The 531,401-nt window shown below is 43.2% G+C and overlaps 2 protein-coding genes across 4 annotated transcripts in view; both read left to right on the top strand.

Moving 5' to 3' along the window:
• Window positions 1–17,585, top strand: part of MAPKAP1 (MAPK associated protein 1) — a 245,109-nt gene extending 227,524 nt beyond the window's left edge. The window contains exons 10-11 of the mRNA XM_068247952.1: window positions 8,226–8,323; window positions 16,931–17,585. Coding sequence (XP_068104053.1) covers window positions 8,226–8,323; window positions 16,931–17,050 — 218 coding nt within the window. The 3' untranslated portion in view covers window positions 17,051–17,585. The remainder of the gene's footprint in view (window positions 1–8,225; window positions 8,324–16,930) is intronic.
• Window positions 17,586–152,193: 134,608 nt separating this feature from the next.
• Window positions 152,194–492,982, top strand: PBX3 (PBX homeobox 3). Of its 3 annotated transcripts, XM_068248179.1 has the most exons (9): window positions 152,194–154,025; window positions 155,518–155,591; window positions 438,490–438,731; window positions 450,550–450,740; window positions 456,322–456,457; window positions 471,032–471,197; window positions 473,399–473,511; window positions 475,873–475,962; window positions 492,339–492,982. In XM_068248179.1, the coding sequence occupies exons 1-9, from the start codon at window positions 153,829–153,831 to the stop codon at window positions 492,429–492,431; spliced, it is 1,302 nt and encodes a 433-aa protein (XP_068104280.1). In that variant the 5' UTR covers window positions 152,194–153,828; the 3' UTR covers window positions 492,432–492,982. The 3 variants fall into 3 exon arrangements, with proteins under 3 accessions (XP_068104280.1, XP_068104282.1, XP_068104281.1); XM_068248181.1 differs by lacking the exon at window positions 473,399–473,511 and having other exon boundaries at window positions 152,199–154,025; window positions 492,339–492,429; XM_068248180.1 differs by lacking the exons at window positions 152,194–154,025; window positions 155,518–155,591 and adding an exon at window positions 332,163–332,303.
• The last annotated feature ends 38,419 nt before the right edge of the window (window positions 492,983–531,401 follow it).

Raw genomic sequence — 531,401 nt, 5'->3', positions numbered from 1 at the left:
GCTCGTTCCCGCTCGTGTCTCCGGGAGCTTATGGCACAGACGCAGTATGAGGTTTTCTCTTACTGCACCTGCGCAGTAAGCTCCCAGAGACGCGAGCGGCAGCGAGCAGTATTCATCTAGTTAAATCAATAATTAAACCGGCGGCAGGGAACGGAAGATCGGAGGAGGACGGCGTGGGACATGACAGCTGCAGGGGGCCAATAGAAGCCCCAGGTAAGTGTCAGTTTTTTGTTTTTATAACCCTCCACAGAACCCCTTTAACTGTAAAGGGGAGCTAATGCATGGGAGAAACATATAAGGAGAGATAATTCATGAGATAATCAGATAATGGCGCTGATTCACAAAGCTTTTATTTTGAATTATCTCACCTTACTTATTAACCTCACAATTTATCTTTCCTTAAATGACTAAGCTCATGATCTCTCTTTCTTTATTTAACTTAACTCATAATTTATCTCTGCTTAATTGACCTAACTCATGGTTTATCTCTCCTTATTTGACTTATCTCATGATATATCTATCCTTGGCCCATATACAATTAACTTTTTCTCCAGAGTTTTCTTCTAGGAGGTAATTTTTCATCTTCTATTTAAAATAACTTTCCAGCACTTTTCAACTGTAAAAGTAGGTGAAAAAGTACTATTAAAATTATTTTTAGTATTTTCCTGCTTTCTAGTGGCTTAAACGCATTTTATCGACATGTTTAAAAATATCACCTAGGAGAAAACTCAGGAGATAAAGGTTAATTGTATATGGGCCCTTATCTGTTTATCTCATGAATTATCTCTCCTGATTCGTTTATCTCATGCATTTGCTCTACTTATGCTGGGCATACACGGATGCAATTATGCGCCGGATCGAGCCGCTGGCTCGATACCGGCGCATCCCCGCTCGTCCGCGCGTGCGTGCGGATTGATTCCCGCTCGTCCCCGCCAGGGCTCCTTATCAGCCACTCGATTCCCCACTATAGTCCGTCGGCGGGGAATCTATCCGGCAGGTCATCGGACCTGTCGGATATTATCCATCGAGCCATCAGCGGCTCGATTGATAAGGAAAAGAAACTCTGTGTATGCCCAGCAGTACAGTGAAATTGAAAAATAAGTAAGCTCTGTGAATCAACCCCAAGGAGAAATAAAGCATGAGTTTAGTCAAATAAGGAGAGCTAAACCATGAGTTATGTCAGTTAAGATGGTAGATAAAAGAGATTGCAGTCATATCGCCGTGCACGGCAATATTACCCTTCCTTCCACCAGCAGAACCACAAGTTGCACTATTAGCTTGACCCGCAGGACCTGAGTAGCGTGAACGTTGCTATGATGGCGGTCATTCGAAATGTTTTACAGCAGTGACCGTCCCACTTCTTGACTACCGTGGGTTGCACTAATACTGTAAATTGCAGGACTGCTGGCAGAAGTAAGGGTAATATTGCCATGGGCTGTCTGTGCATGGCAATATTACTGCAATTTCATACATCATACAAGGAAAGATAAATCATGAGTTAAGTCAGTTAAAGAGAGATAAGTTGAGTTAAGTTAGATAAGGAAAGATAAATCATGAGTTAAGTCAGTTAAAGAGGGATAAGTTGTGAGTGAAGTTAGATAAGGAGAGATACATCATGAGTTAAAGGGGAACTGAAGAGAGAGGTATATGGAGGCTGTCATGTTTATTTCTTTTTAATCAATACCATTTGCCTGGCAGCCCTGCTGGTCTATTTCTCCGCAGTAGTATCTGATGAAAACCAGAAACAAGCATGCAGCTAGTCTTGTCAGATCAGACTTATAAGTCTGAACCACTGAAACACCTGATCTGCTGCATGCTTGTTCAGGGGCTATGGCTAATAGTATTAGAGGCAGAGGATCAGCAGGGCTGCCAGGCAACTGGTGTTGTCTAAAAGGAAATAAACATGACAGCCTCCATATACCTCTCTCTTCAGTTCCCCTTTAAGTCAGTTACAGAGAAATACATTAGGGTAGATTCATCAAGCTGCGCAGCTTAAAGCCAATGGGTACCGTTTAAAAAAAGATAAAGTCAGATACTCACCTAAGGAGAGGGAAGGCTCGGTCCTAATGAGCCTTCCCTCTCCTCTCCCGGTGCTCTTGGTGCTGCGCTGGCTCCCCCTTTCGCGTCCGCCGCCGCAGGGACTTCGGAGGTCTTCGGGAGCACTCGGGCTTTCGAAGACGGGCCGCTCCATACTACGTACGCGCGAGCGTGTCATAGAGGGCGCTCGCGCATGCGTAGTATGGAGCAGCCGCGTCATCGGGAGCCCGAGAGCTCCCGAAGGCTTCCGAAAGCTCCCTTCGGCATGCGGAAGTGGCAGTATTTGACCGAACTGGTCGAATACTGCCACGGGGGATCCTGCGCGGGACTGGGCACCGGGAGAGGAGAGGGAAGGCTCATTAGGACCGAGCCTTCTCTCTCCTTAGTTGAGTATCTGACTTTTTCTTTTTTTTAACGGTAAACATTCACTTTAACTACTTTCCGACCGATCCATGCCAATTGCTGTGAACGCGGCAGCAGCCACAGGACCACTCAACACCATTTGACGTGAAGTCCTGGGGGCGGAGATTGCAGGGGATTGTGCGCCCCGCTCCGTCATCAGCCTCCCAGCGCAATTGCTGCTAGGAGACTATTAGACGGCGAAACCGCCATCTATTTACATGGTAGCGCTGTACTGGGGACAGCCGTGTGACACGGCATAGGCTGAAGCCTATGACAGCCAATCGCTGTTGTTGGCTGGCGGGGAGAGGGTGGGTGGAAAAATAAATAAATAAAACACTGCACCAGCGAATACAGCCCAGCAACAGAATGCTCTGTTGGTGGGCAGAAAAGGAGGTGGGGGGGGGGGATCACTTGTGTGCTGAGTTGTACAGCTCTGCAGCGAGCCCTTCAAGCTGCAGTGGCCTAATTAGTAAAAAAAAATAGCCTGGTCACAAGGGGGAGTAAGCCTACGGTCCTTATGTGGTTGATGACAGGAACGTGAACTCAGCGCACGCTATGCTGTGGTAGTTCAGCTAGCATGCGCTGGTAAGTTACACTCGCTCCTTCTACCTATCGGTCACTCCACTAAACCCGCCCTAAGCCCCGGCAGGTCCAGTGGTTTTAATGGATTTAAAGCCATTGGACACGCTGGGGCTCAGGGCGGGTTCAGTAGAGCGGTCGTTAGGTAGAAGGAGCAAGCGTAACTTACCAGCGCACGGTAGCTGCACTACCATAGTATAGCATGCGCTGAGTTTGCACTCCTGTCATTAAGTTGCGCTGCTTTGGCAGCACAGCTTAATAAATCAACCCCATTGTGAGTTAAGAAGTAGGGTGAGATATCTCAGAGCAAAAGCTTTGTGAATCAACCCTATGATCTCTTTTATATACAGAAGTCAGTCTCTAGATACAATCAGGTATATACCTCCCACACTGCAATTATTAGACAATATGTTATATAGTCCATCAGTATGATCCTGTATATAGCCACCTGTGCACTCCACATGGTAAGCCTGAAGTCTAGCAGGTGAATAATATTTTCATCTCTTGCAGTATATGGCGATTGCAGACTAGTGTTATTCCTCTGCTGTAAACCCTTCTATCCTCCTGATTATAGAAACAAATTATCCTGCTGGAGGCATCTACTAATATATGTACCAAACAAGTTTAATTTGCTGAATGATTTAAGGAAGTTATATGTTTGTTCCCCTCTTTAAATCATTAGGCATGCTAGCAGGGGAAGATTAATGCTTTGTAATTATATTTAATTATACACTTCCAAGATAAAATGTATCATGTTCAGAGATTGCTTAATGCAATAAAATGACCCTTTGTAAGACTGTACTTTGTATATATTTACCAAAGCGAGGGTACACATTTAATATTAAAACAAACATGAAACTCTAACATGCGTGGGTTGCCAGAACGTCCTAAATTTAATGCGTCAGATACAAGCTGATATTGAACCACCATAAATGGAAGTGTTATCTGCAGAGAATGAAATGGTAAACACGCTCTGTACAGTAGCATCCATATAACATGTGACTTCTTGACAACGCCAGCGTGAGATAGGCTCCTCCTACTCAGGCCTGTGACGCATAGGGCAATATCAGCAGCTACACAGCCACTAGCAAGGAATGTACATGAAAGGGAATGACAGAACTGTGTGTAACATCAGTGACCGAGCAAAATTGCCTCCATCGAAACAAGACTATTTATGTTAAAGTAAACTTGAAGTGAGAGGAAACTGGAAGGTACCATTGGCCTTACAGATAGGCTACTTTTCGCTTTTACCCACGTGCCCCCCCCCCCCCCCCCCCAGCAAAGTTGCAGTGGCGGCAATCTGGAGGGCCTGTATATCCTTGCTCTAAAGGGAGGAGATGGCCTGGCGGAGGTGGCAGATAGAGGGTGGGGCTGGCACCAGCTCACATGCTGTAGCTCCACCCTACTTGCAACTGCGGCAGCATAATCTTGGTATTACGCAGTGCTGCGTGGTGCTGGAGGGGATCAAAGTGTTGTGATTTGACTGATACTTCGATCCACATAGGGGGACACTGTGATAGACCATATCTGGCAGCGCCCCTCTACAGCAAGCCCAAATGTTGCCCACACAATATTTATATTATGTGGCACAGCGGTGCAGGATGAAGCTGATAGCGATCAGAGTGTTGGTCATAGTCTGACACTTTGATCTGGACAGGATGACCGTGCCATCTAGTGGCAGCAAGTTTTACTATATCGGACTATATCTGACATTGGACCTATGGAGGAAAAGGCCGATGTCAGACATAGTCCAATATAGGATTGGCGAGGGTTAACCCATACTAAAAATTCAGATTAGGCGTTCTGACTCTGGTTGCATGCTTGTTGCATGTACGTCAAGCAACTTAGACTGTTGAAGCCAAAGATAATGATGACCACAAGAGAATTGGCATGAAAAAAAGAATACAGATGGCAGCCTCTATCCATATTGGTCTCTTCAGGTTTTCATCATTTTAAATGTGAATGGGCCTTGCTGCTAATGGGTCAGAAAAAAATGAGACATACTAAAAATGTTTCCCTATCTCACTTTTTGTCACTTAAAATTTAAATTGAAGTGACTTTAAAAAGTAATAATATGAAGATAGCAACTGTACTAACATTCTGTGTTATCCTGATACATCTCCTTGAGAGTATAGTGCTGCAATCTCATTTGGCAAACTCTGGGCAAAAATGTCTCTATAGTCACCAAGTAGTGAGGGGAAGCTCACCTTTCCCTCACTGTGTGAGGATACAGACTAGTGAGATGAAGGTGGACAAATACTTATTTCCGCTTCACAGATGCCCACACAGATGAGATTACAGCACTGTGTACTGCAAACTGGGACCATCCAATGCACTTGTGATCCAACACATTCCTGATTATTTGAAATATAAGTGTTATCCAGAAAGTAACAGTCATTTACTTGTATCTGCCATGCAATGTATTCTTTCTGTGTACTTTCACTTACATCTGTCAGGTTAATCTTTTCTCCCCTGCACTGCTTATCGAATGACTGCAGAACGCCAGTAACTGTTTGTTCAGCAGCATTAACAAGAAGTCACCCACAAATCCTCCAACTCATATGTGACCAGTGTGAAATTTCTACAACAAAGAGATTGAAAACCTTGTAAAAAGATATAGTTTATACCTTATCAATAAAAAGCCCCTTAACCACTTAAAGAGACTCTGAAGCGAGAATAAATCTCGCTTCAGAGCTCATAAATAGCAGGGGCACGTGTGCCCCTGCTAAACCGCCGCTATAGCGCGGCTTAACGGGGGTCCCTTCACCCCCAAAACGACCACTGCGACACTTGGTCGCAGATTTGGTCGTGATTTATTGCTTCCTGGAGGCAGGGCTAACTGCTGCAGCCCTGCCTCCAGTCGCGTCTGTCAGCAGCGCATCGCCGCCTCTCCCCCGCCCCTCTCAGTGAAGGAAGACTGAGAGGGGCGGGGGAGAGGCGGAGATACGCGCTGACAGACGCGCGTGGGGCAGGGCTGCAGCGGCTAGCCCTGCCCCAACCAGGAAGCGCTCCCCGGGTGTATCGAGGGGGATTTGGGGGTGAAGGGACCCCCGTTAAGCCGCGCTATAGCGGCGTTTTAGCAGGGGCACACGTGCCCCTGCTATTTATGAGGTCTGAAGCGAGATTTATTCTCGCTTCAGACTCTCTTTAAGGACCAGGCTCTTTTTGGCTGATCTGTGTTGCGTGGGCTCTTCAGCCCACAGCACAGATCAGATAACAGGCAGGGCGATCAGACTCCCCCCCCCCCCCCCCCTTTTTTTTTCACCACTAGGGGGATGTCCTCCTGGGGGGGTCTGATCGCCGCCGCTCTGTGTGGCCGAGCGGGGCTCCTCAAAGCCCCCCTCCGCAGCGATTTTCAGCCTCCCTCTCTTTCCCTCCTTCCTATGGGCGGTACAGGACAGCGATCCGTCCTGCACCGCCTCTGATAGGCTTCAGCCTATCAGATGCCGGCGATCCCCGGCCAATCAGAGGCCGGGGATCGCCGATCTCCTTTACGGCGCTGCTAAGCAGCAGCGCCGTGCGACGTAAACACCGTGGATTTCTTCCCTACGTGTTTACATTTATCGATCGGAGGCTCGCAGGCTGTTCACGAAGACACCCTCCGTGAACTGACATGGAAAGGCCGCTCGAAAGAGCGGCCGTTTCCATGGAAACACCACTGCAACCTGCCAACGCCTGTCGGCGTTAGGCAATCGGTAAGTGGTTAAAGAGGAACATTGAACTTCATCCTAATCAGTAGCCGATACCCCCTTTCCCATGAGAAATCTTTTTTCTTGAATAGATCATCTGGGGGGTCTTTATGGCTGATACTGAGGTGAAACCCCTCCCACCGTGTGATGTCAGGTCCTCACAGTTTCCTTTCTGTGAACCTTGTTGCATTGTGGGAACTGCCAAGCAACCAGTATGTCCCTCTGTGCATATGTATATCTATAAATAAAAAAAAACTTTAAGCCTATTGCATTGGTAGGGGGTGTGGTTATAGACAATAGCAGTTGGTGCTCTCTGTTTTTTGTAATGTCTGCCAGTAGTAAAGATGATGACATGCAGGCTGATTGTAGATCAAAGATGAACAAATTGCACAGCGCATATTAATCATTTCTTGATCTCTCTTCTATGTTTTAACTTCTCACTTTGCAATGTATTGATTTATTTTCCCCGTTCACTAAAGTTCCTCTTTAAACCACCAGCAAGCAAGAAAACACTCAAAAGAATTTTGAGATCTTCTCCTTTTACTTTTTTGGTAAATTTCAATTTCAAATTATCTCTTAGGAGAAAACTGCAGAGAAAAAGTTAGTTGAACAAGGACCCGTGTGTCTAAAATAAATTGAATAATATGTTTTCTTAATTGATTGACTGAAAACGCCTGTTACTCTATGGATGACGCATGTAGATGTGCTCAAACATCCCTAAAAAAAGAACTAAAGAGATTCAAAATGATGTATATGTATTGCAAAGTGGGGCTGCCGTGCCTCAATTGTAATTAAAAGACTATACCAATGAGGCAGAGGACAAGGATAACACAGAATGTGGGCACAGGGACCCCTGTACATGGGGTCATCTTAACCTCCTTAGTGGTAATCCAGAGTCAGGCTCGGGACAGAAATCGGTAATCCCGTGCCTGAGTGAGTCATATGCAGGAGCTACTGCAGATCTCTCTGTGTCATGTTTTTTTTCTTGTTTTTCTTGTTTTTGGGGTCTAAAAGCTTGTAAAAAAATTGCACGGCTTTTAGACCCTAAGTCTGGAAATAATCATCCCAGGGAGGTTTTAAGTTTACTACTTCCCTTCAGATTACATGAACTCCTACTGGGCATTTTATGTTTTGTCTTGGAAGGATCGAAACAAATTTTTTTCATTGTGTAGGTGACTTTAAATGAAACTATAGCTGAGCAACTATGAACGTTTTATACATACCTGGGGCTTCCTCCAGGCCCATGCGCACAGATCGCACCCACGCCGCCGTCCTCAGTCTTCTCTCTCTTCGGTACCGGGTCCCTTAACTTCAGTCAGTCGTGGCCAGTCTGTGCAAAAGAAGCCAGGGCAGAGGATCACTGAGCAGGAAAGGAATTATAAGAATTTCACCCCCCAGAAGTCGCATATTTAAGAAAACAAGTCAGTAGAGGCAACTTGCTTTCCATCCTTACAGGTTCCTTTTGATCTAAGCTTTGAAAAAGTATGTTTCTAATGAAGTTATTTTCCTCTCTTACAGGCCATGCAATGTTCAAGCTGACCTACCTCAATAACCATGATTACAAGCACTTGTACTTCGAATCCGATGCAGCTACTGTTAATGAGATTGTCCTAAAGGTTAGTCTGATGTTACTCCACATTTACAGTCTAAGGCTGAAGTCTGATTGGGTATGTTCAGTGCTGAAAATTGGATGGAGCGTATCAACCAACACTACACTGTTAACCAGATGAGGTAACATAAAAATATAATGTTTAAATATGGCTCAGAGTGTTCTGGCTACTAAACAGTATTGTGTAAGGAAAAAGCAGAACCCAGCTGCAAGCCAAAGCACTCAATGAGTCATATGATAGAAAAAATACAAAATATTTATTTATACAAACACTCTAAATACATCATAAAAACCAGATAATCGATACAAGAAATAGGCATGATGGTAAAAAGTAAACGGTCTGCGAGCCTGCTCAGCATGTAGCTAATATCAGCCTGTATAGTGCACTGTTCCTTCAACAAATATGTAGATAATCCCAAATCCTGGATTCAAAGTATACTGTGAAGAAAACTTTGCTTCATGTGACAAACAGATCCAGGCAAACAGGAATACATGTATGGGTTCCAGGAATATGCTCAAACAGCTTCCATCTATTGACATGCAACAACGTTAACTCTGGTGCAGACCAGATACTATCCGCTGCCAATAGTAACCAGAGATTGATATGAGGGACTACAAATGTCCAATCGCAACATCCAGGTCCCAGTATGGAAAAATACTAAGATGGAAAGCCATTGTAAACATGAAGCAGCACAATCCAAGAAGGCGGATAAACCAGCAGTATAGCTACCAATCCTGTAGTGATGTGGATCTCCGTTTGTCCGTATGTCCACAGAAAGGGACCGTAGTGTGTAAAGAGGGATAAAGTAGATCCAGATATAGGCTGTGAAGGAGCTAGGCTGTATAGCAACGGCTGTAACAGGCTTAAGTCAACCGGTTTCGCCGGGAATCCGGCTCTTCAGGACTCCAGGCCGCATAGATAATGCCATGTGTAGCCGCAGATGTGCCCCACGCCATAAATGGCTGTATTCCCGGAAGTGCGTCGGCCGCGCGTCATGGGAGGCGCGGCTTTTGCGTTCCAGGCAGCCCTGGCTGGTCAGAAATTCCCCGGAGCGCGCATGCCCAATGCACGCATCTGGGTATTCAACCAAGCGTGCGCAGACAGCAATGTATAGGCAAACCGCCGGGTGAGCACTTCGCCACCCGGCGGCGCCTAACTGTCTGCGCGCAGGTGTAGATGTCAGTCAGACCAGTCTTGTATGGCCCCTCCAAAGTGGGCCTCCTCCCTTCGTTTGTGTATTTTTTCTATCATATGACTCATTGAGTGCTTTGGCTTGCAGCTGGGTTCTGCTATGTTCAGTGCTGTCTGTCTGTTGCAGTGTGATTGTGTTGTAAGTATGAGCTCTACTGTTCTTTCACACAGCGAAATGTTTCTACCTTTTGAGACAACATCTCAGAGCTTGCTGTTTACACTTATACTTATTACCTATGAATTTTGTCTTACTACGGCTGTAGAGCAGTGATTGCAAACATGAATAGTATACCCAGTAGCAGAGGCGTATTTAGAGGGGTGCAGGCATGGCTTGTGCCATAGGCACCAAAGCACCATGGGCGCCATGGCTGCCTCCTCCTCCCTCGTGCTTCACCTTCATACTCTTATACTGCAGGACATCTCTCACTACTTCTACTTGGGGGGAGGGGGGGGGGTAATTATACTAGGGGGACAACTATCACCACCTATACTGAGGGAATCTTTGGGGGGTACTTATACTAGGGGAACCCTCTCACCTGTGGTGCATATGCTGGGGGTCAACTCTCAGCACTTATGCTAAAGAAGGCTACTTATACTGGGGAGACACCTCTAACTACATATACTGGTAGGGAAACCTAAACTGGGGGCTACCTTTACTGGGTGAACTACCTCTGGCTACCTATATTAGGCTGCTACCTCTGGTTACTTTTACTTGGGGGGCTAGCTCTAGCAAGCTATACTTGGGGGGGGGGGCTACTTATACAGGGAGGGGGTAAACTTGCCTAATTACCTTTGCTGAGAGGGCAGCCTAAACTGGTTGACTACCTATACTGAGAAGGCTACTTCAGGCTATCTATACTAGGGGGCAACCTCTGGCCATCTGGCTGCTTATACTGGGTGGCTACCTTAGGGGTGCAATTTCAGTGTTTGCCATAGGCGCTATATTACCCAGATATGCCCCTGCCCAGTAGGTAACCAGATGACCCCCTAACACCCCCTGTACCCTTAGTATAGATAGCCCGATGACATCCTACAGTATAGATGTTCCCCCTCCAGTATAGGTAACCAGAGAACTGTCCCGCTCCAGTATAGGCAGCCAGATGATTTCCCCATTACAGACAGCCAGATGATCTCCACAGTGTAGGTAGCCAAATAAGTGTAAGTAGCTAAATACATTACAGCTGTTAAATACATACAGCTGTATTCTATTGTATTTGCCTTCATTGCAGATTTAAAGAGAGTCTGAAGCGACTTTAAAAACAGCTTTTTAGCTTATATTCTACATGGGCATGTCTGCCCCTGCTAAAACGCCGCTCTCCTGCGGCTGAACGAGGGGTCTTTACCCTCCAAATCCCCTCTGTGGTGTCCATATACAGTGCATATGGATATATACAGACTTTTACCAATACTGGCCCCACTTTACTGAACCTCAGTGAGTCAACCCCATTGTCCTATTACTCCTGTAAGCTGAAAAAACATCAGTTGGTTTTAGTGAACTCCGTCTCCCAGCTTTAGGACCAGATAAAAACCACAGCGCAAGCAGGATGTAATTTCCTTACTCTCATACCCGTGTCACATTGCCGCAATGAAATATAGAAGAAAAAACAGTTGTGCATATAATTTTGACAGAGTGAAAGCCAAGGATAATCCAGAAAGTCTGACTTGCCACTGGACTTCCTGTTAAACAGTCTGAACTATCCTCCCATGCCAACCACACCAGTAAGCCAACCCCTACTTTACATCAAGGCCTAAAACTGGGTTGGGTGAAGAGGAGAGATGGGGCTAATCTCAGTCTCAGCTAAGTTTATAACTAGATTCTCATCCAGCAGTGCGGTACTACTAGGGTTTAGGCAAGCACCATCAGGAGCTGCATAATATGAAGCCTTAGCCGCTAGTCCGGTATATTTGTCTCCATTACGGAATCTCTTTAAAAATAAAAATGTTTGGCTTTTTGTGATCCTGTTTCACTGACTTAAAGAGAACCTGTACTGAGTAAAATTATTTAAAATAAACACATGAGGTAACTTAAAATGAACATTAAATAGTTACCTTGCCATCAGTTCCTCTCAGAAGCTCACCATTTTCTTCTGACAGTGATCCCTTCCAGTTCTGACAACATTTTGTCAGAATTGAAATATATCAGTTGCTGTCAGTTATTTATCAGTTGCTGTCAGTTATAGCTGAGTGGACAACTGATATGCCCGGTAATGTCCATGTTTCCCTATGGCTCAAGTGGACGATGTTGCAGTTTAACAGTGTGCTGACCAGAAAGCGGTTATGGGGTAATAGCCAGTTTCAAAATGGAGGACGGAGAATTCCATTGATCACAATGGACATACAGGACGCAGGAGAGGAGAAAGAGATTGAGGAGTAGACTACACGGGAGGTAAGTATGACTTGTGTATGCTTATTTTGACTTTTAATTTTCAGTTCAGGTTTTCTTTAAAACAAGCTTATAGCCAGTGGAGTCAGGACACTTGAGTTGAGTTGTAATGTGTCAGTAATCCTGAAAGTATTAAATGCAGAGAGAGGAGAGAGTCACCTCGGGAAATGGTGGTGCCAATGGTTTGGGTAAAGGCACAGAGAACCCAGAAAAGCATTCTGTATCCTTTTATCTTCCTAATGAAGATACCTATGACTAACCTTCCTAATTTACACCTTCTTCACTCCCCTCTGGTCAACTTTGCTTGCTGCAATCTTCAGGTATGCATATCCAAGCAGGGAAATCAAAACAAAGCACTGTCAGTTGGAAACTGTGTGGAAGGGTGAGCTATGCACCCTAAGAAGAAAGCACAGAAACAACGGGAGCCAAATGGTGCAGTAAGTCACAAAGTATATGAAAATTAAAATTAGGCGAAATGAATACTCACAAAGGCAGGTTGCATAGGGAGCAACCAACCACTGGAAGAATGTATAGATGCACAAACCCGACTCCACTCGGGTACCCAGAGCGGGTGGTGATGGTCGCACTCTAGTAAGGTCCTAGTGTATAGCATCAGCTACATGATGACCACCATTACAAGGAGAGAAACAAGTATAAAAGGGGGTAAGAGGCACCCAGGAGTATATAAAACGGAGTCAAAAACAAAAAAAGAGAGAAAAGGGTTACCTCAATGACGACAAATTCATATATATATATATATATATATATATATATATATACAAGACAAGACAAGACAAATAACATTTATATTGCGCTTTTCTCCTTGCGGACTCAAAGCGCCAGAGCAGAGCAGCAGCCACTAGGGCGCGCTCTATTGGCAGTAGCAGTGTAAGGGAGACTTGCCAAAGGTCTCCTACTGAATTAGTGCTGGCTTACTGAACAGGCAGAGCCGAGATTCGAACCCTGGTCTCCTGTGTCAGAGGCAGAGCCCTTAACCATTACACCATCAGCCAACTGCATATATATATATATATATATATATATATATATATATATATATATATATATATATATATATATATATATATATAATTTTTAAAAGGAAAGGCAACACATTTCTTGGGTCTCTGCCCACTTCCTCAGGCCAAATAAAATGCTGAAGGGTTTCAAAAGCCACTTGCAGAGTGCCTCTCTCTTTATTTGTTTTTAACTCCTGGGTGCCTCTTATCCTCTGTGGCTGGGAGATCTTTTTAACTGACGCAAGAAGTTGTTTGCTTTGGCTACATATAAACAAAGCCCCAAGTCCAAAATATCCCCCCTGCCAATAAGAGCAGAGCTTTTGCTATGTATAGATTCAGTCAAGTGCCCAGTCCAGTAGCACTAGAACAACCTGCTTCACCAGCAGCAGCTAAACAATGGCACCCTCTATACTGCTGTCTATGTCATTTTCCATGCACTGAACCTTTAATTATTTGGTGCTTTTCTTAGTGTGGTTAGCATGTAGTGCATACTAGAGGAGAGGGCAGCAGTGATGTGTGCACAAGGCTGCAGGCTGATCAAGGTCTGGGTTACAGATACTCCCAGTGTCTTCACCTCATGTTTGGATTCCTCACAGCCTGTCAGTTTGCCGAGAGTCCGCAGCACTGTGATACGCTATGTGTCAGGGCTCTTCACTGGTAATGTGAGCCAAGCACATCATGTGTGTACACTGAGTACAAGATAATTAGCAACAGATCTAATCGAATGGTTAATTGCAGCTTTTAGATGCACTGAACAGATATTAATAGCCGGCATAAAGCAGACTTCATTATCTGCGGAGTTAAGTGCTGCCATTTCAATTTGGATATAGCGGTAATGAGCACACCTTGTTAATTTAACCACTTCCCACGTGCAACGCGTTCGCTCGGCAATATGTTTCAGTCCACTATAGACACAACAGTGTCGATTAGCGCCACTATGCCATCAATTTGTAGGCAGAAGTGTAATTAGTGTTTTGGGTGGTGTATAGATGGCACGACGAGCTTTAATACTGGAAGTCGATTTAGTTTGTTCTTCTGCTGATGTACTGAAGAGAGGACGGAAGACGCATCGCCTAGCGCTGAGAATTCATTAGCTGCTATCGCTGACACAACAGCAGCAGGTGACAGTTCTGGAAAACAATGAATATGAATAGTATCACTGACTGGGTGACAGCGAGAAACAAACTATGAGAACGTTTTATATGTGAGCAGAACAGCTACTGGTGCAGTTTGTGATGCTGTCACTGAGGGTATCGGCAGACAAGTTCCAAAACTCTCACTTCCGATGTTGCGAGTGGCTATTTTGGAGTGTAACTACAAGCAAAAGTTTTAGTATAGTTTTTGGTAATACGAAAAGGGATTAGTAGTAGTGTTGGTGTTCAGATTTGGGATGCTGCATTCAGACACCCCGAATTATGCTGAACAGCCCACTTATGCACCCAAGCTAGTGGACAGGGTCACGGGGAGGTCACTTGCCCCGTGTGTCACATGACCAAGCCAGAAGGAGGAAGCATCACATCACACGCCACATGAAGGCCGGCACCTAGTCCACTAGCTTTGGTTCTGAAATGTGGTGTTTGGCATAATTCAGGTTTTACGAATGCAGGATCGTGAAATCGAGAAACCACTAATTACAAGTGTTTAGAGGGTTACTCTGACAGGAAATGCTATAGATCTCTCCAACAGAGACAGCAGCAACAGTATAAGCCATGACTGGAGTAGTATAATGGCTTCCAGTACAATTAGTACAATAATGATATTCTGGACTTTTTTTTTGGTTAAAGATAAAGTTACATCTTTTACTTTTTTTGCTGCAGTCTTGATGATCATTATTGTCTGTTAATTAGAAAGTCTCAACACATTATGCAATGCTGTGTTAAGTCTCTTTCATGTGAACACCCAAGCAGTGCATTTAGCTCGCCCTTAGCTGCCCAATTGCCGTAAGCATCTTCCAGTTTCAAAATAAAGCAACCAAGTGGGAGATATTGTAAGCACACATGCCAGCAGTTGACACGCAGTGCGGCTACTGTCCAGTTAAAGAGTGTTGCAGGTCATATCTAGCGGGTGGCTGACGCCTGTTCAAAGGTGAGACCACTGCCAGTGTTTGATACTTACAGCCAGTTGTAAGCACCCAACAAAGAAACAAGAGTGGCTGACAAGTAGAAAATTGTAATTTCCAAAGTGAAAAATAGTCAGAGTGAATCTTGCTATGAGCTTCAATGAAGTAAAAAGATCCGGGCACCAGTAGTGTTGCAATTCCACTTGTTTATTTCATCCCCACCCGACAGAACATACAGCAGGGCTAGTCTGACAGCTGTTTCGCAAGCTCAACGCTCGCTTCCTTTTTTTTTACCAATTGCAGCAACGGGTGATTTCTGTATTAAACAGGAAAAAACATTGTAGCACCTTCAGTTTGTGCCATTTTTTTGTTCCTGTCAATGCAAATATATAGTTAGCATTACACTCTTTTCCACCCCTCCTCTCCCTTATTAACTAGTGGCACACAAGGTACCTGGGCTGAACTAACTCCTGCCTTCCTATGGCACAGTCTTAGAGTTCTTTGCAATGGCAGAAAATTGCCATGGCAGTTTTTCAGGAGGGGCGTGGCTAAACAACAAAACCTGTATTTTTGAAATAGGTCATTTAATTATGCTACTCTATTATAACTGTAATGTGCTGACCGACAGCATGGAATTTATTTTTGCACATTAGGACCTCTTTAAGGTGCAAAGAGGCACAATACTAGTTCCACATTGTATCTTTTTTTTTTTTTTTTTTTTACTAGAATAGCTTTGTAACGTTGTTTTGGTGACACCCATCAAAGTTCCCCTTTGAGTTTATTTCCTGCAGCTCAGTGTTGTGTCCCGGGGGGCCAGGAGCAAGGAGAAATTTCTACAATAAGAACTCAGGCAGTAGTAGATATCAGACTCTTCTCTGTTTTTTCTAAAGCAAGAAAGAAGTTTTGGCTGTACTGTTATCTGTACAGGTAGTCCCCGGTTAACAAACGAGATGGGGACTGTAGGTTTGTTCTTAACCTGAATCCATTCTTAAGTTGGAACACAGTGCCATCTCTGTCCCCTTTGCCTCCAGTGTCCCCTTCTGTGTCATCTCTGTCCCCCTCTGTATCTCCTTGGTCTCCCTTGTGCCTCAATTGTGCTACCTTGTACCTCCCTTGTGACTCCATTGGGCCACCTTGTTTTTCCCTTGTGTCACCTTATATCCCCTTGTGCCTCCTATGTCCAGCGGTGCCTTGTGTCACGAGGCGCTGACATGACATACTGCGCAAGCGTAGCACAGTACAGTATATGCGGGTCAGAGGGTGCCGTCCTGCTTTCCGAGATGGGGGTTTTTGCAGAGAGATGGTGGGTGTTGCCGGGACATGGGAGATGCATCTTAGCACCTCCCCGCACACGAAGCGTCTATTTGTCAATATACAGTACAGTACTTAGCAATAGCATTTCAAGTCAGCATGGCCCGGAACCCCCTGATGATGTAATTGCAACGGGGCGGAGCAATCGCAGAGACGTTCATATCAGCGGGTCTTTCGTAAGTCGGGGACCACCTGTACACACATTAGAATTTGGTCACCCAAAATGATCATTCATGATGTTTTTTAATCACAATTGACCACTGTTCCTACTAGAGCTCTGTGTCTTTCTTCCTCTCCTTTCTATATATCCTCAACTGTCACCCAAAATGGTCAGGAATGAATGTTTTGGGCAACAGGAATTTAAAGTGTGAATATAGCTTAGCTCTCCAGTATCTGGCAAATGACGAAATATCACTGTGGACTGATCCTCTCAGCTAATATGATTCTAATATATGTGTTAACACAAAGTCGGTACGGTAGTTTGCTGAAGATCAGCTGTATGTGATTGAGGTCAGTGATCAACACTGTCTTCCCTTCTCACCCTTTTGCTACACATGAGAGATTTGTATTTGCTGGTTGTTTATTCTGTGTTTTATGCAAAATTTGTATAACCAACTTGTTTTTTTTTCATTTCTCTCTCTCCTGTGAAGGTTAATTACATTCTAGAGTCACGAGCTAGTACGGCGCGGGCTGATTATTTTGCTCAAAAACAGAGAAAATTGACAAGAAGAACCAGTTTCAGCTTTCAGAAAGAGAAGAAACCTGGTTAAAGCGGTGGGGCTGCAGCATTAGGTGAACAACTAGGACCTCCAAGACCGCTGGCAAGAGCGCCTTCGGCATCCGAGTCTAGAAAGACAAAGCGCAGAGACCCGGGTGAATTGTTGCTTCGAGGATCTTACCCCAAACCAGTATCATCATTTCCATGTACAGATGATTTACGTGTGCAACAACGTTTATGATATCCTTATTATTATTTTGACTTTTTATTGAAGCCTGTTGCCATCTGGAAGCAGTGAACAGACTTTGCCCATTCCTGTGACCCTGTTAATTTTAACGCAAAGTACCACAGCGTAGTGGGCAACAGAGAGTACGCTATGTAAAGAATAAATAGTCTTATGTGTGAAGAACATCTCGTGGAAGACCCCCGGTAGAGCCATTAATGATGGTCGTAAGAAGCATGGCAGTTGTTTATATTCCTACGAGGGATAATTTGCACAACCCTTTCACCTCTCTATACAGAACGGGGTTGTGTGAATTTTGATTTTGCCTGATTGAGCTTTTTAAAATAAAGACATTAAAAACTGACTTGTGTCTGTAATTCTATGTTCATACGAGAAGTATGATGATGTGTCAGAAGCTGGGATGTTCCTTCCTGTTTGGCAGAGTGGGGGGCAGGGAGACTGTTTTTTTGGTTAGAATTCAGATCCTCTGGCTAACCTACTTTATGAATCTAGCACACGGGTTGAACTCCAGTCCTCAAGGTGTCAGATCCATGCCAGTGCTAGGGGTGGACAGAGAAATGGAGAAATGTGTTCTACTTGTCGAGCCACGCCTTTTCTGATTTAGTCTCATCAATTAATTTGAGTTGTGCCAAAAATGAGTGAGGATCTCGGCCCTTGAGGACTGGAGTTCAACATCCCTGATCTAGAGCATTTATGGAGATCACATGTTCTGACTTTCCTACTCTTCATACTTTTTTCTGGACAGGTAAAGCATACGTTCAACCTGCACATCCTTGGTTTATGTCAAAGGAAGTAAGCTGGAGTGCTCAAGTCAAATTTGTGTGGTGATCATTGACCACACCCGCTTACAGTCATTAAATAATGCAACACAGCTGGCACTTCCTCAGATTTCATAAACTTTATGCATGCAGACATCAAATGTCACAAATGTACTATCTCTACTAAAATTGGTCCTGTGGCCAGCTGTTTATATAGTGAGGCACGTGCGAATTATAAATCTTGCTACCAATGGTCAACCATCACCAGACGAGTGTCCACTTATCTATCTACCAATACCACCTGAGTAGACATGGTGACTGTTTGCCAGCAAGCATAGCTTAGTAGGGAGGAAGAGGCGAGCACAATTTTAGATGGAGGCCAAAGTCTTAACTCATAAACAGATGGACACAGGTTTATGTTAACATTGAAGAACAATATACCTCCAATACTTGAAGAATACTTTAAAAATGAATCATGATGATGCATTTCATAAAGAAAAGTACCTTCCCTGTTCTGACTCAGCAGTGATGTAGTGACAGCACCACACTGCTTAGCTGCACAAGTTTACAGGACGATGGACAAATTCAGCTGTCTCCAGGGTTACAGGAGCATAACTAACTACTGTCAGGGGCACTACTCTCTGCTGTCTATCTTAGAGGCACCATAATGGCATATAGTAAAATATAGTAAATGATTCAGTATACTCACTTTTACGTCAAAGAAAACCTGAACTGAAAATTAAAACTCAAAATAACCACACACAGGTCATACTTACCACCTGCATAGTCTGCTCATCAATCTCTCTCTCCTGTCCTGCATCCTGTTTCTCCACTGTGATCAATGGAATGCTACATCCTCCATTTTGAAAATAGCCATTACCCCATAACAGCTTTCTGGTCAGCACACTGTTAAACTGTAACATCACCCACTTGAGTCATAGGTAAACATGGACATTACCTCGCACATCAGTTGTCCTCTCAGCTATCTGACAGCAACTGATATATAACTGACAGCAATTGATATTGCAGTTCTGACAAAATGTCAGAACTGACCGGACTCTTTCACTTCCTCTCCACCCCATTTAGCCATTGCTGAATGAAGATGACAGCCCCAAACTATTGTTTTCTCTCTGCCTCCTTTTCCACGACTACAGCCATAGAGGAGTGTGGTGGCAAGTAAAGTTTAAACGACTGGCAGAAAGGAGCAGCCAATGCCTGATGGAAGAGGGAGGGGCCTGGAAGCTGCGATTGGGTGAGGCTGTTCCAGGCTTCCAATCCCAGTGGAGTATGAGTTAATCTATGTCTCGTGCGCTCACTTCGTACAATATAAACAGTTACTTCACATATATGACAAATAATGATCCCAAGTAGCATTCAATATTACAAAAAATCCTTTCTAAAGTCCAATGACTAATTTACGTGTCCATGGATCGCTGCACCAATCATCAAGCATCAGATGTGTATAGCAATGTTCCTTTAAGATGCTGCGCTCACATGTACTTGAAATCTTCTTACAGTTGTGTCACTCAAACGAAAAAAGAAATAAAACCATAGCGTAATACTGTATTATAACAGTGCCACATCCCTCACACCCAGTGCCAGGAATTGATTGTGAAATCTGCCCAAGTATCCACCAAAGTTCACCAGGTCACACAGGTCCTCACCATGTGCTGTAGCCGCCAACCACAGACAGCAAAACTAGCGCCTCCACAATTTTAGACCATGTGCGTTCCCTCAAATTTAGCACCACCACCAGCATACGTGGCCTCTCACTTTCTGCTTTGCTGTCCAGATTATAAGACAGCAACTGCACTCAAACACCCAGCGGGTCTTTCTCAGCCAGCCTCAAGTAGATAATTCCGTAGGAACAGAAGCTTCACATCAGCCTAATAACTGAAAAGCTCCACATAGTGTAAAACCATCCACTTTAATAAAATAAATAAAAGTAGTGCACTCACAAGTTTCCAATAAAATCAAGCATGTCAATATAATCCTCCACGCCAGCTCTGTCCGCCCGTAGCTCCGCCCTACGCGTTTCGTGCATGCGCACTCATCGGGGCTGATGAGTGCGCATGCATGAAACGCGTAGGGCGGAGCTACGGGCGGACAGAGCTGGCGTGGAGGATTATATTGACATGCTTGATTTTATTGGAAACTTGTGAGTGCACTACTTTTATTTATTTTATTAAAGTGGATGGTTTTACACTATGTGGAGCTTTTCAGTTATTAGGCTGATGTGAAGCTTCTGTTCCTACGGAATTATCTACTTGAGGCTGGCTGAGAAAGACCCGCTGGGTGTTTGAGTGCAGTTGCTGTCTTATAATCTGGACAGCAAAGCAGAAGGTGAGAGGCCACGTATGCTGGTGGTGGTGCTAAATTTGAGGGAACGCACATGGTCTAAAATTGTGGAGGCGCTAGTTTTGCTGTCTGTGGTTGGCGGCTACAGCACATGGTGAGGACCTGTGTGACCTGGTGAACTTTGGTGGATACTTGGGCAGATTTCACAATCAATTCCTGGCACTGGTTGTGAGGGATGTGGCACTGTTATAATACAGTATTACGCTATGGTTTTATTTCTTTTTTTCGTTTGAGTGACACAACTGTAAGAAGATTTTAAGTACATGTGAGCGCAGCATCTTAAAGGAACAATCCCAGTGGAGTGCTGACAACTCTGCATGGAGGGAGAAAAAGAAGAGAGGAAACTAAATCCGTCCTTGCATCGGCGGGCCTGGATGAAAAAGCTAGACTGGCCGTAGTTTGCCCACCACTGGTCTAGGCTGTTCAGCAATTCAGAATTCTCCCAGGGCATTCTGGATTTTGTTCCTACCGACTTCTACTGGCTTTAGAACACTGAGTATGCAAACATTCCGCAGAGCTGCATCCGACAGCAGGAAAGATGTCACCGCCTGTGTAAATTTCAGAATGTAAATGGGCACTAGGCAAACACTGACTAAATCATTTATAAAGAAACCCATATATGTAAAATCGTGTGTGTGTGTGTGTGTAACCATGTAATGTAAGGAGAAAGAGTAAAGCGGGGTGTATGCAACAATGAAGCAAGTTTAATCAATATTAATTTATAAAAGTATGAAAGTTTATTTAATTAATCCACAAATCAATATCTCTAAAAACAAGACCCCATATAGGACGGCCGTCCGCCACACTGCAACCAACTCGTGCACACAACATGCAACCTAGTACTGATCACCTAGTGTGATCCAGGGCCCTGATCTAACAGTAACCTGGTTCAATCCACAGTGGCCAAAGGGCTAAATATGCATATATGTTCCAAATGTACAGCCTCAGTGAAGCAACAGTTCATCGTTAGACAGAGGCAAAAGATGATGAGCAACACACTGGGTGGAAAGAAAACTGGATATATGCGTATGCGGAGGATAGACAAGCACAGGGCCAAAGCCAAAGCAAAGGCATGCAGGATTCATGCAGCAATCCATGCAGCAGCATACAGGATGAACTATGTTCAGGACAACAACACAGGTGTGACAGAATCCATATACTGTACCACTCCAGGTGATGATACGATTGGCCAGATGGACAGCGTGTTTGTGATCCAAGGCCTAGTGTAGATCAGGCTTCAGGCAGAGAAGTTCAGTCGTGCAAGCCAGGGGCTGGATAATGTCCATGGCCGAGTCCGAGTTGGACCTCAATACCCCCAGCGGGGTGTGCAGATGATCCGGCAGGTATGCATGCTGTCAGCCGAGCGGTATCCGTCCCTATAGCGTCAGTCTCATGGAGGAATCAGCGCTGGCCAGCGTGGGATCAAGTGCTGGTGGGGAGCTGGGCATGCCAAAGCTCCAACCAGCCCCAGTTGGACGCACCAGGTTCGGCGGAGGGAAGGGTGGCAGGCCGGTATAGGGGTCAGAAGGCAGGCTCGCCGGGATAACCCGACATGTTTCGCCGGCAACTTCCGGCTTTCTCAAGGGGGCGTGGCTGAACATCGAGCACCGACTTCCTGCTCTAAATACACGCACACCAGCCAATCACACTGGTGCCTACGTGTAACGCCGCCCTCCTCCCAAAAGGTGCGCTAATAGAGAGGTAATGCAGCGGCTGAACAGCCGCGCATAAAAAGCCTCTCAAAACAAATTTATAGAAAAATATAGAAATGCACATGTAAAAAGATGAGAAATATATGTGTGCAATGCCACCAATTGGGAGGGACGGAGCGGAACAAGAAGGCAGCATAGACAATAAATCAGGGGATACAGCGACACAGTAATGAAAAAAAAAAAAAAAAAAAAAAAAAAAAAAGGGAAACCAAAAGAATCTATATATTGAGCATCAGTAAATATTTGTAAACAACTGTGGTTTTCAGGTATCATATGAAAGAGGAAAAAATACTCATTGTAAAGAACACCCAAATGGATGTGCAATCCAAAGGCTGGGAATGGGGGTAAAAAGAGAAGGGACATTCAGGCCCAACCGATCCCCCCCAAAAAAGTGTAAACTTTTTACGTCTGTTTGTATTATTTATAGGTAGATCTAAGACCGTCATCCTGCAAGGGGCAGCCCAGGAGACCGAGCAAGGCAGGCGGAGACAAACAACTCCGCAGGCGCAAATCGCACAGGGACCAATAAAAGCACCAGAAATCAAACAAGCAGAGGAAATCATACGGGCAAAAAAGCCGCGTACCCAACCGAGTCATTCAGGCCCGGGTGGTCGGTGGCTCTCAGTTCAAAAATCCACCGTGACTCTTTTTGCAAGAGGAGGCGATCATAGTCACCTCCCCTAATCGTCAAGTGTATGCGATCTAGACCAACAAAACGGAGACCACGGGCATCCCCATTATGATAAGATCTAAAATGGCGGGCAACCGGAGTGGTGGAAGTGACACTTTTAATACTAGCAACATGCTCGCCGATCCGGTCCCTAAAGTCCCGTTTCGTTTTTCCAATATAGAAAGCGCCACAAGGGCACAACAATAGGTACACCACCAAAGGTGTACTACAATTCACATAGTGTTGCAACTTCCACCTGCATCCGTTGGGGAGCATAACCTCTTTCCCAACCTGCAGGTATTGGCAAGTGACACAACCACCACATCCGTACGTGCCCGCCACAATACAGTGAGGTCTTTTGTTGGTACTCCCGGGGAAATGACTTCTTACAAGGACGTCCCGTAAGGACGGGGCACGTCTACATGCTATCCTGGGTTCCTCAGGAACCAGGGAACAAAGTTTAGGGTCATTAGTCAGGATATACCAATGTTTTTTCAGGATACCCATGATCTCCCCATGCTGGGCCGAATAACGCACACACAGACGGACAAGACTGTCAGTTCCCCTAGGGGTCTGTCTCTTTGATAATCTATCATCTACCCTTACAGATTTGGCCCTGTTGTACGCCCTCCTCAGAAGGTGGTCTGGATAACAACGCTGTCTGAAGCGCGCACGCAAATCAATGGCCTCTCTCTCAAAAGCAGTTGAATCAGAGCAATTGCGTCTGACCCGGAGGTACTGACCCACAGGGATCCCACGTATGGTGTGCCCGGGATGGAAACTATCCGCCCTGAGTAGGGCATTAGTGGCCGTCTCCTTCCTGTAGAGAGTCGTCACCAGGCGGCCCTGTTCGCCTATGGAAATAGCAATATCCAAAAACGGAATGCTGACCGTATTAAATTGTAAAGTAAAACGTAAATTGCGATCATTGGTGTTAAGACACCCAACGAAATGCTTCAAAACGTCGGCCGTGCTGGTCCAGACGATAAAGATGTCATCTATGTACCTGTGCCACATCAATACGTGGCACAGGTACATAGAGAGTCCGTCGTCGGAAAAAATAGCCCGCTCCCACTCCCCCAGGTACAGGTTAGCGTACGACGGAGCACAGGTCGTGCCCATCGCCGCACCCTGCACCTGGATGTAGTGTACATCCTCAAACACAAAAATATTGTTGAGTAATAAAAATCTGAGCAAATCCGTCAAAAAGATGTTATGGGCCGCCTGGTGTAAATCCAACTCACCCAGGAAGGTTGCCACTGCCTGAATGCCCAAATCATGTGGGATACTAGAGTATAGGGCCTCCACGTCCAGAGCCACCAATAGAGACCCGGGGGGAACACAAACATCCTCCAGGGTTCTCAATAGGTGCATAGTGTCTTTGGTGTATGAAGGCAAAGCCTGAACATGAGGCTGTAAGTGCCTATCAATATAGACACTGACTTTTTCAGTCAGTGAACCCCTACTAGACACAATTGGGCGACCCGGGGGCGGTCTACACTTTTTATGAATCTTAGGCAGTGCATAAAATGTTGGGGTGATAGGATGCAGCACCTTCAAAAAGCGACTAACATCCTCCCCAATCACCTGTTTAGATACTGCATCATCAATAATGCAGAATAATTGTTTTTGACACCTGGTGACTCTGGACGGGGAGACCCGCACGTAGCACTCGCTATTATTCAAAATAGTCAAGCACATGTCCCTGTAAGCCAGCACCTCCATCAGGACCACGTTCCCTCCCTTGTCGGAGGGTTTAATGATCCATTTGGTCTGAGACTTCAATTCCTCCAATGCCAACAATTCAGAGTCTGTCAGATTACTTTGAGATCCCCCTCTAGTGGATAGACGGAGGATGTCTCTTTCCACAACTGTCACAAAGGTCTTTAGGCTGGGACTGACCGAAAGAGGCGGGAAGCGCTGTGACCGATTCCGTAACTCCAGAGCCCCCAGGGACGGTTGATGGTCCAGCGGGACGGCCAGAGGGAGACCAGAAAAGTTGGTCTCCCCCGGATGCCCCGACAGCTCGCCATCCTGGAGGTCACACAGGTCTGCTAGGGCCTGTCTGTCCTGGTCTGACAGTGTGAGCCACGGTACCGATCGTGTGTCTGTGCTTGAGGCGTTCTGATGAAAAAGTTGCATCAGAATCTTTCTACCAAAGATATGCAGATCAGTGATCAACTCAAATGCTTCAAAATCATATGTTGGGCAAAACCCCAATCCTTTCGCAAGTAGGGATATCATTGAAGGAGGAATCACATCATCAGTGAGATTGATCACTTGTAGAGATGTATCGCAAGCAGCAGACTCAACAGCAGCGGGCCCGCCCCCAACAATCAGTCCCGTTTGTCTAAAACCGAAGGAGATACTGAAGAGGAGCAGGATGAAGAGGCCCCCCCATCCCTTTCCCCTGAGGATTCTTGGTCCAAAGAGTTCCCACATACTCCCACGTGTTCGTCTGCTCCCTGAGGGTTCTTTTTTCCACCTCTTCCCTGTTTCTTTTTCTCTTTCTCTTTATTTATATTGGGTCGTGGTCTAATGTTGTATTTATTAGCACTTTTGGCAGAGGCAGCAGATTCGGCCGATACGGCCGAATTTGCACTCCCAACTGAAGAGTCTGATTCTTCTCTTTTGTCTGGATTAGCAGGTTCTTTGCCTGCCACCGGTCTAATCCCTTTTGGTCTAAAATATTGTGACCCCCACTTATAGGCTGTACTTGTTCTGTATGCCACACGGTCACGTAGGATCTTTTGGTCCCGTTGGACCACTAGATCCTTATTGAATTTTTTAATATGAACTTCAAGTTCCTGGTTACGTTTTTTATACAAAGAGTCCGCACTATATGTCTGGACTGAAGAAACAGTCTTTTGGATATCTGCCTCTGTGTTTGTTAAATCGATCTCATCTAATTCGTTCATAAGGGAAAGGCATACCTGTGCACATCCCTCAAAATTAGTCTCCCATCTCTTCTTAAACTCTTCTGGAATGTTTCTCCTGTGAGGGAAGACCTGAAATCTCAACCACATGGGAGCAAACTTGTCATTTAGGTAGATTTTATTATATTTAATGTTCCACCATAATCTTGATTTTTTCTCGTATAATCTTGTTAATCTACGAAATGCGCCATTGATTAACTGGTGCGAATCCCTGGCGATCTGCGTCTGCAGACAGTCCCGCTCAACCTGCGTCACCAGGCTGTCCCACTGCAGCATAACTAATACCACAGTAGGGATACCACAAAAACACTCCCTGGGAGCTAGAACTCCCTATTAACCTATCAAAAAAGGTATGTTCCCCTAGTGGGAGTGTCGTGGTAACCCCGCTCAAAACAAAATTGATTGCACCACCTCGCCAAAATTAGAAACCATGTAATGTAAGGAGAAAGAGTAAAGCGGGGTGTATGCAACAATGAAGCAAGTTTAATCAATATTAATTTATAAAAGTATGAAAGTTTATTTAATTAATCCACAAATCAATATCTCTAAAACCAAGACCCCATATAGGACGGCCGTCCGCCACACTACAACCAACTCGTGCACACAACATGCAACCTAGTACTGATCACCTAGTGTGATCCAGGGCCCTGATCTAACAGTAACCTGGTTCAATCCACAGTGGCCAAAGGGCTAAATATGCATATATGTTCCAAATGTACAGCCTCAGTGAAGCAACAGTTCATCGTTAGACAGAGGCAAAAGATGATGAGCAACACACTGGGTGGAAAGAAAACTGGATATATGCGTATGCGGAGGATAGACAAGCACAGGGCCAAAGCCAAAGCAAAGGCATGCAGGATTCATGCAGCAATCCATGCAGCAGCATACAGGATGAACTATGTTCAGGACAACAACACAGGTGTGACAGAATCCATATACTGTACCACTCCAGGTGATGATACGATTGGCCAGATGGACAGCGTGTTTGTGATCCAAGGCCTAGTGTAGATCAGGCTTCAGGCAGAGAAGTTCAGTCGTGCAAGCCAGGGGCTGGATAATGTCCATGGCCGAGTCCGAGTTGGACCTCAATACCCCCAGCGGGGTGTGCAGATGATCCGGCAGGTATGCATGCTGTCAGCCGAGCGGTATCCGTCCCTATAGCGTCAGTCTCATGGAGGAATCCGCGCTGGCCAGCGTGGGATCAAGTGCTGGTGGGGAGCTGGGCATGCCAAAGCTCCAACCAGCCCCAGTTGGACGCACCAGGTTCGGCGGAGGGAAGGGTGGCAGGCCGGTATAGGGGTCAGATGGCAGGCACGCCGGGATAACCCGACATGTTTCGCCGGCAACTTCCGGCTTTCTCAAGGGGGCGTGGCTGAACATCGAGCACCGACTTCCTGCTCTAAATACACGCACACCAGCCAATCACACTGGTGCCTGCGTGTAACGCCGCCCTCCTCCCAAAAGGTGCGCTAATAGAGAGGTAATGCAGCGGCTGAACAGCCGCGCATAAAAAGCCTCTCAAAACAAATTTATAGAAAAATATAGAAATGCACATGTAAAAAGATGAGAAATATATGTGTGCAATGCCACCAATTGGGAGGGACGGAGCGGAACAAGAAGGCAGCATAGACAATAAATCAGGGGATACAGCGACACAGTAATGAAAAAAAAAAAAAAGGGAAACCAAAAGAATCTATATATTGAGCATCAGTAAATATTTGTAAACAACTGTGGTTTTCAGGTATCATATGAAAGAGGAAAAAATACTCATTGTAAAGAACACCCAAATGGATGTGCAATCCAAAGGCTGGGAATGGGGGTAAAAAGAGAAGGGACATTCAGGCCCAACCGATCCCCCCCAAAAAAGTGTAAACTTTTTACGTCTGTTTGTATTATTTATAGGTAGATCTAAGACCGTCATCCTGCAAGGGGCAGCCCAGGAGACCGAGCAAGGCAGGCGGAGACAAACAACTCCGCAGGCGCAAATCGCACAGGGACCAATAAAAGCACCAGAAATCAAACAAGCAGAGGAAATCATACGGGCAAAAAAGCCGCGTACCCAACCGAGTCATTCAGGCCCGGGTAGTCGATGGCTCTCAGTTCAAAAATCCACCGTGACTCTTTTTGCAAGAGGAGGCGATCATAGTCACCTCCCCTAATCGTCAAGTGTATGCGATCTAGACCAACAAAACGGAGACCACGGGCATCCCCATTATGATAAGATCTAAAATGGCGGGCAACCGGAGTGGTGGAAGTGACACTTTTAATACTAGCAACATGCTCGCCGATCCGGTCCCTAAAGTCCCGTTTCGTTTTTCCAATATAGAAAGCGCCACAAGGGCGTGTGTGTGTGTGTATGTGCCGCCATCACTTGAAAACACCTTGACCGATTTCAACAAAACTTAGCATACAGATCCCTTACTACCTGGGAAGATATGTCCGGGGGTTTCATGCCCACCAGTGGCGTAGCTAAGGAGCTGTGGGCCCCGATGCAAGTTTTACAATGGGGCCCCCCAAGCACTCTATACATAGCAATTGATACGGCGCACCAAAACCTGCCAATGGCAACTACAGTGTCAGAGGAGCAAGAAGGGGATGGGGAACAGCTTGTTAATGATTACCACAATTCAAACTATCTATAGAAGTGATTATTATGAGCACAGGACCAATAGAGAGCTAATACTGTAGTTGAGGGAGGGCACTTCGGGGCCCCTCTGGCCCAAGGGCCCCGATGCGGTCGCTACCTCTGCACCCCCTATTGCTACGCCCCTGATGCCCACCCTTGCACAACTGGGTGGAACCACAGGCAGACAATCAGACTTCACTCATTCACATCAATACGATGAATATTCAGGAAAGTGGGTGGAGCCTACAACAGCTAATCAAAATTCACCTATTAATTTTTAAATGGAACATTTACATTGCTCCCATTCTTACTCTGTTAATGGCAGAGACCTCAAACCTACTACAGTCAGTCATTGGGTGACTGGGTTTCAAATTTAGAAAAGGGGCTGAACCGCAAACAGCCAATCAGATTAGTGTGCTTGATTTTGCTTGATTTCAATGGGAAAATTTAAATTACTTCCATTCTCACATTATTGATTCCAAGCTCACAAACTTGAGGCACAGGCACAGAACATTTATATTGCGCTTTTCTCCTGGCAGACTCAAAGTGCCAGAGCTGCAGCCACTAGGGCGCGCTCTATAGGCTGTAGCAGTGTAAGGCCAGAAACCCACTAGGAGCGATTTTCTGAGCGATTTGCGATTTGAAAACTCTTGCTAATGCAATGCTATGGGTGTGATCCCACTTGAGCGATTTGATTTTATAAAAATCCCCCATAGCATTGCATTAGCAAGAGCTTTTTCAAATCGCTAGCGATTAGAAATGACTCCTAGTGGGTTTCTGGCCTTAGGGAGTCTTGCCCAATGTCTCCCACTGAATAAGTGCTGGCTTACTGCACAGGAAGAGCTGCAATTCAAACCCTGGTCTCCTGTGTCAGAGACGGCTTTTACACCAGTACACTATCCAGCCACTGCTTAGTAATTGAGTGACTGTATATTAAGTAACACAGATATGATCCTATACTAAGGACTAAAAATTAACTTTTAATAATACGTATTAAAATGGACCTTGGCTGCTATAGTTACAAGACTGATACAGCGACATGAGGGGCTATATAAAGACCTGGTAAGTATGAGAAAACTATCTCAGTATTGCCCTCTCAATGTGGCTGAAAAGAAACACAATGTGGGGCTGTGGTAAAGTATATGAGGATAAACCCTCAGCAGCCTCCTAACATTGTCACTGAATAAATTAATACACAACCCCCATCAAATAACCTGACATGTTTCACTTCCTTAAGGCTTCTTGCACACCAAGACGTTGCATTAGGTGGCACGTTAAGGTCGCATAACGTGCACCTAACACAACGTATGGTGCTGCAAGAGCCGACGGTAGAGTGAGCCGCGTTAGGCGGCTCGAGTCCTATAATGTCTCCCAGAGTGGCGCTGATTGGCCAGCGGGACCACGTGATGCGGAGCGAGACACTCCGCATCACGTGGTCCCGCCGGCCAATCAGCGCCCGCCAGTGCAGTGAATATTAAGTAGCCATGTGCGCGGCTACTGTAGCTGGCTCTCCCCGCCTCCTCCGCCCCCCACTGCGCATGTGCAAACAGTCTAACGCGGCTATAGCCGCTCCAACGCCGTAGCATGCTGCACTTTGCACAGAACGTGCAGCGTTACATGTAACGCAACGTGGGCTGTGTGAACAGCCCACTTGTGTTACATTGCTGTGCGTTGGGGGAGCGTTACAGGCGCACTAACGTGCGCCTGTAACGTCTTGGTGTGTAAGCAGCCTTAGGGAAGCATTTTCAAGGGAAATATTAAAAGTGCAAAGTGCTAATCATAGTGATAAGGTGCCTAAATACTTTCAAAAACACAATAAAATCAGTGCATTGTAAAGCATTATGGCTGCCTCTATATAGCCATAATGCTATACAATGCACTGATTTTATTGTGTTTTTGAAAGTATTTATGCACCTTATCACTATGATTAGCACTTTGCACTTTTAATATTTCCCTTGAAAAATCTTCCCTTAACTACTTTACGACCGCCCCACGCCAATGGGCGTGGCCACGGCGGCAGCCAGCCCCAGGACCGCCTAACTCCAATTGGCGTCAAGTCCTGGGGCTGCAGTTTCCCAGGGACCGGCCGCGCTCATGCGCGATTGTACCCTGCCGCTTCACGAAACGGAGTTCCGTGAATAGCCTGCTAGCCGTCGATCACGGCTAGCAGGCTGCTTGTAAACGTAAGGGGAAATAAATCCCCTTTGTTTACAAGCGTACAGCGCTGCCGGAGGACGCAGCGCTGTACAGATCGGCGATCCCCGGCCTCTGAATGGCCGGGGAGTGTCATCCTCTCATAGGCTGATGCCTATGAGAGGTGGAACAGGACAGATCGCCGTCCTGTTCCAAACTTAGTGAGCGGAGGGGAGGAGGTAAGGAGAGGGAGGGGGACGATGAGACAGAGAGCCTCGCTGAGGCTGAAGGGAAAAAAAAAAGAAAGCCTGCAGCGATCAGACCCCTCCGGCGGCATGTCCCCTAAGGGACAAAAAAAGGAGTTGAGTCAGATCGCTGGGCTCCTAAGCTGGGCTGTGCAGGAGGCCCAGCAATGCAAAAATTAGCCTGGTCGTTAGGGGGGGTTACCACTGCGGTCGTCAAGTGGTTAAAGAGAACCAGAGATGAAGCACCCTCTTGTATTTTACCTTATAAATCAGTGAGAACATGACAGTAAACACCTAATCTGCTCTTTGTTTCATTGTTCTCTGTTTAATCTGACTGTTATCACCTCTGATAAGAATCCCCGACTGATGATTCAGTCTAGCTTTGCTACGGAAAGATTATAGCTGAGTCTGTCTTCTCTGGTGTCTTTTCAAGCCCAAGCCTGCCCCCTTGTGGCTCTGCTATAATGACTCAGCTATAATTATTCCCTGCAAAGCCAGACTGAATGCTCAGTCCGGGATTCTTATCACAGCTGATAACAGACACTTTTAGCAGTGAGGATGAAACAGAGAGCATGGTTAGTGTTTTCTCTAATGTTCTTACTGATATATATAGTAAAATACACAAGGGTGCTTCGTCTCTGGTTCCCTTTAAGGAAGTGAAACATGTCGGGTTATTTGGTGGGGGTTGTGTATTAATTTATTCAGTGACAATGTTAGTAGGCTGCTTAGGGTTTATCCTCATATACTTTACCACAGCCCCACATTGTTTTTCTTTTCAGCCACATTGAGAGGGCAATACTGAGATAGTTTTCTCATACTTACCAGGTCTTTATATAGCCCCTCATGTCGCTGTCTTGTAACTATAGCAGCCAAGGTCCATTCTAATATGTATTATTAAAAGTTAATTTTTAGTCCTTAGTATAGGATCATATCTGTGTTATTTATCCTAAATCAGGCTTCTGTGTTGTTTGGTTTTTTTTTTACTGTATATTCAGGTTAGAAAACGTGGCCAGACCCAACAACAAACAAATGCGTACCTGAGCAATGCTAGGTCATCAGATAATATTGTAAAAAAAAAAAAGATTTTATTCATTACGCTATTTTCAGTACAGTTCGTCTTTAACATTCATACACACACTAGTTTAATCTTTTCCGGACCGCCCGTAGTAAATCCTACGCCACACTTGTGGCTGTTTTAGCCTGATCCACTTGCCGTTCCCGCTCCCAACGCGATCGTGCCCGAGAGGGGAGATTAAGCTGTCATATGAAAACTAACATCTTCCCTCAGTGATCAGAAGCCATCGCGATTGACTCCTGCTCACGTGATCACTACGATCGCCAGTGGATCGTAGTGATCACTATAGGGAGCGCCGGCGGTAGGAGGGGAAGAAGAGGATCCACTTATCTTCCTGACATGCCCCCAACGATCGGTACTCCACTCTGGCTGGCACCCCCGCTCACTCTGCGTTAAGTGTCAGGACGTCATCAAGCCACCACCTGGAACTTAGCGGCAGTACGAGCGGGGATGCCGGCCAGAGCGGAGGGGTCCATAGCTGCTCCTCACTGGAGTCTGGGAGATAAGTAAAGGCTGCTGGCTACAAGTGGGACACCATGCCCAGCTCGCTAAACTGGGGATCTGGCTGCCTGACCCCCCAAATGTGCCTCCCCTCCCCTGCATGTAAAATAGCCTGGTCCTTAAGGGGGGTTAGGCAGCCGGTCCCCAAAGCTCTAAACTCAAAAGAGGAGGATAAGAAGTACTGCCTTTGCCAAGAATCTTACATACATCTAGCATTTGTACAACGGCCACTTAAGATCGCCTAGAAATCCAGCATGACAGATCTTTAGCAACCCAGACACCCGAGCACCCCCTGATCGCATTGTGCTCCCCATTCACTCCTCCTACATGAAGCCAATCCATCATGGGCCGTGCATCATCCCTCTGCCTCTCTCCATAGCAACAGACGCTTCAATAGCCTGCAAACTAGTGATGCTTCTGTACAGCATGAGGCCCCAAACTGTCGCCCGAGGGGTCGATCCTGATCCATACCGGGCATGAGCGAGGCTTTACTGAACTGCTGGATTTCTGTTATCTCTTTCTTCTGGCGATACAGAGGAATGCTGATTTCGCCTGGCATACAACTTTAAACACAAGCCTGCATATCTGGCCTGATAGAAACTCAGTTTACACCCTTAATGTGCTGATGCGGGAGAGGTATGCGACCTTACATCACAATCCTCCCGTAACATTTAAGTGAAAATGAAATTACTGACCTTTGGAATGCGTCTCCCCAGCATCCTTTTCCTAATTAAACAAATCGAGTTACGTTTCATCATCGTTATACAGTATGGTAAAGCGGTAATTGAATAACTGCTCTTCTATGAGCAAGTCGGATATCTGCTTTATATGTCATGTTTCTTGCTTCTGAAGCTCACATTGTAGTAAAAAGGCGATACGGTGCTGTAATGTAAGGGTTCTTGCATGTATGCCATTGCCTGGTGAACAGTTACCTAATAAGATGTGTTCACAATATGACTCATTGCAACGGATTTGCCCTAGAATGACCGTATGGTGGAGAGGTGGCCTATCTAGGTCAGGGTCTCTTATGATTTTGTACCAGGGGTGTAGAGCTCTAAATGTTTAGTTGATCACCCAGCAGCACAGAATTGTCCTGGATAAAGGCCAGCTTAGAAAGATCATGTGACGGACTATAGCTGAGTACCCACCACAAGACCAGCAGAAGATGTATTGAGGAACCTACGGTGACAGCGACCCAATGAGCGATACTTCCTTGATCCATCTTCTACCACAGGAACACACTACAGGTGCGACATGATCGCAGTACTTTTTGCGGGAGTCTACAGGGATGGGATCGATTGTCTGCAATGTGATTCTTCATAACGGTCGTGATCGCAACGCAACACGAAAAACAATTGTGTAATCGCAAAAATGTACCCACGGTTGCGGACATCCTGGCATATAATTGTGCGTTCCAGATCTAGTTAGGTCATTGTAAATTCCATTGGTCTCAAAGACGCCAGTTCACTTAATAAGCTGGATGTTGGGCTGGTTTTGCAAAAATTCCTAATGCAAAATTCTGGTGCCATTTTCTAATTTTTTGAATTCCAAAAGGAATCAGTGGAAAATGACCATCTAGGCCACTGAAACCACTAGCAAACACCAGTCAGTAAAGCCAGAGTCAAAAGCAGTAAGAACGTGCTGAAATGCCAATCAGTACCAAACAGCTCCTGTTAAAGTGCCCTTAAGATTCTTTACTTCAAAGTGTGGAAATGCCCTTTACAGCCTGAACACGCAGTACTTCCCCCAGCAACACATGCGTTAGACACAAATGCATGGCACCTGCCTTGCTCTTCATGGCAGCATTGCCCAGTTCAACTATACAGAATGGGACAGCTCTGTTTTAATTTTTAGGCTTGGCGTTTGAACCAACTACTCATAGCAGCCCGGCATCTCGTTCCAAATGCTTTTATGCAAGCACTTGTTGGCTCAGAGCTTCAAGCTGTGCAGTTTTTTTTATTCCGCGGGGGGACACGAAAGCACGATGGTAAACAATCCTGGAAGCAACCTGTAGTGTCCAGGATCGGCTAAGCGCCAGGCAGACAATGGGTACAATTGGGATCAAACCATGGCTTTCACAATGGTAAATTGGTGGTAAGTGATCATGCCAACGGCTGTCCAGTCATCTGAATGGACAGGGTTTAAACGATGAGCAGTATTGTTTAAACCCTGTCCATTCAGATGAATGGACAGCCGTTGGCAATATCACTTACCACCATTTACTGTTGCGAATGTCACGGTGCAGTCCCAATATTCACCCATTTTCACCAATCTTTAGTTAAACTGTCGGCGTGAACCTGGCCTAACTCTAAAAATGTGTGCTGCAGTGCATTGTGATGACACACTGCTGCACAACGCATCAGTGTGCCTATCAGACAGTGCTGTCTATGCACTGTCTGATGTCCCTGTGTATTTCATTCTTTTTTGCTGAAGTCCAATCAGCAATGTAGCAGTGAGCGTAGGCCCTTAGACTTCCTGTGGCCACGATTGCCTGAGAAAGCAATTTAACAGATTGTAAACTCTTGCCCAATATCTCTGATAATGTGATGCCAGCAGTGACTGTGTTATGCATATCCCATAACAGGGACAGGTGGCACAATGGCGTAGTGCATAGCACTCCTGCCTTGCACCAAAGGGGGTCCCCAGTTCAAATCTGAGCCCAGACGCTTTCTACATAGAGTTTGTATGTTCTTCCAGTGTCTGTTTCCTTTCACATCCCAAAAATATACAGATAAGTTCAAAAAAACACGCACACACACACACACACTACAACAGAAATATCAGACAGTAACTGACTATGGTAGGGATTAGATTGTGAGCTCCTCACATAGTAAAATGACTCTATATAATATGTACAAAGATATTGGCGCTATATAAATACACAATAATTACAACAAGGGTGTCTATTTGTCACTCTCAACCTTCTCCTCTCCCACCGAAGGGACAGAAAATATTACACAAAATTACACCTACTCACTAGACTTCTAGTAGTTTACATAAAACTGCAACAATTCCAGGCCCGATAGTTTTCCATTTTTAATAAGGGCAGAAAGGATCTAAGTTGGAACTGATGCCATAGTTATGCTTCATATGTCTGCATAGATTTCACACTTATCAGTCAAAACATTTAGGCCCCTTTTACACTATGTGCGGTACGTCGCATTGTGCTGCCGAAAACCTGCCGCATCCCATCGCAGAAGTAGTGATAGCCCAATGGAATTATGACACTGAACGTGGTGCAGCAGGTCCCGGCGCATTAATGCCCTGCATGCATTGCGTTACCGGACAACTTGCGCAGTAATCCCTGAAGTAAGGCTGTCAATTGAAAGTAATTTGGTCGCACCACACCAAGTGTAAAAGCAGCCTAAGATAACCTGCAAATTTTACTGTGTAAATCAATATCGCGCCTGTGGCTGAGCATGACCCCAGCAAGGGATTGGAGCAGCCCAGGGAGACGGCGAGTGAACAATCGGCCTGAAAAGGGATGGAGGAAGCCCCAGGTATGTCTAATTTTTTTTTCTTCCCACATTTCAATTTCCCTTTAGGATTTCCTTTAAAGCAGACTTGAACTCAGAATATCCTCTCTGCTCTAAAAAGATAAGCAACAGCATAATAACTTTTAAAGAAAGACATTTATTTGTTACAGCTGATGCAAATCCTGCAATAAATCTGCAGTGTGTCTACTTTCATGAAAGCAGACATATTGTTAACTTTCCTGTGTTTACAAATGAACTGCTCTGCCGAGGCAGCCAGCTGATGCAGCTGAGAGATCAAATTACAGTTGTGATTAGATGAGAGGGGGATTAGACAGGCTTAACCCTCTAAATTCATACAGGGTGCATTTCTCTATGTTCTCCTTTTTTCCTATTCACTTTAAACGAGGTAAAATGATTGGTAATGTTTTGATTATGTGCCTGAGCACAGTTACACGCTCCTGTGCAATTTTCAGCACTGAGAATCTGTAGCATTGATGTGTTGTAAAAAATGCACAGTAACGGGCAAGTGTGCTCAAGCCCTTACTGGTCATAGATCAAAGCCTAATCCCACTATACAGTGGCTTGCAAAAGTATTCGGCCCCCTTGAAGTTTTCCACATTTTGTCATATTACTGCCACAAACATGAATCCATTTTATTGGAATTCCACATGAAAGACTAATACAAAGTGGTGTACACGTGAGAAGTGGAACGAAAATCATACATGAGACTGAGACTAATTACGCACACCCCACTTTGCAGTTATTTATTTGTAAAACATGTTTGGAATCATGTATGATTTTCGATCCACTTCTCACATGTACACCACTTTGTATTGGTCTTTCACTCTGAATTCCAATAAAATTGATTCATGTTTGTGGCAGTAATGTGACAAAATGTGGAAAACTTCAAGGGGGCCGAATACTTTTGCAACCCACTGTAGTATCTGTATACACACTCTTTATAAAATGTACTCCTTTGCAGTTTTCTACAATGTTGTGCCATAGAGGCCTTTGTGGAAGTGATGGGAAACCAGATGAAAATAATCTGGAATGTGGCTGGTTGCTCTGAGCAACACCATTGTATGAATCTGCCCTATTAGGAAGCATTTCATAGTAATAGTCACATAGCTGCCCCTCTGCGGACATGTGCTCTCCGTGTATTATTTATGACAGTCCTGGTCTAGCGAGAGCCCTTAGCACCACGCCACTAATCTTAATTAGAGCACTTAAGGGCCCAGGTGTTGAACTGAAATTAGCCAGCTGTAGGGTTGCCGTTAACACGCTGTAAAGAATTAAAATGGCTCTAGATTTAACTTATCCTAAAGGACACCTGTTTGCCACATGAGCAGCGAGAACTTAAAAATGACTACTCAACCTAAAAAAGAAACTTTCTAAGAACTAAAAATAGTTTTAAGTATTTCTCGCTCCCAAATAACAGCTGAGCAGCACTCGAGGATGCTAGTTCATTTCCACATGTTTAACAAAAAAAATCCAGTAATTTAGTGCCAGAGTTAAACCCTCCAACCCACTTGTCATAAAAAATGGTAAAGGTGTAGGTGACCTTTTAGTGAGGGCTGAGGAAGTAAGGTAGGATAGGGCCCAAATGTGAAATTCATAGCATTACTTTCTAATGGAGGCATTTTATAATATGAATGAAGATCATGTTATTTATCCAACGTCCGTTTGTGAGATCTGTGAGATCCACAGGACAAAAAGTTAGATACTCAACTTGGTAGAAGGGAGCCACTGAATCCACCAGGGACTTCACACGTCCTCCATCCGACCACCAATCCAGTGCTGGGACCTTCAGAAGTTTGTGACTGCACTTTGGTACATGAATGAGCATGGCTGTACTGTGCAGGCACAGTAGCAAGGAGACACTACTCGGGCTGGGCAGAAAAAGCCGAACTTGTGCGACTCTGTGCTACTGCACACGCGCAAACCGTTTGTGTCTACGCAGTGTGGCTAAGGTTCATTCACAAGCCCTTGTCGCCGAAACCTCAGGGGAGTCCCAGCGCTAGTACTATGAGGTGGAGGGGGATGGGGGAAGTCTCTAGATTATCTTGAAGCTTTCCTCTACTTTGGTAAGCACCCGTTTGTGGCACTTTTTTCCCTTCAGGTAAACTGTATAAGGCACTTGACGTGGCATGATGAGAAAAACATGCGTTTGTTCAGATGTGCGCTTTTTCAGTCCCAATCTTACAACTAGCCTGTGCCCCCTTTTTTTCTCACTGTATGGGTTAAGAATCCAGGGCTCTATATGACATTTTTCATGCATTACAGTTCTCGCTCATAAATAAATACAAGGCATAAATCTCATGTGTGTCTGAGAAAACAACATCTAAGTGCAGGGAATGGATACAAAGTTTAAAGCAAAAATGTAAGATTAAAAAAATAAAAAGATACTTACCCAAGTAGTGGCAAGACTCTAGAGCATCCCACTACTGCTGGAAAGGATCCTCTTCCTCTTTGTGGCTGTGCTCCTGTGTCGTACATGTTCAGTACGGCTGCACTTGTACATGGAAAGGAGTGCAGCCATACAGCCAATCTCTTGCCAGATACAGGATCTTCTAAAAAAAATTAGCATATTGTGATAAAGTTCATTATTTTCTGTAATGTACTGTTAAACATTAGACTTTCATATATTTTAGATTCAAATACACACAACTGAAGTAGTTCAAGCCTTTTATTGTTCTAATATTGATGATTTTGGCATACAGCTCATGAAAACCCAAAATTCCTATCTCAAAAAATTAGCATATTTCATCCGACCAATAAAAGAAAAGTGTTTTTAAAACAAAAAAAGTCAACCTTCAAATAATTATGTTCAGTTATGCACTCAATACTTGGTTGGGAATCCTTTTGCAGAAATGGCTGCTTCAATGCGGTGTGGCATGGAGGCAATCAGCCTGTGGCACTGCTCAGGTGTTATGGAGGCCCAGGATGCTTCGATAGTGGCCTTAAGCTCATCCAGAGTGTTGGGTCTTGCGTCTCTCAACTTTCTCTTCACAATATCCCACAGATTCTCTATGGGGTTCAGGCCAGGAGAGTTGGCACGCCAATTGAGCACAGTAATACCATGGTCAGTAAACCATTTACCAGTGGTTTTGGCACTGTGAGTCGGTGCCAGGTCGTGCTGAAAGATAAAATTTTCCTCTCCATAAAGCTTTTCAGCAGATGGAAGCATGAACCCACTTTTGAACTAGAAACAGCGGCAGAAGCCCCTGACCTGAGCTACAGAGAAGCAGCACCTGACTGTTGCTCAGTGGTCCAAAGTACTTTTTTCGGATGAAAGCAACTTTTACATGTCATTCGGAAATCAAGGTGCCAGAGTCTGGAGGAAGACTGGTTAGAGGGAAATGCGAAAATGCCTGAAGTCCAGTGTCAAGTACCCACAGTCAGTGATGGTCTGGGGTGCCATGTCAGCTGCTGGTGTTGGTCCACTGTGTTTTATCAAGGGCAGGATCAATGCAGCTAGCTATCAGGAGATTTTGGAGCACTTCATGCTTCCATCTGCTGAAAAGATTTATGGAGATGAAGATTTAATTTTTCAGCACGACCTGGCACCTGCTCACAGTGCCAAAACCACTGGTAAATGGTTTACTGACCATGGTCTTACTGAGCTCAATTGGCCTGCGAACTCTCCTGACCTGAACCCCATAGAGAATTTGTGGGATATTGCGAAGAGAAAGTTGAGAGACGCAACACTCTGGATGAATTCAAGGCTGCTATCGAAGCATCCTGGGCCTCCATAACACCTGAGCAGTGCCACAGGCTGATTGCCTCCATGTCACGCCGCATTGAAGCAGTCATTTCTGCAAAAGGATTCCCGACCAAGTATTAAGTGCATAACTGAACATAATTATTTGAAGATTGACTTTTTTTTTGTTTTAAAAACACTTTTCTTTTATTGGTCGGATGAAATGTGCTAATTTTTTGAGATAGGAATTTTGGGTTTTCATGAGCTGTATGCCAAAATCATCAATATTAAAACAATAAAAGGCTTGAACTACTTCAGTTGTGTGTATTTGAATCTAAAATATTTGAAAGTCTAATGTTTATCAGTACATTACAGAAAATAATGAACTTTGTCACAATATGCTAATTTTTTGAGAAGATCCTGGTACCCTGCACATGACTGGTGGGGTTGAGGATGATCCAGGAAGCCTCTGGGTTAGCCAAAGGCTCCCCTTTAATGTGGTATTATTATTTTTTTCCCATTACATGTTCAATTTAATAATTGACTGTATGGAAGATGAATAAACATTAAAAATCTAAGTTGAATAGTATTACTGTCTTGCGCTCATGAGGGTAGTTGTTTTACTTGGAATTAAATGGAATGATTTTTGATTATAGAAGCCAAATTTAGAGGGCAAAAAATTAACTTTGGATGGGAGTTAAAATCTCTTCTAGATTTTATGTTTGCCTTTTCTCCCCTTTGGTGCGATCTTCCATCACTTGGGTAATGGGATCTCTCTATGAATGACAGACAGCAAGAAATACAACATTTCCATACAGCAGGAAATAGAGTAAAGCTAGACATACACAAACCAATTTAAAGCTAACCTGGGAGATTCTTAGTAGGAAAATGTAGATACTTCGGGAGAGGGAAGCCTTTGGATCCTCCAGAAGCTTCCCCTGTCCCTCTCTGTCCCTTTGTATGAGCCCTGGGACACCCAACATTCCAAGGATCTTGCCTACACAGTGCAGGCTCAGATGGCTCACACCTGCGCAGTTACACAGAGCTATGATTGAGCACAGAGGAAAAAGCAGAGCCCGTTCAGCTCTATTCTAGTGTGCAGGCCTGAGTTGTCTGCTGCGCCTGTGCTGTGCGGGTGAGCTCCATTGACAAAGGCTTCTTCACGGGCTCGTGGGGGTCTCAGCGATAGAACAGTGAGTAGGAGTGCTACAGGGGAAGCCTCTGCAGGATCTAGAGGCATCTCTCTCCAGAAGTAAATACTTAAAGTGAACCTCCAAACTAAAAATCTACTCGGCAGCACTGAAAAGTCTTGGTGTTTCTTTAACAGTTTCACAGCATCAGAACTTTGTTTTCCTTTCCCAAGCCTCATTTTTAGATGCACAGAAGAAAACTGCCCAGGCATGTTTTCCCCTGATGCTGTGCAAAGCATGATGGGATTTCTGATGTTGTTGTTCCTGTTCTGCTGTTTTGGTGCAAATAGTTTTTTTTTATTTTGAATTTGAGATTTGAAGCCTAGCGTGCGCAGCTGGGAGGGGTGATCAGGACACAGGACGGTTGGGACTGTGTCTCCTGCTCCCTGTCAGCTCCCTTCAACCAAAAAGATGGCTGCCTCCATGAAAAACATGACTGCCCCCATGAAATCACAAACATTTGCCTGTTCTTTTAAAATAGGATGGGTAAGAGATTATATTACCAATCTATTTTAATTAACATAATTAATGTAACTTAATGACAGTAGTTGTTAAGTTCCTTTTTAAGTTTAAACAATATTTCAGTCAACCAACTGAACTGAACCAATCAGTTCAGTCAATAAGGAATGTAACTACAAATCATGGGAGGTCCTCACCACATTCACATCCTCCATTTACCCTGTCCCCCATTTTCCATCTGCCAGAGGCCATGATTCTCCCCTCCCAGCCATAACAAATGTGGCCAGAACACTATTACTGGAAGGGCACAAACTGTAAAGGAAGGAGGACTGTCAAGTTGAGCCCCCCCATGTCCTGGGCCCTCCCGCAGTTGCAAGGGCTGCTCCCCAGTAGCTATGCCTCAGTTGTTCGATAAAAAAAACAATTGAAAATAAGGATGCATAAGAATTTAGAAATACAGTAAATGGGATAATCCTGCGGCTTTCAGGTGAGCCACCACTTCTTTTCTTTTTGAGTTCTGCTGTACACTGCAGCGTATGCTGTGGCAGTTCAGCTATGCAACAACTTTGTCAGCAGCACCTTATGTTGTTCTTTCCCAGTCATTCAGTTTCCTGTAATGGACCCCTCCTATCTGACAGCTACACCTGACCTTTTCCCTTATTGTTAAAACTTTCTTAACATCTAACCAGTGGCGTAGCTAAGGAGCTGTGGGCCCCGATGCAAGTTTTACATGGGGCCCCCCCAAGCACTCTATACATAACAATGGATACGGCGCACCAAAACCTGCCAATGGCAACCACAGTGTCTGAGGTGCAAGAAAAGGATAGGGAACAGTGTGTTATTGATTACCACTATTCAATGTATCTATAGAAATGATTATTATGAGCACAGGACCAAAAGAAAGCTAATACTGCAGTTGAGGGAGGGCCCTTCGGGGCCCCTCTGGCCCAAGGGCCCCGATGCGGTCGCTACCGCTGCAACCCCTATTGCTACGCCCCTGCATCTAACTCCAACCTCTACTACCTATGCCCTTTCACGATGGCTAACCCTAATCAATGATGCTAAACACCCCATACTTTACCTAATGCCTAACCTTCCATAACTAAACCTAACCCTAAAGGCTTGTACACACGTGCAACTATTCTGCCCAACTATCGTCCAAACTTGCTGTGTTGGACGATAGTTGGGTGTGTGTACACATGGCAAATGACTAGATGAGCAACTGATAACAGGCAGTTTACCCAATCCAACCGGCGAATCAATTCACATGACTGTTGGGCTGATATCGTGCAGTTGGCCAGGTGTGTACAAGTTGTTAGTTTGTTTTGACTGTGGCCATATCATGCAGTCCACCGTTCCACTTGCCTGCGCAGTATATAAATGAATTGGTTGTTAAATTGGTTTGGCCATTTGTAATACAGGTCGTGTCAACGGGTTGTCATGGTGTTGGTCATATTGTCATGTTGATGGTGTGCTTTGTTGGACGTGTGTACGAGCCTAATACTACTATGTTTTATTGGCTTCCCCTCCCCCCCCCCCCCCCCCCCCAAATGATGCAAGCATCGAGTACTGAATGCTTAATCTGGAGTAAAAACAGTCGACCGTCGGAACTGATATGAATCACCTGTGACCGTAATAATGCTTGTGGTGTATATATCTGGACATGGATCCATTATTACACAAAGCACCGGTCAAAAAGCTAGTATGACCTGAGAACAGTCAGCTGCGAGTTTCTGGCAGTATTAGCCAATAGCCATACTCCATTGGCATAGTGATCATCACTTGTTCTTACAGAAATCATCGGGATTGGACTATGATCAACTACTGTTAATGGAGCCAATGATAAGATTAGTCAATGCAGACCACTGCAGTGCTGATCATTACTATGGCTCTGCAGAGCTTAACGTGTCCTATAACCCCTTTTCGTAAATAAATGGGTTAATCTATGCCAGCAAGATATAAAGCCCTAGATGTGAGTTATGCAAAAAATGAATGGGATTAGGATTGATTTAGTACTTACTGCAAGCTATTGTTTTCATTACGGTAAAGGATTGCTTAGCAAACTAATGAGATTTCTGGTAGATTGGGGTCTGCTGGCTGCAAGTCCCAGCGGGTACGTGGCATCCTCCGAGGCCTGGGATGAGCAGGCGAGAGTCATTGTCACAAGGAAGGAGCATTCTTGTGTTGTGGAGTAGCTGAACTCTGGGCTGACATATTATAATGTGGATGTCATCTGTATTATAACAAGAACAATCTTATCTTTTCATGCATGTGCTTTTGTAGCACAGAGTGCAGAATGTAGTGCTGGAATTGCTTTTCGGCAGGGTTTTTGTCATCATGGAAGACTGCTGTTTCCTAAAAGCAGGGCTGGATTTAGCACTAGGCACTTTAGGCATGCGCCTAAAGAGAGGCGCCAGCATGTTGAGAGGTGGCTGCTGTCACTAGAGCATAGAGATCTGGATGGGTGAACTGGAAAGGACTGTCCATCCAGTCCACCCATCCAGCTCTCTCTATTCTGTAGATCATAGTTCCCCAACTCTGTCCTCAAGGCCCACCAACAGTACATAGTTACATAGTTATTTGGGTTAAAAAAAGACATAGGTCCATCGAGTTCAAGCAGAAAACAAAGTACAACACCAGTCTGCTCCCTCACATATCCCTGTTGATCCAGATGAAGGGAAAAACCCTTACAAGGCATGGTCCAATTAGCCCCAAAAGGGAAAAAATCCTTCCCGACTCGAGATGGCAATCAGATAAAATCAACACCACTGGGCATTACCTAGTAATTATAGCCATGGATGTCTTTGATCGCAAGGAGAGCATCTAAGCCTCCTTTAAATGCAGATATAGAATTTGCCATAACTACTTCCTGTGGCAATGAATTCCATATCTTAATCACTCTTACTGTAAAGAACCATTTCCTAAATAGCTAAAATGTTTTGCAGGAAACCACAAACATTCACAGGTGAGGTAATTAGTGTCTCAGCAGAGCTGATCAAATACTTCTGTGGATTTCCACAAAACATGCACTGTTGGTGGTCCTTGAGGACAGGGTTGGGGAACACTGCTGTAGATGGTTAAATTAGCGTGGCTGCAGTATAAAGCCAAGCAGGGGGAAGTGGTGATGGCCCGGGCACCCAGCACACTTGCTGTAATGTGTGGCAAGCATTCCCATGGGATTTGCAGGATCACAGGTTCAGCAGATGCCGAGTGTAGGGTAACAAAACTCTTTTGCCCATATGCTCCCAGGGTGTAAATCCGGCCCTGCCTCAAAGTGTTGTACACTACAATGCAAAACTGACATTTTTTGCTTTGTTTTGCTGGATCGGAAACACAAATGTCGTGACAGATCGCAATGGATACGACCTACATGATTGTTCCAAACAAGTGGATGCATTTCCCATAGAAGCCTATGGTGGAATTCATCCGCCTCCAGATTGCAAATGGACCACAATAGACCATGGCTCCGGTTGGCCATTGGAGACCAGGTTCAAGTATGAACTTACGCCAGCGCATACCACTAAGGCTGCATCTGAAATGACCACCAGCTCAGTGTGAAGCACCTAAATAGATTTTCTGCACACTTCGCATTCAATTCAGATGCTAAATCATGTAAGTTACACATTTTTTTTGCTTAGCAGCTCCCAAGGTTTTAAATTTAGGTTAGGTCACTTGTCCGGAGGTTTGCCTCACCGTGGCGAAAGTGTCTAGTATAATATACTTTGCATGCAAACCATATTGGAAGCTAAAGTTCCTCCTAGTTTAATAAATGTTAGCACTTGTCTTGGATGCAGGGCATGCATTTTTCAGTCTGGCAGAGGCGGTGTATGCCTGTGCGATTAACCATGCAATTGCAACATGTGTTTAGGGATGCGCAGCCTTTCCCCCCACCTTTCCTCAAGTATGAACTTAGCCTAAAGGTGGCCACACACTATACAATTTTTTTAAAAATATCTGTTCAAATCAAGAATAGCAATCAATTTTTCTGACTGATTGTAACAATTCAAAAATAATTGAAAGATCAGAGAAAATGTATTGGATCTGTACATCACGTAATTGACAATCCATCACACACCATACAATTCTTGATTACGTTGGTCTGAAATTTCCAACCTGTCCAATCTCCAAAAATCGAAAAAAAGAAAAAAAAAAGGAAATTTGATCAGATTTATCAATCGTAAACAAAGAAAAATTCTCGATTTTTCGGGATAACTGATCAAAATTATCGAATTGGTGAACAATTGGATTTTTTAATTGTATGGTGTGTGGCCACCTTTAGGCTTGATTCTTATAAGCATTAAAACCACCAGGACTGGGATGGAGTATCAAATTTAGAGTAACTGTAATACAGGATCCAATTTGCCTGGTATTCAGCGCTGCGTAATATGTTGGCGCTTTAGAAATACAATAAATAAATAAATAAATAGACTCATTACCCTTGGGATCAGAACTCCTCATGTGTGGATAACATCATTTAGTTTGATCTAGGAAGCCTGGAACATTGTCCATACCATCATTTAGCATTTGACATTCCTTTTGACACCCAATGTCATCAATTGTTAGTAACTTTACCATTGGTGCCCATTAACGATCCAATCTTTTTTTTTGTCCAAGCTTACCATTTCTATGTAATATAAGGGACTGCCCAAAGTATCCATTCAATATAATATTTATTTATTTTATTAATTTATTTATTTAAGTATTTATATAGCGCCAACATATTACGCAGCGCTGTACAGAGTATATTGTCTTGTCACTAAGGGCCGGTTCACACTTGCGGTTTTGCAAAAACCGCACCGGATGTCCGGACCGCACCGGAGCTGGATCGGACCTGAACCGTACGGTTCCTGTCCGGATCCGGTCCGGTTGCATACGGTTTCCGTGCGGTATGAACACGGTTGCGGTCCGGATCCGGATTCTTAAAGAGTACAACCTGTATAAAAAAAAAAATAAAAAAATTTTGGGGTCTGGGAGGTCAGCAGAAGGGGGACCTGTGGAATCAGGCCCTCTGCTGTTTAGCACTCACCTCCACCTCCGACATGCTGCCAACATCTCCGGATCCGGATCCAGCTGTGCTGCTCCACTCCAAAATGCTTGCCCATGTGTCCCCAGCCAATATCGCCGCAAAAATCCGCATAGGAAGTGGGGTAGAACATCCGGATTTTTTGCCAGTGTGTTGTGCGCTCTCCGGTTCTCATTGGTTTCCATTGGCCGGATGGTGCAGTCCGGCTCCGCCCCGGATACGGCTGCCGGAGGAGCCGGACCAAAAAATAGCGCATGTTGGAACGGACACCGGAGTCCGGATCCGGTCCGGCTCCGGTCCGGACGAAACGGACACATGTGAACCCTGGCATAGACTTAACATTGCTATGCCGTGCGTCCGTTTCGTCCGGCCAGCATGCGGTGCGGCTCCGGCACGGCTATTCCGGATAGCCACCGCTAATGTGAACCGGGCCTAACTGTCCCTCAGAGGGGCTCACAATCTAGTCCTTACCATAGTCATATGTATGTTTCATGTAGTGCATGTATGGTCTAGGGCCAATTTTTTGGGGGAAGCCAATTAACTTATCTGTATGTTTTTGGGATGTGGGAGGAAACCGGAGTGCCCGGAGGAAACCCACACAGACACAGGGAGAACATACAAACTCCTTGCAGATGTTGACCTGGCTGGGATTTGAACCAGGGACCCAGTGCTTGCAAGGCGAGAGCGCTAACCACTATGCCACCGTTCTGTAATAATAATAATAATAATAATAATAATAATATAAATCGCTCAGTTTACTCTTCTACTACATATATTTAGTAATATTAGACAAAAAAGATTAGATCATTAGTGGCCACCATTAGGAAGGTTATTTGGTGATGGACTGACTGCAGCCACCATCACCTTAGAAGCATCACTGTTGTGTGTCAGTTGGTTTGATGCTGTTTTTAGAGGTGGTATTTTATGTTATGTTCATGTTTTTGATAAAATGTAATAAATACTGATTTTTTTTTATTCTGAACTTATTTGCAACCAAGAGCTATTCCCCTATTTGTGTATTTTTTAATTATTTTTGAAATAAAAATAATGTGGTGGAGGACTGTAGAGATGTTGGATCAGTTCAGGGGGCTTCTGGTATGTGCATGAGGGGTAGGGGGGAGAGAGAGAATGGGGAGGCCAGCATGACTGGGCGAAGCAGGTAATATGGACAAAGGAGGCACCAGGGAAGTTTGGCCGATGCCTTTGGTACCCATGTTAATAGCCCTGATTAGCAGCTATAACTGGAAATTTGGCTGCCGGCTGTATAAACTGGAGCTACATTTAGTCCCTTGTTTATTAGGCGCTCACGTTTCCGGCGATTGACATGGGTGCCTATGGAGGCAGCCAAACTTCCCTGGTGGATAAAATAGCAGGCGTCGGATACAAACCGTGGCTATTTAGGGGCAAAGGCAGCTCGGCTATCGGCGGGGATTGTGAAGGTGGGGGTGATTAGGGTTAGGCATCGGTTGCAGGGAGGGTCGGTTAGGGTTAGGTACCGGTTAGCGTCAGACATCAATAGAGGGCGTGCTCAAGAGAAAATGTGGTCAGGCTCGGCAACAGTAAAAGAACATAGAGCCTAGTAGTAGAATTTCATTAATTTTACTAATATTCTACTATCAGCTATCACAGGTGCCCAAACTACCTCAGTGCCATTTTGAAATGTATGCCAATCGGAGTATCGGACCAAGAACCTGGTATTTTGAAGCTCTCCACATGCAGAGTGAGGTCACATAACCTTCCTCCCCAAAGTGCCCAAAGCTAAGGGCCTCTGTAGGCGAGTTTGGAGGGGATTTTGTAGGTGCGTGTTACTAATTTATGAAACTGGTGTAGATAAAGATTTGAATAAAAATCATTCATGTGAAATCTGCTTATATACAAGAAATAACTACAGGACACTTTGGAAATAAGGATATTGGACACTTTATTTAGCTCTACTCCTGGAGATGTAAAGCTCAATAGACTGCTATAGAGGTGATTAAACTGAAATTTTAAACAATTTCCTTATTATCGAAACTAACATTAAACTCCTTGAGCGTCAGTGAATATGGGAGCCTTTGCTTTATACACAGTATACTACGTTCTGAGGATACTCCATGCATAACCAACTGTTTGTCATTCTGACATGTTCCAGACCAGTGTATACATCATTGGATGAGGTTAAGACAAGCGTTGTCAGTTGGTACACAAACAGCATGCCGTGTTCAGAGTCTGGCTGCTGTGCCAGCAATGTCACCTGTATGCCTGGTCCTCTGCCAGATCATTCCTCGCACAGCTGGAGAAGACATGCCACTGTTTTATGTTAAGCAACTCAGTGATCTGTCTGTTAACCCTGGCATGTAAAAGCTGAAGATTAGGATCATTTGTGACTTTTTATATTTACTTGTACAAGACAGTGAGATGGAATTTCTAACCCTAAAAAAGTTCTTGCCAAGCAGGCACAATGGCTCTGTGAAGAGGATGTGATGTGCACGGGGTCCTTGTCCTCCAGCAATCCTTTAGATATGGTGTTTCTCCTTTAGTTTCATTTGTAAAAAAAAAAAACTAAAACTTATGATATAATGAATTGCATGTGTAATACAGATAATGAATAGAACATTAGTAGAAAAGAAAAGGGTCTCATATTTTTATTTTCAGTTATATAGCTTTTTTAAAAGCATTACATCATTCTGTCACAGTTGCAGTTTTAAAAGTACACTCTGTCTTTTAAGCTATAAAACAAAGCAGTAATGATGACCCTTTGAACTTTCCTGCAGTTAAACCTTATCTCAATCTGTCTCACACTGTTTCTTGGCAGTTTAAGTGGTTCAGAAAACAGGACTGTATTCAACCAGTGGGTCGAAGAGCTCAGAGAAGCTCTTTTGCATAGATGATTGAATTTTTTTTTTAACTCTCCCTGTACTGGAAAACAATATGAGACTCTTTTCTTTCACAGACAGGAAACTGTCAAGACCTAGGTCCTGACATCACACTATGCGAGGGGTTTCACTACAATATCAGCCATACAGACCCCCCCCCCCCCCTAATGATCTAATCGAGACAATGTAAAGATTTCTTATGGGAAGGGGGGTATCAGATACCTATTGGCATGGAGTTCAATCCTTGGTTACAGTTTCTCTTTAATTGTGTGCATCCAATTTTGATAGGCCAATGACTTCCATGTAGTATGAGACCCGAAACAAGTCTGGTTGAGGGGACCTCTTAGACCAACTGCCACTCTCTGCAAGTTGGTCCCAACCACTAGTTTGTAAGAAATAGAAGACCTAGCAGGAAACACTATCCATTAAATAAACGCTGCCTGTGTACTAATTTCAATAAAATATAGGGATTACATGATTTGCAAATCATCACATTCCGTTATTACGAGATTTACATTTTATACAGCCTCACAACCTTATGAAACTGGGTATGTAGATTGTTCTGACTTTCCCATGGCTCTGTCATAATGCCATGTTTTGCTTGATTAATCTTGTTTTCAAGATTAAAATTGACATGTATGCACAGTAATAAATTATTTTACTTAATAATAATAAATGATTTAACCACAACTGCCCCAGCTATATCACATTCACAGCAGCTACAACTTCATGGATACCTCAGCAATATGAATATACATCAGCTGCTTTCAAAGCAAACCTGAAGTGAAAATAAATTTAGAAGACATATAATTGTACCTGCTGAGCTAACGCTAAACACTCTCCTGGTATCCTGTATTCTTATTTTAGGTTTAAAGAGACACTGAAGCGGAAAAAAAATTATGATATTATGATTTGTATGTGTAGTACAGCTAAGAAATAAAACATTAAGATCAGATACATCAGTCTAATTGTTTCCAGTACAGGAAGAGTTAAGAAACTCCAGCTGTTATCTCTATGCAAACAAGCCATTAACTCTCCGACTAAGTCTTAAGGTAGCCATACACTGGTCGATTTGCCATCAGATTCGCCAACAGACAGATCCCTATCTGATCGAATCTGATCAGAGAGGGATCGTATGGCTACCTTTACTGCAAACAGATTGTGAACCGATTTCAGCCTGAAATCGTTCACAATCTGTGGTGGTGGTGCTGCCGCCGCTTCCCCCCCCCCCCCCCCCATCCCGCATACATTACCTGCTCCGCCGGCGCGACTCCCGGGTCTCCGCTCTTCTTCTCCGTCTCCGCTCTGGTCTGGTCTCCGGCATGCTTCCCTTCTTCCTGTCTGGGGGAAGTTTAAACAGTAGAGCGCCCTCTACTGTTTAAACTTCCTGCCGGGACAGGAAGAAGGGAAGCATGCCGGAGACCAGACCAGAGCGGAGACGGAGAAGAAGAGCGGAGACCCGGGAGTCGCGCCGGTGGAGCAGGTAATGTTTGCGGCTCTATTGCGTCGGTCGTCGGGCACTCGAACGCCGCTAGCGATGCGCTCTTTACCCGCGGGCGATCGACGGTTATTTTCCGCATGGCGCGATCGACGGGATCGGACGGAATGGATCGAAATTCGGCGTGTAGCGTGAACGATTGGCAGCAGATTCGATCCCAGTGATCAAATCTGCTGTCGAAACGGCGGCAAATCGGGCCAGTGTATGGCCAGCTTTAGTCCTGGAGAGGGCTGTTATCTGACTTTTATTATCTCAACTGTAAGTGAACTGTTTACTTTTTCTCTGCTAGAGGAGAGGTCATTACTTCACAGACTGCTCTGAAAGACTCATTTTGAATGCTGAGTGTTGTGTAATCTGCACATAATATAGAATGATGCAATGTTAGAAAAAACACTATATACCTGAAAATAAAAGTATGAGAATATTTTCTTTGCTGCTAATCTTCTAGTAATTATTCATAGTACACAACCAATTCACTATATAATATTTTTTTTTCGCTTCAGTGTCTCTTTAAGAGTCAAAAGTCTTCCTCTGAAGTCTCAGCATCACACTTACTGCTGTTACCTCAGCACCCATACAGAGAAATGGTGACTTATTGAATTTTGATGCACTATCCTCTGATGTGATAAAAAATCACACAAAAATCTTATTTTGTATTTCCAGTGGAGCTGCCGCTACAGTCCGATGGCTCTTACCAGATAAAGCCCTTGTTTGTTGACCCTTACAATAAAAAACAAAAGTCTCTAGAAAGTGAAAACAGGCAAGTTGTAGGTAGGATTGATATTCTTCTCATCTTATTATGCCACTCATCACTTCAGACACCCTTTAAAAATCAGTGGTACATGCCGATGGTTGTTTTCCTCAAGGCTCCACAAGAGGACTAATCTGGGTTGCCTTACCTGATATGTGAGTTCCTCCCTTCCCCTTCTTCTCCTGCAGAGTCTTGTAGGTGGAGTGTGCTGTGTATTATCTCCCACTTTCCGGCTGTCTCCGCCTGCGGTGCTCCTCAGTGCTCCATGTAAGCCTTCTATCACATCTCCATTTTTCTAACTGATGTGCATATGATCAGGGTCATAAGGAAACAAATATGCAGAATCTTTATAGGGCCCTCAAACGATCATACCTCCTCCCCCTTTGGTGACCTCCACAGCCAGGAAAAACATTTGCCAGGAATCATATGACAAGGGAAGCTGGGGAGAGAAGAGTACTGGGCATGGGGAACAGGAGGGACCTCAAAACTATAAGCAGCATCAGGAGACAAAGGAGGAGGTAATCTAGACCACCAAAGGCTTCATTCAGTGTTGTTTCTCCAATTCAGGGGTACTTAAACCCATTAGTAGCCACATACAGCAAACCTATATGTGCGCTGCAGGGCCGATTTCTTTTAATGCCGCTGGGAAAGTGTGTCCCAGCCTGGTAGGGTACAGGGAGCTGTCATATTTACCTGTTCCGGAGGCGTCCGGATGGCATCTCCTCTCCTCCACCTGTGGCGCTGCAATGCCAACATCCTCTTCGGAGTTCTGGTCACATGATATGACGTGATCATAACCCAGTCATTGGTACAGTGCTACCTGGTGGTGGAAGATGGGTCCATCAGCCATTTCCCACCACTGGGCGACGCTGCGACACTGACACCATCCGCTGTGTTACGATCACATGTCATGCCATGTAGATAATGCATGCAGGGATGCTAATAACTTAAAGGGGCACTATGGCGAAACATTTTAAAATATATGCAAACATAAATAAGAAGTACGTTTTTTCCAGAATAAAATGAGCCATAAATTACTTTTCTCCTATGTTGCTGTAACTTACAGTAGGTAGTAGAAATCTGACAGAAGGGACAGGTTTTGGTCTAGTCCATCTCTTCATGGGGGGATTCTCAGGGATTTATTTATTTTCAAAAGCACTTAGTGAATGGCAGTTTCTCTGTCCAACTGCCACAAAACTGTGTAGCGAGCAAGGAAGCTGGCCAACATCATTGTTAATGCTTTTTTAGGGAATATCTTTATAAAGAATAAAAGCCTTGCCGAGAATCCCCTATGAAGAGGTGGACTAGTCCAAAACCTGTCACTTCTGTCAGATTTCTACTACCTACTGTAAGTGACAGCAACATAGGAGAAAAGTAATTTATGGCTCATTTTACTCACATATTTTACAATTTTTCGCCATAGTGCCCCTTTAAAGAGACACTGAAGTCTCAAAAAAACCCCACCTTATATAACAAATGTGTTTAATATGTTTACCTTAACTAAACCGCCGCATTCCTGCCACTGTAATCTATCTAAATCCCCCCTAACTCGCCCTCCCTCTCCCCTGCAAAATCCACAACTAACTTGGTCGTGGATTTTGCTGCCCTAAGCTCTTCCGTGTGAGGCAGAGTTACGAGCTGCAGCCCTGCCTCACACGCGTCTGTCAGCGGCCCCTCTCAGTGAAGGAAGACTGAGAGGGGCGGGGGAGAGGCATCTATCCGGGCTGACAGACGCCCTGATAGCTTATAGCTCTGCCTCTCACTGAAGCGCTGCCCGGATTGCCCCCAGGCGAGTTAGGGGGGATTTAGATAGTGTATAGCGGCGGGAATCCGGCGGTTTAGTTAGGGCTAACATATTAAACATATTTGTTAAATAGCAAGATGTTTTTTTGAGACTTCAGAGTCTCTTTAAGTAATGCAGAATATGTTTAGCAGAAATTTGTAGCTGACTACAGTATACGGGTATGTAGCTTCAAGAGGAGTCTAGTGGGCTATAGTTGTTTAGCAGTTGCAGCTAGATATACTGTATATTGCAGCTGATATAGATGGCTGTCACACAAGACTGGTACTGGGCATTTGCTATGAGCAGCTGCTACACTTCTTACATCATTATGATTGGTTTGCATTATTTTGTTGTGAACATATCTCTACAGACTGCGCAGCGCTGTGTCAAATCTACTCCTAAGCATACAGAACTGCATTTATATTTATGGTCACCAGGTGGAGAGGAGAGCCTCCAAATCTAAAACTGTTTATATGCTGTACAGTATAAATAGTATTTTATGTTACAGTTCCTGCAGCCTTGTTCAATAAAGTCTGAGTAATAAAGCTGTAATTTCAAAGTGAAGCAACGTATATTAACCAATCAGAATACAGTATCAGTACAGTACAGTATTAGTGCAAAACAGATTCTAATTTATTCACTGGATACTTTATTGTTCATAAGCAAGTTTCACGAGGTGTGCCTAGGCACTGAATGCGAGTAATTTTACTTCCTGCTTTTGGCTATCATAGAACATTCAAGGAAGTAAAATGGGAAGCAAAATGTTTTCCAGTTTCTGTTTTGTTAAGGCCCCAGTATGGACATAGTTTGCTTACAGGTATTTTATAGACTATTATTTTAAATGAATTTAGAATTAAAAGTTTGTAAAGTCATTTCATTTTTTTGCAGAATAAGAAAGCACAAAACCTGTATCACCAGCACATAAATCTTCAGTAACATCCCACTGTCCCACTGCCTGCTCACTAACACATTGGGCTTGATTCACCGGCGCTAAGTGTTAGCGCCGGAGTGAAAAGCCTCTTCATGCCCCATAAGTAGCTCTACGCGCACTAACGGCCGCGCCAAGCTAATTCGCGCACAGCCCTGCTCAGTACGCGTGCTGCACGGCTGGCCGGTATTAGTGCGCGGTGCGATGAAAATGTTGCACCAGCTGCTGCTTAGCGCCGGTTAGTGAATCAAGCCCATTCAGTGTAAAGCCATGCCTCCTGATTTAAGTAATCAGGGATGTGTGGCTTCAACTGGTACAGCAATCACTCTTCCCCTTCATGCCCATGTGACTAAAAAGGGGAGTGGTTCAGGCTCAGTGTGAGCAGGTAGCTGTGAGTAGCTGAGGATATATAAACTGGTGGTACCTGCAAATATTTTTATTTTGTAAAACAATTACATTTTTTGCAAAAAATTTTATGAATAGTCAATGTTAAATAATATTCTATTATACTCATAAAATAATGTTCTATTAAACTCATGTTCCATTAAATGCATATTAAAAACTGTTCCTGAGCTCCGGCTTTAAATTTCCCATCACTATTAAAATTACACTGTCAAACTCTGAAATCTAACCTACAAAGCTCTCCCAAACTCTCCCATCTCCTCATTAGTTTCCAGATTACAACTCCAACCGCAATATCCATTTTGTACACAACCTTTTTCTGTCCTCCTCTAGAATCACATCCTCACATTCATGTATACAAGATTTCTCATGAGCCTTACCCATTCTCTAGAATCCCCTTCCAAATCTCAACTATCACTCTTCAACTGTTGAAATCTTTAAACACTCCCTCAAAACTCACTTTTTCAGACAAGCATACACTGGGCCTGATGCAATTCAATTTTCTCCTAAGTTTTCTCCTAGGGGAATTTTTACAGCAAGCAAGAAAATACCCAGAATAATTTTGTCAGTATTTCTTACCTACTTTTTGGTAATTGCTTAATTGCAAAGTTATTTAAATTGAAGATGAAAAATTATCTCCTAGGAGAAATCTTAGGAGATAAAGTGAATTGCATCAGGCCCAGTCTCACTTAAGGCCCGTTCAGATTATGTGCGTTCCTAGCCGTTTTTACAGAACGCGTACAGACAGATTTTGCGCATAGAACCGGCTACGAATGTTTTCTAATGGCCTCATTCACATATATGCGTATGAGACGCATACGTTTCTCATCCGCATGGCTGCACGCAGTTCTGTGCGTCACGCACAGAAACGGATGCAATGAAAGTCTATGGACGCGTATCAAAAACGCGTACTATTGCACTTTTAGCGTACGTTTCCCTCTGCGGTTCCCATTATTCTTTTGTTTCCCGTGTCACGTGTTTGTGCAAAACGCAATAGAAAACGCATTCGAACGCAAGAAAAATACATACAAACGCATGCGTTTTTCAACCTGCGTTTCTTTGAATTCCTATGCGTTCTGCAAACGCTGAAAGTATGAACAGGGCCTAAGCCATTCCCCTTTAACCCCTGGCCAAGTGGTGCTCCTTACTATATACAGTACAACCTGAAAACGCACTCTCTAAGTATACATATTATATATTTCCTCACCTCGTTTCCTCCTATTTTTTTAGATTGTGAGCTGAGAAGGGCAGGGCTTTCTCACCCTTTTGTGTCTTGGAATTTGCTAAACATTTTGATCATCATGTTACACTGTTGTCAGCATAATTAATATATCTGTAAATTCTGTGTTATGTACCCCATGTTTGGGGAGTATGTTGGCGCTTATCAATAATAATGACAGCTTATTTATTCTCCCCTTGCCATAAAACAAATATTGATTGGCTCAATGTCTCTGGTGTTCAGGAAGTTTGCCCGTCTTTCCATAATCAGCTGCTCGCTTTATATTTAAAGGAAAACTGAAGTGAGAGGGGTATGGAGGCAGCCATGTTTATTTCCTTTTACAATACCAGTTGCCTGACTGTCCTCCTGATCTTTCTGGTCAGTAGCGTCTGAATCACACACCTATAGCAAGCATTATTTTTAGGGTCTATAGACAAAACAAGCCACAGAACATTTATATTTGTTTTTTCTCCTGGCGGACTCATAGGCGGTAGCAGTGTTAGGGAGTCTTGCTCAAGGTCTCTTCACCGAATAGGTGAGGGCTTACTAAATAGGAAGAGCCAAGATTTCCTGTTTTCCTGCGTCAGAGGCAGAGCCCTTAACCAGTACACTATCCAGCCACTGCTACTATAGCAACAAGTCTTAGGGCTTGTTTCCACTGCACCCGCACGCGTCTGCAAGACGCGTGGCGGCACTTCCGCATCTGCGGTTACGCTGACGAATCCCATGAGCCGTGCCATGCACGGCTATGGGATTCGCACAGATTCGGATGGAAAAACAGACCGAATCGCTAGCGCAAGCGATTCAGCCGGTGGCTCCATTACTCCCTATGGCAGAGTTTCCCCACGCGATTTGCCTGCGGGGAAACTCTGCGGATTCGGCCGGTTTCCGCGCAAGTGGAAACAGGCCCTTAAAGCTTATACACACGTGCAACTATTCTGCCCAACTATCATCCAACCATGGTCTATTGGACAAGAGTTGGGTATGTGTATGCATAGCAAACAGCTAGATGAGTCAATGATAACAGATGGTTTGGCCGATCCAAACAGCAGAGCCACTCACACGACTGTTGGGACGATATTGTGCAGTTGGCCACGTGTGTACAAGTAGTTTGAATGACTTGTCTTATTTTGAATGCAGCCATATGTGCCGTCCATCGTTCTGCTTGTGTGCACAGCATGTAAGTGAGTCGGTCATTTATTTGGTTTGGCCATGTAGAAATACAGGTCGTGTCAATGGGTTGTTGTGAGGTTGGTCATGTCCTCAGGTTAGCTGTGCGCTTTGTTGAACGTGTGTATGAGTCTTTGTAGGCAGAGGATTGGCAAGGCAGCCAGGTAATGTGCATTGTTTAAAAGGAAATAAATATGGCAGCCTTCATATAGCTTTCTTTTCAGACATCCTTTAATAATTCCTATTGTGCGGCAGTATAAAGCCATTTAGGATAATGGGGACTTCAAAGTAAAACTGACCTGAAGCAAAGCTCGAAAAGACAATATACTGGTATAAGGCAGCAAATTGATCTCTTCTGAATTGGGCTGTAATACATGATTTGTTGGATTGGGCAACTATTGACTCATGTATGGATAGCTTAAAAATGGTGATCTGCACTTTGCATGCAAAATTTGATGTTAAAATGAGGACCCAGCGAACAACATGGAGGAAGAGAAAGAGTATAATTAAAGCTTTAACATTATAATTAACAGAGATGGGTGATTAAATAAACAGGATCGGAAGCCTCTCTCAATTCCTGGTTTATGCCCCATATCAGGAAGGGAAATTGCATATCTCAGTGAGGCACAGAGAAGGTGTGAACAACCCTGAGCAACATAAGCAGGCATGGAAAGAAACACAGGCTTATTTCAAAGTGTATTTTTCTTCTGAAACAATAATGTCATTTGGCAATGCTGACCTGCCCTAGTGATGTATGTGAAGTGTGGTGTCTGTTATATTTTCCTTTCAAAAGAGATCTTTACTTCATTACTTTTTTAGTTTAATGTATTTGCTGCTTCATGCAGAACTGATAGTCCTGCAGCCATTCCAGTGTGGTTGCCTACAGGGGCGTAACAATAGACCCTTGCAAGGGATGCAGCCACAGGGGTGCCCAGAAGCCACAGAGGGTCCTATGGGGAGAGGTTTTTTTCCCCCGTCCTGAGAGACTGACAACTAAGGGCATGGAGAGAAAAAAAAACTTTCTGCTCTCTGCACAATTGTTCTAATGACTGCAAATGCTCAGCCACTGATAAGGAATCATACAAAGTTTTGCAGACAAAGATTTGTAGACAGTCCCTATTCAATGTTCAGCAGGGTGTTACGCACAGCGCTGCTCTACCCCAGCCTCTCTACCCCTTCCCAAGTGCTCTGTACTGTAGTGATGCCGGAGAGAGTGAGTGTAATAAGCTGAGGCTGGGAGCACACTCCTCTATCTGTTTTCTGTATGCATTTTCTGCACACCTCGTGTGTCTTTATGTGTGAACGCATGCACGTTTTATCACAGAAGCTAATGCATTTGATAGATAAAATGCGTACAGTGCTTCACTGCTGTCAGTTTTTACCTGCATGGGGAAAACACATTCAAGTGTGCACTAGCCAGTTGGATAACATTGGTTCTCAGTTACCTGTGCAGAAAGTGAGGGGGAGAGGTCCCATCCAAAGTTTCGCAGGGGCGCCCAGTGATTTCTAGTTACGCCCTTGCTTGCTTGAACTACCAGATTGGAGATAGTGCAGCCATAATCTTGCCCACAGGGTGCCTTAGGAGAAATGTACATGTTTTTTGTTAGTTTGTTTGATTAAATGCATATTAGGTTTTTATAATCTATATAGCGCTAACATCTTCCACAGCACTTTTACAGAGTACATAGTCATGGTGGATGTGGGGACAATACTAGTTTTTGAAGTCTGTTTGAGAGTATCGATCAGAAGAGAGGAAGGAGATGGGCACATCTGCTAAAATACCCTTTATTGTGGCTGGGTTGACACAAAAAAGCTTACAGCAGTGGGGGGAAGGCCAAGTCTGACAGCTGTTTCGCAGGGACTAGCCCTGCTTCATCAGAGAAACAGCTGTCAGACTTGTCCTTACCCCCCCCCCCCCCCCCCACACTGCTGTAAGCTTTTTTGTGTCAACCCAGCCACAATTAAGGGTATTTTAGCAGCTGTGCCCATCTCCTTCCTCTCTTCTGATTGAAATTGTGGACTACCATTGGAGCACGCTGCTGGTAAGCCCAGTGTGGCAGAATCCACCCCTGCTGCATTTTGTGCAAGTGCTTTTTCCTCTTCATATTTGCATTGACTGTGTTTGAGAGTATACCTATCTATTTTCTCCCATTATAATTATGACTCTATATAGAATGTACCAAAGGTCCCATTAAAATGAACCTGAACTCTTGCACAGGACAGGATTAAAACAGAGAGAAATGAACCCTGTGTGTTTTTAAAGAGAAGGACTTGTCTAATAACCCCTCATCTTCAAGTAAACAAAAGTGTAATGTGATCTCTCAACTGTGTCAGCACAGAAATTCATTAATCCTGGCAGACTAGCATGTAAACACAGGATGTTAGCCCTTTTTCTGCTTCCGTGAAAGAAGGAAGAAGACACACTGGATATTTATTGCAGGAGTTCTGGAAGCTGCAACAAAGAAATGTTTTTCTTTCAGGCTGGGAACACATTCGGCATTGCGTGAAAGGTTGCGTTTTGCTGCATATGCCTTTGTGTTTTGCGTTTTGAATGCGTTTCGTTTCGCACATGCATTTTGCTTGTGTTTTAATGCGATGGTGTTTCGCACATATGAATTGCAAGTGCATTTTTGTGCGTTTTGTATGCATTTTTTATATGCGTTTTACTAGGAAGTCAACAGGAAGTGGAAATACATCATCAAACTTATTTTTTTTAATAAAAAACGCATTAAAAAAGAAATATAAACGCAATAAGCTCTATACCTCTGCGTCACTATTGACATACATTATGTGCATTTCACATTCATTTTTGGAAAAATATGCAGCAAGTTCTCCATTTTCCGAGAGGAAACCAGAGTGCCCGGGGGAAACCGACACAGATTTGGGAAGGGCATCCAAACCATGCAGATAGTGCCCTGGCTGGCATCCGAGAGTGCTATCCACTACGCCACCATGCCTTTTACAAGTTTATTACACGATCATTTTTACAACTGAAAAATAATACATTTCACGAAAAATAATACATTTCACGAACATATACATACTTGATGACTGAGTCATTTATTTATCTGTTTATTTATTTAATATTCATATGTGGCTTCTCCTGCTCCTTTAATTGACAAGCTATGTAAGTATAAATATGCTTCATATAAGATGGCTTCAAGGGGGCCTTTTTATGAATAGTGGCAAATTTCTTTGTCTGCCTTTTTGTTACACTGTGCAAACAGTGATCTGAGTATTTACTAAACTTAAGGTGGCCATACACTGGTCGATTTGCCATTAGATCGACCAGCTGACAGATCCCTATCTGATCGAATCTGATCAGAGAGGGATCGTATGGCTGCCTTTACTGCAAACAGATTGTGAATCGGTTTCAGCCTGAAACTGATCACAATCTGTTGAGCTGCTCCTTCTGCCTGTCTCCCCCTCCCCCCCCCCCGTATACATTACCTAAAGCTGGCTCCGGGTCCTCTTCCCTGCGCTGCACCCCGCACCGCATCCCAGCGTACACTGTGTCACTCCGTGACCAGGAATTTCAAATAGAGCGCCCTCTATTTGAACTTCCTGGTCACTGCAGTGACACAGGAAGTTAATGTACGCTGGGATGGAAGCAGGAACAGAGCCGTGCAGCGCGGAGAAGATGCCCGGGAGCCAGCGTCAGGTAATGTATACCTGATCGGATCGGCCGCCGCTAGCGACGCGCTCCCTACCCGTGGGCGATCGACGGTATTTTTCCGCACGGCACGATCGACGGACTGATCTGATTTCGGGAGGAAATCGGATCGGCGGGTGCGTTTAGCGCGAACGATTGGCAGCAGATTTGATCCCAGTGATCGAATCTGCTGTCGAAACGGCCGCAAATCGGGCCAGTGTATGGCCAGCTTTACTCTGAAGTGGCGAACTGCAGCTCTGTTCATTTGTATGTAACTTTCGATTGCATTTAGCAGATCAAAAGTGAGGATCCTTGGCTATCTGAGGCCACTGTTTTGGATGTTCTTAAGCCCCATACACACACTCAACAGCGGCCTTTTATGCAGCACAATTATCAAACAACTTTTGTTGTGAAACAAGCAACCAAAAAAAAGTTGTTTGTTATTGTTGAAATAACGGATAAGACGTCAATCCAACAGTTGGATTGACGTTTTATCAGTCGTATCAGTTGTTTGAACAATAGCAAACAACTTTTATGTTGTTGTACCAACTTGTTTCACAACAAAAGTTGTTTGATAATTGTGCTGCATAAAAGACCGCTGTTAAGCGTGTGTATGGGGCTTTAGACCTTTGTTGATAACATTGGCCTAGTTGTGGTCACAAAGCAAAGGTCTTGCATATTGTTTAGGCCTGCAAGCAAATCATCTCCTTCATAGAGTTACACATCACTTTTGGGCCTAAAACCTATGCTAGCTTTGTGACCACAAGTAGGCTGTGAGTCATGGCCCAGATCCAGGAATATCCAAAATGGTGGAGGGCATTGGGTAGCTGTGGATTTACACTTGTGATCTCTACAAATCCAAGTGTTGAAAGCTTATAAACATAATCTTACTTTAAGCTTATGAACACTATAAATAAATATGGAGAACGAAAAAATAACACTTTTTGTTATTTGCTACAAAAAATGCTATTTTTCTTGCAATATGCTGATTGCTATCTTTTTAACGGTGCATGTAGAAAGTCCACTCAATACCAAGTTCCAATAAAATCAAGGAACTGTATTAAATATTCTGAAATACAAGGCAAAGGTGCTAGCCGAGCACACTCTAAGTCAAGTTTTTGTGGTGTGAGCTGCGTTGTGACCTCAACTTGGATAAACTTTGCCAAGCAACGGCCAACTTCATCGTGCATGCTACTCGATGCCTGCCGAATGGCGCTGTACTTGGGATCATTGTCCTGTTGCAAGACTCAATTTTGGCCAAGATTTAACTATCACACAGACGGCCTCACATTAGAATCTAGGTTGCTTTGGTATGCAGGGAAGTAAATGATCTACTGATTAGCTGCAAAGTGCCCAAGATCTGTGGCTGCAAAACAAGCCCACATTATCACCCTAAACCACTTAACTCTGTCGTTGGTATGAGGCATTTGTGCTGATAAGTCCTGTTTAGCTTTCGCCAAATGTGGCACTGTGCATTATGGCCAAACATCTTTACTTTGGTCTCATTGGTCCAAGAGACATTGTTCCAGAATCTTGTGGTTTGTTCAGATGTAACTTTGTAAACCTTAGCCATGCTGCCACCTTCTATTTAGAGAGAAGTGGCTTTCTCCTGGAAACACCTCAAAGCGAGCCATACTTATTCAGTCTTTTTCTAATTGTACCTTCATGAACTTTAACATTTATCATGCTAAGTTCTGTTGAGTCTGATATTTAGCTCTTGGGCTTTTTTTTGCAATGTCTCTGAGTAATTGTAGTCTGATCTTGGTATGGATTTGATGAGACATCCATTTCTTGTAAGATCGGCAACTATCTTGAAAGAGTTATGCTTGTCAATAATCTTTCTCAGAATAGTGGTTTGGATTTCAAATTGTTTGGTGATACCTTTTAACCATTCTCAGATTTTCAGAAACAATTGCTTCTTTAAGATCATTGCCAATGTCTTTCCTCCTTGGCATTGCATTACCACACTCGTGAAGAACTTACACAGGAAAACTGCCAAAACTTCTGCTTTCACTGACGTGGTCACACCTTTTGATCACTTAATCAAAATAATTTAATAGTGGGATATGGATGTTACTTACCCTCTGAAGTAGGGTAATAATTCCTATGGAATTGATAAGGGTATGCCTTATGCTATTTTCCATCAGATCCATGGTTCGAACTAATCCTTTCCGACATGTCCGTTCTGCTCCCTCGATCGAAATCCCTACTGCACAAAATCGATAGATTTCATGTGTCCGAAATAATCGGTTCGACATGTTGATCTGACAGGAAATTGCATGTTTACCTAGCATTATGTTAACTACCGCTTCTGCATTTTGATGTAACCTTTTTGAAATAAATAATAACACAGTGTAATATTGTTCACCTGTGGCTGTATTTACTTAATTAAACACCTGTTGAGGACCAGGTGATTTTTGATGTCCTGATATGCAAAACCTTACTTCCTGTACTTCCTTTTTCTGGTGACCGTATGCTTTAGAAGTACTTATTCTTGAAGGAGCCCGTCATATATTCTACAGAATCATTAGTAAAATGAATTTTATAGTAAGACATTTCAGAAAATAAAGTTTCATAATCATTTTATAATTTAATTAAGGCTTTTAATCAATTTCTTGGGAATATCAATGCCTATTATGTAAATCAGCTCAGAATTAATGTGAAAATACGAGAGATTAAAGGAGCTTTCCCTTTCGAGTGTGGCTATGTAGTTTAGCAGTAATTATTGCGCACTGCTGTGAGGTGCACTATGTGGCTGTTATACACGGAGGAACTCTCCCCGGCATTCTCACAGTCTGTGGCGGCTGAGGCTCAGGCCTGGCGTTTCCAGTTAACGGTCTACAAATTTGAGACTGAGACATATTTCTATCGTATCCTTGAGACTCAGCTAAAATCAGAGCTCTGCATCCCATAGCCCTCATGGGGGGAGACAGGAAATTACACAGCTACCTGGTAATTAGCAAACTTAGGACTTATCTGAGCGCAACTCTTCTCTGTGCAACTAATTAAGATTTCACTTGGCAGTGATTGCTGTCACAGCAGAACTAACCCCAGTGGAAACAATGCTGGTGCCTTGAGGGTTATTATTCCCTTCACACTCTGCAAAGTTTGTGCACTGGAGCCTGGGACATGCCATGTTAACCCTTTGGCTCAGTTCTGAGAGGAGGTTTGGCAGTGACAGAGTTTCTCTCAGTCACAGATAACAGCAATGGCAGCTGGAGGGTTTGATTTGTTGGTTTATGTTGCATGTGTTGGACCTAATCTAGTGTCCAGTTGGACCAAGGGTGTGGAGCTACTTTAAAGCAGTATCGTCACCATAAAAATCAAATTTCAACAGCAACTGGTCTGAGTGTATTAAGTGATAAAGATGCTAATCCTGCAATTCTGCTGTTATGATTTGGAGTTATCACATACTTAAGGAGCACTGGCCCTTTAGTAGTCGGTGCCAAATAATTGCATGCTGGGGGTTCTTTTTATCTATAATGAATTCCTCCTCTTTCCTTTATTTCCCTGCCAGCTGCTTATCTGAAACCTAATCCCCTACTCGTGTTTACAAGCAAGGCTGAGGTGACTCAGCGATTGGAGGAGACATGAAAAAAAGTAAAGGGCAGAAATGACATCACGAGTTAGCCTTAACTGTGGGCAAAAGACATGGCCCCCTCCAGGAACAGAATTCTTGTCATTTACTACATAACGTTCACTGAAATCAAAACGTGGACAGTATAATACATGTGTTATGTAAATAGATCAAGTATTTATCTACTTATATATGTGCTTTTTTCCCCTGGCATAGTCTGGCTGATCCTACTGCTTTAAAGCAGGATTGTCACCATAAAAATAAAATTTCAACAGCAACTGAGTGTAAGTGATAAAGATGCTAATCCTGCATTCAAAACTTTCAAAACTTTTTCTGCTGTTAAGGTTTGGAGTTATCACATACCTTAGACGCACTGGCCCTTTAATTGCCATTGGCTGGCAAAACAGTTGCATGCTGGGGGGTCTTTTGATCTATAATATGTTCCTCCTCTTCCCTTTATTTCCCCCACCTTCTAATGACATAAGACAGTGCACTTCCTAGTATAGACCTCAGTGGGAGTTTCTGAAGACTCTGGAAGGAGGGCGGGTAACAAATACACAAGGGAGGAAATGATGACAGGATTAGCTTCATTCAAAGGTAACCAAGATGGAAACTGTCTAGAATAGGATTTTCTGGTTTTCCTTTATAAAATTCACAGGAATCATAACGAGGACAGTGCAATACATCTGGTATGTAAATAGAGCTAGTATTTATCTACTTATATATGTGTTTCTTATTTCTAGGTTAGCATGGGTGTCACTTGTTCTTTAAGGTTGATAAGCAATGCTCACCCATAGGTCTAAACGGTCCCTTTTTCAGAGGGACAGTCCCTCTTTGGAAACTAAATCCCACTGTAATTCTCTCTTCCTTATTTGTCCCTTTCAGGACTCAGGTACAAATCTATGTAAACATACCGTATGTATTTTTTTCTACTGAAAATGTGTTTAATAGACTCACTCTAAACATTATTTGTATAATTTAAATTGATATATTTCTTATTTTTAAATGCTAAAATGAAGGAGAACTAGTGATAATAGAGAGGACCAGTGCGATCTGAATTTTAAAACTGCATCTTTTGCTTCTGAATTCTTTCTGGTATCAGTGATTAGGGGTGTGGCAGGGGCGTGATTAGGGGTGTGGCAGGAGGGTGTCTTAACGTGTCCTTATCTTAAAAAGTTGGGAGGTATGCTCACCAGCAATACAATGGGCTTGATTCACAAAGAAGTGCAAACTGTTTAGCACGGGCGTGCTAAACAGTTAGCACGTGAAGTGGTTTTCGCGGACTTTTGCGCGCAAAGCGGACGCAAAGCGAATCGCGGCAAATTGGGCGCGCAAAGGTCCGTGATCACGCGAATCGCGGCACTTTGCGCACGCAAAAGTCAGCGAAAAGCACTTCACGTGCTAACTGTTTAGCACACCCGTGCTAAACAGTTTGCACCGCTTTGTGAATCGAGCCCAATGTATAGGATCGCTGCAGAATTGCTTTTTAGTTGCTGTACAAAGCGATTTTGCAGTTCTTTTACTACCCAAACCACTTGCTGTACCTATAAGGCCATGCACTAATGGAAATAAATTTAATATACAAATTGCTAGCACAAAATTCAAAAATGCTTCAAAATCACACAAAATCTTTCTGGAAAACACTGCAAAATTCACTACAAAAGCTCTTGATTCATGATTTCTAGTTGGCCTCTAATACTTTTAGCCAGGGCCGGTTCAAGTAACAATTGGGCCCTAGGGCAAAATTAGCTTGGGGGCCCCCCAACAGACACCCCCAGACCAAAAAGCGTCATTAGAGGCCCTTTGTTGCAGCCAAATCTCCCTCCTGGGCCCCTGAGCTGGCTGCTGACTTTCCCCCAATCACCTCCCAACTTAACAGACTCTGCAGAGTCCCTGGGGAGCAAAAGTTAAAATGGGGAGGGACACCTTGGGGGCCCCTACAGGCTCTGGGGCCCTGGGGCAATTGCCTATTTTTTCCTATGGTAGCTCCAGCCCTGCTTTTAGCCATGGACCCTAAACAAACATACAGCAGGTCAGGGGTTTCTGACATTATTGTCAGATTTGACAACATTAGGTGCATGCTTGTTTCTGGTGTGATTCACTGACTACTGCAACCAAATAGATCAGCCGAGCTGCTAGGCAACTGGTATTGTTTAAAAGAAAATAAATATGGCAGCCTCCATATTGTTCTCACTTCAGATGTCCTTTAAGGGCTAGAACAACTTAAAGAGAACCTGTACTGAGTAAAAGTATTTAAAATAAACACATGAGGTAACTTCAAATAAACATTAAATCGTTACTTTGCCATCAGTTCCTCTCAGAAGCTCACCATTTTTTTCTGACAATGATCCCTTCCAGTTCTGACAACATTTTGTCAGAACTGAAATGTATCAGTTGCTGTCAGTTATATATCAGTTGCTGTCAGTTATAGCTGAGTGGACAACTGATATGCCCGGTAATGTCCATGTTTCCCTATGGCTCAAGTGGACGATGTTACAGTTTAACAGTGTGCTGACCAGAAAGCGGTTATGGGGTAATGGCCATTTTAAAAATGGAGGACGGAGAATTCCCTTGATCACAGTGGACATACAGTATGCGGGAGAGGAGAAAGCGATTGAGGAGTAGACTACACAGGAGGCAAGTATGACTTGTGTATGCTTATTTTGACTTTTAATTTTCAGTTCAGGTTTTCTTTAAAGAGAAACTCCGACCAAAAATTGAACTTTATCCCAATCAGTAGCTGATACCCCCTTTTACATGAGAAATCTATTCCTTTTCACAAACAGACCATCAGGGGGCGCTGTATGACTGATATTATGGTGAAACCCCTCCCACAAGAAAAGTTCAAACTTTTATGGGAAATAGCTGTTTACAGCTGTTTCCAACTGCCAAAAACCATGCAGCAGCTACATCACCTGCCAACAGTAAAATGTTCACTGGAGTTCCTCTTTAATTTACTGCTGTTATGTGAAAAAAAGCTCCAGTGAGGGTAAGGTGACTGTCCACCTTTCCTCTAACTACGGTTAAACCGGTTTTTATGTAGGGTACTTGTGTTGGGTCCACACATGTTCACGTTGGCCATTTATACCTTTTCTTTCTCTAGGCCAACTATATGGTAGAGGAAGAAAGCCCTTAAAAAATAGCACCTGCATATAATGCAGCAGGGATTATGTTGGAATATTTGCTTGGTTTTTAAATGGTTTTATTCTTTATTGAATCATCAGTACTGTGATTATTAATATACCCAATGTTGAATAAAGATTTTTGTTATACTTTTTCAAATTTTGCTGTGGGAGGTGCTATTTTTTAAGGGCTTTCTTCCTCTACCATATAATTGCTCTTGTTTTGAGCCCTAGCACACACAGTTATTTGGTTGAGGTGTTGCAGACACTCCCTAGAAACTATTTCTCTAGGCCAACTGTCTAGTGCTGCCCACTCTATTACATGTGCAGCATGTCTCCTTTTGGGATGAGATGGAAGGTGGGAGGGTCAAGAAATGACCTAATCCCAGGAGTGCCAAGACATTCTTTCTTGTCCTCCATACGTTCCCATCAGATAATGTGGCCTTGCACTGATATACAGGGTGGGCCATTTACCGTATTTTTCGGACTATAAGACGCACTTTTTATCCCCTCAAAAGAGGGGGAAAATGTTGGTGCGTCTTATGGTCCAAATGTGGCTTTTTTTTTCCCCCCCTCCCTGTTTGATGGCTCATTTAGGCTCTCCCTTCTCCCTCCCTCCAAGCCTCAACGTGAAGCAGCCTGCAGGAATCACTTTCATTCACCACAGGACCTGCGGCTCTACTTTCACTGAAGGGGACGCTTGCTGCGGGGACCGGCGGTTCTCCTGTCACTGAGGGGACACATCTCTTAATGGCCAGCGTGCTGCGGGGACCGGCGGCGATGCTGTCACTGAGGCGGCGGTATTCCTAATGGCCAGCGTACTGCGGGGATGATTAAAGCCACAGCGCGGAAGTTCACCCCGGGGTATAACGAGTGGAGCTGCCGCTCCCGGGGTTGTACGAGATGAGGAACGCCGATCCTCCCTCTAGGCTGCAGCACTACAAGACACAGAACATTAGGAAAAGCACAGAGCCGCCGGTCCCGGGCGAATGGATAATCATCCCCGCAGTACGCTGGCCATTAGGAATACCGCCGCCTCAGTGACAGCATCGCCGCCGGTCCCCGCAGCACGCTGGCCATTAGGAATACCGCCGCCTCAGTGACAGCATCGCCGCCGGTCCCCGCAGCACGCTGGCCATTAGGTAAACCACCGCCTAAGTGAGAGCAAAGCCGCCGATCCCCGCAGCACGCTGGACATTAAGAGATGTGTGCCCTCAGTGACAGGAGAACCGCCGGTGAACACCGGTCCCCGCAGCAAGCGTCCCCTCATTGAAAGCAGAGCCGCTGGTCCCTGCAGCATGCTGGCCATTGAGAAAAGCACCACTGATCCTGGGGTGAGTGACACTGATTCCTGCAGGCTTGTTTACCTTATGCCTGATTAAGCATTGAAAAGGAAAAAAAATTGAGATGCACAGTCTATATTTCTTTTATCACTGTCATTGATATTTTGTAGTTGTTTACTTTTTTTTTTGCCTAATTAAGCATGTCATAGTAAAATGATTCCTGTAGGCTGCTTCATGCTGTGGTTCAGAGAGAGAAGTGGTCTTTGAGGGGTATATTGCATGAGGGGTATATTGCATGAGGGGTATATTGCATGAGGGGTATATTGCATGAGGGGTATATTGCCTGAGGGGTATATTGCCTGAGATGGGTATATTGCCTGAGAACTGCTATCCCTGCCTCACATCACTCACTTTAGTAGCTTGGAGGGAGAGGGAGAAGCTCCACAAGATGCCCCTGCACCATGGACGCACCAGGTTTAGTATATTTTTTTTCCCCTGGTTTATGCCCTATAAATTTAGGTGCGTCTTATGGTCCAGAGCGTCTTATGGTCCGAAAAATACGGTATACGGATACACCTTAATAAAATGGGAATGGTTGGTGATATTAACTTCCTGTTTGTGGCACATTAGTATATGTGAGGGGATAACTTTTCAAGATGGGTGGTGACCTTGGTGGCCATTTTAAAGTCGGCCATTTTGAATCCAACTTTTATTGTTTCAATAGGAAGAAGAGGGTCATGTGAGACATCAAACTTATTGGGAATTTCACAAGAAAAACAATGGGGTGCTTGGTTTTAACGTAACTTTATTATTTCATGAGTTATTTACAAGTTTCTCTTTGTTTACAGCCATTCACATGTCGCTGAGGATAACACTTGAGGAGCGGATAGAAATTGTGTTGATGTCTGTTAAACGCAGTAACCGGGTCATTGCAGCAGATTTCAATACAAGACACCCTATGAGGCCACCCATCTCCCATGTTACAGTTAGCAAACTGCTTGCTAAGTTTCATAAAACTGGTCCAGTGTTGGATTCGCCAAAATGTGGCCGCATGAAATCTGTCACCAATGAAGAAACATAACTGGCTGTCCTAGCTTCATTCAGCAAGAGCCCACAGCGTAGCACTCGCCGCATGTCACTGGAGAGTGGCATTAGTCGAACATCCCTTCGGCGGATATTAGCTACTCACAGATGGCACCCTTGCAAACTCCAGCTACTGCAGCATCTCAACAAGGATGACCCAGATCAGCGCACTGAATTCTCAGAATGGGCAAAGCAAAAATTGGAACAGGACCCTCAGTTTACGCAGAAGATTTTGTTCAGTGATATGGCAAACTTTTATGTGAATGGTGAAGTTAACAAACAAAACCACCGCTATTGGTCTGACACTAACCCATATTGGATAGATCCCTCCAAGACTGTTGGAACACAAAAATTGATGGTATGGTGTGGTATATGGGGTACAATGATAGTGGGGCCATTCTTCATCAATGTAAACCTCAAGGCCACTGGATATGCAAAATTGCTACATGATGATGTGTTTTCCTCTGTATGCACTGAAGCTGGCACGTTCCCTGAGTTTTTCCAGCAAGATGGTGCACCACCACATTATGGGTGTCAGGTCCGAGCATTCCTAGATGAACAGTTTCCTGGAAAGTGGATTGGTCATCGTGGGCCAGTTGAATGGCCCCCAAGGTCTCCCCATCTGACCCCCTTAGACTTTTATCTTTGGGGTCATCTGAAGGCAACTGTCTATGGTGTGAAGATACCAGATGTGCAGCACCTAAAACTACGGATACTGGAAGCCTGTTCTAGCATTTCACCTGCGGTGTTGCTATCAGTGTGTGAAGAGTGGGAGAAAAGGGTTGCATTGACAATCCAACACAATGAGCAGCACATTGAACACATTTTATAAGTGGTCAGAAACTTGTAAATAACTCATGAAAGAATAAAGTTACGTTAAAACCAAGCACACCGTTTTTCTTGTGAAATTCCCAATAAGTCTGATGTGTTACATGACCCTCTTCCTATTGAAAAAAAGAAAAGTTGGATTCAAAATGGCCAACTTCAAAATGGCCACCATGGCCACCATCTTGAAAAGTTTTCCCTCTCACATATACTAACGTGCCACAAACAGGAAGTTTATATCACCAAACAGTCCCATTTTATTAAGGTGTATCCATATAAATGGCCCACCCTGTACAATGAGGCCTCATTACCCAACGGTTAACCTTCAGCCCCGGCAGTTAAAGTGGACCCAAATTAAAAATACAAGATTTCAGAAATAAAATCTATTTTCTAAATTATAATAATAAATAGCAGCCTTTTTTTCAGCTGCATGATGACAAATATAAAATATTTTACATTTATTGGAGAAACCTCTCCCTTCTTTTCATATTGCCGGGACAGAATCCGGCAAACTGGTGGAGTAGATGGTGTCCGGCAAAGGAGGAATTGCTAATGGCTGCCCCCAGTATAACCCTAGTTATGAAAAGAGAAGGGTGAAAAGCATGCACTGAAATGCTCATAGGCTTGAAGTAGTGTTTATCTTTGTATGTGTCAGAGTGGTGGAACTAAATATTTTGAATTAAAAAAATGTTTGGTTTGGGTCCGCTTTAACCTCCAGGAAGTTGGACGTCACAATCAGGGCACCTTGGCCTGGACAGGTAAGGAAGTGTTTGTCCAGCTAATGGGGACCAATGCTATCTAATTGGGGCTGGGGGTCATTGATTATTTGGAGGTGGATGCTGCCCAATAAGTGTCAATAGCTATTTGGAGACGTTGGGTGATGCTGCTTAGTAAGAGTCATAACATTTCTGTAGTTGTTTTTGTCAAGAGGTGCCTTAAAAAAAAAAGTAAAAAATGTAACCCCTGCCTTAGGGCCCATTCACATTAAGGGCGATTAGAGGGTGATTCCCGCTAATCGCTGAAGCGCTAGAGCTTTTTAAAGTGCTAGCGCAATTGTAACTATTCAGCAGAAAAGAAAGCAGTAAGTTGGCACTACAGTGAACGTCTGAGCGTGGACGGGATATGACAGGATACACACACCTCCAGATACTCTGGCACAGCCAGCGTGCTCTGACATCAAACAATCAGTATTCTGACAAGGAAGGAAGGGAGAGGAGAGTCGGTGCTGCAAAAACGCTGTCTTTAATTCAAAGTGTAGCAAGACATTATCTAACATGTGAATATACAAAAGCAGCCTCCGTAGAAGCGCATCCCAGCGTGAAACGGCCGTAAGGCTATCTGTGCCCAGCACCCACCCTTGTTTCACCACCTCCACAGCAACAGTATGTCATTTTGTATTTTCACATGTTGGATTATGTCTTGCTACACTTTGGATTAAAGACGGCGTTTTTGCAGTGCAGACTCTCCTCTCCCTTCCTTCCTTGTCAGAATAGCAATTGTAACTATATGGCTGTTATCTCACTGCAGCAATTGCCACAGATCGCGGGTGTTTCGCAATTAGCAGCAATTGCAAAACGTGTTGCCTTTTCCTACGATTCTGGAGTGATCACTGATCGCGATCGTCGGGTATCGTAAGAGTGTACAGTGCTTTTACCGTATTAATTGTAGTAAAATCACCTGCAAATAATGATATACTAAGCGCTTCCGTTTTGCGCTTTTAAGTGAGAACGGGCCCTTAGACTATTGCCGCAACACTGGGCTTTGACTATGGTAGGGATTAGATTGTGAGCTGCTCTGACAAACAAACATTTAGATTAAATAGTTTCAGAAAATACATAGTAATATTACAGCTACAGACAGAAATTAACTGTAATCTGTTTACATTAAATATCTTCCTATGCACCTGCATTTTAGTCCTGGAGAGGCCTCTGCATGATGACAGCAGCATGGGGCATTATCATTGTTGATATGCCTAGACAAAGGCTTTAAAGCAGAGGTCCCCAAACGTTTTGGGTCAAGGGCCAGGTCAACATACTTCAAACTGCTGGGGCGGCCGCAGTATACATAAAATGATGTAGAAGTCTTTGCGGGCCAGACAGTGAAGCATACTCGCAGTGGACAGCAGTGTCACCTGATGTGGAATTTTATTGGAAACCAGGGAATCACTGCTTTCTGGCTTCCATGTGGATGGGTGGTGCCAGCACTGGTATTCCATATGTGGACCACCAATATTTAAAGAGAACCCGAGGCGGGGTTCTGACAATGCAATCCACGTACAGAGGCTGGGTCTGCCTATACTCCCCAGCCTCTGTTGCTATTTCAATCCTCCCTAAGTTCCCCCTGCGCTCTGCAATCCCCCATAAATCACAGCCGCGCTGTGCGGGCTGTTTACATCTGTACTGTCACTCTGCGTGCTCCCCCCGCCTCCTACATAGCTCCGGTCCCGCCCGCGTCCCTTCCCTCCAATCAGCGGGGAGGGAAGGGATGCTGGCGGGGACCGGAGCTGTGCAGGAGGCAGGGGGAACGGCAGACTGACAGTACAGAGGTAAACACAGCCCGCTGTGACACACTGCGTGTCGGCAGCGCGGCTGTGATTTATGGGGGATAGCAGAACGCAGGGGGAACTTAGGGGGGATCTGGATAGCAACAGAGGCCGGGCTGTATAGGCAGATCCAGCCTCTGTATGGGGATTTCATAGTCAGTACCCCACCTCGGGTTCTCTTTAAAGATGTAGCTGACCACATCTATAAGTAATACATTTTCTGTGTGTGGGGCTGGAAAAAAAGCCTCAGGGGGCCACATTCGGTCCGCGGGCCTTAGTTTGAGGACCACTGCTTTAAAGAGACTCAGAGATCAGTCAAGTGGACATTTTTTTTACTTACCCGGGGCTTCCTTCAGCCCCATAAGCATTGATGCGTCCCTCGCCGTCCTACCACAGTCCTCACGGATGCCTCTGTTCAGCCTCAACCAACCCCTGGTACGCGGCCCAGTTGGGCTCAGTCTGACTGAGTGATGTCACCCGGGGTCTTCTGTGCTTGCGCAGAAGGTCCGCGCGTCTGCAGAAGGCCCCCCGCTGACTTCAGTGAGCTGAATACCGGAGAAGATTGTGGCGTAACCGAGGCACGTGGTAGAACGGCGAGGGATGCATCCATGCTTATGGGGCTGGAGTAAAAAAAATGACCACTTGACTCATCTCTGAGTCTATTTAAAGAACAACTAAAGGTAGAATAATATGAGAAGTATATGGAGGCTGCCATATTTATTTCCTTTTAAACAACACCAGTTGCCTGGCAGGACGCTGATCTATTTGGCTGTAGTAGTGTCTTAATAACACCAGAAACAAGCATGCAGTTAATTTTAATAATGTCAGAAACATCTTATCTGCATGCTTGTTCAGGGTCTGTGGCTACAATTATTAGAGGCAGACGTTCAGCAGGACAGACAGGCAACTGACAGACACTGAAGCGAAAAAAAATATATGATATAATGAATTGGTTGTATACTACGGATAATTACTAGAACATTAGTAGCAAAGAAAATATTCTCATATTTTTATTTTCAGTTATATAGTGTTTTTTTATAACATTGCATCATTCTCTAATATTGGCAGTTTACACACTACTCAGCATTCTAAATGATTTTACAGAGCAGCCCAGTGAACGATTGAACCCTTCTCTGCAGAGGAAAAGAAAATACAGTGACTGACAGTTGAGATAATTAGCTTCAGAAGACAGAGCTCTCTTAAACTTTGAAAGCCGTGGAGCTCAATGGCTCTTTTGCATAGATAACAACTGGAGTTTCCTAACTCTTCCTGTACTGAGAACAATATTAGAATTATGTCTCTGCTCCTAATATTTTATTTCTTAGCTGTACTACACATACAAATCATTATATCATTATTTTTTTTGCGCTTCAGTGTCTCTGTAAAAGGAGATAAATCTAGCAACCTCCATATCCCTCTCACTTCAGTTGTCCTTTAATGGAACCTGTCTTGAACAGGTAGTGCAGCATCCATTATAAAGCAAGGCAGAGAGAGGCGCATACATGTTATACCACATGCCTGGGCTTTCGCAAAAAAGATACAGAGATGGCCTTCAGGGAGATGAGAATCAATCTCACACCTGCAACCATGCCATCATATGAATACATGTTGCTGAAAATGAATGAATGGGTTGGGCTCTTGTTAACCACTTAAAGGACTTACGAGGCGAAACACAGAAAAAAAGTTAATTATCTTACTGTAATAGCAGACCTCAGGGCAGACGATCTGCGGCTCCCTTGTACTTTCCAGCTGCTCTGTTCTGTAAATCCAGTTATTATTAGAGGCCCCGACCCAGCCCAAGGTCGCCTTATCTCAGGGCCATTAGAATCGCCGCCTTAAAAAATCCTCTGCCTGCGCTATTTGCATAGCCTCTACTGCGGCTGCGCAGGATTACAGCTCTTCCCATGGCACATCGCCACGCTGTATACTCTGTAAAACGTCATGTGGGCGTCACCACATGACCGCCCACATGACTGACTGCACGTCAAGCCAGCCGCGCCCCCTTAGCAGAGAATACCAGCGCTGAGTTCAGCTGAGTAGCAGTGACAGGTGGTGACAGGGGGTGACGGGGTGGTTGATAGGTGATCAGTAGGTGATTACAGAGGAGAATATATGCAACAATGCACTGGCGAGTTGATCAGAGGGGGTCTGGGGGGCTAATTGAGGGTGTGGGCGGGTGATTGGGTGCCCGCAAGGGGCAGATTAGTGTCTGATCTGATGAGTAGCAGTGACAGGTGGTGACGGGGTGATTGATGGGTGATTGATGGGTGATCAGTGGATGATTAGAGGGGAGAACAGATGTAAACAATGCACTTTCGGAGGTGATCTGAGGGTGGGTCTGCACGCAATCTGAGGGTGTGGGTGGGTGATCAGGTGCCCAAAAAAGGCAGGTTAGGGTCTGATCTGATGGGTGGCAGTGACAAGTGGTGACAGGGGGTGATTGATGGGTGATTGACAGGTGATCAGTGGGTGATTATAGGGAAGAATAGATGTATACAGTACACAGGGGGGAGGGTCTAGGGAGGATCTGAGGGTGTGGGGGGGTGTTCAGGAGCCCCCAGGGGGGCAGTTTAGGACCTAATCTAAAAAATAGCGTTGAGATAGTGACAGGGAGTGATTAATGGGTGATTAGGGGGGTGATTGGGTGCAAACAGGTGTCTGAGGGGTGGGCAGGGGGGGTCTGATGGGTGCAGTGGGCGATCAGGGGGCAGGATCAGTGTGCTTGGGTATTTACTAGGAGGGCTGCAACCTGCCCTGGTGGTCCCTCAATCACTGGGACCACCAGGGCAGGAGGCAGCCTGCATAATACGCTTTGTATACATTACAAAGCGTATTATCCGCTTTACATGCGGCAGATCGGGGGTTAACAACCCGCCGCCACTGCTAATTGGCTGGCAGGTTGACGTCACGGGTGGGCACATCCAGCGTGCTATCCCCGGCCAGCTAGTCCGCAACAAGGCGCCGCCGATCGGCGTATTGCGGTCGTTGTGGGCTCCACTTTGCTGCCGCCCCTAGGTAGGGGCGGTCGGCAAGTGGTTAAAATCACAATCCAGTAAAATATATCTATCTATCTATCTATCTATCTATCTACCTATATATATATATATATATATATATATATATATAGACATATATATATATATATATATAGATATATAGATATATCTACATATATCTATATATATCTATATCTATCTATCTATCTATCTATCTATCTATCTATCTATCTATCTATATATATATATATATATATATATATATATATATATATATATATATATATATATATGTGGTTGGGAGGGGATCAAGGGATACATGGGGGGGAGATCTGGATAAAAAAGTGTTTTTTTTTTACACTAAAATCGCACAGCCTGTCACGGCTGCAGGCTGTGCGTCTCTCTCTGACACGCAAGATCCACAGTGACAGGGAGAGGGAGGCGGAACGGCAACTATGTTGCCTTTCGGAGGGTGATCGCTGTGATTGGCTCACAGCGATCACACGGCAGGGAGGCAATCAGTGACGGCTCCTGCCGATACTCGGAAGCCTTAGCTGTCATAAGACAGCTAAGTGCAGCCGGTTCGGTGCACACGATCGCGGCGGGGAGCGGTGGCGCCGGTGATAGAGATCTACGCCCTGCCAGCCAGGAGCCCATCAAAACAGGGCGTAAATCTCTATCACCTCGGTCCGGAAATGGTTAAGTTTTCTTCTAGGTGATATTATTACGCCCAACTGATAAAATGCCTTTTAAGCCACCAGCAAGAGAGAGACAATCAATACAGAGAATAGTTTTGACAGTACTCATGTACTTTTTGAAACTTTTTCAGATGCAGAGTGCTGAAAAGTTGTTTTAAACAAAATATTAAAAATTATCTCTTAGGAGAAAAATATCGCAGGAGAACATTTTTCATTTCCTTAAAGAGAACCCGAGGTGGGTTTTAAGAATATTATCTGTATACAGAGGCTGGATCTGCCTATACAGGCCAGCCTCTGTTGCTATCCCAAACCCTCCTAAGGTCCCCCTGCACTCTGCAATCCCTCATAAATCACATCCACGCTGCTGACAAACAGCTTGTCAGAGCTGGCTGTGTTTATCTCTATAGTGTCAGTCTGCTGCTCTCCCCGCCTCCTGCAGAACTCCAGTCCCCGCCTGCATCCCTTCCCTCCCTGCTGATTGGAGGGAAGGGACGGGGGCAGGGACCGGAACTATGCAGGAGGCGGGGGAGCAGCTGAGACTGACACTACAGATGTAAACACAGCCTCACAGCATGGCTGTGATTTATGAGGGATTGCAGAGTGCAGGGGGACCTTAGTGGGGTTTGGGATAGCAACAGATGCTGGGCTGTATAGGCAGATCCAGCCTCTGTATGCAGATAACATTCTTTAAACACACCTTGGGTTCTCTTTAACTACTCTAAGACTGCTCCACGCCAACGGGCGTGGCCGCGGCGGCAGCCCCAGGACCACCTAACGCTAATTGGTGTCAGGTCCTGGAGCCGGCTACTGAAGGAGATTGCGCGCAGGGTGCGCACGGATCTCCTTCTCGGGGGCGGAGCTTCGCCCCTTCTTCAGTCTCCGAGCGGCGGAGACTGTTAGATCGCCGTCTATTTACACGGTACAGCGCTGAGATCAGCAGCAGCGCTGTACTAGGCGGCTGTCCCCCTGGGGGACAAGAGAGCGATCGGCTCTCATAGGCAGAAGCCTACGACAGCCGATCGCTAGGATTGGCTGGCTGGAGGGGAGGGAGGGGTTTGCTGAAAAAAAGAAAAAAAAAGGAAAACATTAAAGGGACTCCGAGCTCACAAAAAAAAAGAAAAGTTGTACTCACCAGGGGCTTTCTCCAGCCCAGTGCTGGTCGGGAGGTCCCACGCCGGCGTCCTGGCTCCTCTCCTTCTCCCCGCTCCGGTATAGCTGACAGGCCGCAGCCCGGGCGACACTCGGTGGAGTGTCGGGCTGCAGCTTCCGCGTACGACGCGGATTACGTCACACGCCGGCCGCCTCGCGTCATCACGGCGGCCGGCGTGAAAGTACTGCGCATGCGCGCTTTAATCGCGCATGCGCAGTACTTTCACGCCGGCCGCCGTGATGACGCGAGGCGGCCGGCGTGTGACGTAATCCGCGTCATACGCGGAAGCTGCAGCCCGACACTCCACCGAGTGTCGCCCGGGCTGCGGCCTGTCAGCTATACCGGAGCGGGGAGAAGGAGAGGAGCCAGGACGCCGGCGTGGGACCTCCCGACCAGCACTGGGCTGGAGAAAGCCCCTGGTGAGTACAACTTTTCTTTTTTTCGTGAGCTCGGAGTCATAAATATTTATTAAATAAAAAATAAACAACTGGGGGGGCCATCAGACCCCACCAACAGAGAGCTCTGTTGGTGGGGGGAAAAGGGGGGGGATTACTCCTGTGCTGTGTTGTTCGGCCCTGCAGCTTGGCCTTCAAGCTGCAGTGGACATTTTAGTAAAAATTTGCCTGGTCTTTGGGGGGGTTTACTACTGTGGTCCTCAAGTGGTTAAACAATGCACATTGCCTGGCTTTTCTAAGGATCTCCTCTGCCTCTAATACTTTTAGGCATAGAACCTGAACAAGCATGCAGATCAAAGGCTTCTGACAAAACTGACAAGATTAGCCACATGCTTGTTTCATGTGGGGGATCCACATACTACAACAACAACAAACAACATTTGTATAGCACTTTTCACCCGTTAGAGCATGGCTCAGACCAGTAATTGGTTGATTGGTAAATTGTGGTACAGAGGAAGAATTCTAAAAGTCTGCAAATGCCTTGCTAAATAGATGGCTTGTCAGCCTGAATTTGAAGAACTTCAGGGATGGGGCTGATTTTACTGGGTGTGGTAGGGAATTCCAAAGGGTAGGTGCAGCATGATAGAAAGCTCTTAATCCAAAGGTTTTGAGGTGCATTCCGGGAGTGACCAAGTTTATGGATCCTGCTGATCTGAGGTTGTGACTGAGATGTGTGGTTCAGTTTCAGCAAGTCTTTCATGTATCCAGGGCCCAAATTGTGTAGGGATTTGAATAGCCAAACAGTCCCAATCTTGAAGAGTATTCCCCATTTCACAAGTAGTCAGTGCAGTGAGCAAAGATACTGCTGAGGCCAAAGAGATCAGCAGGACAGCCAGTCAATAGAAAAAGGAAATAAATATGGCAGCCTCCATACTCTTTGCAGTTCAGATGTACTTTAGAGCAGTGAGGAGTTAACGTATTGCAGAATGGTTTTGCCTTGCTACTTTATAGAGATTGCACATCTACTCTGGGCTCTGCAGGCCATTTCCAAGCACGTTCATGTGTCTTTCATATTGTAATTGAGGACTTTGTTTAAAACTCACTCACAGTAATTTGTAATACAGGAAAACTAGCCACAGAGCGTCAGTTGCCTGGCCTGACCATATTCCACGCTGAGCTGTAAATGTCAGCATTCGCTTAAATACGGGACACTTTAAACTAAGAAAATTATAATTTTACTGTCATGTTTTTGTTATAAAACAAAACGTGTCAGAAAATAGGGGTGATGATAATGATTATTTTTATTGTTCACTGAAGATTTACAATAACGCTACACGTGGCACCCCTCCCCCTCGCCCCAATCAAACCAAATACAAATAATAAATAAAAGCCGGAAATTCTTAATATCCTATTGCTGCTAGCCATCATTTTTAAATCACACTTAGTGGATTTAATGTTGCATGCCAGTCTAGGTATATAAATGTATATTTTTGTGTATTATGTATAGCCATCTGACTTGAATGTGATATATGAACTATGGATTAATGTATTTTAGAGGTGTTCGGTGTACAGCAGCTGTTCCACATCATTACCTTGCGATTGAGCGGAGCGTACATTATACACTGCAGAATGGGCTTCATTTAACGAGCCTGTGTGTTTATAATAAACTGCGGAATGAGCTTTTATTCAACGTGTCTAGGTGGAGCTGCATGTGCCTTTGGCTTTAGTAGACAATACTTTATTTATAACAGCAGCATGCACTCTTTATTATTATTATTATTTATATAACGCCGACATCTTCCACAGCGTTGTACAGAGTATGTTGTCTTGTCACTTAACTGTCCCTCAGAGGGGCTCACAATCTAATCCCTACCATAGTCATATGTCTATGCAGTGTTTGTATTGTATTGTAGTGTAGTGTAGTGTAGTGTATGTATAGTAGTCTAGGGCCAATTTAAAGGGAAGTCAATTAACTTACCTATATGTTTTTGGGATGTGGGGGATTTATTGATATAATCCAAAATGGCGCTGGTCGCTGCAGCTGCTTCCGGGTCAGCGGGCTGGGCATGATGTCTGTGCTCTTTAGTCTGCTGCAGCGCACGAGCGGAGTCTGCTAAAGAGATGTTCGCATGGGCACACGACACCTTGAGCTCGCACAGTTCATGTTATTAGTGGCTGGTTGCATTTCCACTTCCGGGTCAGTCGGCGACGACTGCCCGAACTGACGGGATGAATAGCGGGGAACTAGAGGAAAATAGCAGAGAACAGACACAGTGGTAGGTGTCTCCTCTGCTTTTTAATGTTTTTGTAGTTCACATACGTAACCATTTAATGTAGAGAGCTGCTAAATCCTGTAAATAAACCTATTTAAGTTACTCTGTACCAAACACAACAGTGAGGGCCCTTTTACACTTAACCCCCTTGGCGGTATGATTCCTTCCGGATTTAAGAATCTAAAAGCGGTACAATTCTTTTGCATGTTTTTAGACCCTAAAACTGGGAAAAAATCATGTTGCTAGGGAGATCTGCAGCAGCTTAGTACTTGCTCACCTCCCTGGGATCCAGAACTGCAGTTTTCCCTCCGTCCTCCGGGTGGCGCTGTAACCCTATAGTAAGATTGCCGGCTGTCGTCATAACGACAGACAGCGATCTCACCAGGGGGAAGCAGAGCATCGGAGGAGAGGAAGAAGAATGGCAGCCGACATCAGGATCCCCCGGGAGGTGAGTGAAAAAGCCCGCTGCACACATTGCTCTGCATAGCGGCGGCTACCACGAGCTCAGCTCCGGGTTACCACTCCTGACATGTTTTTTCTACCCCGAGCTGGACTCGTGATTACTGCTAAGGAGGTTAATCAGTTGCTCTCATTTATAACTGAAAGAAAACTGATTTTCAAAATAATGTCCATGTTTTCCTATGGCACAGTTCCTACTATACACGTTTTTAACTGAAACCCTTTTCGCAATGCACTGCTATGGAAAAAACGCATACCAATACGTACTAACGCACACTAATGCATACCAACGCATTAAGTGTAACCCTAACCCTTCCATTTACAAAGCACTTTCTCCCTTACCCCTGCTGAGCCCAGTGGGTCCAAATTGACTATTTCTTTCTCATTTTCCATTTTTCCTATTATTATTCAGCACCAATGTCCCACCTTCATCTCTAATTTAGTCACATTATCTTACATTGCAGATTTCACGAACCAACCTTGATTAGAATAATATGAAATAATCATATTGCGCGGAAGAGAAGTGTAATTGTATCTCTTTCACAAAAGGTATTGTAGGCGGACTGCAAGGCCCTTAATAAATTATTACAACGTTAGGGATTTTAATTAAACCCACTACAGAAAGCACTTTTATTAATGATCTTAATAGATCTTTAAGTTCATAAGGCTATAAACTAGCGGATATTCTTACAGAAACTCCATTTTCTAGCACAATAGGTACAAATGCTCAGCCCTGATTAGCGCATTAAACCCCCCTCCCCCAATACTTTCAATATTTTAATTAGTTTAACTATCAAACCGTAATAAGAAGAGGAAAAGGGGGATTGTGGGGAATAGTCGTTCCTTATTGTAAAATTAACATTAACCTCACTTCTTTATGTAACTGAACTCAGCACTTGTGGGTATAGAAACAGCACATTATGCATGTGAAATACACAGCCCCCTACTAATTGCTCTAACCGCCGCTGTTGTTCACAACAGGCACTGTAATTATGCTACCCATGCAATTTTGGGCTGATCTGCAAAAACTGGGCCAAATGAAAGTGAACGTGTTGCCCACAGCTTCCGTATTATAGGCCTAATTTACTAAGATTCACTGGCTGGAGAAGGTCAGATGTTCTTCCAACCCAGGTATGGATCTCTTAAATATGGACTACCATTAAATATAGCATCAGGGCAGATTTGCTAAGGTTCTAAAACAGTGAAGAACACTGTCGATCATACGCGATCCAAGAGATTTCTGATTTTTTTTTTTAATACAAAGGCAGGTAAGAAGCGCCCAGAGGTGAATTTAGTAGGCACTGGCCAGTGCTTAATACATTCATTGTTATATTAAGTTGTCTTTATTATGGTAGGCCACCTCTACTTGTTCATTTTTATTTGTGTTTAATGTAGTTTTATTCACCTCTTACCTCCCTTTGTGCTTTTCACCCCTCCTTTTGGAGGAGCGATATTGGTCTAATGTGTCCTAGCCACACGAGGGGGTTGATTTACTATAACAAATAGCCAGAGCAGGGACAAGGTCCTCCAGCACCCAAGGCTGAGACCACAAAGCGCGCCCCTCCATCCCTGCCACCCCAGCCATCACACACTGATTGCTAAGAGCTAGACTAGAGGGCCACTAAGAGGGCCACAGGGACCACAACCTCCCCAACACCTGCTATGTATCCCCTTTTCTTATTTCTTTCTGCTTCATACACAATTAGGAATGACAGCTGAATTAATTGTGTGCCCCTTCCTACACTGTGCCCTGAGGCTGGAGCCTCTCCAGCCTTTGCCTCGGCCCGGCAAATAGCGTGCCTTATAGGAGTTAACGCACCTTATCAGAGTTGACACGTCTTATCAGAGTAGCATAGTGAGCGCTACAAATGTATGCCTGCTAATTAACAATGAGGAGAGCTCCACTCGTCCTGCCCTGAGCCCCTGTGGGTCCTTTCACTTTAACATTATCCCCACACTTTGATTGGCCCAATAATAATAATAATAATAATAATAATAATAATAATAATACCAGTATTTGTAAAGCGCCTTTCTCCTATCAGACTCAAAGCGCTTGCGAGGCAGCCACTAGAGCGCACTCAGTAGGCAGTAGCAGTGTTAAGGAGACTTGCCCAAGAAACTCCTTACTGAATAGGTGCTGGCTTACTGAACAGGTAGAGCCGAGATTTGAACCCAGGTCTCCTGTGTCAGAGGCAGAGCCCTTAACCATTACACTATCCAGCCACTGCTGGATAGTACTATACTATCCAGCCACAGCTGCCTGTCAAGTTTCCTGTCAAGTGACAGGCAGTCTATTGGGCCAATCAAAGTGTGGGGATAAAGTCCTTTAAAGTGATTGGACCCGCAGGGGCTCAGGGCAGGACAAGCTCTCGTCATTGCCAATTAGCAGGCATAAGGTCGTAGTGCTCGCTATGCTACTGTGATAAGACGTGTTAACGCTAATAAGGCATTTTAACTCTGATAAGGCATGTTAACTCTGATAAGACTTGCTATTTGTTATAGTGAATCAACCTCCTAGTGCCAGTTGTTTTTTCTCTCAAGAGTGCGACCACCTCAAGTTTACTCTTGACACCCAAGTGAAATTGGGTTTGTGTAACTCCACCTGCATCAAGTGGTTGGTTGCCACCGATGCAACCTACATTTGTACTTAATTTACTTGATCACATATTATTTCATCTTGTGACATATTTCGCTATTTGTGCTCCCGTTGTCTCTGTGCTTCCCTTTTTAAAGAGACTCTGTAACAAAATTTTCAGCCTTAGTTCTTCTATCCTATAAGTTCCTTTGCCTGTTCTAATGTGCTCTGGCTTACTGCAGCTTTTCCTAATTGCAGAGTGGCTGTGTTATCTCTGTTATATGATCTAATTTGTTTCCTTCAGTCGGCTCTGTCGGCTAAGGCTGGAATGTGCAGGGCTGCTTGTGATTGGTAGAAGCTATACACACCCCCTCCAGGCCCCCTGCAGGCTCTGTATGACTCACATACTCTGCTTATGTGAGCCTATCACAAGCTGGTTAGTTTGTTTGTAAACACTGCCTAAAACTGGCAATTACAAGCCAGGTTTGCAGCAGAGAGTGGCAGAAACAGCACAGAGGGGCCCAGGAGAACATAATGAATAGAATGGTATGCTTTTTATTGTAAGTATTTTAGAGTACAGATTCTCTTTAAGGTGTCAAGCCACCTTCTCTTTTTTTTGTTTTGTTTTTTGTTATCTTCACATGGATTATTTGAGAGGATAGCAAAAACTTATTATTATTATTATCATTGTTATTATGTAGCATAGAGATGAAAGTGCTTTACAGGGTCCATATTCACATCACTGAGTGTCCCTCAGAAGAATTCACAGTCTAATCTTTATCATAGTCATGTTATCCATATTATAATATCCTAACTGTAAAAAAAATACTGTTTTTGAAGGTGGGATCCCTAGATTGTTACATCACTATTTTGTCTACCACTCTTGAATGCTATAATGTCCCTGTGTTAAGGCACGTACGTACGCCTTACTTTTTCAAACGACAGGTCTGTCAGACCCTCCCGTGTGCGTGTGTGTGTGAGTGTGCGTGTGTGTGTGAGTGTGTGTGTGTGGGGGGGGGGGGGGGCGTGAGTACAAGCTGTCGGCTGACTGATAAGACTGTTTTTGACTGATCCGGCGAGCAGTCTTATCAGTCTGCCGACAGCTTGTACTCACGTGCAACTGTCTGCAGAATGACAGCTTATAAATCGAATCTTTTAAATCAGCCAATCAATCGATTTGCAGTCTATTTCGATCGATTTGATCTATCACCATCAGATTGATAGCCCATAGAGTTGCATTGGATCTAATGGTGCAATAATTCATTATTTAGATTGATTTTCAATAGATTTCCAATAGATTTCATTCTGAAATCTATTGGAAATCTGTTTCTAGTGTGTGGCACACATCAGAAAGATTCCTGTCAGATTTGACTTGACAGGCATCTGACAGAAATCTGTCTGATGGTCGAATTTGTTGCAAATCTATAAGTGTATTTAGTTTAGGTTAGTTTTTTTCTATTATCCTGCTAGGAGATTGCCATCTGTTTACACTGCCCATCACTGCTGTGGTACTTATCAAGATATAAATAATACGAATAGTCTTTTTGCTATTACGTGATCCACCCAGGGCTCTAAAACAGAAATATCCCATCCTCTCTCCCCTATATACAAAAAAAAAACTTTAGGTCTAGGGATCCTAACATTTTACAAAATTACCAGTCAATAAATACATGTGGATTTTATGTTACATTTTTTACAGCCACTTACTGTTCAAGGTAGTTTTGTACTGCTGGTGCCACCACTCCTGTTACCCACCTGCCTAGGCACCCCTAATTCAGGATTTCCACTTTCTGTACATTGTGTCCTACAATATGGAATAAAATGCACATGGTGCACCCACTTCTACTTCCTCTCCCGTAATTAAGGAGCTTATGTAGAGGTAGAACAAGCTGTGTAATTGAGTGTATAGAGCTAGGCAAACATTTGTGTTGTGCTCAGTGTTGGGGTTGAGATGTGTATGGTTCCTGTTAGTAATCTTTGTGGGATGCATTAAGCTGTGGCGCATGAGTTGTCTGTACACATTTAGGGGTGCATAAGTGCTGCACCTTGATTAACTAATGTCAGATTGCTTGTCCGCCACTAGAACAAGCGTACCTAACACAAAACAGCCGTTATGAACGGCTCTAAGTACACAAGTATCCCTACCCACAGCTCCCCCATATTTGCCATATACAAATACAGCTCCAGTATTGGATGAGGCCAGTAACGTCTGTTGTTACTTTGTGGATTACGATAAATTTATTTGGTTGGATGGTGCACCTGTTTTTATTTCAAACCATATATCAACAGAGCACATCAGACCTGGAGCCACAAATGTGTCATTCAGACCACTGACTGTTCACCTATAAGGAACTTGCCTGATCTTGAAGTTTCGGCCGTCACTTCCGGGTCTCGGCGCTTATTCCCCACTGACAACCTCACTGTGAGACACAAACCGTACATGCTGATAGACAGAGGACGCTTTCGCAATATGCCCTCCGCAAATGTAAACAATAGTCAGCTGACTCCAGTCAGCTGACAGCACAGTGTCAGCTGACGTTACAGCTGACACCTAGGTAGGCTGAACGCTGTGTGATTGGATGTGCAGAGTGTGGTCGGCCACTGAGTGGTTGAAACTGAAAGTTGTATTTAAACCTGCACAGTGCTCCCAGTCATCGCCCGTGATAAGCATAGCTTTAGCTAGTTGCTGGGTGCGCACTCACTTATTGGTATTACTGGATCTTGACCTTTGGCTTGTATTGACGATTCTTGTCTGCTGTGATTAACCCTTGCTTTGTTTCCTGGATAACCCTTGCCTGCTGCCTGGACCGACCTCTGCCTTGTCTCTTGGATAATCCTTGCCTGCTGCCTGGACCGACCTCTGCCTTGTTTCTTGGATAACCCTTGCCTGCTGCCTGGACTGAACTCTGCTAAGTTACTGGACACTCTAAGTAAGCCTGAACTATCCTTGCATATTGAATAACCTTGCATGTGAACCTTGCATGAATGCTCTCATTGCCTGGAGCCTTCACTGCCTTGATTAACGTTGCATGTGGACTTGCATGAAATCTGCATGGATCCCTCACTGCCTGATCCTCATCATGCCTGTCATTGCTGGTAGTCGATGCAGAGGGCCTCATCCTCCTGAATCAAGGTAATTGCCCTGTGTGATACTTATGAACTATCTGAACTGTGTTACTAGCCTTAGTGGGGGTCCTAGCAGGTTGTTTGTTCTCTCTACTTCAGTTTGTATGGCTTGCACGCTAAGACCTGGTGGTAACCGAAGTCAGGAGACACATTTAGTGTCCTGTTCAAGCGGGGACTTGTCTATAGGTGAAGACGTAAGCCGAGCTCAGAGCTGTGGCACTAGATTGGGGCATAGAGACTGATTGGGAACATAACCTGTCAGGCCTTACATCACCGGATTGGTGAGTGCCGCATTTACTTTTTCTCTTGTCAATACTAATGTTAGATTGCATTGAAACAATGCGGTTAGGACCACCTTAAAATGTGAGTTTTGATTGTAATTTAATATCCATCTGATCAATATTTTTAGTTTGTGGCAGTGGTGTGACTACAATTCATGGGGTCCCCAGCGAAACTTTGATGGGGCACCCCAATGTTCACACCGCTTCCCTTGCCTCCCCTTGGTGTCCTTCACGGCCTTGGAGACCATCTTACAAGGGTCATAACACAAGTGTGGCCATCATGATCTTCACACTCATAACAAGTGTAGCCACAAAAACACCTGATCTGAAGTGTAGTCCCCTGTGTCGAAGGAAGGGCAGGTTAGTAGTTGGTGCTCCAAAACAACTGTGGGCTCCCTATGATCGCAGTGACTGCTCCCCTCTAGTTACACCCCTAGTTTGTGGCTTGTGAGTTATCGTTGAAGGTGTCAAAGGCTCACTCATACCATAGCGGGGTGCAGGAGTCATTTCAAATCTCACCCCGGCTGGCAGAAAAGGCCAGAATGGCCCTGGCTTTTACCAGGTGCATTGATGCAATATGGGAATGGACACAGGGTTGTTAATTTAGAATAGGTCCATGTTTACTCCAAATGTATTCCTAGTATGGTCAGAGCACGCTTCATTTTTCTTCCTGCCCAGGACAGGATGAATTATTAGATTACCAATCCAGTTAGGAATTCCAAGCCTTTTAGAATAAATAATATTAGCAGGTCACGTCATCCAAATGGGACTAAAATTTACTTGAGCGGAGGGGTGGGGGATGGCGGATCTGTTGTATTATGAGTTCGAAAATTGACACTCGGGGGAGAAAACCCTTTTCCATCATGGAATTATCCAGGCCTTATTAGCGAGCTGAAAATGCCACATAATTAGAAATACACCACCAAACACCGTTATTGTCAAGAGTGTGCAATTGCATAATGAAGCAATTATTAATGAGCTACTCCAAGGTTGTCATTAATTTAAACTTTTTAAGGATCACAGAGTATGGCGAGGGAATGCTGGAGCCGAGCCGCCGCTGTTGAGATGTGGAAACAGGAGAGAGCCGTGTTTCTGCTTTATAACTAGCTGGAGGGCCTCCTGGGGATTCTCCGCGAGGCTTTTGTTTTAAGCAACTCTCTCCGACAGCGGCAAACACTTGATATGATGTGTGTAGCATCGCATCTCTGCTGTGTGAGCCTGGAAACGTCTCTGCTGCTGTCTCTACTTACAGCCCCTGTGTGCATTGCGCTGCTCTGTGTGTTCCGTGTGAACCTTAAACTATTATGCAAAAGCAACAAGGAAAAATGTTGGTTTTACTGATGCAATTTTCAATATTTTCAAGCTGGTTCTTTTTGTTTTGTTTTTAAGACTGTGCTTTAATTCCTTTCAAGTCCTTTGCATTTTCCTCTATAGTACCAATGTTGGGCATGGTCTGACTCAGGAAAGGTGGCTGCCACTAGATGGCCATGTTGACTGGCCACAAGGCCCCAGACACTTGCCTTGGTTGCCTTGCATATGATCCTGCTTTGGCCCCTGCAGATCATAGTGCCCAACACTTTGAATAACGCCGGCCCCATTCTCCGCTGCTGCGCCACTTAAAGTGGACCCAAATTAAAAATACAAGATTTCAGAAATAAAATCTATTTTCTAAATTATAATAATAAATAGGAGCCTTTTTTTCAGCTGCATGATGACAAATATAAAATAATTTACATTTATTGGAGGAACTCCTCCCTTCCTTTCACATTTCTGGGACAGAATCCAGCAAACTGGTGGAGTAGATGAAGTCCAGCAAAGGAGGAATTGCTAATGGCTGCCACCTGTATAACCCTTGTTATGAAAAGAGAAGGGTGAAAAGTATGCACTGAATTGCTCATAGGCTTGAAGGAGTGTTTATTTATCTTTGTATGTGTCAGAGTGGTGCAACAAAATATTTTGAATTAAAAAAATGTTTGGTTTGGGTCCGATTTAACATAAGTGCAGTTGCACTGTTGCCAGATCTAGTTACCCTTTGTGGACACCCTTTTCCAGCACCACTCGGCGTCGCAAGAGGCGGAGCTGCAGTGCTCGAGCTGGTGCTGGCCCACGCCACTGGTCACCTAGTGCGAACAGGTACAAACCCTCCGGATCCCCGCTTCCGCACATCGCAATCACCGATTTTCCCCCCCCAAGCACACCTGAGAAAATAAGTGCCTTGGGGCAACGTGGGTGATTAGGAAATAGGATTGGAAAGTGTTAAAAGTTATTTTATAGAGGATTTCTGTGAGTTGTCTAAGGTTATAATTACAGTTACAGACAGGTTTCACTTTCACTGCTAGCTTGACGAGATTCTTAATGGACTGTAGTGAGAAAAATATGGAGGCTGCCATTAATAATTGCATTAAAAATCAGTTTACTTAGCTCAAGGATGTCCAACTTCATTCCTTAAATGGGAGGTCATCACACATTTTTGGCACAGCTCACATTAATTGGTGGGACTGAGTCAGGAAAGGTGTGGTACATCAAGTAGAACACTGTCCATCCTACACACTGACAAGAAGATGGTCCCCGAGGACTGGAACTGGACCTGATTAACTGGTTCTCCCAAAGTCACCCTTTAGTCACAGAAATGAAACTGTTCAGCATTCTGTATGGAAAAGCCTAAATCCAATAGATTACTAATTGTTTTGCATTCACGTGGAGTAACTACCGATCACGGAGTGCCGACACACACACGCATACACTTCCCATCTGCCAAGGATCACATAATAAATCAGAACCAGAGAGCAGGTCCCTGTATTTGAAGAAGAGAGAGTGTGAAGTCTGACCACCCTCCCCGGACCAGACTCTCCCATAACTGGGGTGGGCAGGGTAGCTATGCCCACCTGCCACGCACCAAGCTGACATTCTGTTGGTTTTGTCAGGACAGTGTGGAAGTTATTTACTGAGGCACTTCCAGATGGAACGTTGCTAGAGACTAAATTTAGTAAAACCTGTTGCCTGTTATATGGCTAAGGTGTACAGTCCTTAGACCACAGTGAGGGCTACTGATTGATTTGTGAATTAGCAGCTGTGTAGTTCCATAATATTTTATTTAAAATCCAGTACAGCCTTGCAGAGGAATAGCTACTAATCATGGGACCCTGTAGCAAACCTTTGGTGGACCTCTGTCCTTCCTGGGCTTTCCCTCACCTGTGATGACCGACACATCCTGGAGCCCTGTCCACCGTGGTTCAAACAACAAGTGAAGCTACCATGACTGTCCAATAAAATCTACCCCATTGCCAGCATTAGTTCTATTACTAACAAGTGTTGGCACCCAAACCTACCTCTCTGTCACTAATTCTTATGGTGGTCAGCTTTGACTATGTGTGCTGGCGACCACACCTACCATGCTGACCACAATATAGGGCCCCTTGTACTAAAGGGCCCTACAGCAGTCCCATGGCCTGCTAGGGTTATATTTACACCCTTGAATCAGGCCAGGTTTGTAAATCATTTACCTTTTCCATTGTTCAAGTTATGTATCCAAATGGAAAGGCTAATCAGGTTGTTTGGGTGCCCATTGCAGAAGGCATCTCATAGACACCAAAGCAGATGCCAGCTAACAGGCGACAAGTTGATGATTTGGTGGCATGGTGTGCCTCACAGCAGATAGACGGACCAGCTATTCGGAGCTGATCAGCTATTAGGTTGAATAACATAGGGGATAGTTTGAGTAGCTGATTGGCTATTTGTAGTCACTATAACAAATTGGCTCTTAATAGCCTTCCATTTTCGATCATTTGGGCGCCAGGGCTTACTGAAAGGTATTAGTAAGGGAGGTTAATGTTAGACATGGGGGAGGGGGTTAATGTTAGGCATCAGGAAGGGAGGTTAGTTGAGAAGGGTGTTAGTTGAGAAAAGGGACCTAAGGGGTAAGGGTACATGCCCAGTAGGAGCATGAAGTTTTGCATGCTAATTGTCGGATGCGTACTCACTTGCGATTGTGAATTTGCATATGTATGCGTCTGCTTTTTACATGCAAATTTTTACGTTTCTATTGGGCAATCACAATTTTTTTCTCCTTTTTATGTTTCTATTGGCATAATGTGAAAATGCATGCAAATGCACAAAAAACTGAACATGAAAACAGATGCAAAAATGGCATGAGGGCATAAAGAAAATTCTGGCACTGATGTCCAGATTTGTCATGGACGCAAATTTTGCATCTAATGGAAACAGACCCATTGCAATGCATTGCTATGGGAATTTGTGTGCAGCAACTCCATAACAATAATGTAATATTACTGATATTTAATTACTGGCAACACCTGGTGCTCAAGAGAAGCAGTGGTGGTTCATTATATATGGTACTGCAGAAAGCCACAGCAGTTCACACAAAAGTGAGTCACAAACATGACAGACACTTGGGTAGAATGCAGAATAATGAATGCTGTTATAAATTATTTTCAGTCTGTAGTGGCAACAGTTACTACTACTTGTGAGCCAACAAAAAATGATATCCAACACCATGATCCGTGCCACCATGGATGAAAACCGCAGACTATTAGGTTATAGAAAAGACATCCATATTGGTAAGAAATCAAAATGACTATGCTAGCGCTTGCCAATGTAATACAATCCTTATTGAAGACCAGAAAATAAATAAAAATAATGAAAAACAAAAAAAGCTATGGGAGCCATAGAAGCATATTGGGCAAATACGTAAACCAAATAGATATACATGTAGGCAAGATCAGTAATATACACCCAATGCATATGCCATGATAAGCACTCAACAATACCCACTTGACCTGATCTATACAAAACTGACAACTGCTTGAAACCAAATAAACCTCTAGTACAAGCACAATCATTAAATTGTTGTCATAGTAAGCGAGCAAAGATGCATAAACAATAAGTGGAGTGTTACCTAAATGACAGAAGATGCCTTTCCGAAGCCCCCACGCGCTCCCTCAGACTCTCACGCATCCCGCTGCAAAACTGCACCTCCAGAGAAGATTGTAATATATTGGAAAGTGCTAGCATACTCATTTTGATTTTTTACCAATATGGATGTCTTTTCTATAATTCAGTATGTATTGGGAACCGTATCCACTCCCTGTTTACTCCAAGAGTATCAGGGTCTGGGCATTCACACTAAGCCCCGTTCTGTAAAGTGGTCTATACCATGAAGTCTCTCCCTATTTTAGAAACGTAAAAATGTACCGTATGTAAGAAGTATCATCATGAATTATCTCCATGTGTGTAATAAAAGGCGTATAGTTTATTTGTTTATGTAGCTGTGCCTGGAGACCTCCGTACATGCTTGTGCTTTGGCTCTGTATGTGTTGTACCTGTATAATAGCAGCAAGTTGTAATTGTCTAGGGTATGCAACAGCATAATGAAGCAATTATAAATGAGGAGCTGCCTGGCTGCCATTAATTTTACTTTTAACGAACATAGAGTACGGTATAGCTTAGCGCTCACACAAGAGCCAGAGAGCTAAAATTATACCTAATCAGACATGTTCACGTTTTTTTTTTCCATGCTGCTTGAATAAATTTGCATCGCATTTTTTTTTGTTTAATTTAAATGAAAAATTATGAAGGGAGCCTAATACTGCCGACTAAGCCGTATTTCATGAAGCGTAATTTTTCTCCTATTTGCCAATATTTCATGTGATCAAAAACCGCTGCGTCTTGTTTACATAACATTTCCCATAAGTGGGCATCCAAATGCTAAAACAAAACAAAAGCAATACAAAAAAAAAAGAAAAAAAAAGACGAGGATTGTCTTGCAGGAATCATTCTGATTTTGGTCATTTTTTTTGTCTTAAAATCTTAAGGATGGTGTTTCAGAAAGTCTTTTGTAGGATAAAAAAAGCAGCCTGGTCTTGACAGATACACTCTAGATGCCCTGTGGCACCGGTGCACTTGCAGATAGGGGGCACCAGATACCGGGTGACATGACAGTGCTAACTAACAACCAGTCTCTGTTAGTAACAGATGAAAGCAAGCCTGAAGTGAAAATAAACTTATAAAATTATTATTATTATTAAAATTATTGTTATTGTTATTATTATTGATTTATATAGCGCAAATGAATTGTAGGGGCTTGATTCACAAAGCCGTGCAAACTGTTTAGCACGAGTGTGCTAAACAGTTAGCACGTGAAGTGCCGTTCGCGGACATTTGCGCGCGCAAAGTGCCGCGATTCCTGAGCTTCTCTGAGCTCTTCGACCCACTGGGTTGAGTACAGTCCTGTTTTCTGAGCACTTAAACAGCCAAGAAACAGTGAGAAAAAGCTTGAGATAAGGTTTTACTGCATGAAAGTTCAAAGGGTCATTATTTCTGCTTTGCTTTATAGCTTAAAAGACAGAGTGTGGCTTAAAACTGTGACAAAATGATGCAATGTTATAAAAAAAAGGCTATATAACTGAAAATAACAATATGAGACTCTTTTCTTTGCTGTTAATGTTCTATTCATTATCCATACTACACATACAATTTATTACGGTTTTTTTTTCTGCTTGTTTTGCCAGAAACCCACTACGAGTGATTTCTAATCGCTAGTAATTTGAAAAAGCTCTTGCTAATGTAATGCTATGGGGGATTTTTATAAAATATCTTCGCTCAAGTGGGATCACACCCATAGCATTACATTAGCAAGAGTTTTCAAATCGCAAAGTGCTCAGAAAATCGCTCCTAGTGGGTTTCTGGCCTAAGGCTTTGTTCACATCTAAAATGGAAATAGCTGAGGCCAGCGATTTTCAATTTTTTTGTGCATTCCCCCCCCCCCCCCGGCAGGGGCGTAACTAGGAATCGCTGGGCCCCCCTGCAGAAATTCTGAGCAGGCCCCTCCTCCCCCCTGGGGCCCGCTCAGGACCGTTTTTGGGGGGCTGGAGGGATCGCAGCATGAGGGGAGAGCTTGGTGGCACGTCGGTGGGGAGGGGGGACGGTCCCCCCCTCCCTCACCACGGGCTCTCCCCTCTGCACTCCCCTCCAGCATTGAATAAAGTGTATGCAGGCGGCGGGCAGGGGCAAATACATACCTTCCGTGCGTTCCACGTATGTTCCTCTCTCTAGCTTCTGACGCAACTTCCTGTATAAACAGGAAGTCGCATCAGACACTAGAGGCAGAAATATCAGTGCTGGAGCGCACGTAAGGTATGTATCTGCCGCTGCCCCGCCATCTGCATACACTTTATTCAATGCTGGAGGGGAGTGCAGAGGGTAGAGCCCGAGGTGAGGGAGGGGGGGACCGTCCCCCCTCCCCACCGACCTGCCACCAAGCTCTCCCCTCATGCTGCGACCCCTCCAGCCCCCGAAAAATGGCCCTGAGCGGGAACCAGGAGCGAGAGCATGGACTGCATCCCCTATTGTTACGCCCATTCCTCCCGGCGCTCCACTGCGCGCTACGATTTTGTACAAAGCGCTTTGTAAGCCCTTTTGCAGTGCTTTTTCACTTCCCGATGTCAGTCAAGAAGTGAACTCTTTCACCTGGAAATTAATAAATAGATTGTCTTTATTCATAAAAGTGCGAATGCAATCGCCGGATGATCGCCTGGATAAAGTGATTAGTGAGCGTTTTGGGCATTTCCTATACCTTCCATTGTAGCAAAATCACCCCGAAAATGGTACATGCGGCACTTTGCTGAATGGAAAGCGGATGCAACGTGCTGATATGAACTATCCCATAAGTATTCATTGCACTAGCGATTTCAGGGCGTTTTTCAAAATCGCCAGTGCTCAAAAACAAAAACGCAAAATGCCCTAGGTGTGAACAAGCCCTAATAGCAATTTATTCCTCCTGCACATCAGTTTGCAGCCTGCTTCGATGTGAAAATAATTCTGATTTTATTTCCTTGCAACAGAATGTTATGTACTGGGGCTCAAATAATTCTCATCTTTCTGCTCATGTAATTAGCTCTGTGCTTTTCTTTACAGAAAGATTAAAAGGAAAACTATTGTGGTTCTAGTTAGAGTCCACTGACACACCTCTTAATCTAAGTAAGTCAATCTCTAGTATCTTTAGCAGGCTTCATATGGAATCCAGTGGTTGTTCAGTGATGATTTTCTTCCTACGACACGGGAGTTGCCATCTTGTGTTTTTGTTTGTCTGTTTTTGCAAGTGTCACAGAGCAGGCAGGGTGTTGAGAGAAGAAAACAATGCTCTAGGCCAGTGTTCAGCTAAATCAATCCACCAAGCTGATCGTTGTCTGAGGCATCAAGGGCTGCTGTACTCATGCTAGATTCTTGGCAGAGGTGTCCATTACTGGGCGCCTTGGCCGACTTTCATCTTGCCCCGTGTATGAGGCTTTACACTGTGCCTGATATAACTCAGTTTACACTGTAGGGAGGGGGCAGAGCAGGGAGCAGCTACTTTACCTCTCTCAGTAAGCAGACTGAAAATACAGGAAGTGAGGAGATCTCAAAAATAATACTGTCAGGATCTGTGCCTTGTTATCCTGCTGGTGGCAGCACTGGGGAACTTTGGTGTGGACTTCCGCTGTCTACCAGCAGATGGCTCTCGTCTTGCTGGGAGCTGTGCAGTTCCCCAGTTTGCCAGCAGATGGAACTGAGAGGAAATTCTGGCCAGTCACCTGATCAATGTGCTGCATACGGGTGGACTTGCTAGCAGCACATTGCTAGATCACTCTGTTTCCTTGCAGTGTTGTGACTCTGGCCAATTTCCCTGTGCTCCTTGATCTTTGTCCTGAACTCTGAACTCTCGGTATTGACCATTGCTAGTCCGACTATTCTTAGCCTGCCGTCTGTATTACCGTGTATTCTGATTGCCTGGTTTGATTACTGCCTGTCTGACTATTCTCTTGTATGCCGATTTGGTTATCCACTCCTGCATATATCGTGAGATCTGTGTTCCTGTTTGTGCCATTGTATATATTGTGTGAACTGTGTTATTGTATATTTGTTGTATATAATTGTATAATTAGATAGTTAGTTAGAGAGGTTCTGGAATTGTGATTCTTTGTTTCTTGGATTGTATGTGTATGGTGGATGTATATTTGAATTGCTGCACCTTTGTAAATAAAACACGTTTTCACCTTCAAATCCAACCTGTGCAGACCTCAGTATTTTCATATATGTGATTTCTTGCTCTTGCATTTGTCTTGATAAGAATCTGCATGTGCAGATCCTTACAAGTACATTTCAGAGACAGATTAAACTAAAGGCTCATACACACGTTAGATGGATGTCACCCCACGGGGATCATTAGCCGAGCCTTTGTGCGGCATCGCTGGGCCGAGACTGTACAGACGTGTAGTTGGCCTGCAGGCTAACAACGGGTTTTGTTGCAGTGTGGGAAGGGGGCAAACAAAGCAGCACAGACGTGACATCACCGGGCGAGCGGTGAGAACAAAGCTATGGGCCATCGCTTAGGCGAGTTGAGCGGGAGCTGCTGTCCTCATGCCAGATTAGCCTAAAGACGGTCATTATCTGCCACCTCAGCCGACTTGAATCAAGCGTATCTCTTATCAAGCCATTTGTCTCATCTAAAAGTGGTGTGGAGTAACGTTAAATGTTCAGGTAAATGTGAAAATCCACAAACCTCACATATTTAATTTGGGAATATTCAAACTGTAAAATTCATCAGAAAATGTCATGGGTGTCCCCATAATGCTTCCATAGCAGATGAACAGCATTTTTCATGTTTCGGTTTACAAATTAAATACACATTAGACAAGGGTACAATAAGGTCGGAATTACCATTGCTGGATATCAAACATCCTTACTCTAAAGTACACAGGAGCTAAGAAATGCACTTAAAGGGTTTCCTGGCTGGGAAACCGAATCTCCCAACTAGCCCTTGCTGGATAATATTGATTTGTAATTGCATGATGGTTAAAAATCTGCTGACCTGTAACATATTATCCACTTGAAATATGAACTTCACAACAAGAATAATAGTATTATGAGTGTGTTCAATGAGTGTCATAAACATTGTTTACAACCCACCCCCAAACCTCCTGTGATCGGATGGTAAAGCTGGACACCACCTTGTTTTTCTCTACATGTTATCTCATTACTAAAAGTTATGGAGAGTCACCTCTAGTAGTCAAAGACTCTGAACAATAATATCAGACCTACACATCAAGTAACCTGAATTTTAAACTGCATAAAAAAATGTTGAATTTAGAGCAAAGTGCATGGCTAAAGTATTGCTGTATCATTTGTCATTCTGTAATAGTGTGTGCAGCATTAAGTGACCTCACAAAGTTGTAAATTGAATGATTTCTGTGTCTACCAAGTTGCCCTCAAAGATGGATAAAATGCCCAGAGTAAGGACACTTGGGTGTCTGGGGCTAATGGACTATTTGGACCCCCCATAGGCGCTATTGCAAAATATCGGCTATAATATTTATCAGAACACTTATCCTTAAAACTAAAAATTTAGGTTGGACGGGCCCAGCGCCCGCTATTTATCAGCCCGTTATTTCTGCTTTGGGGGCCTGATAAATACCCGGCGCCCATCCGACTTAAATTTTCCGGTTTAAGGATTAGTGTTCTGATAAATTTTGACTTCGTTTGGAGCAATAGAATATCGTTCATTATCAATTTAAACTTTATTATATTAGAAATGTATCACTTTTTGTATTGAGTGTTTCAATAAATATCGTTTTTAAATTTGTTTTGAGAATTATAATGCAGTAAATTATCATTTGGAACTTTATTTTATTAGAAATGTATCACTTCTTGTATCAACGTAATTTGCAGCGGAGAAAGAGGGTTTTAGGGTTAGGCGTCAGGAAGGGTGGTTTTTAGCTTAAGCCACCACCCTGTCTTAGGTTTAGGCACCACCAGGGGGGGTTTAAGGTAAGGCATCACCAAGGGGGTCTAATGCTGGGAATACACAGCTTGATTCTGAGCCATTTAGATGGTTAGATAATTTCCGATATGTCCGATCTTGCGCCCGATCGTTTCCGCGCTTGGTTCTGCATGGTGGAAAATGGGAAAAGATAAGAAAAATGAATGGAAGATAAGAGACTTGCCCGCAGAATTAAGTGCCGAAAACGATCAAGCGCGGAATCGACCGGCAAAATCGACCCGTGTATTCCCAGCATTTTAGTCACCATTAGGGCGGTTTTAGGGTTAGGCACCACCAGGGGAGTCTAATGGTTGGGCACCACCACAGGAGTCTTAAGTTTAGGCACCAGTTTAGGTTTAGTTATAGTAAAATATCGGGAACATTGTAAATATTTTTTTGTTTTCATTGTTATAGATGATATTTTTCAATTTAATTACCGATATTTTAACATATTTATTATTCTATCTCAGATAAAGATGAAGAAACGTTCAAAATATTGTTATAGATAATATCTTAAAATTTCGGGTATACCCTGCACCCTTTTTAACCACTTGCCTACCGCCCACTATCTATGGGCGGCGGCAAAGTGGCATGCCCAGGACCACTCAACGCCGATGGGCATCGGGTCCTGGGACTCGTTCCGGCCGGGGACTGCACGCTGTGATGCGCGCGCATCCACCGGCAATAGGCTCCGCCAGACCGCGACGCCAACCGTAGGCCGTTCAGAAGCGCTGGCGGGTTGTTAACCCCTCGATCGCCGCGTTACAAGCATATAATACGCTTTGTAATGTACACAAAGCGTATTATACAGGCTGCCTCCTGCCCTGGTGGTCCCAGTGATCGAGGGACCACCAGGGCAGGCTGCAGCCCTCCCTGTCTGCACCCAAGCACACTGATCTGCCCCCCCTCGCCCCTGATCGCCCACAGCACCCGTCAAACCCCTCCCCCCTGCTTACCCCCCAGACCCCAGTTTGCACCCAATCACCCCCCTAATCACCCACCAATCACTCCCTGTCACTATCTGTCAATGCTATTTTTTATATAAGGTCCTAATCTGCCCCCTGGGGGCTCCTGATCACCCCCCCCCACCCCCTCAGATCCTTCCCAGCCCCCCCCCCTGTGTACTATATACATCTATTCTCCCCTGTAATCACCTGTCAATCACAAATCAATCACCCCCTGTCACTGCCACCCATCAGCTCAGACCCTAACCTGCCCCTTGTGGGCACCTGATCACCCGCCCACACCCTCAGATTGCCCGGTGGAAGCCACTCCAAGTTTCCGAACGTAACATTTTTTGGGGCCTTCTCCTTAACATGGGTCTAGTCAAAAATAATGTATTGCGGTCTTATTGGTCTACACACCCAATACATCACATGCCCATGTTCTCTGCTGCCATGTCCAGGTCACGATTTGAGAACATCCTGCGCTTCCTGCACTTCAGTGCCAATACACCTGTCATCTAAGAGGCCACCCTGCTTATGACTGGTTCCACAAAATTCAGCCCCTCATAGACCACCTGTCATCAAAATTTGCAGATGCTTATACCCCTGAACAGTCATTTTTAGGCATTTGGTTTCTAGACTACTCCTCACGGTTTTAAGCCCATAAAATGCCAGGGCCGTATAGGAACCCCACAAGTGACCCCATTTTAGAAAGAAGACTCCCCAAGGTATTCCGTTAGGTGTATGATGAGTTCATAGAAGATTTTATTTTTTTGTCAAAATTTAGCATAAATTAATTTTTTATTGTTTTTTTTTTTCACAAAGTGTCATTTTCCACTAACTTGTGACAAAAAAATTAAATCTTCTATGAACTCACCATACACCTACGGAATACCTTCAGGTGTCTTCTTTCCAAAATGGGGTCACTTGTGGGGTTCCTATACTGCCCTGGCATTTTAGGGGCCCTAAACCATGAGGAGTAGTCCAGAAACCAAATGCCTGAAAATGACCTGTGAATAGGACGTTGGGCCCCTTAGCGCACCTAGGCTGCAAAAAAAGTGTCACACATGGTATTATCGTACTCAGGAGAAGTAGTATAATATGTTTGGGGTGTATTTTTACACATACCCATGCTGGGTGGGAGAAATATCTCTGTAAATGACATTTTTTTTTTTTTACACACAGTTGTCCATTTACAGAGATATTTCTCCCACCCAGCATGGGTAGGTGTAAAAATACACCCCAGAACACATTATATTATTTCTCCTGAGTACGGCGATACCACATGTGTGACACTTTTTTGCAGCCTAGGTGCGCTAAGGGGCCCAACGTCCAATGAGTACCTTTAGGATTTCACAGGTCATTTTGAGACATTTGGTTTCAAGACTACTCCTTACGGTTTAGGGCCCCTAAAATGCCAGGGCAGTATAGGAACACCACAAATGACCCCATTAAAGAAAGAAGATACCCCAAGGTATTCTGTTAGGAGTATGGTGAGTTCATAGAACATTTTATTTTTCTGTCAGTCTATATTTCTATAAAGTCTATATGTTTATAAATATAGATAGGGATGCTCAAATTCGGATTCGGGAGATACCCGTATAGTTGCAATCCGGATATCTCCCAGTAATGCTGTGTGGGCTGGGCGGGGGGTCAAGCTTACCTCTCTGACATCTTCTTCGCTCGTCCCTCGGCGCCTCCGACGATGCGGTCCACAAGGCGGTCACGTGACTACAAACACTTCCTCCTTCTGGGTTGATGGAGGAAGTGTTTGTAGTCACGTGATGTGCGTGGACCGCATCGTGGGAGGCGCCGAGGGACGAGCGAAGAAGATGTCAGAGAGGTAAGCTTGACCCCCCCGCCCAGCCCGCACAGCATTACTGGGAGATATCCGGATTGCAACTATCCGGGTATCTCCCGAATCCGAATTTGAGCATCCCTAAATATAGATTTAGTCAAGTATATTTTCTAAGGATTGTGTATCTATAGCAGTGTTTCTGGGAAAATTGAGTTTCTCCACATCTTTGCCAGGGCCACCAGACCCTATAATCAGAAATTGATTAAGATGGAAAGGGGGCCCTAGGCAAGGGAATAGGTTTAGGGGGGGGGGGGGGCTTGTGGTCCTTTTGGTAAGCTGAAGTGAAGAGAGGTCAAAGGAGGTTGCAGGTGGGCCCCTTGAGACCCACTATGCCCCAAGCTCCTACCTAGGTTGCCTGGTGGATGATCCTGCTCTTTCTATAATAGAAGACCAGTTTGCAGTTTATATTTGCACGGCACAGTTTTTGGCCTTCGGTACAATTGATAGGCCAGCTTTTGGCGCTTGGCAGAATTTCAGCAGCAGATTAAAGGACAATTGAAGTGAGAGGGATACGGAGGCTGCCATATGTATTTCTTTTTGAGAAATACTAGTTGCCTGGCTATCCTGCTGATCCTTTTAGCCATAGACCCTGAACAAAAATAAGCAGATCAGGAGGCAAAACGATTCAAGATGCAGTGAAGTATGTGGATACAGGACCAAAGAACAAATCGTTCACCACAGGCAATTTGGGGACTTTCCCTTGTTTGAAATGCAATGCTTGTAAACATATACAAATAAGAAGTATGTTTCTTCCAGATTAAAATGAGCCATAAATTACTTTTCTCCTATGTTTCTGTCATTTACAATAGGTATTAGAAATCTGACCTCACCAACTGGTGTTGGGCTAGTCCATGTTTCCATAGGGGATTCTCAGCATGGCCTTTATTCTTTATAAAGACATTCCCTGAAAAAAGATGTATACAAAGATGCTGGTCAGCCTGGCTGAGAGATAATTTGATTATTGTGTGTGTTTACCTGTACTGTAGTGACAAATGCTCCCATGGAACACTGAGGAAGTCGTTTTACATTTAGAAAAGGGGGTACAACTGTGTGACATCATGTAAACAAAGGTACTTTGCAGTCCTAATTGGAATCCAAACTTCCAACCCTCCCCGGCTTTTTGCTACCTTTAATTCCCTACTCAACCCCACTCCTCCCCCTCCCAGCTCATCCCTTTCAGCCAATGACTTTGCCAACCAGTTCACCACTTAAATTGCAACAAATATGCAATGAAATTTCCCTCCTCCATCCCTCCCTTCCCAATGCCTCTCAGATTGTCTCCTTACCTTCCCTCCCAGCCACTCCCCTGTCTCATCCACCCCTCACCTCTTTTGCTCTTGCTACCATTGATGAAGTCAGCCTGCTGCTAGCAGCTTCCCCTCCCACCTCCTCCCCCCTCGACCCTGTACCCAAAAACACCCTTCGCCCCCACTTCCCTGACTTGGTCCCAGTCCTCACCTCCTTGTTCAACCTCTCCCTTTCTACATGCACCTTCCCCAAAGCCTTCAAACAGACCCTCAAACCCTCAAACTACCGCCCAATCTTCCTCCTTCCTTATGACTCTAAACTCCTTGAACGCCTGGTCCACCAACGCATTACCCAATACCTCAACACGACTACCCTACTTGACCCCCTACAGTCTGGATTCCAACCTACACACTCAATTGAAACAGCCCTCGCCAAGGTGGTCAACGACCTTACCCTTGCCAGGGCCAATAGCAGGTATTCCATCCTGCTCCTCCTTGACCTTTCCTCTGCATTTGATACTGTAGACCACCCCTTCTCCTCCAATCACTACAGTCCATGGGTATCCATGATCATGCCTTGGTCTGGACCTCCTCCTACCTATCCAATCGCTCCTTCACATCTTCCTTCAATGGCTCCTCCTCAACCCCTGCCCCCCTCTCAGTAGTGGTCCCCCAGGACTCTGTTCTGGGCCCCAATCTCTTCTCCATATACACTTCCTTAATTGGCAAACTTATCTCCTCCCTGTGCTTCAAATACCACCTTTATGCCGATGACACTCAGATTTACCTCCATACCCCTGATATCTCATCCACCACCATGAACAAGGTCTCCTCATGTCTCTCAACAATTTCCTCCTGGATGTCGGCTAGGTTCCTGAATCTCAACCTAGACAAAACTGAGCTCCAGATCTTTCCACCCCACACTGCTCCCCCCCTCCCAGATTTCCACCTCACAATCGACAACACAACCATTCGCCCTACCTCCCAGGCCCGCTGTCTGGGTGTCACCTTGGACTCTGACCTCTCCCTTAACCCCCACATCCAAAACGTCACCAGAGCCTGCAATTTCCACCTCCGTAATATCTCCAAGATTCGCCCCTTTTCAACCCCGGACACGACCAAGCTGCTCATCCATGCCCTCATCATCTCCCGCCTTGATTACTGTAACCCCCTCCTCTCTGGACTCTCCTCGAAACGCATTGCCCCCTTTCAATCAGTTATGAACGCGGCGGCAAGATCCATTATTCGCACCGCTCCGCATCCACAACTCCCCTCTGTAAATCCCTGCACTGGCTCACTATCCGTTTCAGGATGAATTTCAAAATCCTATGCCTGGCGTATAAATCTGTGCACAAAACCTGCCCTACCTACATCTCGGAGCTAGTTCTCTGGTACACACCAGGTCATCCCCTCCGATCCTCCAATGACCGTTGCCTCACTGCCCCACACATTTGCCACTCCCATGCGCATCTGTAGGATTTCTCAAAAGCTGCCCCCACCCTCTGGAATGCCCTTCCACCGCCCATCAGACTTGCTCCCTCCTTCAACACATTCAAGCAAGCCCTCAAAACTCACCTCTTTAAGATGGCCTACCCACCCCCTCCCACACAGTAACTCTCTGAATGTTTATTCCACAGCCCCACCTAGAGTTTCCACCCCACCCCCTTAGATTGTAAACCTCTGGCAGGGTCCTCCCTTCCCTAGTGTAGTCTACAGGATCGTGTGATTCTTTCCTGTAATAGCCTGTACTAGTATTACTGGGCCTACCTAACCAGCCCATATCGCATGATTATGTATTTTGTACTGTTTGCCTTGTATAACTTTGTTCTATGTTGTATAACCTTGTCATCCTTGTATCATTGTATGTATTTATCGTCCAGCGCTGCATAATATGTTATTATTATTATTATTATTATTTATTGTATTTATAAAGCGCCAACATATTACGCAGCGCTGCACAATAGATAAATGGGTTAACATACAGGTAGAACATACGGAAACTCACAACAAAACAAGATCATGCAAATGATTTGATAACAATACAGTGTCATAGGTCAAAATAAAGACTGTTTGAGTCTACAAGAGGGGTGGTTGTGAGTAAGATTGCATAATCAAGCTGGATACGTTAGGGAGGAGGGCCCTGCCGGAGGCTTACAATCTAAAGGGTGGGGTGGAGACAACAGGTGCGTCTTTTGAGAGGGGGTCTAACAGAACATATTATGGTGCTGGTGTAGGGGGGTATGCGAGCGTGAAGAGGTGAGTCTTGAGAGCTTGTTTGAAGGTATTAAAGGTGGGGGCGAGTCTGACGGCTGGTGGGAGCGAGTTCCAGAGAGTAGGGGCAGCCCTGGTGAAGTCCTGCAATCGTGCGTGTGACTGAGTTATGCGTGGTGCGACTAGGCGCAGGTCATTGGAGGATCGGAGGGGGCGGGCTGGTATGTGCCTGTGGAACAGACCAGAGATGTAGGTTGGGCAGGTCTTGTGCACTGATTTGTAGGCAAAGCACAGGATTTTGAAATTGATCCTAAAGCTGATGGGGAGCCAGTGTAGTGCTTTACAGAGCGGAGTTGTAGAGGCGCTGCGGTGAGAAGAATGTATCAGTCTGGCTGCCGCATTCATTACCAATTTAAGTGGGTCAGTACAGTTAGAGGGGAGGCCAGATAAAAGAGAATTGCAGTAGTCTAGGCGGGAGATGACAAGGGCGTGGATAAGTAGTTTAGTGGTGTCAGGGGATAGGTAGGAGCGGATCTTGGAGATGTTGCGGAGGTGGAAGTTGCAGGATCTGGCAATACCTTGGATGTGGGCGGTAAAGGAAAGTTCAGAGTCCAGAGTAACGGCACTTTCTAAATACAATAAATAATAATAATCATGTCAGACTAAGCCTACAGAATCATATATAAGTCTGTATGTGATTCAAAACTTATTGTACGATATTGTACTGATACAGTTCTGTATAATGCCTGAAGAAGAAACTTAACGTTTCGAAAGCTTGCAATAAACCATGTACAGTTAGTCACTAAAGGTATCACCGGAATCAACGCTTGTTGGTCTGATGTCTGCATTTCAACATAGGAGAAAAGTAATTTATGGCTCATTTTACTCTGGAAGGAATGCACATCTTACTTGTATATGTGTGCATATATTTTACATTTTAAGATTTTCACTACAGAGATCCTTTAACTGTCTCTCAGAGGGACTCACAATCTAATCCCTATCAGAGTCATATGTCATGTATCATGTAGTGTATGTATTATTATCTAGGGCTGGTTTAGGGGGAACCAATTAACTTATCTGTATGATTTTGGGAGGGAACCAGAGTTCCAGGAGGAAACCCACACAGACACGGGGAGAACATACAAACTCCTTGCAGATAGTGCCCTGGCTGTGATTCGAACCGGGGACCGAGCTCTGCAAGGTGAGAATGCTAACCACTACACCACCGTGCCCTGCATTCTTATTCAGAGTCCTTACCTGAATCCCTGCTAGCACCTTTTGAAAAAAAAGCCAATGAGGGCTATTGTTACAATTTCATTTTCAATTTTTGCTTAAAATGACTGGAGTCTAATCTTGAAAATTTGCAGTAGAAGAGAAGTGAGAGTGTTGTCTGCAGTAGCCAATCAGGTCCTGCCATCTTCCAGGTCACTCGTATTCCTGTAAGAGAAAAGAAAAAAAGCCGTAATGGATGACTAGCAGAAAAAAACCACAGTGACAAATGAGTTAATAATACCTAGCTCGTTCATTTCACAACATGGCACTTATTACAGAACAAACATCTGGTCATTTTAATAACACATCAGATGCATTTGAAAATGCTTTATAATAGATGACCATCTGCTGCATCCGATAGTTTGAGCTTCGGTTCAGCCGTGGTGAGAGCATTCTTCAAAGGAGCCAACGCAGTCTTAGGAGGGAAACGGAAGAAACTTGTGAATTTTACAGAAAAGCTGCTAAACTTTCAAATTGTAACGAGCTTCTTTCATGCTGGCTGTTAACAACCAAACATGGTGTGAATCTCCAGTCTATGGTGGCAACAGAGACAACCAACAGCCAACCTCTCCTTATTGGCACCTTATTGCTAGATATTGATTTCTCATGTAGACCCACAGGTGATAAGATATCTGCCCATTCTGACGGCTAGATATATAAGAAGAAAATCTGTCATCAGGGACACTCCAATGGACCTGCTTCAGCAGGACTGAACAGCAAGTGCTGAAACTATTCTGGTTTTATGCCGAAGCAAGAAAAATGGCGCAGGCTCCCTTTAGAAAAAAATGGTGCTGCCATAGGCGCCTATTATAAAATCCGCATTTTGGGGTAAGCAATGGAAATTTGGATGCACGCGCCGGCTGCTATCGGGTGCCTCCAGGCGCCCAAATATACCTTCTTCACCGCAAATCTTGGCTTTTATTATGGCCAAGATATGTGTCAAAGAAGGTACATTTTGGCACCCAGAGGTCCCGAGAATGCTGCTAATCAGGGGCCTCCGGGCGCCGGAATTTACCTTCTTTGCCGAATAAAGCTGTTCTGCGGCAGAGGGGGGTTATGGTTTAGGGGGTGATTTAGGGTCAGGCGCCACCGGGGGGCCAGGTAGCACCAGGCTTAGGGTTAGGCACCAGCGGGGGAGGGGGGTCTTAGGGATGTTAGGCAACACTAGGAAAGGTCTTAGGTGTCAGTAGAGGGAGAGTTCAGTGTGACAGTAGGGCTTGGTTTAGCTGTAAATATTACTGATATTTTACTAGTTGAATATCACTAATGTTAAAGATATTCTACTAGCGGCAATCCCCTTTGCCCTCCTTTCCAGGTGCCTTTTTTCATGTACGCTGCTCAGGCACCTAGGAAGATTACAGAGGGCACCATAGCTGAAACCAAAGGGATGGCTGGAGATAATGAAAGGCAATGTTTAGAGATAGGAAACCTTTAGAAGGTTAGATGTCTATTGTCAGGACTGGGAATAGGGAAGGTGGAGGTTAGCTTTATGAGCAGGGCCTGCTGTAGACTTTTTGCTGCCTGATGCAAACTTATGAGGATGCCCCACCCTTATCAATCTGGAATGATCGAACAGCACCCGACAATTTACTCTGCTTCATTAAATGTTCTCAGTCAGCAATGGAGCATATGCAACAACATGACATGACATGCTGCAGCTCAAAACAATAACACACTGGTTGGCTGCGAGTCTGTGATAAATAAACTGCTCACCCTCAGCCAGTCGGCCGTCCTCCATGGTCAGGACAGCAGTGCCACGTCTTCCGTTCTGCTGCAAATCAAATTAAACACTGCTGCTCTCCTGTCTCCTCTCTCTGTCAGACTCCTCACACAGCACAACAAGCTGCTTTTCCCCAATGATGATCTCTTCACCTTGCTCGCTCTCCTCTCGCTTCTTCTCCTACTCTGACTGCATGCTGTAAGTGTAAACACACAGTAAAAACATGCTGTCCCTGTAATCTCTGCGCCTGATGCAAGCGTTTCACCTTGCTTCATGAGAGAACCGGCAATGAACCGGCCATGTTTATAAGTAATGGAAAGGGAATTTTCATAAGGAGTGTAGGTTACGGTTAGGCATCAGGAGCAGTTTTTGAAAAATACAAATAATTTGTGGTAGAAGGGAAGGTTAACGTTAAGTGTCAGGAAGGGGTTTGTGTGTCATGGCCTCTGTGATATCGCTGTCTCTGGCAATGGTGTGAGGCTGCTCTTCGGGTGATTGGAAAATCTGCATACCCTGCAAACCTTTGGAGAAATGCATTTATTGCTAGATAATCATGCCAACTCCAGTTTATTAGTGATCTAAACCTGAACCTGTTTGACTTCCTGTGACTCATTTTCCACTATATTTGTCTATATTTCTTCCTGCTCCTTGGTTCCTCATATGGATAGCTGATCTCCTGTGCCTTAACTTTGCCATTTTTGATTCTTTTAAATACGCCTCGGTACTTTGATAGGATAGTCTGATCTCTAGTTATGGTAGCATGACTACTGACTAACCACTTCTAAAATTTCAAAAATTTTCATCAGACAGATTATATAGTCCATGCCATTCCAGAAGAATTGATGTCGAAATGCAGTTCTCAGGTTGTCTGTAGTTCTGGACCCATTTGTGGGCAGCACTTTCATAGCCAGGAGTATTCTACGAAGCAACAGAAGTACTGCGCCTGCGAAGGACGCTCCCGGCTACAAGAGAGGCAACCATGAGAGGCGCGCTGACTGGCTGATGCAGAGGCTGCTGATCTCGCCAGGTTGGTTGCTGCAACGGAGGGGACCCCGGGCCACCGACTGGGAGCAGACCTGTGGCAAGGGACACATAAGCTGCCAGGGCATGAAGGAAGGCCCAGGCTTATTTTAAACCCGATGTATCTGTTAAGCAAATGAGCATATCAAACAGCTTTCCAATTGGGCAGGAAGTACATCACGGGGTTAACCGCTTTTCACTGCACTCCTGTTGTTCACACTTGCTGCATTTCTCATTGACTTGCATTGCTGCATAATCCGTGTGATAGGCATGGATCATGTGGTAATGCCCTGCAGACTTTGCGTTGGGAATGAGGCAATTTGTATACTTCCAGCGCTCTGCGTCACACTGCCTGTGTTGTACAAGCCTGCATAGACTTGCATTGCTCTTGTAGCGGTAATATGGCTGGGAAAGCCGAGCGACACAGGGCGACGCAGTGGGCAAGTGTAAAAGAGGCCTAAAGGATACAGATGTCACTTGACCAACAAAGATTAGGATAGTTAGAGCCATGGTCTTCCCAGTAGTAACATATGACTGTGAAAGTTGGACTATAAATAAGGTAATGTGTAGAAAAATGTATGCTTTTGAACTGCTAGAAGATCTAATCAGTCAATACTTCAAGAAATAAGACCAGAGTGTTCACATGAAGGTGTGATACTATTAAAACCTCAAATACTTTGGGCACAACAACTTTGCTGGGGCCACCCAATGTTCACACCCTTTCCCTTGCCCACCCCTGGTGACTCTCACAGCCTGGGGGTCCATCTTGCAGGGGCAATAAAAACAAGTGTGGACATCGTAATCTTCACACCCATAATAAGTGAAGCCATAAAAAAATCCTAATCTGAAGGGTGGGCCCCTGTATCGGAGGCAGTGAAGTCAGTGTTGGACTGGGAGCTGGTAAAGCTGAGGAAATCCACTTGCTGGCCAAGCAGCAGTAATCATGTGTTGCTGCTTGCAGTGAAGACTTGCTACAGGTTTCTACTGGGAGTGATAACAGAGGTTTCTGCTGCTTGGACAGCAGATGGATTTTCTCAATTTTTCCACCTCTCAGTCCGACACTGAATGAAGTAGTAGTTGGGAGCCCCTGCCCAGTTCTGTGTCCCCTTGTGGTCGCAGGGACTGCTTCCCTGTAGTTAAGCCCCTACCTTATTCAGAACTGCTAGTGTAAAAAAGGACTTAGTAGATCAATCCGCCTGTGGTCACAAGTTTCATCAACATCTAGTAGATACACATAAGGTCCATACCCATGGAAAGTTTTTGTCTTTTATTTTGACAGGTGATTGTTCGTTCCACACAATATTGTATAACTGTCACGGAACAGCCGTGAGAAACGCCGGCGAATCGGGAAGATTCGCGCAGTCAATTTTCTGATCGCTTCCTGGTTAGATTTGCGTAGTCATTGAAACGATCAGAATGACATTTTTTCTTTTCCTGAAGTCTGTTTGATGACCAGCGAAGACATGTTGGTTTAAATTAAATTGATCAAAAGAAGACACAACTCTGACCAGGTAATTAACCCCATTACACTTACCTGTGAATGACAGCATACACAGGAATAGTCAGAAAAAGCCACACCAGGGGGCCTATTCAAAAACTGCAGTCCCACAGTCAGAATGGCAGCAACAAAGCAGGATATTGTCATATGGACAGCCCAAAGTGAAAATATAGCCAGTCATGTTTTGGTAAGATTGTAGCAGAATGCCACTGACTATCTCTACTAAAATAACACATTTAGGCGCAGTTGAAATTTCGCACATTTTAAGAGTTCGTGGGAGTTTGTAGCCCATCCCTAAGCAGATTTATTCATTTTGGTGCTGTATGATTCCCCGAATCCACTGTGTATTAATCTGTTATCAGCGTAAATGTGGCATTTATCGATGTTGAGTTACAGCATTTTATAAGTTTAAACCTAGATCTCTCTCCAAGGAATTGAACTGTGATTAGTTTGTCAACCAGAGGGGCGGGCTTGGTCCCACCCCAAAACTAGCTTCCATAAAATCAGGATGCATACAAGGAGGGGCAGTCCTCCCCTGTGTACCATCACCTGATCAAGCCAGCCAGAGGACCACGTGGCTGGCAGCCATTTGCCTGAACTGAAACAAAGGACATTTTCCATGTGCTCAGATTTCCCCAGAAAGGACATATTTCCACGAACTTAAGTATTTTATTCCATTTTTATTTCATACTGTGCTATTATTTGTCTCTATAATTGTTGATTTTAATGATTATCTGTATATATTAATTATTTATATTGCATTTTTAATAAACGACGCTAACGTCATTTATTTGTTCAGCTACACCTATTATTCCGCAACACAAAACTGAACCCTGGCTTCTGAAGAGTCGCTACTATTGTTGATAGCTAGATAAAATAGAGTGTGTTTAACCGTTTTCTATTTGCAGGTCTAGAGTCAGCCAGTCAGTGGGTTCCTCTGTCCCATGGTAACAGAGGTGGTGGCAGTTATACCCTAAAATAGTGTGTAATTTGTATTACCGTAACTCACAGGCTCCCTTATAGTCGGTCTGCTGCCAAAATCCAGCACACTGATTGCGACCACAGCTTGCATGGTCTGTGTGCTGAAACCGATTGGAAGGCATTGTGCGGTCTGGCCACTAGGGGCCCTGCGACAACAAACAATGGACTTTAGAGGAAAACTCGCTTCATTTTTTTTCGACGATCGGTTTTGTGTCCAGTTTTTCGCATCACACCGCTTCCAATGTTGAAAGATAGATCGCTGTAAAACAATTGTTCGTCTGTGGAGTTCCGCGGTCTATCTTTCCATGGAGTATGTAGCTATAACTGCTGTCTGTAAGCACTACCCATGTATAAGTCCACTGTTCAGACATAAGTCTCCCCCAGACTGATACCTATTCATGCTTTTTTCCTGTGCACAGATAAGGAATTGATATAAACCCATATATGAAGCATTTCATCCCTCACCTGCACATTCTTCAGGGGAATCGTTGATTTAAAAGGAGGAACCGAGGGAGAAATCAGCATTTTAAACGCTGTCCCCAGGCGGAGTGTTACTGGCAAGGGAGGGGAGAGATGCCAGTCTGCTTATATACGGCACAGCACCTCAGGATAATCTGTCAGGGCAGCCCGACACCAGGCCTGCCTTCTATCTGCAGCTTATGTCTGCGCTGTCAGCTGACACAATCCCTCTCCCTGGCACATTGCTGATTTGTGCATAACTGATGAGCCCAGTCCACCTGAGTTAGGACTTAGGAGCGCCTGATCTGGGACTGTCAAGGCCGGAGTATTTTACTGCCTCCTGCCATTAGCTGGAATTGACAGGGCTTGATATGTGGTGAATTGTACAGCGTGTGAAATTAACAGCTGGGGGACTGAAGTGCTCTGTGGCAGTCATTTAATCTGCAATTTATCAGGTTATGCTGATATCTGAACCTGCACACAGATTATGTTTAAAAAATACAGAGAACAAGCAGGCTTTTCACAGGACTGTAAATTTCAGCCGACAGATGAAAATAAGATGGACTCCTGCTATTCACACACCTGCAACCAGTGCAAAAATCTTTTTTTACTGAATAAAATATAAGATGTCATTTTAATGTGTGGAAGTATCATTTTATTATACTGTATGGTTAAAATCCGGAGTCTATAGACATGAAAACTTGGAGTAAGTGGTGATGGCAGAAAAAGGACTGCAACACTAGACTAGTTCGAAAAAAATAAAATAAAAAGTATAAATGATGTCTTACAGATTACCCAGCAAGCTCGTGGTGAGCCAGAACTCCTAGGAGTGTGTAAGGGGCTACAAAGGAACAAAAAGCACTCTTACTAAAATGTTTAGCAAAACAAAAGTTTGCATTCTTAAAACAGAAGAAATTTGCGATAATTTAGATTAGAGTGAGCATATGACGTCTCCCACAATGCAGCACTGCTGAATATGCAGATCATCATTTGTTGTCACTGTAGGCTAGCCACACCTCCAGAACCGCTGGAATGCAATGATGTGTCAGGTTGTTAATTGAACAGATTTGTAACAATTGAACAGAGCCACAATAATCCAACATGCATACAGACTGTTTCAGATTGGTTGATCCTCATCAGTGCATGGCATGGATTAATGTGGCCCTATGGGGTAGGATTTAAAGCAACCAGAGTTACAGATTACCCAGCAAGCTCAGGGTGAACCAGAACTCCTAGGAGTGAGTAAAGGGCTACAAAGGACCAAAAAGCCCTCTTACTAAAATGTAATGCAAAACAAAAGTTTGCCTTCTTAAAACAGAAGGTATTTGCAATCATTGAGATTGCTGGGACAATGATTTGCAATACACACCTTTTCAAAGCGTGCATGAAAAAAGGGAGCCATTAAAAAAGGGCCCGACTTTGGAAGGTAACAATTGCGTTAGGCAAGCAATTGTTAGCGAAAGATGGAGGGAATCCCATTTACTTATGATTTTTCAAGCGAAATATGCCTTTAATATAAAATATGAAAAACCTATACCAGGATGTATTGATTACTGTCCAAAATGTAACCTTAGACAAGCTGACATGTTCCACTGTGTGTGGACCTGTCCTGTAATACAAGAGTTCTAGGACAGAATACTAAGGTATGCAAATAGGATTGGTAGGACTACACGACCCAAAGACCCCATGATTTTGTTGTTTAATTCTATTTCGAAAGATGACAAATCGATTATCATTCCCACTCTGATTCACATTTTATTAATAGCAGCAAGAAAGGTAATATATAACAGGTGGATTTATCCCACCCCACCGTCGGTTTGGGATCTGAAAGAAGAACTGAGACATCTAATGATGCTGGAAAAATTGGAAGCCATCTTGAACAAAGAGAAAGGCACTAAGAAGTTCTTTAAAAAATGGAAGCCCTTCCTACTGGATACTTTTACCTCCACAGAACTTGGTAAGATTTTGACACCCTTTAAGTACACCAAATGGTATTTAAAAGCACATATTGCTGGCACATTGGGTCGCCTGAATTTCGGTGTATGATCATTGGATCACTACATGGGACTGAGGGCATTGAATGGTCTGAGGAGATAAGCAATTCTTACCTGGAGATAGTATGATCAGAGAGTGGATGGGGAGGGAGGGATGGGTTGGGGTGGGAGGGGTGCAGGGAATGGGCCACATTAGTTAAGCTGGTGCCTGTTTTGACCTACTTGATTATGTTCATATGTGGAAATATGTTTCGAAAATTAATAAAACATTTTGAAAAAAAAAAAAAAAGGGCCCGACTAATCGAATTTGGCGACAGGTATTAACAAAATTTGCTAACGAGAACCATCGCTGTGAAGCTTTATTAACGATAATTACTGTTGCAAAAACAAACAAGAAGTAATAACGAATAAATATTAATGTTAAATGTCGTTAAGTTTTTCGTCATATATGTACTCCAGTCAGTTTACAACTGTGATATATATATATATATATATATATATATATATATATATATATATATATATATATATATATATAGTAATTATTGTATTTCTGTGTATGATCCGGCAAGTCCACCACCCTTTGCACCTCAGTCATCTGATACCCGTTATATACCTCGGCTAGCTTGAAGACTTTGTCTCTGTCTCATCCTTGTCTGTGCCTCGTATATCTGATCATATGTGTATGACGTCTGCCTGAATATTGACCTAGCACCTGTCTCTATCCTTTGTACTGTAGTCATCTGATTACCTGTGTAACGATCTTAGCCCATTTTTGAACTAGCTCTACATTAGTCCATCTGTACTGCGCATTTCTGATTTTTCGTGTATGGCCTGAGCTTCTACCTGACTTTGATTTATTGTATTTTCTGTGTGTACGTTAGACATGGCCAGTGTGTACCTCCCAACCATCCTTATTTGCCGCCTCTGTCCCAAGTTGGGAGGTATAGTCCCCTGTCAAACCATTCCCCACCGTGTCCAACATACCTCCCAACTCTCCTGATTTGCCCGGGACTGTCCCGGCTTGGTTGAGTACAGTCCAGTGTCCCATGGTAACCCCCATTTCCTGGTGCACGCCTCCCAGCTCAGCCTGTGCAGAGAATGGGTCCAGCATTAGCAGTACTTCTCTCACCTCCTCTACTGGGCTTCAACAATGTGCATCCATCCTCTCTGCTCACCTCTCGCTCTAGTGCCCACTAGGCACTAGGGAAACTATGGGGAGGGGGTGGAAGTAGTAGACAACAGGGAGCCATATGATGGTGGAGAGTGAGAACCACTAGACACCAGAAAACTCTATAGGGGAAGTACCACCAAGGAGACACCAGGGAACTTTATAGGGACGCGCGCTGCATGTAAAATTGGGACAAGTCTTAGTGTCTCTTTTTCCGGACTCCAAAAGTTGGGAGGTCAGTGTCTGGACTCCTCACCAAGACTTTTACAAACTATTTATTTACCATCAGATAACCTATAGTTTGTAGACAGGTGAAAGTAAGCTGTACCAGACCCACAAAGAATTAGAATAACATTAGTACCTGGAATGGAGCTTTAGTTACCAGTGTCTGGTAAAAGAGACATCAATATAAAAATTGATGAGGGTTCCAACTCTTTCCCATTATACAAAAAAAAAAAAAATTGTTGCTATCTCTGTTCTATAAAAATAATAATGTGTTGCTCTCTCTCTTACTGTCAGAACAGGAAGTGGGGGAATTCTCCAAGATAAGAACACAGCTAGCAATGAAACATCCAAACAAGGTTCTAGCTAGTGTTGCACAGAATATTCTCCTTACAATCTTCACTGTATCAGAAAAAACAAAACAATATATTTAATTACAGCCACTAGTTGCTGACCAACTGGGTTATTGCTTGTTAATTAACCAGTAACTTAGTGGCTTTGATTAGGTTACTTTCTTTTCCTACCTTGATTAGTGGAAATTGTCCTCTTACCAGAATTTTCTGAATGTAAAGGTGCCCATCCTATCGATATTGTGTGCTGATCAACCATTCGTTAATTTTATCCAGTCGAATGAACATCGGTGCCCCAACAAGCATGCCTGATAGAAGATTCGACTGATTTGGGCTCAAACTGGTTGAATGTATTGATCGAGCATGCTTGAAAATCTCTGTCTGACAAGGTTGATTAGGTGCGCGGCGGTAATGACATGCCAGATTGCAAAGACCAACAATATCAGCGACCGACCCCTGCCCACTGTTCCTAAAATGTGTCCCTCGCCCTCCTCTTCACTCCTTCCCACTTGTGCAGTATAAAATTTCACCTGTCCAGCTCCCAGTCTCCTCCACTAACTCCCCCATGTGGCCCCGGCATGTGCATGTGCATGTCACATATGTGCCACATGACAAGACAAATAACATTTATATCACGCTTTTCTCCTGGCGGACTCAAAGCACCAGAGCTGCAGCCACTAGGGTGCGCTCTATAGGCAGTAGCAGTATTAGGGAGACTTGCCAAAGGTCTCCTACTGAATAGGTGCTGGCTTACTGAACAGGCAGAGCTGAGATTCGTACCTTGGTCTCCTGTGTCAGAGCCTCAGAGGCAGAGCCCTTAACCATTACACAATCCAGCCACAGTGGCGTATGGTATATGCACCACCACTGTGGTGGCTCAGTGTGATGGCAGCATTCTGGGAAGACAGCGGAGGAAAGTAGGAGTCCTGGCAGCTATACAGGTAAGATTTACAATGCATTGGCACGGGAGGGGGGAACCCACATTTACATTTAGGGGGTGGCCAGATGGGCAGAATCAACATTGTCATACTGAAATATATCTAGAATCGGTCTTCAGATCTCTCTCCAATTAAATTTGATTAGACAGAGATCTGTCTCTTGGTCGTTCGGCCATGTCAACCCGGCATGTCAAAAACTTAATATCGAGTCTTCAAAGGACCTTTGTGACCAATTTGCCCATTTCTTCACAGACAAAGTCTCCGCTATAAGGTCCGCCATCCAACGTACAGCATCTGAGCCTAATATAGTGCCGAAGACCATCAGCAGAGACAACGTAACACCTTGGTCAAACTTCAAAGAAATTGATGAAGAAGTCACATCAAGCATCCTCCTTCACCTCCGCCTAACTACCTGTGACCTGGATCCTGGCCCAACACAGTTCATGTTGAACTGCCCCGACCTGTGCGTACCGGTATTCCTCAAAATTGTTAACTGTTCCTTACAATCAGGGATATTTCCTGCTTTACTGAAGGAAGCAATCATCAGGCCTCTCCTCAAAAAACCCTCCCTGGACCCAGATGCAATGACCAGCTACAGACCTGTCTCTATCCTCCCCTTTCTGGGCAAGCTAATTGAAAAAGCTGTTTACCTCCAGCTAGAAGCCAAAATCCTACAAAACAACAGTTATGACCGATTCCAGTCTGGCTTCAGGAAACACCACAGCACTGAAACTGCCCTCATCCAAATATGCAACCACCTGCTCATGGCAAGAGACAGAGGAGAGTGCTCGATCCTCATACTGCTAGACCTTTCTGCAGCCTTTGATACAGTTGACCATGACATCTTGATAAACAGGCTACAGGAATACTGCAGCATTGATGGCATAGTTCTTCAGTGGTTTCAATCCTTCTTGGGTGACAGAACCCACAAAGCGTCTATGGGGCCCTTCCTGTCCACCCCTGTTTCACTTAAGTATGGGGTGCCCCAGGGCTCAATCCTCTCTCCCCTGCTTTTCACGATTTACATGTTATCGCTTGGAAAACGAATCCAAAAACATGGCCTGACATACCACTGCTATGTAGACGACACCCAACTATATCTTTCCTTCAAGCCTGGTGTGACAGACCCAACTCTAACTATAAACGCCTGCTTACGTGAACTACAGCAATGGATGAATGACAACTGGCTGAAACTAAATGCAGACAAAACTGAAGTCCTTCTGATTGGAGGGCAGAGCATGATAACAAAACAACTTAACTTGCAGTCTTCATCACTGGGAATAGGAGGCACGGATCTGCGCAGCTCTGATCATGTACGTAGCCTGGGAGTTCTAATTGATTGGGAATTTAAACTTCAGAACTCAAATCTCTGCTGTGGTGAAATCATCCTATTTTCACCTAAAAAACATTGCAAAAGTCAAGCACCTCATCCCTCCAGAAGATCTGCCAACCTTAGTCCATGCCTTCATCACATCCCGACTGGACTACTGTAATGCTCTCTACGCTTGCCTTCCAAAAAAGGCCTTGTACCGCCTACAGCTGATACAGAATACTGCTGCCAGACTGCTAACCAACCAACCCCGTCACTGCCACATAACGCCAGTCCTGCACTCCCTTCACTGGCTACCTATAGAATGGAGGGTCCTATTCAAGATCGGCCTACTGGATACATGAAAGATATGTTGCAGCTGCGTAGCAATCCCCGCATTCTTAGATCCACAGGTTCTAATAATCTAGTCATACCCAGAGTCCACTTGGAAACTTTTGGTCCCAGAGTCTTCTGTCATGCTGCCCCTACGTTTTGGAACTCCCTACCTCAACAGATCAGGACAGCTCCATCCCTGGCCGTGTTTAAATCCAGACTTAAAACCAACCTGTTCAGTTTGGCATTTGCAGAATTATAACTTTTGTTGTGTGAATACTTCATCCTACTACCAATTACTGAATCTGAGAGAGCCTAAGCGCTTTGAGTCCTATGGGAGAAAAGCGCTATAGAAATGTTATTGTATTGTATTGTATTGTACATTGCTAGATATAAAAAATACAGTGTTTAATACTCATTCAGAAGCATGGGAGCATGATAGAGAAACAGAGGGTTAAAAGCGTTGACGATTACTGCGCAGTTCATCAGCGATGGATGGATGTGGGGTAACATTGGCTGCTCAACAATCTTTATTCAGCGTCTCTTGGCTGGCAAGCACCACTTGTCAGTTTCAAATCCCCTGGGTGAGCCGGTCTCTGTGTGCAAAGCAAACGTGAGGCCTTCATTAGACAGATAAATAGCAGGAACTGATACAATGCATGCAGTGTTCTGGCTGCCACCACAAGGCCTCTATGATTATAAGTTACTAGCAGGCACCCAGGGATCCAGGCGCTGTCCTGGGAAATCTCTCATTCAATACGCAGCATAATAACCGTCATTTCATGAACATTTAATAACGGCATCTCATTGTTTAATAAAGGAAGCCATCATCTCACACCTTATCCATTTCGCACATCTAACGCTAAGCAGTTTCCACGTTCACATCCTTATTAATTTACTCATTTTGCAAGTTGTGAAAAAAAAAAATGACCCATACAATGAAATCCAGATGCTAAAATTCCACGTTCGCTAGGTCATAATTGAAGCTCATTGTGTCTCGTTTTTTTTCTTCCCCCCTTCCCAGAGTTTAATACATGAAGCTGGTATCAAGTTCCCATGTCCATTAAACATTCGCCATAAATACCTCTTAATCCTCCCAGTCATTGCTGTGTGGTAATAACTCAGCTATTGCTATGGTGAAGCCAAGCAGTGCACTATTGCTGCCTCTATAAATACAGCCAGGGTATAGTAAGTCATTTTAATGTATTGCACACAGCTCCCTATACAGCGACTCCTCCACCTTTTGACCCATCACTCCACTCCCAGAGAGGGAAATCCAGTTTCCTATGGCAAGAGGTCAATGTTAAGTGTAAATGTAACATATTTATTACAAAGCATTTCCTGCTATAGCTCATTTACCATAAGTACTGGTCAGCTTTGCACTAATTAGTCGGAGTTGCTGCATAGTGCTACCTGTCAGCATCCAGCAGAGAATGATGGGGCTGCAACTTCTGGGGTTAACCAAAAGTAAAACAAAAACAGAAAAAGGGAACAGTAAATAATGATTACAACAGTTTTGAGAATTATAGGAAAATAGGGCAAATAAACTGCAAAGACTGAAAATGGTCATACTTTACATGGGATATTTAGTGTTGTTGTTGCTGCTACAGAAATCTAGTCTCGTAAATTTTCAGGTTTAGCTTAAAGGTCTAGTTAACATGGATGTTAACATTACGACGTGGCATATAAAAGACCCAAAACATGTTCCTGGGTGAAATCACCACTCATGTTAGTGTAGTGTGTTTGGACAGCATGCTCTGGGATAACAGAGGTTTGGTGTGTGGCAGCAAAAGGCAGGGGGGACGTGCAGGGTGAGCGCAGTTAAAACAGTGCAGGAGATTTGGACGCAGCCAGAGCCACCATAGGCCATAATAGGAATTACAGCTATAGCAGCGCTCATTGAATGATTTAGGCGCTGTCAGAAGACAGAACCCACATTACTAAAAAAACACTGTAATTCGGCCGCCAGCAATAGCTGGAAGCCAAATTACACCTTACCCCCACTATCCATGGCAGCCTGGAGGGAGAATAGTAATTTACAGGCTTTATTTTGTGCCCAAATCTCCCGGCGGCCTATCCATATGTACTCTGTGCAGGGGGCACCAGGGAGGATAAGGGCACCTGGAATTAAGCATGTGCATATATGCAAAACAGCACCGGGAAATTTTGGTGCAGGGCAAAGCTGAAAAACAGCTCACCCTGCTCCTGCAAAAGTCCCAGGGGCGTTAATTACTACTCCCCCACCAGGCCGCCATGGACTCAGGGAAAGATGTACTGTTTTTATAGTAATTTGGGCTCCATCTTTTGATGGCACCAAAAATTTGTCTGAATTCCTCTATAGCCGTAATTCACATTTTGGCCTATGGATGAGCATGGTCTTGAAAGGCACCCTTCAGAAGATATTAGGAAACAGGCTCAAAGTGCCCGTGTGACATCATCGTGGGAAGTTACTGGGGGGTTGCTATAGCAACTTGTCTTTTCAATAGCATGTCTTTTTATTTATTTTCAGGTAGAAATCTTCCAAGAGGAAAACAAATTCTGGCCAAACACTTCAAGGCCTCTTCCAGATCAATAACTGAATTACGTGCGTGTTTAGGCAGTTCCGCATCCTGTCTGCCGCCAAAGAGCGTCATTTGGGTGCAATTAAAAAATTGCTGAATGCAGCCTTTGCAACACCATGCATGTCATTGTTTGACACGTGGTGGTGATACCTAGCAGTGAAAAAAAAAAAGGGAGATGTTGCATCTGAACATAGCTGGACTTAGATGTGACTCCATGAGGGCGCCTTATCACCGCCCATACCGAGCGCTAACAAGTGTCTGGCTGGTGCTTGGGAGCAGCTGAGAGGCAGTGAAGTCACTTCCCTCAGACTCCTGTGTGAAAGAGCAAAATCAGTTAACCCTTTGCACACTCACATGCAAATGCTTTAATGCAAATCAGTCATCCAGGAACTAACGCTATCCGTACAGCTAACTTAAAAGTTACAAAAGAATACATTCTCTTGTGTAGTCACATTAGAGGCTACAAACACTTCGTATGAGTCCTAACTCTGTCCCTATAATAATATGCATAGTGAAGAATGCAAGCATAGAGTGCCTCAAACCTATCAAAAGATTAGGAGCACATATCCTAACATCCTCTCTTGGGACAAATATCAAACTAATCCTGCAAGGGAGCTACAGAATACATCCATGTGCACCATATAGACACCAGCATGACATATGTGTATGCAGACAGTGGTCACAGGGAAAGAGGCCTAAAGCACAACTATAATGCTACTTTTACACTGACAGATTGCATTGTGTCAGGCTATGTAAAATGCATTGCAAATATACAGGGCCGGTTCTAGACATTTTTTTGTCTGAGGCAAACTTGTGAGGATGATTCCCCCCCTCCGATTTGGAATGATCGCACAGCACCCGACAATTTACTCTGCTTCCGGGGCATAGCAGTAGCCATAGCAGCCACAGCAGCTTAACTTAACTTTGATGTGTTTCTCCACCCTCTTACTTTGCTTAAATTGCCCACCTACCTCATATCCATAGGGTAGGGGCAGGCGGCATTGCTTAAAGAGAAACTCCAACCTAGAATTGAACTTTATCCCAATCAGTAGCTGATACCCCCTTTTACATGAGAAATATAATGATTTTCACAAACAGACCATCAGGGGGCGCTGTATGACTGATTTTGTGCCCAAACCTCTCCCACAAGAAGCTCTGAGTACCGCGGTACTCTGGGCAAACTGCCACAATGTAACAAGGCTCACAGACAGGAATTAGCTGTTTACAGCTGTCTCTAACAGCCAAAACAGCTAGGAGCAGCTACATAACCTGCCCACAGTAAAAATGTCACCATGTAATACATGTCAGAATGTGAATCTGGGAGAGGAAAGATTTTACAATGAGCAAACACTGACTAAATCATTTATACATAATTATGGTAAAAAATGAAGCACTTTTTTTACTACATTATTTTCACTGGAGTTCCTCTTTAAGTGTGCCTGCATATGAAGACCCCATGAAAGCTTTGCTATGGGGCCCCATAATCTCTTGCTACGCCACTGCTCTGCTTAACCAGCTGGGCGGTATGGACGAGCTCAGCTCGTCCATCACCGCCGGAGGCTGCCGCTCAGGCCCTGCTGGGCCGATTTTCTTCAAATAAAGAGCAGCACACGCAGCCGGCACTTTGCCAGTCGCGTGTGCTGCCCGATCGCCGCCGCTCTGCGGCGATCCGCCGCGAGCAGCGGCGAAAGAGGGTCCCCCCCAGCCGCCTGAGCCCAGCGTAGCCGGAACAAAAAGTTCCGGCCAGCGCTAAGGGCTGGATCGGAGGCGGCAGACGTCAGGACGTCGGCTGACGTCCATGACGTCACTCCGCTCGTCGCTATGGCGACGATGTAAGCAAAACAAGGAAGGCCGCTCATTGCGGCCTTCCTTGTTTATTCTGGGCGCCGGAGGCGATCGGAAGAACGCCTCCGGAGCGCCCTCTAGTGGGCTTTCATGCAGCCAACTTTCAGTTGGCTGCATGAAATAGTTTTTTTTTTATTTAAAAAAAAACCCTCCCGCAGCCACCCTGGCGATTTAATCAGAACGCCAGGGTGGTTAATCTAATGCACTCACATGACATGCTGCAGCTCAACACAATAGCACACTGGCTGGCTGTGAGTCTGTGACAAATAAACTGCTCACCCTCAGCTACTCCATTCCTTCTCAGTCAGGACAGCAGTGCCATCTCCTCCCTTCTGCTGTGCAAGTCAAATGAAACACTGCTGCTCTCCTGCCTTCCCTCCTTCTCACTCAGTCAGACTCCTCACACAGCACATCAAGCTGCTTTTCCCCAATGATGACCTCTTCACGTTGCTCTCCTCTCGCTTCTCTTCCTACTCTAACTGAATGCTGTTAGTGTAAATACAGTACAAACATGCTGCCCCTGTAATCTCTGCACCTGATGCAAATGTTTCACCTTGCTTCATGAAAGAACCGGCCCTGCAATTATATTTTAATGGTATGTTCACATGGGTGCCTTAGCAATGCATTGTGTGGAATAACGCACATTTACAGTTGTGGTGACTTATGTACGGTGTGTTTTATATTGTAAGCATTGCAACACTCGCGTAATGCACAAGGCCATTGCGTTGTGATCCTGTTTTAGCAGGATGTAGAACACAACTCTCTAATGTTCAAGTATCTTAAAGGTGGCCACACAAGATGCAATAAAATGATCAGATTTTTCGGCAATTTGATAAAAACGCTCAATTGTCCCGAAACATTGAAAGTTTTTTTGTTTTATTCAAGTGAGAAATCAGATCCGGATTTCCTGTCGATCGGGAGTGGTGGTTTTTTCAGATCCAACTGTCTGAAGCATTTTTTTCAGAGTTTTTAATAATGTTTTTTACATAATTGGGGAATAATTGAACGCACGTGTGCGGTATATTGATCGGATATTTTAAGTGTTACAATAAATCAGAAAAGTTCATTAGAATTCTTGAATTGAAACAAAATGTAAAAAAAAATTGCATGGTGTGTGGCCACCTTAAAGTGACACTGAAGCAAAAAAACAAAACAAAAACGTATAACTTATAATATAATGAATTATATGTGTAGTACGGATAATTAATAGAGCGTTAGCAACAAAGAAAAGAGTCTTATATTTTAATTTTCAGTTATATAGCTTTTTTTTTTTTTAAATAACATTGATCATTCTCTAACATTTGCAGCTTACATATTACACTCTGTATTTTAAATGATGAAACAGAACAGAGCTAAGGACTCTTTCAACTTCTTGGCAGTAAACAAAAAACAGTGAGAGAGGCTGAGATAAGTGCTTCAGAAAACAGCACTGTAGCTTACCCAAGTTGGGTCTGGGAGCTCAGAGAAGCTCTTTTACGTAATAACAACTGAAGTTTCTTAACTCTTCCTGTACTGGAAACAAAATGAGACTCATATCTCTGCTGCTAATGTTCTATTTCTTAGCTGTACTTCTCATACAAATCATGATATCATAAGTTTATTTTCACTTCAGATTCCCTATAACCACCTGCCGACCGCATCACGCCAATGGGCGTGGCCGCGGCGGCAGCCCCAGGACCGCCTAACGCCAATTGTCGTAAAGTCCTGGGGCCAGCTAATGCAGGAGATCGCGCGTCTCCTGCTTGGGGGGTAGAGCTCCGCCCTGCCTTCAGTCACCGTTAGACGGCGTGATCGCCGTCTATTTACATGTACTGCGCTGCGATCGGCAGTAGCGCTGTACTGGGGACAGCCGTGTCACACGTCTGTCTCCCTGGGGGACAAGAGAGCGATCGGCTCTCATAGGCAGAAGCCTATGACAGCCGATCGCCGTAATTGGCCGGCTGTGGGGAGGGAGGGAAGATATTTAAAGAAACAGTGTTTTTTAAATTAAAAAACACTAACAATAATATTTATTAAAAAAAATAAACATGGGGGGAGCGATCAGACCCCACCAACAGAGATCTCTATTGGTGGGAAGAAAAGGGGGGGGGGGGAATCACTTGTATGCTGTGTTGTGCGGCTCTGCAGCTTGGCCTTAAAGCTGCAGTGGCCTATTTTACTAAAAATGGCCTGGTCACTAGGGGGTTTAGCACTGCAGTCCTCAAGAGGTTAAGACAGACCCTCTTATGCAGTCTTGGCTGTCCCCACGTTGACATTGGCGCTACTGATTTTTATGATAAATTCCTCACAAAATATCTGACTGCTAAGCGCTCGGTACATCTCGGGAAAGCTGGGCTGTTCCTGAAAGAGTTACCAATTTTAATGACTTGGTGTATATAAAATGCAAATTGTCAACAGTGCTCCTTCTTCCCTGCCCCAGTTTGGCAGAAGGAATTCCCAGGGTGGAGAAATGAAAGGTGATTAGTTATATACAGACTGCTGAAGAAGTGTACAAGGCTGGCGGGAGTGGAAGATCTGGATGTCTCAGAGATAGAAATAAAACCAATTATTATGTCTGGAATGTCTTCAATTATATAAACTTTTTTTTAACATTTCTCTTTTTTTAAAGTTCATTATTATTATTTTTGTCTTGTTTGAACTTCACATGAACTTTGGAATAGTTTCTTTTAGAAGTACACAGGCTTACAGTTTCTGCATTTATAATATATCCTTTAAAGATACGTCAGCTCACACAGCTAAGTGCTTTTATCCGCTTTCACCCAAAACCCAACCAAAAAATTACTATTGAACTCTTTACTTGGAAGGAGCATTTCTGAATATGTCCAGTGAGACTTGCAGGCCACCACTTCCCTTATTAGGGAATCTGAAATGAAAATAAACTTAAGGGGCCCATACACTCAGCCGATTTTCTGTCCGACCGATCGATCCCGATCGATCGATCGATTGATCGTTTGCAAATCGGTTGGCCAATCGACCGATCGATGGCCGATTTCGATGGATTTCCGTCGACCAGGCAGGATGGAAAATTTAGGTCGATCTGATGAGATTGCTTATCATTTTGCATTGGCCTTAATGGAAATCTGATGGCAAAAAAATGCCATCAGATCGAATTTCAATAGATTTCAAACTGAAATCTATTGGAATTCTATCCTGGTAAAAAATGTTCTAAAAACGCATCAGATAGATCATCAGATGCATTTCTTATCTATCTGCTGCCAATCTGACGAGTGTATGGGCACCTTTAGGATATAATGAATTGTATGTGTAGTACAGCTCAGAGATAGGGCATTAGTAGCAAAGGAAAGAGTATCATATTGTTTCCAGTACTGGAAGAGTTAAGGCAGCCATACACCTAATGATTATGGGCAGATTCGACAAAGAGACAAGTTTATCAAATCTGATTAGAGATAAATTTGTCTCTTTGTTGAAGCTGCCCATATACTGCAGGCCGATTCCCGTTCGATTTCAGCATGAAGTCTTCAGGGAATTGACTGAGCCCGCCACCCGCCCGCCGCTGCCCCCCAATGTATAAATTTGCCCCCCTCAGTGTGTGCATTTATACATTGTCCTGTAGCAGCCTTTGTGCGGTGTCCGTAACCTCCGGGCGGCTCTCTGTACATGCTACTGGTGCATAGCATCTGACGTCTGACGCTATGCGCTGACGTTAGAAACTATGCGCACATGGCGTGTTTGGAGACCACCCGGAGGTTACAGACACCATGCGGAGACTGACACGAGACAGGCAATGTATAATACACACATGGGGGAGGCACATTTATACATTGTGGCGGCAGCGGCGGGCGTTTCGCCGTTTCATTGCTCATTCTGAAATCCGCCACTATACCGGCGCATCCCTGGACCAACCAACTTCGGCCCGGCATCTTACAGCTTGTGCGATTGACAATGCGACCAATTTTCATCCCAAAATTGGTCGCTTTGTCGGTCGAGCATGCACTTAGCAGCACCAATTTTCATCCAATTCGATTATAATAATAATAATAATGGTCGACTGGCCACCAAGTCGCCTGATGTATGGCCACCTTTGAGAAACTTAAGTTGTTATCTATGCAAAAGAGCTTCTCTGAGATAGTCCTGTTTTCTGAAGCACTTATACATCAAAGAAACAGTGACAAACAGCTTCAGATAAGGTTTTACTGCAGGGGGTTCAAAGGGTCATCAGCTCTGCTCTGTTTCATAGTTTAAAATGCAGTGTTGTTTGTAATTGCAAATATGACCGAATGATGCAATGTTATAAAAACTTTTTAGCTATGTAACTGAAAATAAAAATATGAGACTTTTATTTGATACTGATGTTCTATTGATTATCTGTACTACACATACAATACATTACAGGTAGTCCCTGACTTACGAACGCCCCGACTTACGAACGCTCCGCCGATATTGAAAAGCTTGGATTCTGTGTTTTCATGGCAACAAGTAAAAAAAATGTGAAATTGGACTTGTAGTTTTTGAGAAAATCAATTTTTAAAAATTCAAAGAAAAATGGCTTTTAAACTTGTATAAGCAGGCACAGGGGGCAAAGGGGACACAGAGGGGGACACTAGAGGCACAGAGGAGGTACAGGGGACAGAGATGGCACAGTGTTCCCGCTTAAGAAAAGATTCAGGTTAAGAACGAACCTACAGTCCCTATCTCGTTCAGTAACCAGGTACTACTTGTATATCATACGTTTTTTTTTATTTTCGCTTCAGTATCACTTTAACAGAGATCCTCTGATTGCTGTACGGGGGGGGGGGGGGGGGGGGGGAAGGAACCAGGTATATATATAAAACTAAGTTAAAAGCAAATGAAAATGACAAAAGGCAGGGGTGGCTTACCTTAATAACAATTTCATGTATCAATGTAATTTATTATGCATTGATAATGCGTTTCACGGGTCTACTCTAAGCCCAAGTCTTCATCAGACCAATGAAAGTGCCAGACAGCAGTAATGTATGATTCTATTTTAATGAAAAAAAATGTTTTGGGAGAACTATGTTACATTACCCTCTCTTGTACCTAGAAATAGGTTCAAGAGTTTTCCTATTTGCAGTTCCAACCCCTTTTAAAGTTTACCTGCGATATTAAATGAAAGGGTTTATACTAACCTTTCTCCAGCCCTCTGTGGTCTGTTAGCTCAGTCGCCTATATTGCGTCACTTTTAGCCCCAGTAAAATCCTCGCATGAGCCAATCGGGGGCTGGTGTGCATGAGCAGTCCCACCTGGGTACACCCCAGATCGTGCTACCACGGTCAAGAGAGTTCTGCGCATGCACAGTTAGTGAAGACTGTAACTGTGCTTGCGCTGGGGAATGCGCATGCTCAGTAGCCAGCAACCTGGCTCGTTGGCAGACTCCACTGCAGCCCAACGGAGGGGACAAGACCAACACGGCGGGAGCTAATGGACTACAGGGGGCTGGAGGAAACTTTGATTATCTCAGGTTTACTTTAAAGTAGATCCGAGATAAACTTTTATTCATTTTATAATTGTGTTCCTTTCATTTAGTTTATAGGGCATTTCTCAAGCCAAATACTTTTTTTGTTTTGAATTAATACTCTAATTCCCTATAAATTAAACAAGCCTCACCCACAGCTCCTTTTATGCCTTGGCACCATAGCAAGGGCTGATGGGAGCTCAGTCTGGGCAGGAGGAGGTTAAAGGGGAGGAGGAGAGGGGACTGAATTTACACACAGGCAAGCTGATAGCATCTCCAGCCCTCATCCTGTGACAATGTGACAAACAGAACATGGCTGCCCTCATTGTATCACAGGAATAAATAATCATAAACTTTTGAAGCTGTTTGCAGCTAGATATCCTGTGTAAACTATCTAAACTTTAGATAAGATATATAGACAAGTTACTTGTTATAGTTAGTTTTTTATCTCGGATCCGCTTGGCCCACACCTGTAAAGGTGTTTTTGCCTTCCTCTGGGACAACTGGGGTATGTGCAGGTTCAAGACAGTGATGTTTTTTATTCTCTGGTTGAACTATATGGACAGATGTCTTTTTTCAACCAAGCTATATAACAGTTTGGTAATACAATTTGTAGTGGGAGCACCTGGCGCTCAGAATGATGAGCCAAAATGATAAAATGTAGATAGTCACAATATTAGATCAGTCGAGCATCAAATGCGGGGAAGCACTGTAGGGGCGGCAACGCCTTTCTCAACCCACAGTGAATTGCCCGTCTTACACAAGTCTCGTGACAGTACCTCTAAACTGGATCAAATACCCCAACCGAAGATGGTGCCTTTTCCTCCTGTAGTGTAATCCGTTCCGGAATAAGAAGGAAAGAGAAGGATCAATAGCGCAGCTAGGCTCAAAGCTCGCGCGGAGATACTCTGTCCTTCCCTCTCCACATCCGCCGGTAGTGACGTCACCCTTTGCGTTTCACCGCTCTCCAACCAAGTGTCGGCTTACTTCCTTGGCATTTCACAACTTCAACATGGTCAACACTTTTTGGAAATTCATGTTGGCCCTTCCCCAGTACTGCTTCACGTCTCCTCTAATCTTCCTGACGTGTTCATGTAAAAGGCGCCTTGACTTTTCGAGTTGAGATGTTCAATTATTTGGGAGAAAGGAAGTCCTATGGTGGAGATTTTCTGAGGGCACGGATATTTTCTCCAGAACTTAGAGCTGCAGCTTCTGGGAGAATTGAAGACTTACACAATGGATCCTACGATGTCCATTTTACATTGTTCAGAACACTAGGCAAGACAGGTCCAGAAACAATCCAAAGGTCGTACACAGAGAATCAGAAGAGTCAGTCCAGGCAGCGATCAAGCGTAATCCCAAAATTCAGGCAAGAGTTGTAAAGGCAGATCCACTCAGAGTACAAGCACCCAGTGCTTCTCCAAGGCAGCTAACCGGTACAACAGCCTGTTGTACCGGTTAGCTGCCTTGGAGAAGCACTGGGTGCTTGTACTCTGAGTGGATCTGCCTTTACAACTCTTGCCTGAATTTTGGGATTACGCTTGATCGCTGCCTGGACTGACTCTTCTGATTCTCTGTGTACGACCTTTGGATTGTTTCTGGACCTGTCTTGCCTAGTGTTCTGAACAATGTAAAATGGACATCGTAGGATCCATTGTGTAAGTCTTCAATTCTCCCAGAAGCTGCAGCTCTAAGTTCTGGAGAAAATATCCGTGCCCTCAGAAAATCTCCACCATAGGACTTCCTTTCTCCCAAATAATTGAACATCTCAACTCGAAAAGTCAAGGCGCCTTTTACATGAACACGTCAGGAAGATTAGAGGAGACGTGAAGCAGTACTGGGGAAGGGCCAACATGAATTTCCAAAAAGTGTTGACCATGTTGAAGTTGTGAAATGCCAAGGAAGTAAGCCGACACTTGGTTGGAGAGCGGTGAAACGCAAAGGGTGACGTCACTACCGGCGGATGTGGAGAGGGAAGGACAGAGTATCTCCGCGCGAGCTTTGAGCCTAGCTGCGCTATTGATCCTTCTCTTTCCTTCTTATTCCGGAACGGATTACACTACAGGAGGAAAAGGCACCATCTTCGGTTGGGGTATTTGATCCAGTTTAGAGGTACTGTCACGAGACTTGTGTAAGACGGGCAATTCACTGTGGGTTGAGAAAGGCGTTGCCGCCCCTACAGTGCTTCCCCGCATTTGATGCTCGACTGATCTAATATTGTGACTATCTACATTTTATCATTTTGGCTCATCATTCTGAGCGCCAGGTGCTCCCACTACAAATTGTATTACTTTTCTTTAGGGGTTGAGGACTGACCCTGAGTACACCCAGGCTGCTCCATCCACTAGTGCGCGACTGTTTGCTCCTCCTTTTTACTATATAACAGTTTGGGAGTTATTTGATATTATCTGGGGGCAGCACGGTGGCATAGTGGTTAGCGCTCTCGCCTTGCAAGTGCTGAGTCCCCGGTTCGAATTCCAGCCAGGTCAACATCTGCAAGCAGTTTGTATGATTTCCCTGTGTCTGTGTGGGTTTCCTCCGTGCACTCCGGTTTCCTCCCACATCCCAAAAAACATACAGATAAGTTAATTGGCTTCCCCCCAAAAAATTGGCCCTAGACCATACATGCACAAACATAGACATATGACTATGGTAGGGACTAGATTGTGAGCCCCTCTGAGGGACAGTTAGTGACAAGACAATATACTTTGTACAGCGCTGCGTAATATGTCGGCGCTATATAAATAAATAAATAAATTATCTAACCAAGGAACTTCTGCACAGTTTAAAACAAGCTCTTACCATTGCTGCCATTGTGTGTCTACAGTCACAGAAAGGCTAGGAATACGCTTTCTAAAGCAGGGCTTTAAGATAGTTCTACTGATCACAGTTGATTGGGTTTAATATCTGCAGGACTAATCATATAATCATTTAACATGAGTGATGGCAAAGTGGGTGGGGACGTTCTAAACGAGGGGATCATCACTCACGTGTGCGCAGGGCAGCATAAAGTCTACAAGTACAGCCCCGGGAACAATAGAACAGAACATGCGGTGTGGTTACATGAATGAACAGCAGGAGTGTTTATACATAGCATTATAGTCACTCTTTCATACAGCTCCTGGGCACTGCGTTTCGCGATACAGGAAATAGAATGATGAACTTCTGACTTACAGCCACCTCTGATTTCTCACCATAAAAATCGGTATTTTCACAGCCTCGTGCCATTAATTTCTTCTTTCTTTTTTTCTCTCTTTTACAGGAGAGTCATTAAACATCAGCTGTTCCACCTTGGATTCCAGATGTTCTCCCTTCCACGTGACAAATACGGAGAGGGCACCTCGCACAGAGAGCTTGGCAGAACGATATGTTGTCTTGTAGATTATAGGCATGCAATAACGTTCGCCTATAAATTTGTCGCCAACAATAAATCTGCCTCGCAAAGAATTCTGCTCTCTGTTAAAGGTGTTTCGGGTTTGATTTCAGCTTAAACCCTTGTCTGCCAGGTTGAACTGCTCATTAAAAATATCAAAGTGGATTTGATACTGGGACAATGAAAGTGATGGCTTATTTTTACTGGAGGCACCTAAAGCTGTCTGGAAATATTTTGCTTGATCAGTCTGTGCCAATATGTCACCTCCATTGTTTACACCTATTTAAAGTGACCCTCAAGCGAAACAATGATGATATAATGAATTGTATGTGTAGCACAGATAATCAAAATAACATTACGGTAGTAGCAAAGAAAAGAGTCTCATATTTTATTTTCAGTTATGTAGCTTATTTTAAATAGAATTGCATCATTCTCTTATATATGCAGTTTATAAACTACACTCTGTATGTTAAACTATGAAACAGAGCAGAGCGAATTACCCTTTGAACTCCCCTGCAGTAAAACCTTAACTGAAGTTGTATTTTACTGTTTCTTTGATGTATAAATGCTTCAGAAAATGGCACTGTCTCCAACCCAAGTTGGGTCAGAGAGCTCAGAGAAGCTCTTTTGCATCGATAACAACTGGAGTTTCTTAACTCTTCCTGTACTGGAAACAATATGAGACTCATCTTTGCTACTAATGTTCTATTTCTTAGCTGTACTACGCATACAATTCATTATATCATAAGTTTATTTTCACATTTGATTCCCTTTAAAGAGAACCCGAAGTGGGTTTGTGAAACATATTAGGACACAGAGGCATGTTCTGTATACAATAACCTGCCTCTGTGTCCTTGCATTGTGCCTCCAGTCCCCCCCCCCCCCCCCCTCTATAGTTCCATTTCGTGTTAAGGCAACAGTGCAGAGACAGCTATCTGAATATACCCCGATCCCATAATCACCCACAAGAGATAGTCAGGGAGTAGCTGGTACGGTGGAGGGCCGGGTTCGGGGGGCAGCAGCGCCATGAATACAGGTCACCTGGCCCCTTTGATCCCCTCCCTCTTTACTCTCTTCGCATTGCCTTTATAAATGGGTTCATTAGAAAACACAGTATGAAATGGGGTTTTACTCCAGGCAAGGCATAGTGATGAGAGGTACACATGGGTGTGGAAAAGGTAAATGCTTTAGTACTGAGTAACGAGGAACTCTAGCTGCTGTGCTGGCCACCCATGTATGTCTTTCAGCACAGGGAGCAGATGGGTGGGGTCAGGTGATCAGCTCTGTGTTTGGGGAGAAACTCCCAGTCTGCCGTCAAGAAGCAGCTGTTTGAACCAACCACCAGGTACTTTCAATATATTTATGACAAAAAGTCCAGATGTACATTGCAAATAAACACTTTGTGTATTGCTGATTAACGACCATATGCTATTATTAAAAACCGTGCTTTCCATGAAGCTAGGGCCACAGCCAATGCATCCACCGGAAGCCAAAGCTGGTTGCGTCTCAACATTCTGGCATTTATGACTACTATCTCACCAAGTTTAGTTTGCAGATTCTTTCCCAGCTCTGTCACCTACTGCAGCCAGTACATTCTCAGTCACACCTCTAGATACTGGGTGTCTGTGGATTCTCTTGCCAGAGTATGCTGAGATTATACATTTCCATCCACTTCCCCTCTAATCCATACTATACGGTGGTTTGGGCCTTTTGACTCACTGGGGCTCCGTAGTCACCTTGTAGAAAGAGCTGATTGGATGCTATATAAAGGGTTGTCTCTTCTCCAATTGTAATGTCAGACTTGAAAAAGTGGGTGATGTTTCCCCGCGAAACGCGTTGTCTATGTCCTTGTATTAAATTTTATTTTTAATATACTCCCCGCGTATGTGCTTCCTGCACTATTGCACTTTTATCCTGCCGCCTGTGGAGGACCGGACGCCGCTCACCACGCTCTTCCGCGTGTGTTAGAGGTAGCGTCCAGGTCCCCATAGCAACTGCCGCTAGGTCTATTGGGAAGTAGAGTTGGGCCGCACCTCCGATTTTAGGTTCGCGAACCTGGTTCGCGAACTTCCGCGGAAGGTTCGGTTCGCGTTAAAGTTCGCGAACCGCAATAGACTTCAATGGGGATGCGAACTTTGAAAAAAAAAGTAATTATGCTGGCCACAAAAGTGATGGAAAAGATGTTTCAAGGGGTCTAACACCTGGAGGGGGGCATGGCGGAGTGGGATACATGCCAAAAGTCCCCGGGAAAAATCTGGATTTGACGCAAAGCAGCGTTTTAAGGGCAGAAATCACATTGAATGCTAAATGACAGGCCTAAAGTGCTTTCAAACATCTTGCATGTGTATACATCAATCAGGTAGTGTAATTAAGGTACTGCTTCACACTGACACACCAAACTCACCGTGTAACGCAGCGCAAACAGCTGTTTGTGTAGTGACGGCCGTGCTGGACTGGTGCGCACCATGGCGAGAGTGCAGGTTTTGGTGGCTTTACAGCCCATATGGTCGCCTGGCTGAAGTAGCTGAATGACAGAACAGTGACTGTCCACTGTTCACTAAACAGAACAGGTATACAGTGGCGGGTTCACAGAACAGGTATGCAGTGGCAGGTTCACTGAACACAACAGGTATGCAGTGGCGGGTTCACTGAACAGGTATACAGTGGCGGGTCAACTGAACAGAACAGGTATGCAGTGACGGGTTCACTAAACAGAACAGGTATACAGTGGCGGGTTCACTAAACAGAACAGGTATACAGTGGCGGGTTCACAGAACAGGTATGCAGTGGCAGGTTCACTGAACACAACAGGTATGCAGTGGCGGGTTCACTGAACAGGTATACAGTGGCGGGTCCACTGAACAGAACAGGTATGCAGTGGCGGGTTCACTGAACAGGTATACAGTGGCGGGTCCACTGAACAGAACAGGTATGCAGTGGCGGGTTCACTGAACAGGTATGCAGTGGTGGGTTCACAGAACAGGTATGCAGTGGTGGGTTCACAGCACAGGTATGCAGTGGTGGGTTCAATGAACAGGTATACAGTGGCGGGTCCACTGAACAGAACAGGTATGCAGTGGCAGGTTCACTGAACAGGTATGCAGTGGTGGGTTCACAGCACAGGTATGCAGTGGTGGGTTCACAGCACAGGTATGCAGTGGTGGGTTCACAGCACAGGTATGCAGTGGTGGGTTCACAGCACAGGTATGCAGTGGTGGGTTCACAGCACAGGTATGCAGTGGTGGGTTCACAGCACAGGTATGCAGTGGTGGGTTCACAGAACAGGTATGCAGCCAGACAGGAACAAGTTAAGCCTAACTAATCTTTCCCTGAGAGACAGTCTGCAGCAGCTCGCCCTACTCTCACTAACGCAGGCAGCACACGAGTGACCGTAATGGCCGCCGCTGCCTGCCTTATATAAGGGGGGGTGGGGCTCCAGGGGCTAGTGTAGCCTAATTGGCTACACTGAGCCTGCTGACTGTGATGTAGAGGGTCAAAGTTGACCCTCCATGTGCATTATGGGGCGAACCGAACTTCCGCAAAGGTTCGCCTGCGGGACGCGAACGCGAACCACGGAAGTTCGCATGGAACCGTTCGCAGGCGAACCGTTCGGCCCAACTCTATTGGGAAGGTGACGTCACGTCCGCCCTGCCGATACGGAGAGCCTGGTCCCCGGCTGGCTTAGAGGGACGCCTGCTTACCGCGGCTGTGTACGCTGTGCCAGCCATACTATGATTAGGTGAGACCATTCCATCTTTTGTCCGCACCTTGTTGAACTGTAATCTCAGAGCGCTCCCCTTTTTTCTTTTTTTGACTACACGTACAGTGCTTGCGGGAGCAGCCGAGTGATCTACTTGGGTGGCCAGATCGCGCCTTGAGGGGCTCACTACCCCTAACTTTCTCTACACCTCTAGATACTGATCTTACTTTACATTATGGAGAACACAACACAGTAGGCAGAGTGAAATTCCTTTGCTTGACTTCCCAATGGCTGAGGGCAGAGCCAGAGATTTTGGTTTGGGAAATGCCGTTAACGTCCCCAAGAGATATACAAAGTTCAGCCCTCTAGCATTGACCCATAGATATAATATAATTTGTGGGTGGATTAATTCTTTACATATTTGCTCAACTGTGAATCACTACAGATCAGTTGTCAGGAATTATAAAACCAGCCTGTTTATAACTATTCATTATGACAGAAGTAAGACTTGCCGCTTTTAATTATAGTCCCCAAGCCAACTCTTACCTCACCATTGACTTTGCTGTGTGTGATACAAGGTGGCTGTCTGAACAGTAATAATTCTAGTTTCTGCTGTGTTTTCTACTAATGTTGCACAGAGCAGTGCTGCTACATAGAAGAGCTGCAGAGCCGCTCTGTGTTTGGACATATAGCAATACTAGTGTCACCAAAACTCAAACCTGCTTGTCAGTTATTTATTTGGACTTCAAAGAGTTACTTACTTAATGGTTCTACTGTGTGTCAAAGGCATATTTACGTAAAAAGAACTCAAGCTGAAGCTCAGGTTCAAAAACACAAACTTCTCTAAGGATAGGGAAGCTTCTGGATCCTAATGAGGCTTCCCATGTCATCCCCTGGACCCCTGTTGCCACTCGTGGACCCTCCAGCTGATTGGGCTGCACCTCTTCTGGCTTGCTGTGCAGGTATGGCCATACTTGCGCAGGCACAGTACTGCTGCGCTCATGCTTGAAGAGGAGTGCGGCTCCGATCAGATTACCCACAATCCCTTTGGAGAGTCTGCCAGTGCCAAAGGGGGCCTGGAAGATGCTGTGGAAGGCCTCATTAGGATCCAGGGTCTTTCCACTTCTTAGGTAAGGAAGTGGATTTATACTCGAGCTTCAGTTTGGGTACACTTATGCCGGTTGCACACCTATTATTTGTGGTGCGATGCGGCGCAAGCAGAAGTCAGCCTTCATATGACCCTGCGTCATGGTGGGACAATAGGTTCATATGCATAGCACCGCTTCCCTGGCTAATGACGTACTCCCTGCTGGGCAGTAAATACGTCACTGGGACTCCCGTCTGTCTGCGCATGCATGCTGCCTCTCACCGCGCTCCTGTTGTGCACACTTACTGCGTTGCCAATTGACTTGCATTACTATATAGCCTGTAGGCATAAATCATGTGGTAATGCGCTGCAGCCTTTGCATCGGCATTGTGGTGATTTGGATACTTCCGGAGCACTGTGACACATTGCGTGAAGTGTGCATATCATTTCATGTATGGCCATGCATTCCATGTTAAGTGGCCCATCTTTTATCTGGAGCCTTCCATGTGTAACAATCATCCTTTCTCTTTCATTGGCAATATCACTTTTCCATGGAAACAGCTTCCCTTTTCCATTTCTTGTCCATACATGTGAGGCCTTTGCAGAAATCCATTCCTGATCCTTATTGCAACCAACATTACTGATGCCTACGCACCAAGAATCCATTTGCAGAAAACTGTGAGCACCACCTATACTTGTATATAAAATAATGTATGTATTATACGTATAGCTCTGTTATACCGTAGCTCTGTCCTTTTTATTTGGCAGGCTGTTTTTTTCTTGTTCTCATCCTTTGATTGTTGAATGTACAAGTCTTTCCTATGGTAAAGTATTATGGCTGGTGACACCACTATACAATATTGTTATAAGCATAAGGAGTGGTGTCATCCTTTAACATTTCTGAGTAAGTACAGTACTGTAGATTGAACATGTACACCATGTAAGGTCACATAACCAGACTGAAGGAGAATTTTACGGAAAGAAGAGATTACAGCTTTGCCAATTCAGTGATGCTGACTGTTCCAATCTTTGGATTCCCATCCTCAAGGTGATCAGAAGTCACCAGAGCAATGATATTGGCGCTGCACTTCTGTCCTGAGTTTCCTGCCTGCTGCTAATTAGCTTCAGCCTATCTAAGTTAACAGACCTCAAAACATCTGATATACTGCCTTAGTAAGATTCTCAGTTACCAGAGTCCCATAAAGGAAACATGAGGTAATAATAAACTAATAAGATAAACAATTGCATCTGTCTTCCTTCTTCGAAAAATGACTTTTTAAAAAATCCCAGTTATATTATGTTAAAATATACTCTTTTAAGTTTTACTGCTTCATTGTCTCTGCTAGATGACACATGCCAGAACTAAAATGTATAAAGTATTGACTCTTTTTTATCTCTTTGCTGCTCTCAGAAGCTATTTTTCTGCCAGGAAAGTGTGTTATGGCTGTAATTCCTAATCAGTGAGGGTTACGCTATTGTCCGACCCCACCCCAAGTGTTTAGCTGACCTTAATCATGGGGGTCGAGGGGTTGCTCATATACGTAATGCAGAGCAGAGTGTTATACAATACCTGCTTTTGGGGGGCATGACAGGTCTTCTTAAAGAGAACCTGTAGTGAGTAAAAATATTTAAAATGAACACATGAGGTAACTTCAAATGAACATTACATAGTTACCTTGCCATCAGTTCCTCTCAGATGCTCACCATTTTCTTCTGACAATAATCCCTTCCAGTTCTGACAATATTTTGTCAGATCTGAAATATATCAGTTGCTGTCAGTAAAATATCAGTTGCTGTCAGTTATAGCTGAGAGGAAAACTGATGTACCATGTAATGTCCATGTTTCCCTATGGCTCAAGTGGGCGATGTTACAGTTTAACTGTGTGCTGACCAGAAAGCTGTTATGGGTAATGGCCATTTTCAAAATGGAGGACGGAAAATTCCCTTGATCACAGTGAACAAACAGGACGTGGGACAGGAGAAAGACACTGAGGAGTAGACTACATGGAAGGTAAGTATGACTTGTGTATGCTTATTTTGACTTTTAATTCTCAGTTCAGGTTTTCTTTAAGTGTAGCTCATCACTGCACCGTGCAGCCAATCACCATGCTGCTTCCATCCCTGTCACATGACATGTAGAAACTGGAGTCGAAAGGTGAATGGCTCGAAGAGGACTTGTCACGCTGCTGGGAGCGGGTTATGTATGGCACTGTGCTGCTCTGCATTACATACATACAAGAGCAGACCACCCCCCACCAAGCCCCTGGGGCCCCCCACAACAACAGGAGTCACGAAGGCTATAGTCAGAAAAATGTTATGACCTAGTTAGAGCTCAAATCATGACTTTAGGGAAAGAAAAATGTGAGGCAAGGACCACTTTAACATTTTATTTAAAAGCTATATTAATATAATGAAACGGGAATATGTATTCAACAAGTTGTATTTCTCTTGATCCTGTCTGATGAAGAGAAAAGCAGATATGATATATTTCTTCACTACTGAGAAGAGGTAACATTTTGTCAAGCGCAGAATCTGTCATCAGCTATATCAAACATTCATTCCATCTGACAGAGAAACTGGAGATGGGAATTATTAAATTAATGTCATGCTACATGAGATTACGATAACCTGAGCATAACGTGATCAGGACAGATTCTCCTAAATGCTGCTATCTTTCCAAAAGAGCATCTTAACCAATGTCAACTACACTGTTTCCCAGCAATAATTAATTTCCCAGAACCCTCTGCTTGCCCAACAGCTCTGTGAAAAAGACCTAATAGGAAATTAGTGTCATGCCGAGTTTGATGCAGGAGAAAATTACCAGAGAAAGACAATAGTTAAAACATTGAATTGTACAATTTGTGAGGTTTGGCTTTGCATGTCAATTGTAACACAATTAACACAGAAAAGCGGCTACTGTCTAGACACGGAATATGTATCTCTTGCAGAAGTTCTACATCCCTGAGTGACTGAAGGCACAATTTTCTTGCCCTGTTCACATCACGTAAAAAGTCAGGTTCATGAGAGCTGTAGAAATATATAAAGGAAACCACTCTTCATCTTGTATGGGGGTTTCTGTCCAGATGAACACAGGGAAAGGGAAAATGACTGCTCCTGTTAATTGGGCTCTGTGTGTGAAGCTATTTCATAAAATGATAAGATGTATTGGAAGTATTTTTACATTATTACTTACCATTGAGTGGCAGGGCCAATTGGGCCCATTTCCACTAGTGCAGAAATTGGGCTGCAGAGTTTCCCCGCAGGCAAATGGCGCAGAGAAACTCTGCCATAGGGGATAATGCAGCAGCCATCCGAATCGCTTGCCATAGCGATTCGGGTGACATTGCAGCAAGTTTTGGCGCAAGTGGCAGCGAATCCCATAGCCATGCGCGGCACGGCTTCTGGGATTCGGCGGTGTACTCGCACAACAAGAAACGCCACCGCACGTCTCATAGGACGCGCAACGGCTAGTAGAAACGTAGTCTCATACTTATACAAGGTGCAGCAGGTGCCTCCTAAGAGCTTGTTCATGCCAAGTAACAGAAGTGTCAGTATATCACCTGGCAGTGCATTGCCATGCTGAGTGCTGCAGTCGCATTGACTGGAGCTGGGTGTTAAAGTACCCCTTGCTCCAGAAAAGCAGAATATTTGAAATAAGAGAACAGACTGAATACAGAGGAATCCTGATTAACGTTAGTGAAGGTGTAGTCAAAGCCCTGCACAAAAGCAAATCGCTAGTAAGGATTTACAATGACCGAATATTGACATGTTCTTGTTTGGTCAATGAGGGAACGTGTAAATCTAAGTACACACATGCAAGAATTGTTGCCCATCGGGGATGGGGCAACGATCCATCAGGCGACAATTCAGGGAGCGATGATGTACAGACACATCCATAGCCTTGAGGCTAGCGATGTGTTCTGTTGCTATGGATGGTGGGGGGGTGGGGGGGCAGAGAGAGGACGATTGGAGTGTGACGGAGCGGCTTCTAGCGGTCAGAGGATTGTGTATGTTAAAATAGCATTGTGATCAGTCGTGCTTGGTCATCAAAGGTCAATTAAATCTAGCTTTACTTACTGTGGCTTCTTCCAGCCCCTAGAAAGTCATTTGTGTCCCTGGCTGCAGCTCCGGGGTCCCGCTGGCAGCCTCTAATAATTGGTGAACCCCGATGGGTTGGCGTTTTCTGCGCATGTGGACGTGCCCATGTCATCGGGAACTGCGCCGGTGCCGTGGGTGCATTCTCATGTGGGACGGGCACATACAATACAATACAATAACATTTGTAAAGCGCTTTTCTCCCATAGGACTCAAAGCGCATAGTTGTGTCTCAGATCAATACAGGGTTACAGGCTGGGTTGTGTTACAGAGGAGAAAGTCAGATGTTCATGAATGCCAGACTAAAGAGGTAGGTTTTCAGTTTAGACTTAAATGCTTCCAGGGATGGAGCATGCCCACACATGCGCAGAAGACGCCAACCCATCACGGTTCGGCAATCCTTAGAGGCTGCAAGGCGGGCCTCAGGAAAAGACTGGCGCTGCGGTGAGGGACCCAAATGACTTGCAGGTGCTGGAAGGAGCCCCAGGTAAGTAAAAGTAGATTCAATTGATTGCCTCGGAAGTCCTTTAACGATGCTTGAGCAAAATTGCTGCCACTGTACACACATAATGATCGTCAGCTGAAGTGTTCATTATCGGCCGTTTTGGTCAACAGTTATCGCATGTGTATATGTACCTTAACCTGGGAGTAATATTGGAGCAAGAGGATGAGAATCGTGCAGTTATTTAATCAAGTGCTGTAGCATGCCACTCTTCAGTCAAGAAGGATGAAGTTTTGAAGTCACTGAAGTACCCTGAAGTTGCAGAAGCATGCAATACACACACACTCACACACCTTGCTAGCCACCATTTCACTGTACACAGATTGGACCCCTTGCTGCACACTTTTAGCCACTATGGTTAGACAAAGGAGTTGGTAGAGATTGAGAGAGGGAACACTTAATCATTCATAAACAGTTGTACAGCGTGTTCAGCACCTTGGAAAGCTCCAGCCCTGTCATAACTAAGCCAATGAACTCCTATGGTCTTATCAGATAATGAGCTGCACAGGAGTGTTACTGCATCTTGAGCCAATGACTGCCACATTCTTCACACCAATGCAGCACAACTGTACTACCATACAGTAGACCTGATTTGTTCAGTTCAGATTTCGAACTTTTAACTTAGTAGTTCACAGCTATTGCTGTTTGGGCTGTGATGATGCTGCAGTATGCAGAGATCCATGGGCTACAGCAGCTCTCTGCATGTGAGGAGCTCCACTGACAGGAATAGATTGTATCCCAGGCAAATGCATGCTTCCCTACTCCTCAACAGGCCTTATAACTTTGCCTTTGCAGTAGGTGGTTCAATTACTTATTAAAAAGAGACCTACAGTCGTCATGCAGAGGCAGATGTGTAGCAATAGGGGATGCAGAGGTTGTGATCGCACAGGGGCCACTGGACTAGAAGGGCCAACTTAGGACCCTCCTTCATCCATCCATTTAGCTTTTCGTAGGTGTTTGCTGATAATGATTACCTCTATATGGGCTCTGAATAGTGGTATCCTCTGATTACACCTGTGTTCACACCTTTGATGGATGTCGCCCATTGGGTCTGTTACCCAATTGCCTTGGGTGAAATTGCCGGGCTGGACTGCACAGACGGATGCCCGTTGTGTAGCTGATGCAAATTCTGTTGCTACGCTGAGGTGGAGGGACGACAGACTGACCCTTGCGTGACGTCATGCGGCAGGTGGGGGGGGGGGGCAGTGTGGACAATAGGATCGCTTGTCACTGGGGGTTAATAGATCCGCCGGGTGGATCGCTTGAGTGTTGTGGGTCGCAAGCCTCAGTACACAAGCTTGATTATCAGCTGACGCAGTCATTAGCTGCTGCCTCAGCCAACTTTAGTCAAGCGTGTGTACAAGGCTTTACACTGAGGTTGTCCTAGGTAGGTTTTGGGGCTCCATATCAATAAAGTTCTTCTGGACCCCATCTAAAACTCGCATTGGAGCTATTGGCTCCTTAGCTACGTCACTGTGTAGAGGGATGCCAGGGGCAGGCACAAATAGCACTGCACTTCCTTTTCTGGGGAACATGGAGATGAAGAAGAACATCCTGCTTCTTCACATTAAAACAGTGGTTACTCCCCCCCCTCACCCACAATACTCTCCTAAATGGTTTTCAATTGGTCAGGGAAGTGTGTGTGTGTGTGTTATCTTGATATACTCCTTAGTGAGGTCTGACAGATGCTACAGGCACTTAAAGGGCCCATACACTGGTTGATTTCAGCCATCGATCGATAGATTCTATAGAATCGATCGATTGATCAAAAATCGATTCTATCAAATTCCCCTTTCGATCGATGGATTTGATCTATCTGACAGGACGGAAGATCTAGGTCGATCTGCTGCTGGCAGAAGATCGATGGCCCATAGAGTTGCATTGCATCTAACGGTCCAATAAAGGTGGCCATACACTTATAGATTTGCAGCAGATTCTGCCATCAGATTTCTGTCAGATGCCTGTCAAGTCCAATCTGACAGGAATCTATCTGATGTGTGCCACACACTAGGAACAGATTTCTGAAATCTATTGGAAATCGATCTAAATGCATTATTGGACTATTAGATCCCATGCAACGCTATGGGCAATTGATCTGCTGCAGGCAGCAGATCGACGTAGATTTTCCATCCTGTCAGATAGATCAAATCGATCGAAAACGATCAAAATCGGCCACAAATCGATCGAATGGGGAATTTGGTAGTCTGGTAGAATCGATGCCTGAAATTGACCAATGTATGGGCCCCTTAATGCATTTAGATCGATTTCCAATAGATTTCATTCAGAAATCTATTGGAAATCTGTTCCTAGTGTGTGGCACACATCAGATAGATTCCTGTCAGATTGGACTTGACAGGCATCTGACAGAAATCTATCTGATGGTCGAATCTGCTGCAAATCTATAAGTGTATGGCCACCTTAAGAGAGGAACTTCAGCCTATACAAACATAGTGTCATTAAGTTACATTAGTTATGTTAATTGAAATAGATAGGTAATATAATCTCTTACCCACCCTGTTTTAAAAGAACAGGCAAATGTTTGTGATTTCATGGGGGCAGCAACCTTTTTGGTTGAAAGGAGGTGACAGGGAGCATGAGACACAGGCAGCCCTAGGTATGTATAAAAAGGTAAATATTGTTGGTGTCTGGTTTCCTTTAAATGTAGATTAACGAAGGTGTTATTTTAACTTGCGAATGAAGAATTTATTCCAATATTTTAGATGTAATTTTATCGTACTCTTAAGACTATTACTGCTTTATATTTCTCTGAAGTTTTACTGTAATCCCTACGTTGTTTGATTATCAAGAGGCTCGAAGATATCTAAACAGGAAATGTCCCTTTTTGTTTTCATGTTCACAGGTCATGCATGCCTTATTGTGAGGAGTGACAGAATCTCTGCAGAGAAAGCAACTTACACCAGCAGGGGGAGAAATCGAGTCTGGAAGAGACGGTTTGCTGGCTCTGATGTGATGAGATGTGAAACATGCTCTGTGGAAGAGTAAAGTAGGCTTCGGAAACTAAACAAAAGAGAATAAATATTGAGAGGAACTCTGCAGTAAAAAAAAAATAAAAAATCAAGTTGTACTTCTATATGTTTAGTGTGTGTAGCATTAAAGGAGCATGTTGTTGTGGTTTCCTATCGTTTGATACCCGTTTTTACTTGAAGAAGATACTGACAAACGCCAATACAGTATAGCTGCCCTTCCTGTATTAAGATGACCACAGGTGTCATTCTACTCCAGCCAACCTATGAAGTAGCATCAATAGACTGTTGTAATTGAAGGCTCCCAAAATGCCTTGCTGTAAGAAGTGTAATGCATGAGGTTAGCATAATGATAAAATCAGGATAACCATATTTTAACCTCCCTGGCAGTATGATTATTTCCAGATTTTAGGGTCTAAAGGTGGTACAATTTTTTCACATGCTTTTAGACCCTAAAACCAGGGAAAAAAGATAACACCGCGGAGAGATCTGCAGCAGCCCCTGCATAGACTTGCCTCCATAAAATCCAGCACTGCAATTCTCCCTCCATCCTCCGGGTGGTGCTGTACCCTATAGTGAGATCACCGTCTGTTGTCATGGCAACAATCGGCAATCTTACCTGTGGGATCCAGAGCCTCTGGGGGCCGGAAGAAGAATGGCTGCCGGTGTCTGGATCCCTGGGGGTTGAAACACCACCACACTCCTGCTGTCCCTATATCTCCTGGCGGCTACCCTGCGTCAGGCTCTGGATTACCGCTCCTGGCTGTTTCTTTCCACCCGGAGCCTGACTTGGGGTTACCGCCAGGACGGTCAGAGTGTCTACAAGGTGTTTGTGTGTGTTGTTGTATTTATCCTTTCATGGTAGCCATGTTAATAGCCGCAATTAGCGTCTTTAAGTGGAAATTTGCTCCCCGGAGGCTATAGATAGTGGGCGTTAAGCTCCTCATAGGTCTATTGCAATAATTCATCCTGAGAACAGTGGCGTAGCTGCAGAGCCAAGGGCCCCAAATCGTACACTGGGTCCCCATCTTTAGGTGCTAAAGGGGACCAAAAATAGTCCTCCAAGGACAAATACTTTGTAAGAGGTGGAATATAAAAGATTTGCTAATGATCAACACTATTCAAATCCCCTATATATGTGATCATTACCACTACAGTACCAATAAAGAGCTAATGCAATGACTGGAGAAGGGCCCTGGGTTAGCCTCTCAGGTCCATGGGCCCTGGTGTAGTCACAACCCCTGCATCCCTTATAGCTACGGCTCTGCTGAGGAGGTTTCTCGTTGGTCTCATTGGTCAGTTCAACAGGCCAATAGCAATGGCACATTTCTGTTTTGTTTGACCAGTTGATAGATTTGCAAAGCTCTGATTTGCTGTGATCATATCCTGCTTCTGCACATGATCATGATTAGCAAATCAAAGACTTACATATCTGTCACCTGACCAAACTGATCACATGCTTCTCCATGAGTTGTCCTAGACATGACCATCACTACTGATCAATTAGCAGCAATGATGGAAGAGTCAGATATGCTTTGCTAAGGTTTCCTGTTAGTTCAGTATACAAGAGAGATGTAGTAAGAAGGAAGCCCAGGCATAAAGCATATTTGAATAAATTTCATGTTAGCATAATAAATCAACTGTCCACTGAGGTGCGGTACCCTGCACTAATTAATGTACAGAATACTCATCCTTACTGGACTTTACTGAATCAATCCCATTGACCCATATCAGGTACTGATTAATCAGTAACGCAGCTGAAGTAAGAATATTTCCCGTTCCCCCTGATAATTAATAAAAAGTAAAGTGTTACGTTTGAGTTGTTGCATCTACATTTATAAGATCATTTCTAGCTGTATAATATATGCCTTTGCAGGATTTATTGAGCTAAGAGTATATATATGGTATTTTGAAGAAACCCGGAGAATAAAAGTGATCAAATGACAAGAAATATACAACTAGGATATTTTCTGTGAAAACTGTATTCCAGACATATGGACTGCTAAAATCTGGTAAAGAATGACAAAGCTCCAGAGTCCCTCTACTGGTCAGTGATGCCATATATCACTATTGGATCCAACAGAGGGCTTTTGGAAAGGTAATAGTGGGTTGGGGTAAGGCAGACATTAAAACTAGGCTCACATTACATTGGGGTTGTGCCATGGTTGGTCACAGAGGATCCAATGTGACTGTTCATGGTATCAGTGGCTTCACTAGTAGGGTGGGGTAGGTGCGGACCGCACGAGGTGTCACCAGGACCACGGGGTAACCTCAATCTCCAGCTAGGGAGACTGGAGTAAGGCTATGTAAATATAGACCAGTAGAATCACCTATAATGGTGATCATTAGCACTACAGTACCAATAAAGAGCTAATGCAGTAACTGGAGGAAGGCCCCATGTTGGCCTGTTAGGACCAGCATGCTATCTATGACATGTTCGTCTGCCCAGTGTCTGGAAAAGTCATGTAGGATGGTACTTTGCATTCCTTCAACATAACGGACTTGTCAGAACATATCTGAGCAGATCCTATGCTTAACATAGGATCCATCAACATGTCTTTTGGTCCAGTGTGGTCCATTGCCTGAATTGGACTGATTAGGACCCTCTTTCGTTTTCGATTGCTGTTATTTTGCCGCAATTCTCATTCAAGAGAATGAAGTGAAATGGAGACACTGTGGAAACACTGCAGAGCCACAGCTAGTAGAAAGGGGTCTTTAGTGTGGACCAAGCCTTAAAGGAATGTTGAGCGGTGCCATAAAAATAAAATCTGTACTTATCTGGGGCTTCCTCCAGCCCCCTGTAGCCCGCAAGGTCCCCTGGCATCTTCTTGGTCCTTTCCGTGGTTCCGTTCTTGGCTCCGGTAATCCGGATATAGGCTGAGGACTGCACGACATTACGCCAGTTGCCGTAAGGGTCCTGCACATGCGTGGTTCAGTCTTTATAGATATGCGAATGCCCCTTACAGCGACCAGCGTGATGATGCACAACTTCAACCGAAGCTGCCGGATTAACAAAACCGCCAGTGGGACCACGGAACGGACCAAATAAGTGCGGGGGGACCTTGCGGGCTTCATTTTTATGGCACTGCTCAGGGTACCTTTAAAATTTGAAAGTGGTATATTACATCAGCAACCAGTATCTCTGGAACTATTCGTTGCTTCCGTATTTACTGTAGGTGACTACTGGTTATATATTGCTTCATGATATAATTAGAACTATACAACATTTAGGTGCTTTTAAAAGTTTATAAAAATAAGGCAATGTTTTTCTGACATAAAAAAACGCTGTCATGAAAAGCTGTAAAACGTAACATACATTTGTACACATACATAGAGGAATTCCACTTGTCCCAGGGTAAAATGTTCTGTAGATTACCTTTTCCCATATAGTATTACAGTATCACTTCCACTAAGTAGTATTGACCAAAAATACTCACCTATAAAGATAGCACAATAATTTACAAAACATAGGGAGCCTAGGATAATCGTACAAAGTTTTTCATGTTTATTTAGACCAAAAAACAACAGCATCAAAAAACCCCAGTAAAAGCTAAATGAACATGAATAACTTTGTACAATTATCCTAGGCTCCCTAGGGGCCTGATTCACAAAGCTTTTCTGATCAATTATCTCACCTTATTTATAAACTCTCAATTTATCTCGCCTTAAATGACTTAACTCATGATTTACCTCTCCTTATCTAACTTAACTCATGGTTTAGCTCTCCTTATTTGACATAACTCATGGTTTAGCTCTCCTTATTTGACATAACTCATGGTTTAGCTCTCCTTATTTGACATAACTCATGGCTTAGCTCTCCTTACAGGCCCGTTTCTAGGGCCGTGCGGGGCGTGCCGCCGCCCGGGGCGCTGTTGGGAGGGGGGCGCTGTAATGGAGGGGGGAGCCGGAGCCGCGGGGAGGGCAGCCCGACCTCTCCCTCCCTCTCCCGGGCGCCCTCCGTGCTCCCCCCTCAGATGCATAGTCAGTGAGTGAGCAGGCAGGAAGCGCTGTTTACAACTCACCTGCCTGGCTCCAAGCGCCGCTCTCTCGCCGCCTGTCTCCTCTCTCTGCATAGATGCTGATACACACGCTTCTTCCTGTTTAGCCGGAAGCAGCGTGTGTATCAGCATGTATACAGAGAGGAAAAGACCGGCGGCAAGAGAGCAGCGCTTGGAGCCAGGCAGGTGAGTTGTAAACAGCACTTCCTGCCTGCTCACTCACTGACTATGCATCTGAGGGGGGAGCACGGAGGGCGCCCGGGAGAGGTAGAGGTCGGGCTGCCCTCCCCGCGGCTCCGGCTCCCCCCTCCATTATAGGGGACAGCTACAATTCTAAGCTATCCTGGGGGGCACCTACCTAATCTAACCTACGCTGGGGGGCACCTACCTAATCTAACCTACGCTGGGGGGCAGCTACCTAATCTAACCTACGCTGGGGGGCAGCTACCTATCTAACCTATACTGGGGGGAACCTACCTAATCTAACCTACGCTGGGGGGCAGCTACCTAATCTAACCTACGCTGGGGGGGCAGCTACCTATCTAACCTATCCTGGGGGGCACCTACCTAATCTAACCTACACTGGGGGGCAGCTACCTATCTAACCTACACTGGGGGGCAGCTACCTAATCTAACCTACGCTGGGGGGTACCTAACTATCTAACCTATACTGGGGGGCACCTACCTAATCTAACCTACACTGGGGGGCAGCTACCTAATCTAACCTACACTGGGGGGCAGCTACCTATCTAACCTACACTGGGGGGCAGCTACCTATCTAACCTACACTGGGGGGCAGCTACCTATCTAATCTATACTGGGGGGCAGCTACCTATCTAACCTACACTGGGGGGCAGCTACCTATCTAACCTATACTGGGGGGCACCTACCTAATCTAACCTACACTGGGGGCAGCTACCTATCTAACCTACACTGGGGGGCAGCTACCTATCTAACGTATACTGGGGGGCAGCTACCTAATCTAACCTACGCTGGGGGGCAGCTACCTATCTAACCTATACTGGGGGGCACCTACCTAATCTAACCTACACTGGGGGGCAGCTACCTATCTAACCTACACTGGGGGGCAGCTACCTATCTAACCTACACTGGGGGGCAGCTACCTAATCTAACCTACACTGGGGGGCAGCTACCTATCTAACCTACACTGTGGGGCAGCTACCTAATCTAACCTACACTGGGGGGCAGCTACCTAATCTGACCTACACTGGGGGGCAGCTACCTATCTAACCTACACTGGGGGGCAGCTACCTATCTAACCTACACTGGGGGGCAGCTACCTATCTAATCTATACTGGGGGGCAGCTACCTAATCTAACCTACACTGGGGGGCAGCTACCTATCTAACCTATACTGGGGGGCACCTACCTAATCTAACCTACACTGGGGGCAGATACCTATCTAACCTACACTGGGGGGCAGCTACCTATCTAACCTATACTGGGGGGCAGCTACCTATTCTAACCTACGCTGGGGGGCAGCTACCTATCTAACCTATACTGGGGGGCACCTACCTAATCTAACCTACACTGGGGGGCAGCTACCTAATCTAACCTACACTGGGGGGCAGCTACCTATCTAACCTACACTGGGGGGCAGCTACCTAATCTAACCTACACTGGAGGGCAGCTACCTATCTAACCTACACTGGGGGGCAGCTACCTATCTAACCTACACTGAGGGGCACCTACCTAATCTAACCTATACTGGGGGGCAGCTACCTATCTAACCTATACTGGGGGACACCTACCTATCTAACCTATATTGAGGGGCACCTACCTAATCTAACCTATACTGGGGGGGGGGGGGAGCAGCTACCTATCTAACCTATACTGGGGGGGGGGAGGGGCAGCTACCTATCTAACCTATACTGGGGGCTCTTATCTAACCTGTATAGGGGGCACCTAACTAGCTAGCCTATACAGGTGGCAACTATACTGGCTACCTATATTGCAGGCACCTACCTAAATAACCTATACTGGGGGCACCTACCTATCTAACCTATGCTGGGGGCAACTATTCTGGCTACCTATATTAGAGGCACCCACCTAGCTAACCTGTACTGGGGCACCTACCTATCTAACTTATACCGGGGGCACCTGCCTATCTAACCTATACTGGGGGCAACTATACTGGCTACCTATACTGGAGGCCCCTACCTGGCTAACCTATAGCAGGGGCAACTATACTGGCTCACCTATGCCTGGCTACCTATACTGGGGTACCTATTCTTGGCTACGTATACTGGGGGGACCTATACTAAGTGCAACTAGACCTGGCTAACCTATACTGCGGGCACCCATACCTTGCTCGGGGGGGGGGGGGGGGGCGCAATTTTTACACCCTCGCCCTGGGTGCATTTTAGCCTAGAAGCTGCACTGTCTCCTTATTTGACATAACTCATGACTTAGCACTCCTTATTTGACATAACTCATGGTTTAGCTCTCCTTATTTGACACAACTCATGGCTTAGCTCTCCTTATTTGACATAACTCATGGTTTAGCTCTCCTTATTTGGCATAACTCATGGTTTAGCTCTGCTTGACATAACTCATGGTTTAGCTCTCCTTATTTGACATAACTCATGGTTTAGCTCTCCTTATTTGACATAACTCATGGTTTAGCTCTCCTTATCTATGTATCTCATGAATTATCTCTCCTTATTTGTTTATCTCATGCATTAGCACTCCTTAAAGAGAATCTGTATTGTTAAAATCGCACAAAAGTAAACACACCAGTGCGTTAGGGGACATCTCCTATTACCCTCTGTCACAATTTTGCCGCTCCTCGCCGCATTAAAAGTGGTTAAAAACAGTTTTAAAAAGTTTGTTTATAAACAAACAAAATGGCCACCAAAACAGGAAGTAGATTGATGTACAGTATGTCCACACATAGAAAATACATCCATACACAAGCAGGCTGTATACAGCCTTCCTTTTGAATCTCAAGAGATCATTTGTGTGTTTCTTTCCCCCTGCAGCTATCTTCCACTGAAGTGTCAGGCTGTTTCTTCCTGCAGAGTGCAGACAGCTCTGCCTGTATGTAATTCCTCTGTATGTGAAAGCCCAGCCAGCTCAGAGGAGGATTTATCCAGCTTGTAAAAGATAAGAGAGAAGAGAGAAACTGCTCTAATCTAAATAATACACAGGCAGTGTGCAGAGAGGGGCCTGGATGGGGGAGATGCATCACAGAACCACAACACTGAAGAACTTGGCAGCCTTCCAGACACAGGCCTGACAAGTCTGACAAGAGAGAGATAAGTTGATTTATTACAGAGATGGTGATAGCAGAAAGTGCTGCAGTAAGCCAGAACAGATTAGAATAGCTTTTGGAACTTGTAGGATGATAAAAAACAGGATGCAATTTTTGTTACGGAGTCTCTTTAAAGTTAAGGTGAAAAATAAGTAACCTTTGTGAATCAACCCCAATGTTTTGTAAATTATTGTACTAAGTAGTATTATGACTGATTATTGATGTGTCCTATCACCTCGGAAGAGCAGGTGAAAAAGCTGTATGCTTATCTGTCCTCCATTGAGACGTTAAAGTAGACCTGAACTCTTGCACAGGACAGACAAACAGTAAACATAGAGAAATGCTCCCTGTATGTATTTAGAGAGTTTAGTCTTTCTAATCCCCCTCATCTGTGACTAAGCACAACTGTAATTTAATCTCTCAGCTGTGTCAGCTCAGGAATCTCCTCTGCCCTGGCAGAGCAGCAAATTTGTAAACACAGGATGTTAACAATACGTTTGCTTATAAGATAGCAAGAAGTAGACTCACTGCAAATTTATAGTAGGGTGTGTACTATCTGTAACAAATGTTTTTCTTTAAAGGTTATTATGCTGTTGCTTATCTTTTAGAACAGGGAGGAAGTTCTGAGTTCAGGTCTGCAGCTACATCTAAAAATTGCTAAATTAAGAGAAGCACAAGCTTGTGATATACTATAGGACTAGAAGTATGCAATTCTGACGTTAACCCATGGGGAGTAAACATTACACTTGCCTTCCACTGAATGCTCGTCTTTTCGCATTCCCTTTTCTTCACCCAGGATCCCTTTAATGCTGCAGACAGGTGACAGAGTGTCGTCAAACTCATTTACCCTGCAGCTTTGGGACACTGCAGTGGTACTTGGGAAGCCGCTCAGTTGGAACACAGTGGCATTCAAGTGTAAGAGGGGTCTTGCTTAATGAAGAACCGGGGTCCAGAAGGACACTCACTAGGGAGGCAGAAATAATGCTCTCTCCCCCAGAGCTTACTTTACATTCTTCAGACACAACCTACACCTTTTATTTTTGATAACACGAGGAACCAGAATGCATGCCAGGCTTTTATCACAATTTGTCTCCACACCAGATAGAACTTTGCATACTTCCTGCTGCTCACATAGTTGTTACAAAGGACAGGAAGTACAGAGAAATGTCCACAACAGTGACACACAGAGCCATAAAGAGTGTTGCATTTTGGAGTGCAAAGATGGGTTAAAACCTCAGTCAGGTCTTTAACTGTTTTCTTTTTTGAATATTGTTAAAAGAGGTTGGAAACTTTTAGTATTTTTATTGCTGTCTGTGTCCACACTGGAAAACTCTTCCCAACTTTTAGTGTATAGGACCTTTGTGGCCTTAATGTGAAAGCTGGAAGCATCAGGGACGGTAAATGAGGAACAATACAAACTAGTTTTAGGAATCTAAAGCTTTGTACACACGCTAACGACCACCTCCGCCAAGCATCTAGAATGAGTACAGCAGCCCTCCATGCCTTGGCTAGTGATCAGCCTGATGGATCAATTCGGCTGATAGCCATGTCTGTACAACGTCAGCACTGCAATGTCACGCAAGGGATTGTGTACCTATCTCCGCCAGGTGACTTTCCTCATACGTGTGTACGAAACATAACTCTTCCCCACTCAATAACACATTTTATGTCTCGCTGTCTCTGTCCCTTCTGCAGAGATTTCCTGGCTGGAGAGGAAGTAATAGGAATTCTCATAGATGGAGGTCACATAACAAGAAAAAATCAAACAACTTCTAAACCCTTGCTAGCTATTCAAAGCTACAAAAAAAAACAACAACAAAAAAAAACTTTTCTGTTCCCAAGAATAGGACATTAAGCTGCAGGGGAAAAGGTATTGTAAAAAAAAAAAAATCAAAACCCTGTATATCGTCAGAAATATGCTGTTCTCTCTGTATACGTCTCTCTATAGCTCTCTCTCTCTCCATCCATTGCTGCTCAGCTCACCACATGGCATTGCTAGCATTCTGCACGCAAGGAGCAGCCACTATGCAGTGCAGAGACAAGTTCAGACGCTGCCTGCACTCCGCACACAGCATCCCTCATCCCTCCGCTCCCGCTACCATGGCAATGCAGAGAGGACCAAGCAGCATCCCGAAACCCCGCCCAGCCCCGCTTCACATCACTGTTCGAATCAGCAAATGGAAAGTACAGAGGCGGGCGGGAAGGGGCGCGCTCTCAACCAACCCTGACCGAACCACCGGCTCTAACTCGCTAGACGGAGCGGCTGAACGCCAGCGCTTCATTGGCCGCCTTTCACCTTTCTCTTAGCGACGGCGGCGGGGACCTGTCCTAGCAACCGCATCAGCGCGCGATTCCCCTCTCCCTCCCACCAGCCAGGGGGAGGTCCCGCCTCCTCGCCCCCCCTCTCCTCCTCCTCCTCCTCCCGGGGCCCGAGACACGAGGAGGAGGAGCTTGCCTCCATTATTTATATTTTGTCTCCCTTTTTATTTCCTCCCCTCCTTCAAAGTCTGACACGTCCGCAGTGAGTGAGTGGCGTTGGCAGCCTGTCAATCCGTCACCGGGGCCGGCAGCAGCAAAGCGGGGCAGCAGCCGTAGCCATAAATCCCGCCCGGGAGCCCCGACACCGGCCCCCCATCCATCTCTGCTCATCACCCTCTCCCCTCCGCCGCCAGCCAGGAGGAAAAAACTTTTTTGATTGCTGCTCTGAGGCATCATCATCATCATCTCACAGGGCACCTTAACCATTTCTATCACCTGCCCCACTAATACTCCCCATCAATACTCTCTGGTACTCTGACCAGCACCCCACCCCTGGCCACAAGTTTCTCCCAGAGACTTCTTTTTTTATAGATCTTTCTTGTCCCCATTTTTTTAATCCCCCATTTATTTTTTTTATTGGAGGTGATCAGCGTGGAGCTCCATCACTGACTGATTTATTGAAAGGAGCCGAGGAGAAGGCTGGAGATTGGCAGCTCTCTGGAAGGAGAGAACAGGATGAAGGATTGAAGAAGTAGACTACCTGCTCTAATAGCAAAACAAGGAGAAAAATAAAGCATCAGTGACTGTGCTGGGAGAAGCCAGGAGACCACCGGATGCCGTTACTCTTCCTGATCACCGCTGTCTAATTCTGGGGGGAAAATCATTTGCCGTTCAGTCACTTTTTTCTGTCAATATTTTTTACTAAATGGATAAAATCACTCATCAGTAAACTTTAATTTTTTTTTTTTAATTTTCACTCTTCTGCTGCTTTCAGTGATCAAGATCTGCCCTAGAAGAAAGTGCTGGTTGCTCATTAACAACTTCCAGAGCCTATGTTGTATTTTTGAGACTGGAGTCAATTTGGAGTAAAGAATCGGGGGCAGTTTTAACAGTTTGCAGTCCCGAAGCACGCCGCAGCTGAGCCTGATGACATTTGACACTATGTGCAAAGCACTGCATGGCTTTTGTTGTTGCTCGTCTCCTGGTGGGAAGAATTGTCACTGGCCTTGCGTATTTGAAAACTAGATCCAGAGCTAAAAGAAGAATCACTGTTACCTTTACATGAGACCCCCAGAATCTGTTTTACCTGTGTGTGTTGGGATAACACTGATCTCCAGAAACAGTTTTGTACAGTAAGCAGCAGCAGAGCAGGGATCCCATCTTGGGTTACTTTTTTTTACTTGCGATATCCCAGCTTTTATGTTTTTGGATGGTTTGAATTGATGGAGTGACAGACTGCTATACACATTGATTGCGAGTCAGGGTAGCAGAAGGAGAATAGAAGTCTGAGGCTGGAATCTGACGCTTGACATTGTTGATGTGCGGGGCAGTGACCCCCCAGCGGTGCTGCCCCCGACTGTGAGGTCTCCTTGCAGTCTGTGTTTCGATTGATTGGGCTGCGGAGAGGAGTATGGACGATCAGACCAGGATGATGCAGACTTTGGCCGGAGTGAACATGGCTGGTCACTCAGTGCAGGGGGGGATGACTCTGCCTCCTCCCCATGGACATGATGGGACAGACGGGGACGGCAGGAAGCAGGACATCGGAGACATCCTGCATCAGATCATGACCATCACTGATCAGAGCCTGGATGAGGCACAAGCAAAGTTGGTTTCCACCGCAATAAAAAAGCACACACACACAGCATCACACTTTCCCTCCCCACACATCACAGCAGCTCATCACTCCTCTACATCCTGGAGTGAGCAACTTCTTGATGCAGGCAGTTTGTCAAATAAACCAACACATGTTTGGGTAGCAACGAGCAGAGGCTGCGATGCAGCTGGAGGCTCCTTCTGGCATGGGGATGACATGATGCGTTCACTGGCAAACAGATATAAACACAGCTCGCAGCAATAGCCCTGTGTTGATCTGTTCCCTTGGTGCCTTTAAATGCAGCTTTCAGGACCCCCTCCAGCCAACTCTTATACCGCTAGAAACTGGCCCTATATAGAAAAAGCGATAATTATAAATACATTCAGCATGGAAGGGACCATTTGCGCTCATTTATTGGTCCATATATTGTCAAAGTGATGCCTATAAATGCGGGAGCACGGATCACTCAAGTCCCCTCTTGAGACAGGGGAGACCCTTTATCTGGTGTGAGTCCCTATATAGACTATTATTTATAGGTCAGGCATTCAGGATCACTAAGCTACCCTCCAAGTAGCAATTATTTCTGATGCAAAGGAGACTTCCTACTACCTTTATAAACACAGAGTTGGCCACTAAATGTATAATTTTCTACCCAGCCATTTGTCGTTTTATGCCTGACAATGTGTATGCATGACTTGTAAATAGCAGACGTACTTTAGTGGTATTTATGAAAAGAAACCGTGAACAGATTTGGAGCTGTCTTTGTTTATGTGCTGCCTTGCCCATTTTATTATCTCAGCATTACAAAATCCATCTGCCATTCATTTTATAAACACACTTCTTAACCTCCTAAAAAACACACACACAAAACATTTTCTTTTTGTGGGTAGGAATGTGAAAAAGAGATGCTACTGCAGAGAACAGAATAAAAAAAATCAGTGGTGGGAAAATATACTGCTGTGTAAAAGTTGGCCCCTTTTAATAAATCAGTTTTGATGTGGATTGAAGCAGTTTATTGCAGACAAGTGTTGATTTATATTTGCTATAATAGCAAGCTAATCTGACATGTGCGTAAACATTACAAATTGTAAACCCCTTTATAGTGAAAGCTCAACTTCCAGCCTTCTCAGTATATTCATTTTTTTTTTTTAAAAACAGCAGTTTGGAGGTATAGTTTTAATTTTTCCAAACTGAAACAAGTTTGTGCCAATTAATTAACCTTCCATGGTCCATCTATCACATCTTTCTTTGATGGATAGCATTAGCAATCATTATATGTATTTGTAATACAGTTTTATAGTGCTGTACGGCTTCTTAATCATATAAGTGTCTGTGCCCCAGTAGCGTGTTATTGATTAGTTTAAAGCTGTGCTGTTTATTCCTTTAATCCCATGTTTTCCATTGAACGTCATAACAAACGATGTTGGACAGTTCTGTGTAGTTTACCTGCCTATTGTAAATTGCAGTAAGGTAATGGTTTTTTCTTACATTTTTTTTTTGCAGAAAACATGCACTTAACTGCCATAGGATGAAGCCAGCCCTCTTCAGTGTTCTATGCGAAATCAAAGAGAAAACAGGTAGGGGGGTCTTCACCTTTCTGTCATATAAAGTATGAACCTTGGGTTACATTACAGTCTGTGTGTCCAAGCCTAACGCAGACTTGTGTTGGAAGCTGGGCAACGCCATCTTTGTTTCCTTAGCGTCCTGTGTATACAAACCACATTGTAAAAAAAAAAATGGTATTGATAATTTGGTTACTGTCAGCTGGTATGTTGTATATACTGGGTGGTGATGGGGTCACAAATCACTATCGCAAGCACACTTCCTGCAGGCAGGTTAGAGAGACAGTGTGTATTATTGCTTAACCCATTAAACACCAGGAGTGACAGCTGTGTAGCAGCTCCACAATTTCTTTAGGTAAAGCAGGAATGCACCACTTGCTTAGCTGGCAATGTATCTTGGCACACACTCCCCCCCCCCCCCCCCCCTCGTGTGCTGTAACCCCAAATAGCCACACAGCCTCGTGTCTAGAGAGTTTGTAGGAGGCCAGCAGTGACACGTATTTCCACTGAGATGGGTAGAACATCACCAAAGCTATTCTTCTTTCTCTGAAATCCCTTCAAATCCCCCATTCCACACAATCAATACCCAGAATCTGTGCTGTTGACACCAAATCAAATCATTAATAAACTACCAAATTCACTGGTAAAGATAGCTGATTGAGTAAAGTTGTGTTATATTAGCCTGATCTCTAATTGTACAAATCATATAGATTGTACGCAGGTCTGTCATTTTTTTTTAATAACTATTATGGTTATTTATGCCAGTAAAATCATGCCTGGATATTGGCAGGAATGTGAATATGACATCAATCACAGTTAGAATAGTTTATCAGTGGGTTAGTATTTCCACTCTGATAAGCTGTGTGTTACAGTACATATGGCAAGACTCTCTCTTCATTCAAACTGGCCGCTTCACATTATATATTTGTATGCACGTTAGCTATACGGGCATAATGCACTGTCAACGTAATGTGTCCATTGCCATAGATCTTTTGCTCAGAAGTTTAGAGTGCATCCCTTCAACCGTTTAAAATACACCTGCATTATTATTATAATTTTTTTTTTGCAATCCTGTTATCAGCATTTTAAGTTACTATAAATCAGAATTATGTTTTTTTTTTATATTTGTTTAAAATGATCTAATACTAATAATCCAGGTTCCCTAAGGTTACCTAGTTTCACATTCCTTAGGACAGGATTCCATAAGTGCTTCAACTGCCTATGGAAAAGGAGGGGAAAAAAAGGTCATTGTGCATTGTAAAAATTTGCTTTGTTGGATATATTTATTTATTTTCCTAAAAAGTGATCATTAAATAATCCAGGGATTTCAAGAGGTGTCAAATCACCAGAACCTATTAAGGGTGTCAGTTTCAGTGTTGCGCTTGTCATTGATACATTGTAGCAAATCAAATGACTACAATATATATATTAATTGCTGGCACACCTAATCAATCACTCTCAATTTCTGTGTGCGGAGAGGGGTTTTGTGAAAACCCCCCAAATCTATCTCTCTAATTGCTGCTTTCTGCTGGAATAATACACTGTGACCTGATCTCGCAATCACTTCCACTGTTTACAATAAGCCACATGTCTGATTCAGGAATTGCTCACTCTGCGTTTTTATAATTAAACTATTTTTAGGTATGGAGGCAATCATTTAGATTTTTATAGCGTGCTTTTAAGGAAACCACAAAAAAATGTAAATCAGTGGAAAAGAAAAAAAAGTAAATCCACACACATTGGGGGTACGTTGAGTGGCATAGTATTTTTTTATGCTGTTACTATGCAATGGTAGCTGTTGTAAAAAAAAATCACATACACACTGGTGCATGTTTCTCTGATGTGTGTGTAATACACAGTAGTTCATATTTTAAGGAAATGACCCCCGTTTGGTGGCTGTCTTTCGGAGACTGTTGGCATTGCAATGTCCCCAGTAAGTTGTAACGCTCAAAATCGTTTTTTCAACCAGAAAGGGGTGAGATGTATGCCGTAGAACGCCACAGCATATGTGGCGCTTATGGCAGAACTGATAACAATTTAACAAAAAACATTTCCAGCTTATTCATTGTACGAAATGACCCTAATCAGCCTCCTTAGCAGTGTGAGCAAGGTATCAAACCCCAGATCTTCCTAGATCCGACAAGGTGAAACTGTCGCCATGGTTCAAAGGGCTGAAGGCTACAAATGTCCAGCCTCGTCCTAGCTTCTAAAGGTGACAGCAAAATTGACAAAAAGAGAAATGTAAATGAAGTTAGACATGCCTGCTACATTATGAATGAGCGTAAGATTGTTTAAACGGTCTTCTTAGCACACAAAGAATGCACAGACCGTGACATTAGTAAACAGGACAGGGAATTGCAATTGTTGTTTGATCCTTTTTGCATCATTTTCTTGTGCTGTGATGTAAAATCTAGTGTGACCCACTGAGCAGGAGTAAAAATAGACTACACCAGTGTCAGTTGTGCATTGCTAGCTGTCCGACTGCAGCAACTGTGCTGTAACCGTGGAAGCAGCTGGTTCTGTAGTTATAAACAATGCTGAATTTTCAAGTGTTTGTTTTTATTCTCAGTGGCGGCAATCTGTTTAATGTCACGCAGGACGGCTGGCTCGCGTGTTCGCAGTAACACAGAAACTTTACCTTATTAGCCATTGAAATTGAAAAACGCTCAGGAAATGCCTTTTGTCTCCTGCCCACATCACTGTTTCAAAGCATCCATGATATTCTATGAATCCATCAGAACCCCAGATCAGAGAGATCCCCTGCTTTATTTACTGGCTCCTCCACTTCAGGACTGGTTTATTATGTTTGTTCATTTTAATTATCACATCAGCAGGCAGGTAGTGAATAAGCAGGCAGATAACAGGTTTATTTTGGTCTGGTCGATGCATTTATCCCTTATTTATCTTTTCTTTTTTGCAGGCTTGAAAACGCAATTCTCTTTTTTTTTTTTCTTATTGCTGAGAATTGGTGTAAAATTACACAGTGGTTATCTAGCTTTATTTATGTTTCTGCCTTGCTAACAGCAACCACAAGGTAGCAGGCTTTTGCATAGTTTTCACCCTGTAATTTTTTATTTTTGCTAAAATATTGGTTTGGAGAATAACAGTGTTTTTGAAATTGCTTTTTTTTTCTTTTTTTGGAATAGGAAACGTTAACCTGCCCAGAATCCTTGCGCTGTTTATTTGTGTGTTTTGATGAATTTTACTTGAAGCTGGGAGGGGGGGGGGGGGGGGGAGAAAAAACCTGCGGAGATTAAGCCGGCTCGCAGAGTTTGTTGCATGTAGATGAGAAATGACCTGTTTTTGAATTAAATAAACAGGCTCTGGATTTTTCAGCTAGCCATAGGCATAAAAATCAATACTCGTAAACATATGATTGCGTATGGCTGTGTGTTTTTTTTTCACCCCTTTTCTTTTGTCGACAAGCCTGAGCCGTAATGTAAGTTTTTATCCCCAAGTGGGTAAACAGTGGCAAAGTCTAAGATTGCTTCATTAGTATTTTTGATCTGAGAAAATTAGAAATATTTGTTAGTTTGTCATGGAAGCTTGAGCAGCTCCATCGATCTTGGAAAACACTGGATTTTCTTGTTAAAAATTACTTTGTGACACCCATTAGCGCAATGGATTCCCAAACAGTTTGGTCCATTCAGGTAACACCTTCAGCCCATGCTGCTTTCAGGATATTTAAAGATAATGTATCAAGAAACAAGAAATCAGCTTCCTGTCTCTCTGTGCCTTTGCTCCTTAATCTGGACGACCAATAAAATCGGATGTATAATTTTTTTTTTTTTTACATTTAAAGCGGGTCTTGCCGCAGAAAAGGTGCATTGACAGCTGCCAGCCACCCATAAATACAGCCACTGTGGAGCAGAAAGCTTAAATGGCATTCATTTAGCAGTAATGTCTAATGGCATACGTGATGGTTTGCCAGATTTGTGGCCTTTTGCGAGTCTTATAAGCAGGACAGACTTGGGAAGATCATAAAATGTAATGAACTTCTCCACTGAGCGAGGTGTCCGTAGGGGAAGCTCGCAGGACCGTCTCGGGCTAGTTGAAGGATTTTTATATGCCTAAAGAGAGTCAGTAGAAACGCTCACTGAACATTTTTGACCCAGAAAACGAGACGTGAGTGGCCGGTCGGGGGACGTTAACCCTTCAGCGGCTAGACAGAACAGTGAGGCTTCGCAGCCCGATGTGAATAATAGTGTATTTCTACAGGATTAACCATTAGAAAAAAAATGTAGATGCCGTAGGAAATAAATAAATTATGTTCAGGGCTGACTCGACTGGCTCGCTCACTTGTTGATAAATAAAAAAATAGCGAGGAGGAGAAAGCCCCTTGAAATTTGTAGCGGTGACAGCCTACCTAGATGTGTTTGCGTCTCGTTATCACATTTCGATTACCCACGCAAGCAGTATGAATAGCGCAAAAAGCCTTGCGACAACTTGTGGTGCGACGGCTGCGCATTGTGTTCAAGAAGGGGCTGTCGCTACGTTTCCTCTTGCCATTCCCCGTCCGCAGGGAGAGTAAAATTATCCATAGTTAAGGAACAAGAACGAGGCGCCTTAGGTGCTTGTGGTGGAGAAAAAAAACCCTGCAATATTAATTTCCCAGCTTGACATAACCTTTAGAAAGTGCTGATTCAAAGTGATCAGACATACCTTTTTCTGGGTAAGAATGTGTACTCTCTGAATGGTGATATGCCTTCCCAGACAAAAGCCCATCTCCCCCCCTTTTGTCTTTTACTTCCACCTGCTTCTCTTACTTTCACCGCCAAGTCATCCTAAATATTTAGGCTATTGAATTATTTTACACAGTATACTTTTATATATTTGATCTTGACGCAAAGCCTGGATTTCCCTATCCATCCTTACGCAGTGCTGAATCTTTTATGTCGAGATCTTACAGAGGCAGCATTAACAGTATGCGTGTATCATTTTATTGTTGTGAGTTCCATTTCAGTGATTTTATCAGGAAATGCTCAAGGGCAATAAAAAGTTAGGTGCTATGTCATTAGGTGCTATCACTGTTTGGCTTTTCTCTTACCTTGTATAAACGTGTTGTTTTTGACGGTCCATCTCATAATCAACGTTCTATACCCACCGTTACTCTCACAGTTAATCGTAGTTTATCAGTGGTAGAGCTATAGCTCAGGCAGTGTATGGGTTAAACAACTTCAACTTGATTAGGAGGGTCTGTTTCCAGCGTGGAGACTTGCTTCTTTCTCTTTAAGGTTTAACAACATCCAGTATCAATACAAATTCAATGAATGAAGATAATCAGAACCAGTTTCAAGCATTAGCAAACCTAGTCCATGTATTTGGCATGATAACTGAGAAGTGTTTGAAATGTCTTATCCTGTTTTATTTTGGAATTCGCCACAAATGGGATAAAACAAAACAAAGGAAACACTACTGGTGCCTGGAACTTGAATTGGCGAGATGGCACACGCCAGAACACTTTTTTAATGATCTTTCTGGTACTTTTTTCGCTTGTGTGGATTTTATGTTGTCTAAATTCTTCAGAATCGCGTGTAATCATAAGTGATGCGCACGCCCGCGATCTATAAAATGCGTAATTATTGCGGTTTGGGACAGGAGAATATTACACATTTATTCCTTTCTGCACATGGAGAAACATTTTATGAGGACAGTTTGAAATGTCATATATTTTCTGATAGCCCAATAAAAGTTATCGCAGTCGAAATATGGGCGCGGGAATGTGTTGTGTGCACAGCGCAAGTCTTTAGGAATAGTGTGCTGTTTTTCAAGCTGGGGATCTGGCCATTTGGAAATGCAATATAGGAATACTTAACCCTTCTCAGTAATTGGTATAGCAGTTAGTCTTTCTGGAGGCTGTGATTGAAACTATATGAAAAATAGTTTGTGAATATACATAGTGACAAGTGGGTAACTGTAGGTCGGACGCCTAAGGGTAGTGGAATGTCAAACCCGAAACACACACAGACACACATACGCACACACACACAAATATACACATATACATACACACACACACACACATACACATACATGTACACACACATACACATACATGTACACACACACACACACACACACACACACGTACACACACACACGTACACACACATACACGTATGTACACACACACACACACGTACACACACATACACGTATGTACACACACACACACACACACATACACGTATGTACACACACACACATATACACGTACACACACACACACACTTACAGAAATCCCTCCTTCTGCTGATGTAAAGCTGTTTAGTGATTACTGATACAGGTAAGTCACCTGTGACTCAGGATATGTGATTCCTAGCAACTGCTGAGTGTAACTCACCTCCCTAGTGGACTGTAGAGTTGAACCCAGGTCAGCTCTGCTGAAACAAATCCATCCAGAACTGACTCTTTATGCGTGTGTGTGTATCTTTCTCAGTATATGCATGCCCTCATTTTTAGGCATTAGTGACGGCTTTGTTGTGGAATTCTGTGTTATATTGCTTCATTGGGCATGTGGCATGTAAGCAAGGCTTTTCTGAAATCCACTGGATCAATTCCATTGCATAGGAAGGAGGATACTTCTGTTGCCAAATTCGTGTTAACCAGTAGCTCATTTGAAATGGTCAGTCTATAGTTAATCTTCATGTGTTTATTTATTTTTTATGTTTGTACAGCACATTGTATCAGTTTATTTGTGAGGAGGTATAGAAATGTAGAAGTCATTGTTAGAATCAGGTTATGTGTAAAGGCTAAGTGCGCACTGACAGTAATTAAAACCCTGGCCAAATGACTGCAGAGCTTTCCTGGCATTTGATAAGTGGTTGGAGAGTGAGTAGTGAGTTCTTGGCTTTGGCCTAAAAGGGCAGAGGTTGGTTATAAGTGTGTAGCAGCAAACACTGAAACCCGCACTGTAGCCATACACATGCACTCAAATCATAGTCATTCCTGATTGTAGCTCACTAATATCAGCACGGAACTAAACCAATATGTGGCTTACAGAGTCAATTCTATAATCCATCCAATGCATTCTTAAATATGCTGTTTCATTGAAACTGAATTCTCATTTGCAAAAGCCATGTAACGTGTATTTAAATGTTTATTAATGCGTTTGGGTGTTTATGTGTTTTGTGTGTATACAGGCTTTGTACATATGTGTGCCTGTGTGTGTATATGTGCTTGGTGTGTGCAATATACATGCTTGGTGTGTGCAATATACATGCTTGGTGTGTGCAGTTCATGTCTGGTGTGTGCAATATACATGCTTGGTGTGTGCAGTATAAATGATTGGTGTGTACAATATACATGATTTGTGTGTGCAGTATACATGCTTGGTGTGTGCAGTATAAATGCTTGGTATGTACAATATAAATGCTTGGTGTGTGCAATTCATGCCTGGTGTGTGCAATATACATTCTTGGTGTGTGCAATATACATGCTTGGTGTGTGCAATATACATGCTTGGTGTGTGCAATATACATGCTTGGTGTGGGCAATATACATGCTTGGTGTTGGTGTATGCAATATACATGCTTGGTGTGTGCAATATACATGCTTGGTGTGTGCATTATACATGCTTGTTGTGTGCAGTATAAATGCTTGGTGTGTGCAATATTTATGCTTGGTGTGTGCAATATTCATGTTTGGTGTGTGCAATATTCATGTTTGGTGTGTACAATATACATGCTTGGTGTGTGCAATATACATGCTTGGTGTGTGCAATATTCATGCTTGGTGTGTACAATATACATGCTTGGTGTGTGCAGTATACATGCTTGGCGTGTGCAATATACATGTTTGGTGTGTGCATTATTCCTGCTTGGTGTGTACAAATACATGCTTGGTGTGTGCAGTATACATGCTTGGTGTGTGCAGTATGCATGCTTGGTGTGTGCAATATACATGTTTGGTGTGTGCAATATACATGTTTGGTGTGTGCAATATACATGCTTGGTGTGTGCAGTATACATGCTTGGTGTGTGCAATATACATGTTTGGTGTGTGCATTATTCCTGCTTGGTGTGTGCAATATACATGCGTGGTGTGTGCAGTATGCATGCTTGGTGTGTGCAATATACATGTTTGGTGTGTGCAATATACATGCTTGGTGTGTGCAATATACATGCTTGGTGTGTGCAGTATACATGCTTGGTGTGTGCAATATACATGCTTGGTGTGTGCATTATTCCTGCTTGGTGTGTCCAATATACATGCTTGGTGTGTGCAGTATACATGCTTGGTGTGTGCAATATACATGTTTGGTGTGTGCAATATACATACTTGGTGTGTGCAATATACATGTTTGGTGTGTGCATTATTCCTGCTTGGTGTGTGCAATATACATGCTTGGTGTGTGCAATATTCATGCTTGGTGTGTACAATATTCATGCGTGGTGTGTGCAATATACATAACATGCTTGGCATGTGCAATATTCATGCGTGGTGTGTGCAATATACATAACATGCTTGGCATGTGCAATATTCATGTGTGGTGTGTGCATATGTTTACACCTGCGTACAGATGTGTCTAATTCTCTGTCTGTAATGAAATACAGTAGGAAAGGAGGAACTCGGAGCACACATGTATTATTGAAATATTAATTAATCTCTATTTAGATTTTTTTAAGGACATTTATTGTTTGACAGATTAGGCAATAAAGGGATGTATTTTTGGGGAACATTGTTTTACCTGCCACAAAGAGAGAGAGATTAGAATAAACTTGCATAGCACAGAATAAGACATTCTTTGCTTAGCATAAATCTTGCTTGCCATGGTTTGAAATGTAAACCAGTGGTTTACTGGATTACCTGTGTTTACTTTATATGTTTAGCTGGGTTTGGGAACAGTCATACTGTCTGTATCTAATCTGAGTGGTGGGTTAGTCTGGAGGCTTGTCACCAGCACGGGGTAGTTTGATAATGCGTTTGTTCTGAAACAGGTTGTAGGCAGGTATAATACAGGAATCTGCTGAAGGGCTGTGTCTTGTGACTTGCCTAATTGCCAGAAAGAAAGGCATTTGTTTGCTGCGGCCTATTCTCCCTCCCATAATCTAGCCATTCACACTAAGGGAAGAATGCAGCGTTTATGTTCTGCATAGCTGTAACCTCTCGCCAAGGTGAAGAGGCAGCTGCAACAAAGCCAGCCTTTTCCATCCATGATAACCTCGTCTCATGCCTGCGTTTTTTAGGCAGTGAATTATGACAGCTGTAAATAATTCACATCATTATTTAATATCAATTATTAAAGTTTCTGTCAGGTCTCTCAGTCGCGATTCCTCTGAACCCTGAGCAATCTCCAGCGAATGCTGCTGGAAGCAGCGCTCAACTCTTGTAAAAAGCATTGCTCCGCCCTGCACCCGTCACCCCTGCCACCCTGCAATTTCAGGTGTCCAGAACTGAAAGCGGATGGAATGTGGTGCATTTCTGAAAGAAAATTCCGTGACGATGTTAGCATTTCTTAATTCTAGGCTTTTTATGTGACGAGAACATATTAAACTGCTCCAGACACGCTTGGTATGTCATGGCCTTTGGTGACAAGATTATCTGGATAAAAGTCCCTCGATTCTTCATGCTACTAATGGTTCCTTAGAGATCCTCCTGCATAAAATATTTTGTATTATTATCAACCCTTATTTGTGAAACGCTAAACTCTGCATTGTTGACTAGACTATGCATAACTGTATGAACTGCTTGGCATTTAATGAGAAAATTCCCAAATCCACTTTGACTAAAGGAATGAAGCTTGAAGTCAGCATCAGAAACCAGAGTTTACTTGTCACTTGCATCCCTGCAGTAAGCTGAAATCTGATTGGATGCCGTGCATTGCTTCACTTCCTTGTGAAGTCGGCCCATTCAGTGGATTTTTTTCAGTTACTTTAAATGAAGACAGACGTAATACCTGGGTAATGTAAAAATGTATAAGTCTTCAAAGAAAATAATATTACGTCACTCAGGGATACAACAATAAAATATGGTGGTGATTGTATACACAGGCAATAAATGTGAGGATTTAAATGGCCATATATGATCATCGTCATACAACCCTTTATTCAAACATTTTGGAAAATCCAGTAACTGACTATTCTCTTCTTTTTTTCTTTTCTTTGAAGACACGCAACTTACGTCAATTTCAAATAAGCACAGTTCCACTTAAAGTGAACCCGAAGGTGTAAAAAAAAAAAAAGTTTTATATTTATGTCAGTATGGGAAAGTGTTGGATGGCTTCCCCTTTGTCCAGAACACCTCCAATGCTGACGACGACCTTCTATTGGCTTTGTGCCCATGCTCCTCTCCGTGTATGAGCGTGGTCACACTGCTCAGGTACACGGATGGCTGCGTCTGCGCAATAGCATGGAGTTGCTCGTGCATGGAGAAAAGACCATGCACAAGTGGTTTTGTGCTACTGCGCAAGTGTGGGCTGTCTGAGCTGCTGCGCAGTGCAGCCACACTTGTAAACAAAGAGGAGCATGGTACGAGCAATATTCATTAATGCAAAAGGGGTTAAAGTATAGAGAGGCTTTGGCTCATCCACAGGCCTCCCCTACAGAGGTAAGTATCTAACTTTTTTGGTGACTTCAGGTACCCTTTAAGTCAATACCTTAACCTCATCATAGCAACAAATTCTTTGGATGCTCAGAGACATTTGGCTTTGAAACATGGTTCCTTGTTGATCTAATTATTGAACGTGAAGTTAGTTTCCCAGCAGACTAGCACTGCAAATGGACACCCTTCCTTTCAGTGTGAAAGTAGAAATAATGTATGTTTAATTTGCAATCAATGTAATAGCTGTGGTTGAAGGTGGACTTATTGCCTTGTTTATTGTCTTAGTGAGATTGCCCTGAACAGCTCTGTGGGAGGAAGCACCATGACTGCTTGGACCGCAGAGAGAATATGGAGAGGTGGGACGACAGGGTCCATTTAAAAAGGTTGGAGAATACTGGTTATCAGGAATTATCCAGCTAGATGTTTAAAGAAAACCTAAACTGAAAATTAAAAGTCAAAATAAGCATACGCAAGTCATACTTACCTTCCATGTAGTCTACTCCTCAGTGTCTTTCTTCTGTCCTGCATCCTGTTTGTTCACTGTGATCAAGGGAATTTTCCGTCCTCCATTTTGAAAATGGCCATTACCCATAACAGCTTTCTGGTCAGCACACAGTTAAACTGTAACATTGCCCACTTGAGCCATAGGGAAACATGAACATTACCTGGTACATCAGTTTTCCTCTCAGCTATAACTGACAGCAACTGATATTTTACTGACAGCAACTGATATATTTCAGATCTGACAAAATATTGTCAGAACTGGAAGGGATTATTGTCAGATGAAAATGATGAGCTTCTGAGAGGAACTGATGGCGAGGTAAGTATGCAATGTTCATTTGAAGTTACCTCATGTGTTTATTTTAAATATTTTTACTCAGTACAGGTTCTCTTTAAAGATATCTGCTGTAGGTGGGAATAGTCGGTATGCCTCATTAAAGTGACACCAGAGTGTGTTGACGGCTGCTGAGTGATAAGTTAATTGAGGTACCTGCAGACATTTGACTTTTGGCTGTGGAAAGGAATGTTTGTGATTATTTTAGCTGATATTCTAATGTCTCTACAGGTCTACCCTGTCTCCTGCACCTGATGTTATTTGTGTAACTCCTATTCAGTGAAGCTGGTGCTTTCTGGCTAACTGCTACTTCACCAGGCCGAACAGGCATGATCTGTCACTGGCTGCTGAAATATTCACAGATCGTTTTGGCCGACACACAACTGTGTGTGTTGTTTTAGGGTTTACGTATTGTAGATAAAGACATTCAACCACAGCAGCATTTTTCACTGCTCTCCAACCTCTCCACCCTATTGGCTCTTCATCTCCACATCTCCGCCTGATACCTGGAATAATTAGATGCAAGAACACTTTTGGAATGTCTTGCATGTAATTTAAACTCCTCGTTACGGAAAAACATTTATAGCTTCTAGCATTATTGTTTTTTATGACTGTAGATCACTTAGACACCCCCCCTCCCCCTCCAATACCTTAAAATATTTTTTTTTAAAGTGTTACGTTTGCATTAAAATTATCCTTACTAGGACGTTCCTAGAATCCCTTTTTCTTATTTTGGGTGTAAGGGTTAAAATCGTAGATTAGGAGCTATCTCACTGGCTATTTTTTCTGCTCTCAATGCTTATTCAGTTCCCATATAGAGTAATGAGGACTTTGAGTCCTATGGGAGAAAATCGCTATAGAAATGTTATTGTTATCATAATGTTACCTGAAGTTGTTAGGGATCTCTGGGTGTAAGGTCAGAGCAACATCTCTGTAACAAACATACTTGCTACCAGGGATGTTTATGTCACAGCCACATAAAAGTTTTATGACTTATAATTAGTTATCAGGGATAATTGAGCAGCAGTCTAATGTCACCAGTTGCAGAGAGGCCTGAATATGGCTCTTTTTTCACTTTTTCATCTTATAGGTCTTGTAGTCCTTGTGTTCTATGTTTTTCTTTTCTGTGGTAAGTGCACCACATATCCTCCTTTTAAAATAATCGTTTTATATGTTTATTATCTCTTACATGTCAGATATTTAACGTGAAAAGATTCCCACTTCCAGTCTAGACAGGAAGTGATGCACACTCTTACAAACAAGCAATAAAACACAAGATTACAATACCACATTTTGTTGGATTTGGGCATTAAAGGAATGGTTAAGTCACTCTAACAAATGCAGGTTTACTTACCTGGGACTTCAACTGGCCCCCAGCAGTCGGCCTGTGCCCGCGCTGGTACTTTAGGATGCTCCAGTCCCCCAACGCTGCTCAGTTTCGGCAGCTGAGCCTGTCGCCAGCCACTGCGCCTCATTGTTCGCGCTCCCGTCGCCGGGAGCTTCCAGTACTTGAAAAGCTCGGGAGCGCAAGCGAGGGCACACGCTGGTCGTGCAGGCGCAGTGGCCTGTTGCCACTGAAAGCTAAACTGATCTGCGGCGGGGGACCTGAGCATCCTAGAGCGCTGGCACGGGCACAGGCCGAATGCTTGGGGCCGGTAGAAGCTCCACGTAAGTAAAACTGCATTTTTTAGTCTGACTTAAGTTTCCCTTTAAGTACCAGTGCTAGTACATTGTTAGTAGGTTAGTTAGTACATAGTACAATGTTAATACATTGTAAGACAGCCAATCTTTGTGAAGTTAGTCGTAAAATAATATTTGAACTACAGATGTTGCTAAGTCGCACCATTGCTACATATGTAGTCAAAATCTAAACAGACAGTGATTCAGTTATACTTCAGTGATGATGAGAAGTAAGCATACCGCCATATCTCTTGCTGGATAGTGCTATTTAGTGAAACATTTAGCAAACCCGAGCAATGAGATGTTTGCCCTTCCTCCCTCTTTCAATATGCCAAGGGCTTCTCCAGATTTTTTTTTAAAGTCTTTGATTATGTGTTGGATATGCTTAGCTCAGTGCACAAATCTCAAAGTAATTGTTTTCTTTCATTTTTTTTTTTTTTTACCGACTGTTGAAACCAGATCTGTCCTTACATCAGCAAACGCGCATAAAAAGACAAATTAGAACGCCGGGATTTTTACACACTGTGTACGATCTCCCTGGTGTGTGTGTTCTCCTTACAGCCGCAGGGAGCTTACAGAAATTGCTAATAAATTTAGCAAAGCTACGGAGACGCTAGAGCGCAAGAATTCCCATTTTGTCGCATAAAATTGCAATACGCACGGAATTAGCTGCCAGAGGGTCATCTGTCCTATGCAAGGCTTCCCTCCTAAGGCCCACGTCACAGCTTCTGCTCCAGCTCATTGTCTGGCATTTTCTGAGACAGGGACGCGGGCCAGCAGGGCGAAGTGACAGAGCACGCTCTGATGTGCTATGGTTACAGCTGGAACGCTGGATCTCTGACACAGGGAACCACAAGCAAAGTGTTTTAGAGCTGGAGATTATAAATAATCCTGTTACACATACAGTGTTTATATCTGTGTTGTGTCTTTGGCACTCCTGAGAGTGACTTTTTTTTTTTTTTAAACCGTGAAAACAGGAGGAAATGGAACCGTTTGTAATTGTTCTCCATCTAATGAATGTTGTATTTAACACTTTGGGAGCTGGAACTGGTGAAACGCGTTAATCAGAATGTTGTATAACAGCTAGCAAAAGTTCAATTTATAGGGAATCACATTGAATGATGAACAGTGAATATCGATTGATGAGGCACCAATATTAAACTTGTAAATCATTAAAAGTTGTCAATTTGTTATTTTGAGAAATCTGCTATTTAGAAACATTGTTGAACTTGCCGTTTTTTTGTAAAAATTTTGTGCAAGAGAAAAATGTCATCAGCTATGTGTTCGTAACTGCTTAAGATTGAATTAACACTTTCTGAGGCTATTTTGTATTACCTTTTAATTATTATTTATATTTATTAATATTAAGTATTAAGACATATTACGTAGCGATGTATAGACTATATTGTCACTTAACCGACCCTCAGTGAGGCTCACCATCTAATCCCTACCACAGTCCTATGTTTATGTATGTATTGTGTAGTGTATGTCCGCTGTCATCTAGGGCCAATATTAGAGGGGAGCCAATTAACTTTTCTGTATGTTTTTGGAATTTGGGAGGAAACCGGAGTACCTGAAGGAAAACCATGCAGGCGTCTTATGGTACATTTTAATACACAAAGCATTTCAGCCCGTTAAATGAATGCGCTTAATTAATTAGGCAAGCCACTGTGTTGATGACACGTTGTTAGCCAGATCATCCAATCAGAACTCATCTTTGAGCCACAGCCAACTCTGTGAAAGGTGATTATTGACTGGTTGCTGTAGTCTACTTAGCTTTTGAGTTTGTCTAATTAAATATGCCACTAATTCATGCAGTGGGAACTGTCATGCATTGTTTTAAGATCACACCTACAAATCCAGCCAGTTAGTTATGTTCACATGATTCTGTCTGGTGGCTTTTACAGTCCCACACAAATTTGGGTTGCGTCTCTGAAAGATTTTCAAAAAGAGATGTGTTGGGCTGTTGTTCTCTTCACGCCCTTCATGAATCTGCTAGCAGAGCGAGCGAGATATACAGCTCAGTCACTAGTCCAGCCCGCCTTGCAGTATAGCACTGGCAGCAATGCACACACTCTATTATGTCAGTAATGCTTAAGTATATATAGTTGAGTCTCACAGCTAGTGAACTTTGGACCTATACAAGTCATTGTAATTTATGGATATCTGTAAGGGTTTGTTCATATAGGAGCAAATTATGTCGCTTGCGCACATTCCTGTTTTTTATAATATAGTACTAGCTTTCAGCAGATGAAAAGGACTGTGTTACTTATGCGTGTCATCAGTGTTATATTAAGTCTTGGTATGTGAAATAAAACTTATAGCTTATAGCAGCCAGTTTAGTTTGAATACTTTCCTGCTAACATAGCTTAGCAAGCTAAAGCCAGATTTTTTTCCCTTTTGTTGTGCGCTGTATCATTCCTTATATGGCGTTATTAAAATGGACATGAATTAAAAATAGGACATCATTGATTGCATATTTGTTTCACTGCTTGATTTAAAAAAAAGTGCAATAAAAAGAGAAAAAGATATATATATATATATATATATATATATATATATATATATATATGTGTGTGTGTGTGTGTGTGTGTGTGTGTAAATTCTGATCCCCCATAATAAAGTGGTAGGGTAGCTGCGCCCTTTGTCTGTGTCTGGCTGGAGTGCATGCCCAGCCAGTGGGACTGTCACGGGACTGGCAGCGCCAGGTAATATAACTGCTGCGGTGTCTACAAACCAAGACGCCAGCAAGCAACAGTAAAGCAGGGGGAGTTTACTGGGTAGTGGATGCGGCCAGGCCTCCCAGGAGGCCAGCGGCCGTCGTGATAGTGCCCATTATTCTAAACCCAAGAATGCAACTTTGCACTTATTAGCAGGAAGCAACTGTACATTTTACATCTTTTTTTAATCCAGTCATTTTCCTTAAAGTGGACCTGAACTCTTGCACAGGAGGAGGAACACAGAGAAATCCACCCTGGGTGTGTTTATAGAGAACAACCTGTTTAATTCTCCCTTCTCAGCAAGTAATGAGCTAGTGTAATTTGAGCTGTCTCCCAAATTCTGAGTTAATATGGAAACACAGGAAGCTAACCCTTTCTGTGAGTCTGCCAGTCAAAATGTGTGCTGAAAAATTTACATCATCAACTCCACCCAGTTTCTGCTCCTCTATAGCGCTGATACTGAAGAAGCTGGCTCTTTTTTATGTTATTTTTTAACATAAATTATATATCCTTATTTATTCTGCATTATAAATATGTAGTTTGGTGCAAAAAAGGGAAAAAGCATGTAAGGATAGAGCCTGGGGACACAGCTTTTTGTGCAACATGTGCTTGGTTATCATGGTCAGGAAGTATTCAGTAAATGTGTGGAATTCATTAAGGCTGCCATATTTTCACAAGAGAAAGATAATTGTGGGAAATAGATGCTGTATAGCTAGTAAAGCATGAAAGAAATAGAACTGATTTTATTGTTAATAATATAAAATGTTTCCTGACAATATGGAAAATGGTGGTTTCCGCTAATGATATATGGAAAATTAAATTCCTGGTTTAGGTCCACTTTTATTCCCACGTTCATCCACAAATCACAGCCCTCCAGTTATTGCATCGTCGTTTGATGTTGCACGTATTTCCACGTCCTTTGTATTTTTCATTCCTGACTTCAGTTGCCTAATAATATAAAGAAATTTGGCTGATAAATGTGGTTGATTCTGATTAGCCATGAAGCTTGTATTGCTTTACTTGTCAAGTAATGATAGAATCAAATTTGGTAGGCCGGGGTTTAGATGTTGCTTGTAATAGTTAGATTCAGTCATAATCAGCGATCAGTGTTGCTGATGTGGTCTGACACTTGTTTCATGAGATCCGTCTCTTATTCCCGTCTACTTGTGTAAATCCCAATTCTGTGGGGGCATCTACCACAAGAGGGGTGCAGGAGAGAATGGTGAAGCAATCCTTTGCTCTCTTCATGGAATCCCCTTATTGCATGCATTAGTACGTTTCTTCCTTCTGAGTCCTGGAATGATTATCAGAGTGAAAGGAAATGTTCAAGGTTTAATTAATAAAAGCATCCCTAGGTATAGTTACAGTTTATCAGTTACCGTACTTTTGCCACAAAATTTTAATAGCTATCATGTTTTGTTTAGAATCTACTTTAAACGATTGTTTAAAGGGAACCTTAATTAAAAGAAAAAGTTGATTTTTACGTACCTCTTCCAGCCCCCCACAGTCTATCTGGTCCATAGGCTTCCAGATTACTCACCAAAAATAGACAATATGCAGGATGAGTATAGCTACATGTTAGGATCACAATATTTATAAAGAAGCAGTTGGCTTTCTGACGGTGGTGATCATTGCTTTGTTTGCCTAATGTTTTCACTCTAGTGTGGTTATATGACAAAACTCCTCACTCCCTACTATCAAAGCCATTCTCCACTTTCAAGGTGGCAAGCTCTGTCTGATGATGTATAAACTTGCAATGACGCTTATAAATATGGCAATCGTCAATAACAATAATTATTATAAATGGCCACTTTTCTACTCAAATACTCCATCATGTTCCAGGAACCCTGCAAACTGTCTGTGCTGATTTGCGAGTTAGAACATGGGCATATTGCAACCCAAAGACTTTATTGAGGGGGTTCAGTACTTTATGGAATGTCCTGGGTATTTTTACCTACTTATTTTATACCTTCTCAAATGTTCACAAAGTCGGTAGTTATTTATGACTTCAGGAGTGATCTAAAGCTGCGTTCCTGAGATTTGCGTGTATGGCATTTTGCTGCCTGGTCACTTTGACGCATGACAGCTTACCATGCTGCCACTGAAATACCAGGTGGCGTTAATTACTGTTCCCCCTCCGAGTTGTAACAGAGGGAGAAGTAATTCGGGGTCCGGCAATGGAAGGCACCCGAATTAGGAAAGCACCCGAATTACACCGCAGTGCTCAAGTCAGGCGCAGCGCGGAGAAGATCGCACACTGAAATGACCTGCCTCGTGAGATTTTGTGAGCCATAGTAATAGTGTTTTCGAGGCTATAGGTGAGATTACTTAGAAGTGTTCATTATCTGTGAGAAGACTGAAACACAGTGGACCTGTTTAGCACCTAGTGTTCAAACTGTCATAGATGTTCCAGCCAATGACAAACTTCACCGCCAGAAACTATGACAGCTGTAAGCCTGCAGAAATATTACTGTGATGTCATTTTTCCAGGCTCCACAACCAAAGGCTGGCCAGCACTCGTATGGTCTAAAACCAGCAGTTAATTATTTTGGGCAACGTGCAGTATAATCTCCTGCGTATCATAAATTCTGTACATGCTGTTAAAGGCAGACCATAGTCTGGACAGGGTAGCAGTAGAAATTTTTTTCGGTATTGAATCAAGTGTGTGTATTTGAATACAGTAGATAGCTAGATAGATAGATAGATAGTATTACTACTGGGTCAAATGTTGCTTTGTGCATCAGTTGTAATCACAAGACCTAGCATTAAAGAGGCCCTGTAGTGACACTGCAGTAAATTATTTAGTGAATCCCACTTTCAATATAATCTCTCAGAAACACTTCCTACAGTGTTCTCCCCAGGTTCTTTTAGCCGGGTGCTCCACCCGGGTAGTTTTGGTGCGCACCCGGCTGTCATCGGCTCACCTCTTGCTATGCTATAAGCACAGTTGCTCACAGAAGCACCGGTCCTGCATTCTCTTATCTCGCCCCACCGGCTACTTTTTCATGCCACCCAGCTGGGAAAAATTTCTAGGGAGAACACTGTCCTATATCTATAAATTGCTGTATATTGAATGTAGCACTGCCCTTCCAGTGATGTTTAGACTAGGCCAGTGATGGCTAACCTTGGCACGCCAGCTGTGGTGGAACTGCAAGTCCCATGAGACATTGCAATACTCTGACAGCTCTAAGCATAACTCGGGGAGTCAGAGGCATGATGGGATTTGTAGTCTTGTCACAGCTGGAGTGCCAAGGTTAGCCATTACTGGACTAGGCTCTTTAGATTGCACAGTTCTCTCCCCCAGAGCATTCTGAGAGACCAGGTATATTTTGTACTGGCTCATTAAACATTCCGCAGAGAGTGGTCACCTGTGATACATTTCAGAATGTAAAAAATGAGGGAGAAAAAAAACATTTTACAATGGGCGAAAACTGACTAAAGAATTCACAAATAAATATTGTGAAAAAAATAAGCAATTTTATTAATTGCGTTATTTTCACTGCAGTTCCTCTTTAAAGGGAACCTTAACTGGCAGGGGGAAAAAAATCACTTACCTGGGGGCTTTCCCAAGCCTCCTGCAGCCGTCCTGTGCCCGCGCCGGTCCTTCGGTGCCCTCCGGTCTCCCTCCGCGCCGAAGGACCGGCGCGGGCACAGGACGGCTGCAGGAGGCTTGGGAAAGCCCCCAGGTAAGTGAATTTTTTTCCCCCCCGCCAGTTAAGGTTCCCTTTAAGAGGGTTCTACATGCAGACTTTAGTTTCTGTTGTAGGCGTTTTTCAGTTTTGAAATTAAGACCCCCCTCCACAATAAAAATTAAAAGGCCATACATAGTTATACATCTATAGGATTTGCAAAGAAATGTTCTGATTTCTTTGAAGTTCTTTCAAGTGTTACTTTTTCTGTATTTGAGGAAACGAAATGTCCCTAATGCCTATATATTTCAACTTATTTGAGCAAATATTCTCCAATTATTGAGCTAATTGGGACCCCTAAGGCTCTCTGAAAGATTAAACGTATTATTGAAACATTTCAGTAGGGCAAATTAATATCCATGTTTTGAGTGATTATGTCTCATCCTTATACATAGTATAATGTACTTCCTACTGTGAATTGAAAGGATATTAACAGCCGCTGAGGAGTTCTTTGTACATGTAAAAGCTCTAAGCTTTGCACAGAACTTTGAACTAGCTTCTTGTATGTTGAAATTGTGGGTAGGAGGAGCTGCAGTATGCTTTCATAATATGTGGCATGAAGACCTTAGGAACCCGCCAGCCATTAGAATCAGGGCCGTGGAGTTGGTACAAAAATCATCCAACTACGACATCTCACTTTATTAAAACCACCAACTTCCTACTCCAGGTACCCAAAATTGCTCCGACCCCTCAACTCCTACTCTACTGCCCTGATTAGAATTGCTTTCTTAGTTGGTGCATTTCTTAGTGCAGTCCTCCACGATTTCTAAAGAAGTACTACCAACAAAAATTGGCCATAAGCTACCCATTGCTTCCAAATCATAGGGGTTCCTTAGTCAAGAAAGAAAGGGATTTTAAATAATATCTCATTTAAATTGTACATAAAATGACATCTCCATAAACCGTGGTGCCAATACTGACAATCTGCAATACAAGTGAAGTATGGATCGGTGTTAGCCGAGGAGCAGAAATGTAGACATCAAACCAACAAAGGTTGATTCCGTTGATACCTTCAATGACTATCTGTACATGATTTATAATCTGCAATACCTGATTCTTCCTGAGGAGGAGAAAAACAGGAAATGTAGATTGTAAGTGCCGCCTTTCCGGTACATGGGTATATTTTCAGTTTACCGTATGTTTTGGTCTATAAGATTCACCTGATCATAAGATGCAACTAGATTTACAGGAATAAAATATTCTAAACCTGATGCATCCTCAGGGTGCAGGGGAGTCTTCTGGAGCATCTCTCTCAAACTGTCTCCCCTCTCTTACGCTAACAGTACTCCCCCGGAGGCCCCGACAGAGTAGCAGAGTGCACTTACCTATCTGACCAGTGTGCTCCTTCCTCTCTGTGTCCTTCTATCTTCATCATAACTGATGCCCCTCTCTGTGACCCAGGAGCATCTCTCCTAAACTGTGTCCCCCCCTCCTCAGCTAAGAATACTCCCCTGGGGGTCCCAACAGAGTAGCAGAGTGGACTTGCCTATCTGGCCAGTGTGCTCCTTCCTCTCTGTGTCCTTCTAACTTCATTGTCACTAACGCCCCTCTCTGTGACCCAACAGCGATGAAGATATTTGTGTGATCTCCGCTTTTGCTATAATCTTCTGGGTCTGCTGGAATCACAATTAGCCGAGGGGGAGGGACAGCTGGGGTGGAGACCTGGCACCAGCCCTACTGTGATGTATTATTTGGTCCATAAGACAAACAGACTTTCCCATCCCACGGGAGATAGGGCTGTGTCTTATGGAACAAAAATACGGTAGTATATTTTTTAAACCACTTAGGATACTCTTTAAAAGCTTTATATTAGAAATAGTTTTGGAAAAATGTCTCTGTTTTTGCTACCAAATCATTGTCTCCACCTTGGTATCCCGAAAAGGAGCTTGGGGTGGTTCAGTGAGGGGAGCTTACAAGCTTACAATACTTTCAGTTACCTCCTTTATACGGGGATGATAGATAGCCTTCCTGCTCAGACGCCTTGCCTATTTACTTTACATGTAAAAAAAAAATGCTGTGCAAACCACACAGAGATTTTAATATTTTATGCTCTTCGTAAAGGATTCCATACAACATACATTTTTTTTCTTTAGATCTTTTACATTCAATCAGTTTTTTGGTTGATTCCATTATATTAAGAAATCAAACTTAATACATCATACTAATCTATTTTTCCACCATTCACTATTCACTTAAAAAAAAAATCCAACATGGCCAGCTGGCGACAAAATTCAGAAAGTTCAATCAATCTTTCTGACCGAAAAAAAAATACATTTGATTTTTCTATACAGTTGATCTGTTAATATCAGGAAAATTGATCAATCTGGTTGAATCAGGTAAGGGCACCCTAATGTTGGAAGACTTCTTCAGGGTTCTTCTCCGGGATCCCCATCTTGATCCAATGCCTGTATGTTGCTAGAAGTCTTTATCTGTGTCACTTGAAGAATCTTGTCAGCTTGTTTGGAGCTCTGGCTACTTCGAGGTCTTGTCAGCTTTCTTGAAATCTTCTCTGTTGATTGATGAGATACTCCAACATTGTGCAGTCAAGTGGCGTAATCTTGTCAGCTAAACCTATTTCCATAGTCCGCAAATAAGTAAGGGGTCTTCTGAAACATATTTACTTGAGTGAGGGAGGATGTCCCCTTACTACGGGAATAGCTAGATAGTACCATAGTCCTTTTCTTTCTTTTACTTCAGCCAGTTTTTTGGGGGTTCTGAAGATGAGAAAGACCCGATTGCCCATTGTAAGGTACTCCCCCATTGTTAGAAGTCACGTGAGTTGTTGATACTAACCCTCACGCTGTATGCCTTCTTGGCAGCCCTGATCTTCGTAATGAAATAGGGAATTAATAAATTTGTGTGTGTGTGTGTGTGTGGGGGGGGGGGGGGGGGGTATAGTAAGTAGTAAAAATATGAACATAATATTCCTTTAAATTTCCAGGGATGCTTTATAAACATTTTTCATGACATTTTTGCTAGGAAAAAAGCTTACAAATATTGCTATGTGTGTTTACATGTTTGGAAAGCACAATTGACAGCTATTATCTTTCAATGACTGCAGCCATCACCAGACGCATAGTAATGGGCTGGGACTACAGAGCGAATTCCCAGTTTTTGCATTGTGAGTGGTTTGTGTCTTGAAGAGCAGTGGCGTAGCAATACGGGATTCAGAGGCTGTGACCACAACGGGCCCCTAGACCAAAGGGCCAATTAGGGAGGGACTCTCCTTAATCCATCCATTATTAGTTTTTCATTGGTGCTATGCTGGTAATGAACACCTCTGTATGTGCATTGAATAGTGGTAATTCTTAAAGTGAACCCGAGGTGAAAAGAAACTGATAAAATAATTATATTTATCCTCCTACTCCTAAAAATTACTTTTTTAGATATCCCATTGTTTTATTTTATATTTAAACATTTATAAAGTGGGTTGAATATCTTATTGTCTCTAATCAGTGGCAGCCTATCAAGTGTCTCAGATTTCGAAAAAGGTCAATAGTTCATGTATTTTACCTCTCCCTGCTCTCGGAAGTTGTATTCTGCCAGGAAAACGTTTATGGCTGTAACTTATCAGTGATATTTACAATATTCCTGACAAGGTACCGACAAGGCAGAAGCTGTCACTTCCATGCCTTTAAATTAACTCTTTTAGGCAGCAAAATAAAACAGGTAAAACAGCCTGGTTATTAATATATTTTGTACTGTACCTACACATCTTTATCTCATCATGTCAGATATTGCCTCGGGTACACTTTAACAAACTGTTTCCTTACTCTGATTACACCTCTCTGACACTGGCAGGTTTGGGACCGCATATCCATAGTGTGCTTGGGGCCCCATGTAAAACTTGCACTGGGCCCCCAAGCTCCTCAGCTACACCAATGTTGAAGAGGGTTCATGTGTGGCCTGACTTATTAAATTCATGATCTGGATTTTTCCTGACTGTGAATTAATGCCATGCGCTGAGTCAATAATTTGTCGAATCCTTTGTGTTGGGGCTTGGCTGAGCCCAGCAAACAGGAGGACCTATACTTATATGCCCTTGTGGTGTCTTCTCTCAGCCACTACAAGCCAGGAATAAGCACACAAAGCTCTGTGTAAATGCTTGACTTGGCTGTACCCCAATGCTGGATCTTGCTAGCTAGCATGAAGGTATGGTTTTCCGCCTGATCAATTTCCCTGAGCACTCATAAATACAGTGTAAGCTTTTCACCTGTCCCAGCCAGAAGAGGCTATATCAAGCCAATCTTATGTCATTTGTATGGACAGCCATAAAGTTGAGTTGTTCTTGTTCTGTTATATTCATCAGGCAGCACGTTTAGTCCTTATAAGGCTTATGTACACTTTTTTGTTTTAATCCTCCTTGCTTATTTAGTACAAGCTTGGAAATTGCTATGACACATCATGATATTTACTGTAAACCAAGTCCAGTTAAGTCAGTTGGCAACTATATGACCATATATCAGGATATGAGCTATAGACCCAGTAACCTCTTGACAGAGATTAAGGAGGCATTACCCTGTTATGAAGGCTTCAACTCCTTTTTTTTTTCTTTTTAGAATCCAAGGTATTTGAGATATTGATCTGAACCACTCTTCCTTATTAACTTTTAGGGGATGAGGGAGAACAGGCAGAAAATAAAAAGGAAAGACTAGAATAGGAGGATCCTCCAGAGGCTTCCCAAGTCCTCCTGCAGACCACCGCCACTCGCTGGGACCCTCTGAAATCTTGTGGCCCTGCTCCTGTATGTGCACTGCACAGGTGCAGAACGGCATGCGGTAGTGCAGTAGCTTGACAGAAAATGCCGAGTCTGATCTGCTCCGTGCTGCTATGCAGGCACAAGCAATCCGCGCCTGTACAGTGCGGCCATGCTCTGTGGACAAGTACTTGTCAACAAAGCTTGGGGGGTCCTAGCGCTGGAACGGTGAGGTAGAGGGAATGGGGGACGCCTCTGGATTAAATTGTGGCCTATTTATCAATATTATTAAACACTTAACACTGTTGCTGTAAATATGACATCACTTTGGCATTGTTGGTCATATTTCCTGCTGATTTGATTGGTTATTTCTACCTAAAGTAAGAGACAAGAGGGTGATTCCCATGTATATCAGCAAGTAAAGTAAGAGATACACGCAAAACCAAAATCTTGCTGGTATCTCTACTGAACTTGCTGATTTACATAGGGTGCACCTTCTTTTCATTCCCCCTCACCCCCCCATCCCCCCCGCCCGACGATGATGTTTTGAGACTTGAATTGTGCTCAGCCACAGATATTTCTCTACTATACAAGTAAAGTAAGAGTGCTTTATGTACCTTTGCGGATCCCCTAATCTGTTGCAGCACAAGTAAGTTTAAATAAAGCAGCTGCATACCTATGTTTAATGACTATTGATCTGGTCACATGATCTAGGTTTTCCTGTTCTTAACCTCTTGAGGACTGCTGTGTTAAACCCCCCTAAAGACCAGGCACATTTTCATCAAATTGGCCACTGCAGCTTTAAGGCCAAGCTGCAGGACCGCAAAACACAGCACACAAGTGATTCCTCCCCCCTTTTCTCCCCACCAACAGAGCTCTCTGTTGGTGGGGTCTGATCGCCCACCCCAGTGTTTGTTTGTTTATTTGTGCTTGGTTTTTATTTGTTTTTTTAAACAAAAACAGTTTTTTTTCCCCTCTCTTGTATAGCCCCCTCCCTCCCTCCCCCCGCCGGCCAATCCCTGTGATTAGCTGTCATAGGCTTCAGCCTATGACAGCCGATCACCTTCGTGGCTCAGGAGGGGACAGCCGTGTCACACGGCTGTCCCCAGTACAGCGCTGCTGCTGATCGCAGCGCTGTACGGGTAATTAGACGCGTCTAACAGTCTCCCGAGCGGCAATAGCCGCTCGGAGACTGAAGAGGGGGCGGAGCTCCGCCCTCCGAGAATGAGATGCGCGCGCAGCGTGCGCGCGATCTCATTCAAAACAGAGCCCCAGGACTTTACGACAATTGGCGTTAGGCGGTCCTGGGGCTGCCGCCGCGGCCACGCCCACCGGCGTGACGCGGTCGGCAAAAGGTTAATTCGGGTGTTGCCATCTAGGAAGAGGCGCTGTGCATGCAGCCATCAGGCAGCCCTGCATTTGTTTGAGGCTGGGTATAAGGCAGGGTTTTCAGGCAACTATATACTGTCCATCACATTTGTCTCGGATTGGAGTTGCTGGGCTCTGGCTCAAAAGGACCCATCCACTACTCTTTAAATACTTAGCTCCCATCATGCTTTGCAGTGTAACAATAGTAAATCGGACACTGCTGTAGTAAATTCAGCAGCTGTTATGGTAATTACTGGTGTCAGGAGCCTTTCACCCTCCACAAAGCCTCCAGGTTGGTCCTTAAGATGATGGGATGCTTTATTTTCCATTGAGAAAACAGTATCTCAGCTTCCTTTACTTTCAGTAGAAAATGTGGTAACTGTGGGGATACACAGTCACCTGTATGACAAGGAGAGACCAGGAGCCAAATGGTGCAGTAATGTGGGGTATTAGATGTTAGATTGTAGTAAAGGAGTATTTATACTCACAAAGGTGGGTTACAGTCCCTGCAACCACCATATATCGCCAAAAGGGAAATAACTGTCCCCACTCGGTATTCCAGGTCCTACTGTAACTGGACGGTCACACTTCTGGTTGGTCCTTCTTGGTTGTAGATAACAGCACACCCGGAAGGTGAACACCTCCAAAGGAGATGTAATGCATAGTACTGGGGGGTAGAGGCGCCAGAAGTCTGGCGTCCATGCTTGTGACCATATTTTAAAGGCACTTGTATTGACCTGCAGAAGCGGGCTGAGACCCATGAAACGCGTTGTCCTTTTAATCGTGCTGTATAAATAATTTAATCTTTTTACATTAACCCCAGTTTTGCTAAGTCTGCATCACTGGCATGACCCAACGGGCTAACTTGCAGTCTTTAGTGGTGGACAGAGTCAAAACCCCCCACATTGCTGAATGTCCATACTGTAAGTCTGTGGAACTAGGAACTGTTGAAGTCTAATGAATCGTATGTGTTTGCATGGATTCTATTGACACATATAAAGACCTCGATTTTATTTATGGAATAACTGAATGCCCAGTGACTTTTTTCCATGTTTGGGCAGTTGTGTTCCGGTTATGAATTGGATAAGTGTTCAGTGGTCTTCTTGTATCTTGAATTGAAGCAGTGTGCCTCCAGTCCACCTGGCCACGCCATGACCTACTGCAGGACTTCCTGAGCTGAACACCATATGATAATGGCCACACTATAGCTGGTCCTTATTTTGAGTGGACCACTAGGATTTCATTATCAGTTCTCCAGTGATCACCATTGACAAGTAATCTTTATCGATACAATCTGATTGCTGGCACCTGGCTGACCAGATGGAAATGACAACTGGGGCATTTGACATATGGAGTTATACACACTATGTTTTTATTGCCTACTGCCCATGGTCTTTGTTGGTACGTGGCTTTGCCTCTGATGAAGTGGCTACCGTTATAGCCACAAAACGTGCGTTAGGCCATTGATGATATTGTTACATGGCATAAGGACTGTTTTTATTACACATTGTCACATCTTTGTGTTCACAAAGTTTGTAATTAAAAGTTATGTTTTTTTTATCATGAATTACGGGCCTTAAAACCTTCATTTTATTTTTTGTTTATTAATTTGTGGCATTTTTGAGTTCACTTATCTTTTAGGTAGGAAGAGTGCCTATTTCATGAAACATTCTACATTTATCTTTAAGTAAGATAAACATTTTTAATTGCCTTAGTATATCAAGTCTGATAGGGTACAGCATGTAATGTTAGTTACACCAGCTGAAGGTACGTGTGGAGATGTCAGCATGTATTCATATCTCAGCAACCATAAATTCCTTATACATAAAGAATGCTCCCAAATTATGAGTGTTTGCCTTGTGCATAGTTACATCCACACATGCTTACTCGTGTAAAGCTTAGAACGTGAGACGCATATCATTTTTCGGATATGCAAATGTTTTTAAGCATCTGCACAGTGGAAAATGATAACATTGAAAATTCTCAACATTTATAAATTTAAAAACTTACCATTAGGGGCTATGTACACAAAACAAGAGTCACAGTTGCCCTGTAACGATCGGTGTCAGCACACAGAGAGAATCTGATTATTGGTGATCTGCAGTATCACCAAGAATACAGATATATACCTGATTATTGATGATCTGCAGAATCACTAATAATACAGATATAGTACTAACCTCTGGACACCTGTATATATCGTGAGTGTTTGGTGCAACAGTATTTACTTTGAGTAATCCACCTGATGAGCAGGTGGTCCTTGGCAGTGTGGGCAACACTGCTCTTTTGAGAAGCACGAGAACCTTCCAGCAGCCTGAGATCTTCCAAGGGGTGGAGTCTCAGGCTGAAGGTAGGAAGGACCAGTGAGTGAGGTAGGAAGTACAAACCGCCGCGCTGGACGCGGAATCAGCCGCCTGACCTAGTACACGCGGCGGCTTTTCCGCGTTCTCTCACATGCCCTAATGCAGAAAAAAAGTTTATGCTTTATTCAAAGAACTTCTAATGCAACCCAACTGCAGCTAAGATGTTGCTGAACTGCCCACATACACAAGCCCTGTTGTTAAAATCCAACTATTTGTTATACTTATATGCGACACGGAGACGTAGGAGTGATGATGCATTGTGACTCCTCCTAGTCTCACTTGTGTAGCAACAACAGTTCACTACCATGACTGTCACTACCATGTGTTAGCCGAATCGGTTACTTCGACATGCTTACAGCAGGGGTGGGGCTACAGTGAGAAGGAGCAGGGCTTAAAGAGAACCTGTACTTATGCTGCTTGTTTGCCTTTTTTTGAGTCAGCAGAATGTTTACAGGTAAAAAGCGGAAAACCTAGCAAACCTCCCCCAACCATAAAACAGCATTCTTACCTATTGGTAATTAAATCATTTATTTGCTTTGTTATAGTGTTGGTGGTATGCAAGTGACCCAAAATGCTGGCTTTGCCCCCTTTGTGCTTATAGCCTATCATCCTGTGAGCATTCTGCGTGAATTTGCATCACTGTGGCTACGCATGCTCACTTCAGGGTACATGCTGACGAGGGGCGTACAATGCATTGTTTTTTCACGTTTTTCTTTGTTTTCCACACTACAGCACCCTTCTTAATTATGTGCCACCATTGTCCCTCTTTTCTCCATAGAACAGTACTTGCTGCTTGGCTATAGCCAAACAGCATATCTGTACATCACTCCAGCCCCTAACGACTGTCACATGTCTATGAGTTAAGGCTGCTCAGATCTATTTGTCAACCTGTCTGTGTGTTTGTCTGACTGTGTGTTTGTCTTTCCACCCCTTGCAAATAATACAAAAATCTAATAGTTTTGGGACCTTGTAAATTCAAATACTTAGCAGATGCCGATAAGTTTGGCAATTATCATTTTCCTTTCTTCCTGCGTCTTGGCGAACAGTAGTAAAACAGTGTGCGGTAAAAGTGTTTAGAGAGGGAGATAAATAAGTTGAACAGTTTTGCAATGCAAAGTGGTTGGTGGTATGTGTGTATTTTTTTTTTCTCTGAGCCTTTCTTGGCTTCCTCTAAACTGCTATTGTGAGCCCCAAGCAGATTTTCCCATTGCTAATGTCCTAGAAGTATTAATTCACTTTGAAATGCTAATTAGAGGGCATTATGCAAGAAATGAGATTAAGTGGCAGCGTGAAGCCATTTGCCTGTCAGTAAATTGAGAGTTTTAGCATCAAGAAGAGCTTTGTTTTTTTTTTTTTCTTTCCTGCGCGTTTCCCCCGATTTTGCATATAAATAAAATTGATTGAAAGCACTCAAGAAGCTTCCAGAACCGAGCGGGATCTCTCCATCTTTTCCATCCCTCCTTTGTCTGGTTCTTATTTTGTTTTCTTGTTAAAGGTGCACTCCGTGGAAAGATCCTCACCCGACGAGCGGCGTGTATCTCCTACTCATAATTATGCATGTGCATATGCAAATCAGGCAACTCTTCCTACAATCGCTACATCATGGTCACGTCCTTTCAGTATTATAGGGCCACTGTGCCTTAATTACATCCTTTTCGTAAACTGACTTGCGGAAAAAGAATTTTGAAGAATTCCAGGCATAAATATGTAATAGCTCTGGATTATCAAAAATATTCAAATGAAAGCTGAACTGCGCGCGAAGCTAATCTGAGCCCAGGGAAGCCAACATGTACTTAAAGAAATAAAAGTACTTTATTTTTTCTTTAATGAGGCTCACGTTACGGGCATTTAAAAGAATTTTTAATCTTGCTCTGGAGTTGAAAACATCAAAGTTTTATTGGTGAGGCACAGCTGTTTCTTTGTTTATTTACATTTTTGCCTCTTTCAGCTTTTGGTTGCCATGGCACTTTGCACTGAATGTCGTGAGGTATCTTAATTAGCTGACCAAGCTTGTTATATTCATAAAAGATGTCACTTGTATGGGGTGCCTGTCAATTATAGGTGGTAAACAAATTAAAGTCTTTCTAAACTGACAGTTACCAACAGGGCAGGGGATTCCATTAAGTGAACACAGAGGGCCTGATTCACAAATCGGTGCTAACAGTTAGCACGCTGGTGAAAAGCCCTTTATCACGCCTAAACACAGTTTAGGCATGATAAGTTTAGGTGTGATAAGTTTAGGCGTGATAAGTTTAGGTGTGATAAGTTTAGGCGTGATAAGTTTAAGCACCAACTGGGTTAGCACCGCAGTGCACAGCTGATCAAAAGTTTTGCGCTAGCAAAGTCTGGTGCACTTCGCATAGAGTTTAATGGCGCTGCTTTGCGTGCGGGACTTTGCGCGCGATCTAAACTTATCTAAACTTATCATGCCTAAACTTATCACACCTAAACTTATCACACCTAAACTTATCACACCTAAACTGGCTTTTCACCAGCGTGGTGCAATGGTTATCTAAAGTCTCTAAATGGGTTAGCACCGCTTTGTGAATCGAGCCCAGAGAGTTAAGAGTGCAGTGGATAGCCATATTGGAGTCCTTCCATTCTGACAGGAATTTAGACCTGGAAAAACGAAATAACAAAACTCCAAAACAATAAAACTACAGGGGAAAGTTAGAAATTGACGGTTTTGCAGATATTTTTGCTGAAGAATTGCCAATAGGTTTCCATTGAAGAAAGTTTCTATTTCCCCTCTTCTTCCTGGTTCTGAAGGAAAGTCTGTTGCAGACCTATGTGATTGGCTTGTGTAGCTTCCATTAACTCTTACAAAGCTTGAGTAGAGGAAACCCTTGCTCGCTGTATTTATTACTAACATTGATAGTCAGCTACAGTGGACATGGACTTTGAAATGGTGTCTGTGGCGGTAAAGTGATCTTACCACTGACTGAAAAAACAAAGTTTAATTTAGTTCCTCCTTGCGTTAGTAAACGTCTTCCTTCTCAGGCTGAGCTCTCCGTTTGCCCTGTTTCGCCATTATTCTGCTGCTGTGCTCCATTTTCAGGCCTTGACTAACATTAGTCATGACTTTTGACCTGGAACTAATTCCTTTCACATTCACAGACCACGCTGTGCTCGTTCCCGGCAGCTCTCCTCCTCACACAGCCGACTGTTATGGTCCGGGGGCGTGGCTTCACATGCACTGCTCAGAGTGCTGTGAGCGAGCAGGAGGAGAGATGCCAGATGCGAGCACAGCGTTGTCTGTGGCTCTGAAACAATGTTACTGTGTGGGGGGCAACTAGTTTTGGATCAAAGGTCATAACTAATATTAGTCAAGGCCTGAAAACAGAGCATAGCAGCGGAATGGCGGCTGACGGGGGCAAACAGAGAGCACAGCCTGAGAAGGGAGAAGATTACTAACACAAGCAGGTAGGTACTGCATTAAACTTTGTTTATTTAGTCTCAAAAGTCATGTAAAGCATGCAGTTAGGGAGCTGGGTATATTTCCAATTGCCTCCCAAGGCCTCGTTCACATTGGAATGCAAAACGGATATTTGTTTTGTCCGTTTCTCCTTATAAATTCCAGGTTATTAATAGGATTTGTTCACATTTGTCAGTTTTTCAATGGATCCATTGGATCTGTTGTGGTTAGAGGAACACAAGTCCTGACCTACATGATTTTTCCATACAAGCAAATGTGTTTCTTCTAGAAGCCTATGGTGGAAACACATCAACCTCTAGACTCCCATTGGACCGTTGAAGTGGATGCTACACTATGGTGAATAGCTTTAAACACCACATGTAGGTTAAACCCTTTGTGTACAGTTTGCTTGAAGTAGGCGCCAAATTTACTTGGCAGTGGGTAAGTATTAATATTTGTAATCAATGGAGGTAATACGTCTTCATGAATTAGCTACATGTCTGCTGTCCATACTAATAATACCACTGTATAGATATCTTCCATTACAATCTGTCTCATTAGATAATGTTGATACACTATAATGAGAACCAACAGATTCAATAAATTGTGACTAAAACAAGTCAAGTGAAACCCATCAGATCAAGCTTAATGAATGAACTTTGCATCACTTAGAGATGCGTTTGAAATGATCTGTGTTTTAGTTTGCATCTTTTAGTTGTCTCAACTCTGCCTGAACTCTGCTAGCATGATCAGCCTCCTCATGACCCGAATAATGTGGGATTAAAGAGGTGCTAAAATATAAAGAAATCTCTTTTCTTCAATTATAATAACATTTAAATCTCTAATTCCAACACATTAACATGTGTGCCTGTTGCTAAATCACAGAGGGCTGGTGATATGTAAAGCATCAAACATCTAGAATATTTTTATTTTTCTGTGCCCATGCTTAAAAGTGAACCTGTTACTTCTTCATGCATAACTAAACCTGGATTAGTATAGCAAGAAATAATTGTTTAGCCTTGCTGCCGTTCTCGTGAAGATATTTTGTCATTGCTAAGATGAAAGCCTTTCCTAAGCAGCACTTAAAGCTGAACTGAAATAATAAAAAAAAGTGTTTCAATTACCTGTGGATTCTGCCAGCCCCTTGCAGCCTTCCTGTCCCGCGCCGGTCCTCCACGATTCTCTGTTCTCCCGCCCCCAGCTGCTTTTGGTACTATCGTACCATCGACTTACAAGTCGACGGCAGCTGCTCCTGTGCGCCCTGAGCCAAGCGTATCTGTCTAGAGTTCTGCACTATTAGCGCAGGATGCTATTGTGGAAAAAGATACGCATGGCGCAGTTGCCGAGTCTACCTAACTGAAAGCAGCTGGCGGTGGGAGAACGGAGAATTGTGGAGGAATGCCGAGAGACAGGAAGGCTGCTAGGGGCTGGTCGAAGCCCCAGGTAAGTGAAACACTTTGTTTTTTTCTTATGTGATTTCAGTTCTGCTTTGACGGGACACTTAAAGAGAACCTGTACTGAGTAAAAATATTTAAAATAAACACATGAGGTAACTTCAAATGAACATTGCATAGTTACCTTGCCATCAGTTCCTCTCAGAGGCTCACCATTTTCTTCTGATAATAATCCCTTCCAGTTCTGACAATATTTTGTCAGATCTGAAATATATCAGTTGCTGTCAATAAAATATCAGTTGCTGTCAGTTATAGCTGAGAGGAAAACTGATGTACCCGGTAATGTCTATGTTTCCCTATGGCTCAAGTGGGCGATGTTACAGTTTAACTGTGTGCTGACCAGAAAGCTGTTATGGGTAATGGCCATTTTCAAAATGGAGGATGGAAAATTCCCTTGATCACAGTGAACAAATAGGACGCGGGACAGGAGAAAGACACTGAGGAGTAGACTACATGGAAGGTAAGTATGACTTGTGTATGCTTATTTTGACTTTTAATTTTCAGTACAGGTTTTCTTTAAAGAGAATCTGTACTCTAATATTCTTACACTAAAAAGCATACCATTCTATTCCTTATTTTCTCCTGTGCCCCTCTGTGCTGTTTCTGCCACTCTCTGCTGCAATCCTGGCTTGTAATTAACAGTTTTAGGCAGTGTTTACAAACAAACTAACCAGCTTGTAATAGGATCACATATACAGAGTGTGTGAGTCATTCAGAGCCTGCAGGAGGCCTGCAGAGGGTGTGTATCGCTTCTATCCAATGACAAGCAGCCCTGCACATTCCACACATTCAAAGCCTTAGCCCGACAGACACGACAGGGGAAAGATACATTGATTTATTACAGAGACAGTGTAATTAGGAAAGGCTGCAGTAAGCCCCAGCACATTAGAACAGGCATAGGAACTTATAGGATAGAAGAACTAAGGCTGAAAAAATTGTTACAGAGTCTCTTTAAGTAAAAAGTAAAAAGGCAGTTTAACTTACCTGGGACTTCTTGCAGCTTCCTGCAGTCATCTTGTGCCTGCGCCAGTCGCCAGATACTGCGCATGTGCGGCCACTGACTCCACGCATCCTGATCATACTGTCGTTGCCTGGAGCGTTCTGCACATGCGCAGTAGCATTTTTTGCGTACTAGGCATGCACAGAACACTGCCGTGCACAGGGCGCGCTGAGGAGGTGCGTAATCCTTTCTGTTTATAAACCAATGGTTATTGTAGGATGAGGAAAAGGAGGGAGGAGCATTTGGTCAGGTGTCATAATTGTTTGCTTCTGCTGAGTCACACGGGAAGGTGTGTGGTGTATAACCAGGGCTACTCAGCTTCACCTGAACATAGGTAGGCAATAATGTTAGTTTATTTTGGCTTCTGACTCTGAACATTGGCAGTGATGTTAGACTACTATTATCCTGTGACTCTAAACATTGGCAGTGGTGTTAAACTACTATTATCCTCTGAGCCTGAATGTAAGCCAGGCTACTTTTACCATGTGACCCTGGACACAGACAGTGATGTTAGACTTCTATTGCCATGTGACCCTGAACTTTAGCCAGTGGCGTCAGTTTGCTTTTACCATATGACACATTTTAAATTTAATTTGATACAAGATTATGCAGAAAAATATTTTTTTCCATTTTACCAGATACAAGATATGCAGTGTAACATTTGATAAATGTGCATGTGACAGTTGAATGTCCATTTAAAATGGGGCAGTGGATGGTACTTTGGGAACTGTAAAGCTAAATTCTGACAAAACAAAAGAATTTAAAGTAATTTGAAACTCAGCATTTCTTCTTTATTCTAAAAGATTATTTACAGCATAAAATCTACTACCACAAAAACAATTTGTAGCAGAACAGCAATCAAACAGTTAAACACAGCACTTTGTTCTTCATTTGAAAGCTTCTGGACAGCTTCTGGCCATATTCAAAGAGGCGATAACGTTATATTTTGTTTACATTTCTTTGTTGCTACAATTAGTATTCAGCCAGCAGTGTGCTGACACTGAACTGTAGAACCAGAATGAGCTGAGAAGTGATTACTGTACACATTATACTATATAAATATAGCAGCTATGCAGTAAAATACAATGGCAGCTTTCAGAGCAGATAAACTGTACTTTGGGTACTTGTAATTTATAAACAGACAATATTACTTGTGCACAAAGGTAATATATGATAACTGTATGTGTAATAACAATTAGGAAAACACATTTTTATTGAATGTTTTGTCTGAGTTTTTTCCCAATTTAAGATTGCTTTTAACTTTTTGATAAGAAATTCTAATTTCAAACGCACAAAAGAAAACTTTGAAGCAGTTCTGTAGAACACAGCGCAGACAAGATTAAACATCAAACAAGTACCTGTAATTGCTTTCCTATGAAATGAACTCTCCAACCAGTGTAAATAAGGGGGAATAGCTGCCAGATCAGGAGAGGATAACTCTTCATTTGGGATTGAAGTGTATGTTAAACCGACCATAAATTTGCCATGTTTTACATGAAGATATATAAGGGAAGGCAGGATGTCATTTGTGTCAAGTGTCCATTACCACTTTATGTATTATGGAATTGTGTCAGCCAGACTGAGAAATGTTGTTTTCCCCTCAGCTCCTCATTTTCTATTGTGACAGCAAGTTCTTAACGCATCATATTGTGCATGGTTAAAAATATATACACATATTAGTGGGCCGAAGTCATTCGGGCATGAAGAACATCATTCTTTAAAACGTCCATTATACATCATCTTATCAACTTAGTTTGAATACACTAGTGAATCTCTATCCAAAAATATATTACCATCCATTCAAGGGCACGAAAGGAAGCAAAGCCTTAAAGTGAACCTGTATTGGATCTTTGTGAATAATATACAATCACTACTTATGGCGGTAACTAACAGGGCTGTGCTGAGCTCCATTGAATACGAAAAGGTAGAGGAAATTCTGCCATTAGATTTAATTGCTGGGAGGGGGAGCGGCTAATCCTCAATACCATGATGTCCAGCTCAACCTGGGTGGGTGGGAGGTGGAGTGGCTAATCTTCAATACCAGGATGTCCAGCTCAACCAGGGTGGGTGAATGGTTTATCCTCGATACCAGGATGTCTAGCTCAACTGGGGGACACTTTGAGGCTCAGGAGAACCGCCTCACCATCTGGTTTTCTAGCTACCATGTAGTCCATGCCATTAATTGACAATATGTTCAGATACTGCCCAGCCCAGAAATAATAACAAGACCCGTTAGAACTTGCCTGTAAATGAAAAGCTGGTGTCAACCTATGCTTGAATATACTGCTCTTTATGTACCTCAGCAAAACCGGAATCACTGTAACTTACTGCATACAAAATAATATATCTTTTCCACTAACTGTGTTGCGATTCGAAAATCAGATCCTACTCGTTTTTATGGTGTCCTTGAAATCTTTAATCGTGGAGCCCCTTTTCCACAGCAGTGACCCCGTTGGAATTTCTACCTAAGCGCAATTGCACTGCCTGCTGCAGTTTCCCTGCGATTGCGCTTAGGTAGTAGTCTATGGGAGTACATGAAAATCGCATAGCAAGCACAGTACTATATTTTCGTGCGACTTCCCTATGTGGGTTGAAACCCCATCCTTCAACTCCTGGAAATTGCAACCCGGTGGACATAACGGCAGTTGCTTAAATCATGATGCCGCGCACAGTAAAATGCATATACAAAAGGTTGCAATCGCAATGAGTCACTGGTGAACACAGGAAAATAAAGACTCACATGAGTACCCCTTGGGCCCATTCTACGAAAATGACTAAATTACTTTAACCTCCTTAGCGGTTTGCCCAACACTGTGTTGGGCATACCGCTCCGTGGCCCCAGGAGTCCCCCATAAATAAATAATTGTGCCTAATGGGTGTAAATCCTCTAGCTAGCACTAGGCTAGTTAGTAAGAGTGTCCGGCACCCCTGGATCCCCAGATCCCCCGCAATCCCCCCGTTTATACATTACCCCCCCTGATCCAGCGATCGCGCAGCCTCCTGGCACTTCTCCGGTCTCTCTATGGGGAGGATCGGGTTTGCACATGACGTCATGACGTCGGCCACGTCATGATGTCACCTGCGATCCTCCCCATAGTGAAGACGAGCTGTGCGGGGAGGCTGGATCCAGGCTGGGTAATGTATAAGCGGGGGAGCAGTGGCGATCGAGGGGTGCCAGAGACTTCTTCTAGCTAGCCTAGTGCTAGCTAGAGGATTTACAGCCATTAAGCACAATTATTTTAAAATCGGACAAAAAGTAACAAAACCTGAGCGGCTTACGCTCAGGAGGTTAATAACCGAAATTATGGCTACACAGTCTGTTTTGCAAGAAAACAAAAAGAATACCTCTTTAATAAATGAGTCATTAATGAACTATAAACCTGAACGCGCAGCTCCCCATAACATATGGCAGAATAAATCACATGTTCATGTACGTTATATTACATAGTACACAACTGGTCACGTTATTTCCTTCTGGAGATCCTATTTTTAGGTTAATGCGTACGCACGGAGTGCTGCAAAATCTCACCTGGAGGGCTGGAGATATGAAACTATTAATAGGGTTTTTATGTTTTACAGTCTAAAGAAAATCTGAAAGTTTGATATATACCGTACACAAGATGCTTAGAACAACATTATAATTATAAAGTCATCAGCTGTATACATACCTAATGTCACGTTCACAAAATAAACATTTGGATGCCTAGATCTGTTTTATCCCTAGTCTTGTTTCAAGAGCTAATAAATTAGGGATTGCAGCTGCTTCCATGCATTAGCACTACCTCTCAAATGAGCTCATTTATAAATACTGCAGCGTTGAAAAGCAACATTGTTGCCCAGAGCAACCCATCAGATTCCACATGTAATTTTTCTAGTGCCAGTCAGAAAATGAAGCTAAGCATCTGGTTGGTTGTCTAATCTCTATTTTACATCTTCATCTGGTATGTCTGTTGTGTCCCTATAAGCTGTTCTGTTTTCTGTGTTTGTGTAGAAAACAAGAGTTTAAGCCAGCTTTTCTTTGTTCCTAATTTTGTGGTTGGGGCACTTGTAAAATCTCTATGACCATAGCTACAATGGGAGCATGATTTGCAGATCTAATCTAAGGAACACTGTGGAGGGTAGTACATTTTGGTCAGTCTACAAGGTACATGGTATGGTATACATGGTCTTGCAGTTGCTCACATCTACTTCTTGTGCGCTGTTTCATGTTAGAAGAGTTGAGGTCTTACAATTGCTAACATCTACTTCCTGTGAACTATTTCCTGTTAGAATAGTTGAGGTCTTACATTTGCTAACATCTACTTATTGTGAGCTAATCCCTTTTAGAGGAGTTGAGTTCTTACTATTGCTTCTTATGTACACACATGATTTCTACTGTAATAGAGGGATTCTGTGCAATATAGTCTGCCATCCATTGTTCTTCCTGGTTTAGGTGTCACATGGTCACACCTGACTGGCCCCACCCTGCAGCTGAATACAGAGAATAGAGTAAGCAAGTTGTACCACACAGTTCCAAGTACATTTGGCACATGAATCAGACATTGTGCTCACCATGTTATGTCTGTACACTGTTATGTACTTACTTATTATACTGATAGTATTAGAATTTGTCTTGATACGATAATGATAATAAAGTCAAAATGCAGATCGCAATGTGCACTTTAAGTTTCAGGAAGTGTAGTTTCCCCTAAGTTGTTGGATAAAATCACTTTGTGGAAGTAATTATCTTCGCAGTAACAGTTGAACTCTACTATGGATGGAATTCAATGTGGTTATCCTCCGGTTTAGCTCCATGGTATATGTAAAGTAATATGGCTTTTATGAGTGCTACAAGCCAAGCATGCATCAACCAGTAAACCCATACTATTGCATTAATACATAAAATATGATGTACTTTAATTTGCTGCTTCACACGGCTAGGTCAGTTTCCCAATCTTGTGAATTCCCATCCTTCAGTTTTATCATACTCTGTCTTCGAATTTTACCCTTCTGGTCAAAAGCGGCGATGATTTCTATTTGACCTCCCAGATGTATATATGTTACCATTCCTGAGTAAATTACCCCTCTATAAAAAGTATAGCGCCAATGTGTGAGTTTTATGGCATTTTATGCTGAAGTTTTCTCAAAAATTATAGCACAATCCTGTCACTATAAAACCCGATGATAGGTAATAACAGGCAGGGGGAGGACTTCAACATTTTTTTTCCTTGTTGTTCCTGAAGAAATTGATTGTTTTGTGTGTTTTTTTCCAATTTCTAGGGAGAAGCATAAAATCTTGAGAAAATGAGAGTGTTGTATAAGACTTAGCTATGATAATATGTATCTAAATTAATGGTAAAATGGTAAAACTTTTTTTTTTACAGCTTGTTAAATCCCTCAGTACTCTATTAATGCAGTAGCCTCCTGGCAGTACAATAATATCCTCCTTTATTTAAGTGCATGATGAGATTGTATTGCCGGCAAAAAGTTGCATACTGTTGCACATTAGCAGGAGCTGTGCAGATTAATGTTATCAGCAGAAGCAAGGGACAGAGCTTCAAAGAGCAAATGTTTTTTTTTTTTTTTAAATAGAGTGTTTTGGAACAGTTTTTATTTGTGTTAGAATAATATTTATTTTGCTTTTGAATAGCGTTTGGTCATAGCTACTCACTGAATTTCAGAACGGCTGGTTCACACACAAGTGATTTTTAGCAGCCTTTCAGCGATTTGCTGATCGCCGCCGTCAGCAAAGTGCTGTATCAATGCATCACTACGGGATCATTCTCACTGCAGTGTTTGCGATTTGCATAAATGCATGTAGCGTTTCAGTCGGGATCATGATGCGATTCTTCTTGTTCTCCTGATTGTGAATCGCAAAACTGAATTGCTGAACAAACATTTTTGAAAATTTGCACCGCAAAATCGATTGCTATTGTGTTTTGTGATCCAAGTGTAAATTAGACCTAAATGCAATAGTAGTACTACAGAGGCGGCAAGAAGATTGATACAAGCTCTTCCACAGAGGCGCTTGGATTTTTACAGAGCTTGTTTCAGTTACTCCTTGATTTAGCCTGATGAAGCGGGTTATACATGCAAAACGCATCACACATTGAAGTATATAATACAGTAATTTTTTGTTGAAATCAACCAAATTCAGTTTTCTATGGGGAGTTTAGTCCACCACTACCTCCCTTTTTGAATTGCTTTTAGTGTATATTAATCTTCTTGGTGCCTCTGTTGTACTACTATTTCATAGTGTCCACCCTTGGTGGAGGGGTGTTGCCCCTTTCTTTGGATCTGCAGGGAGCACCTTCTTAAGCTGAGTGGAGTCAGGTTCATGTTCCCTACCTGCCTATACAGTGGTTTCCCGTGTGGTTACCTACCTTTGAGTATTATTTAACACAAAGAACCTATACCCACATTATTTTGACATACTACACTATTGTGGGCTCTCGATTTTTTCATTTGTCTTTCTATAAGTCCTAAATGCAGCATTCTATATCAGCCTGCATTGAGTTAACTTGCAGTGCCAAGTATCGCTTTTCAGAAGCAAGCACAAACAAGTCTAACGGTGAAAAAAAAAGTTTTAAAAGGTTGCATTGAAAATTACAATATTGCATTTAAGAACTAGTCAAGCTACTTAGAAATACAAGTCACAAGCAACATATTAGGAACTGTGTACACAGGCCATTGGTATGACTAGTTGTAGAAAGCATGTAAGAAGATGGAATCAGAATTTGGTAAGTAATCAAAATGAAATGACATTGAAGAGGTGAAAATTATACAGTGTTTATGAAAAAAAAATAACTTAACCCCCCTGGCGGTATGAAAAATTCCGCCAGGGGGCAGCGCAGCAGTTTTTTTTTTTAAATCATGTAGCGAGCCCAGGGCTCGCTACATGATAGCCACTGACGTCATTGGGAGTCCCGAACCACCCCTCGGCGCTGCCTGGCACTGATTTGCCAGGCAGCGCACAGGGTCTGGGGGGAGGGGGGGGGTGCCGCATCAGATAGCGGCGATCGGGCGGGGGCCGGCGGCGATCAGAGTGCTGGCGCAGCTAGCAAAGTGCTAGCTGCGTCCAGCAAAAAAAAAATTATGAAAATCGGCCCAGCAGGGCCTGAGCGGCACCCTCCGGCGGCTTACCCCGTGTCCAGCACGGGGTTACCGCTAAGGAGGTTAAGGCTAAGGAGGTTAAGAGGAACATAGAAGACAATGAGTAAAAAGATTTTTGTACTTTTATTTGACAATACTCAGCTATACAGTAAATCTAGCCATTGTTTGCCTGTCCATTGTATAATATTACCTCACCCTAATTTACATTCTGAAATTTATCAAAAATGTCGGCATCTTTACAGCTGACGAAGTGAGTTACTGTGCATTTTTTGTCCATTGCTAATAGTTGCATTTCAGTTTTTCTTGCTGTACTTTCTTGTACAGTTGTGCTCATAGGTTTACATACCCTGGCAGAACTGATGATTTCTTGACCATTTTTCAAGAATATGAATGATAACAGAAAAACATTTTTTCACTCATGGTAAGTGGTTGGCTGAAGCCATTTATTGTCAAACAACTTTTTAAATCATAATCGCTCTACAAACTATCCAAACGACCCTGATCAAAAGCTTACACACCTCAGTTCTTTATACCGCTTATTGCCCCCTTTAACATCAATGACAGCTGGAAGTCTTTTGTGGTAGTTGTGGATAAGGCTCTTTATCTTCTCAGACGGTAAAGCTGACAATTCTTCTTGGCAAAAAGCCTCCACAAGTGAAAGAAAGGTTTTTGTGTTATCATTCATATTCCATTAAAAATGGTTAAAGTAAACCTGAGATGGGCAAATAAAAAGATTTTATACTTACCCGGGGCTTCCTCCAGCCCCATGAGCACCGATCCATCCCTCGCCGTCCTCCCGAGATGGCTGTGTTTTCCTGGTAATCTGGCTCAGTCGTGCCAGTTGACTCTTCTGCACATGTGCGGAGGGGCCATGCATGCGCAGAAGAGCTGACTGGTGCGACTGAGCCAGATTACCAGGACCGATACCAGACGAACTGAGCACTTTGGGAGGATGGCGAGGGGCGCCTCGGTGCTCATGGGGCTGGGGGAGCCCTAGGTGACTATAACATCTTTTTATTTGCCTATCTCAGGTACACTTTAAGAAATCATAAATTCTGCCATGGTATGTACACTTATGAACACAGCGGTGTGACACTTACATTTACAGAGGTGCCCTCTAGTTAATCTTTATGATTATTTTAGTAAGCATGGGTTGGACAAAGGTGTTTCTGATGTGCAAAAATAATACAAATATATATGAAAATGGACAGTTTCAGAAAAAAACAATCAACAGAAAAAATAGTAGAAGAAAACCCTGCAGTTTGGAAACCTTCAGCCAAATTTGTGCCCTTGAATAAAATACAGTCGGACATGTACCTGTCCAATTAAAAAAATACCACCAGTCCTCCATATTTAACCTATTTAACACACCAGTGACAGTAGTTCATCTCTGTCAGGGAAGGGACTGCCAGTTTCCCAGCAGCCTACCGCTCCGAGTCTGCATTTACTTGGAAATCTGTCTTCTCCAGCTTAATGAAATCTGCTAAGATCCAAACAACCTGACTTATTTTTTGCAAATTGATTGCAGAGACCCTGCCAGCTCAGTTTTGCATGACAAAATGGTTCTTTTTTTTATTTCCCAGGCTCTCCCTGCAAATCTGGGTAGTTATTGCAGGGATGCTAGTTTTTATTTACATTTTGCCAGTTGAAATGCTGCCTTCTGACATCTCTATAATTAAGTGTATGGTCACAAAGAGTAAACAAGCTAGATGTATAAAAGTTGTTCTATCAGCATTATGTATGGATTTCCACCTCTGCAAGTAGCAAAGCGCATGACAGTGACAAGATTACCCAGTGGAAACAGGTTCCGACAGTGAATCTGTCAAGGTTTGCAGCCCTTGTAAAGTAACACTACTGCCTAAGTTCACACTACATGGCATTTGCAAAAGTCATTGTTAGGGCCAGTTTCCTTTACAAATCGCAAAATGCACAGGAAACAGTCAATTTTCCCAATGTGTTTGCTGTGCTGTTTTTGATGCATTTGGAAAGTTCTATTTAGTGGTACTGAATGGGACTGAAACATAATCACGAAAAAATGCAGCAGTGTTTTTTCAGCAGGAATTGCATTCATGGAAATAGCAACTTTGGTGTTCTGCGATTAATGGGCTCTATGGGTGCGATTAATCAGGATCCTATAGGACTTCAGGATCCTGTATCTTAGTGCAGTGCCATGCCCTCACGTATCATCTAGGACTAGTGTTCCATCACATACATGGCTTTCTCTGCCCTCCCCTTTTTGTAGGGAAAACCCTTAGTTGCTAATAATGGTGCTCTCATCTGTTTGTTGCGGGCTGGAAAAAGCTCACCAGATACACACAGTGGTTTTTTTCATTGAAGGAGTCTAAGACTTCATTATGAGAAGGTGTTGGTCTGAAAGGAAGCAGGTTGTGCAAATATTAAATGAGATGCATACCAAACGTACAATAAAAAAAATATGGACCAGAAACAGACTTCGGAGTTGTGAACCAAGCGAAGATTAGGAGCTGAGATAAGTGATCCAGGGAGAAGCAAGGCTCCTGAGAGGAGATATTATCCAGGAGAAGTACGGGATCCTGAGAGTCCTGATCAAGTGGGAGACTAGTATCTTGAGAGGCAATGGTAATGAGATGACCTATGGAATCCTGAGAGAAGTAATCCAGGTGCGGACTAGGATCCTGAGAGGAGATGTGGTCACTGGAAATTTGAAAACCTGAGAGTGACTACATTCCTGAGAAGAGTTGTTAACCAGGTGAAGTTTGATAGAAGATAGGACTTGGAAAATGGTTGGGTCTCTGAGAAGAGGTGGAACCCAAGAGAAGTATGGGAGTTCAGAATGTAAAAAAAAAAGAATCAAGCTGGAGATGACAAATAAGAAGAATATTATCAAAAGGAGTCGCACGCAAGCTTGGAAGAAGGTTGAAAATGGGAATCCTTACTAAAATCAGGATGACCAGAGGAATCCAGGCATAATAAAAAAACAAAATTCACTTACCTGGGGCTTCCTCCAGCCGTCCTGTGCCCTCTCCACAGCTCCGGTTACTCCTGGTGTCCTTGCCAGGTCGGCTTCCTGGTCGGCTTCTTGTGCGTTCCACCACACGTGGTCTGGCCAACGTCATCAGGATTGTACTGCGCAGGCGTAGAACTACTACGTCTGCGCAGTACAGACCTGATGACGTCGGTCAGACCACGTGACCCGCGCAGTGGAGTGCACAAGAAGCCAACTCCTCTACTTGTATATTAGAGTGAACACACTAAGCTATCTGAATTCATTGCTTTGCTTAAAGGGAAGGTCCAGGCAAAATATGTACTGCGCAGTACAATCCTGATGAGGTTGGCCAGACCACGTGACCCGCGCGGTGGAACGCACAAGAAGCCGACCAGGATGCCAACCTGGCAGGTCAGCTTCTGCAGCACAGGACACCAGGAGCCACCGGAGCTGCGGAAAGGGCACAGGACCGCTGACAGGTGCTGGAGGAAGCCCCAGGTAAGTGGATGTTGTTTTTTTATTTTGCCTGGACCTTCCCTTTAAGCAAAGCAAAGCAATGGATTCAGATAGCTTAGTGTGTTCACTCTAATATACAAGTACAGGAGAACTGAAAATTTTGATAGAGGATGGTAGCACATTGTTGCTACTTATCTGCTGTTCCAATCACACCAAATATGTTATCCATAGTTGTGAACCTTCAGCTGTTTGTAGTTGAAGTTTGTTTAAAGCTCCGTACAAACGCTAGACCATAGTCATCAAGAAAGAAGATTAAACAATGGTTTCCGCCAAGAATTTTTAGAAAAAAGTGTCCCAATGATGGTAAAAGACAGTGATAAACATCCGTGTTGATCGATCCATCCTGGCAATTCAGTGCAGACGATAATCAGTGTTAATTGTTCGTATTGCACGATGGCAAACGATCAATCTATTCAAAATGCTCACATGTTGAGAACCTTGCTCTTCCAGGTCCTCATTTTTTGAACTCCTGGTAAAGATCGGATCGAGAGACCATTGTTGTGCCATCGCTGAATTCAAATGTGCACCATTCATGTGCCTCTAACCGCTGGGTATCGCTCATTCTCCGAGGCCATGGTCTTGCGTGTGTACGGAGCTGAACTCCTAGCTTACTGCAGATGCAGATAATGAAAATGACTGTAGTATGAAGCACTGCAAGTACAAGGCAGATTTATTCTGAAAATGTGAAAATTAAGTGATGCAAGTTGAGGCGTATTATATTGGCTAACTGGAAAGGATAGCCGTTTTTGATCTTTCCACAAATAAAAAGCTAGCAATTACATGGAATCTCTCCTTTATAGTTTTAATAAGACTGTTTAAAAGATACCAGAATGGCCTCTTTACCCTCTGCTGCCTGGCTTACCCAGTAGTAATAATAACACAGATCACAGCGCTGCTGGTATGTCACCCCAGAGGTGGCTGCACGCTGACCTGTGAGGAATAATTGTAAGAGCACAGTGGCACTGATAGATATTATTACAGATTGCCTGTCCTGGCTGGAGCTTTGCAGCAGGAAAGCAACTTGTCTTGTTCACAAAATGCTAGTGTTTCTGCTCTTATCCGCAGCATCAATATAAGCCATTCTGTCAGCAGCCTGGCTGTGGTCAGCAGTAATGTAAATATTTGTAGGATGAGAGTGTTCTACAGGCTTCAATCTGCTGGTGTAAATCTGCTCCGTAAGTGTATGCCGGAAAACAGATTCCCATTCATCCAGGAAACAATTGTCTTTGTTATCGGCCGGGCCGTGCTGCTGCTTGCGCCGCCACCAGATTCAGGCCTGCTGCCACTGGCTTATGTCAGCCACTGCCAACACATACTTCCCATGCGTCAGTGCCAGGAAGCGGGCACAGAGCGGGGATTTATCACACCTGCTAATGGTCAGTTGTAAGGTTTGATTTGGCTGCTAAGAAGAGAAGGAGCTGCAGAGTGGAACAAACAGGAATACTTTATCTTGTGTGTCCAGCAGTAATTTGTTGGCTTTGTTGTCATTTGACTTCCAGTCCTCCTCCTTTCTTGAAAGCCCAAGGTGCAGGCACATTTTTATCTGCCTGGCAATTGCGTTTCCTAAATACATTTAAAATCATGAAACAAGAAAAGTGGTACCAATAAAGTGTAAGAAAACAGGACAAGTAACCAGTGAATGACCACAGTTTGCAGCAATACTGAGCCTGAACCAGGGAATACTGAAAAGGAGGTTATAGATAAAAGGGGAGACACCGAGAGCCCAATATAGTGCAGTATGTACTGGAATTATGGAAATGAAAGGGTAAGTATAATGTTATACTCACAAGTCTGGGTTACCATCCAGGTAACCACTGTATAGACAGGTGGGGAGTATTAGACCTTTTCCTACTCAGAATTAAGAAGTCGCTCTCTGTAGATCAGAAAAAAGGGGCCAAATCCACTCCACCAGGGGTGGACACGATAATTGTACAGAGGCACCAGAAGTGTAAAAAAAGATAAAAACTTTTTAAAAATGGGGGGTTAGTGGTGGACTTACCACCCCAAGGTAGACACAATATGCTGTTGGTTATTTTTCAACAAAAAAACAATTTATTTACATGCTCCAGATGAGTGCCACGCATTTCGCGGGCATATCCCACTTCATCAGGCTATAAAACAGGAGTATAACAACTCATGCGTCAGAGGCGCTGAGCTTCATACTAGAACGCATGAGTTGTTATACTCCTGTTTTATAGCCTGATGAAGTGGGATATGCCCGCGAAATGCGTGGCACTCATCTGGAGTATGTAAATAAATTGTTTTGTGTTGAAAAAAACCAATAGCATCTTGTGTCTACCTTGGGTAGGTAAATCCACCACTAACCCCCCATTTTTTAAAAGTTTTTATCTTTTTTTTACACTTCTGGCGCCTCTGTACAACTGTACAAGGAGGTCATAGAAGTTATAGAGGTTATAGGTTATAGAAGTCAAGGGGATAATCATCATCATTATTATATTTAAACATCATCATTATTATGAGAAAACGTGTGTGTATACCACTAAGTGTGTGTGTGTGTGTGTGTATATATACCACTAAGTGTGTGTGTGTGTGTGTGTGTGTGTGTGTGTGTATACCACTAAGTGTGTGTGTGTGTGTATACTACTAAGTGTGTGTGTATACCACTAAGTGTGTGTGCGTGTGTATACCACTAAGCGTGTGTGTGTGTGTGTGTGTGTGTGTGTATACCACTAAGTGTGTGTGTGTGTGTATACTACTAAGTGTGTGTGTATACCACTAAGTGTGTGTGCGTGTGTATACCACTAAGCGTGTGTGTGTGTGTGTGTGTGTATAGTGTGTGTGTGTGTGTGTGTGTATAGTGTGTGTGTGTGTGTGTGTATACCACTAAGCGTGCGTGTGTGTGTGTGTGTGTGTGTGTGTGTGTGTGTGTGTGTGTGTGTGTGTGTGTGTGTGAGATGTATGTATGTGTGTGTGATTCACCCATAGCTTCTGTTTGCAGAAGTGGTCCTGAGTTCGGTTACACGTTAAACTATTGTGAAGAAAGATTATAGGTGGTTACTATCTTTCTGGAAAAGTAAATAATGTTATATACAGTACTTATCCACTTCACAACTAAGGGGTTTGACCACCAGAGCAATTTTCACCTTTCAGCGCTCCTTCCATTCATTCGTCTATAACTTTATCATTACTTATCACAATGAAATGAACTATATCTTGTTTTTTTTGCCACCAATTAGGCTTTCTTTAGGTGGGACATTATGCTAAGAATTATTTTATTCTAAATGTGTTTTAATGGGAAAATAGGAAAAAAAAATTCTTTATTTTTCAGTTTTTGGCCTTTATAGTTTTTAAATAATGCATGCTACTGTAATTAAAACCCATGACATTTATTTGCCCTTTTGTCCCGGTTATAAAACTGTTTAAATTATGTCCCTATCACAATGTTTGTCGCCAATATTTTAATTGGAAATAAAGGTGCATTTTTTTCAGTTTTGCGTCCATCTCTAATTACAAGCCCATAGTTTATAAAGTAACAGTGTTATACCCTCTTGACATAAATATTTAAAAATTTCAGTCCCTAAGGTAACTATTTATGTATTTTTTTTAATTACAAAAAAATAAAAATTGGGGAGTGTGGGAGGTAAGGAGTTAATTTTTAGTGTAAAACTCATTTATTTGTATGTTAAAAATGCTTTAGGGTGTAGTTTTACTATTTGACCACAAGATGGCAACAGTAACTTTTTGTTTAATGCGACCTGCAAGCGTCCTTCCGGATGCTTGCAGGAAGTACTAGGAGGCTGGGAAAGTTTTTTTTTTTCACAGTGATTGCGCTGCTTATCGGAGAAGCAGCGGATCATTGTGGGGCTTAGATCAACGAACGGGAATGGATTTTCCCGTTCATTGATCTCCGGGCGAGTGGCCGGCGGCGTGTTTACGAGCTGGAGTGCGCGCTAGAGCGAGCGGGAGCGCGGGCAGCGGCGGGAGCGCGGAAAGTACGCATTTCTCCGTCCCTGGTGGTGAAAGGATGGAAAAAGGGACAGAGAAATGCGTACGCGTGCGGGTAAAGTGGTTAAAGAAGAACTTTAATCAAGGATTGCACTTCATCCCAATCAGTAGCTGACACTCCCCTTTCCCATGAGAAAAATGTACCTTTTCTCATATAGATAATCAGGGACATCTGTATGGCTGATATTGTGGTGAAACCCCTCCCACGGTGTGATGTCTTCACCATGGTCATGACAGTTTACTGTCTGTGAACCTTGTTGCATTGTGGGAAATAATGGCTGTTTCCAACTGCTAAACAACCAGGATCTCCCTCTGTACATACTGTATGTATATCTATAAAAAAAAACAACCTATGGCATTGTTAGTGTTTGTGGTTATAGATAATGGCAGTTGGCTCTGTCTAGTTTTTTTCTTGTCGGCCAGTAGTAAAGATGATGACATGCAGGCTGGCTCATTGTGGATCAAACAACATGATCGAATTACATGGTGAATATCTATCTTTTCTTGATCGCTCTTATATTTTTTAACGTCTCATTTGCAATGTATTTTTTTTTCACCCTCAACTACTATTTTTCTCTAAAGTTCCTCTTTAATGACTTTGGCGGTTTTATGTGCACAGACTAATCCGCCTTAACAGTCTTTTAGCTGCAGAAGCTCTCTTCTTCCATTGCTAAACAAGGAATTCTCTTCTTGAATCCAGAAGCTTTACTCTTTAAACAGAGATGGAATTATATATGGCGATAAGTGTGCAGAGAAGTAACAGCTCAAGGTTTCCAGTTTAAATCATTGGAAGCACTGCCCTTTGTTCAGACTTGAATTATAATCCTTTAACCACAAAACCGCCAGCCCTGTTAATGGAAAAAAAGCGACTGGACAGGCATCTCTAGCTTTTATCTTAATCAGAATTGAATTCTGCTATTTTTGGCTGGGATCCTTTTTATTATGGCACATATATATAGAGTCCAAATACGTATTATAACATAGTGAGTGTTGGTTCAGCGTATAATGCATCCATCAGCTAGTGTATTGTATGTTATAGTGTGTCATCTCTGCGGACTGTCCAATGAAACTTCTGTGTTCTATAAATAAGAAGTAAAAGTGAAGGCATCTCGGCTGTGCTCATCAGGGAGTTATACCAACAAAAACAGCTTCTGTGTCATTTATTTGGAGGTAAAATGATTTCCTCCTTATAAATGTATAATCCACCCTTAAAGAGGAACTGTAGTGAAAATAACATAATTAATAACATTTCCTATTGTTTACAATATTCATTTATAGATTATTTATTCAATGTTTCCCCGTTGTAAAATATTTCCTCTTCCTGATTTACACTCTGCAATGTATCATGGTGGTGACATCTTTAGTTCTGCCTGTTGGTCCGTATGGAATGTTCGCTGCTGAGAATTCTATGTACAAAGGGAGATATTGCTTGCTTGGCAGTTGGATAAAGCTGTTATTTCCCACTATGCAACAAAGTTACACAGCAAACTGTCAGGACCTAGGTCATGACATCACACTGTGGGAGGGGTTTCACCTCAATATCAGTCATTCAGCCCCCCGATGATCTATTCAAGAAAAAGTAAAGATTTCTCATGGAAAAGGGGTTATTGGCTACTGATTGGAATGAAGGTCAATCCTGGGCTAAAGTTCCTCTTTAAAGTGACCATGAAGAGACCTCAAAAATTAAATACTGAACTTACCTGGGGCTTCCTCCAGCCCCCCTTGGCCTGCAAGGTCCCTCAGTGTCCTCTGGGTCCTCTCCGTTCTCGTGCTGGCGGCTCAGTTAACTTCGTGTCCCGGCCAGGAGTCGTGCGCAACTCTGCATGCACGGCTTATCTGCACATCTGTCCTGATCATGGGCCTGTCGCCGCAAACGTTATGGGCATGTTCTCGGAAGAATGAAAAATAGTAGTAGGGGGCAAAAATAACACAATATGTTGCAATACATTTAACTGGTAAAATTGCTATGAGCTGCCTGCGCACCATACATGCGCAGAGCGTTAAGGCATCAGGCCCATGATGAGATAACCATTGGGTATGGCGTACCTCTAATACTAAGCCTACTTATAGCTTTACTGTATTGAAGCTAATGCAAAGCAATGGAAGGAAGCACCAACCAATGCTTCCTCCTGCCAGTTAGAGCACACACACACACACACACACACACACACACACACACACACACACACACACACACACACACACACACACACACACACACACACACACACACACACACACTTAAAGAGAGTGAAGCCTTTTAAAATCATCCTTTTATTAGGCATTTATCTTTAGCAATGTAAGCACTGCTAAAACGCTGCATTCCAGCGGCAGAACACTGTCATTAAACCCCCCCAAGTACTGGGGCAAAATTCCACGACTTTGAAAGTTGTGGATTGTGCTTCCCGGGGAAGCAGAGCTTAGTGTTGTAGCTCTGCCTCCATTAGCGTCAATCGCCGCTGATTTCTGCCTCTTCCCGGTCTTCTCAGTGAAAGAAGACTGAGAGGGGCGGGGAGAGGCTGTGATCAGCGGGGATTGACACTAATGGAGGCAGAGCTACAGCGCTAAGCTCTGCCTCTACAAGGAAACGCTCCCCACATTTTGCCCAGGGGATTTGGGGGGTTTAATGATACCGTTCTGCTGCTGGAATGCAGTGTTTTAGCTGTGCTGATATTGCTAAAGATAAATGTCTAATTAAAAGATGATTTTTTTTATAAGGCTTCAGACTATCTTTAATGGTACACACACAAACACACACACACTCACACACACAAACACTCTCTCACACACACACACACACACACACACACACACACACACACACACACACACACACACACACACACACACACACACACTTAGTGGTATACACACGCACACACACACTTAGGGCTTGATTCACAAAGCGGTGCTAACTGTTAGCACGCCTGTGAAAACCCCCTTAGCACGTCTAAACAAGCTTTTCGCGCATAAAACTTTACGCGCGCAAAACTTTATGCGCGTAAAACTTTACGCGCGTACTGCACAGAGCACAGGGCGCACCGCGCGAAGTGCCCATTAAAGCCTATGGGACTTAGCGCGCGTAAAACTTTGCGCGCGTAAAACTTTACGCGCGCAAAGTTAGCGCACGATCTGATTGAGAAATCCGGTGCTAATCTACTTAGCACCCTGGTTAGCGCGTCTAAAGACTTTAGACGTGCTAAGTAGGTTAGCACCGCTTTGTGAATCAAGCCCAAAGTGGTATACACACACACTTAGTAGTATACACACACACGCACACACACACTTAGTGGTATACACACACACACACTTAGTGGTATACACACGCACACACACACTTAGTGGTATACACACGCACACACACACTTAGTGGTATACACACACACTTAGTAGTATACACACACACACACACACACACACACACACACACACACACACACACACACACACACACACACACACACTTAGTGGTACACACACACACACACTTAGTAGTACACACACACACACACACACACACACACACACACACACACACACACACACACACACAGTGGTATACACACACATACTCTCACACTGGTTTTTACCATAAATGATGAGGGGAAAATATCATCTATCTGGTATAGTTACAGAACAATGTGTGTCTTTCTGCTCTGTCCTTAGAAGAGTTAATCATTTATCTACAAGTATGTATATGGCTTGGCCAGCTTTTTTTTTAATGGTAAAGTATTTCATTCCAAGGCCAGTTACATTAAAGAAAAATTGAATTGTAGGATTCCTTTGCAGAGCTACAGAGTTCACCCTTGTAATTCACTGGACTTGTATTTATACATTCTTTCACACTGAGCTGCTCATCACCCTTGTCTGTTTGGAAGGACTTGAAAGGAAAGTTTAATACACGGCCAGTTTAGATAACATATATAGCATAAATAATCATATAGAGAAATGTCTGAAAATCTTTTATTTTGAAATAAGGCCGTGTCTACCTTTTCTGCAGAAAAAAAACCTGTCAATCTGAAATACTCCTCCGGGGCTAATTCATGCTTCACATTCATTAGCGTGAATAATTAAAATAAATAAAAATATATGTAGAATTTGCAGGCCAACAAATTTAAAAATTCCTTTAATGTTATGTTTATATTATGACAAGTAAGGATCTAGTTATAGTAGTGTAATGTTGCTAGGACGATTGTAGACAGTTACAAGTGAAGTTAAAGGCGAACTTAACTGTATGCAACTTAATATTTAAAATTGCTTATATTTTACAATATTAATTTAGAAATGTAGTAATTGTTTGCCCATTGTATTCTAGACAAGGCCAGACTTATACTTTTAGCACCCCTAGGCCAACTTTCTTGTTGCTCCCCTTCCAAGAGTAGCAGCCCCTCCCCTATTCCAGGTGTGGCCCTTCTTCCATGTGTAACAGCCGATTACAGCAGCCTCTCTCTTCCATGTCCAGCTCTCTTGAGTAGCAGCATCCCTTTTCCTTATGTTACTCCCCATTTGCAGCTTTCCCTTTCAATTTCCCTCCTCTTCCATATGCAGCAACTGTTCTTCAATGTGCAGCCGCCCCTTGGGCTGTAGCTGCCCAAGGCCCGGGGCTTTGTGGCCTTATATGTAAGCATACACATGTTTTTATTTATAATGGCTCTTTTAGGCAGGGTACAAACTTGGCTGTTTTCATGTGCCTTTTCTGCACAGACACATGAATTTCAACTGAGAACTTACTGTATGTTAACCTCCTTAGCGGTAATCCCGAGTCAGGCTCGGGACAGAAATCCGCAGCTTAGAGCGGTAATCCCGTGCCTGAGTGAGTTATATGCAGGAACTGCTGCAGATCTCTCTGTGTTATGTTTTTTCCCCTGTTTTTAGAGACTGAGGCCTCATTCACATTTAAAATCTTAATCGCAAATGCAAGCATATTGCGATTTTGTGCAGCATTTGTTTCCCCCTTCCCGGCGCTCCACTGCGTGCTGTGTTTTTGGTAAAAGCGCTTTTCTAAGCGCTTTTCCAGAGCGGTTTTTAAGTTCACTCCCTGACGCAAGTCAGGAAGTGAACTCTTTCAAATGAATAAATAGTAATATATTTATTCATAAAAATGCGAACGCAATCGCAAAAAAATTGATGCTTGTGCACCCTCAATGCTTGTGAAAAAACTACATGGCTTTTAGACCATAAATATGTAAATAATCATGGGGAGGTTAATCAGTGGGATAGTTCTGACTTGAATGCGTTTTCGTGTGCAGAAAAAACTTACATCCTGCTGCATAAGGCTTGGAACCCACTAGCAGTACTTCTCTAAGCACTTGTGATTTGAAAAACTCTTGCTAATGTAAAGCTGTGGGTGTGATCCCGTTTGAGGGAAGTGATTTTTTAAGAATCACCCATTGCATTACATTAGCAAGAGCTTTTCAAATCACAAGTGCTTAAAAAAGAGGGTTCCAGGCCTAATTCTGCACATGTTTATCACTGATATTGGTTGCTATGAAAAGAAATGCAAGTTTTTCTGCATACAAATGCACATGATGTGCAGAAAACGCATGCAGAAAACTGAAAGACTAGTGTGACACCTGCCTAAGCCTTAACCCTGAAATCACTGTAAAAATAAAATAATTCATTTTTTTAAAGTCCACCTCTCTTGTGGACTAGAACAGCCTCTATTTTTACCAAAGACATTGAACTACTGTTATCAAAGACATTTGCATGATCTTGTGAGCTGCTTGTATGTCTTCCCTTGTATGTGTATCTATTGTGAAGCACTGCGAACTATGTTAGCGCTTTAAATACAATAAATAATAATAATAATTTACCCTAGGAATCACCATAAATGATGCTTAATGTCGTCATGTTAAAAAAGACAGTTCAGGAACAGCGTCTGTATTTGGCTGCACTCCAAAACAGTTACAGAGGAACATGCATACCCTCAATATATTCCTGTTGATTCCCTGTGAATTATTTTACTGCTTTCTGTGGTTTCCAGGATTATATTAAACAGTGATGTCCAACCAATTGCTCATGAGCTACATGTGGCTCTCTGTATTGTTTCACGTTGTTCACAACAGCCTCTCTTTAAGTTATCTGTTTTGTTTTTTGTTTTTTAAAACCCTCTCTTTCATTTCCTGATACACACATTGGCCTCAATTCACTAAGCTTTATCAAACACTTTACCGAATGTTTGATAATTTACCTCATGGGTAAAATCTAATTTTGAATCCACTAAGGCGTTATATATTTATCGAATGTTTTATCGAGAAAACATTCAATAAATCTGTACCACCTTAGTGAATTCAAAATCAGATTTTACCCATGAGGTAAATTATCAAACATTCGGTAAAGTGTTTGATAAAGCTTAGTGAATTGAGGTCATTGAGTACAAGTTTAGTTTTATTACAATGTAATTTAATGTTACTTCAAACGCTTTTAAGTCGTTTTGTAAAGAACCTGCAGGTTATATAGTCCCTAACTGGCATCATTCCAGGGATACACAAAATACTTCTACAGATCAGAAAATTGTAAATACATTTTTGCTGGAGTATAACTTAAAATATTGAGATTTTCACACTAGTCTGGAACTGTCTGTGTGTAAGATAGATCACTATTATACAGAAACATAGCAAGAGACTTAGGGGTGTATGCACTAAACTGCGCTAAGCAGGATAACATGCAAAACGTTTTACCGTGCTTTTCAGAAATGGACACGGCTCCCCAGTGGAAATGCAGCCATACTCGTGCAATAAGACCTTGTGCGCGTCATTCTGGTTAACGCAGTTTAGTGCATCTAGCCCTTAGTAACTTAGTAACTGTGATACATATTTTAAACTGCAAATTTAAAATCTGTGGTTTTGTTATTGTTATTATTGATTTATAAAACACCAACATATTCCGTGGCGCTGTGCATGTCTTCATATTACGTCACTGATTCTGAATTTTAGGCAGTTACTTACTCCATAGGTAGTAATATTTGACCTGACTACTAGCTATGAGCTATTACTTTGCATAAAGTTAATCTGATTCAGAAATGTGAGTATTTATTACTTGACATCTGTTTACTCTATAGGGTATTCTTATTATATAATGCACCAGTTCAGCCAGGGGAGCTAACGCTCATAGTTGAGCAAGAGGCTGCCAAGTTGGAATTAAGATAACATCTTTAGTGACTAATGTCTAGCACATGTACTTAGGTCACTGCCCATATTAGTGGGCTCATTGGCTGGCATGCACAATATTTATTTCCCTGACGCTCCTACTGAGTGTTCCTAAAAGGATATTGTTTACCCAAAACCTCTCCTGCCACTGGAAACCCAGCCTAGCTGCTTTCGTAGGAGGGGATATGTGGCTGAACCAGGAAAGTTCTTTTCAGTTTATGCTACAGTATCCCCACTATGCACTGTGAGTTTCCCCTGTTGGTTACTCAACATGGTTTTGTATTGAGTTTTCCTTACTTTCTTCTTGCCCTGAAGTTTTGGAACATACCAAATGCAATTGTGGTTTGGACCATTCGGCTTCCTTTAATGTGACAATCAATAATAAAATACTGTAAATTTTATCTCCCTGATTTACTTAACCTCTTGCCGACCGCGTCACGCCAGTAGGCGTGGCCGCGGCGGCAGCCCCAGGACCGCCTAACGCCAATTGGCGTAAAGTCCTGGGGCTCTGTTTTGCAGGAGATCGCGCGCAGGCTGCGCGCGCATCTCCTGCTTGAGGGGCGGAGCTCCGCCCCGCCTTCAGTCTCCGAGCGGCTATTGCCGCTCGGGAGACTGTTAGACGGCGTAATCGCCGTCTATTTACTCTGTGCAGCGCTGCGATCAGCAGCAGCGCTGCACTGGGGACAGCCGTGTGACACGGCTGTCCCCCTGGGGGACAAGAGAGCGATCGGCTCTCATAGGGTAAAGCCTATGAGAGCTGATCGCCATGATTGGCTGGCTGGGGGGAGGAAGCGAGGGAGGGAGGGAAGGTGTTTAAAGGAACAGCTGTTTTAAAAAAAAAAACACAAATAAAAATATTTATAAAAAAAAAAACAAACATGGGGGGAGCGATCAGACCCCACCAACAGAGAGCTCTGTTGGTGGGGAGAAAAGGGGGGGGGGATCACTCGTGTGCTATGTTGTGCGGCCCTGCAGCTTGGCCTTAAAGCTGCAGTGGCCTTTTAAACTAAAAATTGCCTGGTCACTAGGGGGGTTTAGCCCTGCAGTCCTCAAGAGGTTAATGTGTATACGGGAGAAGTGTATGGGCTATTTGCCTATAACCAAATAATGTAATTCCAATATGTCTATTAACAATTCTAGTTCCCTGTAAAGTCCCACGTGCTCTCTTTCCTGCACTTATATAGTGTTATGGGTAAGGGAACCCTTTGCCACCAAGCCTTAGGTCTTCATGTCAGGGATTCCCGAGGATGCTGGAGATATTCCTTTGAGATTGTAGTCTATATTTACATGATCACATCATTACATTTTTTTGGAGGTTTGTCAGATGCACATTCATGCCACAAATCTTCTGTTCTGCTGCCACCATCCTGGGCTGCTGACACAGGATGGATTGACACAGGTCTGCTAGCCGAAACGTTGTGTTGTTCTGTCACCATGGTATATTAAATTGCTACAATTGCACTAAATCCAGGTAGAGACCCAGCCGTTTTTTTCTATTACAGGATGGGTTGGGCCAGTGAATTGATGTTGTTGACAATACATTGTGACCCTAGCATATATATGTCTCATCAGTGATTAAGGTTATTCAGAGCAGGCTACATCTGTCCAGTTTGGTCAGCCTGTGCTCCGAGTAGTCTCATATTTCGGTTCTTGGTTTACAGAAGGCAAATACTAAAGTGTTTTGATGGCTTGTGTATTCTGAGATACTTTTCTGCTCACCACAATTGTAAAAAGTGGTTAACTGAGCTACTGCAACCTTTCTGTAGCTCAAACCAGCCTGGCCATCCTCCTCTTTTCTTATCAACTGTGTGTTTTTATCCATAAACCCACCACTCCCTGAATGTTAGTTTTTTTTTTTTACATCATTCTGAGTAAACTATAGAAGCTTTTGTGTGAGAGTCCCAGGAGATCAGCGGTTAGAGCAATAGTCAACCCTATAAAAATCCTGCCATGGTCAAAACCACTGATATCACATTTTTGTTATCATTCCCATGTTTGGTGTGAAGATTAAAGGTGTCCATACATTACTCGATTTGCGGCATCGGTATCCAGCTGATGCGTTCGTGATGATCCAATCTGGCAGAGAGCGATGCCACAAACTGGGCAACCAATTGATTGTTTCGCTCATTTTTTTATCCGGATCAATCAAAACGATCGACCTGGCATTCTGGAAAGGATCTCACTCGAAAGGATTCAGTCCGGTGTGCAGTAGTGATGACGTTCAATATTCCAAAGATTGATGGACCTCCATGTAATGTGTGTGTCTCCTCCGGGCCCATAGTGAGTGTGGAAGCAGCGCATTGTCACGCACCTCCTCTAGCATCTTCTCTCTATTGCCGCCAGGGGGCGCCTGTACCCCGTGACCCCATCTTATGTACTGAATCACATACATGAAACGGGGTCATGGGATACAGGCGCCCTGTAAATGCAGAGAAAATACTAGAGGAGCTGCGCAGCAAATAGTTGAGCTGCTTCTATACTCACCATGGGAGGACACATTACATGGGGGAGGGGCTCGGCAGCCAGAGGTGATGGCCCAGCAGGCGACTGCGGTTACGCTAGGTAGATTTCCAATACATTTCATGCTGATCACTTTGTGGGCAGGTAATAGATAGGATTTGATCAGAGAGGGATCTATCATATGGTCGATCTGAAGGCCATTGACTACTATATGGCCACCGTAACTGAAGCTTCTGATCTGTATCTCCATAATTTTATGAATTGCACTGATTAGTGGACAAATAATGTGTGAGATTGTTTGTGTATATATGTGTGTGTGTGTAAGAGAGTAATAGGTTATTATTGTGGTGGTATTAATGTGGTTGCAGTGTATGGTATCACACCGATCATCACCATTCTTGCATAGCTGCTGAAATACTTGCCGTTTTTACATATTGCCTTTTGTCTTGGCTTCTGGTGCATTAATATCAAAATATTCACATATTATAAAAAAAACTCTCCTTCTGACAAGCCAGGCTGTTCTAATATTTACATTTTGCGGTGACATGTCAACATCCCCTCTGTGCCATTCCTGATACGTTGCCATCAATAACTTTGTCAGACACAATAGAATCTTCCCATTTCAATCCACCCACCGCTATGTTTAATCATGCACATTTTTTTCTCCCATACACAAGATGTGAAATTAACCGAACAATTGGGATGAGGAATCTCCAGTTACCGCAGAGACACAAATGAAACGCGTGGAACCAGGAAGCTCTTTTTGCTGCACTTTGCATTCACTGCCGCGTTTTGTGCCTTTTAAACATGCTTAAATTTACTACAGCACAATACAACACTCAATATCTGTTCACTTACGTACACTGTAATTGAAAGTATTGTATTTTCAATAGGAGTAAAACAAGATTTCTCCATCATTAGGCCTCTTGCACACTGCAAGCAAATCAGATTCAGATTCAGATTTTTAATCTGTTTTTACATCCGATTCCGATTCAGATTTTTAATCTTAACTGCATGCTGCGTTTTTTGATCCGTTTTTCTGTTGAATGTATTCAAGGAAAATCGGAAACGGAATCGGAATCGGAATCGGAAACGGAATCGGAATCGGAAAACGGATTTGCAGTGTGCAGGGAGCCTTATACTGACTGATTAAAGGCCCCACTTTCCCATTAAGAAAGTATGCAATTTCCGAAAGTGCTTCTTTGATATTGTACGTACGTAACCCTTTATGTGCTGGGCTGACTGAACAGAAGAGATATCCTTTACCTGTAAAGTTGCAAAAAATAATCTGCTGTTCAAAGGAGCACTACCACAAATAAATGTAAAATGTAAAATATAGTTGTACACATCCTTTTAATAAATACATTTCTCCCAAATTAAAATGCACCATAGATTACTTTTGTGCTATGTTCCTGTCTCTTAAAGAGGAACTCCAGTGAACATTTTAGTGTTGGCAGGTGATGTAGCTGCTGCATTGTTTTTGGCAGTTGGAAACCGCTGTAACAGCTATTTTCCACAATGCAGCAAGCAAGGTTCACAGACAGGAAACTGCCAAAAAATGTACGTACTTTTCTTGTGGGAGGGGTTTCTTGTGGGAGGGGTTTCACCACAATATCAGTCATACAGCGCCCCCTGATGGTCTGTTTGTGAAAAGGAATAGATTTCTCATGTAAAAGGGGGTATCAGCTACTGATTGGGATAAAGTTAAATTTTTGGTCAGAGTTTCTCTTTAAAGTAAGCAGTAAAAATCTGACAGGTTTTGGACTAGTTCATCTCATCTTGGAGTTTTTTCATGGTTTTCTTTATTTGCAAAATTATTTACTGAACAGCAGTTGCTCAGTTCATCTGCCAGAATAGTGTATAACTGAGTAGGCAGGCCGGTACTTCTTTGTATAGATTCCGCAGGGAGTGCGTGTGTAAAAAAAAACCCCAAATAAGATACAGAGAATTCCCCCATGAGGAGATGGACTTGTCCAAAATCTGTCAGATATGTCAGAGTTTTACTACTTATTTGATGCGACTGCAGTATAGGGGAAAAGTAGATTGTAGTGCAATTTAAGTTTGGTAAAACTGTGCTTCTTATAAGTATGTATATGCATGTATTTTACATTTTTATATTTGTCATGAGAGTGGTCCTTAAAGGAAAAATGCACACAAGCAGGATGGGTAGTAGTTTTTTATATAGATGTGGGCTAGCATTGATGACATAGGATAGGGGAGACTTATGCTGGGAATACACGGCTCGATTCTGAGCCATTTAGATGGCTCGATAGATAATTTACGACAAGTACGATCTCCCGCCCGATTGTTTCGCCGTTCGATTCTGCATTGAGAACAATGCAAAAAGATAAGAAAAACGAGCGGAAGATAAGAAAATCACCTGCGGAATCGAGCGGGGAATCGATCGAGCGGGAGAATCGGGCGGCAAAATCGAGCCGTGTATGCCCAGCATTAGTCTGCTTCACTAGCACCTCGCAGCTTTTGGCACTAAAGCTCAAGACTGTGGCACCTGTTCTGTTTTTGGTGTGTTTTTAGCAGGATTATCTTAACATTAGGTGGCAAATTAATATGGCAACCTTAGTCTGAGACTACTAGAAAAGGCACTTGAAATGACGGGTGGGGGGAGGTGTAATGTGGGTAAAAGCAGGGGTTGCCCTAATTGCCTGTGGGCAGATTGCACCGTGGAGCTTGAGGGATAGGGATGGTTAATGAGAAGCAAGTAATTCCAAGTTAATGTTGGAATTTGCAGGAATATGCACATTATTGATTGGTTAGTTACGAAAAATGTGATCATGTGTCACGACAGCTTCCACAGAAAGTAGCAAGTACTTACAGTATTGTGACCAACCCAAGACTTAAACTTCCTGGGAGAAGAAGCTCCACTTCTTATGAAAAGCTAAGGGGTCCTGTGGAACCTGGTTCAAATTCCCAAGAAATAACGAAAATGACTGTTGTAATATGAACAATGGATATAACAATGGAGTGTTGATGGCACTTTAAAAGTATTCAAAAAGTTTTAATGTGCTAATATGTTGTTTGGGCTATCTGAATCTCTTGAGTGGCGGAATATAATTTAAAATCTTTTGGCAATGAGGGCATTTCACGTATACTGCCTTCAGCTGTGCATTTCAGTGCCGATCTGAAGTTCAACTTTAAATTAAGGTGAATTTCCAAATGAAAAAAACACGCCTGTTGGCTGATGGTGTAATGGTTAAGGGCTCTGCCTCTGACACAGGAGACCTGGGTTCGAATCTCGGCTCTGCCTGTTCAGTAAGCCAGCACTAATTCAGTAGGAGACCTTTGGCAAGTCTCCCTTACACTGCTACTGCCAATAGAGCGCGCCCTAGTGGCTGCTGCTCTGCTCTGGGGCTTTGAGTCCGCAAGGAGAAAAGCGCAATATAAATGTTATTTGTCTTGTCTTGTCTTGCCTGTAGAAATGTTAAACTCGTGTCTTTTTTAAAGTGAACCTGCAGTAAAAAAAAAGTAAGAGTTATGGATACCTGCATATTCTTTATGTCCTCAGACAGTTGGGGACTTTTTCTTGTGGTGGACCTCCCTTTGATGCTGTCACTGTAGTCCCTGTGGTTTGGTGATCACGCTCCTGAATGGCTGTGCACAGCAGCGATGGCCAATAGCATCCTGGGCATGCGTGGCTTAGAAACATTAGTAACTGCACAGGCGGCGTCATCTACACAGCCATGTGGAGCCCCTTTAAGCAGGGTCCTTACACGGAGCCGACAGAATGGGGGCTGCCGGAGCAGCATGAAGGGGAGGCTGGCTGCAAGAAAAAAGGGGCCACCAAGTTTCTGAGGCTTACTTTAAAGCACACCTTTATTATGGCCTACTTCTGATAAATTTAAAATCTACAGCATGGTATCTGGTCCAAGCAGAGGTTATGGTGTTGCTTTGTCAAGGGCTAGTGTCCTATAAAAGCCATCATTGAAGCTAAAGCTACGGCTGAATAAGGGAGAGGTCCAGGACATGGATGAAGAGGCTGCAAGAAAGAGAGATGTTTTGAATAGTTTTTTAGCTTCAGTTTAGAAGTTTGTGACGAGTGGCGGTTTGATTTGTTTGACACTTTGTGCCCGGACCCACATTTTCCAGCCTAAGATTCAGCTTTAACAAATACTGTTAAAGTGTCCACACATCAGGCTTAAAGTGACTCAGAGCTGAAATAAATAAAAAGTTTTATACATACTTGGGTCTTCCTCCAGCCCCATCCACTGGGATCGATCCCGCGCCACGGTCCTCTGCTGCCCGCAGCTTCAGGAACCGGGTCCCGTCACTTCCGTCAGTTGAAGCCAGTCTAACATAAGAGAAGTGCTCTGTTTGCGTATCTCTCCAGCAACCACTGGAGAGATACATAGAGGGCGCACTTCTGCAGCATAGACTGGCTCCGACTGACGTAAGTGACGGGATCCAGTTCCTAAAGCTGCGTGGCAGCAGAGGACGGCGGCGTGGGAGCGATCCCAGCGGATGGGGCTGGAGGAAGCCCCAGGTATGTATAAAACGTTTTATTTATTTCAGCTCTAGTACACTTTAAATAGTCTAAATTGTGACACAAAATAAAACATTTGCTGTGCAAGGAAACCTTTTTGAGAAAAAAACAGAGATTATTCTTAAGTCATTATGTCTTCTGCTCAAGTAAGTTTTATTTTGTATAAGAAAATGCTACTGAAAGTTCAGACCCCTATCTATATCAATTAGATGAACGTAGAGTGCTTCTTGAATAAAGCACAGAGCCTTTTAGTCTTTGAGGGCAATTAGGTATAGTGGATTTCTGAATGGTCCCTTCTACATTTCATTTTGGGATGGCACACCAACCGGCTTTCAATGTGGTTTTGGCTTCTTTCAGACTCATCATATTTTCCTCATCCCCTCGGTATTGATCATCCTTTGGCGAAATATTGAGACTTATTAGCTTAAAGAGGGTCAGAGGCAGAGTCGACTCCCAACACAAGTACTCTCTCCGTAATGACGCTGCTATTTATAGATCCCCCATTTCATTAGTCGCAGAGTTTCAGGGAAGAGGATTTCTCTTGGGGAATGGGATACTTGAAGTTCATTTTCTCCCTGATACACATTAAAGCCCAGGAAAGCAGGGGAGACAAGGAGAGAGAGAGAGAGAACCTGCAGTCTGCCTTCATCCTTCTGTATTTATCTAGGACACAGGCTGACATCTGGAGGAGGCTGGTATTCCTAAATATATATTTGTAGCAGAGTCTGTGGCAATCTGAGGGCAGCATGTTCTGCTCAGTGTATTAGGGATTTGACAGCATGATATCGCTTAACCCCTATGCTGCTGGAGCTTCTCCTATTCTCACATCACTGTGCATATATTAACACACTACATGTTTATTTATGCCCAAGACTTCATGCTATGTTTTGTATATGTATATATATATATATATATATATATATGTATGTGTATATATATAATTAATTGGAAAAAATGTAAAGAATATTTTCATTTTATTTTTTGTAACATCATATAATAAGCCACTTAATAAGTAATTTTTGCAAGAGCTGTAGATCATTAGAGATGAGCCCCTGGTTATTAATTAGATTCTATAGAATTTAACAGTGAAGAAATACTAGGCATACGAAAAAGGCCTAAAATTGGAAGTGGAAGATGTCATCCCAAAAACATAAGGACGAGTTAATTGGCTCCCCCCTAAATTGGTTCTAGATTGCAATAGGAATATGACTATGGTAGAAATTAGATTGTGAGCCCTTCTTAGGGACAGTTAGCGACATGACTACATACTCTGTACAGGGCTGCTGAAGATGTTGGCGCTATATCATTACTAAATAATAATGTAGTAATTAGCATCGTGCTGGAGGATGTATGTAGAGATGTATTGGTAAGGAAAATTCTTCTGACCGCACGCACTTGTAGTGAATGGGCAATTCTTGGGACCTTCATTGTTTCGGTGGACTACAGGGATTTTCATGTGCCATATATTGAAACCCTGTTCTATTATATAATAATTCTTGAGGAGTACAGTGTTCATTTTGACCACTACAGCCAATCAGATTTCAGCTATAATTTCCTAATCCACATAATGAGACCTTGGCTCTGATTGGTTGATGTTGGGAGAATAAAATGCACCAACCCCGCCCCCCCCCCAGCTTCAGTTGCGTAAACCAGTTCTATGACTTAAGCGCAAACACATTTATATCCTATGAATGTAAATCAGGAGCGCGGTTAATTTTTTTACTTGGACTACTACAGTGGAAAAGTACGAAGCAAAAAAAAAAAAAAACCACTGGTTTGTAAAATGTATTAAAATATAACATTTCCTAGTTGTTACTTAATTAGGAGTGACTACTGAATGCTTCCTTGCAAGGTATTTATAGTATTTTCCTGTCTGTATTTGCATTCCAGAAATTAAGTCCCCCATGCCAGTCCTCGACATGCCTTTCATACATTAGAATGATGAATTGAGAGCAGAAATGGGGGAAAGACTGCAATGCAATGAAAATGTAATCAGCATCTTCTGCTGCTTTAATAAGGCAAATAATTCTTATTGGTCGCTGCATTAAGATTTCTAATATTTAATTCATAACAAACCTTGCATTATTTCACAGCAGTCTCAACAGCTACACTTTGCTGCCTGCCAAAAGGCAACCATAACAGCTTAAAAGCAGATGTAAACGCCTAGTACAACTAGAGTGATTTGATCTAAGGAGGGGGAAAAAAACCCTCAGCAATGTCACTGAATGGTTTGACAAGTCCAAGCTGTTTACTGATGACCAAATCATATTAATGACGGATTAAAAGCATTTGGGCTCTGGCTATGGGTGAGAAATGGATGCTAGCAAGGTTTAGCCAAAGGTCAGTGCGGCAGTGTATGGCTATGATGAATCTGTGACACCCATTCTCCACCCCCACCAGCCCCTCCATCATTATGTTACTGAAAGGATCTCAATGTATATTTTTTAATTAAACCCTGTTGATATTGCTGAGGCTTGAAACAGACAATATTAGCGGTATCTTTCATTTTTAAGGTTATTAAGCCACCAGTACGCATTTGAGCTGTCATGTTCAAAGGAAAGAGATGTATAGAGGAGTAAAAAAAAAACAGACCAAACGGCTCATTTTTATTATTAGAATGTAAACAGTTTGTGCTTTGCTGGGGAAATGGGTCTGCGTTATTGCGCAGTGCTACTGCTCTATATGCTGCTTGTCACCCTACAGTCCATTGCACTGGATGGGGTTGGCAGAGGTGGGAATAGGTAGTCAGCTATGGCTTCCGCATCCGCTTTCTATGCTTTCATTCAAAGTAAGATTGTCATCCGCTAATACAAATGTTTCGAGAACAATTAAAGGAAGATTATGTCTGTCACACGTTTTCTAGAAATCTATTATTATTTTATTTTTACTGTTACGTTAGTTATTATTCAGAATCTGGCATACCTGTTATTAACTCCACTGTACATGTGTATGTGTATATATATATATATATATATATATATATATATATATATATATATATATATATATATATAGTTATTTATTTATGAAGCACCAACATATTCCTTGGCGCTTTACAACGTAAGAATAAACATGGGGTACATAATAATACAGACAATGGTATACGCCAATATATATACAAAATACAGAATTGGAGACAAAATACAGAATCAATACAAGATACAGAATTGGTAATGACAGTGGTAAAAAGTAACATGATGAATAAAATGTATAATGATTTCCAAGACACAAAAGGGGGAGAGATCCCTGTCCTTGTGAGCTTACAATCTAAAGGATTTACTACTTCTGCACTGTAGACGGCCAAAAAATGTGTATTTGTCTGTCACATCATTTTTCCCGTACTATATGGTGTATTTGTTTTCCAGTGTGTTATGTGGAGCATAGTACATGTCTTTGTAGCTTGTATCTAATATAATATCAGGCAATATGACCATAGTATATCCTGTTCTGTATGGTATATATGCTTTCCATTGTGTTATGTTTAGCATAGTGCATGTCTGTGTAGCATTGTCTCTAATATATTATCAGGCAATATGACCATAGTACACCCTGTACTATATGATATATACGCTTTCCATTGTGTTATGTAGAGCATAGTACATGTCTTTGTAGCATTGTTTCTGATATATGATCAGGCAATATGACCGTAGTACATCCTGTACTATATGGTATATATGCTTTCCATTGTGTTATGTTTAGCATAGTGCATGTCTTTGTAGCATTGTATCTAGTTTATTATCAGGCAATATGAACATAGTACAACTTGATGGCAACAATCACAGTCCTTGTCCTCACTGACCTCTGATGATCCTTTTGTTGAGGCTCTGCTGCTTATTGCCTTGTAACCAGATTGTCCAGGTTACAGCAGATGCTGGAAAAGTATATGTTATTCTGTAGTCAAGCCACCTGTGACCTGAGCAATAACATTATTTACCGTATATTAATACAATTCAATGTGTTGCTATGTCTTTTGTTTGTGTGCGCGTGTGTGTATATATATATATATATATATATATATATATATATATATATATATATATATACATATATATATAGTTATATTTATCAAGCACACGGTTATGATGATACACTACATTTATGGTTATTAAGATCACCGAAGCCTTGGCCTGAACAATAGCAGGCAGTGAGAGAAGGGAGGAAGAGTATTTGCCATTGAAAGAGCAAACCTTGTTCTCCAAACTCTTAATTGATGTCATTTTCCCAGAGGGAGAGAGCTCCTGTAAGCCCTGGAGCCTGCGAAGTCCACCCTCGCTGCGCCCTGACAGTCTCCGGCCCATGTTTGCCATGACAGGAATTAATACGGGAAGGCTGCAAGAAAGCAGTGATTAATGTCAGGTGGGAAAGGATGCTCGCTTGCTCTCACTCTGCTTTGATCGGGATTGAGAAGTGGGGAAGGCTCATTTCCTCCTAAGCAGAAAGCAGAGGTCGTGCGGAGTACATTAAAGTCAATTTCTCCTTATCGTCACTTTCCCGTTCATACTTTCAGCTCCTTCTATGCCTGAAATGCAGAATAATAAATGAATCGCGACAATGTAGGTCTGTTTTATTTTATCATCTGGCACAAAAGAAGAAAATAAGCATTTTATTTCTGTTTAACACGATTATATTTTACTATCAATGATTAATTGACCTACGTGATTTTATTGTGTTCAGAGAAAACATTGCTCTATTGCTCAGAATATATATATATATATATATATATATATATATATATATATATATATATATATATCTTCACTCTAGATTGTAAGCTTGAAAGGGCAGGGACCTCCTCCTAGTGTTTCTTACATTGCTGTAATTTACCATATTAGCATGTGCCAACTACACATTAACTATTTATGTATTTGTACTTGTACATGACTGTAGTGTCTTGAACTTCTCATGTATATATGTTCCCCAATATTTGTTTTGTACTATTTACAGCGCTACGGAAGATGTTGGCACTATATAAATATATATATTTATTTATACACACACACACTTACACACATACATTATGCTGCATGCCTCTGTAGGTATATGACATTCCGCAGCCCTCGGAAATGGAATACCTAGTGTATCGGCATCAATTTTTATGTTGTGATCGTAAAAAATTGTGATCATCGCACATTTTGAACTTATAAATTCAATTCAGGGCCGCTCGGTAACGCTTGCGACTCCACAGGGCTACGCTACACAGACGAAAGCCTCTTGCTACGTCGCATCTCCAGTGTATTTTGTAATGACATATAATTTAAAACACATTTTTGCAAATGTAGGACAGGAGGGAAACAGCACATGTCAACAGCCTGCAAATGCAGCTGTTAATGAATATGAAAATGCTACTATTATGTGATACGCCAGCAACTTTCTGCACATGTATGGAATATATATATCCAAGCTCACGTCACTTATATTTTTAATAAATTAATTTGCGCAGCAGAGAAAACAACTGCTGTTTCAAATGAGGCGAGCCGTATAGATATGGAGCAGTGAAGCTTTCTTCTCTAACAAGGGGACTACAAGGGACCGATGTAAAATCAACAGAGTATTACAATTTCTCTCACCATTCATCTACAGTGTATTTCTCTTCTTGCTAAGTTAAAACCTGTATCTTTTTTTTTTCTTTTTTTTTTGTAGTCAGTCTACTGAAAATAAATGATAATAAACTCATTTCTTGGTGTTTTCTGCCTTAAGACATATCCTGGGCTTTTATACCCCAGTGAAACGTGAGCGAGGAGCCTGTCAGTAGCAGTGCATGACAAAATAGATTATTAATGAAGATCTGATCTCCAGAACTCTATTAATTTATGTCTGCCTGTCGCATCTCACAGATATATCAGCCTCCTCACTCAGGGAAAAAAAATATCTGCCAACATTTCTGCTTTGTTTTAAAGTTCCTCCTAAGATAAAGGATTCGTTAGTAGGAACATGGTGTTGCCGAGCGCTTTAGCTGAAGAAAGCCTCTTTATCTCGTTCCTAGGTAGAGCCTTGGCAAGAATTACTAACTACTTAGATAGAGCTGATCTGTTAGCTCCAAAACTTATTTGACAAATTATACGTATTTCTTCTTTTGTTTTTTGTTTTTCTTCAATACATTTTTTTTAATCTAATGTTTAGCAGAGTGATTGTTTGTGGTTTTGTTTATGATGCTGTAGGTCAAATGCACAAAAACCTGTTTACAGACTGCGAGGAAAAAGAAAATGAAAGGTCATTTATTAAATAAGAGAATGAAGGGAATCTTGTTATGATTTCCTTCACTCACTGACCAACTGGGCTGGCATAAATATTGCTTCCTTGGAAACACGCCCCTTTCATGCATTTATTATCAGGGTAAGTGCTGTTCATGTTCATCTTAGATTCCTTTGCAATGAATTACTTCTTTACTAAGGAAGTGCCAAAGTGTGGTAAACCACAGTACCAATTGGGTCTTTGCTTTCGCTGGACAACAAAATCAATAAAATTGATATTATGATCTGGTGGTGGACTTGATGGTGGGCTTTCACTGCTAGGGATTAGTATTGATGTTTTACCATTATTCTGAACAATTTAAAAAAAAGTCTGAAAGAAAAAAATAGAGCCATAACGTCCCAGCTGTGTTATTAATTGACTTAATTTGATGCTTTGCACTGTTGTTGCTATAGGCCTAATCTGCCACACTGCTTCCTGGTGACGTCCGTTAGGTCACGCCCCTAAATTTAGAGCCTGGCCAATCAGCTGGTGTGACTATGGCCGTGTGGTGTTGGGACGATGTTTGCCTATCATAAATACTATGGTCTCATAGTTACTTTGTGTGAAACTGGACATCAGATCACATGAGTTAATGTCCAGATTCTGGCTGTGTCTTTTTGCATGCAGATTTTTATTTTTTTTTTAACATAGCTCACAGACAATATTTTTATTTACACACAGTTAATGTGAATGCTGTTATTTTCATTATGCCTCACATTCCCTTGCGGTTTAGCATTAAAAATATTCAATAACAGTGCACCATGATATAAACATATTTATTTTTATTTATGAGATAGAATATTTGCAACTTCCTTATTGGCACTGTTATTGATTTTTTTTATTTTTTATTGCAAAATGGTTTCTGGCTTAATGGACCTTTATATAGTACTTAACATTAGACAAAAAATAGCATGATGAGCAGATGCATAACAATTATCACTCATGCAAAACAAGTAGTTTCCCCTTTAAACTTAACACATGGTGGCACCACCTTCAGTAGCTTTACTGGCATCAAACACTGTCTATAATTAGGTATTTGTCAAATTGCCAAATGAAGAATTTCCATGAGCGTCTGATTTTAAGTCATGCTACAGAATCTCTGTGGGATTAAAGTCAGAATCTTGACCAGTACGTAGTTCCAAAGTATTTTCAGTATTTTAAAATGGACTTGATGTTCTGCTATGTATGTGTGCTCTTGGAGCATAACCCATCTTCACCTTAGAGCCAACTAACTCGTCAACCCATTTCTTGTTAGAGTGCATCATTTATAGTTCATTCAATAATTACAAGTGTTTCAGGTCCTAATTCAGCAACACATACCATCAAATTGCTAGTAGTGTGTGTTATTGTTGGTGCTGCGGAATGTTGTATTTATTTTATGCTAAATGTAAATGAATTGACCCTTTGTTGCCCAAACAGTTCTGATTTTCCTATTTCTCTAGTCTAGAACATTATTATGGTGTCTTGAACCCTGATGTTAGTTGAAACTACAAGGACTGCAGTTCTATAAAAGCTTTTCTGGGATGTTTTGTGACTGTTTGGATTGGATGTTGCTGCTTCTGGGAATTTAATTTGCCCAGCCAATCCATAGAAAATCCACCACTTTTCCAAGCTACCTCAAGTTGGGGATAAAGGCCCTTACATTGCTTCCTATCGGTCCCAGCGTTTTCGAAATATCTTTGTAGTCCTTTCTAGAGTAATGCATTTCAATAAATTTTTTGGTCATCCCTTCAAGAATTTCTTTGATTGCGAAAAAGTGTTGTGGCATGGTTGCACTGACTCATTTAACTGTTATAGTAAGGACCAGTATATAGTGAAGTTTAGTTAAACCTACTAGGGACCAGCTTCCTAACCCCCCTTAAGGACCAGGCGTCTTTGCATGGGGGGGGGTGGCGCGTTTGGGGGGTCAGGCAGCCGGATTCCCAGTGCTGCATGATGGGCATGGTGTCCCCCCTTAAGCCAGATGTCCCCCCTTTCATCAGCAGCCTTCACTCACCTTCCAGGCTCCAGCGATGAGCCGCAGTAGCCCCCTCTGCTCTGGCCGGCATCTCTGCTCCTACTGCCGCTCAGTTCCAGGTCGCAGCTTGATGACGTCGTCAAGCCGGGACCCGACGCTGACGTCATCAAGCCGGGACCCGACACTGATGACATCAAGCCGGGACCCGACGCTGACGTCAGAGGGTGCAGAGATGCCATCCAGAGGAGGGGGGGGGGCGCCGATCAGAACGGAAGGGAGGTGAGTGGATCCTCTTCTTTCCCCCCTCACCGCTGCAGCTATGTAAATGATCACTACGATCCGCCGGCGATCGTAGTGATCACGTGATCAGCAGCCATACGCGATGGCCGCTGATCACTGAGGGGAGATATCAGCTGTCATATGACAGCTTAATCTCCCCTCTCGGGTGCGTCGGGAGCAGAAACGGCGGGCAACGTAGATCCTATGCCGCATCAGGCTAGAACAGCCACAAGTGTGGCATAGGATCTACTATGTGCGGTCTCCAAAAGGTTAAATAGTGACGACTTCAGTGATCTTTCAGATGAATATAATTCTGAAGTTCATTGTAGCTGTTGGTTGAATGGATAACTAAGGTGGTGATATAGATGTCAGATAACTTTTTCCTCAAGTTCAGGAAATTAAAATATCAAAACTCCCATCAGGTTCTTAAAGGGGAACTTCAGGCTAAACAAACATACTGTCATTAAGTTACATTACTTATGTTAATCAAAATAGATAGGTAATATAATCTATTACCCACCCTATTTTAAAAGAACAGGCAAAATGTTTGTGATTTTATGGAGGCAGCCATATTTTTCATGAGGGCAGCCATCTTTTTGGTTGAAAGGAGGTGACAGGGAGCATGAGACACAGTTCCAACAGTCCTGTGTCCTGATCACCCCTCCCAGCGCGCTAGGCTTCAAATCTCAAATAAAAAAAATAAATTTGCACCAAAGCAGCAGAACGAGAACAACAACATCAGAAATCCCATCATGCTTTGCACAGCATTAGGGGAAAAATGCCCGGGCAGTATTCTTCTGTGCAGCTACAAATGAGGCTTGGGTAAGAAAAACAAAGTTCTGATGCTGTGAAACAGTTAAAGAAACACCAAGCCTTTTCAGTGCTGCTGAGTAGATTTTTAGTCTGGAGGTTCACTTTAACCAGTTTCTATCTAATATCACATAACATTTACTACATAACATATATAAAGACCAGATGAGTGATGGAGGATATATATATATATTTCAAAGACCACTGTTGTGAAAAAATGTAAAATACATAATTTATGAAAAGTTAATTTCTTTTAGAGTTAAATGCACCATGAATTACTATTATCCTATGTTGCTCCGACTTCCAGTTGGCAATAAAAATCTGACAGATCTAACAGGTTTTGGACTAGTCCATCTCCTCATGGGCGATTTTCAATTTTTTTTCTTTCATTCTTTACAAAAGCACTCTTGACCTCCTACTCACTTCCACACTATTGAACTACTGCCATTCAAGAAGTGCTTTGAAAAATAAAGAACTGAGAATCCCCCATGAGAAGTTGGACTAGTCCAAAACCTGCCAGATTTGTACTGCCTATTGTAGGTGACAATGAGATAAGAAAAAAATAATTATATTGCATTTTACTCTGGAATAAATGTACATTATATACTGTACATCTGACCGCTATAGCAAAAAATTGTCAAATTTAAAATGCATGCATATGCATTTTAAACTTGTCAATTTTTCGCTTTAGTGGTCCTTTCACAATCATGGGCATATAGGTACAATATACATCTTTTACGGTCACATTATTTACATGTTACATCAGTGTAAAGATGGGGCAACCCCTGTATGTTTGTTGTTATTTTTGTGTTTCGGCCTCCCACCCCAGACATAATTAACTGCACTTGTGCTTTGTGGCTGTAGTCTAGCACTGCTGTTAATTTTACAATAAAGGATATTTTATGTATAGCTTTAGTTTATTGCCTTAATAGATCTTCTGAATTCGCTTCCCAGCCCTCAGCCCTTGTTACAAGCTTTTTTTCCCCCCTTCCAAAATGGGAGCATACAGTCTCCTTTTCAGATGTAAGAATGAAAAATGAACGGCTGTGTGTTTAGGAAGTAGAGGCAGAGTGCTCAGTTCCTTCATATCACCTCCAATAAATGCATTGGAGCCCCCCTCCATCTGTCCCCTCCTTCCAGACACATAGACGCGTTTTCGAGGCGGACAGCTATATTTTTCAGAGCGTGTGAGAGATTTCTGCTCTCTGCCTGACACTAGACACCAAGAATATTTCCTGAAGTCGAGGGAATTTTGAAAGGATAGGGAAAAAAAATGAACATACTGTACTGCGAGATTCAGGTAGAGGAAGAAGAAATAGGATGGACCAACTGAATGATTTAACCCGTGAATAGTAAGAATTGGGGAACATGCCCTTTCTGTAATGGAATATATCCATGTTTGGAATGCCTGTATTATTATTTTTTTTTTATCAGGGAATAGTCGTTCTAGTTACAGTATCAGAAAACCAAAGTGATAAAGAGGACTGTAGAAAATATAGTAGAATGCAGTCAATTATTCAGGATGCACGATTGTACTATGTTTCTGGTTTCAGCATCAGAGACACTTTCTATAACTATATATAGCTGTATATCGGTATGAAGCCCCGCCCTCTCAGCGATGTTTAGCCTAGGCTGATTAGCTATGCAGAATTTTTCCCCCACCAGAGCATTGTGGGAAACTTATTTTTTATACTTGCATTGAAACTCTCAGTAGCCAAACATTCCTTAATCAGGATCTGTAGGCGAGGCTTCTGACCTCTCTAGCTTAGCATCATTGTGCAAAGGGGGGGGGGGGGGGGAGCAGGGTGCAGACTGAATTGTCAAATATGCCACCAGTCTAGCACTGTAGACGTCTGCTTTGCAGGAAGTGACTGGTGAAGGGCCTCTGAGCAGGTACTTGGAAAGGTACTTATTTAGCATTAGCAAATCATGGAGTGTAGAGAAAACCATGTCCTGCCTGGATAGATCTAGGAAAATGTTATTGTTGGAGGCGGTCTTTCCAACTGTTCGTTTTCATTTGGGATGTGAATATGCGGGGAAATATTTTGATTGGTGCAGTTTTATCACCAGCATACAGTATTTTGTTTGAATAGTTTTCTTTGCTGTATATCATTTCATTGTTCTTGTTTGCTGTTTATTACATGTGTGATGATCTGACATGTTAACAAGCATATCACAAAGTCTGAGGCTGAGTTATTTACAGTATTATTGTTATTATATCATTATCAGTATTGATTTATAAAGCGCCATCATTGTACATGGCACTGCACAGAGCAATAACAAACAAGGGTGCATACAAATAGACAGTGGTATATATAGAAATGGTAGACAATGTATAATGAGTTAGGGTGACAGTTGTTTGGGGATTAACAAAATGGACGACACTATTTACGGTTAACCTAAATTCTTAACTTAATGAGGCGCATGTTTATGCACCTTTAACCTCTAGGCTCTACGCGACGCCAGGACCGCCTAACGCCAATCGGCGTAAAGTCCTGGGGGCGTTTTTTTCTGAAGATCGTGCACATCTCTGCTTCGATGACGGAGCTCCGCTCCGCCATCAGTCTCCCACCGGCGATCGTGTGACACGGCTGTCCCTCTGGGAGACAATAAAGCGATCAGCCTATGACAGCGGATCACACTGATTGGCTGGCGGGGGAGGGAGAGGGGATTCAGAAAATAGTGTTATTTATTTAAAAAAAATAATAAGATAAATATTTATATAAAAAAAAAAATAAACATCCTGGCAGCGATCTTAGCCCACCAACAGAGAGCTCTGTTGGTGGGCAGAAAAGAGGGGGTCACTTGTGTGCTGACTGAGTTGTACGGCCCTGCAGCGAGGCCTTAAAGCTGCAGTGGCCTAATTAGCAAAACATTGTCTGGTCTTTAGGGGGGTTTAAGCCCAGGGTCCTAAAGTGGTTAAACTAACAGGTTTACCATAATTCTGGTACCCATCTTTTTTCACTGCAAAAACAAATCCTTGTACCAAATATCTCTCTTTTTATATAATTTTAACATTTGTACATATAGCGCTTTTCTCCTGTAAGGCTGAAAGCGCTTAAAGGGAGAGATATGGATGTTTCCTTTTAAACCATACCAGTTGCCTGGCAGCCCTGCTGGCCTATGGCTGCAGCAGTGGCTGAATCACACACCTGAAACAAGCATGCAGCTAATCCAGTCTGACTTCAGTCAGAGCACCTGATCTGCATGCTTGTTCAGGGGCTGTGGCTAAAAGTATTAGAGACACAGGATCAGCAGGAGAGTCGGGCAACTGGTATTATTTTAAAAGGAAAAATCCACATCCTTCTCAGTTTAGGTTCCCTTTAAGAGCTGCAACAACTAAGTACGTGCTCAGTGGCTCACCCTGCAATGTTGGGGAGTCTTGCCCAAGGACTCCTTACTTCTGAACAGTTAGCGGCTTACTGAATAGGAAGATCTGAGATTTAAACCCTGAACTTCAATGTCATGATGTGAACAAGAAATGTCAGTGCTGTCTAATGCTGGCCATACACTTGTAAATGAGTGATACATTAGATAAACAATCAACATGTACCCTATTCTACCACAATCTTGTTTTACTTCAATTGTGCAGACACCCTTTACACTGCTCAGTGCAGAATAAAGCTCTAGAAACCTTGATTGGGCATTACTGCTGCCTGTGCCCATCAATATAATGAACAAACACCAATCTACATGTTCTTAGTTTTAACAGATTTTGGTGATATTCAAAATTAATATTGAGCAATTTATCTAATGTATTAGAAATCTTTTCCACCGCCGCCATCCGAATATTTTAAACATTTTAGCATATTTTATCCTTTTGGCACCTCTGTACATCTACTTCTCAAAGAGGAGCTGTCAGCTCTACTATTTAAAAAAAGAACAAAAACAGATATATAAGTAGATAAATACTTGCTCTACATACAGTACATTACATATGTATTGCACTTTCCACGTTTTGATTTTTGTGAATTTAATATAGTAAATAAAGAGAAGTCTGTTTCAGGCATTTGCTATTTTAATTCCCTCTGACTGAAGCCAATACTATTGTAATTTCCTCCCTTACTTTGGGAGGAGGGTGGCCAATGCAAACACAGACAGTCTTCAGACACTCCTACCCAGCTCTGCAATAGAAAATGTATTGTCATTGTGTGACTCTGTAGCTTGAGAAGTATGAGAAATATTGGCCAATCAGAGAGGAACAGAGGTGTGGGAGGGGAAAACATGAGGGAAAGAGGCTTCAGCAAATTAGGCTGCATTTTTTAGGTCTGAGGGGATAGTAAAGAAGCAAACAACCCAGCATGCCCTGCAACTTCCTTTGTGTGGCATTGTACCAAATAAGAGCCAGGTAAACTGGGAAATGATCTTTTATCAACAACAAAAGTAAGAGTGATTTTCAACTTTTGGATTGCCTGGTTACCATATTTATTACTTGTTTACTAGATAAAAATAAAGAATTGATTTTATGCCCAACAGTTACGCTTTAATAGACACCTGCTCAAACCTCCTCAATCCATGGAGGTGTAGATACAATTACAGCTCTCCAGTTACTATCTAGTGGAGAAAACTGATAAAGTTGAAAAAAAGACAATAATATATGACTTTAATAGAGAAGTGTCACATGCGAGTTTGCAAATATACTTGATTAAATGTCGTCAGAATACAGTAGGCAAAGAAAGCTTGAACTACTGTGAAAGCGGAGGATTGCTGGCACAGCCAGGGGGACATTGGGATATATTTAGCTGTGCTACCCTTCCCTTGCCATGCATGTCCACACAGTTTGCTAAACAGCTTGGCCACGGAGCCTCTGGAAAAAGGCAGCCCCTGGCATTCAGCTGTAAGCACAATTAAGTCTCGCTTATTTGTAGGGTGCTGGACTCTCCCCCAGCACAGGAATGGGATGCCGTGCATACCGCAGGCCCAACTGGCAGCAATGGGATCATATCTTTGGTTAAAAAGAATCGGCTGGCATTTTCCAAGAATTTATTTCCCCCGCTGGTCTTGGCAGCCAGGCTTTTGCATGCGTGCATGAATATTCTGACGAGAGCGGGGACTGGAAGCATCCCATGGCTGCACAAAGACGCAAGTTTGGCCAGCTCCTTTTCTAGGAAGAAAAATTGATGGCCGTGCAAACAAATCATTTCTATTTGCCAGTGCCTTAACCATCATACACAACAACACGAGGAACAAAAGATAAAATAGCCCAATCAATCTGTTTAGCAACATATGCTTTACACAGGGATTTGGATATGAAGGTGTCGAGGTGGCAGATAAAGCTCTGTTATGTCACCGTCTAATTTTATGGCCTGCAGTATGTTACTATTATAGAAATGTGAATGGGCTATGGAGCAGGGATTGCAGCTTACCTGAATACAGCCTGTTATCAAGCAGAACCAGAGCTGCTTTATGAGGTGGCACATTCACATATAGACACATACGTGTGTTTGTTTTACATCTCTGATAATGTGTTTCATTTAACGGTTATAAAAAAAAAATACCATGGACACTTTATGGACAAGTTTTAATATTTTGTTATAACTAATAAAATACAGAGATATTAAAGTGAACCTGAACCGGTAAAATTATTTAAAATAAACACATGGTGTACCTGCAAATTAATATTACATACAGTACCTATCACATCATCAGTTCCTTTCAGAAGCTCACCATTTTCTTCTTACAACGATTCCTTCCAGTTCTGACAAGGAAGGAAAGTTAGCCTTTGAGAAGAGTGCGACCTACCGGACTACCGCACATAAGTATGGGGGTGGAAGGATAGCCCTTGGGAAGAGAGTGACCTACCCAACTATCCCGCATAAGTAGGGGGAAGGAATGATAGCCCTTGAGAAGAGAGTGACCTACCCAACTACTGCACATACTGTAAGTAGGGGGAAGGAATGATAGTCCTTGAGAAGAGCGTGACCTACCCAACTACTTCATATACTGTAAGTAGGGGGAAGGAATGATAGTCCTTGAGAAGAGCGTGACCTACCCAATTAGCCTGCATAAGTAGGGGAAGGAAAGATAGCCATTGAGAAGAGAGTGACTTACCCAACTACTGCATATAAGTAGGGGAAAGGCAAGATAGCCCTTGAGAAGTGAGTGACCTACCCAACTACTGCATATAAGTAGGGGGAAGGCAAGATAGCCCTTGAGAAGAGAGTGACCTACCCAACTGCTGCACATAAGTAGGGGGAAGGAAAGATAGCCCTTGAGAAGACAGAGAACTGCCACACAAGTAGGAGGCAATACTTACGATATTCTTCACAGTAGTTGTCTGGCAGACAACCTGGTAATGTGATATTATTCCACTTTTCAAGAAAATGTCTAAAGACAAATTGAATATATATATTGGAGAGCTACGATCTGATAGGAAAACACAGAAGGATAGGTTGGACCGCCATGCATAGGGATGACCACAAACAAGGTTTATAAATAATTATCAAATAATAGAAGACCTGTATGGGCCCTGTCCCCTTCACATTAAAAACCCCTTATTCTTGTCTCTCCTTAGAACCCCACAGTCTGAGGGCCCATCTGCTAAGGGTCATGTAATAAATGCTGCAAACATGATCTCCCCACCCTTAACAAATGTGTCTCCAATAACACACAATCTGGAGAACAGACCCCTGTATTGGAAGGAGGGTGGGTAAGTAATGGCCCCCCCCCCATGGTTTTAGGGTCTGCTATCCCTTTAATCATGCCCCTGGGTAAATACCCCTTATGGGTGTTATACAGTGGTAAATTATGTTTATCAAAGACTTCTTCCATGTTACAGTTTTTCTTACACTTAGACTGTACCCTGTGTTTGTGTGTTTTTTTATGTCATCATTTTTCCCAAGGTCCTGTGACAACTGACCCTACAATTGGAGATTTCAGTAGCTCCTCACTCCATATTTTAAAACACTATACTATTTTTTTTTTAAGTGGAAAGCTCTTTTCTTGCTTCCGACACTTGAACCTGTCTCCCTGTTGTTGCCCCTGTAAAAGAAATCTTGTGCATCAGATACAAAGTGTTTGTTCTCAAGAAAAGAGGATCCTATTGAACGTCATCTCTAAATTATCTGAGCCTTCCTAACCATATGCAGTCAAGCACAAGTATGCAGCATCCACACATACATCTTTCTGTGCTGTAGCAAAGGACATTTGTCTTTGCGAATTGTGGTGAGATTTTAAAGAGCGGATTTGACAGGAGACATTTTGCTGACATGGAATATTTTGTTCACTTCTGACTCTAGAATAAGTGCTACTTCTGTCACAGTGATTGATTTATATTTGTTTGAGGCCGCACTGCTCTGTACAGCATGCTGCCGCCGCTTCCTCTTCCCTTGGTGTTGATCACTAACACTATGTACGACAACACATTCCTACCAAGTCACACTCTGTTTCATCGGGCGAGATAAAAACTTGCTGGAAATTAAATGCAGCTAGTTTTCACATTTTAATAAACTCATTCCAATTTCTTGCACCACACAGTACAGGCAATACGTAAAATCACACAGAAAAAAAATGTAAAGAATTCAAGCGTACTAGTTCATTTGCATAAAATTATATTATTTATATTTTATTATGTTTTTTTGGATTCAGGGAAATCTGCAGTGCAGGAAATGCGGACACTGCCATCTTTAAACAATGCTATTTGATTGTCTGTTGTGTCGATCTTCAACTTCAAAGTAAACCTGAGATGGCAAAATTACAAGATTTTATACTTACCTAGGGCTCCCTCCAGCGCCATGAGCACCGATGCGTCCCTCGCCATCCTCCCGAGTGCCTCCGTTCTCCATCCACCCAGTCCTACATGTCTCTTTGCTCATGTCCCATGTTCTGGTACAGTCTCCGACATTCTCACATGAATGGAGGCAACTCACTTGGTGTAGATGATAGGAAGTGGTTGCAGGAGGGGAGGGTGTTAGGGGAGCTCAGTAAGGCGTCTTCAGTGCTGCCTTGTATTTAAATCTTTGTTTTACATTTGTTCAAACCATCATTAAGCAATTGTCTTGCAAGTCAGTAAAGTGTAAAAGAGTACATTCAGAGGCTAATAAAATCAACTCGTTAAAGTGAACATCTGTAGTAATGTTCACTTTAGAATTCGTGGAGAAGCATGTGAATTTGTTTTATCAGATGATAGATTTGCAAAGCTGTGATTTGCTGTGATAATGACCATCATTAGCAAATCAGAGACTTACAGATCTATCACCTGACCAAACTGATCATATGCTTCTCCAGGAGTTCTCCTAGAAGTGAGCATCACAAGCCCCCAGTTATGCCAAAGAAGGTCCCATAAGGGCCGATACACCGGCGTGTCAGCCAAATGCATGCTGAAAAACATTTGACATCTTACAGTGGCTTCTGTCAGTTTTCCGTCCCACAGGGGGACACAGAGACGTGGTGGTAAGTGACCCAAGAAGCAGCATGTTGCTGCCATGGAGGACTGAGATGACTGGAAAAATCGGAATAGTAATGTGGTGTTCGCACAAATGATGGTAAATATGGCAAACTTTGGCACAGGCACTTTAACGGGAAGCGTTGGTGGGAAACGACCCACAATCGCCGTGTGAACCGGCCCTAAGGTTTGGATTTCCTTTGTGTGTTTTTCTTATAATGATTTAAATAAGGCTGTGCCTGTACCACATCCACTTATATCCATGGAGAAAGTGGAAAGAAAGTTGTTGTTGAAGCGTGCCTCAGGCTAGGTGCCCTATCCAGATTTTTGCTATGGGGCCCCTATGATTCCTAGTTCTGCTTCTGGTTAGAGTAATACGCCAACACTGTAACTGTACTTATTTCTGTAAAACATTGGTTGCATTTTTCTTCTATGTCCCACTGGTTCTCAGCTCCCTGCCAGCCCAGTTTTCTACGGATCTGTGGGACTGATTCATCAAGCCCGGTGCAATGAAAACTGGAACAGAAGTGCAGCAGCTGCCCAGAGTTGCCAGTCAGGATCCTTGTTTCATTAAAACTTGATTGGTTGCTTTGAGCAGCTGCTCCAATTTTCCTTGAACTAGTCTTGATAAATCTGCCCCTCACTGTATGACTTAGCCCAAAAAACAGGAAAATGGATGTTATTGCCTTGAAACATTCTAAACATAGTAACAAACAATTGCATAAAAACCCATATAACAGCTATAATTGTCTGTTTTATAAATGTAGGGCAATGTGTGGTGTAATAATGGTCCAAGTCTGTTGCTTTGCATTGGACGTTCTTCTGATCCTGCAATGGAAATTAAAACTTTATTGATAAGACCTGCATCCTCCGTTCTAGCCCTCTTGATAGCAATATATCATAGGTACCAATGTTTCATTTGATGACTTTGGTACTCCGCATCTGAGGTTTTGCTACCTTGAAGCATCTGCTGTGTAGATACCAGCACGCCAACGTAATCCTAATTTCCATTATCTGTGACAGTGTGAGCTAAGCCAGGAAAGTCTGGCACTGATGCCTTTGCACAGAGCACACAGATTTTTTCCACCGTGCAAAGTCAAGCCAGATATTGACTAATGCTCATAAATCAAGTCTTCTGTTCTGGGGTTGTGCCTGATGAAATCTGCAGCCCAGAAAGTAGATGGCTCCTTTTCCACGACTGTTTTTTTTTTAATTCATTATTTATATTCCGTCAGGTTAGCACTGCCACTAAACTGGAGAAGGGTTTCCATCAATAAGTAGCTTATATTAGCACTGAACACATGGTAATGCAAGCAAACAGCCAGATCATTAACTTTGGATCATCACTAGGAATAAATACACTGGGAATCTTAGTTTCTGGTGATGAGGGCAAATTACTTTCAGTGAGTGAAGAGTGCTAAGTCTCACAATACACGCTTTGGAATTGTATGCTGCTGTGATGTACCTTATAATAAATATTATTACAGTATGTAGTATTTAGGGCTGATTCACATGGGCTTCAGGCAAGCTTCTCGTTCAAACACTGTTGTTGTTTTTCCCAAGAATGCCACCATTTAACAGCTAAGCTTTCAATGTCTTTTGAAGGCTTTTAATGGCTTTCAGTGCGTAGCGTTTCATAGCGTTGTGTTTTCTGGGCTTTTACAGGAAGTCAAGGGAAAGGGGATTGAATTTTATGGGCTTTTGTTGGCTTTCAGTGGCTTTTGCTGGCATTTAAACGCAATGCCAGCATCAGCAAAAGACTTCTAGAAGCTGCATATTGCTTTTGAGACAAGACGCTGGGATCTACTGACAGGCTTTTATGAAAGCCTGCAAAAGCTCATACTTTTACCTTTTGGTACTTTTTCAATTGCAGAATACACAAATTATTTTAAACAGAAGCTAAAAAATTATCTCCTAGAAGGAAAAGTTAATTGGATTAGGCCCATAGTCTTGTTGCTAACTGTCCCTCACGGGAGCTCACAATCTAGTCCCTACCACAGTCATATGTCCATTATAGTCTAGAGCCAACTTCTTTTTTTAACATTGGGGCAAATGATGAACAAAGAATCATCTGACATACATATTTCCACTGACCCAGGAGGAGAAAGAAAATGATCCAATCAAAGCTTGCAGGTGGTAAGCAATTAGCAGGTAGCTTGTCATAGCAACTTTGATTGTGTCAGTTTGATTCACTGTCTGAGCCAGTGCAAATTACCATTTTAGCCATAGCAAGTAGATATAAGAGGATTGACAGGGGTTGCTCACTTAAGTGATTAAATCTGTTCAAACTGTTAAAATCAGGAACCTACCTTCTCAGTAAGACACGATTTATTGTCTAGGTCTGTGGCAGAACAAACACCATTATGAACAAACAACATATCATGGCATCTACCTGCTTCTCCAAATAATGTCTGCAGTGGCCATTTACAAGCTTAAAGAGACTCTGTAACAAAATTTTGAGCCTTATTTCTTCTATCCTATAAGTTCCTATGTCTGTTCTAATGTGGTCTGTCTTACTGCAGCATTTTCTAGTTGCACTGTCTCTGTAATAAATCTTATCTTCTTTCCTCTGTCGGCTCTGTCGGGCTGAGGCTGGAATGTGTGGAGTGCAGCACTGCTTGTCATTGGCAGAAGCTTTACACACCCTCCAAGCTCTGCATGAGTCACACAGTAAGCTGTTCTCAGCGTATCATACTCTGGTTAGAATCATGTCATTTGTTTGTAAACACTGCCTAAAACTGTTAATTATAAGCCAGGATTGCAGCAGGGAGTGGCAGAAACAACACAGAGGGGCCCAGGAGAACATAATGAAGAGAATGGTATGCTTTTTATTGTAAGAATTTTAGAGTACAGATTCTCTTTAAAGTGTACCTGTAGTGAAAAAAGTGCACAGAATGGGTACTTTTCTAAGTAGAGGGAAGCCCAGTCCCCCTCTTCCCTGCCGTTTCAGTTCTGGCCCCGCCCAAAGCATTTATATGTAGGTGCAAATGGCTTGTGCACTAGCTTTCTCTAAGCGCGATTAGCGGCTCTTACTTCGCAGGCGTAAGCAATGTGGCCTTCTGAGGGTCCCAGTACTGGATCAGTGGTCGGGAGGAGGGCCCAGAGGAGGAGCCAGAGGATTCCCTCTATTTAGCTGAATATCTAGATTTTACACCCGTGGATCTCACTGGTTTGCTTTAAGTGCCTGTTGCGTATGTTTCTTTAATCCCACTTTTTATTTATTTATTTTTTTAAAAAAAACACAACTACAACTTGGTGTGGTTGGGTTGGCATGTAGATTCAGCATAAGGTGTTTACATACTCACAATTGCTTGGGCACGGTTTATGTCACAAGTGTTATACAGACATGAGGGTTGTCTGCAGCTGAGTGACGTGTACAGTTTCTATGGAGAAGAAAAGGAGGAGCAACAGATAAATATGCTTCTGACAGATGGAGTAAAGCAAGGAACAGTGCACACCTCATTTAAAGGTCCAGGGTGCCAGATCTTTAAAGAGCAGCTGTACACAAACTAGATTCTCAGCAAAAACAACCTCAAACGGGTAGTCCCTAGTAAACCCTGAATGATGTAATCAGCAGAACTACTCTTTTTATCGCCGATATCCAACTTTTCTAACCAGGATTTTTGATTGCTATGGAAGCAGCCAGTCACAAATCAGCGATAAAGAGAAGAGTTCTGACAGCGAGACTGTACCATTGCGATGGTTGCCAAGGGACTTGATGCTCAATTTAGCGGGAAGCTGGAGAAATATCCGACTTGAAGCCTGAATCCATTAAGCTGAGAAACATCTGATTTAAAATTTAAACACTTGTTACAACTTTACTGATTTAAAGAGAACTGAAAAATGCAAATCTGTATCCCTCTATCCATACATTTGTGTGTCAGGATCACGTGCATAAACTATATTAAGAACTGACTCCACCATCCCTAGAGAACAGATCATTTACATCTCCTTTTGACCCTTCTGTCCACTAATGGCTTAGAAAATTGCTCATTAGAGTATACGGTACCTAACAAGCTAACATCTCAACAGCTAATATCCACCTTTCACAGGGTTACTCCTTTCCCATTTTGTAACCACATCTGATTAGGGGTCATAGAAAGCCAAACTTGCATGAGAATCTGCATGTAGCACAGAAACTTTGGCAATAATGCTTTATCTTCATCCGTTCTTCAGTTTTACATTTGGATGAAATAACGATACTTGAGCGCAAACATGTTAAAGGGCTAATTTGTAGAATTCTGGTATTTCAAAAATGGTGATCTAAATTTAAAAAAAATGGAGAGCAAAAAAAAGGCAATTATGTATTTATACAGATAGTAAACTAGCAGCAGTGTATGTGTGATGATGCCCATTTGAATAATCTGCGTTTAAAGGGAACCATGCTATACTGATTTTTTTTAAAATGAAACTCCCCTTAATGGGGTGCTGCACATCTGGAACCCCTCTGCCATCTTCTCCAAGGACTTGCCGCAGCATCCACAGTTTCTAACTCCCTAGCAGTGTTGTACTTTTATGCATGGAATACATCTCCTTGCATGCATTACGGTGTGCAGAACTGTTGGAAAGTTAGAAACTGTGGTTGCTGTGGCCGGTCTGGTGTAGATGTTGCGTCCCAAATGGACAGGAGGACCAAAGTAGCGACAACTCGTCAGTAAGTAATGATGCTTCCCCAACAACCCAATCCCCCCCACGCCACACTTATTTTTTGCATGCTGCTAGGTAGCCTTTCATGTGTTCTTTCTTTCCTTTGCCTTGTGAATTGTGTGTTTGCACTGCTTATCATCATCACTAGGCAGATCTTATAAGCACTTCAGCACACTAACAGAGCTGTAATGTGTCATTTCTTTATGAAGAAAGTGGGGAAGAGGCGCTCAGTGGTAGATAAAACTGTGTTAAAAACAGCTAAAATAATAAAGAGAGAGGTGGCTTACCTAAATAACGACACAATCATACACATATGAAGTTTAATTATGCACAAGCAACGCGTTTTGTGGGTCTAACGCCAACTTTCTCAGGCCAAATACAGTTCCAGAGATGAAAGAACATTCTCAATTTCTGTATGAAAACCAGGAGGTCATTATTTGTCCATATTTTTAAAAAGAACTAATTTCAGTAATGCAAATAATGAGCGGTTTGTTGTTGTAAACAGTGTAAATAGAATGCCAGTATTGTAAAACACAGCTAAAATTAAAAACTCCTATGCTTATCACAGCCTAGTATTGAAACATTTTAATCACACTTAAGTATAAGTACACTAGCACTTACTTTTAGAGACAAGACAAATATCATTTATATCGTGCTTTTCAAAGCGCCAGAGCAGCAGCCACTAGGTCGCGCTCTATAGGCAGTAGCAGTGTTAGGGAGACTTGCCCAAGGTCTCCTACTGAATAGGTGCTGGCTTACTGAGCAGGCAGATCTGAGATTCGAACCCTGGTCTCCTGTGTCAGAGGCAGAGCCCTTAACCACTACACACCATCCAGGTACACATGTCACTGTTAAATACCTTCTGCTTGTATCAGCTGCATTGTCTGTCAAAATAGATTGTTCTTTTGGTTCTTGGAAGATCTCTAGTGGTATATGTGATAATGGTTGCATTTCTGACTTTCTCAAAAAACCGCCATGGTTTGGTGTCAGAGAACATAATAAAGCTCTGTTCTGTGACAGGTGGTTATGTTCTCTGTTACACCTTTCGTTTTTCTTTCTGCTGCTTAGAACTAACAAAGTATTTACTTGAAAAATGAACACAAGCATGCAGGTGTGCAACATAGATGAAGGCAACTCTGATCTCAGGAAGTAATTTCTTCCTCTAGTTAAACCATGTCAGGCTGCGCAGACGGCATGCCACTGTCCTTGCCTGTTCTCTTGAGATCACAGCACAATATATGTATCCTTTGCAGCCATGGAGGTCAACCACTCTAATAACAATGGAGAGATAAAGCGGCTGGACCAAAGTGGTTATATATCGTAAAAAGCATTTGGTGCCGTTTGCGCGGTGAGAGTATCCCCTTTATTGTCACAGGGCAAGTTGTTATAAATTGTTTTATGTACCAAGACAGTAATCATAGGGAAGTACACTGAAAAGAATTAACAAGATGTTTTGAAATAAGGATCAACACACCAAGAGGCTTGTTACTAGAAGGTCGATGTTGTTGTGATTTTCCGTAAATTTAAAGTCACAGGTCCAATTCTCAGGTAGGACACCGTGGGCCTGATCTAATTCACCCCTTCTCCTGAGTTTACTCCTAGAAGATCATTTTTCATCTTGTGTTTAAAATAACTTTTGTACTCTGCAATTGAAAAAGCACCAAAAAGTAGGTCAAAAAAGTACTGTCAAAATTATTCTGAGTATTTTCTTGCTTGCTGGTGGCTTAAAAGGCATTTTATTTATAATGTGAAAATATCACTTAGGAGAAAAAGTGAATAGGATCGTACACTGTTTGTCTTGTATGTTCTCCCCATGTCTGCATAGGTTTTCTGTAGACGCTCTGGTTTCCAGCCACATCCCAAAATATATACTATAGGCAATCAATGTAGGGTCCCAGTTCTGGAGCCTTTGACTGACCAAATCAAGATGTCCAAGAGACAAACACCCAAGAGAAGATTTACGTGAAATCTGCTCCACCTCTGAAGCAGGGTTAGTGCTGGAGCCAGGTGACTCAATTCCACAGATAGTTGAATTTGAAGAAGATGGTGAAGAAACTGGATAATAGGTGCCTACTTCTTCGCAATCCAGTTTCTTCACAATTGTATAACCCTCCCCAGGAGAGACGGGTTCGACGGGTTCTTGGCCCTGACCTATTTTTAGAGAGAGCAATTGTCCAAAGACAGATCTTCCTCACAACCTGAGTGCGGGATTGGTGTTCCCCAGATGCACAAAAGGTAATTTGCATTCAGCAATGCTGGTTTGTAAGTACGTCTTTTTTTCTTTGACATCCACTTGAGTGCCGAATATATTACGCTATATTGGGCTCCTGCCTTTCTTTTGTGTTTTTTCCTTTCAAAGCCTGTTGACCAATCCTCTACTTGAAGAAGATGGGTTCCGTACAGTGACAATGGTCCTTCATCATAGCTATTGTCCGAAACATGTCTGCAACTTGGTGTACTGGTTTTTACCTGAATCAATAAAGTCTTACATTTCATATCGGTCATTGTGGGGAACCCATCTACTTCAAAGACAAACACCTGGGTTCAACCAAATATTGGGATTCATTTCCCCTTCTTTATTGGTCAAATAGCATACGTAATAACAGCAGTAGACTGACACAATGTTTCAAACTCCTGCCCTTTATCAAGGGCACTTAAAGGGCAGGAGCTCAAAAAAGTCATGACAGTCTATTGCTGTTACTAGTCAAGATATTGGACCAATAAAGAAGAGGAATACATCCCATTATTTGGTTGACCTGGGTGTTTGTCTCATGGATTTAACACTGATATGGGTTTGCTAGCTTACCCTTTGACACCTGGAGGTTCCCACTGAATAAGCTTGGCTTATTCACTCAGCAAGCCTGTGGACACTGCTGTTGTTTGGACAGATCAAGATGTCACCAGACCTGCCACAGTAATGGAAGGGATGAGCATGCCCATTTTAAATTTGCTAAGTTCCAGTTGAATAGAATATTTCAGAGGTAAAGCCCTACTCAGTGGAGTGAGCACATTTTGGCACTGAAGCAATATAAGAAGGCATTTCATAGATGAGTTCCCTCTATTTATTACAACTACAAGATTTGTTGCTAAGGCAGCACCTTTTTACACGTTGAACAAAAGTCAGAGACATAAGCAATATGTAACGGGGGAGGGAGGTGAGAAATAATCTTCCAAAACATAGCGTATTATGGATATATTTGACAACATTAGCAATGTAAACTACAGATTGAGCGCATAAAAAAATAACTAGCAGGGAGAGGGTTTACAGTAGTGCCAGAGAAAGGAGCTTCTGTGATTTTCATGAGCACTCATCAGTTATGGTGTAGCAAGTTCACAAATCAGAAATGATATCTTCAGGCAGCGCTGTCAAGTACTATTCAAATAACACCAGCCTCGCGTGTGAATAACAGCAGACATTTTGAATTAATTAATCAGAAGAGATAGCACGATCCCTCTTCTCATTAGTCTGCAGGTTGGGAACAGGAGATATATGTGATGACGATGATAGTCTTGTCTTTAATGGTGATTTATGAAGATTCAGGATTGAGTGAGATTTGATGGTGGCTTGCAGGAAAAATAAACCTGTATTTTTCATTAGTAATGTCATGTAGGTTGCACAATACCCTGCATGGCTGTCTCCTTCCGTCCCCGTAAGCTCGTAATATGTTAGAGGTAATAATTGCAGTCGGAGGGGGTAGACTGAAAGAAGTAATTGTCGGAATGTTCGAGAAGGATAATTGTGATAACATTGAATCCAGGCAGAAGAAAAATAAGTGGCATTAAGATTACGGTCGACTTTCAATAACCGCGATGGTCAGGTAACGTCATACTGCTCTGCGTTTCCTCACAGTGGATGTCTACTGACTCGCACTGTCTAACACCTTGATTTCCTTTATAATATCTTATGGACTTTAGGCTTCACTAAATTATATTTTCTTCAAAGGGGTGTCTATAGGCTTAAGAGGCGGTGTGACAGTTATGGTGCCCAGCAGGGAGGAACAATTAGGAACTTTGAAAAGAATGTGTGTAATGCAGTTAATTACCACTTTTGAATAGTATATCCCTTTGTGGTAGGATTGTAAAGTGACAGTGGAGGAACAGGAGTGATCCATATAGCTTTTACTCTCTTGCCCAGAAACTTATACTTCTTATTCCAAAGACTTGTGGTTCTGAGGCAAAGAGCACTCTCAGAGCTGTAAACTTTTTTTTTATACCTTTCACTGGAGATTACTGTTACAAGTTGAACACATGACGGTATGTGCTAAGCTGTAAGGGCCGGTTTCCGCTATGCTGTCGTACATCTTGGGAGACGCATGCTAGCAATTGCACTGATGGGAGTATGCACCTGAAACCACTGACACCACTTTTAAAAACACTCTGCTAATAAAAGTATATGGAGGTGAGAACACTAGAGTGATTGTGATTTTGAAAATCACAAATGCAGGACATGCTAGGAAACGCAGCACAAAACGCTGACATAAAGCGTCAGCGATTGCGATCACTGATGAGCGATGGATTACTAACGGATGAAATCCAAATGGGTTTTATTCTGATTTCATCCTCCTAATTAGTGCACCTGAGCGGGTTGTTGGGGGGGGGTGTTAAACTTACCCAGGAGCCGTATTCTTTAATCCGTCCCACAGCACAATTCCAAGCCGTGTCACGTGACTACCACACTTCCTCCTTCAACCCGGTACACTAATTGGGAGGATGAAACCCATTCGAAATTCATCTGTTAGTAATCCGTTGCTCATCACTGATTGCGATTTCTAGTGTGCCCCTGGCCTAAGTCCTGCAGCGCTCATCATTTGCAGATCTTGTATAAGTCAAACAAAATTGATGATCTTGTTATTTCAATTTTGTGTAAATTAAACACCCATGGTAGTTCAAGCTGACATTTGAAGTGTAATGTGGTAGAAAGCAAAGGAGGAGGCACCGCTTCTTTAAAATCCCTTTATTCCGGTGGGGGAGATGGCAGGTACATGGCAGTGGGGGTATCAGATGCCTGACAGCTGTTTCGCTGGTCTAAACCAGCTTCTTCAGAGGCAGATTGTAAACAGCTGTCAGGCATCTGATACCCCCACTGCCATGTACCTGCCATCTCCCCCACCGGAATAAAGGGATTTTAAAGAAGCGGTGCCTCCTCCTTTGCTTTCTACCACATTGGATTTCAAAACTGCCTTCTGGACGTGCACGCCCTGGTTCCCTTCTCCGGTGTGTCTGCCCTGCTGCATTTGGTGCCAGGTACTGTGTTTCTATTTCTATTCCATGACATTTAAAGTGTGTAGCCATGCAGTTAGTGGTACATATAAGCTAGTACTGGGTCTTTGCATGTAATAAAAGATCTGACAGTTTACGACCAGCCTATGTTTAATTATACTCTGTCTGTCCAGACAGTAGTTTAAATGGTTTTCGGTTTGTAGGTGACAGGTAAGCTTTAAGTGTCTGTAATTCTGTTCAGTAACATGTCCCAGTCTAGTGAAACAATATTACAGTGTCATGTCCCATTCAAGTAAAGCAACATCACCGCGTGTCAGGATGATAAAATGTCCCAGGCCGTTGATATGTCTGCCTGGAGTCCCTTGGAGTAACTGCTGACAAGAGTGTGAATTAGCTTTGCTTAGTATGACTGAATGGTAAGTGAATGCTGTGCATATTGTCTTTGTACTGAGCTGAACGCATTGCAGTCTAAATGACAAAGTCTCAGGACCGCTTTATAAAACTGATCTTCTAAAAGGAGTTGCCATCCACTGTAATGTGGAATTGTACCTGTTTAGCAGACCAGGCCCTTGGCATTGGATGGCTGCTAGGGTGTGTGGGAAGAGGAGCTAGACACTGCAGTTTCAGACCTTTTTTACAAGCTTATCTTTGCAACTGTCAACTGATGCTGTAAACCTTTACTACCAGCCGTTAACTGGCTCTGCTTTAATTATAGGCAAATTCCTCATTCTGTCCTAAGAGGAAGTTCCAGCAGTTCTATATTTACAGCCCATAACAGAGTTACTAACCCGCTGATACAGATGTCAGCTTCATAAAGGAAGCCAGCTTCTGCCAGCGAGAGCTCACGGCCAGATCTGTATGTGAGCTCAGAAGGTCAGCAGAGGAAATTGCTAGAGAAAGTCAGAGCATTTCTTGGTCATATCATTCCGACGGCTTAAAAGGCCCAATCTACAATACCAATAACTGGCATTTTATGGGTATCTATCTATCTATCTATCTATCTATCTATCTATCTATCTATCTATCTATCTATCTATCTATCTAGTGTTAGGCTTTGACAAAAAGTTCAGGAGGGTTAAATATATATATCTACTGTATATTAATACATTTTTCTTGACCATTTTTAAGTCTATATTAACATTATAACATTTGAAAGCTAAACGTCCAGGAACATGGATTTATTTATTCTTTATGGAGGCAAATGTAGACAAAAGTAAGTAGCCACCAAGACAAGGATAAAACACAGCTTTTGCTTGCTCAAAAAATCTGGAGATAGAGCCTTCTGTCATGCTGCCCCTACTCTTTGGAACTCCCTGCCACACCCAGTAAAGACAGCACCATCCCTGGAGCTATTCAAATCCAGACTGAAAAGCCACCTGTTTAGCCTGGCATTTCCAGACTTATAAAATTCTTCCTCTGTACCACGATGGTCTGAGCCATGCTTATGCGCTTTGAGTCCTATGGGAGAAAAGCGCTTTACAAATGTTATTCAGAAATTTTAACAGAGGCGCCAATCAGAATAAAATATATTAAAATACCATAAAATGGGGGGTCTTGGATGATTCACCATCCCAGAAATCAGACACTAGTTTAAATATTAGTAATCATTCATAATTTATTAATTTGACTCCTACAATTTTGCAACGCGTTTCACGGGTCTGTCGCCCGCGTCCTCAGGCAGTATAAAACAGGAGCACTGGAGTGTCACTGATATGAGTATTCTGAATAATACTATATCCACCTGTTGGATGGGTGTGATTGCCTAATCCTTCTACGGAGAGCGACTTCTTAGCCTGAGAGGGGACAGGCCTAACATCCCCGCAAGTGCTTCTAGTGGTTGCCTATGCTCGGCAACCCATTTTTGTGAGTATTATTCTTTCTTCAAAATCATTATCGATTGTTTTGCAGTACGCACTATTGGGGCTCTCGATTTTTTCTTTTTCTTTTTGCTCTACAAATGTTATTTGTTGTTGTTGTTGTTGTTGTTTTGCGCTTTGTATAGCACCGGTACATTAGACAGTTCTATTATAATACACTTATAAACTAAATTTCATACTACCTACCACACTCTAGTTTTTTTCTACTTTTTTTTAACATGGTCCAATCAAATTCCATAAAGGATAATTACATAGGCATGTAAAGAACATACACACTCTGTGCTGATATTGTCCTTGGTAGCAATTGAACCCTTGACGCTAAAGATGTATACCACACACAATTACTGTCACTCAAGGGACTCAATCCCTCAGACAGCAGTTTGGAGTGCTATACAGGTGCATTGCTAGTCTACAGCCTAACAATATGTACCTCTCAGGCTGCTGTTGGGGCCTGAGTGCTGTTCAGGCTGCATACATTTGCATTGAATATTTGCATAATCTTGCATTAACTCATCTTGCGTCTCATTGGCTATCCTTAATTGCTAGTCTATAGTTTAGCGATATGCTACCATGTTGGGGGGAGGAGGGTTGATGCCACGATGTGTGATGGAGTGGCTTTGAGAACGAGGGGTAAAGAGTAGAAACCTGCACCCAATCAGATGTCTCAGCAGTTTGTTGGGGCTATCTCGGCTGAGTACCCTCTATCATGTGTAGGAGGCTTTAAAGAAGAACTTCAACCAAGGATTGAACATCATTCCAATCAGTGGCTGATCCCCCTTTCCCATGAGAAATCTTTTTTTTTTTTTAAATAGATGATCACTGGGGGCTGGATGGTTGATATTGTGGTGAAACCCCTCCCACAATGTGATATCAGGACCTAGGTCCTGACAGTTTCCTGTCTGTGATCCTCATTGTATTGTGGGAAATAACAGCTGTTTCCAACTGCCAAGCAAGCAGTATCGCCCTTTGTGCATAAGTATATCTATAAAAAAACAACCTTTTAGCATAGCACATTGTTAGGGGGTGTGGTTATAGATAATGGCAGTTGGTGCTCTGCTTTTTTCATGTCTACCAGTAGTAAAGATGATGACATGCAGGCTGATTGTGGACCAAACAATATGAACAAATAACATAGTGAATATCAATCATTTCTTTATCTCTTTTCTATTTTTTACCTTCTCACTTTGCAATGTATTGATTCATTTTTCCCCCTTTTCGCTAAAGTTCCTCTTTAAACCACTTAACGACCGCATAACGCTGATAGGCGGCGGCTGGTCGTAAGTAGATTTACATGGAAACCGGCCGTTCCATGTCAGTTCACGGAGGGTGTCCGATCGCGGCTCGCAGGCTAAATGTAAACACGCGGGGAAGAAATCCCCGGTGTGTACAGCATACGGTGCTGCTGTCGCAGCAGGGCCGTGAAGGAGATCGGCGATCCTCGGCCTCTGATTGGCTGGGGATCACCGGCATCTGATAGGCTGAAGCCTATCAGAGGTGGTACAGGACGGATCGCTGTCCTGTACCGCCTATAGTGGGAAGAAGAGGGAGGGAAGGAGAGGGAGGGGGGAATAGTGCTGCGGACTGGAGCTTTGAGGACCCCCCCCCCCCCCCTGCTACACACAGATAGCCGGCGGCGATCAGACCCCCCCCCCAGCAGGACATCCCCCTAGTGGGGAAAAAAGGGGGGAAGTCTGATCACCCTGCCTATTACACGATCTGTGCTGTGGGCTGAAGAGCCCACGCAGCACAGATCTGACAAATATCAGCCGGTCCTTATGTGGTTAAGCACCAATCTAAGTCTACTAACCATTTTGCAGCCATTTATGCTTGTCCATTAGTGGTTGGATAATAAATATGATGATGTCATTGCCGTGCGTGATGTCATATGCAGTGCACGATGATGTGAATGTCACTTTGACTCCGGGGCTAGAATGACACAAAAGCGAGTTATCATGACTCTGGGCATACTTCCCAAACCTGAGCAGAATAATGAGCAATATTTTAAGAAACCCATATATTCATCTTCCTAACATTTCGATTTATTACAATTTGGCTAACATACGCCATTCCTATTGACTCATATCTCTTTCTTATTTTCACCTTTGCTTTCATGGCTATTGGAAAATCTGCGTTACAAGCTGCGCGTCGACACCTCGCATTATAAGAGACGAAGGGCTTATCGTTTGATTTCCGCTACTGAAAATTCCTCTCCGTTCGGCGAGGGGCCTCTCCGACGCTCTATACATATTATGAGAAGGCAAATACGTTTTGGAGGGTGGAATAAATTGCCAAATCATTCAAATAGTGCAGGTTTTATGGCTATGAAAAAAACATTACAAGAATTTGAATGTGCCCATTCATTCCTAAAAAATGATTCTTAAACTGCAGGCAGAAAGGCAGAATGCACAGGTGTTACCGAGTAAGCCGTTCATTCTGACGCTCCCAACATATGCTCTGTATTATTCCCATTATTAATTGTGGTAATAACATGTAATAGTCATCCGATGAGATACAAATAGAATGCTCAGACAGCTCAGCAATTACCCAGACAGCTCGCAGTCAGAAAATCTGTTCAAATCTGAGATTATCAGAGATAGGCTGGTGACAATGGCACCTTGTCAGGTTTAAAGTATGTGTGCAATCTCCATTTTAATTGGCCTTGTTTATTAATTATTCTTATGAGGCTGTCTTCATTTTTTTTTATTGTGCTTTAATTTAACTCTGTCTTTCCAGATCCACTTGGGCATCAGCCATCAGCTCTTAATTACATGGCAAGATTACGGATGAGTTATAGTCTTTTTATTAAGAGAAATGTGTTGAGTGTGAATTGACATGTTTTGTGTCCCATATATCTTTAATGGGCAGAGGGGATAATTACTGTGCTGAGTGCAGGAAGTTAGACTTGCCTTTTTTTTTTAGCTCTGTAGTTAAGTTTCTCCTGCAGTTTCCACCCCGTCCTGCAACAGCTGCACTGCTTGCCAGGGTGTTGCCTTATTTTTCAGGTATCAGGGCAAAGTACCAGCAGCCCTGGGTACATTTCATTATTATTATAGGGTTTTAATATAGTGCTGACATTTTTCACAGCACTTTATAGCATGGCTGTAGAGTTGGTACAAAAATCATTGGTCTCCGACTCCTCAGTTTATGAAACCACCAACTCTGACCCCGACTCCTTAGTCTAATACTTACCAGGGCTGTGGAGTTGGTCCAAAAATCATCTGGTTCCTGACTCGGACTCCTCAGTTTATGAAACCACAGGCTCTGACTCCTAGGTACCCAAAATTACTCCGACTCCACAGCCCTGCTTTACAGAGTATATAGCCATCTCATTCACTGTCCCTCAGAAGATCTCATAATTTAGGGCCAGTTCACACGGAAAGAAACGTTCCTATCCAGTTGGGGCGTAAGTGGATATGTTAAACATATCGGTTTACACTTGCCAATTACAATGGAGTGGGAGCAGAACACACATTCTCAACTGGCATATGCCGCAGATACCCACAGAATCAGTGCAAGCTTATGGGAATGGACAGTGTCCTCTAGGCTGTTTTCCCCCTCCGTTCCTGCTCTACTCACCTGTCTTCTGTGTCTTCCTCCATCATTTGGGTCCACCACACGCACTGATCACTGCTGGGCTTGGAGACAAGCACCTGTTTCCCAGCAGAACCATAGTGCTATCATTGGTTTGCAAAAGATCAATGGGAATCCTCCCTGTTACTAGGTAGGATTACCCTTGGTCTAGCCAATGGTAGCTCTATGTTTGTGCTGGGGCTCCTTTTCCTTTATTTACTTTCATTGTGCAAGGCAATCTGTAATATATGGCACTATGTCTCAATGTAAACTGCATATGTGTATGAGAACTACTGGTTCCACGCTCCACTAAAATGAAATGTAATCTCCTTGCAGTCACATTGACTAAAAAAAGCTCAAAAACATATGCAAGCTAAAGATTCTATATTTTCATTTTTCTTATAGTATGTTTACTACTATCTCTATGCTAGTGGGGTACAGAGGCTGGTTGTGCACACTAACACCAGGTGTGCCTCCAAGACCCCCCTGCGCGCCGCTATACCCCCCGCAGTGCTGGCGACACGCAGCGTGTCGCCAGCACAATGTTTACCTAAGCGCTGTCTGTCAGCGCCGCTCCCCCGCCTCCTCCGTATCGGCGCTACCCGCCGTGTCCCTTCCCTCCGGCTGATTGGAGGGAAGTGACGCGGGCGGGTAGCGCCGATACGGAGGAGGCGGGGGAGCGGCGCTGACAGACAGCGCTTAGGTAAACATTGTGCTGGTGACACGGTGCGTGTACGTGGAGGCCCACCCATTATATTAAAGAAACGTAGCATTGTCCAATGGGCATTAGAAAATGCATGTCTTGTAAATGTATTAACGTTACAAGAATAATTATTTCAAACACTGTTAACATATGACAGGTCCAAATGGTCCAAATGACAGGTTCTGCCATACTTAGAATGCCCATCTGACACTACACCAAGAATGGCAGTTTGAAAGCATCACATTTTATGATTAAGATGGTAATTCTAGCACATTAAATTTACAATTGTTTAAAGAGGTTTCAACTTCAGGTTTCCTATTGTACTCCATCACAATGACACACTGCTTTCCATTCTAGTTATATTGACGTACAAGAGTGATATTATTGACGATGAAATGGTAGTTCTGATGGACACTGTAGACTTTGTTGGCTCCCTGGGAAAAGAGCAAACCGTTGCTTACTTTATTGAATGGAACAACCTCATAAATCCTTTCTCTGACCAAATCCAGCCCAGCTCACAAAACAGGGAGACATTATCGTTACCACCACTGCCATTGTAGAGGGAACTAAAATATCATTGTGGACAACATGCATCACTGTACATCTTTGAAAGAGTTGTCAATTAAGCATGACTTACCATACTCTAACTCTCTTTTTAAATCACTTGATGTTTATGAGTGGTGTATCATGTCAGCTTGTTCTAACAAAGGAGGCTACAACTGAGAGTTATGCTGGGAATACACGATGCGTTTTTGCGTTCGTTTTTGCCGTCGTTTTCGCTTTCGATCGATTCTACTCTCGATTCACTGTTCGATTCCCCTCTCGATTCCTTATCTTTTCTTATCAATTACATTCACTTGAATGAGGAGAATCGAAACGAAAGTAGAATCGAACAGATCCAACAGGTTGGAATTTATCTATCGAACCCATCTATCTAAAGTAAAAACTTAACGTGTATTCCCAGCATTAAGTGTTGTAAGATCAGGTGGCTATTTTGTGGCCCCTGATTAGTTTAGCCAGCTTTCTTCTTGATGGTGTGTCAGGTTAAAAGTTGCCAAGGTCACATGACATGGTGAGATAGACATGTGTATGTACTGTGACAAGCACACAGATAACTACAACAACAACAACAACAAATAACATTTGTAAAGCGCTTTTCTCCCGTGGGACTCAAAGCGCATAAGCATGGCTCCGACCATCGTGGTACAGGGGAAGAATTTTATAAATCTGGAAATGCCAGGCTAAACAGGTGGCTTTTCAGTCTGGATTTGAATAGCTCCAGGGATGGTGCTGTCTTTACTGGGTGTGGTAGGGAGTTCCAAAGAGTAGGGGCAGCATGACAGAAGGCTCTGTCTCCAGATTTTTTGAGGTGCACTCTGGGAGTGACCAAGTTTATAGAACTTGCTGATCTGAGGTTGTGAGAGGTGTGGTGCAGCTTCAGCAAGTCCTTCATGTATCCAGGGCCCAGATTGTGCAGGGATTTGAATGTCAGCAGTCCAATCTTGAAGAGTATTCTCCATTCTACTGGTAGCCAGTGCAGTGAGCGAAGGATCGGTGTAATGTGACAGTGGCGAGGCTGGTTTGTTAGCAATCTGGCAGCAGCATTCTGCACTAATTGCAGGCGACGCAGGTCTTTTTTGGGGAGGCCAGCATAAAGGGCATTGCAGTAGTCCAGCCGTGATGTGATGAAGGCGTGGACTAGGGTTTGAAGATCCTCTGGGGGAATCAGATGTTTAATCTTTGCAATGTTCTTCAGATGAAAGAAGGAAGATTTAACTACAGATGAAATTTGGTTTCTGAAACTCAATTCCTCATCGATTAGTACGCCAAGGCTGCGCACAAGGTTGGAGCTGTTTATGTCTGAATTCCCAATCCTGATTGGTGTTGCTTTAGGATAGAGCTGTTTTGATGGCGAGCACTGGCTTTGGACAAACAGGACCTCAGTTTTGTCAGCATTCAGTTTCAACCAGTTATCATTCATCCATGCCTGAAGCTCAGCTAAGCAGGAGTTTATTTTTGGGGTAGGGTCTGTTCCACCAGGTTTGAAGGACAGGTATAGCTGTGTGTCATCGGCGTAGCAGTGGTACGTCAGGCCATGTCGTTGGATAAGTGTACCGAGTGGCAACATGTAGATTGCAAACAGCAGAGGGGATAGGATTGATCCTTGTGGCACTCCGAATTGTAAAGGTGCAGGTTTGGACATTATAGGTCCTAGGGATACTCTCTGTGTTCTGTCAGACTAGAATGTGTTCCTTTTTTTTAACTTTCTCTGCTTCAAAGAGTTAAACATCAGATATGCAAGTGACAGTTTCTGCCCATTTCGGACTGAGTCAGACTATAGCATAACCCTTACTGATAAGTAATTACAGCCATAAAACAATTTCCTGTCAGTAAATGGCTTTTGAGAGCAGTAAAGAGATAAAAACTGACAATAATTCATAGATTTGAGCTCTGGCATACTTCACTAAAGCAGACAATGAAACAGTCAAAATTTTAAAACTAGATTTAAATATAAAGTAAAACTTTGGAATATCTAAAAAAGTAATTTTTAGGAGAATGAGGATAAATACAATAGTTTTTCTCATTACATCATTTTCACCTCGGATGTCCTTTAAGGCATTTCCTTAAAACCCTGCCATTAAATAAAGCATTAAAGGACAACTGAAGTGAGAGGAAGATTAGATTTGCTTACCTGGGGATTCTTCCAGTCCTTAGCATACTTTCAGATCCCTCGCTGAAATTCTGATGCCCTCCAGGGTGCCGCAAGGTCCCTCTGAAAGGTCCTCCACCATAGCTGTGGTCACAACTACTGAGCATGTGTGAGCCTGTCTGCGCACTCCTCTTGTGTGGCCAGGAGTGTTTTGCGCTTGTGGAGTTTACAAAGATTTCTTCCAGCCATGGACCCACAATCAAGAAAAGTGCGCGGGTGAGCCCACACATGCACAGTAACCACACCCACAGCTGTTAGGTAAGTCAATCTATCACAGATGGCAGCATATTTACTGCTGGCAAGGTACATCACTTCAGAATGTTTGTTTGTTGTGTTTCAAAGCTTGCAAAAACAAAAAACATCACCTGGTCTCCCGAGTGCAAAAGGAGAAGACGGCTGCATAACTAAATAGCCTAGACTAAATATCACTCGTAGGGCAGATTTACATACTAATATACACTAGTATTTACCTATAAGAAGTGTTGCTGATTCTGAAACCAGAATAATGAACTTACAAATGGGTATCCTCAATAATTTAGTACATTGTTCTATATGCCGTTGTGGTGCCTCTTTACTAGAATTATTCCATTATAAGTCTAACATAATAAAGACCTCCGTGAAACTCATAACATCTCTTTGATCAGAAACGCTCACAAGACTTGGAGGATGGTGTTTTATTAAAGCTGTGGTTTAGTTGGCAGCAGATAAAGCAGCATCAGTATCTTTTGGAAGTGACGGAGTTAAACTTTCACACAGCTTTATAACAACATAACCCTCTGGGTAATTGCTTTTCAGGAGGTTGAGACAGAAATACCCCACCAGTTTGTCTGCTCCCCTTCCTAATCTAACATCACCACCTCCTAACAGTGCCATTCCCCTTGATGTTACCACTGCCATATTGTGTCCACAGCATATACTTTTGCGTGGTGGACTGAATGCTTCATTTAGGAGCCATTGCCTCCCAATAGATTTTGGAACGACAGATCAGCTTGGGGGGACAGTTAATTGCAGATGGCACAGGCAGCTGCTTTAAATGAGATCCCAGTACGACTTATATTCAGTAACAGAGACCTTCTCCTATTAACTACCAACTCGAAACTCTGTTGTGTTGTACATCCGAGTCACACAAATTGCTTTGTTCCCGCATGCTGATCCTTTAGGGGTTTCTTGGAAGACACCATGTTATTGAAACTCCTAGGAAGCAAGACATACATATTCCAGCTAGAAAATGTGATTTAACCATTGGAAGGAAGAGGCAGCCTTGTGTTGCATGTTCCTTGCATGTTCTCAGACCTTCGCTTCGTTCGGGAAGTAACTGGTGTCTTTTTATTTGCGTATAGGACTGCCTTTTGCAGACACAGGTGGATATATTAGATAGCTTCCAAATAATGAACGCTTGCCGCTGGTAGAAGGAGGATGAAACCATAATAATGTTAATAAAGATTCAAGAACTGCTGGCAGCCCAGGGCACTTTCTTAGCTCCTGTATCTGTCCGATTTCCGCTGTTTCATTTGAAATCAGCAGCAGAACTAACTCTACTCATGGTCCTAGCTCGGAGGTAGCCTCTGGCAAACTGCTTTATCTCCTTGTGTTTCTATTTACTGTAGTCTAAGGGGGTCGTCATAAAAAGACCATTTCCCAGCATCTCTCCTACTGACCACTGTATGCTCTCATCTCTTGCCAAGCACTGTCTGCCAAGGATGCTATTGAAAGGCAGCAGTAGGATTTAGCTCAGAAACTGTAAATTGTGTGTGTTTTTTCCCTAGCATTGTCATTTTTGGCTCGTGTGCGGCTCTTCAATTAAAACATGGTTGTGTTATTTGATTGCAAGATGATGTAGTGATGGGAAGAAACAGGGACCTGAGCAACACTCACCTGCTTTGTAACATAGATTATTTTTCACAGGGGGCAAAAACCAAGATTATCCCATTGCCACTTACTTTGATTTTATAATCCCTTATTTTCTACACTTGTTAGAAAAAAAAACTACTGCTAGGGATTTGCTTCTTGACTCCATTTTTATTGTTGTTAGTGGACTCGCAGCTTTTTAGCTCCTTAGACCGAACCTAATGATTTTCTTCACCAAAATAAGCCTACCTGCTTGTGGTGCCTGTATTCTGAAAATTGTACTAGCTGTGCAGCACTCCTTACATTATTTTTTTCTCTATCTCTCTGTGCATTGCAGTTTGGTTTCCAAGGGTCCACTTAAAGGGAATCTGAAGAGAAAATAAAAGTATGATATAATGCATTTTGTGTGTAGTGCAGCTAAGAAATAGAGCATTTGTAGCGTAGCAGAGACACAAGTCTTATATTGTTTCCGGTACAGGAAGAGTTGAAAAACTACAGTTGTTATCTATGCTTCTCTGATCTCTTCGACCAAACTTTGGTCGGAGACAGTGCTATTTTCTGAAGCACTTATACATCAAAGAAACAGTCAAAAGAGAGATTTAGATAAGGTTTTACTGCAGGGGAGTTCAAAGTGTCATTAGCTCTGCTCTGTTTCATAGTTTAAAACGCAGAGTGTGGTTTGAAATTGCAAATATGATAGAATGATGCAATCTTATAAAAAAAAAAAGCTATATCACTGAAAATAAAAGTATGAGACTCTTTTCTTTGCTACTAATGTTCTATTAATTATCCGTACTACACATACAATTCATTATATCATAACGTTTTTTCGCTTCAGTGTCACTTAAAAATAAGCTCCACCCTTAGCTATTCTCCTGTCCAATAGGATGTCTTTGGGGCCAGCTAGATGCATTTTCTTGAACAGCAGGACACACAAGAGGGTGGGGCTAATGATAATTTTGATACAGATGGGCCCAATGTTTTGCCCATTTTTTGACCGATTTTGTACAGAGCTGATCATAAAATCAATCAAAAAATGATTGGAATTCAGATCGAACCTGTTGGAAATTATCTATTCAACAATCTATCTGATAGGAAATTGCATGGTGTATACCAGGCATTGGGCCCCATCCACACTAGAGCGTTTTGCCGGCGATTTCTGCAAAATGCTCAAGCGCCAGTGCTTTTTACAGCGCTAGTGCAATAATAACCTACGGGCCTGTTCTCACTTGGGCAATTTGCTTTAATTGCCGCCGATTAACGCAAATCGCCCTAAAAAATTTTCTATCCTGCACCATTTTCAGGTGACTTCCCGGCGATCGCGTTTAGTGCTTTTAATCATGATCGCCGGGAAATCGCCCCAAGTGTGAATGTCGTTAATCACCAAAAAATGCCGTTTTTTAAGTGTGAATGGGGCCTATGACCCATCTCCACTGGAGAACTGAATCGGAGCCAAGGGAAATGGGGCTTAAGGCTCATGAGCATAGCACTGCTCCTTCCTCTCTTAAAGGGAAGCCAAGGTGAGAATGATATAGAGACTGACATGTTTATTTCCTTTTAACTAATGCAGATTGCCTGGCTGTCCTTTTGATCCTCTGCATCTAATACTTTAAACCATAGACCCTGAACAAGCATACAGATCAGATGTCTATGGCAAATCTGACAAGATTAGCTGCATGCTTGTTTCAGGTGTGTGATTCAGACCCCACTGACCAGAAGGATCAGCAGGACTGCCAGGCAACTGGTATTGTTTAAAAGGAAATAAATATGACAGCTTCCATAGGTCTCACACCTCAGATTCTTTTTAATCCAAGGCAGATGAGGTAGATTTAGTCACTTATATTAGCTGTATATAAAAATGCATTAGGGACTTGTTCACGTCTAGGGCGTTTTTGTCTTTTTTAAGCGCCGGCGATTTGCAAAATCGCCCTAAAAGCGCTTATGCAATGATTCCCTTTCAGAGTGTTCACATCTGAGTGGTTCGATTCCGATCCGTTCACCAAAGCGCTGCTAGGTATAGGGAAATCGCAAAACGCTTGAAAAAGTGCTTTGCTTAGCGATTTCCCCAGCGCTTTTAAGAATAAATACATTGTATTTATTATTTTCCGGGTCAAAGAGTTTACTTCCTGACTTGCGTCATGCGTCAGGAAGTGACAAAACAAATCGCTCTGCAAAAGCGCTTTACAAAAAATCGTACCGTGCAGGGGGGAAAAAAACACTCACAAAATCGCAAAATGCTGGCGTAAGCGATTGCGATTTTAGATGTGCCATAGTGTATTCTGTAAATGGCTAGATAACTTGACTCACTAATGTTATGTTTGGAGTCAAGCTTCAACATTTTCTGGTCTTGTTGTCTAGGTTGGCTTGTGTTTATTATTGAAGCAGCTGTTGATTGTGCTGACAATTCATGGAGAAAAGACCAACACCGCTAACTATTATACGGTCTGGATGGATCAGTGTAATGTCTTTTGGGGTTGATTCATTTTCCACCACCTGGGAAAAAGGTTAATTTGTTATAACAATGTCAATAGTTGATATATGAAGTAACTGCATATCAATACTTTCAGAAGGGTTATGAATTTGCAGAGTAGATAAATTCTGTTACAAGAGCTCATTAAACCCACGTACACGGAGTCCAGAGCACGCATCCATTTATCAGCATTCATTTCAAAATGCTCCCAAGGTAAAAATCTTTGTCCAACTTCAAATTATCCAGGCCAAATGTACTTGAGTGCTTTACACGTTTACAGGTAAACCTTTATTGAAGATATTCATATAGATCTGGCTTTAAAGATTGTAAGGGACAGCTTGCCATTTATAACTCTGGTTTGCTACTTTCATATCTTTTAGCATGATAGCTTTTTAGCAGCTGAATTTGTATTGCGTACATTTTTGCCTTTGTGCATTTACAAGTTTGCCTCTCTAATAAGTAGATGAGGACAGTTAGGCAGGGATCAGTCTTGAGATGCCAAACACAGTCGTGGTTTTCCGTGGATGAGTTTTTGCATTTTCCACATGCATTAAGAATCACATGCAGTGTGCAAAAAAAAAAAAAAGCAACAAACCGTTCAACGCATTGATGAATCAATTCAAATGCATTGATGAATCAAGAATGATTTTTAAAATCACGGTAGGCCCATATAGATACATTATGTGTGTTTTCGTATGCAATCTCCCATTGTGGTAAAATGCATATGATTCTCCCAAGTCCAAGTATGACCTCTCCTTAAAGCAGGGATCTCAAACTCAATTTACCTGGGGGGCCGCAGGAGGCAAAGTCAGGATGAGGCTGGGCCGCATAAGGAATTTCACAAACGTGGCGCATTGCCGCCTCTGCCCGCCCCTCTCAGTCTTCCTTCACAGAGAGGGGCGGAAAGAGGCGGCGATCCGTGCAGCGATTGACGTCAGGAGGAGCAGAGCTGACGCTGAAAGCTCTGCCCCTTCCAGGAAATGCCGGCGGATTGCCCCCCAGGCTCTTTGGGGATCTGCAGCCCTCGTTTAGCGGCGGGGATGCGGCGGATTACTTGGGAGCACTGAAGCGAACTATAAGGAAGCTTTTGCCGGCGAGGGCCACAAAATATTGTATCGAGGGCCGCAAATGGCCCGCGGGCCGCGAGTTTGAGACCCCTGCCTTAAAGGATACTGCAGCCGAAAGGCTGCAGAGAGATAAATCCTGCATTGTGTAGGTAAAGAAAAGGACATACTCACCGCTCCCCTCGCTCCCTGCCGTCGGGTCCCGCTCATCAGCCACAGCTCCCGGTACTGGCCGACTCTCCTGACCCGGACATATTGCGCCGCACATGCGCAGTATGTCCTGTAATCTGCGCTTCTGGCGTCGCATCATGACGCCAGAAGTACGGACACTCCCCCGCCTCCTGTGTGTGCATCCAGCGGCTCCACTATAAAGCTACATGCTAGCTTTATGTGACATTCCTCAACTACTGCAGAACTTGTAATCTTTCCACACCAGTCCTGTGTTCTTGCCCCATCATCCCTCTCGAATGAGATTACAGGATGGCAAAACGGGATTGGCTATTTATAACAGTTGCACATAAATACATTTAGTGGCCATTAATTGTAACAACTGTATATACATATATATCTGCTTATAGGTACGCTTTGAAATACATCTGACATCTCTATGCCCTTGTTATATTTAAAGGCTGTACTTGTAATTTAACATTTCTACTTCAAAGTGCCTGGCACATCATAGAATAGGAAGAGAGCATGTCGGGCTGACAGCTTCTTCATTGAAGTCTGCAGCTCTGGAATGCCAACATGAGTTCCTACAAAAGTGGACTCACTAATAAGTATATCTTGTCAGTTTAATATACGTGTTAAAGTTTCAGGTGTACTTTAAAACCCAAACCCATCCAGCAGTTTTATATTAACTAGGGAAAGAATGGGTAAAATGTTCTTCACATCTTGTCCAAGGGCCAGGTGTTACAAGAATGGGAAGGAAAAGGTAACTCATAGGGAAGGGTTATAACCTAGGCCAAGTTTTCACTACTGCCCCACACTTCCTCTTCTGCTGGTGGCCAGGACTATCTAGCTAAAATGTGCAAAGATTACCAGACTAAGTGAAGAAGTGGCCCAGAGCAATTAATTACATGTGTTTTGACAGATACAATTTAAAGAGAAACCGTAACCAAGAATTGAACTTCATCCCAATCAGTAGCTGATACTAATTTTCCTATGAGAAATCTTTATATTTTCTTGAACAGATCATCGGGAGGTGTGTGTGTGTGGTGGTGAAACTCCTCCCACAGTGTGATGCCAGGACCTTCCTCTCTGTGAACAGTGTTGCCATTGTGGGAAATAGCAGCAGTTTCCAACTGCCAAGCAACCAGTATCTCCCTCTGGGCATACCTCTATTTTTTTTTTACTTCTTACTTAGCAATGTTTTGATTTATTTTTTTGCTCTTTTCGCTAAAGTTCTAGTGACTGGGCCTTTGTAAAGTGGAAAGAAGCATTTGATTTACAAAATCCCATACTGTATACAAGTGCTGCAGGATGCATTGTACACATTGACAGTAGCCGTGTGACACAGTGTAAACCAGGCACAGTGTAAACCAGTGTACCAGAGGTGCCAACAAGGGTAAAATACATTAACCTCCCTAGCGGTATGGACAGATATATCCATCCATAAAAACATGCTGTGAACAGTATAAATGTGCATACACATCAATTCTCTCCTGCACTGTATACTAGACCCTTGCTTGACACATTTTGGCAAGTTACAGGAAAAACAAAAAGTTTTAAAAATACATTTTATCACTTTTTGCACAGAAATCCTGGGGAAATTGAATGCTGGGGAGGTGCTGTGGTGGACTTAAACCTCCACTTGAAGATGCAAAAATGTTCAATTTCAAAAAAGGTACTGTTCCTGAACAATTCTATACTCCAAAAGTGTAACTCAGTGTGACCTGTTATAAGCCAGTGTATAGCCACTCTTAGAATGTTTACAATGCACCCTGCAGCAGCTAATTGCAGCCATAGAGTAAATAAGTCAACCGAAGGCTTCTCTTTCACCTTAAATTACCCTTTGTCAGTTTTAGTTCTATAAATCTGCTTAGGATCAGGTAAGCCACTGAGTTAACTTTTTTTGAGAATGTTGGTGTTAGGTTATGGTTAGGCATAGGAAACCAGAAGGAGATCACGGAAGTTAAACTGAAGATAGGACACGCCTGGCAAATACATTGACAAACACACAGTTGCGGTGACAAAAAAACTTTGTTTTTTTTTACCTACATATTATTTTTTTTACTACAACTGTACAGAAACTTGTTTAGTGACAATTACAGAATTCAAAGCTGTGTTTATAGTTTTTGTGCCCCCTAGGCCAACTTTCTTGTTACTCCCCTCCATTAGCTCCAGCAATCTCCATTTCACATGTATCCTCTCATTTTATGTGTCCTGTCCATGTATAGTCCCTATCTTTCATGCACAACTCCCTTGGGCAGCAGCATCAATCTTCCATGTGTTACTGCCCATTTGCAGCCTTCTTTTCCATATGCAACAACTCCTTTTCCATCTTCAGCCACCCCTAAGGCTTCTGCTGCCCAAGGCCTGGGCCTCTGTGGTCTTTCCAGCTACTTACAGTATTAAATATACCAATTAGCCCTCCAGAGCTCATATTAGAGCCTTAGCATTGTGGGGGCAGACCTGAGTGAAGCCTGAGAAAGACTCTAATTCTTATCTTTTATATATATTAAAATACAGGAAAAAAACAGATTGGACACATTGTTCACCCCTAAGAAAGATCAATGAAAAGATGATTTGCACTCTTTATGAAAAGCAAAAAAGAGACAATGGCCTGGAATCCTTAAAAAATGATTGTAACTGTGTACATTTTACTTCTTTTTGTGTCCTTTCTGAAAAAGTAATTAATGCAGGTGGTAACAATATGGTGGTGCAGAAAGAAGAGGTGACAGTAGCGCACTTATTAGCTTAGACAATAGGCACAGTAACAGGAGGAGTGGGAAATAAATGGCACGGAACTTGCGGCAAGTTAGAAAAGCCTCCTGCCAGGGGGAGAGACTTGGGAAGAGCTGGAGGAGACAAAGAAAGAAGAGAAAGTGTTGTCTTTGTTTTCGCTTCTACACATGACATGTCAGCAGCATGAAGGACACAACTTATTCTAGAGCCGCGGATTGGCACTGCTTGTCAACACTTTGTAATGATGTTAAGTCAGCAGTATGTAGAATTTGGGTTGCCACAATGTCTCGGCGTCTCCCGGGATGCATGTTTTAACTGTGCCACTTCGCCAACTCCTCACTGAATCATTAAAAAAAGAAAGTCTGTGTTTCTTCACTAAACCTGTAGCATCTGGCAGCTGAAAAAGTGCAGCAGAAACGAGCAACATGGTGCAGAGCATGGGAGAAATTTCATATTGTGACAACACATCAAAATAAATTGCTGTCAACAGACCCAAACACAGAGTGCTGTGATTTTATCTGACGTGTGAAGGGCTGAGACAGGCTGTCTTGACAAGTATTCCTGGAGCACCTGATATATACACAAGACAGTGATGTAAATCTGATTTGCCTGATATGAGTGTGCGGATATAGTTACAGCTGTAGAAAAATATTCTTCTTCCCTTATTATTTATGTACACCATGGTCCTAGGTGGGTATTGATGTTCCCTGTGAAGGTACCCATTGCCACATCCAATAAAAGTACCCATGAACAGATGGAAATGGACATGTGATGAAAGCCGTCTTGGTTCAGTGTACAGGAGAACTCCTTGAGGTCTTAAGATGTAGCTGCAGTCACAGTAATGGAACAGTGCAGCCTGTAGTGTGGCCAAACTGAGTTCCCGTGTCTTATTATTACCTATAATTAGTTTTTGGGATTGTCAAAACAATTATGTACTCAAATTCTGTTTAGTCATTTCAGGGAAATTCTCATTGGAGAAGTCAATCACATGACGAAAGTAGGAGTTTCCCAGCACAGTGTCATCATCTGACTCCACCCACCACCGCCAAAGTCAATCACATGTAGAAAGTAGGAGTTTCCCAGCACATTGTCATCACCTGAGTCCACTCAACACCCTCCAAAGTCAATCACATGTATAAAGTAGGAGTTTCCCAACACAGTGTCATCACCTTACACTGCCCACCACCTTCCTCTGCATCCTCTTTTGGGGCCCAGGACTGGGGGTAGAATCTCCTGTCTACACAAAGCAGCTAAGACGTAGACAAGAGCTAGGGCTGTTTGGTGGGCAAGGGCTATAAGTGTTATATTTCTAAGCAGCCCTGTCTACTAATTTACTTTGTAGACAGAAAATGATTTTTTTTTTAACAGCTACCAGTGTTGATTTTGAGAACACTAGGCTAAAGTTTCTTGGGTAGGTAAGTCCAGTCTAGTTTTTCGTGCATGTTCTTGTTGGTAGGTTGTAGGTCAAGGATAAAGTTATTGAGAAATTTAAAGCAGGCTTAGGCTACAAAAAGATTTCCAAAGCCTTGAACATCCCACGGAGCACTGTTCAAGCGATCATTTAGAAATGGAAGGAGTATGGCACAACTGTAAACCTACCAAGACAAGGCCGTCCACCTAAATTTACAGGCCGAACAAGGAGAGCGCTGATCAGAAATGCAGTCAAGAGGCCCATGGTGACTCTAGACGAGCTGCAGAGATCTATAGCTCAGGTGGGGGAATCTGTCCATAGGACAACTATTAGTCGTGCACTGCACAAAGAGTGGCAAGAAGAAAGCCATTGTTAACAGAAAAGCATAAGAAGTCCTGTTTGCAGTTTGCCACAAGCAATGTGGGGGACACAGCAAACATGTGGAAGAAGGTGCTCTGGTCAGATGAGACCAAAATGGTACTTTTTGGCCAAAATGCAAAACGCTATGTGTGGCGGAAAACTAACACTGCACATCACTCTGAACACACCATCCCCACTGTCAAATATGGTGGTGGCAGCATCATGCTCAAAGTGGTGCTTCTCTTCAGCAGGGACAGGGAAGCTGGTCAGAGTTGATGGGAAGATGGATGGAGCCAAATACATGGCAATCTTGGAAGAAAACCTCTTGGACTCTGCAAAAGACTCGAGACTGGGGCGGAGGTTCACCTGCCAGCAGGACAATGACCCTAAACATAAAGGGCAACAATGGAATGGTTTAGAACAAAACATATCCATGTGTTAGAATGGCCCAGTCAAAGTCTAGATCTAAATCCAATCAAGAATCTGTGGCAAGATCTGAAAACTGCTGTTCACAAAAGCTGTCCATCTAATCTGACTGAGCTGGAGCTGTTTTGCAAAGAAGAATGGGCAAGGATTTCAGTCTCTAGATGTGCAAAGCTGGTAGAGACATACCCTAAAAGACTGGCAGCTGTAATTGCAGCAAAAGGTGGTTCTACAAAGTATTGACTGAAGGGGCTGAATAATTACGCACACCCCACTTTGCAGCTAATTTAAAAAAAAAAAATGTTTGGAATCATGTATGATTTTCGTTCCACTTCTCCCGTGTACACCACTTTGTATTGGTCTGTCACGTGGAATTCCAATAAAATTGATTCATGTTTGTGGCAGTAATATGACAAAATGTGGAAATCTTCAAGGGGGCCGAATTTTTTTGCAAACCACTGTATTTGCATTAGATCAGGAGGTAAAGCACACATGAAATAAAAAATGACATCTTTGTAGATTGAGAAAACATTGATCAATGACTCCAGGAATACTGCTTTCTGAGGTCACAGTGACAGTAGGAATACCGAGAGTTGAGCCCCAGCTTACTGTTAATCAGGGAACTAACTGTGAAAATGCCTGTTAGGAGCAAGAGATTGGGCCAGGCTGGGGTTTTACAACAAACGTCTAAATTTGCATATCATTTCATCAGTCTGTATAACTAACTACTGCTGAATTCCACATGCAGATTTATTCGCAGATAACCATTAAATATGCATTCCCTCTCTACCATGCAGGTTTGTGATTGGTGTACTTTAAATGCGCTACATAGTCATTTGTTAATTCAAGCAGCTATTGGCAGCCGAAAAAGCATCCGAACATGCTGTAGTAATGTATGGTGCTTAGCACCCAGCATCTTCAAAGTGATAGGAGTTGTCTATTCATATTTACCTTTCACAGACAATCCATTTGGCGCCTACTCAGAACCATTACAGATCATTTAGGAATGCTACACAATCTCCCCCAGATTCTGACCGTCCTACAAGTATAAATACTGCATATTTCATCTTGCCTGTGGCAGCAGGGAGCTCAGAATGATGCATTGAAATTTGACTCTCGCTAGATCATCCTCTTGTATGCATATTTCGTTTCAATCATCTCAATGCAGATTGTAAATGGGGAAAGTGATTGCAAAAAAGCTATGCGTTTCGAGGGAAAAAAAAGTGTGTGTAATCTGCATGTCAGGGTATTATGCATAATTCTGATATCCTTCAAAAGCTTTATAAAACAATATTTTCCTTGTAGTCCCCGGAGGCTCTAAGTATCAACTGAGTCATTCTGGAATTTGCATGCTTTTCATCACCGCTACCAGCAGAAGAAGATAGATTTCTTATCACCGTTAGCTTTAGTGCTTTGGTTAAGGGTTTTTTTTTAATATCTATTGAATAGAACTTTTTTTTTATTTATTTATCAATAACATTATCATTATTATTTAAAAAAAAATACCTGTTGCACCAGTTTATAGATACTGTACTCGTCTCCTCCTCATAAGCTTACAGCTGCACACTCACTACAAGACAGTTTTGACACACACCCTCTTTAGTGACGTGGGCATACAGAGGAGAGAGTTATTGGTCTGTCTCTACTGACTATTAGCCTATCTTTTCTGGCAGGCTCTAGTAGAGAGGTGTGGCTTAACATTGATGGGCAGGGCAGGGGCAGGAAGTTACTTAGGAGATGAGGAACTATGAATTGTCGAGGAGCGATAAATTCCGAGACAAGTCAGACAAGTGGAGATAAACCATGAGTTAAAAGTACCCCTAAACTAAAATAAGGTACTTACCTTGGTAGTGGGAAGCGGATTCCTTCTTCTGGGCATTGGTGGACCTAATTCACACATCCCCAGTGTGGTTGTGCTCATCCATGGCCAGAAGCATGACCAAAAGACACTTTTTCGAGGGGCTCCAGTCAAATAAGTTTAGGAGTACCCTTCGCTGGAACGATGGGGTGAAAGAAGATATGGGAAGCCTCTGGACTATCCAGTGGCTTTCCACTACCATGGTTAGTACTGTATCTAATTCTTATTTTTAAAACCACTTCACAGGTGCTTTAAGTCAGAGAAGGGGAGATAAATCATTAGCGTTGCTGTGTTTTGAGTATTCAAATCCAGAACCACATTTGGAATTCTTCCGATCAGAAACTCTGTGTACATGCGCACTGCAGCAGGGATTGTTAACTCAGCCTTGTCGCTGCCTATGAGTACTACCCTCCACGTCGCGTTCCAACTCTCACATACTTCTCCCTTCACACGGAAGTATCGGAGAGCAGGAACCTGCCGTTGAGCTCAGTGGGCAGAAGCAGGGACAAGGGTGAGTTGCACATGTACAAGAATTCAGGTTCTGATCATAAGAATTCGGAATGTGGTTCCAAATTTGAGTATTCCGAACACGTCAACAATATAAATCATGAGTTAAGAAAGATAAGGAGAGATAAATCGTGAGTTAATAAACAAGGTGAATATCATTCATGAAATAAGTTTTGTGAATCGACCTCAAAGAACCTTCGGCAGAAACCACATGAATCATTCCCTGATAACAGGATTAGTTATCTTCCAGACATCGGTATCCAGCGGTTTTTGGTCAGCCTAAAGGGTGACGAAATCTAAAGTACAAGATTGAATTTTGTAAAATAAATCAGCTCCTCATATATTTTACCTAAAGATATTCCAGATAAAGCAGCTATTCTAGTGACAGGCATTCTGTTATTTATGGAATGGGCTGCCCGTAAAACCGGTTTCCTCGTTTTCCACAAGAGTTATCTAATCCCAGCTTAAACTCTGGATAATTAAAAGATACTGTTCTACTCTGTGCAGCATACAACTTACACTTCGATATCCGTACTGCTTCTGCAGTGTTAACATTCCTCCCGCACATGAGTGGGCAGCTAGCCCAAACACATCTGCATGTTTTCTTCTGTCATTCTGAGATTTTTGACACTAAACATCTCACTGATTATCATGGAATGTCTCACCTAGTAGCATAAATCAGTCTGATTATTTTTTTAAAAGATGTTTTATTGCATAAGAAGAATTCATGTTACTACATCTACAGCAGATTTTATGCTGACCATTTTGCATTGTACTGACAAGGAATCGTATGTCTTTCGGTGCCACTTTGGTCAGTCTTTTTTGGGGATGGATTTTTTCCTGTTTTAAATTTTCCTAAGTATTCAGTAATGCAGTCTGGTGCTGGAAACCAGTCCTATTCCTCACTCCGCTGGATCAGCTGCTCATCATTGCCGAGGATTTTCACCAATAGCAACCTGGATACATGTGTATTCAGTCTTAATTTTTTATTAACCGTGTCCAGACTGACATGGGTGGAATCTACTTCCTGCTGGTGGCTTTGCAGCTCTGACTGGACGTAGATTCCAACTAATCACTGCTGCGCACCCACGCTGTCCTAGCCGTCTGCGCCACTGTTCCGTCGCTGCACCTGCTCGCTCTGCTGTCATAGTGATAACAGAGCTTCTGCATCTCGGTCATTGACCACGTGATTACTGTGAGCCAATAACAGTAATCACAGGACGCAATAGGGAAAGGATGGCTCTGGTCCTTAATTTAAATATTATTTGTACTTGGTAAAGTAGTTTAATTGGTGGCTTTAAAGTGAACCTGAAGCGAAACTAAACGTATTAATTATTTGTGTTGTATGGATGAAAAATAGAACATTAGTAACATGGAAAGGAGTCTCATTTTTATTTTCAGTTTAATGGCTTAATTTTTAAGATTGCATCAGACTGCCCCAGTTTCTGTTTAGAATACAACTCTGCCTGAAAGAGAAGTAATGACCCTTTGAACGTTCCTTCACCTAAACCTCATTGGTAGTCTAATCTGAGTGTCTGTGTTTTATCCTCTATTTACTTTTCAGGAAACCAAACCGAATTTGGCATGCTGTTGAGAAGCTATTTTGCATAGATAACAACTCCTTTAAACTTTTAGCTCTGAATGTATTGGAAAACAGAAAAGGACTTTAAAGAGCTAGGGCTAGTTGTATATTTCCCCATGTGTATCTCACCATGTCACATGTCACTGAAGGTACTTTTGAAATCATTTTAAAGCGCATGGACATTGTTTTAAGTCACTGAGATTGCATTAAAATATTGCATATGACATTTACTATGTTATTTTTGTTGATTATGCTATGGGTGTAATAAAATACATTTACTCACATTTTTTATGCCTGTTCAAAATATGTGATCCCCAAACAATACAAAGACATGTGAAGCAATGAAATACTTACCATACCTTTGCATATACTCTATTGTGGTTTTGTCATCGGATTCTGAGACTTAGGAACGTATGTTGCCTGAACATCATTCAAAGATGGAGATGACAAAAAAGCTATAGCAAAATCTCCGGGTGTCACCCAACCCCAAAAGCCAAACGTTTTAAAGGAATTGAGATATTTTTCTGTTAAAATGCCAGTCGCCTTTTTCCCGTATTGTTATTTTATCCCTTAAAGGCTGCTAATGAGAAATAGAGCCTCATTATGATTTTAAGGATGAGAGAGGAATGCTTTTAATTAATGATATGTAAATGCTCTTGAATTGATTATGTTAGAATATCAAGAGAGATGGGTAGAAGCTGTGGTGTAATATATTTTAATTAAGAATTAATTAAAAATGATGGCAATTTCATAAAGCCTCGCAGAAAATAGTGGGAATTTACTTTCTGTCAGGAGTAAATTAGCTTGTGATTAAATAAAAGGGCCTTGCATTAATAGCAGAGTTATTTTTACATTGCACAATGAAAAATTGCAGCGTTTCCCCTACATATATAATCTACAGATTTACGGGTTTTGTTGTGTCGCGTGGACATTAAAAAATGAAACGAAGTTTTAGCAAACTTTTTGTTAGACCCGTCATTTTTACGCCACAATGCCAAAGAAGCATTGCTTCATGGCTCTCAGCATCCCTTAATGTCCATATGGAGTTACAGCTCTCCCAGGTGACCGCCAGCCCACTTGTTTTAATGCATCTGGCTCCTGTCCATGCTTTAATGTGGTGCCCTAGTTTATAAGGGGATTTAGAGTAACTTGTGCAAGGTGACCTGGCTTGTAAATTGGGATATGTGCGTGATATGCCATTATAAGGGCACACAAATCAGATAGAAACTAAAAATCTAGTCAGTTTAGTTTTGCAGCTGCATTTTAAAGGTAACACCGCAAAATTCTTAAAGTGAACCCAAGGTGAAAATAAACTGATGAGATAAACAATTGTATTTATCCTCCTACTCCTAAAAATTACTTTTTTTTTTTTTTCGAAATCCCATGGTTTTATTTTATATTTAAACATTTACAAAGTAGATGGACTGTTTTACTACTACTTCAGCTGGCTGGATAGTGTAATGGTTAAAGGCTCTGCCTCTGACATAGGAGACCAGGGTTCGAATCTCGGCTCTGCCTGTTCAGTAAGCCAACACCTATTCAGTAGGAGGCCTTAGGCAAGTCTCCCTAACACTGCTACTGCCTATAGAGCGTGTCCTAGTGGCTGCAGCTCTGGCGCTTTGAGTCTGCCAGGAGAAAAGCGCGATATAAGTGTTTGTCTTTGTCTTTTGCTGTCTTTAAAGGGAACCTAAACTGAGAGGTATATCTATGTTTCCTTTTTAAACAATACCAGTTGCTTGGCAGTCCTGCTGATCTCTTTGGTTGCAGTAGTGGCTGAATCACACACCTGAAACAAGCATGCAGCTCATCCGGTCTGACTTCAGTCAGAGCACCTGATGTGCATACTTGAATTATTAGAGACACAGGATTAGCAGGAGAGTCAGGCAACTGGGATTATTTTAAAAGGAAAAATCCATATCCTTCTCAGTTAAAGAGAACCCGAGGTGGCATTGTATTACGTTAGTGGGGCACAGAGGCTGGTTGGTCACACTAACACCAGCCTCTGTTGCCCCATCGTGTGTCTCAAAGACCCCCCTGCTCGCCGCTATACCCCCGCAGTGCTGGCGACACGCAGCGTGTCGCCAGCACAATGTTTACTCTAGCGCTGTCTGTCAGCGCCGCTCCGCCGCCTCCTCCGCATAGCCGCTACCCGCCCTCGCCCCTTCCCTCCCGCTGATTGGAGGGAAGGGACGAGGGCAGGTAGCGGCAATGCGGAGGAGGCGGGGGAGCGGCGCTGACAGACAGCGCTAGAGTAAACATTGTGCTGGCGACGCGCTGCGTGTCGCCAGCACTGCGGGGAGTATAGCGGCGAGCAGGGGGGTCTTTGAGACACACGATGGGGCAACAGAGGCTGGTGTTAGTGTGCCCAACCAGCCTCTGTGCCCCACTAACGTAATACAATGCCACCTCGGGTTCTCTTTAAGGTTCCCTTTAATCAGTAGCCGTCTATTAAGTGTCCCAGAGTTAAAAAATATGACCTATTGACCTTTTTCTATCTCTCCCCTGCCCTCGGAAGTTGTATTCTGCCAAGAAAACTTTTATGGCTGCAGTTTGCTTATTAGTAAGGTTTACTATATTCCCTACAAGGTTCAAGACAAAAGCTGTCACTTGCATGCCTGAAAACTAACTCAGGCAGCGAAATAAAAAAAGATTAACAGCCTGGTTATTAATATGTTTTGCACTGTACATACATCTCATCATGTCACATGTTGCCTCGGGTACACTTTAAGGACAACCTTTCGTTACAGAAATATATGAACTGTCACTGATTCCTTCTACAGATTGCTAGCTTCCTCTTTTTTGAATGCTTTGAAAGGGAACCTAAAGTGTAAAAAAATGGACAGTTGAACCTACCTGGGGCTTCTCCCAGCCACCTGAAGTGCCCCTGGTTCCTTGCTGTCATTCCACACGGCTCCATTTATCTGTTGTTCCCCTCCGAACGCTGCATGCGCGTCCATCCATGCATCTCCTCCATTGTGCTTCTGTGGCGAGGATCATTCTGCGCTTGGGCAGTAACTAAAAATTGCTACTGCGCAATGCAGAAGGCTCCCAGCTGCAGGAGCATGATCGAGTAGACATGCAGCCAGGCATGCACAGTGGCCAGCAACTTGCCGAGTCGGCCAGCTTTCGAAGGGGACAACGGTCGAATGGAGCTGTGAGGAAGAATGGAGAGAAACCAGGAGGCCTTTAGGAGGCTGGTAGATGTCCCAGGTAAGATAAGCTGCCCAGATTTTCACTTTAGGTACACTTTAAACCAATCCTATGGAAAATTTACCCGATAGTCATAGTTTCCCTACTGCTTTCCCAAGTGGGTAACTCAAGAATGATTATAGCTCGAGAGTTAGCATTACAGCTACAGGGAACTGGCATTGTTACAAGGAGGCCCTCAGTGACATGCATAGTGTATTTTTCTAAGTGACTGTAGTGGATTCATGCATATGAATCTGCTGTTACATCTTAGCTGTAGTAGACTATTGTGCAGTGTTAGCCATCAGATAAGGCAGTGAGTTTTGAATTAGGATGAAACCATTTGTTGGCTTACCTTAAAATGATTTGCTGGGCAAATGGCACATTGTGTATGGTATGTCAAAATATTTTGAAAATTGTTCAATAAAACGCTTAAAAAAATGATTCAAAGGGCAAGCTTACAGTAAAGAATGATACCTTCTTCAGACTTTAAATCCTGGACTATGGTGTGTACGCATGCACGAGTACTGTAAATACTATAGAAAAAAAAACTCTTATGTCTTGAGCTATAGAAGTAGGCGGGAGCTCTAATTATCTAAATGCATTAATCCTTAAAGTAAACCTGAACTGTTGCACATGATAGAAGGAAAACAGAGAGAAATGCACTCTGTATGTATATAGAGAGTTTAGCCTGTCTAATTCCCCCTGATTTGTGTCTAATCACAACTGTAATTTGATCTCTCAGCTGTGTCAGCTGGCTGCCTCAACAGAGCAGCTAATTAGTAAACTCAGGATGTTAACCCTATGTTTGCTTCCATGAAAACAGGAAGTTGACACACTGCAGATTTCTTGCAGGATTTGTATCAGCTGTAACAAAGAAATGTTTTTTAAAGGTTATTATGCTGTTGCTTATCTTTTAGAGCAGAAAGGAAGTTCTGAGTGCACATCAGTTTTAAACTCCTAGGAGGCTGTCCAGCCCCAATCACCCTATTAAATATGCCTCTGTATACTGGGGACAGTACCACCACTTCATAGTAGTGCCATGACTCTTATCAGCCCTATTATAAAATCCACTCCTGCCAACACAATAAAATATACCTGGATACTCAGCAATGTTAGAGAAGAAACTTTGAAACTGAATGTTGCGTAATGTAAAGAAAAATAGACATGATTTTACATCCCTTTGCAGAAAACCTCTTTCTTTTGAAATGTCTGATCTATCAATCAGTTTGATGCAAGCAATATTTTGTGTTATTGTACTGTATTATGCGAGCACTTTAGGTAGCCAGGACTGTGATTGCAGCACTGTTGTGTTCCGTTCATCTTGATGGAATGCACCAAAGGTGAGCTCCGTTTTGTACATCCTCCTGAGCTCCTCAGTAAAAGGTGACATTCAGACCTCTGTTTCAGCATCTCCTCTTGCAGTACTACTCTAGAATCCTCATTGTAGAAGGATGCTAAAAGCCCAAGCTTGTTAGAAAGAGAAATGGGGTGACAGAACGATACTTTACCTGAAATGGCTGTTTACAAAGCTAAACCTCAGCCTAACAGCTCCTATGAAAGATCAGTCAATGCAAACAGTAACTTTACAGAGTAATACGCCAGAAAATGTTTTAAGTGACAGAAGCGCTGTCCTATCAGCAGGATTTCAGTAATAAGCTCTCAGTAGGCATGTTGCCTGGTAAATTGTGTGTATAAGCTAATGTATTAGCTAAAATATCTATTTTTTCACCCACGGAATATTGGCCATGTGACTAGCTTTTCTAAATCAGTTTATATATTGATAGAAGTGTCAAGCAGGTAGCAGGACACACCCCTTCTCTCTTTTTGATTTGTGTTGTGTGGTATAATTTCCTCACTTACCTGTGGAAATGTTGTTCGGTGGTTCTTTAGAGGTAAAGATACCAACAGATTTAAAGGGCACCTGAAGTGAGAGGGATATGGAGGCTGGCAGTCTTGCTGATCTTTCTGGCATCAGTAGTGTCCCCACCACCCACCTGAAACAAGCATGTGGCTAATCTAGTCAGACTTTAGTCAGAAACATCTGACCCGCGTGCTTGTTTAGGGTCTAATGCTGGGAATACACGGCTCGATTCTGAGCCATTTAGATGGCTCGATAGATAATTTCTGACATGTCCGATCTCCCGCCCGATTGTTTAGCTGCTCGATTCCGCATTGAGGACAATGCAAAAAGATAAGAAAAAACGAGCAGAAGATAAGAGAATCGCCTGCGGAATCGAGCTGGGAATCGATCGAGTGGGAGAATCGAACGGCAAAATCGAGCCGTGTATGCTCAGCATAAGGTTACAAGTACGGTATTAGGCACAGAGGATCTGCAGGACAGCCAGGCAATACACATGTCAGCCTAGATATTCCTCACTTCAGGTGCCCTTTAACCACTTGATGACCACAGTCCTAACCCCCCCTAAAGACCAGGCCATTATTTGAAGTGCTGGGTTGTGCAGGCTTTTCAGCCTCCTGCACAGCCCAGCGTAGGAGCCCAGCGATTGGACTCACCTTCTTTTGTTGTCCCTAAGGGGACATGTCGCCGGAGGCGTCCGATCGCTGCGGCAGTTTGTTGTTTTTTTATTCTTCAGCCTCTAATGATGCTCTCTCTCCCTCCCTCCCTCCCCTTCCCTCCTCCCTTTGGTGCAGAGAATTGGAACAGGACGGCGATCCGTTCTGTTCTTCCTCTCATGGGCATCAGCCTATGAGAGGACGGCGCTCCCCGGCCAATCAGAGGCCGGGGATCGCCATCTCGTACAGCGCTGCGGCCCCCGGCAGCTCTGTACGCTTGTAAACAAAGGGGATTTCTTTCCCCTTACGTTTACAAGAGGCCTGCTAGCCGCGATCGACGGCTAGCAGGCTATTCACAGAAATCCGCTCCGTGAACGGGCAGGGAACGATCACCCATGCGCTGCTGGGAAATTGCAGCCCCAGGACTTGACGCCAATTGGCGTTAGGCGGTCCTGGGGCTGCCGCCGCGGTCATGCCCATTGGCGTGAGGCGGTCCTGAAGTAGTTAAATCCCTGTCCTTATCTTTTCCCTAATTAGGATCTAGTCACTGATGTCAACTGACAACTTTCGCTTTGAAAAAATAAAAAAATAAAAAAGAGAATAAAGTTCAGGTGTCATAATTGGAAAGCGTTTGATCTTGTACCGATGCTGTTAGATGGGTGAGCGCCGTTTCCCAGCCCCCGTGTGCGCTGCCTAGCGAGACATTTTATAACACGTTTGCCGTCTGCCTCCAGTGGCATCACGCCTCCAATTTCGGATGAAGAGTTCAGCTACAATAACGTTGCTGATCTCCATACACAACATGAGTTGAGCAGCACTTAGCCCTGGGAGGGAGGCAAAGACTATCTCTGAAATGGCTCTAAATTGACTTCACACCCATTGGAGCATCAGGGTTCATTCTCTTTAAGTATTCTCTCCCCCACCACGATGCCATCTAATTGCTTCTTGAATAATTTCAGTCTTTCTGCCTGGACAGTTGTGCCCGCCGGCCCAACCGCGTTTTCCATTCTTGGTGTGAGAAGCCTTTTTCTGCTCCTGCCTTGAATTAGCTTCTTTCTTAATCTCTTGTTCTATCTCCGCTTGTGTTCAACTAAGATCAGCTCATTTACTTGCTCGATAAAGAGTTTTAACTGGCATGCCCCACTACTATTAACTTATATTTACATAAACATAACAGCGATTTGCATTAGAATCTATTTCAGTTCATTATCCGCTTAGTGAATAATTTGTTCGCCTGTTATGTAACATTTAAAACGCGTTAGCTGCGTTTATTGCTTTTTTACATCATTAAGACTGTATCATGGGTACATTGAACAAGTGTAAGAAAAGCAGAAAAAAAAACCACAGGCGCGCACTTGCATTGCCCCAGGCTATAGCTGGGCACTCTCGATATAACCCATTGGAGTCCCACTGGCGGCCCTAAGCCATGGTAGCAAAAAATAAATAAAAGTAATAATAATTCTGTTTGAAATCATTTTTTTACTTAGATCTCTGTAAAAATGAGGATGAACTGGGAACTTCTACGAATGCTGATTCCTGTATACATAACTGTGTATTACTGCTGTGTCAATGAAGACCCCCAGTGAGGTGTCAATGTCAGCGTGACTGTGTAAAAGGGGACCTTGGAAACTTATAAAGCACTTTGCTTGCTTCTGGCTTTTGCAATGATCCATTCACACACCTAGGCTCCTGTGGATAGGGGTGTAACTGTAGGCATAGCAACCATTGTGACTGCTGTCAGGTGAGCCCAGTTGTCCCTAGCCAATGCATTGCTCATGTGTTGGGAACCCACTTCCTGCATCTGCCAAACAGCTGTTAATTGTTTATATTACACTGGAAAAATCATCAGACATCTGTGTAGCTAGATGGAATTCTTCTCCATAGGGTTCACCTCAAGGGGAAATGTTGGCACTCTGCTGTGGTTTCCAGTTAGGTTATGCCAAATGCCACCAAAAACAGAATGGGTACAACATTACTAGACTCTCAGTTTGAGAGCCTCTCTGCAACTCCCCAAAACTACGATGGATGTAGGAACCGCAATCAATGGCTTATCCCAAACAAAGGATGGGGACCTCGTTTCAGGTACTGCAGGAACTCCAGTAGTAGAAGCAATGTAGAAGTCTGCACCACCTCCAGAGGTATTTCAATGTATTGTTTTCATAAAAGAACAAACATTTAAAAGAACTGGACTGCAGCAACAGTCCACTGTTTCGGACCCTTCTTTAAGCGGCCCAGAACTGTAGAACTGCAGTACAGTTCTTTTAAATGTTTGTCCTTTTATGATAACAATAAACTGAACTTGGAGGTGGTGCAGACTTCTACATTGCTTCTACTCCCCAAAGCTACCACAGCAAAAGGAGTTTGTCCATTATAATGAGTCTGTTTCCCTAATAAAATACAAATAAAATGCTGACTAGAAATTATAGACTCTCTGCCTGCAGTCTGAATTTAAGTGAAGTAGACCCAGTGTTCCTGGCCGTTACAGACCAGCGAAAGCACGAGGCAGTAAGATCACAAGGTCTTATTGGACACTGCTTTGGATCTGGGTATGTTAAAACCAGAAGAAGTCTGCAGTTTTTGTCCATGGTGGCCATTCGGTGGTAAGCAGGATGTGATTACGCCATGTCTGCTGATTGCAGCCATACTAATCCGCCTGGTCCACTGTATCGTAGCCTAAAGCCTTGTGCATATGATACATGGTCCTCGGCCCAGGAGACCACTTGTGGCTGCCACTTCCGAGAATGTAGGGTGTGTACAGCGGCCCTGCCTTGTTGCCGAGAGATCTGGAGTGGCAGATTATCTCAGCCAAGCCTATTATTCTCCTCCTTACCCCTCCCACTTTGACACGGGCTGCGCCATCATCCTTCCACCCCCCCTCCATAGCAATAAGACTTGTAGATAGCCTCAAGGCTAGCAAATGTTCAAAGTTTTTCGATGGACTGAGTCCCAATCCCTTACTATGAGATTAGGGGAGCACAGAGATTTTGAAAGAGCAACTGTAGTTAAAGCAACACAATGAATGAAATTGCTTATTTTATTTTACAGTATTCGTTTATAAATGATTGAGTCTGTGGTTGCCCATTGTAAAATCTTTCCAATCCCTGATTTACATTGTTTAATTTATCACAGGTGGCAACATTTTTATTCCAGTCAGAAGCAGCTCTGCGGATTGCTTGTTTAGCCAGAAGCCAGAAGAAAATATACCTGGCCTCCCAGAATGCTGTGGGAGGAGAATTCCACATAGCTAAATAGCCTAGGCTAAACATCACTAGGAGGGCAGGGCTACATAGATGGTTCTCAGCCAAGGAGCCCGCTTGTGGCTGCCACTTCCGATAATGTAGGGTGTGTACAGCAATATGTAGCTATAGGAATTGTTTCTGATGCTGAAACCAGGAAAATTAAATAATTAAAAAAATAATAATTTAAAACAATTTATTAAAAATTAAATACCCTAAAAGTGGGTATCCTGAATAATTTACTTTATGTCACTACAGTGCCTCTTTAATATAAGGCCTGCATATGTAACAAGCAGCTATTCCTCTATGTACAGCACTTATATCCCTACAAACTAGACATAAACAACACAAAACTCCTGTTTAGTTGACCTCTCATGGAAGCAGACATTCTGTAGCTAATATTCTGCTTCAGAGATCCACTGCCATAGCAGGAAATATATCCTCGGCATCACTTCTCTGGAAGGATTGTGTAAATATGAAATATTTGCCAGCACTGAGCAAGCCGTAAAACGTTTCACTTCTTATTTTGTTTACAAGCACTCCAGACAAAAGCTTTTGCATGGCACGTCATTATTCCGTGTTAATGGCTGTTTTCCTCGGCCTCGAAGGGATCCTCACACTTAATTAGCCATCAAATATGCATGCAAAGGGTTAAAGCAAAGGCAAATTATCTGAGTGTACCTGCTAGGCAGCCCTTGTCACACACCCATCAGCCAGAAAACATTAAATGAGTTGGAAAACATTAGACAGATATGACAGCAGCAGCTTTTAAAGCATTTAATGCATCTGCTACCACTCAAGCCGCAATGACCTCCCAGGTCTGAGGGTCTTGCGGACCCTGCTGGGGAGGCACTAGAGCACTTGGAGAGATGAGGGGGATTTAAAGGTGATGCTTATTGTATGATTATGATGGTCTGACCGCTAATACTTATTCAGCAACACACACTGGCTGTTTTGTATTCAAATCCTGATTGTAGCATAGTTGGAACGTTTTATTATTTACTTTCTTGTTGATATTGCTGTCATATTTAAGCTGATTAGGCCATGTATACACTGCTGTGCCTGCCATGAGTTTGTTAGCGCCTTAAAGTAAGCCTGAGATAAATGTCAGAAAAGGATTTTTTACTTACCTGGGGCTTCCTCCAGCCCCCTGTAGCCTGTCAGCTCCCTAAAAGCCAGCGCTGCGTAATATGTTGGCGCTTTATAAATACAATAGATAAATAAATAATAAATAAATGTCCTTCCGGTCCACTCCGCTCTGCTGCTGTGAAGCTCGCGATCCAGCTAGATTGTGGGCTGCTACGCATGTGCTGTTCCGGGTCGCATGCCTCTTCCTTTGCGCTCCTGGGGCATTGTGCACTAGTGCAGTTAAGGTGGCCATACACTGGTCGATTTGCCATCAGATTCGACCAACAGATAGATTCCTCTCTGATCGAAACTGATCAGAGAGGGATGGTATGGCTGCCTTTACTGCAAACATTATGAATCGATTTCAGCATGAAACCGATCACAATCTGTGGTGGTGCTGCCGCTGCCTTCCCCCCTGCATACATTACCTGCTCCGGCCGGGGCGTATCCCCGCTGTCACCGCTGTCTTCTTCTCCGCTGGGTTCTGCGTTCCGGTCTGGCTGGCTTCACTTCTTTCTGTCCGGGGAAGTTTAAACAGTAGAGGGCGCTCTACTGTTTAAACTTCCTGCCGGGACAGGAAGTGAAGCCAGCCGGACCGGAACGCAGAATCCAGCGGAGAAGAAGACAGCGGGGATACGCCCCGGCCGGAGCAGGTAATGTATTGCCTCTGTATTGCGTCGGTCGTCGGGTATTCGAACGCCGCTATCGACGCACTCCCGACCCGCCGGCGATCGAGAAAAGTCTTCCGCACGGACGTCTTGACGGGAATCGATGGGAACGATTGATTTTGGACGGAAATCAATTGTTTGCTTTTGCGCAATGATTTCACAGCAGATTCGATTACAGTGATTGTAACTGCTGTATATCGGCGGGAAAATCGTTAGGTGTATGAGCCCCTTTACAGTTACTGTAGTCCTATTGAACTGTGCATGCAGTGCAGTTGGGGGGGGGGCGGGGGTGCACAGTAGTGTGTGACTGAGCCAAGTTGCCAACTACTGTCGTGGGGCTGACAGCAGCATATCGGATGGACTACAGGAGACTGGAAGCAGCCCCAGTTAACTAAAAACCCTTTTATCCTATTCATTTCAGGTACACTTTAAATGCAGCATTTTTAGTAGACCTATATCTCTCCACATTATGCTTTGATAATGAGGCTTCCCTTGCTGTTCTCTGGTCCCCAATCGCGAAGCGTGGACCCTCCAAAAATTACCAGCAAGGGCTTGTTGGTAATCTGATTGATGCTGCGCTCCTCTTAAAGAGAAACTCCGACCAAGAATTGAACTTTATCCCAATCAGTAGCTGATACCCACTTTTACATGAAAAATATAATGATTTTCACAAACAGACCATCAGGGGGCGCTGTATGACTGATTTTGTGCTGAAACCCCTCCCACAAGAGGCTCTGGTACCGTACGGTACTCTGGGCAAACTGCCACAATGTAACAATGACACACACAGGAAATGGCTGTTTATAGCTGTCTGTTAAAGCCAGAACAGCTACATAATCTGCCCACAGTAACAATGTCACCATGTAATACATGTCAGAATGTGAATCTGGGAGAGGAAAGATTTTACAATGAGCAAACTCTGACTAAATCATGTATACATAATTATTGTAAAAATTAAGCACCTTTTTATATTAAATTATTTTCACTGGAGTTCCTCTTTAAGTCACCCACATTAAGCCACAGTAGTAGCTTGTGCTACTGCACATGCACGGTCATACTCGCACGGCTGCTCTCATGCTAGAAGAGGAGTGCGGCTCATCAACTGGAGAGTCCTGGGCAGGGGGGGGGGGGGGGGGTCAGAGGACAACGAGGAAAGCCTCATTGGGATCCATAGGCTTCCTTCTTCTTAGGTGTGTGATTTTGTGCCCAAGCTTCGGCTTTAGTTCTCTTTAAGGTTTTCAATAGCGCTAGTACACTGTAAACATGGACAAGGCACGCGGAAGCAGTGTGCTGCCTGCATGACAGTCTTTACAACTCTTTATTGAGTTCTGATACCTCTTTACAATATGTTCTGTTTAACTTCTACTGCAAAACTCTTTGTTATTCAACCTTCAAATAACTTTCCAAATACAAATCAAGATATTGTTTTAAAATTATGAGCTGTTAAAATTAGTAAACCTCTCCATTGATTTTTCCTGGCTTTCCTTGGGGTAATTGGGGAGAAGATACTAGATGGTCAGCTCTCTTGATCAACTCACTAACGTAAGAAAATGGTCAAAAATCAGTTGCATTGTTGTGTTATCCTCCCGAGTCATCAGAATATCAACATACATGCTTGCACCTTCTGGATACATCTTTCTAAGCCGGATGCAGACATCTCCGGCGCTAGTTTTGTTCCTGAGGAAAAATAGCGATTAGCCTGGAATATCTATCCCAAGCCACCAATTCTTCCCCTGATGTTTCCCAATCTGATTGTTCTCAGCTAGCTCATGTAATGATCATCTTATGTTTTATGACTTGACCCTGAGTTATTTTTGTGCCTGTGCCCATCCCTGCTGATTGAGGGAGAGAAAAATGAGGGTATGTCCTATTGCATGGGGGAGAGCTTTTTCCTGGACCAGTCCTGGTCAGCTGTGGCAGACTAGGGATAAGGAGTATTCACAATGACATCTGGCATCGCTGTCTCACTTTGTTATAATTATTATGTTTACTTTAGCAAGTATGTATCTTTAAATTACTTGGTGACTGTGTTATTTGATGGGGATAGTAGGTTCTAGATTAGCTATTGGCATTTAATAATAAATCACAAAAAAGATCCCTGGCACCCTCACTGATTTGCTGACAGTAAAGGCTTGTACACACATCAGATAAAAGTCGTTTGAAACATCCAACAAACAGCAGATATCATTGTGTCGGACGACAAAGGTAGCCAAACTATGGTAAATGACAATGGCGAATGACCGATATCAATGTACTAGTTCCAGAGCATGCGTGCATATGTTATGTGAAATGTTACTTCCACCTGTGCACACAGTATTCAATTTACATAATCTTTTGAAAATATAGGCGTGTGCACGTTGTTTAAACAGCTCATGGTTTCATTTTACCCGGGAACATTGTTTGATTGATATCGCTCTTTTTTGGATGCTCTTTTGGATGCTGGAACAGAATAAAAGTAAACAGATACTCACCTATGGAGAGGGAAGGCTCTGGGTCCTATACAGCCTTCCTGCTCCTCTCTTGGTCCCCGCGGTCCATCGCTGCCACCCCCGGTAGCAGATCGGTCAAATACTGCTCTCTGCCACCGCAGGGGGCTTTGGAAGTCTTTGAGAGCCTGAGTGCTACTGAAGATAAGCAGCTCTGTACTGCACATGCGTGAGCACGCTCTCTCTTGCAAACACACATGCACAGTACAGAGCCCCTGTCTTCAGGAGCACTCAGGCTCCCGAAGACTTCCGAAGCCTACCACAGTGGCAGAAAGCATTATTTGACTGATCTTCTACCGGGGGTGACAGCGTTGGACCACAGGGACCGGGAGAGGAGTAGGAAGGCTCTATAGCAATGTTTCCCAATCCTGTCCTCAAGTACCACCAACAGTACATGTTTTGTGGAAATCCATAGAGGTAGCTAATCAGCTCTGCTGCAACACTAATTACCCCACCTGTGATTGTGTGTGGTTTCCTGCAAAACATGGACTGTTGGTGGGCCTGCCCTTGAGGACAGGGTTGGGGAACCCTGCTCTATAGGACCCAGAGCTTTCGCTCTCCATCTGTTTTTTGTTTTGTTCTTCTTTTTTTGTGTGTCTTTTACAGCTAAACATTAGCTTTAAAAACAATGGTATTATTTTCAAATACTTGTAATTTTATGTGAAGCCACTAGGGCTACAGTATTGCTTGTTAGTAACCCCTGTTCCTAACTCAAGGAATAGAATAACCTAAGAGCTAATTTCCCCAACAGTGCATCTTGTTTGAAATTCAGCTATGATTGCAAGATCATTTGTTGTCAGTCTGGTTTCTACAAACATGGGAATGTGTTGGGCCTGGAAACATCTAATAGGTATCCGTGGTCTGTTAATATCACAGCAAAAGCTGGAAGGGCTGTTCTAGAAATCTTGTTAGCCGTTGCAATGCAGAGGTGAGCCCAATGCCACTGCTCTCGAGCGAAGCAGGCTTGTTGCATATTTGATCATTTTACAAACAGGGCCCAAACTCCGGGCTAAGGCGCCAGTTCTACCTGCATTGAAAAAGCGTATATTTGACTGACGGAATCTGTGGTTTTAGAATCAGCATTTCATTTGAATATAAAATAAAATTAGGGACAGAAGGTGTTTTTGGTCCTTGCAGGTTGACGTGTGTTCAGGCTGAGGGTGACGCATGCCACATCAGTCTTGTGGAAATGATTTGTCCTCTCCTTTGTGCTACTTGACATTAAAGAACCCGCAGCAAAAGATCCAGTAACAAAAGAAACATTTCTAGCTTGGCGAGGACTGCGTTGTAATTATACAGTTCTTAAACCTTCAGACCCCCTGGCTGCTTTTCCCCCCCAGCTGTGCGCCAGTCACTTCACACCCCTGCCGACTCCCCATGCCTTCCCAGGAATCCTTCCTCACACCACCCTCTGTGTTACAATCTGCCAGCGCAGATATAATTGCCGGGTAGCTCCTCGCTCTCTCTGTCTCTCGTTCTGAGCCTGTTAAAGTTGGAGCTGACATTGCCCTATGAATCTGCTGTCAGACACAGCAGCACCTTAACTTCTTAACCCTAGATGAACAGAGGCCCTGCAGGCGTTCAGCATTGCTACAGGAGACAAGAGCAACACAACAGCAGCTAAGATATTCCGGGATGTGTTTTCTTCATGTCCGTGGAATTATTTCTGTTGCCGTCATATAAAATTCAGTAAAACATCTCTACTCCTGGTTAGTTCTTCCTTTAGAGGGAATAGCCGCCTTGGTGTAGGTCTGTGCATGTTAATCAAGGCTGTAGAGCATATAGTTAAATGACTGCATTCATTCATTGTTTTTAAGCGATAAAGCAAAAATCTTGTGCTATCTAAGTTGCTTACTTAAAGCGGAATTCTACATAAAGGGGAAAAAATTAGAGCAACCTTACCCAATTCAAAACTATGTGTTTAATAAGGGCAACTGAAGGACAACTGAAGTGAGAAGGATATGGAGGCTGCCATGTTTATTTCCTTTCAAGCAATACCAGTTGCTTGGCTATCCTGCTGATCCTTTGCCTTGAATATTTTTAGCCGTAGACCCTGAACAAACATGCACATCAAATCCCCTCACTTTAAGTGGATCCGACCGAGATAAACTTTTACTCATTGCATAATTGTGTTCCTTTCATATAGTTTATAGGGCATTCCTCAAGCCAAATACTTTTTTTGTTTTGTTTTAATACTCTAATTCCCTATAAACTAAACAAGCCTCCCCCACAGCTTTTTAGAGTGCCTTGGCACTGTAGCAAGGGCTTATGGGAGCTCAGTCTGGGCAGGAGGAGGAGGAGGTTACTAATCAGAGATTTCAGAGGCAAAGGGGAGGAGGAGAGGGGACTGAATTTGTTCCATTACACACAGGCAAGCTGATAGCATATCCAGCCCTCAGCCTGTGACAAATAGAACATGGCTGCCCTCATTGTATCACAAGAATAAATAATCATAAACTATTAAAGCTGTTTGCAGCTAGATTTGCTGTGTAAACTCTAAACTCTAGACTATCTAAACTTTAGATAAGATATATAGACAATTTACTTGTTATAGTTAGTTTTTCACCTCGAATCCGCTTTAAGTGTGACTGGATTACCCACGTGCTTATTTCAGGTGTATAATCCAGATACCATTGCAGCCAAATACATCAGCAGGGCTGCCAGGCAACTGGTATTGTTTAAAGGAAAAAAATATTTGTTCTTTAAATACATACCATAATTAACCGTTCCAAGCAGTAAGGCTCACATTCACGGTTTCAGGTGCGATTTGTGTAAAAACGCAAAGTGGGGCAGTCTACAGAGACATCAGAAGTGCTTAGACTGAACTGTCTGATGTCCCTGTCCCTGCATTGTGGTTCCTGGTGGAATCACAGCATAGTTGCAGATAAATTCCCATAAACACATTGCGATTTCCATTCATTATAATTATTATAATATAAATAAATGGAAGCTGGGATCGGGAGAAATGACTGCTAATTGGCATTATGGATTACATCAAATTCATTTTTAACATACTGATTAGGCAGGGTTTGTGTTGCCCTCATTTTATTTTCATTGCGTAAAGTTCCATTTGAAAGTGGCCTAGTAGTGGCTCTCTGCAAACATAACTGGTGGTAGGGCTGCATTCTGTGTATTCTTATCACCTCCACAGTAGGGGCTGCCGTCACTAATGGGCTAAGGAAATTGAATAAGAATTTAACTGTAGATTCAACTACCAAGCTGATTGGCCCCTGCATTGGTCACTGCTATATTTATTAATTTTAGTGCACCCTCCACTAAGGGCTGGTGCACACCGAGCGGGCTTTGATGCGTTTTTACAGCCGCTTGCTGCTGTGGATACGCTAGGGTAATGTATTTCAATGGGGTGGTTCACACCAGAGCGGGAGGTGTTTTGCTGAAACGCATACTCCCGGGCTGAGGCATTTTTTGGATTTCGGGGGCGTTTCTGCCTCCAATGTAAAGTATAGGAAAAACGCAAACCGCTCTGAAAAACGCCAGTTCAGAGAGGTTTTGCAGTCGTTTTTTGTTACAGAAGCTGTTCAGTAACAGCTTTACTGTAACAATATATGAAATCTACTACACCAAAAACGCTACCCAAAAATGCAAAACTCTAGGTAAAACACTACAAAAAAATAAGAAAAAGTGTTTTAAAAACTGCTAGCGTTTTGCGGATCTACTAGCGGTTTTTGGTGTGCACCAGGCCTCTGACAGAAACTTTCAAATAGGACAGTAGATCAAGTACATAGATGTCCAGGCCATCAAAATTTTATCTCCCTTGGGGAAACACTGAACTGAAACAACTTGTTGGCTAATCTTGTGATTGTGTCTATGCTCGGGGTGGAGGAGCAGCTAGCATTTTGTAGGTGTGGACAATCCTATCTCTTGCATTATGCTGTTGGAGAGAATGGTCACACACACAGATCCAGCATTTTTTTACATCTGTCCATGCGCACGGAGCTTAACATCAAATGAAAGCAAAATAGTGCTTCCTGCATACCGGTTTGTATAATAAGTAGACATGAGGTAGTTATCTAAGAGTAAAACATATAAAAGTATTACTTCAAATATTTTATTTAGGTAAAATGATTCAAACCTGAGTTCAGTTTTATACATATAATAGAAGTATGCTGCAATATAGCAGATGTTCAGATAAGTACTGAACACCTGCTGATATGCTGTAGGCGGCATCAAAGGTAGCTTTCATTTACATGGACTGCAGAATTCAAGCTACAGCCAGATTATGAAATACACAGCTGAAATACAGTATACAGGGAAAACTCAATCTACTGTACACCAGGGTGGCGTTCCAAGAGGTAAATCAAACTTTACAAATCATGGTGTGTACAGTAGTTGTGTACCATGCACACATTTTGACTACTTTAAAGCAAACCTGAGATGGTGGAAAAGAAAAAAAAATAGACATACCTATGGCTTCCTCCAGCCCCCTCCAGGCTGATTGCTCCCTCGCTGTCATTCTGCCTACAATTTGCCCCGGATAGTTCTCTGGTCCGGGATGTACTGCACATGCTTGGCCCGGCTGTGCGTGTACCCCCATCACATTCTGCATCTGCGCTGTACTACTGTGCAGACGCAGAGCGCTTCTGGCCACGGGAGAGTGACAGGGAATCACATGTGGCCGGACTGCGCCTGCACCGACTGGCCCCGACTGGAGGATTTTCCGGGGCGAATTGTAGAGGATCTAGGTGGTGCAGAAGGATGTTGAGGGAGCGGTGAGCATGGAGGGGGCTGGAGGAAATTCCAGGTACGGCGGATGGTTTGTAAGTCGGGCGTTCGTAAGTCGGGAACTACCTGTATTTTTTTCTTTTCCACCATCTCAGATAACCTTTTACATTGTACAAGTGTGAATGAACAAACTGACTGTTCTGCACAGCTATCAGTACAAGAAAGTCCTCTATGCAATTTTTTTCATAATTTAACTAACACATTGACACTGTAGTCTATGGATAGTTTTATAATTATGTTCCACATGTAAGTGGAACATAATTCACTCTGGCCTACCACCCCTCACAAGTGCTCTAAACCCACAGCTGAACTCTGGTCCCCTACCTTTCGTGTCCCTACCTCTCCCTCTAGATTGTAAGTCTTTGGGCAGGGTCCTCCTCCTTTTGTGTCCTACCTGATCATGCACCTCCATTACTGTGAACCCATGCTATGCATTTGAGTGAACCTAACTTGCCTAATCTCCATGCTCCCCTACAGTGACTGACTAAGCATTACCTTGTACTCATACTGTGCTGCGTGATCTGGTTTTCTTGTATTCCTGTATTGTCATATTGGTGTTTGTCACCCCTAAATATTGTCTGTAACCTAAATTAATGTCCAGCGCTGCGTAATATGTTGGCGCTTTATAAATACAATAATAATAATAATAAGTGAATGAAGATGCTAATGGTAAGTTAGCTGTATTTGTAGTGTCATGTCGCTGATGAGATTTTACTGAGAAGTCTGTTAATGTGCTGCCAGCACAGGTCTAAAACACAGGTCACATCTTAAAAAAAAGTACCGAACAGAGATGATAAATGAGATGCAAATTTTCCCAATTTTTAAAGATTAGATCAATTCTTTTCCTGCCTTCTTTGAACATTGTTAATGTTTCGAATGCAGCAATACTTTGTGAATAAGATTAGCTGTCTATTATTGTGTGGTATCTGACTTATGACTTTACTAGACAATGTACTGTGATTCGTATAACTTTTACAAATAAAGCTTTTTTTTTAAAAAAAAGAGAAAGGAAATGTGAATTCGAAGTTGTGTAATTGCAATTGCTCACCACATCCACAGCAAGATTTTCTGTGACATGTTCTCTCACTGCAGGCACTTGTATGAGGCAAGGGTCACACTTGTAGGAGCTTTGACACAATGTGAGACCACATGCGAAAACACAAGGAATGCTTTCTGGAGCAAGTCTAGTTGAGGGGACCCAGGAGGAAACCTATCCATGCAACCAACTGAATAGGGTTTAATAAAGTTGGACAGAGGGGTTAGCCAAATCAAGCACCATGGGCGACCAAATTAGCGACCTTACAGCTAGACTAGCTCCTGCTGTCCTATGATGCCGCTACGTTTTCAGAAGTCATCTGTGATTCTGTGTAGCGTTTAAAAAAAAGATGCAACAAGCGCTGCTTTTCCTTTTCTGCACAACACACACCATTCCTCATTGGGCAGCACGGTGGCGTAGTGGTTAGCACTCTCGCCTTGCAGCGCTGGTGCCCCGGATCGAATCCCAGCCAGGTCAACATCTGCAAGGAGTTTGTATGTTCTCCCTGTGGCTGTGTGGGTTTCCTCCGGGCACTCTGGTTTCCTCCCACATCCCAAAAACACACAGATAAGTTAATTGGCTTCCCCCTAAATTGGCCCTAGACTATGAAACATACGCTACATAGACTTCTGACTATGGTAGGGACTAGATTGTGAGCACCTCTGAGAGACAGTTAGTGACAAGACTATATACTCTGTACACCGATTCGTAATATGTCGGCGCTAGATAAATACTAAATAAATGAATTGCAATTCACTTTAATCTACCATAAAAAAATCACCTGCGATGAATTGCAAAGAAATGCACATAGCATGTGGAAAAACATAAGGGATGGACTGTAGTTTCTGCAGACGCAAGGGTGTTCCCTCACAAGCCTGTAGGCTTGGACGCATCTGTACAGCACAAAGGGATGAAGTTTTGATCCCTGCAGGTGACAATAATTATGTTTGTGTCCTTTACATTCGCACACTTGTGATTACTCGGGTGTTTCTCAGGTTACTGCTCAGTAATTGCTGATTCTGTTGTGAAAACTACCTTCTATGGCAGCTGTTAGTGAGATGGGAGTGATGGCTCCAGACCTCATATAGGTAGAGCAATCCTCCTCCTGGATGTATGTGATCTCTCTTCTTTGTGGAACAACTTCAATACGATTACTCCTTGCTTTGATTTGGGTATAGTTTACATCAAGCTGTATGTTATTACATGGCTTCCAGCAAGTTTCTCAGTAAGTTATAGCAGCTGTAGACTGAAGTTGAATGTTACAAAATGGCTTGTGTAGAAAAGAAATTTGAAAATAGCTTTTGTGCTAAAGTGGAGTGACCTTTTAAGGTTGGAAGCACAGAGTTGCCTCTTTGTTTCCGTCTGAGATCTGCTCCACAACAGCTTATAAATTCCCTTATTTGTAACTGCTGTTTATCAAATGGCATGTAATGCTTGTCAATGAATAAATATCTTGTTTAAATATTTTTATAGTTTGTCTACAGTTTCATTTTAAATAAAGTTTGAAGTATTCTTACCAGAACTGGTTTCTGTAGTCCTGCACATGGGCTGGATGAAGCCATTACCTGGGATGAAACCACTGAATTCCTCACATCTAGAAGAGTCCACAGAAAGCGAGATGATGTTTGTATGGACTTTATCCTATCATCAGGAGACTTACTGCTGTCAGGACTCGCAGAGTTTGCCTTGACAGCAGCAAGACTCACACTGTTCTCTTTAAAGCTAAACAGCATAGAAACATTTTATTTTAGTTTTGTATATTGTGGAAATGAGCTAGAACCTCTTTGGCAATGTTATTGCCGTCTGTGTCCTCATCAGGGAGAATGTTCCACGCTTCCTGTGCTGAGTGCAATTACAGCTGGCTACTCATTTAGCAGCTGGGAAGCATTGTGGCAGCTCTGGAATGTAACATTCTGTGGCTGGCACTGCAATACTTCTCTTTTCACCTCCCTCTCTGACATAGGCTGGCTCAGTGGCACAGGTAGTAGCAGAGTAGCCTTTAGGCCACATTAATAAGCACCTCCCACCCAAAGATGACACAATCTCTTAGCAGTCTATGCAAAGGCAGAACACTGCCAGGGCAACTTTTCAGAAAAGGGTGTGTGGCTAACCAACTAAACCTGGATTTTATAACACAAGCAATCAGTTTTTAGACATTTTTTTTCCTGTTACTCAGGTATAACTTTTACTGCCTGTACTGATAGTGTGGCCTTTATTTCTACACCGGAGGTCCCCCTTAACAGCCACACATGGCTCTTTTACAATAGTAGGAGACATGACCGATGTGCTGTAAAAGACCAATGCCATGGAAATTCGCTATTGAAATATGGCATTCTGATTTTTTTTTTGTGGGGGGGGGGGGGGGGGGGGTTCACATTAAGTACATTGTAGATTTTATGGTGTTGCCATTTCATTAATGACTACGGGGTTAGCTGGATGTTTGCTGTATATTTTCACTATAGCAGTCATTTACGTTCAACATAAGTATCTTATTAGTATGATAGCAGGTTTATTAGGGTAGATCTCCATATGAAACCCACTAGGGGACAGAGAGGGAGAGAGGCTGATCTGGGTCTCGGCATATGAGGGGCAGTGAAAGCTATATGCGTTGTTTTCTCTGAAATCGCTCTGGAGGGTGGAGGGCCACAAAATGGGAAACTTGTAGAGAAAGAAAAGAGACTTTACAACCTCATGGCTGCCTGGCGCCATTCATTAGAGTATGCTATACTAGCTATAAAACTTTACAGTTCCATCATCTAAAATGCCTGGTGAAAGATAAATGAGATGACAGAGGAAGTATGTTGATTCTAGTCACTGACAGGCCAGCTCTCCCTCTGAGGAGAGCACAGGGAGATGTCTGAAGCTTACGCTCATGCTGGAACTTTAGGTTAGAAGAGAGCATTCATGGGAGGTGTGTGCTGCTGCGCTGGAAGTTTGTATCAGCAGTTAAAGTAAAGTGTTTTCAAGTGTTTTTCAGTGTACTTATAGACTTAGTTTGTATTTTGTGTTTCCCCAAAGGCCAGATAACATTTCAAGCTATTCATTTTAAGATTCATTAACTGAGATTATTTAAAGAGACACTGAAGCGAAAAAAAATGATGATATTATGATTTGTATGTGTAGTACAGCTAAGAAAAAAAACATTAAGATCAGATACATCAGTCTAAATGTTTCCAGTACAGGAAGAGTTGAGAAACTCCAGTTGTTATCTCTATGCAAAAAAGCCATTAAGCTCTCCGACTAACTTAGTCATGGAGAGGGCTGTTATCTGACTTTTATTATCTCAACTGTAATTGAACTGTTTACTTTTCCTCTGCTAGAGGAGAGTTCATTACTTCACAGACTGCTCTGAAAGACTCATTTTAAATGCTGAGTGTTGTGTAATCTGCACATATTATAGAATAATGCAATGTTAGAAAAAACACTATATACCTGAAAATAATTTGCTGCTAATCTTCTAGTAATTATTCATAGTACACAACCAATTCATTATATCATATATTTTTTTTCGCTTCAGTGTCTCTTTAAAGTGGAGCTAAACTCAGAGTTTCCTCTCTGCTCTAAGGGACAGCATGATAACCTTTAGGGGGAAAAAAAATCTTCATTACAATTTAGGGAAATCCTAAAAAAACCCTGAAGGTTTCACTGGATTACCTGTCAGGGAGCACAGAAAGGGATAAGCCTCACTTTTTTTTCCTGTACAGGCAGAGCTGTGGAGCGCCTTTTCACAGCTACTGATAAGGCTAGTTACACTGTGATGTAGCTAAACAAACACACACAGCTCAGGGCAGTGGATTTCTATAGCATTTATATGTGGAATGAAAACTTCTCATTGTGTGCTGTGCTAGAGTTAGGGTCTGCTTTATGGACTCAAATCTAAATTTTTAAATTTGCAGACACAGATCTAAAAATATCGTCTTAAGGGACAATTGAAGTGAGAAGAATATTTACATTTTTATTTCCTTTTAAACGATACCAGTTGCCTGGCAGCCCTCTGATCTATTTGGATGCAGTAAAGTTTGAATCACATCAGAAACAAGCATGCAGCTTGTCAGATTCTGATCATGTCAGAAACATCTGATCTGCTGCATGCTTATTCAGGGTCTATGGCTAAAAGTATTAGAGGAAGAGGAATAGCAGGACAGCCAGGCAATGTGCATTGTTTAAACGGAAATAAATATGGCAGCCTCCATATCCCTCTCATTTCAGTTGTCCTTTAACAGTCAGAGTACTAAAATGGTACATTTTTGTGGGGATTGTGCAGTTGGGGGAATCGGTTTTCAGGCTGTGTGACTGCGACTTCTGCCTTGAGTGCATTCTTTCACTGCTGAAACTTCAAGGGGGCAGACACAGAAATCTCCTTGAGAGGATTGCAGCCTGTAACACAGACGGTCTGTTAGGAAGTGGTCAGTTTCTGGCCTTCTGACCAGTAACCTTAACTTATTTGACATCAGCCTATCAAGGAGATTTTATACTAACACAGACAATGGAGTGCCTAGACAGATGTAGAAAAACAATTCTGCATGTAGGATGGCCATGAAGTATGCATCTGAAATATATAGGAGTAATTAGTACGGTTGCCATGGTTATAATGACGTGCAGTATGAGCTTACTACCTGCATAGAAAGTGTTTATCTGTTTGCAAAATAAAACAGATCATTTTTAATATCAAATAATTTCTTTGAAAAAATGTTTTTGACTTGTTCCCACAGAATCAAATTCCACATTTTCGAGTCATTTTGTATTGGTAGGTCATTTGTAAGTTGGGTGTTCGTAAGTCGGGGACTACCTGTATTTGTTATTGGTTACTGACTTTAAAGTATTGGAGTCAAAGGATCAAGCAAGACATTCAGGCAATCAGCACTGTTTAAAAGGCAATACATATAGCAGCTGCCATACCCCTCCTGCTATTGCAGGACTGCCAGGGAACTGGTATTGGAAATAAATATGTCAGCCTCCATATAACTCTCACCTCGAGTTCACTTTAAAGTGGAACTGATCTCTTGCACAGGCAGAAGAAAAACACAAAGAAATGCACCCTGTATGTATTTAGAGTGTTTAGCCGGTCTAATTCCCCCTCATCTGTTACTAATCACAACTGTAAATTGATCTCTCAGCTGTGTCAGCTGGCTGCCTCGGCAGAGCAGCTAATTTGTAAACACAGGATGTTAACCCTGTGTCTGCTTCCATGAAAGCAGAAAGTAGACCCACTGCACATTTATTGCAGGATTTGTATCAGCTGTAACAAAGAGATGTTTTTCTTTAAAGGTTATCATGCTGTTGCTTATTTTTTAGAGCAGAGAGGAAGTTCTGAGTTCAGGTCCGCTTTAAGCTGAACCTGAACTCAGAAATTCTCCATAAGATTGCCATATACTTCCACAGTAATAAAGCTTTGTACTCACCGCCTGATGGCTCCCGCGACGTCCCCTTGACAACGGTCGTCAGCGACGCCTCTTCCTGTCGGCGGGTTAAAGTGCGAGGTAACGCGACGTACACAGCTGCGCGAGCGAGACTTCCACCATAGCAGTACTTTGCGTGGTGTCGTCAGGCGCCTGTACCCACCTTGAGACACCATTGGAAAATCATCGGGAAAATCGCCAGGTGGGTACGCAGTTGAACTCAGATCATTTTATTACCTTTACTTCCAAGTTCTTCTCAAATGCACTGTATAGGTGTAGTCTGTGGTAGTGGACTAGGAGCAAGGCGAAGGGAACAATAGGCAATACTATTTAATAGCTTACATAGATCAAAAGGGGGAAAGTTTAATGCAAAGATATATCATTAGGTTTTCTGAGAAAGCAGCAGTGTTCTCCGCAGTCTTTCTTGTTCAGAAGTAATAATTGCAAACAGTATGCACAAAAGCAAATGATTTGAAGGCTCTGAGTGTACTCTGCGATTAGGGAGGGGAAAAGTTACAGAAAGAATATTGTGGAAAATAAGGTGGATTCTTTGAAGTGATGCGAGTCCTTATGCTTGGGCATTTATGGGATAATTTACATTATGATTTGAATGGGTTTATAGGTCTTTGTGGTGTTCTGTGATCAAGTAAAGGGCCTTTCTATAAACTGCATCACAGTAGAAAGAATGTATTATCCATCACAGTACCAATGAGTGCTAATAGCAGCAATAATCTGCCTGGAGAATTCATTGTTCACAATAGTATATTGTGGGAGGCACTACTAGGGTCTGTTAAAGGCCAACTGTATGCAGAGTTGGGGCAGTCCTTTGCTGTCTTTTTATGTCTTTGATGCACCTTTCACACTATACAGGCTAATGCAGGTGGTGGACGGTGTAGAATGGACCAATCGATTTATGTGAGATTTGATCCCTCGGGAAACAGTTCAGGGCAGAGCTCTGTACAGATGCTTTGCTAGCCTATAGGCTAGCGACGCATTCTGTTGCTGTAAATGTGGGAGGAGGAGGAACAATGGCATGCGCATGACAGAGGGGCGGGGTGAGTAGGGGAACAATGGACTCAACCTTCATGATATGGGTCTCCGGCATTGGGATGCATTAGGATCAGCATACACATGCTAGTCTGCCAGAGACAACCCAGACCCTCTGCCTCAGCAAAGAACCATTTACTGTACAGTAGTAATCCTTTCTTTCAATTTTGCTACTTAATATAAATTTGTTGAATGCCTACACCTGCTAGCTTTGTACCAAACAGCATCATACAAAGCTACATAGTCATCAATCCTCTCACTGCTCCTCTCCTATTGTGAAAATGTATCACTTTCCCCAATTACAATTAGTCTATAAACTGTACAAAATTGGTCTAAAGTTTCTTGATCAGCTTGTGAAAAATCAATAGATCATTAGCAGATCTGATCAAAGTGATTGAAGGTGCCAAATTTCAACTAGTGAATAGCCTTTAGTAAGTCACTCCTTCAGGTCAGAACGAAAAGAAGTTGTAACAACCAAGGTCACCATGGTGTTTGTTACAATATCCATGCGTACATTCCAAAACAGCTCCCTCTATTAGAAGCCAATACGCCCCAAACAAGGCATTATTCTCTGCCACGCTCCAAGGGCCTGAAAGAATGGATTTTCACATCACACAATTTTACTCAGGAAATGTGCCAGTTACTGCCAAATAACTGCGAGATTTACACCCACAGTTACATTTTATGTGCAACAACAGGACAGAGAGTTATGCTGAAGACTGTATGGAGCCCAAGGGGTTAAAACTGTCTAGTTGGTAAGTTGAGAGAGAAACCGATAAGCGTCTGGCTGTTTTCAAATGCACTTTGGGGGGGGGGGGGGGGAATGGAACATGGAACGTAAATCTAGTTTTTTTTTATTTTTTATAAATGAACAAGGTGATAGTTAACGTAGAATATAGAGCGCTGTACATAATATGAGTGATGACACATAGCAAGCACTTTAAATAGTCTAACGTCACCTAAACTTTGTATTTTCTTTTTGGGTAGGATGGGTAAGGATCATAATTTATCATCTTGTTGGTGATATTTACCACTGCTTCCTGTTTTCTGTGACCTTGTAACAGGAAGTGAGGACATTTCAGCAAGGATGCAAATAGCAATTCAACTCTCACAGATACTGTGATCTTTTTTCCACATTATATGTAGGAGCCCTCTGTCACGAGAATATGAACGGAGGAGAGATCTCCCTAACTGGAACTCAGATAGCAATGAAGACTTTGGCAGCTTTTCTAACCCTTCCCAAATTTTTTCAAAACTAAAATATGAGTTTTGCCAGCAGTTCTACTTTAATACATTACTGTGGAAATGAAATGTTTAAAGGGACACTGTAGTGAGAGGGATGTGAAATAAAACAAGACAGTCTTAAATTAACCTGTAACTAACAAAAAAGTTATATATTTACGTCAGTAGGGGGAAGCCGCTAGATGATCCAGAGGCTTCCCCAGTCCTCGATGACCACTTCGCTGCTGGACCCTTCCTAGATTTGCAGCCGCACTCCCCTCCATGTAAGAGCACAGGGGCCAGAAGGCTTGTGCCTGTGCAGAAGTATGGAGTCACCTGTGCACAAGCTGCTCCGTGCAACTGCGCAGGGGTGGGCCATATTCTGTGCTGGTACACGGAAGGGAGTGCTCTTGCCTCAGGTATCCTTTAAAGTCCTGTACATTGCAAGATAGCACCTGGATCAGGCAGTGTACTGTGCTATCTGGAACCTTTTGTCAGTATTACATTTCTGAGCAGTTTGTGCTGTAGTAGCCATGCTAGCCTTTGCCTGCTTCCAGCACAGCTGTCAGGAACTGACTATTCCATTGATGTGCAGTATGTATGCTACACCCTGACAGGTGCCATTGTAACAAGATCATCAATGTTGTTCCCTTCACCTGTCCTTTTGTGGTTGATTAATATGCAGGCACTGCTTGGCTAAAGACTCGCACACAGGCTAGAGGGTTCTTAGCCAAAGTTGCTGGTTGGGCTGCCTCTGCTGAGAACCTAGCATGTGTATGGTGGCCGTGATACTTTGCAGCGAGAGCCAGAATCCTGAAACGTCTTAGCCGATCGCAGGCCGAGTACACGGTACTCATTACTCTTCCTGCTTAAAGCCGCACCATTGTGTGCTGCCCTGCTATCCCTCCACCCCTAGGCTAGAGATGCTTCTGTACAGAACTTGGTCTCAAACTATCGCCCAAGGGATCGAGTCCCAATCTCTGTCATAATTGTGCATTTGTACGCACCTTAAAGAGGAACTGTACTGAATATAACTTAATGAATAAAATGGCTTATTTTTTACAATATTACTATTGATTAAATGAATGTAATCAATGATTGCCCTTTTTAAAATCTTTCCTCAACCTTGTTTACATTCTTATATTTATCCGGTGGTGACATCTTTACTGCGGAATGTTTGTTTGTTGTGTGTTTCAAATTGAGTAGAAACCACACCTGGTCTCCCAGAGGGCACTGGGAGAGGAAGGCTGCATAACTAGGCTAAACATCACTGCGTGGGTGGAGTTGTATACCAATATACAGTAATATATAGGTACAGAAAGTGTTTTAGATGTTGAAGCCAGGATAATTAATATAAAATTGGGTATCCTGAAAAATGTATTACACTCTTCTATATGTCATTGTGGTGCCTTCTGATAATAGCAGTTCAGTGGGTATGGATAGTGGTTATGGTAATGGTTAAGGGCACCACCTTTGACATGGGAGACCAGGGTTTAAATCCTGGCTAGGGTCAGTACATATTCAGTAAGGAGTTCAAGGCAAGACTCTCTATAAGCAAAATCTCCTCCTTGTTGCTCAGATTAGGCTAACCTTGATTGGGTAGCAAATGCCGGTGCACTTTCTCTGCAAGTCCACCACTCCTGCCAAACGAATACTCCACCACTATAGAAAAAGGCACTCCACAGACTTCAAACTTGCGTTTGTGTTTTATTGAGCAAGACACACTACATGTTACGAGTCTCCTGACGAAGGAAGGGTCAGGAGACTCGTAACATGTAGTGTGTCTTGCTCAATAAATCACAAACGCAAGTTTGAAGCCTGTGGAGTGCCTTTTTCTATAGTGGTCAAGACTCTCTATAACACTGCAGGGTGGTAACTTGAGTACGCCCTTAGTGGCTGCAGCTCCTAAGTGCTTTGAGTCCAACAGGAGAAAAGCGCTATACAAATGTTCGGATTTGGATTATCTGGAACACTCATAGCCAGTAGATGCATATAATAAATTTAAATGCACTCTAGAATATGATTGGTATAGTGTCAATGGAAAGATTTTCTGAGACACTTTCTGTGGAATTTTGGAACTGTTTCTGTTATACGGTGCCCAATAAATGGCATTAACACCCCTTCCTTTTAATTTATTTGTTAAGTTTATAATGTGTATGAGTATTAGGTTTGTGTTTGAGTATGGTAATTATCTTTTCAAGTTTATTTTTTTCAGAATATTTTTTAAGTATCCTACCCTGTAGCATTAACCCCCGACTAACAACGATTGGCGTCGGGAGGGTGGCAGCCCCAGGACCGCGTAATTTGGCGTCAAGTCCTTGGGCGGGGTTTTGCAGGAGATTGCGCGTGCCAATGCCTGTGCATCTCTGCATCTCCGCTCCATCATCAGTATCCCCGCCGTCTATTTACATTCAGTGCTGCAATCTACTGCAGCACTGTACTGGGGACAGCCGTGTCACTCGGCTGTCCCCTGGAGAGGCTCAGAGAGTGATCGGCTCTCATAGGCTGATGTCTATGTCAGCCAATTGCTGTGATTGGCTGGCGGGGGGTCGGGGGATCGGTTATAGAAAAAAAATAAGATCATCATTTTTATTATAAAAAAAAAAAATCCACAATTAAATGAATAGAAAAAAAACACTGCGGCGATCAGAGCCCACCAACAGAGAGCTCTGTTGGTGGGCAGAAGAGGGGGGGATTCGGTTGTGTGGCTCTGCAGCTTTAACGGCTTGCTGCAGAGCCCTAATTTGTAAAAAAAATAGTCTGGTCACTAGGGGGGTAAAGCCTGTGGTCCTTAAGTGGCTAATATCCTAGGTATGCCTCCCCTCAGATACTTGTATCTTTATGTGTTCTGGCTGTGCTTTCATGAGTTTCCTATGGGGGCTTCAGATTCCTCTCACAATCCAGAACTATACAGGTAACCTGAATGGCTTCCCATCAGACTGGACCTATTCGGTGTGTCCGTGCATATGCCTGCAGCATGAACTGTACATTATAATCTCCAGAGGTTCTGTTTGACTTAAAGAGACACTGAAGCGAAAAAAAAATGATGATATTATGATTTGTATGTGTAGCACAGCTAAGAAATAAAACATTAAGATCAGATACATCAGTGTAATTGTTTCCAGTACAGAAAGAGTTGAGAAACTCCAGTTGTTATCTCTATGCAAACAAGCCATTAAGCTCTCTGACTAAGTTAGTGGTGGAGAGGGCTGTTATCTGACTTTTATTATCTCAACTGTTCCTGGACTATTTACTTTTCCTCTGCTAGAGGAGAGGTCATTTTTCACAGACTGCTCTGAAAGACTCATTTTGAATGCTGAGTGTTGTGTAATCTGCACATATTATAGAATGATGCAATGTTAGAAAAAACACTATATACCTGAAAATAAAAGTATGAGAATATTTTCTTTGCTGCTAATCTTCTAGTAATTATTCATAGTACACAACCAATTCACTATATCATATTTTTTTTTTCCGCTTCAGTGTCTCTTTAAACTGTGGGACTTTTGCACCTCCATTTTTATTCTGTGTTACCTCAGCTGTGTGTGACTTTTGCAATGCTCATTTAAGCACTGCATTCACATATCAGCTGTATGATTTTATCATCACAGTTGGGTTGCAGGTGAAGTTCTGAAGCAGGCAAAGGGTTAAGAACAGTAGTAACATGGCACAAAGCATGGCATAGCATTCTTCAGGTGCCCCTCCCTCAGGAGCCAGCTGCAATATATCACTGTCAGACCAGCGCCCTCCGCACCTCAGCATCTCCACATCAGGTGCCCGGGCGGCACTAACTGCAGCAGCTGAACAATCCTGACACACTGTCCCCTGTGGAGGACTGAGGTGAGGCACGGATGGGAGGCAGTGAGATTGGCGTCACTGTCTGCTGCCTCCTTACAAGGGGAAGCCTGATTAAAACTGAAAGGAGGAATTTATCGTTAGCTGTCGACACAAGCAAAACTAATCCTACAGTGCTGGGTGCACACAGATCCTGCACACCTAGGTCTGCTTCTTATCACTTGCCATTATGATGTAAGCCCCTTTTCCTAGTGGTGTCCATAGACATAGGATAACTGTCTGCCAGACTGGGAAACCCGAAGACCTCTGAAGGTATCTCCTGGTCAGTTCATGTGTGAGAAGAGAATTGACTTGCTGCAGATATAGTCATAGCAATTCAGTATCCCAAATAACTGCCGTCAGGTTGGAGTAAAATACTCAGTAAAATGAAAAGCTTTAGGTGTGCTGTAAACCAGCAGTTCAGGGAAGAGATGGATTAAGATGTAATGGGGCCTTAGGCAAGGTAGTAGATTTGCGTCCCCCTTGTGGTCCTTTTGGTAAGCTGAAGTGGAGAGAGGTCAGAGAAGGTGGCAGGTGGGCCCCTTCACTCCCAGTAGGTCCCAGGCACCTGCCTAGGTTGCCTAGTGGATAATCCTGCTCTGGGTCAGGGATATGTTTGACTTACAAAGACAAAACAATGATTCCCGTGTCAGTTCACTGTCTTTTATTTATTATTATTATCATGCAATATTGTCCTGCGTTCTGGACACATGGAAGCACTAACTTGCTGTTACATTTTGTGTAAAGAGGCCAGTGTTGCATTTTCTATTGATTTCAGAGGGCGACTTTTAAAATCCTTTTAGCCCTCAAAACAGATCCCTGGTGGTTCTGGTTTTCTGTAATTTAAAGCCGAATTCCATAATCATTAGTGTTGTGTGTCAAAAATGCTTCCTCTTTAGCAGACAAGTAGAGTGTGGGTGACATGATACACCAATATACCTCAAGTATTTAAAACCTTTTTTGTTATGTGATACTAACTAATATTTATGATACAGGGGGTGACAGCCCACCTAGAGTTTTGGAGTGGAACAGGAGGCAGTGGTGGTGTGAGCAGAGCAGAATAGGACAGGAAGCAGTGGTGTTCAGTGACAGCAGAGCAGAATAGGACAGGAAGCAGTGGTGTTCAGTGACAGCGGAGCAGACTAGGACTGGAGGTGATGGGGTTTAGTGACAGCAGAACAGAATAGGACAGGAAGCAGTGGTGTTCAGTGACAGCAGAGCAGACTAGGACAGGAAGCAGTGGTGTTCAGTGACAGCAGAGCAGACTAGGACAGGAAGTAGTGGTGTTCAGTGACAGCAGAACAGAATAGGACAGGATGCAGTGGTGTTCAGTGACAGCAGAGCAGACTAGGACAGCAAGCAGTGGTGTTTAGTGACAGCAGAGCAGACTAGGACTGGAGGTGATGGGGTTTAGTGACAGCAGAACAGAATAGGACAGGAAGCAGTGGTGTTCAGTGACAGCAGAGCAGACTGGGACAGGAAGCAGTGGTGTTCAGTGACAGCAGAGCAGACTGGGACAGGAAGCAGTGGTGTTCAGTGACAGCAGAGCAGACTGGGACAGGAAGCAGTGGTGTTCAGTGACAGCAGACTAGGACTGGAGGTAGTGGCAGCCATTGATGGCAAAGCAGGATGGTACAGGAGGTATTGGTAACCTGGGAGAGCAGTGTCCGGCTATGCATGATAGGATACATTCTTATCCGCAGTGCATAAATATAAATTATACAGTAATGCACAAAAGAATACTGTATATTCTTAGATAATGAGCTGAATTTGTGCAAAGTTGATTACTTAAAATAGGGTGCTGTATGATAAGTACTTGTCACATCTCATCTGTATTGTTTATATTTATGCAGAGTATTTTGTTCCCAACAACCTCTCTGTGAATCTAGCCATCCTGGACTGCGCTGTGGTGTTTATCTGCATGGGTGAACAAGGCAAGTTATGTATTGGCGATACGGCCAGGGGAACCCTTTGGTACCTCACTGGGTGGCTAAGAGTTAATTTCATATAACTATACCTTGTTTGGAACCAAAGCATCGCCATGGCGGTCATTTGCAGAAAAGCAGTGTGGAACAGTGGCCGTCACGAGGGCTAGGTGTGTGGTTTGATGTAATGTACTCAGTGACACAGGGACGGTGTATATCTCCCAGCGCAGCGCAGGGGAAATTAGATCTAGTTCGGCAGCTTGAATTCAAGGGCAGGCGAGTGCCCTGTGTGTACTATAATAAAGGCGCCTGTTCTGTGTGTAATGCTATAGGCCGCCCTCTGTGTGTCACACTGCAATATACACTCCCACTGTATGCATTTTATACTTCAAAACAAATCTGATGCACATGATATAATCATGTACGTTATTCTACAGCGGAAAGTGAAGTCATCTGTACAGTGACTGGGAAACCAGGTGCGGTATATTCAGTGTGACACTGCTTTTTGTATAATATCTGTTACTGATTGCATTTTGCAATTCAGTAAGGGAAACATGGACTCTGTACTGCACATCATTTGTCCTTTCAGTTCTTGAAGAAAAGCTAAAAACTTTCTTTGAAAAATTCTGTATATAGCATATATTAGTGCTACACAAAACACTTCGTACTTTACTGTTATTGAAAATGACCTCTACATATATAATTGCATATTACTTTGGCTCTGGTGCATTCAGTAGCATTGAAATATTTGACAGTTTGGTTGCTGTGGCTACCTTAAAGGGACACTGAGGTGAGAGTGATATGGAGGCTGCCATAGTTATTCTCTGGCTAATATGGCCAGACTTTAATCACAGCACCTGACATTCATATCCGATCTGTGTCAGTGGCTGAAAGTATTAGAGATTCAGGATCAGTAAGACAGCCTAGCGATTGGCATAGTTTAAAAAGAAATAGATATGACAGCCTTCATAGCCCTCTCACTTCAGTTCCCCTTTAAGAAAATGCAGCGTATAAACAGTTTTAAATTAACTTGTAAGGTGCTAGAATACTAATGCATCCAGACTTGAGCTGTACTTTCTGTTACGCGTCATAGAAATGGCATGGTTTACTATAGGTTAGCTACACCCCTGGTGAGGCCGTTGCCACTTGCTCCACTGTTCACTGGAATTGATTTAGACTTAGATCCATGGTTGTGCTTTAAATTGAGCGTGAAACAAAATTCGAAACAAAAATCAGATACTTGCCTAAGAGAGGGACAGCTCTGGGACCTATAGAGCCTCCCTGTTCTCCCCACGATCCCCGCGTTCCCTTGCAGGCTTCCCCTTTAGCAGTCTATTACTGATTGGTTGTAAACTGCTCTCTTCTTCTTTGGTTGGTCTTCGGAAGCACTCGGGCTCCCAAAGACAGGCTGCTCCGCATTACAAACATGCGAGCGCCCTCTCTTGTGCACTTTTGCGTGTGCAGTACAGAGCCGGTCTTCCTGAGGACTCAAATCTCCCATCGCGGGAGATTTGAACGGAGAAGGCTGCAGGGGAACGAGGGGACCGGTAGGTGAACAGGAATTCTCTATAGGACCCAGAGCCTTCCTTCTCCTTAGGTAAGTACCTGTTTTTTTGTTTTTAAAATGGCTTCAGATTTACTTTACCACACCCATTTATCCAAACACTATTTAAATGGAATTATTTTTGGTGTTATTCAACATGGCACTTCCTTCTTGCCACAAGAAATTAATCAAACATAACCTACATATACTCAAAGCCACGTTATGTCTCTTTCTGTGTTACTTTCTCTTCTCTTGGCCTTGCTATTACTTATTAATAAATGTAGGCAGAGCTCAAGAAAGAACAAGAGGAGAAAAAAACTAAAAAACAAAACAAAAGATTGTTTTTTTTAAATAGCTGGCGCTGGGTCTCCATGGTAACCTATCCCCCCATCACTACCTTCTCCCTCCCGAATAATATTACATTAGGACTCGGAGAAGTTTTAAAGTAATGGAATGCGTTAGCCACCGTGCCATCTACTAGTCATTTTGGCCACGGAGCATAGAGGTCATAAGCTGAGTTCAGTGAAGGGAGCCAGGACGCCAAATGATGCTGAGCGTGCGTCTGGGATATGAGAAGAACAGAATTACAAGAAGAGTGCAGACCTGCTGAGGCAATTACGGCTTAATGGGGTCATTTGGAAGGCAATTGCTAGGGGTTAATGTAGTATGGAGAGATGAGGTGAGATTGAAGTGAAATTTGGGGGCTGCAAATATCTTAAGATAAGAGAGATCAGAGAGCAGAGAATTTCCTTGCAGCCAGGACACAGATGAAAATATTCACAGGAACGAGCAAGGCAGTGAGGCAGAAGGAGGCGAGGGAGGGGGATTCTGGGAAGGTGGCGGTTGGAGGGAGTAGATAAGATGGGCGCATACAATGTGCGGGGAAGATATAGCAAAGCTCCAAAGAGGGCTTGAAAAATGATGACAGCAAGGTTTTAATGGAAGTAGGCGCTTTCACGTCGACTAGGTACCATTCCGCGCACAACACTAAAAAATGTAATTTTCACATCCCGTATAACTCCTGCCTGTGATCTCTCTTCCACTGTGTCACCGGCGCGGTTAAAGTTTCCCAACCAAGGCACAGCTTAGAAGAGAGCAGCGGAATTCAATCTGGAATGGCTGGTTGCTTCTTACTGTAAGATCTAATGCATGCAGTAACACTTACCTTCCCCGGTGCGGGTCCTGTAATGTAACATGGCAACCTCTCCCGGGATTACATTGTTTTCCTTCTCATCACATTGTGACCTTAGTAAAAGAAATCTGGCAAGTCTGTTTTGTGCGGAGATTTTTTACCAATTTATTAGCACTGATATTTTTCAACTGAAACATTTGTAGTGCCTTCGCTGTGCTGAAGAGTTAACTGTGCAAGCAAAGCATTTTATATTTTAAAAATAGGCAACACAGCAGCTGGAGGGCTATTGTACACAGGCGTTTGACACATCATTTTGACTTCAAATTGCCATGAGTTTCATCAACTTTACATTGTGTTTCTGATCATTTTGCCATCTATATTGTGCAGTACCTGAGACAGCAAACTGACCTCAGACTGAATGCTAACTGATGTCATGGAGCCAATTTATGCTAATCCTTAAAGGGGAAGTAAAGTGACTCAAAAAGCAGATAGTGCCATGTTTATGAACCTTACTGTCAATCTCTTTCTCCTCCTAAGTATGATGCTGTATTTGGAATGTCCCATTTTTCAGATATTCCTGCTTACTGCCTGAAGCTTTACTTTGGATCTACATACAGGAAGCAGGAATATCTTAGGAATGGGACATCACAGAGACAACGTAAAGGTATGTGTATGCTCTGTTCTGAAGCCTGCTTAGCTACTTGCCTTTTCATTGTTCTCACATCTTTCCTGTAAGCTGGCACTAATTATACAGGCAGGAAATGGAAATATCTAAGAAATGGCAAATCACTGAGAAGATGTAAATTTATGTATTTAATCATACTTTAGATATAACATACAAATAACATTTATGTAATAAAACCTGACTTGACTTGACTTGACTTGACTTGTCTCTGTAGAGCCCCATTTCTCATATAACCCTACTTCTTGCTTGTAAACTGCCAGCAATTCTACCAGTAGAAAGTGTGACTATCTAAGGAATGATTATTCACCAAGTCAGCGTAAAAGTCTGTTGCTAATCGTGATACAAGTGTTATCCTACCTAATAAAACATGCACGACCTGAGCATACATGCGCGGGCGGCTATGGCCACTTCTTTTTCTAACGCATGTTTTGGAAGCGGGTCTAATTTCCTAGTCTGTTTATAAAAGACATCTAAGGTTCAGTTAAACTTTAAACTAAAATTTAAAACGTTTATTTTTTTAAAAATACAATTTTAGCGCCTAGCAAGTCTTAAGTAGATAAGAAAATCAATATCAGACTTTTTAGACAACTTATTAGACACATTTGTTCTTGCTTGTGGCTGAAAATGTATTTTATTTTTATGGTGTGAAAATGAATTCATTCCGTTTAGTTTCAATTGCAGTTTACCAGGGTTTTGTGCTGATTGTCTGCTGCTAATATTTACGGAATATTTCAACTACAAAAGCCAAAAGGTGAACATGGCAACCAGGCAACTGATACTTTAAAGGCAATAAATATAGGTCTTCCGTACTCCTTGCGGGTCTTGTTTTGGCACCAGAAAAAAGTATTCATATAAGACTGCACAGTACATACACATGCAGTAGTTTCATTAGTGCAGCTCCAGTGCTGAAGGAAAATAGTTTTATAGCGGTAGGAGAAACTGGACAGATTTCAATGAAGCTTTTACAAACAAAGCAGTAATGAGAAACTGATCTGCTCTGATGAGGGAACCTGAAGTGAGAGGGATATTGAGGCTGCCATGTTTATTTCCTTTTAAACAATGCCAGTCACCTGGCATTCCTGCTGATCTTTCTGGCATCTGTCAAACAACTGAAACAAATATGCAGCTAATCTAGACAGACTAATCATAGCACTTGATCTGAATGCTTGTTCAGGGCCTCCATATCACTCTCACTTCAGGTTCACTTTAGAGGTTTCTGCTGACTTGCTGAGGTGACATAAAGTGCATCAGGCAACAAAATGTTGGGAATCACCCCTGTTCTGTGCATAGTGCTGACATCATTAGCATAATGGTGGTCCCCATACCTATAACAAAACAGCAGAAATCACTTGGGGAAGAAAAAAAGGACCAATAAAAACATATTGGCCCCTATTCCATTCATTTTTTCTCCTAAATTTTTTCCTAGGGGATATTTTCACACCTTATCAATCATATGCCTTTTAAAGGGGACCTAAAGTAAATAAAAAAAAGAGCCAATTTAACTTACCTGGGGCATGTACCAGCCCCCCTCAGCCACCCTGTGCCTGTACCGTCCCTGAGCGATGTTCCAGTCCTCCGCAGCACCCCTCTTTCGGCCGGGTGACTCAGCGAGTCGTTGACCACAGATCTTCCCCTACTGCACATACGCAGAATGATCCGGAGGCACGTACACTGGGGCCGCGCATCCAGAAGAAAAACGGGTGCTGCTGGTGACTGGAACATGGCTCAGTGATGGCGCGGGTACAGGACAGCTGCAGGAAGCTGGTAGAAGCCACAGGAAAGCTTCACTGACTTTTTTTTTATTCACTTTAGGTTCCCTTTAAGCAACCACCAAGCATAAAAAAATACTCAGGATATATTTTTTTCACCTACGTTTTGGTCTATTTTCAGTTGTTGAGTGCTGAAACACTGGGCCATATGCAATTCCCTTTTTCACCTGACATTTCTCCTAGGAGATATTTTCACAACTTGTCATAAAATGCCTTTTAAGTCACCAGCAAGCAAGTAAATACTTAAAATAAATTTGATAGTACTTTTTCACTAAGTGTTGGGTACTTTTTCAATTGTAAAACGTTGAACATTTTATTTACAGAGAATATGAAAATTATCTCCTAGGAGATAACAAAGGTGAAAAAATATATTGCATATGGGCCATTGTTTTAAACAGAAGATGAAAAACTATCTCCTAAGAGAAAACTTAGGAGAAAAAGTGAATTTAATACGTGCCACGGCGGTAAGCACGTGTGTTACTCCAAGATGTCACATTTACTTAAAGGGGCACTATGGCAAAAAATTGTAAAATTTTAAAGTGAATGTTTACCACTATAAAAATAAAAAAGTCAGATACTCACCTAAGGAGAGGGAAGGCTCGGTCCTAATGAGCCTTCCCTCTCCCGGTGCCCGGTCCTGCGCAGGATCCCCCATAGCAGTATTCGACCAGTTCGGTCAAATACTGCCACTTCCGCATGCCGAAGGGATGTTTCGGAAGCCTTCGGGAGCACTCGGGCTCCCGAAGACGGGCCGCTCCATACTACGCATGCGCGAGCGTCCTCTATGACGCAATCGCGAGTGCATAATATGGAGCGGCCCGTCTTCGGAAGCCCGAGTGCTCCCGAAGACCTCCGAAGTCCCTGCGGTGGCGGACACGAACGGGGGATCCAGCGCAGCACCGGGGGCACCGGGATAGGAGAGGGAAGGCTCATTAGGACCGAGCCTTCCCTCTCCTTAGGTGAGTATCTGACTTTTTTATTTTTATAGCGGTACCCATTGGCTTTAAATATCTGCAAACTTAGACAAAGTACATTTTTTCCAGAGTAAGTAGTAGTTCCTATGTTGCTGTAACTTACAGTAGGTAGTAGAAATCTGACAGAAGCAACAGGTTTTGGACTAGTCCATCTCTTCATAGGGGATTCTCAGCAAGGCTTTTATTCTTTATAAAGATATTCCCTAAAAAGGATTTAAACAATGATGCTGGCCAGCTTCCCTGCTCGCTACACAGTTTTTTTGGCAGTTGGACAGAGCAACTGCCATTCACTAAGTGCTTTTGAAAATAAATAAATCCCTGAGAATCCCCTATGAAAATGGACTAGTCCAAAACCTGTCGGTTCTGTCAAATTTCTACGACCTGCTGTAAGTGACAGCAACATAGGAGAAAAGTAATTTATGACTCATTTTACTGTGGAAAAAAATGTACTTCTTATTTGTATGTATGTTTGCACCAGCTAGTTTGCACATATTTTAAATTTTACACTTTTTCGCCATAGTGCCCCTTTAAAGTATGCTTTATGTAAAAAGATGTATTTTAATTCCATTTGTGCCTGGGATAATTCTGCTACATGGAACCTTTGCCTGCAGTGTAATCTCACTGTGGCTTCACCTGTATAAAATAAACTGAATGTGCGTTCGCTTAAAATGATTAGTCTGCGCAAGATAAATATGTTTCTTATCTCAGGAATTAAAACACATCGCTCAGACTCCAACTCGCTCTCCCCCTTTCATCAACCATCATAACTTAATTTATACTTTTGGAGGAAGGTTTTCAGGACACATAATAGGAATCTGTTGGGTTTCTTCACAAACCCGGCTTTTAGTGGAACAAAAAAACAAAAAAAATCACATTGTTTGATTATACAGTGCGAGGCTTTTCAGTACATCTCGTCTCACAGCATCAGAGAAAAGCAAAGAGAATGTCAAAATATTATAGGAATATCAGCTAGCGTTCTCTGAATGGGTATTTGGGTTGTGCAGGGAAAAATTACAGGTGTTTCAATTAAAAATGTCAAAACTCTGATGCCATAATGAAAGTCATCATTTTTTTTGTGTTAACCTACATTTTAGGCTCTCGTACAACCGAGCCTGAGCTGCAAGTTCTGGTTAAACCGTATGGAGGTTTTATTAACCATTACACACCCTATTAATGGCCAGATGATGCAGAAAATGCACAATTTCATGTTATTTCTTCTTTATCTTTCCTTTTTTTTGCTGTGGGTTATGGAACAGAGATGGGATCCATTATCTCTAGATCTGATTGTCTAGATTACCATTTCTAGGATTCCATTACGATATTTAAGGTAGCAATGTGATCAGCAAACAATTTTTGCCTACCGTGCCAGGATTTTGTGCTAAAAGGAGCAGGTAATTAAACTGCTAATGTAAATGAAGTTCCAGATCGCTCCATTTAAAAAAAAAAGTACATATGCATTTAATAGTAGTTTATTTTAAATTGATGTGCATAGAAAGTCCCAGCAGGATAGCGTACTGGTAAGGCTGCTGCCTTTGATGTAGGGTTTGAGCCTTTGACCAGGGTTCAAGCCAGCTTGTAAAACGGTAAGGAATCTTTGGGCAATGATCCTGGTTGCCTATGGAGCGTGCCCTAAGTGACTGCAACCCTGTAGTACTTTGAGTTCTGCCAGGAGAAAAGCGTAATATAAATGTTCTGTGTCTTGTCTTTGTAAAGTAAAGTTGTAGTTGTTTCAAAATAAGAAATGGAAAGTGTCGGCTTCAACAATTCATAGATCTTCATCTCTCCCTCATCTACCTATAGATGTCTGCTAACTCCATTCTTTTTAGGCCTACATGGTACGTTTTGGCTGCAACAATCAACTGCACCATGTCATGTCTGAGCCAATGTGATGGATACCTCTCCATAGCTCTCCACCGCCTGTGCCAAGCACTAGCAAGTGCCTTGGGAGCAGCTGACAGGCAGTGGATTCACTGCCTGCAGCTTGCCTTTGGCCCCTTTTCCACAAAAGACTAAACTGCTTGCTCGTCAGCCACACATGCCTCTAGGCAATAATTCCATTCAGCCGGATAGCAGCGTTTGGTAACACTACGGGTGTCATTGTTTGATAAGTTATGGTGCTACCTGGTGGCAAAAAAGCGACTTGTTGTGTCTAAGCACATCTGATGTATTTCTATAGGGCCGCCTTTTCAATGCCTGGGCCGAGTACTGGCAAGTGTCTGGCCAGTGCATGGAGGCATCTAACAGGCTTTGACTAGGCTGTATTGGCCAGAACTTCACTTTTTGAATAGCCAGTTCAGACAGGCGCCTGTGGGCAGTGTTGACCGCTGGGATCCACCACATCCGGCATTGAGATTAATGGTAGCGTTCATATCAATGCTTTTACAGTCGATTGCGCAAAAATGATTGTATTTTCGGAGAGTCTGCATGTAGCATCTAGCATTGGCTGAATTTGTGGTTCCGTGTCCCACTAAGTGCTCAAAACATGACACAATATCGGGAACGGATGCCAAACGTTTTTCAGCGAAAACGCTTTTTAGTCGCAGAAAAGCGTTTAGCATTGGCTAAACGAGCCACTGGCAGCAGTCCGTCAGCACCGGCCCTTCATCTGTTTGCCCATTTATAAAGCCATATTTGTCAATAGGCAGTGCTATTTCGGTCACTGGTGATCAGGCTGAAAACGGGGTAACATTTTTACTTTTAAAAGGTTATTTCTTGAGAAGGAAGAGTACAAATAACATATTAAACAAACGGTGAAAATAAGTAAATGAACAAATAGTTAAATTTTTAATAGATGGTCACTTTTCTAAATATGGTGATTTGATGAGTCCCTTTAATTCTGCAGAAAATAATGACACGTTTCTGGCCACATCTGACCACCACCTCTATAAACAGGTTCCTCGGCCTATTATGTGCCATTATTAGATGTCCGTATGTACGTAACCTTAGAGCGTTTCTGAAGCGGCTGAGGTGAGCTTTTTAAAATGTTACATGCAAATTCTGTCTAATGAAGAATTGAAATCGAACATAATGTGTTAACCTGTGAACCCGCAGTTCTAATGCAAAATTCCACCTGCCAGTCCAAGTAGATCTTCCCATCAGCGTGTGTAAAATGCTCTCATATGATCATATAACTGGATGTGGAAGCACTGATTGTGTTGTGAATTAGCACGCTTTGTTAGCAAAAAGCAAACCTAGGATCTTCCTCAGATGACTTTGCCTAGGCATCCTGGACTGACACAAGTGCATTGTGGGTTGATGATGTCATCTGCAACATATAAACAATGTATTCAGAGGAAGGAGACAAAGCAAACTACACAGGTCATATCACCGTGATGAGAGTGTCCCAGGAGTAAAGAAAACACAGTTGTCCCGCGAGTATGGTCTGGCCAGTAGAAGGAAGGGCTCTTGCGTGTTTTCTTTTCCTCCGTGTACAAGTACTTCCCTACTGGGCATGTGCAGACCTTACTCGGGCATGCGCAGTGCAGATGTGCTTGTTCACAGAAAGACTCCCAGCCATAGGAAGCCTATTCAACCAGCTGGGTCAAATAGGTATAGAGAGATCCATCGCTAAATAGGTGTTCTGGAAAAGGACCCAAGAAGCTTCTGGAGTGGACTATCCAGAAGCTTCCGACTTATGAAGAACTAGGGTGTGCTTCTTTTTTAACACTTAAGTGTTAGGAATCCAGAAGTCTAAATTACATTTTCTGTGCAATCTCACTGTTGCAATCTCTTACTGGCAATTAATTGAAGCTAATAAAGACCTGGTGTGGGCAACCCTTCTAAGTGCGGTTAACAGTTAAAAAAAAGTTCAGTAATTCAATATTACTCTGTGTAAGAGCTAAAAAAATACAGACTGAGGGACTCCAGGAAATTCCCATCAATTTATTTTTACTTTGCTTTAAGCTATGTACACACCTTAGGTTTTCCTCAGCTGAAGTTCTCATCATTTCATCTGGAAATCGATTGAGTACATTTTTCCTCTGTCTGATGTCGCTGACCTCCTGTCTGGTCCGATTTCTGTCTCCTGATTTTCATTGTTTGACACGTAACTTCAAAGAAAGTTCCTGCGGAGTAAAGGATTAAGGTAGAATGGGGTCCTAGGCAAGATAGCAGTTTTTCCTCACCATCTGGCTTTTTTAGTACAATTTGGTGGGGGCTATCATCCACCAGGCCCCTTCTCTCTCACTATGCCCTAGAAAACTGCCTGGGTTTGCTTTGAAGATGATCCGGCGCTGGCGCTGCTCACATGTCTCCCCTCCTCTCTCCACATAGTAGTACAGGCTGCTTGACCAGAACTAAGCAGCATGTCTGTACGACAATGATCTCTATAAACTGCTCTAAGAGACAGATTGTTGGAAGAGTGTACGTACCTTTAGTAAATGTGGCCCTGTGTGTCGCCAGTCACCTTGCAGTCTGCCATTGAGCAGCTCCCGAGCACGTCTTCAAAGCCTTCCAACAGGAATATTTGTGGCAGAGGCTTTGTTTGACACACAAAAGGTAACATTTGGGCACTCTGCTTACTCAGCTATCAAATAGCTTCCTGCAGACCATGCCTGAAGATGGTCTTTAACCCGCAATGTGTTCGAGGCATCAACAATGGACATCATCCTTATTGCCCACGTTGCACCCTAGAGAAAATCTGAAAGAGAAAAATGTTTTCATTTGATAAAACAGGCTTCCTCTTTTTTTCCCCCCACATCATACCAAAGCGAATATCAAGAAAAAGCATTAAACAAGAGAGGGAACCTAGAAATTATGACTTAAAAAGTCTGAAGGGTTGGAATTCATTGCTAGCCACGTCTGTACTGTTGTAAGGTAGAAAAATCAATGATGCAATCTTTTCCCTCTCTCCTTGTCCGAGTCCTAATTGAAATGGAAAATCAGATGAACGGCCAGCAGATAATTGTTTTATCAATACTGCCTGCCTGCCCTGGAAGGGTCAGCCTAGAATGATCGCGAGCCAGAGGTATGACGGGGACAAAATGTGAAATTGAACGGGGAGGAGGTCATAAATCAAGCGTGACAAGGAAGAGTGACCGGTGTGCCGTGCAGCTGCTGGGACAGACTTGCTCTGCTGCTTGGGATGACTTAACCCCTCGCGGGGATACAGGTGTTCATAATGATATTTCGGGCATGCTAATTACAATGGAGTGTGGCAGGCGGGCAAAATGACAAGAAGCTGGCACAAGGTGCTTCCGTGTAGTCATTTTGCATCAATGCGTGGAGATTCCTTGTGTCCCTTTAACCAGTGTTTAATTGTTAATAAATGAATCCGATGCAAATATATCGCTGACAACCATAGCGTTTTATTCTCTTTCTGCTCGGAGAGCATTTAAAAGAAAGACACCAGAAAACAGCTATTCTGCATAACATTTTAGTATTGCCCCCCCCCCCTCCCCTTAGGAATTTTTTTCACTTATATATGCCGCTGGCCTGCTACTTTAAAGTGTACCTGAGGCGATATGTGACATGATGACATAAACATGTGCCTGTACAGTGCAAAACATAATAACCAGCCTGTTTTACTTGTTTTATTTTGGTGCCTGAAAGAGTCAATTTCTAGGCATGGAAGTGACAGCTTCTGTGTTGTCGATAACTTGTCGGGAATATAGTCAACCTCACTGATAAGTAAATTACAGCCATGAACGTTTTCCTGGCAGAATACAACTTCTGAGGGCAGGGAGAGGTAAGATACATGAACTATTGACCCTTTTCTAACTCTGGGACACTTAATAGGCTGCCACTGATTAGAGACAGTAAAACATTTAACCTACTTAGTAAATCTTTAAATATAAAAGAAAACCCCTGGGATACTCAAAAAAGTACAGTCATTTTTAAGAGTAGGAGGATGAATATAATTGTTTATCTCATCAGTTTATTTTGACCTCGGGTTCACTTTAAATGTGGTCATACACAGGTCAATAAAGGGCTGATATGCCGTCAATCCATCATTCCCCAGATGATAATTGATCAGGTTATAGCAGTCGACCCACTTCATTGCGGTTAGAATCTCACAACAACCAACCTTTTTCCTGACCCTCTTAACATAATTAATTACCGCCCTGTTTCAAGACACCTGCATGTTACTGACAATGTTTACACTAACGCTACGTACACACGATGGATTGAGCGCATCCTTGGTGGTGGATAAGACTATCTGGGACAAGAATCCTGAATGAATCCAGTGAGTGTACAGTGGCCGACCATTGTCTGCTAAGCGAACAACAAGCGCATTGTTCTCCTCACTCGGCCCACCCGCAGTAAATTGCCCTGTCATGTATCACTCATTGTCCCTTCACCCCCACCAATAGCAACAGACACACCGCTAGCTTGGAGGCTAGTGACGCATCTGTACAGCTTCAGCTATGCTCTGTCATCCAAGGGATTCAGTCAGGGCCGGATTTGTACTCTTTACCACCCAAGGCCACTGTCTCCAGCCACGCCCCTTCAGTATAGCAAGATGACCCCTCCCCCCTTCCCTCCGGTATAGGTAGCCAGATGACCCCTCTCCCCCTTCCCTTTAGTATAGGTAACTGATGACCTCCCCCAGTATAGCAAGCCAGATGACCCCTCCCCCTTCCCTCCAGTGTAGGAAGCCAGATGATCCCCCCCTTTCCCTCCAGTATAGGTAGCCAGATGACCCCTCCCCCCTTTCCCTCCAGTATAGGTAGCCAGATGACTCCCTTAATCTCTCCGTTCCCACCTCCCTTCAGTATAGGTAGCCAGCTCACCTTCACACCACAGCAGCCATCAGTGTCACTCATTTCTCCACTCATCTTCAGTGCAGAAGCTTCCTCTTCCTTTCCGTCTCCAATGCTGCCCAAGTCCATAGCCGCCGGCCACAATGTAAACGTGCACAGAGAGCAAGGTGGCCGTTGCACAGGTGGCTAGCAGCAGAGTACCATGCTCAGGTGCTAGCCTGATCTCCCTGCATTGCAGCATTTATGCTGCGCCAATTTAACCTGCTGCTTTGGTGCCCTTATTACTGTGGTGCCCTAGGCCATGGCCTAGGAGGCCTTGGCCTAAATCCGGCCCTGGATTGAGTCCTGATCCCTGCCACGCAACAGCAATCCCCCAGTATGTACTATCTTATTAATGGCCTTACTCATTCAAACCATATTATTTCTAGAATCGCCACTCAGTGTTTGCTAATGTACTGAGAAGATCTCCTCTAAAAGAATATATAGGAGTGCCGAGAGGCAATTTACAAAAAACGAGAAGGGTTTAAATACTTCAGAAGCAGTGGAAATATTTCACAAGCACATTTTATGAACAGTGATCAGCACACACTGCAGTAACTTTACTATCAGTATAGGTAACTTCTTATACTGCCCATATTGCCGCTACAGTAATGTGTCCGTTTTATAAAATGGGATAACCAAGTAATGCAAGTTTATTGTATTATGGATGTGGGTCCATTTGTTCACATTAAGAAATGCCTCATTTCTAATCTGTAAAGCTGAAGTGCTGATAAAATGATATGGGTAATACAGAGGTGATTTATATCAGTGGAGAAGCATGTGATCAGTTTGGTCAGGTGATCGCCATGCAAGCGTCTGATTTGTTAGATATGATCATGTGCTAAAGCAGGATTTGATCACAGCAAATCAGAACTTTGCAAATCTATCAGCTGATCACATAAATCACATGGTTCTCCATGAGTTCTCCTAGACATGACTATCACTAATGATGAATTCAATAGCAGTGGAGACCCTTTAGAAACAGATGCTTAAATAGAAATGAGCACACATTGTAGAAGCCCAATATGGCAAATGATGAAATATGTCCTTGATTGGAAATTGATCGGGTGGTCATTGATTCCCTACCGCTTTCCGTTCTCTGTTTCAATTAAATTTTAAATCTATTCAAGAAATCTATCAAGAATTGATCAGATTGTGGCCACTTATTCCGCCTACCTCCTCAACTTCTCCCCATCTACTCAGAAGGAGATTTTCCTACTTGTACAATTATATTTCAGTTGATAAACCACCTGAAATTGGTCAGAAGTTGATTGATGGGGCATGTTAGAAGAAAAAAAAAATTAAAGTTAGATACTTACCAGTAGCATTACTACAATTCATGGGGCCCCCCCAGCAAAACTTTGAGGGGGCCCTCAATGTTCATACCCCTCCCCTTGGGGCCCATTTCACAAGTGTCATAAAACAAGTGTGGCCATCATGATTTTCACATCCATAACAAGTGTAACCCATGCCAGATATGCTTATAGAGCCCCAGCGCTGGATCAGTGGGCTCAAGGATGGTGGAGGAAGCCTCTGGACTATCCAGAGGTTTCCCTCTCGAGTAAAAGTGCGTAAACACCTCTTGATTTTATGTCGCCCATTGGGGATAGGGACCCAATCTCCTAGGGTGACATCCCTGGCCGGCCTGTACAGACGCATGTCAGCTATGCAGCCGACGATGCAGTCTGTTGTTATGACGATGGAGCGCCGCATGCATGACGTCACGTGGGGAAGCGGTGCAAACAATGCATTTGGCCATTGCGAGGGATGAGTTGATCATCCGGGCTGAAGGCTTGTGGGTCGGGGATCGGCGGCCACCATTGTTATCCGCCACTTTAGTCAGGCGTGTGTTTGCGCCTTAAGTATCTAATATTTACTTTCATTCCCGCTTCACATTCACCTTAAAGTGAAGGTCCAAGCAAAATAAAAAAATGAGTTTCACTTACCTGGGGCTTCTACCAGCCCCATGCAGCCATCCTGTGCCCTTGTAGTCACTCACTGCTGCTCCAGTCCCCCGCTGGCAGCTTGCCGACCTTGGAGGTCGGTGGGCCGCATTGCGTACATTTTTACGCATTTCCGCTAGCGCAGGAACATTTACACATACATGTACGTGTACACATTGCACTACTAACACGTAAAAATGTATGTGTTAATGTTCCTGCACCATGTACGCAATGCGGCCCGCCGACCTCCGAGGTCGGCAAGCTGCCAGCGGGAGACTGGAGCAGCAGTGAGTGACTACGAGGGCACAGGATGGCTACTTGGGGCTGGTAGAAGCCCCAGGTAAGTGAAACTCATTTTTTTATTTTGCTTGGACCTTCCCTTTAAGGGCTTGTACAGTAGATATTGGAGGTGGCATGGCAGAATTATAAAATGAGGACAAAAACAGTAATGCAAGGATATTGCATAAATAATCAAGGCCCCATTTTAAGACACTTTAAGCTTACCGTAGTATAAGAACGCTAGAATGTATTATTTACAACCAGTGAATCTACTTCCTTACATGAACAATAGAAGTTACCAGGGCTGACGAGTCGAAGTCGGATGATTTTTGAACCAAATCCATAGCCTTTGTAAAAATTTGACTAGGGAGTTGGAGTCGAGGAGTCGGTGTCGGAGCAAGTTTTGGTACCTGGAGTCGAAGTCGTGGTATCCTAAACTGAGGAGTCTGAGTCAGATGATTTTTGTACCGACACCACAGCCCAGAAAATTACTGTAAAATCCGCTGTAATATTTGAGAGAATTGTCTTTCTGGACCCCGAGGTTTTGCCAGCCCTGAACATAAACATCATAATAAAGTTTAACGTGACACATGAGACTAGGAAGAGCATAGAACATGACAGTCTAGGGGAATTATTAGGAGTGTCATTGAACGTGGAGTCAGTAGAACACATGGACCCTTCATATTTCCAGTGTTACTCGATACACTATATCTGTAAATAATAGTCAGTTCATGCTTTTCTGTGGCAGCTTATTCCCAGGGGTGTGAGGTGCAATCGTAACCTCTTGTGCCTGAGAGATCATGACAGGGAAGCACAGATAACTCATCTCATATATCTGACTCTGATGTGACTTGTTTTGAACAGAAAAATGGTGTGATGTTGATATATATCCCCTCTTGACATTATCTAACAGCTGGACCATCAAACTGAATCTGCAGTCACATGGGGATCCAGGCCTGACGCTGCTGGACCATCCTGACATTGAGTTGCAGGAAAGACAAGCAGTAGCTCCTGTGTGCTTGAAACACATGAAGATGTTTCTGCCGGTCTCCACGCCGCTAATGTCAGCCATCTCTAGCTCATCAAGCGAATTAGCACCTCAACTGCCATGCCTACTTTTTGAGAAGGTATTCTCCATGGCAGGGGATATGTGCATTTAGTAGAGTGCTGTTATATACAGGCGGTTAGCAAAGGCAGGTTCAGAGGAAAGGTGAACTTTAGTTGAAACATTTACATCGCTTATCAGTGCCACACAAGCTATTTTGTAGTTCAGGCATTTGTTTGTTTTTCTTTTAATTTATATTGTGGAGAAAGTGACTTAAAGTGTACTTTAACGTAAAAGGATTTATATTTACATGGGGCTTCCTCCAGTCCCCTGTAGTCCATCTGCTCCCTCTCCGTCCCCCAGTCCCCTCCCCTCCGCTGCGCCGATGTTAGACCTGGTATAGTCCCAGACTGCATGGTTCTGGTGATATGCACCCCCTGATTGCACTGTGGCCAGAAGCATTCTGCACAGTTTGTTAAGACTGTAACTGGGCTTGCGCAGGGCGCTCCAGGCCACAGAGTGCAATCTGAGGGTGCGCGGCCTGGACCACGTATGCGCAATGGCTTACTCGTAAACTCCACAAGGGTGCATCGAGGGGACTGGAGCAACACAGAGGGCGCTAACGGACTACATGGGGCTGGAGGGAGCCCCAGGTAAGTATAAATCCTATTACTTTAATTGTTATAGGTTTACTTTAATCTCCTATAGTTTTGAGCATAAGCTCTTTTTGCAATATTAATTTTTTTAACTTTTAACCTGGCTGACTAGGTGTATAGTGCTGACTTCCATTGTGAATGTCAGATAAAACTTTACTGATCTGAATAGCAGTCCATAAGCTGTCCAAACTCCTCCTTTATCTTATTTTACTCACAGGAGGTAGTCAAGAGGAACTGTGAGGGGCACCAGCCAGTCTTCGTCTGTGAACACAGAGCTGACAGTGCCCACCTCCTCCTTTCGCTGTGCAGCAGAGGGAGGAAGTGGGTGCGGTCAGGTGATGGCTGTCTGCAGAGAATGTGACTCCCACTTTGCTAGTAGCTAGTGCCCGTGCTCTCACCTCCTTTACACTGCACCCTGGACCTCGGTTTGGGTTTAACAGACACACCTCTAAACAGTGGATGGTTTGTACTATTTCCACTTAACCAATAAACAGTCGGCTGTGCCGACATATTTTTGTTTGTTTGCTTATTGAAGCTGAACTAGGCTATTTGACTAGCAGTTCACACCAAAAAGCGCTTTTAATTAAGATTTAGGTGTGAAAAAGCCCATAGGACTTCATTGTCCAAGCGTTTTCTAAAACACTGAAAAAGCACTGGCTATCATAAAAGCTCTTCAAAACCTCTTAGGCCTCATTCACACCTAAAACGCAAACACAAGAGTTTTGTGGTTTTGTGCGCTGTTTTTTTTCCTTCCCAGCGCTCCACTGCACTGCATTTTTGGTAAAAGCGCTTTTGTAAGCGCTTTCCGAGAGCGGTTTTATCATTCACTCCCTGATGCAAGTCAGGAAGTTAACTCTGACCCTGAAAAGAATAAATAGAAGGTATCTATTCTAAAAAAAACGTGAACGCAATCGCCACATAAAGTGGTTTTGTGAGCATTTAGCTCTCTTCCTATATCTTCCATTAGAGCAAAAACGCCCCCAAAAATGGTACAGGCAACACTTTGCGGAGCGCAAAGCGGACACAACGTGCTGATATGAACCTTCTCATAGAGATTCATTGCACAAGCGTTTTGTGGGCGATTCTGAAAGTTACCTGGAAAAAAGGGCAGAAACGCCCTTAGTGTGAACGAGCCCTGAGTGTAAAACAGCTTAAACTAAACCTGAGACGAATGGGTAAAAAGGATTTTTAATTATCTTCCTCTAGTCCCCTGTAGTCCATCTGCTCCCTCCATGTTCTTCCGGTCTCCTTTGTTGTGCCACATGCTCAGTCCTTGCCGTGTGCACCACCGAGCATGCTCCTGTTGGGAGCATTCTGCACAAACTCAATTATAGTCTTAGTGAGCTGCACATACACACAGTGCTCTCAGACACAAGAGCGCGGTCAGGTGTTGCACGTGGAAAAGACCGCACATGCACATTAGTTCTCAAGACAGCCGAGTCATGGAATTTACGGGGCTTACAGCGGCACAGAGGAGAGGACCTGGAGAACATCGAGGGAGCAGGCGGACTACATAGAACTAGAGGAAACTCGAGGTCAGTATAAATCCTGTTGTCTCATTAGTCTCAGGTACACTCTAATGTCTTGGAGTCCACATTGTTAGTTACATTTCAGGAGTGAAAGGTAATCATTAACATAGACACTGAAGAGGTGGCAGGCATTGGTGGCACTGCAATGATCGTAATATGTGGCTGGATTTAGCGGAGATGTGAGAAGACCTCTTGGAAATAGTTACTCTCCCAATATTGACACTTCTAAACAAGAACACAGTAGTTGCATCTCTATACATGTGCCCAAAGGGAAACCCAGCCTCATGTAGGATTCTTCACTTGTCTGTCTGCAGCAACCCTTTGGACCTAAAGTGCAGTGTGGAAGACCCTTCACATGCACAAGACGGATTTGCTCTTGTGGCAGCTTATAGGTTACAGATGTCCAGGAATGTCCCATGGTTTTTATTTATGCTCAGTCTGCTAGTAATAATGCAGAGCACACTGCTTTTTATGCTGTAATATATCTGTTTGTCCCTGTCACTCACATACACAGGTGCATTCCCACTATAATATCTGACATTTATGTAACCTCTCATGTGTGCTGGCTGCCATGTTAAGCAGACAAAGACACCAAATAACAGCTCATCTGGTCATTTTCTTACTGGGGGTCCCAGAGCCAGGATATTTCTTATGGTACCCTTTTGTCATTGTCACCAGGCTGTAGATACTGTCTATTGCCCCGGTTATGTGCATTGCTATAGGATCACATTTATTAGCCACGAGAATATGCTAATATAAAGTGGAATCATATAGACTATGTACTAGAATTGTGTTTATGTGCATTGCTATTTGCCTTTGTTCTTCATTAGAGGAGAACTATTGCAAAAAAAAATTGTAAAAATTCTAATACAGCAGTCACGGCTATACAGCACCAACAGAGATTGGCTGATGCTGGGTAAGTGTGCTTTTTGGTTTCTTGAGACTGAATGTCAAATTAGGCCCAATTAAAACAGTACAATACCCCACTCTATATACATACCATAAAATCTATATTAAAGAGGAACTTCAGACTAAACAAACATACTGTGATTAAGTTATATTAGTTATGTTAATTAAAATAGATAGGTAATATAATCTCTTACTCACCCTGTTTTAAAAGAACAGGTACATGTTTGAATTCATGAGGGCAGCTATCTTTTTGGTTGAAAGGAGGTGACGGAGCATGAGACACAGTTCCAACTGTCCTGTGTCTTGATCACCCCTCCCAGTTGCTAGGCAACGAGAACAACAACATAGGAAATCCCATCATGCTTTGCACAGCATCAGGGGGAAAATGCCCCGGCAGTTTTCTTTGATGGGGCGGAGCTTAGCTTCTTTGCAGCTAAAAATGAGTCTTAAGTTCTGATGCTTTTCAATGCTGCTGAGTAGATTTTTAGTCTGGAGGTTCACTTTAACCTCTGTGGCAGTATGATTATTTCCAGATTTTAGGGTCTAAAAACAGTATATTTTTTTGCATGCTTTCAGACCCCAAAAGCGCGGAATAATTACCGGTATGCTGCTAGAGAGTCTGCAGCAGCCCCTGCACTTACCTTCCTGCGATCCAGCGCTGCAGTTTTCCCTCCGTCCTCCATGTGGCTGTAATGCTATAGTGAGATCGCTGGCTGTCGTCATGACAACAGACGGCAATCTCACCAGGGGGGGTGCAGAGCCTCTGTGGACGGGAAGAAGAATGGCTGCTAGCATCTGGATCCTGGGGGAGGTGAGCTGAAATGCCTTCTTACTCTTCAGTAACAACGCGGTGGTTACCACGAGTCAGGCTCGGGGTTACCACTTTGGGCTGTGGATTTCCAACACCAAGCCTGACTCGGGGCTACCGCTAGGGAGGTTAAATGTTAAAATCCAGTAATTGAAAGTATATTAACCTTGGGAGTGCCATGGAACCCAGTCTTTAAGCACAGTAGAGCCCACAAACAGCATAAGAAGTTGGCACTCACCACTGTACTGCCCGCGAGTTGTTCTGGTTGTTTGAGATTTCTGGTTAGTTAAGTTTTGGATAACTCGGACTCTATTGTACATCTTTAGAAAATGTACATTTCTCCCATAGCAAAATGTACCATAAATTGCTCTTTTTTCCTGTGTCACTGTCACTCGCAGTAGGTACTGAAAATCTGACAAATTCTGGACTAGTCTATCATGTCATGGGGTATTCTCCTGTTTTCTTTATTTACAAAAGCACTTACTGAATGGTAGTTTCTCAGTTCAACTGAAAAAAATAGAATGCCCACAGGTAAGGAGGCCGGCCTACATCTTTGTATAGATCCTTTCAAGGGAGTGCTTTTGTAAAGAATACTGAGATTCCCCCATGAGGGGATGGACTAGTCCAAAATCTGTCAGATCTGTCAGATTTTTACTGACAACTGTAAGCGACAGTTAAATAGGAGAAAAGTAATTGATAGTGTATTTTACTTCGGGAGAATTTTACATTTTACATGTATGCATTTTCAATTTTACAATTTTTCACGATGGTCCTTTAATGGTGTGTCCAGTTAATATTGTTTGCAATTTACGCTGTATGTTTGCCTTTCTGTAAATGATCATGGAATGTTCCTCTAGGCTATTATAGATTGCATTATACAGTGTGGCTATGGTATAATATCTATATTTATGCACTATTTACACCATCTCAGCTGTTAGATGCCTTCAGTGATGGGAATGCAGGTGAGTCACAAATCCATATTGCTCTCTTTACCACCCACTATGCTTTTATTGTGTTTGTAGTAATAGCACACACTGGGTAAGCTTTAAAAACCTCAGCTCACAACCCGCAGCTAGAAACATTTGGAGAAAATCATCATTACGTTTCCACCTAAAGTCTCTTCCTATCCTGCTCCCCGCCTGGCGCAAGGAATTGACAAAAATATGAAATTGATTTGGTTGAAGAGTGTTAAAGAGCCGAGAGCCAAATGTCACAGCAATGAATGGCCACCGAGCCGGGAAAATCGATGTTGAGGTTACGGTGGGGCTGGGCACATTGCTCTGTTCCTGGAAGAAATCAGTCTGCAGCGGCCTTGGAGAGCCATCAGCCGAAGAGCCTGAGAGGTTTAATAACAGTGGGTACACATGAGCTGACAGTAGGGATGTATCCACAGCAGGCCCGAATGCACACAGCACTGCAGACTGAAATGGAGATGTTTTAGAATGGGAATGATCACTGTATTTGCAGAGTGATCCACAGATCTTTATACACATTGCAGGGGTAGATTATGTTCTATATAGGCCCCAGCTAGGCATAGCAGGATCCAAGGCAAAAAGATGGTGCAGCCACTGTAGTACAGCACAGCAACCTTGCGTTATGTACTACTCTCTTGCCTGCAATTTTTTTACGTCCTTTGTATCGTCTGGCAGATTCAGTCTTGTTTATTCAATCTGCCTAAAAACCTGTATTGACAATCAGTAATTGTCACCTGTAACAATAATTTGTGATCGATGCGATTGACAGTAAAAAGAAAAGGGGTGATGACAAGCAAGAGGTTCCTTAAGCAGCAGTGACAGTCATACTATCCCAAGAAAAGAAAAAACACATATATAAGTAGACAACTACTTGTTATACTCATACAACATTTGTATTGTACTGTCTTTTATTTCAGTGGATCTTAATATAGTAAATAAAGAGAATTCTTTTTCCTGCCATTTGCCATCTTAATTCCTTCTAACTGAAGCCAATTCTGATGTCATTTCCTTCCTTACTTTTTCTCTGCCCTTGGCCCTGAACTGCCCTCAGCCAATCAGTGAGGAGCAGGAATGTGGGAGGGGTGTTTACAAGCTACCTTCTCGTTGGCCATGGCAAAAATAGAGCCAGGCTGACTGAGATAAGATTTATCACAGTAGAAACATTTCTGATTATATTGGAGTGCTTGCAATGCAGGGCAAGGTTGCAGGCTGCATAATAAACACTGAGCAGTGGGTAAATGGACTTTTATTTTGTGTCTGACAATCCCGCTTTAAAGCCGACCTAAAGTGTAAATTCCAAAGCAGACAGGAACAAACCCTGTATTTTCTGGCACTTTCTAAACATTTATTCATGCTACTCTGTTATAACATCTACGGACTGTGCTGGCAGCATGGTTTAATGATTAAATGATTGTCTTGGGCGACAAAAAATCCAGTGTGTGATGTGCTATCTTTCCAATTCACCTCTGACTGTTTTTGTGCTGAAAATGGGATTCCTTGGATATGACATCTGGGTGGCATCGAGTATTGCATGTTTTTTTGCACTGCATCAAGGTCTACAAAACTAGCAGAAGAGAAGCTGAGCAACAGCTTTTACTGTAATATTCTGATCATCTTTCTTTGCTGTGTAGTGCAGTGATTGTCAGAGGTGCCAAGCTGTTAGACTTGGACAAGACAGATACTCCATTTATGTACCTGAGGAAGCAGTTTAAAGACGAAACGCGTTGCATGTTGAGTTTCTTTTTATGTGAGAAATAAATTATTTTTGTGATCTACCACTACCTCCCTTTTAAACTGGTTTTAGACTTTTCATCCTTGGCGCCTCTGTTAACATGGTTGTTTCCTAGTGATTCCTACTTCTTGATCATGAAGTAATCAGCCTGTGTATGGCTGCCTCTCATATTTTTTTTATTTTTAACTTCTCCTCGCCTACGCTAGCAAAACATAATTAAGTAAGAAGATCATGAATCTCATTTTAAAAGAAAATACAAATTAGGGTCATGTGACTGGCTCATTCTTTATCCCTTTTGCGTCAGGCTTTATGCGTCATGTGATAAAACAGGAAGTAAGCGCATCGAATCAGAACCTTAGGAGTCTACCACATGAACAAATCGAATCGATTGCTCCTCCATATATTTTGCTATGCACAAGCAACACTACGCTAAGCTACTAGTGTCCATTGGTTTCTTACATATACCTGTAAAGCGGAACTGAATTCACTACTTCGCTTCTGGCAGCGTCCTGCACCCACGCCATCCTGGACCGATCCTCCATTCCTCCGCCGCAGCTCACTTTTCTTCACGCAGTGGAATCCAACTTCTAAGTCGCGTCCACTGCGCCCTGGCCACGCGTATCCTCGTACACGTTCCTGTAGCCAGGAGCATTCTGCGCAGGTGCAGTACGAGAAAATCTCTACTGCGCCCAGGCAGTACGCTCCTGGCGACGGGAGTGTGAATGAGAATGCGCTCAGCCATGGTCGCGCAGGCGCAGTGCACTCCAACTGCATGAAGTGAAACTGAGCTGCAGCGGGGCAACGGAAAATCGTATGGTGACATCGTGGGCACAGGTCGGCTGCAGGGGGCTGGCAGAAGCCCCAGGTAAATGATATTTTTTAGGTGTTTTCAGTTCCGCTTTAAAATTCCAGATTCACTACGCATTTAATAATGATTCTCTGTAATTTCCCCAGTCCCCTTTATCCATCCCAGCAAATATTACCATAAAATGCAGACAGATCCAGGATCCGGTCCCTTGTGAATAAGCCCCTGTGCGTTGTTACGCTCCATCCTCCATCCATATATTTACCGCGGCTAGCCTTTGCTCCCTGATCTTTATTAATTACTTCCTCTTTTCATAGTGTGTTTATTGCCAGGCCCCTGTGTCTCTTGTCTTTATAGGCTTATCATAGCATAGCATGCCCTTCCCCCCTCTACTTCTGCCTGTTTTCTTCCTTTTCTTTTCCCGAAGAAAAATCACCTCATTAGTGTGAAATTCCCAAATGCCACATCATCTCAAACAGGGAAGATTATAACCTGAAAGGGAGAAAAGACAAATATTACAAAAAAAAGAGCCCTCGCAAACCTATGGCAAGTAGTGTGCTAGTGGACGGCATCGTAAAAATGCCCCCTACGTTGTTGGGAGTGTGTTTGGAGAGCTGCCGCCATATGTTCCTTGGGTTTTTTGCTGGGATTATGCCATCATTATTGCTGATAAAAGCTGTTTACTGCCTTGGCAGAAGATTCCTGCTCGGAGCCATTCTGGAAATTGGCATACAGTTTACAGAAAAGTTCATTTAATGCCAGATGCCACAATACAGGGCTTTTGTTTTATGCCGCGATTATTGGCTGCAGCCAAGCCTAGCCTATTATTGTTTTTCGTTTTTTATTTTTTCTTATCTATCAATGTCGAGATTATCTCTTACAGATCCATAATATCTACTTGCATCCAGTGATTAGAATGTTTGGCTTTGTGGTATTGTCCTTCATTAGTACAAACATATGAAGAATCGTCATTTAAAGAGAAGCTGTCAACTATACTATCTAAAAAAAACAACACATATATAAGTAGATAAATACTTGTTCTGCATACATAAAATATGTATTGCACTGTCCACGTTTTGATTTCAGTGAGTTTTATATAGTAAATAAAGAGAAGACTGTTTCAGGCGTTTGCCATTTTGTAATCCCTGTGTCCGAAGCCAATCCTGATGTCATTTCCTCCCTTACTCTGGGAGGAGGGCGGTCAATGCAAACACATGCAGTGTTCAGACACTCCCACCCAGCTCTGCAATAGAAAGTGCATTGTCATTGTGTGACTCTGTAGCTTCTCAGCATGAGAAATACTGGCCAATCAGAGAATAACAGAGGTGTGGGAGAGAAAACAGGAGGGAAAGAGGCTTCAGCCAATTGGGCTGCATTAGTTAGGTCTGAGGGGAAAGTAAAGAAGCAAAAATAAAAAGACAACCCAGCATGCCCTGCAACTTCCTTTGTGCGGTAATGTACCAAATAATAGCCAGGTAAACTGGGGAATGATCTTTTATCAACAACAAAAGTAAGAGTGATTTTTACCTTTTTGATTGCCTGGTTCGCATCCATATTACTTGTTTACCAGATAAAAATAAATAATTGATTTTATGCCTGACCGTTACGCTTTAAAGTCACATTTGTGCCACGTATTTCAGTGCAGCCATTTATTTATTTATTGTATTTATAAAGTGCGGACATATTACACAGCGCTGGATTTGCAGGATGAACAGTCCAGTGTTTGCTATAACAAGATCATAACACACCGACAATAACCCTTTAAACCCAGAGATGGATTACAATTAAATGGGGTCCTAGGCAAGGTAGTAGCTTTTGTCCTTTTGGTAATCCAAGATAGGAGAAGGGTCAGATAAAGAGGCAGTTGGGACCCCTGACACCCACTGAGCCCAAGGCACCTGCCTAGGTTGCCTTGTGGTGATCCTGCTCTGTTTAAAGCACCCTTGAAGTGAGAGGAATATGATTAAAATGGACTGATGTGAACGGATCCTATTGCTTTACATAGGATCCGTTTGCATCCGTTGAGAAGCGATCAGCTTCGTACCGCTAAACTAAACGTTTTTTCACACAATGTGAACTGAGACTTATGGTCGATTTCACCCCAATTTCGATTAAAACTATTGGTTGTACTGAAAAATCTTTTTTTATGATTTTTCTCATTATTTTAAGATTGGACTTGTTGGAAAATTCAGACCAACTTGACCAAGAATTGGATAGTATGTGATGGATTGTCAAATTGTATTCAACTAGAGTAACTACTTGTATATAACTATGCATTAGATATCAAATAATGGAACGATGTTGTAACTGTGTTGTACTTGGTTTATTTATGTAACAAAGCGATGTGGTGTTCAGTGGTAATTTTAATGCTAAACAGCAAATGATTATCACATGAATATTGAATAGATGTACAAAGATGGAAAATGAATGGAAGTTTAAAACATGACTTCCACCAGCAACATAATCATTAAAATGTGCAGGCATCACCTGATGTATCATAGACGTGCATTGTGTCCATTGTGTATCGACTGGGTAGAAAAATGTTCAGTGTATTTGCAATGTGCTGCGTTACAACTCAACGCAATACAGTGTAAGAGGATCCGAGAAAACCTGTAACAAAAAAACTACCCTAAGGGGTGCTCACCTGGGGAGATCCTATTGAGGCTTCCCCCGTCCTCCTGTGTCCCACGGTGGCGACGAAAATCCTCCCGGAGCGCCGGCAATGTAAATATTTACCTTTTGGCTCCAGCGCAGGCGCAGTATCCTTCCAACAGAGATAGGCGGAAATAGCTGATCTCCGTCAGGCCACTGTACTGCGCAGGTCTACTGCGCCTGCGCAGTAGAGCAGACCCGACGGAGATCGGCTATTTCCGCCTATCTCCGTCAAAAGAGCCGCAACAGCGCCCCCGCTGGAGCCTGGAAAGATAAACTGAACAGGCTGTTGGGTCTGTCGGGTCGCTGTTCGGAGGGCTGCAGCGAGACCCCCGTTGGACAGAGGAGACGGGGGAAGGCTCATTAGGATCCGGAGGCTTTCCCCTCCCAAGGTGAGTACCCCCAGGGGACGTTTTTATTGTTACAGAATCTCTTTAAAGTTAAAACTACTAAACCTAAAATGAAAACACACACATACAAATATTACATGAATTTATCATTACCTCTCCCCATTCCCAGGGGCCATCATTGTCTTTGGGCTAACACTGCATCACCATTACCTATTCCCAGCAGTCCTAGCTCTTGCAGAGTAATGCCAGGTGGCTCACATGTTCACACTGTTTTCTATGAGAGCTAGGACCTGCTGGAACTACGGTATGTAGTGGCAATGTTGGGATCCTAGTCTGAAGGCAATAATATCATCTTAGAGAGGTAAGATCCTGCTCACCACGCTATCCAATAAGTATAGCAGCAGGTAGCCATAAGCATTGCAGGGCAGAACTGAACTAGCAAGCACAATCTATTTTAAGTTGTAATGGGTTCTAACTTTGCTCCCTCCCATTAGCCTGATAAGGTTACTGCAACAGCAGGAAACATATCTGACATCACTGCAACCACCACTGCCTAAACAAGGTCATTATTAGACATGGAAAGCAGTGTGCCATGTAGATAAAGAATATATTAGCGGTATGGACGAGCTCAGCTCGTCCATTACCGCCAGAGGGTGCCGCTCAGGCCCTGCTGGGCCGATTTGGATGAAATAAAGAGCAGCACACGCAGCCGGCACTTTGCCAGCCGCGTGTGCTGCCCGATCGCCGCCGCTCTGCGGCGATCCGCCGCGAGCAGCGGCGAAAGAGGGTCCCCCCAGCCGCCTGAGCCCTGCGCAGCCGGAACAAATAGTTCCGGCCAGCGCTAAGGGCTGGATCGGAGGCGGCTGACGTCAGGACGTCGGCTGACGTCCATGACGTCACTCCGCTCGTCGCCATGGCGACAGGAGAAGCCAAACACGGAAGGCTGCTCATTGCGGCCTTCCGTGTTACTTTTGGCCGCCGGAGGCGATCAGAAGAACGCCTCCGGAGCGCCATCTAGTGGGCTTTCATGCAGCCAACTTTCAGTTGGCTGCATGAAAGATTTTTTTTTTAATTTAAAAAAAACCCTCATGCAGCCGCCCTGGCGATCTTAATAGAACGCCAGGGTGGTTAACTGTGGAACCTTGGTTTGCATTCTGGAAACATGCTTGTAATCCAAAGCACTCTTATATCAAAGCAAATTTCCCAATAAGGATTACTGGAAACTCAGATGATTCGTTCCACAGTCCAAAAACGTTTACAGAAAAATATTTAATACAATGTACTGTACTGTATAGAGTAAAAAATGTAAAACAGACTTTTACAATAACTTCCAGAATCATTGCAATCTGTTGGCTCGCCCCAACCTTTGTTTATGTGGCTTTAACAAGGAACTTATCCAATGACAGTTGCTTTTGCTTACTTTTGAGTATTACATGGAAATGTGACATTATACTGTCCCTACACTCAGATTAAGTACAATCCTGTGGCATCAAAGGGAGAAGAACCTTCGGTTCAGTTGTGATTTAGTGACGTGCTTATATATAACGTATGTGCTTTTATGTAAAGACGTTGCTTGCTCATCAAGTCATAATTTCATAAAAGTTTTTGCTTGTCTTGCAAAGTGCTCTTAACAACTTGAGGGCCGCGGTGTTAAACCCCCCTAGTGTCCAGGCTAATTTCTCCCAATTGGGCCACTGCAGCTTTAAGGCCTCGCTGCAGGGCCGTCCAACTCAGCACACAAGTGATCCCCCCCAGGGGCTTCAGCCTATCACAGCGGATCACTTTTGTGCCTCCCAGGCAGACAGCTGTGTCACATGACTGTCCCCAGTACAGCGCTGCTGTAGATCGCAGCGCTGTACACTGTTAGACGGCGGTTTCGCCGTCTAACGGTCTCCGAGCAGCGATCGACGTGGAGCTCTGTCCTCAGAGCGAGATGCGTGTGCGATCTCCTGCAATCGGCATGGAGCGGTCCTGGGGCTGCCACCGCATTCACGCCAAGTGGCGTGGAGCAGTCGGCAAGGGGTTAAACCAAGTTAAGGCGCCCATATTTTAGACGCTGTGTGGACAGATCAACCAAGAGACAGATCTCTCTCTGATCAGATCTGATCAGAGAGAGATCTGTTGGCTGCCCATACATCAGATTTCAATTCCTGATCAATTTCAATATGAAATCTCTTGTGATGCCGCATCCGCCGCCTCACTGTCCCCCCAATGCAAAATGCAGGGCTGTGGAGTCGGTTAAAAAAAAACATCCGACTCCTCAGTTTATGAAACCACCGACTCCAGGTACCCAAAATGGCTCCGACTCCTCGACTCCGACTCCTTAGTCTAATACTTACCAGGGCAGTGGGTTTTGTACAAAAATCATCCGACTCCTCGACTCTGACTCCAGTTCTGTCGGTTTCTGCTGCTGGGTCCGAGCTCTGTCCTCAGTCTACCTGATTGCCGGCATAATTTGGGTGCGTGTGTAACATCACACATGCACCTTATCGAGCATGTCGCGGTCCTACATCTTTCAGCATGTCTGATCGATACATGCAGCTAAGTTTTGCCCAAAATTGGTTGCATTGTCGATCCGTCATGCTCTTGGCAGCACTGATTTTCATCCAGTTATAATAATAGAATCGGATTGTGGATTGACGACCAAGTTGACTGATGTATGCCCGTCTTTATTCACAATCCAAGATTTTACTGTACGTATTTGACTTGAATGAGACAAGAAAACGATGCTCCTACTTTAGCTGCATGTAACAGAATTATCAACTACTGACTCATTGTCTAGTAGGCTGGCAGATGGGCGAGAAGCCGCATTGCTGAATGAATGACTATGTCACAGGGCTTATTCTGCAGAGTGCCAGCTCTGGGTGAATCACAAACCTAGCTGAACAGTGTTATAAATCTTTTGGCAGCTTTAGAATAGTCCCTGCATGTGTATTTGTGCCCTTAAACTCCCTGCTTCCCTGTAATACCTACAATAAAGTTTTTTCCTCTGCTTCCAGAATTGAAAGAGTTAGTAAATTGCCATCCTAACTCGTGACCTCAGTCGGGCAGCTAAGTGTGAAGTTTTGCTGCGTATTTTGGTTCAGCACATCCTGACCTTAGAGAAGTAAGCGATCTATAATTCTCGTCTGGGTAGAATTCAACCAGCACTCACAAAGTGTGTAAAATTTACTGCTCTGCCCGCTGTAAACTTTAATTGCTGGTGCCAAGCTCAGACTATGAAATCGGGAGCTTTTAAAAAGAAAACGGGAAGAGGCGCTCATAGAAGTTTACGTGATGCAGTGATCTTAGTTTAATAACTGTAAAAAATAAAGTTTTTATGAACCCAGCTACTTAAACATGGAACAGTGTTAGCCTTGCTCTCCCTTTGCATTTGATTGTACTGGTATTTCGGGTTACACTATGTTGTTACGCTGCCACAGATGAAAATTATTGTGACATTTATATCTGCCGCAAAAGAAGATCAGACTTGGATAGAATTTCATGTTACCATTGAGCCCACAAGTACAATGCACCCGAATTCAACTAGTGTAATTTAAAGGGTAAGTGTAGCTATGCACAAGTACAGTAAACTACAGTAAACAGTACAAATGGAAGCAAATTACAGCTGTGACCTCCCAACTATTTATGTGTAGTTTACTGATTATCACACTGGTGAGATCATCTGCAATGCAGTCACTTTTGATCATTTTAGTGCCTGGAGATATTGTTTCCCTAAATTGACCGACATCTTCAGTAGACAGAGTCCATGGTCATGTCACTAATAGGGATGGCCCAGCCTTGGAGAACTCATGGAGAAGCACATGATCCGTTTGATCAGCTGATAGATTTGTAAGGCTCTGATTTTCTGGTCATGATCATGTGTTAAACCAGGAAGTCATCACAGCAAATCAGAGGCTTACAAATCTATCAGCTGATCAAACTGATCATGTGCTTCTCCATGAGTTCTCCAAAGCTGGCCCATCTCTAACTCACAATCCACTCCCTATTATAGCTAGGCTGTATCTACTGTAGTCCAATGCCGGGGTGGGGGAGTTAAACTAATACATTGCAAAGTGAGACATTAAAAAATAATAAAAAAAGATAGGTCAAGAAATTATTGATATTCTCCATGTTATTCCTTCATGTTGTTTTATCCCCCATGAGCCTGCAGGTCATCATCTTTACTGCTAGCAGACGAGAAAAAAAACAGACAGCACTAACTTCCCTTATTTAGAACCACACTATATGTGTATATATATATACACACACGCACGCACACACACACGCGCGCGCACACACACACGCACGCGCGCGCACACACACACACACACGGAGATACTGCTTGCTTAGCAGTTGGAAACAGCCGTTATTTCCCACAATGCAATGAGGCTCACAGGCAAGAAACTGTTGTGGAACATGTGTGAATTAACTCTGCCTCACACATTTCTGAACTAAACTAGTGTTCCCAGGGATCCTTCCTGCATGGTGTCCTAGACCTAGAAGCTGTGACTTTGCTATGGCTTTGGGGACATGATGTGCCTCCTCTCATGCTTGTCCATTCTTCAAGTTATAAGTAAGTTCACAAGAAATTCCTTCAGCGCACTGCTTTCTGTCAGCAAAGAGCACCTGTTCTACCTATTCATGATTACAAATAATAGAATTTCAGAATACATGTATAGAGTTAGTGAAAGATGCTTTTGCATCCAGCAGGACTTAACGTGTCAGATATGTATTGATTGAGCTGCTAATATTTTAGTATGTTTTATTTGTTTATGAAAACTGGTAAGGGGCTGCAATTTGCAGTGAAAGGGAACCGTGCATGCGCAGAAAGTGCACAGCGATGAGCGTATGAGTGAGACGGGTGCGCGAATGGGGCGCCCATATGCAGTTGTGCACGACTCCCAGCCAAGTCGCGCGCTAACAGAGCCGCCAGCAGGAGAACGCAGGAAGCCCAGAGGACCCGAAGGACCTCTTGGACTGGAGGAAGTTCACTATGCCATTCTTTCCTTCTGCTAAGGGTCCCTTGAAGATGTAGCAATGGGTGAAAAGGATGACCATTGAACATATGCCCAGTTTGCTATGAGAGCTATAATGATATATAACCTATGTGCTCGTTGCTGCAAAAATCTATAGGACAACACTGCATTTATCAGTATTTTTCAACGCCAGTCCTCAAATGCAGACAACAGGTTTTTGCATCTTACGGAGGTCTGTCCCACCGCCAGCATTTAGGACTTGGCCTTAAACGCTCCCATTCAAGTGAATGGGAGCATTTGTACCGGGCTTTTACCAGCCTTTGCGCGAATGCGACGTTCCGATCCCAACTTTCCCAGGTGTTCAAGGTGACCCTGGACGCTACATGTAGTGTCCTGGGACAGTTAACTGCTGTGACTAATGTCCCCCTATGGGGAAGAAAAATGCCGACCGCAACTGAAAGCCACGGAAAGCCGCTGAAAGCCTGAACGTGACACCGCCACAACACCGGCGAACGCGACACTTGCGAAAGCCGGGAAGATGCCCGTGTGCACCAGCCCTAGGCCTTTCTGTGATATATGCCTTTCTTGTTGATGTGCAGATTGCAGATGTGCGAATGACAGAATTGGCTTTGGGAGGCTGTCAGACCAGCAGGCAGCATACATTTCACTAACTTGGGGGGTCTCAGATCTCTTTTGGGGGAGGCCAAGCTAGAAATAGATTATATTTTCCTCCAGGCAATAAGGGTGAGCTGACATTTATACTAGTACGCTAATCCTTCAGACTGCACTTCCAAAAGAATTTAATTGCTAGATAAATTGGATTATTGCTCGTAATTTTCGATTCTCAGCATTTTCTCCAATGTGGCGTGAATGTTCCTCTATTGTTCGCCCAATCGCTGATCCAGACTAATAAAACCAGTTTCTGTTTCCAAATAAATAATACCGAGATGTGCTTTACAAGGACTGTAGGCAATGAAAGTGACCCAAGAACAAGCAAAACTGACAGAGGGTCGTATTTAGCCTCAAATCGCGTAAGCGAGCAAATAACCTACAACTGTAGCATCTGTAGCCGGGCCTCTTCAGAGCTTGAGGGCTTAAACAGCCAGCTCCGCTGTATGCATGTGCAGATCCAGCCCAATTAATAATTTGCATAATTAACACACATATTAAATTGGGCCCGTCCTTGCGTGTGTTTGCAGTGACGGAGTAATGAAGGCACAGAGGGGCTGCTGCACATTGCCGTCAGCCAGCACACACAAGCAGTAATTTGCGCTGGGACTGACAGGCCAGTCCGGGCAAACCCTGTTTGGCAGCTTTAATCGGTGACAAACGGCTCTTAAAGCCGTAACAGTGTTTCTGTCACTTACCCGGTTTGATGTCACCGTTAGACACAATAAATCAATAGTGTCAGAATTCTGCAATGTTTACAGCTAGTGAGCTTTATTATTTCATACACTGTAGGCTGCGGACATCTGCAAATTGTCATAGACGAGGCCCCACAGTGTGGCATAAGCACAGTTTCATGGCATCGTGTACATGCGATGTCTACAATGCAGTTTCCTGGCAGTGTGTCCATGCAATGTCTATAATGCAGTTTTATGGCACCGTGTAGTTGCAATGTCTATAATGCAGTTCCATGGCACCGTATACAAGCGATGTCTATAATGCAGCTCCATGGCACCGTGTACATGCGATGTCTATAATGCAGTTCCATGGCACCGTGTACATGCGATGTCTATAATGCTGTTCCATGGCACCGTGTACATGCGATGTCTACAATGCAGTTTCCTGGCAGTGTGTCCATGCAATGTCTATAATGCAGTTTTATGGCACCGTGTAGTTGCAATGTCTATAATGCAGTTCCATGGCACCGTATACAAGCGATGTCTATAATGCAGCTCCATGGCACCGTATACAAGCGATGTCTATAATGCAGCTCCATGGCACCGTATACAAGCGATGTCTATAATGCAGCTCCATGGCACCGTATACAAGCGATGTCTATAATGCAGCTCCATGGCACCGTGTACATGCGATGTCTATAATGCAGTTCCATGGCACCGTGTACATGCGATGTCTATAATGCAGTTCCATGGCACCGTGTACATGCGATGTCTATAATGCAGTTCCATGGCACCGTGTACATGCGATGTCTATAATGCAGTTCCATGGCACCGTGTACATGCGATGTCTATAATGCAGTTCCATGGCACCGTGTAAATGCGATGTCTATAATGCTGTTCCATGGCACCGTGTACATGCGATGTCTATAATGCAGTTCCATGGCACCGTGTAAATGCGATGTCTATAATGCAGTTCCATGGCACCGTGTAAATGCGATGTCTATAATGCAGCTCCATGGCACCGTGTACATGCGATGTCTATAATGCAGTTCCATGGCACCGTGTACATGCGATGTCTATAATGCTGTTCCATGGCACCGTGTACATGCGATGTCTACAATGCAGTTTCCTGGCAGTGTGTCCATGCAATGTCTATAATGCAGTTTTATGGCACCGTGTAGTTGCAATGTCTATAATGCAGTTCCATGGCACCGTATACAAGCGATGTCTATAATGCAGCTCCATGGCACCGTATACAAGCGATGTCTATAATGCAGCTCCATGGCACCGTATACAAGCGATGTCTATAATGCAGTTCCATGGCACCGTGTACATGCGATGTCTATAATGCAGTTCCATGGCACCGTGTACATGCGATGTCTATAATGCAGTTCCATGGCACCGTGTACATGCGATGTCTATAATGCAGTTCCATGGCACCGTGTACATGCGATGTCTATAATGCAGTTCCATGGCACCGTGTAAATGCGATGTCTATAATGCTGTTCCATGGCACCGTGTACATGCATGTCTATAATGCAGTTCCATGGCACCGTGTAAATGCGATGTCTATAATGCAGTTCCATGGCACCGTGTAAATGCGATGTCTATAATGCAGTTCCATGGCACCGTGTAAATGCAATTTCTATAATACAGTTCCATGGCACTGTGTACATGCAATGGGCTTGATTCACAAAAGAGTGCTAACTGTTAGCACGGCCGTTTTCGCGCGAATTTTCGCATTGCGCGCGATCGCGAATTTTCACGCTACACGATAACGGTTTCACGCGCAAACGTGAATTTTACCGCGAAATCGATATCATTTTTGCGTGACAATTTTCGTTTGCGCGCGAAAACGTTATCGTTTAGCGCGGAAATTCGCGATCGCGCGCAATGCTAAAATTCGCGCGAAAACGGCCGTGCTAACAGTTAGCACTCTTTTGTGAATCAAGCCCAATGTCTATAATACAGTTCCATGGCACCGTGTAAATGCGATGTCTATAATGCAGTTCCATGGCACCGTATACAAGCGATGTCTATAATGCAGCTCCATGGCACCGTGTACATGCGATGTCTATAATGCAGTTCCATGGCACCGTATACAAGCGATGTCTATAATGCAGTTCCATGTCACCGTATACAAGCGATGTCTATAATGCAGCTCCATGGCACCGTGTACATGCGATGTCTATAATGCAGTTCCATGGCACCGTGTACATGCGATGTCTATAATGCAGTTCCATGGCACCGTGTACATGCGATGTCTATAATGCAGTTCCATGGCACCGTGTACATGCGATGTCTATAACGCAGTTCCATGGCACCGTGTACATGCGATGTCTATAATGCAGTTCCATGGCACCGTGTAAATGTGAGGTCTATATTGTAGTTCCATGGCACCGTGTACATGCGATGTCTATAATGCAGTTCCATGGCACCGTGTAAATGTGAGGTCTATATTGCAGTTCCATGGCACCGTGTACATGCGATGTCTATAATGCAGTTCCATGGCACCGTGTACATGCGATGTCTATAATGCAGTTCCATGGCACCGTGTAAATGCAATTTCTATAATGCAGTTCCATGGCACTGTGTACATGCAATGTCTATAATACAGTTCCATGGCACCGTGTACATGCGATGTCTATAATGCAGTTCCATGGGACCGTGTACATGCAATGTCTATAATGCAGTTCCATGGCACCGTGTACATGCGATGTCTATAATGCAGTTCCATGGCACCGTGTAAATGTGAGGTCTATATTGCAGTTCCATGGCACCGTGTAAATGCGATGTCTATAATGCAGTTCCATGGCACCGTGTACATGCGATGTCTATAATGCAATTCCATGGCACCGTGTACATGCAATGTCTATAATGCAGTTTCCTGGCACATGTTATAATTTTGATTATAGGCATTATTTTGATTGGATAGACTGGACACAGCAGAGCTATGTACACATGACACTAGGCCCTGGAGGTCATCTCAGTCGAGAATCAAAACACATCCCAAGATTGGACAGAGCTCAGCCCCAAACTGTCATCCGAGGGATCTATCTCTGTGGATGACAAAGATCTTGACACTTGGAAATGAATGAGTCATGTAGCAAATGCGTACCTGCCCAGAACTACCACATATGACTCTTAATTGAGCCCAACTCATTCAATATTGTTGATTTGAGTAAAAGTCAAAGCCAGGTTTCTTCCTTCCACAATCACCCAGCAGCCAATCACAGCACATGGTCATATTTCCATGTCCATTGCAGCCAGGATTGCCCTGTCAGCCATGTAACTGCATCTTTTTAGGATAGAAAAATCTTTTTCCCTACTTTATTTCACTGATACATTGTGCTTGTATGTAGAAGTGACTTATATCCCATGATCTTGACCATCCATTGTGCTTGTATGTGGAAGTGACCTGTATTCCATGATCATGACCATCCATAGTGCCTGTATGTAGAAGTGACCTGTATCAAAGTGACCTTTATCCTGTGATCTTGACCATCCATGGTGCTTGTATGTAGAAGTGACCTATATCCTGTGATCATGACCATCCATGGTGCTTGTATGTGGAAGTTCCCTGTATCTCATGATCTGACCATCCATTGTGCCTGTATGTAGAAGTTACCTGTACCGAGGTGATCTGTATTCCAGGATCTTGACCATCCATGGTGCTTGTAGGTAGAAGTGATCCATATCCCATGATCATGACCATCCATGGTGCTTGTATGTAGAAGTGACCTATATCCCATGATCATGACCATCCATGGTGCTTGTATGTGGAAGTTCCCTGTACATCATGATCTGACCATCCATTGTGCCTGTATGTAGAAGTTACCTGTATCAAGGTGATCTGTATTCCAGGACCATCCATGGTGCTTGTAGGTAGAAGTGATCCATATCCCATGATCATGACCATCCATGGTGCTTGTATGTAGAAGTAACCTGTATTCCACGACCATGACCCTCTAGTCAGAGACATAAAAAAGTAATATCTGATCAGACTGATCACATGCTTCCCTCAAATTAGCCCTTCAGGAAAATGTCTTGTAGGAGAAATGTCTCTAAACACAACTTGAGTTCAGTGTAGTGTTGAGACTGTTAATACCTGGAAATCACACTTGATGGATGAATAATCTGAAGCCTTCTTCACACCACTTTATATGCAACTAAGCATAATTGACAGTGTATATTCCTTTATGTAAACGTATGGCAGTTAACATCTCATCTCTATTCTCTATGTCATCACATCATCTTCCATACGTGGTGTTCCTTGCACATCATCTATTACTAAAACTTACGTGTCTAAGAACAGTATTGCTATTTCCTGCCAAAATACATTTCTTACATAGATTTCTCAGCACGTAGTATTTCACTACATCAAACACCTGTCCTCTGATAGAATCCACTGGTGTAAATTTTCACCCAGATTCCTCTCTACTACTCGGTCACTCACTAGTGTATATTCTGTAAACACCATCGATGCGCCATATTCATGGCCTGAAATGACTAGTATGTCTGTCTCTGTGCATTACTTAGCATGCTAATTCACCAAAGCGCCTGCAACAATTGTAAAATGACAGTACGGAGGTAGGAGGTGGGAATGGATTGTTGACTCCAGAAGGAAAGAGTGGGAGGGGGCTTCTCTCTAACCCACTCCTCCATTTTTTTTATTTTTTTTGATGATGATGAACAGAAAAAGGTGGCATATGAAGCTCTGAAACAAACATGTTGTGTCCACACAAGAGGTCAACATGAGTAACCTCAGATGATGAAACCCACAGTGTGTCCTCCCCCAATAACACTACACTCTCCCATCCACACTCAGAAGACAAAGAAGAAAAGCCTAGATAATTAGACCAAGCTGATCGGCAGGAGGTAGCCGGCCTCTCTCATACTGCCTCTTGTATATTCATGACCCTGGGTGATTGATGGAAGGACAGCGATTGTTGACACTGTCATTTGCAAGTGGAGAGGTAGGGACGAAAGACTGCGATGCATCTAAAAGGGGCCTTGCCGCCTTCTCATTTGAATTCTGCACCGTGTGTCACCCATTTCCAACAGGACATCTGCTAACATGGGTGAAAGTCGAGGTTAACGCTGCCACTGCCAGACAGAGCAAAAGCATAGCTAAGGACTGATTACAAATCCCTTCCTTTAATAATATATTTCATGACTACCCAGCATTGCAGTGGTTAAACATGCAGCAACTCCCCACAACCCCAAACACGAAGAGGCTGCAGAGCACAAACCAACTGGCACTGGCTGTCACCGTGAGCAACACTTTGACATGGGTTTTGTAAAAGGATCATAGATGACTCCCCTCCTCACAGTAGCTTTATAGCTTTCACTGGTGTATAGTTAGATCCTGGTTCCCTAGTCATTACTTTGTTAATAAAGATATTAGAAAGGAAAGCAAGGCATAAATGAATAAACACTGCCTTCTTTTAATTAGAATACTGTTTAGTAAATAGGTTTTTGTGATTAATTTTCCTGACTTCCAGTTCCTCAAGTCTTTAGATACGGATCTGCTGTGATCAAGCTATGTCGAAAGCAACAGTACAGGTGGAAACACCGTTTTAAAGACAAAATGTACATTTTCTGTTGTCAGCATTGTTAAAGCAATACTGACGTAAACCTGTGATAAAAAAAAGTTTGATACCTATGGAGAGGCATAGAGCCTTCCCAGTCTTCTCTCTGTGCCCTCGGTCCACCACTGTCCCCAATGTCCGCACCTGGCCACCAATGTCCGCACCTTTTGGACTTCTCGGAAGACTTCAGAAGCGCTCGCATGTCTAAGTGCTTCTGAAGACTAGCAGATCCGAACTGCACTTGTGTGAGTGCGCAGTACAGACCCCCTCGTCATTGGAAGTACTCTGGGATGCAAGTACTTCCATAGCAGTGGTCCGGGGGCATGGAGAGAGGACCGGGTATGGGATCCAGAGCATTCCCTCTTTATGGGATCCAGAGCATTCCCTCTTTATGGGAATCAGAGCCTTCACTCTCATAGGTGGGTATTTAACTTTATCTTACAGGCTCACTTTAGTATTGCTTCAAAGCCCTGGTTGAAGCTTTCAGATGGGTATCGTATGGAGCTGATCATAATTTAGCACTTATTACTGTCCATTGCACACAAATCATCTATCTGTCTGGTTGGATTTGCAAAGCTGTTTTCTTGTGCCAGTGTGAGATGCTGCTTGCTTAAGAGAACAAGTGTTCCTCCTACCATACTCCAGCAAGTCTGTGAGCGCTCCTCCCCCTATCCAGCCATCACCCTTGTGTAGGAGGAGCAGGAAGGGGGTACCCGCTAGTCTTTTCCTCTGAGAACAAAGCTAACCTGGATTCAACTGGATATAGTACCTAATGCATTTGTACAGGCAGTGGAACCAAGTAATAATAGAGACATTCAAAATACATATGTAAATTGGTCCTAAGGTATAAATATACAGGTCCATATGCAATTCACTTTTTCTCCCGAGTTTTCTCCAAGGTGATATTTTCACACCTCATCATAAAATGCCTTTAAAGTGGTTCTGTGGACTGTTTAAATAAACAAAAACCACCACTTACATGGGGCTTCTATCGGCACCCTGCAGCTGTAATGTCCCATGCCGTCCTCCTCCGATGCTTCGTTGCCTGCCGCCGGTCCTGTTGTAATATTTGTCTAACACGACGAATAATGCTTGCTCCCGTGCGCGTCACAGCCACGCAGCTACAGTCTAATCAGACAGCTGATTAGACCGGGACCGGCGGCGGGGAACGGAGGATCGGAGGAAGACGGCGCGGGACATTTTAGCTGCAGGGGGCCCATAGAAGCCCAAGGTAAGTGGCAGTTTTTGTTTATTTAAACAGTCCACAGAACTTCTTTAAACCACCAGCAAGCAAGAAAATACTCAAAATAATTTTGATAGTACTTTTTCACCAACTTTGGGTACTTTTCCAACTGTAAAATACTGAAAAATTATTTTAACGAGAAGTTGAAAATTATCTCCTAGGTGATAACTCAAGAGAAATAGTTGATTGCATATGGGCCACAGTGTCTTAGGGCCTGAGTCCACTAACGCAGTTGTGCACAGTTGTGTCTGCTTTTCAGCAACACATCAATGTTACAGATGCTGAAAAGCGGACAGAACTGCATACAACTGCGCACAACTGCGTTAGTGGGCTCAGGTCCTTAAAGGGAGCCAGATAGGATTAAAAAAAGGTTTTATACATACCTGGGGCTTCCTCCAGCCCCATACGCACGGATCACTCCCATGCCGCCGTCCTCTGCTGCCTGGATCCGGGTCCCGTCATTGCCGCGAGTCGGCCGGCGGACGCGGCCGATTCTCCGCATCACACGGAGCTCCCTCTATACAAGTACGCATGAGACTGCCTACTACGCAGCCGCATGCGTACGGGTATGGAGGGAGCCCCTGTGATGCATACAATTGTCCGCGTCCGCCGGAAGTGATGGGCCCGGTAACGGCAGTTCCAGGAAGCGGAGGATGGCGGTGTGGGAGCGATCCAGGCTTATGGGGCTGGAAGAAGCCCCAGGTATGTATAAAAGCTTTTTTCATTTTCCAGGCTCCATTCCTCTCTGGTTCCCTTTAACTAACCAATAAAGTAGTACAAAAACCCATGCACGCATGTCCAGTAAAGTAATTGCAACACATACCTACACATCCAATTAAACCCACAAGTCCAGTTAAGAAAAATAAACTCGCCTATAACCATAGCAGTATGTTATATTAAGTCAGAAACATCTAATCTGTTCAGGGTCTATGGCTAAAAGTAATAGAGGCGGAGGATCAGCAGGACTGCCAGGCAACTGATGTTGAAATATGTCAGTCTCCATATTCTTCACTTCTGTTTTTAAGATGCCCATTTCACTGCTTATCTAGAAATCCTAGGTGAAATTAAAACATTTGAAATGATGTGTCTCAGGGATAAAAAGTAAATGTGATTAATGAAAAGTTTTCCTGAAGATCCACCTCCGATTCACAAATCAAGCTAGACCTGTCTTCTCTCCCCCCCTCCCTTCCTTCTCATCAACTCAAAAATTTACGGCCATGCTCTGAAACGCACGCCCTCCACTGCCATCTTTGTATTTACACCAATTAACACATAAACTCTTAATTACCCTGATCAGGGGAGTTCCCAGTCCATAAATGGGAAGTGACACTGCAGCTGCCAGCACCAAGTCAAGGTGACAATGAATGGGGACGTATCAATTAGATGACAGTCCCTGGGAGGCGCGATTGTGCGCTGAGCGGCGGGTGCGAGGCGATGGGCCATGCTTAGCCGAAGCTGTAGGCAGTTAGAGAGTGACAACCTCACGTTCCGACAGAGATGAAATGCCGCTTCAAATTTTATGTCACTGGATATTTTTCATACATACAGATGTAATTTGTTTTATTACGGGAATCATATTTTTTACGAGAATCTATCTCTGAATCCCCTTTGAATTTTGTTTACGTGGAAAAATATAGTGTGGTTGTTTCCTTGTACTGTTTTTATATAGCATTTAACCCTCTCATGCTGGTCGAGATTTATTGCACGCATGGCTGCTTACTGCCAGCACATGTGTGCTTTCTATAGTCTGCGTTCCTCTTTGTGTCTAAAGCGGAAATATCCATTTAATTTCAGCCAAACTGTCTCCTGCCAATACGAAGAGCTTTTCTTTTGAAAAACGACTGATACATTGACAGCCGTTTTATGTAAATTACGTGAATCGTAATATTTATTGATGGAATAAAACCACTTCGTTTTCAAACTTTTCCTGTCATCCATCAGCACAGAAGAAACAGTCGACTCAGGAAGAAACTGACACTTGTCTGGTTGGAAAGCCAGTTCAAAGGTGCTTTTAGTTTTGGAGAAACTGATCATCTATAAAGCACAAAGCAACAACAGACATTAAAGGACCACTCTAGCGAAAAAAGTAAGCAGTTAAAATTTGACAGAACACACAGGTTTTGGACTAGTCCATCTCCTCATGAGGGATTCTCAGGGTTTTCTTTGTTTTCAAAAGCATTCCCTAAATGCAAGTTACTAACTGCCGAAATAGTGAGCAAGTGAGTAGGGAGGCTGGCTGGTATGTAACTGTTTTGGTAGTTAAACTGCTATTCAGGAAATGTTCCTGAAAACAAAGAAAGCCCTGAAAATCCCTAATGAGATGGGCTAGTCCAAAACTTTTTTTTGATGGAGTGGTCCTTTAAGTTTGTTTTTTCTTCAGTTTTGAAATTTAGGGTATTTTTGCCAATACGATGTTTGGCCTTACGTCAGGTAAGGTTAAAGAGAAACTCCGACCAAGAATTGAACTTTATCCCAATCAGTAGCTGATACCCCCTTTTACATGAGAAATCTATTCCTTTTCACAAACAGACCATCAGGGGTCGCTGTATGGCTGATATTGTGGTGAGACCCCTCCCACAAAGAAATTCTGAGTACGTACTCTTGGCAGTTTTCTGTCTGTGAACCTTGCTGCATTGTGGGAAATAGCTGTTTATAGCTGTTTCCAACTGCCAAAACAGCAAGCAGCAGCTACATCACTTGCCAGCAGTAAAAATGTCACCATGTGAGAAATGTCAGAATATAAATCAGGGATTTAAAAGATTTTACAATAAGCAAACACTGACTAAATCATTTATACATAACTATTGTATAAATGAAGCACTTTTTTATTACATTATTTTCACTGGAATTCCTCTTTAAGCTCCACCTACATTTAAATGGTGCTCTGAGGAGAAGAACCATGGATGAGTCTGTCACACCTAAACCCGTCGCAGGGCAATCTGCTAACCTTGTCATGGTAACAGTTAAATAAAACAAAAGACCTGAATTGTCTTTAAAAATGTAAATGAAAAGAAAACAGTAAGACTAGTACTTACAGTATAAACAGAATAACCTGTCATGTCAGGCTCTGTCTTAAAGGGAACCTAAATTGAGAGGGATGTGGATGTTTCCTTTTAAACAATACCAGTTGCCTGGCAGACCTGCTGAATTCTTTAGCTGCAGCAGTGCTGAATCTCACACCTGAAACAAGCGTGCAGCTAATACATTCTGACTTCAGTCAGAGCAGCTGATCTGCATGCTTGTTGAAGGGCTGTGGCTAAAAGTATTAGAGACACAGGATCAGCAGGAGAGTCAGGCAACTGGTATTATTTTAAAAGGAAAAATCCATATCCTTGTCAGTTTAGGTTTCCTTTAATGATGCAGGTTTTGGGAGAGGGTCTCACGGTTAGTTACTTACTTGACCGGTTGTAATAATTTACACAAGTGATGCTTCACCCCCTTGGCACTGCAGTTATGGCCATGTTTCCGCCGCATTGCCAGCTCAGCCATCGTTTACACCATGGCAACGCAGATTGGGGGCGCCAGCATTAGAGGAAATTTGAAAAAAAAAAAGCTGCCAAGGCTGCATTTCCAAAGAGGGCGGAGCGCTTGCTTGACTGAATGAATTGTGGCTAATCAGTTAAGTAATTGACCCTGAGACCTCCCTCCCCAAATCAGTAATTAAGACAGAGCCTGACATGATAGGCTCTGCCTTTTATACTGTAGGTGCTCTTTAACTAAATTACTTTCTCACCTCTCTGTGCCAGCAGCTTGCTAACATAATTCCCAACATTTTTGGGCAGCATTTTTTAAACGATTGTTGTACACATGTTAAGCGACTCCAGGCCAATCAGGAATGATTGTTTTGGCCTATGAAACTCTAAACTGGGAATATAATGCTATAGAGAGAGCTGAGACTGGACGATGACATCCAACTTACATTAAAAATGCTATAAAGGGAAACCTGCTCATCATTCTGCCAGTAGTCATGGGGATATTACTGTTATATTGTTTTAGTGCTTCAAAATAGGCCATGTCCAGTTGTAGCCCAACCATTGACCACTTCAGTGGATAAAGCAAGTATGGCCTACAGAGTTGTACAGCCCTGTCCAGTGGCATAGCTAAGGAGCTGTGGGCCCCGATGCAAGTTTTACATTGGGCCCTTCCCCCCCAACACTGTATACATAACAATTGATATAGCACATTGAAACCTGCCATGGACAACCACAGTGTTATGCTGGGTACACACGATGAGATTTCCTGCTCAATCGACTGGTCGATCGATTATTTCCGACTTGTTCGATCGGGTCTCGATCGATACAGTCGTCGATTTTCTCATGTTAAATATGCAAAATCGACGGCTGTATCGATCAAAACCCTATCAAACATATCAGAAATAATCGATCGAGTGTGTACCCAGCATTAGAAGTGCAAGAAGGATATCGGGAACAGCTTGTTAATGATCACTACTATTCAAAGCATCTATGGAAGGGATTATCTCCAGCACCGGACCAATAAAGAGCTAATACTGTGATTGAGGGCCTTGGTGCGGTCGCAACCTTTACACCCCCATTGTTTCGCCATTGGCCCTGTTGTCTTGCCATAGAGCTTCCTCAGCAAAAAAGCATAATGGTTATATCTTTATGATTTTTGTAATAATCGCCAAGAACTCCATAATCATGATTTGGCCCTAATGCTGTAATCAGGACACTCCTTTAGTGGAATGTTTAAAATGTTTTCTCCTCAGTTGCGATAAGGGGTATGGTACAGATGTCTTTTTCCCCAGCACTGGAGGGGTTAAAGGCACCCCTTCGGCCCTGCGCGGTTACCGATTGAGCCTTAATGTGAGACGGGGAGTAAATGTAAAACAGGCTGCCTGAGACCTGCCGGTTCTACCTGAGGAGCTGTCGTCTTTTGGGCGAGAATTATGGCTGTTTTCGTTAGAGCAACGACTGGAAATTAGCTCCAGTCCTCCAGCAATCCTTACTCCCGCCCGGAGCATCTCAGTATGTTTATACATGGCTTGTATGGCAGCCTTCATAAGACATTTACCCCATGATTTGCGATGAGCTTATGTGTGAATAATTAATGGCAATTAATCCTTAATTACAGTAATTAGGCAAGTCACAGGAAATTAAGCTGCAGCTGGAGAAGACCATGCCTGCATAGCGAGGGCTGAGGGGCTGTGTGAATTTGCCTTTCACTGACAAGCAATGCCAAAGATGAGGGTTTAGCGGTCCCTCCCGGCTGACTGATGAAGAAGAAAGCGTAACCTGTTTGTTGCCAGAATCAGTGGAAGGGTTAAAAAGTCCAATTCTTCCTTTATTTTGAGTGAAACCATTTCAGCGGCTTCTTCTAGGGGCCGTGCTCAGTAAAGGATGCTGTTCTACGGCACATCGAAAGTTAACTGATCTATGATTCTGTCTTAAAGGATAAGGGTAAAGTCTCTCCCTTGGAAAACCTGCAAAAATTAGCCTTGATCAGTAATGCAAATATATTGAATTATTAAAGGATAATTTCACAGAATGCCATTTGATGTCATGGTTGGAGGTATGCGGGCCTGCATATATATCACCTTGCTTCAGGCCTTTACAAGATCTGAAATTTTGAAATTCCTAGGCTTTAAAGGGATACTGTAGGGGGGTCGGGGGAAAATGAGCTGAACTTACCCGGGGCTTCTAATGGTCCCCCGCAGACATCCTATGTTGGCGCAGCCACTCCCCAATGCTCCCGCCCCGCCTACAGTTCACTTCTGGAATTTCTGACTTTAAAGTCAGAAAACCACTGTGCCTGCGTTGCCATGTCCTCGCTCCCGCTGATGTCACCAGGAGTGTACTGCGCAGACACAGACCATACTGGGCCTGCGCTGTGCGCTCTTGATGACATCAGCGGGATCGAGGACACGGCAACGCAGGCGCAGTGGTTTTCTGACTTTAAAGTCAGAAATTCCAGAAGTGAACCGGAGGCGGGGCCGGAGCATCGGTGAGCGGCTGCGCGGGCACAGGATGTCTGCGGGGGACCATTAGAAGCCCCGGGTAAGTTCAGCTCATTTTCCACGACCCCCCTACAGTATCCCTTGAAGTGTGTGTGTGTGTGTGTGTGTGTGTGTACAGCTGCTGTGCTTTGTTTTGCATGTGTGGGCCATTTACCGTAATATCCACAAAAAGTAGCTTGGCTCTGTGTGTGTGTGTATGTGTTTTTGTGTGTGTATGTGTATGTATGTTCCCCATCTCCTACAGCTGCTTTGCTCTATTTTGCATCTGTGGGCCATCTACATATGCATCTGTAATATCTGCATCAAGCAGCATGGCTGTGTGTGTGTGTGTGTGTGTGTGTGTGTGTGTGTGTGTGTGTGTGTGTGTGTGTGTGTGTGTGGTGTGTGTGTGTGGTGTGTGTGTGGTGTGTGTGTGTGTGGTGTGTGTGGTTGGTGTGTGTGTGTGTGGTGTGTGGTTGGTGTGTGTGTGTGTGTGTGTGTGTGTGTGCGTGCGTGTGTGTGTGTGTGTGTGTGTGTGTGTGTGTGTGTGTGTGGTGTGTGGTTGGTGTGTGTGTGTGTGTGTGTGTGTGTGTGTGTGTGTGTGTGGTGTGTGTGGTGTGTGTGGTGTGTGGTGTGTGTGGTTGGTGTGTGTGTGTGTGTGTGTGTGTGTGTGTGTGGTGTGTGTGGTGTGTGGTGTGTGTGGTTGGTGTGTGTGTGTGTGTGTGTGTGTGTGTGTGTGTGTGTGTGTGCGCGCACGCACAAACATATCATTATAGCATGGGGTTTTCAAGATTCAAAGGCTTACAATAGGTAGGTGACTATGCATATCCCGCACACATACCTCCATCCACCATATGGTGCTGGGTAGTGTTCTGATTTGAGGAGCTTGACTGTTCCATTGTTTGCAGTTGGCAACTGCATTGGAAAGCTGTGCCTGCAGAAGCTTATCTGCGCCCCAGGTCCCCCAAGAATGTCATGTATTTTGTTATTATTGTATTACTGACGAGCGGTAATGATGGCTGCAGAATTTTACAACCATCTCTGTGTAACATGAAACAGTGTTACTGAATGAGGAAACTGTAAAACAGACTCTGATTTTACGGCTCTTCGCTAAAATGTTTTTCTCTTGCTTAAAGTGCACCTGTAGGGAAATAGGGCCCCTAAAGGGTACTCACCTTGGCAGGGGGGAAGCCTCTGGATCCTCAGAGGCTTCCCCCATCCTCCTACACTGGGCCGTTCCAGCGATGTCCCCTCTGAAAAGCCGCTTGTCCAAAGGTTTGCGCATGCACACAAGCACATCCCCGCTGGGGCATCAGCAGGAAAAGCTGCACGTAATCAGATCGGTGCTACTGTGCATACAAGCCAACTGCTCAGTAGCACGGACCTGATCAGGATCAGCCATTACTACCAAAGCAGGTCTGTGCTACTGTGCAGACGCAGTGTGGCCACGCTTCAGGGGCCCACGCCTCAATTGCAGTCGCTCACGCTCATTTGCAGTGAGATTCTTTTTCCATAAATCCAAGATTGTGCCCCCCTCTGAGAGCCAGTTAGTGACAAGACTATACGTACTCTGTAAAGCATTGTGGAAGATGTCGGCGCTATATAAAAACTAAATAAAAGTAATACTAACATTGTGCTGTATGAAAGGACTTAGGATTTGCTAGCGTTCCTTCCCACATGCATATTCATAAGTCAGATTTGGAATTCTACATTAAAAGTTAGAGCAGAAATGTGTCCAACTCCGAAACCAGTTATTAATCCAAATAGCAGAAGCCTACCAATTTATTCAGATCTGGAAAATTGGCTTCCCTTTTTATAGCCAAGTCTGCTTCTGCGATCTATCTGCTTGATGTGGGCCGCCATCTTCAGCAGCCTGCAATTTTCTCCTCTTACAGTTATAAATGTAAAAAAATAACAGTCAGAAACTACATTGCAGAAAAGAAGTACGCCTGGATGAGTTCTACACATTGTCTTTGCGGACGGGTTAATTGCTGTGAAAACTATTAAAATAGGATTTGTGTCAAAAGCACAAAGGGTGTCAGATTCTCACTAAGCCCTTAATTATGAGTTGTCAACACTTAGCAAAACGAGCCCTTGTCCTTAATTAGCTTTGATTTAGTATATTCATTGTTAGGAAGTGTAAACAAGCGAATAATTATTTTCTTTCTTTCAAGCCAACAAAATAAGGAAATATCAGTGGTGCTGGAAACTGTTAAAAGAGCAGTCGGTGGCATTTTGAAATGAAAAAAAAAAAAAAAACACAAAAAATTATCACAGTGGGAGTTTTAACCCCTGAAATCGGCAAAAGATCAAAAGGCAAATAGAAGGATTGAAGTAAATGTCATTCTGTTCCACAGAACAGTACAATGCTAAGGAAACGTTCATTTAAAGATTTAATCTATACAAACTATGTACCTGCTTTATGCTATTAATAATCCTGTTGTTATGAGGTTATTATTATTCTTTTATTAGCTAAATGGAAGCATGTTGGATCTCCCTGGTGTCTTGGTATCTGTACTTAGCAGGCACTCGAGTGACCCAAGGAAAATATGGCAGGGAAAGGATTATATCCTAGTCACATATCTTCTCCCTTTGTTCCATTGCCATCTACAATTCTCTCCCCTAAACAGCTGAGAGAGTCTAAAGAGTACTGCCATCCAAAATCATCTCTTAAAAGCAGCTGAGAGAGTGCAGTGGAAAGTCTAGAGAGTTCTACCATCTGAGATCATCTGTTATAAGCAGCTGAGAGAATGGAGTGGGGAATCTAGAGGGTACTGCCATCCAAAATCATCTCTCATATCAAAGACCATCTCTCAAAGTGACCCTGAGATGACTAAATACAAAAGATTTATACATACCTGGGGTTTCCTCCAGCCCCCTCTGGATTGATTGCTCCCATACCGTCTTCCTCCGCCTTCCCGTTCTCCTGGTAGAAGACCCGTTAGCCTGACCAGTCGGGGCGCACTGTGCGTGCATCGCCCAGCCGCGTGGCTGGGAGCGCTCTGCGCCTGTGCTACTACGGCGCAGAACGCTCCCTGCCACGGAAGCGAGACGGGCCGTTTGCAGCCGCACTGGGCATGCGCCGACTGGCCAAACTTAAGGGGCTTCGAGCAGGAGGAAGGCGGAGTAAGACGGCGTGGGAGCGATTAGTCCGGAGGGGGCTGGAGGAAGCCCCAGGTATGTATAAATATTTTGTATATAGTCGTCTCTGGTACACTTTACTGTACTGTCCACTTTACTTTGTACCATAAAAAAGATACCAATCGAGTCACTGTGATCCCCTGGATCCCTCTTTGCCGTTTCCACCGCTACCCACAGCGATGCTGGCTTTTAATCGCCAGTTTTAGGCAGTGTTTACAAACAAAAAACATGGCCGCTAACCAGGAAGTGATGTGTGTATATATATATATATATATATATATATATATATATATATATATATATATATATATATATATATATATATATATATATATGTATATATATACATACACACATACACTAATATGTGAGTATGTATGTATGTTTGTGTGTGTATATACATATATATACCATGTTACAGTATACTACAAGTTTATATTACATAGTGAATTATCTGCACTCGAGTCTGGGATTAATCACAGTTTCCAAACTGTGCGATTCCACGGTAGCAGTGCCAGGTACTATGTATCCTGTAGTTTGCCGGTGCCGAGCCTCGACCGGATTGCTCACACGGTCTCCTAGTGACACCCAAAATAAATCATGAGGCGGCACACCACTGGCTGCAAATATGCTTGTATTAAGAAACAGAAGCACTACATGTTACGGAAAATCCTTCATCAGGTGCATAACAATGTCTCACACCACCAACAAACAAATAAAGACTGGGGTAAGCGCACCACACCCGAGTCCATCTCGTGGCTCCGCCCAGCTGATTGACTCACAGTGTTAACCCTATAAATACCATATACAAACACAATATATAAATACATACAAAAATGTGCAAAAATGTGCGGCTTATGCAAATAGTCCAATGTTCAATTGAAAGGCACTCCTTCGGGCTACCCATAATATAATAATCACTGACCGAGATTCTGGGCACTCCCATTACTGTCTGCCCTCTCGCAAGAACAACCTATAAAAATAAAAAATGCATAATAATACAAATGTGCATTAAAATCAAGTTTCACACTATTGCACCACCCATCAAGATTAACACATTACACATTATTGCACCAAGGCTAATAATCCCCATAGTTATAAATTGCATGTGGGCTGAATACTTGAAGCTATCTCGTTTCACACTACTGCACTGCTGCATTTAGACTAACTTTCATAAGAAGCATTTCAACGGCAGCCTCTCGTTCATGCCTCTTGGATGAACTACATCTAGGTCATGAATCCATTTGGATTCTTTCCTTTTTAATTTCTTCTCCCAATCACCTCCATCATCTGACCTTTGCATAGCCTCCAACACACACCATTTTAATTGCGCTGCATTGTGGCCTTTTTCTTTGAAGTGTCTTGACACTGATGTTTCATAATCACTTTCCCCTTTGGAAAACCTAGTTATATCTCTTTTATGTTCTTGTATACGCTTTTTTACCATTCTGGTCGTTTCTCCTACATACATAAGGCCGCAAGGACATTTGAGGCCGTATATCACCCACGCAGTTGTGCAGTAATATCTGCCCTTAATTTTAACTTTCTGGCCAGTGTGTGGATGACAAATAGCATCTCCTTTGATGATGGCATTACACACATTGCAATTTAAACACGGATGGGTACCCATTCTACCGGTGGTCACTTGTTTCACCACAGGTGCTGTGTCCACTTTTCTCACATAATCTTGGATGGTTTTTCCCCGTCTTAAGGAGAACACAGGCTCATTCTGAAAACAAGTTCTAATCTCCTTGTCCGTGCTTAATACTGGCCAGAATTTGCGCACAGCGTTTTTTATCCTTGCGGTATTTTTTCCTAAACCCATCACGAAAGGAACCCCTTTGCGTTCAGTGGGTCTACTGTTCCTCTCTAACAATGTAGCTCTATCAATAGCACCAACCTGTTGCCTCACTTCCTCAATTTTTTGTCGTTTATAGCCTTTCTGTTCAAATTTGTTCATGAGTTCCAGGCTGGTTTTGACGTAATCCGCTTTTTTCGTGCAGATTCGTCTGGCTCTGAGGAACTGACCCCTGGGAATGGCTTTAACTACATGGCCATGATGGTAGCTGTCAAAACGTAACAGATTGTTCCGGTCCGTGGGCTTCCGGAACAATCTAGTGACGAGGCGTCCCTCAACTCGTTTAATAGTCACGTCGAGAAAATTAACCTCCTCTCTGGAAGTCTCCAGGGAGAACTTGATGGTAGGATGTACATTGTTCGCCGCCTCTACCATTTCCATGAGCAATTCCTCAGAGCCATTCCACAACACCAATATGTCATCGACAAAACGGTAATAGCCGAACACATTGGGCTTATATTTGGGATTGTTTAAGAACGCTGTTCTCTCTAGGGATTCTACAAAAATGTTAGCTATGGAGGGGGCTGCTGGAGAACCCATACTCGCTCCTTGTCGCTGGAAGTAAATGTCAGTGTGAAACCTAAAATAATTCGATTTTAGTATTAATTCCAGACTATCCAGTAAAAAGTACACTAAACCGTTTGGCAGGTTCGTCTCCAGTAGCCTATCCTCAATGATAGTAATAGCCTCATCTTGGGGTATGGAAGTAAACAGACTCTGTATGTCTAGACTACAAAATATAAGATCTTCTGGTAGTTCAGTTATTGATTCCAATCTGTTCAGGAGGTCTGTGGTGTCCCTTAAACAATGTTGAAATGTTGACACAATGTCCTGTAAATGCACATCTAAAAAGCCAGCCAGGGGATACAGTACTGACCCCCTACTGGCGACAATGGGACGTCCTGGTGGATTGTGTAGCTGTTTATTGACTCGGATGAATATCAGGAAACCATGGAAGAGATTGAGGCTGACATCGCCGAGGAGAAAAAAGTGATTACAGCCAGGAAACAGCAGAAAATAAAAAGAGATCTTGAGGATTATACCTATGACCGCGTTTACACTTGGAAAGATGAACGCCGCAAGCAGAGGAATCAAACACCGATGCAGCCTGTTGAACATAAGCCTGGAGGAGAGGGGAACTACTACGAAGGTTCCCGCCCGCCACAGTACCCGCACGGACGAGGATCTGGTGCACGAGGAGGCGGAGTTCCGCCCAGAAGGCAATACACGAGACGGAGAGGAGGAGGATACAGAGGGAGACCACACAGGGGGAGAGGAGGTGCACCCGGAGATTACAGAGAGTCGGACAACTCAGACTCCATGACGGATGACTCAGATTATTCAACCCCGCAGGATTTTCAAGAGGCCCGCGCTCCCATTTGCAGAGGGGGCGCGTCAGGAGAGGCAGGTCAGCGAAGGGGCATAAAAGGATTCCGCAAACCCGGGCAATACCACCAGAGGAGGGAATACAATCTGAGGAAGAGACACCAGTAAAGGTGAGCAATGTGATTAATATCTCACAATATGTGCCAGACCAGATTGAGCTCTCTGTACTGGAGAAGGGGTTGGGGTTTGTGCCCACACACAGCGACTCTGTCTTTGATTGGGAGATTGACTTTTTTAAGTTTATCCGGAGACTTAAGTTAAAAGCATACTTTAGGGACCATGCACATGATGTGGGGGACAATAGAGTGCAAAGATATCTGCAAAGATCCGATTGGATTCCAGATGAAAGGTTTAAAGCTATTGAAACTTTTGAGAAGGCAGTGAGATCTGAGGTATTGAGAGAGTGGGATAACAGCAGGCACTCACATCGCAATATCTCGTCTGCCGAGCAACAAGCGCTCATTCGTTTGAGTAAGAACCCCCATATAATCATCACCAAGGCAGACAAGGGGGGGGCTACTGTCATTCAGAACATCACTAGTTACTTGGAGGAAGGACATAAACATGTCCAGAACAGCGACCATTACATCAAATGTGACAATGACCCCACTACATCTATTAAAGAGAAAGTGGACAGGTTACTCAGTTCTGCCATTGAAGATGAAGTCCTGGACTCTAAGACAGCCAAGGGACTGATGATAAATCACCCCAAAGTCCCCCTCATGTACCTCCTCCCGAAGATACACAAACAGCTACACAATCCACCAGGACGTCCCATTGTCGCCAGTAGGGGGTCAGTACTGTATCCCCTGGCTGGCTTTTTAGATGTGCATTTACAGGACATTGTGTCAACATTTCAACATTGTTTAAGGGACACCACAGACCTCCTGAACAGATTGGAATCAATAACTGAACTACCAGAAGATCTTATATTTTGTAGTCTAGACATACAGAGTCTGTTTACTTCCATACCCCAAGATGAGGCTATTACTATCATGGAGGATAGGCTACTGGAGACGAACCTGCCAAACGGTTTAGTGTACTTTTTACTGGATAGTCTGGAATTAATACTAAAATCGAATTATTTTAGGTTTCACACTGACATTTACTTCCAGCGACAAGGAGCGAGTATGGGTTCTCCAGCAGCCCCCTCCATAGCTAACATTTTTGTAGAATCCCTAGAGAGAACAGCGTTCTTAAACAATCCCAAATATAAGCCCAATGTGTTCGGCTATTACCGTTTTGTCGATGACATATTGGTGTTGTGGAATGGCTCTGAGGAATTGCTCATGGAAATGGTAGAGGCGGCGAACAATGTACATCCTACCATCAAGTTCTCCCTGGAGACTTCCAGAGAGGAGGTTAATTTTCTCGACGTGACTATTAAACGAGTTGAGGGACGCCTCGTCACTAGATTGTTCCGGAAGCCCACGGACCGGAACAATCTGTTACGTTTTGACAGCTACCATCATGGCCATGTAGTTAAAGCCATTCCCAGGGGTCAGTTCCTCAGAGCCAGACGAATCTGCACGAAAAAAGCGGATTACGTCAAAACCAGCCTGGAACTCATGAACAAATTTGAACAGAAAGGCTATAAACGACAAAAAATTGAGGAAGTGAGGCAACAGGTTGGTGCTATTGATAGAGCTACATTGTTAGAGAGGAACAGTAGACCCACTGAACGCAAAGGGGTTCCTTTCGTGATGGGTTTAGGAAAAAATACCGCAAGGATAAAAAACGCTGTGCGCAAATTCTGGCCAGTATTAAGCACGGACAAGGAGATTGGAACTTGTTTTCAGAATGAGCCTGTGTTCTCCTTAAGACGGGGAAAAACCATCCAAGATTATGTGAGAAAAGTGGACACAGCACCTGTGGTGAAACAAGTGACCACCGGTAGAATGGGTACCCATCCGTGTTTAAATTGCAATGTGTGTAATGCCATCATCAAAGGAGATGCTATTTGTCATCCACACACTGGCCAGAAAGTTAAAATTAAGGGCAGATATTACTGCACAACTGCGTGGGTGATATACGGCCTCAAATGTCCTTGCGGCCTTATGTATGTAGGAGAAACGACCAGAATGGTAAAAAAGCGTATACAAGAACATAAAAGAGATATAACTAGGTTTTCCAAAGGGGAAAGTGATTATGAAACATCAGTGTCAAGACACTTCAAAGAAAAAGGCCACAATGCAGCGCAATTAAAATGGTGTGTGTTGGAGGCTATGCAAAGGTCAGATGATGGAGGTGATTGGGAGAAGAAATTAAAAAGGAAAGAATCCAAATGGATTCATGACCTAGATGTAGTTCATCCAAGAGGCATGAACGAGAGGCTGCCGTTGAAATGCTTCTTATGAAAGTTAGTCTAAATGCAGCAGTGCAGTAGTGTGAAACGAGATAGCTTCAAGTATTCAGCCCACATGCAATTTATAACTATGGGGATTATTAGCCTTGGTGCAATAATGTGTAATGTGTTAATCTTGATGGGTGGTGCAATAGTGTGAAACTTGATTTTAATGCACATTTGTATTATTATGCATTTTTTATTTTTATAGGTTGTTCTTGCGAGAGGGCAGACAGTAATGGGAGTGCCCAGAATCTCGGTCAGTGATTATTATATTATGGGTAGCCCGAAGGAGTGCCTTTCAATTGAACATTGGACTATTTGCATAAGCCGCACATTTTTGCACATTTTTGTATGTATTTATATATTGTGTTTGTATATGGTATTTATAGGGTTAACACTGTGAGTCAATCAGCTGGGCGGAGCCACGAGATGGACTCGGGTGTGGTGCGCTTACCCCAGTCTTTATTTGTTTGTTGGTGGTGTGAGACATTGTTATGCACCTGATGAAGGATTTTCCGTAACATGTAGTGCTTCTGTTTCTTAATCACAGTTTCTCAGCATGTGACAGGCAGCAGCTCCCTCCTCCCTCAGCCTCACAAACTATCACAGACAAGCTGAAACTGAGAGCAGAGACGCTGTCTGTGACTAATAAACAAAGCACACTCACAGAACCTGCAGGGGGCGTGCATAACTTCTCCCTATTGCAGCAGAGGCAGTGCATTCCTCTCTGGGTCGACAAAGCTTGACAAAGAAATGAAGATTAGAAATATTATAGAGACGGTGCAACTAGAAAAGGCTGTAGTAATTCAGACCACATTAGAACAGGTATAGGAACTTATAGGATAGAAGAAATACATTTTGTTACAATCTCTTTAAAGAGGAACTCCAGTGAAAATAATGTAATAAGAAAAAGTGTTTCCTTTTTACAATAATTATGTATAAATGATTTAGTCAGTGTTTGCCCATTGTAAAATCTTTCCTCTCCCTGATTTACATTCTGACATTTATCACAAGGCGACATCTTTACTGCTTTCAGGTGATGTCACTGGAAGGACCTGCTGCTTGCTTTTTTGGAGTTGGAAACAGCTGTACACAGTAAAACAGCTGTTATTTCCCACAATGCAACGATGTTCACAGACAGGAAATAGTTTCCTGTGGGAGGGGTTTCACCGCAATATCAGCCATACAGAGCCCCCTGATGATCCGTTTGTGAAAATGAGTAGATTTCTCATGTAAAAGGGGGTATCAGCTACTGATTGGGATGAATCTCAATTCTTGGTCACGGTTTTTCTTTAAGAAGCTGAGAGAGTGGAGTGGACAGACTAGAGGTTACTGCTATCCAATCTCATATCCAACATCATCTCTTGTAAGCAGCTGAGAGAGTGGAGTGGACAGTCTATTGAGTACTGCCACCCAAGACTCATACGAAGTTGAGAGAGTGGAGTGGACAGACTAGAGGGAACTGCCATCCAAGCTAGTCTCTCATATCCAAGATCGTCTCTTTTAAGCAGCTGAGAGAGTGGAGTGGGCAGTCTAGAGGGTACTGGCATCCAGCTACATCTCTTATAAACAGCTGAGAGAGTGGTGTGAAGGGGGTCAGAAGGAGGATGCACAGTGCATGGTGTATTACCGGAAGGATACAAGGTATATCAGTGCGCTCAGGGATCAGTCAGGCGTGGGTGTTGCTAAAGATCTGGCATGCCGTATCTTTAGGTGACCTTGTGTGGCACCTGTACACATGATGGATTTCAGCCCGCGGGGATTTTTCACCTTATGCAGCAGAGCAATTTTCACCTCCCATTCATTCGCTAATAACTTTATCACTACTTATCACAATTTATTGATCTATATCTTGTTGTTTCCGCCACTAATTAGGCTTTCTTTGGGTGGTACATTTTGCTAAGAATTATTTTTTATAAATACATTTTAACAGGATTAATAAGAAAAAAATTGAAAAAATGCATTATTTCTTAGTTTTCGGCCATTATAGCATTAAAATAATCCAAGCTACCATAATTAAAACCTATGTATTTTATTTGCCCGTTTGTCTCGGTTATGACACTATTTAAATTTTGTCCCTATCACATTGTATGGCGCCAATATTTTATTTCGAAATAAAGGTGGATTTTTTCTGTTTTGCGTCCATCACTATTTACAAGCCTATAATTTAAAAATTGTTTGTAGTATACCCCCTTCAAATGCATATTTAAAAAGTTCAGACCCTTAGGTAACTGTTTATGTTTTTTTTTTTTTTTTTTAAATTGTCATTTTTTTTTCCATTAAAAATTTTATTTGGGTAATATTTTGGTGTGGGAAATAAACAGTTAATTTTTTATGTTATTATATGTGTAAATTGTAATGTAAAAAATATGTAGATGTAGTTTTACTATTTGGCCACAAGATGGCCACCTTCAGTTTTTTTTCCCTCCTTGTGCTTCTCGCTAACTGGAAGCACAAGGGGGATGCGGAAAATTTTACATGCAGAAAGACTGAAGCGTCTTGAAAGAGCGCTTCGGTTTTTCTGCTGGGGACAAGGATCGGTGATCAGGAACCATGTTCCCGTTCACCGATCCCAGGGCTACCGGGGGACACCACGGTGGCGCCCGCCGTAGCGCGGCACCGCAGCAGAGCAGCCGCTTGGACGTGAGCTTCACGTCCGGGCGGCAGAAATGGTTAAGCCAAAATGGTCCTTAACAGTCCCCATGGCAGAATTCACTCCAGCATGAGGAACTAGTTTTAGAGAATACAGTACTGCAATTTAGGATCATCTTTCCCAAGGAGCTGAGAGATGAAAAGTAGACAGTATAGAGATTACTTCAGTCTAGCATTTTCAGCACCTGAGTTAACAGTTTAGAGAGCGCTGACTTTCCAAACATAACCCCTCGCTACCACAGAGTCAAGACAAAGGCATTGCTCTCACTATCCACATTGCAATGCATATTTCAGCAACACGTATAGTGTGTTATAGACATGGACATCAGAGAGTGCATAAACTGCACTGTGCGATGTTCCCAAAAATACATTGCGCTGTAGAGTGTTTTTGGAATGCACTACTACTTGCATTTTTACTCAATGCAAAAATGTCCAAAGTGCAGCTCCTTCAGCATTAAAACTGAAAAGTGTTCTTAGTAGTAACATAACCTGCCACAGAAGACTAAAAAGATATCCAGTTGATGCTACCATCTATCTTTCAATGTTTATACCATAACCTGGAAAAATGAGAACCCGCACAGTTGTAAAGATCTTGTATTCCAGGCATCATGATCACCCAAAAGCATACTTGTAGGTTAATTGATGGTGTATATGAATGCGGTTGTTGCATTGCATTGGATTGTGAGGTCCTATGGAAAGTCAGATGTGAGTTGTTCTGCGTACGCTATGAAACTGTGCAAAAGGAGTCAGTGCTATGTGAATGAAGGACTTGGAGAAGGATGGACCTAGACAATCCAAGGATACAGGAGCCAATAGTGCAATGCCACAATATTGAGATATTGAGAGTTAGAGTGATGATTACTCATGCTTTCCTGGTTGCAAAGAAATGCAACCACCAATAAGGCATGCAAAGGAATTCCCAACACTACTCTGGTTTGTGATAATCCTCACCACTCGTGCCCCTGCTTATCAGAAAGGCCCCTTAAGGGGGCTAGACTAAAAAAACAACCTCCCAACAGAGGTGTGGACAGTGATACTGAGGGTGGAGGCATCCAGAAGTATATAAAACAATTACAATCTGTTTAAGAAGGAGAGGCAGTGGTTGGGTTATCTCTCTTGAAGAATAGTAACCTATACAACGTTAAAGCAATTTTATTGCACAGAGTTAGAGTACAGCAACACGTTTCATGGGCTCTAACTGCTTCCTCAGGTCAATAACACCCACAAGAAATGTGCCGTGCGGATTCTAGTGGATCAATATGAGCGCCTTCAATTTTAGACTTGCTTTAAATCCATACTGGCTACAATTCTTTAGTAGAAGTAAGCCAACCACTGCCTCTTCTTCTTAAAATGATTTTAATTGTTTAATGTACTTTTGGAGTGCCTCCACCCTCAGTATCATGTGAATAAAGGAAATAACCAATGTTTCATTGTATTATAAATGCTTTCTTTCCACGTCCTCAGCACCACGCAAGAATGGTGATTGTCCCATCCCTCCCCCCACCCTAAAACAAAATCTCAGGAAGTTGACAGCTGGTTTAATTATAATAAAAAAGACATTGGAAAAGAAATACATACGTTTCTTGCCGACAGTGTTTTCTGAACATTTTCCTCTCTGTTACTGCAGCACAGAATCTACCAGATGTTGTCAATATTCATCCAGAGAGTTTGTTCCATGACTTCAAGGTAATGGGGATATGGATATATCTTAATGTCCGGCGAACTTGCTCTGGAAAGAGTGCAGTTCGATCAGAACAAAATGATTCTTCTTTCAGCTATAGATTGGAGCTCTGATAAATAGCCCAAGCAGAGCGAGGATGTGACTTACAGCCAACTGGAGTCTTTCAGAGCCTGCTGCTGTTAAAGTGACAGTCTAGTGGAACAATGCTTATTTTTAAAGAATCAGTGAATAGTTTTTTTAAAAACAATCAGAAATGTATTTTTTGTACTAGATATGAACAGTTGCACCTATAGGCAAACATACGGAGATGCTGGGTATGTTGTATCTAACATACATACATAGAGTTTGGTAGCATTTGAACAGGATCCTTTGTGTGCAGAAACACCAAATAACCTTTCTATGGGAATTTCACCGGGCCCAACCTGCCTAAAGGCCAATTTACACTAGTCCCGACCAGCACAATTTTTCGGACACCGCAGATGCTGTGGATGCCAAAAAAATCAGTAAAACCCTATAGTGGAAATGTAAAAACCTAGAGTAAAAATCTAGAGTGGACATCTGTAACATACAAGCTATGTATGTAAAGTTAGAGAGCACATAGGCATATACGTGGTGTGCATCACCAGGCAGAAGTCGAGGCAGAAGACATTGACCCAACCTTGGGAAACAAAGAAAACCAACATGGCTGCTCCCATTGTAGAGATGTTACTAAAGGATGTAGACAGTTTGTATTGGTGTTTAATGCTGGGAATACACGGTTAGTTTCTGCCGTGCGTTTCTGCTCTCGATCGTTTTTGCCACTCGATTCTGCAGTCGATTCTCTTATCTTCCGCTCGTTTTTCTTATCTTTTATCCATTCACTTCTATCAGAAATCGAGCAGCAAAAGAATCGAAAGGGAGATCGGACATGTCGGAAATTATCTATCGAACCATCTATTCACCTAAAAAACGAACCGCTTATTCCCAGCATAAAGGTTATTTTATGGACTATTTGTTTTCCTCTAGCCTGGCCTTTTGACCAAATGAGATTTTTAAGTTCGTCTTTTACAGTTCAGCCCCACTATAAATGGAACTATATGCTGAAGACACCAATAGCCACATAGTTCAACTTACGGTATTTTCTTCGTAGTGTGACTAATTTGAACAATTACTAATCAGGGGCTAAACCAAACTGACCTTCTAGCGCTGTTATGATTCAGCAGAGGCTAAATTAGATTGCAAGCTCAGAGGCTAGAAAAAACAACTGTATACAGCCCAGTTAGGAAAAGAAAATGTTATTAAAATGAAATACAAGGGAAATTCAGTAGGGACAAGCCGGCTGTGACATCTGGGGCTGAATGTAGATGGAAAACATTTCAGACCCTGCCTGCCAGATTGAAGGGCACAGATCAATTTTTAATTTACTTGTACGTACAGATGACTCATTTGAACGAGAGAGATGGCAGAAAAAGTGAGCACTGAACACGGAGCGTTAGCTGGTGCGCGTAAGAGTGAGAAACGGCCAGAGAGAGAGAGGTGGGTTTGGGCGGGCATGAGCGAGACGCTAATAGAGGAATGCGGGAATTAGAGAGCGCGGGCGACATACGAAAAAGGAGGGGTGACTGCTCCATGCTGATTAAAGCCTCAGAATTCTCTTAGCAGTGTTTGATTTTATAAATGATTTTGTCGAGCTCCCCCCCCCAGCTCCCCTATTCCTCCTTCCTCTTAGCCGCCATCTCCCCAACCTAGCAAATAAGCCAGCACATTCATTTTAATATGTAGAATTGGTTTGCTAACAGGGTGACAATTTCAGCCGGGCACCCCACTGTGTCACAAACACAGCAAAGATTGTTGCCCATTTACCCCTCCAAGGCAGTTGTTTAGAAGCGAGAGGCTTGTCCCTGGGAATGCTTTAAAGTGCTGTAATTTTATTTAGGATAATGAGGATTTATAACCGTTTACCATACAGGAACCTGCCTTTAAATGGACGTCCAAATAAGCTGTTTAGCTTTGCTGAACCGAGCGCGGGATTAGATGAGCACTAAGGCGAGGCAGAGTTAATAACTGCACACTCTGCACATTATCTAAAGACAAATCGTTCACCTTAACATTTTACCCTTTTCCTTCCGAGGCAGAGGGGCTGAAGAAAGCTTCCTGCCACACTATGCCTTGTGGAGTTAAATGGTTAGTTCTGGGGTTGTAAAAATCCATCGTGTGGAGAGATGTATAAATAGGCAGACACTTTGGAAATGTTTGGACGTTCCCAAGATGCAGGTGTAGTAATCACTGTGTTACAGCCAAGAAAGGGCAGATTACTGCTAATTCTTATAGGGTTGTGGTAATATACACTTTAGAACCCAGTAAGAATGTGATGATATGTGCAACGAACAGACACAACGTTAAAGCAGAACCACAATCAACATTTCCCCTCTGCTGCAATAGATTTGCCACACCATTACAACATCTAGGAATAAACGCCTATTAAAATAATAAGTGCTTAAAAGGGTTAATAGACTTACTTTCTTTTTCCACTAGAGTCTCATTAGTCAATGCTCCAATGCTGCAGTGTGAGCTATCCAATTTCTGAGATTGTTCCTAAAGGCCCATACACACGTCGGATTTCCGCGAATGATGGGACATTTGAACGTCCCGTCGTTCGCCCGCTAAATTGGGCGTGTGTACAGACTGTCGTTCGCTTGATAAGAGTGAGTTTGAGCGATCCGCCGGGCGGATCGCTCAAACTCACTCTTATCAAGCGAACGACAGTCTGTACACACTCCCGATTTAGCGGGCGAACGACAGGACGTTCAAACGTCCCGTCGTTCGCGGAAATCTGGCGTGTGTATGGGCCTTTAATCCCTAATTGAAGGCAGTAAGGCTAAAGCAAACACAGCAGAGTTGTTGTGTGTACAAGTTTCACGGATTGTAAGCAGAGGTGCTAATTTTCATCACTGAACAGGTTTTTGAATAAGCTGAATACAGCATACCCATGCACTAGCAGCTGCTAGCACTGGGACTGTTGGGGAAGGGGGGGGGGGGGGGGGGCTTGTGGTATTTACACCAACTACATAATTTTGGTAGAAAGGTAAGAAAAGTATATAAGTACTGTAAGAACTGGAGGCGCCCTTTTCTAATGTTGTTAAGTGTACAGAGATCTCCAAAAGGCAGTATCCAACAATAGCTTATGTGGTGTCCTACCTTTCAGGGTTCCTGTTTTAGATATATAAATTAGGATTCGGATAAAAAGTTCAAAAATATTTCATTGTGCACTCGACAACGCGTTTCATGGTTAAAACCGCTTCCTCGCTTCCTCAGGTCAGTAACGTGCCTAACACCAAGGTGGTCCTGTTTCCGGAGCCCTGAAAGGTAGGACACCACATAAGCTATTGTTGGATACTGCCTTTTGGAATTCTCTGTACACTTAACGACATTAGAAACGGGTGCCTCCAGTTCTTACAGTACTTAGCGTTTACCCATTAGTTTTAGGGGGGGATTGGTTTAAAAGGGTTTTCCCATGAATCACAGAATCCTTTTTTTGGAGCATCATACCATACAAGGCAGAGTGGGGACGGTACTTCCCCACAAGCGCTGACGAGTGCTCACCCAGCAACGCTTGTTTGTGAGTATACTTCTTGCCTTTTATATATTGTCTTGGTGACCTAACGATATTACGCTAGATCGGGCTCCCGGCTCTCCCTCTGCTTTTTTCTCCACAATTTAACAGGAAAACTATATAGACAATAAATATTAAGGAGACAGGTAAAGAGAATAACATTGGCTTGCTTACACAGTAGCGGGTGAAGTATGTTAGGCCATATAAGTGGACAGTCAGTTCTTGAAGATGACATGCTGGAGGCAAGAAAAATGGGAAAGCTTAAGGATCTCTGTGACATTGACAAGGGCCAGATTATTTTGGCTAGATTACTTGTTCAGAACATCTCCAAAATGGCAGATCTTCTGGGCTGTTCCTAGTATGCAGGTACCTCCCAAGTGTCCTGAGGAAGGACAACCAGTGATTCAGCAGTAAGGTCATGGACAGCCAAGCTTATATGATGCACATGGGGAGCAAAGGCCTCAAGAGGAGCAACAACACTGAAGGACACGTGAGAGACTTGTGATGTGGGGCCAAGGTTGACCAAGAATCAGATCCTGTCTATGATTTCAGAAGGGTACATCTGTGGAATTATAGAGCATTTTTTACAATAGTAGTTTCTGAATGTTGGATACTGACATAATATTGACGCTTATACACCCTGTGCACTTTTCACTGAAAGCAACCTCTAGTTATATATTTTTCACAGCACACTCTGTTTCTGTTGTTCCTTGCCTTATGACAGGTTTACCTTAAGGCTGCTTGCACACCAAGACGTTACAGGCGCACGTTAGTGCGCCTGTAACGCTCCCCCAACGCACAGCAATGTAACACAAGTGGGCTGTTCACACAGCCCACGTTGCGTTACATGTAACGCTGCACGTTCTGTGCAAAGTGCAGCATGCTACGGCGTTGGAGCGGCTATAGCCGCGTTAGACTGTTTGCACATGCGCAGTGGGGGGCGGAGGAGGCGGGGAGAGCCAGCTACAGTAGCCGCGCACATGGCTACTTAATATTCACTGCACTGGCGGGCGCTGATTGGCCGGCGGGACCACGTGATGCGGAGTGTCTCGCTCCGCATCACGTGGTCCCGCTGGCCAATCAGCGCCACTCTGGGAGATATTATGGGCATCGAGCAGCCTAACGCGGCTCACTCTACCGTCGGCTTTTGCAGCACCATACGTTGTGTTAGGTGCACGTTATGCGACCTTAACGTGCCACCTAACACAACGTCTTGGTGTGCAAGAAGCCTAAAGGCAAAAGCAATCATTCTTCCTTAATCCTTTGTCTATGGGTGTAAATCATGTCTCAGCCTTTCACTAACTCTCGTGCTTGTATTCGTGGCTCTTTATATCTCTTTGAAGTATGTGTGCAGTACATATATACCTTATTGTGAATTTTACAGTCTCTCCATAGTTATTTCTGTAGGTGTTCATAGACCTAGGTGGACGGCTACACATGCAGGCACAGTCTTCAGACTGCACCATAAACACTGCTTCTACATTGAAGACAAAAGCCAAAAAGGCTAGCAACACATGTGTTGTTAAAGAAATACTATCGATGTATGCATTTATTTTTAAATGCTGTATGTTGTAGCACACATTAGGGCAAGTACTAGAAGCAATTTGATTCCTCACACAGCTGTTTCTCTCAGCTGTAAAATCCTCCGTCAGTTTTGGCGTCAGTGTTGGATACAAAATGTATCTAATACTGAGCTCCCAGAGGGCTAGACCATGTCTGCACAGGGGAGTTGCTATCAACTCCTCAGTTTATAGTTTAATTATCACCTTGCTGAAAGACTCTTGTTGATATGGTGGTAAGGGGTTAAAGATTCTAGCAATGTGTGTTTATTATCTTTGCTTCTCTTTACTGATAAAGATACTAATAATGCTAATTGTAGACAGTGGTCTGCCCCTCTCAGCAGCTTGTAAAGTGGATGCAGCCTGGAGTGAATCACCTCAAGCAGGCAGCCAGTCTGAGTGTAAACACAGACTATTGTTATAGCTAGTTATATTCCAGCAATATTCCAGCTCATTTAGTTACCTGTTACCACCTCAGATCAGCCCCTCATGTCTGCTGCATGCTGTGAGTGACACAGTGAAATATATTTGTGAGCTGTGTGACAGAGTAACCAAGCAGCTCAGGGTGACCCAAACTACTATGAGCTGTGTGAGAAATGAATTTTTAAGCAGGGATAGAGAGAGAGAGACCTGGGTGAATAAATAAAGTGCCCCTAGCACTAGTGGTAATGTGTACACTAATATAGAGTATTAAAAAAAAAAGTCGTTTCAATCGATAGTACTCCTTTAAGGAGTGGGTTGGAGGGACGAGGCACTGGGCATAAAAGAGCACCCACTGGTGGACAGGGAGACTAAGACAACAATGGTTTTGAGGTAAATTATATATGATCAGCGCAGAGTCCAAAAACAAAAGACGAGTCTTCAACAAAGAATAAGAGCAGGTAAATCTCCACCACAATAAGTATGCGGGTCACGGCACAGCTCTGCAATCATGGACACCCAAAAAAAGGAAATAGGCTTACCAGCTGGTGACAACCCACATTATAAGGTTGTATCAAGGCTTTGGTAGGACATCAGGAAGCAACAGTCTGTCCAGGATCCACCAATTCAGCAATGATTCATCTCACGAATGGATATCAGTAAACATCATAAAAAACAAACAAACGGCAACTCTAAGTGTAAACCGTTTAATATAGAGTTTTCATAGTAAAAACAGCTTAAAAATAGCATAAAAACTAAATTTACATACGGGGCCCATGCAATGGGAACCCCGAGAAAGTTGCACGCGTGTATGGGTCAGCAGTAAAGGACAGTATAAAGGTGCCGCATGTCTATTAAGGCGGCACCTTTATACTGTCCTTTACTGCTGACCCATACACGCGTGCAACTTTCTCGGAGTTCCCATTTCATGGATCCCGTATGTAAGTTTTGTTTTATGCTATTTTTGGTGGATCCTGGACAGACTGTTGCTTCCTGATGTCCTACCAAATCCTTGATACAACCTTATAATGTGGGTTATCACCAACTGGTAAGCCTCTTTCCTTTTTTTGGGTATCCATGATTGCAGAGCTGTGCCGGAAAACCAATATTTATTGTGGTGGAGATTTACCTGCTCTTATTCTTTGTTGAAGACTCGTCATTTGTTTTTGGACTCTGCGCTGATCATATATAATTTACCTGTTTGTGAACTCTGGACATTGTTCTTCTCTCAGCAGCGGCCACTTTGTTTCCTTGGCGCTGATACACATATGCAAAACTGTTCTTGAGGTTTGGTTGAACTTTCCTAATGATCTGGGTTTTTATATAACATCGGAATACTCCTGTACACATGGCAGATTCTCAGCCAAAGCATTCCTAAATGGTTGCTTTGCCCGAGTTTAGTCCAGTATGTCTAATTAGCTTAAGCCTTTGTAGATTGTAGGGATTCAGGCATTTCTGGTGCTTATTTGCAGTGGAAGGACTAAGTAGCATAGTCATGACATAGACATCTAGTCATCTGATATCTTCATTTGGACAACTACTATGCAAATTAGAACATTTAAAACACAAGCATTTAAGATGTACCTTTTTTTCCAGAGTAAAATGCACTACAAATTACCCTTTTCCTGTGTTGCTGTCCCTTGCTGTAGCAAGTAGCACAAATCTGACAGATATGAAAGGTTTTGTACTATTCCATGTACTCATGGGCAATTCTCAGTTCCTTTATTCTTTACAAAAGCTTTTCGTATAAAAGATCTATACAAAGATACCAGCCTCATTGCTGGCATAGCATTTTGGCAGCTGGACTGAAGAACTGCCATTCACTAAGTGCTTTTTTAAATAAAAAAAACCCTGAGAATCGCCCATGAGGAGATGGACTAGTCCAAAACCTGTCGGATATGTAAGATTTTAACTACCCACTGTAAGTGACAACAACATAGGAAAATACATTTATGGTGCTTTTTATTCTGGAACAAATATACATTCTATTTGTATGCATATACATGAATTTTACAGTTTTACAATATTTCGCGGTAGTGGTCCTTTAAGAGGCAAGGGCAGCTCATGTAGCAAGCAGAGAAATTAGAGCAACCCAAAAACACAGATAAGAGTGTGAATATTTTCATTGTTGTTTCAGATGTTCATTTTTTTTAAGTAATCATGTTTCTATGGAGACCCAATTTTATGCAACCACAAAGAATACGTATTGATCCATTTACACCTGTGTGAGGATTTCTACAGCCCTTGGTTTATATATTAGCAAGTAGGAAAAGAGGCAAGAATAACAGAAAGAGGAGCAGAGGAGGATAATCAGATATATTCATTAGCGCATTGCTCAGCATACTTACAGGAGGATATACTGTATGAACCCCATGGCTGTCTGCTTCACATAGATCTCTACATGTTTAGGGTCCTCCTACTCTATGCTACTGAGTGCTGATATTAAAAGTTTATGTGGCTCTTGCAGCCTCCTGCCTCTACTCACAAGGTCAGTGTGTTTGCTGGTTTAATAGCTCCCCATCAAGAATAAAATCAATGAGCTGCCTCACGTAGCATCTCCAGGGATTCTCACCTACTCTACCAGCAGGACGTCAGGCTCGCTTCTGTTAGGGGCCTAATTATTTATTTTTTTAACATGTATAATTTATATACAACCGAGTGGACAGTAGAGGCAGGCTCTAGAAAGGTAGCCCACTTTTTGGAATTAAAGGTCTAGTCCTAAAATGAAACTCCAGGTTTTTTTCTTTTCTTGAAAAGGGTTTACCATGTGAATATCACAGGGATTTTAGCCAACTTCCTTTTAATTTGCATTTGCTTCCGTTTTAGAGATACACAATATTACTATTTGTTGACATTTATTTTTGGATTGCAATCAGTTCACTTCCACAAGCAGCATGTAAAGGTACATACACATGTCGGATTTTCGCAAACGACCCGTCGTTTGAATGATCGCTTGAACAGTGCTCCGTGGAATGTTAAAGGCTTTGGAAATCTTTTTGTAGCCCATGCCTGCTTTAAATTTCTCATTAACTTGATCCCTGACCTGTCTGTTGTGTTCTTTGGACTTCATGGTGTTGTTGCTCCCAATATTCTCTTAGACAACCTCTGAGGTCGTCATAGAGCAGCTGTATTTGTACTGACATTAGATTACACACAGGTGCACTCTATTTAGTCATTAGCACTCATTAGGCCATGTCTATGGGCAACTGACTGCACTCAGACCAAAGGGGGCTGAATAATTACGCATACCCCACTTTGCAGTTATTGATTTGTAAAACATGTTTGGAATCATGTATGATTTTGTTCCACTTCTCACATGTACACGACTTTGTGTTGGTCTTTCACGTGGAATTCCAATAAAATTGATTCATGTTTGTGGCAGTAATGTGACAAAATATGGAAAATTTCAAGGGGGCCGAATACTTTTGCAAGCCACTGTAGGTACCCACTGAATACAGCAAAATCAGCAAAGCACTACAAACTCTAGGTAATAGGACATGCTATGTTTAGATAAATGGAATTCAAATAAAAGACTACCACATCCAACTTGAATACAGTATTATCGTACTGCGTAACATCCCATTCAAAATTCAAATGCTGGTTTTAAAGGACATCCGAGGTGAGGAGATAAACAATTATATCTATCCCCCTTCTCCTAAAAATAACTATTTTTAAGCTATCCCACAGTTTTATTTTATATTTAAATCTCATTTTTAAGTTTTTACTGTTTCATGGCATCTTTGCACATTCATTGAAGTATGCCAGAGCTAAAATCTATGAACTATTGCCCCTTTTAATCTCTTTTTGCTCTCAAAAGCCATTTTCTGCCTGGAAAGTGTTTTATACCTGTATTTCCTTTTCCGTGAGGGTTACACTATAGTCCGACCCGGTCCCGACCCGGACAGAAAAAAACAGATTTTTTTTTTTACTTCAGGCAGAGAAAGTAAAAAAAGGAACATAGCCTAGTTATTTGTGTGATTGGCACTGTACATACACATGTCTATCTCATCATGTCACATGTCACCTCAGGTGTCCTTTAAGATCAGCTTCAAAAATGCTTTTAAGATTCTAAATACAAATGCATTTAAATATACAACCTAAAACTGCTCTTTCACTAGAATACTATTTTACTTGAACACAAAAAAAAAAAAAAAACACAGAAAATGTGGTTTAGTCATAAGATCATTATTAGACTTTGTATTTTGCCCTACAAGATATTTATTATCTGTGACTCATCCACTGCTCATGATAAACTACAAAGCTTTATGCGTGTTTATTGAAAAACATCCTGCATCTTTCCAGCCTAATGTGATTATTTCTATGGTCATTATTATAAGCGTATGGAGACTCATAAGCTCTACACATAGCCCCACATGACTTGATTACTGAATATGATCATAGAGGGGATTACATGCCACGGTTGTAGAACACTCGACTTTGCCAGTGGGATCGCCACTGGACATGACTTTGCTTTTCTGTAATGCATCATATGCAAAGTCATACCTGAACAATATGACCCCTCCTCAGGGTGAGAACATAGTACTGTCACACTGTGCACACGTGTGGAGAGAGCAACATTTCTGCCAGGCCTAACCAATACATTTTTTACACTAAATATGATTCCATAATTATCTTTATGCTTATTACAGAATGGCCAAGAAACAGATAAAAAACGTAAAACCACAATGAAATGGAGTAGAGCTGAATAGCCATAATACTATTACGCTTAGCTAACACCCCCCCCCCCCCCCCCCCCCCAAAAAAAAGTTAATGTTATTATTAATTTATATAGTGCCCGCTTCTTCTATGGTGCTAAACAACAGTGTACAGGGTATAACAATACCACATAAACAATACAAAAGTTAACAATACAAGACAATGGTGGATTACCCATGATGCAGTGCGCAAATGAACTACATGCTTTTACACAGGGGTGGGAGGTATACACACACATTACAAAGCATTGTGAGACAAAAGGGGAAGAGAGCCCTGGCCAATTGGCATTACAGTATAAAGGTTTAAGGGATAGGCAAAGGGAATGGTAGAAATGGTGGTCAGTGGCTGAAGTGTCCTAGGTAGGCGAGTATGCTTGCCTGAAGAGGTGAGTTTTTAGATTATGCATAAAAAGGGTAAGTGTGGGTGAGTGACGGAAGTGTGTTGAGGGAGGGTGTTCCAAAGGACTGGAGAGGATCGGGAGAAGTCTTTCGAGCGGGAGTGAGAAGAGGTGACTAGAGAGGAAGACAGGAATATATTCTTAGCAGAGTGGAGATTGCGTTAAGGATAGTATCTAGAAATGTTTAAAGTTTATTTAGTAAAGGAGCTAGGTTGTAGAGAGATTTGTAGGTGAGCGTAAGGATTTTAAATTGTATCCTTTGTGTAACTGTTAGCCAGTGAGATTTGTGTTTCTGTAGCTAAAGGCGCGTACACACGCTGTATTGTTACAAACGATGGGTCCGTCAGACCCTCACGCGGGGCGGTCGTTCTGCCGACAGTAGGACGTGAGTACCGGCTGTAGGCAGATCAGTCAAAAACAGTCTTATCAGTCTGCTGACAGCCTGTACTCACGTCCTACTGTCGGGAGAACGACCGCTTCACGAGTGGACCTGACGGATTCGTCGTTTGTAACAATATGGCTTCTGTACGAGCCTTAATGGAAATAGTTCACCACAGAAATGGAGCTTGGACCATGCCACTGCTTCAAGGGGTTTCTCATTTTTCAGAATATCATTGCTGGTAAGGCTGCATAGGGTGCTAAAACAGTTTCAGTTTCAAGTTTGACACAGATTCACTTTAATGTGGTGTGAGAGATAAGCTTTTAATTCTTAGGTGATGGTACCCCAAAACAGTACTGATTCAGAGGTTCAAAGAGGCGAGAAATGTGCCCAGAGCAACAGGTTTCAAGAGGGGAATATCCCATCCAGATGAGAAGACAACAAAGGGGATCTTAAAGGACAACTGAAGTATGGGGTACAAAGTAGTAAGGAAGGTCCGCAACGATGTCTCTTTCCAATGCTCAATCTTTATTCAGGACATGTCCTCATGACAGTAAAAAGCACAGCTGACATGTTTCGGGCCAAACATGCCCTTAATCATAGCTAAAAAACACAGCTGATTTCCTTTGCTTTAATCGGTAGTGACAGACCAGGGCGGAGCACAGACCACTCCTCAAAGGGAGGGGTCAAAGACAAATGTCATGCTAGCATGTCAGCTGTGCTTTTTACTGTCATGAGGACATGTCCTGAATAAAGATTGAGCATTGGAAAGAGACATCGTTGCGGACCTTCCTTACTACTTTGTACTTTGACTGGATTAAGCAGCTAAGGATCCAGCACTGTCTCTGGTGGCTCACAGTGCAGCGGTGAATTTTCCTCTTATCCTGAAGTATGAGGTATATGGAGGCTGCCATATGGAGGCTGGCAGCCCTGCCGGTTTATTTGGCTGCAGTAGTGTCTGAATAACTCCATAAACAAGCATGCAGCTAATCTTGTCAGATCTGACAATCATGTTAGAAACGCCTGATCTGCTGCATGACTGTTTAGGGTTTATGGCTAAAAGCATTAGAGGCAGAGGATCAGCGGAGTAGCCAGGCTACTGCTATTCTTTAAAAGGAAATAAATATGGCAGCCTCTCTATCCCTCTCGCTTCAGTTTTCCTTTAAAGACTACCTTACAGTCATGCACTCATATTAAACTTTTGATTAGCGAACTTTTAGGAACAAATGCTGTACATACACACTGCTTGTCAAGCAGCCTGCTCTGTTGTATGAAGAGGGCAGGATATGCAAATGGAACTCTATTGCAGGAGCAAAACATATTAGAACAGAGAGATCCACCCAGGTGGGCTGCAGAAGAGGTTGTTGGGTGCACACACTTCTGATTTCCACCCAAAATAATCATGAGTGATTGTTTCAACTGATCAAATGAAAAGTGTGTATGTAGTTTTAGTTCTGCCTCCATCTCTGAGACTAGTGCTGTGTCCCTGCCACCCCCTCAGCTAGACAAAGACCAACCCGGCACTTCGTTCTGTGGGGTCTTCTCAATGAAGCGTTGTTCCAAAGATGGCAGAGGAAGATCGATACTAATTGTGTATTAGTGAAACAACGTACCAGCTCCCAGTGCATCCACAGCATGGTGGAGCATATATCTGTATCTGTCAGCAGCTGGTCAACTGTGGATCATTATCCGGTAGCGGGATCACACTGATGATAGGGGGGAAGGACAAACAGTAGCAGCTGGACATCACAGCTCCAGCTACTGACCCCAGCCTACACAGTGTGCTCTCTCACCTTCTCAGGACTAGTGCTTAGATGACCCAGCTAAGTGTCGCTCTGGACAGGTAATAGTTCTCTAAAATGACCGTATTTAGCAATCTAAAATAGTGCAATGCTCTGACTTAAAATTCCATAGTATATAAAAAATAGCTTTTGATTACCCTTGTGAAAGTACTAATGTGATTTAGTCTGTACACAGTTAAAAATGGGGCATCAGATAATTTTCCTTGCCAGCTGTGTAAGTAACCTCTTTGAACTATCCGCCAAATTCAATTAGTTAATTTAATGTATAACAAAAACAAAATTTAATGCAATTCAAGCAAAACAAAATGGCCGAGCACAGGAAACTACTGTAATAATTGGCATGATCATGTTATGAAGGAGATTCCTAGCTACGAGACACCCTGCCATTCATCTCCCGGACTAGTATGGATTTTATTAAATAATTCTATTACTTGTGGCTGCGGGTGAATTATTGGCTTCAGTAGGGTTACGCGATACCTGTCCTCAGCATCACGCAATCATTTTGTTACACATGCAGCAGTTTTGACATACTAACATAAGTGCACCAAATCTTAAATCAGTTGCAAAGGTCAAACACATGTCTTTTGTAAAGCATCTTGATCTTTCTTATTCTGTAAGTTATTTAAAGTTCAGTTGTCATCTCCTCCGCCAAAATTAGCAAAAATGTGCACTACATGGTGTAAACTTGTTACATACTATATACATATATGTCTTATTTTAATTTCAGGAATAAGCACAGAGATATTTGTAGATTATTGATCAATGCTGTAACTTTTCTAAAATGACTATTAAATCATATGCTTCCATCTGAGGGGAAGCCCCCACCCTCCACCTACAACGTGTAAAGTGGACCTGAACTCTTAAACTGGACAGAAGGAAAACAGAGAAATGCACCCTGTATGTATTTAGAGAGTTTACCCTGTCTAACCCCCCCCCCCTCATCTGTGACTAATCACAAGTATAATTTAATCTCTCTGTCAGCTGGCTGCCTCAGCAGAGCAGCTAATTTGTAAACAGAGGATTTTAACCCTATGGGCTTAATTCACAAAACGGTGCTAACTGTTAGCACGCTGTGAAAAGTGCTTTGCGCGAAATTTCACGTGATAACGGTTATAGCGCGCAAAAATTCGCGTTCGCGCGTCAATGCAAATTTTTAGCGTGTTAACAGTTGCGTTCCCACGATAAATTTGCGTTATCGCGAGAACGTTAACACGCGAAAAATTCACGATAACCGTTTTTTCGCGCAAAAAAAATTTTTTCACGCGAAAACACGCTAAAACGCGTGAAAAGCCGTGCTAACAGTTAGCACCGTTTTGTGAATCAAGCTCTATGTCTGCTTCCAAAAAAGCACAGTGCAGTGCATAATGGAGCAGCAGGTGAAGGAGGATCCGCAGGCACAGTGGGATAGTAAAAGCTGGTGGTCTTTATTGAAAAAAAACGCATACAAATGACAGGAAAAAGCCACAGTGAGTTTTTTCAATAAAGACCACCAGCTTTTACTGTTCCACTGAGCGTTTGGCCTTCTACCTGCATAATGGAGCAGTTTGCGGTGGGTGAGGTAAAAAAGGGAATAGTACACTGTCACTTAAAGAGGAACTCCAGTGAAAATAATTTAATATAAAAAGGTGCTTCATTTTTACAATAATTATGTATACATGATTTAGTCAGAGTTTGCTCATTGTAAAATCTTTCCTCTCCCAGATTCACATTCTGACATGTATTACATGGTGACATTGTTACTGTGGGCAGATTATGTAGCTGTTCTGGCTTTAACAGACAGCTGTAAACAGCCATTTCCTGTGTGTGTCATTGTTACATTGTGGCAGTTTGCCCAGAGTACCGTAAGGTACCAGAGCCTCTTGTGGGAGGGGTTTCAGCACAAAATCAGTCATACAGCGCCCCCTGATGGTCTGTTTGTGAAAATCATTATATTTTTCATGTAAAAGTGGGTATCAGCTACTGATTGGGATAAAGTTCAATTCTTGGTCGGAGTTTCTCTTTAAAGATCACTTGTGCTAATTGTTTTAACAACCTTGAGTGACTTGAACACATGCTATATTTTTGGCCGAGAGAACACAAACCGCCATCACAGCCAAGTTATATCTAGCATGTGTCTGTAGGTTTAATTAAAAGAAATTCATCGTTCTCTGCACCTGAAATCTCTCAAAACTGGGACACTCTTCATAGGTCTCGTCGTTGATTTGGCTAGGAAATTTTTCATATTCATTACCACCACCAACCACCGCAATCCCAAATTCCAGCGTGGAAACTTTATGGGTTGGCGGAGAAGCTCTCAAGTTGGATTGTGGAGTGAACTGGAATTATAAGTTTGAGCAAAGCCTAGACCTGTAATATGCATGCACCTGCAATCGGTGGGCTTCCTGGCCTAGTAAAGGACAGTTTGCTTTGACTTGAAGTTTTTGCCTGTTCCTCACATTTGAGGAAAACCTTTTGTTTTGACTTTTTTTTTGTACAGGACAAGTTCTACATGAGAATTCTTAACTTTGCTAATTTTAATACAACAGCATCATCTAAACATTTATACCGTATGTACTGTTTCTACCAATATGTTCTGTCCAGTTCCTGGTATTTTTTCTGGATTAAACTCTCACACTGCTTTGCTTTTTGCTGTGCAGTTACTATTATACCTTTTACATATTATTTTGTTCACTCATTTCTTCTGACCTGTTACTTTTCCTTCTGCTCATCTTAAAGGCCAACTAATTCTTGGTAGTATGATTACTACCAGGATATCATGACTCTTCATGCACCTAAATAAGCTGGTTTTACCTTCTGTTGGAGCTCTCTTTAAAGGATATACCGTAGCCATACAGGGTAGTCCAGTATCACAAAAGCTATATTCTTATTGAGGCTGGTATTGGTTTGACTTGAGGCAATCCTGACTTCTGTTCATTGGATTGCAAAGTTAATACCAAAGCTACTCATTGGAATGAAATGATCACGATTCAAACCATTGGAATGTATCTAGATTTGGCAGCTGGAAACACACCTAGAGGACTTTTCAATGTCCTCATGGGGAAGTCTCAATATACCAGTGACTGCTGTATTCTTCAGGATGTATGGGACTGGTACCATTTTATGTTAAGTATGTTTGCTTGCGAGCTTAGGTAGCACCAATGTTCGCACTCAGTGGCGTAACTAAGGAGCTTGGGGCCCCAGTGCAAATTTTACATGGGCCCTAAGCACTGTATCGATATGTCACCCAAAAACCAGCCAAGCACAGCTCCAGTGTCCGAGAGGCGTAATCGGAGTAAGGAAACAGTTTGTGAAGGATTAGCACTATACAAAGCAGGTATAGCAGAGATGGATTGAGATGTAAAGGGGTCCTAGGCAAGGTAGTAGATTTGATGCCCCCTTGTGGTCCTTTTGGTAAGCTGAAGTGGAAAGAGGTCAGAAAAGGTGTCTGATGGGCCGCGTAACACCCACTAGGCCCCAACATGTCCTATAGAGGTGGTTATTATCAGCATAGCACCAATGAAAAGCCAATTAGATAGATGGAGGGCCCCTCTAGTCCAGGGTCCCCCAGTGCGGCCCCAACCTCTGCATCCCCCATTACTACGCCACTGTTTGCACTGATCATATGTGCTCATCACCATCGTCTATCTACGGCCAGCTTTATGCAGACTAAACCATAATTATATTGTTTGTTAATTACAGCGCTGAAGCCTTCACTCTGCATAATGACCATTTAAATAAATGGTAGGATTATTAAGCATTGCCTGGCTGCTCTCAATAAATCAGCATCCCACTAGTATTCTTTATGCGACACACTTTCTGTAATTAGCAATGTGGTGTCAGGTTGAAGTTGGTGGACCATCTTGATGCATTTTAACACATTTTTTGCAGCACATTTGCCAATTAACTTGATTTATCCCACAAACATCTGTGAGAGGAGCACGGCAACATCACATGAGCCAAAACCTGTCTGGAAAGCGCTTCCATGGCTGACATGCGGTGTGAACACTTCAGGTTAAGACACAGATGCTCGTGTGGAGGGTGGAACGTGATCTCCATGTGCCAGGTTACAGCAAAACTCTTTGTCGTCAATTCATACAATCGTGCCCAACATGCTGTGATTCTTCTCAGATTTATTCTGCAGTCTCAGCAACACCAGGCACTACCTCCTGCCTGCTCCCAGAAGCCACTGCTACGCTTTAGTTCTGAGCCTCCTGCCCCCTATTGTGCCTCCATCTCTGCGTTCCCGCGGATCTGTTTCAGAGCAGGAGTCAGCCTAGTGCATCCATTAATTATGCATTCTGGAACAGTGGTGATGTGGTCTGCGGATGAAAGCGCAACTCATCTTATAGAATCTTCTCTGCTGCCCAGAGGCCCCCTATAGATTATGTCTGATAACCGCTGAACACACAAAGCTTTTGCTAATGGCCTTTGATATACATATAGTCATAACTTATCCTGTTATATTTTCACTTGGATCCACTGCTTGTTAAGTTCAGTGAATATTTTTGTATTTTTGACATAGTTATTTGTTAAAGAGGAACTCCAGTGAAAATAATGTATTAAAAAAGTGCTTCATTTTTACAATAATTATGTATAAATGTTTTTGTCAGTGTTTGCTCATTGTAAAATCTTTCATCTCCCTGATTTACATAGTTACATAGTTACATAGTTATTTTGGCTGAAAAAAGACATACGTCCATCGAGTTCAACCAGTACAAAGTACAACTCCAGCCCGTCCCCCACATACCCCTGTTGATCCAGAGGAAGGCGAAAAAAACCCCACCAGGCATGGTCCAATTAGCCCCAAATGGGAAAAATTCCTTCCTGACTCCAGATGGCAATCAGATAAAATCCCTGGATCAACATCATTAGGCATAACCTAGTAATTGTAGCCATGGATGTCTTTCAACGCAAGGAAAGCATCTAAGCCCCCTTTAAATGCAGGTATAGAGTTTGCCATAACGACTTCCTGTGGCAATGCATTCCACATCTTAACCACTCTTACTGTAAAGAACCCTTTCCTAAATAAATGGCTAAAACGTTTTTCCTCCATGCGCAGCTCATGTCTTCTAGTCCTTTGAGAAGGCCTAGGGACAAAAAGCTCATCCGCCAAGCTATTATATTGCCCTCTAATGTATTTATACATGTTAATTAGATCTCCTCTAAGGCGTCTTTTCTCTAGACTAAATAAACCCAGTTTATCTAACCTTTCTTGGTAAGCGAGACCTTCCATCCCACGTATCAATTTTGTAGCTCGTTTCTGCACCTGCTCTAAAACTGCAATATCTTTTTTGTAATGTGGTGCCCAGAACTGAATTCCATATTCCAGATGTGGCCTTACTAGAGAGTTAAACAGGGGCAATATTATGCTAGCATCTCGAGTTTTTATTTCCCTTTTAATGCATCCCAAAATGTTGTTCGCTTTAGCTGCAGCGGCTTGGCATTGAGTACGATTATTTAACTTGTTGTCGATGAGTACTCCTAAGTCCTTCTCCAAGTTTGATGTTCCCAACTGTATCCCATTTATTTTGTATGGTGCTAGACCATTGGTACGACCAAAATGCATGACTTTACATTTGTCAACATTGAATTTCATTACATTCTGACATTTACCACATGCTGACATTTTTACTGCTGGCAGGTGATGTCAGTGGAAGGAGATGCTGCTTGCTTTTTTGGCAGTTGGAAACAGTGGTTATTTACCACAATGCATCAAGGCTCCCACAGTGTGATGTCAGAACCATGGTCCTGGCATCACACTGGTGGGAGGGGTTTCACCACAAAATCGGCCATACAGAGTCCCCTGATGATCCGTTTGTGAAAAGGAAAATATTTCTTGTGGGAAAGGGGGTATCAGCTACTGATTGGGATGAAGTTCAATTCTTGGCTACGGTTTCTCTTTAAATCTTATGTTATCATAGGCAAAGTCACTTGTGAGTGTTAACATGAGGGGTACTCTGCAATGCAAATAGTGTAATCTATAGTCTTAAAGCAGCAGGGACAGCCATACTATCCCAGGAGAAAAATATATATACGTAGATAACTACTTGTTCTTCTTACATAACATATGTATTGTACTGTCTACATTTTGATTTCAGTTGATTTTATATAGTAAATAAAGACAATTCTGCTCCTGCCATTTGCCATCTTGATTCCTCTAACTGAAGCCAATTGTGATGTAATTTCCTCCCTTACATTTTGTTCTACCCTCAGCCAATCCCTCGGCCCTGAGCTGCCCTCAGCCAATCAGTGAGGAGTAGGAATGTGGGAGGGGTGATGACAAGCTTTCTTCCAGTTGACAATGGCAAAAATAGAGCCATGCTGACTGAGATAAGATTTATTACAGCAGAAACATTTCTGAATAGATTGGAGTGCTTGCAATGCAGGGTAAGGTTGCAGGCTGCATATTAAACACATAGCAGTGGGTAAATGGAATTTGATTTTGTGGCTGACAATCATTCGTAAAAGGAAATCTCAAGCAAGATATGGAAGTGGCTGTAACAATGGGCCTAAACCCTGCAAAGGGAAGCCAAATGAATCAAATGGAACTCTCTCTTAGCAATTAAAAGTTTAAAAACATCTCTTTCCTGGCTCTAGTAGCGCTCTTTCATGTGATAATACCAAGTGATGATTGCCTACACCATTGGCTAAAGGAACATTATTCTTGGCCTGGCTTCCTCTGCACACTCAAGCTTGCTACTTCTGCCCACACACAAATCCTACTTGTCACAGTTCAAACCATACAAAAAGGAGGACATTTGTACAGTCAAAGCTTCTGCACCAACTCTCCTCCACTGTGTATGGTTCGAACTGTGTTGAGATGACTTATGTGTGAGCAGAAGCAACAAGCTTGAGTTTGCAGGGACAGCTAGACTCCATACAGTATCCCATCAGCCAAGAAAAGAAGGATATTGCTAGCATACAATGTGAAATGAAAGGAATTTTTGCAGATTTGAAACAGACAATAAAAGAGATCTCAATGAATTGTCATCCAATTGGGTAAACACAAACAGCATTTGTACCCTTTTATTTTTTGTATGTCAGAAGAGATTAATTCTAGTTGTAAAATCTTTTACAATGGGTAAACACTGATTGAAAAATTTATAAATGTATATAGTAAAATACAAGCAATTTTAATCATTTAGTTACATCCAGTAAAGTTTCTTTTTAACTGACACTTGAAAGATCAGTCACAAATGCCCTACTTGTGGCTAGACCAGACAGAAGTCTCAAGATCAGTCTTCAGATCTTTTAAGATCAATATATAATTTCTGAGCTCTCCAATGTCAATAGGAATTGGGCGAGTAGCCTGCCAATGCCAAGCTCTCCACACTAACTGGATACCACGTGGCCTGGATCTATAGACCGAGATAGGCAATTTCAATTGGAGTCTTAAGAGGCAGCAGTGCCAGCAAGATTTTTTGCTTAGGAGCCAAGTCATTTTAGTTACTCCATTTTCTAGATCATTAATTTGAGACATGTCCTCAGAGAGTCTTTAAACTGGAGTGATTTAAAGGGTACATTAATTCTGCAACATCACATTCTTTGATAGCAGTGGTTATTCTGTAGATGCCTAGTTACTGAGTAAAACAAAGGTACTCCCATGTCTGGGACATAACTTATTTAAACAATGTCAGCTGGTACAATTATACAGTTTGCTATTTCAGGGCAGTTTGCCCATCATGGTTACCTATTGGTACAGCTGCGAAATTCTTTAAAGTGAACCTCCAGACTAAAAATCTACTCAGCAGCACTGAAAAGGCCTGGTGTTTCTTTAACAGTTTCACAGCATCAGAACTTTGATTTTCTTACCAAAGCCTCATTTTAGCTTCATTTTTAGCTAAGCTCCGCCCCATCAAAAAAAACTGCCTGGACATTTTTCCCCTGATGCTGTACAAAGCATGATGGAATTTCTAATGTTGATGTTCTCGTTGCCTAGCAACTCAGAGGGGTGATCAGGACAGTTGGAACTGTGTCTCATGCTCCCTGTCACCCCCTTTTAACCAAAAAGATGGCTGCCCTCATGAAATCACAAACATTTGCCTGTTCTTTTAAAACAGGGTGGGTAAGAGATTATATTACCTATCTATTTTAATTAACATAACTAATGTAACTTAATGACAATATGTTTGTTTAGGCTGAAGTTCCTCTTTAAGTATGCCTCCGGTCACAGGAATAGACCGTTATTACTTGTGGTCAATTATATCTAGCCTTTTATTGAAATAGGTCTCAGGAATGCATTTTTAGAACTGAATATTATCTGCTCAGTAAACTATTTATATTTTATTTACTCGTCAATGTAATACATCTTCTGTATGTCTTTATGTACAATGAAGTCAGTGAGTGGAGCTGTGATAATCAAAAAACAAACTCTGGGGAGGGAAATTGAAGGGAAATCTGGACATTCCCATATCCAGTTTGACTGAGTTGTTCTGATTTTTGATGAGATTAAGAATTGGTGATTTTAAAGTGAACCTGAATTCTTGCACAAGGCAGAAGGAAAACAGAGAGAAATGCATGGAGTTTATCCAGTCTAATCCCCACTCATCTATGAAAAATCTGTGTCAGCTTGCTGCCTTGGCAGCTAATTTGTAAACACAGGATGTTAACTCTAGGTCTGCTTCCATGAAAGTAGGAAGTAGACACACTGCAGATTTATTGCAGGATTTGTATCAGCTGTAACAAAGAAATGTTTTTCTTTAAAGGTTATTATGAAGTTGTTTATCTTTTAGAGCCAAGTGAATGTTCTAAATGCAGGTCCACTTTAAAGAGTAACTGTTAGGCTTAAAAACAAAAATCAATTCCCTATTTCTATCTGTAATATAGATAAAATGGATACTAAAAAGGCAATGCCTAACTTAAAAACAAATCTTACTTTTTTTATATAGTCCCTATTTCTATCTGTAATATAGATAAAATGGATACTAAAAAGGCAATGCCTAACTTAAAAACAAATCGTACTTTTTTTTATATAGTCTTTTTCCCTTATATAGTTCCCTGGTGTCTAGTGGCCTCCACCCTTCCATATACAGTTTCCTGGCATTTCGTGCTTTCCACTACCACCCCCATATGGCTTTCCTGGTGTTCTAAGGCTTCACCTGCAATATAGCTTCCCTGGTACACATAATGTCAAACAGGGAAACCACTTGGAGGGCAAATTTAATGGCTCTGAGGGCCAGATTTGTCACGCGGCTTGGAGTATACATGTGTGATCAATAGATCATATGTGTACAAGGTTTTACTCCACGAAACAGCTTGTATTATCATTATTTAGTATTTATATTGCGCCGACATCTTCCACAGCGCTGTACAGAGTCTATAGTCTTGTCACTAACTGTCCCTCAGAGGAGATCACAATCTAATCCCTACCAGAGTCCTATGCCTATGTATGCATCGAGCTTGGAAACACATATGTAGCAAAGGTTTATCTTCATATACAAAGACATTAACTAGTGGCCACCAAGTCCTTCCTGCCCTGGATTCTCTACCATATTCTTGCTGGGCTTCGGGTGACAGCAGAGAGAAGCATTATGTGGCCTCTGTACTAACATAGAGAATATATGTGCAGGCTGTTTTCTGGTCTTTTTGGTGCCCCTGCCATGAGACTCTTTGTCAACCCAGTTGACCTCCTCCAGGCACCATTTTTTTTGTCTGACATATTCTGCTATGTAAATAATTTTAAGAATAGCAAACCACTGAGAGAATCAATAAAGAAGAAAGCTGAAACAATTAGGATCTTAATTAGCTCATTAATGGAGTTTGCCACACCACCGTTATGCTAATGAGGCCACCATTGTTATGCTACTTGTGGCTGCTCATTTAGATGTTAATTGATGACTGGTTTGGCTAGGTGTTTCAGCTGAACTTTTTGCTGCCCTTTGTTTTATCATGTTTAGTCTGTGATGCAACTAGCAGCTTTGTATACGCATTCCATTAAATACAATGCACTTGGCATGGTTCTGCATTGTGTGCTTTAAAGAGAATCTGTATTGTTAAAATCACACAAAAGTAAACATACCAGTGCGTTAGGGGACATCTCCTATTACCCTCTGACACAATTTCGCTGCTCCTCGCCGCATTAAAAGTGGTTAAAAACAGTTTTAAAAAGTTTGTTTATAAACAAACAAAATGGCCACCAAAACAGGAAGTGGGTTGATGTACAGTATGTCCACACATAGAAAATACATCCATACACAAGCAGGCTGTATACAGCCTTCCTTTTGAATCTCAAGAGATCATTTGTGTGTTTCTTTCCCCCTGTTCTCATGTACTGACGTTTCAGGCTGCTTGTTTCTTCCTGCAAACAGCTTTGCCCTTGTCTGTAATTCTTCAGTATGTGAAAGCCCAGCCAGCTCAGAGGATGATTTATCCAGCTTGTAAAAGATAAGAGAGAAGCTGCTCTAATCCTAAATAACACACAGGCAGTGTGCATAGAGGGGCCTGGAAGGGGGAGTTCATAGCAGAACCACAACACTGAAGAACTTGGCAGCCTTCCAGACACAGGCCGACAAGTCTGACAGGGGAAAGATACATTGATTTATTGCAGAGACAGTGATAGTATAAAGTGCTGCAGTAAGCCAGAACACATTAGAATAGCTTTTTGAACTTGTAGGATGATAAAAAAACAGGATGTAATTTTTGTTACGGAGTCTCTTTAAGAGTGAGTGCCCTTGGCTTTGCCAATGCCTATAAGTAACCCAGGCATAAGATCCAGGAGGACTGACAGTGGTAATTGGCAGCTTTCTTCTCCCCCATCATGGACTGCCTGAATAATAATAATAAACACCTGTTCTAAGATCTTGGTGTACTGTATCCTAGTAGTAGTCTAGATTTCAGCATGACAGAGGAACCCATATGGTGCAAATGTCAGGTACTGATTTGTGAGTATAGTCAAGAGTGACACATGACTACTCTGGTCAACATAAATTCACTGACCACTTCTAATAGTCAAATGCATAACTGAAATGATCAGCTTTGTAAATAGCAATTGTGGGGTTTATTGATTCCTTTACACTACTTTGCTGAATGCTTTAAAATATTCCTTTATGCTAGTTTACCGAATGCTTTAAAATATTCCTTTACACTACACTGAATGCCTTAAAATAAGCTAAATAGCACAAATGATATTCTCCCACTGCAGGACTTATTTCTGGTTAGGAACAGCGCTGTATTTACCATCATTTGAGTGAAATGATAGAGATTGATCATTGACCATCTGTGTCTTGTGCTGAGCTTCCCATTACTCACTTTGCACTGCACTCATAGCAATCCACACTCAGATCTGTCCTGCACATTGTGTCTCTACCCAGTGCATACTCCTAACTGGGGCAAGAGCAATGACGTACCAGGGATCCCCAACCTGTGGTCCGCGGCCCACTGGTGGTCCGCAGGACGCTTTCAGTTGGGCCGTGGGACTGTCCTCTTGCCCTCGCCCCCTCTGCAGCCGCCGCTGCTGTTATCTCTGGCGGCTGCTTGGTATCTTACATTGTGTGAGTCACAGCAGCGCGCCCTGCAGCTGCTGTGACAGAGAGGGAGAAAGCAGGAGAGAAAGAGCGGCTTCCTGTAGCGGCGCGCCGTTACTATGGGAACCGCTCTCTCTTTCCTTCTTCCTCCCTCTCCATCACAGCAGCAGCGGGGCGCGCTTCGGCGAGAGAGAGAGGGGAATGTAAGACACCGCCGGCCAAGGTAACTGCAGCAGTGGCGGCCGCGCGGGGGGGGGTGTGAGTGGGGGCTGCTATACTTGGGCACTATACTGGGGCTCTTATACTGGGGCACTATACTAGCTATACTTGGGTACTATACTGGGGCGCTATACTGGGCACTATACTGGCTGTACTGGGGCACTACTAGCTATATTGGGGCACTATACTGGGCACTATACTGGCTGTACTGGGGCACTACTAGCTGTACTGGGGCACTACTAGCTATACTGGGGCACTATACTGGCTATACTGGGCACTATACTGGCTGTACTTGGGCACTATCCTAGCTATACTGGGGCACTATACTGGCTGTACTGGGGCACTACTAGCTATACTGGGGCACTATACTGGCTGTACTGGGGCACTACTAGCTATACTGGGGCACTATACTTGCTATACTGGGGCACTATACTGGCTATACTGGGCACTATACTGGCTGTACTGGGGCACTACTAGCTATACTGGGGCACTATACTAGCTATACTGGGCACTATACTAGCTGTACTTGGGCACTACTAGCTATACTTATACTAGCTATACTGGGGCATTATACTAGCTAAACTGGGCACTATACTAGCTATACTGAGGCACTATACTAGCTATACTGGGGCATAATAACTATACTGGGGCACTATACTACCTATACTGGGGCATACTAGCTATACTGGGCACTTTACTAGCTATACTGGGGCACTACCTACCAACACTGGGCACTATACTAGCTATACTGGGGCACTACCTACCTATACTGGGCACTATATTAGCTTTACTGGGCACTATACTAGCTATACTGGGGTAACTGTACTAGCCATACCCGGGGCAACTAAACTCCCTATACTGAAGCAACTATGCTAGCTATGCCCCCCCGGTAACCCGCTGTGCACGACGCTGTCCACTAGGACGCTACACCCCCCACGGGCCCCGGAGAAAAATTTGGTCAGAAAGTGGTCCCCGGGCCGGAAAAGGTTGGGGACCCCTGACGTAGACTCAATGCATTATATATCAGGGTTTATTTGAAAGCCTATCCACCCTCAAGTATCCCACTGGTATTTTTTTTCCTCAGCACGGTGAGTTAGTGGTTAGCGCTCTCACCTTGCAACGCTGGGTCCCAGGTTCGAATCCCAGCCAGGTCAACATTTGCAAGGAGTTTGTATGTTTTCCCTGTGTCTCCGTGGGTTTCCTCTGGGCACTCCGGTTTCCTCCCACATTCCAAATATATACAGATAGGTTAATTGGTCTCCCCCTAAAATTGGCCCTAGACTGCAATAGACATATGACTATGGTAGGTACTAGATTTTGAGCTCCTCCGAGGGACATTTAGTGACCAGACAATAAACTCTGTACAGCGCTGCATAAGATGTCGGCGCTATATGAATACTAAATAATATATGTTAGTATAATATTACTTAAAGATAGTAATAAAAAAAGCAACAACAAAAAGTATAATAATATTTTGAAAGTAAATTTATACTTTAAACACTAAAAAGAGGCCCACCTGGCAGCGACCTTTGTTGGCAGACGGAAAAGGTCAGTGTATGGAAATTTTATATGATATGAAAAAAATAAACAACAAGTAATATGCTACCAATCAAAATAGAATAAAGCAGTAAGTCCGCATGTGTCATGACAACACAAAATTGTGGTTCGTCTAAAGACGACCAGGAGTTTCTGTTCAGCACTCCGCATTTCTGAATGACCCCCACGTTAAATCACATGACAGTTATTAGTCCTGACACCAGAACTGTGTAACACTTTGCAGCGTCGGGACTCGCCTGGTACTCTATAATGCATTTCCACCATCGCGGCCTCCCTAGATAAACTCGCCGCGCATTTTTATTACAAAGTAGGTGGCCTGGAGGAAGAAATCTCTGTATTCTTTGCTTTTGCTATAAAATATGCACTGGGGTTTCTTATTTCATCTCCAATCTGTGTTATTCTGTAAGAATGCAGCAGTGCCCAGGGTCCTCTTTAATATTTAATTCAACAAGTTTTTAATCTGTCATTATGCTGTGATGAAGTAAGCATCAAGTGTCGCTGAGAAAGATTAAATTATACTTGGAAATAGGAATTGAAATGATTTAAGGCCGGGACCGGAGTATTTGCTTTGCACAAGTAATAATAGATGCCGCGTATGTGTCTGTGCGCCGTATATATGTACATTTCTGCATTAATCTCTATCCCTATAGATTTGTAGATATTACACCCATCCATATATGGATTCCATACAGTGATCTACACCGCTGTGCAGCGCCTAATGGCGACTATAGATAAATCTGGAATGCGTTTAAGATTAATTGAGGCTGTCAGTGCAGGAACCCCTAGCCTGCTATTTAATGATGCCACTCTAATTCTCTTACATCACAAACACCCACCTGTCTTTTACAACCCCGTCCCCAATTTAAATAATGTAAACCGTGCGCTCCCTGCGCTCGCATCCGCTGGCTTCCGCCTCCCCGTCGCCCCTGAGTAGCAGACAGGTTCCCCGCTGCCAACGCACTCTGCTGATCGGGCAAAGTAAATGCATGGCTGTGTAAAAGAATAAATAAACCCGAGCGGCTGAGTCAATAAGCAGGCTGAGTTCGGCGCCTACAGCAATGGCGGACAGCTCATTTTGTAGATGTGCGAGTTTTGTTTACATTTATAATGCAGCTTTATTTAATGCTGACAGATATAGCTTGTGGCAAATGATAGTCAGAATGTATGAGCAGTCATAATGCTTCTGTCTTCTTATAGTGCAGCGATGAAAATAAGCACTTCACCTCTGTTTTTATTGAGCAAAAGATAGCAGACAGCTATGCTACGCAAGGCTATTTATTGAGTTGTTTTACTGGCTCTGAACATGCCGCTTTATAGCCGTTGTGAAAATGGACTTTTGCTGGTGTGTGGGAAAGGAAATAGCTCGGCAGTGTGGAGGCGCTGTAAAAAAAAATCTCTATAAATTATTATTATTATTTATTTATTTTTTCGTGTTTTTTTTCCAGCCCATCCCCCCACCCCTCCCTCCACTTGAACAGGGAAATGTCATTTGAGCAGCGGTACGGCAGATAAGCGGGATGCCTTTCTAAATAGGGAGTGCACTCATCGGCAGATAATACTGAATGTGCTCGTCGCACGCGGGCCAAATATGCGTAGAAAAATATTCTGTTAAAGGAGAACTGAAGTGAGAGTGATATGGAGGCCGCCATATTTATTTCCTTCAATACCAATACCGGTTATCTGGTAGCCCTGCTGTTCTATTTGGCTGCAGCAGTGTCTGAATAAGGGCCCTGACACAGCGGAGAGCATTTTGCGGGCAGTTTTCTTCTTTTAAAATAACGCTTCTATTGACTTGCATTAAAATTGCGGCAAAATTGTAAAAATCACAGTCTTTCAAAAATATCGAGATTGCAGCGATTTTGCCACAATTTTAATGTAAGTCAATAGAACGAGCCAGACATTCTCTGGTGTGTCAAGGCCCTAACACCAGAAACAGGCATTCAACTAATCATGTCAGAAACACGTTATACTGCATGCTTGTTCAGGGTCTATGGCTAAAAGTATTAGATTCAGATTCTCAGCAGGATAGCCAGGCAGCTGGTATTGCTTAAAAGGAAATAAATATGGCAGCCTCCATATCCCTCTCACTTCAGTTGTTCTTTAATTGTTTTGAAAAGCATTGAACATCAGCAATGATAGCACTACAGCAGACCACACCCAGTATCACAAGACCACACCAGATCATACCACACTTCATCTGTCCTTTCCAGACTGTATCTCCCCCAGTTACACAACACCAGATCAAACCACTGCAAATCTCTTCCAAGCTCACTCCACAACCCACTAGACCAGATCGGTCTACTCCCGACTACTCCTTCCACAAATATACCACAACTCACCAGACCACTCCAACCCAGTCTACACGTCCCCCAATTACACCACATCACATTAAACCACAGCCAGTGACACCCAACCTCGCTAGACCACTTCTCACCAGACCACACCAGATTACTTCACTCCTGGTTACACCTTCCCCAATACAACTGCCTCACCAATTCACTCCAATCCAGACAGCTTCACCCCATTACACCAGACCACTGCAGAATACATCTCTACCCATTACACCAGATCACGCTACATCACACCATACTGGACCACACAACACCACACCACTTCAGATCTAGACCACATCTCACCACATCACATGAACTTACAGGTCTATTGGAAGCCAGGGCTACATTTGCTATCACAGACACCCTCTAGTTGATTAAGTAAAGTACACACCTGCAGTAAAATCATACTACTACATTGGATACCTCTTGTATTTTGGAATGGTCAATGAGGTGCAAATAATGAGTTTATGCAGGATTATGCAAATTCTGTATGCAGCTTGAAATTGGACTAATCAAATTCTACCCCATCTGTCCAGCTGTATAAAAGACAATATCAGATGACCATATAAACTTTCAGCCGTTGTCGTTGAATGACAACTGAGCACCATAAAAACAGACAAATAAAGTAGCTTGCAAAGAAAAAGGAAGTCAAATTCCCCCTTTTTATGCAGTATATTTGGTAGAAAACCATAAGCAGAAAGTACTCTGGTGCATGTTGCAAGCCCCTCTGGGCTTTTATCGATAACTTTTCTCTGATACCCAAGTGACATCAAAATGCGTTAACCCAAAGTAAAGCACAGTCATTGGACTCCTGGAGACAAGTGACCTATGTTTATTGATATTAAAAAAAAAAGATATTACGTATTAACTATTGGTGCAGGTGCAGTGGAGGGACATATGAAATGTTCTTGTGCCAAATGTCAAATTAACCTTTTCTATGTAAAACAGAGCCAGTGTTTATTCTTATGCCTTAAGACTCTCAGCTATTGAAATCGTGTATGTGAATACTCTATTATATCAGTTATTGTTACAGATATTTTACTATAGCTAAACCTAACCCTACTCTCACACACAACCCTCCACTACATATGCTTAACCCTACCCTGGTGGTGCCTATCCTTAAGACCCCCCTGGTGGTGCCTAACCCTAAGACCACCACCCCGGTGGTACAAAAAAAATAAATTAAAAAAACAAACAAAGAACGATAATCACCGGATGCCACCTGGTGCCTGAATTTCTCCTCTGACGCTGGTCGAAAATCGATGTTGTTGAATCAGCTGATCGGTCGATTTGATCTATCGGACTGATTTCGATGGAACGCGTTTTTCCAATACCGCAAAACGCGTGTGATTTCATTTCAGCAAGTGTGACCCCTGCCTGAATTCTGATATTATAGTCACCTAGAAACAGCTACCGGTATATAGTTACCAGAAACAGATATGAATAAGATATCATATCCCTAATACTAAAAGCATGCTTGATGCATTGGCACGCTGCCTCTTTGGGTCCCAGTGACATTGTTTTCGGTGTAGCTTAAATCCTGCCTAATACCTTCCTGCATTTGCGTCCCGCTAATGCACTTCTGGTGGCTGTCATTAATTCCAGGTTGGCAAATCACACCGACTGCAACTCATTAATCCTGCATGGGTCGAAGTCCACCATTTAATATACAAGGAAACACTTACATTAATTAGCTGTACGGGATAAGTACACTCTCCAGATCAGATGAGAGCAGGCCCAGCTTTATGCAGCAATAAAGCATAGTCTGCATACTCAATAACTATTGTAACATCTAATGGTATTCAGAATGTATATTGTCACGTCACACCTCGCTGGCCATTAACCATCTTTACAGATTTTAGCTATCTGTTTTAATCACTTTCCAATTATACTTTAATTTAATTTCATTCTCTGACTGAGATATATCCCGGGCATGACTTATTTATTTCATAGGAAAATCAGATCTTAGCTTTTACTTGAATTTTGACACCGGTAAAAATGTTCATTCGCGCTTCTCGTTCTTTCATTTGTAGCGAAGACAAAAAAATGAGGAAGAGAAGTGATATATGTGCTTTATTAATATATTAAAGACGGGTGACGTATTTTTCATTGGTTAGCTGTAATGCGGAATAACTGATGAGCAGATTGTGCCTAAAATTATAATATATGCTATTAAAAAGGATACGCAGTTCTGACCTAAAGAAGGACTCTAGATTGCTTGCAAAGTTTCCAAACAAAATCTGGTTGGACTACAGTCTATTAGAACAGGTGCCTTTTGTCTTCTTCTCTTCCTCCCAGTTTTGATGGACCTGTTGTGAGTTGATGTGGTTGATGTCTTTACATTGGAGCCAGCCAAGCCAGTATTCTCAAGTAGGGATGGTCAATGAGAGGCATGGTTATGCACGATTCATGCACGATGCACGATTATGTCATTTTTATGCAAATATTTGCAGCTTGAAAATGGATCAATCAAGTCCCACCCAGGTTTAACTTGATTGGCCTATTTTTAAGCTGCATATATTTGCACAAATATATATATAAATCTGAATGAACTTGGAAATATTTGCATCTCATTGATCATCTCTATTCCCAAGCTGGGATTTACCAACTTCAACATAATACTTAGCCAATCACTAGAATCCCAGCGGTTGCCAAAGATAAATGTCAACTTTTGTCTGTGAGCAGATAACATTGCACCAATATAGGGAGGTCTCATCTGGCCTCTCACACAGCTTTAATAAAAACATTTTTTTATAATTAAAAAATACTCATAAGTTCTCGCAGTTCATTCTTCTGCTTTCTGTTAACAAGCTGCCAGAGTTTTTTGAGACTACACTGAATGATCTCTTTTCAAAACCCTGGTTTATTTCTGGTAGGAGATGAAGATAGTTGGACAGTGAACACCAATATATCTTGTATTGATTGGGTAGATTTTAGTACATATTTCTCAGGAAGGCTAAATGCTTTGGAATAAGCTGCCCACTCTTAAAGCACAAAAAACGACAAATGGTTCGGCACCACCATAAAGTAATTTATAGCTCTTTATTCATATAAAAATGAATGGGGCAGCAGTGACAAACCGCTATTTCGAGCACTATCAGTCCTTTCTCAAACGGTTTTGTGGCCTCTGCTCTAGAGCTGTATTCCCCCAACTAGAGCAGGCTTTCTCAACCAGGATTCCCTGGAACCCCAGGGTTCCTTGAGGACTTTGCAGGGGTTCCTTGGCATTTTCCCCCATCGTGGGGGAAGTATAATAGAGCACACTATAATAGGTGGTACAGTAACAAGAAGCACTAAATTTGGGGGGTCAAGAGACAGTATAATGAGTGGCAGTGTAATACTAGATAGTGAAATGAGCAGCCTAACCTACTTAAAGGGGAACTTCAGCCTAAAGAAACATGCTGTTATTAAGTTACATTAGTTATGTTAATTTGAATAGATAGGTAATATAATCTTTTACCCACCCTGTTTTAAAAGAACAGGCAAATGTTTGTGATTCATGGGGGCTGCCATCTTTGTCATGGGGGCAGCCATCTTTTTGGTTGAAAGGAGGTGACAGGGAGCATGAGGCACAGTTCCAACTGTCCTGTGTCCTGATAACCTCTCCCAGCTGCACACACTAGGCTTGAAATGTCAAATTCAAAATGTAAAAAAAAATTGCACCAAAACAGCAGAACGAGAACAACAACATCAGAAATCCCATCATGCTTTGCACAGCATAAGGGGAAAATTGCCCGGGCAGTTTTCTTTTGTGCAGCTAAAAATGAGGCTTGCATAAGAGAAACAAAGTTCTGATGCTGTGAAACTGTTAAAGAAACACCAGGCCTTTTCAGTGCTGCTGAGTCGATTTTTAGTCTGGAGGTTCACTTTAAAGACCATGCCTCCTGAAAAATAAATGTAGGGGTTCCTCGAGACCAAAAAGTTGTTTGTAGGGGTTCCTTGAGATCCAAAAGTTATTTACAGGGTTCCTCCAGGGTAAAAAGGTTGAGAAATGCTGAACTAGAGGCTTAGGCTAGGTACAGACAATAGATTGATGTCGGACATCCAAAACTTGGTCCAACAACCATCATGACAGATGTTCGTATAGACAGGGGGGTTCAGTTAGGGCAAGCACCACGATGATTCCCGCAAAGAGGATCTCCTTATTTAGGGAATACTGTAGGTTTCGGGCAAAAACTCCCTGTTGGATAGTTGGTATTCTGATGACCAGGATTGGTACCATATGTCAACATTCTGCAAACTGATCAAGTAACAAAGATCTGCTATTTAAATATTCTATATTTATTTAATGTATACAATTTTATTAAACGTTTTCACTGTGAAGAGTGTTTAATGGAAGTTTACCCAGTATTGTCTCATCTGTAATTACTATTTTTGAAGCACCAAAGAGACGGTTTATCCAGTATTGTCTCTCATCAGCAATTACTATTTTGAAGCTGAATTCCAAGTATACAACTAAATACTGAAGCTTACACCCTCCATACTTGCTATTGGTTAGTAAGGGAACCAAAAACGTTTCAGAAGTACTTTTGCAAATTAATGGTTAAAGGAGTGTTTTCTTTTCCTCTTCCTGGCCTGATTATAGTGAAGAAAGATTACCACTGCTTGTAATTTTCCTGAGGGGACATGTCCTGCTATACATTACCTGGCAGTCTAGCACTGGTAAAATGACATGGAGGGGGTGGATAGTGTACTAGTTAAAGACATCACCTTAGGAGACCAGGGTTCAATTCTGGCTAGGCCAAATATCTATTCGGCATGGAATTCTTGTGCAAGATGCTCTAACGGTGGAGGGTGGCCTACTTAGTGGCTGCAGCTCTCAAGTGCTTTGAGCCTGATAGGAGAAAAGCACTATACAATTGTTAGCATTATTATCAATGTGAACCCAAGCTAAAAATAAACTGAAGAGATAAACAATTATATTCATCCTCCTGCTCCCAAAAAATTACTTTTTTTTAGTACCCCAGGGGTTTTCTTTATATTTAAAAATTTACAAAGTAGGTTGAATGTTTTACTGTCTCTAATCAGTGGCAGCCTATTAAGTGTCCCAGGGTTATAAAAAGGTCAATGTATTTTATCTTTCCCTGCCCTAAGAAGTTGTATTCTGCCAGGAAAACTTTTATTGCTGTAATTAGCTTATCAGTGATTTTCACTATATTCCCGACAAGGTACCGACAAGACAGAAGCTGTTACTTCCATGCCTTTAAATTAACTCGTTCAGGCAGAAAAATAAATCAAGATAAACAGCCTGATTATCAATATGTTTTGTACTATATATATATATATATACACGTTTATCTCATCATGTTACATATAGCCCTGGGTACACTTTAAATGGTGTGCAGCCACTATTTTAGAAAAGGTAAATAGGCACTTTTAAAGAATATTTTTGCAATCTCAAGTTGTACATTCAGAGTGGTTGGGGGGGGGGGTTACTGCAGATTTTAGATCTGTACTTTGTTATAGGTCTGAAATACATATTTAATTATGGTTCATAAGCTTATGCACATGTCTGGAGCTTTGGGGAACTATTCTACTGAAGGGTTCACCATGACTTCAGCCTTTCCTGCCACGAGGCCCTGTTTAGAGTCTGTGTTGTAAGAGTCATAACTTCAGTGATGGGTGGGACAGAATTTCATGAACATTGTCAATATCAGGAAAGTGTGAAAAGAAAATAACAGCTTTGCCTTGGCACTGTAGAATCTGCATGGGATGACATATGACCCGTGTCATGATTCATGTTGCAGATCCCTTTTAGACTCCCCAACCCAAGAAGTTGTTATGATCATCTTGTCTCAGCCACACTTAAGCAATCATTTATTGTTTAAATACAGCACAGGCTGTAACAAAACGCTGTCAAGAGCCATCACACTCATTAACCTAGCAGCTAATTAGCTGCCTCCTGCTTGAAGGCTGACAAGTTTTGCAGTGTGAACCTATCACTGTGGTGTCAGTTCGGGAGCACGAGGGGATGAGGGGGGCGTAGGAGGTGCCCATTAGGTGTCTGTGAGCGCAGGCCGTACGTGGAAGGTTCCCATTCTGCACTCCCACCAAATGTTACCGCCGTTAATGCTCTCAGCTGTAATTAAATTGGCAACACTTAATTACTGTAATTAGCGTATTAACTGTTTTATATCATGTTGAGAGGAGAAAGAGAAATCAGGTGCAGAAGACTGGCTGGATATACAGTGAAAGCATTTTTAACTCATATTTCTGATGTGTATGACTTCTGATGTGGTATGGCTACAGCCCTCATTTGTAGACATAAAGCAGCTTTTTTTACAATGGAATCTCTTCAGATTTTTAAAGGGGTCTCACCTCCACCCTACAACACATCCTTGCTGATCAACTTTTTGAAATAAGACTGTAAACAATTACGAGGCTGGTTCTAGTAGGAGGGCTGGATTTCTTGAAACGCCACAAAGGCCTGGGCCTTGGGCTGCTGCAGTAAAAGAGGTTGCTACATATAAAAAAGGAGCATGAAAATTGGGAGGAACACATGGAAAAAGGAAACTGATGCCCAAGGAAGCTGTTCATGAAAGAGAGGGGACACAGTATGTGGATGATACGCAAGTGCCTGAAACACATGAAGGGCGAGCCACCATAAAATTGGCCTAAGGGCACAAAAAGTAGAAATCTGGCCTCGGTAGGAGTCAAAAATGCTTCTAAGATGCATTTCTTTTCCATGGAGTCCATGAACAATGATTTAGGTAATAGTATAAGTGATCAGAAGAGGTATGATTTGTTCAGTTCCTACTGGCCATTTACTAACAAGGTGGAGTGCTGCTTGCAGAAAACATAAAATAACAGACTCAACTCCCGTTCTGCCCTACTAACTACTCAGACACCTCTACCATTATCCTCAAACAAAAGTTAGGTCAACTTATTTATACAGTAGATCACAGAGCTCACCCATAAGCTCTCCTCTCCTGTTCCTTCTACATTCTGATTCTGTTCTTAGATTTCTTAAACAGTTGATGCACTTGGTAGTATTGAGTTTCTGGTGTTGAGCGTGGATGTGTGAAGAGCAGGAGGCTTAAAGTCCAGCTCTGTGGTCTATCTGTTAGCTTGCTGTGAGAAAATACAAGTGTGTGGCAAAAATTGATCTAAAACAATTCGAAGTCGTTTGGAACAGAAAATGTAATAGATTGAATTGAAGTTGGATTTTACCATCGTATCTGAAGAGAGAAAATGCCCTAATTAACCCATTTATGGGAACAATCTATAATTACCTTCTGATTACTTACACAGTCATAAAAAGTATGTCAAAAGATTGCATCTCATGACAAAATTGTACTGTTGATGGGCACCTTAGTAGGAGCCTTCAAGTGCCCATTGGTAACACAATTTTGATTGTACAATTTTACCAAATCTATATAAGATTGTATTGTGAATGGGCACCTTAAAATACGGGTCTTGGCCTCCTTGGTGGATTTTTTATTTAGGCTTAAAAAATGCCTAGAAAACTGCATAGAGTGGTTTTCTGGGAATTCAGCTGTCTGTCGAACATATTAAATAAAGAAAGATTCCTAAACGATAACTGGTATCATGTAAAATAATAAAATATCTTTGAAAATAGCAGAATCCTGAAGCACTCTACGGCTGAGAAGTGAGTGACATTTTAGCAGTTTTATTGACTTTTCAGTTGTCAGTGTTATCAGAGTACTGCAGCCAAAGTACACAATGTTAGACCATGATAGATGGGCCGAAAACTATGATTCCATGCTTCAGACATCATTTTCATCCATCGTATAACTGTCTCGTATCCTGGCGTGGCGTGAATGCTGTTTATGCTTATGTTATGTTATGTCTGATTTTTCTAAGCAGTGTTTATATAGCTTGTAAAAGTGTGTCATCAGACATCAGCAACTCATCTCTGTATTGTTTATTGTTATACTATATTGGTGTTTTTCGCCTACCCAACATACAGCTGTTTCTTCAATGTTGGCCACAGGCAGGTCTCTATGGCAACTACGAAATCCACTCCTCCTCTTAAAGGGACATTATAGGAACAATTGTGACATTTTCCTTCCACCGTATTTATCCATGTAATATCAGCAGAATAAAGTACTCCATATAGTTAGTGTCAGAAAAGTGCACAAAAATGAAATTTTTAACATTTTAAAAAGGCCTTATCTGTTACATGGACTACTGATGGGGATAGAGAACCTAACCTTACAAGATCTAAAGCTGGGTACACACATGTGATCTTTGTCACTCAGCAGGGATTAGAAATCCATCCCTTGGGGTGACAGTTCAGGGCCTGATGCTTAACAGATATGTTGCTAACGTGTAGGCTACGTTACTATGGAGAGGGCATAGGGAGGATGAGCAGCATATGACTGGGAGGGAAGGGTAAGGAGGGCAGGCCGGATCTCTTGCTGTCATATCGGGGAAGGTCAGGGGCTGCCGTACTGCAAACTTGATTCTCCGCAGAGGCTGTCTTTAGGGGCCGCCTTGGCCAATTTTGTCTTTTGAACAGGGGAAGGAAAGACTACATTCCCATTCAGAGTTTTTCTGAACTCTGCTATAATCGTGCTGTTGTAATTGTGGAGCGCCAAAAATGAATTCAGATCCATTTTTTTTCATTCAAGTACAGGTAGTGCCCAACTTATGAATGCCCGACTTACGAACAACGCACTGATACAAATGGCTCAAAAATGCACATTTTATTCTGTGGGAACAAGTCAAACTTTTTTTATGAAAAGACCCTGTAATTATTGAGAAAAAAAAAATCAAAGACAAAATGTTTTTTAAACTCGGTTAAGTGACAGAGGGGTACACTGAAGAAACATGGGATAGAGGTGACATAGTGGGGAGGGGGGCATAGGTGGCACAATGAGGGACACAAAGAACATGGGGACAGAGATGACACGGGGGGCAGAGGGGGACACTGAGGGAACATGGAGATAGAGGTGACACAGTCGGGGGGGGGGGGGAGGGGAAGAGGTGGCACAAAGGGGGACACTGAGGGAATACGGGGATAGAGGTGACATAGTGGGGCGGGGGGCAGAGGGGGACACTGAGGGAACATGGAGATAGAGGTGACACAGTGGGGGGGGGGGAGAGGTAGCACAAAGGGGGACACTGAGGGAACATGGGGTTAGAGGTGACATAGTGGGGGGGGCAGAGGTGGCACAAAGGGGGACACTGAGAGAACATGGGGGCAGTGGTGAAATGAGGGGGCAGAGGTGGCACAAAGTGGGACACTGATGGCACAGGGGAACAGAGGTGACATGGGGACACTAGAGGCACATAGGGGCACAGTGGGTACAGAACAAACCTACATTTCCTATCTTGTTCATTAAACAGGGACTTCCTGTATGCTTTGTTTGACTTATGCCATAGCGGGGCGGAGGTAGAAATATCTCGGAAACTGTCCACCCGCTTTAAGTTATATACCTAATCATACTGTTTACACATCCTCTCCATGTAATTTATTGCAAATCATAAAACCTTTGGCTGTAACCTCTCCTGTGTGTCTCACAACTGATTGCACATGTCTTCATTTGTCATTATTTAATATTCCCCCTTTAATTTATCCTGTTGCTCCGAATAAGTGAAAAAAGTGGTCATTTACTATCCTGATTTTCTTGGCATGAGATTACAACAAGACTGATGCTAGTAATACATCTATTCCTTTAAGTGTTTGCCGGCTGCCTAATTCTAAGCCATTTTATTAGCTTCTAAATATGTTTCCTTTTCTCCAACCACAGATAAAAAAGAGAATACCAGGAAAACATCTGATAAAAAGATTTAGCAGCGCGGAGCATTCGGTGTCGTGGATCTAAACTCCCACATACAATCCTCACAGTGCACAATATTAGCTTTAATTTACAAAACAGACTCATCTTCTATGCAGATAGCAAAGACAGATATAACCCAGGGCAAGTGAAATTTCAGATAGGGATTTCGCATAATGTTTTATTCATAGTATTATATCAAAAGTCCACTGCAATCAAGTTAAGCTCTAAACTTTAACCGTTACGTCAATTTCAATTCCGCAGGACACGGATAATTTATTCCGTCCTGATTTTTTGAAGGGGTAGCGTCCGTACCCCTGCCGAAAGATTGCTGCTGCTTGACCTGGTTTGCAATTTTCACCATCTCTGTCCGTCTAATTAGCATGCTCTCCAAAGACCAGAGCAGCGCAGCGCAGAGGATGGGCCCGGGGCGTTTAATAAGTAGTTGTTCTGTAGTAGATTTGCATGTTTCTCTCAGGGTTTGAATATTGAATTACCTTGAAGATGGTTATGAGATTTCTCCCCCTCTGTACACACACACATAGGAAAGGCACGTACTCCATCCGCGACCCCTCCTCAGATACCCAAATCAGGCCACTGCATTGTAATGCCAACGGAAAGCTAGCGAGGACACAAGATTCTGGAATACATGTACAAGGAGCAGATGGCTCAGTAAGTGTCTTGCTCTGAGGCCAAGGCTTTCATTTCCCAGACACTCATACACTTAGCAGTGGCAAATCCAGAGACTCGTATTAGGTGATGGGTCCAGCTGTCTTTGTTTAAACTTGTGTCACCTTTGAGAAGAATTCTGAAATGGTGAAAAACTTAGAAATGGGCACCTTCTGTTTGCTGCTGCCTTCGTGCTAGACTATAAATTAGACTATAAACCTGTTTAAAGCATGACATGACTTCTGTTTAAAGCATGACACTATTACTATTATTATTACTATCATTTAGCATTTATATAGCGTTGATATTTTCTGCAGCACTTTTACATACTTTATATCGTCATGTTACTTGCTAGGTACGTTTTATTGCAGCTCAGAGAAACGCAGGAAGCGTTATAGGAAGTGCTTCCTCTCTGTGTCCCCCTGCAGAGTAGGGCGCATCAGTGCAGCTTGTGAGTGAATCCCACCTGATCCCATCTATGCTCCTTTGCAGTCAGCCCCTCACTCTACTTCCTGTTTCCTGTATGATGCGCAATTACACACAACATGCAGAGAGCGTCTGGCTGCTGAGGAGCATGGAGGACGCATTGGGATCAGCTGGGATTCACTCACAGCCACACTGCTTCACCCTACCCTGCAGAAAGACACAGGAGGAGGACCCATGGAGAGGGTGAAAGGAATGATGTTAACCCGCGTCCTCTGGAGAAGGGGCCCCAGAATCAGAAGATGGGTGAAAAGTTGGGTGGCCACCTGATTCCTTGGTTTCCCCTACAGCTATGCCTCAGGTGTCATGACTTTACTGCTGTCACTACATGCCAAGCAAATAGACATAAATATAATGGGGAGAAGGGCTAAGTGCAAATAACCATCTACAGCTGTGCAGTTACACTGCCAGATATTACTGTGTCAATAAACATTCAAGCAAGTAACCTTCAAGAGGAACTTTAAGGATTGCACTTCATTCCAATCAGTAGCCGATACCCCCTTTCCCACAAGAAATCTTTACCTTTTCTCGAATCGATCAATGGGGGTGGCTGATATTGTGGTGAAACCTCTCCCACAGTGTGATGTCATGACCATGGTCCTGACAGTTTGTTGTGTGTGAGCCTTGTTGCATTGTTGGAAATAACTGCTTTTTTTCAACTGTCAAGCCAACAATATCTCCCTCTGTGCGTAGACCTCTCAGAAATGAACATTCCGTACAGATCACATGGCAGAACTAACAATGTCTCCACCAGTGGTAAATGGCAAATTGTAAATCAAGGAGAGGAAAGATTTTACAATGGGCAAACACTGACTAAGTAATCTATAAATGAATATTGTAAAAAAAATAAGCAATTTTATTCATTGTTATTTTCACTGCAGTTTCTCTTTAAGTACGTAATGTAAGTAATATAATTATTCTTCTGTTGTTAAATGTTCAAAATGAATCTCTTGAGGTATTTAACCCGAGGTAAGAACAGATTGTGAATACAAAATAAGTACTTGCTCTGAAATATGAAATGGAATACTTAGTGACTCTTTATGGTCAGACCTCATAGTCAGTTACACAATACTGACATATAAAAAAATACACACAGCTGACGGAAGCTCGGTGTAGTTGGCCTTTAAGTAGAAAGAGCGATGTAGTTCTTTTTGAATATTTTTCCCTGTCTGGGCTGTGCGACTTGAGTTTTATTGTGGTTCTGGCAAAAGGACAGGTAGATGCTAGTTTCAGCTTAATTTTCCCAAAATCGTAAATTATTTCATCCCTCTCCCAAAAAAGGTCATCCCCATTCATCAGATCTCCTGCATACAGGGTGAGCTTCTCTTCGCTACACTACCCACCAGTGATTCAAGATGAGTATGTGCATTGTAAAGGGCATGACCTATACTGTATCTCCAAGGTCTGCGGCAGAGAGACGCAAAGTAACTTTATGGCGGCTTTAATACTACAACTCCAGGCAAACTTCCTCCATTAAATGATGCTTATAGAATTAACGGTAAAAAAGTAAAGACAACCTTCCTTTTTGTTTTGTTTTTTTACACTAAGAAAGAACGGTTTGAAGAAATAACTTCTATTTATATAACTTGTAAGTTGTAGTTCATAGTTTGTACACACCTGTAAATACTGTGCTGTTTGGGCCATGCCACTGCTCTGAAGCTCTGCATGCTTCAATGTGAAGGCGGTCTTGCCCGGCAGTGTCAGCTGTTACTGAGATGAGGCAGATTGGAACACAATAGATACTTACCTAGGGAGAAGGAAGATTCTGGATTCTCCAGAGGCTTCCCATGTCCTCCTCGCCCCCATCGCCACTTGTTGGGACCCTCTGGAGGTTATTGGCCGCGCTCCTCTTCATGTACAATCGCAGCTGTACCGTGCTCACGTGAGTATAGCTGCACATGAGCAGCAGCAGGGAGCCGCTCATGGATAAGTGGCTCCGGCATATTGTGTAAACGCAGCTGTACTCACACAGACACAGTACGGCCATGCTTGTACACTGCGTTGGAGCGCGACCATTTTTTGAGCAAAATGAAGCTGTGTATCACACTGCTGTCATACTTCTTGTTTCATTTGCAAACCAGTACTGTAAAAATGACAGTCAGAATCAAGATCAAGGTTTAAATGGAATCAATAGTCACTCTGCCATACACTGAGGAGTGCAAAAACAGAGGACAGACTTCCTGTGCCCATGTATATCGGTCAGAGATTTAAAACATGAATGAAAAAAACTACAAGTCACAAAAACAAATACCAAACAAGCCCTTGTGTTCACCCTTGTGTTCACACATTTCACCTGTAAATGTGTTTTAAAGTGTTCTGAAACTCTGACATAACATTCAGTAACAATGTGTTTTCCTGCTTTTTATTACCCATACAATTATCATATTTGCTTTTGTGCACAAGTAATTTTGTCCATTTACAAATTACAAGTTCCCAAAGTACAGTTTATCTGCTCTGAAAGCTGCCATTGCATTTTATTTAAGCTGCTTTTTATAAGCTCTTCTGAACAGTGTGTATGCTTGAAGCAGAGCTTGTTTTCACTTGTTACATGCAATGTAACATTAACATTATGTTTTCTCCTCTCTGGATGCGGATCAGAAGCTGAAGGGGCTTTCCAGTGCAGAGCAAAGTGCTGTTTTTAAAGGGAACCAGAGAGGATCAAGAAAAGGTTTTATACATACCTGGGGCTTCCTCCAGCCCCATACGCACGGATCGCTCCCACGCCGCCGTCCTCTGCTGCCTGGATCCGCCGGTACCGGGTCCCGTCATTGCCGCGAGTCGGCCAGTCGGCCGGCGGACGCGGACGATTCTCCGCATCACACGGAGCTCCCTCCATGTACATACGCATGAGGCTGCCTACTGCGCAGCCGCATGCGTACAGGTATGGAGGGAGCCCCTGTGATGCGGACAATTGGCCGCGTCCGCCGGAAGTGACGGGCCCGGTACCGGTGGTTCCAGGAAGCGGAGGATGGCGGCGTGGGAGCGATCCAGGCTTATGGGGCTGGAAGAAGCCCCAGGTATGTATAAAAGCCTTTCTCTATTTTAACAAACCATTCCTCTCTGGTTCCCTTTAAAGAGAACCAGAGACGTTTGCAAAAAGCTTTTATACATACCTGGGGCTTCCTCCAGCCCCATAAGCCTGGATCGCTCCCACGGCGCCGTCCTCCGCTGCCTCTATCCGCCGGTACTGGGTCCTGTACTTTACGCCAGTTGAGCCAGTCGACGCAAGCGCAGTTCGCCACTGCTGGCGGATGCGGCCAATTTTCCGCATGAACAGGGGCTCCATCCATACCCTTACGCATTCGCCTCCATACTACGCAGACGCATGCGTAAGGATGTAGAGGGAGCCCCTGTTGATGCGGAAAATTGGTTCGCGTCCGCCGGAAGTGACGGGACCCGGTAGCGGCGATAGAGGCAGCGGAGGACGGCGGCGTGGGAGCGATCCAGGCCTATGGGGCTGGAGGAAGCCCCAGGTATGTAAAAAAGCTTTTTATTTTTTCAATTCTCTTCGTCTCTGGTTCCCTTTAACCGTTTGAATGCTGTTCTGCTAAAAAAAATTATGCGGTAGTAGATTTAACTACTTGGCAACCACGTATTGCCGATTGGTGTGAACATGGCGACAGCCCCAGGACCACTTCACGCCAATTGGCGTGAAGTCCTGGGACGGGGTTTTGCAGGAGATTGCGCGTGCCGACTCTGTACAGCGCTGCGATCTACGTGTGACACGCTGTCCCCCTGGGAGGCAGGAGAGAGAGATTGGCTCTCATAGGCTGTTGTCTATGAGAGCCAATCGCATTGATTGGCTGGCGGGGGGAAGGATACAAAAAAAACCAGAAAAAAATAGTAACATTTATTGAAAAATAAAAGGAATAAAATATTTGTAAAAAAAAAATCAAACACTCCAGGAGTGATGAAACCCGCCAACTGAGAGCTCTGTAGGTGGGCAGAAAAGGGGGGGGGGGAATCCCTTGTGTGCTGAGTTGTACGGCTCTGCAGCGAGCCATTAAAGCTGCAGTGGCCTAATTTGTAAAAAATGGCCTGGACCAGGCCTGGACCAGGGGGGGCGGGGGGGGGCGGTAGGTTGGAGGGCTTTAAGACTGCGATCCTTAAAGAGGAACTCCAGTGAAAATAATTTAATTAAAAAGTGCTTCATTTTTACAATAAATATGTATAAGTGATTTAATCAGTGTTTGCCCATTGTAAAATCTTTTAAATCCCTGATTTACATTCTGACATTTATCACATGGTGACATTTTTACTGCTGGCATGTGATGTAGCTGCTGTTTTCCGTTTTGGCAGTTGGAAACAGCTGTAAACAGCTATTTCCCACAATGCAACAAGGTTCACAGACAGGAAACTGCCAGGAGTAGCATGGTCCTCAGAGTTTCTTGTGGGAGGGTTTTTCACCACAATATCGGCCATACAGAGCCACATAATGATCCATTTGTGAAAAGGAATAGATTTCTCATTTAAAATGGGGTATCAGCTGCTGATTGGGATAAAGTTCAATTCTTGGTCATGGTTTCTCTTTAAGTGGTTAAAGCTGTAAGGAATCTTTTAGAGCAAAGAATCAATGCTTAGTTCCAGACCACTTTAAGTTACTATGTACACTTTTTGTACTGGTTTACTTTAAATACAATTTCAGTGTCTTGGACTATGGAGTAAAATTAAGCTGAAGAGGTGATAAGCTTGTGTGGACTTCAGAAGGTTAATAATGCATGTATTTACCAACCTCTTTTCTGTAAAGAGAGAGACAGGACTGATCCTGTCATCACATTCATCTACGCACGATGCCACATTTTAGAAAGTGTAAAGAAGTATGCAGTAAATAGCTGTCATCCCAGAACTCAGGTCCAACATGTCATCATAGGGCTGTACCAGCATCACTGCACATAAAACTATTGGCAAAGAGCAGGTGGCGCTCATACAATAAGGTAATTATTACTATACTAACTTAGCTGATGTCGAATGCGAATCAGTTAATGTGTTAACGACCCGTTAATTACTTTACGTGTGAAAAGCAAAACTCCCTGGGGCACTTTCCCCGATGTGTCAGCGCTAACAAACCAAGTGTATATAACAGACTGCAAGTCGGTACAGAAAATAAACACAAGGAATATTGTAAACATAAATTAGAAATGAAATTAGACTTGAAAGCGGATATATTTTTTCCCTGGCAGAGTTGATAAGCATTTTTTCGGCGTTATCGATGCCACAGCGAGGCACTGCTTCCTTTATTTCCGCAGGGAGAGAATATACGTTAAGGGATTAGCTTTATGTTAGGCAAAAATGAATGGCTTTATGGTGAAAATCTTGTAATAAGTTATGGGCTATTAAACTCTTTGTTGCACTGTAGAGAAATGCGGGACGCTGTAGTCTTGGGATTGGGAAAGTGTTCCCACACACACCAAGCTTTATTGGCTTTATTCATGCTGATGTGAAATGGGAAGATACCTTATTGTGAAGGACTGATGGAATATATAATGAGTTGCCTATGAATTCATCTGTTTAGCTCTAACTCTAGATTGGGCTTTCGGTTTATCTGTGCAGCATAAAACCAAAACAGCTTCTTAATGATGCGCTATACAGATCAATACCCAAGGGAGGGGAGGGATTTTGAAATGATACAAACCTTTTTCCTTCTTCAGTTGCTTGCAGCTCGGACCAACTCAAAAGTCGAAACTGGAAATAAGGGCGCTGGAGCCCTTTGGAAAAAATGATGCCGTCATAGGCGCTTATTGTAAAAGCCGTGATTAGGGGCAAAGGATGGAAATTTGTGAGCACAGCGGTGCCCGCTATCAGGTGCCTTTTGCCAAATTTACCTTCTTTGCCACAAATCGTGACTTTTACAATGGCTGCGATATGTGGCTAGGAAGGTCAAATTCGGCGCTGGAAGACACCTGATTATCAGCAGAATTTCAGGCCCGCCATCAGGGGGGTACAACCGTCACTTCCGTCATGGGCCCGGGCGTGATCAGGGCCCGCAGCCTCGGGCCCCCCAGGCATTAACTTCCTGACTGAGCGCTCCTGTCTCCTGTTTTTTTGGCCATTTGAACGAAATAATTCCCCTCCTACTTCTCCCCTCCAGAAACTTTTTATTAGGTACAGGGCAGAGAGGCAGGCAGGTGAAAGTGGACAAAATATAGACCTGCCTCTTCACTGCGCATTGATCTCTCCGACAATAAACTTATAGTTCCGGCTGGGAACAGAATCAGAGACCTGCTAGACTGACTTGTCTTCCAGCCGCCCCGCCCCCTACACTCACGCTGCTGTGAGAGGACTCCTGTGATCTTCCTTCCGTTCATTTACTTTATGATGTCCTGGACTCCTGGCTGGCTCCTGGGAAGTTCGCTGAGAGTAAAAAGAAAAGCTGCCTGAAAGAAAGTGTTTGGCTTTTCTAAGCGCTGTGGTTGGAGTGAGTGGTTCCTGACAGTCTGTGGTTGTAAAAAGAAAAAAAAAAGTCTGACTTCTTGCCTTTCTGTTTTGTTTTTTACTATCCCCTGCTCCCTTTCTGTCTTCACTCTCTCCCAATACTCTTCACAACGTCTCTCTCTCTCTCTCTCTCTCTCGATAGCTACCTACTGTCCATGCTACGTAATCGCAGTCCCTTCCACCCAAATCGCTACTACCTAGCCTTCTATACAGCACCCCAGCAGCAGCTACCTATTCTTCCTACTGCTTTGCTGCAGCTACCTAACTACCATTCAGCTGCAGCTACATTACCTCCTTACCTATCTACACTCCTTCCTGTCCTACAGCAGCTGCAGCTAACCTACCTACCCCCACTCCCCCAGCCACAGCTACTTAACCTCTCTCTATCCTCCCTCCAAGCTACAACTGCCTTACCTTCCTACCTACATTCCCTCCTGTCCTTCAGCAGCTAAACAATCTACCTATCCTCCCACCTAGTCGCAGCTACCCAACCTCCCTATCTACCTATAGTTCTTCCCCACCAGCCGCAACTACTTAACCTTCCCAGCTATCCACCCATCCAGCTGCGGCTACCATACCTACCGTACACTCCCTCCTGTCCTACTGCAGCTTCCTAATCTCTACCTACGCTACTTAGCCTCCCTACCTACCCCCCTCCCCCAGCTACTAAACCTCCCTACCTAGCCCCCCCACCCCGCTAGCTACTTAACCTCCCCATCCTCCCTCCAAATGGCCATGTTGGCACTCTGTGATAAATAAGTGGATTTTGGGTGGCAGTTTGGGCACTCGACCTCTAAAAGGTTTGCCATCACTGCCCTAGAGTATTTGCTAATTGCTAGCCAGCAGTTGGCTCACTCCCACCCCGATGCAGGTGCTGGCATTGACTGAGCAGCTTCCCGTCCAGGGACCCGTCCCAGCGCTCGTCTGTGCTGCATATTTCCAGCCGACCTTCCGGGCTCCCTTCTTCTCTGATCGGGACTGAGCGGCCACGTCATGACGCTGCCGCTCAGTACCTATCAGAGAGAATACCTGGGAGGCCGGAAATGTGTAGACTGCACTGTGCAGTGAATTTGAACATAAAGAGCGCGCAGGGCGGAACAGGTGAGAGAGTTAGGAATTAAGAGCCTGAGTCACACAGTAGAGTTAACACTGCCAGCACCTGGATCAAGGAGGGGGTGACAAAGCATTTAATTGCAGGCAGCAGGTTTACCAAACTAACTGTGTGGGGTGGCCCTCAACTACTATTTATGTATAGCGCTAACATCTCCTGCAGTGCTGTACAGAGTATATTTTGCTATTCACTACCAAATTAACTGTGTGTGTGGGGGGGGGGGTCACCTGAACCTTAATTATTAATATTTATATAGCACCATTGCATCTTCTGCAGGCTGCAGTGCTGCTCTGTACAGAGTGTATATTGTTGCTGGCGCCTGGCAGCCGGCTCTCTCATCACGAATAACCACGGTGGTTACTCGTGATTCAAATGAGTTGTAATTGCCTCAGCTGAGTGGCTGTATGCGGCAGGGTTAATTACCCATAATGCCACCATCCACCCTGCATTTCAAAGAGCTTGCAAGCGACCTATTCATCGCATTGCAAGCCTCGCTATGGCGCACTTCCTCCTTCCAGCTTGAAGGAGGAAGTGCGCCATAGCGAGGCTTGCAATGCGACCAATGGGGTGCTTGCAAGCTTGTTGAAACACAGCGCGGACGACGGCATTATGGGTATTTAACCCTGCCGCATACAGCCACTCAGCTGAGGCAATCACAACTCATTTGAACCACCGTGGTTACATGTGATGAGCAAGCCTGGTTGCTGGGTAGCAAACTAACTGTGTGGGGGTGGGGAGCGTGGTCACCTGAGCCTCATCTATTATTATTTAATATTTGTATAGCGCCGATACCTTCCGCAGCGTTGTACAGAGTATATTGTTTTGTTCTTCAGGCGGCGCATGACTGAATGGCTGCTGCTGGGAGGTCTCCTCTGGCCTTGATTGGGGAAATCAATACCTAGATTCAATGTAATGTTTTTCAACATCATTTTATGTATACTCCGGCCCCCCAGCAGTCTGAAGTATGTTGACCCCGCCCTTGACCGAAAAAGTTTGGTGACCCCTGTTGTAAATCTTGGTGGGCACGGGGGTGGGGTGGCTAGAGGGCGTGCACAGCAGTCAGTAGGGGGGCCCAGGCTTGATGTTGTGTGAGGGGCCCCAAAATTTCTGATGGCGGCCCTGAGCAGAAATAATACATTTTGGCACCCGATAGCACCGATGGGCGCTGGGGGCTTGAGAAAATGCAAATTGTGGCATTGCATAGCAGGCTCGGAGCCCAAACTGGAGCTGGAGGGTAGCTATTCCCGTTCCCCTACAGCTTGTGTAAACTATGCTTACCTCAAAGCTATGTAGCAAATTATCTGCACTTTAAGGTCCCTAAGATTCTAGAATGTGTACGGCATCCCCACATCCTCCCCAATGTGTCAATTACTTGTGGACTACATTGATTGTGTGTATGTGTCTACACCTTAAAATACACAAGTGCAAATGTGACATGATGAGATAGACGTGTATGTACAGTGCCAAGCTCAAAAATAACTATGTAGTGCTCCTTTCTTTCTTTCTCTGTCTGAAAGAGTTTAACATCAGGTATGCAAGTGACAGTTTTTGTCTAGGTTGGGACCGGATTGGACTATAGCGTAACCCTCGCTGATAAGGAATTACAGCCATAAAACACTTTCCTGGCAGAAAATGGCTTTTGAGAGCAGGAAAGAGATAAAAGGGTTCAATAGTGCATTGATTGCAGCTCTGACATACTTCAATGAATGTGTCATTGGCAAAAGACAATGAAATAGAAAAAAAGTAGATTTTAAAATAAAATAAAACAGTAGGATATCTAAAAAAAAAAAGTCATTTTTAGGAGTAGGAGGAGTAATACGATTGTTTATCTCCTCAGTTTATTTTCACCTTGCGCTTTCTTTTACAATAACCCATACCTCAACCCCGATCTTTCTAAGGCTCCCTGCACACTGCATGCAATTCTAATTCCGATTTTTAATTGTTTTTTCATCGGATTCCGATTTTTAATCGTTACTGTATGCTGCGTTTTTTCCTCAGTTTTTCTGTTGAATGCATTCAGAGAAAATCGGAATTGCAAATCAGAAACGGAATCGGAATCGCAAAAAGGATTTGCAGTGTGCAGGGAGCCTAAGGCTGTAGACAAACTATGAGCGCTTTCTGAGAGCTTTTCTGACGATCAAAGCTTTCTGAGCGTTTTTTAAAAAAATACTGATATTGAATTGCATTAAAATCATGGTAAAATTGCTGCGATCGTGATTTTTAGAAAAATCGTAATCGAGGCAATTTTACCACGATTTTAATGAAAGTCAATGGGAGCATTTAAAAAAAAAAAAAACGCTCAGAAAGCTCTGATGGCCAGAAAAGCTCTCAGAAAGTACTTATAGCGTGCCTACAGCATAACCCCGAACAGCTGTAATGGCAATAGGGTGGAGAGTCCTGATAATTACTTTTGTACAGGGGGCTTAATCAGCGGCAGAAATGAAACTTTCAGTAATAAATTAAAAAAATCATTTTTTAGGGTTTGGTGTAAATTGAGGTAAAGCTGCTTACATAATATTGCTTCTTTATAAATTATTAATTATATATATATGTTTAATTCTTAAATATTCTCACCAAGTTTATAACGTTTAGATTTTAAACACCAAGCTGCGCAAGCTGATTGGATGACAATGAGAAAATGAATCGCTCAGAATGAAAGCAAAAACAATGTTGTTAAAGTGCATTGAAATAAAGGCAATCATATAAAATCAGTGAGGACGAATGCCTAAATTGTTCCCAAACACGTAGAAATAGATCATCATAGTTAATGATCTGCACAGCGCTATGTGAGAAGTTCATCAATAGAATCCATCTCTGATCTTCTTCCATGGATGCTGTTGTTACCTGGCAGCAGACGGGTTAAATATAGTTTGTTTTAGCTGCCTCCCCATATCGCGCAAGGCCATTACAAAAGGTTAGCCGCGCCATTACAACTGCTCCAAAATGAGGGAGGAAGCGGTTTTATGGGTCTCCAACTCCCACTTCAGCCATGAGAGCAAACTAGCATCAGTTTAAAGGTCAGGCGGCTGCGGCATGACAGAGAGAGGGGGGATATTAGAGGCAGGGGGCAGGTGAAGAAGCAGCTCTGCGCTGGGGTGATTCCGCAGCATCAGCCTGCAGAATTATGGCCGCCCAGAGACTCAGTATCACTTTAATGAGTCCGTCTGAAGAGGAAGAGTTGCGATTTATGTAGCTGTTCATAATTTTCTGTAGAGAGGGTTTATGGCGCACTCTTAAATTCCACATTGGTCTTTTTTTGTGTGTGTTTGTTACATTTTCCAAATTCTAAATTAAGGTCTGGTACCCCGTTCCGGTACTAAGGCAACACCAATTAAGGGAAAGAGATTTTCCGAGTGTAATGTATTCCGGCCACAGGTAACGAGACAGAAACACTTACCGGTCATCCCTCGTTATTCCATACCAGACGTCTGGTTTAGGCAAACCGAGATTCCATGACTGTCGTTTTTATTTAGTAATGAGATTTCTGCAGTTTATTGGAGGCCTTTTCCACTCAGCCTAAAATCAGATTGAATGGCACCATGTTTATCAAGGTAATTGTGATGCCTGGTTATCACTGCCGCAATTTGATTTTTACCCAAAAGCAAACAATTTTTCCCTGCATTTGAGTCAGTTTGGAACAGAAGAATATCACACAGCACAACACGGTACTATGTAATTTACTTGCAATTTTCATATAGAACATCCAACTCCTTCATTTAGGCCTCGTTCAGACTATACGCGCTGCTGTACGCATTTTGGCAGCACGTATAGTGTGCGATGCGCAAGAACGGTAGAAGGGCATAGACAGCACTTCTACCATTCCCATCATATGCGATGCGCAGCAGTGCAATACGCTTTCGCACTGCTGCATGCATTTTCCGGTAATCGCAGCCCACATTCACTGTAGTGAATGGGATCTGCAGCGCACACTAGCTCAGATGGCGTGCGATCGTACGCGTTGCGTTCCGATCGCTCTGCCATCTGCACTATTTGATGTGAACGAGGCCAAAGAACCTTAATGGTCACATGAAAAATCATGCTGCAATGTACGGAAAAATCGCTTTCGTTAAATGGGGGGAAATCGAGATCGGAGCATGTTTGTGAACGTGATCACAATTTGCGGGGGGAAAAGAGCTCTTCAAGTAAACCTGTGATTTTAAGAAACAAAACAGTTAGATAATTATCCCAGTAGAGCCCACTGCTGGTCACCGGGGTCCTCTTCTTTACTGCTGCACTCCCATCTGCGGACAGGCGCAGCCGCACTGCTCAGGCACACTGACAGGCCGCATCTGTGCAGTAGCACAGAGTCGCTTGTGCAAGGAGGAGAATAGGTTCAGAGGGTCCCATCACTGGAACAACAAGGATCAGTAGGTTGGGGGGATCCTCTGGATTATTCAGAGGCTTCCCTCTAGTGATGTAAGTATCTTATTTTTCTCCAAATTTGCCTTCAGGTACACTTTAATGTATTTCCTTTTGTTCCTCAGTTCTGATAAGTACATATTGTAGCACCAGACGAGACACAAACCAGGAGCCAAGTAGCTAATGCATATTATAATCATTTTTGGAAGAGCTGGAAGTTTTGTTTCAGTTCACTTATATGAAGTATTTTAATCGTTGTGCTCAATGCAGTTGGTTACAGTGCTGCTCCTTGGTTGTAGTTGCATGGGTAGAACTCATATTAGTCTCAAATAGAAAGTTCTTTAAAGAGGAGCTGTTAGGTATAAGGTCTCAGAAAATAAACACATATATCAGTAGCTAAAGATTGGCTGTACTTACATTACATATGCATTTCACTGTCCACGTTTGTACTTCACAGAATTTGTATATAGTATATGCAGAGATTGATGCTCCTGACAGCTCATGGCAGGTTCCATGTGTGTCTGTCTCCTATGAAGCCAAATGTGTCGTCATGTCCTGCCTGCTTCCTGATCACAGAAAAGCTCGTACTGAATAACACTAGTGTGCAATGAATATTAATTAGCCATGTGGCTAGGAACAATAGCGGACTCCTGCAGTGTACTCTGCCGGGAGATTTTTCAGTGCTGTGCGCTGGACTGAGTTACAAGCTGCTGAAACTTGATCCTGTAACTTCTCCTTAGCAGCCGAGGGGAGGGCCCCAGAATGCTTTTCAGTATTGTATGCGGCTTGCGTCCTTTTAAGAGCTTGGGTCTAACAGCTTTGCTGATAAGCACACATCAAATGAAAGAGAGATTTTTATCTTCACTATTGCCTTTTTGGCTTCCGTCTAAACTGTTTAACACAGGAGAATAGAGGTTTAAATTAGCTTCTGCAGCCTGACAGTTACTCTTTAAGCTCTGCAATACCAGACACACCCACCACGGGTGTAGTAGAGACCCATTCAATGAAATATGTCCAAGGCTTACCCTAATATTATTGTATTTGTGAACCATGGCCGTACATTGCCTGGCCAAGTGATAAAGGGCCTGTGTTGCCCAAAACACCCTGCCATTGTGACTGCCGTATTTGAAAACTAATAAAAGAAAAATTCTGCAATATTAGGTTTAATCTTCCATTGCTCTGGGTTAAAGTTGCGCAGTGGTGGTATAGTGGTTAGAATTCTCACCTTGCAGAGCTGGGTCCCCAGTTTGAATGCCAGCCGGGGCACTATCTGCACATAGTTTGTATGTTCTCTTCGTGGGTTTCCACCGGGCGCAACAGTTACCTCCCACATCCCAAAAAACATGGCGCAATCTAAATACTAAATAATAATAATAACAATGAACCACTGGCTGCTGGCTTCATACACCCATCATGCTTTGCTGTGTGACAACAGCAAGCTTGGCACTGCCATAGTAATTGGGGTTAGAAATCTGGAGGTCTCTGGACCAGGTTAACAGGTGACACATGAAGGAACCTTCATGGAATTTTACTTGCATCTTTATTAACTAAAACAGACACATAGCAATGGTGACAACCACAGATGTACATTTTATATTTCAAGTTTCGCTTCTGCTTGGACGTTGGCTTTAGCTGGGTCCCTTGCTTCAGTATTACACAAAGAAGTAGTATTTATGCCAAATCTGCATACATGGTAGATTCTTCTATCAGTGATGATACACACTGCATTGTGTTATCTTGTAAAATTTAATTAAAACACATTTTTATCCTGCATAGAAAAAGACTTTATTCTGTGGTTGATAAAATCCTCCTTTTCTGATGCCCCAAACAACATGGGGTGCAGCTGGAATCAGCGAATCAGATGTTGTGCGCGGGCATCTGCATCCTTACCGCTATAAATCATCCAGACTGAAATTAATACAAAACTTCAGGTTCTAAATGGTTCCTTTTGTGCTCGTAAATTGTCTCCTTCTAATGAGCAGCCAACTAAAGAGTATAAATAACTTTCTTGGCATGGTGCGATTCTGAGGTGCCAGAAGCATTGCAAACATCACAGGAGTTAATGAAATTGTCTCTTATCAAAGTATCATAAAAACAATACCAATTAATGTGCTTTTTCTTGGGAGGCATGAAGAAAGTAGAGGTGCAAAGAGGAACCCCATTCAAAAACCACTCACTTATTCATCTATTGTAAAAGCTTAAGGGGCATCTGAAGTGAGAGGGATATGGAGGCTGACATATTTATGTCTTTTTAAACAATACCAGTTGCCTGGCAGCCCTGCTGATCTATATGGCTGCAGTAGTGTCTAAATAACACCAGAAACAAGCATTCAGCTCCTCGTCAGATCTGGCAATAATGTCAGAAACACCTGATCTGCTGCATGCTTGTTCAGAGTCTATGCCTAAAACGTATTGGAGGCACAGGATCAGCAGGATAGCCAGGCAACTGGTATTGCTCAAAATGGAATAAATATGTCAGCCTCCATATACCTTTGGATTCAGTTGTCCATTAAAGCGAACCTGAATTGATTTCAGAGACACCAAAAATATATATCCCTGGAAAAAGCTCTTCTCTGTTTTTTACCTGCTGTTTGTGCAGGTTAAATCCATCATCTTGTTTTTTTTAAAGGGAGCCCGAGGTAAGAATAATATGGAGGCCTGGCCCCAGATCTTTTGAACCTAGTACTGGTACTTTTAGTCATAGAGCCTGAACAAGCATGCAGAATCAGGTGCTCTGACTCAAGTCTGGCTAGAGTAGCTGCATGCTTGCATCAGGGTTGTGACCAGACACTGCTGATGCCGGAAGATCAACAGGACAAATAAATATGTCAGGCCCCATATGACCCATCTCAGGTTCAATTTAAGTAAAAAAAAAAACTGCACAGGTGATGCCTGGTACTGGGCAGATGGGGGTCTACTCCTCAGCATTCTCTGGCTGTCTGCTCAATTCAATCCCTCTCTTTCCCCAATCATACTGAAAGAAGCCACACCTCTCTGCTTTAGATTGATATGTATGACTGGCTATCAGGGGGGGGGGGGGGGCATGGCTTCAGTGGACAGGGCAGATGTAGCCTGAGACAGTGTGTCTTCACTATGATAATTGATTAATAAAGTAATTATTCTGCATTTTCAGGCTGATTCCCAGACATCTTAATTTGCTTTTGATCCTATCACTATAGCAAATTCAGGTGGGGGGCAGTCAGAGCCAGGACGAGGTCCTCCAGCACCCAAGGCTGAGACACCAAAGGGTACCCCTCCATCCCTCCCACTCCAGCCATCACACACTGATTCTCTAGTTATCTGGCTTGCAGTCACTGCCATGTATCCCCTTTTCTTATTTCTTTCTGCTTCAAAGACAATAGGGGAATGATAGCTGAGTGAGTTGTGCCCCCTCCTACACTGCGCCCTGAGGCTGGAGCCTCTCTCACTTCTGCTTCAGATTGGCCCTGGGGGGAGCACCCATGCAAAAATATCCTGGTATGCCCAAGCCTATGGTCACAGTGCCAGTGACCATATAGTAAACAGTTGTTTATAGAACAATTGATTAAATACCCATGCGGAGTATGGGTATGTAACCATTTGTAAGTGTTCTGTTCTGGCCATTCTTACCTAGACTGGTGCCATCAGCTTTACTATCAAAATATCAGTGCTTGTTTATGTTGCCACAGGTAGGAGTGCTGAACTGCTAAATATTCATGAAACCAGCTCAAACTCCACCCCATGTTCAGAAGACCTGAGCTTAGGTCCTATACATTTCTTTGAATGAATCATCATAAAGTAGGAGGTCTATCAAGTATATTTTTTGTTATTGTGAGGCAGTAATGAGTAAAATTGTTTAATAAAGAAAATTTATAAAAACAAGTGAATAAATCTAAAGCTAAAATCTTGCACAAAACAATAGCAGTCTTGTCGCCATCTGATGTCTATGGCTCACTTACTTATCACGTTCTCAGACCTCACCACATGCATTTAATAAGCACCATTTTGATGATACACTTCCTAATGATATACAGTGTGATCCGAAAAAAAAACAGTTTACTGCCAAGGCAAAATACCGCGCGCACTTCTCTGTCGGCTGCTCTGCGGAAGAGGCTTTTTAGCAGTCACACTGGCTGAATTGCATCTTTACGCTCTAGGATCTCCGATCAAACAGGTAGAAAAGCAGCCATATACTTTCCTCTCAAAACTAAATATTCCGGCATAAACATTTACTGCCCCCAAATAAAAAAATAAATATGTTTACCACGAAGTGGAAATCTCACGCTGCGATTACAACTTTCTTATCAGATTCAAAGGAGCTTCTGAGGAGGCTGGGGGGAAATGGAGTATAAATCTGCCTCCAAAAAGGGTTTATCTGAGCTGGGAAATGAAATAAACATTTGAAGTTCTCGCTACACAGAGGCTGCATGCACTTTACGCTGTGCAGATTTATTTCACTGCAGCTCTGCTGCCAAGATTTATCAGCACAGCCCTGTAGAAATCTCTGTTAAATCTGCCATGCCTGGCAGTAGGAGAGTTAACAGGGTTTGCTATTACTTCAGCTAGTCTTGATGTGTTCTGTTATGAGGGGATACTGCTGTCTAACCTTTAGCAGCATTGGAAATCACTTTATGCTGGGCATTGTTGCTGGGTAGATATGGTAATAAAGTGTATTTCAGGACAACTGGGTTTACCACTTACAAGGGCCTACTGTAAAAAGGAAAAAAAAATCCCAAAGCTCCATAGATGGACAAAGATGTGCAGATGTCCAGAAGTTGCCCCTTTGCCCGCTACCAATCCACAGGAGTGTATATGTAAATGGGAACGCCCGGCTTGACCAAGCTTTCCTGTTGATTGTACAGACATAGGAGGAGGGAGACTGAAGGCTCCGGTGCCAGCTTTTTCCAGTGGCAAGTATTATGTTGCCTTTCCCGTAATCTGGCCCTGGTGGCAAGCAGTTTTGATCAAATTTTTTTTTACTTTTTTATGTGCCTAAAATCTGGTCTGCCAATTGGCAAAGCGCTAGTGCAGTGTCACCAGATGAGTGTTCCCAAAACAGCATTGTGATTTGTTCAACGTACCAAATTTGCTGCATGCAGCATTTGTGGGGAGTGAATCCGCTTAAAATCGCTCTGAAAATTTAATTTTAAAATCTTGTTCACTAAGCACTAGCGATTGCAATTGTGTTTTGCTGTGGACTAACCCTGAGTCAGGAAACAAGAACAAAAAAAGGCATTCAAATGTCTCTGCCTACAAGTTGATTAAAGGGAAAGTTCAGGGAGTGTGAAAAAAAAATAAAAATCCATAGCCACTTACCTGGTGCTTCCCCCAGCCCGTGGCAGGCAGGAGGTGCCCTCGCCGCCGCTCCAGAGGCTCCCGGCGACCCGACCTGGCCAGGCCGGCTGCCAGGTCGGGCTCTTCTGCGCTCCAACGAAGGGCTTTTCTGCGTCACACGCGGGCGCGCTGACATCATCGGATGTCCTCCGAGCTGTACTGCGCAGAACTACTGCGCCTGCGCAGTACAGCCCGGAGGACGTCCGATGACGTCAGCGCGCCCCGTGAGGCGCAGATTGGAACGCAGAAGAGCCCAACCTGGCAGCCGGGCCTGGCCAGGTCGGGTCGGCCACCGGAGACGACCGGGAGCCTCTGGAGCGGCGGCGAGGGCACCTCCTGCCTGCCATGGGCTGGAGGAAACCCCAGGTAAGTGGATATGGATTTTTATTTTTTTTCACACTCCCTGAACCTTCCCTTTAAAACCAAATTTGATTCAGTAATTCACTAGTCAATGTACAAGTTCCAAAGTTAGACAGCGTTCTAATTGAATGGAAGAACCTGGGTTCAAAGCCCTGTAAACATCACCAATCAGTGACCTCCACGACTTGTGGGAAAAGCAGTACTCTATAGAAAGGTAAACGGGAGCGCTCTATGGTGCGTTAACGTTCATTGTATCGCTTTAGGAAAATTAAAATGCACTTACAAGATTTAAGTGATGATCAAACATGCCACCCAACTTGTGGGTTGTCAGGAAAACCTTTTCTCGACTCCTCCCTCCGTAAACCGTACCTGTGGCCAGCAGCAGGGGGCGTCCAGGTGGTAAAATGGACAGGTCCAGGTGGAGTAGTGTACCAGGGTCCTATCATGCCAGTGCCTGCAGTGTCATAACATGTTTCGGCATCCAAACGCCTTCATCAGATCTGCTTTGTTAGAGTCAGCAAATAGCAGGGTAATTCCAACGAAGCGGCTGTCCGGCCATTTTACTGCATTTTAATTCAGAAGGTTTGAGGAATAAATAAAGTTGACGCTTTTAAATCGTTTGACCGTTGCCCGCATCCTTCTTTTGCTTCATGGCTACTATAGGGGGAAGGTTATTGTTAGGAGTAGGTGAGGCGAAGTTCATGATAGGCGTCGATTGGGAGTGTTATTGTGAGAATTAGAATAGAGTGAGGGATAGTAGCATATTGGTAAAATTACCGATATTCTACTATTGGCATTTCCTTGCACCCATTTTACCAGGCGCCATTGTACATGTATGCATTGAATTGGGGTCTTTTAAAACTTCTTTGGTTTTCCAAGCCTCAACAACCTCTGAGTGATATTGCCTACACTGAGAAGCATTATATTTAGACTGCATACATTTTTTCCAAGAGAGCCAGCAAGTTCTAACCAATGGCAGCGTTCAGACTGATTGGCAGCTCTGTGCAAGCATGTGATTGGATGAACTCCAAGAATGGAGACTCCAGCCAATCAGCCATAGAGGGGCATCTCTACAGCTTCTTTCTAAAAGCAGAAAACTTGGTACTTGTTAGGTGACCGATTTACACTGCGTATAGAAGTTTACTCTAGCTGCTTCAGCGCAGTGCTTTATGCCTGGGTAAATACATTTACAAGCCCATACGCAGACAGGCTAAACAGGACATAGATTGTAGGAGAAAGAACATATTGATCCTTGGAGGAAAAATACAATATGTTTAGACATTATAGCATAATAAATAACCAGCAACAGCTGGACGTCAGCTTTCAGGCTAGTCAGTGAGGAATTGTTTGTTAAAATGCTTTTAAGTTATAGAAAGAACGTGACATGACAATTCTATATCTGCCTGCAGTATATATAAGCACTTACTGACTTATTCAGCAAGATACTGCAGCAGAGCAGTGGTTCTGTACAAGGTGCTACATCCGTATCAGTCAAGTAGTTTCCACTTTCCTACAAGGAAATTACTCCAAAGAAGACTGTTGATTGCTTACTATGGGTTGCTGAACATTTGTTTTTCTGATATCAGCCTGTGATATTGCTTAAGAAGATATCGCTTAAGAAGGAGAGGGGGGGGGGGGGGGTGAATGATCACTTGTTTTGGTGTGTGTTATTATAAATCATGGGTTTGCATTACAGACTTTTTGATGAGACCCCAGCAATCTATTCCATTGCAGAGTAAAGGTGGCCGTACACTTATAGATTTGCAGCAGATTCGAATATCAGATAGATTTCTGGCAGATGCCTGTCAAGTCCAATCTGGCAGGAATCTCTCTGATGTGTGCCACATGCTGGGAACAGATTTCCAATAGATTTCAGAATGAAATCTGTTAGAAATCTATTGGAAATCAATCTAAATGCATTATTGGACCATTAGATCCAATGTAACTCTATGGGCCATCGATCAAAATAGGCCGCAAATCGATAGATCGATAGATTTAATAGAATCTATTTCTGATCGATCAATCGATTCCATAGAATTGATCGATGGCTGAAATCAACCGGTGTATGGTCTTCTTAAGACCCTTACCTAACCCTACTGTTACACTATCTCTAATCACATGTCTTACCCCCAAATAACCAAAACTCTTTAAGCTTAACCTTGCCCTTAAAGTGAACCTGGAGTGAAAATAAACTTGGAAGATAATAAATTGCTTGTGTAGTATGGATGACAAATAGAACATTAGTAGTAAAGAAAAAAAGACTGATTTTTCATTGTTTTATCTCTTGATTTTTAAGATTTCATCAGTTTCATCACACTGTCACAGCTACTGTTTAGAATTCACACTCTGCCTTTTAAGCTGAAAAAGATACAGATGTAATGACCCTTTGATTTCGGTAAAACCTTATTATCGCCCTTCTCTTTATTATTATTTATTTATTGTATTTATAAAGAGCCAACATATTACGCAGCGCTGAACATTAATTTAGGTTACAGGCAATATTTAGGGGTGACATACAGCAATATGACAATACAGGAATACAAGAAAACCAGATCACACACCATAGTATGAGTACCAGGTAATGCTTAGTCAGTGACTGGATGGAGCACGGAGATTAGGCAAGTTAGGTTCACTCAGATGCATAGCATGGGTTCACAGTAATGGAGGTGCAAGATCAGGTAGGACACAAAAGGAGGAGGACCCTGCCCAAAGGCTTATCTTTGACAGATATCAGGCTTTTACCTTCTATTTACTTATCAGGAAACTTTGCTGACATCAACAAGCTGTTGACAAGCTATTTTCATAGATAACAACTCAAGTTTTTTTAACTCTTGCTGTACTGGAAAACAGTTAAGGTGCCCATACACTAACTCGAATTTGAAAAATAAATCACCTCAGCCCTCTGCAGAAGCTACTGAAACCCAATCTATGTTCTACTCACAAGTGTTTACAAAGCGAGCTAGATATAACAGTGCAGTTCTGCCTACACCATTTCAGGCAGAAAAAAAAGAAACAAGTAAGGAAGGAAATGACATCAAGATTGGCTTCAGTTGTGGACAATAAAGATGGAAAATGCCTGGAACAGTTTTCTCTTTGTTAACTATATACAATTCACTGAAATCAAAATGTGGACAGTGCAATGCATGTTATGTAAATAGAAAAAGTATTTATTTATATATGTGTTTTTCCTGGGATAGTTTGGCTGACCCTCATGCTTTAAGATTTAATAAATGCAGTCCTCTCACATGGGAGTCCAGGGTTCGAATCCTGGCTAGGGTCAGTACTTATTCAGTAAGGAGTCCTTGGGCAAGACTTCCTAACACTGCAGGGTGGCCCATTGAGCTTGCCCATAGTGGCTGCAGCTCTTGAGCGCCTTGAGTCCAACAGGAGAAAAGCGCTATACAAATGTTAGGATTATTATAGTTATTTGCTGATGCCCCAGCACTTTGTCTTGCTTAGCAGGATTTCATCTGGTCAGTCAGAAGAGGTTTATTATTGTATGGCCACCCTTTCTCATCTTGAAAGGTTTGCACAGTGCTGGAATCTACGTAATCCTCCTCTAGTGAGAGGCAGACTAGGCCTCACCAAGCATGTGAAATTAAGCAGAGCCTTAATTGTCAAGCAGCAGATGAGGACAGGCTCTAGGTGTGATAGAATCCATCCTTTGTCGTACATCTCCTTTTCTGTCTTCCATGCAATCACCGTGCGGAGGAAGATGCGTGCCGAACGGCGAAGGGAGAAGCCAAGTAATCATTTTCTTCCCCTCTCTCCTCGGCTTCCCAAATTGAAGCGGACACATGATAAAAATGTCAGCCCCACTCGGCACGTCAGGCCCCTAACAGGATTACATGTCAGCCCTTAATGCCTGGCTGTGTTTCCCCCTCACCATGAATGGCTGCATTATTGCTGGCGGAAAGTTCCGGTAATATATAGTAAGAGACAAGTAGCTCTTTATGGCCAGTGATTATTCGCTTTGAATGAAACCTGTGATTTATGTCCATTTAACTGAGCAGCTCCTTGTAAAATTCCCACCGCTGCATTTTTCCTCAATACAGAATGACTGAAGCGAAAGTGACAAGCGGCTTGGCGTGGAAATGTGCAGAGCGCTGCGGTGTTATATTTAATATACCTGACACAGGAATCGTGTACAGTCGACTAACCCCTGCACTGCCAAAGGCAGGAAGACGCAGAGCCACCTGGACTCTATTAGTTAGCCTCTTGTGGTAGCCGCAGCTCTGCTATGTACCTGACTGACTTGGAGGCGATGAAGTGGCCAGTTCTTTGCTATTAGCTGCATTTATGTATTAGTCACAGAAAGTACAGTCTTATGTTCTCTGACGTGGGCCCCAGTGCTTCACTGGAGTCATTTGGTCTTCTTCTGATACCTGGATCTGAACTGTCTCACATGACAACAGATGGCAGTCCCTCTTTTTGAAGTCTCCGATTTTTTTACAACTGTTCTCTAGGTTTCATGCCAAATTCTATATAAATAAAGTATTTCACTACCAAAAGTGTTGAGCCTGTTGTCTACATGTCTAAGCTGGTCATGGATGTGAGATAATTTGCTACATAAGCATAATTTCACTTGGTCCGCAGGCCTACTTCTTGAACACCGCCTGGGACTTCTTATTAGTGGCAACTGCTAGGGAAGAAATTTGAGGGTTGGATTTGTAATACTACTACATTTCTATAAAATATTTTTTGAGCAAAGATGAACAGTGATTGTTTCTACTGCACAGTTTGATGGTAATGGTCACCATAGAAAACACAGGGTAGGATACTGAGTACAGGGACTGAGGGCTGGGCAATACTGAAGTATGTAAACAAATGGCTGCTGTTACCTAGTGTTTTCTGTTTATGGGGAAAGGAAGAAGGGAATTGAATCAAATTTTCCAATGTCAATTGGGAGCAGGGACTCAAAAACAATGGGGAAGATCTGTAATGATTACATACTGTAGATAAGAAAGTGGGAAAGGTACATAAGTGCTTGTGTCACATGTGTTGCCATTGGGTTCTCATTTTAGGCTTTGTACACTTTTACCATGGTAGTAAGTGTTCTGTAAATGTAGCATTGGTCATCTGAAACCCTAGGAAGCCCAGGATTAGACATTTTACATTTGGTAACACACATACAGTAAAGAGGCCATTTATATCACTCTTTTCTCCTGGTGGACTCAAAGTGCCAGAGTTGCAGCCACTAGGGAGCTCTATAGGCGGTCGCAGTGTTATGGAGTCTTGCTCCTGGACTCCTTACTGAATAGGTGCTGGGGAAACCCTTAACCAGTACATTATCCAGCCACTATCATCTGCAGTGAGCGAACATCACAGAGCAATAAGAAAATCTCAGTACACCGTGGCCATAGTGTGGCGAGAATATATTTTACTTAAAGATGTACATAGTGTCACATTTTTTGAAGTCTGCATTGATGACAGGTTAGCTTTAACTGGCTGTAGCAGGCCAGCTAAACAGACCAGAATTAAATTCACTGCTCTAACTGGCTGCTGTGAGCAAGGCGACTGCTTCTTCCTTGCACTAATTTTATAACTGAGCCGGCTCATATCTTATAGACATGCATATATGCTGCTGACTGCCAATTAAATAAAAACAGTATGCTACTTTATAGCCGAGCTCATCTCATCTTCTCTTCCATACAAATGATTGCAGAATAGCTTATTTCAGATTGACACTGCCTTTATCCATATAGACCATGCATTTATATATTTGCCTGTTTTCTCCAGCTGTCAATACAGTCTCAGCTTTGTTTGCATAAAACTGAATCCCATTTTCTAGGGAATTCTGCGAGCAGACACATAATAGCAGCCATAGACCTGTAGATAAAACGGTGCAAGGAAGAAATGTAATAATCAGCAGTGTGAACAGGTTTATTTTTTTCGAGGGGAGATAAGCAATCCTCTCCAGGTTGGTTCTCTGTACTGCGAGGATTTTAACAAAAATGGTTCAATGTTCTTAAAGGAAGAATCAGGAAAATGTAAAAAAAATCAGATCTCATTACTTGGGGCTTCCTCCAGCCCCTGGAAGCCTATGTGCCCCTCGCCGTAGCTCTGCTCCAAGCCGGTCTCTTGGGGTCCTCTCCGTAGCAGCCACTGACCCAGTCAGGTCAGCGGCCACTGTGCATGCAAGAGCATTCTGCACCTGCGCAGAACACTACCGGTCATGGCCGCTCACTTATGTGCAGTGGCCGCCGACTTCGCCGGGTCGGTGGCTGCTGAGGAGGGGTCCCCAAGAGACCAACTTGGAGCAGAGCTACAGCGAGAGGCGCATAGTCTTCCAGGGGCTGGAGGAGGCTCCAAGTAATTAGATCTAATTTTTTTTAATTTCCCTGATGTTCCTTTAAGCTAGATGCACACACTGGAATAAACTTGGTCAAGGATTGTCTCAGGACAAAAATCTAGCATGTATGCAGGAGCTCTCTAACATCGCCTTCCTAACAGGACATGCTAAATGGGAATGCTAGCCTGCCCCAATTACATCATCAATCCCAATTTTCCAAGAAGAGACATCCCTTTAGCCACTTTAGACATGCCAAAGCTGAGCCCTGTAAACCACGGACAAAGGCACGGAGGTGTAAGACAATTCAGTTTATTATCCATCGGTTAAATTACTCATGCAGGAAAATTGAAATTTGGGGTTTTTCTCAGTGCCAAACAGTGTATTGTCACCATTGGTACGAAGAAGTGAAATTTTGGATTGACAACATGGGGAGTCAGGGCTGTGGAGTCAGTACAAAAATCATCCAACTCGGACTACTCAGTTTATGAAACCACCAACTCCTGGTACCCAAAATTGCTCCGATTCCAGAGCCCTGAATGGAGTATAAGCAAAAGTGGTGATTATTCAACCTCATCGATGAAATTATTACTGTCATGATTTGCTTTAGAATGTCTACACATGAGCATCAAGATTTTTATCACATATATGGATTGATGTTGTTATTGTAGCACTTGACCCCTGTTTGCACTACTTCCATTTTGTTATGGGTGGAATAAAGTTATTGCATCCTAAAGCAATTACCGTCTTAAAATAATATATATGGCATTAATCTCTGCTACCTTACAGGTGTCTTGAGACCCACTGCTAAGCAAGTAACAGCCAGATAGATAGACCTTCATAAATGCACATCACTGTTTATCCTTACTAACGATCATCAGTGCAAAGCCTGGAAGACTACGTTTTATGGTACAGAGCTTGTAGTGTAGTACTATGTAACAGCCATAAAGCATGAGCTGATACACCCAAAAGTACATGCATAAATTATCAACAAAGAAAGAATTTAGTCACTGTGATCATAATGTCAGCCTTCCTGGTCTGGCAACAGAAATGACATCAGTACTTTATATACTTCCCATTGCAATAACCCAATCCTGGATGTGTGAAGTTTTGTGTGCTCTTTCTCAATGGCATTCCATTCACATTAAAGTGAACCCGAGGTGAGAGTCCTATGGAGGCTGCCATATTTATTTCCTTGTAAACAGTACTAGTTGCCCGTCAGTCCTGTTGATCATCTGCCATCAATAGTGATAGAGTCACAACCCTGAAACAAGCATGCAATTAATCCAGTCAGACATGAGTCAGAGCACCTGATCGGCATGCTTCTTCAAGGTCTATGGCTAGATCAGGGGGGCAGTCAGGCACCTTGCATTGTTTAAAAGGAAATAAATATGTAAACTTCCATTTGTTTCATCAAAGTTTTGGGTGTTGGGACTACTATCAGAATTCATAAAACGTGTGGTCCCATACATGATATAATCTTGGGCATCCTGCCTTTGACCTGGTAAAAGAGAACTGCTTGTAAGCCCCTTAGGGTAGCCTTGCCGTGTTTGCCTAGTGTTTGCACACCCATAATATTGTAAACATTTGACATTTGTGAACTCACCGACTTACATAATGTGGAAGGTTGATATAGAGTCCACTCCTTCCCTTCTACATCTTACTGCAGATGCTGGACCGTACTAACATCAGCCATTGTCCGAAAGCTTAAAATACAATAAGCAAATACAATGCTGAGAACTTTGTTTCTGCCTGCAGACAGGAAATCAAGCTGGTTGCAATAAAAATACATACATGGGCAGTGCTCAGCCTAAACTACTCCCAGTCCCAGCAGAGCCAGTGTCTGTCTGTTAGAGTCTATGATGGTTAAAGGAAAACTGAAGTGAGAGGGATATGGAGGCTGCCATATGTAATTCCATTTAAACAATGTAATTGCCTTGCTATCCTGCTGAGCTCTAATACTTTTAGTCATAGACCCTGAACAAGCATGCAGACAGGATTTCTGAAAAGGCCACAAAGGCCTGCTTCTTGGGCGACTGTAGCCCAGGGGGACACCTGGACATGAAAGAGAGGCTGCTACATATGAAAGAGGAGGCTGCAAATGGGGAGCAACACATGAAAAAGGGAAACTGATACCTAAGGTAGCTGTTCATGAAAGAGAGGGGCTACAGTACATGGATGATACACATGGAAGAGGGCACGGGAGGGCGCTAGAAAGGGGAGCCACAACATAGTGGGCCTAGGGGCAAATCCGGCCTTGCATGCAGATCAGATATTTAACTTATGTTTGACTGCATTTGCCACATGCTTGTTTCAGGTGTGTGACTCAGACCCTACTGCTGGGCAACTGGCATTGTTTAAAAGGAAATAAATATGGCAGCCTCCCCATGTTTCTCACCTTGGGTTCCTTTTGAGGCTCGTGCTAAATCAGCCCTCCATATTCTAATCTGTTTCCAGCATTGTGCAGGAGAATGCAGTTCTCAGAGCGTCAGGGAGCTGCAGCCTATTTGGCTAGCTTGTCTTTGCCAGCCCCAGCTTGCCCTGCTTGTGCACCTTCGCTCCCAGGTGAGCCCACTGATTGTACTGTGCAATATTGTTCTGCCGGCATGAGGCGGGCATGCGGTCCAGACTCCACAGGGTGCTAATCTGTTTATTTATAATTCAAAAGCATTGCCCATTTATTAATGAAGCCTTAATGAGCTGCTGAAAAAGCCTGATATTATTACATTTAACCAATACCCTGCAATCAGGAGGCGCCCAGAGTGGACGTTTTAATGCAGCAATACAAGGGAGGGAGCCGGTATTAACTGAGAGGTTAATATTCTGACTGACCCCTGCTTTTATTATTTGGTCTGGAAATGATGCCTCCTGTTCAGACCATTTTATCTATTAAACAGGGGAGGGAGGCAGGTGTTTGCAGGCTGAAACATTCTTAATTAGGATTTGTTGAAAGATACCTAGCGACGGAGAGGAAATGCACCTCCTCAGAACCGTGACAAAGAGATACGGTGCACAAAATATCACAGTTCTGTCATTTGTGCCATTCTGGGTGCTGAACTGATTATCTTGTAGAAGAAACTGATATATACATGTCAGTGATAGCAGAGATAAATATAAGTAGCTCCTGGATAATTATTCTCAGCCTGCATATCGTTAACTGTGTTGGCGGTACTGTGTGCAAGCTGTGCATCATGGGAAAAATAGATGCAGCTACATGCCACAGTCCTAAATATGGCTAAATGGCTTGTGGAAAAGAACACACTGTATACAGACTAATACATACAGTTTCTGAGTTATTTAAAATATGCAATACTCTTCTTATCTAATATTGAGGTATTTTTGCTGTAACCAAGCTTTTGTGACTTACAATTCCATAAGTTAAATGTTTCTCACCACCTTGTAAAACCATTTCAAACATGTGTTAAAGGACACTTGACGTCAGTCAGCTGGCTGCCACAGCAGAACAGCTAATTGTAAAACACAGGATGTTAACAATTTGTCTGCTTCCGTGAAAGCAGGAAGTAGACACTGCAGAGTTATTGCAGGATTTGTATCAGCTGGAACAAAAAAAATGTTTTTCTTTAAGGGCTCTTTCACACTTGGACGTTGCGTTAGATGCGACGTTAAGGTTGCATAACGTGCCCCTAACGCAACGCATGTTAGCTTTGAAGTTGGACGTTATATAGAGCCGCGTTATGCGTCTCTTCATGCGTCTGTGATGCGTACTTTTTGACGCATACTATCGGATGAAAACGGCGCATGTGGCAAATAAAAAAAACAAAACAGTATTGAGCATGTGCAAACATCCGAACGCAGCCACATACGTGTATAACGCACAGCACGCTGCACTTTCATTTACCGGGCTACGTTATACTCCAACGCAACGTGGGCACTGTGAACAGCCCATTGATATTTCATTGCTGTGAGTTGGGCTGCGTTACAGGCTGCTCTAACGTGCGTCGGTAACGTCCCACTGTGAAAGCAGCCTAAAGGTTAGTATGTTGTGGCTTAGATTTAAAACAGCGAGGAAGTTCTAAGTACAGATCCACTTAAAATGTACCACTGCATACAGTATTGCAGCCATTAACCCCTCCTGTCCCTTAACCTTCCTGGCGGTAACCCTGGGGTAAGCCGCGCTGGAGGTTCTCTCAGGCCCTGCTGGGCCGATTTGCTTAATTTTTTTTTGCTGCACGCAGCTAGCACCACCGATCGCCGCCGCCCCCCGCTCGATCGCCGCTATCCGCCGCGCCAGATTGGTGGACCCACAAGAAAATTTACCTTGTATTCTGTACTCCTGTTGTGAACCTGGTATCGTTACCCTGTCAGTGGAGTAAATGTGTCTGCAGGTCCCACATATTTTTTGTCGGCAGGGTGATGTTCCGTTTTGTTGAGGCCTATTCAAAGAGCTCCTGACAATCATCTGTTTTAGATTGTGTGGTTGCCGATATGACAAGAGTGGAGGTTTAGGGAATATCGTTCTCAGTCTGTTATCCTTGTGTAAAATGGGATGAAGTTCCTTAGCAATCCTCCTTAAGATTTCCAGGTGTGGGTTGTAGGTGACAACCAAAGGGACACGTTCCTCTTTCTGGTTTTGCTTATATTTCAGGAAGTCAGAGCGAAATTTCTAGTCGAGTAGATACGGTACAATGTTTCTCACCCCTTTGTAAAACCCTTTTCAAACATATCTTAAAGGATACTTGAAGTGAGAGGGATAAGGAGGCTGACATATTTATTTCCTTTTAAATGATACCAGTTGCCTGGCTGGCCTGCTGAGCCTTTATCTCTAATAATTAACCATAGATCCTGAACACGCATGCCGAAAAGATGTATCTGGCTAAAGTCTGACTGGAAGCTAATCCATACTTGTTTTGGGTGTGTGATTCAGACACTATTGACAAGAAAGATTAGCAGAACTGCCAGACAACTGTTATTGTTTGAAGGAATGGAAATCTGACACCCAAATCCTCTGTTTTGCCTGTCATTCTTTGGTGATTAATGAAGATGACCAAAACAATCTCCACCAATTAACCAGCTCCCAACCATATGATCAGTAGCTGCTACCTCATTTTTTTTTTCTTCTCTGTCCAATGGAAAGTTGCATGTTGGGAGAATTTCTTGCTCCTCTCTGCTGCTTTCATTTACATCAGTATCAAAAGCTGAGATTTCTAATTGATTCTTGTCGTGTTTAAACCACCTGCGCAGGAAGTGGTGGGAAATGTAATCAGCTATAACACAGACACAGGGCTGTTTTTAGGCATAGACAAACCAGGCAACTGTTTGGGGTGACAGCTGCCAGTAGGAGCACCAAGGAGCTACTCTTAGCAGACTGTGTTTTACGGAAATAAGTGCTAGTTCCATTAAAGGACTTACGAGGCCAAAATGTCTAAAAAAGCAAAGTACCTGTAAGCTGTTTAAATGCACGGAGGACGCCGTCCGCGCCCTCCGTGCAGTTCCGCCGGGTCCCCTTCCTGAGATCGCCCCCCGCGCCGACCCCGACCCCCCAGGCCGGGTCGGGCTCTCGTGCCGCTCTCAATATGGCCGCTTCCATTGTCCGCGGCTGCGCAGTCCGCCTGGCCGCGAGTGCGGCTGCACAGCTCTACGGCCAACCCCTCCGATCCACGCTACAGTGCGTGGTTCGGGGGGTTGGCCGTAGAGCTGCGCAGCCGCACTCGCGGCCAGGCGGACTGCGCAGCCGCGGCCAATGGAAGCGGCCATATTGAGAGCGGCACGAGAGCCCGACCCGGCCTGGGGGGTCGGGGTCGGCGCGGGGGGCGATCTCAGGAAGGGGACCCGGCGGAACTGCACGGAGGGCGCGGACGGCGTCCTCCGTGCATTTAAACAGCTTACAGGTACTTTGCTTTTTTTAGACATTTTGGCCTCGTAAGTCCTTTAAGACAGGGGCGAATGGTAATTTTAACACATGGGCACTACTGATGGGCCCTTTCACACCAGCTGTATTCCATTTCGTTTTTGAAAGGGCTTGCGATTTTCCAAACACAAGTACAGTAAAGTTCCAATTGGAATCGTGGGGATGCATTAATACTGCAATTTTCTAAAAAGGAAAAAGGCAGTCGTAGTTCTGCTGAATTTTTGATTGAGGCCAACATAGTGAAAATCAAAACAACAAGAAATGCAAAACATGTTTACGTTTGTGATCGCATTTGGTGATTTTTGGTGTGAAAGAGCCTGAACATAACAAAGGTTTGTATAGTGTTAATTGATTCAATTACAGGTATAATCCTGTGCCTATGCCCATCAATGGAAATTATGATATTCATAGTGGGAGTCTGTGCTCATTTTTGTAACTCATATGTCGACAATTACTTGCAATTTTGCTATAGTGTCGGTTATTTATCGACATTATTCTACAATTTTATTGGTGATGGTATCTGAAATTGTTCAATTGTGCAGTTTTTGTGTAGCATATACTGGTTTGTTCTTTTTATTTTTTTTACATAAAAAAAGGTTGCCTGAATAGCGAATAGCCTAACAATAAATGGCAGGTAGTGTTCATGAAGTAATTTAGCTGTAATTATTGTGATTTAGCAGTAAGAGAACAGAGGCGCCAGCAGGATAAAATTAGATAAAACCTTTAAAATTTGCTTGGAGGAAGTTGTGGACTTACCTCCATAAAGCAGACACGAAAGACTGTCTGAATAGTAGCAACCACATTTATCATATAGTACCCTAAAAAGTGCAGTGCAACGCGTTTTGCAGACCACGCCCGCTTCATCAGGCAATAAACGTGGGGACAAAACAGAATTTCGGCAATAGCAGGTGTAGTGCCTCAGTGAACACTGCTATTGCCGAAATTCTGTTTTGTCCCCACGTTTATTGCCTGATGAAGCAGGCTTGGCCTGCGAAACGCGTTGCACAGCACTTTTTAGGGTACTATATAATAAATGTGATTGCTACTATTCAGACAGTCTTTCGTGTCTGCTTTATGGAGGTAAGTCCACCACTTCCTCCAAACAAATTTTAAAGTTTTTATCCATTTTTATCCTGCTGGCGCCTCTGTTCTCCTACTGCTATACCGTGTCCACCCCTGATCTAGCCCTTTTCTGATCAACAGAGAGCGACTTCTTAATCCTGAGTGAGGACAGGTCTAATCTCCTCACCTGCCTATACAGTGGTTGCCTGTGTGGTAACCCACGCTTGTAAGTTTACTCTTCTCACTGATTACCCTTACTTTATTTTTGCATAACATACTACACTATATTTGGCTCTCGGTTTCTCTAAATTTTATTGTGATTTAGTCTGTAATGATTGTTGCAATCCTTCTGGATTTCCAGGACAATATTCCAACCCGTGAAGACTCAAATTTCACAGAAACAATATAATTTTATCTGTCTATCTATCTACCTGCTGCACACCTCTCTTAAAGGAAACCAGAGCTGAGAAAATGAAAAGATTTATATCTAGCTGGGGCTTCCTCCAGCCCCATGCGCTCGGATCGCTTCCAGTCTTCTCCTTCTTCTGTACCAGGTCCCGTTACTTCCTCCAGTTGCGCCCAGTCTGACGCATGTGACGTGCGCTATTTACATATCTCTCCAGCAGCCGCCATAGAGATGCGTAGAGGGGGCACTTCTCTTGTGCAGACTTACCGCGCCTGGAGGAAGTAACGGAACCCGGTACAGAAGATGCAGAAGACTGGGAGCAATCCGAGCGCATGGGGCTGGAGGAAGCCCCAGGTATCTATAAAACTTTTTTCCTCCGATCTGGTACACTTTAAAGGACAACTGAAGTGAGAAGAATATGGAGGCAGCCATATTTATTTCCTTTTAAACAATACCAGTTACCTGGCAGCCCTGCTGATCTATTCGGCTGTCGTAATGTCATGTAGCTAATCTTGTCTGATCTGACAATACGGTCAGAAACACCCGAACTGCTTATGCTTGGCTAAAAGTATTAGAGGCAGAGGATCAGCAGGATAGCCAGGTAACTGTAATTGTTTAAAAGGAAATAACTATGACAGCCTCCATATCTCTCTCACTTCAGTTGTCATTTAACAGTTATAGGGAGGATTTGTTATGTGGGTTGAGTGAGTTTGAGCCAGTGAGGTGTATTTGGCCTGGTAAGAATGTGTCTATCCTTTATAGACTTGTTTTGAGAAACATTATTTTTGTATCTAACCAGTCAATTTGTCATATCTGTGTGCAAAGCCAATCAATGCAATCTAAGCTTAGGGGTGGGAGGAGGGAAAAGCTGCCTTGCCATATGCGCCAATATGGCCAGAAACGGCCCTGCTCAGACAGCAATAACAACCTGAAATGAGCTCTAAACCTGCTTTTTTGTGGAGTTGTGACAAATACTAAAACTAATTTACAGTCATTTACTCTATCCAGTAAGATCTACAAGTATTTACAGGGTATGGAAGTACCTTCAGATCATGTTTAAAAAATGATTTATGTGCGCCGTATAAACTCTGAAATATTCCATTTATTGGAGTGGCTTATGTTTGCATGTTCAGATCTCATCGGCTCCATTGGGATCTGATGCAAACGCCATTTCTTTATTTAAACCGATTTAAAGAGGTTAATTGTACTGGGACATCACTCTTGTTCTGTCCGCTTACAACTTTAATGGAAATGTTGATTTGAGACGACTGGAATGCTTGCTGTTTATCCGAAGTGGTGTTCAGTGTAGTTCATTGAAGGTATTTCCCATAAGGCACTACACGGCCGGCATCCTCTCTTCACTAACTAAGCAGTGTGAGGTATGATTGATAAAGCCCTCATGAATAAATTAAATGTCTGTACATACAATTTCAGGATATTGTAAACAGTCTTGGCGTTGGCCACACACTTTGTAGCCGATCTTATTGTCTGTTTAAAACGTCCCTTTAAGGACCAGTTTGCTCACTTGTAAATTTTCAGATACAGTGGTTTGCAAAAGTATTTGGACCCCTTGAAGTTTTCCACATTTTGTAATATTACTGCCACAAACATGAATCAATTTTATTGGAATTCCATGTGAAAGACCAATACAGAGTGGTGTACATGTGAGAAGTGGAACGAAAATCATACATATTTCCAAACATTTTTTACAAATAAATAACTGCAAAGTGGTGTGTGCTTAATTATTCAGCCCCCTTTGGTCTGAGTGCCGTCAGTTGCCCATAGACATTGCCTGATGAGTGCTAATGGTTACATAGAGTGCACCTGTGTGTAATCTAATGTCAGTACAAATACAGCTGCTCTGTGACGGCCTTAGAGGTTGTCTAAGAGAATATTGGGAGCAACAACACCATGAAGTCCAAAGAACACACCAGACAGGTCAGAGATAACGTTATTGAGAAGTTTAAAGCAGGCTTAAGCTACAAAAAGATTTCCAAAGTCTTGAACATCCCACGGAGCACTGTTCAAGTGATCATTCAGAAATGGAAGGACTGTGTGAGAGAACGCGGAAAAGCCGCTGCGTGTGCTGACAGCAAGGCGGCTAATTCCGCGTCCAGCACGGCGGTTTGCATGCAGAAGCATGTATCTGGTACTGTGAGAGAACGCGGAAAAGCCGCCGCGTGTACTGATAGCAAGGCGGCTGGTTCCGCGTCCAGTGCAGCAGTTTGTACGCAGCAACATGCGTCTGGTGTGGCTGGGTCTGTTAGTTCACACAGATTCAGGAATAGGCGCGCGCGCGTTGAGAGGCAGAACTTTTATGACGGCCAAGGGGGGAATCAGCTGACCAGGCTGGTCAGCTGACCTCAGAGCAAGTAGCTATTGGTCTATCACTTAGGGGTGGCGCCAGAGAGAGCTACTCTATATATAGTTACTGCTGGACAGTCACAAGTGGTCTGCCGTTGCGAACACTACGTGGAAACACTCAGACCTTAGTCAGATCCAACAGTGTGTTTGAACCAGGAGGACCTGGGAATTCACACTGAGCCAGATTCCTACTGTGTTATCATTTGTGTTATACATCAGACTAGTTCCAGGGTGTAGATACCACAGACCTCACATCCAAGATTAGGGAACTTGTGTATCATTCTGTTATACATAAGACTAGTTCCAGGGTGTAGAGACCGCGGACCTCACACCCAAGACTAGGCATTGTTTGATATCTGTTATGACCTATTGCTTTCCTGACTACCTCTCCGCTCACTGATTTGGTACCACGCATATCTGATCTTCTGTTGCCAACCCTGCCTGCCTTGGATACCAAATCAGCCTTCTGTCTTTGTACTTTGTCTGTCTGTGTGTTGCTGACCTGGCTTGCCCGACCTCGAGAGCTATCTCTCTCCTTTAGGAGATAGTCTCCAGATCAGCTAGTGACATCCACCTTCAGGTGTCACTCACTCACTGGTCCTTCCTACCTTCAGGCTGAGACTTCACCCCTTGGAAGATCTCAGGCTGCTGGAAGGTTCTCGTGCTTCTCAAAAGAGCAGTGTTGCCCACACTGCCAAGGATCACCTGCTCATCAGGTGGATTACTCAAAGTTAATACTGTTGCACCAAACACTCACGATACATACAGGTGTCCAGAGGTTAGTACTATATCTGTATTATTGGTGATTCTGCAGATCATCAATAATCAGGTATATATCTGTATTCTTGGTGATACTGCAGATCACCAATAATCAGATTCTCTCTGTGTGCTGACACCGATCGTTACAGAGTGTGGCACAACTGTAAACCTACCAAGACAAGGCTGTCCAGAGCCGGGACAAGGTCCTCCAGCACCCAAGGCTGAGACACCAAAGTGCGCCCCTCCATCCCTGCCCCCGAGCCATCAAACACTGATTGCTATTAGACTAAGAGACGCCACAGGGCCCACAACCTCCCCAACACCTTAATATCTAGTTATCTGGCTTGCAGTCACTGCTATGTATCCCCTTTTTTTATTTCTTTCTGCTTCAAACACAATTGGGAATGACATCTGAATGAATTCTGCGCCCCCTCCTACACTGCGCCCTGAGGCTGGAGCCTCTCCAGCCTATGCCTCGGCCCGGCCCTGAGGCCGTCCACCTAAACTCACAGGCCGAACAAGGAGAGCGCTGATCAGAAATGCAATTGTGAGGTCCATGATGACTCTGGACAAGCTGCAGAGATCTATAGCTCAGGTGGGGGAATCTGTCCATAGCACAACTATTAGTTGTGCACTGCACAAAGTTGGCCTTTATGGAAGAGTGGCAAAAAGAAAGCCATTGTTAACAGAAAAGCATAAGAAGTCCCGTTTGCAGTTTGCCACAAGCCATGTGGGGGACACAGTAAACATGTGGAAGAAGGTGCTCTGGTCAGATGAGACCAAAATGGAACTTTTTGGCCAAAATACAAAACGCTATGTGTGGCGGAAAACTAACACTGACTGCACATCACTCTGAGCACACTATCCCCACTGTCAAATATGGTGGTGGCAGCATCATGCTCTGGGGGTGCTTCTCTTCAGCAGGAACAGAGAAGCTGGTTAGAGGTGATGGGAAGATGGATGGAGCCAAATACAGGGCAATCTTGGAAGAAAACCTCTTGGAGTCTGCAAAAGACTTGAGACCGGGGCGAAGGTTCACCTTCCAAAAGGACAACGACCCTAAACATAAAGCCAGGGCAACAATGGAATGGTTTAAATCCATGTGTTAGAATGGCCCAGTCAAAGTCCAGATCTAAATCCAATCAAAAATCTGTGGCAAGATCTGAAAACTGCTGTTCACAAACGCTGTCCATCTAATCTGACTGAGCTGGAGCTGTTTTGCAAAGAAGAATGGGCAAGGATTTCAGTCTCTAGATGTGCAAAGCTGGTAGAGACATACCCTAAAAGACTGGCAGCTGTAATTGCAGCAAAAGGTGGTTTTACAAAGTTTTGACTCAGGGGGCTGAATAATTACGCTCACCCCACTTTGCAGTTATTTTTTTCTTTCAATGTCTGGAATCATGTATGATTTTCGTTCCACTTCTCACGTGTACACCGCTTTGTATTGGCCTTTCACGTGGAATTCCAATAAAATTGATTCATGTTTGTGGCAGTAATATTACAAAATGTGGAAAACTTCAAGGGGGCCGAATACTTTTGCAACGTTGTGACTTTTACTAACCCTGAAAGCGAGAGTGAAGTCTAAATAAAAACAAAAAACAGATGCTCATCTAAGGAGAGGAAAGGCTCTAGGAACCCAGAACTTTTCTTATCCTTAGGTGAGTATATGGTTTTTGTTTTTATGTAGGCTTCAGACTCCCTTAATGGTGACCACACATGAGATCGGTTTACTGACAGATTCGATTACTTTTACTTAAACGTATGCCTAAGACAAACTGTGGGCACTTTTCTGGCCATCAGCGCTGTATCTGTGTCTTAAAAAAAAAAATACGTTCCCATTGGCTCGCATTAAAATCGCAGCAAAATCGCCACAATTGAGATTTTTCAAAAAAATTGCAGTGATTTTGCTGCAATTTTAATGCACATCAATAGGAGTGTTTTTTAAATAAAAAAACTCAGACTCAAAAAAGCGCTCACTGTGTACCTCAGCTTAGTCCATACGCTACAAGAATTCTTAGCAGATTGGATCACTGTGATCAAATCTTCAAAAGATTGTTGCCGCCACCTGATCATATATTCTACTGAAATCGATTGACATAACCAGTCACACAGGAGGGATTTTTGCTGGTCAGACATGGGCGTGGCGGTATCTATGCTGTTCTTCGCGGGGCCCCATGCAGAGTATCAGTGCAGCAAAACGCTCTCACACGCACCTCTTTAGTGCTTCTTCCCCTGTGCTGCCACCAACTCCCCCATGACCCGGCAGTGTATGTAAGTGCGTACATGCCGCCAGGTCACGACGGGCCCCAGGAGATGACGGCAGCATGGAGAAAGGGGCGAGGGTTTGGCATTGACCACATAAACGCTTTAAGGTAATGCATGGAAAGGTGCATGCACTGCTTAAAGGTACACAATGGATTATGCACGGCAAGTACGTTCAATACATGTTTTTGTGCGTGTACACATTTTGAGTACTGTGCCAAAGTGCTGCGTGCATCGTTTACTTTCACAGACCGACACATAATGGTTAAAAACTCTTTTGTGTACATTGCTGAACTCAGAACTTCCCCTCCACTCTAAAAGATAAGCAACAGTATAATCACCTTTAAAGAAAAAAAATTTCTTTGTTACAGCTTACAGAACTCCTGCAATAAATTTGCAATGTGTCTACTTCCTGCTGTCATGTAAGCAGACATAAGATTAACATCTTGTTATTAGCTGTGTCTGCCCAGACTAAACAGGCTCTTCTCTCTAAAAACACACAGGGTGCATTCCCCTCTGCTTTCCTGGTGTCGTGGTTTTAACAACAGTAAAACATGTCCATACACAAACATACGGATCCGGACTCAACCCTTTAGGAAATTGTGTTCTGAATTTATTTATTTATTTTTTATTTATTTATTGTACTTATAAAGCGCCAACATATTACACAGCGCTTTTCCATATTCATGCGGTTATACAGCAAACAGAAGGCACCAGTAAAACACCCATGATGCCTTAGCTGTCTGCAGTCTGAAAAATCATTTCTAATAACGTTACATTGCAAATAGACTCGTACAGATCCCATTCATATATATGGCAATTTTATTATGAAATTGGAATTTCCCTTTAAATGTAGTTACTACAGTAGAGGTTGTGTAAAAGAAGGAAGTGGAGCAACTATATATAGCAATGGTACAGGTAGACATATATCCCGAGTATACTCTACAGGCTATCCGTAAGAGCAATAATATAGAGAAAACCAGAGCACTTATAACAGAACTATAGAGAGAGGGGGAAGGGCGCTCTGATTAATGAGTGACTTTTAAACAGAGAGAGAACCATTTTTTGAAGGATTTATGATTCAGTGTAGTTAGTGATTTTATTTAGTCACAGTATGCTAGCACAGTAGGGGTCTTTGCTGGTGTTTACATACAGCTATTGTTCCCAGTGATTATACAGGCCTGTGAAAGGAAGATTTGTTGGGTTTGTGTGCTGATAGCCTATGCAGGGTAATATTCTAGACAGTGAACTAGATCAGATTTGGCAGCGGTCTCTTCTGAAGGACACTCTCTGATGCCTCATTCTCCATTGTTCAGTGTGGACTTTGAGTGAAGTGGGACTCAGGGTTTTCGGGTTAAAAAAAGTATGCTTCAGATCAGACTTTGTTTGGGCAAATGTGCTTAAAGTGACTCTGTATCTCGGTCCATGCGTATGAATTCACGGTTATATCCTGAAACAGGAGTGTTTAATAAAACTCAGTTTTCTATCTTACCCTGAATATTGTTTTTTTTCTTTTTTATCCAGTCATATGAAAATTCTGCAGTTCAAATTAACCATGGATTAGTCAAGTTACAGATGAACTTGCTGACTCCTACATTATCAGCCCTCAACAACTTCCTACTGATGACTCATGCTGTCTAGGTGGACAGAAGACAGTATGAGTCATCAGAGATGGGTAATCATGTTGGAGACAGCATTTATACTGGGAATACACGGTATGTTTGATCTATTTAGATGGCTCGATTGATAATTTCCGACATGTCCAATCACCCGCCACGATTCCGTGCTCGATACTGCATGGAGGGCAATGGAAAAAGATAAGGTAAACGAGCAGAAGATAAGAGAATCACCCGCGGTATCGAGCGGGGAATCTATCGGGCGGCATAATCGAGCCGCAGAAACGCACCGTGTATTCCCGGCATTAGGCTTGAGTAATCTGCAGGACTTACATGGCTTGATAAGTACAATAGGCTCTGTGTATTTACCAAGCTGGAAAAAACAGATCATCAAAAGACAGGATGGGTATCAAAGCTCTCATCACACAAAAAAAAATATACAAATTCAACTACTTGGAAATGTTCTTGTGTAGTTAATTAGAATTGGTTAAAGAACATGTGACACCCATGCTAACCTAGAAATAAAAACACATATATAAGTAGATAAATACTAGTTCTACTTACATAACAGATGTATTGCACTGTCCACGCTATGATTCCTGTGAATTTTATAAAGGAAAAGCAGAGAATCCTATTCTAGGCAGTTTCCATCTTTGTTACTTTTGACCTCCTGACATCATTTTCCTCCCTCACTTTTTTCTCATCTTGCTAATTGTGAATTTGTTACCCACCCTCCTCCCAGAGTCTTTAGACACTCCACTTGAGGTCTATACTAGGAAGTGCACTGTCTTATGTCATTAGAAGGAGGGGGAGCTAAAGGGAAGAGGAGGAATATATTATAGATAAAAAGACCCCCAGCATGCAACTGTTTGGCAATGGCACTTAAAGGGCCAGTGCTCTTAAGGTATGTCATAACTCCAAACCATAACAGCAGAAAAAGTTTTGAATGCAGGATTAGCATCCTTATCACGTAATACACTTCGACCAGTTGCTGTTGAAATTTGATTTTTATGGTGACAATCCCGCTTTAAGAACACATGATTAAACGTCCACATATATTTCTCTTTTATCCAAAGGTCTCAGTATTCGAGGGGCACAGGAAGAAGATCCTCCAGACCCCCAGCTTATGAGACTGGACAACATGCTGCTGGCAGAAGGTGTATCAGGACCTGAGAAAGGAGGCGGGGCCGCAGCAGCGGCGGCAGCAGCGGCTGCATCGGGCGGAACCTCGGATAACTCCATAGAGCATTCCGACTACAGAGCCAAACTCAGCCAGATTCGGCAAATTTACCACACAGAGCTGGAGAAGTATGAACAGGTATGGCACTCCCACTGTTGTCTTTTCCATCCCAAACTGTAGCTGCTCTTTCTAGACAATCTTAATGTATAGTTTCACCTTACAGTTGCACAACACATTACCATATTTTATACAAATCCCATATTCCAGGGGTCTATCTTTGTACTCCATGCAGTCCTATAAAAGGATAATGAATCTAGTGCAATTGTGTGCAAGCCCTTATTTGACCTACACCATGGCGAAGTGGTAGATTGGCAGTATGAAAGTAGAAATAAATCTGAGCATGTGCCGTTTCTCTCCAAGATCCATGGTTGTTGGCTTCCTACTTATTTTAAACTCTGGTGAGACCTTAAAGGGATACTGTAGGGGGGTCGGGGGAAAATGAGTTGAAGTTACCCGGGGCTTCTAATGGTCCCCCGCAGACTTCCTGTGCCTGCACAGCCCCTCACCGATGCTCTGGCCCCGCTTCCGGTTCACTTGTGGAATTTCAGACTTTAAAGTCTGAAAACCACTGTGCCTGCGTTGCCATGTCCTCGCTTCCCCTGATGTCACCAGGAGCGCACGGTGCATGCACAGACCATACTGGGCCTATGCAGTACGCTCCTGGTGCCATCAGCAAGATTGAGGACATGGCAACGCAGGTGCAGTGGTTTTCAGACTTTAAAGTTGGAAATTCCAGAAGTGAACCAGAGGCAGGGCCGGAGCATTGGGGATTGGCTGCGCGAGCACAGGATGTCTGCATGGGACCATTAGAAGCCCCGGGTAAGTTCAACTCATTTTCCCCCGACCCCCCTACAGTATCCCTTTAACTACTATCTTCCATGGGTATGTACAGACTGTACATTGAATGCAAGCCAGCCAGACATATACTGCCAAAGGACTTCACACTAGGTTATCACAAAAAGGACCCGTGTATGTTTTTTTTAATGAATTATTCCTATTGCTGTATTCCCAGTCCTTTTTCAGCAATTTTCTACATTTACATTGTGTGTACGTTATGTTTTTAACATCTGTCCTTTTTCAGGATATCTAAAGGATGCACGAGGTGACATGATGAGATAGACATGTGTATGTACACTGCCAGGCACACTAATAACTATGCTGGGTTCCTTTTTTTCTTTCTCTGCCTGAAAGAGTTAAACATCAGGTATGCAAGTGACAATTTCTGTCCTAATCGGGACTGGGATGGACTATAGCGTAACCCTCGCTGATAAGGAATGACAACCATAAACCACAGGCAGTAAATGGCATCTGAGAGCAGGATAAAAAGGGTTAATAATTCATAGATTTTAGCTCTAGCAAACTTCAGTGAATGTGTCATTGAGCAGAGACAACAAAACAGTAGAAACTTATAAAGCAGATTGAAATATAAAATAAAACTGTGGGATATCTAAAAAATACATTTTTAGGAGGAGGAGGAGAGATACAAATGTTTATCTCATCAGTTTATTTTCACCTCGTGTTTCCTTTAATTCCTTTAAAGAGATTAAATTTCTCCTAGCACAAGATCCATAGAACACTATTTGTGCCCTTAAATGGAGAATATCAGCACATCTGCGAAAGAGGGTCTATGTATTTCCAGCCTTATTCCTCCCTCCAGTGAACAGAATGCATGCTATACATAACTTCTAGCAAAAGATGCCTTCACCAAAGTGCTCTGTACATTATCCACAGCTGCTGTAATTTAGATGACACTTAGAGAGCTGCCTTTCCAGAGCTGCACTCAAGTTGCTTTTTGCTGAAGGCGATATTGTGGTGAGGGTCCCTTTGCCCCTGAACATCTGGGAGCCCTGAATGTTGCAGAGCTTGATCTCTCCCGAATTCACCCAAATGAAAAAAAAAAGTTCATAACATAGAACTTCTTGTGTGACATTTAGAAAATGGTCCTGCCGAGGACAGACGTTTCTTCAGGTAGTTCCCCCTGCAAACTGTGTATAGCTGGTAAGAATGATGCATTCTCTAAGCCACACCTAATGGTGAAACTCTGCCTAGTCAAACATTTATGAATAAATTGACTACTATTAGCCATCATTGTACTATAGCTAAATGGTACAGTAGTTAAACGGTAACTAACATAAAAAATTGTAAAATTTTAAATACATGCATATAAAATGTAGATTTCCTCCAGAGTAAAATGCACTATAAATTACTGTTCTCCTATACTGCTGCTAGATGCTGTCATTTACATATATAGGTAGTAAAAAGCGGACAGATCTGACAGATTTTGGACTAGTCCATCTCCTCATGGGGGATTCTCAGTATTATCTTTATTCTATACAAAAAAAGACTCCCTGAACGGACAGTGTCTGTTCTCACTAGGCTGTTTGCCACGTACTGCCTTCCATTCGAGTCCTTCGCTGCCACTGCCCATTCGGGTCCCTGCATGCTACAAACGCACCATCAGAAGCATTAGGCCCCAACTGATTTGCAATAGACCAATAAGGGAGGCTGGATTCTCATTTGTTGTATGAGTAGTGGACCAATGAAAATCCTCCCTGGTACTCAAAGAGAAAATCAAAAAAGGTCAGCACACTACAGTGTGATCAATCCACATTTATTCGACAAAATCATGACATTATGCCATTCCAGCACCAACAAATCGTTTTGGGGCCACGGAGGGTCCCCTTTCTCAAGGCAATAAAGCAGAATGGTTATTGCCTTGACAAAGGGGACCCTCCGTGGCCCCGAAACGATGTGTTGGTGCTGGAATGGCATAATGTCACAATTTTGTCGAATAAATGTGGATTAACCACACTGGAGTGTGCAAACCTTTTTGATTTTTGATTTTGATACTTCTTTGGTCCTGCACACCACCTATGGTGTGCGACTCTGTTTGCATATTGTACTCAAAGAGGGTTCCCATTGGTATTTTGCAAAGCAATGGGAGCCTGATAGTTCAGTTGTGGCTCTGGGATCAATAAAGCTGCTATAAGAGGATTGCAGTGACGAAAATGGATTGGAAAACCATACAAAAAAACTGAAGCCCAATTTAATAAATGGATCCATTTAAACCGAAAACGGATCAGTTTTTACCGGATGCGTTTTGAGTCAAGTTGCTGAGTTCTGGCTCATAAGGAACCACTCACTGCTCTAGGGATGCTCAGCCCCAGTCATGCTTTGCAACGTAACAGCTGAAAATCTGACACCACATAGCGACAGTGTTGTCTACAACAACACATGTATAAATTATATCCTAAATCATGCATCTGTCTAGAGTTGGCCTTTAAGGAAGCCATTGACAGTAATAGCAATCTTATTTTTTTTTCTTTATTGAGGGATAGGAAGGGGGGGGGGTGAAAGCCAGGGAAAGAGGTGTAGGGAAGCTTTCAGAGCTGCAATTACTTTTAAATGAGAAGCTCAAGCAAACAATAGACAACCAATGGGTGCTCAGACCCTCTAATAGAACAAAATCAGTAAAGCATTATAACTGGGGGGCTAATTTGGGTATTTTTTAGCATCTTTATGTAATAAGTCGATTATCCTTTTATAAAAAAAAATGATGACCTGACATCACTATCTACAAGAAAGCCATTTCTGAGCAGCACTAAATAGTGGCCATTCATATGGCTAAATAGCAAGAGCCTGAACACAGTAAATGCTCAGCTCTCGGGAGAAGAGTAGGTGTCTGCCCTATTAGCATGCTCATGAAATGCAGATCTCACCGCAGAGCACTTTCAAGTTGAGCTCTATGCTAAAAAATGTCAATGTAGTATTCACTTATACCTCCATACTCATACATACAGACATGTGGGTGTAATGCTGAATATAAAGCCACTCAGTCACTCCATTATTGAGCACCCTCTCTTCCCCGCTGTTCTGGCAGTCATAAATAAGAAGGTAACACACCATCTTTAATGGGACGACAGCAAAGGAATCACTTTAGCAGAAGTGCACGCGTCTTTTTCTTAAGGGCGTACCCGGATTTTAATTATCTAAATGTAAATACTTAACGAATTTTACTTAGAGTAATGAGCTAGAGTGCATACTACATAAATGAGATGTTCTAATTAATCTTGTATGAACTAGTGCTTTAAAGGGATGCTGGGTGAATCCCACAAACCCTGGGCTCGTGCCAAATTGCTAATCAGCCTTTCAGTTCATACATGGCTTCCCTTAATAAGCTGCGATACGTGCGGCAAGCTTCGGGGAAATAAATCCCCTCTTATTCCCAGCTCTAAATGTTCCACTTACCAAATTCTACTTTAAACAACAAGTCGAGTATAATCTTCGATGTTAGCGCTGTATTGATTTTTAGTTTTCATCTAATCATAAAATCATTTTATTGCCGTTTTTATACTTTCTCCAGCCATTTGTTATTTACTGTAAAAGTATCAGTGCTTCTTCATGCTTCTCCCATAACTTTGAAAATACCTTTATGGGTACAGTGGAGTATTTTATTTTCTGGCAGTTTTTTTTTCCTCCCCCGGACATATATAAATTTATCTTTGTGTTTGATGCTTTGTCATGTCCACCAATTTTATTTCGGCTCTTCCAAAAAAACGTTACAGCCAAACCAGCTGAACTAAAAAGGTTTCTGAGAAAAATGGTATTTGCTGACTTCAGACAGTTGATTGTGCCAAGTTCTAGCCAATTATCCTGTTTCTGTCAATGGTGAGGATCAATTCAAGCCTTAAAGTCCCCCGTCACTATTTTAAGGAGCTTAAACTAGTGACAGGGCTTAAGAAGGTGAAGAAGTTACTGTAATAGCCACTACTTTTCCTTTAATCTACCATATATTCCATAAGAATCTCTGTGCCATACATTGATATTAGTTCACTGAGGTGTCTCTATAATAAAGTCAGTGGAATGTGTCACACTTAACCACTTCACCACTTAGAGTGTTTTCCCTTAAAGGATACCCGAACTGAAATGTGACATAATGAGATAGACATGTGTATGTACAGTGCCTAGCACACAAATAACTATGCTGTGTTCCTTTTTTCCCCCTCAGTCTGAAAGAGTTAAATATCAGGTATGTAAGTGGCTGACTCAGTCCTGACTCAGACAGGAAGTGACTACAGTGTGACCCTCACTGATAAGAAATTCCAACTATAAAACACTTTCCTAGCAGAAAATGGCTTCTGAGAGCAAGAAAGAGATAAAAATGGGAATTTCTTATCAGTGAGGGTCACACTGTAGTCACTTCCTGTCTGAGTCAGGACTGAGTCAGCGACTAACATACCTGATATTTAACTCTTTCAGAGAAAGAAAAAAAGTATAGTTATTTGTGTGCTAGGCACTGTACATACACATGTCTATCTCATTATGTCACATTTCAGTTCGGGTATCCTTTAACATCCAGAGCAATTTTCACCTTCAGCGCTGCTTCCTTTAAATCAACAATAACTTTATAACTATATTTTACACCAAAATGATCCATACTTTTTGCCACAAATTAGGCTTTCTTTGGGTGGTGCTTTTTTGCTGAGAGTTATTTTATTTTGTATGCATTTTAAAGGTAATAAGAAGAAATGTTTCAACTTAATTATTATTTCTCAGTTTTCAGCTATTACAGCTTTAAAACAAAGTGTGCTACAGTAGATAACACCCACACATTGTATTTGTCCTTTTGTCCCAGTTTTTACACTGTTTAAATTACATCCCTAGTACAAAGTATGGTGACAACATTTTATTTAGAAATAAAGATGTATCAAAGGTGTACCCTATCAATAATTACAAGTCCTTGTTTGCAAAAATAACAGTAATACACCTCTGCGGCATACATATTTAAAAAGTTAAGTCCCTAAGATAACAATGTATGTATTGCCTTTTAAATTGAATCACTTATACTTTTTTTTATTTTTGTTGTTGTTGCTATAAGTGTGTTATATGGGGCAGGGAGGGTGCAGAAGGTATTAATGTATTCATTGGCAACATATATAGTTTTGGCCACTAGATGTCCCCACACAGTCCAGCCAGCAGGACGTTTTTTTCTCTCCTCACAATGGAATGGAATGACCACTGTTGCTCGTTGCTACAGTTATAATTTATACGTTAAACACTTTGATTGGCTATGGTAACATTTGTTACCATTTACCAATATGTGCACTACCATGTGACGATGCGGGCGTGCATGTCACTTGCAAACAGGAATCACCAGTGCTGGTCATTTTTTTCTTGTGGACTTGCAAACAGGAATGGATGTCTACCTCCCTGGGAGTTTAAGTGCAGTTTTCAGGCATGTAAATACCCGTCCTGCAGGAGGGCAACTAGGTGAAAAAACACCATTCAGAAAAACATTTCTTATCTCAGTTTAAGATATTTGGTTCCCTGGTATTGGGATAGGTTCTCCAGTAATTGTAACAAGAAAACACACAAAACTACCAGAAGCCTATATAGTGTAGTATGTTCAGAATGATGTATAAAAGAAGTAAAACTTTAATACTCAACTACTCTTAAGTTAAGCAAGGAGACCTCATGTCCGGGCCACTGGAATGCTGCAGATCCTTATCACTCTCCTAAAAATAATTTTATGTGAACATAAAAAATGAAAACAATCTCCCAAAAAAGTGCCAGATGGCTAAGGATGTGTGGCACTCATATCTGACTGCTGTAGCTGTCCTGCACTTTTTTGTTCAATCGACCTGGAGAAGCTGGACAATCCTGCAAAACGTGTTGTCTTACCTCATACACGCTAATAATTTTTTTTTCCAAAATTTGGCCTTATCTTTCAGGAGAGCTAAACCAACTACTTTCCTTTCCATTTTAACCTGTTTTTAACAGTTTTATATACTTTTTGGGCACCTCCAGTCCCTTTATATATTTCTATATATTGTATCTCCTACCTTTATGGCTGTTATGCCCAAAATATCTTAATTTTTAAGTGCTCTGGGGTAGTCATGCGACTGCCACTGATCTCAGTTGATTTAAAGAGGAGCTGTCAGCCATACTATCTCAGAAAAAAACATATATATAAGTAGATAAATACTTGCTCTACTTACATAACATATGTATTGCACTGTCCATGTTTTGACTTTAGTGATTGTTCTACAGTAAAAAAAAAGAGAAAATCCTTATTAGCTTTTCCCATATTAAGTGTGGCTATTTTGAAGCCAATCCTTGTGTAATTTCCTCCCTTACTCTCCTCTGCTGATTTGCCCGCCCTTCAGTATAGAAAGTGCATTGTCTCAGCATGAGAAATGCTGGCCAATCAGAGAGGAACAGAGGTGTGGGAGGGTAAAACAGGAGGGAAAGAGGTTTCTGCCAATCAGGCTGCATTAGTTGAGTCTGAGGGGAAATAGAGAAGCAGAAAAGGACATGCCCTGCAACTTCCTTTTTGTGTACCAAATTTTGTGTGTACCAAATAAGAGTCAGGTAAACTGGGGAATTATCATTTATCAACAAGTAATAGTGATTTTAACTTTTGGACTGCCTGGTTAGCATCCTTATTACTTGTTTCCAGATAAAAATAAACAATTGATTTTTTATTTTATGCCCGACAGTTACACTTTAAGATTCTGTCTGTGGCTCCCACGTTGCCTACTGCTTATTCCATAAATACATAGGATCAGTACCATGGAGAGCACATAGCATGAATCCAGTGATAGGCCTCTTTCGCATGGGAGGCTGAACTGGATGCTTGTCAGGCAGTTCAGTTGGACAGTTCATCTGTTGCCCATTGAGCTCATTCCAGATGTAGTTTAATGCAGCCGAATAGCAGCGAAAAAAACACATCATGTTGCATTTGAGCAGCAGAAATTCATCTCTTTCATTGTAGAGGTGGTCAGTGTAGTGCTAATAGTTTTATATTGATGCAAATTATACTTTCATTTTATGCAAATGTATGCGGGTGGGATGTGGTCTAATTCCAAGCTGGATTCATTGTATAAAATATAACATTTCTATAAACCCAGAATTATTAACATCTCACCGGCCACCTCTGTTTCAACGTTTTGTCTCCTTGTGACTTGATTTGTAGCAGACAACTCAATGACTTTTTGGCCCTGCTGTGCCCCTCTAGTGTAAACATATAACCGGTGAGGGAGTTACAGAGGCACAGATAACCCTTTTTCTGCAGCCGCTGTCATACTTCACTCACTGATCTCATCTCTGCTGGTAGGATACGATTTATTATTCAGATTATTATTTACAAAAATCTAGATGGCCTCTCCCATGCATCATAGAAGCAGATTATGTCCCTCTGACAAATAATCTGACATGATACTGTGTATATAACGCCTCATGTGTAGTTTTTCAAGCAGTCTTTAAATGAAGTGCCACTTGGTGGAAAATCTCAGGCTGTCAGGCAGGTCACTGGGTCAGGTAATATACGCACAGCACGGTGTGTACTTTTACACTTCAAAATCTTTTTGTGTAAACTAAACTTCTGAAGCCTCTTTTCTCAGCTACGGCTAACAGGTTGCAGAAAGTAAACTACAACTTTTTCCTGTAAACCTTGGCTAGTATTTACATTAAACCCATGTCAGAGGAACCTTTTCTTCTCCCATAGCTTTCATTTCATAGTGATTAGTTTCCATTTCATGACCCGTTCATTGTGTGCGGATGAAATGGAGCAGCCGTTGGTTTCTTCTGAAGAGCAGCGCACTGGCTGAACATCATACAACACGACAGATCCAATATTTCAGTAGCAGCATACAGTATACAGAGTCACCTGTGCCTGTTCAGTAAATTGTACAGTGCAGAGCAGGCTTGAGATTTACTTCATTGTTTGGCATATAAGACACACATTTTCTCCCCCCCAAAATGGGGGAGAAAAAGTCCTTGCGTCTTATATGCCCAAACTTATGAAGACCCGCCAATACGAACCGCTGACCTGCCCCGATGTCAGGGACTCCCTGTATTGTCCCCCTGTGTCCTCCTTCGCTTGTCCATTCCGTTGGCGATCAGACACCTCAGAGGACACACAATGTTGAGCAGAAGGACACCCATGGGGGAGGAGAGGACATACATGGGAGACAGAAGGACACACATGGGGGACACAGCAGGATATAAGGGGACACAGTAGGACACATGGGTGACAAAATAATTAGGGGAGAACATCTACAAGATGCTCCTGGACCATGGGCACACCAGGTTTATAATATTTTTTCCCCTGGTTTTTGCCCTCTAAACCTAGGTGCGTCGTATATGCCGAACAATACGGTATAATTTACCTCTACCTTTATGTTTGTAGAAAGGGTTATGCTAGCCATACACGGATCAGTAACAACCCAATATTGCAAACGATCGATCACCACCTCATCAGAAATTTTTGGGTAGTAGCAATTGATCTTACCTCTTTGTCAAATTTATATCAATTAGATGTCAGCTTAAATCTGATTGAGAATCAGTTGATCCGCTAGCATTGTACTGCTCTGTCCGGTACAACATAGTGCAGTTGTTGACTAAAGGAGTACTGCCAGGGGGGAATATGGTTCAACTTTCCTGGGGCTTCTACTGCCCGACACCAAATTCACACCCCCCCGCCCAGACTGACGTGCTGTGCCCGCGCCGGGACAAAGAGATCCTCCAGTCCCCGACACGGCCCACTTCCTGGTTTTCGCAACTTTAATGTCGCAGTCGGCCCTGGCCGGCTGTGTCCTTGCTCCCCCTGATGTTGCGTACTGCACTTGTGCAGAAAGGCCCTGGCGACTTCAGCCAGAGTGATGACGCACGCGGCCAGGGCCGCAGTGGGCAGATCGCAGTGCTGTACAAGTGATTACGAGCTGTGTTGGGTTTTTTTTCAACCTGCCAGCCGCGATCGCAGCTAGCAGGTTATTTACAGAGCTCCGCTCCATAACTGAATGGGGATGCGCACGCAATCCCCGCTAATCTCTGCCCACAGCTCTTGATACCTTTCGGAGTTAGGCGGTCCTGGGGCTGCCACCTTCCGACGCCTATTGGCGTTAGGTGATTGGTAAAGGGGTTAATGTTCACAACCCTTCCCTTGCCTCCCCTGGGTGATCCCGCACAACAACACCTGATCTGGCATATCAGAGGGAGGTAAGGTCAGTATTTGGGGGTTCCTCCACACCTTTGGGCCCCCCTGCAGTTGCAGGGTCCACCCCCCTGTAGTTACGCACCTGAATAGCAGTATTGCTTCTCACAAATGCTGTCAAATTTTGATTGCTTAATGATTAACACTTTTTCCAAAAATTAAACTGATATGTTCACTTTATGTTGCGGCCTGTAGAGATATGTCCCAGTGGCAGTAACCCATGTGACATGTCCCTAAAGGGATTTTATGAAAATGCCAGAATGTCACCAACATGTTGGTAACATTCTGATCTTTTTAGGGTCATCATTTCTGGGTTGTAGCCCTTATTGTCATTTCGCTTGGATTTGATGTGCCAGCTATACAAACAAATTGACCTTCCTTTTGAAGGCATTGTATTGTTGATTTTAGGATGAGAACAAAGTATCAGATCACAGCAGTCTACCCTGATTATTTTGGACAATATATATTTTTAACGTGATTTTCTGGAGTGTGTGACTTTTTAATGTCATATGCCAGTACAAAGGAATAACACTTCCAAATGTCATCTATAAAAACATACAAAAGTGACAGACTGCATTCCTAAAGTGTATCTGTACAGTCACTCTAATTTTTAGATAAAAAAGAGAGGGGGACACCGAGAGCCCAATATAGTGTAGTATGCAAAACAAAGGGTTGGATTTGAACAGTATATAGTGTATATACTCACAAGTGTAGGTTACCACCTAGGTAACCACTGTACAGGCAGGTGAGGAGATTAGACCTGTCCTCACTCAGGATTAAAAGTCGCTCTCTGTAGATAGGAAAGAAGATGGGGATCGACCCCTCCACCAGGGGTGGATATTGGTAATATAAGAGTAAACAGAGGCGCCAACAGGATAAAAAGCATTAAAAAGTTTAAAATCCTCAAGAGGTGGTGGTGGACTCACCTCCCCGAAGTAGACAGGATGCTGTCAGTTTTTATACAACAGGTTTATTCATATACTCCAAAATAAAGGCCTGTACACAGAGCAAGGGTGTCAAACTGAAATGCAAAATGGGGCGAAAACTGATCACTGGGACTAAGTCACGGGCCAACCTCAATTTCTAGGGGCCACCTTACTCCCTTCTAAAGTTTCCTGGTGACTAGTAGCCCCCACCCTTCCCTCCCCTATACAGTTTCCTGGTTTATAGTGGTCCTCTCCTATACAGTTCCCGGGTGTTTAGTGGTCTTTCCTCCTTTCCCTATACAGTTCCCTGGTGTTTAGATGCCCCCTCCCTCCCCTATACAGTTCCCTGGTGTCTAGTACTTACCGTTTCCCTCCCCCATACAATTTCCCTGGTGATCTAGGGCTTCACCTCCAATATAACTTCCATATTGCAAAGTGGGGAAACCATTTGTGGGCAAAATTTGATGGTTCGGCAAGACAGATTTGGCCTGCCGGGCGGAGTTTGACATGAATGCATAAGAGCGTTCTCAGCACTCTCTGCCAAGAATGTACTGGGTGTACTTGTGACACCTCTGTAAGGCACTTGGCCACAAACTGTCACCCAAGGCATCATGTCCTGTTCCCTGCAGGTGACAATAACTGAATGTGTAATCACCCTAAGTTTTCTGTGTACCAGATAAAAGTGTGTTAATGGACGACATGGTGGTAGCCTGACTTGCCACCCTAAGGTTTTGAACTTAATACATTCCAGCGTTGCTGCCTCCCTACAGTCCATATGTTTTGTCAATGTTTATTCAAAGGTGTCTGTAAATTGCTGTTATAAAAAGGAGCAAAGTAATATAGATGTGTAAAATAATGAAATACCCCATATAACAAATAAAGATCTAGTAGTTATTACTGCACTAAAACAAAATAATGGTGTTAGATGCAAAGTGTTGGTTCTTACGGATTATATTATGTTTATTATATGTCACAGGCATGCAATGAATTCACAACCCACGTGATGAACCTCTTGAGAGAACAGAGCCGGACGCGTCCCATCTCCCCCAAAGAGATTGAGAGGATGGTGGGCATTATCCACAGGAAATTCAGCTCCATCCAAATGCAGCTGAAACAAAGCACGTGTGAAGCAGTCATGATCCTGCGGTCGAGGTTTCTCGATGCCAGGTTGGTATTAAGCCTGGTAATGATGAATAGCACCTGTATATTCTACTCTGTGTCTTGGCCTATAGCTGCAGACCTCCATTAGTTTAGTAACTTAAAGCCAAAGCATGTTCTTCTAGCCAGAGCCGGGACAAGGTCCTCCAGCACCCAAGGCAGAGACACCAACGTGCGCCCCTCCATCCCTCCCACCCTAGCCGTCACACACTGACTGCTGTTAGACTAAGAGGCGCCACAGGGCCCACAACCTCCCCAACACCTTAATATCTAGTTATCTGGCTTGCAGTCACTGCTATGTATCCACTTTTATTATTTCTTTCTGCTTCAAACACAATTAGGAATGACAGCTGAATGAATTCTGCGCCCCCTCCTACACTGCTCCCCGAGGCTGGAGCCTCTCCAGCCTATGCCTCGGCCCGGCCCTGCTTCTAGCCCTGTGTAGCTCCTCAAAAGCTCTAAGACCATGCCTGGTCTGTATCTAGGCTGTGCTAGTTTGATTACCTGTCTACAGTTAAACATTTTTTCGCAGTTGATATAGAAAACATGCACACCAGCCTTTTTTAAGTTCCCATTTTACATCTGTGAAAAGCTTGGTTGGTCACAAAGTGAACAAAGCCCAGATGGCACTGGTTCTTTGAACCGTAGAAGGAACATGCCAGGCAGCGTACAAAGTTATTGTAAAATTTGCACAGAATAGTAGACAGTGGGACTAGGACATGCTCTGTTGCATCTCTGGTAAGGACTCTGAACACTTGTCAACGGCGTCCAACATACATCTCTAAGAGATCAGTGAAGCCTGACTTTTTGTGGCAAGTACTGTTCACCATGTTATCCGAAGGGCAGCATGCTGTGCAGTGTCCACAAGCGTAAGGAATCGGCTAAGAATAGAGGACTTTAGAGGACCTTGGGACTTATGCTTTTGCTTTCCATTCTACATTGACAACAAGTGCTTGTCAGCATCACCTGGTGGGTTCCGTATAGTCTTTCTATGCAGTTTACCTTGATAGCTATGGCCATCACTGAACAGGGCTCATCACAATATTAACCAAATGGAGCCAAATATTCTACAATATATGTTCAATTAAAACCAGGTTATTCTCTCTCTTGCTTATGCTAAAAATATCCTAAAATGGTATAATATAATTATATAATACAATATATAATCGCAATAATGCAATGCAGTATATATTGTAAAAGCTGTTACTGTGTGCTTATTCTGATAGTAAACTGCATTTACAACCTGTGCTGCTTCATGTGAAAAAAAATCTGCTTCAAAAATGTTTCTATTCCTTCGGAAGTGTTGTTTTCCTTCTATGCTGTCCTGTTTTTTGAGGGGTTTTATCTAGGGATAATCAATAAGATGCAAATCAATAAGATGCAAACGGATTACTGTAGTCACTGCTTAAAGGGACTCCGAGCAGTGTAGAAACTATGGAAAGATGCATATCACGTTAAAGCTCTCTTTCTCCTCTTTCCAATGATATATAAACCGCCGCCCTACGCCTTTTAGTTTTCGCTAGTTTCGCGATTGAAATTGCAGCGGCCGCGACTTCAATCGCGAAAATAGAGAAAACTAAAAGGCGTAGGGCGACGATTTACATGTCGCCAGAAAGAGGAGGAAGAGAGCTTTAAAATGATATCGATCTTTCCATAGTTTCTTGTATTACACAGGGCGACACTTTCCCCAGTGTCAGCAGCTCCATTCAGCAGAAAAAGTCGCCCTGTGTAATACAATGTAACTATGGAAAGATGGATATCATTTTAAAGCTCTCTTTCTGGCGACACCTAAATCGTCACCCTACGCCTTTTAGTTTTCTCTATTTTCCCGATTGAAATCGCGGTTGCGGCAATTTCAATCGCGAAAATTGCGAAAACTAAAAGGCGTAGGGCATTGGTTTATATATCATTGGAAAGAGGAGAAAGAGAGCTTTAAAATGATATGCATCTTTCCATAGTTTCTACACTGCTCGGAGTCGCTTTAATGTAAACCATGGAAATAACATGGTTGTATATTAAAACTTTGACTCAAAGCATACCTGAAGTGACATTTGACATGATGAGATAAACATAGGTACATAGAATACTTGCCCTAGTAAGAAATTCTCTGGCGTCCCTTTCTGTTTTCCAGTATAGCAAGGGTTAAAAAAAACGGAGTTGGTATTTATACAAAAGAGCTTATAGAGAGCGAAATAGAAGCGAAAGCAGCTGAGAAACAGTGAGATAAGGCTTCTAATGAGGTTTAAGTGCAGGGAAGTAAAATAGTCCTTTTTTGTTCTCTCAGATTAAAAAGGCAGAGTGTACATTCTAAACAGCAACCGTGACAGTCTAATGTAACCTTTAAAATTAAGCTCTTAAACTGAAAATAAGAATATGAGATGCATTTCCATATTACTAATGTTATATTTATCTTCCATACTATGCATATAATTCATTATCTCATAAGTATATTTTAACTTCAGGTTCACTTTAAGTAGAGTGACCCTTTACAAATTTACATTACAGTTATCTTAATCACTATACAAAAGTATTCAGCAACATGCTAACTTATTATTTTGTTCTGCTAAAATAAAATACCCTTGAAAAATGCCTCCATAGAGTAACGTCAGGCTTCTATTCCTCCAAGAACAATCATATTTCAGAAATAGTCAAAAGGCTGGAGCAATGTTCCAGGATACTAAAAATGGCAGCCAGCCCTCTCAGAGGTTGCCAGCAGGACAAACAAGTATATGCTGGATAAGTACATCAGCGATCACAAGCGTACCAAGTGCAAAAGAGACTTAAGAGCTTGAAATTTAGCAATTTATCACTTATAGTTCCACACTTGAGTAAATAACATAAAAAATTACACAGAAAATTTTCCGGTTGTGTGAATTGCTTAACTTAGCAACTGAAGCATAACATAGGGAGTTCTTGAGTTACTTCAAGTGTAGCATTAACTCCTTATTCAACATACCATTACATGGGGAAATTCAGAGAGCGTCGAAGGAAAGGAATGTAAGTTGAAAGCAGAATATGAGAGCAATGAGATCCTAGCCGCCCCAGGCAGGCAGTTTGCCGGATGCCTTATGGCACAGTAGCCCTGAGGCCTGCACATTTCAAGGCTTCCCACTGGGAGCTTGTCTGAATCCTATGAAACATGTATAACAGCCTGAGTGTGAACCCATCTGTGCTAGGAACTCAATCCTGCAGTCCTTATATGGTTTCATGAGTGAAACATAAAAAGCAATAGAAAAGCCTTATAGAGATTGTAAGGCGTACACTGAAAAAAAAATATTCATGAAATGTGCTTATGATGCACGCAATGTATAAAAAAATGTTTTAAAGCTGATGATTCTTTAAAAAGAACTCAAGGGCCTAATTTAGATAAGAATTGTGTCTAAAATGTAACCGCTTCATGAAAATGCTGTTTAATTCATTAAATACTAAAATAATAATTAATAAAATTAAATACTTAGCAAGTAATTTGCTTATTTCTGCACTTCCTGTGTGGGAAGCCTATATCTTGGCCTAACAGTGTCAGTACAGTCTAATGAGTTTCTGCCCCGCCCGCCTGCTTTACGCAAGTTCTGCGTGTGAGTGGTCGCCCACAGTGACAATTCTTGGTATATAGGGAGCAACAGTCATTGGATCAAAATTCAAACATATTTTAAAGGTTAAGTGTACCTACATACATACGCACAATCATCTCTAGTTAAATTGGACCTCCTACAAGGGCTTCTTCAAACTGAAACCTGACCACTGCAGCCCTGTTCCTTGCTGTTGGTTGTAATGTGATGTCATCTCCTGTCTGCTGAAACAAACTGAAAGGTGGACCCAGGAACAGGGCTTCTGAAGGCCAGCATATATTAATTTAGACTAAAAAGGCCCCATCTAATGGTCTGCCTCGCTTCTTTCAATAGATGTGAAATGGCATTCTGTTTAGAAATAATAGCACAGAGTAGGAGAGAAATTTGGCCACAGAGGCCAAATCTGTGTATTGAGATACATAGATGGCCCAGATGCTTTTTTGATGCACTTTTGGATAAGGGGGGGTGGGGGGTGGGAGTAAAAAGCTAACTGTACTTACTAGTCTATTTAGACTAGTTGTTTTAGGATAATTATACATTTTTAAGCTTAGATTAACGATAGAGTGACACTTAAGAATAACTTTTCTTACAAATGCAAGAGCAGATCTCTATCTGCCCTCTGCATTACAGCAAAACTGTTGCTCAGGCCATTGTTGTGTTGTCCCCAGAGTTCTGCTCTAAAGCCTGGTACACACCATGCAGTTTCCCGTTGAATAAATAGTTTCCGACAGGTGAGATCAATTTGCATTAAAGTGATCAGAAAATCGATCAGAAATATGATTGGAAATCCGATCGGATCTGTCAAAAATTATCGACCTATCTATCTGATGGGAAATTGCATGTTGTGTACCAGGCATAAGGGAGGCTGTACAGAGGCACATATGAGGGCAGCCATGTTGACCTTCATTTTAGACTGATGGTCTGTTATATTTATTACCCTCTGAGTCAATAGCACCTGATGTTGATACAAGTCCTGAGGGTCTTTTTGTTGTATCTAAGATATTACTTCAAATATGGCATCTAGAGTTGTGTACGTTTCTGTGACCAGCTTATCCAGGATAAGGATTAGTTAGGCATGACCTGAAAATTCTCCTAGCATGCAAATTGCATCTGGCCCAGGAAGTAGTAGCCATACCTCCCAACTTTTTAAGATAAGAAAGGGGACATTAAGCCACGCCCCTAAGCACGCCCCCGACGAACCCCTAGTCACGTATACCATAAAGATTCCATAAGAAAAATATGTTGTTGTCATAATTCTAAACACACCGTTTCTTTCTATTGTGGTTCATTATCCTTCATATTAACATGTGAAAATAAGAAAAATATCAATTTAAAGGATGGGAATAAAATGTAAGAGTCAATTGAACATGTTTCACTTGAGAAATACAGTACCTATATTTACCAAGATCTGTACATCAGTCCTGAAAGAGGGACAAATGAGGCAGAAAGAGGGACTGTCCCTCCAAAAGACTATCTCTTTTTTGGAGGGACATTCCCTCTTTGGGAACCCAGTCCCCTTTACTGTCTCCTTTGTCCCTCTTTCAGATGTACAGACCTACGTAAATATAGGTATTTTTCTAGTGAAAAATGTGTTCAATTGACTCTTAAACTTTATTTGGTAGTAGCCATATTAGCAAATAAAGGGACAAGCTACCAATCACTGACACCCAACTTAATTGCGCAGCTCCTGGCTAATCAGCAGCTAGTGGTCATTGTTTGCTAGCAAGGATTCCACTCCCCACATGAGAAGAGATTATTCTAGTCATCTGTAGTTTGCATGACTACTATCCCATCTTCAGGTAATCTCACTAGAGATTCTACTTCCTTTTTTTCTTCTTATTGATCTCAATAATATGTATGTTACATTAATTATGCAGTGGGCTGCTACATATCTTCTGTAGCTCATCCTGTTGGAACTCCTAGAAGCTTTTACTGGATTTTCAGCTAAACATGTACTAAAAGTGTATAAGGTGTATTTTTAACCCAGTAATAGTTATTGTTGTAAATTATTTATTCAACAGGAGAAAAAGACGTAACTTCAGTAAACAGGCCACAGAGATCCTAAACGAGTATTTCTACTCTCACCTCAGCAACCCTTACCCAAGCGAGGAAGCCAAAGAGGAACTGGCAAAGAAGTGCAGTATCACAGTGTCACAGGTGAGCCGCTCTCTCTTCATAGCTCCCAGCAGTGCCAATACGAGAGGAACAGCTAAAACCTCTGCCAGGGGAGGACCCACTAAATGCCTAAATATCAACTCGTTTAAAAGGCTGCAGCAGGATTTTTACCAGAACTTTAGCTTTTCAGGCAAATGAAAAGTTTTCACTGAATCCCATTATGGGCTCTATTTAGTACTTCTTTAATAGTACTTCGAATTCGAAGTAGTTCGAATTAGATCACCTCTTTAAGAGCTTTACATTTATAAAAGTGTGATCAGTTTAATCGTGGGGATGATTGGTATTTTGATCCCAGTACCAAAATTAACCTAAATGGGCACTCCGCAGCTCCAGCTCGGGCAATAGACTATTACGCAGCTGATCCGCTGTCAATAAAATTTCATCCCTCTAGAACTTGGATTCAGCACAGGGGGTGAATATGACGAAAGGTGAGTGTTAATAATGGTGGTCAGTTGTACTTATACGTCGTTTAGGAGGGTTAGTGTTTTGGGTAGTAGAGTCGAGTGAGGTTAGGTTTAGAGGGCTAAGATGAAGTGTTAGTTAGGGGGTTTCACTCAGAACACAGGTACAATTAGGATTAGGCATCAAGAATGGGTTAACGATAGGGGATAAAGTTAGGGATACGTGTCTGGAATATATTAAGGTAAGGACGGTTATGTTTAGGTATCGGAACAGGTTACCATTGGGAAGAGGTTAAAAAGGACCTGAACTCTTGCACTGCACACAGTGAAAAGTCTTTATTCCACATACAGAATAGGTGCTGAAGAAATTCACTGCTCTGTGGTCTGTGTTTTATTTATTTTTTTACCAGATCAAAGTGTCTAAGTAGTTAGACTAGATAGACTACTAGAGAGCTCTGCCAAGGCAACTCTCCTCATACAGTAAACACTGAGGCTTAATCCTTTCAGCGCTCCCTGCAAAAGTGAAACCAAGTCAAAACTTCAGGGTTTTTGTAGGATTTCCATAAACTGCAATTAATTAAAATACTAGATAATAATAAAATAAAAATGTCCATAAAGTTGTAATGCTGTGTATAATGTTTTAGAGCAGAGATGAAGTTCCTCTTTAAGATTAGGTGTGACGAAGGGGTTAACATTAAGCATCACTAAGGTGATAACATTGGAGGAGGTTTTGATGAGGTTATTCATTGTAAAGTTGGAATCTTGTTAGGAGGAACAGTAATGAGTTATCCTAATGACAAAGACCAAGGTCCTCTGTCTAATCTTTGTAAGGGCCCTTTTCCACTAGCAGTCGCTAGCGTTCACGCTGAACGCTAGCGATTGCTGAATCGCAAAAGTACAAAAATTTGCGGCGATTTCCCGACGTTTGCGGTCGCGATTTTGCTATGCTATGCACTGCATAGCAAAATTGCGGCAATAATCGTTCCGCCGCACGTTCGCGTTCCTGTAAAAAACGAATCGCGGTAGTGGAAATGACCTACCGCGATTCCTATGTTAAAAAGCAAACCGTAGCGATTGTAAAATCGCTAGCGGTTTGCGACTTTCCAATTCAGCCAGCGCAAACGCGCTAGTGGAAAAGGGCCCTAACTACTGTTTACCAATGCATGGACAGCATCCCCAACAGTAACAGGGACAGCTACAATTTTTTATACTTCTTTCACAGGCTATACCTTTTGTGTTACGTGTCTGTTTGACAAGCAGTTTTTACTGCTGATAACATCTGGTCATGTTTTTTTTTTTTTCAATCACTGAGTTACCCAGAACAGGTAAAATTAAAGCAGCATTTTCCATTCAGTACCTTATACTTTAGGAGTACTGTCTCTTTAAGAAATCTATGCGCATTTCGTCTACAGACAGCTGTTTTAAGGATTTTCCAGTATCCCTACATAATTCCAGTAGCAAGGGAATTAAGAAATGTGCAATTCATTAATTACAAGTAATTGTAATTACGATAATTATGTATAATTAATGCATTACGACTAATTATAATTACTATACCCCTGTGCATCAGGCATTTAATTGGGTTAAGACAATGGAATTGTTCCTGCCTGTCGCCTGAGCTATTGTTAGGCCTGGTTTTAGGTTCCCACTTCAGAGGTGGTCATCAGGAAGAGAGATGCACTGTGGGAGCCAGGCATCAGTATACAGAATAGGCTGCGCTTTTCAAATGCCATGCTACCCAGTCCTGCCGTGGGTCTCTGCCAATGAGTGCCCCTCTGTCTGAGGGTCCTGTCACGTCTCATATGTCACATGTGACATTTCCAGGAGTGTGCCTGGCATATGCCAGATTTCTACAGGCCGTGGAGGCTGCTCATTTCCAAATCCCACTTCCGGGGCTCTGTTTGATTTTGATCCTGCGTCATTTTAACCCTCGGAGTTTTCTGCATGGGTTATAAGGATGTGTTGAAACGACACATCTCGTTACACTGACACAATGACAATTTTTTCCCTAAAGCTAAACAAACACAGATTCCATAGAATTAGCATATTCATGCGTGTGGCCTCATCTTCGGCTTGCAAGCGTATACTAATTCTGCAATAGACCTATAGAACATGTGTAGAGGCCCTTGACAAAAGCTTCCTTCCTGTGCACGAACTGTATTTAAAGGGGCACATCCTTATATCTTAAACCGTGAAATATGTATTATTTAAATTATAAGTGTACTGAAAATGGCATGACTGCTCATTCAAAATGCCATGCCAGTCCAGGGCTGAATTTTCCATAAGGCACTGTAGGCATGTGCCTACAGGCGCCTGATGATGAAAAGGCGTGCCTACAGGCTCACTCCCCTCCCTCCTTCCCTATGCAGAGTCCCCAGCAGAAAGCAGATAACAGATTACTCACCTGGCTCTCAGCATTCCACTGACAAGACCTCCCTTCAGCGGGTGGCATCTTAAAGAGACTCTGAAGCCTCTTAAAAATCCTTTTTTTATTAAACAATCCTGTTGAATACCTTAATCCTACCTAAACCCCCGCGGCTGTAAACGATCTAAAACCCCCCTAACTCGCCCTCCCTCTCCCCAGCAAAATCCACGACTTTCTTGGTCGTGGATTTTGCTGCCCCTGTGTGCTTCCGTGTGAGGCAGGGCTATGAACCGCAGCCCTGCCTCACACGCGTCTGTCAGCGGCGGATCTCCGCCTCTCCCCTGCCCCTCTCAGTGAAGGAGGACTGTGAGGGGCGGGGGAGAGGCGGCGATGCGCCGCTGACAGACGCGCTGAGAGGCAGAGCTGCGGCTCATAGCCCTGCCTCACACGGAAGCGCTGCCCAGATCGCCCCCCGGGGATTTAGGGGTGATTTAGATAGTTTACAGCCGCGGGAATGCGGCGGTTTAGGTAGGATTAAGGTATTTAACAGGATTGTTTAAAAAAAAAGGATTTTTAAGAGGCTTCAGTCTCTTTAAGCTACTTAACACTTGGGGGCACCTCTAGCTATTTAGTATTAGTTTGCCAGAAGTTCCCTCAATATGAAGGGGCACCTGAGGCTAACTTTGCTGGTTAGGGGAAGTAGGGGAGAGGTGACAGCTGGACCAGCTAGCATACTTACGGTGTGGTTTTGGCGGGTTTGTGGGTTTATGGAGGGAGAAGTCTAGGGTGCCAGAACATTTTTGCCTATAGGCTCCTGTGAATTAAATCCAGGCCTGGCACCACCTACGGGCTACAAGGAGAGGTGGGGCTAAGTGCAAACACACTATAGTCTCAGCTGTTCCAGTCACATGACCCCCAATGAGGACGCTGGGATCACTTTACTCCTGTCTTTGGTTTGTTACATCAGCTCCAGTCTCTGAAACTGCTGAAACTGTAAGGCTAGTTTTCACGACAAATACCGTAACCCCCAATTATACGTTTATTTTCTCACAAAAAGTGTATGATTACTCGGGTGTACTTTGAGATAGCAACACGCATTACAATTTCATCTTTTCAATATGCTGACCAGATCACTAAAAAATGGATTAATATATGGACATTTTTGATTGCCTTTTATGGATTTTTTGTGAGGGATGAATCAAAAAGAAACAATCAGGCAAGGTGATGAGTTGAATCATTTTGATGGCATTTCAGTGTAACCAAGCATAAAAAACACGACTACAGTTTTAAATCGATTGTCATTGTGATGTGATCATTATTTTGGCTGAAATCCCTGATGTCTGCACCGAAACCAAAAGGAGCTCAGATTATACGATTGCTGTGTAATCTGTGTAATCTTAGCACCTGCTGCTCCTGTGCCAAGATTTGTCATAGCTGGGTGGCATGACATTAAATTAAATAGAGTGATGATGCCCTTGGACAGATATAGCATCAAACCTCACAGGATCCACCTGGTTCAACTAGTTTTACCTGCCTGGGAATGCTCACATAAGTGAAGTGACCCTGCAGTGCTCAAAGTGTGGAGCAGTACCACAGAGCCACTCCGTGTATGAGCACAGCCCAACTGCGCAAGCACAGTGATGGCCTGCACCTGCTGTACCACAGAGCCCTCCATGCATGAGCACAGCCCCACTGTGCAGGCACAATGACGGCCTGCACCTACTGTACCACAGAGCCCTCCGTGTATGAGCACAGCCCAACTGCGCAAGCACGATGGCCTGCACCTGAGCTGTACCACAGAGCCCTCCGTGTATGAGCACGGCCACACTGTGCAGGCACAATGACAGCATGCACCTGAGCTGTACCACAGAGAATTAAATTAAGAGACATTAAATTAAATAGAGGGATGACGCCCACAGACAGATATAGCATCAAACATCACAGGATCCATCTGGTTCAACTAGTTTTTACCTGCCTGGGAATGCCCGCATAAGTGAAGTGACCCTGCAGTGCTCAAAGTGTGGAGCAGTACCACAGAGCCGCTCCATGTACGAGCACAGCCCCACTGCGCAGGCACAATGACAGCATGCACCTGAGCTGTACCACAGAGCCCTCCGTGTATGAGCACAGCCCCAATGTGCAGGCACAATGACGGCCTGCACCTGAGCAGTACAACAGAGCCCTCCGTGTATGAGCAAAGCCCCACTGCGCAGGCACAATGATGGCCTGCACCTGCTGTACCACAGAGCCCTCCGTGTATGAGCACAGCCCCACTGCACAGGCACAATGACGGCCTGCACCTGAGCTGTACCACAGAGCCCTTCATGTATGAGCACAGCCCAACTGCGCAAGCACAATGACGGCCTGCACCTGCTGTACCACAGAGCCCTCCGTGTATGAGCATAGCCCCACTGTGTAGAAACAATGACGGCCTGCACCTGAGCTGTACCACAGAGCCCTTTGTGTATGAGCACAGCCCCACTGCACAGGCACAATGACGGCATGCACCTGAGCAGTACAACAGAGCCCTCCGTGTATGAGCACTGCGCCACTGTGCAGGCACAATGATGGCCTGCACCTGCTGTACCACAGAGCCCTCCGTGTATGAGCACAGCCCCACTGCACAGGCACAATGACGGCCTGCACCTGAGCTGTACCACAGAGCCCTTCATGTATGAGCACAGCCCAACTGCGCAAGCACAATGACGGCCTGCACCTGCTGTACCACAGAGCTCTCCGTGTATGAGCATAGCCCCACTGTGTAGAAACAATGACGGCCTGCACCTGAGCTGTACCACAGAGCCCTTTGTGTATGAGCACAGCCCCACTGCACAGGCACAATGATGGCATGCACCTGAGCAGTACTACAGAGCCGCTCCATGTACGAGCACAGCCCCAATGTTCAGGCACAATGACGGCCTGCACCTGAGCAGTACCACAGAGCCGCTCCATGTACAAGCACAACCCCAATGTGCAGGCACAATGACGGCCTGCACCTGAGCAATACCACTAAGCCCTCCGTATACGAGCACAGCTACACTGCACAGGCACAATGACAGGCTGCACCTGAGCAGTACCACAGAGCCCTCCGTGCATGCACATAGCCCCACTGCGAAGGCACAATGACGGCCTGCACCTGAGCTGTAGCACAGAGCCCTCCTTGTATGAGCACAGCCACAATGACGGCTTGCACCTGAGCAGTACCACAGAGCCCTCCGTGTACGAGCATAGCCCCACTGCGCAGGCACAATGACAGCCTGCACCTGAGCAGTACCACAGAGCCCTCCGTGCATAAACACAGCCCCACTGTACAAACACAATGAATGCTTGCACCTGAGCAGTACCACAGAGCCCTCCTTGTATGAGCACAGCCACAATGACGGCCTGCACCTGAGCAGTACCACAGAGTCCTCCGTGTACGAGCACAGCCCAACTGCAGGCAGAATGACAGCCTGCACCTGAGCAGTACCACAGAGCCCTCCGTGTATGAGCACAGCCACAATGACGGCCTGCACCTCAGCAGTACCATAGAGCCCTCCGTGTTTGAGCACAGCCCCACTGCGCAGGCACAATGACAGCCTGCACCTCAGCAGTACCACAGAGCCCTCCGTGTTTGAGCACAGCCCCACTGCGCAGGCACAATGACGGCCTGCACCTCAGCAGTACCACAGAGTCCTCCGTATACGAGCACAGCCCAACTGTGCAGGCACAATGACAGCCTGCACCTGAGCAGTACCACAGAGCCCTCCATGTATGAGCACAGCCACAATGATGGCCTGCACCTCAGCAGTACCATAGAGCCCTCCGTGTTTGAGCACAGCCCCACTGCGCAGGCACAATGACGGCCTGCACCTCAGCAGTACCACAGAGCCCTCCGTGTATGGGCACAGCTCCACTGCGCAGGCACAATGACGGCCTGCACCTCAGCAGTACCACAGAGCCCTGCGTGTATGGGCACAGCCTCACTGCGCAGGCACAATGACGGCCTGCACCTGAGCAGTGCAACAGAGCCCTCCATGTATGAGCACAGCCACAATGACGGCCTGCACCTCAGCAGTACCATAGAGCCCTCCGTGTTTGAGCACAGCCCCACTGCGCAGGCGCAATGACAGCCTGCACCTCAGCAGTACCACAGAGCCCTGCGTGTATGGGCACAGCCCCACTGCACAGGCACAATGACGGCCTGCACCTCAGCAGTACCACAGAGCCCTGCGTGTATGGGCACAGCCCCACTGCACAGGCACAATGACGGCCTGCACCTCAGCAGTACCACAGAGCTCTCCATGTATGGGCACAGCCCCACTGCGCAGGCATAATGATAGCCTGCACCTGAGCAGTACAACAGAGCCCTCCGTGTTTGATACAGCCACACTGTGCAGGCATCAGAGAACATTCGGGAGCCGATTCAATACATTCATGTTACATATCCCTTACATAAAATATATACAGAAGGTAGCAGGCATTTCATGTGTACGGCCTGTTTGAGTTCTGAGCAGCACTGTTGCCATGCATGACCCTTGCAGCCAGCTCTAGCCATTCTGTAAATCCTCAGCTAAGTGCCTTCTGCGCTGTGCCGGTGCTCAAGTCTCATGCCTGCAGGGGCTTTCTAAAAAAACAGGTGCATGACAGTTGTCTCATTAAACCTCTCCAGTGAAAGAAATAAAGCGGGATCCTCCAACATAAAACACATTGCACCACTGCAGAGAGATGAAGCATTTACCTAATAATTTATGGGCGTTTTTTCCCTGCCATGTTAACGCTGCAATTAGCTTGATAAATAAGCAAAACAAAAGCCCTCTTAAACGAATCTGCAATTAGAACCGATTCATTAATTGACTTTAGGCGATGGCAAGAGAAAGAGATGATACTTATTTTTATATGATGCATAGATGTTTTTTTTTCTGTTGGAAGCATGTAAACCAGGGACAAGCATAGCTTGCCTGCAGCATTGTTTGCTAAGGATCCTGGGAGGCTGGCTTGAAAGGAGGAGATCCTGTGTTGCCTTTTAACCTTTACACTGCCAACAAAAATGTTAGAAGAAGATAGTGCTTTAGGGATTTTCTCTCTTTTATTTTGTGTAGCTAATAATCCGTTTCCCTAACAACGAGCAAATGCTTTTGTTTGCAGAGGTTCCAGAGGTTAAGTTTTGGCGTTTACAATTTGTATTTGCTGAATGACAATAAACTGGCTAATACCTTTCCCTATTTTTAAACCTGTATTGTAAATATTAAGTATACAATATTTTTATCTTAAAACAGTCAGTAAAGAGGAACGTTACTATGTGTGTGTGTGTATATATATATATATATATATATATATATATATATAATATATATATATATATATATATATATATATTCCGTGTGTATATATAGAGATATATACACACACATGTACTATATATGTTTTATTTTATTATCATAATCATTTATAATAGATTTGGTCAGTTATTACCCATTGTATAATCTTTTTTCCTCTGATTTGCATTAAATTAATCAGTTTGTGACATCTTTACTGCTGGCAGATGCACCACTGCAGAATGTTTGTTTTGTGTTCCAAAGTGAGCAAAAATCACACCTAGGCCCGTATGCAATTTATGTTTTTCCCCTGAGTTTTCTCCTAGGAGATAATTTTTCATCTTCAATTTAAATTAACTTTTTAGCACCTTGCAATGAAAAAGGGATAAAAAATAGGTTAAAAAAAGTACTGTAGAAATAATTTTGAGTATTTTCTTGCTTGCTGCTGGTGTAAAGGGCATTTTATTTACAAGTTGTGAAAATATCATCTGGGGAAAACTCAGATGAAAAATCAATTGCATATGGGCTTAGACTCTCCTAGACTGGGAGGAGAAGGCTTCTTAATACAGCCTAGGCTAAACATTAAGTAACAATATATAGATATAGGACGTGTTGCTGGTGCTGAAACCAGGATTAAATAAAATGAATAATGTAACATATTCTACTATGTGTTTTTCTGGTGCCTTTTAAAGTTGGTAGTCTTCATCTTTAGCTTTGTGGTGCTGCAGGACTTGACCAAAGTGTGAAAGAAAAAAAAAAAAACATTGCTCAGAAAACTGTTGGCCTTGGGAGTTCCCAGGCTTGGCATTCTGGGATTATACCAATATCATTATCATCATTCAGGATCATTCTTCATGTAGAGCAGGGGTCTCAAACTCAATTTACCTGGGGGCCGCAGGAGGCAAAGTCAGGATGAGGCTGGGCCGCATAAGGGATTTCACAATCAGCAGCTCCCGCCACATCCCCACCTTCCCTTGCATTGATTTTTATTTCAAATTCACACTGAAGCAAACTACCTTATAGTTCGCTTCAGTGCTCCCATTACAAGTAATCCGCCGTGTCCCCGCCGCAGAGCCCCCAAATCCGCCGGCATTTCCTGGAAGGGGCAGAGCAGACGTCAATCGTGACGCATCGCCGCCTCTGGCCGCCCCTCTCACTCTTCCTTCACAGAGAGGGGCGGGGAGAGGCGGCGGTCCGTGCGGCGATTGACGTCAGGAGGGGCAGAGCTGAAGCTGAAAGCTCTGCTCCTTCCAGGAAATGTAGGTGGATTGCCCCCCGGGTGATTTGGGGGCTCTGCAGCCCTCGTTTAGCGGCGGGAATGCTGCGGATTACTTGGGAGCACTGAAGCGAACTATAAGGAAGCTTTTGCCGGCGCGGGCCACAAAATATTGTATCGAGGGCCGCAAATGGCCCACAGGCCGCGAGTTTGAGACCCCTGATGTAGAGCCATGCTTGTTCTTCTTCTTGTTCCCTTTTTATTACACACAGATCCCAGTTTGTCAGGTGTGACCATATGATATACAATGTGTGAAGAACATTAGATGGGAGACTATGTTACTCAGAACATTGCTATTATAGTAGAAACCATATTCCAAGACCTCAGCTCTACTAACAGGGAACAACAAGCAGCTGAGGTCTTAAAGAGAGACCGTACCCATGGATTGAACTTCATCCCAGTCACCAGCTGATTTTCCATGAGAAATTGTACCTTTTCTCAAATGGTTAATCACAGGGCTCTGTATGGCTAATATTGTGGTGAAACCCCTCCCACAGTGTGATGTCAGCACCGGGGTGCTGACATCACGCTGTGGGAGCATTGTTGCATTGTTTCCAACTGCCAAAATGCATAATCTCTTTCCACAGACATCACCTGCCAGCAGTAAAAATGTCACCATGTGATAAATGTCAGAATGTAAACCAGGGAGAGGAAAGATATTACAATGGGCAAACACTGACTAAATCATTTATAAATAATTATTGTAAAAATTAAGCACTTTTTTTTCATTATGTTATTTTCACTGGAGTTCCTCATTAAAGAGGAACTGTAACGACAAAACGTCCCCTGGGGGGTACTCACCTCGGGTGGGGGAAGCCTCCGGATCCTAATGAGGCTTCCCACGCCGTCCTCCATCCTTCAGGGGTCTCGCTGCAGCCCTCCGTGCAGCGGTGACGTCAATATTTACCTTCCCGGCTCCTGCGCAGGCGCTCTGACGGCTGTCGGCTCCAAAGTAGGCGGAAATACCCGATCGCCGTCGGGTCTGCTCTACTGAGCAGGCGCAAGTTTCCGGGCGCCTGCGCAGTAGAGCGGACCCGACGGAGATCCGGTATTTCCGTCTATTTCCGTGCCGAAAGCAGCCACAGCGCCCCCGCTGGAGCCAGCAAAGGTAAATATTGAATCTACAGTTGGGTCTGTCGCCGGCTGTTCGGAGGGCTGCAGCGAGACCACCGTGGGACAGAGGACGGCGTGGGAAGCCTCATTAGGATCCGGAGTCTTCCCCCACCCGAGGTGAGTACCCCCCAGGGGAGGTTTTTGAGGCTTGAGGCTCCTCATCTTCAAGTAATCACAATTGTAAATTGATCTCTCAGCTGGTCCAGCACAGAAATTCATCAGTCCTCGCCAGACACAGCGAATATGTAAACACAGGATGTTAGCCCTTTGTCTGCTTCCATGAAAGCAGGAAGTAGACACATTGCAGATTTATTGCAATAGTTCTGTAAGCTGTCACTAAGAAATGTTTATCTTTAAAGGTTATTATGCTGTTGCTTATCTCTTAGAGCAGAGAGGAAGTTCTGAGTTCCGTTCCGCTTTAATGCAAAAAGGTCATGATTTTATAGAAACCGATTCTCTCTTTCTTTTGTTCTTTTACAAAAGTGTACTCACGCTTGAATATATAGAGACCGGTATAGCTTTATACTGTACATATACATTCCCAGACAAGGAACAGTATCATTTCAGCACCATATTCAGCAGAAGTAGCTTATCTTTTCCATGAATGGAGCTTATATTGCTCAGGCTCAGTCTGAGTTGGATGAACAGAGGTCTCTTGCCATTTGCAGCATGAAATGAACAATGCTCTTTTTGCAAAAAGGCTTATGTGAAATGGATGTGCCTTTCTTGTGTGCGCGGCTCTTAACCAGTCGCTGATACTAACCGGTCCTTTTCATGCAGGTTAAACATAACGTACGAGTGGCTCTCTTCTCAGTGCTTCCAATTAAACCTCGCTCGTTAGTTTAACCTCAAGGTAATGCCATCAAACAATGCATGTCAGGCAAACACTGCCCACAGTGGCAGTCATTAATTTTAATTGCCTTGATATTAAAGATTAAGAAGCATTGGAGAAGCTCGGACGGATTCCTATACCACGTCAAGAATATCGCGCACCCCGAGGCCTCCCCAGGCTCCGGCAATATTAAAATGGAACGGGGGGAGGGTGGAAGGCAGCCTTTATTAGAGGCAGCTATTGTTCAGACTAGTGAATTGTCCCCCTCTGCACACGCCGGAGATTTGCTCACTTCTAGAGCTGTTAATAAAGCAGTAATTTGATTTTTTTTTTTTTTTACAATAATTATCTACCCACCTTCATTAATGCATTATTGCCCTGCTGGTTGGCAGGTTAATGGTAAGCAGAATGTATAAAATGGAACGTCAAGTATCAGCCAGGGACGACATTGAGAATGAGGTTTGAACTGTGGGTCACAATGGAAGGTGAGGTAAAGAACAGTTGTGCCTTATAGATGGGAAGATTGCTTTCACAGAACTCAATTCTCTGTATTCCGGCTTAAAAAGAACGAAAATCGACTCTGGATACAAATTTTCCCGCCTGGAAGTATTTTATATCCTGTTACTTCATTTATTACGGCTGTCTGCTGTACTTCCTGAATGCCATGTCTCTAATGGAATTTTGTGCCTTTCTTCAGTTAAAGGGAACCTAAAGCAACACTAAGTTACCTAGTTTAACTTACCTGGGGCTTCTTCAAGGCCCCTGTAGTCTTTTTGGTCCCTGGCTGTGTTTCTGCTCTTCTCCCTACAACCGCTGTGCCCATCCAAGAGCTGCAGGCGTGGCCTCCGGCCGCACAGGTCTCAATCATGCAGCCGTGGGTGGGAGCTTTCTGCATTTGCAGAGTTTGAAAAACTTGCAACTGGGCATATACACGCTCCCAGTCTTGCAGTCGGCAAGAATTCAGAAGGGGACAGTGGCTGTATGGAGCAGTGCAGAAGGACAGTGAGAGACCAGGACGACTACAGGGGGGCTGGAAGACGCCCCAAGTAAGTTAAACCTGGGGACGATAGTGTCACTTTAGGTACCCTTTAAAAAAAAAATATCTACGCTGATCATTCACAACATTACAACCATTTACAGATTATGTGAATAGCACTAAATACCTCACTACAGTAGTACCTGTCCAAGGGTGGGATGCATTAGACATCGAGTAAATCAGTTTTTGAAACTGATGTCTTGGAAGCAGCAAAAATGGACAAGCTTAATGATCTGAGCAACTCTGGCAAAGACCAACTTAGGATAGCTAGATGAATGGGTCAGAGCATGTCAGAAATATTGTCTATGGGTTTCACTTAATCTAGCATAAGGTACACCAGTGGTCCTCAAATTGTGGTCTGCAGGATACTGGTTGGCCTTGAGCTTGTGTCAGGAAAACGTTAGTCGTAAATGGTTTTGAGTGTCCTTGGTAAAATAACTTTTCTAAGCAAAGAGAAATGAACAACTGCTGCAGAGTGAAACATGTCCTTAAAGGTGTTATCAGGCAGTCTTACCAAAATAAGTGCTACTTACCCGGGGCTTCCTCCAGCCCCAAGCTCTCAGCATGTCCCTCGCCGCAGCTGTCCCTTCAGCCGTTCGCCACAGCTCCGTCCCGGTCCCCGGCGATAACGTCAAGGCACCCTCCAGGTCGGCCTGTACTGCGCCTGCGCGAGCGGCGCTGTCAATCACTGCCACGTGGGCCGGAGCGGACTGCGCAGGCACAGTAGTTCTGAGCCTGCGCAATCTGCTCCGGCACACGTGGCTGTGATTGACAGCGCCACTCGTGCAGGCGCAGTACAGGCCGACCTGGAGGTCGCCCTGACGTCAACGGCGGGGACCAGGACTGAGCTGCGGCGAACGGCTGAAGGGAAAACTGCGGCGAGGGACATGCTGGGAGCTTGGGGCTGGAGGAAGCCCCGGGTAAGTAGCACTTATTTTGGTAAGATTGCCTGATAACTCCTTTAATATCTGAAACCCGTAGTGAAGGGAAAAATGCCCCAAATGGGTACTTACCTAGGTAGAGGGAAACATCTGGATAATACACTGTCCCCCTTGTCATTCCTGTGCTGGAACCCCACGAAGCACATCAAGAGTTCGGCTACACTGTGCAGGTGCAGACAGCTCGCGCCTGTGTACTGGCACAGAGCCAAACTCCGCTTCTTCTGCCAAGCCCAAGCGGTGATTCAAATGCTCAGGTGCGAGGCATCCTGCGCAGTGTGGCCATGCTCATTTGGGAGCTTTAGCAGGTCGGGACGAGGCAAGTCTCTGAAGGCTTCCCTCTTCCGAAGTAAAGAACTAAATTCGAGAATATACAAATGTATGAGAATATACTAACTACTGTATATTCCTGCGTATAAGACTACTTTTTAACCCTTGAAAATCTTCTGAAAAGTTGGGGGTCGTCTTATACGCCGGGTGTCATTGATGCCGGGTGATACGCCCTATCCTGTTACCGCCTTTCAGATCTCCCTGCTGAAGGAGCGCAATCTATTCTTCCATACCGCTCTGATAAACAGGTAGACAAGGAGAGCAGACCAGTCTACTTAAGGAGAGTTGACCAATGCAACAAGTCAATTGACTATATACTGTTATATACTGGGTAACATATACAGTACAGCACCCGTATCTGGTAATACACAGCACCAGTATACGATTTTTTTTTATTTTTATTTTAATTCGGTGTGCATTGGAAGAGGGGTAGTCTTATACGGCGAGTATATCCCAAACTCTATATTTTACCTGGAAAAGTTGGGGAGTCGTCTTATACACCCAGTCGTCTTATACGCCGGAATATACGGTACTTTAACCCGATTCATATATAAAGCAAGAATGTGTGCAGGCATCACGTCTTCCTTCCATTGTGGATATTAGGCATGCTGTGTGCACCCCATATGTGGATCCTAGTGTAGTAAAGACTATCATGGTGCTTTGCTGTCATTATCTCCTACACATCATCCCCTATATTCTGGGATCTGAATGTTCTTCAGCAACAGATTCTATCACAGAAGCCTACACTAGTTAGTCTTTAATTTTTTATGCGCTAGAGCCTCGGCCAGTATCTTCAGGGCTTGTCATTTTTCAGATAAGAATGACATTTTTTCGTGCTTATGGCACTTTTATTATTCATGTGACTCTCTGAGTGTTTACTAGAACTAAAAAATGGGAGCTGCTGATGCAGTGCTGTTGTGCAATGGCATTAAAACTCATACAATTCTTACACGTTTTTTCCTCTCCAGGTATCCAACTGGTTCGGAAACAAGAGAATCAGATACAAAAAAAACATTGGTAAGTTTCAGGAAGAAGCAAACCTCTACGCAGCCAAGACAGCCGTGAATGCAGCCCATGCAGTAGCTGCTGCCGTGCAGAATAACCAGACCAGCTCCCCCACTACACCAAATTCCGGTACGTGAGTAAGCCGAGACACCAGTACACACAATGTGCACTATAGCGAGGTCTGTAATAAGATAACCCTAAACATTATTGATTGTGCCATATCTTTAATAATATTAGCTTTCCAGGCTTGAGAAATCAGGAATTTCTGTAGTACACAGAAATGTTAAATACATTGGTCATTTTACCTAAAATAGGTCTGACCAAAACAGAAATGTAGATAACTAGAGCAAACCTGGAGCAGTTGTGCACAGTGACCAACCAGCTTTTACCTGTTACATTAAAAACGGATTTTGATTGGCTTCTCTGTGTGGCTGTTTAGTTTCAGTTTTATATGCAATGGTTTTGTTAAATGCAAAAATCTACAACATGCATGAAAATGAAAACATTTTGTATGTTTTTGGAACAAGACCACAGGTAGAGTAGATTTGGTGCTGCAGTTGGTGCAGGGATCAAGCAAGACATTTTGTATTGACTGATGCCTAAAGGCTCGTACACACGCCGTACTAAAGGAAACGACGGGTCCGTCGTCACCTCCCGCCGGGCGGGTTTTCAGCAGACAGTACAGCGTGTGTACAGTCTGTCGGCGGCTGATAAGGCTGTTTCTGAATGAGCCGCCCGCCTTATCAGTCCGCCGACAGACTGTACACACGCTGTACTGTCTGCTGAAAACCCGCCCAGCGGGAGGTGACGATGGACCCGTCGTTGCCTTTAGTACGGCGTGTGTACGAGCCTTTACACTAATACCCCCCCTAATTCCTAACAGTACCCCCCCCCCCCCCCCCATTGCCTAACACTAACAATTCTCCTTATTTCCTAACACTATCCCCCCCTCCTGATGCCTAACACTAACACCCTTGTGATGCTTAAATTAAACCCTCCCCCCATGCTTAACATTAACCCATCCTCCTAATACTTAACACTAACACCCCCCCCCCCCCCGATGCCTAACATTAACTCTCCAGTGCCTAACACTAACTACTCCTCTTAATTTCTAACACTACCCCCCTCTTAATGCCAATAGTGTAGTATGTCAAAACAATGAGGCTCCCTATGCTGAATAAACCTGTGTATATTAGCACTGTTATTTGGCCTGAGGAAGCGGGCTTGGACCCATGAGACTCGTTGCCTGTGCTACTAATAAAATCTTTTGTTCTAAGAAAGATTTTCGTCATTTGAGGTAAGCCACCTCAAAGTATTTTGTCGTTTTTAAACTGTTTTTAAGTGCTTTTATAAACCACCAGGGCGCCTCTTTTACCCAATTTGCGCTTTCCTCCCAAAGCCCACCACTAACCTCCCCTCCTAATACCTATCACTACTCCCCCCCTCCTTCTTAGTGGGTAGCATCCTCCTCCTAGTGTCTAACACTAACTCCTTCTCCTAGTGACTTACACAAACCCCTCCTCCAAATGTCTGAAACTAACCCCCTTCCTAGTGCCCAATACTAATACTTAACACTAACCTGCTTCAGCACCAAAATTACCGAAACACAGCTAGCCAATGGGCTATAAAAAGTGCTATACCCTACTTTAACCATGCCATATAGTAGCTGACCTGCTGTTATCAGATGCACAAGCACCCAACTCACTGCCTCAGGGCCGATAACGCTATGTTGCATTGGCATATAGTAGACACCTGCGAGCTGGAGCTCAGATGACCTGATCCGCTTTCCTCAGTGCCCCATTTGAAAACCAACTTTGCAGGTAGCAGTAGCAGTACTTCCAAGTATAGGAGCATGATTGCAGACGGGACTGTTACCACGCCCCCTGGCCCTCCCACATGGTTATGTCTGTAAGCATATGGGAAGGAATGTCATTGGCTGTTCCTAATCCACATATAAAATGATCATATTGTTTTGTCTGTCTGTCATTAGATTGACAATATTTTCATCCATGTCTCTTCTGTGTAAACCTTTATTTACTGATACATGTACTGAGAAGAAATAGTATGTAATAAAGACTAATCTAGAGCAAGAGAAACCAGCAAGTTTCATGTTTACAACCAACAAGAGTGCTTTTCCTTGTTACATCCATTTATTATAAACCCGTCTAATAGGCTAGAGCAGTGTTATCATGAAAGATGCATATTGGGGTCTGGGTTCCTTGATGGGTTTGAATCCTTATGATTTACTATCCCCCTTTTTTATTAATTTCTTCCTACTTTTTAAAGCATCTTTCTCTTTTATTCAGCTCCTTCGCTCTTTCCTTTCCTAGGTTCTTCTGGTTCTTTTAATCTCCCAAATTCAGGCGACATGTTCATGAATATGCAGAGTCTGAATGGGGATTCTTACCAAGGGGCCCAAGTTGGAGCCAATGTGCAATCACAGGTAGGAGAGACGCCCCTGAGCCATTCCTCAGTGCACCTCCCACAGCTACCACCAAAGCACACACACCGGCCAGTGGTATGGACACAATTGGCAACATGTAGGCCCTGGCCTTCTGTATCTCTTGTGAATGCCTTCGGCTCTGACTTGGGGGGCCTTTGGCTCTGACTGTGGGGTGGGGAGGATATAGGGTATTTGGGGGTTAAGAGTTCTTGGGCAACTAAAACCTACTGTTGAGTATTTCCTGTATCTAAATGAATCCTTAAAATGTATCCTCTAGATTTAGAGAGGGGCCTAATTATAATAAAAATGCTGTATTTTCTGCAGAAATGAGCACTGGCCACCTCTTCATTCTTCACTTCTGGGATTGTGGTAGTCATAAAGGGGCAAGCAGCATAATTGCTACTTTACAATCACAAAATAGCATTTACCACTTTGAAAGTGGAGAATTATATTTACTTAGCACCCGCAATTTGTAGCCGCAGTTTGTATAGTGGGCGGCCCTTGCGCCGGCTTTTATTTACCCTTCATAGCCGCAATGAACATGGGTGCTAATGGGGCACCCAAACTTCCATGACGCCCAAGGTTTTACATATATAGCAGAAAAGGCGGCGTCTATATATCGGCATGGGGGGTTAGGGTTAGGCAGGGTGCAGGGTCAGTTAGGGTTAGGCATTGGTGGAGGGGTGGTTAGGCTTCTGTAGATGCTCATGTGAGAATAGGGTTAGGTTTAGCATAAAATGTATTAATATTTTAATATCGGAATGACCACTGCCCAGTTGAATATCAGCAATGTGCCGATATTCTACTAGCGGCCATTTCTGGCGGCAAAATTTCTACAGTGCCATTTTAGCATGTAGGTGCCATAAATACAATCAGTGGCTCATTCTTCCAACCTTACAACTTTTATCTTAATAAGGGTAACCATGTTATTTCTGTAGTACAGTGGTAAGCATTGTACCCTTTACCCTTTCCTCCTTGCCTCACCCCCATTAATAAAAGGAGGAAGTCCGGCTTTGCCCTGGAAGCCAAATGTGGCTCCTCCCATCCCGCCTAGCTACTGCACTGTCTCCCCGTTCACCTCCAGCAAGAGTGAAATAGGGGAAATGTTTACCACTACACTACAGGAAAACATCAACTAATTATAAAATAAGAGTACCGGTAATGCTTTTGGGAGCCTATTATTACAGCTACATGAGTGCATGTTTACGTTTACGGTTTAAAACCATCTCAGGTACTGTAAACACGCTACGTGGTTTATCCACACTCCTGGAGAGTGGGTCTATAGATGATTAGATATATTCAATGTTATGTTTACTGTATAATTTGCACCAATGTCCCAAATAAGAAAGAACTAATAATGTGGGCCTACTCTGTGTCCTCACCATTCATAAAAAATATAATGACCATGCTCCATTCAGATTTGCACTTAAGTTAGCAGTCATGGGCCCCTCTATTCAACTAACTTTTCTCCTGAGTTTTTGCCCAGAAGATATTATAACACATTATAAATAAAATACATTTTACGCTACCAACAAGCAAGAAAATATTTAAAATAAGTCTGATATTTATTTTTTACCTACTTTTTGGTTCTCTTTCAATTGCTGAGTTATGAAAGTTATTTTGTAGAAAAGATGAAAAATGATCTCCTAGGAGAAAAGTTAATTGCATATGGGGCCTGGTTTCATATCTTAAAGCTGGCCCAAACTCTTGCACAGCACACGATGAAAAGTCTTTATTCCACATATAGTTGCTGAAGAAATTCATATTATTTTGTTCTGTGATTGTTTAGCCAGATCAAATTGTCTAATTAGGTCTTAGCAACAGCTATGAAGAGTCTGCAGGAGAGCTCTGACAAGGCAGCTCTCCCTATAGGGCAGTGATCTGCAAACTTGGCCCTCCAGCTGTTAAGGAACTACAAGTCCCACAATGTATTGCAGGAGTTTGACAGCCACAGTCATGATTCATGAAGGCAAATGCATTGTGGGACTTGTAGTTCCTTAACAGCTGGAGAGGCAAGTTTGCAGATCACTGCTATAGAGTAAACACTGAGGCTTAACCCCAGTGTTCCCTGCAAAACTAAAAGCAAGTAAAACTTTAGGATTTTTGTAGGATTTCCATAAATTTTAATCAAGAAACATTTGTTTCCATAAAGGTTATCATGCTGTGGATAATCTTTTAGAGTAGAGAGGAAGTTCTGAGTTGTTCCATTTTAAATGACTTGTTTTAAGCTGAATATCAGTGTTTTCACCTCAAACATTTTTTTGTAATATTTATATGTGGAAATTACATGCACCTGTACTACTGTGAATAGTTTTGTACCGTAATGAATTGTAACATTGTTTATGCTTTATGCTCCTCTAGGTGGATACCCTTCGTCATGTTATCAATCAGACGGGCGGATACAGTGACGCTTTGGGTGGGAATCCACTGTACAGTCCACATCACCTAAATGTAAGTAGACTTAGTGTAACCCAACACTGTATAGGAGACCATCATAAACCCTTACATCCTTAGCAAGTACAAATGTGGACAGGCAAGTCTATGGCCAATTGGATTTTTTGTTCATTCAATGGATTGTATATGCCAGAGTGGCTATAGACAATACAATCAAATAATGTCTGAAGCAAGCAACTGGCTAATCCATCTGATCTGCATGCTTGTTCAGGGTCTATGGCTAAAAATTATTAAGATGACCATACATCTGGCGATTTAGCAGCCCGATCGACCAAGTGATTGAATACAATTATTGAGTTGACTGTGTTCCACTATGCATGACCAATATCAAGCGTGTTGATTTTTCAGTCAAGCAGGATGGAAGTTATTGGTTGATCGAGAGGGAATCAGCTACCGTTCACATGATTTTGATCGACAAAGAATTTATTTTTTTATTCAAAGCATGGAGTCACATTGGGGCATTTCTAGGGTCCTAAGAGATCCGGGTCACTTTTGGGTAGTTCATCCAAATAAATGGGTGTAGCCTTGCACCAAATGTGGGTGTGGCCATGGGACAGGAACGTAAAAGCGGTCTAAGTAGGCCTGACCCAGCCAAATGTTGGATGAAGCCTCCCCTCTCTATTAATACAAAAAAAAAACACTAGGAGAGAGAAGAACAGAAAAGAAGATGTTCTGGACTCTCCCTGGGCGACATCCAGGGCACCCCAGAATAGATCCGTGGCACTGATCTTTGGGGCTAGCAACTCCCCTGAGTCACAACATCGTTCAGATTGATCAGTGAAGGTGAATCACCAGGATCTCACTTATAGCATGTGATCCACTAGTGGATTGAAATTTTGATAAACCACACTGTAGTTGATCGCCCAATAAAGTCGACCACATATACAGAATTGCTAGACTACTGCAGCCATAGAGACCAGCAAGGCAACTGGTATAGCTTAAAAGGAAATAAATATGGCAGACTTCATATCCCCCTCACTTCAGATGTCCTTTAATGATTTCTTGAAAATGCACCAATGATGTAAGATTGGTGTCAAAAGAACGCAGTCAGTTACTGTGAAAAACACTGATCAGAATCTGACTGCGCAGTGGTTTCATGAATTTGTGCATAAAGAACGGTAGATTTTAATGAAGATTGAACATGCAGCATGATTCAGTGGGTTAATAGGTGTCCCTCAATACTTGGCAGCATGTTCTTTCTAGACCACAGGTCTCAAACACGGGCCAAATCCGTCCCTCCTTACTATTTTATGTGGCCTTCGAAAGATTCAAATATCCATCATTTTAAGCAGTAAAAGAACGACAGCACACTGCTTTTCCAACCGGAGGAGAGCATCGCTGACCGTGTTTCTGGTTGTAAAGTTCTCAGTTTGAGCCGGGGTGAGCAAAAACCCAGGGGGCCTCTCTAGCAAAATTAGCATGAAGCCCCCTCCTGTGATCCAAACTCCACCCCCTTTTCCCCAGTACTCTTTCTACATATAGCAGAGTAGCGCAACAGAGCAGTGCAATATTTACTTGTTCCAGCGATGCGTTGTGTCTGTTCTGTTCTTCCTGGTAGTCACACGCTTCCACACCTCCGTCTCCCGATCATGTGACGTCTCAGGAGCCAGAGGTATGCAGCATAGAGCATGTGGCTGTCAGGGAGATCAGAGGAGACCAAAAGCAGCACTGGAGCAGGTAAATATTAAACTGCTCCACTATAGTACTCTGCAGAACAATTTGGCCGTGACTTGGGCTAGGTCAGGCATGGGCAAACTTGGCCCTCCAGCTGTTACGGAACTACAAGTCCCACAATACATTGCAGGAGTCTGACAGCCACAGTCATGACTCATAAAGGCACGTGCATTGTGGGAATTGTAGTTCCGTAACAGCTGGAGGGCCAAGTTTGCCCATGCCTGGGCTAGGTTTTGGCCCTTACGTGATTGAGTTTGACACCCTTGAGCAAGACTATTCACTATTGATTTGTAAAGAAAGATCCTGAAATTCTGCTGTATCTTAACACAACCACAGGTGGGGAAAAAAAGCCAATAACATAATCTTATGAAAAAGAAGCCAATCGCACCGCAGTGAATTTTTGTTTATTGTTCTGCACTTGTTCACTGCTAATGGCCCCCACAACTTGCTACAAGACGAATGCAAAGGCAGCTTGTTCTCATCCATTTAAGGCAAAGCTATCAGTCAGTGTGATACTTCTATATCAGCACACCACTGCTGTCTATAAATACCATGTCACATCAATGAAGTCAGCCACATGACAGAGGCAGCTAATCCCTGGTAAACTTTAAAGAGCACGGAAGAGCAGACATTTTGTAAGATCAGCAGCTAATAACACCCAGAGCTCTCTTCATTGAGGATGGAACAGAGGTTGTTCTCCTTTAATCGTGGGAGACAAGGAACAGAGAATAATGTAATAAGAATGTGTAAATGTCATCTGCTTTGAAAATGGCACTGTTAGGATATTGCCCTGTGGTAGCATTAAGAGATCCAACAAATGGACCGTTTTAATGGTACACCACAGTGGCATTTGAATTGTTAACTCTGAATAAAAAGTACCTGTAGTGAAAATAACATAATGAATAAAAATGCTTATTTTTTCCAATATTCATTTATAGATTATATAATCAGTGTTTGCCCATTGTAAAATCTTTTCTCTCCACGATTTACATTCTGAAGTTTATCACTGGTGATGACATATTTAGTTCTGCCAGGTGATCTGTACGGAATGTTCAATATTGAGAGTTCTGTGCACAGAGGGAGATATTGCTTGCTTGGCAGTTGGAAAAAGCAGTTATTTCCCACAATGCAACGATCTTTACAGACAGCAAACTGTCAGGACCATGGTCATGACATCACACTGTGGGAGGGGTTTCACCACAATATCAGCCACACAGACTCCCCTCCCCTTAATGGTTTATTCGTGAGAAGGCAAAGATGTCTTGTGGAAAAAGGGGGTATTAGCTATGAATTAGAATGACGTTCAATCCTTGGTGTAAGTCCCTCTTTAAAAGGTTTTCACTAATTTACTGTAAAGCTAAGTAATAATAATAATCCGAACATTTATATAGCGCTTTTCTCCTGTCGGACTCAAAGCGCTCAAGAGCTGCAGCCACTGGGACGCGCTCAGGAGGCCACCCTGCAGTGTTAGGGAGTCTTGTCTTGAACTCCTTACTGAATAGGCACTGACCTTAGCCAGGATTCAAACCCTGGTCTCCCATGTCAAAGGCAGAGCCCTTAACCAGTACTCTACAAGCTAGATCGAAGTCATCATGTGCAAATGATTCTTGGCAAATGAACTACATCTGGGAATGACGTGACAATTATTCTGAACATACTGCAAAGACACCGCACTTTTCAGACTGCAGAGGAGCAGACTGGCAATGTCCATTTAAAGCGGACCCAAACCAAACATTTATTTTTAATTCAAAATATTTAGTTGCACCACTCTGACTCATACAAAGATAAATGAATCCTCCTTCAAGCCTATGAGCATTTCAGTGCATGCTTTTCACCCTCCTCTTTTCATAACTAGGGTTACACAGGTGGCAGCCATTATCAATTCCTCCTTTGCTGGACACCACCTACTCCACCAGTTTGCCGGATTCAGTCCCGGCAATATGAAAGGAAGGGAGGGGTTCCTCCAATAAATGTAAAATATTTTATATTTGTCATCATGCAGCTAAAAAAAATGCTGCTATTTATTATTATAATTTAGAAAATAGATTTTATTTCTGAAATCTTGTATTTTTAATTTGGGTCCACTTTAAACTTCATGCAGAGAAGACGTCCTTGCGCACCATCTAATGTCATTAGTACACACAGCCACATATGAACTATAATTGCACCAAAGGCTCTGCTGGGAAAGATCATTCTTTGTGCACAAAAACCATTGTTGGACTTTACATCTGGCTGTGGATTGCCTGATGATAAGTTGTGCAGTGTGTTTCCAAAGACTTATCTAGGGTGTATACATGATCAAAGAAGCCTATTTGTACTGTGTGAATGAACCTGGAACAAGGATGCCCTTAAGCAAGTAATGTATTTGCCTGTGTACAGCCCTCTGGTTGCTTTTTGTTATTAGCATGTATTTTTTAATCTTTAAAAAAATAGTGTTATATCAGCCATCAAAATTCTGGCTAAACAATGGGCCCTGCATTTTATCTAATAGCAAAGTCTTGGCGTCCGTAGTGTCTGATTCACACACCTAAAACAAGCAAGCAGCTAATCCAGTCAGAAACATTTGATATGCACGCTTGTTCAGTGTCTATGGCTAATGGTATTAAGGTGCGTACACAGGCACTACTGTACAGAACGACGGGTCCGTCAGACCCTCCTGCTAGGCGGTCGTTCTCCCGACAGTAGTGCGTGTGTATGCGCTGTCTGCAGACTGATAAGGCTGTTTCTGAACGATCCGCTCAGCGTCCAGAAACAGCCTTATCAGTCTGCAGACAGCGTGTACAGACGCACTACTGTCGGGAGAACGACCGCTCAGCGGAAGGGTCGGACGGACCCATCGTTCTGTACAGTAGTGCCTGTGCACGCACCTTTAGAGGCAGAGGATCAGCAGAGCAGTCAGGCAACTGGTATTGTTTAAAATTATATACATTCGTCAGCCTCATTTCAGTTGTCCTTTAACCACTTGAGGACCTAGGGCTTTCTACCCCTTAAGGACCGGCCACTTTTTTTCCATTCAGACCACTGCAGCTTTCACGGTTTATTGCTCGCTCATACAACCTACCACCTAAATGAATTTTGGCTCCTTTTCTTGTCACTAATAAAGCTTTCTTTTGATGCTATTTGATTGCTCCTGCGATTTTTACTTTTTATTATATTCATCAAAAAAGACATGAATTTTGGCAAAAAAATGATTTTTTTAACTTTCTGTGCTGACATTTTTCAAATAAAGTAAAATTTCTGTATACATGCAGCGCGAAAAATGTGGACAAACATGTTTTTGATAAAAAAAAACCCATTCAGTGTATATTTATTGGTTTGGGTAAAAGTTATAGCGTTTACAAACTATGGTGCAAAAAGTGAATTTTCCCATTTTCAAGCATCTCTGACTTTTCTGACCCCCTGTCATGTTTCATGAGGGGCTAGAATTCCAGGATAGTATAAATACCCCCCAAATGACCCCATTTTGGAAAGAAGACATCCCAAAGTATTCACTGAGAGGCATAGTGAGTTCATAGAAGATATTATTTTTTGTCACAAGTAAGCGGAAAATGACACTTTGTGAGAAAAAAAAAAAAAAAAATTTCCATTTCTTCTAACTTGCGACAAAAAAAAATGAAATCTGCCACGGACTCACCATGCCCCTCTCTGAATACCTTGAAGGGTCTACTTTCCAAAATGGGATCATTTGTGGGGTGTGTTTACTGTCCTGACATTTTGGGGGGTGCTAAATTGTAAGCACCCCTGTAAAGCCTAAAGGTGCTCATTGGACTTTGGACCCCTTAGCGCAGTTAGGCTGCAAAAAAGTGCCACACATGTGGTATTGCCGTACTCAGGAGAAGTAGTATAATGTGTTTTGGGGTGTATTTTTACACATACCCATGCTGGGTGGGAGAAATATCTCTGTAAATGACAATTTGTTAATTTTTTTTACACACAATTGTCCATTTACAGAGATATTTCTCCCACTCAGCATGGGTATGTGTAAAAATACACCACAAAACACATTATACTACTTCTCCTGAGTACAGCGGTACCACATGTGTGGCACTTTTTTGCACCCTAACTGCGCTAAAGGGCCCAAAGTCCAATGAGTACCTTTAGGATTTCACAGGTCATTTTGAGAAATTTCGTTTCAAGACTACTCCTCACGGTTTAGGGCCCCTAAAATGCCAGGGCAGTATAGGAACCCCACAAATGACCCCATTTTAGAAAGAACACACCCCAAGGTATTCCGTTAGTAGTATGGCGAGTTCATAGAAGATTTTATTTTTTGTCACAAGTTAGCGGAAAATGACACTTTGTGAAAAAACACAATTAAAATCAATTTCCGCTAACTTTTGACAAAAAATAAAATCTTCTATGAACTCACCATACTCCTAACGGAATACCTTGGGGTGTCTTCTTTCTAAAATGGGGTCATTTGTGGGGTTCCTATACTGCCCTGGCATTTTAGGGGCCCTAAACCGTGAGGAGTAGTCTTGAAACGAAATTTCTCAAAATGACCTGTGAAATCCTAAAGGTACTCATTGGACTTTGGGCCCTTTAGCGCAGTTAGGGTGCAAAAAAGTGCCACACATGTGGTATCGCCATACTCGGGAGAAGTAGTACAATGTGTTTTGGGGTGTATTTTTACACATACCCATGCTGGGTGGGAGAAATACCTCTGTAAATGGACAATTGTGTGTAAAAAAATCAAAAGATTGTCATTTACAGAGGTATTTCTCCCACCCAGCATGGGTATGTGTAAAAATACACCCCAAAACACATTGTACTACTTCTCCCGAGTATGGCGATACCACATGTGTGGCACTTTTTTGCACCCTAACTGCACTAAGGGGCCCAAAGTCCAATGAGTACCTTTAGGATTTCACAGGTCATTTTTGTTTCAAGACTACTCCTCACGGTTTAGGGGCCCTAAAATGCCAGGGCAGTATAGGAACCCCACTAATGACCCCATTTTAGAAAGAAGACACCCCAAGGTATTCCGTTAGGAGTATGGTGAGTTCATAGAAGTTTTTATTTTTTTGTCACAAGTTAGCGGAAATTGATTTTAATAGTTTTTTTTCACAAAGTGTCATTTTCCGCTAACTTGTGACAAAAAATAAAATCTTCTATGAACTCACCATACTCCGTACGGAATACCTTTGGGTGTCTTCTTTCTAGAATGGGGTCATTTGTGGGGTTCCTATACTGCCCTGGCATTTTAGGGGCCCTAAACCGTGAGGAGTAGTCTTGAAACCAAATGTCGCAAAATGACCTGTGAAATCCTAAAGGTACTCATTGGACTTTGGGCCCCTTAGCGTACTTAGGGTGTAAAAAAGTGCCACACATGTGGTACCGCTGTACTCAGGAGAAGTAGTATAATGCGTTTTGGGGTGTATTTTTACACATACCCATGCTAAGTGGGAGAAATATCTCTGTAAATGACAATTGTTTGATTTTTTTACACACAATTGTCCATTTACATAGAAATTTCTCCCACCCAGCATGGGTATGTGTAAAAATACACCCCAAAACACATTATACTACTTTTCCTGAGTACGGCGGTACCACATGTGTGACACTTTTTTGCAGCCTAGGTGCGCTAAGGGGCCCAACGTCCTATTCACAGGTCATTTTGAAGCATTTGTTTTCTAGACTACTCCTCGCGGTTTAGGGCCCCTAAAATGCCAGGGCAGTATAGGAACCCCACAAGTGACCCCATTTTAGAAAGAAGACACCCCAAGGTATTCCGTTAGGTGTATGGCGAGTTCATAGAAGATTTTATTTTTTGTCACAAGTTAGTGAAAAATGACACTTTGTGAAAAAAAAAACAATTAAAATTAATTTCCGCTAACTTTTGACAAAAAATTAAATCTTCTATGAACTCGTCATACACCTAACATAATACCTTGGGGTGTCTTTTTTTTCTAAAATGGGGTCACTTGTGGGGTTCCTATACCGCCCTGGCATTTTACAGGCCCAAAACCGTGAGTAGTCTGGAAACCAAATGTCTCAAAATGACTGTTCAGGGGTATAAGCATCTGCAAATTTTGATGACAGGTGGTCTATGAGGGGGCGAATTTTGTGGAACCGGTCATAAGCAGGGTGGCCTTTTAGATGACAGGTTGTATTGGGCCTGATCTGATGGATAGGAGTGCTAGGGGGGTGACAGGAGGTGATTGATGGGTGTCTCAGGGGGTGGTTAGAGGGGAAAATAGATGCAATCCATGCACTGGGGAGGTGATCGGAAGGGGGTCTGAGGGTTTGGCCGAGTGATCAGGAGCCCACACGGGGCAAATTGGGGCCTGATCTGATGGGTAGGTGTGCTAGGGGGTGACAGGAGGTGATTGATGGGTGTCTCAAGGTGTGATTAGAGGGGGGAATGGATGCAAGCAATGCACTGGCGAGGTGATCAGGGCTGGGGTCTGAGGGCATTCTGAGGGTGTGGGCGGGTGATTGAGTGCCCTAGGGGCAGATAGGGGTCTAATCTGATAGGTAGCAGTGACAGGGGGTGATTGATGGGTAATTAGTGGGTGTTTAGGGTAGAGAATAGATGGAAACACTGCGCTTGGGTGGTGATCTGATGTCGGATCTGCGGGCGATCTATTGGTGTGGGTGGGTGATCAGTTTGCCCGCAAGGGGCAGGTTAGGGGCTGATTGATGGGTGGCAGTGACAGCGGGTGATTGATGGGTGGCAGTGACAGGGGGTGATTGATGGGTGGCAGTGACAGGGGGTGATTGATGGGTGATTGATAGGTGATTGACAGGTAATCAGTGGGTTATTACAGGGGAGAACAGATGTAAATATTGCACTGGCGAATTGATAAGGGGGGGTCTGAGGGCAATCTGAGCGTGTAGGCGGTCGATTGGGTGCCCGCAAGGGGCAGATTAGGGTCTGATCTGATAGGTAACAGTGACAGGTGGTGATAGGGAGTGATTGATGGGTGATTGATGGGTAATTAGTGGGTGTTTAGAGGAGAGAATAGATGGAAACACTGCGCTTGGGTGGTGATCTGATGTCGGATCTGCGGGCGATCTATTGGTGTGGGTGGGTGATCAGATTGCCCGCAAGGGGCAGGTTAGGGGCTGATTGTTGGGTGGCAGTGACAGGGGGTGATTGATGGGTGATAGGTGATTGGCAGGTGATTGACAGGTGATCAGTGGGTTATTACAGGGAAGGACAGATGTAATTAATGCACTGGCGAATTGATAAGGGGGGGGGGGGGTCTGAGGGCAATCTGAGCGTGTGGGCGGGTGATTGGGTGCCCGCAAGGGGCAGATTAGGGTCTGATCTGATAGGTAACAGTGACAGGGGGTGATTGATGGGTAATTAGTGGGTGTTTAGAGAAGATAACAGACGTAAACGATACATTTGGGAGGTAATCTGACGGCGGGTTTGCGGGCGATCTAATGGTGTGGGTGGGTGATCAGATTGCCCGCAAGGGGCAGGTTAGGGGCTGATTGATGGGTGGCAGTGACAGGGGGTGACAGGGGGTGATTGATGGGTGATAGGTGATTGGCAGGTGATTGACAGGTGATCAGTGGGTTATTACAGGGAAGAACAGATGTAATTAATGCACTGGTGAATTGATAAGGGGGGGTCAGAGGGCAATCTGAGCGTGTGGGCGGGTGATTGGGTGCCCGCAAGGGGCAGATTAGGGTCTGATCTGATAGGTAAAAGTGACAAGTGGTGATAGGGGGTGATTGATGGGTGATTGATGGGTAATTAGTGGGTGTTTAGAGGAGAGAATAGATGTAAACAATGGATTTGGGAGGTGATCTGATGTCGGATCTGTGGGCGATCTATTGGTGTGGGGGGGTGATCAGATTGCCCGCAAGGGGCAGGTTAGGGGCTGATTGATGGGTGGCAGTGACAGGGGGTGATTGACGGGTGATTGATGGGTGATTGACGGGTGATTGACAGGTGATTGACAGGTGATTGACAGGTGATCAGGGGGATAGATGCATACAGTAAACAGGGGGGGGTGGTCTGGGGGGGGGGGTCTGGGGAGAATCTGAGGGGTGGGGGGTGATCAGGAGGGGGCAGGGAGCGGGGGGGGGATAAAAAAAAAAATAGCGTTGACAGATAGTGACAGGGAGTGATTGATGGGTGATTAGGGGGGTGATTGGGTGCAAACAGGGGTCTGGGGGGTGGGCAGGGGGGGGTCTGATGGGTGCTGTGGGCGATCTGGGGCAGGGGGGGGAGAAATCAGTGTGTTTGGGTGCAGACTAGGGTGGCTGCAGCCTGCCCTGGTGGTCCCTCGGACACTGGGACCACCAGGGCAGGAGGCAGCCTGTATAATACACTTTGTAAACATTACAAAGTGTATTATACACTTTGTATGCGGCGATCGCGGGGTTAACATCCCGCCGGCGCTTCCGTATAGCCGGCGGGATGTTGCGGCGAGCGAGCGGTGACAGGCGCCGGCGGAGGATCGCGTCACGGATGACGCGATCGCTCCGCCCATGCCCTTAAATGGACCGCCGCCTCTGTGGGTGAGGCCGTCCTGCAGGGCTCCACTTCCCCGCCGCCCCTGTGTAGTGGGCGGTCGGGAAGTGGTTAAAGCGGGATTGTCGGTCGTAAAAACCAAGATAGATATGACAGGTTTTTTTTAGCACAGAGCTCGGTAGGGATGAAGTCTGGCAATGCATACACCATTTCAGGCAGGGAAAAAAAAAAAAAAAGAGTATCGGAAGAAATGACATCAGGATTGGCTTCAGTCAGATGCACTAAAGATGGAAACTGCCTAGAACAGTTTTCTCTTTATTTACTATATAAATTTCACTGAGATCAAAATGTGGACAATACAATGCATGTTATGTAAGTAGAACAAGTATTTATCTACTTATATATGTGTTGTTTTTTTCTTGGGATAGTATGGCTGTCCCTGCTGCTTTAAAGTGTACCTGAGATGGAGCCCCTTTAAAAATGTATACATACCTGGGGCTTCCTCCACCCCCCTCCAGCCTGATTGCTCATCGTCCTCAATTGCCTTCTCCTTCACCCGCAACTTGCCCCAGCAAAATCCTCCAGTCGGCACAGGCGGAGAACCCTCCAGACTACGTGAATGCGGCAGAAATGCAGATCGCGCATGCGCAGTTGGGCCGGGAGCGGAGGACTTTCCAGGGCCAATTGTGGACAAACGGGGAGTCGGAAGAGGACGGCGTGGGAGCGATCAGGCCTGGAGGGGGCTTGAGGAAGCCCCAGGTATGTATATTTTGTCTTAATGCGGCCATCTCAGGTTCCCTTTACGTTTGTAAGGCTGAAGACTGATTGGTTTCCATAGATTATGCCTCTCATCGGTCAGTACATAATACCAGAATACAAAGCTTCATGGACAAGATATGTTATTCCCCAGCATCCAATTGCTTATATGCACATACTTTCTATCTCCCTCTGCAGTCAGTCTCCTGCACTACATGCCACTGGGAAAATGCATCAAGCCAAAGGAGACACACAGACATACTCAATGGGTTTTAAATACCACGCCATCCAGTTGTACAGCAAAATAAACATAACAATAATTAAAATGTAAGATAACAGTAATATAAAGCTCCATCTTAATTTTGCTCAGCTTCATAAATATTTCCTTTTGGCTAAAATCGAATTGGCTACGGCAGAGCACAGAGAGCCGTGGAAAAATCAAGCTCAGAATATCTCTGTCTGCATAAACGACTGGAGTTTTATTCCCTCCCTCCAAGTGTCAGTCAATATTAACGATTCCCCCAATGATTGAAAATGTTGTGTTGTAGCTCGGAGATGGGGGGGGGGGGGAGGTGGGGGCAGCAGGCAGCTTGGGCAATCATTAAATACGCAAATCGTTTGCATTTGAAATATCAAATTAGTTCTTTTTGGGGGGTTATAAATAACTTATATTAACCCAGACGAGAAAGAAAAAAAAATGTCGGAGAAAAGGCTTTTAGTTACAGTGTTCCTTTTTCATTTAAAACATCCCGAAATGCTTCAGAGAGTTTGCAAAATCCTTATCAACATGATAAAATATGAAGCTCTTATTGCCTGCAGCATTATAGCGGACATGAATTCCATCTTTTCTGATGAGGTTTGATAAGGCGCTCTCTTATAATACAGAGCGTAATCTCAAACCACCAGAGGAAAGATTAATTTATTTGCAAAAAATAAAATAAAATAAAAAAAAATCGTGGCGGGGAGTGACGTGGGCTTTTCCAGCTGCCTTGCGTGGTAAAAAATATGACACGTTTGTTGTTTATAAATTAGAATGAAAAGCCATAAAGGACATAGGGGAAAGAGTGATAGGTATTATGAGTGATAGATATTACATATTTGGGGCCCGGCTGTCGGGAACTGAACACATCGCTATAGATCAGAGCTGTTACACATCTCCCCCGTCCCGTTCATTGGTATTAACCCTTCGGGTGCCGCAGGGCTTTCCAGGGCAAGGCGTCGGCGGATAACGCTAATGCAGACGAGGCCACTCCGCTTGCCTTGTTTTGGAGATATATGGCGACATAAATTCCATTGTGAGGCCGGGAGTACATAGAGTATTTGGGACGCATAAGGCAGGCGCGATATAAATTGGATACATTGGACAGATTTGGGGAAAGGCAGGTGTCACAATTCAGATGTTGCAACTTAAACTGTACTAGAAGAATGGCTGCTGAAATCTGTCACTGAGGACAACTCAGGCCTTCTTTGGTTGACTTTGACAGACAACGTCAGCGATTCAAGTGAAACTAAAATGCCTGTTTTATACTTGCCTTGCAAGTGTGCGTTGTGTTACTCTGTTGTGCCACAGGGTATCGCAACAACAGTGCAAGCCAAGGGGGCCTAGATCACTTACCGTGTCGCATTGTGCCTGAAGTGCTCGACCGGCCTCCGACCCGACGCACATTCAGCAGTGCAATACTGGCGAGGCGGCCGGCGCAATGCATGTAAGTCAGTCAGCGACGCAGGGATTTTCGATTTGTTGGCGGTGGTGCGCATATGCGGAATAACGTGATTGTGACGGGGAAGCCCGGTAATCCCAGTGATGTACTTCCTGTCCAGCAGGGGATACATCACTGAGCGAGGGATGTCAAGGGGCGTGCAGGCGTATGACCCTGTCAGCGCTGTCTGCTGCAGGGTCATATGAATATGCAATGCGGTGTGATGCGATGGGGGTGGATCATTGCACCGCAACGCAATGGCCAGGTGTAATACTGGCCAAAGTGAACCCGAGGTGAAAATAAACTGATGATATAAACAATTGGATTTATCCTCCTACGCCTCAAAATTATTTTTTTTTAGAGATCTCATGGTTATTTTAGGTTTGAACATTTACTAAGTAGATTTAATGTTTTATTGTCTCTTCTCAATGTTGGTCTCTCAAGAGTCCCAGGCCGATATGTAATTCACTTTTTCTCCTAGAAAATAATTTTATATCTATAGTTTAAGATAACTTTTTAGCACTCGGCAATTGAAAAGTGCTAAAAGGTAGGTAAAAAAAGTACTGTCAAAATTATTGAGTATTTTCTTGTTTGCTGGTGGCTTAACCGCTTCACCACTGAGGGATTTTACCCCTTGAACACCAGAGCAATTTTCACCTTTCAGCGCTCCATCCATTCATTCATCTATAACTTTATTATTACTTATCGCAATGAAATGAACTATATCTTGTTTTTTGCGCCACCAATTAGGCTTTCTTTAGGTGGGACATTATGCCAAGAATTATTTTATTCTTAATGTGTTTTAATGGGAAAGTGGGAAAAAATATTATTTTTCAGTTTTCGGCCATTATAGTTTTTAAATAATGCATGCTATTGTAATTAAAACCCTTGAAATGTATTTGCCCATTTGTCCCGGTATTAAAACCGTTTAAATTATGTCCCTATCACAATGTTTGGCGCCAATATTTTATTTGGAAATAAAGGTGCATTTTTTTCAGTTTCGCGTCCATCCCTAATTACAAGCCCGTAGTTTATAAAGTAACAGTGTTATACCCTCTTGACATAAATACTTAAAAAGTTCAGTCCCTAAGGTAACTATTTTGTTTATTTTTTTATTGTATTTTTTTTTTTAAATAACAAAAAAAAAAAAATTGTGGAGTGTCGGAGGTAATGAGTTAATTTATTGTGTAATACAATGTATTTGTATGTGTAAAATACTTTAGGGTGTAGTTTACTATTTGGCCACAAGATGGCCACAGTGAGTCTGTTTACATGCGACCTGTAAGCGTCCGGAAGGACGCTTACAGGAAGCAGTAGGAGGCTGGGAGAATCACAATGATCGCGCTGTTTCTAATAGAAGCAGCGGATCATTGCGGGGGCTTAGATCAACGAACGGGAATGGATTTTCCCATTCATTGATCTCCGGGCAAGCGGGCGGCAGCGCGCACGAGCGGCGGGAGCGCGGACAGCGGCGGTAGCGCAGAAGGTACGGATTTCTCCGTCCCTGGAGGTTAAAGGATGGAAAAAGGGACGGAGAAATCCGTACCGCCGGGGGTAAAGTGGTTAAAAGGCATTTTATTTATAAGGTGTGAAAATATCCCCCAGGAGAAAAAGTGAATTGTATATGGCCCCAGAGCTAAAGTATATGAATTTTTGACCTTTTTTATCTATCCATTGTGCTCAAAAGTTGTTCTCTGCCAGGAAAAGTTATTATGGCTGTAATTCCTTATCGGTGAGGGTCAAAGTACAATCTGACAAGGGTCCAACAAGAGAGAAACTGTCACTTGCATGCCTGCAACTGTCACAAGTGCAACGTGCAAGAAAGAAAAGAAAAAAAGGAACAGAGCCTAGTTATCAATATGTTTGGCACTGTACATACACGTTTATCTCATAATGACACGTCACCTCGGGTACACTTTCAATTTTCTAATCTAACATGTAGGGATTACAAACGGCTTCTGTTACTGGCTTCATACTGAACAGTTATGGGTCAACCCGACTTATGATGGATATTTCCCAGCTGAATTAACAGTTATCATGCAACATCTTCTAACTTCATTTAAACCTACCGCTCTTCTTGATGCACAAATTCATAAAACCACTGCACAGTCAGAATGTGATCAATGTTTTGGCATGGGCAGAATTATGTGTGCGCAGTACATGTGAATTAGCGCATTTGAACTGGGCATGAACACTTTGTTCACTTATGCATGCTCAGGTTGAATGCAGTCGTGCACGTGTACTGGGCGTGTGTGGTTAGGGATCTTGCTCATGCCCAGTTCTCCTAATCTCTTTAATGGCAGTCAACTCTTCAGTTTGACTTCATCAGAGCATTAAAGGCTGGGGGAACAGATTCACAGGGTCCCTGGTGCCACCACACTTTACCCCAGTCTATTTGGACAGGTAATAAAACAGGGGGCACTGTTCATATTAGATTCTGTGTCCCAGTTCAGGAACCCTTTAAAACAAGTGCATTTAAGAATAATTACAGCTTAAAGTGAACCAAGTACCATTTTTAGCACCCAGGGCATCTCAATAGCACATGAAAATATGTCTCATTATTAAAATAATCTTCCATTTTACCTTTTATTTTACATTCAAAGTTTAGCAATTACGTTTTATTAGCCTATTTCAGCAGGCCTGCCAGTCCATCCCCGGGCCCAGAGATTTCAGGAAGCTAATTGTTTTATTGTAGTCATTACCAAGAAGTAAACAATACCATTTCATCAACAGAGGGGGGGCTGGTGTTTTGGAGCAGAGCAATCAGTCTGTGAATTTTAAAGGAAAGCCAAGGTTAGAGGGATATGGAGGCTGACATGTTTATTTCCTTTTAAATAATTCACATTGCCTGGCAGTACTGCTGCTCCTCTGCCTTCATTAATTTAAGCCATAGACCCTGAACAAGCATGCAGATCAGATGTCTATGACAAATCTGACAAGATTAGCTGCATGCTTGTTTCAGGTATTTGATTTAGATATTACTTACCAGAAAGACCAGCAGGATTGTCAGGCAACTGCTATTGTTTAAAAGAAAATAAATATGACAGCTTATATAGGTCTCACACCTTGGCAAATAAATTTACCATTTACCCAGTGTTGTCTGAAGTTCATTTCAGTTTATTTTATCCCCATCAGCTTTTGGAGGCTTGCTTATGTATATTAATGGTGAGCTTGATGCTGGTCTGACTTCCAGTACGTTCACTATAAAAATTAGTAGTTGTAAGACATTCTACTAGTACCTGCTTTAGGGTATCACTCAAATCGTGCTAGACAAATCGGGTGCGACTATTGATGTCTGTATAAAATAATGGCAAGTTTTCACCAAAGTAGAAATTCGAGAACACGGCGGCACCCGATATTTACCATTTTTTTTTTCGGTTTGGTTCGGGCACCTGTGATATTCACTGTATATTGCAGGATGTTTATTTGCCATGTGCAAGGGAGTGGGTTAGGCGTCAGCATTGGGGTTTGTGCAGGGGGGGGAGGATTAAGGGTTAGGCATCAGGATCGGGGTTTGTGTGAGGGGAGGGTTAGGTTAGGCATCAAGACTGGGGATTGTGGGGGAGGAGGGTTAGGTGTCAAGACCAGGGTTTGTGCGTGTTGGGGGGGGTGTCAGGGCTAGGGTCTGTGCGGGCAATACTGCAGGTATGTAATTGCAATTACTCTTCAAGTTGTAGACGATGATTGGGTTTGTTTAGTGCTGGTTCACGAAACCTAAAATTGCTATTGTAAAAACACTCCTGCACAACTTTTGAATAAATGCACTTACTCAAAATTGACATAAACTTAATTTCCTGTTCCCTTTTCTCTAGGCTAATGGAGGGTGGCATGAGGCAGCAACCCCTTCCTCCGTCACATCCCCCACAGAAGGGCCCGGCAGTGTGAACTCTGATACCTCTAACTGAGTGACCCATGCTCCAGCTGTATGTGTGCATTTCAGCTGCCTGGACAGAGCTTCCTCTACGACAAGGCATCATCTTAGGTCTTTATTGAACACTTCGTAAAGCAGAGTCTCATCTCTGCGGAAGAAGACTCTTGTGTACAGATAAACCTTCTTCTCCAGCCTGGTGGCGCTGCTTTGCCTGTTTTAAATAAGGACCTACAACAGCCTCATTGTACAAGCCAGCTGAGACAAGCTGCTGGATTTCAGTATGTCTTTTTTTTGTTTGTTTTTTGCTAAATCACCACTTTCAAAGCACTTTATCTAATTGGGCCAAGATCTGAGTTAGAATCTGCGAAACGATCTCAACGTCCCATTGGCACTTTTTAATAAACGGCTAAACTCAAGAAATAAACTAGCAGCTTTAAGAAGAAACATTTGCATGTCTGCCCAGAAACTGTTGGGTCATCGCGAAAAGAGACATTTTACAATCTCCAGACCTCGTCCAGCTGATAACATTTCCTTTTCTTATTTTTTGTTCTGAATGAAACATTAAAAGCACTATCGATCCGTGAAGATGCATCCACTTTTACAGGGAAAAAAAAAACGTACATTTTATGCAGTAAATCAATCACTTTAGAAACTGGACTCATTCATTAAGCCCTGCTTACATGTAGATGATTGTTTATGTTGTCATTGATCTACGTTAGCGCTTATCTTTCCCCTGTGCCCCAAACCTTTTGGTTACACGACATTGTCAGTGATATCTGCCATCGGTGAGATGGTTCGTGATGACTTGACACCTTCACGAAGACCATCATTTTAAGGGGTCAATAAACCTAACAAACCAGGAGGCTAGACAACCACATCTAGAAATCTTATTCATATTTAAGTAAAACTGAAGTGAGAAAAAACAAGTAAAATACTTACCTTTGGAGAGAGAAGGTGCTGGATCCTTGTGTCCCCCAGTGCTCCCAATGATGAGCAGCTCCGTGCTGCGTGCACCCAGGCGTGCTTGCGCATGTGCACTATGGAGTAGCCCGTCTTTGGAAGCACTGGGGAACACAAGTGCTCCTGAATGTTTTTGAGGGCTCCCGGAGGCAGCAAATTTAAACATGGGACAGTACTAGAATGGAGGGACCGAAAGAGTACAAGGAAGGCTCTATAGCCTTCCCACTCCATAGGTATCTCATGTTTTTTCTCATCGCTACAGATAAGCTTTAAAACTATCAGGTAGTCTTCACATCCAAAGTTAATCCACAATAAAAATTTTGGCCATGGGGAGTGGCATTTTCTACTCTCAGCTTATTTACTGTCTAGTACTCCACATGAAGAACCCAGCAATCAGCTGTCCTTAGCCAACAATGGTGGACATTGAAAATAAACTATTTTCTATTGCTTCAATAGAAAATGACTATTTGTCTCACATGGGAAATGTTACGTTAGCAACTATGTGTTTGTTAGGTTTATTGACCCCCTCCCCCATCCAAAACTAAAAGAATGATTTGTGTTTTGACCCGATTTGTGTGTGTAATACCCCAGTATTTTATACAGTGTGCTGACTAAGAACAAACATACAATGGGAAGTCATCCCAGCCCATTCCTATGAACCAAAGAAATGGGAAAAGATAACAGGATGGGATGTAGGGATTCTTTCTGAAGGAAAGCCTTTAAATTAATCTTTAAGTGAAGGATTATTTAGCTTTTTGATCTTTATTCTTATTTTTGAATTATGTAAGATTTAAATGTGAACTTTATGGTCACCTCTGCCATCCTGAGTGGGTTTGAAAGATGGACAATGAGAGGCTAGTAGTTCTGGCTTGTTTGCCAATTGTATGAGGCTTGGATCTGGTCCAATCAAATTTAGCAGGAAGTGTATTTGCTCTGTTCTAAGCTACAATTTGCATGCCATCCCAGATTTCTTAATGTCTCAATTGACCATATGTAGTGGGGTAAAGTGAAAGAAAAACAGAGTATAATATGGCTCACACCTGTGTTACTGTTCCTGTAATCAAAAGGCTACATTTATATTCTCGTCTGAGTGTAAAATTACTGCAATGTAACACACCAGAACTAAAGGTGGCCAAACACGATACCGTTTTTTATATTTATTTTCAATTTGAGAAATACATTTTTTGTGATTGATTTTAACATTTGAAAAAGCTGACCAATGTGTATCACATATGTATTCAGAATTATGAAAAAAAAAACAGGATTCAAAAAATTCCTTGGATCTATAAGCCAATAAATTGACAATCTATTCGATACAATTAAATCTTCTAAAAAAAATATTGTACAGAAATTTCCTCCACTCCCAATCAAGTTTTATCGGAATATAAAAATGAGAAATTAAATAAGAAAAAAAGAACTTTCAATTTTTCTGTACAGCCATTTACTTTTATTGAATTGTAAAATCAGATCTTTTTATTGTATCGTGTGTTGCCACCTCCAGTCTGAGTAGACCAGCATTGTGGACCAGTGAAACGATTGATTGCTCTAGTAAAACTAGGTCTTGGGGTGATGTTCAGATGGGCTTATAGGAGTGGGGAGAGCAACTGACTTAAACTTGACTGGGGACACGGACTTGCAACTGTCAGCTTGTGACTATACAGTGTTTGTGTGCATCATAAGGGCTTAATAATATGTTACTTATTTTGGCAGGTTAACACTTTAGTACTTTAGCTGATGATTTCACTGTTTGGCATTAGTTGTGCTTTACTGTATATGTTATGGTGGCCACTAATGATCCAATATTTTTCATCCAATCTTACCAAATCTATGTAGTAAAAGGGTAAATTAAGTGAATATACTGAATGCATACTTCAGGCAGTTACCTTATATTACATAGAAATGGTAAGATTGGATGAAAAAGATTGGATCATTAGTGGCCACCTTAAGTCTCAGAAATATCTGTGGTATGCTTTTTAACGCAGTCACAAAGTCCTTATTGGAGCTAGAAATTACTATAAGGCCTCTTGCCCACTACATGCGATTCCGATTTTTTATCTGATCCGATTTTGGATTCCGATTAAAAAACGTACTGCAAGCTGCTAGGATTTTGAATCGGAATCCAAAATCGGACGTATAAAAAAATCGGAATCGCATGTAGCATGCAAGAGGACTAATACTTAAAACTATAGGCAGCAGGGACTAAGTCACACAGGTGAATAATATTAACACTCAACACCACCCTCTACTTAGTATGGCTGAGCTGACATAAAAGAAAGTGTATAGTGTTTTTAAAGACCAGACACACATTATTGTTGTTGTTATTTTTATTGCTCAGGACTACAAGTCTTTTTTTAATCAAGTAAATATGAAATGCTATCTATCAATATTTCCTAAGTAATATATGCTGCCACCAAATGGAGCTCCAAACATGATGAGGCTATTGGGAGAACATCACTACTCTTTTCTTTCTCTTTCACTCCTCACTCTAGCTTTGGCTGATAGCATGGGGTGCCACAAGGCAAGTAGTGATTGTTGTTGTGAATAATCAACACACCACCCGATGGACAAATTAGATAAAAAATACACTTTTGCTAGCCCAGATTAAGGAAAAAAACACTATATGTTGTCTTTTAGAGGTTCTTTCATTTAGTTAAAGAGAATGCAACTTTGGTAGACTTCAGTTTTAAAGAATACAATGCCGGTTTTCTTCTTATTTGCTACCGTTTTGTAAAATTGCTTTTATCGATAAAAAGTCACATCGTAGGCTTCTCTCACAGAAGAGGACACATTTCCCCAACATGGTCGTTTACAGCAAGGGTTAAACTCTGTATACTGTATTTTCAAGATCTGCCATTTCTTGTGGCAGCTGAAAAACAAAACTGTAAATATTGTAGCAAAAGAGAATTTATACATCGTCACCAAGTGAAACAGCTTTATTTACCTCATAAAACTCATAGGAACCAACAGACATGTCACGTGTAGTTTAGTGTGCCCACCTACTACCTCTGAATAACACGCCTAGTACGCCTAACTTTTTACCATCGTCTACTCCAAACAGCAGATTTGCCCTGGAACACAACCGTGTTGTACTGTCTGGCAGTGCTGATTGTGAAGTAATATTTTCTGCTTTTAAGACAGACAATGGGCCTCAATATAGACACTAAAATACATAGAAAATGAGTAGTGATATAATTTTGCCACAGAGGTCCCCAGAAGGTGGCTTGAGAGAAAGTCGAATACTTATTTTGGTAGAGGGAAGTCTGTAGATCCTTCAGAGGCTTTCCATGTGCTCTTCAAGACCACCCATCCAGCGCTGGGGCCCTCTGAAAGTTGGAAGTCAGACTGCACAGGAGCAGGACACCTTGCACCTGCGCAGTAGCACAAAGCCACTTGGGCTTGTCGGAAAAAGTTCAACCTGAGTGGCTCCATGCCTTGTGGCTGTGCTTATCCACAGACAGGAGCACGCCTCTTGACAACTTCTCGTCAACGAGGTTCGGGGGTCCCAGCGCTGGATTGGTGTAAACGAGGTGGACAGGGAAGCCTCTGGATTATCCAGAGGCTTCTCTCTACTGAGAAAATAGAACACTTTTTTTCCCTACAGATACAATTTAAGTGTAGTTAAAGAGTGGCACTGATCAAGGAAATATAATTGCATTTATAATTTTAGATCTCCTAAAATTACTAGCAAGAAGTTTTGAATCAGGATGATACCATTTATTAGCTAACTTAGAGATAAATACAAAGTATGCTTTCGGCTAATAAGCTTTCATCGGACTTAGTTCCTGCATAGTTATGCAGGAACTAAGTCCGATGTCCAATGAAGGCTTATTAGCCGAAAGCTTACTTTTTATTTATCTCTAAGTTAGCTAATAAATGGTATCATCCTGATTCAAAACTTCTTGCTTTTACTGCTGGCTAACATGGTACAACACTCTACTGCTTCTACTAAAATAACTACTACTTGAATTATTTAAAATACTGGCTTATCACTCGTATTGTTTATTGTAAGGCTAGGCTCACACTTGAGCAGCATCTATCCGGAATGGACTAACTGACATGTAGACATGTTAATTGCAACAGACAATAGTTTAAACATGCAGGTCAGGTCATGCCATGAACAGTCTCATTTGATCCGCTGTGACCGTCCACAGCACACACCCACTGCACTATGATCCAGCCTAATAAATCAATCATGGCTAGTCATATTTCATACCCAGCATGGGCTGAACCTGAACTGCTGATAATGATCTGCAGAGGGAAAGTACGGATTGCGGAGGGAGACTTTAAGTGGGGAGGGCAGTGAGCACATTTGAGAAACACAAATCTTGAGCAAATACCAACACACAGTGTAGCTAATTTACTATCACCATAGGCACAGAGCATAGACTTTTACTGTACATACTGGATGTGACCTGCCACTGTTTGGAAACAGGGCTAAAATTTTAATTTCCTTTAATTTTTTTTTTTTTAAATAAGTTACGGTAATCTTAGTTTATGAATTGTATTTTTCCTGGTCATATGAGACCAGATATTCCCCAAAAAAAGATTACATTTATGCAAATATAAATTAAAATAGTGTGAAAAATAACTGCAATGGGTAAATGGAAAAGCTGAGCCCTAAAGCTCTCTATAAACATAAAAAAGCCCCTTAATGTTTCAATTTGTGAACAATTTTATGTTTTGATAATTCAGATTGTATTGCATAGAGAAGTGGATGGGCTCAATCGATTCTGAACTATTCATTGTTTTCTTAAAGAAATGGATCGTTCCACTTGGTGAATTTTTTTTCATAGAACTGATCATGCCGGGTGGAGATATGATCACAAGTTGGATTCTTTAGTGGTGTCGAACATTTAAACTCCCTGGGGGTAATCCCGAGCTGAGCTCAGGCTTAAAGCCCCATCTACACAATACGATTCTTTATACGATTCAATTACGATTCTATTTACGATCCGATTAAATTTGACATCTCCGATCAGGATTCGATTCAATTCGATTTGCCATTGTTTTGCAATGGCAAATTGAATTGAATCGAATTGAATACTGATCGGACATGTCGGATTTAATCGGATCATAAATAGAATCGTAATCGAATCGTATAAAGAATCGTATCGTGTAGATTGGGCTTAATGCAAGTGAATGGAGGGCAGCAGGAGCTTTTAAGGTGGCCATACACTGGCCCGATTTGCGGCAGTTTCGACAGCAGATTCGATCACTGGGATCGAATCTGCTGCCAATCGTTCGCGCAACACGCACCCGCCGATCCGATTTCCTCCCGAAATCGGATCGGTCCGTCGATCGCGCCGTGCGGGAAATTACCCTCGATCGCCCGCGGGTAGGGAGCGCGTCGCTAGCGGCGGCCGATCCGATCAGGTATACATTACCTGAGGCTGGCTCCCGGGCATCCCGTCCGTCACTGCTCCCGTCATGGCGCCTCCGGCATCCTCGTATAACTTCCGCTGTCATGCCAGTGACAGCGGAAGTACAACTAGAGGGCGCTCTATTTGAACTTCCGCTGTCACTGGTGTGATAGCGTAAGTTCTATGCGGATGCCGGAGCCGGAGGTGCCACATGACGGGGACATCACGCCCGGGAGCCAGCCTCAGGTAATGTATACCGGCGGGGGGAGCGGCGGCAGCACCACCACAACAGATTGTGATCGGTTTCAGGCTGAAATCGATTCACAATCTGTTTGCAGAAAAGGCAGCCATACGATCCCTCTCTGATCAGATTCGATCAGATAGGGATCTGTCAGCTGGTCGATCTGATGGCACATCGACCAGTGTATGGCTGCCTTTACTCACCTCCTGGGGGATCCAGGCATCAGTAGCCGTACTCCTTCCTGTCCTCGGAGGCTCTGAATCACTCTGGTGAGATCGCTGTCAGTGATCTCACTACAGTAAAATTGCAGCGCTGGAGCCCAGGGAGGTGAGTGAGAGCAGGGGCTGCTGCTGGCTTTTTAGCAGCATGATTGTTTCCTGATTTTAGGGTCTGAACTGTTCAGAGAAGACCCTAAAACCTGGAAATAATCATTACGGCAGGGAGATTAAATACAATTTTTCCTTTCAATCTAAATTATCTTATCGAAAATATGATAATTTGCTAAAAATTGTACCGTTAAATTTTACCCTCCAATGCAATCATTTGGATCTCTTTAAAGTATACTTGAGATGGTCAAATAAGATGTTCTTCTTACCCAGGGCTTCCTCCAGCCCCATGAGCACCAATGCGTCCCTCACCGTCCTCCCGCTCCATTCGCCTGGTATCGGTCCAAGTAATTTGGCTCAGTCGCACCAGTCTGCTCTTCTGCACATTAAATTGTTACAGTAATTTGTTAAAACTCCTTTTTTGCAAATCCCAGAAAAATGCCCATAAGATCATGCCTCACAGATGCATGCTGGGAAAGTTCACCATTAAAGGCTGCAGGCAGCCCCAACCAATTTGCTGCACTACTATTCAATAAACTTAGAGTAGATTTCTTTCTTTGCTGCAAGGTTATTGAAATAGTTGTACAAGTGCAGCCATGTGTAGAGGAGTATGAACAAAACAGGTTAAAAAAACGTTCTCAACACAGCTGTGTGCATATTACTGCAACTGCACAAGCACTGTATCATTATCCTCTGTTCCCTCCTGTGAAGCACAGGGAGATAATGGGCGGGGTCAGCTCTGCTCTGAGGGAAAGACTAGTTGGTGCTCCCTCACAGCTTTTCCCTTGCTACACCTTGTGGATAGGGGATGGAGTTTGGATGGCTCACACTCCGGACACTTGTTACCAGGTACTGCTAGTATTTCATTTGCGTCCCTTAGAATGGATCCTGTCATTTACTCACTAGGTGGGTCCCATATTTTGCTTTATTTAATCAGGGCATTTGTGTCTAGAAATTGGTCACATTTTTTTTTTCAAAAATCTGATCTCCCTTTCCCCTTAAAGTGAATTTAAGCTCAGAACTTCCTCTCTGCTCTAATATATTAGCCACAACATGATAACCTTTGGGGGGGGATCTTCATAGCAATTTATGGAAATCCTAAAAAAAATCAGAAGTTTTAACTTGTATGCACTTTCTAGGGAGCACAGAAAGGGTTAAGCTACAGTATTTCCTGTAGAGGGAGAGCCACAGTGCTCTGATTTGCAAACACACCGAGCACAGTGTAGCGAATGTGGAATAAATACTTTTTATTGTGTGCTGTGCAAAAGTTCGGGTCCACTTTAAAGGTCATAACATATGACAGGTGACCAAAAAGAATGCTTGGGTTCTTAAGGACACTAGTGGCTTCTGTCACAATCCGAGATAACCAATAAATAAACATGATACACAAAAAGGCAAAAAAAACTATTCAGTCACACCTCATGCAATAATGTTTAATCCTGTAAAAAAAAAAAAAAAACATCCTTGAACACTCAGCACTGCTATACTGTACAACATTATTGGAGTGGTGAAAACTCAAATTTTTTTAACACATTCTGCTGCTTTCTCTTTTTTTTTTTTCATTCTGATACGTAATGTACATTGTAATCTTTTGGAGATAAAATTAAAATGTATCTTTTAAAATTAAAAAAAAATTATACACTTTATAAAGCTGCTTTTGCAACTTTCAAGCTTATGAGGAAACATGAGGTCTTATGTTGAACACATAAAAATAAGATTGAACAGTAAAACTGTTGTATATACTAAGAGACATTTTAAATGTTTTTCATCTCGTTAAATCCACATTGAAAGAAAATGTAAAAAAACCATGAAAAAAAAATCATTGTAATGCATACAGATTTCAGTATGGGAAAGGGATATGTGGGGGAGGGAGGGGTGAGGCGGGAGGCATTATGGGAAATATTTTTTTTTAAGTTTCAATTCATTTTTTGTATTGTATGAAGATCTGGCTGGGGTTGATTCAAGGGAATACTGATGGTAATGACAATTTGTGGCAGTGATTCTAACGTATTAAAATCCAATCTGTTCGGTGTTTACTTTTTAACTGGATTATACCCCTGGATTGAAAAAAAAAAATACAAAAAATAAAAAAAAAGTCTTCCTTGTGGTAGTTCTATGTAGTTTAAAAATACAAATAAAATGTTTTTGATTTGCTATGTGTTTTTTTATTTCCGGTTTAACTTTTTTAGTTTTGTTTAGCAGGGCTTCTGCTTCCCAAGCATTCTGACACTGCTCAAATTCCGCAAGGGTCGGTACTGGGACCACTCCTTTTCAATCTATTCATTGATAATCTAATGGATGGAATACAGAATAATGTTGCCATCTTCGCAGATGATTCAAAATTATGCACAATTAAAACTTTAAGCAGGATGATAGCATTTTACAACAGGTTCTCAGCAGCATGGCCATAGGGGCAGACAGATGGCAGATGAAATGTAATGTTGATAAATGTAAGGTCACCTTGGAAGAGCCAGTGGTAGAGCACTATATAACATACATGGCATACGGCTGGGAGTATCAAACTTGAAGAAGGACTTAGGAATTCTAGTCCTAAAATTCTGGGATGCATAAAATAGGAAATAAAATCATGTTATTAGTAATACTACTCCCTCTGTATAAGTAACTGTGGTTTTGCCACCAAATCCTAAGACATCTTTTGATAGGGGATAAAATGCTTGTTTTACTTATTACAATGCACATTAAGGCCTCTTTCACAGTGGGATGTTGCGTTTGATGCGACGTTAAAGTCGCACAACGTGCCCCTAACGCAGCGCATGTAGGTTATGAAATTGGATGTTATTTTGCACTGCGTTATGTGTCTCTTGGTGCGCCGTTTTCGTTGCATACTGATGGAATCGAAAAGGCGCATGCATTACTTTAAAAAAAAAAAACATTACTGAGCATGTGCAACACACATAACGCAGCAAATGTATTGCTAAACGCACAGCATGCAACGCAACGTGTGCAATGTGAATGCCGCACAGACTTTGTATTGCTGTGCGTTAGTCTGCGTTATAATTTTTTATAACGTGCGACTTTAACGTCCCACTGTGAAAGAGGCCTAAGCTCTGACTTTGGGGCTCACTGTACCTATAGAATACACTATAAATTACCTATGTCACTTAGGGCTCATTCACACTAGTTAGTGAGTTTAAATACATTAAAATGTATGAATAAAAACTCATGAATTGGTTTGTAAGTTGTTGTGCATTTCCATGCATTTCTGAGTTTTAATCATTCCTGATAAGTTGAAATGCACTGCACAGCAACTCACTTTTGTAGTGTGAATGATAAAATGAAAGTCTATGGACTTTCCTGTTACCATGTAAAATGCACACTATGTGCAGTGCGGAATCACACTTTCTCAGTCCAACTGCCTAAATAGTGTGCAAACAATCAGGGAAGGCTGGCATCTTTAATATCTTTAATCCTTCCCAGGAAGAGCTTTTGTAAAGAAAATATTGAGAATCCCCCATGAGGGGCTGTATTAGTTAAAAACCTGACTGATTTGTACAGTACTACCTACCGTAATGGCCCATACTCACGGGCAACTTTTTGGGCCTGTCGCCAGCACACGTGAGCGTGTGGGCGACAGGCCGGCGACAGCTCCTCGCCAGGTCCCTCCGCGTACACACGCGGAAGAGGGACCAACGGCGCGACGGAAGCTGTCGCCGACGTTCCTCCTCCCCCCGCCGGAAGCTCCGTATACCTCAATGGAGGTTGCTGTCGCCAGTCCGCGTACTCACGCGGACTAGCGACAGTTGCGGCGGCGACTGTCGCCAGGTGATTGAGCAGTTCAATCGCCTGGCGACATCAGCGACGAGCGACAGTTTGGGGTGCGCGCCCGTGCAACGGCGCATACTCACGGGCGACCTGTCGCCGCAACACACGCGCGCCGCGTGTTGCGGCGACAATTGTAGCCCTTGAGTATGGGCCATAAGAGCTGGGACCCACTAGAGATAGAAAATTGTTGCACTAAACAACCAGCGCTTTTTGGGAGAAATTTCAGGGAATGTAATTTGGACCCTGCATTCCCAGAATGAAATCTGAAAGTACTGCAATCAGGCCGGTGGAATAACTGGCATAGGCTTGCATTAGCCTAGAGCTTTTGCAAGCATTGACAATTCCTTGACAGTGGCTTTAGCCACTAGAAACAACTCTAGTGGGCTCGGGCCTAAGAGACCGCAACATAGGAGAAAAGTAATTTACAGTATATTTTACTCTGGGAGAAATGTACTTTTAATATGTATGTTTAGACATTTACAGTTAAAGTGTATCCGAGATGAAAAACTAACTGTAACAAGTAACTTCTATTAATAGGCATACTATTGTGGCCATTTTGTATTTAGCAGTCTGCTTATCTAGGATCCTATTGAGTACAATACTCCAATTTAATTTGAACTTGTCTATAAATCTATACATCTTATCTAAAGTTTAGATAGTTTACACAGCAGATCTAGCTGCAAACAGCTTCAGCAGTATATGATTATTTCTTCCTGTGATACAATGAGAGCAGCCATATTCTGCTTGTCATTAACACAGGCAAGCTGCTCTGCATCTCCACCCCCTCAGCCTGTGAAAACTCCACTCCTCTCTCCTCCCTTCTCTGTCCCCTTGCTTCTGAAATCTCTGTCTGGTAATGCCTCCTCCTCCTTCAGGAAAAGCATCCTTCTCCCCAGACTGAGCTCCCATGAGCACTTGCTACATGGGACTCAAAATGCCTAGGTGCTGGAGGAGCTGTGGGGATGAGGCTTATTTGGTTTATAGGGAATTAGGGTATTAAAACAAAACAAAAAAAGTATTTGGTTTGAGGAATGCCCTATAAACTATATGTAAGGGGCATGATTATGCAATGAGTAAAAGTTTATCTTGAATCCACATTAAGTCCTGATTATCTGGAACTCAGGCTTCCAAAAGTCTCATGCAACTGGCATGCCTCGGGGGAGAATGGGGACCTTCCTTTCCAATGTTGCAGAGCGGCACACAGCAGAAACAATTTACAAAACCTCCGGGGCGCCGGTGCTTTTCACTCCTAATGCTGCTAGCATTTGTGTTGCATCCTCCTACGGCTCCCAGTGCATCACCTGACCTGACCCTCATTAAGTAGCATGCTCGCTTCAGGAGCCATATACAGCATACATAGGACACAGCAAAGCAGCTAGAAGCTGTAGGAAGTGAAGAGGACAGGAAAACAGAGGTTTTGTAAGTTATTTCCGCTACACACTGCTCTGCATTTCATCTGTGGGGGTAGGCAAGTGTTACTTTTAGGCCCGGTTGCAATCCCCACCTGTGCCAGGTTACAGAGTCTTTACTGTATTTTGCTATGTATTTTACTGTGTTCTATAATAACTGTAGGCAGTAAAGGCCTGTAAGGCCCGGTTCACATTAGCGGTCGCCGTCCGGAATCGCCGTGCCGGAGCCGGACCGCATGCGGAACGGATGGAACGGACGCACGGCATAGCAATGAAAGTCTATGTGTCCGTTCACATGCGTCCGTTTCGTCCCGACCGGAGCCGGACCGGATCCAGACTCCGGCATAAGATCCAACATGCGCTATTTTTTGGTCCGGCTCCTCCGACAGACGTATCCGGAGCGGAGCCGGACTGTTGCATCCGGCCAATACAAACCAATGAGAACCGGAGAGCGCACAACACACTGGCTATAAAAACCGGACGTTCTACCCCACTTCCTATGCTTTTTCTAGTGGCCATTTTGGATGGGGACCACATGGGCCCAGCGTTCACAGAGTGGAGCAGCAGGGATTTCATGCTGGAGCTTTATTAGGCAGCAACATGTCTGACGATATGTCTGATAACGAGGAGGTGAGGCCTTCTCCCCACATAGTAGTAGGTGAACAACAGGAAGGAGAGAATTACCAGGTACGAGTAAAAAATGACTGGATCCATGGTCCCAACTGCAGTCTCTGTATCCACGGATGGTCTCCACACGTCCACCTGTCTCCAACAATGACCCCAGAGCTTCTGCTGACCTCCCAGACCCCAGGTATTTACAGGTTGTTATCTCTTTAAGAAACCGGACACGGACCGCAACCGTGTTCATACCGCACGGAAAACGGATGCAAACGGACCGGATCCGGACCTGATCCGGATAGGAACCGTACGGATTAGGTCCGGTCCGGATCCGGTGCGGTCCGGACATCCGTTCCGGTTTTTACAAAACCGCAAGTGTGAACGGGGCCTAAGGACACTGCAATAGTCCAGCCGTCATGTAAGGAAGGTGTGAACTAGGGTTGGAAGATCCTCTGGAGGTATGAGGTGCTTGATTTTTGCAATGTTCCTCAGGTAAAAAAAAAAAGTAATATTTTACAGCTGAGATCTGATTCCTGAAATTAAATTCCCTAATCCAGGGGTTCTCAAACTGGTGCACCTTTAGCACCTCCAGGGGTGCATCGGCATTCATCCACATCCTTTGTGCATTGCCATCAGATAATGCAGCTGTACAATACAATGGGTGGGGGGTGCTGCCTAGTGGGGGTCAATGACTACTTGAAGGGGGAATGTGGCCTAATAAGCATTATTAGTTGGGGGGGGGCATCTAATTGGGGGGGTCACTGACTTCTTGGAGGGGGAATAATGCTTAATAAGCATCACTAGCTACTTGAAAGGAGGAAAACGCTGCCTAATGTTCGGGTGCAAAAATTTAAATGCAATCAAGGCACCCTTACCCCAAAAGATTTGAAAACCACTGCCCTAAACAGTACACTCATACTATGCACAGAGTCTGAGCTATTCAGGTCTGAGTTCCATATTCTTTGTGCTTCTGATTGAGACTGGACCTGCTTTGCTTCTAGTGTTGACCTCTATATGTTTTAAATTAGTGCATTGTTTTAGATACTATATCTTTTTTTTTTGATGGGCAGGGCTTAGTATTATGTGCAAACTGCAATGGATTCTGGGATGTGAAGTCCTTCCTCTGCCATCTCAGCATTCCAGCACTCTGGAGAGAGGTTAAGGATCAGTTAAAATTTATCACTGGAAAATGTCAGTGCTTCCGAAATGGCCCGAGGATGTGGCTCAGCCTGAGGGACAACAATGCTAGGATGTGTCCACTACGTTTTGTTTCACCAGGCGCTGATCCATTTACGGGGGTTTCATTGGGCAAAAGTGCATTTATCTTTTGAAATAACAATGCTGTTAAGTGTTCAGTTGTACAGAGGTGGGTCACTGCTCAGCTGTTTTAATAAAAATAATGCTAACATTTGTATAGAGCTTTTCTCCTGTTGGACTTAATGTACTTGAGAGCTGCAGCTGCTAAGGGCGCGCTCAGTGGGCCACCCTGCAGTGTTAGGGAGTCTTGACCAAGGACTCCTTACTGATTAGGTAACATGATCAGGTAAATAACGCTGTTGAAGGTGATGACCTTGCCTACTTTCTAAAACAGACCTTTGTATCACCTTTCTAGACTTTATCTCTCTTAATTTCAACTCTTAGGGTACTGCTCACTGGCCAATTGTTTATCTGTGCTCCCACCATGCAATTAGCAGAATTTGGAGGTATTCACCAACAAAGCAGTAAAATTGCCATGCAAGGGCAATAAGCGCTATGCACATTACACTAGCAATACACGCGTTACCTAGGTAATGTGGGTTGCGCTAGTTGCGCAATGCTTGCTACGTAACTGGCATAAGTAACAGTAAAACTGCTATGCATTACTTGCGCAGGGAAATTTTACTGCTATTTAGTGATAATGCGCAGGGCAATTTTACTGCTATTTAGTGATAATGTGCAGGGCAATTTTACTGCTATCTAGCTAATATGGCCCTTGTCCCATTACAGATAATTTTGATTAAAAGGGTATTTTTAAGGTGCCCATAGATCTAGCGATGATGGGCAGATTCGACCAAGACACAGATCTCTCTCTCTGACCGAATCTGCTTAGAGAGAGATCTGTCAGTTGCTCATACATTGCAGGCTGATTCCTGATTGATTTCAGCATGAGATCTCTTGGGAATCTGACACACCTGCTGCCGCCCTTCCCAGTGTATTTATATGCCCATCCGTGTGTGCATTTATACATTGCCTGTCTTATGTCGCCCACCACGTGGTGCCCATCTGTCTTTGAAATCCCACTTGTCCATTTGCGCTATATACACTGCTGGCATATAGTAGGGAGATGTGTGGAGGAGTGGGATTCTAAAGACAGGCGGGCACCGTGCCGTTGACGACATAGGACAGGTAATGTATAAATGCACACATGGGGGGCACATTTATACACTAGGAGGAACTCTGCCAGGGGTTTTGTCAGGTTTGTTGCTTGTCCCAATATCACACACTATTACCGCCTCGCAACTGATCGACCACGACGGCCCGACATCTCGCAGCATGTCCAGTCGATACATGCAACCCGATCGGGGATGGTCTTGGCAGCACCAATTTTCAATTGATTTGATAATAATTAAACCGGACGGTCGTTTAGCCACCAAAGTGACTAGTGTATGGCCACCCTTCGACATTTTCTGCTGATATTAGTCTGTTCAGATATGGAACCACTAGGTGTTAAGCAGCATTGAACATTGTCCACTGCCTGGACAAAAGTCCCAGCAGTGTTGGACTGGGAGGAGGAAAGCTGAGGAAATCTACTTGCTGGCCAAGCAGCAGTAATCAGGTGTGGCTGCTCACAGTGAGGACTTGCTGCAGGTTTCTATTGGGAATGATAACACAGGGTTTCTGCTGCTTGGCCAGCAAGTGGATTTCCTCAGTGTTTCCCAGTCCCAGGCCAACTACCTGCAATGAGAAGGGGCAATAGGGGAGCAGAAGAAACAGCAGACCAAAAAAAAAACACAAAATCGGGTTGCTCAGATTAAATAGAGCAGGTAAACAGGATGCAGTAAAAGCCTAGATTGTTCAGAAGAAAAAAAGTACTTCTGTTACTGCAAACACTTCAAAAACCCTTATAAAAGCGAGCCTCTGATAATGTCTTTATGAGAGAGTCTTTCCAGCAGGTCTGGGGAGGGGCTAATCTGGTGACATCATCACTTCTCAGCTCTGAAACCCTACAAAGTGTGTGTCTGAGACCAAGGGGCAGGAAGCCAGCCAATACTCCAAAAAAGATATTTTGGGTGTCAGGAATGCTGATGAGAGGAAGTTCCAGCACAACACATTGCACTCCAATATGCAGGATCTCAGTGACCTGGCCTTTTCTTTTTAGAGTACAAACATACTTGAAAGCTAAGATAATATTTTTTTCTGCTTGGAACTTGGCTTTTAAGTGGAAGAGAAAATAGACTAAATAATGATCTCACTGCTGAAACAAGGTCGGTTGACATCACAGAGTCAGGTCACTGGGAAAAAGGAACAGCTGTTAACAAGACAAAAGAATGTATTCTACAGAACTGATAGCATTATCGGGTCATATAAAATGGCCACCTCTGTTAACTGTGTGATACGTATGAGTGTAGAAAGTTTGTTTACAGCACCCTCAGCTCCTTGAATTTCATTGTCAGTGGCTGGCGTTTCACCTCCCCCTCCCATTATAGAGTGAATGGGAATCTTGTCAGCAGGGACCGTGCCAGCGTAATGAACACACAGCCCGTGTCGCTTTTTCCCCATCACATCTCTCCCGGCCCAAAGGCTACAAGCTGTCACACACTGATGAGGTTCATATCTGGGGCTATCAAACAGACCTCCCCAACAGGCCACCGCAATTCCTCTCATGCCCGGTGCCCAGGGGGCATCATTAACACACCCCATCTAGAGGCAATAGACTGCCCTGGCCATTTATAGAATAGCTGTGCGATCTTTCTGGAGGACTTTCATGTTACACCTCTCCGTTAGTCACGTATTAACCCCTTTCACAAAAGAATTAGCAAGCATAGAAACAAATCATCTGCTAATTGTAAAGCCATTAGCTTGGAGCTAATGTATCCATCCTGATAGCCGTTGCTATGTGCAGTATGCAGAAAAAGAGCTTTCCCCATTGAAGATAGCACCACTCATTGGAATCATCCCAAGTTATAATGCTATTTTAATATGCAAATTGCAGGTATAATATATATCCAAATCAAAGTGGTATGAATATCAGCATTTCTTATTTCACTAAATGTTTACAACATAAAATCTACTACCACAAAAAAAAGCGTAGCAGAACTGCATTCAAACAGTTTAACACAGCACTTGTTTCTTCAGTAAAAAGCTTGTTGCCACACCTGAAGGAGTGATAACATTATCCTTTGTTTACCTTTCTTCGTCTGCTAAAATTGGTACAAATTAGCAGTGTTGAAACTGTGCTCTCTCAGCTTCTAGTATGTGTGCAGCTGAGAAGTGATCACTAGAGAGTTTTTAATATATAAATACAGCAGCTACGCAGTAAAAATCAGCTTTTAGAGCAGATAAACTGTACTTTGGGACAAATATGGAAAACACATTTTTTTATTGAATATTATATCTAAAGATGGCCCGAACAGTTTGCTGGCGAACGGTTCCTGGCGAACTTCCGGGGGTTCGCGATTGTGGAGAACCGCAAACTTTTGCGGAAGTTCAGTTCGCCCCCATAATGCACCATTAGGGTCAACTTTGACCCTCTACATCACAGTCAGCAGGCACATTGTAGCCAATCAGGCTACACTCCCTCCTGGAGCCACTCCCCCCCTTATAAAAGGCAGGCATCGCCGGCCATTTTAGTCACTCGTGTACCTGCAGTAAATAGAGGAGGGACAGCTGCTGCTGCAGACTCTCATAGGGAAAGATTAGTTAGGCTCTTGTAGGCTTGTTAGCTTGCTCCTTGCTGATTCTTATTGCTAAAATAGCACCCCACAACAGCTCTTTTGAGAGCTAATCTTGTTCTTGTGATCTATTTTTTTTTCTGTGTGTCCCACTGACACTTGTGTTGCATAGACAGCCTTGATAATTCATACTGTGTGTGTGCCACTGCCAGGCCCAGCACATTCATCGTGTGTGTGACAGGTGCACATTGTAATACCCATTACTGCAAATACCTACCTACCTGTTCACAGTGCACCCACCTACCAACGTGACCTGAGCACACGCAGTGTCACTGTGCCTGTCTGCTACCTGTCTGTGTGTGACAGGTGCACATTGTAATACCCATTACTGCATATACCTACCTGTTGTGTTCAGTGCAGCCACCTACCTACGTGAGTGCATGCAGTGTGATATACCACTCCGTGCATACCTGTTAACTGCATCTGTGTGACTGCACATTGTATTAGTCAAGTCAGTGCATACCTTTCACTTCATCCCCCCCAATATGGACAAAACAAAAGGCAGAGGCAGGCCACCTGGCAGGTCTGTCCGAGGTCGTGGTGTCGTGCGGCCCTCGACCAAAGTACAGTGTTCAGAAGAAGGCACGTGCCATCAACCCCAAATATTGTCAGGACGTAGTTGACTATTTAACACAGAACACCTCATCTTTCTCAGCTTCTGCACGGAAGCGTGACATATCTTCCTCCTCCTGCTCTGATTCTGGCACCCCACGTAACACTCAGTCGGCCGCCACCACCAAAGTGCCCATCACCCCAGGGCTCAGCGGTGTGGAAATTTTTTTTGTGTGTCTGCCTCAGATGAGAGCAATGCCATCCGTACTCTCTGCCACCAAAAATTGAGCCGTGGAAAGACCAAGACCCACGTAGGGACAACTACCTTACGAAGGCACATGATTACAAAGCACAAACTGCAATGGGATGACCACCTGAGAAAAAGCAGCACACAAAAGCAAAGCCACACACCGCAGTGGAAGTTCTCAAAAAAGGCGATACCTAAACTGTCAGTCCCCACACACAGCATCTCTGCCTGCACGCCGTGTGACTGACTACCTGCCCCAAGACTAAGTCACTCCCCACACAACATATTTGCCCGCAGGCCGCTTGACTGCCTTCTCTGCCACCACCAACAAAGTCCAGGACTCCAGGCGGATTCCTGAATTTTTAAGGCCGCTTATAGCAGCTATAATAATTTTTCTGGTGCGTGTACAATACAATACAATACAATACAATAACATTTCTATAGCGCTTTTCTCCCATAGGACTCAAATCGCTTAGGCTCTCTTAGATTCAGTAATTGGTAGTAGGATGAAGTATTCACACAACAAAAGTTATATTTCTGCAAATGCCAAACTGAACAGGTGGGTTTTTAGTCTGGATTTAAACACGTCCAGGGATGGAGCTGTCCTGCTCTGTTGAGGTAAGGAGTTCCAAAACGTAGGGGCAGCATGACAGAAGGCTCTGGGACCAAAAGTTTCCAAATGGACTCTGGGCATGACTAGATTATTAGAACCTGTGGATCTGAGAATGCGGGGATTGCTACGCAGCTGCAACATATCTTTCATGTATCCAGGGCCTAGATTATTCAGGGATTTAAATGTCAGTAGGCAGATCTTGAATAGGACCCTCCATTCTATAGGTAGCCAGTGAAGGGAGTGCAGGACTGGCGTTATGTGGCAGTGACGGGGTTGGTTGGTTAGCAGTCTGGCAGCAGTATTCTGTATCAGCTGTAGGCGGTACAAGACCTTTTTTGGAAGGCCAGTGTAGAGAGCATTACAGTAGTCCAGTCGGGATGTGATGAAGGCATGGACTAAGGTTGGCAGATCTTCTGGGGGGGGGTGAGGTGCTTGATTTTTGCAATGTTCTTCAGGTAAAAATAGCATAATTTCATCACAGCAGAGATTTGAGTTCTGAAGTTTAAATCCCCATCAATTAGAACTCCCAGGCTACGCACATGATTAGAGCTGCGTAGATCCGTGCCTCCCATTCCCAGTGGTGAAGACTGCAAGTTAAGTTGTTTTGGTATCATGCTCTGCCCTCCAATCAGAAGGACTTCAGTTTTGTCTGCATTTAGTTTCAGCCAGTGGTCATTCATCCATTGCTGTAGTTCACGTAAGCAGGCATTTATAGTTAGAGTTGGGTCTGTAACACCAGGCTTAAAGGAAAGATATAGTTGGGTGTCGTCTGCATAGCAGTGGTATGTCAGGCCATGTTTTTGGATTATTTTTCCAAGCGGTATCATGTAAATCGTGAAAAGCAGGGGAGAGAGGATTGAGCCCTGGGGCACCCCATATTTAAGTGATACAGGGGTGGACAGGAAGGGCCCCATAGACACTTTGTGGGTTCTGCCACTCAAGAAGGATTGGAACCACTGAAGAACTATGCCATCAATGCCGCAGTATTCCTGTAGCCTGTTTATCAAGATGTCATGGTCAACTGTATCAAAGGCTGCAGAAAGGTCTAGCAGTATGAGGATCAAGCACTCTCCTCTGTCTCTTGCCATGAGCAGGTGGTTGCATATTTGGATGAGGGCAGTTTCAGTGCTGTGGTGTTTCCTGAAGCCAGACTGGAATGGGTCATAACTGTTGTTTTGTAGGATTTTGGCTTCTAGCTGGAGGTAAACAGCATTTTCAATTAGCTTGCCCAGAAAGGGGAGGTTAGAGACAGGTCTGTAGCTGGTCATTGCATCTGTGTCCAGGGAGGGTTTTTTGAGGAGAGGCCTGATGATTGCTTCCTTCAGTAAAGCAGGAAATATCCCTGATTGTAGGGAACAGTTAACAATTTTGAGGAATACCGCTACGAACAGGTCGGGGCAGTTCAACATGAACTGTGTTGGGCCAGGATCCAGGTCACAGGTAGTTAGGCGTAGGTGAAGGAGGATGCTTGGTGTGACTTCTTCATCAATTTCTTTGAAGTTTGACCAAGGTGTTACGTTGTCTCTGCTAATGGTCTTCGGCGCTAAATCCTGCTGTAAGTTGGATGGCGGACCTTATAGCGGAGACTTTGTCTGTGAAGAAATGGGCAAATTGGTCACAGAGGTCCTTTGAAGACTGGATATTTTTTTGACATGTTGGGTTGCAGAGTTTTTCCACTGTGCGGAACAGTTGGGCCGGTTTGTTAACTGCATTTGCAAACTCTTGTGATAGAAAGGATGATTTTTTTCCCGTGATTACCGTTTGGTAGTTCTTCAAATGGAGGATTAAGGCATGTTTGTCTTCTGGGGACTGAGATTTGCGCCACAGTCTCTCAAGTTTCCGGCCTTGTCTTTTCAGCTCTTTTATGGCGTTATCAAACCACTGTGCATGATGGTGTGGAGTAAGATATTTGGTGCACAGAGGAGCAATGGTCTCAAAGGTGGAGGACATACATTTGTTGTATTTAAACACCAGAGTATCAGGGTCCAAGCTGGATTCAGTCAATTCATCAAAGCTAAGGTTATCTCGGATATGTTGAGGTGTTAGCCCTTTTAAGCGGCGATATTTTATTTGATTCTTGACCTGGTGTTTGACAGCTGGTATTGAGAGGGAGAAGTGGATAGTGTGATGCCTGCCTAATTTTTCTGGCTGCACTGCAGCTGCAACAACAAATCAAAAGGCATGTACATGTGCCCATTCCCCTTCGTGATCATTACCTTGCCGTGGTGAAGGGGCTTGCGTATCACAATGAAGCAATGACCGCCGGCTATATGAGTGCCTCGGGGGGTGGCACACCAAAGATAATAAGGTCGTTGCTTCATTGTGAACAGACCAAATTCGATCACCTGGACAGTCACTGTTGTTCTATCATTGAACTACCACAGCCCGGCGACCATATGGGCTTGAAAACCACCACGGCCTGCACTCTCGCCATGGTGCGCACTAGTCCAGCACGGCCGTCACAACACACACAGCTGTTTGCGGTGCATTACACAGTGAGTTTGGTGTGTCAGTGTGAAGCAGTGCTCTAATTACACTCCCTGATTGACGTATACACATGCTAGATGTTTTAAAGCACTTTAGGCCTGCAATTTAGCATTCAATGTGATTTCTGCATTTAAAACGATGCTTTGCGTCCAATCTGGATTTTTCTTTTGGCATCTATCACACTCCGCCATGCCCCCCTCCAGGTGTTAAACCCCTTGAAACATCTTTTCCATCACTTTTGTAGCCAGCATAAATTTTTCTAGTTTTCAAAGTTTGCCTCCCCATTGAAGTCTATTGCGGTTCGCGAAAGTTCACGCGAACCGAACTTTTGCGGGAGGTTCGCGAACCGAAAATCGGAGGTTCGGGCCATCTCTAATTATATCAGAGAATGATCCCACTTTAAAACATATTAAGTGAATCCAAGTAGCACTTGCACTTGGATTTAATAGTGAATATCCAAGTAGCACGTGCACGCTACTGAGCAGGGGGACTCTTTAGTTCCATTCGGCATATTGCAACATTCTAGTTGTTCTGGTCCCCATGACTTAACTAGGTACTTTGAATTACTTCAATTTTGCCATAGAGTCATATCCATGGGCGTAGCAATCACCCCTGCGTCATCTGCCATTGCAGGGAGGCCCATAGGCTTTGGGGGCCCCTCCTCCATCTCCCCAAACACAAGTGCAGCCAATTGGCAAAAACAAACTTCCCTGTTCGCTCACAAAAAACTGAGTGCAGGAGCGTTCGTAATTTTTTTCCTGCTTACAGACACTGCTTCACAGCAGAGCACTCTCTGCTGCCATTTGCCATCTTCCAAACATGTGACCTGCATGTTGTTCGGGTACCAAGATGGCCCCTGGATATTTTTGCAGAGGGGCCTATTAAGTCTAGTTACGCCCCTGGTCGTATCATTCCATGCCCTGCACCAATAAAGGCCAAACAGCCTGAAGCATATGTCTGCAAGTTGGGTTTTATGCACCTTTAAAGCAAACCTGATATGAGGAAATTCACTTCAGGTTTGAAATATAGCACTGTGGTGAAAAATTGTAAAATTTAAAATATGTGCAAACATAGACAAATAAGAAGTGCCTTTTTTTCCCAGAGTAAAATGAGCCATAAATGACTTTTCTCCTAAGTTGCTGTCACTTACAGTAGGTAGTAGAAATCTGACAGAAGTGACAGGTTTTGGACTAGTCCATCTTCATAGGGGATTCTCTGGGATTTATTTATTTTCAAAAGCACTTAGTGAATGGCAGTTGCTTTGTCTAACTTCCAAAAAACTGTATAGCGAGCAGGGAGGCTGGCCAGCATCATTGTTTAAATCCTTTTTAGGGAATAGCTTTATAAAGAATAAAAGCCTTGCTGAGAATCCCATATGAAGAGATGGACTAGTCCAAAACCTGTCACATCTGCCAGATTTCTACTACTTACTGTAAATGAAAGCAACATAGGAGAAAAGTAATTTATGGCTCATTTTACTCTGAAAAAAAAACATACTGCTTATTTGTCTATGTTTGCACATATTTTAAATTTTAAAATTTTTCGCCATAGTGCCTCAGGCTTTATATAGCATAGACCCTTCCTCAGTCCAACATGCTGTTCAAGTGCCGTTTCCTGGTGTAGCTATTCCACCAATTGCTCTTTAGTACTTCGGAAATCTTCAAAGCTACTCAAGTCTCTTAGTAGTTCTGAAGACAAGCACACAAGACCAGATTTATACTTTAACCACCCCTAAGCCAAGTATGTTGTGGCTCCCTTCCATATGCAGCAGCGCCCCTCCTATGTGCAGCCCCCTCTTCCATGTGTAACATCTTTGTACTGCAGCCCCACTCTTTCATGGACAACTTTTTTGGGTATTGTGTTGCTACCCATTTGCAGCCTTCTCTTTCATATGTACCAACCCCTATTTCACGTCCAGGTGCCTCCTTGAGCTGCAGCTGCCCAAGGCCCAGGCCTTTGTGAGGCCTTTCCAGAAATCTGGCCCTGCAAGCACATCCATATTGTGCATACTGGATTACTTACGACAAGCTGTGTGAACAAGCATGTCGAACAGGCACACCGGGGATGACGCTGGAACAATCATCTGGATGGAGGAATAGGAAGGCTCTATGCTATCCAGAGCCCTTCCTCTACTTAGGTAAGGAGAGGAAGAATGAATAGGCTGTAGGTCTTCTGGAAGCAAGCTTGGCTTCCTAAGGAAACAAACAGTGATGTGAAGTGATGTATTATGGGATTTACTTCTTGCTCACGTGGAACAAAATATTTGCAAATACCCTCTGCTTCAGGAACACAAAAAAGGTGCTTGTGGAATTTTTTTTAAAATCGGGAAATGGTTCTCTACAAAAATCCTGGTGGTCGTGGCTCTCCATGACTTTACTGGCTGCTCAGTAACATAAGTAACTAGAGCAAATCTGTAGGCATTTGCATACTGCAGCTTGTTTTTCAGAGTTAAATCATCAGACAGTCAGTTCCTTGGCTAAGTTTATGTCTTACTACATTTAGTCTGCTACGAGTGACCCCCACATTCCTGTCTGCTGATATCACTCAGTCTGTCCCTACTCTGTCTGATTTCAAGTGCGTCACTCCCACAAATTTATTGCTCCTGGCCTCCGCTCCATTTCCTTTCTGAGGCAAAAGCACTCCTATATATACAGACATATAATACCCAGAAAGACAGCCTGATATGTGCACTTCACATTTATCACTGAGGAACAGGAGCGCAGAAACACACTGGGTGTATGCTTAACCCCCAGACTGCTCATATCTTGGTGGGAAAAAAACCCCGTCAGTACTGGGATTAGAAGCAATCCAACATAATGCTTTCTTCAGCAATATGACCGTGTAATGCCTCATAATCTTGCTTTACAGCCCCAAAGTGCTTTGTTTCAAATTCAACTAGGACACTGTTAGCATACTGTTATTCAAATCTCTACACAAGTTGTCCCCTCTTTATATTTCCTTATTAATCTCCAGATACCATCCAACCCAGAACCTTTGCTACTCTCATGAGACTCTCTTGCTATCCAGTTTGGTCACTTCTTCTAACTCCCACATCCAGGACTTCTCATGAGTGTCACCTCTGTCTTTCAAATGTACTCTAAACTATTTCACCACTAAGGGGGTTTTCCCCTTATGGACTGGAGCAATTTTCGCATTTCAGCGCTCCTCCCTTTCATTCGCCAATAACTTTATCACTACTTATCACAACAAAATGAACTATATCTTGGTTTTATTTTTGCTACTAATTAGGCTTTCTTTGGGTTGTACATTTTGCTAAGAATTATTTTATTCTAAAATTGAAAAAAAGTCATTATTTCTCACTTTTCGGCCATTATAGTTTTAAAATAAAATGTGCTGCTGTGGATAAAATCCACACGTTTTATTTGGCCATTTGTCCCAGATATTAAAACATTTAAAATATGTCCCTAGTACAATGTATGGTGAAAATATTTTATTTGAAAATAAAGGTGTATTTTTTCACCTTTGAGTCCGTCACTAATTACAAACCCTTATTTGCAAAAATAACAGTTATGTACCCTCATGACATACATAATTACCTCTTCAGGACCAGCTATAAATACACAATATTTCAGGTATCTGCCACCACCTCTGTATAAGGACAGATGAACCTGCTATGGCTATTCTAAACCTGCATATAAAATTGTTAACACACTCTAGTCTGAAACAATACAATATTTCAGGTAGCGAATTTAAGGCTAGGATTCTTTCCGCAGTGCTAAAATCATGTATCTAGCTGTAAAAATGACCTTACATTGGGTAGGGTTATCACAGTTTAGTGGAAGAGCAAATTAATATGTATGAGGGCTATGCCACTAATAGCAATATAAATACCAATGTCTTGCATACTGTCTAGTGTCTATCAGGCACTAGCAAGATGACATCAAAGACATGCAACGTGTCCAAGAAGGGATCAAGAGAAAAGAGTTATTATATTATCAAAATTAGAAGTTTACCGTCTCCATATTTCATTCACAGCGAGCTGACCTCATAATGTCACCATCTTAGAATTAAAATAATTCAATCAACTCATTTGTGAAATATATATTGAATATTCCAGTTTGCCAAATTAAAGGTGAATTTAGGCCTTAACCCATCCAGGGCCAAATCTCAGAACTGTTTAGAGGGTGACTAAAGGAAAAGTTCAAAGACGTATGGTGAAGATTTGTGTTCAGAGTTACTTTACTCCAGCTCACAAACAAGGATTGGCCAAAAATATTGTGTAGGTCCCACGTGTCCCGCCAAGACAGCTCTGATTTGTGATATGAGAGACTCTCTGCAGATATGTTGCTCTCTGATCTGACTAACTTATGTGTTTTAGGGGAACTTTCTATATATCTGGAAACCTCTAGGGTCTGACAATGGCTATTGCTCAAGGCATTGCTATCTGCTTTTATTTTGAAGTTACAGAAAGTTATCCAGTGAAATATTCAGTTTACATAATTCAGAGAAGTATTTAAGATGCTATAGCCCAGGGGGGTTGCTAGCCTTCAAGATCAGTGGCACGTGCTCTGGATCTATTCTGGGGTGCCCCGGATGTCCCCCAGGCAGAGTCAGCTGTGATGCCGCAATGGCGGGTATGCTGGGAGCTGTGGTGCATCAATGGGGGGAATGCGGGGTGCTGTGGTGCCTCTATGTGGGCATACTGGGTGCTGTGGTGCCATGCTGGGTGCTGTGATGCCTTTATGGGGGCATGCAGGGAGCTGTGGTTCTTCTATGTGGCATGCTGGGAGTTGTGGTGCCTCAATAGGAGGCCTGTGGGAGCATGGGAGGGGGTCCACTCGAAGGTCAGGGAAAGCTATGGGGGAACTGCCAGATAACCTGGTGGCAGCAGAAATTTTGGGGCCCCTCACAAATCATCTGTCCTGCCCCCCCACCCCACAAACTAAGAAATGTGTGTAGCCACTACATGTTGGCAGAGCTAGTTGCAGGTTTGCTCTCCACAGATTAATCACGAATAACCACGGTGGATACTCGTGATTCAAATTAGCTCTAATTGCCGCAGCTGAGCGGCTAGATGCGGCGGAATTAATTACCCAGAACGCCGCTCTCCGCCCAGCGTTTCAATGAGGTGCAAGCGTCCGAATGGACACGTTGCAAGCCTCGCTATGGAGCACTTCCTCCTTCAAGCCGGAAGGAGGAAGTGCTCCATCATTTTTTTTAGAACCTCCCAGTTTTATTTTCTGTTTTAAAAAGCTAAAAAAGTAGACTTAATGCTATTGTTGTCTCATATGATGATGATTCAGCTTTTCCCATAGTCTCCCAGTTAGCAATCGTGACCCCCCAACAAGACAAATTCAGCAATCATTAGGCCCCCAACAAGACAAATTCAGCAGTCATGAGGCACATAAATAGACAGCATTTCACATAAATAGGCAGTATGCCCCCTTAATATGGTAGACACCTCTCACCTGGATTCTGAATTCTGACAGGGACCCCCAGGTTAGGTAGTGAGTGACAGGGACCCCCAGGTTAGGTAGTGAGTGACAGGGACCCCCAGGTTAGGTAGTGAGTGACAGGGACCCCCAGGTTAGGTAGTGAGTGACAGGGACCCCCAGGTTAGATTGTGAGTGACAGGGACCCCCCAGGTTAGATAGTGAGTGACAGGCACCCCCCAGGTTAGATAGTGAGTGACAGATGCCCCCCATGTTAGATAGTGAGTGAGAGGCACCCCCCAGGTTAGATAGTGAGTGACAGGCGCCCCCAGGTTAGATAGTGAGTGACAAGGACCCCCAGGTTAGATAGTGAGTGACAGGCGCCCACAAGGTTAGATAGTAAGTGAGAGGCGCCCCCCAGGTTAGATAGTCAGTGACAGGCGCCCCTCAGGTTAGATAGTCAGTGACAGGCGCTCCCCAGGTTAGATAGGGAGTGACAGGGCCCCCCAGGTTAGATAGTGAGTGACAGGGACCCCCCAGGTTAGGTAGTTAGTGACAGGGGCCCCCCAGGTTAGATAGTGAGTGACAGGCGCCCCCCAGGTTAGGTAGTGAGTGACAGGGGCCCCCCAGGTTAGATAGTGAGTGAGAGGCGTCCCCAGGTTAGATAGTGAGTAACAGGGACCACCAGGTTAGATAGTGAGTGACAGGCACCCCCCAGGTTAGATAGTGAGTGACGGGCTCCCCCCTCGCCTCCCAGCAGCATCCTAGCATCAGACCTCGATCAGCGGGCGACCCGCCCAGTTAGAGCGGGCGCACGGACGCACCATGCTCTATATATGCGGAAGTGATGTCACTTCCGCATATAAGGGCGGTGTCCGCTAGGTCCTAGCTCCTGCACAGTGTTTGCCCGCTGATCGAGGTCTGATGCTGGCAGCACAGCGGCGTCCAGCGGCGAGGGGGGTGTTTAGGCGGGGGGGGGGGGTGTTTAGGCGTGCGGGGGCCCCTCTGCAGGCCCCGGACCCGTCACGGGACTCATTGTTGTCCCCTTCTGATGGCGGGCCTGGGTGGCAGGTCAGCCCACCCAGCAGAAAGGCAGACCAGCTGGCACAGAAGCCAGGTAACTCTGCCTAGTTATGTTTAAGTAACATTGTCTATTTATGTGATATGCTGCATCCAACATTTTGCTGTGCAGACCTACTTAGACCGCTGCTAAGTTCATGTAAAATTGGCTCCACCCATGACCACACCCACATTCTGGAGTGTGGCCACATCCATTTTCCATCTGGAGTGCCCAAAAGTCCCCCGGATCTTTTAGGATTCTAGCGACGCCCCTGCTATAACCTTCACTTAAAAGGGGGGGGGGGGGGGCTCTTTTTGCATCTTTGCCCCATGTTCTGTAGGACCTTGTCCCAGAACTGACTACCCTTCATTGGAAACAATCTTCTTCTCACAGTTCAGCTTGGGAATATCTTCCCCCAACAGAGGGGGCTTCATCCATTGTTTTGCTGGTACACTAACACTGCTGCTAACTTCATGTACATTTAGCTCCACCAATGATCACACCCACACTGTATTGCATGGCCACGCCCATTTTTATGCAGTGTGTGTGAGTGGAATTGTATCTGTCCTCGGGGGCTGAAAACCCTAGTTACACCTCTGTGGACTCCACAAATCCTCTGAAGGTGTCCTGTGGTTTCTGGCTCCACCACATTAACAGCAGATCCTTCACCTACTGTAAATAGCAAGGCCGGGGTTCCATTGATCACACTTGTTTTTTTTAGTACATCCCACAGATGATCCATTAGAATGATTCCTGGGGAAACTGGAAGCCAAAGAAAAAGGTAGATAAAGTGATCAGGCCACATTCTCCTGTGGCTGTTTTAAGTTCACCAGTTAGTATCACTTCCAATAGGTACTAACTACAGCTTCATATCAAGAACAACCCAGAAGAGCTGCTATTACCTATGCGCTTTGAGTCCCACGGGAGAAAAGCGCTTTACAAATGTTATTTGTTGTTGTTGTTTGTTATTACCTGCTCTGACATGGTCATCTAGCCAGTATGATTTTGCCCTTGTTAGAGTCACTCAGATCCTTACTATTGCCCATTTTTCCTGCTTCCAATGCATCCCGTTTAAGAACTCACTACTTGCTTGCTGTTTAATATATCCCATCCTATGACAGGTGCAATTAGAACAAAGTTATTCACCTGTCAGTACTTTTAAAGTTATGGTTGATTTGTGAGTGTAACCAGATGAGCAATGAAGGGGTTAAGGTGAACCCCGTGGGTCTTATCTAAAGGTGATCAAATTACAAGTGCATACATTGCCTTTTTTATTTTACTTTTCTACTACTTGTATTCCCTACATACATTGGCTGCTTCTTAACAGGTTCTACCGGGAGAACTGCCCGGGGGCAAAAAAATGGTAGGTTCAAACACATCCGAAACGCTCTTAGGTGATAAATATCCAGACTCCGCCATCAAAGAGCCATTTGATCATACCCTGTCACTGCGGTAATAAAAAGGATTAATTTATTTTTCAGGACTGCCAAATCTCTCCTGTGTCCCAGTGTTAAGGTTCTGTGTGCGTGGGACTAATTATAAGTAATTAGAGGCTGCACGGAAGGAATGTAGATATCAATAGACATCGATCAAGCCGTAAGTAGATTGTAAGCTTTGCACAACAGCTCATAAGGGAAATGGCTCAAATTCATGTGGGGAAAAACATCCTTTACATCATTAGGAATGGTTAGAAACAGAGTTCAGCAGTTTATTTGGACATACAGTATTCCATACTGGAAGGCGGCAGTGCAGATGTGCTTGACAGCCAATCAGGAGCAATAATAATTCTTTTGGACTCAAGCACGTGAGCGTTGCAGCCACCGAGGGCATGCTCAGTAGACCACCCTGCGGTGTTAGAAAGTCTGGCCCAAAGGACACCTTACTGACCAGGTATTGACTTAAGGTCCGTACACACGCCGGACTTTAGGCAACGACGGGTGGTCGTTGCCTCCCGCTGGGTGGGCGTGCCAGCGACAGTCCGGCGTGTGTACGCTCTGTCGTCAGACTGATACGGCTGTTTCTGAGCGATCGGCGGATCGCTCAGAAACAGCCGTATCAGTCTGACGACAGAGCGTACACACGCCGGACTGTCGCTGGCACGCCCACCCAGCGGGAGGCAACGACGGACCCGTCGTTGCCTAAAGTCCGGCGTGTGTACGCTGCTTTACTGAACAGGAACAGCAGAGATTTGAACCCAGGTCTATGTCAGAGGCAGAGCCTTTAACCAGTACAACAATGATACAGTACTTTATGGCTACACTACTCCCACATCCAAAGGCAGCAACACTGGGGGCACCGTGGCATGTACCTTACGTGACCACTAGAGGACTCTAGTGTTTGACCTCTAGCGTTTGGGAGATGACACAGGCATCCTGGGAGAGAAGAGACAGGTAGAAGCACCTGACAGTGGAGAGAAGACACGCCAGTGGACAAAAAAGTGTAAGCGTCCTGAGTACACTGCATGTCGCTTGTCGTAGAATGGAATGCCGCTAGTGGCGCACTTCCAACCCGCTGCCGTTTGAGAGAAATCTTCCATCCAGCACAATTGATTGGGAATCATTGCAACATTGATTTCTAGTAGATTTACTTAAATGATCAAATCCACTGGATATCGGTGAAAAAATTGACCACTGTATGACCTTTAAAGAAGAAGAAGAAACAATGAAGTGAACAACTCTGCTCATTCTATTTCTTACATATTCAACACTCAAAAACAACAGGGTCTCTTGACTAAGAAAAAACAGTAACATTTGCATGCACAGCCAGGCATTAAACGTACCTTGCTTGCGTAACGGGCATTATGCAAACAACTTGAGGCTGATTTAGGAACCAATTTTATCTGTTTCCTATCACACCTACTGCTGACACCCCTTTGTTTTGTTCAGCTTGAATAAGACACATTGGGCTTGATTCACAAAAGAGTGCTAACTGTTAGCACGGCCGTTTTCGCACGAATTTTCGCATTGCGCGTGATCGCGAATTTTCGCGCGAAACGATAACGTTTTTGCGCGCAAACGATATCGATTTCGTGGTAAAATTTGTGTTTGCGCGCGAAAACGTCATCGTTTCGCGCGAAAATTCACGATCGCGCGCAATGCGAAAATTCACGCGAAAACGGCCGTGCTAACAGTTAGCACTCTTTTGTGAATCAAGCCCCTTGGGGTCTATTCACTAAAACAATGTAAAATTTACTTGAGCTACTACAATAGGGACATATGACTATAATAGGGATTAGATGGCGAGCCCCTCCAAGGGACAGTTAACCTAAACTAAAAAAAAAAAAAGTTTTACTTATCTGGGGCTTCTACTAGCACCCTGCAGCCACCCTGCGCCTGCGTTGTCACTAAGTGTTCCTCCAGTCCCCCGCAGCAACCCTCTTCCAGCGGACTGCCTGACGAATCAATGGGCCACTGAGCAGGCATGTAAGTGAAAATGGCTTATTCATTTCACAATATTTATCTATAAATTACTGTATTTTGGGGACCATAAAATGCACTTTTTCTCTCCAAAATAGGGGGGAAAAAGTCAGTGTGTCTTTTGGTCCGAATATGTGGCCAGTTGTCCCCCCCCCCCCCCCAATTCCTGCGGGAAGTGCAGAGCATAGCGGAAGCCCTTACCTATCCAGTCACCGCTCCAGGTACTCTGTCTTGCGCTTTGAGTCCTCATTCTTGCATCCCTGGCTTGCATTGTCTCTGGTGCCCTCTCACTGCGTGACCCCGACTCCTGTGCGCCACCATGTCTTGTGTCTTCCCAGCACCTGTGCGCCGCCAAGTCACGCAGTCAGAGGGCGCCAGTGAAGATGCAAGCCAGGGAAGCAAGGAGGACTTGGAGCACAGGGTGGAGGACTCGGAGTGTGCCAGCTGGATAGGTGAGGGCTCCCGCTGTAGTTGTAAATGTGTGGTGAGGGCAGCGGGGGTTAGTGTAGATGGTGAGGGCAGCAGAGGTTACTTTAGCTGGGCAGTGTGGAAATAGATAGAGACAGTTTGGGAGGAGAAGCTTCACAAGATGGACACACCAGGTTAAGTATATTTTTTTCCCCTGGTGTTTGTCCTCTAAACCTAGGTGCGTCTTATGGTCTTATGGTATGCTGTAAAATCTGTTGGTGGTGACGTCTTTAGTCCTGTGTGGTGCAGCTCTGCAGAATTTTTGTTTCTGAGCATTCTCAAGCCAGTAAAAATAATGCCTGGTCTCCCAGAATGCTCTGGGAGGAGAATTACACATAGCTAAACAGCCTAGAAAAGCATCAATGGGAGATGAGGGCTACGTACCAATATACAGCATTCTACAGATAGAGGATGTGTTTCTGATGCTGAAACCAGGAAAAATTACCGTAAGAGTGGGGATCCACTTACTTTACTGCATTTTATATACAGTGTTTTACTACAGAGTCTCTTTAATGACACGACTATATACTGTGTAAAGCGCTGTGGAAGATGTCAGCCCTATATCAAAACAGAATAAATAAACTCTGAAATAAACAGAATTTTAAGAAAAGAAGAGATTACTTGTACCTCAATTTGTCTCCGGAAAATTCACCATTAAAAAAAAAGGCTTCATTAAAAATGCAAATCTAGAATTTAGACCATAATTGACTCTATGTAAGCTGGCACCAATTAAACATGAAAAGATGTCATTTGCAGAGAGCCAAGAGTTCAATTCCTATTACACGTGAAATGAAATTTTCTGCTGTCTTTGATTTATGGCTGTTAGGAGCATTGTTCAAAGGAGCATGTTATATTTCAATAGAGAAATATTGTTTATTCATTAATATTTTAAAACCAGTTTATTGCCGTGCCCGCCTCTCGCTGCATAAAAACTTCACATTTAAAAACATGAATTAATGAACGCATTTGAAAAGTGTAAGGAGATATCATAACCCCTCATTTTTCATCTTGAAGCCGCGGGTAAAAAATTTATTTTTTTTACCATTATTATTGAGTTTTTTCCCCCATTCCATCTTATATACCTTTAAATAAAACCACAAAGGAATATGAAATGTTTTCTGACATATGAATATGAAGTGCACAGAAGGCCATACACATGCAAATCAGCTATTTACAGATAACAGGGGCAGACGTAAAGCTGTACTACGAACAGGCAGCTAGAGACACAGAGTACCGTAAATAGTGCTTGTGAAATACGTTACTTGCCAAAGGATTTGTAATTCTCTGCAGCAGATCCTGTGATTAAGCTAGCACAGCTACACAACTGCTCTGCAACTCCTCTTCATGTCCAACATTTCCTTGCAGCATAGCAAGGGCAAAGCCCCTCCCCTGCCTGCAGAGCCGAGACAAGGTCCTCCAGCACCCAAGGCTGAGACACCAAAGTGCGCCCCTCCATCCTTCCCACCCTATTTATTTATTGTATTTATAAAGCGCCAACATATTACACAGCGCTGAACATTAATTTAGGTTACAGACAATATTTAGGGGTGACATACAGCAATATGACAATGCAGGAATAGAAGAAAACCAGATCACACAGCACAGTATGAGTACAAGGTAATGCTTAGTCAGTCTCTGGATGGAGCATGGAGATTAGGCAAGTTAGGTTTACTCAAGTGCATAGCATGGGTTCACAGTAATGGAGGTGCATGATCAGGTAGGACACAAAAGGAGGAGGACCCTGCCCAAAGGCTTACAATCTAGAAGGAGAGGTAAAGGCACGAAAGGTAGGGACCAGAGTTCCATTGTGGGTTTAGAGCAATTGTGAGGGGTGGTAGGCCAGAGTGAAAAGGTAAGTTTTGAGGGCCTTCTTAAAAAATGTTGAAGGAGGGGGCTGCCCTAATGGTGGAGGTAGATAGTTTCAAAGTGTTGGAGCAGCTCTTGAGAAGTCCTGGAGGCGTGCATGGGACTGTGTGATGCGGGGGGGGGGGGGGGGGGCGGTCAGGCGAAGTTCATTGGAGGAACGGAGTGAGCTGCTTGGTGTGTACCTCTGAGTAAGATCAGAAATGTTGGTTGGACAGGTTTTGTGGACAGATTTGTAGGTCAGACACAATATCTTGAATCTGATTCTGGACTGGATAGGAAGCCAGTGGAGGGATTCACTGAGGGGAGCCGCCCTGGTGGAGCGATGGGAGGGGTGGATAATTTTGGCTGCCGCATTCATGATGGACTGCAGTGGGGCTATTCGGGTCATAGGGAGACCAGACAGAAGGGCATTACAGTAGTCGTGGTGGGAAATTATGAGGGCATGGATGAGGAGTTTGGTGGTGGCAGAGGTCAGGAAAGGGCGAATCTTACAGATGTTACGAAGGTGGAAGTTGCAGGACTTTGCAAGTGACAGTCTAAACACACACATTGCCCAGCCGTCAGACACTGATTGCTATTGGACTAAGAGGTGGCTCAGGGCCCCCCAACACCTTAAATTGTGCGCCCCCTCCTACATTGCACCCTGAGGCTGGAGCCTCTCTCGCCTCTGCCTTGGCCCAGCCCTGTCTGCCTGCTGATTGGACAGTACAGATCAGCAGCTAATTGGTGAGCTCATTCTTCTCTCTTTTTTGGGAAACTTTTAGTGCTGACATTATCAACAAGGCCTTGACGTGCAGAGGCTAAATGGATGAACAAAGGTGAGCAAGACTGATACAGTATGACAAAATGTGGAGAGTTGGCCGTCAGCCTCAGTGCTTACTTATGCTCACACTAAGTTTCTAATGAAGATGATTACAAGCAATTATTTTGGTTGACTAGAATTAAAGTCGAGTCTGAGTCCTCCTGAGGCTTCTCCGGTCCTCCTCGGCCAGGCAATTCTAGTGCTGTTAACTTCACAAAGCTATCGACATGGGCTTGTTGCCAGTTCACACTTGCGCAATAGTGTGTACTCGCGCTCAAGCTTCAGTGGAAACAACCACACCCAATCGGGTCCGTGCTACCTCTCTTTTTTCTGCCAAAGTCTGAGCAGGTCCCTGCTACTGTGCAGGCACAGTGCAGTGAGCTTCAGTGCTGGACCGGTGACTTGGAGGGAGAGGAGAAGAAATCATTGGAGGATCCAGAGTCCTCCCTTTATGACAGGGGTGTCCAAACTTTTTAGACCAAGGGCCATATAGCTGCTCTTGAGAGTGCTAGGAGGCCGAACTAGCAAAATGAAGCACAATTTTTGCTGATTGCTATTAGGTACACTATACACTATGTCAAATAAAACATTTCCACAGGAGATAAACCATATACTGTGCGAAGTTAGCACAGTGGCAGCTGCTAATCAGTGGCTATTAAGGCCTGTACACACCCAAGCCAACATTATTTTATAATAAAAACATAACATGCCGTTGTGAAGCACCCTAAGTTGAAGCAAATGTCAGTATTACAGCAAACACTATCTAGATCCCTTTGAAAAAGCAGTAGGCCAATTACATGAGTAGAAAGTGATTTCTGCTGGGAAATTGTGTATCATTCTAAGAAAGTACTGTTGCACCTCCTATTTTACTTTTGACTAGGCTATTAAGGTAAGATAAAATGGGTTTTAATTTGCGTATTTTTTTTTTTAAATCAAGTTTTATTGAAAGGCAATCAGCGACACAGCAAAAAGAGACATGTATACATCAGTAGCATATGGTCCTATAAAGAACAGGAGCTTAAAACTAAAGGACAAATTGAGTATTACAAAAAAATCCAACCAGATTAGGTAAAGATCTCTATGCCTTATATTTTTAGTATATAAGAAGGGACAGGGAGGATATGAAGGGAGAGTGGTTGGGGATAAAGCGGCAAACAACAATAAATGTTTTTTTCTATATTTTTCTCATTAATATTTTAAGTTGGCTAACAGCAGTGGGCTTGTGGAGGATCTGGAGGTACTGGGAATAAGTATCGAATTTTAAAACTTTTTTCCCAGATTTGCTATAAAGCTTCATACTCACCACAGCAATGCAGGAAGAAGGATCCAGCAACGTCCTCCAACGACAAATGATCCAGCTTCTGCAGGCAGAGTTATGTGATGCTACACAAGACTACCCGATGGGCGCGAACGAGAAGTCAAGCGATCGCGTTACTTTGCGCAGAGTTGTCAGGGATCTTAAAGATCCACTCCGCAATGACGGTCGTGTGATCACGCACCTGTACCCATGTCGCAAAATCACGAAAAAAATCGCCTGTCTTTCGGAAAAAAAACATTGGAAAAATTGCATGGTTGGTACGGGCCTTAAGAGGTATGTCCAGTGTTAGGGTTAATCATAAAGTTTGATGTTAAGCACATGTTTGGGGTTGTAAGTGTAGGACACTAAGTTGGTCAACTAGTTAGATATTAGGGTTATATCAGTACTGGCATCTTTGTTTTTTAATTAAGCAAGAAATGATTGCTGAAATATAGCATGACAAATAATTAAATAGTTTTTGTTTGTTTTTGTTTTGCACAGAACAACATAAATGAATAATAACATATAAGATCACTATTCATTCCCTTCAACAGTGACATTCTCCCTCCCATTTCTCCTCTGATTTGACCCATGGCAATCCATGAGTTAAGCATGCCACTGAGCTCAGCTTCCTGTGTGCAGTTCTTATATTTGTGGTCAATTTGCAGGGAGAGCAGCTCTTTGCTGTACAGAGGAGAAAGGTGATAAATGTTGACATCCAGAATAAGGTTGAATATATTTTAAACAAAAAAGAAATGATGCAGTAATAGGTTTGGATCCCCGAGTTACCCGAGCAGACCAAGCTTTGCATCTAGAACAGGGAGAGATCACAAGCAATATACACATAATACAGAGTCATTAGGATCAGGATGGAAAGAGTAGGAATGTATAGGACCACCGAGACCCAAGGATCAGAGGGATTTAATAAGTTAAAGAGCCATTCTCACTGCAAAGGAAAATGGACCCAGGACCAGCTATGCTCTGGAGGGTTAAATGTTACAATGACTCAAGCCAGCTTGGCTGATGGGCAATGGCTTAGTAATTAGGGCCACTGTTATTTGTTATACTTGCTGACATTACTTTACTTTTGTTGACCTGGAGTAATAACTATTGCTGGAGGTCTTTTGATGTCTTTAGTGAGAGTAATTCTTGTAGGGTTCTTTCTTCTTCACTGTTCAGGCAGTGACTTGGGTTCAGTGAAATGTTTTGTCCAAATTTGATTGCACACTAGGTGTGGCTCAATTTGAAAAAAAAAAGTATAGGTACATATACTGTATATATATTCACACACAGTATATATATATATATATATATATATATATATATATATATATATATATATATATATATATATATATATATAAAAATAATATATATTTACACACACACATATATATTACACACGCACACACATTATATACAGGATCTTCTCAAAAAATTAGCATATTGTGATAAAGTTCATTATTTTCTGTAATGTACGGATAAACAGACTTTCATATATTTTAGATTCAAATACACACAACTGAAGTAGTTCAAGCCTTTTATTGTTTTAATATTGATGATTTTGGCATACAGCTCATGAAAACCCAAAATTCCTATCTCAAAAAATTAGCATGTTTCATCCGACCAATAAAAGAAAAGTGTTTTTAAAACAAAAAAAAGTCAACCTTCAAATAATTATGTTCAGTTATGCACTCAATACTTGGTCGGGGTCCTTTTGCAGAAATGACTGCTTCAATGCGGCGTGGCATGGAGGAAACTCTTGGAAGGCCCTTCCTCAGGTAACACCGGGCAACACCCGGAACATGTAGTGTGTACCTCTATTTGCTCCAAATACAGTTGCATTGCTGAGCCCTTGGTGTGCCGTCTCCAAGTATGCTGTGATCTAGAAGTTTGCAGGAGTAGTGTCCCTGCTGGAGCCAGGCACCAGCGAACAAGATTGAAAGTAAAGACCAGTTTGGTGGAGTGAGTGTGATTTGCCTTGCAATTATCTTGACTGGCTCTTACTGTCTGGAAATTTGACTTGACCCAAAAGGCAAATTTTTCAACACCATGGCCCATTTGCAATTCACTTTTTCTCCTGAGTTTTCTCCTTTTCATCTTCAATTTAAATTAACTTTTCAGCAATGTACAATGGAAAAAGTACCAAAAAGTAGGTGAAAAAGTGCTGTCATAATTATTTTGAGTATTTGTTTGATTGGTGTGGTTTAACCACTTGAGGACCCACCCTTTACCCCCCCTTAAGGACTAGCGCTGTTTAATGGGATCTGTGCTGGGTGGGCTCTGCAGCCCCCAGCACAGATCAGAGGGCACACAGAGCGATCAGACCGCCCCCCTTTTTTCCCCCCTATGGGGATGATGTGCAGGGGGGGTCTGATCGCTCCTGCCTGCAGGCATTTAGCGGGGGGGGCACCTCAAAGCCCCCCTCCGCGGCGAAATTCCCCCCTCCCTCTCCTACCTGTCCCCTCCCCGGTGATCCGGGCTGCACAGGACGCTATCCGTCCTGTGCAGCCAGTGACAGGACGTCCCCTGTCACATGGCGGCGATCCCCGGCCGCTGATTGGCCGGGGATCGCCGATCTGCCTTACGGCGCTGCTGCGCAGCAGCGCCGTACAATGTAAACAAAGCGGATTATTTCCGCTTGTGTTTACATTTAGCCTGCGAGCCGCCATCGGCGGCCCGCAGGCTATTCACGGAGCCCCCTGCCGTGAATTGACAGGAAGCAGCCGCTCGCGCGAGCGGCTGCTTCCTGATTAATCAGCCTGCAGCTGGCGACGCAGTACTGCGTCGCTGGTCCTGCAGCTGCCACTTTGCCGACGCACGGTATAAGCGTGCGGTCGGCAAGTGGTTAAAAGGCATTTTATTGACAAGTTGTGAAGATATCACCTAGGAGAAAACTCAGGTGAAAAAGGGAAATGCATATGGGCCCATGTGTCAATCAAATCACAATGATGTTTCATATTGTTTGCATAGATGTTTTGGAAGAAGGACACACATTCAACCAGGCACTTAACAATTAACATCTGACTAGACTAGTATGAGAAATAATAAACTGGCATTTTTGATTGTTATATTTTATAGTTGAATTCAGTATTTTCTATCCTATAATTATCATTCAACCGGCTGTTTGTGGAATCACTAAGAAACTTTTCTGTGTTATTTGTTAAAACTCTGC

Source organism: Hyperolius riggenbachi, chromosome 8 (assembly GCF_040937935.1).
Source record: "Hyperolius riggenbachi isolate aHypRig1 chromosome 8, aHypRig1.pri, whole genome shotgun sequence".
NCBI classification, from domain to species: Eukaryota; Metazoa; Chordata; class Amphibia; order Anura; family Hyperoliidae; genus Hyperolius; species Hyperolius riggenbachi.
The sequence above is the reverse complement of the archived record's forward strand: the minus strand, read 5'-3'. Positions and strand labels throughout refer to the sequence as shown.

What these genes read in the sequence shown, in the direction of transcription:
- PBX3 (XM_068248179.1), top strand. Translation starts at nt 153,829, where the DNA reads ATGGACGATCAGACCAGGATGATGCAGACTTTGGCCGGAGTGAACATG. An exon ending in CTGGATGAGGCACAAGCAAA is followed by an intron (nt 154,026 to 155,517) that starts GTTGGTTTCCAC and finishes TTTTTTTTGCAG; the next exon opens with AAAACATGCACTTAACTGCC. An exon ending in TCGAGGTTTCTCGATGCCAG is followed by an intron (nt 450,741 to 456,321) that starts GTTGGTATTAAG and finishes TTTATTCAACAG; the next exon opens with GAGAAAAAGACGTAACTTCA.